Source organism: Apteryx rowi, unplaced genomic scaffold (assembly GCF_003343035.1).
Source record: "Apteryx rowi isolate R43461 unplaced genomic scaffold, aptRow1 scaffold_261, whole genome shotgun sequence".
Taxonomy (NCBI): domain Eukaryota; kingdom Metazoa; phylum Chordata; class Aves; order Apterygiformes; family Apterygidae; genus Apteryx; species Apteryx rowi.
The window spans coordinates 627,212-1,057,860 of NW_020448986.1; the positions used below are offsets into that span (position 1 = coordinate 627,212).

Below are 430,649 nucleotides of genomic sequence, written 5' to 3' on the forward strand. Positions count from 1 at the left end.
CCGCGGCTCCGCGCCGCTCCGGGCAGCCGGGCGGGCTGAGGAGCCTCCCGCCGCCGCCGCCGCGCTGGCCGCTGCCCGGCAAGTTCGGCGGGCTGGTGGGCATCCAGCTGCGTTTCCAGGGCTGGAGCTGCGGGCTGGTGCTGTGTGTTGTACCTGTCTGCCAAGCCTGGCCGCTGCTGTAACTCCCCTTTTCCTGGTGTGTTGCTTTAATGCGTCTGTCAGGCGATGGAACTTGTTTCTTCTCCTTTCCTTTAAAGGCCCTAAATATCAGCATCCTCACCTTCATCTCTGACCTCATCTCCATCCGTGTTCCTTTTTGTGTTTTCCATGCCTTCCTCCTCCTTTGGTCCTCTCTTTCTGTTCTTTCTATCTTTAGCCCATTTCTTCCATTCCCAAACTAACCTAGTGACAGCCTCTCTGCAGTTTACGTGTTTTGCTTGGCTTTCAATTAGGGAAACTAAATGTTAGGCTGCTTCCACTGTGAATTAAATTTTTTCCTGTCATCTTCACTTCCCTGAAAATGCTCTGGTGTCTTTTCTATGAGAAATGGAGGAGGGGGAGAAGGGAGAAGGAACGGGGCTGGGGTGAGGGAAGGATTACAAAATAGTAAAACCGTGCAGGTGCTTCCTTCTTTTACTTTTGCTCTTCTTATTCCCTGAGTTCATATAACCCTGGTGTATTACAGTTAATTATGTTTTAGTCCGTGTTCTCAGGCTTTGTGCTTGGAACTTTGGTTTTTATTGTTTTTATATGTTGTTGGTCACTTGAAAAGCAGTGATGTTGAGTCTTGCATTTTGTTCCAAATTTGCCAGTCTTGCCCATCTGTAATATGATTAACTGGGAAAAGTAATTAATTGAAAAATCCGACTTGTTGAAAGTACTTTAATTAATGTTCTGAAATTGTTTTTGATGGAACATTCCTATAGAAAATACAGCTGATTTAAAAATTTTGACCCACTGATTTTCTCTTACAGGAATGAGACTAAATACAGTGTGTCATCAGTAACTTGCCCACTTATTTCTTCTTGTCGATGGTGATAAACAGATGACGGTATCTGTTTTACCAGAGAGAGCTGCCTTACTTGAAATAACCTGTTAATCCTAGTATCTTTAGCTACAGTTAGAGTGACCACTCTAGAGTAAGTGGCAAAATGGTATATTCCTGTTATGTTTTACAGGACATTAATGCTTGACATGAGAAGCTTTTCTGTTGTGGAGGTTGGAGTGTAAAAGAGTTTTGTGACTAAATCTCTGGATTTATAAATAGCTATATGTATTTGACTATTTCTGTAGCTCCGAAGGTTGGTGATGTTATTTGATTTGTTGCTTTATTTGTGACTCCCTGGAAAGAATAATCCTCTTCTGAGAAGTCTTATTTTTGTTTCAGTAAGATGTTCAGGATCTGATGTACATATGCGCCTCATACTTCTGTCAGTTTTGACTTTTTTTTTTCCCTAGAGCCCTCCTTTACAGTATTTGCAAACAGTTTTTAGTTCTGAAAGGAAAGGCTGAGAATGATACTTGGAATGGATACATTTAAGGTCCTGGTCACCATTTGAAGTTGAACGTTCATGCAGCTGAATTTCCTGTTGTATGTTTTGGGGCCAACTTTTTTTTTTTAATTCTGAATATAAATATTATAAAGGATAAAATATGAGCCTGAGTTATCTGAACAAGAATTTGAAAATCTAGTTACTTTAATCCAATGTTTGTAGTAGACTTTTTTCCCCTTTTGTATTATGTGGAATGTGATACAAAAATAAATTGTCAGTAAGTCTGTGAACTCCATGGAACACTTCAACTATTCCAGTACTGGATTTCTCCCAAAGCAGAATTAGCTCATCTCATTTCAAAAAGTTGTCCCCAGCTGTATCCATAGCTACCTAATATTAGTATGGTTTCAGTGCAAACTCAGAATTCTGTAAGCTTTGAAATAGAAAGCAGGATATTGATGCTGTATTAGAAGGAATATATCCATGTATTAACAAGACAGTCAGTTTTGTTTGAGGAGGTTAATTAGGCAGCGTAGGGTGGAGCAGTTGGAGCTGAACAATGCTGTTCCTGTAATAGCTGGCAGGGGTCACTGGAAAGCAACGGACATTATTTCTTTCCCAATTTTCCGAAGTTACATATACTGTCTTCCCATACTTTTCCTAAATATTGTATCATCCTGCTTATTTATACTAGAACTTTTCTGAAGCATATCATAATATAGTTTCTTGTCCATTTCTCAGGATCTTTGTGAGTGAGGATAAAGACATTCGAAAGTATTTTAGCTTCTTTGAGGAAGTTCTTTGGATAATAAAAGGCATGCCCTACACATTCATGGCCTAACAGCGTATATGAATTTCTAGCTAGGTGTACTAAGGCCACAAAGCCTGTACAATTACTTTTTTTTTTTTTTTAAACCTACACAGCCGCAAATTTTTATAAAACTTTTGACAGAGACTCAAATTAATATTTGCATAGAAGAAAAGCAGTTATAACGCAGTCCCTTATCCATTCAGAAAGAGAGCAGCTACTGCCCAGTCATTGCATGCATAACTCTGAACCATCAGGGTGCACACTGCTGCTTGCCCACTTGGTAGTACTAGTGGGAGGCAGGAAAAAGCTCAGGGTCCTGGGAAAGGAAGAGACGGACTATAGGGAGCCATAGAACACTGGTAAGTCTGGTAGAAAGCCAGACTTAATACTTCTGTCTGCGGAACAAAATGTAGACCTGTTTTTTGTCATGTTTTTTGTTTTAAAAAGGAAACAAAACAAAAGTCTTTTAGGATACCTCTGCTGAAGGTATTGTTCCTTCTGCCAATTCAAGGACAACTGACTACTATTTAAGATTGGTTTTTGGCATAAAAAAGAGGAGACTTTAAAAGTTTTAAACTTCGTTTTCTCCCTTCTGTTTACTGTCCTATTGTTCTTATCCATAAAGGTGCTTCTCACTGGTACAGAGGAAGCATGTAACTATTTGAAGGAATTATCCTCAAATTTTCCTCAAACTTTTGAGGAAAAAAAAGAAAAGAAAATTTCCTGTAAGGGAAAAAAGGTTTAATAGTAGATAGGGATATAATATATTGTTATGTAATGTTTGGGTATGCTTTACATGTAATCATAGACGACTTCCAGAAGTCCCCACCAAGCTAAATTTTTCTATTTGATCCAATCCCATCTCAGAACAGGGCCAGCTGTAAAGTTAGAGCAAACAAATGTGTATATAGAGATATCCATTATTTTATCAGTAAATTTGGGAATGTAGGTTATCTTTGTGAGATTTTTTTTTTCAGTGGGGAAGGATGTCAGACAGTTCATAGAAGGTTTTTTTTGTTTTTCTTGCATGTAAATTAAGTGTAAGGTTCCTCCCCCCCCCCCCCATTTCATTTTTACTGGGAATACTCTTCAAATGAAACACATAGTGCTAGTCTTTATTTTATTCTTGGATCATTTGAGGTGGTCTTGGGACATATCCCAAAAAAGCAAGATGACACATTTCCTGGAATGAGTCTAAGCACTGGATTGAACTTCTATTTGCAAATGAACTTATGGTTCTTGTTCTAAAAAAAAAAAAAAAAAAAAAAAAATTGCAAGGTGGGAGAAGAAGTTAAAGGCATATAACATCAAATTTGAAGTCACGCATGCCTTGCCTGTTGGATGTTGGCCAGCACCAGATGCTTTTTGGAGTTAAGTCGTCGGCAGATGCAATATAATACACTCTTCGTGTTCAGCTGTCTTAGGGACAGTTTGTTCTATGCTTGCCATGTTGCTTGTACTCTTTCCTTTTTATTTGGTACCAGTCACTGTGGGGTCAGGTTAGGTAGACTGTGTGACCAAATATGTCTTGGTGATCTCTTAGGAGTTTTTTAATTTAATTTTATCTTTTTTTATGCTGGGTCATGAAGCTTGAGATTCCTTAAGCTGTATCTGTGTGTGTTTTTTCTTTTCTTCTTATTGTTATTATATGTTTAAATAGCTGTTTTCTTTTTGAGTCTGAGTAAAATCTTGGCTTCAGTGACTTCCTGTGGTAATGAGTTCGACAATCTAATTATGTGTTGTAATATAATATTTCTCTGTTTAAAGGATAGCAAAGCCAAACTTTTAGCTTATTCAGTTAATGAATGAAGTCCCCTGTGTTATGAGAAGCTATTATTCTGTTCTATTTACTATATTTTCTACTTTATGAAGTCTTATTTAATTTTTTAATTCCTTATTTTTCTGTTCGTATTGGCCTGTCTTAACAGGAGGGTTTTTCAAGTGTATAATAATTCATACCCCTTCTTGGAATTCCACCCTCCCCCAATTTTTAAATATTATTCTTCAGATGAAGTACACACATTTCAGGTCAGATTGCGTGACCAATTAATAGAATGGTATTGCAATATTTCCTTTGTCATTCCTCATTTATTCAGATACCTCGTGCTCGACTGTAGTATATTGAACAGAAGAGTTCACTGAGTTGCTGAGTTTCCTTTCCTGGTTTGTGATATCTGATTTTACAGCCCTGTGTGGTATAAGCAGTTCATTTTTTTCCCCTTCTTCTAGATATCATTTGCATTTTTGATATTGCATTCTGTTTATGTGGACTATTTGCTGTTAAAGTTCACCCATCTTCTTAAGTTTTGCTAATGTAAGATCAATTGTCATCTGGAAATATTACTACGTCAATGTTCCTTTTTCTTACTGATATATAATAAATAAATACAGTGAACATTGCTGGACCTACTTACAGAAACTTGAGGTTTGGAATAATAGGGCAGAACTCATTTCACATAATTTAGGGACTTGACATAGGTAGTAGGTCATAAAAATTCTGGGCTACTGGTTTAAATAGGAGGAGAGAGGAAACACTTTGAATTAGTCTTGATTAACTCTATACAGTTAACAGAGCAATGGGTACTTCTGAAGGCCTGTAGGTGGGATCAAGGGTGTGGATCCAGGACGGTCCACTTCAGTCAGGGCTGCCTCACTGCTGGCACTGACATTAATGCTTGTCTTGGTCTACAGTAAACAGATCCATGGAGCTAATTCAGATGACAACTACACATTTAGTAATGGTAGTAAGTTCCTGGAAGCTGTTTCTTGTGTGATGGGTTCCAGCATTGGTTAAAAGAGGGATGACAACTTGTGACTGGGGAGAGAGGGGGGCTATGTTGATACCAGTTTAGAATGGTTTAAACAGTTGTGTAACCTCAAAAGGCCACACTAACTTTATTCTTTGGCTATGTGTGTACCTTCAGTGCCTTTAGTGGGTGGTCTCTGCTGAAGTTCCCTCTTCAGAGCTCTGGGAACCAGCAAGAAATGTGAGGCATCTCCATTTATTTGTAATTTAACATTAGCTGTCTTCTGAGGGCCTGATGAAGCAGTGGGGTCAAGGATATCCGTATCTGTCTTTCTCATAAAAATCCAATGGTCAGAATACTTAAAAAGTTGGAGGTCCTGATTTCTAGGTGCTCTCATCCTGAGTGGCCTGAGTTTTAAATCTCCAGAATGAGCTAGCCACTAGGCCGTTTATATACTGGATGAAATACTCGGGGTCTACCTCTGGCACTGCAGTGCAGTCAGATATGTGAAAGACAGGGAGACATAAAGAGAGCAGATCAGAAAAATTTAATCCAGATGTAGCCTTGGGATTAGGACACATCTATGTGAAGGAGAGCTGGGGATCCAAAACCAGTTCCCAAGATTTTGCAAGCACTTCGCCTCAGGCTGTAATTGAACAGAAGACCTAGGAGGCAAGCTGTCTGTGATTTAGTAGCTTTTAGGCACCTGAGTAGGCAATAAATAGGCCATTTTATTCAGATAGGATGCTGCTATTAGTCTTTATATTATCAAACAACTAGCCTATTGCAATAAAGAATGTTGACCTCAAAATTTTAATTTTCTAGCAGTTTTTTAATCAATGGCAATGTTTACTTTTCACAAATTGCAGTATATTTCTTTAGAAGTGTTTGACCCCCTTCTGAAGACATTGAAAGTCTGTGTGCTTTGTCACTTGCTCTTGTTTAGCAGTTAGTTTGACATGTTCAAAAGTACCAGTAGACTAAGATGTAATCTTCCTTTGCAGAAACTGTACTGATTAGACCCTATCAGATAATTTTTCAGGTATAAAGGTGTTCTGTTTTTAGTGATTGTTTTGAGGAGCTTGCCAGATATACATGTAAGACTTGTCACCCTGTAATTCCTTGCTTGGATCACTCCAGAACCTATACACATACATATATATATTTAGGCTTAGCACTTGCTACTGTGTTCATGCAGAATAGTGGCTGCTATAAGGAGCTGCAGCTTTTTTTGACAGCTCAGCCACTTCATGCCTAAGCTGCTTCAAAAACTTGCTGGATAACTATTTGTAGAACATGATGCAAAGTTAGTCATTTAAAAGTGGTTTTCAACTTCCTGAATGTACTCATCGAGAAGCCACAGCTCTGCTATGCTTTGCCTGGTGACTGATAAACACTAAGACTTTGTTATATTATGATAATCTAGATAGATATTTTCAGTGAGTAAGATTTATTATTGTAGAAAATTACTGCTGTATTTAATATCACGAGGACAAGGAAAGGAGCACTGCATTTTATTTCAAGATGGCCACTATATATAGGTTTTTCTTCTTTTTGAGTCCTTGTTAAAAAGAATGTGCATATGAATGGAAAATGTAGTATTCCATTATGTTTTTTGAAAAATTGTATTAATAAAGTCAATATAGTTCTACGAGCAGATATATATGTTTAATATTTTAGGGTTTTTTATTATAAAATTGTAAATGTGTTTAATGGGATATGTATGTATGTGTGCAGTATCTCAGTACAGAAAACAGGGATAAAAAAGCAGAATTTGAGATCCAACCATATACAATACTGTATTTTATTTAATTTTTTAATATTCAACATTTTAAGAAATGTCATAACTTGTAGATCCAGCATGCTGACAGCAATTGCTGCATTTGGTTTGATGGGAATTTTGTAACTAACATCTCTTACAAAAGATAAGGGGCAAGGTTAAATTGATTATAATCACCTTTAAGGGCTTGAATTTTCTCCACTTCATTAACTGGTAGAATATGTTTAAACATTAAGAGCATTTTACTAATTAATACACACTGCAGCATGCTCAGGAGTAAATTATGAGAGATGTAGAATGCTGGACTTCTCAGTACAGAGTCCTTCTCCATCATTTTTACAAATAAGGTAACTATGAAATCGTGACATTTCAGATGGAGCCATGAGCAGAAAGCAGTTATATAACAAAACAAAGAAATTTGCACAGGTCTCAAGGCTAAAGGCATAGAATCCAGAAATGGCTACACTAGTTGCAACAACTGCGCTCAGTGTTCTTTCCCAGAACCAGGAATAAACCTCAGAAATTATGATACTCAACATTTTGCTACTATTTCACAGACAGTTGTGTAATTCATTGGCAAAATGAGTACTCTTTAGCAGACACTTGTGATACTCTCTTGCTATTTTTGTCCTTCAAATATTGGAGTTTATACTGTGGAACTGAAGATGGTCAAACCAAGTTGTCTTTCCATCAAAACTTGGAAAGTGATCCTCACTGCACACTTTGTGCCACAGCTGTAACTGTGCTATCTGCTTTGGAGGTGAAGTGATAAAGAGTATGAACTTTTATGAAAAAATAAATAGTGACAGGAATGCAATCAGAACCCATGTTTCTTGTCTGTGAGCAAAAAACAGCAGCCTGAGAGATTATCAGTTTTTCAATATGTGATATCTTACCTAAGGCACAGGCAGTTATAGACATGCTGGCAAATGTCTGTGTCATATGTGACATTTGGCAAGACTGTGTTTATACATAGCAGTGATTGATATACAGTATAGCAGCCAGCATGGGGTCTGATTCACATTTTATTGTTGCTAGTTTTGGTCTGAAAAACCCTTCAAACCAGCCAAACAACAGAACGCCCAAGACAATTATCTAAGGATGCTCAACTTTGTCTTCCCTTTTTGTTTTATATTTTTATTTTTTCCTAAGAAAGAGTGAAGAACAAGGTTTGAGAATTCATTCCTCTCTTTCATGAACAGTGTATTGCAGAATGCTAGTATCTAAGTTTAGCAAACTTATTGCTGCTGTTTGGGGAAAGCAAGTATGTTAATTCCATTTTATTTACAAACTATCATGGCCTTGGATTGCAAGACGGCAGCTTGGGGGGTCTTGGCTGGCTGACATGGCAACGTGAGTACTTTTAATTCTGGCTGCTGGATATGGTCCTTAGGTTTGTAGTATCTGATATGTTTTTTTCATTGGTTCAGAAAAACATGATAAAATTTCCACTGAAAGGTGTGAACCCAGGAATGACAAGTTTCTCATTTGCTTGTATACAATTTGCAATTCTGAAATGCTGTTTTTAGAACAGCACTGCATAGATAAAGTACTTGAGCAGAACACTGAGTGCATTATATTGTATTTGATGTTCCTTTATAAAAGGGAAGTATAGGTTTAATGGTTTATGATAATACACATGAAATGAATGTGTCATTTGAGACTACTGTAAGGGCTTAATCCTCTTCTCGGTGATAGCAGTGGCAAAACTCCCATAGACTTGAATGGAGGAATTAAGACCCTGGGTAAATTTTGCATTGATGCATTTTTTTTGCATTGATATTTTTATTGGTTTGTTTTTGCATGAGTCAAGAAGCTTTTCAGTCAATAGTGGGTGCATAATGTGACTAAGCTCTTTATTGAGTTTATTGAAAATTGTTAAAAGATCAAATAATGATAACAATTCAATGATAATAACTTTTATTTTGATGTTGAACCTGGAAAGTAAAGAAAGAGTGAGGTTTTTTTTCTTATTAAGGTTATTTTCTAGCTTCAGAGTAGCAGGAATCTTGTTTTACTTTTAAGTGAGTTCTTATGATACAAATGTTGCTAGGAAAGTAGTAGTTTAGGTAGTAGATTTTACCATTCTGATTCATTGTCTCTTTTCTTCTGACTCTTTGTACAGGGAAATCTTAGTGAAATTGTGGCTGTGATTGTGAAATTGTAATATGGAGGATCTAACGTAAAAGTGAAATAGGTCTGTTGTGGAAGGCAGTTGATACAGAGTTCTAGTTTTTTTCATAGCTTTAAGTAGTAATATTTTAACAGCTGTCTTTAGTGTGTTGCTGTGAGAAGTTTTCCTGCTGAAAGAGTAAAACAGCATTTCAAAAACCATTCATGACAAATATCACTTCTCTGCAATTTTACTGTTAATGACATTTAGTAAACATGGCAACTTCCTCATTCTATAATCAGAATGAGTTGAGAAGGACCTTCAAGTCTTGCTCAACAGTTGGATGATATCCTGGCCATCCAGGTTACGATTGTTGTAAAAGAAATAGGTTCCTTGAAATACTTAGTGATTCACAGTGCTTACAGGCAAGAAAAGCAAGTAATTGCCATGTTTCCTTGTCTATGCTGCATTTTTTTTAATGATATCCTTTTGCTAGTTGACACTGCTTAGTCTTCTATATTTCTCCAAAAATTATCAGTGAACTTTTTTTTATCTTTGTCAATCTGAGGAACACAGTCTTATTCTGAACTGCTGTCAGAGTTCAAAATTATTTTCTGTAGGCTGTAGTTTAGAAATACAACCATTTTGTCTGACTTGGGTCTCTAAAACATTCTATATGTAAGTAAAATTGTAAAACATAATTTAAATTTATTTGAATGTGTTGTAGTATCTAATTGTTTATTACACAATAAGCACTGTTTACTGCTTCACTGAGTGTTTAAATACCTGAAGACTCTTAAATACAGATTTTGGTAGCTTTTGAAAAATTGCTCATTTGATTGCAGGGTGTAGTTTATGCCTATTTAAATTAGAATGTGACTGTGCTATGATATGAGGAAAAACAACTCTTCTGAATAGGAATCACCACAACCAGGTGGTCATCTATTTTTAGCTTTAAGGAAGTAATGCATTTTTGATCAAAAACTGTAGCTTGTTATTCATCATATGAACTGTGAGTTTCATAGAATTGTAGTGACTGGTCTGTTAGATGCTGTAGTGATGTTTTGATCAAGCTGATGTATTTGGATGCTCTGTGTAAGCTCTGAAAGTTGGGAGTATCATCTTTAGTATTGCACTTAAGTCTCCAGTTACTTACTTACCTTGCTGTAGTTACTATGCAAAGAACACTATATAACTGAGGACGAGGATGGCACAATTGAATGCAAAAGCTGGTCCTTGCCTCAAATGCATGTATTTGAGGTACAATATGAAAAAAAAAAAAAAAAAGGGCTGGGTGCAGAGAGGATGGGTGGAGAAGAGGGCAGAAGAATAGGTAGTGCTCTGTTGTGCTTGTGGATGTATATCATCTGTTTTGACTCATTCATTTTATCCATTTTTAAGATACCAATGTACCTTAGAGCCCAACTTGTACGGTCCTGAGTTCAGGGTTGATATTGATACAAATTGTCAGCTGAATAAAATATTGATTTGTGATGAATGTGAAGAGTTCTGAAACTGTTGCAATACAGAGTTTCCTGTCTAGGTGCTGGATGAGTTGTGCGTAGCCATACAGAATCAGAGCCAAGGCTGCAGCTTACATATCTTAAATTTTCATGATCCATTTCTTATCCAGCTTACTTAGCTTCAGGCCAAATGTGTCAAACTCATTAAGCTGTCTCTAAAAATCAAAAAAAGCCAAACAAACTCCAATCCCTGCAAGCAGAAGCATAGTCTAGAAATAATAAAAGTGAATCTTCTTGCCTTTCATTTCAGTTCTGTCTCAAAAATTGTTGTGTATCTCCTAAACAAATCATGTGGTATGTCCTTGTAAAGGTTTCTTTACTCAGCACACCAAACTCTTAAACTCTTTTGAGACATCAATCCTATGATTTTATGATACTTCCTTTTAAAAGCATCTTCACTGTGTTTGTGTATTGTGGCATTCATAATGCCTTAAATAACACCTAAAGATAATCTACATGGAGGGTCTACTGTACAGACACCATGGGTAATCTAAATAACAAATTTGGTGATAGAAATCAAAGAAATGAATATCAAACCTCTTCATTATACTTGGTTTATAATTTTGTGATGTAACTTTTCTCTAGACAAAGGGTTTTTGATTGGCTTTGAGAACTACTGCAAAAAAAGATGGCTGCCTTTAAAAATGACTTGTCCAGTTTCAGCCATGTATGAGCAAGCTGGAAGTCTTGGATTCATAAATTACTATTGGTTTCCTGAAGATCATTGACCATGTAGAGTAAAAGATGAAGTTAATGCATCTGTTGAGGGAAAGGTTTCTGTGCAAGTTTTAACAGTTCTTTGATAATGAATTCCTGCTACCTTTTTCTCATCCTGTTATTAAGGGATGTGGTAGGAAGCAGGGTATATTGTATGTGGGAGGGGAGGCTGGGTGAGGAGAAATGAGAAGGAATTCAAGATGCTCCAGGATGATGAGGTCACGGGGAGGGGAAGACAAGGGCAGAGTGTCATTAAAATTGATACGGAGTTCTTCCTACCTGAGTTGTTCCCTGAGCAGTGGAAGTGCTTTAATTGTACCTGTACAATTGCAGACCACATTATATGTGGAGATTATGTATGTCTAAGGATTTTACATTGCTTTCAGGCTATAGTTCAGTATAGTAAACCTTTTTAAATTTTTTTGCTTAAAACATGTTTACAAACAAGGAAATCCTATTTTAAGCTTTGTATGAGGTGAAAAAGAAGGGTAAGCAATCTATGTAGTATGCAGAGTTATATAAAAGTCTCTGTTGGGCTGTATGTTTTACCTGATAGAAAGAAATATTATTTTATAAGTAATTATTGTGCTAATGTTTTATTAATCTCTGATAGTTGTTCTCAGTTAAACTGCTACCGTTATCAGGAACAAACGGGTCAGAAAGAATCATAAATCTGGACACAGCCATGGTTGCCAGCTTTAACTAACTTGCTGTAGCTTACACAATGATATTAACAGTGGAAAAATTGCAGTGTTGATTGGCTCAGCTGCAGCAGAAGTCAGTATTTCTGAAGTTGGTTAATGACTGTCTGTGCTGTGACAGAGACGTTTCTTTCTGTGTTTTAATTTTTTGTTGTTGGGTAAGTTGTATAGGCAAATTGGAGTTATACTATTTATAATCTTAAACATAGTTTCTTTTGGGCATTTGATCATATATGAGTGTTTTGGGGTTTTTTTTTTTTGAAAAAGCTTTGTTAAACAGAGGATAATGCGTTGCCTTTTGTTTCTTAGATATCCTCAGAAGCTTGTATTAAAATCAATCTATTTATTAAATGTTTATAATATAGTGTAAATAATGCATGTTTAAACTTGCAAAATATGATGTCTTTAAAATAATTCACTGTGTAAAAGAGGAGTACATCTATACAGAAATCGAGGAAGACTGAATAAATAGGCATCAGTGCAGAACTGAATCTTTAAGAAAGTCTTCATTTTGTTCCAAAAATGCCTTGGAAGGTCAGAATGTTGACAGGACTCTTATGGAGAGAGAGTCATTTGTGGTTTTCTTACAAACAGCTGTTGTGATCAAGTAATCTGATCTCTGCATAACATGATTGAAAAAAAATCTCATACTTTTTCTCACAGCTTAAATTTTTTTTTTTGAAGAAAAGCTTTTTTTGGAGGGAGAACTCTCAAAGTTCTCAGTGCTAGAGAATGTATAATAAAGTGTCTTAAATTATTCCAATGCTTAGACATTTCATAAAGAGGTTTATTTTATTTTTAATCTGTTGTGCAGTTTCATTTTCCATGTGTAGGGCATTATATATTTTTCTTCTGTGATGAAGGACTCTCAAATTTCTTTTCTTCTATGTGCAAATACTGTAAACACATCTCTTAATCTTCTCTTAGCATTCTTAAATGCTAAGCATTAAGCTTAGCAAATGCCCTGGCATTCTTAAACTTTTTTGTAAGATATAGGAAGGATTAGGATATTATGTGAGGCTGAAAACTTTATTTTTTTTTAAACAACTAACGTGCTAATGTTAAAAGAGCGAAGGTAGTATGGTATGCCCCGCTGACTTTTTTTTTATCAGAGATTGAGTATGGAGTATTTGTTTTTCTCTATATATATAATTTAAAGGAAATCAGTGATAAAAGAATATTAAAGACAATATATTCAGATTTGTTGGCAAATACTTTAACATTATCTTTTTAAATTCCTCCTTCTTTCCTCCCCCTGGTCCCTCCCCATGAAAATGAATAGTTTGAAATTTAGGCACTAAAATAATTTAAGAATGTAGTGTTTTTAATCTCCTGATATCTGAAGTGATGTAATTGTGAAATAACCTTATAAATGTTTGGGTTAGGTTTCAATGATAAGGCATTCATATTTGAAAGAACTTGCATATCATAAAATGTCCAGAAAGGATTCCGTAAGTCTCGCCTAATATTTCCTTTCATTTTACAGACTATTCTGTATAAGAGAATATATGTAGTATAATTGTTTTGCCCTTCCATGAAAGGGTAAAAACTTACTGAAAGAGTGCTTTGCTTTAAAAATAAAAAATAAAAAAATCTAAATCTAGAGTTTTCTCTTTTATGGTCTTTTTCTGTAAACTTAGCCAAACTCTGGCTCACTGGTGACATGGAACAAAACTTTTAAAGTTAGTTTTCAAGGGAGGAACGTTTTAACGTAGGTTATAAGCTACAATCGGATATTATTAGTTTTAATGTGAAAAAACTACTACTACTACTACTACTACTACTACTACTACTGTTATTTCAAAAAAACAAAACAAACATATCATTATGCCTTGCTTATCTCATTTTGATTTAGTTTTAATCTACTGTTTTAGTGAGAGAGTATTAATTTTGTAATTAATAGAGTTCTAGAACTGATTTTTTTTCTCCAAAAACGTCTAATAATCTGTATGAAACTTTTCTTCTTGGATTTTATAACAGATTTATATTGTTTTCAGAATACTATTCTGTGGCAATAACTAGAGGTTGATTCATTGTCCAAAAATGCAAAAAAAAGAAGGGAAAGGCTGCATGTAATGCAACTCTCATGAGGCACTAGTTATGAAACAGCAAAGCTTAGTCTGTCTGCCACTTTAGGCTTTACTGGGAACGATGGAGAAAATAGCAGCTGATTGATAGGTTTTGTTTTCGTAGGGGAAAAAACACCAAACTATTACTGAAATAATAATGAGGCAAGGCTTAACATAAGTATAGCTGTTCAGCAATTTCCAGGTAGGCCTTCTTATGGAAGGTGGAAGTAAAGTTTTGTCTTTTTCTGTTAACAGCCTAAAATGACTGTGTGAATTCAGTGGAATAAATGGCGTCCAAAGTAACTGATGCTATAGTCTGGTACCAGAAAAAGGTAAGCTTTCCAGTTGTTATGGGTGGTGACTGCTAAAAAAAATGGTGGAGGAAAAGAGTGGGCTTACTGGGGTTTATGTATAAAGTGTATATAGCTATAAAATACCACTGTATTATTGGGTAGCATAGTATGAGAGTTAGTAGCTTCAAATTTTTATTCCAAAACTAGGTAAGTAGTTAGTAACTGTATCTTATGGAATTGAATAGCTGTTGTTGTATTTTGAAAACTCCTCACCCCTTTGGCTACTTGTTTTGAGAGAAAATGAAAGAAACTTTCTTTCTCAATGAAATGTTGACTGATAAACTTGTGTACAGGAGAATGTTGTTTGTATAGTGCATACATGACTCCTTGTGTTTCAGTGTTTTCCAAACTTGACTGGAAGAAAAGCAGAAGGCAAGGTATAAAGTTAAGAATTAAAACATATTTTTCTGTCAGTATCTAATCCAAATACAAAGTGGAGTCCTAATACGGTGTGGAGTTTTTAATGGTTGAAGCTGTTAAAAAAATAAAAATAAATACTGGGGGCATGGGGGGGGAAAGAAGAGAAAGGTCTCATTTGGAGATCCACAGTTACAATCTCTCCTGATACTGTATCTTTTTAGTCACATTTGTGCATAGAAAAGTTGTTGTCTTTTTCTACTTTACTATTTTGGCAGATTCAAATTTTCCTGACGTTAGTATTGCAGTTTGCTTATTCAGTTAAATTGCATTTAAAAAGCTGAGCAATTTGCTAAATTTTGAGGTTTCTTTGCTGCTTTACTAAAATATAAACAAGGCTTATTTTATTTTATTTATTTCGCTCCATGATTTAGATTCACTTTTAATCAATTATTGTTTTCCTTGTTCTTTTTGAGAATGTGCAGCCTTTTTTGAGAGTGTGCAGCCTGTCCTTATGAGAGGATGAAAGCAGTCTTCAAACCAAAAGAATTCAGTTAACTTCTAGTTTAAACAACAGCTAATTTCCAAAACTATAACAACACCAGTATGCTGTGCAGAGATCTTTTTAGTTGTGAATTAAAAATGCAGTTGAAAAAGAAGAAAAATGAATTTTGCTGACTAAATTTACACTGAACATTCAAATAGGTATTGAAGATTTGAAAATTATTAAGAGTTTAATGAAGACAATTTGTTTTGTTGTTTTTATACTCTTTTCTCTGGACCTTCCCCCATTCAAGCTTTTCAAAAAGTATTTTTGAAATATATATAATAGGAAGATTAAAGGACAGCCAACCCTCTGGGTTCTCGCCAGTAGCTAGCATCTCTTTAATGGTCTGATGTAGGCTGTAAGTATGAACTATCTAATATATTACACTCCAAAAACCCTGTCAAAAACTGGATTGCTGAATTTCTTAAATAACAAAGTTTAGGAAATGGTGTTGTATGGCTTTCCTTCTCAAGTTCATTTATTCTTTTCAGGGCATATCTATGTAGTCCTAATTCTGTGATAGTATACTATTTTTCCTGCTGTAATGCTGACTGAGTCCATAAGACAATCATGTTCAGTGGAATTATAGTGCAAATGGAGTTGCTACTTTTGGAACTGTTTCTTGATTGTTCGTCCAGCTTTCATAAAGGTTTGGAGGGTGACTTGTTCGAAGATTTAACGTAACAAAATTCAGTGTGTGATCTTATGAAAAGGGGAGGTGATACTTATTTAGAAAAACTCGAAGTTGTTTTTACGCACTCCTACACATTCTCTCACAGATTTCATTCACTCACACTCTTGAACTGATAATGCTTGCAAGCAGCAAGTCGTATGTTTGAGCAGTCTGGCCAGGATCATTTGTGTGCAATGCAAGAAAGACTGGCTATCAGATCCTCACCACGTCTGTGAGGTGATACTTGATTAGTGGTGATGAATTAGCATTTGGACAGATCTTTTATATTGTTCAACTTTTATATAAAGTTGATAGTTGTTGTGGTGTGGTCCTTTGATGCAAACAAGAGTCCAAAGCAGCCTCCATAAATCTTAGGCAAAGTTGCTTCTTGTTGTCTGTTTTTCCTGGTTTGTTTGAAATATGTGTCTATTTTGCTTTTAGACAGATGGGAAAAGGAATGCCATATGTGATATGCTGCAACTTTCTATCCTCCTGATGTTAGGATGCAGGATCTTCTGCTGATGAGTCACTTCACTGTGGTCTTATGGAGGGCAGACCTTCTGGTCTTAAACAACCCATTCCTCAACTTTACTGTGAGGAGCAGTGTCCTCGGAATAGTGTTCTTCATTATCAATACAGGTCATATTCTTGTTCGGCTGTTCTTTTCAGTGCTTTCACACACGTTTCTGCTTGTATTTCATTTATACCAACATCAATGTTTCTATTACAAGTCTCTGCAGGCTTTTACAGAAGTCTGCTCATCTGGAAATTGCATATTGCCTTCAGAGCTAGGAACTGTGATGAGGTGACTCCTGTTACTTCATGAAAGGCTGGGCTACCTTCAGGGGAGATAAGATTTTGCTTATAGCAGACATCAATGTTTTCTACGGTCTGGACAAGATTTAGTCACAAATCGATTACCTGTGTCAGGAAGTTGTCATCAATGCACTCTAGAAACCTCCTGGATTGCTTGTGCCTTGCTGTGTTTTCCATCCAGCAGATACAGAGGTGGTTAAAGTCCCCCGTAAGGACCAGGGCCTGTGAACATCATCTATTTCTTCCTGATCAGGCGGTCTATAGCAGGCACCCATTACCACATCCCCCATGTTGGTCTGCCCACTAATCCTAACCCATAAAGTCTCAGCTGTCCCTTCACATGCCCCAGGTAGAGCTCCATGCATTCCCATTACTCTCTCACATGAAGGGCAGCCCCCCTTCTTGCCTTCCTGGCCTGTCCTTCCTAAAGAGCCTGTGTCCATCCATGGCAGCACTCCAGTCGTGTGAGCTATTGCAGCACGTCTGCATGATCCCAATGAGATGTAGCCCTGCAACTGCACGCAGACTTCTAATTCCTCCTGGTTGGTTGTTGATTGGCCTGGTCTATTGAAGGTTCTCCTGGCTCAGGCTGATAAGGTTTAAGGTTTTTTGTCTGTAGTACGGTGTGTAATCCTTTCCTGGGAGCATCTAGGCTTTTTCACCTGTGTTTTTGATTTTTTTCACGTGTCTTCCACAGTACTTTTTCCCCTGTGGATTTGTTGTTTGTACTAAAGATTTCAAATTGGGCAAAAGGAAGGGGTATGCTGCTGGTAAGTGGGAAGGCGGCATTTTATTGTCCTTTGTGATCCTCTTCTATTATATGATTGCTTATGATGGCACAAAGCTGAACTCAGTAAACTGAAAATGGGGAGGGATCGATAATTTGCATGTTCTGGCAGTACAGCATTGTTTCTGGGGCAAATAATGCAATCCTGGTTCTTAAGTCATGACCAGACTGAGATGACTTGCCTATGTAATACAATGGAGAGAATAATTTATTTTGTGGAGGTATGCAGATTAATGAGTTGATGTATGAATACCCAGCAAAGATCATGGAGAACTGATGATGATATTTATAGTCCAACATAAAACAAAATCTATTTTAGTAGATAGGGACTGAATGAGGATAAGAAGAAATATTGAGGAGATATCTTCCTCCTTGTGTTTTTATTTTTTATGTATTTTTTTTTGTTGTTTGCACTTCAGTGCTCTCTACTGAATTGCAAAGGTCTTTTGGTTTCTCAAAAGTGAAGACATTTTTATATTTCTTTAATAGAAAGACTTAAGCAATTGAGCAAAGCAGTTGAGCACTTCCAACCCTACTTGTATGCCTATACTTGTATGGTGTTTGCAAACACCAAGTACTCACATGACTCATTCTGTTGTCTGAAATTGAGCTCCTTGCACAAGGATGATTTAGTAATGTGCTTAATCATTTAAAAGGTCAGACTTTTTATTATGTAAACTTGTTTTTTGTTGTTGTAATAGATTTACTCTGTTTTTAGTGCAAAGCAGCTCTTGTTTACTGTCTTGTTAAAATGCTATAGTTTTTCCATTATTTTAAGTTGGATTGTAGGGTTTCAGATAGTGTTTTATAACAGATTGTTATTTGAGATGTACAACTACATGGACATAGCTTTACTGTTTCCAGTGATAGCTTGTGTTTCCAAAGTGCTATGGATACTTTTGTAAGGCATGAAATCTGAACAGATAACTCCTCCTGGATTTAAGTTGACTCTGTGCAGAGCAATATAAAATACTGTGTTCCCGGTCCTGGACATACTTGGGAGTGCAATACTGAGCTATTTGGGCCTGTCAGTGAGGTCAGACAGGGTTTGCTAGCTTGTTGTCAACACTTGCCTGTTGCGGTGGTTCTCGCGCTAAGAGGGTGTGGCAAGTGTGTCTGTCTTGCTCTCTAGAATGGTATATTTGGTCCCAGACAGACAGAAAGCAAGTATTCACATATATGTACTTCCTTAATAAATATCCTTAGGACTATGTGTGTTTACCAGAATATTGAACTTGCTTTGAAAAATGTGCTTGATGAATTTTATGGAGAAAACCATCGTAATGTTTTTGTTAAGGGAGGTTGTAAAGGCCTCTGCTGCCTCTGGCAGGCTCTGGGACCCAGAGTTCTCTCTCTTGGTGGCTGATGGACGTGGCTGCTGCTGTCCTGTCTGCAGGTTCAACTAATAGGCTGAGTGTGTCTGAGAGGCATGCATACCCCCACACAGAGGAGACTAACACAGCCAGCTATACAGATTGCCACAGGCAAGGTGCTGCCTTCAGCAACACCCATGTATAACACTGCTAGAACTTACATAAAACATAAATATGGGTAGCCGGGTCCCCTACCTCCTCTCTGGGCAGTAAAGATTGAAGTTCACTCATGAAAGCATACAGGCCCTCCATCTGTAGTTCACAAGCACATGTGCATTTGCAGATCCCTTGAATAGCAGCATGGCCCCTCTGTCTGCTATCGCTGCCCAGATACTGAGCCCCCTTGTGTGCTGTATGGGCCTCCTACTTGACTGTTAGTCCAGCTTGTTGCTCTCTAGCAAATGGATGCATGCCCTCACCTTGCTTTTCTCATAAGCACCCTCGCTCTTGTGGGTCCTCTGAATATCAGCATAGCCCCTCTGTTTGTCTGATATCTCTGCCCAGATCCTGGGCCCCTTACCCACTATATGCACCTCCTGCTCACTGGCTTGTCCAGCTGGACTTTTGCTAGCAAATTAAGCACATGCACCCATGCGCACCAGGGCAGGGAAAAAATACAAGTACTCCAGCCCCTCCTGCAGCTGTTGTGCAGGCACAGAGGCACTGTGACCTGTGGTTCACACTCTAGCTGCTGTTGTTGAGATCTTCTCTTCACTCAGCCCAGGCCTCCAGTAGCCCCAGGCCCACTCCAGGAGCTGATGCCAAGGCCCTCACCTGCTTCATTTGCTGGCACTGAGACTCGCCTTGCCCCAGTTGCTGGCACCACACATGCAGGGGCCGCTGTTGCCCAAGGTCTTGACTCCAGTTGCTGGTCCAAATTCAATCATTCCTGTCTCCAGTTGCTGCCACCTAGTCCTTACAGCACTTATATACAGGATAGAGTGTGAGATTACACAGAAAGATAGTTAAGAAAAGATTTAATAAGAAGATAGGATAGACTGCAGTGATCAGGCTCAGGGTTTGATCAGACAAGTGTGCTGGCTGACCACTGCTTACATGCGACTGGCCCCTTTTATTCCCCCTCCTCTCTATTCCCCCCTCCTTGTTTCTCCCTGATGTTCGTCCCCCAGATATTCCTTAGGACGCTTTGCATAGTCCCACAGGCCCTCCTCTTATCTAAAAATCCTCACGTTCATCTTTTCTTTTTTTTCCCCCCCTCCTTCTTTACAAAGTCCTGGTTGGCCATGTCTGCAGTTTCTTAATGACCCATCAGTTAGTGCCGGAAGGATTTGCTCTTTGTCATTCTTTGTTATCCCTTCCTTGCCTACCAGGTTTGTGTCTCTGTGTGACTTGTTTATTGCTTCCTCCTTTACTTATTGTCCCTTTTGCACTGAAAACATATACTTACACTTTTCTGGGGAAAAAACTATTATTTTAAACAATTTCTGTATCTGACAGAGTACATTTCTGACCATTCAGTTTCTTTAATTAAATGCTTTATGTGTATCTGAATCTTGCCTCTGTAAGAGTAACAAATGTTAAAAATAATAAAATTGGTAATAATCTAAAATATTGTCAATAACTTTTGCACTAACTTCTTATAATACTTTCAAGTTTCACAGGTAATAGTAGGTGTGCAATTTTTGGTCTGGTTTTCCAAGTTGGTGACTATTTTTAGGATGAAACAAGAAATTTGCCATAACAGCTTATTGATTTTTCTACGCCCATAGAATCCTTGCCACTAAAATTGAGTATTTAACACAAATTTGGTGTTAGTACTGCAAGAGGGAATTAAGCTGTGTTTTCTTAAAGTTATTTCTTCTCTTGGGAATGGTCGCAGGGGAAGAGGAAATGCAACCCGAATCCTGCATCTGGTTGCATATCAGTTAACTTTGCTAAAGCAGCTTTACAGAGTTTTGGGTATCTCTTGGGTATTGCTGTCAAAGGGCACAGTAAAACTAATGAGATGTTTTCTCACTGTTTTAAAGGGCAAAATGAAATTACAATTCTAATTGCATTGTTTTAAGATCTGAAATATTCTGTGTTTTACTGCTCATTAGTCAAAGATCATACTTGCCAGGTTAACAAAGAAACAGAAAAAAATATATCCAGTTTTCTTAAACCACCTGACTTCCTTGTTGGCATTGTATTTGCATGATGCACTGGTAACCCTGGCACCAAAACAGTTTTTGCCAGATGGTCTAGGTTATGGCTACATCACCTAAGACTTTGGATGCTGAAACTACATCAACTCAAAAAGGTCAGCCTTCGAGTGCCAAAACACCACAGCTGTTGGAGCTGACTTTTTTGAAAGCACAGAGAAGTGGTATTTTATATTTAGATCTGCTGCATTCCATGTAGTGCTGAAATTGGGTAGAGAAGTTTTCAGCCAGCCAAATAGTTGGGATTATCTTCAGCACTTTGTTTCAATGAGACAAAACTCAAGTTACAGAAGCAGTCTTGTTCAGTAGATTCAAAATCACTCAAAACCGAGACTATGGCTGAAGGGAACAGTCCTGCCTTTTGCCTGACTGATGGCTCCCCTGCCTGCCCTGCCTTTACATGCACATTCATGCATCTGCCTGGTGAATTTGTTCAGGGAACTAATCCGGGAACTAAACTAAGGCTGTGGTTCTATAAAGAATTGAACATATGTAAGAGATGGAGGGAGAAAAGAGTTGGAAATCCCTGTGTTGGTAGTAATGATTCTTGAACTGGTTCATTATGTTTGTGGAACAGTACCTGAACATTTTCTTTTCTTTCCCCAGGTAATCAGTTTTCTCTTTCAACCACACAGATGGATGTGCTGGCACAAGGGAAGGGTGCTGTGGGAAGTAGAAATGATCCAGGGGCATAATGGCAATGCGATTTTAAAATAATTGTGGAAATGCTGGTGGAGTTGCTGAATTTTCAGTAGTCTTCAGGGAATGATATTGAATAATGAGGCTGCTAGAGTGCTTTTATTTTCCCAGTTATTTCTTGAGGCTGCTTTATTTTGTGCAAATATCTAATTACAGAGAAAAAAATAGTATTACAGAGATCTTAAATCTTTCACATTTGAAGCATACCTGGGCTCTATTAACAGTAGTGTAGCCAGCAGGTCAAGGAAAGCAACTGATCTCCTCCATTCAGCACTTGTGAGACCACATCTAGAGTGCAGCATCCAGCTGTAGGCTGTCCAGGACAAGAACGGCATTGACATTTTTTGGCAAGTCTAGTAGAGGGCGTCCAAGATTATTACAGGGCTGAAGCATATAACGTACAAAGTTTGAGATGTGGGTTTGTTCAGCCTTAAGAAGAGAAGGCAAAGGGAGGTCTTACTGCTGTCACAACTACTGCTGAGTGGGTGTAGAGAGGACAGAATCACGCTCTTCTCGGAGATGTGCAGGGATAGGATGAGAGGCAACAAACAAATTGAAACATGAGGAAGTTCTGATTAGATATAATGAAAAAAATGTTTACTGTGAGGGTTGCCAAGCATTGGGACAGGAGCCCAGAGAGGTTGTGAAATCTCCAGTCTTTGGAGATATTCAGACCTCGACTGGGCAAGTCCCTGAGCAGCCTGCTGTGATGGGACATACTTTGAGTGGGAGGTTGGATTTGATGACCTCCAGAGGTTCCCTACATGATTCTGTGATAACTTCAATTTGAAATTAGACAATGACTAAATGTTATCGCGATAGATCATGCTGTAAGCTCATAACAGAGAGGAAACGGAGGGAGTCTTGTTCAATTTGTGCTTTATTTTTAATTCTGTTCTGTTGTCCTTTTAAGCCAAAGAAATGGTATCTAAATTGGCCCTAGTCAGAATATGTCATTAGGAAATGGCTCAGGGTAGATGTTGGTTATTCCTTTACTCTCATTTAGTATAGACTGTAAACTGGTTCTGACTATTCTTATGCATATAATTTTCCTTTACATTTAATTGTGAGATAAAAAAGATGACTTATGTTTTTAGTAGATATGCTAAATCTGTAAACTATTACTCAGGGCAATGAATAAGGCTGATTGAGGTTAACAAGCATTAATCTCAAATGACTGAGAGAAAAATATTAATACATAATAAATAAATGTTTAATTATGCATTATTGTACTCTGAAAGGGAGCGTTTCTTTGAAGTAAGCTTTGATAAAATTACTGTTCTGTGAAATGGCTCTAAGTTCAGTTCTGTTGCAGTTATTGCCAGAATTTAAACAGTTTGTTAGTAATTCAAACATCGTCAAGAATGAAACTTTTAAAGGGTTGTTTAAATTGTTTTGTTCTACTCTAAATAGCTGGTTTCATCTCTCCTCCTGGAAGTGAGTGGAGAGAAGAGAGGGGAATCCCAAAATTTTTTAGTAATCAGAAGCAACTATTCAGGAGTCATAAATCTCAAAGCTCTGCTCATTAGGATATGCAGGTTTGATCTGTTCCACTTTCCTTCTCCATTTGACTAAAAGTTACTAAAGTCTTCCCTATTAGCAGACAGTGTATTAGTATTGTTTGACAATTTCCATCTCTGGTTTATGAGCTAAGTTTTTATACCCTATCCACATACCCACCATAAACAAAATGAAAAAGATCTTGAAAATGAAAAAGATCTTGGAAAAAGATTCATCCAAATAGTAGAAATCAGCTCCAACAGAGACAATTATGCTGCTGAACTACTAGATTGTGGCCTTTGCTGTGGTGTAGATCAGTTTATGTAGGAAATAAAATGGGGTGTAAAATAACTTTAATCCTTTTCCATTATTTAAGAAAAAGGGAAAAGATTTTTCTGATATGTAAAAGTATATACTTCAACATAAACTAAATATGAAGCAGTTTTAAAGATATTTCTAAAATGAATATTATAGTATATATGTGTGCATATTTTAATATTAAAATATTCTGATACATAAATTCATACAGTTTTTTTGAAGACTGCTGGGCTGTAAAAAAAATTAAAGCATGTTGGCTAATATGTTAGTAGTAGCCATTTTTAATAAGATGTTAAAAGCCTTAGTTTGCTCAGTAGAAGATCCAAGGAAGCAACTTTGTTTTGTATTCACCATGCTTTGTATTTCGTATCTTTTAGATGTGTAGTACTATTGTGATGTTACCAGTACACGTGTTTAAAAGTTTTAAAGAGCAAAATTTAGCATGCATTTTTCATTATGGATAGACATTAATGTTTTAAGATTAGCAGGAAATGCTATGTATTCTTAGGATTATAATCTTTGTTAGTCTACTTTGACATTAATTATGGATGTCTCCTGAAATATTGATCAATTCCATTAGAATCAGAAGGCTTTGTGCGTATTGGACTACACATTGATACCATCACTACATTAACTTAAAGTGAATATCAGTGTCATTCACAAAGCTCAAATTCAGTCTTGATGCACATATGGCCTATTGATCAGCTTGTTATGAGAAAGACGCTGCGAAAAAATAACATGCAGTGCAGAGACTCTTAGCATAGGGCTTTATTTGAAATTAGAATTGGCTGTGTTTCAATAGCTTAACTTTTTACTTATGCTAATGGCTATTAGATTTTATAAAAACAGACTGTACAGGTGCCAGCCAAATTTCAGATATATAAACTAATCATATGTTTTCTGAAGTATTCTATTGGGAAGAAATAAGTGTTTTTGTTTTAGGTCACTTCAGAGTGTATATATAATCTCTTAAAAATAGAAAATGTAATGAGGCTGGACTTCAAAATGATCTCAGTTTTAATTTTATCTTTCAGTAAAGAGCTAGTTTTACTGGGTGAGTTTAGTTTATTTTTGTGAAGAAGAGAGAGGAAAATGTGTTGATCATATCTATCTTGTCAGTTGTGCTAGCAAAGCAATGGCTCAATACTTTACATAGTGGAGGTTAGACCACTTAAAAAAGCATCCTGAGGTAATTGTATAGCTTAATATCCCATGCCAAGTCTCATACAATTTAAGAAAATTTCCTGGCAATTAACTAGTTGTGAGGAAACAAATCATCTTTTTTTCTAGAAAATCTATTTGTAAAATTACTCCTACTTAATTCAGGATGCTAAACCTCCAAGTTTTTGTTGCTTTTTTTTAAATTAAACAACCTTCTTCTGCTCACAGAAAGTTGTGCAATTTAAAATTTTAAACATTTAGCTCATGTTGTCGTCTATCTTGTTTCTGAGAAATAAATTTGAAAGTTATATCTGTATAAGGTTTTAATGAATCCAATGGATTATGATGTTTTTAATAAATTTCCATGGTAAGACAATTTTTTGGAGTTGGAATAGTAGGGTATGATGTATTTTCCCATTTACATAGTTTCAAAAAAAAAATCTGGCAAATGGAGATTGTGTGTGTATGTATACATGTGTATATATAAAATAAGTATACACGTGTACACAAATTTTTTTTAAGCCCATTCCAAATTATTGTGATAATTTGGAAATTATGATGAGTTTAAACTGGTGAGTATATCTAAGTAACCAGCTATATTTTCAATTTAAATTTAACCAATAAAACTAAATGTCACAAACAAGGCTTAGACTTTTGGATCAGTGTTCTTGTGTTGCTTGTTACACATTTGTTCTTAAGGTTCAAGAACTTTTCAGGTTTATGTAGCTCTCTATACTGCTAGTTAGTCCCTGAAGCAGGGCCTTTTCCCTCAAAGACATCAAATAACTCATCTATTCTTAATTGTGATACCAGTTTTAACGTTTGTTTTCAAGTTATTGCTACCACTTAAAATTAAAAATACTGATGTGCCATCAACATGGCTAGGTGGAACTGCCAACTAGCCATCCACATTCTGCTTTTCCTAAAATAACACTTTGCCATTGTGAAGGAAGGCTGGGTTTTTAATCTTTGTATGTAATCCCTTATATGCTGAACACTGTAATAACTGCATGAAGAAGAGTTGTTAGTTTTGCAAATGTTTGAAGGAACTGAATGCCTTTATCTTCTTTACTAGGTGTTTGCTGAGGCAAGGCATGTTGATAATCAAACGTGTTAGAGGTAGCTGCTTTGGGTAGGAAGGATAGAATCTTATTTATTGCTGCACGCTCTATACTTGAAAGTTGGACAATTCTTCGACTGTTGTATTTTGTACTTAAATTCTTCGAAGGACCAATTATGCTGCAGAACCTGCAGCTATAAGGGAAGGGAATTGGGATGGAGCTGGTAGATTCGGGAGTATATAGATGTTTGAATTGACTTGGGCCTTCATATTAGGTTAAGGGTTCCAGGCATTGGAAACTTGAGCACCTTTGGAGTCCTGGGGATACTTTTGTATTAGAAGGAAATCTAGCTTAGATCAAGTTTTGCATATATTTAAATGCTTAATGATGAAAGCATGAAAGTCTTATCTCTAGAAACTTATTCCTGCATTTTATTTGCCTTTAGAGCTTAATTTCTTTTGCACGCTTAGCTATTTTTCTTTCCAGTGTCCTGCAGGTATGTACAATTTCAAAGAATTACATGAATAGTAAAGAACCAGAGCCTGTATATAAACATTTTGACAATTTAATATTTAGATTTGACGTGAAAAATAATTTAGATGTAAACAGTTGTAAATCAAAACTTTTTGAAGATGGAGTTGACCAGTGCTCTCAATAATTTAAGACTGGGAAGGTTTGCTAGTATTAACTTACCTTCTTGAATTCATTCAAGAATTACATTATCAAATGTAATTCATACTTGTGCCATTTTTCCGTTGTTTAACATGTTCTTTTTCTCGTCCTTGGTGATTATTATATGATACAGCTTAGCTTGTTGTCACTGGAAAGCTCTTTTTGATGAATTCTGCAACACATGTATTTTACAAGACGTGCATGCGTTTTCCTGACCTAAGGTAGCAGCAGCAGAAATTGAACACCTAACGATGTTTTTTTTATTTGCTGTTTCCTGTTAGTAACACTGGTTCTACCTATTTTTGTTTAGCATGGGAAGCAAAATATGCCAGTGTGCTACTTTATAATGACACATTTGTTTGCATGCATTTCCTTCTGATATGCTTGCAAGAGAAGTGTAGTTGCCTGTGGAGACTGCGAAAAGGGAAATTGAATATCAGATCTAAATTTGATGTGCTGAGCATGGATGCTCATTCCCTAAAGTGCCTCTATAACTTTCTTAAAGCATGAAAGAGAGGATGAAACTAGGTAGATTTTAAAAAAAAAGAATCACTTCTGAGAGACTGTAATGATACTTGCTCTCTGTAATTATCTCTTTAGCTCTTTTCAGTTTGCAACAGTATGCCTTTATTTAATACCCTGCACTTGGATTTTAATAATTAAAGTTGATTATGGGTGATTGACCAGATCTACTAGTCTAATAAAACAGAATTGTGAAAGACCATCTTCGTTAAAGTTGTCTTTGTCTCTCTCATTTTACGTCTTGCTGAAAGAATTGCTTTATGGAGCAGTATTAAAAGAAAAATGAGTGCCAAAAGTCCCTACTACTTCTTTCTTTGTAAAGAGACAGATGCTGCTGCCTAGTCTTGAAGGAAAAATAATGTTTACCGGAAAAATATACGTAAGCCAGACTTAAAATCAAGCAGTCTTCTGTGCTTCCCAGAATTCTGTTAACAAATAGACTATTATTTGCTTAAAAGAAGAATGTTCTTTTAAAGGCTCTTTGAACTCTGAAACAGTATGAGCTATGAATGGAATCAGAAATATAGAGTTTGCTTTAGACTTTTATTGGCACGAAGGCTTCTGCATTTGTTTCTTGTGTAGTAAAGAGAGAGACAGGCTTGGATCCACTTTTCTGCCTTTGTCCAAAAATCGTTTTTGGAAATGAGGAGGGGAATATTCTGGAGTACAAAAAACTCACTCAGGGCTCTCTTCAGTAAATTTCATGAGGACTCAATATTCTGTTTAAAATCTGTTTACAAAAAAGGCTGGAACAATTTAATAAAACTGTCTGGGTGGAGTGGTTATTCAAGATGCTGACTTTTTAGTTGCTGGCTGCTATCCAGATTGAGTTAGCTCTTAAACTTCCTTTTTTAATGACTTCTATTGTAGCACATGCTTATTTCTGCCCAATACAGTGCCTGACTCTCACATTTTCCACAGTCTACAACTTTTTTCAAACACAACATCCAAAGTATTTCATAATACTTTTTTTTTTTTTTAAACCACAAGGCCAGTAGATTTTTTTCAGTTCTTTAATGTAGCAAGCTAGAAATTGTTTGGGAGCTTAGATCTCGTGGATGGAGAAAATTAATTTTGAAAATGAATAATTCGGTGCAATAACCTCATTTGGAGAATACATTATTAGTACCTTACATTGTCCTCACTTTCAATTTTAGATATGCTTTGGGCTTTTACTGATATCAGAAACTTTAAGTTTTTTGGCAGGTCAAATTTGGAGACACAGAACACGACTCTAGCTTTTGTAATGAGTATGTTTGCTTCTGACTTCTGTAGAAAACTTGTTGCATTTATGCTGGTCATAGATCCTTTTTGACCAAGAAGGCTTTTTTGTTTTGTTTTTGTTATGCCTTCTAATTTAAAACTCAAGACTGAAATAGAAAAGGACAAATCAGAACGTTTTCTGGTTTAAGATGTATGTACTCATGCTCAGGCCTTTAATGTCTGTTATCGTTTGCAAATTGAGAAGGGTAAAGAAGTCTTCTTTCTTGCCGTGAGGTTAATTTTAGACAGGTTTGTTCAATGACTGGGGTCACCTTGCCTATGCCCTAAGTGTCCAGGCTAAGCTAGTTAGCTGTGGAAGCTCTCTCTACAGTCAGTAAAGAGCCTTTGAATGAATTGCCCTCACTGGGCGCATCTGCCTTGCCCTGGTGGCCAGTAAGGGATCTTGCACTTCCTTGGCGATACGAGTAACACTGCAGGCATCTCGCAGTTAGGATATGTGTCTGTGCGTGTATGTGTAAGTATAACTACTGGAACAGAAAGGATGTAAAATCCACACAGTAAAACACATCGTTGCCAGGTATTATCTAGACACTGTCTGTGAGTTCAAAACAATCTGAATATCTCTGCTCATTTCTTATAATACTTGAATATATTGCCTCGTGTATTGACTTGTTCTTGTCACTTTATCTTACAGCTAAGTTCCTGAAGCTTAAGATTGGCCTCATTCAAAATATCTGGCAGTAATAGAGTAACTTTCTTGTATAAACAATTGCACAATAGTTTGTTAAATTTACCATAGCTATCTGAAAGAGTAGGGTGATGGTTATTTAACAGGGCAGAACTCCCTCATCAAAATTGGGCTTAGTGCTAAGATTTTAACTAGTGCTTGCAGGATCAGCCTTTAGTCTTTCCTAAGCTTTATCTCTTTCTTTGGCTCTGCTCTTATAAATATACAAGGTTTTCCACAATACCTTGATGAGATTAGAGCCTAGGAGAAAACAATTCCTTTTAATTACAAGTTTTAATTAAACTTACTTTTAGATAAAACTAAGCTCTTTAGAGAGTTTCACAAATAAATAGACCAGCATCTTAATGACAGTGTCTTTATCTATGAAACCTTCAAACTGACAGCTTTTAAATAATGCCTCTTTTCTGAAAAATTAGCAGTTTGATATAAAGAAGAGGTTATTTAAAATCTTTTTGACTATCTCTATGGAGTATTATTCTAGCAGTGACTCAGTGGGAAAATTGCTCCTTCCTTATATTCTTGCCACATTTTGAGTTTTCCCCAACATATAATCTAGTTGATTACCTGTGTGACCATGTTTTGCACTGTGCAATCTTAAGGGATGAAGCTAAGGACAATATAGCTATAAAAGTGGGTCAAATAGAATAGGAAATACAGGGGGAGACTTAAAAAAAAAAAAAAAAAAAAAAAGTGCCTTAAACTAAACAGATGAAAATAGCTTCATGTGGTATTTTCTTTAGAATTAATTGTAAAGTCTGCTGCACTGTTGATGCTATAGATCTGTTCTTTATCAATACTCGTAATAAGAGATTGCAATCCACATCTGAGGTTGATGCAAGTGTGCTGTTACCCTTCCGCTAACCTGTACAAGTGCAGAAATTCCAATTCATGCAAGGAGGTTGTTGTTATCTGCTTGCTTGCTTCTCCCCTTCTTTCTCAACTAATTTACAGACTAGCTAGATCCAGTCCAGCAAAGATGGAACGGAGAAGATAAAGATTGCTTCATAAATGAGTCTCTTGAAGGAAATAACCTATTATCTTCTTGCTTGCCTTATTGAAGATAAATTAATTTTGTTTGATCAATGTCTCTTGAAATCTAATTTAGATTTCTTATATTCTTCTTAGATTGGTGCTTATGATCAACAAATATGGGAAAAATCTGTAGAGCAAAGAGAAATAAAGGTAATAATATAGCATTTCAACATTTTGCTAATTGTGTATGCTGATGTCATTTACAATGCATGTGATATTCTTTAGAACTGGTAAATTAGATTTCTGGGCTATAATCAAACATAAGTGGCATATTATGCCTTACTTATTTTACATAATTAATAATCTACGGTATTTAAAGTGCTCCATCTTTCTCTGTACCTTAGCACAATTTTATTTTATTTTTGGTTATCTTAAAAGTTTATTTTTTTTAGTGCCTTTGTCTATCTTTCTCTTTTCTTTGCAATGAATTCTAATTTCAGTTATCTGAGCTCTCTTTACTTTCAGTTAGTTACCTTATACCTCCAGTTTACTTTTCCTCCTTTATGATGCTGTCATTGTTTTGTACAGTTTATTAGACTGGTAAGTACTTCAGGCTTTGCTCCCCCAAACAAGCAGTTTAACAGTGGTTTTTTTGCATTTTGGTTTAACTAACAGTGCCATCAATGTCTGACACATTGCTAAATTGTTTTTTGGGGGAAAAAAAACGATCCTGTATGTAATGGTTTTATGGATTGTGTATTATGCCTTGTTTCATGATGATAAAGTTACTGCCATTAACTTTTTCTTGGGATTAACCTTTTTTCTTAAAATACTGCACACAAGAAATATGCTATTATTGCATGAGTTTAAAAGCCATTCCTAATTCTTAACATTAGCAAAATGTACATTGCTTCAGTTTTCCTGTCTTCACCCCCACTCTCCCTTTTCCCTAGTACTTAAATAGCCAAACAGAATGTATTAGGGAGATTTGTTTGTATTAATGTGGCAATTATAACTGACCTGATTTAAGAAGTTTTCTGACTTCTGTACAAAATCTGCAAATTAACTTTTAAATTGGAGATGATGATATTTTTACAAGAAGTGCTTCTAAACTTGGATGTTTGAATCTTTTTTGTGATACTATACATCCACATCTCCCTAATTTTGCAGTGTGCCCCCTTGAAATGGCACAAGAAATGCTTTGGGTCAGGGAGAATCAAAAGCTCGTCCTGCAGCACATCCCAGAGCTGCACGGTGCTGAGCATGATGAAGTGAGCCAAGAGGCGTCTGATGCTGTCTGCGCAGCACTCCTGCGGTACGGGCAGCCTCTGCTGGCTTCAGCTACTCGGGAAAGATCCGGATGGCTGGGGTTGTGCCAAATAGCTTGGGTTGCTGGGGGCACCTAGTGGATCTTAAAGGAACCGTACTTCAAAGTTCAGCTTAAGATATTGTTTTGGTAAGTGCTGTTGTATGTTAATGTAATCATAAGTCTTGCGTGCAAAAACTGTCTCGATTATAAATGTTTTTAAACAATGAGCTAAGCATTCTACTCCACTGAAAAGGAATTGTGTTGAGAGCAAGAGTAGCTCTTGCAAGAAGACTTTTTAATCAGACTTTCTCAATAGTTTCTCTCCTGGAGGCACCAAAGGGGTAAAAACATTCATAAGAATGTTCTCTTTCAAGAAGTCCCTCAGGATCACTATGTCCTTGTCTCAGGCTCGCTGGTTTGCTAGGAGTTGTGTTTTCTGTATAATACTGATAGTACCAAGTAAGGTATGTCCAATTGTCATATCTAATGCCAAAAATGTTTTAATTTGGGAGCTGGCAAGACTGTTTTAAAATATTTACAGAAGTCCCATGGTATAATACCGTGTGTTGGAAGTGTGCAGAGAGATGTTGCAGAAATATTCTTTACAATGAGTACAAGTAATTTCAAACCAAGACCCTAACATATTACTTATTTTCAGTGTCCTTTCAATGACCATGAAAACTATTCACCATTACAGTAGAAATTCTTATAAGTACTGTATAGTAGGACATTATTCAAATAACATCTTGCAAATAGGGTCTTGTGCCTTTTAGAAATGCAGCTTGTCTGTCTATAGTCCAATAATCAACAAATTAAACACAATAGGAGAAATGATACTGTCAGTGTAAGTTTGTGTTGACTGAGTTTTGTGTAATAAAGATAACACTGAAACAAGCTACTAAGTTCAGGTATTGTAGACTACAGCTTTAATCTCAAAGCTACTGCGTTACTGTTTATAAGTGAACTTAACTTTACTGAAAATTGCTATTTTTGAGTAGAAAATCTGTTTCCAATAATATAAATTTATCACTTAGAGCTGCCCTATTAAGGTTCACTTAAAAATTTGTGCAAGAGAAAATTTTAACAATATTAAGTATTTTAAACATTTTTATTTAAAGTTTATTTTTGCTAAAAGGTAGCAAAAATATGTTCAGTGCTGAAAAGAAATTGTGAGCTAAACTAGATTGGCCTGAGCAGAAAGAAACTTGCACAGGGAAAAGTAAGAATATTTTTTTAGTTAGCCCTGATCTGAAACGCTTTTCTGCCTATGTTAGATATCTGTGACACATTAAAGAGTGGAGAAAGTGCATCTTAGTGAATGGAATTCTTTCACTGGGTGTGGTACAAAGTAGAAGATCTAGTGCATCGTAGTTACGGACACTGAAGAGATTTGAGATTGGAACAATGGAATTTCTTAAAAATGTATCATCTTTGCTTTTCCTGTGAGAGATGCCGTACTGCTGACTTGACTTTTGCAGAATTCTGTCTTTAACCAAAAATATAACTTTAGCCACAGTGGTAGCTTGTTCATAGGATTGGGGTGGGGGAGGGTTTATTTCTTCTAAGCAGGATGTGAATCTTTATTTAGACTTTGAAATACATTTGAGAATTATTATATCATACAACGTTTTATTTCTGAGATCTAGATTTTTTTGTGCAAAGTGAGTGACTTTCTTATGCAAGATTTCACAAGAATCTGTAGCTAGTTCTGGAATTATAATAATTCTAATTGTGGACTTGTTTTACCTTCCACATAAAATGCTGCAGTCTTAAGATTGCTTTCTTAAAAAAATTTTCCATGTGAAGCTCTATACATTGTTAATTCTCCAGTACAGCTGTGTTTCTGCATTTGGCATCTTAAGAGCTGATTTTGTCCTATCCATGTTTTACTTCTATTAAATGTTTTGTTTATGCAAACTCTGTTTTTTTTTTTTCTAATAGATGTATCTAGTGATCACTTTGTATCTATTTCATTGTGAACAGTTTTACTCTTTCATTTCAGTGTGAAAAATAAATCCGGCTGAAATCAGGTTTAAGAAAAGTATGAAGAGTAACATGAGCAGATTTCACTGATCTTTCTCTCATTGATGTTCATTTCATTTTTACACTTTCACCTCAATTTAATGCTCATATTTAAGTAATAAATGTTTCTACACGTTTATGAAATCTGACAATGTTGGAAACTTACAATTTACCAGTGAATTTAACTGCTTTTTGAATGAACGCAGTTAAACCATTTCCATCATAATTCTATTCCTATGCTAAATTTTTTTTGAAATATTAGATTCTACTCTGTATGAATTGTACTCTTTGGATTCATTTTGGATAATGTGACTAAGAGCATAGTCTAAGGGAATCAGAATAAACTCACAGCTATCTCTAAAGCTTGAGAGTATAGTGTCGCATTTTAGCTTTAAAAATAAACTTGACAGTCGTGCAAGACTGTTTGGCTCTTCAGTCAAGGAGGATATTGTTTCTAAAAGACAGAATAAGCAGAAACTTTTTCCCTGCTGTTTTTATTGTGTATGGGTTTGTTTGGTGGGTTTGTTTTTTTTTTTTTTGGTTTCTCTTTTTCCTTTCCTCTTTAACAGGCTAATCTTTATCCAGTGTTAAGAAAAAATCAGTACTTTTCCAGAGTTTTGCACTTACAGTAGTGGAGCTTGCTGTTATTAGTGGCTCTTGATGTACAATATAGTTTGTTATCATTTTTGAATTAAGGAATTACAATATACACATTTTGTGAAGCTTAATTGGATATAGAAAAGAGATTTAGGAAAGTAATTTGTGGCAAAAGTTATGAAAACCTAACAGAGATATATTACTAATTCTTGCAAGTGTGTGCATAATATGTTGTTTGCATAATCCCAAGCCAAGGAAAATGAGCGCTCAGAGCTTAACCATGTTTGAAAAACTACCTTCTGGTCAGTAATTGGTAAGATTTTGTATAGATTGTAAAGTGTGTAAAAGGCATTTATTGTTCCTTGTTTCTTGGAACATTTATTTCACAGTACTTTATATCTATGAAATTTACATATTTGTCTGAATTTTTAATAGCAATATAGGTTAAATACAGTTACTGACCACATCGGTGTTTTTCTTTTGCAGTTTGAGTTCTGTGTGAATGTATTCTGATAGTATTTGCATGTTGCAGGGTCTGCGAAACAAACCAAAGAAAACAGGACATGTGAAACCAGACCTCATAGATGTTGATCTTGTAAGAGGTAGGTCTTGAGCTAGAAAAAGCTGAATTTCTTAGCAATTCAAAATTTTGAGGGTGCTATGCAAAAAAACCCCCAAACCTGTTGTCCTATGTCTTGTAACAAGAGTGGATTAGGAAGTATTTAAAAAAAAAACTGAACGCATGTAGTTACCCTGTTAAAGGGACAAATAGGAAATATCATTTAAAGAAGACCTCTAGATTAAAATTTTAAAAATGTTTTTTAGTTTAATTTTGACATGTAGATTTAGATTTTGAAGAGAGAAATGGGTGAATTGTCCTGGATCCTAGTTTTGGAGATATGATTCAGAAATCTATTTTTATACATTTAGACTTTCTTTCAAATCTTCTGACATCTAGAGAAAATGTTATATTGAAATTTCTGGACTGTAAAAATTATATAGGCCTTGAATATTTCTTTCCTGTTTTAAAGAACAAAATGGCAAAAGAGGGCAAAAAGCCACATATCTTAAATTCATTTTCCACATGCCTTACAAAGGCTAGAAAAAAATATTATTTGGTGTTTTTTACATGAGCCCAGTAGCCGGCTTGGACTCCTGAATCCATTCAAGTAGTGCTCTTTGAATTCAAATCTATAATCAGCTGAAGCCTTGTTGAAATTATAGCAGTTCTGTGACATGTCTAATAGTATTTGTTTGTCAGGGAAGAAAATAGGCAGCAAAAAATCTATGTTCTGTGTAATGAAACATGGTAAACTTTAAGAAAATGAGCTGGTTTTAAAAGCTGTTATAGTAGTGCTCTTTGATACAAGTACCTAATTGACTTCTGACTAATAAAACCTTCAGAAAATGGGAATAAAAGATAAAGAAAAAATCAAGTAACAGTTGAACTTTAAAGAAACATCGGATCCAAAAGCTAGTATTTATAAAAAATAAGGAACAGTGCTAGATGACTTCAATATAGTGTATATATACTACATATATGTAAATAGCATTCAAATAAGTGACTGCTCTGCAGAGATGTCTTAAGCTGACATTAAAGGACTTCCAGTACTGGCAATATTTTACCTATAGCAGCTCAGTAATGCCAATTCCACCTGTAAGAAAGGTGGAGGTGCATAGCAGACTTAACAGCGTGTGGTGTGTTGCCCTTCCCAATCAATAGCCTTGGCATAATTTAAGTCAGATCCCCATTAGCTCTAAGTAAATGTTACCCTTTTTTGTAGCTGCCAGAGCAATGGCAGTTTTCAAGAAGAAAAAGAAATGGAAGGATATGAGAAAGAAAAAAAGATGAGTGAGTGAGACCAAGAATGATGTCGGAGGAAAGACAAAGATGAAATTTTCCTGGTGTGGTTTCCCTGTTCCTGGGGCTAGTCCTCAGTTTGACCGATACTGTTCTACACTTCTCAACCCTCTTGCAGTTTCCCGAATGACTTGGCTGGGGCAGTTTACAGTTGTTGCTGCTCTGCCCTGCCTGCACAGACCTGTGAATTTCTCATGTGACTGCCTATTGCTTCATACCAAGTTTCTGATACCTTAGTGAAAGTAAACAAATTAATTTTGACGTGGTAGGAAATGGCAGTGTTTTGTTACTCATGCATTCCAAAAATCTAAGTATTGGTAGAAGTTTCTGATGATGGTAGTTAAGTTTTGGATTGATATAGTTATTTATAGGATCAATTATTAAGTATACTCATTTATCTAAATCTGGTGGTACTTTTCACTATTTTAACTACTCTGATATTCAGCAGCTAAAGTTATATTTAGTTGTAACAATAAAGTTAATCCAAACTTTTTAACCTCATTTAAAATCTCTCTCTCCTTTGTTTTTAATTATTATTTTATTTTTATTTTTATTAGGGTCTGCTTTTGCTAAAGCAAAACCCGAAAGTCCTTGGACATCGCTGACCCGCAAAGGAATTGTGAGAGTTGTGTTCTTTCCGTTCTTCTATGGGTGGTGGCTACAAGTGACATCGAGGGTCATCTTTTTCTGGCTGCTTGTTCTGTACCTTCTTCAAGGTAGAGTTGGCTTACAGGATCAGCTTTGACTGAATACCTTATTTTAACCATTTGAAAATTGCTGCATCTTACTTGGTTCACTCTGTGCTATTACCGTTCATTCCGATAGTTTCTGAAACAGTTTGCAGTCCCAAGCATGTGTCTTTGGAGTAACATTTCTTTCAATGTATAAAGGGGACATCTTAAAAATTTAAGGATTTCCTCACAGGCTTTCTTCAGCATTTAGCACACGTGTTAGTTTGACATCGCTATAGGTAATTTAGGTTTCCAGGACTATCTAATTTATTTCAGGACTAGGAGATGTCAAAGGACCTTTTGGCTTGGGTGATGTATTTTTTCTTGGTCTTTTAATCTTTCTGATACTTTTGCAGTTCAAGAGCTCTTACCAAGAAGCAGGAAATATCAAACCTGCCAAGGTGTGACTGTGTGTGCAGCCTGCTAAGATGATCTTTGACCAGTTTCCAGTTGGCCTTCCACATATTACCTGGTCCTATTAGATGCAATTAAGCTTCTAGCTTATACTTTAGTCAGACCTCAGCTGTGCTCCTGAATGGCTGACAAATAACAGGCTTTGTCCTATGTCCTGCTAATTTCCCCATTTCATGTGGGGATAGTATGCATCTTCGTTTTATACCTCCTAGACTTTTGGGCACCTGTTATCAAACAGATGGCAGTTTTCAACATTTAAATAGGGCACCAAATCTCAAGTTCTAGAGATCTGATTTTATGCTCCTCTTAATTTATACGTAATACATAAGAGGAAAATTAGAAAGGGAAGAATGTAATGTAATGAGTCAGTATCTAACAGTGTGAAAGCCAGCAAGAGACTAAGCCTATCAGAAACGTGTACAACAGAAACAGAATAGAAGGTTGATGAAAGCTGAGAGCACTCTAAGTACACTGAGAAACTAAACGATGGACACATTTTCTACTGAAATCTAATTATAATACAGAATTACTTTTCAGTTTTGCCATCTGTCCGTCCTTGCTGTTGTGAATCACTGTATCTTTTTGAAATATATGTAAAACAAGAAACAGGAAAAAAGGAGAAAGTGTCTCTTTGTGATGATGTTAGCAGCTTTGAGAATGTGTGAAATCAATTTCACAGTGCCGGTGTTCCAAAACTTGAAATGTATTGACAAATATTCTTGTGACCTGCTATCAGAACCTCCCCTTATCCACATTTCAGAGATAGGTACTTAAGAAGTATTACTGTACACATTAGCCTTTGTGTGTACTATGCTAAGTGATACCCCAATATTAGTAATTTTTGTTGCATTGATAGCATTATAAATAGTAAGATGCATGAGTTAACTTAGTTCATTGCCACGTTCTTAGGTAGCTTATTTTGAGGAACACTTGCCATTATAGTAATTTTTTTATATTCCAATGCTTAAATTTGTTTTTTAAATGTGCCCAGGTTCAGCTTGCAGAGCCTTCATAAGGTGCTAAAAGAAGCAGCAAAGTAATAAGACTGAGTGAAGCACACATTTGAGACAAGTGCTTTTGTTAAAGAAGTTCTTTAGGGAATTCATTACAGAGATAAGGCATAATTCACTCCTCCCTCTGCCCCCTTCTCTCTGCACCTGTATGGCAAAATAGTTCTGATTTCTATACCCTGAAGCATTTTTAGTGAACCACAAAACAGTCATGAAGTTGTTGATTTTAAAAATACTGAAAAAGAATTAATGGTATTTGATATTAGACCAGGTCTAATCCAGCTATTTGAAACTCTTGTCATTTAAATTGCACTGAATTAAATTCAGATTTTATTTTGTTTTGTTTTTAAAAATAAATTGAAAGGCTTACAATGTGCATATAAATGAAACAAAACTGACTTGTTTGTTTGTTTGGAAACTATTTAAAACAACTCCCTCCAACTTCTTTTTCTAGCATGTATAACCTTAACATTGTGTTTATGTTTTACTCTGAAGGTGTTCTCTGTCCTTCAGTTCATACAAAATCAGTAAGACTGCACCAGAACATCAAAAATCTATTATGCAAACTTAATGACAAAACTCTTCAAAATCTCAGTGGCCATATTTCTGTGCCGAGTCTAAATTTTGTATTGAGCTTCTTATTTGACACTATTGTAAAGTGATATGACTTGATTTTTGTTATAGATATTTAGCTGAACAATCTTTTTACTTAATTCTAAAGTATTCTGTATGGATTTATAAACTGCCATTACTTGCAATTATGGCTTTGAAATTGATTAGCTTTAGCAAGATATTTCCTAACATTAATATAAATCTACAGAAAAGAACTCTCTCCTTGACTGTAGAGAAAACTCCATATTTTATTTGCATTGGTTTCCTTTAGTATAAATAGCTATGATTATCAAAATGTGTGATAAGAGAACTACAGAGAAACGAGTTTCTTGCCCAAGGTCACATAACAAGCCAGTGAATAAATGTAGCAATAAAACCCTGTTGATCTGATCCCTTATCACCTAAATTGTGCCATTACTTCATTTTTACTGTTAAAATATTTCAATATCATAATAGGAAAGCTAACCTTAAGTATGAAATTGTGTGTATATTTCCATCATGTATTTCTTAAGTATGAACCAAAGAAACTTTAATAGTGATGTAACAATTGTTTATTGTGGCAAGGTGCATGTTATCTATCTAACTACTTGTGTGTTTGTATATATGTGTGTATGTATATGTATTTTCAAACTTCTTTGAAATATATTTCAGAGTTTTAAATATTAAAAGATAAGTGGTTGTTAGTCTTTGAAATGCACAGTTGCTTTCTTTGATATAGTCTTTTATTTTATGTGATTTCATTTGTGTCTTTTTCACAAAAATCTCTGTCATCTAGAAAAATACTGGTCCAGATATAAATGACTACTTCTGGAAGAAGTTGATTTCTTCTGGATCACTCTGCTGTTATTTTATTTATTTATTTATTATTTTTTATTTAGTAGCAGAAGAAATGCTGTAGTGAAGTTTGAAGTTATTCTGTGGAGGCCTAGTCCTGCAGTTCATTTCCCATGGAGTCCATCCATGGAGCTCTGTGTACTCAGAAATACATGATTATCCAAGTTGCATGGTAGCGGTCGAAGTTATCTATTATTTACACTTTATAGTATATGAAGCTGATTGTATGTGTGAGAAATCCATGTAAGCTTATTTAGGAAGGGTTAATATTATCACTACCATGTACTAATTTACTGTTTTTTAACAAGCTGGGTTTCTAGATGATGCATGCTACCTTTCTGAGAAAGCTCATGCAGGAAAAATTCACTCTGCGCATAGTAATAAAAATACTCTATATGTTCAACCTAATATATAAAGCATAATTTGGGGAAGAGTAACCTTAAAAAAAAAATGGTGGAGATTTGTGTGCTTTAAGTTAGGAAAAAATTGATGGGAAACTAGAAATAGATTGCTAAAAATAACTCTACTGTTTTGCACATTCATTCTGTTTCTAACAGTGGTTACCTTGCTAAAGATTTCCTTGCTGAAAATGGTTCTTATCCCTTTTTGGTAGAAAACATTGCATCCAAGTATCAGCTGTGTTAGGGGTGGTTTCATGTGATACACTTTTCCTATTTGAATGTTAAACATAATTTTCCATGTGGCTGTAATTTTTTTTTTTTTTTGATTAATGTTATTAGAGAACTAATGAAGACTGTTGAACTTGTACTAAGTATTTCTCGTGCTGGGAGCAGGTGTAAGAGGCGAGACTTTCATTTTCAGTGGTACAAGAACAAAAGCAAGTTCTCATGGGATGTGAGAATCTTTGGAACAGCGAATTATTCCCCCTCTCTGTTCCTGAATTGTTTCTTCATGAATTTTTTTTTTCTTGGCAGCTTTTCTCACCCATGCTTCAGAACACAGCGCTTCAAACTGTAGAGGCAGAGTGACAAGAATAGGTGATAAGCAGAGAAAGAGAGGGCTTGCCTCTCCTGTCTGTCCCATGTCTCTTGAATGTGTCTGGACTGACCTGAAGCCTAAAGCATTTCTGAGTTGCAGAAGTGGTTGGGTTCTATGTACAGGAGCAAAAAGAGCTGTGATTGTATAGCAAAAACTGGTCACAGGGTTACAAAGTTAACAATTAACTAGGGAAAATTGGAACCTGCCCCCCTTTCCCAGCACATGTGCCAGTTGGAGTCCTGGTCGCTTCAGTTGGACTGTCTCATAATTTGCATGGTTTGTCTTTGAACTTTGCTCATTACTACAAAATATACATACAAGTACGTATATAATATTGTCTGTGTGAGCAGTTTTCTCCTCTGTTTGGAATATGGAGTTTAAAATACTTTCTGCCAGAGTATATGAAGAGTCCCTAGTCTATTGGTCATTACTATGTTTAAATTGATGTATGGTTTCAGAGAATCACAGGACAGTTGAGGTGAAAAGGGACCTCTAGAGATCACCCAGGCCAAACTGCTGCTCAAAGCAGGGTCAACTAGAGCAGGTTGCTTAGGGCCATGTCCACTGTGTTTTGAATATCTCCAAGGATGGAAACACTACAGCATTTCTGGGCAACCTGTTCCTGGTTTGCTGATTCCTACGCTCATCTAACTTGCTGGATTGTGCTGTATTGTTTTAGGCCAGACAAAACTATATTTATCTGGGCTGCTTGGTGGTGTTTGCTTTTTCTTTTTATGTTCTACTGAAGCTTCACCATGTTGCATCTAGCTTTCCGAATGCTTTTTTTCTCCCTTACTTTATTTTGTCACCTCTTTTGAGCAATAGCTCTACTGTGACAGGTGTAAAAGAAGAGATGAGTATTAAGGTAAGTTGAAAAAGTGATTCCATACTGAATCTGCAACTGTTTAAATCCTGCTTACTCTCTATATCATTACAATTATTATTCCTTCCTCCAAGAATTACATGAGTTTGTTTAAAATACAGATAAAGAACTACGTGTGACTGTTTCTGATTTTAAGAAAATCCAAATAGAATTGACCGTTCCAGACAATTCAAATGTTGAACTGAACTTCATTTTCCTTCTTTTGTAGTTGCTGCTGTAGTGTTATTCTGCACAGCCCGGAGCCCCCATAATATACCTCTAACTGAAGTAATTGGGCCAATATGGCTAATGTTGCTACTTGGAACTGTGCATTGTCAGATTGTTTCAACACGAACTCCTAAGCCACCTCCCAGCACAGGGGGCAAAAGAAGAAGGTATAGTCTGTATCAAAATACTTATAATTTAGAATTGTTAAACTATTCTGAAGAACATGCATGAAAAATTTTGGGAGTTTACAGTCTGTGCTTTGCAAGAGATTTAATTGATTAATTGATGCTCTGTTTTTGTCTGAAATTTTAAAATTGGCACTTAATTTGCAGTTTTCCTCTTTAAATTTTGTGATCAACTAACTTAACTTTAAAGCACTGATTTATTTAACTTTTAATGCATTGAATCTGACATTTTGCCTCAGAACAGCTTGTAATTGAATAATAGTGGAGTGAAAGTATTTATATTACTGCAAATTTAGTTTTAGAGCTTCACAGATTAATGGTCTTTGTGGGCGATGTACATTTAAAAAAAATGCAGTTGGAGGCATTGAAATTAAGTCTTTCAGCACTTCATTGAATATGTTTTGCTACAGTGAGTTTGTCCCATTAAAATGGGAAAACCTGCAGTAAGTTTTTCATATTTTGCAGATTTAAGCCTCTGATCAGATGAAATATATCTTTGGCTTAAGGGTTATGAAAATGAATAATTGCTATGCTTAGTTTTATTAAATGGCGTTTATTAAATCAACATGATAAACCTTTAGCAAAGTATTTTGAAATATTGCTTCTTCTTGCATGCTTAAAACTGCTGAACACCTTATAGAACTAGTAGTTTGCACTTATAAAGCTACCTTCCAATTTTAATCTCTTCTAATGAAGGAAATTAAGGAGAGCAGCACATTTGGAAGTACATAGGGAAGGAGATGGCTCTAGTACCACAGATAACACACAGGAGGGAACAGTACAGAGCTACGGTACAAGCACCTCTTACAGTATTGGCGCTGTCTTCAGAGATATCTGGCATGCTGCTTTCTTTTTATCAGGGTTTGTATTTATTTAAGGCTACATATGTGTTAGAGATGCACTATCCCTTTTCTGAAAGAGTAAACATTGATCTAATGATTAAATAAACCTTTGTTGATCCAGGTTTGTTTTGTTTTTTTAATAGTAAACTGAACTCAGTATTTGAACATGTATGGATGTGTTTTTGTTCTTGAATTTGCAAATGCTGATGCAACAATATTTGAGAGATACAGAATTAACTTCCTTTTCTGTTTGCTTTTTTTTGTGTTAAGCAATATTTTGATGTAGGAGTATTTTGTGGGCTATCAAAGATGAACCAACTTAGTTTCTTTTAATCCAGTTGGAAAATTTGACTATTTAATTTTTACTTCATTGCATTAGCTGCTTATTACTCTGACAGAATTTTTATAGAAGTCTATCACTGTCACCAAATCACATACTTTTTCTGGAAGAAAAGCCTTCAAGATTAAAATAGGTACAGCATTTAGTTTATAAGTAAACACTGAAGATGCATTTTTTAATGACTGGAAAAAAAAAAAAAAAGATCTGTAATACAGATATGTGAGTTCTATACATCAGCATTTATTAACAGGAGAAAATATACTTGTAAAATGGTATGAAATTAAGAAAAGGGATACTGCAGGTTGTTACATTGATCTTTTGTTGTGCCTGTTGCATCTTACATATTGCAAACTAACATGTCTGTCACACTTGTGATATGTGCTCTTAACCTCTGGTAAGGCTTATCTTGTGTTATGTTACATACTGGGAATATGTAATTGTAGCTGTGGAGAACGTTTTAAAATACCTAAAAATATTGGGGGAGGTGTTCATCCTGTTTTTTCATTATGTAGATTAAGCTAGATTTGACAAACAGTAATATGAGACACCTCTACTGTTCTTTGGGTAAGCCTACTTCTAGATGAATTGCTCTGTGTATACATTATTTTCTAGTATGTTCGGACTGTGATTTTGCAAACTTTTGAATGTTTTCTGTATTCAGTGAAGATATCCATTTGCTATAAGAGAGCAGGGATTAGCAGACTGCCCCCCCCCTTCCCCTTTTCTTCACTTGGGCTCACGAGGAATGCTTCCAGTTTTGAAGCCCAATGTGGGACTTGCGTTAGGACTTCTTTAAACCTTTTAGTGAGTGGTGTTATATATAGATTTTAAGCCTTAATGATGACTACTTAGTGTATACACTATCTCCAAAGGATGAAGAGCATAAAGTGACTGAGAATGTTTTCACATCTGGCAACGCTGATCCTTTAAGCTGCTATAAGTATCTTTTGGTCACTTGTTGGCTCTTCATTTTTAGAGAGACAGTTCTTTGTGTGTCTGGAGAGTGAACCATGTCAGAAACTTGTCCAGCTGAAAAGGAAATCATGCAGATCAGTTTGATCTCCTAATTTTTCTCATGGCCATGCAAACAGCTGTGTCAGCACAATGGGAGGGCAGAGTGGGAGTAGGAACGAGTGAGCAGGAGCTCAGTGTGGGGGATGTGGACTGCTTAAGCTGGTGATGTGTTTTCCTTAAGAAATCCTTATGAAAGGCCAGTGCAAGGAAGCTGCAAAGTGAATTTGTCCTGTTTCCTAAGACATGTTTTGAAGCTCTTAAATAGGGCATTCGAATGTCTCCTTAGTGTTTATTTACAGCAATTGTTAACATTGTAGCATATTAAGTTTTGAGATAATGTTAATGTATAGTGAATTAAATTTTACCATCTTGATTTAGAATTTTTATTGCAAATCATTTTCTGAAGTTTTAAATACAGTCCTTAAATACATGGTTTCAAAACTAACTTCAGAAATTATCCTCTTGCTCTAGGGCAGCACCCAATGTACCTAAACATTTGCATACATTCAGATTGAGATAATCTGGAGTTGTGTGTTAATTAAATATCCTTCTGAATGGTAGAATTCAATCTGACTAGTAAAATATAATTCTGAATTTTAATCCAGCATGCTGCCCGTTTAAGAAAGACTAATTATTAGTTTCACTGGAAAGCAGCACAATTCCCAGATGGGTAACTTAGAATGTAGCATTGCTTTGGGACTTTACTAAACTTTCTGAATGTGTGTGTCCATACTTGTCAGAGTCCAATACTCTCTGACCAGGTTCTTTTTAGATATTCCATGCATGGAGGGTGTAATGTTTAATATCAGATTTACTTATTTGAAGATATTTGATGTTACATGGGATTTTCGATTTAGCAGAATGATACAATGTAGTGAAATCACAGTACAAGTGTAAGTTACACCTAGCAAAATATAGCAATTGCAATATGCAGTTCTATCACACTACCAATATGATCCCCATTATAGCTCTATAATATGCTCACCACACGATGCTGGGTGTCCCCAGTCACTGGGACGGGGTACATAGGTTGAAACCAGCTCAAGCCTGTTGCTCTCTCGGAAATTCTTTTGTTAGTTGTTCAGTTTTTATATTCTGTTGGGCTGAGCAGCATCTATGCTCCCACCATGCTGGTTTGGTTATCTCAGGGAGACATTCACACTCTTTTAACACCACGAGTTGATCCACTCAACTGGGATGTAGTCAGTTGATCCACCCAACTGACATAGCTGTTTATCTAAAACAGAGGCCACCCTCAGGTCCCCTTTGTGCTGAGATAGTCAGCTTTGTGTGCAACAGCCCTGGTCAGTCACACCCTATGTTCTTCTCTGAGCTTCATGGGCACCTCACCCTTGCCCATCTCTTCTGAGCTTTCTTCCATTGTAGGGGTTTGTTAGTTGGTCACATTACACCAGAGAACCAATTATGGAATACTTCAACTTCTGAACAGTTTTGAAGCTTGAACAACCTTCTTAATGTATAAGGAAGGAGTTTTTGGCCCAATTCCAATGAAAGTCTGTGGGAGTATTTGACAATGAAAATCTACCATCTTCCAGAAACTCAATTTAAATATTTATTAATATTTCTAGCTAATGCATGAATAGGTCTTAAGCCCTGCTTGACTTAGCTTTTGGGTATGTTCAGGCTTTGTAAGAACTTTTTGGATTTATTCAAGGATTCTTAGTATTGTCCTTCTTGCTCTTAAATATTTTTATTTCTAGCATGAAATTTTAAAAAGTTGACGAATGGTGTGTGTATATATAGTAATCCTAGGAAACTATGCATTTCTATTAGATGGGGAAGTACTGTTCATGTTTTTGTTGTTTTTCTTCTAACACTGTATAGTGGGTGAAAGCTTAACTTTAAACTGAAGTTTATGCATTTCTCAATTGGGTTTTAGACTTAAATTTAGGGATTCTTACCAAAAATAACCTTTTTTCTTTAAAACCAAACTTGAGTAAAGTTCTTCTGTTTTTCAAAAGAAGCCTTGGTTGATATCCAGCTAGTATGTGTTTCTTGCAGTTGTAGCACACAGAAATGATTTATGTAATGAAGTCCTATCTGAAAAGTTTATTTGTAATATATATAAAATATATATTTTTCCTTCTTTTACCCATTCTTAGTCAATTGTTTGAAGCTACTTCTTCCTAGTAGTTTTCAAGTTGAAACAATGATTTACTGGAAGAGGTCATGTGAAATGAAGGCATGATATTTTCCCAATTTTAACCTAACTTCCTAGATGTATGTGCAGAAGAGTCCAATTTTATGCAACTTGATCTTTGCAGCAAAATTCAGTCATGGGGAGAAAACCAGGTTTATTTGAACCTGAAAAATTTTGAACTTCAGAGGCATGTGAATATGTGTAAAAGCTTCCCAAATCAAACGGAAGAGTTGTCCTGTTACTCCACATATATAACTCAGTACCTTGTGGAGCTGTCTGACTGGGTGTGTATATGTAGGTATGTGATGAAAACTGTATTCTCTTTCACTCCATTAAAAAAAAAAAAAAAAAAAAGCCCCAGATCAATTTAATGCATTAAAAATTGACCTCTTCAGGCTTTTGCTTATTTTAGATAATTTATTAATGCTGCTGTGAAGCTGCTATCTTTCCTTAGTGCTCAAAACTGAGCTTACTGAAGCTCATTATTTTACAATGAGCTGGCACTGAAAGGCTGATCTTGCTTTATTCCATAAGCCAAACAGTGTATTTTTCCATTAAATAAAATAAGTAAAGCTTTCTGTGCCTGTTGTCTTATCTTCCTCAACTTAGTTAAACAATGACACTATGGAACTGCACAGAAATAAAGTTGTAAAGCCTTTAATTTTGATAGTTTGACATGTTTGTCTGAAGCCTTGGTAATGTCTTAAATGGACTTGATAGATTTAGAAAATTAAAACAACATTTCTGTCAGCTACCACACTGGTAATCTGCAAATAGGAGGATGCTTATTGACTGCTCCTACACCATGAAACATATTAAAGCATCTTGTCCTTTCACTTTTGTAAACTTATAATAAAACTTAACCTATGGAAATATGTAATATTCACCAAAAGTGTATCTGTTGGTTTTGTGCTCATTTATTTAGAAGAAAACTTGACTAAGAACTTTGGGAAAATGTCAGGGAATAGTAGGTAAGTTCTGCAACATAGCTTCACGGCTGAAGCTCTGGTTACTTGTTGCTTCATACAAGACCAAAAAACCCAAAGAAGTTACAATTGTTTTCCTGGAATGGGTGGTGTGTCCATATTCTAAGAGATGAAATGCTTCTAATGGGTTTGTTCCATTTTATTCAGTTCTCGCTAGCCTTTTGTGTTCAGGTCTCCCTTGTACGTGTGGAATACCTTTTCTCAGGAGGGGTATGAGGCAACTATCCTGATATTATCATATTAAAGAGGAATTCAGTCTTCTGTGTAATCCAATCCCTGATGGAATGTCTCCCTCATTAAAGAGAAGGGCGATGCATATATTTTAATATTCTTTCACTACTTTTGAGTCTTGCTAGATAGATTTCAGCCTTGTGGTGAACTCCTGTTACAGAAGATATTTATACGTTCTATAGTAAGAGGGCCTGTCTCAGTTGCTAGGCTGTAGGATCTGCTTTCTTACCTTTTTTTTATCCTCTTGCCTTCCAAGGAGGTTAATGCAGCACAGTTTAGTGCTGTTCAAATCAAGGATTCTTAACTACAACACTTAATGGGAATGTTAAAAGCTTTAGTTTTATGGGGAAATGCAGTGATAGTCTTCCTACATCATAGTGCTTCCCTATAAGAGGACATGTGGAAGATCAATTGGACAGCTTATTGATAGTTTATCTAGTGTCCGGAGTGTTTTATTTTTATTTAAAAAAAAAAAAAAAAAATATATATATATATATATATTCTGGAAATTTGAGATTTATGGTTTTTTTCTCCTTTCCCCCCAAGAAGTCTGAGAATAATTTGAAGTGGTCTAAAAAGGCAAAACAAAATACAAAATTTTTATTGCTTTCTGGGTAAAGATTTTTCATGTCACTTTGTGTTACAGAAGCTTAAGTGAAACTCAGATTTAAAGTTCACTCTCCTCTATCCATAGATAACAAGCTTCTACTTTCCTTTCATTCCTTTAGCGACTATGCTTCCTAATTTGGGAGAACAATTATCCAAACTTAGAGAGAACTATTTTCTGGCATTGCATATTCTTGTTACTACATCTGTTGACTAGACAAAGGCCTTGACTTTTAGAGAATATTATGGAAGACTATTCATGAGTATTAGTACTCTCATCTTAATTTATTTAAGCATAATACATAAACTTATTTTGTGATTTGAAAACAGGCTTAATTACTGTATTTGAAAGATGCATCTGAATATGCTGTCAGTGGTGGTATTGAGTAATAGGGGAAAGCGTAAATCATCTCCAGTTTAGCAGACTTTAGCAGACTTAAAACACAAGTCCGTGTGTCCAGGGTAGTAAAATGAAGTTTGTTTCCAACTTCAAGAAATGGCATTTTATTTTGAATTAATAACATTTAAAGAAACTTTAGCATATCCCTTACTTCTTTGTTTGTTTTTAGTTAAAATAGAAAGCTTCTGTTTTACATTTGGGGCCTATGGTTCTTATACTGCCAAATGGTTGCTATGAAATTTTGATTGTGAAACACACGTTTCCTTTTCTCTTCTTTCAGTAGCTAATTATATAATTTTCTTTCAAACACTGACTATTTGCTTTGCAACAATTTTAGGAAAAAATAATGGACATTATTTGGAAGATGAAAAAGCTACAAATATTTCATCAAGTGTTAATTTTATTTATTAGTTTGAGTTCATGTTAATAGTAAAACTAAAACATGGGTAGAGGAGGGTAAACAGAATTTAGACTGAAAAAAAAGCCTGAAAGATTCATTAATTCTATGCCTATATTTGTTTCAAATATAGATCTAAGAAAGCAAAGAACTCAATAGATAAATCAACAGAGACTGATAACGGCTATGTCTCCCTTGATGGGAAGAAGACCGGTAAAAGCAGTGAAGAATGTATACAGGCACATGGCCATCACTGTGAAGTGATTAAGCCAGAAGAGTCAGGGTGGAGCACTGCAACGGTAAAAAATACATTCAACAATCATAGTCATCACAAAGTAAGTGCGCATCATTGCTTTCAAAGCAAGTTTATCAGTTTGTCAAATTATGTGTTGTATATTTATGATGATTTTAATGGATTCTCGTTTATTTTATAAATAAGATGCTTCTAAAATGAAAGCAAGCTTGGGGTGCTGGGACCAAAGTGATGTTCTTAAGTCTTATTTCACCCTTATATTCCTAGCCTCTGCTTTCCCTTGTCACTTCACAGGTCTCTTCTTTACAAGCATACCACCAAAATTGCATATGGTATTTCAGTAAAAAAAAATACATTTTTAGGGGAGATGTCTTCATGTCAAACATCAAAACACTGCAAAAGGGAAAAGATTAAAAGCAATTCCCATTTCTTGATAAAAGTTGAGGAAATTACTTGCTTTCCTAGGTAACTTCAGCATGCAAAAGCGGAAAAAGGGGTAGCTTTTTCAGAAACATTGCTTGAAACTCCATGCTGTTAATTTCTCTGGATACTATTTCATTAATACTTTGTTTCTGATGAAGAGTGGGGCATAAAAAGATGCAGACTAGAACCTCAAGACTGGGCAGATGCATATCTGCTCTTTTGTGTAGGAGAGTCCTTACTAATATCTAAATGTCCTTTGGCATTCTGTAGTGCAGTGCACAAACTTGTGTGCTATCTCTTACCTACAATTTATTTTAGACCTGCTGAACACATTGTACCTTTTCCTTCCTCTTTGATACTCTCAGCACAGGTCTGTATCTATGCTAAAAATAGGATGAATTTCACATTACTGGCGACTTATACTTTTGGGGCCTTTCTGAACATTCACCTGTGAATCATCTTCCTATTCCCTTCTTTTTCTTTTGGTTGTTCTCTGTAGAAGATGAGGAAAACACAATTTCCCTGCCAATGAAATAGGGATGGCTCCCTGTAGTGGAAAAGATGGAAGAGGTGGAGGAAGTGGTGGTGAAAGAAAGCAGAACTTTTTGGTTGGTTGGTCTTGATTGTCTCCTGGCTATCCTATTTTCATCGTACTGTTCTACAAAATACCTTTTCCAAAATAAATTTTGTTTCCTTATCATTGGCAGTTGAACATATATTGACTGCCATTACAGCTCTTATACTTGACTCTGGCTCACTAGTATTTACTACAGTCAATGATTAATTTTTCAAGATAATATCAAAGGAAAAGGTTACTCTACTCCAAGTATACAAGTTCAGTTTTATTCAAGAAAGGCATTCCATGTGGGATTCCATAGCTAAACCATTACCAAGCCCCTGAAGATCCGTATGATTAAGTCAGAATGGTGGTGATGAAGGTTCATCTGATGGCAAAAGCTTCCTTTGCTGTTGCCATGTAGGAGATGTTCCCTCAGCACTGATTGTAATTGAGTTGCAGTTGTCTCTGTCAATTCCAAGTATTTTGCATTCTTGATAAAATTCAATAAACCAATGATTTAACCCCCCACCCCCTTTTTTTTTTTTTTTTTTTTAAGAGTTTTAAGTTTGATAGAACAAATGAGATGATGTCTCTGTTTAACTTGCTTAGAGTGTACACACGTACCTCAAAGAGAAGTTGGCAGAGGCTAGAATAGGCTCCTCTCTTCTCTCATTCTTCTCATCCCTTCCTCCAGAAGACAATGTATTTTGTTAGTACTGCAGAAGACAGACTGTTCTGTGTGTTGCTCTTTCCCTATGCAACTGAAGTGTTGAAGAAACAGAACAACCTGACCTTGAACCATCTCAGAAGACAGTATTCCTCATGCAAGAGAAAGTGATGCCTGATTTGCAGGGGGAGAAAAAGGCTCTGTGTTCATAGATAATAGCCTCACTTCTTCTGTCCTTGTAGCATCTCAGTGATGACAGGAAGACTCCAAAGGAAACTTTGTGGTGTCCTATTTTGTGATCACATATTTTTATTTAAAAAGTGAGAATATATGAAAAGGTTTTGAAGCTGAAAGATTCTTGCTGCCCTGTCTTCTTCCCCTTACTGTAAGGGCTGCTTTTGTTTTAGCTTAAATTGGGGAAATGGAAAGTGGGATAAATTTGCAGTCTGAGTATTTTACGAGCTATCTGTAGCAATTTATAGCTGGAGGAAGAGCTACACACATTAACTTTGTACTGTATGTGCTGATAATTGAATGTTATGGTGTCTGCTATCATAATTTTGTATTTTCAATCTTCTGGATATATTTCTTATAACTCTTTCCTGGATAGCTTTTGTTTAAACAAACTCACATTTAAAATATGAATGCCAGAAATGTTCTTTAGTGTTATATGAACTACCCTTCATTCTCTGAGAAATGCTTGTTTTGATATTTCAATTTCTATTTTATCAAACTTGCTGTAACACTTGATTTTTACAATTGAAAATGCATTAATTTCTAGTCCGAATGAGTATTGATAATAATGTTGCAGAGAAATTTGATTTCAGTAGTTCAGAACAAGACTTAGTATCGGTGCATGTCTTACTAATATTGTATTGTTTGAACTAGGATACTCACAGGACAATAACAAATGTATCAGATGAAGTTTCCAGTGAGGAAGGGCCTGAAACTGGATATTCTTTACGGCGCCATGTAGAACGCACTTCTAGTGATTGCACAATTCGAAACAGGAAATCTCACCATTATAAGAAACACTATCCTTTGGAGGTATGTTCTTTTCCATTGCCTCTTTTCTGTAAATTGTCAAAACCTGTTGATCTCTTTTTGCATCTCTCTATATATTTTTTTCCCCTCAACCTTTTATCTCCTCTATTGGATTTTAGGAGTCTGTTAATTGGAAATCATGCTCATGGGGGGAAAGGGATTTTTTTTCAAGTGGCTGTGTGTGTGTGTGGGGGGGGGGGTTGTTTTTTTTTTAATTTAGTTTCTTTGAGCTTCATTCTTTCTATTTGTTGTAAGGGTTCTAAAATACCTTCTTTAGATCTCTCATCAGAACATGGCTAACTATTGATGTCTTTTGACACCAGTTCTCTTCTGGAAACTTTCTTTTTTTAATGGAAACAATGGCTTCGTATTAGGAAAGACTTCTCTCTCTCTCTTTGGCAATCTGATAATTGGCAATATATTTTTGTTATTTCAGATTTTCTTGATGCTGGTTCTTATTCTTTGGGGTCCATTCAGTTTGTAACTTTCTTGAGGAGAAGTCTCAATAGAAGAGACTATTGACTATACCTCTAAATTTTCATTCCTTCATGTTTATTAAAAGTCTTTTAAAATATTGCTATGAAATCTCAATCATTGTTCTTACTGTATTGCAAAAAGAACACACAAAACTGAAATTTTAAGGGACTAGATGACATCAAAGCTAATAATAGGGATACTCAGATTGAAAGAAAATTGGATTTTTTTTCCTACACCCTTTTTGCTGATGGTATGCAACCTAACAGATATAGGAAAGGGTTTTTTTTGTTTTTGTTTTTTTTGTTTTTGTTTTTTTTTTGTTTTTTCTTTGTTTTGTTTTAAACAGGCTATTTCTGCCAATCTTTCTTCCAGGACTGTGGGAAAAGAAAGTAAAGAGTAATTACAGCTCTGACTAGACTCCACTTACAGATGGGTTTAATAGGGAGCGCCTCCTAAGTAAGCCTTCTACTTGATAACCCCCTTCCTAGAAGGTCCAAATCGTACTGCTTTCTGTGATAACTACAAAGCATTGAGATTTATGCTTTGCATAAAAAAATAATTATTTTCTGTTTTATTCTTTCATGTGTTTCACAGAAGCTTCAGTTAAAACAGCCTTCTAGATCCTTCTAAATGTTCTAAATGCATAATGCATGGATCATTTAGTTTAAAATCACTGTCTAAACAGGTAGATACTGAGAAATATTTCAGTTCCATCTTTCAGCAGATGTCTTTTGACTGTGTACTTGTGCAGCTGCTAGGATTTGACAAGAAGAAACAGAAAGCAACAACTACAATCACATTTTTTTCAGCTTAAATATATTTTCTCTTGCATAGAGTATTTCAGAGCTTGAAAACTCTAAAGATGTTGGCTAGGGAAGAGCGTGTAGAACTGAGAAACCGAAGAGACTACATTGGCTCTGTGCAGCTTTGGCAGTAGTACTTTACACGTTACTCATTTGCTTGTCTGTCTGATGCCATAAAGAGGAAGCCTTCATTTATTGTTACCAACTCACTCCCCCACGTATCTACAGAGCAAATGAAACAATAGTTTTCAAATCTGTGAAATCTTTCTTTGGGTTTAAAATATATATATTTTTAGTGAAGTCAGTGGATGTGCTCCTAACTTCCATCCTACATTTTCTTTTGTCTTAATGTTTATTCGTCAACTCAACTCTTGTTTTAGAAAATGTTTTCATGGTTCTTATTCACTCAGGACTCAGTGGTACCCCATAATGACTGTGTTCTGTAAAAGAATCCTTGACCATTTTAGTTATTATTTTTAAGAAGAGAAGATAGTTCAGGTATTGTCTTTCTGCATTAATGTTGTCTCCACTTTGTGAGCGAAAGGGCTAGAGTTCAGAACAAATAGTTTCTAAGTATTTCTTTAGATTATTGCTCACAGCAGATAAATTAAGGATGATTTTTAGCAAGAACAAAGAACTCTTCTTCAAATAGAAATGCATTACAAATCATATTAAACTACTAATCCTGCTCAAATTTTGTTTGATTTGATTTTTTTTCTAGTGTAGAAAAGTGGGTACATTCTTGAAAGAAGACATAAGAAGTAAATTTTGCTTTAAGAGGGAATGAGAATTGCCAGAAGATGGTGATGAGTAGGAGGGTACTGCTTTTAAGACTATTTAACAATCTTGTAGGAAACCACTTGATTCTGTTAACAAGTTCAAGGTTCTGCATTCTTGTTTTGAAGATAACATTAGATTGTTTTATATATAAGTATGGAGGGATTTGAATGCCTCAAACTTCATATTTTTCTATAGGATTATCTAAGATGTGGGTAAAATTTGAACATAAGAAAACACACTTGCTTCTCAAGTACACTTTGTTAAAATAAATAATTAAGATGTTAGGTATGAATATGTAGATTACATATATACCAAATATTGGGTACGTATACTCTTGTTTATTTTTCTCTCCACCCCTGATATATTTCCTGTCTTCAACAAGCTCACTCAGTCTTTGGCTTTGTGAAGGTATGTTAGTAGAAGTAATAGGGAGAATGTAATTTATGGGGGACTTTGAGAGTCAACTCCCCTGTTAAAACAGGCTGTTAATTTATAAATGTCATTCTGGAACATACTGAGCTTTCTTTTAAAACTAGTTAGACATATGTCCACACTGTTTGTTTGGAAGGTTATTTCAGGGCCTCAGTCCTTGGATGATTAGAAGTCTGTCCCTTCTTTCTTCAGCACCTTGCCCTTAGAGAAGGAACACTTTGCCATATGGCAAGTAGTGAGTTTGGCAATAAACACAGTACTGAATCTAACCAGCTTTACAGTTGAAGTGGGCACGATTGGCAAAGCCTTTGTGCAGTGTCAGTTTACTTGGGACTTGGTTCCATCTAGTCTCAATTTCTGTGGATGGAGCTGAAGAGATAACAGCAGCTCTGTCCCCTACATCCCTTAATGTTACTTTCATCCAAGTTGTTCTCCTTTTGTGAATTTAAATTTTTTTCATGAATTTATTTAAAACATGCACTAAGCAAAGAAAGACACTTTGATTAGTACCTAAGTAGTTCAGCTGAAACCACTAGAGACAGAAAATCTAAATACCAAATTAATTTAAAATACTTTGTGATTGATGCTTTTCTCAGTCACGTTTCTCTATTACAACTTCAATCTGGTGTATATGGCTTTAAGCCTCATTTATGACTTTCACATTTTCACTGGAATAATGAAGCTCTAATGTATTTTAAAAAGAAACTTAATTTATACCGTATGAAATCAGACATTTGAGACATAAGTGGATTCTCTGGCTAGATTAATTACCATTGAAGTCTGAACTAATGAGTTTTAGAAATCTGAAAAATACTTATTTCCTTTTAAAGTTATGTCATTTGATTCTTCATTATATGACCCCTCCTCAACAGATCAGGGAACACAGTCTGTCACATGTTTGTATGGTATCTAACAATGTGCAGCCTCTTTCTTGGGCACTCCTTTAATAAGCATGTAATACTTTCTGATTAGAAAGATAATGGATTGGAACAGAAAAAATAGATAAACATGGATTCACTATATTTGGACTTTATAACTGTCATCTTAAGAAAGAATGTAGAATACAAAAGCTGCATTAATGCCAATGCATATTTTAATTTCAGGATACACCTAAATCAGGTACTAGTTGCAGTTCTCGGTGTTCAAGTTCCAGACAAGATTCTGAAAGTGCAAGGCCGGAGTCGGAAACTGAAGATGTGCTGTGGGAGGACCTCTTACACTGTGCCGAGTGCCACTCTTCCTGTACCAGTGAGACAGATGTAGAAAGCCCTCAAGTGAATCCGTGTGTGAAGAAAGAATATAGAGATGACCCATTTCATCAGGTTGGTATCCACTAATTTTGTTTTTTACAATACACGCATCTTCAGTCTTATCAGCTTTATTGTATGTTCAGGAGGCCTGTGAAAAAGAACTCTGTATTAAATGAAAGTAATAAAGCCAAAGTGATTAGATAAAATTAAAAGAAGGAAAACTTGATTTCTACTACTCAGTCCTTAATCTGTCAAATGAAGAGCATAGACAATATACTGAAATAGCCTTCATTTGAATTGAGTATTTGAATCTTAAACTAAGATTCTAATTCAAACTAAGAAACTAATTCAGAATCTAATTCAGGACAGATACTGATTGATTTATGCTTCCTGTGTCGTAGATGTTCTGTTTTTTCTCCTGCATGCTTCTTATTTATTTGAACTGTTTAAATAAAAGAATGAGGAGAACAGTAAACATTCTTCTGGCCAAACATGTAATAAATGATGGTAGTGCATACACCCATATTAAGGAATATATTATAAGAGAGAGTGTTAATGCTAGCTAAGAAAAATTCTCAAAGACAGATTTTTTTTTTTTTGCTCACAGCCTGAACTTAAAATGATGTATTTGTTGACTAAAAACAGATAGCAATTTGGATTTCATGAGCTCTTTGCTTTTTTTGGTTTATTTTTAGTTCTTTTTGCTTACATTCCTTATAAACATATAAATATAAACTTAAATGGGAGTTCTTAGAATAGGGAGTTGAATTTGTTTGTCTGCAGTAGTGGTTTTTGTTTCATTCTAGACTGTGAATTTTTGAGTTTGAACTCCTGGTGTTGCTACTACCTCTAGAGGCAGACATTGGAAATCTATGATTAAGACGACCTTTCTGCAACTAATATGTACATTGATCAAGCTCCTAATGCTCTGCCTGAGTTTTGCCAGATATAGTTAGCATAGGACACTTTTATCCAGAATAAGGATCATTTATTAAAAAAAAAAAAAAAAAAAAAAAAGTTGGCCCTAGGCTCAGCCTAAGAGGAGTGTTTCAAACTGCTAGGGGAAAAAAAAAAAAATTAATCAGAAAATAAAATATTCCATTAAATATGTGGTGAAATTAAAGATGGCTTATAAGTAGGTCTTTGTTTACATACCTCCCTGTTCTTTGATATGTTTGAGCAAAAAAGTAGACAATTAACCTCAACCACAATAACTGGAGACTAGTATAAACAGAATGAGGAAAGAGGGATCTCTGTACTCTGTTTTTGTACAGCAATTTCTTTGAAAAGAACGGTTGGTTTTTAAGGAATGTTGTAGGGTAAAAATGTAATGTGATGAGGAATGTGCTCTCCCCTACCTCCCTCCATAAACAAGAATCCTGGTCCATGTTTGTAGAATGTGTCATAACATATAGTAGAAGTAAATGCTACATGACAATATTTGTCAGGCTAAAGGCTTTTCTGTCAGTATATTGCTAACAAAGAAGTATTGACACAAGAGGAGATGTTTATTGCTGATGGAATATATTCCTTGTCTTCTCTAGAGTCACTTGCCCTGGATCCATAGTCTGAATCCAGGACTAGAAAAAATAAGCGCAATTGTATGGGAGGGTAATGACTGCAAGAAAGCAGATATGTCTGTGCTTGAAATCAGTGGCATGATAATGAACAGAGTGAGTATTCTTTTCACTTTATGCAAATATTATATTTAGGAATCTAAATACTGCCAAAAATAACTTTTTTTTTAAAAAGTATTAGCATTATTGTTCCATGGTTTACATCACTCTGATTTCTTTGTTACCAATGGTTAGTTACAAGAGCTACCAAATTTGGAGTGGTAGGACAATAAGAGATGTTTGCATTGTTAGGTACTTACTAACATAGTCAACCTTTGTTTTGTTATTCAGAAGTGGTGTATTCCATTCCAAGTACTCCTACTTAGTTCTGTGTTACTATCTTTAGTTTAATCCTTGTGTAAGGACTTCCTTTTTCTTAGAAGCAAATTGTGAACATGCTTGGTTGAAAATTTCATATAAGGTATAAGGTTATAAAGTGATCTTTTTGATAGTAAAGCAGTAACATCAATAAGGACAAGATTTATTGCAAAATTAAAAATACAACTTTTTTGTTTCTAGGTGAACAACTACATACCAGGAATTGGTTACCAAATTTTTGGAAATGTCGTATCTTTAATCTTGGGTTTAATGCCATTTGTCTTTAGAGTTTCCCAAGCTAAAGATTTGGAGCAACTAGCTACACATTCTGCCACTGAACTTTGTATTATTGCATTTGGATCAAATGGAGACATACTGGTTCTCTCAATGGTGGTTATAAGTTTTGTAGTCCGTGTGTCTCTAGTGTGGATTTTCTTTTTCCTGCTATGCGTGGCAGAGAGAACATACAAACAGGTATGTATAACAAGTCAAGAGGTCTCAAACAAAGCAAAACAAATGATTATGTTTGAGTTCTGTTGATTTGTGAATATTTTAAACTTGTATTTTTCATTGTGCTAAGGTTTATAGATCAATTATGACAAATACTTCAGTGGGTTTACAGTTAAGGGGGTTATTGAGTTGCAGCAGACTGAAGTTTTTCTACAGTCTTAGTAGCTAAACCTTTTTTCTGGAGAGCGTTTCTGAGGGAAAACTTGTTTTATTTCAGATTTCTGGCTCAACTTGTTGACCAGCTGCTAGTCATGTCCCAGGCTGCCTCAGTTCTCCAGAGGGAGAAAGCTTCAGTAAAAGAGCTCTGTAAATTTCCAGTTTGTTCCAACAATCTTTCATTCAAAACACTTCAGTTTTATTTCAAAGCAGTTCAGTCTAGACCTTAGCCAAAAGCCCTTTCTGCTTTGCTAGCATCCCTGTGCTAGGAATGGAGACTGAGAGAACTGCTAACTGAAGTAATATACATGTTAATTTATTGCTTGTTATTTGCAATTAAACTTTCAGAAGAGTATCAATTTCCCTGAATAGCTGCAAAGTGTAGGTATTTACTGGTCTGCAAAGGATAAATTGTTTTCTTTTCTCAAATTATAGCCAAAATATGTGATTTAAGACAGTAGAATAGAGTTGGTCATTTCTAAGAATTGTCTCTGGAAGGAACTTCTGTGGTAAAGGCACTCATATGCGAATGGTTGACGGGTTTGATTCTCTCCTGAGTTGTAAGAGCTTAGCAGATCTGTAAAGTCTGAAATTTGAAGAAGGGAACTTCGGCTACATTTTTTCTCTTCAATAGAATAGAACTTTTAAAACTTTTTAGTGTATCTCCTCTTTCTAGTAACACACTACTTCTATTTCTGCACTATGTTAACATATTTTACTTTACATTTATACATTGTACATTACTTTGATGTATTAAAGGAAGCTTTTTCTCCATGTTCTTTTTAGTATCACTGGAAATCAAATAACAGTTGCTTCCATTTTTTCTTTGCAGAGACTTCTTTTTGCCAAACTTTTTGGTCATCTAACATCTGCCAGAAGGGCAAGAAAATCGGAGGTTCCTCACTTCCGTTTGAAGAAAGTGCAAAATATAAAAATGTGGCTTTCTCTCAGGTCCTATCTAAAGGTATATACTTTTTCCTACCCTTGTCATATAAAATATCCCATATCCTGTTGTTAGAAAGTTTGTATTCTATTCTGAATTTTTCCCCATGTACACTTATCGTTATTGGTGCACATGTACCCTATACACCTGATTTTTGGTTACTCTTGGCCAACAGCATCTGCAGGCAGCTAGACTGTGAGAAAGCAAATGTCCAGTTTTTCCCTTGATATAAAGCATGAGTGTGTTCAGTGTGTGTTAGTCTGGTATTACTAATGCTACCAGAAAAGTCTCTCAGGTGAATATGCTGGGTAAATGCCCACTTGTAATATAAAACATGATATCTTAAGAGCCCAACTAGTTAGTATCATTAACACAGTAATTCATGAAGCAAGATAATTTGAATGAATATTTGTGCTGTAACAAGTTGAGTGGGAGGAAAGAAGGGTAACGCCGCTTAGACAAAAATTGCATGAGAGTATAGTTCTGACGCTCAAAACTACATACGCTAGCATTGCTGTTGAATGTCTTGCTGCCTTTCCCCACAACTGCACACGTGAATTTTATCTCTTCTTATGCCACCACAAATGTTTGTATAATTGCGGTGAACAAAAACCAGTTGTATCAGACCCTGTCTAACAGTGGTCAGAAGTAGGTGTGTAGGGAACTGATCAAACTGAAAAATAACCTGTTGAGAATAGTAATTTTCACCTCCATCTGTTGCTTTACTTGGTTCGCTGGGCAGTAGCTGTGTAAATGCTTGTGCTAGTGCAAGGAAAGGAGTGGAGAGACAAGCAGCTGGTGAACAAGGCCAACTTCTCTCAATGGTGGTGCTGGCATATACTGACTTAGCATTTGTCCAAAATGTGCCTGCAGATTACCTTTCAAAGAGAACAACAAATTCAGTAGTTGGTGTTCTTTAGGATGAGTTGTGCACATGAATATTCAATTCCTACCTTTATTCTCAGGCCTGGTGTTCTTCAGGATTCGGTGGTTGAGAACGATCAGTCTGATGTTACCATCATATAATATAATAAATAAATAAAAAAGTCTGTGTGTATGTGTATACATACATATGTGTGTGTGTATATATGTATGTATATGGGTGTTTGTGTCTCTATATGTATATACACCTGTATCCATCTGTGAAGATGTGAGCTGGCATATGCACACATCTTGAGCCTCACAGGGGCTCAGCGTAAGCAGTGTATGCCTACCCATAGTACAAATTTGCACTTAAATTTTTTTGGTAATTAAGCTTAACTATCTCTTGCTCTAAGTGTATTTTGAGTAATGATTTACCTTGCATATGTACACCTTCTGTTGTTCTCACATTCATGCAATTATACAGTAACATGTGCAGAGAACAAAGTTGGGAAATAGAAATGTATATTGTAACTTATATGTGTTTCAATGCAGCAGAGGATGTTTAGTTCTTTAAGAAAAACACTTGAGAAAAAAACTCTGTGTGTAGAAACATTTCATTGTGCCAGTAAGTGAGAAAAAGATGATTGAAAACAGTGAGGTTGCACTTCTCAAGACAGTCTGCTTGTTCTGCAGTTTCCCTCTTGCTCTGTGAAAATTCTCATGTATGAGAGAATTATATTCTGATTACACCTACCGCAATGAGATTGTGGTTTACAACCAAGGGTTTTTTTGCATCATAAAGATGCAAGCAATGAAAAATAACCATCGTGTGAAATCATATCTTGATGCCCCATTGCAATCTGGTGTCCAAAATCCTTTGTCAGCACTGGTTTGATACTTGGTAAGGTCCAATGCCATATGAAATTTGTTATGTCAGAGAATATTGCCTAAATGTAAACTACTTCACATGGCAAAGGAGCTGACTGAAAAAGTTAAGTGATGAATGTTTTCTTTTCTTGTAGTTTTCTTGAGATGCGTATATTTGAATTAATCTCATATTCCTTTGAGGCTATTCAAATGTAGTTATATTATTTGGTTCTAATATGGTGTTTGGAACTTAGATTACAAAACTGCAAGCCATGATGAAACTTCATTCAAGGTGGAAATCCAGCTGGATCCACCAAATATCAGCACTGACTAGGTAATTTTTCACTCACATATGAGCATCTCCCTTACTTTCAGCGTCGAGGTCCTCAACGCTCAGTTGATGTAATAGTTTCGTCTGCCTTCCTACTGACCATCTCGGTTGTATTTATCTGTTGCGCACAGGTAAGGAAATCTTAATTGCATAGAAACAGCCATGACTTAGATATCTTTTGAAATAGTAGACTACCTTTTGCATGATGATTCCTATTAGCATAAAAGACCACAGTGAAAATGAGTAGCAACTGTTAGAGCTTTTCAGAAGATTAAGTTCCCTTTATATTGTTTGTACCTATTTTAGAATATTAGGTTAGCCACTCTGTAAAAGCTGAAGAAACTTATTGGCAGCATAATTACTAGCATGGTATAATTATTTTTCTAATCTGTATTCTCTTTCATTGTCCATCTTGATTTTTGGAAAATAGTGATTTTTGTAACATTTTGCATCAAAACCTACTTTTGCAACCCCCCACAAAAATAAAATTTGAGATTGACTTTGGTCAATGATTTCTTTGTGGAAAGTAGGAAAGAAGGTTGTTGGCTGTGTTAGCCTGCCCTCTAGTGGAATATCTTGTGGTAAGGAAACTTTTGCTTAAGTAGAATTTCAATACTTAAGAAGATTGTTTGCTTGAGCTTCTGTTTCAGTGTACAGGGAAGCTTCTGAATGACTTTTGGTTGTATCTTTTTTCCACTTCCTTCCCCAGTTAACTCTAATGTGTTTTACTGGTAGCTAACTATAAACATTTTAATAAAAAAATAATTTAGTAATGATTCTACTTGTATTCAATTTTCCATGTAAATCAGTACATTTGAAGATGTATTTTATTTTTCATTCTGTGCAGTGTCTTCACAAGTTTGAACTGGACTTTAAAATTGTCTTTGTATGTTTTATTTTTGTTACTTTAGAGATATGAAAAAAGACATGTGCCTTTCAGAGTATACCTTTCTCAAACCTCAAACCTTTCTAGGAAAAGCCTATCTTTAACAGAATGTCGATTTTTAATTTTACTTCAAAAATCTTTTATGCCTAAAAATAACCACAATACTACTGGCGAATTCTTCCTTGAAGTTGGACGGTATATAACTCTTTTCATGTTGTAACATAAATATTACTCTAAATTCAACTTTGATTTTTCTTCTACTTACAGCTACTTCACATGCATGAGATCTTCCTTGATTGTCACTACAATTGGGAGCTAGTAATTTGGTGCATTTCACTCACTCTTTTTCTCCTAAGATTTGTTACTCTTGGATCTGAAACCAGTAAAAAATACAGCAATACCTCAATATTACTTACTGAGCAGGTGAGAGTGTATAGACTTTTGTGTTTCTATCTAAACAATTTGTTTTATCTAGTAGACCGTAAACATGCATTTTAGATACATTAACATAGTCTGGATTAGGGAGTTTAGTATGGTGTAGTGAAACAAGTTATTCAAGATTCTGCAGCTCAGGTTCTGTAAAAAAAGTGTATGTGACTGTTTAAAAGCCACATTGAACCTTGAGATGGCCATATCCTGTTTTATCTTTAAGTGAGCATGCTTAGAGATACCAGTGTGTGTCAAATGATATAATTGAAGCTCTAAGAGAACACAAACGTAGAAGGTAGCTTTTAAATAAGAGTGGAAAAAAAAACAACAACCCAAATACAAACTGTTGGATGAGATGGTAAAATATTTGAAAACAAACTTACCCTCTACCGAGTGGGTCACTTTTTCCAGTCTAGCGATTTTGACTGCTAGGTTACATGGCTCCATATAGTCTCCTGGATTCCTTGGAAATCTGTCTCCCTTCAGTCGTCTGTCAAGCTTGTCTTTGGGTCTACTTTTCTTCTCAGAAGTGTTTTAGTCTTCATTTATGCTGCAAACTGCCTTTCTGCTCTGCCTGGTATTGGTGATAGTTTTCCAAGCTAAACATATTCAGTTAAGCAGGTAAGAAGCAATCTCTTTCTGCTTTGAGAGGATTCACACTGATGTGAAACACAGCATTCAGGATAAGGTAAACAGGCAGCCCTTCTCACTGCCCAACCTCATCATCTTTAATAAAGTAGAATGAATTCCTATTGAGCAAAATGTCTAAGCAGTCATCTGCACCATCTATCGCAAGCTTCAGGGTCTCATGTGGAAGATTTTGTTCTCCAACTTAAACACGTTTCCTGTAGGAAACCTGTGAAGATTTCTTGTAGTTTAAGTTTCTGCTGCTTAGGTCAATTATGGTGAAAGCTAACAAAATAATTTATGTCTAAAAAATCAATACAAGTCTCATTTATATGAAGCTTCTCAGTACACATCTGCCATAACTTCTTGTGCCGCAGGATTTTTCTAATCTCTTAATATCTTGAGTTTGGGGAGATGGTGGGATGGAGTGGGATCTTAGAGGAAGACCTTAAATGTTCAAGATATTCAGAGTAGGATAACAATGAATGTTCTTGTTCATATGGAAAATCACAGGAAGGTGTTTTTTGTTTGTTTGTTTTGAGCAGCACTCAGCATAAATATCATGGTATGTATGCAGTTTAACTACCAGCTTGCAAAGTAAAGTGGTGTTAAGACATTTACTTAAAGTTGCAGAGTCTCACATATTATTATCATTTTAATCATAACCTTTAATAAATACACAAACCATTCCTTTGCTCTGGGAGTTCTTTGCGCTCAATAGCAAAAAATAATTTCTGTTACTAAAGGAACTCCAAGCTGATGGCTAGCCCGCCTGTTCAATTTTTCTGATGAAAGTAACATGGTATGTTAGTGCTATTTAGTACTTTTTTGGCTCTCATTTTAAGATCTTAGTTTACATTATTCTTAAAAAGTAGCTCAGTTCTACTCAAACAGAATAGATGTTTAACCTAGGAGTAAATGTACAAGCACTTGAGATGTGCAGAGAGAAACTGATGTGAAACTTAATGTCTGTATGGATTTGATATTCTCTTGCCCGGCATTACTTCTCAAAACTGAAGCAGGCTGTTACTTGTTTTTATGTCTGTTTCTTCAACTGGGCATTCTTGATTTCTCTTCCTCAGGGTTGTTTGCTTCTCAAGGGTAATATGGAGTGTGAAAATCTGAAGAGTTTCACAAAGGGAAACTCATTTGCTTTCCAGTAAATATGGTGACTGTTGTCATACTTGCTCCCTGCTTTCCTGGTTTTTTTTTTCTTTTTTTTTTCTTTAAGATGGGCAAAAGAGGCTTGGAAAAAGGCTGTATCTATCTGTTCCCCTTTGAGGCTGTATAGCAAGGCACATACCTCTAACTTCCCCACGCTCCCCTGGCCACCACCACCAAGTTGAAAGATTTGGGCAGGCTTTCCCCCAAGATACGGTCCTCCATTACTTGTTTGTAACCATGGATAACCTGACTTTGCAATGTCTGCACATGTAGCTGAGGCAACCAGATGTAGGATTTTAGTTTGTGGAGTGCAGCTACTGCTTTAATAGCCTTTGTGCATCATACCTAGTGGGTTTGACTGTGCAGTTTAGAGTGATCCTCCAGTTCCATAGCTGCGCGTTCCTGAGATTGGAGAGCTCTGCATTGTTCTCTGGATCCTCAGAGTATAAATAATCTAATGTCCCAGTGAAGTTTGTGTCCTCTGGAGTAAAAGTGGAGGGAAATTTTGGGAAACGGATTGGAAAAAATTCAGAATTTCTAGTCTATGTTTTGCTTTCATAGGTTTTTATATGATGCTATTCATGAGAGTCAACTCTTAAACAGAAAAATGGATGAGGCATTTGGGCTTGTTCATTGTAACTAAACCATAAGATTCTACCATCTGTATAAAACTGAGTTCACCCCAAATTTGTAAGGCTCATGGCTGAATGTTTTAAGCCAATGTAGCCATTGAAAGAAGTAGTCTTGTTATGTCCCCAGGACTTAAGCATTTATTTCAGAAATTGTTGGATCATCAGACACTTAGTTTTGTATTGAATCCAATTTATCCTATTATAATTCCCCCCCCCCCCCGCAAAAGGTCTGAGAGCTTTATGAAATGGAAACTAGAACAAATACACATTTCACTTCACAGTTATTTCTCAGAAAATAAAAAGGATACACGTTGCCCTAGTTGGAACTCTGACTCATTTTGGAGGAGTTGTTCACACTGGCTGGAGACAACACTATCTTTAACTTCTCCTTAAGAAAGACTTGTAAAATTCTGACGTTTTGACCTTTCATAACAATAGACTGGCACTCACTTAAATTCAGTTGATTATAGTGGAATAAATACTGTAAGTGTCTATCGTGTGCAGGGGGTGGGGCACATATGAACTGTTGTGCTCCAAAATCAGACTTTAGTGGAATTAGGCTTACTGAAAATTGATGCAACTTAAAAAATAAAAATAAATAAATAAATAAAAGCCCCATGGACAAAATAAAATTTGCAAGTTTTACTTTCTGTCAACCAAATTCCAACAGCTTCTTCCTGCTCTAGGTTCAGCCTCTGCATTTAATGATTAGGAGTCATGCTGGGAAACTAAAAGACCTATCGTTTTTAGATTAAGGCATTTTTTTGACTGCATGCTATCTGTCTGTAATTTTTCAAGTCCTTCTGAATTTTTTTACCTTGTTGTGTAAAATACAAAGCATGTTATGTTCAAAGTTGTCGTCTTGCCAAGTTCAGCCTTGAAATAGGTAGAGTAGATGGCTGTGCATATAGATGTTCAGCCTCCCCTCATATTTTAAAGTATGCTGTTGAATACTGAAGACTGTGTCATTTTTTTCATAAACTAAGAATGAAATCATGTAACTGTCAAAAGATATGTGAACCTTCCTAGGATTCATTAGCTATCACTTTTTCAGAGTTGCTAAGAGTTTTCAGAGTCTTAGTTTATTCCTGTTTTTAGACATTTGTGTTGCTGAAATCAGTAGATTTATATTTAAGGTCTGGAATCCCTTTGCCTCTAAAAATGGAATCGGGAGCCCAACACACCTTGGAATGTTTTAGACATACTTTTTGATTTTAATCTCATTGTATAAATTACAGTGACCTTTTCAGGGACAACTTTTAATATTAAGTTACTTTGTTTAGATGTCCATTGTCCTTATTTCAATAATCAACTTAGAACAAGACCCTTATAGCATTGTTTTATTTCTGTAACTTTGCTGCTGTAGCTTGGTAAGAGTCTCTGTCTGCAGGACTACTTCAAAGTATTGCTAAGTTGCTCACTTTTTATTTTGTTGAAGGTTATAATCTTAAAATAAAAAGTTCATACCTTATGAAGTTGAGCTATTTTTCCTTTGATTTACATTTATTATGCATTAAAAAATAACCAACCTTTGCCTAGTCTAGGATAGCAAAAATGTGTCATTCTGGAATGAAGCTGATGCTTCAAAATTACTAGAAGGCCAAAAGAGAGTTAATTTGTGCTCTTGGCTAAATTTTCTCAGAGACGGTGGCCTAAGAAAGTCTGGATTGCACAAGTATTGAAATGATCAATATTCTCTTCTCCTACAGCGATAGTGTTTAATTTTTCAAGATTCCGGAAAGGTGATTTTTCTGTGCTTAAGTTGTCCATGAAGTACTCAATTATACCATTTAAAAATATATATATATATACTTTAGCAAAATTATGTCTTATTTCAGTCGATTCAATAACATTCTTGGAATGTTAAGCCTGTAAGGTCTGCATCCTAATTTAATAGCCTCTGGAAATGAATCGGCAAATGTCAGACACTTATCAAAGAAGGAAAAAGAAATCATGCAGACCCTGAACACCTACTTGTGTTTTTCTTGCCTGATTTGTGGATAAGTGACACTAAAGTTTAAAGTTGTTGCTGTAATAGTGTCGAATGTATTTTGTTATGTTATAGAAAATTGTATTTTTCTACAGTGTTGAGCTAGTATTTGTTCTTTAATATAAAAAGGAAAAAACTTGCTCGTTTGCAGAAATGTCATTACTGTTCTATCATATGGTTATTGAGTAATCACTTGATCTTATTATTAAATGTTTCTAAATGAATTCCTGTTAATTCTAAGTGGTGATACTCATATTTTATTTAAATCAGATAAACTTGTACTTGAAAATGGAGAAAAAACCTAATAAGAAGGAGGAACTGACACTAGTGAACAATGTTTTAAAACTTGCTACTAAATTATTGAAGGTAAGATTTAACATAGCATTAGTATTGTGCATAACCAAGAAGTAGAACAGATTGCTTAATGACTCAGTTGTGTTACTTCTACAGGCAGTACAGTATGCTTTGGTTTAAGTCTACTCTACTACTCACAGTGACGCACTTGTTCATACGCTTGTCTATTATGTTGCTATCATTGTGGATTGCAAATAATTATTAAATACAATAAGTTTTATTCTTTAAGACCCCATGAGTAGAGTGAGAGGAAGTCATTTAGGATAGACAAGATGATGAACTCTCAGGAAATAAATGATGCAATTTTGTTGTCTGTTTTCAGACACTGTCTGGTTTTAGTAATAAGCTGGAGGATTTGAATTCTTCCACAAACATAATTCCCCTTGAAAACTGTTAGTGGTTAGTGTTTCAAATTAAATTAGATTGTCCTTAATGTCTTCTTTACTTACTGTCACAGAAGAATCCTTTTGGAAGATAGAGATTGTTACATAGGTCCATTTATATGTGACTGAAAGGTATTTGTGTTTCATTTAATGTAATTAAATATTTTTAAGTCAAACCGTGTCCTCTAACTATTGGGCAAATATTTTTTGCATGTTTGCATGGGATTTCACTGATTAGTAGGAGAGGTTTTTTGCGTATGTCATATTGCCTGTTTGCCAACTAACTGCATTTGGTGGATAGAAAACTTCTCTGTGTTGAGAGAACACATTTTCTTTATTCCTTCTCATTTCTAGAATGCTGGTGAAGAATCATCTTTTTTTCACTTATCTGGGGCCTAGAGCATTGACAAGCTTAGGGCTTTAATATTATTATTTGAACAAAGCAGTGGTTGCAGTTCTCAGGAAGACACGTTTGATCCTAAATTGCCTTTGCTAAGTGTTTCTGTTCTTCACACGCACAGATTTTTTTTGTAATTTAGCAATAATGCTGTTTAGATTTTTCACTTGTCTGGGAGCTTAATTCTTGTTCCAGAACTGTTTCTTTCAGACCAGAAAATTTCCCTTATCCCAAAATTTACTTCAGGGTTACCTGATGAAAACCGTTTTTATTTTACACTTGACTTAAGAGGTATGGTATGGTGGTATGAAGAGCCTGGATAAGTCAGTTATTTACTGTATCTTTTGATATAGCAATGAGAGGCCACAAGGCTTGTAGGACCCAGTATCAAAACAAGCAAAAGGAAGCGGTTCTTTGTGCAACAGGTAGCAAATTTGTGAAACTATTTGTCAAAGGCTATTATGGATGCCAGAAGCTTACCTGGATTCAGGGAGAAACTAGACAAGTCGTTAGACCTCGGTAATGCTACTAACTAGACAAACTACAAAAGATTCAGGATATGTCATGATATGAAAAGTTTGTGTGCTGGGAAAATTGCAGGTGGGGAAGAAGTAGCTGCTGTTGAAGATAGGGCACTGTTGGACTCTTGGTCTGTTTTGCTATAGTGTTCTTCACCGTTTTCAAAAAATTTTTCCTGTTTTTTCTCCTTCCAGAAATGTATCAGCTGGCATGGCCTTTCCAATAGGAGCCTTTGGTTTTAAGGGATTTGCATTAGGGAAGGCATTTTTGTTAATTTTTCATAGTAATGAAGTAGCTTTCTGTTACTGCAGAAAATCTTTCTTTTCTTGGTGGGTTTTGTTTTGTTTTGCAGTTCTGTTAGCTCTTTTGACACTGAAGGTAGTTTCTGGAAAGTTATAAGGTATTCTAAAAAGATGGCACCTTGGGGCCAGGAGAACTGGTTTCCTGGCTATGTGAATAAAATAGTAGATGGTCTAGACTGGTAGCCTCCAAATTTGTGAAGGGTTACTTAAAGAGCATCAATCAACAGTCGATGAACGTGGTGGCTGTTTTCTCGCACATTGGTTTTATAGGAGAATGTTTTAGTCTGCTGTGACTTGAAGACTTACTAAACTATATACTATAGTTCAGTACATATGTGAACAAAAGTATGGTATAAAATATGAGCAAGTATGAAAGACAGAACATTATTTTAGGAGCTTTCTGTACCCACATTTAATGAGAGCTGATGGCATTGGCTGTTCTGCAGTGGAGCTTAGTAATGTGTTCTGCTTTATGGCAATTTGTCTGTCTTGTTTAGACTGTGAACTCATTGGATGGAGTTCTCCTTTTACGTATAGAAAATGCAGCACAGTGAACTTCAATGTGGGTTAAGGCAATTTATTACTTTCTGTAACACAAATATGAAATTACTGTTATCACGGTCAGTTAGTTAATATGAACGTTGCTGGTAAACTGTTGTACTCCGTTACTCTCTAATAATTAGAAGAAATGCAAATGACAGTATGTTACAAAAGGCATGAGTCAGTCAAATCGGTGATGTCATATTTTTTAAAATACGTGGATAAATTTAATGCTATGAAAAGTGTTATATAAAGCTGCATAGCGTACAGTCTGTTCAGTTCTGAACACTGAAGCATTATGACTATTTGCTCAGTGTTTGGGTTATTTTGATATTTTAAGGCAACTTATTGATTCTGTATTACTCTTATAGTAAGAAAATAAGTAATGATTTTTGGAGAAATGCTCTTTCTGAGACTTTAAAAGAACAAACAAACAAACAAACAAAAACCCTTTGTGTAGTTTCTGCTTTCTAATGGTGTCAATGCTTCCCATCACTAGGAACTGGACAGTCCCTTTAGGTTATATGGGCTTACAATGAACCCACTGCTTTATAATATCACCCAAGTTGTCATCCTGTCTGCTGTTTCTGGTGTCATCAGTGACTTGCTTGGATTTAATCTAAAGGTAACCACTTGCTAAGTATGCTGTCTTTCACCATGGCGTTCAGGATGTTATGTTAGTTGAACAGTATTTTGTAACCTAATGAATCTTTTATGTATTAACTGGGAGACTTATTGTTTGAAAATGATTTTGAAAATTGAGCTGTATCAGAAGAATAGTAATGTATTTGTCAAAGCAGTGCCACTGAATTTTTTTGCATTTTTATGGCTTTCTTGCTATATTTAGTACAAATAATTATGAAGAACTCATAAATACAGAGGCACTTTTATACACAAATACAAAGACCTTATTTAACCTTATTACCACGACCAACCTTACCCAGTGTCAGTCTGTGAGTGTTTAAGGACTGTCTTATTAGGTTCTACGTTCTAGACCCATCTGAACTCTGCAAACTCTGGAAACTTTCAAGATTCAGGTTATGAGGGACCTTAGCTTCCACAAGCGTGTACCATAAAGCCCTTAGCCCATTACTTTGGCCATTGTGTTTTCCTACATCTACCCACTTTCTTTTCCTGTTACAAATAAAGGAACATAAAAGTTATTTTGTATATCATTGAACATGCAGCTGATGCAATAAGAAAATATTAAGTGGTATTGCAGTTTTGGTAAATGGAAAGCTGAGATGGGAAATAATGTTGATTTACTGCTTTAACTTTTTCAGCTCTGGAAGATCAAATCCTGACAACATATAAGGAAGATGAGATAACAGTGTTATAAAAAAGCTCATTGACTGACAAAACTGCCTCAAAGCAGCCACTGAATCTGTATTTCAGAAGCTACAACCTCTTCAAGGATATTGTGTGGAAAATTGAAGTGTTTACATCTGATTTGTGCAATCTTTGTATTTATTTCATCTTTTTGTTGTTTTATGTTCATTTTAGTTGACATTTGTATTTTATTTTCAAACATATTTGTTTAGTTTTGGAAAGGGTCAGATTTGGAAAGGGTCAAAACCCTGGCATCTGAGAACTTGAGATCCCCATAATTGATTACACTAAATTATTACATCTGTTGTTAAAGATGAAGCCAATGCTGAACATTTATTTCTTAATCAAAATAAAATGATTTCCATATAGCATTACTGTAACTAAAAATTTTAAGTATAGTAAACTTGCCTAGAACATTTCATTTGCACCAATCATTTCTGAGGACAACATAGCATCAATAGATGTTTGGTTGCAATAGAAAGTGAGACATATATAAAAATAAAGTACTGACAATACAGTATGACAGGTAGCAGAAATATTTTATATTACTATTAGAACTAAGTGGGGAATTTTTAATATTTTGAGTAATTCCAGGATCTAAGCTGATGTAGGCTGCAGCTTAAATATCCTGGGATATTAATAAGATATTATATAACAGATCAACAAGTGCTCTTTGATAACACTTTTATTAGAGCAATAATTGTAAATGGTTACCATGCTGTATGATATTTTGATAAAATTAAATATTGTATTTATTTGAAATACTGGGCTGTTCTGCACAGCTCTGACTGTGCATGCTCAATATGTGCACTTTTTATTGTTACTTTTAATGAGAAACTTTATATATATATATATACATATATAATGTATATTAAATGGAATATATTATGGTGAACTATGGAGCAGTAAATTTTATATCTTGGAGTTGATATTTAAATGAGTGAAAACTTACTGGAGAAAAGAATGCTATGAATGACTAAGCATAAGATGGATGGATGCTCTCCTGTAGTACACTATAGTATGTGCCATTTGTACCACATTTAAGTTTAAGAACAGTTAAACACAAAAACCACGTTCTTCTGGTGGGCAGCAGCACTAACGAAGCCTGGTATTCTGCAGATTTGTTTCCTCGAATTACCCCCCCCCCCCCCCAACTGGGGTCATCCCCTAGTCCAGCCGTGAGCTCCAGCCTTCGTTTCCCATCTCTCCCCGTCTTCTGTCTCTGGCTCCCACATGGACCAGTCGTATACTGACTCCTGGTTTTTCAGTATGACAAAAGTGGATGTTCACCCCCTTAAAGTTAAGTTAGTTGGAGCCAAGTTTCCATCTGTAAGTTATATGAGGAGGATTAATATCACCAGGCTCAAGTATTCTTACATTTTGTGTTTCTAAAATAATACATTTATGAACTCCAAAAATCAGTGGCTCTGTATTGAAAAATGCAAAAAAAGTAATTAGGTTACACAAGCCTGGACATTACTTCAAATCTTTAAAAAAAAATTCCGAAGATTAGCAAACAGTGTAATGTATCTTAAACTTATGTGGTATAAAAATATTTTTATATATAAAGTAAAACAAACAAGCATTTTGTATTTTATTTGCCTCTGTACTAATGTTTAATAATGACCAAAGTGCATTCTAGTTTTTAAAAGAATGTATTCCTGGAGCTTTAAGAACATACTATATTTAGTTTCTTGTGTGAAAACCTCAGCTGCATCTGATCTCTTTCTTCTTTCTCTATGTTGTCTGATGTTGAGATTGTTTTTAGCAATTAAGTACATTTTATACACAATTTTTTTCCAAAATATGGTACAGACCTACACAGAACTTAATTTTGCACAGAATATATTTTGAGAAAAAAAAAATACAGCAGGAATTTTATGGGGGATAAAGATAAGGCTATTGCTTTTTACAGCCTGTCACTATTACAAAACCACTCTTTACAATGGAAATATTTTTAAAAATCATAAATGTTGAATATACGGTTTTCAGTAGCATTAAAAAAAGAGAGAGGGGAAAATGTTGTGGTTTCAGTAGAAGGTGAATTTTAACCACATATACCTCAGCAACTAGCACTGTGCTGGATTGTCGCACTAACAATGGCGGCATGGGGAGAATAAAACAAATTTGTGAAATGGGGGGAAAAAAAGTATAACTTTTAACTGCTACCATTAGGTATATTCATCATCTTAAAAATGGGAAAGGTTTGTTCTCCATCCCTCAGTACGGAAAATCCGGTATGAAAATAGAGGCAAGTAGAAATATGGCAGATCTTGCGTGTTAACTGTTATTTTTGCCACATGTTTTGTAACTGAAAGTGTGATCAGGCTTGGAATAAAGCTTTCTATGGCTGAAGGTAAAAATGTGCAGTGAGCTATATCTTTCAGTATTATCCAGCATATTTCTGAGTCTGCCTGTTTTGATTTAAATCCATGTCTGTGAATATATATTCCATTTAAATTAAAGCATATTCAGGAGAGAAATCCTGGACACGGAATACAAATGATGGTTGCCAAAGTTGCACTTTATTGCAGGACCACAAACTTTCAGCTATTTTAAGTAGTTTAATTTTATTTATAAAACTGGAATTGCAGTTTCCAAATAAACATTTGTTTGTAAAGTATTGAAACAGAATCAATCTTTCAGATTTAAGGGATTAACTTCAATAGCCATTTTGACAGTTTCATTATAACACAAGGTATACCTCAATGTAAAAATCAAAATTCAAGCAAACCGAAGTACTTAAAATCAAGATGAAATGTTTCAATAAGATCTTATAGAGTATTTGGACAGAATGTATGATAGCTTATTTTATATGTTGATATATTGTTTAGTGATATCAATATTTTCTAATGGAAAACTTCCATTAAAATTTTTGACCAGCTCTCAAAATCCATTTTTAATAGCCTTACTTTGGCTTTTCAGAACCTTAATCTTTAAACTTGTTCCGCTAGTGATAGGTCTCTCTGACCACTCATTATTTGGCAGTAGGTTACACCACAAACGTTTGTTCATTGCTGCTCACTTTCTAAACTTACTGTGAAGGTAGGCAATTTGCAATTTAAAATTTCTCTTCGTGTTCACAAAGGGCACTATATGCATTGGGAAGTTAGCATCTTTGGAAGGCCGTTTTTTTTTATATTCATCTCTAAATTACATTTTTGGTGTGCTAGAATTCTAATCAAAGTGTTAAGGTGTGGTCTGCAAAGGTTAGACAAATCTCCATAGTCCAGACCCCATCTGTGTCTAAGTATCTTCCAAAATAGCTATGTAGCTGAAGATGATAGGTTCAGACTGATGTATTGTTCATTACTGGTTTGGTACAAATTATGTCCCATTTTTATCAGTCCAGACCTTAAAGCTGTCCCCTTCAATAACAAGTCCTACATGGAATTCAAGCATCTGTTGGTGTTCAGATATGAATTTAGCATTTGCTGAATGTCCTCCATATGTTGCAGCCATCTTGCACCAGTTACCTGGTACGTCTTCAGGAAAGAGTTATATTTCTACAACTCATAGCAGGAAGATGATTTTACATGCATCTCTCTCCTGTTTGCTAAGTTTGGAATCTGAAGGGGTGTGTGACCTGTCAGGAAAACACGGGAGTGAGTTTTAAAAGGTTTCAATGTGTGCTTCATTGTTTAATGTATGATTGCAAACCTATTTCTGTCCCTGTTAGGCTTCCATGGGCCAAAGAGCATGGAGATTGCATGTATTGCAAAAAGTAGTTTTTACAACCTTTTCTTGCTAAGCTATATTACCTATAAGCTATGTAAGCTATATTACCTTACCTAAGCTATATATGCCAGAACAGAAAAACATGAAGTTAAAAAAAAAAAAAAAAAGTACAAGTGAAATGCAGAAAGGTGCTTTAATAGTTCAGTGAATCCTTCCTGTTGTCTTCTGTGGATGAGACCTTTAAAATTCTTTGGCAGATATCAAATTTAATAATTTCCAAAAGCTTCTGTGGATTGGGAGCATGTTTCACTCACAATAATGTTGAAGAATATTACTGGTTCAAATTCCGAAGATTCATCTTTAGCATGGAACCTTATGCAGTAGGGAGACTTACCTATTTCCCTATTCTCTACAGATGCGATAGTGGGCTTCTGCCACCACCACTGCCTTTAGTGGATACTTCAAACCCAAAGGGATGCAACTTGGCTGTTGGAGGGAGAAGGCAGAAAAAGGCTGTCATTAGTTGCTGGTTATACCTCTTGCTGTCTGCTTCGTTAGACTCTTGTTACCAATTTCTCAGTTGTGAATTTGCTGCAGCGTAACAGCTTTGGAGGAGAGGGAATTCATGAATATTGTTCTCTTTTCCTTTCTTTTGCTTTTAGTCCATAAAGCAATCTCATTTTTTCCTGCACAGTAATGCATAATATTCTTCCACTCTCCAGCTCCTGTAGGCTTTCCTACCCCTTTCTCCTGGCATGTTCTATGGGGCGCTGACCCACTGCTGTTGTCATATGCCCCACTCTTCTAGCCCCCAGCCCTTTCGTTCTTCTCTTCAGACCTCATCATCCTTTTCTTCCTTTCCCTGAATTGTGATGTTCTGTCCCACACCCAGTAGTTATAGCTGTAGCTTTCCCTCTGGCTTCTTTAACCGTTTCTGACAAGTAACACAACCACTAAGGCTGCTGTGATAGCAAAAATTAACACTGTTGTCAGACAAGGTAATACAGGAGGCTGCTGTCCTGATTTTCGAGCCCCTACAGCTTGCAGTGGTTTCCTCATAGCAAAAATTCTAAGAGGGGGCAAAAAAGGGCAAGATGATTGTGTCTTGAAGATGCACTTTTGATGGCAGCAGCAGTACTAGGGGATGTGTCAATAACCATGGTGCGCTCTCTCCTGGTTCATTTGCTTCTACTTGCTTTTTTCTCTGTTCACCAGGTTGGGGAAAGCTGTATTTCATCTGTTTTCAGGGCATGCGTTTATATGCTGTACCTGTTGAAACTGCATCATTTTTGTTTCCAGCTGCTCTTCCTATTAATACCCAGCTCCTTACAATGCCTCATATCCCGTTTGTACTTGCTTAGATGCCTTCACTACTGCTTCTTGGTCCTTGTTTCATCCTATATTGAAATGTATGTCTGTATTGGTATAGGAGATGGGGAAGCAAATCTTTTAGTCCTAAGGGCAATTGACAAATTGTAGGGGGAAGACAATTTCCTTTCTTTTCTTATAGACCATTAGTTACAAGGTAGTAGAGGAGAGGATCTTGAGAAAGTGTCCACATCTTTTTTTTGAAAAAGAGCAGTCTTTGCTTGTATTGTGACCTTCCTCTCAAATGCTGCCTTCTTACCTTGTCAGGAAAACTGATCAATCCTTCCTGGGCTGTTAGGACCCTACTTGTCTAAGCATACTTTCTTGTTCCTGAAAATTACCATCTCTGCCATCTTTGATGCATGGAGCCTGGAGATGTCCTTTGCAGTTCCACCGCAGAGTCTCTTTGCCAGCTATGTTGGTCCAGAGGATGATTTTGGCAATTCTGCTGAGCCTTGGGGAGTGTATGGCCCAGGATGCAAAGGCATGGAGTGCTGCCGAGCATCTGGAAGATCTCTGTACTGCCAACATTCATGACTTGACTGATGGAGGTGTTTGTGGTGGTACCTATCAACTCTGCTCATCTTGCTTGGCTGAGCAGATAGACCCCACTGCTGACAGCAACCAAACAGGGTTCTCTTGGGAAGGGGGAAATGGCAGCAGTCGCCATGGGCAGTGTAGTATAAAGATAACTCAGGGAAGGAAGGGAGCACGATCCCACTGATACCTGGACCTCCTGTTCCCTGACTCCCTCCTGTTGGCCATCCTACTGTCGGAGTTGGATGGCTGTAGTATTAAACGTATATAGTGAGTCCACCATTATTGGGCTTGGCAGAGAGTGATTTCCTTCATATCACCTGCTGGGTCAGTCACTGCTCATCTGGAGTCTGGCACCTGGAGCAGGTTGTCAAGACATACTGGCAGCCATGAGAAGGGTGGTCTTGCGGTGCCTCCTTCACTAGGGACTCCAAAATCTTCCCCGTAGTTTGCTTCTAGTCCCCATGGTTAGGATCAAGAGAGAACTTCCCTCAGTGGATGGTGATGGAAAGCTTTGTGATAATAGCAGAAAAATACAGAGATCACCTCTAAGGCGGCTGAGGCTGTGTCTCTGATCCCTTGTCACTTGATCTTGCTGTGGATGCAAGTTGGTCATCTCTGCTCAGCTGCAAACATTTGCTCTGGGAGCAGGGAACAACCCCTGGATTATGTTGGTTGGATAAAATAGAGGTGTTAAGGCTACTTGTGAGCCCATCCCTACTTCTTGGCTGCTGCGCCTGAGGTGGTAACACCATGTGTAGGCTCTAGGGCAGCAAGCCCCATAAGCCCAAGCATAGCCGTTGCTGTTCCAGAAGATGGATACAGGCTAAGGCGAATACATTCTTTTAACTCCACTGTGTCTAGGTTTAAGCTGGGGGAGGGATACATCTCTACGGGAGGGTGGTGACTGGCTCTTGGCAAATGTGAGGTTACAGCATTATCCTTTAGACACCAACATCTTTGACAGCAGAAGGGGAAGGGTGAAAATTCGGAACTCTTGAATATGGTGATAGCCTACAGCTTCAGTATCTCTTTTGATCCTGGGGAGAAGTATAGGATATTTTATGACAGCACAGGTGTGGAGGACATCGCTGAGCCTGTCCATGAAGGTCCCTCCTTCAAATGCTGCTAAAACTGAATGCAGGGTTGATACGTGAGTCAGATGCTCTTCTGCTCCCTGGCATTTCTATATGAATTTGATACGCACCTGGTCACTGACTCTAGTTAGTGACTATATTAGGGAAAATTATGTGTTTTAGTCACTTTGTTGAAGTCTCTGGCAGGTTCAAGACTGTTCTCCTTGACTCGTGGCCCTAGGTACTCTGGGCTACCCAAGTCATGCAGGGCAGGCTAAATCATGGCCCTAGGTACCATGAGTTACCCAAGTTATCCTGAGGAGGCTAGATAAGGTGGAGAGATCCGTTCTAAGTGTAGTAGATACCTGTGTTGTGCTACCAGTCTCAGAGCTGGTTGACTTTAGTCACCAGGCGTTTATTGTCTTTGGTCATTTTGATCCTCATGAATACTGTGTCCTCTGGACTTTGATAGGTATGGGTAACTACAGTATCCTCAAGGACACTGAAAATTATTGCTTAATATTTCATGGATAATATTTCCCTCCACAGGGAGGAAAATTGGTCAACCATCCTCTGGCTATATCTGTAATTTCATACTTGGAATCTGCTTCTCCAGCAGCAGGCCTGTCCCTTGTAGAGATCGCTGCTTGGGCATGTGGCAGTTGCATACCTGCACCATAGCAGCCTGGGCACTTTGTCAGCAATTCTGCACTTGAACTGTTGTTATACCAGGTTTAAGGCAGATAGGGCTTTCTGGCAACGAGGCATCAGAAGGTATTTCTTTATGCCAGAGACACAAGAGAGTTTTAGCTAAGCAGATGTGTAACAACACAGAGGAGGTCAGGGTTGTGGTTGTCTTGTATTAACGTAAAAGCTCAGGCCAGAATCTGAGTCTGATCTTGGTTGCATCAGAGCAAATTTGCAGTGTGACATTAGAAATAAATAGAAAAGGGCAAATAAAGCTGTTTGGATTATGTCAATTACTTTGCATTAAGAAGAGCTAGGCATCTAAGAACTTAGCAATTATACCTTTAGTACCCTTCCTTGTTTAGTATCTTAGTTATACAAGTGTAAAATATCCATGCAGAATTATTTTAGATTAAATGTTGGAGAGTCACTATGTAACCTCAACACGTTAAAAAACAGCAGTTGTAAAGTGCTATTATGGAGTAGTACAGAATGAATTTTTAAAATTTCTATTTTTACCTTTTCCTTCCCTATTTTTTTCCTCTCTTTAAACTTTTTTTTGCTTGAGCTGACAATTGACCTGGTTTAAATCAAGTTTCAGAAATCAGAAATTGCTGCAGATTGGGTTTCATAATAAAAAAGCCCATTGTCTGGACCTCAAGCAATGCCATATCTCCCACTGTCAATAACTGAAGATCCTTCAGAGAGAGAAATCAAGAGAGATTTTCTTTTCCTTTCCAGCTCTTAAGTGATGAAGCTATTGCAGCACAACCTTCAGTATAGACAGAAGCACCTGTGATAAAAGAAATAGTACTGAATACTGGTCAGATTCATTTTTTTTCCAGCACAAATCAGTATGCTACCTGGAATAAGAAATAAAGTTGTACTACAGAGAGAATTTGCCCATTTTGCTTTGTTTTTTCCTATGTTAGTTTAACAAATTTAAGCAAAAGAAGGCATATCCAGTTTAGGGGCGAACTTCCAAAATGCTGCCTCTTATTTTAGCTGTTACTTCAGTCTAAAAATGATAGTACTTTACTTTTGTGCACACCCCCCACCCACAAGTGCGTGCGCACACACACACACACACACACACACATGCCGCTTCTTGCTTTTAGCTGCTGGCAGTTATTTGCAAGCAGCTCCCTGCCTGTTGAGCATCATCTTGTTGGTAATGAAATTAATCAGGGATTAGGTAGCTGCCTTCTACCAGAATCACAATCCAAATCCAAGTCTTTAGAAAAATGTTTGTAAATTAAACAAAATCTTTTGCTTTTCCTTTATTTTATCGATGTAAATGGATGGGAAGTGAATCTCTTTCTTTGCTAATTGAAATTTGCAGTTTAGCAAACAAAACCTAAATGGTCACTCGGCACTAAAGCAGTGAGGCTGTGAGTATCCGGTGAAATGGTCATTGCCCTTTGCCGTGTCAAGGAGTGCTCTAATCTTTTAATAAACGATCTCTGTAACAGTCCTCGCCAGGATCAAGGCTGACTAAACCCTGCAGGCGCTGATGCGAGGTCCCTGCCCCACAGCTCTGCGTGTCCCTCTGAGTGTACCCATGGCCACCGTCAGGAGCAGTGACTATTTTGCACAGGACTCAGTTACCTGAACTTCAGCTGCCCAAAAGTCACGTGTTGAATTGACCCAAGACTCCTTTTACAGTTAGTAGAAAATATTCACCTTCAGAGTGGGATTCATCCAGTTGATCTTTGACGCTAATTTTAGGATAAGAATAATGAACCTCTGGGGCATTTCTCTCAAGTGTAAAAGGACACTAGCATACATCATTTGGATTTGGATGTGGACCTTTGGGCACCTAAATTAGGGCAGATTAATCCTACTTTAATGTTTTGTTTGAAACTCTCAATGTTCACAGCTTTTGTAATTAGTTCAGCTACAAGTGGAATGGAAACCTTTTTTTTTGTTCACCCTTGGAATTAAGATTTCAGAATGCTCCGTCCCTAACCCTGCCCCAACGCGCAGGGTGGCGGTTTTCCATCCGTGAGCTTGGTACCCCGTTTGGTGGCTTGTCCACCTCGGTACAGCTTGCTGCTTAGTCGTCTGGAGACTGCACAGTGCAGAAATAGCAATGGCGCTGAAAATAGTCATAGCCAATATGGGAATAACAAGCAGGGGTAAATGAAGAAGTTTTGTTTCTTTATTACTAAAATGAATCACTTTAGGGCTGACCTTGTCCATTCTTCAACTTGACCCACCTATGGGAAAACGCTGCTGCTGCTGTTTGCAGGCACTCGCAGGAGTAGCACTGCTTTCATCCACAGCATGTCATATTGCAAATCTCTTATGGTAACGTTGCTCCCAGACACAGAAACACCATGCCATAAAGCTCTAGAAACCATCCAGAAACATGGACCCCCCCCCCACTATCTGGAAAAGATCTGTGCAGAGAGGACGCTATCACAGCGATGTGAATCTGCCCAGCAGGTATGATCAGGGGTACCCTGTTTAAAAGAACTAGAGATGGAGAAGGACCAACAGGCCGGGCTGTCCATCGGGCTCTCCCACATTATCTTCAGGCTGTGGTTTTCCAGCAGAATCAAGATACTCTCAGCAGGCCTTGCACTGGCTGGCCCAGCAAAATTTGCAGTGGAAATAAAAATAATTAAAAAAATCCCGCTTGTAGAAGGGGAACTGTTGACGTTTTACCCCTGTCGTCCAGCAAGGCATTCTGGTTTCAGCCTTTTGGAAACCCACGCTATGAACCCACAGTCCTCCTAAGTGCATTTTGTAAGTTAGTGGTTCATCTGGCCTGTATGAATGGGAAAAAACCTGAGAGTTTGGTTTCTGTGACAGGCTGTGGACCCTGGGACTGGTGCTGTTACTGTTCAGGCAAACCCAGCAACAAGAGCGAAGGACAGTATTTAACCTGCATTTCCCACCTCTTCTTTCTCTATTTGCCTTTTAAAGTAATAGCTCCTGATATCAGACAAACAGCACTGAATATAAAGAGGCAAAGCTATCCCTAATCTTATGTTCATGAGACTGTGACCATGGGACATGGTCTCTGGTAGAGAGGAAAAAGCCAAGTGCAGGCAGCTCTTGCCGAGCAGTCGTTAGGGGACCTGGGATCAGCAAGGCTGCCTGTTTCTGGGGATAGATCTCATAGCTGGGAACGAAAACACTGGGTGCGGTGGGCACGTGAATCCGTGAGAAATCAATGCGTGGTAGAGGGCTCATTCAAAACCTCGTGCTGCAGCTGGCATGTGGGTCACCACGCGTGGTCCTCGAGCGCCCGGGCGCCAGCGGAGTTACCCGTCAGCCTTTACTTTGGTGTCGGTCTGGCTATTCGCAGCTCTTGCAAGTCTGTGCTACGACTTGTTTTCCCTGGGGATGAAGCGATTTCTCCCACCCCGGAGCACAGCTGCACGTTTTCGCTGCCACCCTCAGTTTGCTGCTCCACGACGGTTGTGGCCTTCTTTCAGTGCAATTTATCTTCGGTGATGTTTGTACCACAAACACTTGTACTGCTACAGCGGAACACGTGATACGCTGCGGCAAGGGGGTGGAAACGTAAAGCTGGCTTTCTGGCTGCAGAAAATGTACTGTGTAGCTCTACCCAACAGTAGTCACTGCCATCAACCCGGGAATAAATAGGAGCCAAGCTATTGAAATAGGATTAATTCCCGTTGCGTACAGAGTGGAATTAATATAGTGAATGCAAATAATGTAGACGGCCAACAATTTCGGCCTTGAGGTTACCTAACACAGTAGCGTAGACACTGCCATTATTTCCTATTCTTGTTTCCCAGGCCCGTGTGTGCATCATGCATTTCAATTGCAGCACAAATCCTGGCTTTCTAGAAAAAAATAAGAAATTAGAAATTCAAAGTATGCAAAAGAATAATTGTGAAATAATTATTATAACTTGGAGGAAGCGACAGATGTTTCACTTGTTGCTGTAACTCTCTGAAGGAGTATTGATTTTCCAAGCATACCCATTATATGTTAATCAGAAACATTTTTCTTTATGCAGTGGCTTAATGGTATTCCTCAAAATGTTCTTTGTGTCAGCCTGATAGCGCAAAGCCAAAGGACGCACGATGATGACCAGTCCAACAATTTTGCTACCACCTTTATATTTAGTTTCTTTCAAATTCTCTGAACTGGGACAGTAACCTTTCTTGAAATAAAAGGCAGAATAGATTATTAATGCTTGAAAATAACATTAAGAAAGCCTGGATCTGGTTGTAAAAAAAATCAGAAAAATACCTACTTTCACTAAAGATAATGATGATGCCTTGTTGAAGTTGGTACTGGTAATACAGTTTTAATACTTAGGGCACGCAGATGGGGAATATATTGAGATTTTCAATCCTCTTTTCTCCAGACCTGATCTTTTCAACTAACTCCTTCCAAGAACAGCTGTGACTTTTACTCATCAAGATGCTAAACCCAGCTCTACAAAACTAATAGCTCTCATTGCAATGAGATATGTGAAAATGATGTAGATAAGACAACTAGGATGGTGATTTTGGTATTACTAAGAACATTTTAAAAGTATATTAACCTTAGTGAGGAAAGGAGTCCTCTGTGGGACTTCCAATGGCTTGTTTAGAAATTGTCCACGTGTGCCAACAGGAGTTAGCACCGCAGTGTCGCGAAGCAGGAGTGGCGTAACGGTCTGCACAGGTACGTCTGGGCAGGGGCTGTTGCCGCGTGCCATTTCTCTGAGTGTTGAAGTTTCTCTGAGTGTTGATCACGGAAGGGTTCACAGGACGGGAATGCTGGAGTCCCTCGTACATCCTATTGCAGGGAAAATAGGCTGGATGAAAGCAGCAGTGGGAAGGTGTGACATTTTGCATTAAAAGTGTTTTAAAGTTCCGACAGTCAGAACTATGACTCAGAGAACACCAGGCGGGACGCCCTGGGACGCTTGTTTGCAAAGCGGAGAAAGAAAAGCTGTGCTGCTATGGGGGTGTTCACTTTGGGAGCCACGTACTGGAAGCTTCGAGTGGCCAATGGTAAATCAGGGTTTCTAAAGATGTAGACTTTGTTATCATGAGATATTTATAAGGAAATTCTATGTTGCTTTTCATTTTGCAGTAACATGCATATTTCATATAAGTATGCATAACTGAAGATCCCCCACTTCTTTGAAAATCAATTTCTGTTATTTAATTTGCAGGATGTCCAAAATTTGGTGCTGTATGCTAACTTCAGCCATGGAAGATTTCCCTGTGTCTATGTTTTAAAAACATTAAGACCTTCAATGTATCAGAATATGGGTAAGCCAAGAGATAAAAAAGAATGAAGATCAAGAAGCAAGACTGTTAATTCTCTGAAATACTCCTTGTCAAATTCAATTGTTATTTGCCAGATCATTTCTAGCCACTTTGGGATTTAGTTGTGAGCATCAGCACAGATGAAATGCTATTTTGACTACAGCTGCTGCTGGTTACACACAGGGTGGTCAGACTTATGTGCAGAATATGCAGAATTATCATCTTGGAGCATTGTTCAGTCTTTAGGACAAATTTCAGATCTAGTTAAATGTTAATATTTGTTGCAAAAAGAAAGTGGTAATAAAAAAGACCATGTGTGATATAGAGGAATTTCCTCGTGCTGTACTAAATGCAGTCTGTCTTTAATACCAACAGCAAGATTATCTGGTTAACATGCCTTTGATGCTACTACTTTCAGCTGACATGGCAGAGGGGAAAATCTTAGTAATACAGTCAGGATGGGAGTGTTAATACAAATTTTTCACTTTCTGAACTTCTTTTTTTAGGATAATGAATATACATTGAAGGTCATGCCTTTGGGGCTTCAAATATCAGTTATATTCAAGCAGCAATAAACTGTTGAATGTTTGACTACAGTCAAACACTATTAGTGTCCCAAAATTTTGGTAGCTATGGTTTTGCGAGTGGTAATAACCGTCATGAATATACCAAGCCTCAAAGGACCAGACATGTCCTGTGTTCAGGTGTCCACAGCCTGATTTAAAACAGGATGCCCTGAGGTTTGACCAGCAATTGCGGCAATGGTGTGCTGGTCAAAAATAGTAGTGATATGTGTATGAGGTTGTCTAGGCTATTTAGATACTCTTTAATAATATGAGGATGTTTCCAATGTATTTAGAAATTTTGTGAGTTCTAATCCTCCTTCTAAGTAGCAATTATCAGTTGGCAGTTTCTTTTAAGATTTACAGTAGATGTTGTTTTTACAGCAGAGCAGCATCTCAAGCATTAGCTCATGTGTGAATAAACTGGGGAGAGAAGAAACTGTAAAATTGGAGTTGGGAGAAGCCCACAAATCGGTCGCTGAGGCATGAGCTGTTGGGAAGGAGAGCAGCGGGTGGTGCGTGTGCGGCAGGGAGGAGAAAAACTTAGGGTGAGACCACGAGTTACTAGTTAAGCCCTTAAGGAGAACATGTTTTCCCTAGAGACCGAAGGATATGCCCCATGGGCTCGAGGCTGTGTGTATGCAAGGGTGGTATCATTTTGGATAGTTACACAAACTGGGAGTAAGGTTGCACTAAAAGACCAAAAGTGCAGTTTTGTCTGTATTGCATTTAACTTATACACGGAAAAAAGAGATGTCGGTAGGGCGAGGGGCAGAAAAGGAGCATGTCAAAGTGCTGTGGCTCCCTTTGAGTCCATGCACCCAGGTTTTCCTCCCGTGTTTGCCGTGGAGGCAGTGAGGGGGATGCTCTGTCCGGGGTCTTTTCTTTTTCCGTTGACATGGCTGGAGCCCGCATCCGGACCAGGAAGCTGGGAACACTCCTTGATCCCGCGGCCCAGGCTCCGGGAGAGCTCGAGTGGCTACGAGCAAAGAGGGGAGAAAGATATGCCACCAAGGGGTGGTACCTTTTTAAAAAGCAAAGAGACCGAAAAGCTCCACCCTCTTGTTAACCATCAGAGATACATAGGCAGCACTTCTTGTTTTTTTCTATTTTCAGCTTTACCAGTAGCACTTCGCAGTGTACTCGTGCAATGTACTAAAACATATGGCAAATTACTTGCCCATATGGGTTCGAAGAGTGATGGGTGTCGGGCAGATTAAACGCGCAGAACAATCAAAAGCCGAGTTTAGCATTCGAAACTGGAAAACATGGCAATCAGCTCACATTGTCTAGACTTTCCAGCTCTGTGTCATTTTTACATATTTTGCCGCTATTACATTCATTTCCTTTAACTTCCTTTCTGCCAAGATCCATCTGCAACTGAGAATCAGTTAAGATAGCTTTTCATATTCATGATATTAGTCACTGCGAGCGTATTTTGAGCAAGTACTTCTGATGCTGCCACCCATTTTTGTTATAGTAAATGAATCCCATCCTGGCAGGGTGATGGAAAATGTTTTTTGATTTATCTATAGAGATAGTGTAAATGAAATGAAAAAAATCATGAAGCCAGTATTTTAAAATAATGATCAATCTCATTTTCCATAGAGGATATATTATCAGGCAGATATGATAGAGAAAAATCATTACTTTGGCTGTAAAAATGTATTAATTAAAGGACTGTGTCACAATAAAAAATGAAGACAAATTTATTACAGGGCAATTTTCATTAAAAACTAGTGAAACTACATTTCTTGACTAGCAGGAATTTGGGGTTAATAAGCTCCTTTTTAGTTTGCTGATGTTGATGGGATTTTAAATGACTTTTGACATGTTTGAATAATATTGCATATATTTTAGCAGCTGCCTGTCAGTGGGTGAAGGAGAACGCATAGATAGTGCCGAAACCTCCTAACACAAGGAAGGGCCGATAGGTGAACTTTAATCAAAATCTCCAAAATCCTTGCGCTTCATCAGCTAAAGGGAATATTCTCCTACCTGAAAGTACTGACTGAGTTAGACTTTCCTATTGCCTTGGGCTGAAAACATTGCTCTCAATCACTTCTTTTAAAAGTAGGGAGCAAGGAAAATTTGCCTTTACGATTATACTGCTTTAGGGTTTGTGCGCCGGTTTATCAAGCAGACACGGTTTCTGGTGTAGGCAGGAGCTCGCTAGCTGCACATGTTGGAGGGAGGAACGAGCCTCCCTGCGGGCCGCCATGGAGCTGAACGCAACCCCCTCCCCAAATTTGCTGTGTGCAGAGCCCCTTCCTGCACTGCAATCTGGGGACTGGTCTTTCTTCGCTCATGCAATAGGTTAGTATGTCGCTTCTCCAAGCAGGTAGTTTGCTTTTTTTCTTTCAGCCGTCAGGAAATTACCCTGTCGGGCACGAGACTTGGGCGCTCTGTGCCACCGAAGCAAGGCACTGGCCGGAGAGCATGGCTCCATCCCCTTTCCACTATTGCCACCTTTCCGGATGACTTTGTACTACGCTTCCCTGCTTCCCAACAATCTTGCCCTGAAGAAGTGCATGCTGCCAGCTGCCTGGCTGCTCTAGCCCGCTCATACAAATATGATATGTGCTGCATATGTCCCTTTTCCTCCTTAATCTAAAAATGATTCCCTAGTGTCATTTTACCAAAATATGTGTGTGTGCATATAACAAACCTGTATTTACCTCCCAGCCTTGCTCTCTAGCAGAACTGCAGAATAACCGCCAATTTTCAGCGATGTGGGAAACCCGGACCCTGGAGCGGCGGCTGCCTGCTCTGCCCCGTCCCGCCGGCCAGGAGGCGGTGGCGTGGGCGATGCGATGCCAGGCCCCCCGGGACGATGCAATGCCGGGCCACCCGGGGCTCTGCGTTGAGTCATCTGTGTTTCCTGCCTGTGCTGTGGCAGACCAGAGCTGCACTGCGCCACTGAGTGTCTCTCTAGCAACTCTTTTCCTTCACATGGAGCAAATATATATTTGCATTGCAGAATGTATGGAAATCATCCATGATGTGCAAGAATTATTCATTGTTTTGGAGAGAGAGTTAACGTGGGGTTGAGGTCCAGGTTTCGGACTTTCAGCTTGCTAGTAGGAGGCTTCACGTACTCAAGTACCCAGTACTCGACTGGGGGTATTTTCTCATATGCTGTAATAAACTGGGCATAACCGTTGATTCATCTTCCAGTTGCTGTGTGAAATTCTGTCCACCTTGAAACTAGAGGTTTATTTTATTTTTGATTTCAGTGGAGCCTAGATTTCATTTATATTTCATAGGGAATTTGCTCAGATTGATACAGAATCACAGAATCACAGAATCGCTGAGATTCTACGCCTAAGAATTTTATAAAACCTATTGTTCTTGTAAGGATAAATAAAAAAAAGTCTATTTGCCTCTTTAGAGGCTTTCTGTGCATAGATGGACAGGCAAACCTACGAATGATGTCCCTAAAATGAGGGTGTTTTAATGACTCTCCACAATAATATTGATAAACAGGGAGCAAACCATGACAATCATATGTTGCCACTAGAAGGAGTCTAGAGAGGAAATGCAGAGGCAAACAGGAAGAGAAGGTGAGCACTCAGAAAAACATGAACACCTCAAATTTAGCAGCCCAGTATAACTTTCACAGATGGTTGGTGCAAGGTGATGTCATTAGGATGCTGGTGCTGCAATGACCTTCAAGTTCCTTAGCAAGACTTTAAAAAACACACATTTTTCATTGGATCTCTGAGTTTTGTGAGTCTTGGCTTTGCTTTATGCCATGTGTGCTTGCAGAGCCGGACCAAGGTTTGTGACTGGTGTTGGCGCCAGCAGCTCTGCTTGAGGCCTGCCAACATTTCGGGATAGCCCTGGGGCCGCGGCCGCGCAGCGGCTTCCCACGCTCTCCTGGGGCTGCGCACGGTCTTCTGAGCTCCAACCTGGATTGCCTGGGCTGGGCTTTGCAAGCGTTATGTCTTTTGTTAAACACTGAAATCTTTTCCGTCACTTTGTTATGTTTTACAGCTTCCTGAGAGGCTGAATTTCAAAGCGTTTCGTGTTGAACAATCCAAACTTGAGGTCCCAGCTGTCTCTCCAACTTGCAGTTTCACTCCACCAGCAGTTACAGTTTTTGATCGTCAAAATTTTCATTCTGCTACATGATTAAAGGTATTCAGGACTCAAGGTGAGAGCAGGCAGAGATTTACATTTGAAGTCATTTATTAACCTTCTGTAATTTAAGGTCATGCTAGTTTCAGAATGTTGCTCCTCCTTAATTTCTGTCTCTCTTCATATTATGCAGTAATAGACAACTAAACGTTTGTTCAATTCAAAGGGTCTGCTCTGCCGTGAAGGAAATATTAGAAGGAAATAGAAATTCTGTGCTTGATAAAAAGGATTAAGTAAAAAACTAACTTCCAAATTCCAATTCTCAAAATCCCTGCGCTACAAACACAGCTAGTTAAGATATCACCTAGCTACGAAATAGAAATAATACATGAGAAAACTACCTCTGGTGTGTGCTGACTTGTACAATATCCTTTATGCTGCCTATCTGGTAGCAACTGAACGTCAAACCAAGCTGTGAATTCCCTCACGTACTGTAGCTATGGACTTTGCTTGGTACTGCTACAATCTGTATCTTGTGAGACAAAAAAATCACAGAATCACAGAATGGCTGAGGTTGGAAGGGACCTCTGGAGATCATCTAGTCCAACCCCCCTGCTCAAGCAGGGTCACCTAGAGCACATTGCACAGGATTGCATCCAGGCGCGTTTTGATATCTCCAGAGAAGGAGACTCCACAACCTCTCTGGGCAACCTGTTCCAGTGCTCTGTCACCCTCACAGTGAAGAAGTTTTTCCTCATGTTCAGATGGAAGTGTCTGTGTTTCAGTTTGTGCCCGTTGCCTCGCGTCCTGTCGCTCAGCACCACTGAAAAGAGTCTGGCCCCATCCTCTTGACACCCTCCCTTCAGATACTTGTACACATTGATAAGATCTCCTCTCAGCCTTCTCTTCTGCAGGCTAAACAGGCCAAGCTCTCTCAGCCTTTCCTCATAGGAGAGATGTTCCAGTCCCCTAATCATCTTTGTAGCCCTTCGCTGGACTTGCTCCAGTAGTGCCACATCCCTCTTGCACTGGGGAGCCCAGAACTGGACACAGTACTCCAGATGTGGCCTCACCAGGGCTGAGTAGAGGGGGAGGATCACCTCCCTCGACCTGCTGGCAACACTCTTCCTGATGCAGCCCAGGATACCATTGGCCTTCTTGGCCACAAGGGCACATTGCTGCCTCATGCTTAACTTGGTGTCCACCAGCACTCCCAGGTCCTTCTCCGCAGAGCTGCTTTCCAGCGGGTCAATCCCCAACCTGTACTGGTGACTGGGGTTATTCCTCCCCAGGTGAAGGACCCTGCACTTCCCTTTGTTGAACTTCATGAGGTTCCTCTCTGCCCACCTCTCCAGCCTGTCCAAGTCTCTCTGAATGGCAGCACAGCCCTCTGGGGTATCAGCCACTCCTCCCAGTTTTGTATCATCAGCAAACTTGCTGAGGGTGCACTCTGTCCCTTCATCCAGGTCATTGATGAAGAAGTTGAACAAGGCTGGACCCAGTACTGACCCCTGGGGGACACTGCTAGCTACAAGTCTCCAACTAGACTCTGTGCCGCTGATTACAACCCTCTGAGCTCTGCCATTCAGCCAGTTCTCAATCCACCTCACTGTCCACTCATCTAACCCACACTTCCTGAGCTCGTCTATGAGGATGCTATGGGAGACAGTGTCAAAAGCCTTGCTGAGGTCTAGGTAGACAACATCCACTGCTCTCCCCTCATCTACCCAGCCAGTCATTCTATCATAGAAGGCTATCAGATTGGTTAGGCATGATTTCCCCTTGGTGAAGCCAYGCTGACTACTCCTGATCACCTTCTTTTCCTCCACATGCGTGGAGATGGCTTCCAGGATGAGCTGCTCCATCACCTTTCCAGGGATGGAGGTGAGGCTGACTGGCCTGTAGTTCCCTGGGTCCTCCTTCTTGCCCTTTTTGAAGACTGGGGCGACATTGGCTTTCTTCCAGTCCTCAGGCACCTCTCCTGTTCTCCATGACCTGGGTTAATTCTAGAATAGGCAGAAATAGTTCAGCTAAGATGCTCAGCATATCATAAATTTAATATGATACTCTTCTAACAATGGTATTGTACAGTGCAGGGGAATTAACTCTTTTAATCGTTTTGTCTCCTAACCATCTCCTAACCGTCTTTTGGAAAAGTCAGGAAGTTAAGATTATCTTGGGATTCAGGCATGATATAGACAGTGCTTCCTAAGCATCCTCACTCACACTTCCTTGTTTTCGTGTGGATTACCTTTTATTGCCTTGAGAATAGAATAATCATATATACAACCAAAAGTGCACAGTTAACCTAAGAAAAACAATGTCAAATGCAATAACAGGTTTCATGATACAAGGCCAACACGATCCCACTATGAGAGAGCCTCAGGCCTGAGTAGACCTATAAGGACTTTATTGGCAAAACTCTGACTGGTCAGGGCTGTTTGTACGACTGTTGGTGTGTGTGTGTGTGTGCACGTGCACATGTACAGATCCTACTTGCCCTGTCCTACCTTGGCAGGGAAGTTATGGTGCATTTTCTCTTCCTCATCTGTCATATCACATGTGTAAAGAGTTAGAGAAACTTTCTGCTTCTGTCTGTGTCCCCAGAGGCAGAAGAGAGCACCCAGCTATTGATTTCCTCCATATTCGGTAAGGAGCTACTCCCTTCTCCTTGAGAGACTTGGGCTTACATTTTTTTAAAGTATACAGAATTCTTTTAAAACAACTTAAAAGATTCCAATAAAGAAAACTTAGGGGAAAAAAGCAGACAGAACAGAATTATTCAGTAGCTCTGCAAGAAGCAAAGAAAATTAAGTTTTCGGTGGTTGCAGTTGGGATCTTGCACTATGTATTCAGGACAGATGCATTTGTGGGCTCTAGGCACAAGCACCTGAAAGACAGGATCTGCGATGGTCCATGCTGGAATTACACTCTGAGGGAAACTGTGATTGAGGTCTGTCAGAAATTAGTCAATGAGTCACCTCATTGGGAAAAGGATGCAAGATCTGCCTTGCAAATGCAAACTTCTGAAAGAGACTTTGAGCTATCAATGTGACACCATTGCAAGCACATTAGTAATTACTTGCTAGTTAGATGCACTGTGAAATACTTGTTCTCATAAACCTGTGACATCCACGGTTATTTACTTTTCCTTTCTGAGCATTGCACATATGTTCAGCTGCAAAGGATTTAGGCAATGGAAGAAAGGCTGTGCAGGCAGCGCAGGAAGGTTGGTAAAAGACACCAGAGTTTTGGTTGCAGGGGGACTTTCTGGATAGTGAGGTCCCAATTCCCAAAAGAGCCTTGTCACCTCCCTGATGCTTTAGTGCTGGTGGGGATCCTTTAGGTTGCCTCATACTGCTCAGCTGCCTCATAAGTGCCTGCAGGGCTGGGTTCTTGCACTGACTGTGCCCAGGGGAGATGTTGCGCACAGATAATATAGTACTTAAATAATAGCTCCAGCTCAACCCTCAGAGTTTCCCTCATGTCAAATGAATCTCTTTGTAAACCTATCTATCTTCTGTGCTGACTGTAAAAAGCCTAAAATGAGTAGCATTAACGTAGATATCTAAACTGGGATGAGATGAATCTTGCTCTACGTTTGTCTCCTGCTGGACTCTGGAGCAAGGATTGGACTTGAGTCACTAATATTCATCTTCCTAACTACTGGGCTACTATTCTACCACTGCTATTCTCAGTGTCACTTGTACCATATTGTGTAAATGTTTCCAGGGAGTGAGGACTTACCTTCAATCTACTAGCTGTGAATCTGAGTTTACTCTCAGTGCTGCAGTATCATTGTGTCATGGAGGAAAGTTGGAGTAGAAAGCACCGGCACGCACACATGCATGCACGCACACACATGCACACACACTGTTCTTAAAAATCCTGATTTCCTCAACCCAGTGACATAGTACAAGATGATGCTGTAGAAATGACTGCTGCGTTGCAGTGGCAGAACGTGGCAAATAACAAATCAGAGAGCAGTGCTCTTCCTCTGCTAGAGGTGATAGTGGACCTACAGCAGATGTGCAGCAATGTGCATCATGTGCAGAGTCTTCAACCAAGGGATGATGGTGCTGGGGCAATACTTTCTCTCTGTTCTTCCTTTGAGCCTGTTCTTGTAAGGACTGTGACTGTCTTTTTAATCCTTTTGTTACCTTTGAGCTTTCACCCTGTATGGGAAGCTTCGCGTATTGAGTATATTTTTCATTGCGCCCTAAAGCTGGTTCTTCCCAGTTTGGCGATTGCATTCCTTTTGGGACCACTAATCAATTGCTTGTGCATGGTGTTTGTAACCTTGGGACAACCTGGTGTCATCTTATGCCTGTATTCACAAGACTGCTGCTATCATCGTATGTTTGTGCTCTCAGGGGTCCTGGCTATACAGAATAGACTCATTCATCAATTACTGTATTGTACCATATTGATTAAGGCCATGTTGCTTTGATTTCCTGACTGTGATCCACTAGGAAATAGTTAACTGTAATGCTGGAAGAAATAGGAAAACTCAAAAAAGTCTGCTTCAAACTGGAACAACTCATTAAAAAAAGCATTGCATAATGAACATGAAGAGTTGAGGTTACAAATCTTATTGGTTGAAAAGACTTATTCTTGTGAAGCTGACCTCAGTGTGAGGCAGACCAGATACCAGATGGATACCAGCCTGGGGGACGATATTTCTTCTCCGCTGGCGACTCAGAGTTTGAGTGTTTTTTTATACCTTTATTTTTTTTATACTATTTTTATGAATTTATGTAGTCTGCAGCAATATGTAGTAATTTTCTTTACTGTTTATGGATTATATCCATTGGGTTACTTAGGCTGTAGGTCAGTCTGTGCAACTGTGCTTGTATGATTGGAGTTCTTAAGACTTTGTGGGCATTTTTTCCTCTTTGCATCAGCCTTTTGCTGCATTTTTGTGCTTTGATTCCATTAGACATCATAAAATATCTGGTGGTTACCTAAGTTACATACATAAAAGTAATTTACAATAATTTCTTAAAATGGCATGATATTAGCTAATTATAAGAATGCTGTGACTATATACATATTATTTATGCCTTACAGGACAAAATTGTTTCCTTTTAATGTATTATCACCTTTACTATGCTGGTGAATCGCTTCTCTACTGAAAGACCTTAGTAGAAAATGTGATTGTATTTTCTACTTATGTTTACTGCTAAAGCTCAGAAGATCAACACTAGGTTATAAAGTCAGTTTTCTCTTGCCTATAAATACTTGCTTATTTATATGGAATAGAAGAGCTGCAGCAGAGCTATGCCAGAATATCCAGTAGCTGGGACTGCAGTGGTAACTGAGAGTTCAGGTTTAGTCTTTTTCTCAGGGATAATTTGAATTCAGATCTCTCTCATGATTTCATGTATCTTGGGTAAGTGCCTCAAGTTATTGGGCAGCTGAAAGGCTTCAGTCTTAATATTTTGCACGGATGAGAAACCCAGGCCTTGGTCCCTGTTGCAGGGATATCTGCAGCTGAATGTCAGCGCTGGGGGAAGGTGCCAGCCTGGCCTAGAGAGACGCCAAACAGCCACTGCCTCGCGTGAGCCCCACCTTTGCCTTCCTCTGGGCTTCGAGGTTCTTCTTGGCTGAGGCCAGGTCATGAACGTTGAGTCGTGTTGGGGACCTGTTGCAGCAGGGCACGGACCGCAACGCTGGGCTGCGGGAAAGCTCCTATCCCAGCCCCTGGAGCCAGGGCCGCAAGGAGAGGGGCTCCGCGCCCGGCCCCATGGAGGTGGGTCCCAAACCGGGGCGACCATGAGGAGCCCAGGAGGGAGACAGAGACGGCCGTGCTGCCCGCGTGGGAGGTGTGCGGCCCCGTGGCAGAGGGCTGCGGGGGGCCTCCCACGCATCCATCCCTAATGCCAGCCTTCCTGAGGCTCCTCCCCACGGCGCGGCCCCCGTTTGGGGCATTTCGGAGGCTCTCGATGCCGCGTGGCTCTGTCCTCCTGCCTGGCCACCGAGCTCAGCATACCGCGGGGCACCCAGCTGGTTATATTTAGCTGTGCTGGCATGTTGCAAAACCCAACAGCCTGTGCACACCGACCGTCTCTAAAGCACAGGGAAGTACTTTAGGGGTCTGAGCCTTTTTAGTTGCTCAAGGTAAAAAAGCAACCCCACCTCTGAGCCCCTGAGTTCCCTGTGCTTTGAGACTTGTATTTCTGCTGTCACCTTCCTCCTGCCTGTCTCTGTTTCTTTTCCACCATTTAATTCCTTTCTCTGTCTGCATTCTCATTTAGAAAAGGCCTATTTTAGCTGTCCAAAGCTGCATCTTTTTCTGCACTGCTGGGAGGCTGCTGTCAGGGAGGTGGCCAACAGCATGGGCTTAAATAGCCCAGCAGCAAGTCTGCTGCAGACTGGACTTGCCACTAAGATCACACATCAGATTTGTCTTTTTCCAGCAATGAGACTGAAAGTAAGAGTCAGCACCGGAAACAGTGATTTTCTTCTCCCTCCTTCGGATACGTGTGTGCACGTGTGTGCAGGAGTGGTGTTTGCCAGGGCAGAGACCTGGACTCCAAGAACAGCTGTCTGCTTCAGCTAACTTTTTCTCCTTTCCCCATAAACGCAGCTCCCACCATTTTTGTATCATATAAAAACTGGCTGTGGATGGGCTCTTCGGTGTACCACAGCTCTTTCCAGCCACAAGGAAAGGGAATAAGCGGTGCCATTAAAATGAAGGGGTCACTTAACACTTTATATTTCACTTGCTGTAAGTGTCTTTTTGTTTCTTTAACTATGATTTTAATTCAAGCTTAAAAAAAAAGATTTAATGGGACCTCCCTGTCCCTCAGGCTGTGGTGGCTGAGTGTCAGTGTAATTGCTGCTGTTGCGTAGCTGTTGTACAGCTCATATCACCCCATTCTTACGCCCATTTTTTCCATTCAAGCCGACAACGCCGACATGGCCAGCCCTGGATCAGGGTGTCCAAACCAGTTTTCTACGTGAGCCCTGTGACTGGGAGGCAGCGCAGATCTGGATGGTGAAAATCAGTGTCGGGTTCTCCAGGGCCGTGGAAAGGAGGAGATGGTCTGTGGGTCCTGGCTCTGGGCACCGCTCTGGAGCAGGGGCGCGATGGGCCAGGCGTCTCAGCCTTTTGGCAAGGACGCGTGCTCAGGGCTGGCGAGGAGCTCGCTCTTGCTCTGGGACACCGCAGGAGCTGCAGGGTTGGCTCTGGTACACGGGTGGGTTACTACTGATAATGGTGATTTACCCACAAAGTGGCATCCCCACATTATTTTGGGTGCTGGGTTAAGCAGTTTGTCCCTGGCAAGTCTGATCTTGGGCTGACGGTGGCAGAGCTTTATCATGCTGCCGTGCATATTATTTATTGGGACCTGCTGGTATCAGGAAAACACCTGAACTATAGGGGGAGGCTGGGGGGATTCCCAGTTTTGCTGGTCCATCATTTACTCCCCTTGGACCTCAGCAGCTATAAAAACAAGGAGGTGGACCTGCAGAGCAGAGCTTGAACACTGAGGTGGGAAGCCCTGGCTAACAGCAACAGCAAGTGCTCTGATGGCAGCCCGCGCTGCCCCACTTGGCACCTCCAGGCCTGTTACTGGGATCCTTGTTGGCATTTTGCTGTAACTTAAGAAGCCCTGCTGGGTACTGCAGTGCTGCTATGTGTATCTCGTAGAGACGGATGGACAAGTTGTTGTCTGTGACTGTCCGTGGAAGTGCCTTGTGCTGGGGCCTCCACCTCTGCCTGTGAAGTACCTAGGGATGCCCTGAACAGTGGCTGTGAAATACTAAGTGCTTACGAGCGGGGCTGAAAGTATGAATAACTGTTACCTAATTTGTAAGGCACTTCTTTAACAATCAGTCTTAACGAACACTGTAACAATCAAATCTTCTGAATTTATTTTAAAGCCATTTACACTGGGAGGGAGCTGCTAATGAGAGAATGCAATGGATTTATACAATTGTAGCGACCTACTTGCTAACCTCAGGGGACCAAGGGTATGGAGGGAATCAATTCGTTCAATATAAAGAAAAAAGGAGGGGAGAAGAGAGAGATAAATTGCACAGAGGCTGCTGGGGAGTCTGCCCACAGAGAACAAGGTTGCTGATCTTCCAGAGCAGCTTTGTATGCAAAGCCTGTGGTAGGGCTCTTCTGGTTTTGTTAAATGTGAGGACTGTCTTGTATTTTGGGATGCAAAGTCAGGGTAGCAATGCTGCTCAAGCTGCACTCTCTCAGGAATAGCACCTCAGTATAAATCAACATGGCAAATGAATAAGCAGCCAGGTTAAGGTACACCCCAAAACAAGATCTGGGGAGCTGCCTAGAGAGAGCTGTGTGTCCTGCTACATCCGACACGACGGCACTCAGGCCACATCTTCACTGCAAAGTACCCCGAAAAGCAGTATCGCACCAGGGATAGGGAGGCAAGGCTCATTCGGGAAACGATACGTGCTCATATTCATGCTATGTGTGGTGATTTACATGAATACTCAGCTGCTGTTGCCTGTGATGCTTCAAGGCTCGGGAGGTCCTCTGAAACACGTTGCGCTAATAGGTTGCAGTGCTCCATATTGCCTGCTGGGCTTATGTTTTAAAAACTTTTGGTGTGAGTGAACTGCTAATTGGGGCAGGTATTTAGTACATGGTGAGCTCTGTGGACTATGCAGGGAAAGGTTTGATTTTCCTGCTGAATTAAATAGCTACCTAAATGTAGCTCTTTGTACTTGGTAGTTTAGAGGTATGTGAACAATTTTCTGGCTTATAGATTGCAATTTTTTTTAACACTTTAGTTAAAGCTCTTGCCCTAGTTATTTAATCACTTTGGGAAAGTACAAACACCAAAATTCATTAATTTCATACTTATGTATGAACAGAAGCTTCAGAGTAGTGGGCAGATCTGCTGCCTGCTGATGCCAGGGAAGGGTGTTTTGGATTGGTTTGGTTGCATGTCATTTTTTGCCACTTTTGAGCAAAGAGCAATCCAAAAACCTGAAACCCTGGTAAAAACTACAATTTCTGTGCAGTCTTAGAAATGCAGTGTAAAAATACAACTGGCTTCTCTGACAGCAATGGCCCAAATTCAGTAGGAGTGGAGGGAGAGCATGTGCCAGCCCCCGTTACTTCTACCTGCTGCGTCTCCCGGGGGAGCTGCGGCTCTGCAGCTGCTCCTTTTTCCAACATGCAGCTCCCCACTCTGGGGACAGGACTTCTGGCTTTGCCTTCCATGTCCCAGTTTTTCCTCCACTTCTTCCACACGTGCAGCATCTTCGGATGGGCAACAGGGCCGTCTCCGGAGAGCACGCAGCAATCCTGCGGCCCGGAGGTGGAGGGAGGTATCACGGAAGCAGCCTTGGTGTGGATTCATGGCATTTCTATACTGCACGGGAGGATGTGCCGCTGCTGGCTGTGCCCACAGTGCCAGTGTGCCGCTGAGGCAAGCGGACACAGCTGCAGCCTCTGGAAAAATGGGGAATTCCTCTGAGTTGTCCATGACCATCAGCACCCCTGGCCGGCAGGGCACTGCAGGCTCTCTGCTCTTCTTCAGCCTTCCCTCTCTTCGTGCTGAACCAGGCCTTTTCCTTTAACATATTACCTTTTTTAGAAGTATAAGCAATGAAATCCTTTCTTGCTGTCTCCCAAACTTGCCATGCCTCATTGCAGCACTTGTTGACTTTGATATAGCACCCATTTTCATTTTTAAGCTTGGAGAAGATGAAAATTGAGCAGGTCAGCAAGTGCTCACATCATGGGAAGCCCTGTCACTTTCTCTTTCTTTCCCCCCGCCCCTTGCTTATTTTTTTTCAGATTAAATAACTCTTCCCTTTACAGCACTTACAGTAGTTCATCTGTCTGTGAAAGAGTGACAGCTTCCCTGATCCTTCTCTGTGTTTTTTCTGATACAGACAACCCATCTCAGACGTGGACTTGTGGGAAGGTCCTGAATGGGAGGGAGGGAAAGATGGTGCTGTGTCGGGGGGTGTGAGTATGTATTTGAGTGCCAGTGTCCCCCCAGCTGTTTAAAAGAGATATATTTGTACCTTGAAAGCAAAACTTTCCGTATCGATTAATTGCAATGGCAGAGTGACTTATTGCCATGGAGGCACTAAAGGCAGGAAAGGACAGAACATCATTTTTACATTGGCTATAATTCAGAGATATTGCCTATGTTACTATGTCTCGATGATATATTTTTAAAAAATTGCTCTAAGCTTAGGTAACAGCCATGGAGATAAATGTGAAATCACGTCATTGCTGTTAGAAAGACCACGATAAATATTCTGAGACCCTGAAGGCCAGATCCAGAGTGTCTGTGCTGGGGCCTAAGCGTAAGTGCCTGGCTCCAGGATGGTCTACGCAGGGTCTACAGGTCCCTATTTTGGCAGTGGGAAGAGCCTCTAGAGGACAGTTCAGCCCTGCGCGCTGAACAGGGCCTTCGGGCTCGCCAGCGAGAGGCTCTGGGTGTTGGAGACGTTTGAGTCCTGCCTCTCTGACGGACAATTGTCTCTGTCCAGATGGTGCACTGGCTTTTCCTTCGGGAGTAACTGCTCTTTGGAAAGGCTCACTGTTTTTGTGACAGCCATGAAGATAAAGGTGTCGCTTGGCTCTGACGCAGTTTCCCAGCCTTGGGAAACCTTGAGTCTAGCAGGGCTGGGGCGGGAGCCCTGCGTGACAGAGCAATGGCAGTTCTCTCCAAGTCCTCTATCGGTTATGAAAGCAGGCAGCCTGAGTTGCCTGAGTGGCATTTTTAGCAACAATTACGGAAAATATCCTAGAAGCCAAGGGGATGAAAGAGAGAAAGGACTATTTTGGAGACCTATAAAAGCGAACTGTTAAGTAAATCCTTAATGAGATCAGTCATCCCTGGGAAAGCCCAAAGCCCTCTCTAACTTTGAGCTCCAAGGCAATGTACCAAGAAACTCTTCTCCTTCACACCAAAGTTTCCCTCAGAGCACGGAGAAGCATGGAGGGTAAAACTCTCCTTAGCTGAGGTGCCTGCTTTTTTACGTACGCCTCTGCAGCTCTCATCTCGGGTTTCTGCTGCAACCGTGGTGTACAAAAAGAGCACCGTGGCTAAGACACAAATGTGCCTGAGGGTCTGCCTGTCCTTGCCTTTGTAAAATGAGTTTGGAAACTTCCAGCAGAGATTGTTGCACATTGTAGCCACAAAAAACAGCCTGAATCTTGGCCCATTATCAGTGTAGACATTTAGCTATAAAAGCATTGAAGATGACAGCATTATTCATACTTGCAAAGGAGAGTTATTGGCTGCATGTAGGGTCAGTTTGTCTAATCAGTAACTGCTGCTGGTTTCTGTACAACAGGAGGCCAAAGGCAGATGATTTGGACTGGACTTCAACACAAGCTGTCGGATATGCCTATATGTTTACATGACATCCAGGAGTATATTAATGAATTGGCCAGTGTGAGGTGTTAATAGGGAACTGCTGAGATACGTAAGAAAGAGTTTGAGTTAGTTGTAAATGATGTCAGCTGGTGAGAGACGGCCAAATGGAAAGAGGAAAAAGAGAAAAATGAAGTTCTGAGGGAAAGCAAGAGAATGAAAGAATTGATCCATTGAAAGACAGTCAGAAAAATGTATCTAAGAGAAAGGATTAAGAACAAAAGAGGTGAAGAGCTGTGAAGGAAGAGGAGAAATTTAGGACAGATCTGGGATGCAGAAGAGTCTAAGCATGAGAGGTTAATGTTCAGTAGAGATGGTGCAAATCAGGCTGATGCTGATGTGTGATGGAGATGAGAAACTTGGCAACGAGGGCAGGCTGCACATTCAGTTGGAAGGTGAAAAATGTCAGGTAAGAAATGGGGCCATGCTTGAACTTCTGCATCAATTCCTAGCAGACAGACAGCCACACTGGAAACCATGGCAGTCCTGTCACAGAGGCCAGGGGTAAGCAGACATATATAGTCTGCCAGTGTCCCTCCTGTTTAGAGGGCCTACTGTAGAGAAACCAGCACAGCCTGTGCACTGTTGCACCTAAACAAGGCATGTTGTCAGGCCAGCAGCTTTCTAGAAGAAAAGATGGCATCTTTGGCAAAACTTTGTGTGTGCTGTTAAATTTTCTGCCTTTAGCATGCAACTTGTTTGAATGCTTGCTCTTCTGGGCCCTGCTGTTTGTGTGGACCTTGTAAAGCTACTGAGCAGAGAAACACCCAGGGAGAGGCGAGCCCCCAACCCTGGTCTTCTTGTTGGACTTGTGTTGTTACGACGGGTAGAGGGCATATCATGCCTGGAGAGCAGCAGTAATGGGAACTGGCTCCTAGCAGACCACACTGTCTACTGTGCTGATTGCTTTTGTCCCACTGTGCTCCTCCATGCTGTTTGGTTTCTTGTAGGACCCAGTGAAGATCTCCGGAGCAGGGGCTTTTCCATGTGCCGCACTGTTTGGTATCAAGCATGGGTCTGGCACATGGTTAGGACTCTTCTGTGCTATGGGGCTACAATACAGAAGTAACAAAACACTGCCAGCTCATACAGATGAAAAAGTTCAATGTTGAACAATGGGGAGCCAGATCCTGCTTTAGTGAAATTTGTACTTTCATCCCTAGACCAGGAGTGTGGGAAAGGAAAGGCATAATTATGAGCTTGGATTAGTGGACGAGGGACGACATTCATCCTGGGAAAGACCTTTTTTGGCCTGAGAAGAATGCAGTAAACTGGGGAGAATCTGTCCCGTGACGGTCAGACAAAATTTGCCACTGGGTAAGAAAAGGGCCGAGGAAAACCACAGAGTTCCTGAGTCCTTGAGGCTGCACCAACATCCTCCTGTGTGGTTTTACCAAAACTCCTGGCCAAGTGTGCATTGCTGATCACATGCAGGCAAGTGTACTTACAGTCTGGAGCAGCCCATCCACATCAAAATACATGTCCTATTTTGTGTGTTGTTGGATAGGCATGAAACAATAGATGAGCAGGGGTCATAAGAATGGCAGTACAACACAAATGCTATATTACTATGCTGGGGTTGTTTAAAGGAGAAAGGACATGTCAATAATAGAAAAAGTTAGACTGGGCAGAGTGACGTAGTGGTGAGGCCGTACCGCTTCAGCACTCTTTGCAGGGATACGACTGGGCTGGTGTCAGGCCTGCTCGCAGATTTCTGGCCATGAACATGGTAGCAATTTGAAGAGCAGCAACTATTTTTGGAGTATTAGTATTACATTTCAGATTTGTTATATCTTTATTGCAATGAAAAACAACATTATTAGTTCAGCTGGCTGAAATTGTTCTTGAGGAATGTCGGTCTGCTGAAAAATGAGGTTTCACGGAAACTGATACTGTGTGTCTGAAGGCGAATTGCATTTTTTTTAGATAAAACTTTTTTTAAATTAAAAAAAGGAAATATTTATTTTAAAAATGTCACATTTGTGTGAAAAATATCAGTAGTTTTCCAGCCAGCACAACTAACTCTGTCTATAGTCTGCAAACCGGTTGCTTTGCCTACTTGAAGGTAACGAGGGCTTTGCCGTTCCTTCCATGCAACGAGAGATGAATTAGACCCCAGAGCAGGCTGTCTGGTTACAATTATTCTGACATCCTTATGATGTTTTCTGAGGCATTGTTTCTGTGGGGTAAATTGGAAATCAAATTATTCCCCCTTCACTCAGCTTGTAAACAAGCCTTTCTACGACTTGAGCTGCCAAATTCGCTTTTGTACCTACTGTATATGCACAGAATTTGTCCTTCGGTTCTGTATGTCTGACTGCCCCCTTTCCTGTAGTTCATCATGCTGGAAAGAAAATAAAAGTTCAGTCTTCTCAACCAAAAGAGTGGTTTCTCTGCACCTTTGTAGCCTCATGCACCTTAGCTTGTCTATACAGAATTCATATGGGCACCTATATGCTAATTCATAAAAACTAACCTTCTTTGGAGTAAGAAATCAAAATGGAGCTTTCTCTTTTCTATAATGTAGCAGTTAATTCTACTCATATGCATGTAAATATTTATTTCTTGGTGTGACACCGAAGTGTGTCACTCAAAATTAACACAGACTATATACGATTGAAAAAAAAAGATTTTTGGATATATATTTTATTTGACAGTGGTTTAGAATATCATACAGTAAACAAGATTTCTGTAAAAGTTAATTTATCCATAGTGGTGCGTTTCATAAAAATAGTTGCTCACTTACAGCCTTTCTGTGACTATTAATACATGGAATTATATTTATAGAGATAGAGCTGTACAGGGTAAATTCACAGCTAACACTACACAGAAATATTATTTGGAATGGGGTTTAGATGATGTGCTGTCTTCACAGGTTATCGATTACAGCCGCATAAAGCAATTACTGCACAAGGAGTAGCTGTGAACTGTGCAAATTGGAGTTTATGCAAGCATAATCTCAACTGTTTTTCAGATTTCATTGTTTGCTTTCTTTATACATAAAAATAAGATACTGGGACGTGCATCTACACTACAGAAGCATTGTCCAAAATCAGATTCAATAAATTAATGGCAAATTATATTGGATTCTAGTTCAGGGGATAAAGATTTTTTTTCATTAAATAAGAATTTTGTAAACAGCTACATGGACTTGTGCTTTTTTAGAAATTATAAATGGAGCTTTTTATTAAAAAATGTTTGAAAGCTGCAAAATCCTTTACTTGAGGCTTTTCAAATAATTGGACAGGAAGAAACATGCCTATAAATTTCTCAGTCCAGTGCAATGTTTGAGATGTACAGTAATGTGCTAATTTCTTGGAACGAAGCCAATCTCAATCTAATTTTTGAGCAGAGCATATGAAGAACTAAGATTGCTAGAGAACAATATTTTTAAATATGAATTTTTGACAGTACTTAGCTTAATTTTGTTTTTAGATTATCAGTGTATTATTGCCCAGGATTTTGTTTTAATATTGACGGACAAATAAGCATATGCACACTTACACATACACACAGGCATCTTTTTGAAACAGGATGACTGACTGACCGAACTGGGAATTATTTCCTGTGAAGGCAGACTGGAATGTTTACCTGGCACTTAAGGCTTGAAATTCAAAACAGACAAGCAAGAAAGATGAAAAAAAAAAGACCAAAAAAAAAAAAAAAAGATGGAGGTAGGGAAGAAATGAGAAAATGGGAACCATTTTGAAAATGGAAATATATCAACTTTACTGAATGAGGACACTGAAAACTGTATTTCAGAAACCAGCCTAATTAGTGTTAACGTGTGCCTTAAAGGCGCCTGCTCTGCCAGACCGAGGGAAGGGAATGCAAAAGTACCCGAACTGAATGCAAATAGGTGTGAAACATAGCACTGTTGATAAGTGACGCTGTCATTTTCTGCAGGAGGGAAAGGCCTTTCCTTAAGGAAACTGCAGCTTTTTCTCTTCAGCAATCTTCCTTTCGCTGTAAGGGCCTTGCAAATGTCGGCGTTTTGAGCCTGACCAATTGGTTTGTGTGCTACCTTGCGGTATTCGGGGAACCTGTAGTAAATTGCTTTTGGGAATAATTTGCAAATACAACTCCACCCTAACTCCTTTCCAATGTACAGAAATATGGTTTGTTCACAAAAATGGCAGTAGAAATGGTATCACAGAAACTAATCCACTAGATTCCCAACGCCTCCTGTAGCTCCCAGTGACCTATGCTACAGGGTATCACGTGGACTATCTCAAAATGTTAACAGTGGAGACCTGTCATGGGTGTACAGTTCCAAATGCTTCAAAGAAACCCTTTAACCCCTGTCTAGATATGTTGAGAACAATTTATTTACAACATTTTAGCTCCATGAAAAGATCCTTTCTCGATTTCAGCTTGCTCCGTGCAGTTTTATTTAAGGCGATGTTCCAGTTTCTGATTGCTCTAACTTGTTCCAGTTTCTTGATATAAAGTTTGAATGAAATCCAAGTCCTTCATGCAGTGGAAAAAAAATGCTAAAGCTACACTGCACTATCCTTCTCTGATGTACTGTCCTTCATATTGTTTTGGTTTCTTCCATAGCTGCCAAAGTCCCTAAAATGGAACTGGGACTTTAGGGTCGATTTTAAATCTCCGTGTTGACTATATGCTTTTGAACTTATTAGATACTGTGCACATTGTCATGGAATTACACACTAATGTTTTCATTCCTCAATGCTTTGTGTATATGTGTGATAGTTAAAATAAATTAAAATAAATCAATGATGTGAGACAAAAACTAAGAAGAATGTTCTGCGTCAATCTGAGACAGTTAGAGGGCAACAGTCCCTTGTTTATCTGCTCATGGCAGAAGTACCAGACTTCAGAACGCTAGGTAGCTTGTCAGAGCCAGGGATTTTCCATGGTCCTGGGGAGACAGTTGCCTTTCGAACTGTGGTGTTGGTGCTGCGAGCGTTGATGGAGTGGAGATGTCCCTTCCTGGGGAACTCGCTGGGTTTCCCGTCAGGGTCCCTCTGGCTGTGGTCCATATCACTTCCAGGCGAGCTGCAGCGATTGCTACTGTATGCCTTGGTAGCACCTGTGTCAAGCTTGACATGGTCAGATGCTGCAGCTGACTTCTTCTCACTGATACTTCCGGATTTGTGATCTTCTTTTTTGCTAAGAGATCCTCCTCTCTTGCTTTCCGGCTTCCTCAGCCTCCCAAACTGTTCGTCACTGGTTCCAGCACACACGTGCTCTCTCGCGCCCGCCTCGATCATAATGCTATGTCCCATCACTTTACTTTCTGAGGTGGGCCTGCCACCATCAGAGGTCTTATTTTTGCCTTCTGAATATCCTTTCCAAGAAGCCTCTTCATGCTTTGACCTGTCTACCTTTTTAGGACTTGCTGACCTTTCTCTTTGCTCTCCTAACCTTTTCTTTTTGTGACCGTTCACCGAAAGCTCCTTTGGTTTTCTTACATCGTGTTCCCTCTTGATATCCCATGTTGGTTCTGGGCTTATCTGGTGAGAAGGGTCAGAGGGTGGGGCTATATGTGATGAAGATAATGGTGAGATTATGTCATCGAGGGAAAGAGCTACTTCCGGCAGACCTGGGGAGGTGGCAGAGGGAGCACTCCAGGAGTTTGGTTCGTCTGTTGTAACAACAAAGAGAAGGGAGTTACGGGCGTATTCAGCAACGCACAGTATGTATTTCACATATATCTATATTTCAAGTGACAGCAATACCCAAAACACACGAGACAAATGCTGCAGTCTTAAGTGAGGTGAAACTCCCAGTGGAGTCAAGGGGGAGGAACCCCCCCCCCCCCAATTTTTTTTCGGGAGAAGTAGGAGCTGCACAACTAGTAACTGCAAATGCTGGAAACCTCAGTCTTTTTCCAAACAGATTCTGCTTTTTTCTGCTTATGTTAAATTATTGTTAAAATAATAAAGACACGTGCTCTCAAAATCAAATAGCCTCTTTTGTAGCTGTATAATGGATTTCCTAGCTGGGCAATATCAGCGCTGTCTCTGCGGACAAATGAGAAGGCCTTTCTGCCATCTATTAAATATGTCCCTACAAGCATATAATAATTGACAAGAATTAATTTGTAGCTCAGATAAGGTCATCACTGAATTTTGGCTCATATTTTTTCTAAACAGATGTAATATTGCAGTGTTCATGGCCCTTACAGGGTACTTACAGAGCCCTGCCTTTATATAACACGACGCAGCCCCTGAATGTCTCGGCTGTGCATTTTGAATTTCTCCTAGCTACTGAGCTTCAGCAGAATATGGCTGGATTGTGCTGATCCTGTTTAATTTAGCTAAATAGACATCTCCTTTGCTGAGCTGTGATGATTTTCCTGAGCCATTGGTACAAAACAGTACATTCGGTGGTGGTCTCCCCAAATGCCTTTCTCTTGCATATCCATTTCTTTTGATTAACATTCAGGCAGGCAACGAATTCATCATGACTAATGACAGCATGGCTCCTGTTCTTACCCACTCTGCTTTGAGGTTAGAGAAATCACTGAACTTGGCTAATGTCATTCCCTATTTAGCACCACTGCATGGCTCTGAACGGCATGAGCAATAATCTGTCAGAGATGAAGGACTGTCTCAGGGATCCATGGAAACGAGGTGGAACCAGTGGCAAGAGCCGCATATTTCAGGGGGAAGAAAATATAACCTTCTAGCTGAAAGGCAAGCGTGGGCATCTGCAGGTCAGTACTAGTATCCCTCAGTGATGTGAACTGTCCTTTAAAAGCTACATTTATTTTTCTGAGTGAAATGGCTACTTTTAAATTATCATGAAGATGCACATTATCTTGAAAAATGAAATGGGTTTTACTCCCTCGTCTGGGAGCTGCAGCTTGTTTGACTGAGATGGCACATTTAAGTAAATAGCTTGATTGAGTGATTGCTGTTTTGCAGATTAAAAATAGGAGAGACAATAGTGAGGTGGGTGACGTAATAGGAGGGAGCAGCATGGTTAGCTGAAGAGCTATTTATTTTCCCAGATGGTGTTTGTCATATGCTTTTGCATAATGAGCATATGTATGTGTGGAAAGGATTAGCATTTGAGAGGGGAGAAAGTATGAGTTCTGTGTAAGACAAATAAACTTTGAGCTCAGAATCTAAATGGGCTGAGGGTCTCAACTGAATTTTTTTTTCAAAAAAAAAAATCACACTTTCTTACCCTCCAGTTAAGGCTGAGTAATGTACCATCTGCTCCCTGTTTGGCACTTGAGCAAGAAAAAAATAAAAGGAGGGTTCATGCATGTAGAGGTATCAGCTCTTATGAGCTTGCCTATAAAAAAGCATTTGCTTCTGTAGGCTTAGTCTTTAATTTTGCTCTATAGTGCCGCAACCCCCTGGTGCAGTGATGCAAGTGGTGGGTAACAGAGGAGGAGCAGCCCCCACCTGGCTGGCAGCCCACTCTTTTTAGAGCTGAAATCCATGAGACCCTGTGTTGGTTAACACTCAAACCAGTGATCGTTCTTTGGATCCAAGTCACTTCTTCCTGATATTTTAGGGGAAAGACGCAGTGCAGTGTGAATATGCCTTTTGTGCGCCAGTGAGGTACCTGAGCTAGCTCCGAACACACTAGCTTGGGGATTAGAAAATCAATCCATTCGGAGCAGCACAGAGTTCAGTACAAGCTAATTTATGCTGCCTCCCTGCAGAGTAAGTTAGCCTGCATTGGCCACCCTGCGGCCGTCGGTAGATGGTTCCTGGTCCCTGAGCTGTTCCCTGCTCCAAATCTCCATCGGCAGCGCAGACTCTCAGGGGTCGGAGAGGAGCCCTGCACCTGCGCCATACTGCAAAACGCCTGCAGTGATTTTTCTCCCGCTACGGTATTAGTATGTGAATGAATGTAGGAATGAATGAAGGAAACAGGAACAGTCTTGGCTTGATTTGTGCTGTGTATGGCATCAGCACGCACCTCCCTAGGGTAGAGGTGGTGTTGAGGGTTGGCTTGACCAATGCACTTGACTTAACTGCAGTCTTTCTTTCCCAGTTGCCCATGAGAGTGTTTTTCACTGAGTGGCAGTGAGGAGCAGTGGGCCATTATCAGATCTCATGCAAGGCCCTGAGAGCATCTGAAGTCACAAAAATAGCTCGTCACTTTGGGAAGTATCAGCTGCACACCGGTAAAAACATCAAATGGCCTGGAGCAGCAAGATGCTATCGGGTAATGAGATTGCCTATGCACAAAATGTGCCACCCTGCTGAAATCAACTGTCTCTTGACCAGGTGGGAGGAGGACAAGCCAGGTGGCCGCCATTCAAAAACAGGATGCCAAACCCTGCTTGCTGCTCCTCCAGGGCACGAAGGACCATATTCTACCAGTCATTTACGGGACACTCGGGGCGAAAGAGACCTGGGGCGAGTGGGCCTGTGGCTTTATTCCCTGGAGATAAGAGAATTCTAGGGAATCCTGCACTGATTTATTAATGAACTGCCCCTCAAGACAATTTTCAATTTTTAATTTTTTTTTTTAATTTTTATTTTTGGAGGTGAGGAAAGAATCACCAAATGTTTCAGTGAGCATTTATAGCCGGTTAGAACATACTTCAGCAGAAATTAGTAAATGAGAACATATCTGAACAGGAACATGTAATAATATTTGTGTGTATACATATATGTGTGTGTGTGTATATGTATATAAGCTAGAACATACAATATTATAGACATTATCTGATTTTCCCCTCTCCCCCACAAAAAAGCCTAACAAAAAGAAAACTCCACCAACTAAACAAGATTTGCAGCCATAATTTAAAGTGGAGTTTGGCTGTGTGAGAGCTGCAGGTGGGTCACTGGTTGCAGTTTGTTTGAACTACTGTGCCTAAGCTTCTTGCTGAGGCAGCATCTATATTAACTGTATCTCCTGGGGCTGAGGGAAAAAGCTGTCAAGAAAAAAAAAAAACCCACAGCATTCGTATTTTGTGGTAATACAGTACTAAGAACTTGAGAACAATGAGTGTCTGTGAGTTTAAGCACTGTCAATGGGAACGGAAACAAGCCCAACCCAACCTGCTGCTGCTTTTAAACGAAAGGAAGTTATGTAGAAAGTCATCCTTCAACCTTGGTAAATGTTAATATCAACAAGGCATCGTTGTAATGTAACTGGCTAGTGAAGGGAATATTGATGTGAGGGTACTGAAACCTGCTTCCCCTAATGTTTGATCATTACGGGGAAGTATCAAAATTACCAGGGTAGAGCAAAGTGCAGCAAGGCAAGTAATTTGTTGCTCAAAAGAAAAGCCTTTTTAAGAGCTGTATTCAAGCAATAAGGGTTCGTTTGGGCTTGTTCAACCATCACTAAGATGATTGCTTTTTCATAGCAAATATAAACATGAGAAAAATGCATAATTTTATTCTTCAGAGCAACTAACCTAATGATTCGCTCTGCTCCTTCTGAAGGTTATAGCTGCATTTTGGAGACCCTTATTAATACTTCTGAATCACTGATTTTTTTTTGCCTCAGTTTTTAAGCTTTGTACAATACCTATGGTAGTAAATGTGAACATAACCTACTTTTAGTGTCTGTTATCCTAAAGTAGCTCAAAACAGTTTGCAAACATTCTGAACTAGAGACAGAGCAATATTTTCACTTTTTTCCCCCTTCCCCTCTGGGAGGGATGGAAGACAGTAATTGTTTAACTGGGCATGAACTACCACTGCGCAACAACATACACACAGAGGTGAAAGGCACCAAATTCAGTTGAAGCTACAGGACAGATTTAAATTTGCAGTTTTAAATTTGTATTTGACTTTGTCACTATGGATATCATCCTTGCTACAGGAGGCATGATTCTTCAAAGGCATACACCTCACTGAAGGCTAATAGATGCCCTCCTGCCTTCTCTGAAGGGAGAAAATCTCCTTGACCTATTAACTTACACAAGACAAATGAGCTGGAAGCTGCAATATAATCTGTCATGGTGATGGTAATTGATTTGGTATAATTTAGTAGGTGTTTTCTGGGTGCCTTTTAGTTTCCACAATCTACCGGCACACAAGTTGGCAGTACTTCCCTATATAATGTGCAAGAATGACTCACCTACGAACTGTTTCACACAACTCCCAGGCAAGGAGTAAATTGCTAACTGAGTAAGAGACACCACATATATAAGATCTTCAGGGTGTAGGAGGACAAGTAAGAGATGAACATAGCCATTTGGGGGGGGGATAGTGACAGGGGGAAAACATCAGGAATAGAAGTTTTCTGTCTAAAGATTTTTTGTTTAAGGTAGAAGTGACACATATATGAATTGTTTGCTTTGCTACCTTGGCTTGTATGCATTCAGTGGACTAGAAATTAGGGTGTTATTCTCATATATCTACTTGCTCCTCTCTCAAAGCCTACTCCTCTATCTGAAACCAGTGCTTGCTCATGGCTTGCACCCGAACCATCAGCCAAAGAGACTTCAGCTTTATTGTTAATCAAAAAGAGAGGTGTGCCTGTCTCTTCCCGGCATTGCCTAGGTAGTAGACCAAAGGCAAGAACTCAAGATATTGATAACTTTTTAAAATTTGCTGCAATACTTATGTTTTCTTTGGAGGTTGCACATCTAAGGTTCTGTCAAGTCTAGTCTTGCTCTGCTTATGGCTCTGCCAAGCTTCAGATTTGCTACTAGGTTCTCCTTTTGCCTCGACATATTTTAAATAGTTACTTAGTAGCATATCAAGAATTTGGGATTTTTCATTGGAGAAAATTAGCCATAAAGTACTAATATTAATTTCTTCAATATTTAATAGTATCATTAATAAAAATGACTATCACATTTTATTACTTAAGTAAAATAAAATCTCAATGCCTTTTTAATTTCCAAAGTATGTGAATAATGAACAATATTTTTATGCTTTGAACACTTTCAGTAGTATGAATTAAATATTCCCTGAAATGTCTCAACAGCTGTTTTTGTATTTTCCCAGAATTACTTTCCTAGGGAATCAAAGAGTTTTTGACTAAATAAAAAATATGGTGCAATACTTTTTTTCCAACTTTTTTGTTTGAAACTATGTACTGCCAGAAGGTGGCAAACAGCTCTTACAGATGCTGCTAATAAAGAAAATGGGACAAATTGTCCCCTGGTGAGTATCCACTAGTTCTGGTGGTGTTACACCAGCAATGCATTTGGCTCTTTCTCATTACAGCTTGGCCTGCCTGTGATGTTCCTGATTGCACTGGTCTCCTGCAGCTTGTCTTTAATGTTCTCTAAGGAGGGATATTTCAGATATTTAAAGAATCTTTAATCTTTCGTCCTGGAGCTTCCACAGCCCAGATATTCAGCACTCTTTGTCTCCTGAAGTAAATGATTCTGTGAGGTTGTGATAGTTGGAAAAGCTCTTGGCACCTTCTGTTCAGCTGTCAGCCTCATGCAGGCGTGCTATGATATACCATCCTCTCCTTTCACCCTCCTCGCCAGCCTCTCCAAGAAAGTTAGCAGCGATGGGAACTTTATCTGTCTCACATGCTGCCCATAGTTTTGGCTATAAACTTTCACTTCTTGTTAATGACTCAATAGTGTTATGCAAATGTTTTCTCACAAATTACTCTTTGCTTGGCTTAAAAGACAGAAGTCCACTCGCCTTCCACTGCTCTTATCCACATTCAAAATCCTCAGTGCTAATAAACTTCAAAATGATTTAGGCAGCTTCTGCAGTGATACAATCCTTCACCTGGACACTCACCATGAGGCTGTATGGCCATTTCATCCTTAGCATTGCTCTTGTGCTGCTTTCGCTATAGTGGCAGTGTGCTATGGCTGCAAAATGTTGATTTTAGGTACAAAAATGACATACATGCCATATACATTTACAAAAATAGATCTAGGTTATAATCGGTTACTCTGGCACAGGAGCTATTTCTTTTTCCTACAAATGCAGTTAAGCGATCTGTTTGGTACTGTGGAGTCTTGTTTCTATTGCAATGAAAACTTATCTAATTTCATACTAACTTGACATAACCACATTCATTACACTGTTAGCCTGACTGTACTCAGTAATGTCATGGTAACTTTGAATATTTATAGTAGTTTGTAAGTGTAATTTTGTTTAAGAGCAAAATTTTTATGCCCTTTTGGTAATTTGTCATTTGGCTTTGCACATATTTTTTTTGCACAGGTTAAGGATGGCTGGGCAGTGTAAATGGGGTAAGTTATGCAAGGACAAGAAAGATTACAGGAAAACAAACGTATCGGAGTCTTTTGCTTCTGAATTTTGGGTTTGGGGTTTTCGTAAAAGTAGAATGATTTGTTAGGAAAGACTGATGTTTGGAGTATGAAACAAGTACCACTCTGGTCTCTCTGTGACCAAAGTCATCATGAGTTTTTCTTTTCATCTCCAGTCTAATACTGGAAAAGCTACACTGAGCTCCTGGTGGCATGGCTTCTGCAGGTGTCCACAAGAACAGTGAGTGACTGTAAAGGTAGGCTGGGTGAGGGTGGCTTTTATCGCCTCCATAAACTTCAAACAGTCAATTTTACATGCAGAAAATTCAGTCATTGACTCTGACCTATTCCAGCACTGGGAAGCATAGCTCTACTTCCTTCTTTATGTGCTTCCCAGTGTATTTTATACTCTGTTGCCTCACTTTTTTTCAGATTCCTAATTGTTACTTATGGGCAAAAAAATTATTTCCATTGGCTTCATTATATGCATCTTTAATTTTATCCTTTACCTAGATACTAAGTGGAAGATGCCCTAAAATCTTCTTACAATGGAGGTGTTTTTTGTGGAGTTCTTGCATAGGGCCATGTGGTGAGACTTTGAATGATCCTGACTCAGGTAAAATTTTTTTCCATCTCCCATTTCTATACTATGCATGGAAGTTTTTTAGAAAAAGTGCTTCCATGGTCAGAGAGCTCATCTGAGAATTACTGAACACACACTTCAGAAAGAGCAGATTGTTAGTTACACTTGGAAGAGCAAATCTGCAGAAATGCAGGAGATTATATTGCTTGTTTTTGGATCTAAGGGAACAATGACAAAGAAAGGGAAAATTTAAACATGGCGCAGAGAGAGCAAAACTGCATGTTGTGAGGGAAAACTTTAAAAAACACTTTAGAAAAATGCTGAATGTTTTCTTGGAACAAGAAATTCATCATATATGTTGACTTGTGTCTGCATTAATCTGTACAAAGCACTATGGATGAGAGCAGTTTTCAAATTTTTATGCACAATATTTACTTTTAAAGATGGTTAACAAAAAAAAATTCAGATGTGATTAATCTGACTTGAAAAGATGAATTCCTATTCTTATTCCATACTCTGTTTCTGCTCCTACTCTATATCCACTGCATCCTGAGCAAACCCTTTTCCTTGAGTTGGTCATTAACTATGGCACAACTTCACCAGCATTTTACCATCCTAATCACTTGAGATAATTATTTAATTGCCTTTCAAATTCAGGTAGAGAGACAGGTGTCTCTGAAAGACCTCTGGAGTTAGATATCTGCTCCTGCCTGTGAGGGCTTTTCTGAGACTCGGAACAAAGCCGAGTGGATTGCCACAGATTTACCCCCCTTGCCCCAGGATGGGCCCTTGGGTGCACCCAAGCATGGGTGACTGCAGATAAGTGGCCAGAAAACTTTCAGCCTAATGAAGGTGCTAACTGACGAATTTAGAGACACACTGGGTAGCAGAGTCCTGGAAAGTGAGTGGACTGGATTGGCTCTGGGACCTGAATGAATCTGGGGTGATGCATCTAACTTTAGCCAGGCTGGATTACCCTGCTATTGTTCACCTCTAAAATATAAACCGTACCTATAAACAATTCAGTGAGATTTTTTAAAAAATATGCCTACGTTCTGGATCATTTGACTCTCTCCAACAACATAAAACAGAACTTGCAATAATTCTTTACTCAGGACTAAGACAATTTTAACACTGCTCTGACAATAGCATGAATGAAAAAAGATATTTTTTTCTATGCAGAAAAATACTCCCTAAACCTACTGCAGACTGGGAGAGGGGAAAAAAATAAAGAAAAGCCACACTGTACAAATAAGTTCTGCTTCAGACACTGCTTGATTTACTAATAGTCTTCTGGCTGTGAATCTTAATCAAGGCAAGATGATTATGAGTACAAAGTTTATCATTCACTGCAAGACCCATTTTGCCTTTGTTCCCAACAGATATGGATTTAGTAAATAGTCCTATCCGTTAAATATTTAAGTAAATTATCATGACTGACCTGAGTGGACAGGGTAAATTTGACTTTTCCTTGCGTTAGGTTAATGTATCTGTGTAAATGTTACAGGATTATTCACTAATATTGTGAATAGCTGGAATACAAAACTGCAGTTGGTACCGTGCTTTTATCCTACACAGCAAGCTCCTCACCATGCGTCAGCATTAAACCTATGGATAGCCTGGGTGCTGGTCTTGAATGATGTTACTCTTACCACAAATTATCATTCACTGAGTGCAGTTTGGTACCCTTTTTTAAATGCTGAGCATCTCACATATCTATCAGAACAGAGCTATTCTGGTAATAGGACCTCAGCCCTTCAGTAAAGAAGGCCTTATTTTTTTCTATATGATCAGGCAACAGAATAGAAGCTACAGAAACCTCAGCAGTTTTCTTCCAGAACCATGGTGAAGCTCGGAAATCTACATTACAAGTTGCTGTATAATTAAAAAAGATAATGACTTTTTAATTAGTTTTTATTAATAGAATTAAGCCACATTAAATCATAAAAGGTATTCATAAATATGCTAATAGAATGTGTGGTATTAATGAAAAACGTGCTATAAAGACTGAATAATTTAAGAGTTGGATATTACACACTTAATTAAACTTAAATATTAAAATTATTAATTATGACAGCTAAAATGGGTGCTAACAGTAGGTACCACATTCTGACTGGTCAATAAATAGATATTATTAAGGCTATGTAGATAATATATAGGATGTAGTTAACAGCTAATGAATTCAGAGCATTTTGACCGTACATAAAATGCTGCTAGAAAGCTTTTTCTGACAAGTGCTGAGTGTTGACAGTTCTCGTTTAAGCTCTCAGCAGGATCTTGAGCAATACATACAACTTGGTTTAAACACATCCCCATTTACAAAACTCATGAATAAGGATTCCAGTCCTGTCTAGGTTAGGAGCCAGCTGCAGAATTAGACGTCCCTGTAAACTCTTTTCAGACTCTAGGGCACTGAGTACTGAAGACGTAGAGCTGACCCAGGCACCAGGCTTACTGCTGTGTCTGTAGTCATCTCTGATATCCTTTGGATATCAATTTTCTCTGAAAACTGTGCAATGAGATGGAAGTGAATGAATAAGTGAATGTAACATTGTAATATTCAGCTCTTAATGAGTAAACACAGACTGCACAATATTAGAAAACCCAGATGTTTAAAATTCTGGGTTGCATATGCTTTGCTGTAGCTAAAGAAAATTTAATATGCTCTATGGTCATGTTTGTTAAACATCAGTTGGAGAGTGACAGTTACCTCATACTATTAAAGTTTAAAATTGCATTTTATTTTCTGAGTTTTTTTTTCTAAGCTAAGAGTAACAAGCTATAGGAAATCTGACAGAGGCCAAGAGCTCACCTAACCCCTGCTTGCTGTTGGGCCACAGAGCATCAGCCGGGCACTGCATCGCTGGCTGCAGCTGCCTCTGTGAAAAAAGCTTGCCTTCTCCTCTGTAATGGTTGGAATATTTTTTTAAATTACTCTCTATATGACCATTTAGACACATCAAATTTTAGGTGCCAATGACTAGAGTCATAAGAGGCTCTGTTAGTTTAACGTAGTCTTAGGTATCATAGCACCATAACTCTGACAAGGCTTTTCCTGTACAGCTTCATAGCTTGTAGTTGTGCTTTTATACAACTTCTTGTACTTTATTAGTTGTACTTTTGTCCCTAAAATAGCTGAGCATTGTTTCTGGATTATTTTAAGCAAGCTAAGAAGACAATCTTTTTACACCCTGAAAACATGGATCACTTAAATGAATGCAAAGCCCATGTATCCAAGTTCAGCGGACAATTTTAGAGGAGACTTTATCTGGAGGTACAAGGTGTAATGTTTTTATTTACTTCAAGCCAGAGGTGGACACACAAGATTTTGCAGAGTACAAAGTTTAACCCCTCTGAATCACTATTCATTTACAAATGTAGATGAGAGGATCTGCTCTTTGCTGGAGAAACACATGCCACTATAGGAATCTTACACCCAGCTGCAGAGATGTGGAACGGATTTCAGATACCCTGAAGTTTGTTAATTGAAGAAGCTACTGCATAACCTTCATTATGAGAATCAATGGACTGGGCAGCAGGAATAATGATTTGTGTCTTCCTACTGTTCCCTTAAATATGGAGATCTGTATTGCAAGGCTAACATCAGGTAGGACCATCACCAGTGCAGGGAGACTAACTCTGATCAGGAGCACACCTGGCTGTTAACTGGGGGACCTGTTGTCACCTCATGGATGAGAGGCACTGAGGAACGAGTGGCAGGAGAGGGATTTTAGGACACGGTAGGCTTCAACAGCAGGAGACTGGACGCTATCAGAAAGTCCCCTTTTGGCTTGCGTTCCCATGGCAATGTGCAAAGGCACAGCAAGTGTCACCGGATGCCAGTTTTTCCCATTTCTCTGGGTTACAAGAAGGAAGAAACTGATGCAGTGGAGACCAGGAGCAATGGCTGTGTTCCTTCAGGCCCTTTATCTTGGGTGCTTAACTTCTGATATCATTAACTGAATAGAAGTACAGGAAGCCACAAAGAAAAGGTTAGAAAAAGATTTGTGGGTGGGATTTTTCCCTTCTTTGGCTGTTAAGTCTGCTTGCCAGTTTACATGAACAAAACCAAGAATAATCTTTGTTCATCTATTTTAGTCACTGTAGTTCAGCTGTAACTATCTACACATTACACCATATTAGTAAATCTACTCCAGTATATTATGCAAAAATAGTTAAGCCTTTGTAATAAGAGAACTTGCTCAACAGCCTTATTATTAAGTCTTTGCTCAGAGTTGAGGACACACCACCAAGTTTGGTATGGATTATAATGCACATGGATTAGTGAGGTTCTGCTTTAATAATAATACTAGTGGTTGACTAGGAATTTTAATCTTTAAAGTGCTTTTCAAGTGTTAAATAATTTATTGTCATAACACTCTCATGAGTTAGGTAAGTAAATATTACTATCCCCATTATACAGATGGGGAAGAGTGGGTTTAAGAATTCAGCTGGACTGGCCAAGGTCACTGGGGGTTTTATTGCAAAAGCAGCATTTAGGAGTATGGAATGAACTCAGTATTTCTACATGCAATAAGTAAGGATGTGGTATCTCTTCACTAGAAGCTCAAAAACATTGTCACAAAACTCCAAAAGTCTTTCTGTCTGTCTCTCTCTTTTTCAAAGCCATGTTTTCTATTTCTGTATCAAGAGATACCTATGTAAAAGGTCAATATCTCTTTTAAAACAGAAATTTGCAGACAGAAGTATGTATACACGCCTGCATATCCATACACATACATACACTGTGTTTTAACAGAAGCATGTTCTACTTTCCTGCCAGCTGCTGCATATTTATTAAATACTATGGATGTGTTTGTAAAACAAATTTTAATATTCAGTTTTGTCCTTGAATAGTTTTTACCATAGCAATAAAACAGATAGAACCTTTGGGAGTTCATATTCAAATTGCATGATGGTTTTAGACCAATTTTATTAACCAGTATTTTGATTCATTTAGTTACTCCTTTTTTTTTTTTTTTTTTTTTTTTTTTTTTTTTTTACACACCACAGGCTTCTGAAATTAAGTTGGTATTGCTAAAAATAAGAAGGAGGTATTGGAAATGCATCATGAATATGAATGAATGTTCTCGGTTCCATCAAGGTGGTCACAGAAGGAAAGGGCACTTTTCCAAAATGACTATTGATTTTTGCTCTCACATCAGATGAATGATATAGGGGATAGTTCAAGTTCTGAATAACACTCAAACTCAGCTCTAGAGATTTATAAAATGAGCATTAAAAATAGGATGAACTGGATTATCTGATCAGTACTCTGTACAGGTAGGAGTAGCTGGCTTAAATATATAGACCAAGATGCTTTAGCCAATTATTATACAAACGTAAGAGCTTTAGAGGTACTAACAGAATTAAAGAACTAGAAAACTGCAGTTTGGAGTTTTGAAATCTTTAGCTGCATACATACAAAAAACCCAGAATATAAGCTCCCATTTTCTCATGTATTTTTGCAAGTTTAAATGGTCACTGGTCAAGCCTACCAAACTCATGGCGCCATGCACAGGAACATAGCACAGAATTTAGGCAGATATCCCTTCATATGGATGTACTTTCTAAATCACATTCTAGCACCTGCATCCCTCTTGTGCTATATCTAACTTCAAATAAGCCCATTGATCATTTTCATTGAATGACTATTTATACAAAACGGAACAATTCCTACAAGAGAAATGCAGACTCATAACAGACTGTCCTATACAGTTATGGAGAGGAGCATCTCCTAAGATATGTTAGAACTTAGTTGACATGTCTTTTGATTATGAGGGTAGCCCAGACATTTTTGTTGGAAAAAGCCCCACTGCAAAACCGGCTCTTTAGAATATTCCCACCCCTCCAAAATTTTTTTATAAAAATATCTGATAATGAAACACTTTGCAATGGCGCACACGTATTTTTATTTGGCCTGATAATACTTTTATATCAGTTAAAATATTTTGATTTTTGGTGTTGACCCAAACTAAATTACTTTTGATTTTTCTGGATATAGCTTTACTGGGAAAAAAGTTTTGTTCCAAAACTCCCTGCCAAGTAAATAATCAGAGCACCATTCACTGCTGCGGTACTGTGCAGAACTGGCTCAAGCTGTATCCGTATAGGGTGGAAATGGCTATTTATTTCAGGAAGAAAGATTTATTTCCGCTGTCTGTTGTGCTATAAGAGGAAAAGTGAAGACAATAAATACAAAGTTATGGTTATAAATGTATAGCACTTGTGGTGGAACCGCAGGTCACTGAACTTCCTGTGCTCGACAACTGAGACTTGCAAGCTGCCCCTAATACCACTACCCCATACAGACTTCTAACCTCCTCTTCTCTCTGAATTACTTTCCTTCAAGTGCTAAGGAGAGCAAAGCAGAAGCACGGCGAGAAGGACTTCAAGGAAGGGGGCAATTCAGATTTCTACACTGGGCAGAAACTTCTCTGTCGCTAGGAGGGCTCAGAGCAGCCTGCGACGCTGAGAGGCCAGGGTGCAGCACGCACCCTCGAACTGCATTGGTGCCAGGTGTCAGGTGCCCCTAGACCAGCCTAGTTTTGTGTGAGCAAAGGCCGGGGCAAGTCTGCATCCAGAAAATTCTTATTTGTACACATCAGTTGGAAATAAGCCGTCACCGGAAACATTTGCAAGCAAGCAATTAGAGCACCCTGATTTGCACGCGCACAATGGATAACAAACACAGTTTAAGCCTGGGTGTTGGGGGTAGGAATTTTGTGGGGGACATACTGGAGGAGCTAACTCAAAGCACAGAGGGTGAGAGGATACTTTTGTGTAACTTCCTTTCTATTTCCAATCTGGCTACTTCAATGCATGAGACTGGCCTGCTACTTCCTTACAATTATAGCAAATATACTACATTGTGCAAAGTCAACAGCACTGAGACTGAATGCATCTCAATACTTTTGAGTTTTCTCTGATGACAGGAATCAATAAAAAATAGGAAAAATAATTTTTTTTTTCCTTTCCTTTCCAGGTATCGTTTCTGGGCCATGACTCTATATTACCTGTTTGATGTATGTGAACAGACTGTGCAGTAAGATCTGATTTATGAAGAAAATAGCTTGAAATCAAGTGCAAAGTGCTATGTGTAATTTCTGCATAGCCACTGGGTTTAAAAAATGAGTATTCCATTACAGTGTTTTCCAAAAAATCTTCAGTATTACATTTGCAATTTCTTCAAGAAGCTGCATATAAATATGGTTTGAGATCAACATCTAACCTCCATCTTCACATCACTAATATGTTTGCAAGACAGGTACCATAAGTAAAGGGAAAATTATGGCTTTGGCTCCTCAAAATTTAAGGTTTTCTACCTGAAAAGCTGTATTTATAGCATTAATTTTTGTCATGAGAAAAAGCCAATATATAGCAGGCCTATAGCTAGCTGTGTTTCTTGTACTAGAAGTAGTGGAATGTGGGAACAACTAATTACCTAGGAGATTAAAATACTTTGTAAAATGCATAGGAGTTTTGATAGCTCAGTTACAAAAGAAGAGTGCAATATTTTAGAAACCACTAAGCCAGCTAGTGTGTAAGAAAAAGTTGGAAAAGATTCTATTAACAGTTGCGAGAAATAAAAGCATATTAGAGAAAGATAATACACATGCAGAGTTTACAAACCGTGTCTTTAGGGTGGCCCAGTAAGTAGAAATATGGGGACCCATGCTTGTCACTTTTCATGCACATGGAGAGACTGGAAGGTACCATTCCTAAAGGAAGGGGAGGAACAGCCTAGGACCAATCATTAGAATTAACAGAACCAGTGACACAAAGATATTTTACTATTGTTAGAGCAGAGAATTCTTAGTAAGTTTAGAATAACTGAGTAAAAAGCTTATATGTAACAGGAAAGAAGTACATCTGTAAAGCCAAGACAAATAAGCATGCTGTAAGTCCAAAAATTAGTGAATGACTGAACTACTGTGTGTATATAGTCAAGAAGCAGAATCACCTGAACCGCGGCTGTTGAGTACATCCTGAGGTGCTTTCTGAGGGAGTCATAGCGAGTAAAAATCAAAGGATTTAACAAATTTCAGAACTGTGCTGGTTCATTTGTATGCAAAATCCTTGTACTGGTATCAACTCTGCCATTTATAGTTTTAGTCAGTGTGGTAGTGCTGAAACATGAACTGAGAGTTTCTTCAATGCCCTTCACTAAGGAGCTTGTCCTTTTTGTATGTTAACCAGCAAGGGCTTTGTATACACTGAAACATTACATTTTATACACAGAAATCTTTATTAAATAACCAAAAATGAATCTTAAACCCCTGTTCTTTAAAATCACCTGCATGTGATGAACCCATGGGGTGAATTTTGTACATGATTTAGTATCATGTGGAAAATTCACAAAGCTCTTCATGCCACCCCAGGACTCGTCTTGCAACAAAATCAGTTGCAGCATGGGTGCGGGGGGGAAGGGAAGAAGAACTGTTGTGTAAATCCATAAAGTGCCACCTAGCCATGAGACACAAACTCCTTGCTCACCAGGCTGCACGAGCTGTGATCCTCGTGGCTCCACGTGCCGGTGCCCCGCGGCGGAGCAACACGTGGGAGGCCACCTCCATTTCCAGGAGCCGGCGAAGGAAAGGGGCTCGGAAACTGCAGCGGGAACTGCCTGGAGCCTCTAAAATTTATAGTTGAGTTTTGACTTGCTGCAGGAGTTTTGGCCCAGAATATTTTAAAACCAGTTTTTTCTTCTAATGGCTGATTTTGCATGACAGAAGGGAAGCAGCAGAATGCAGGACCGGGAAATGCGCTGGGAGACCAGGCACATCCGCCTTGGAGCCCATACGCACAGCAAAAGGGTTTGAGTAAACAAGAGCTGCTTTATACAGCAAACACTGAAGGTGAATCACCATTTCAAAACACTGTGAATTTGGTTGCAATTACTGGGAAGTGCTGGCAAATTAAAGAAAAAGAAAATAAACTAAATACAGGATTAAACAAATAAGAACATTAAAACTCAGTGTCTGCTCCGCTCTCTCTGTAAACAACTCACAAACAGCTGATGGGTTTCTAATTCTCTAACAATATAATTCAGTTATTGGGTTCTATTGTCTTTTAAAGTGAAATAGCTTGAGAGGCATTTCCAATTATTTCATTTAGTGGAAAGTACCTTTTTGCCCTACTTGTAATTATTTGGTTATAAAATTTGTTACTTTCAGATCCTTCTAAATATTTATGTATTTTAATGTAGCTTTGTGTAAATGAAAGCTCCAGTCAGGAAATACGAGCAGCAGTAAATCAGAAGAGATGAGCTGCCAGGACTGCTGGGACTAAGAATGAAACATCACAGGTTTTCCTGGAGATCTTCCTACATAGATATTTTTAAAAAATGCTGGTTCCCAGAGAAAACTGTAGCTTCCTGGGGCTGATCCATCATTAGAATTAACTCACCTTTTGCAGAGCTCAGTGCTGGATGGAGCGACTGTGATTTGTTAGCTTTATTTAATCTTTAATGTTATTATTTTTAGATTTTGTGAACAGTTTCCACACATTTTGCCTTTAGTGATGCCTCTTTATCCCAATGCTTGGCTGCACAATATAGACGTGTTCATACAGCTATGGCTAAGGCCTGACAAATACGAGAGTCTATAATTAGGCTCCCACAGCGCAAGCAGACAGATCTTCAGAAGCGCTGTGCACCCAGTAGTTCCCGCTGAGTCAATAACCTCTTGGATACATGTATAAACAGGGAATCAGGCAGCCATTTTAAGAAAAATCTCGGTCTGCAATTTTAATGAAATTGCATTTAATGCTGGGCTGCGGCGCACGCGATGCTGCAGCGATGACTCGTGCCACGCGGGAGCTCCGCGGCCCTCTGGCAGGAAGCCCCCGGGTATTAAGGATCAGCAGCCGCAGCCAGCAGTACTTCTGGTTTTTCTTGCACAGTAAAATGGTCTCTTAGTGCGGACGGGGTGCTTTGGAGAGCACTGCTGGCAAACAAATTCCTAGGAAACGTGCTGCTGATGTTCTCGATGAGCTGTGGAGGACAGTAGCTCTGGCTAGCCTTATACCCCGCAAACATGTGCTGAGATTTTGGGTGATAAAACATCTGCTTTCTAAGCTTCTTTTGATGCACCCTGCTGGGCAAGCAGCTATAGATTTAGAGCACTAATCATATCCTTGCCCCTTCATGGATATTCTGATAGAGCAGTGCACATTACCATGGGATTTCTGGCTACATGGGGATTTTTCTCTCTGGAGAGCTGTGGAAATTGTTTTCAAGCAAATGCAGCAGCTGGAGTTGAGATAAATGATGTATTTGCATCGCACTTTTTTTTCTTCCGTTAGGTTTAAATAGTGGCTCAGCTCAGCCAGAACTGGCTGAGACGTACTCAGAGAGACCAATTTCCACCCGGCACAAACTGACATCACGTGTTCACTGGATTTACATCCTCTCAGGAGCCTGTTCTAAGTTTTTCAGAGTGCTTCCTTCTCAATACACATTCTTTTCTTTCACAGATCACCTCCTTATCATTAATGATATTTCATTAATAAAAAAAAAGATTTTATTGGTGTCAATCACTTCATCATTTGAATGTTGATATCTCTTGTACTTAACGATATGCTGACATATTTTGCACTAACAGGACAATGCCTCTGGAATTAAAATAAAACTGGTTGTATTGCATAAGGAAATTCAAAATGTTGAAGACTAGAAGACAGTAATGTCGCGGTTGTTTGGCCAGTTGGTTTAAGTCATTCTAGGTATGCATTTTTCTTAACACTGTGACTCTGAATGCTACTGCTGTCAGAAAGGTCTTTAAACACAGAGTTACTACAGCTGTCTTGGGAAGTCCCTGACCTTTCACTTGTCAGAGACTGGGAGAGAATATCGGGGAAGGAGTCCTGATATGCTTTCCGGGTTTTGCATTCTTCCCCAGGCTTCTGCTCCACACTGCTGCTGGAATCTAGATACCAACTCAGCCTGACAGGCTTTGATTTCATTATAAAACTAAGTCTCCTCCCACTGATGATCCACAGAGCTGGACACACTCTGATGACACCAAGAAATAGTTCTGACGTGTTTTTGCTAAAAACAAAGAACGAGGTGATTTTTTTTTTCCCAATAAAGGAAGTTCTCAATAGTCTTGGTATATCCCAATCATGTAATTCTGGTGGGATGAAGAAGAAAGTATTAAATATTGGCTAGTTTGTCGGATGACCTCAGTATCACTCTGTCCTCGAGCTTACTGTCATGATCTTCTCTGGGTTCAGTTTACATTACCTGGAAAGGACATTCTTCTCTGGGGGCTTCTTTCATTGCTATTCTGGCAGGTGTTCTTTGCAACGTGCTGATTTATCCTTGAGATTCTGGGCTTCTTGAAAAATGCCCTTCAGTTTTAATCATTCCTATTTGTTAATTTCTGTTTTTTATGTGCATCTACTGTTTGTTCTTAGAATATTTCTCATTGCTTTGGGAAATGACCTAGGGAGGAGTTTAATACCCCAGCTAATTTTAACAGGCATCTTTTAATTTTGTTTCCATTCTTCTTGCAGACTGGATAGAGTACTAACTTCTTTTGTCTGCCAGTGTAATAATTATATTAAGAAAAGCAGATACTTGAATGCTATCCTTTGCTGTGATGCTTTTTGTAGATTGTGTGTACATTATAAAGTAATTCCTGAATAATTTTACTGCTATTTAGCTACTGCTCTGTAGGAAAACATGGATTTCCAGCAGTTACTTAGTTCTCCTTTATGGAGCTATAAGCTGGGGATGCGGTTAGGAAAATGATCTGACTAAACAGCACTTCTTTATAGCAATTTTCATATCGCAATAATCTGCATTTCTACATAGTCTTTCCTCTAAACATTCCAGCTGACTTTCCAAGAATTGTTTTAAATGGTCCTGTAAAGTATTCTTGTTTCTTTCTGTTATGGCTAACTGTTTGTGCTTGGTTTTGTAGTGGTTCATCCATTTCCTACCTAGGTATTTCTGGGGAAGGGAAGGTTTGTGCACATTTGTTTTCTCAAAACAATGCATGCTATTTACACTGGACATTTTTTACATCTGTTTACATTTTCTTGTTATTCTGGAATAAGGTATAAATTCTTAAGGAAACCTATGTATGAAATCTCCAGTAAGCCTAGGTTTAAGTGCCATCCAGAACAGGGACCTTAAGGAAGTCAGATTCTGAATGGCTCAGAACTGTGATCGATTCGGATATTGATTCTTTGCACTTAGCAGCCTCCGATGAGCCCATTAGATTAAACTGCTTTTCAAGGTACTAGAGAACTGCCTGTCTGTGGTTCTGCTATTTGAGGAGGATTACTACTGCTAAATCAGTTGTGGACTTTTTTTTGTTCTTTCATGAAAAATGCTGCATCTCTCCCTCCAAAAGCTTTGGAGATAATCTGGATGTCTCTTGGAGGTCTGAAAGGATTATACGTTGGTTAAAATTGATATAAAATGTCTGAGTACCAATTTATCATAATCATAAGAGGCTGAAGAGCCATTTTGGCATAAAGCCACTGACCTTATCACCCAGACTGAACATGCTATGACCCATCCTTGCTGCCCTTATTCAGAAATGCCTGACTGCTGGTAGCAACCCAACATACACTATCCCAAGCACTGCCTCAGCCAGAGAATTAGTTGTAGTTTAGAGTAAAAAATGATGCAGTTATCGCATATACCCACAGCTGGCAAAATGCTGACTTTCAGTAGCACTGACTTTACTGTCTACAACAAAGATAATGAGTTTATGTTGATAATAAAGAGCTGAACCTACATTTAAGACTAAGTATTACTTTGCATTTTCATATGCTACTGCAATTTCTGATCCTCATGGGAAATGATGCTGGAAGTCCCAGAAGTCCTCTTGAAATAAAATGTAAGATGAGCAGATCATGTTTTCTCATCGGAATGAATGGTATCCTTTTTTATTCAGAGTTGGCTTCTGCTTTATCATCTGTGTAAATTGTCTGAGATAACGTAATGGGTGAGGATGCCAAAGAAATGCACTAACGTTAATGCTTTGAGTTTAGTCCTGAGCCACTCAATTTTATAGCAACAAGATTAGCTGCTGTGATTCAAAATGTGCAGAGAAGTACCAATAGAAGGAAACCAGCACAGTTTATGAATGTATCAGCAACTCCCAGCACACTCAGAGATGCCCCTACAGAGTTCAAAGTGCTTCCTCCAATGCCCATGTTATAAGCCATTGCCTGTGTCAGGACGGTAGTAGAGGACAGTGATGTACACACATGTACGGTCTGGAGTCAAGAAAGCACTTAAGCATGTGAATAAATCCACTTGTAATCAGGTAAGCACTTAAGTCCATACTTAATGTGCCCCAGCACATTACAACATATAAATCTACAATTGCTACTTAGCACAAAAGCAATATAACTAATTTATATAGGTTCATGCACATGGAAAAATATAAGGATTAAAAACCCACCATATTCTGGGACCTGGCCTGTTCCACGTTTCAACAACAGTCGCACTCTCCTGCCACCAGACTTGATTAGCTCTATTGCTCTGGCATGTGTCATGTCCCTTGTGCTTTCTCCATTGATTTCAATTATTTGATCTCCTACCTGTCAGGTGAGAAGAATATTGAGTCAGATAGAATTGCAGTAAAATGATTGTTTCAGAAAGAGACATAGTCAATGGATCACAGGTGACTGGAATGACAGACAGACACATCAAGGTAAATTTGTTCCTGTCTGTGTGAAGGATATTACTGGCAGATTAAATAATCTCCAAAATGGATTCTGAGTGTGGTACATCAAATGCTGCTCATCTTCTGCTAAAATCAGTGTAATGCATTTGTAACTTGTCTCATGTCTTTTGAATTGCTTGATATTGTTGTAATCACTGGAAACACATTATCTGTGCTACGCTTTAACTTACAGTATTGCATAGACCTGAAAAGACTGTTGCTGCATTTGATTTGCTGTTTTCATACGGAAGAGAAAGGTTCATAGTATAATGGTTCATAGTATAATTACCCAGGTCCATCATTTCAATGTCCAAATCTTGACAGAAAAGTTTCATACCAAATTAAGAGCTCTTATGAAGAAAACTATTAAACAAAGAAAGGTTAGTGATCTGTGCAATGACAGTCATTGCACAGCTCAAGCAGATTTGTTAAGAGTTCTTACAAGAGCATGTTTTGAGCTATGTATCCGTACATGTTTCTTACTCCAAGCAAGCACAGCCTGAGGCTGAGGTGTCCAGTTAGAAGAGCAATCTCCAGAGCTCTCATTACAGATTGCTGCCACTGGTCTCCCAGCTGGCTGCCCAGTCAGAGTTAGATTCATTATTTTTCTACCTCTATTTCTATAGCTGTAAATTGGGGCATTGATGTCTGTATCTGCCTTCCACCCTTATCTTCCTCTACCGTGATGGTTCAGTTCTGCTCATCTATTACCTTTCTCTTAGTGAGAAGAGCTGGCTGTAGATGCTAGAAACCTTCTCAATGCAGAGGGGAGTGATTACTTTTCACTGCAGCTGGTCAGCATGGCAGAGAGACTATGTAGAAAGCAACAGCTGTACAGCTTGACGCTGGAATATCCCTACCACCCACTTGTTTGGCAAAACAGTTAAATCAGCAACACAGTGAAGTAGCAGGTGAGCACTGAATTAGCAGTACAAGAGCCTTCAGAGCTAACGTTTTGCAGCTGCACTGGTGAAGCCTTCAAGACAGGTGCATCAGGGGACAACCTCAGTGGGGGCCCAGACCCAGGGCTGATTTCCCGGTGATGGGGCTGCAAGGGGAGCACGAGGAGCCCGGTGGGGTCCTGCCAAGCAGTGCTGTGAGGGGAGCATGAGGAGCCCAGTGGGGCAGGCTCGGGGAGCACGTTTGTCCGTGCCAGAGGAGCACATCTGCTCAGCAGGATCACACCAGTCTTGGCCTGCATTGAGGGCTACCTCACAGTGGGAGGAACTGTGCATAGCCCATGCCTTAACATAACACTACCGCATCCATCACAGAAAGGCTTTCAAAGAGACCATAAATATTTCATGATGATGGGCACTTCCTTTTCATCTTGCAAGCCTGACCTGACAAAACCAGCTCTTTGATAGCCTTGGACATTGAAATGTTTTCTGTTTTCTTTGTAACTATCGTACTTCTGTCAACTAGAAGTGTAATCCTTCAGAGGCTTTCCTTTCTTTCTGAGTCTGAAATATAGTATTTACCAAATAAATGTGCATAATATGAAGTGTCAACAAGACTCATGGCATCAAAGAAAACTGGAAGGGATGTCAAGAAGTCATCTAGTTTCTACTTTTGCTCAGAGACAGAAAGAATGCTACTAAAAGCATTATAGTCAGTGTTTTTCAATAGGAATTCATACCTTGTCAATAGGAGTTGTAGCCTATTTTCAGAACTCTCCCAGGATACTAAAAGCAATCTATTCCAGGACTTTACTTAACTAAAAACTCATTGATCTGAATAAAACCTCTCAGCCCAGCTCTCATGCTTTATAAATGCTGCACACTGAGCAGTGGAGAAAAAAAGAAGTGATTATTTTGAGGAGAAAAGCCATACTTCTGCAATGCGTATTTCTTTCTGAGAGGATTTTCTCTGCTAAGAGAAATGCATTTGGTTGTCCTGTACCGTGCAAAATGCACTTGTAGATGCTAATGATGACCTCCAGGCCACACTGGAAGGCCGCGCAGGTGCTCTTTGGTTAAGTAAACATCTCCATGGGCTTGTTCGGAGGGAACTGTTTGCATTATCCTGACAGCTCAGCCTTTAGAGTCGTGGCAGGACGTGGTCTCTGCAAACACCAGGGGCCAAACCAGAAACTCTCCCTACCACTTCTGCCGTGCAAAGACAGAAGATGGATTTATAGCACCTTCCCCACAAGAATACTACTAAGACAAAATACAAAACAAATTCAGCCTATCTGGGAAAAACTACTTCTAAATGTCATGAAGCAATTAAAGCCTAGTAGAAAAGTTTAAACATAATTTTCCAGGCCAGGCTAAACACATATGAAAGTATACTCAAAAATTCCAAAGTCTTAAAGACAGCTCTTTTTTGTGCCCTGTTGCCTGGATATACCATGTTTTGCAGAAGGTATATAAAATGATCTTGTTAGCATGTTTTGGGAGAATAAATGCCAGATTAGATCAAATGAAGGAGGTGTTTTTAACACTCCTTGATAAATAGTCTTTAAAATGAGTACTGATGAAAGCTGTTCAGAGCACGCACAGTCCTTCAAATAAAATCCTCTGCACTCCCGAGCAGAAAGATAGAAAGAGATTTTAATACAGTTTAATATGTAAAAAGGTTAAGTTAATATCACATTTTTCCCTTGCTGTCTGCTTTTCTTCTGTTCTTATTGGTCATTATGCAGGAACTATCTTGTATTAAAATAACCTTTTCTGTATTTCAGTGGATTAAAATATTTTTTCTCTATAGGCAGCATGTAGCTGCTTTGATAGTTTCTTTTTTAATATAAAATCTTATGCATAAATAACCTTGGAAAACTTAAAAAACCCAAGTGTCTTGGTTATGTGAGTGAGCGAGGGAGAAGAGAAACAAGTTCTCAAAAATTAGATACTCTGAAATTTACATCAGAAGGTTTGAGACCAGCTTGAAAAGAAATAGTTGCAGGAGCAGTGAGTTAACTGTTTTCTATGCATTTGTGTCTTGTGGCTGACTGATGTATAACTGAATTAGACTGCATTTGCAGCACAGGCTCAGCTCTGATTAGATGAAGAAAATGTGGAAGATAAATGTTATAAGCACTCTTACCTTGAGAAAAGCATCAATTGGAACTTGCACTCTTATATCTGGGGAATTCATACAAAAGAGAAACCTGGACCAAGGAGTGGATTCCCATGTGTCTAACAAGGTGTGACTTCCTATTCTTGCTTTTTCTGCAGTTAAGCATTTCTAACCTCCCCTTCCCCTCACCAAGTGGATTCTCTGATGTTTAATATGGGATGAAATCATGCTATGTACTTTCCCTAGGTCTGGGCATTAAAATGCTCTCTCTCTCACTTGCTCTGTCTCTTTCTCTCTCTGTTCAGCTAGCTATTTTCAGAAAGCAATAGGCCTGTCACAGACCAAAAGTTTCTTTTGAGACCCTTGACCTTCCTTCGTATTTATTGAAAGATCTTGCATACACACATGCACACACGGCTAGTGCAGGTCATTCACTGGGGAGGGGGAAAGACCTGGAGTTTTGCTTCCTGGGTATTTCTGACTTTTTTTAATCCAGTGGTTGTTTAAGAAGAGATTGGATATGCCCAGATACTGAAGATACACCTAGGTGAGAGAGAGGTAAGGGCAAGGTAAGGGTAAGTATAGAAACAGGCCTTGAAAGAACCCAATTCCTTGCAGCATGGCAGGAGCAATTATATCTGGACCATCTGTAAAAAAAAGCTTGTTCAACATCCATTGAAAGGGATTCCTTAGCCTCCTCAAATTTGTTTAGTTTCATAGCCTTACTAGGTATTTTTCTGCTGCAAATTGTGGTGGAATCACAGAATGGTTGAGGTTGGCAGGGACCTCTGGAGGTCCTCTAGTCCCCCCCCCACCCAAACAGGGTCACCTAGAGCAGGTTGCTCAGGGCCATGTCCAGTTGGGTTTTGAGTATCTCCAAGGATGGAGCCTCCACAACCTTTCTGGGCAACCTGGTCCAGTGTTCGACCACCCTCACTGTAAACACATTTCTTCTCATGTTTAAGTGGAATTTCCTGTATTTCAGCTTGTGCCCATTCCCTCTTGTCCTGTCACTGGACACTGATGAACTCTTCTTTCCCATAGTGTGTACGGAAAACAACTGACTGCTATAAGTGCATTTACTAATCACCTTTCTAAACAAGACTGCTATTATTTTGTATCCACACTACTCTCTTTTCATGTTCAGAAGTCTGTTCCTTTAGTTTTATTTCACAGATCATGTTTTCTCTGTATTTCTCTTCTGCATTCTTTCCAATTTCCCCACAGTCTCCAGAAAACATGGTGTCCCAAAACAGAGACATTATTAAGCTAGGGGTAGGCAGAACCAGTCAAAACGATGAAAAGATTTCTCCCATGTTTTACACATAACACTCTTGTGTTGTCTTATATAATGTTCCCAGAATGAGACTTTTTTTGCCTTCGTGTAACACATCAGATTTCAGACTTGTGGTTAGCTTGAATTCCAAGATTACTTACCCCCAATATTATTGTCTAGACAGTTATTCCCCATATTAAATAGCACATCTGATTTCTTTGCCCTAAAACTAGCACAGTGCCCTTCTGTGGATTTTATCATGGTGATTCCTTCAATGTGAAAAGTTAATTTTGAAATCTAAGTCAGTTCCTTAAAGTGCTTTTGAACATTCTGTGAATAGTAGCATTTTGGCATTTACAATTTTTATTCAATTATTTATCAATAGGTCTCCAGTTAATAATGAAATTATTGAATGGAGCTGGTTTCATCACAGGCTCCTCAGAACCACACTTGTAATTCCAGTTCAACAGCAAACCATTCAGAGCACTCTTTGAGAGTGATTATTGTCAGTAACCACATTCAATTTCCTAGCTTGTTTCTGTGAATTTCATACAAGATAGTCTTGAAAGTTAAAAAAGAAGGTGCCTCATAACTTCTCCTTCCCCTATTTCTGCTAAGAAATAAAAACAAAAAATAGAAATAAAAAATGAAAACTAGACTGATTTGTTTTTGACAAGACTTGTTTTTCACAGCTTCTGTGTTGGTGGGGTTTTTTTTGATAACGAGTCACAGATTATTTTTGAGAATAAAAATTAAAGGAACTTGTCTATTTTATTCTGTTTTGAAAATAGGGGATATGTTTTCCTTTCTGTAGTCTGCTACTAACTTTCTTGTACTCCATGAGTTCTTGGAGATAATTACTGGTAGTCTAGAAATTACTTTTACTAGGTCACAGAGCATGCATGAACATCAGTAGGTCTTTGAATCTAAATATTTTTGAGGCAGTTTTCTCTTTATTCTGAGCTATGCTTATTTCTTTTTGTTGGACTGATATAGTAAGTATATGGTTTTTCTGAACTTTCTTTTATGAAGACCGATACAACGAAAGCATTGAATATTTCAGCTTTCTCAGCACTCTCAGTAAAGTGATGGACCTATACTTTCCTTTTCTCTGTATTTTAATGTATTTATGCCACCTTGTTGTCTTTTTTGTTTTCCTTGCATACTGCTTGGACATCCTTCTGACACATTTAATCTTCCTTCTGCATCTAACAGGGCATCAGCCACCTAACAGGTGTTGCAGCATCGAGTTTTGGATGTCTAAATCTTTTAGTGGGTATGACCCTGTGGTATTAGCTCCTTTCATGGATAGTGACCCATTTGAATATCAGACCATTATTTTTAAGAGGCATTTCAGCAAGCTGCCTTACGTGAAGATATAAAGCTTTTTGCATGAAACACCAGACTATTTTAAAAGATAAATTTTAATGTAGCAACATTATCATTTTGCATGGCATTTAGTTTCTCTGTCATTTTATACTTTTTATATTTCATTTTTGTCAAGAAATTGACGTAAAAAATAATTCCCAAAGCTTGGAGAATTAGCCAACTCTGAAACTATACCTTCAGCTCCCATGCTGTGCAGGTGCAATTTTTGCACGATAGCCTGAGAGCACAAGTGCATCCCACCTGCCAAGCTTTAAATCCTCAAGCAGCACAGAAAAGGCTTGAAAGTGTAGCCCCTGAAAGCCGATATTTAATCTCACGCAGCTGTAGACTGCCTTCAGCTTTGTAGAATAAGCTTGAATTCGAAGGAGTCTTTGCAGGGCACCGAGCTGCACCGAGGGCAACCCGGACTGACGGGCCCCGCACCCCCAAAGCGTTCCCACGGGCTTCAGGCTGAAATGCCCGGGCCAGCCCCTCTGGGAAGCCTGCATGGCTGCTGCCTGAGCTGCAGGTATTTAGAAGAGATGCAGGCTTTACAGCTACAAATCTGGCAACTCTTGCAGATGTTAATTTTGCGTTATGTTTCTTTCTTCCCACAGAGTGTGGCCCCGGCAGAATTTTCAGTGTTGTTCGAGATAAACGCCTGTCTGAATCCACCAATTCTTCTACTGACCCGATGGCATTCAATGAAGAGAAAGCTTCTCTATTATATACTTACAATGTGCAAGTGCAAAGTAAACACTGAATGCTTTTTTTCCCCCCTTAATGCTTTTAAAGTTGTATATTAATGATTTAAATATAATTATGAAGTAGTTTGTGTGTATGGGAAATGTCTCTTAAAAAAGTCTGTTTCAGTTCAAGTTAATTCAGACTCTCCATCCATGCGTAAGAACAACTGAGCTATAAAATTGGGCAGCATGTTTTCTAGCAATAATGAGAAGATAATATTCCTAAGGAGTGTTTAAGTGACATCACTATTGATAGGTTAATTAGAAAGAAAATTGTAAAGCTTCCCTGAATCATTAGAATAAAGTGCCTCTAGTACATGTGAGTTTTGCTGCAGACTCTTTGTTCTGCCCATATTTTGTAGTAATTAATATCTGTCTTGTTAAAAAAGCCAATCAGCACATACAAACAGAATTTCAGAAGTAGGCAAAATCAGAAGGAAATACATACAGCTTTCATGTAGTAAAGAGTTTTTTCCTTGTCCAAATGTACTTTTAAACAGCTGATGATAGCCTTGTGTACACTTGCCTCTGCTAATGTGTGAGGAACGGTCTCTAAGCAGGTACACGGTTCCACTTTGCACAAAATGAAATTAATTGCATATGCATGTTTTCATTCTATGTTAAATGAGAAACTCTAATGATAAAAGCAGCCTCAAATGATTTGTGCAGAGGGCATTGCTCTCTGTCATTTTATTAATGCATTTTGTAATTAAACCTCAGGAAAGAAATTAATTACACTTAATTCCTTTTTATATGGGCATTCTATTTTTATAATTGAAACACTTTTTGCATATTATTTGTTGTTGTTATTATTGTTAATGAGTCCAAAAGGCTGAGAGACTGAGCTTGGAAATCGAACAAAATAGCAACTCCAGAACATCTATTTTGGTAATTTTCCAAATACTGTCAAGCCCTAATATCATTGCCTGGAGTTAGGCATTGGCTGCATAGCTGCTGTGCTCTCCTCACAGCCAAGAATTCATACTGCATCAAAATCCCATGTGCAATGTGTAGCCTGAGCAAAGCTGTTCAGTATTTCTAGTTTTGGGCTCCCTCAAGTGTATTTTAGGTATGTGAGCATGGCTTCCTCAGTAAGAGACACAGCGTTCCTCTTTGGGGAAATTACAGTAGTGTGTCCCATGTCCCTTTTGAAGCAACCATCCATGGAAGTTTTGAGCCACAAACTCTTTTTCTATGGCTAACCAGCTATTTAAGCAGGGAAGACACCGAGCAGCTCTTTACCATCTGAAATGCCTGCCTCCTTGGGCCTGCAGAAAGCTCTTGCCTGCTGCCTGAAAAGGTGAAGGAACAGGGCAGAGAAAAGAGGGGCCATAGGACACGGACTGAGCTGAGCTGGTATAGAGCAAAAATGGCTTTCACGCCACTCCTCTGCAGGTGGTCTAGCTTTTTTTCCCCCCACTTTTCACTTTTTCCAGAGAGAGGGAGAAACATTAAAAGTGCTATTACAGACAGAAAGCTTGGAAACTGGAAATTGTGCACGACAACATCTGGGGAGAATGAGAAGTGCATGAGAGAGAAACGGAGTTTGCACTGGTGGGCGCCTAACAGGACAGCAAAGGGGACTCACAGTACTATACTGAAGAGTCAATGCCTTCTGTAGCACTGCTTCAAAATAATCCATATACATGGGAATTAAACATGTCAAAGATAAAAGGAAAAATCATCATCTTACTGGAGTTAATTGATATATCAAACATTTTTTTTAATACAGCCAGGATGACTCAGTGTAGCATAATATGTTAATAGCAGGTACTGTCACCACTACTTTCATGGATGGGATACAGTAGAGATGATTGTTAAAAAAGAAGAAGAAATTTGCTGGTGTCTTTTTGATGGGCTCAGCCAATTCTCATTGAACAAAAGTGAAGTAAACCCAAGAGCTGATAAGTGGAATTTAAAGATCGTACATAAAGGCCTAGGCATAAGTGTTCACAGACACTGCTTCCAAGCAGGAAAACAGAAGAGAACAAGAATTCTGATAAACCACAAAAAGATTTTGAGGACAAAAATGCTAAAAACTTAAGAGCTAATTATACCAGCGGGGAGCCTGACGGAGAACCGATGATCTCAAATGGATGAAAGGCAGAGAAGGCCACAGAAAAAAAGCTGGCTGAATTCTTTGCATCAGTGTTCACTAAAGAGGAGGGCAGCAAAATTCCTGCAAAAGGTCTGCTCACCACAGGGCTGAATCTGAGGAACTGACTCCAATTGAAGTGTCAGTGGAAAAGCTTTTAGAAGAAATTGATGAAATGAATAGTAAGAAACCACCACAGGTAGATGGTATTCATCCATGACTGTACAGAAATTTGGATATGAAGCTGCTGAACTAGTAGCTACAGATTGTAATCTACTGTTTAAATCAGTAAATTGCTTAGTAGAAGAGGAATGGGAAGTGGCAAGTGTGACACCAGTCTTTAAGGATGGTCCTGGAAACTAACCAAGTGAGTCTGATGTTCACTCTAGCAGTCTGATGGAAGCAATAAGGAGTGTTAGGATTAGCTGGCATATGGATAATTATGATATACTGGGGAAGGGTCAGTGAGGCTTTTGTAGAGGAAAGCCATTCCTCACAAATCTATTGCAGGTCATTGAAGCTGTCAATGACGATGTAGATAAATGGGATCTAGTCGGTATACTGCATTTTCAGAAAGCTTTTAACACAGTTCTTCAATAAAGGCTCTGCTGTGTGATGAGAAAGAATAGTGTCTTCTAGATAAGAGATTAAAATATAGGAAAAAAAAGCCTGAAATAAGTGGTCAGTTTCAACATCAAGAGACCTTACCATATTGGTTTTTTTGTTCAGCATATTTGAAAATGGTATGAAAAAGAGGTTGAAGATTGAGGTGATAAGATTTAGAGGCAATACAATACCATGCAGGATTGTCAAACCTAAATTTAATGTTAAAAGCTGTAAAAAAGATAGCGCAATACTGTGTGTTAAAACAGCAGGTGAAATTCAATGCTGATAAGTGTTAAGTACTGAATATGTGGAAAATTACATACACAATAACTCTAAATGAACCATTCACAGAGACCTGGACAGGCTGGAGAGGTGGGCAGAGAGGAACCTCATGAAGTTCAACAAAGGCAAGTGCAGGGTCCTGCACCTAGGGAGGAATAACCCCCTGCACCAGTACAGGTTGGGGGCTGACCTGCTGGAAAGCAGCTCTGCGGAGAAGGACCTGGGAGTGCTGGTGGACACCAAGTTAAGCATGAGGCAGCAATGTGCCCTTGTGGCCAAGAAGGCCAATGGTATCCTGGGCTGCATCAGGAAGAGTGTTGCCAGCAGATGGAGGGAGGTGATCCTCCCCCTCTACTCAGCCCTGCTGAGGCCACATCTGGAGTACTGCGTCCAGTTCTGGGCTCCCCAGTGCAAGAGGGATGTGGCACTACTGGAGCAAGTCCAGCAAAGGGCTACAAAGATGATTAGGGGACTGGAACATCTCTCTTATGAGGAAAGGCTGAGAGAGCTGGGCCTGTTTAGCTTGGAGAAGAGAAGGCTGAGAGGGGATCTTATCAATGTGTACAAGTATCTGAAGGGAGGGTGTCAAGAGGATGGGACCAGACTCTTTTCAGTGGTGCCGAGCGACAGGACGCGAGGCAACAAGCACAAACTGAAACACAGACACTTCCATCTGAACATGAGGAAATACTTTTTCACTGTGAGGGTGACAGAGCACTGGCACAGGTTGCCCAGAGAGGTGGTGGAGTCTCCTTCTCTGGAGGTATTCAAAACACACCTGGATGCAATCCTGTGCAACGTGCTCTAGGTGACCCTGCTTGAGCAGGGGGGTTGGACTAGATGATCTCCAGAGGTCCCTTCCAACCTCAGTGATTCTGTGATTCTGTGATTACCCCTGAAGAAAGAGACCTTATAGTCCTTGCGGTTAGTTTTCTGAAAATGTTAGCCCAGTCAAAAAAAGCAAACAGAATGTTAACCACTAGGGAAAGAATAGAGAATAAAGGAGAAACCATCATTATGTCATTCAGGAGCACCAATATCTTGAAAACTGCAGGTTGTTCTGCTGCTTCCATCTCAAAAAGAATGTGATAGATTGAGGTTTGGAGAGGGCAGAGGAGGTTGGTCAGAGGTAAAGAACAGCTCCCTTATGAAGCAAGATGACATAGACTGGTAATCTTCAGTGGGAAAAAGGTGTCATACCTGCTGCGTGGATATGACACAGCTCAGTAAAATAAGGAATGATACAGAGAATGAGGAAGCAATCCTGAGATTATTACATTGCAGTTGTAAACAAAAAAAGTGTTTTTTTTTCAAACAATGCAGCATTTAACGTTGGAATCCATTTTGTATAGTATATCAGGGATGTCAAAAGCACAAGACGATTCAAATAAATGATTAAAAAATAGTGCTTGTTATTAAGTATAATGGCCTGGAAGAAAATTCCAGCATAGAAAAAATCTGTAAACTGCTGATTGCCAGGGGCCTGGATGTTGTTATACCTGGTAAAGGATCATTTCACGCTTGTCCTATTATTTACACTGCTTTCCTAAGCTTCCTCTACTTATTCTTGTTGGAGTGAGGGTACTAGGCTAGGCAGGCCTTAGGTGTGGGTCTAATATTCGTATCCTTTTACCTTCAGAAGTGATATCTTCCAATTACTACTTGTAGTTGTTTGGGAGATACAGAAGAGCAGCTGTCTCCGCCATCCCTGTTGCTGGATGATGTGTTTCACTTATCAGAGCTACCATTTGGTGTGTTTTACATTTGTTTCTTATACTCTCAATTCTTAATTTCTTAAAGTTAGAGCTAATTCATTTTGTAGACCCAGAAAACTTTGTAGATCTTTGCTAGAATACAAGTTTGAATATGGTGCCTGCCTGCCAATTAAGTATTCTATTTGCAAAATTTTATACTAAGCCAGTTTAAGTAAGATTATTAACTCAATGTTCTTTTTCATAGCTGGCTACAAGGATTTTGTTATTAGGCATAGAATTACAAGGATGCTTTGCATGTATCAAATTGAGTACATTTTTGAGATGCTAACTACATGTGTGAGAGAAGTATTCTTTGTATTCTTTCTCCTTGTCTTTCTGCAAACAAATTCTAAAAAGCATACTCTGCTTTTTAGAGAAATTCTGAATTCACCTACAGTTATTTCACTCTTGATTTATTAAGCTTTTCGACTGTCAAAATGTATTCAGTATCCCTGAGGAGCTCATTTTGCATTTCTTTGTTGCGCAGACACAAGAATGTTGATCAGTGTTATGTCTACATGTCAATATAGTCTTCCTTGAGTTCTGCCAGTTACAATAAACCAGCATGCCAGCTCATCTTACCATAGGCTGGCATACAGATAATATGCTTGAGTATCCCAGCTGAATTCCCAGAGTTCAGATCAATCACACCCGGTCTCACTGCAAGTGAAGTTGGACAGTGATGTATGTAGTAGGGAATTGGCATGTGAATGAGATTACCCCAAAGGGACATGCAGTTCAGAGGGAAAGCATAGCTAAACATCTTTCTGTGCTGTTCAGATGGATCACAAATCACAGAATAAATGGATGGGACTAAGAATATCTTTGTCTTTATGTCCCATTGTAATGACAGTGTTGACATTCACTGAACGTTTACTATGGAAGTAAGATTTATATTATAGCATAAAGCAAGCCAGGTATGCTGCAGGATTTAAGAGTAAGCGCTACTTATGTAGAAAAGATTGGCTACTTAACTGACATGAATCACACTGTGGGCATTTATCATTCAGATATGTGCACAAGACCTGGTATCTTTTAGCCAAACGGAAGCTAGCACGGCACTGTATGCTCCTGAAGCATCCTTGTGTCCCACATGTGTGGGCATAACATCCTGCTGCTAGGATCTACCACTGCTCCTCTCACCATTTTGCTTGCTGTGACTAGCATAAACTTGCAAGAGGCTTTCCAACTGCAATATCCTCTTTTCTCCAATATTTGAACAGAGGACTTCATTGCCTTTTAAGAACTGGAGACCTGCACAAGTCAATGTAAGCACTATTTCTCAAAGGCTTCAGTTTTCTTTCTGTTAGCATCCAAAACAGGAATCCAAAGTTTGCTATGGCAAAAATTAAGCATTACACTGCTCAATCCTGTGTTTATTTTTAGATACTGTGATTGTCCCAAGTGCTTGTAAGAAGGCTGATCAAGCCATTCTTGCATTCTTCCCATTTCTTTGCTGCAGCACTCTTGGTTGGATAAAGAAATGTCTGTATCTATCTGTCACCTACTGTCTCTACTGTGTGACAACTGCTTTTGTCTCCTATTTTTAATAATTTTGCTCTAGTCACCATCAAGCGAACCTCTAATTCTTCCTTGCTGTATTTATGGACTCCAACATCTGTTGTATTCCATTGGAGACTGTAGCAAATAACCCTTTAATGTGGGGCTAATCAGAGATGGAGCAGCCCCAACAAACACCCAGTTCTTCATTAACAAGAGATCTAGGTGAGGCCTCCATATCAGTGAGGAAACAGTGCAAATCATGGCAACATCCTCTTAACGAATTTCACTTACTGTAGAGTAAGAAATCATTTATTCTTCCTTTCTGAGCTTTTAGTGGATAATCTCTGACAGGAAACAGTCAGTCCTGTAGATGGTCAGTGCTTTTTCACATTTATCTCTTCTCAAAGGGCTAAAAAAGCTGAGATAACTGTACAGAGACTTTGTTCTGGAGGGATAAAACAAATGTAGCAGTAATGTGTGGAATCACAAAACTTAGGAGAAAGTATCTGTAAGTGAACCTAAAGAAACTGTATGTGATCGCTAGAGAGTATTTCTGGTTAAAGTTTAGCTGTGGAATGGGAATCTCACCCAAGAGTGTATGTGGTAGCCCAGCCAGTTAAGCTTGGATTTTGTTTTCTGAGAAATAAGACAATAGCTACGAAAGATACTTTTTAAAAAGAATGATGATACATAACACACACATGATAATCTGGGCTGAATCTGGAAGCTGTATTTTGTTCAAGTCTCAAATTGGGAATGATTCCTTAATTGATGGAATGAGATGCCTTTGATCTTTTAAAAACCTAGAAATCATGTCAGCTAAAAATGGATACACTGATAAAAAGTAACTGGATGAACACTAAGCTAATTGTGTGGTTTCACACAACAAGCAATCAAAGAAAGCTGAAATGGAAAAAAACCTGAGATGAACACAGAAGAAAAAGACTTCTTCTTTACATGATATAAAAGCCTTTCTAAACACTTTTGGGACATAATTACCTAAAACTGCTCTAAACTTTGCCTGCATTTCAGCTCTACGCCAGTATCCAGGGTACAGTCTTACTGGTACCTCCCGGAACTGCTGAAATGATTCCTGGGTGCCTGACTTGAGGTGTCCATGTGTGCTCAGGAACGTCCTGCTCTGGGGAGACAGGTGCATAGCCTCTTGTTAAACTCCACTGTTATGCAGGGTTTAGACAGTCCAGACAGACTGCTGCCTAGATATTGCCTATTCCTTGAGAAGTCTGAAAAGCTAGTCTTTATCCTAACTACTTTCTCCTGGGAGATGTGCTTAGCAATAGTCAACTTTTACATGACACCCTACTGTTTAAAAGCCTGGTCTCTAGGCTCTTCTGCAGGGATTTCTGAACGGACTTAAACTTAGGTGTCTCATGGCTTAAAAGAAGGCTTAAATATCAGATTATCAGTTTCATTGGTGCTCTGTCCATCGTTGCAAACAAGAACACAGAAGTCATGTTGTTAGAAGTAAAAAATAAAAGGAATTGCCCAACCTCATATTTGGGACACTTACAAAGAGGGAAATGTTTTCTTCCAGGTAAGACAGGCTCCTTCTTATGTGATTGGCCCTTGACTCTTGAATATTGAATTCTCCCTTTTTGCTAGGAATAATTGTGATGTTGGAGGGTGAAGTTTCTTGAATAACTATGAGGAAGGCTGGTGGGAACTGTGTTATCGTGAGAAGGGATGAAATACACAAATTATGCTGGTTTTCAGAACCCAGTGAACCTGGCCATAACATAACTGGGTTACTGTTGTAAAGGAGAGTCTCATTGTGTTGCTCGCTCAGCAAGGCAGAATAGACCAAAGCCACAAAAATTCCTGTGGAACAGCAGCACAGATGTTCACAGTCAACACTGTAGAAACTTCTTGTACCTTGTGCTTAGTTTTACTGCCAGATCTGTACAACTGAAACAAAGAGAGATGCACAGGTGGGAGGAAAAGCAATAAACAGGAAAAAGAAATGAAGAATCAATGCAGGACTGCAAAATGAAAGATATAAAATTCCACAGTGCTTGTATTTCAGAAGTTTGTTTTGCAAATATATGAGAAAAACCTACAAAAGAATGAGAAAAATAATGTAGTATTAGGAGATATGAGAAAGCTAGAGATAGGGCTAACTGGCATTTGTGGACTGAGAAAAATGAGTTGACAAGCCAGTAAAACTAGAAATGTCAGAGATGGGAAGTATGACTTTCATGGAATAAGTGAAAAAAGACGATGTAACTCACCAAGTGACAAAATGACATAGATGTACACTGTGTATAAAAAGCACATTTCACCCTCATTCTTCATGAATTTCATATTCGCTAAACCCGATTGTGCAAGATACTCTATCTCTGCAGCCCTCAGCTACAGGCTCTTTGTTCTCTGAAGCTGGTTTCAATAAGCATGCTGACTGGAAGAGATATCATTCAAGGCACTAAAAGATCTGTTGATCATATCTCACACATCTAGCAAATGCTATGAACATCCTTAACAAATCTCCTGAGAGCAGTCAGTAGTTACTTATCTCTAAGGCAGGAAGGGGTAGAGATTTGCAGGCAGAACTCAGCTGATCATTGTTCTCGACATGAGACAAGAAGAAAACTATGAGTTATCATGAGCCTCATCTTATTTAAAGTAAAATTGTTACTAGTATACTAATACAGTTTGACTCTTCAAAGGCTGGGGAAACTGTGCTCCACTTTGACTGTTATGTCCCTCATCTCTGGTGACTAACCTAACTTCCTTAATATTATTATTAAAGATAATGTTTACTGTAATCTTGCTCTAATCTGAGACTAAGCCTTGCAGCTTTATTTCCAATATCATCATCATTCGTCTTACCACTAACTGGTTTCACAATTTTTTCCTCATGTTAGGATTACTTGGGAACTGGATTCCTGATGTGCCCTGACTCAGGCCAATTCTGGATATAAGATATCAAAGATGCTAATATTTTTCCAAACATTTCTCCTGGTTCTTTTAATACATCCTTATCTTATATGGAGCACAAATATGGTCCTATTCACCTCTACTTTCCTTTTTGCCATGGTGAATGTGGACAGAGCCTTGCATATCTGCTATTCCCTTATATAGAAGAAAGATTGGTGGAGATTCAGACCTCTCAGTGAGTCTTTCCGCCATTTTAAGTTTTGGATGTTTTTTTCTCCTATAGTCATTTCCTTAAATTTAATGAAATTCTTCTTCATTACTCCTGACTTGTAAGATATCTCCATCTTTGTGAAAATTCATTTAGTTTAATAGAAACATTTTGAATCACTTTTTGAAAGTTCTGTAACCCTTCACCAAGGAAGGCCTCAGATTTAACCATTTTACCTTGATCTGTGCTCAGCTAACAGAATTAATAGTGGGCTGTATTAGCTTCCATTTCAGCAGTGAGGTACATCTCTACAGAGGTCTTTTGCAAGAAATCTTCATATCTCTTATCCAAGAATTACAATGAAATCCTGCCGAAGTTAATTGGCTTGGTGTGTGGGTTCATACGAAGTTACACAGTTATTGCTGTGGCTCTCCAAGACTTGCTGAGGATAGGTTACCAACCATGGGGGCAGAAGACTCATCTCACAGAATCACAGAATGGTTGAGATTGGAAGGGATCTCTGGAGATCCTCTAGTCCAACAGTCATCTGGAGAATCTCTTCTTGCAGTAGACTTCTGGCTCCTTTGGTGGACATTTCCTTCCCATATCTGGTGGCAGACTCATCCAAGTCAGATTAGGATGTGTGTCCAGGCTTTCTGCAGAACCAGAATCTATGAGCCCAAATAAAAATCTCAGTGCACATAAATGTACTAGGACTAAGAACAGTGTATTTACACTGCAAAGGTTTTACAATTGTTTTTAAGGGAATCACATGTCGGACCTTAAGAGATAATGCAGTGTCTTCATAGCCAGACAGAAGGGGGCCCTTGGGTAGAAAAGCAATATGCTGGTGAGACTGGTGAACTCAGTACGACATCAACTCAGTAGTCTTCCACCTTTCAGGTTCCCAGAACAATCTGGCAGAAATGGAGCAGAAAGCTCCATCAGTCATGAAGGGGAATTAAGGACTATTTTAGACCTAGTATTCTTAAAATGGTGAGTTCATCAGTTGATTTGTTTCCAATATGAACACAAAGTGTCTAGTGTGCCATTCCCAGTGAGAAGGATAAGACTTTCTGGCTGGAAATGGGGAAGGAACAACAAACTTTTATTACACCTTTTTCCCCATTCCATCAATCTTTTTGAAGCCAGACAGTTCTGGCAGGACCAATGGAAGCTGGTCACTTCCAATGCTTTGCTCTATTTAATCTATCAGTCAGTTCTCTCATCTGCTTCCAAGCTTCACTGGAGTTCATAAGGGTCTGAAGATTAAATTAAAAGTGTCATGAGGATGCTTTAATTCTGATTTTACTTTCTTCCTTTCATTTCATCATTGTCATTTGGTTCAATTTCTCTTTGCTCCCAGCAAAGGTATCTCATATTCCTTTCACAGTTATCTTCCTCAGTAATGTATCTACTCTATTTTTTACAAGAGGTAGTTTCATAGTAGTTCTTTATTTACATCCAATCTTAAATTTTACTTCTTAAAATTTGTACTCCATGGTTGTAATGCATAATGCTTTTATATGTATTTAAACCTCTAAACCTTTTGAATGTGTACTGATAAACTTTCACATTTTTTACCACATATCCAAATGGAGCATAACTGTTGGGCTTATCCCATCACTGAGGTTTTGCAGTGCCCACTAGCACAGAGTACAAAATGCAGACTAACTAACTTGCTTATCTGGAGCTGTCTTCAGTTACAGATTGCATTGCTTTAACCACACCCACTACTACAGCTGTAGCTCTATCACTGCAAAGGTACTTTATATGCTTTTATTTATTTTTGTAAAGAAAGGAGATTTATAACAATATAAATGTGCCTTTATCAGGGCTTTTGTTGTCTATAACTATACTGACAACAAAATATCTGTGGAATATGTTTTAGTAATTAAACCTATAGGTTTTAAAGGTAATATTTCGTTATTTCATCTATTTTTTTCAACAGCTTGGCTGCTTAAATTTTTCTTTTCTAGGCTTGGTTATTGGGAAAAATGGTGGTGTTATGTGTATTATTTCTGTAAGCAAGATGTGCACCTCATTTTGTCTGCTTGATGTTTTTCTGCAAGGCTGACAGTTAAATCAAAGACGGCTTTTCAAGGAGGAAGAAAGAAGAAGCAAAACAGTGACAGAGATAAGCAGACCATGAGAAGAGCTATTAGCTGGGAAATATCCCGATAAGATCCTGCCACATAAGCATCCCTGTGCTGAAAGCCTAGGATCAGAGATTCTGAGCTTTAAAGGTGATGGTATATGAAGTGAGAAGGACTGAACAATTTTTGCTTGTTTCCTATAGAGACGCACCGGTGAAACAGAGAGATCCAGAACTGTAGCAACCAGGCTGAGTCTCCCAGCCAAAGAATGGGAACGAACCTACATTACTGACATAGGATGTAAACTTAGGAAAAGAGATATGGGTACAGGACTCAGTTTCTTTTGCTCATCTTCCTATATGCATTATTCCTTTCTGCAATTAAATGCATTTTTATTTTTTATTTTTTATTTCGAAGCAGCTGTTATTGTGCCACTTCCGTCAATCAGTTCCAGGTCACTGGAGATAAAGGTCTTGTGAGTTCCAAACCCATTTGTGACTGTCAGGTTAAAATGGCTATTAAACAGGAGAATATGACCCAAGACTCAGTGACAGGGCTGGAGGGTAAAACTGATTCTGAGGAACAGCATTTTTAAACTGGAGAAAAAAAAATCTAAGATAGAACTGCCTGGCCAGATTAACACTTGGCTTTGTATAGTACCTACTTCAATAAAGAAAGCTTTAAAAGAAGTTATTTTAGAAAATAAATTAGCATTTTTCATGATAAGACATGAGATTTTCCTAATGAAATTGAAGAGAGCCAAGTATTTATATTGCATACTTCACATACTTAGGCTATTCACAAAGAGGATAGCGTAACTTTATTTGTGGTACTATTCAAGTGATGCATAGATTTTAATAGGTGAGATTTTTTGCCTAATACAGCTTGAAATGATCCTTCTCAAAAGCTATTGTCCTTCAAAGTCTGCAATCGCAACCATATGTTTCCAAATATGTGATTCCAGAGCTTATTAAAAACACAACTCTTTTTTCCTCATCTTTAATTATATTTGGCTAATAATGTATATCTTGATTATGTCTTTTTGTTAAGAACAACTAACTGCAATAGTACTACAGTAAAGGAAAGAATGAAAACACAAGTGAAGATATTCTTGAGTGTTTTTTTTTTTTTTAATGTTAGTTGCAGCATGAATTCACCTATATTTCATACAATAAATATTGTGGGAGTAGTTCTCAGTTACTGTTTGACTGCCTGGGTTGCTAGCCAAAGAGACTCCTTATGCTGTTGCTTCCTTATGCAAGCTCCCAGTGCCAGGGGTTTTAAACTCCATGGTACAGCTAAGGACTAACTGAATTCTAAAATTCTACAAAGTGGGCAAATTAAGAGCAATATGAAACATAATAAGAAATCCTGAGTTATATGCAGAAGGCATCCGTCTGTATATGAAGTCTTGCATCTGCATATTTACATTGATCACAATGCTCTTTAACTATAAAGCCAAACTCGATGAGATTGTCAGGCTTGTGAAAAAAAATCTGTTTAATAACCACGACCTTTACAAAATCTGTTATTACTCCTGTAATAGTAGTAATTCAGTAGAAAAATAGTAGTAAAACACAATTTCCATTGACTATCTTCATAATTAAATATTGGTTCAACAAGGTTGCACTAATTAGATATATAAAGAAAATCTTATATGTAGATTCTTACCTGTGGATTCCCCTACTCCTTTTTTTGCACTCACTAATCTGTAATGTATATACGCCTTGATAACTTTATGCCTCTCCTTTCTTACAACTGGGCAGATTAAAAGCATCTTTTTTTTGATGAGGTTATTTTTCCTACACAAAACATATATTTTTTATTATGGAATTTCTAAGTGGATGCTGTAATTTTATTAAATTTGGTATTTGAATGTGTTGTTATTACTACTTCTACCAATACAGGACTCCAATGCATTAAGACCCATACAAATAAATAGTGAAAGTTGGTCCCTGCAGAGAAGATTAAATAATATCAATAAACAAAGCTGACAAGTACTAGGAAGGCAATTTGCTTAAATTAGTAAAATAACACAGACCAGATTCTAGGTTTCATAACTGTCTGATGAGTGTCATATATTTACCACTTTGCTTTTGTGATTAGCGAAGTAACTGTAATTATGCTGATAATATTATCAAAGTACCAAATTCATTGACAGAGATTTTAAGGTGCTTAGATACAAATGACGGTATAAGGAGAAAAATGTACAACAAAGCAAAATCTACTATCAACAAAATGTAATATATTTATTTCCCAAAGAAACTGTACAGACCTACTATATATTTCAAGTGATTTCCCAAGTCTTCCAGGACAAGTTTATATTATCAGAGGCGTTTGGCCTTAGTTCTTTAAAACATATTTGGAGGTGAAACAACTGCTTTCTATTTGACCCCATCACCAAATATAGCTATTACTTAAATACAGTTCACAGAAATTCTTACAATGCATTTCTCAGAATTTTTGCAATAGGCTCAATTCAAAAGAGCAAAATTACTTACCCTCATCCTTCCATTTCTTATTGCTGGTCCATCTTCTGCTAACCGCAACACATACAAATCCATTTTGTACTCCCTTCCTCCTCGAATACTAAACCCAAAACCTTTGGCTCCCTTCTCCAAATCAACAGTGAAATAATCAAAATCCTGTACAGACAAATAAAGAATGAAACACAATTAACCATACAAATTTGAATAGACTGATTTACATTCAAGAAAATACATCTCTTGAGATGCACAGCTACCCAACTAATATATGCAAATACACCTTCAAAGTACACTTTTGTACTGGCAAGAGGGGTGAGATCAAGAGTGCCTACTTTGGCCATTAAAAAGAGGCTTTAGCAAAATGTAGATGCCTAAGTCTAAATTATCCAGAGAGGACATCATCGAGCAGTTGCCTGGTGCCTTAAACTCTCTAGGCTGGTTCCACACTCACCTTCAATACAGTATTTTCACGGCAGCCAAGTGCATTTATGTCTATGCAGAAGTGCTTATTTGGCAAGTGGGGAAGCAGGCAGTTCCTGTATAAGGACCACAGCAACCCTGAAATTAGCAGGAGAAATGCCACCTAAATTCCCATAATGCAACATGGTCAGCAGGTTGGACTGCATGAAGTTCACACAGGGCAGCAACTCTGCTCATGGCAGCTAAAACAGGTGCCTTAAGGAGGAGGTGGAAACTGGAAGATCTGAGTTCGACCCTTTGAGTTTGACCCTTGATCCTGCAGGGACTGAGATTTGTTTCTCCAGTTTTTCTTTGCTAAACCCTAACTGAGAGCACCATCGAGGGGTTTGGGTGGGAACCTGCTCCGTTGCCTCTGGTCCATCTCTAGCCACTAGTGCAAGGGCACCAGCATGAAAACAAGAACAAGTTTGACTTGTGTAGACTAGTGATTAAAGAATTAACCTGGTGACTGTGAGAAACATGCAGCTGAGGCATCTCTCAGATGCTAAGAAGCGTCTTGTAGGACACAGGCACAAGGGTGGGTATTTGCTTTTGACATGCTGGAATGCATAATCTTTTCAGAAGATCCTCTGGATCCCATTCAGAAATTTGGATATTTTCATTGATACTGTTTATGCGTCTGGCTTTGAAAAAATGGACATAAATGTGACATCTACATTTGGTTTCAGCACATAGTGTCCAGAAATTTAATATTTTTCTGACCTCTGTTATTATCTTCCTTTATGTAAGGAGAAAGGAGAACTTTTTTCAAAGTCTGAATTTTGGGCTAATTCCTGAGACCTTCTGAGAGATCAGTAAATGTTTGTCATCAGCAGAGTCTTGTCCAAGGTAAGGTAACCATTCATCCAAGGTTTATTTTTGGAATTTGTGAGATCATGCCTAGTGTCAAAGAAACTAGTGGCACAAGCTAGTTTCTGCTCATGCAGACTATTACTAGCAGAAAAATAATTTTATCAGTCAGGATTCACCTTTAATGTTTTTTGTAATTTTTTCTGATTAAATGAAATCTTCATTTTCAACCGTGCTGTAGAAATGCATTTTGGTCTAACTACATCCACTGTACGATGACTGGATTATGCTCCTAGGAAACCAATACTTCCCCTGCTGCGGCAAGCGCAGCCTATTTTGGAACTTTTATTTTAACTGTCCAGTACCTTAAAAATAGCATTTATCTAACATTCTAGTCATACAGTTATAAATGTAGTGTTATTTTATAGATCCCATAGTTCTTCATTAATAGTAATGATTCTGAAATAATTTTCTCTACAGAGAAATAGTAGCTCAGAGGAAAAAAAGAAAGAAAAAGTATTTTTTTCTTCTCTAATGTCAGCCGCTTGGATAGTACGTACTGTCTCTCCCTTCAAAACTTACTGCTTTCTGTTGAAGAGTGCTGTAACTATTTCAGTTTGTACCTGGGGCTGTCTGTAATCTGAGAGGGGGTATTGCCTGGTGTCCGGCGAATGCTGCCTGTAATCCAGCAAGGGCGGCTGCCTGTAGTCGAGAGGGGGTGGCTGCTGGTAATCCATTACTGGCGGGTGCCTGTAGTCCAGCGGCGGTTGCCTGTAGTCTGTCGAAGACTGCCTGTAGTCTGTAAACGGAGGTTGCCGGATATCAGGTTTCACATCCTGCCTTGCTTTTACTTCTGACCTATAACTGAGCAAAATGATTGCGTTTCAGAAAGCAGCGGAACATGAAAAATATGTATTGCTTGTGATATTGAGGAGTGAAAGCAAATTGCCTGGCTACAGAGTTGTGTAAAATAAATTTTCACAGAAAAGCAAAACTTTCTAGGATAAACAGTAGAGGCATCCAAAATCAGTGACCACTTTTGAGACGTGGGCATAAGCAGTTTTCCCTCAGGTCATTCTGTACGATTTCCCAGCTGGTATCAGCGAGATCAGGATTAGGCTCAGAGGGACAGGAGCAGGAAAAGCATCCCGATTCCCACTTATCTTGACTAACTGAAAGAAGAAACTGCATTAAAAAAAACCCCAAACCAAATACACACTGCAAAATAATCCACTGAGTTTATGAAGTGCTTTTTCTAGAATGAAGATTTCTATAGAGTAAACAAAAAAATCAGTGTAGATACAGGCTATCCCCCCGTGTTTTATTGACACAAACTATTATTACTGTGAATCTCCTACATTTCAATGAGGATAAATTCTTTGTTCTACTCATTATCTTTTTAATAAAAGGTATTCTTTGATATAACATCTGTTAACGTAGAGTATATTGCACACTCCCCACAACACAGTCTGGCTACAAGCCCTAACAGGTCATACTAGTAGCTACACACAGAGGTGTCACTGAGTAAAAGGAGAACAAATTTGGTTAATGAAAAATTAATAAAAAATATAATTTTAATTGATAGATGGTTGAAAGAAGACGATTCACAACATTTCAAAAAAAATTTGACTTTCTGTAGTACAGAAATTAGTTACTCAGATGGAGATGAGTGGATTCCTTACCACCGTGTATGGTGCTTCCCCTTCCCCACAAAAATCCTTCCTGCCTCTAAAAGGGAAATCAGTGCATAATGTCATTTCTTACCTCAGTTAGGTAACATGCTGAATGTGCCTTAAAGGAAATCCTGAACACATTTAGTAAGGTAGTTCTGTAATAGCAGTTTGAATTAGATTTAATGAAAATCTTCACATAGCAGATGTCTCTACAGTTTAACCACAGGTGCAGAAGAATGTATTTTTTTCTTATATATTTCAGACTCTGCTTTAATAAGGGTCTGGAAGCTTTTGGCCATCAAGTGACCATGTACATATATGTACACATACAGACACAGGGAGGTATATAGACTGCGAAAGGGATTTTGAAACAAACGTGTTGATTCAAATTCATTTGACACCTGGAATGGATGACACCATTGTTTTTGTTCATGTTAATTTACCTCTGAAAAGACAACGTTCAACAAGCTAAACATTTCATAATGTTTCAGATATAACATTTCAAAACTTTGCTACTTTATTGGTACAGTTACAGTAACATTATGGCAGATCGTCCCACACACTAGCTTTAATTAGCTGGATGTCTCACCAGACAAGAAAAAAACAGAACGATTTCCCTTTGACTTCTCTGAGAAGATGAAAATAGCCTATGGCCACACATACTCTTAAAACCTGTACATGGCATCTGTCATAAGACCTGCATGTATACATACAATCTTCTTATTTTCTTTACTTAGTGGCATGATCCTATGTAACAAGAAGACTGAGAACAAACAGGTTACTGTAATACTAAACCTCATTAATATGGAAAGTAAAAATACCAGTTATAATTCCTAAAAATTTTAAATATCTTTTAGTATTCTAACTTTGACTGATACAGAAGTAATGTATGTACAGGTTGTAATCTAACTTGTAAAATGAGGTGAAATGTGATACTGTATCAGCTAGCAATAACGGACTTTTTTCTGGAACGAGAATCATCCTTAGGCAGGTTCCCAATGTACTACCACAGCTGTATCCCGGCAGATGATGCTTTTATTTACAGTTGTAGTCATTGTAATTCTTGTTGAATATGTAAATAGTGACATTATCAATTACAGTTTATGCTTTTCAATAAAACTATTACATAATTTGTTTCTGGAGGTTTAATTAATATAGTTTACAGGTCCCCTCTGAAAATCCCCAATTCAGTAGACATTTATTACTGATTTACAACTGCCCAGAGAGGCTTTTGTGAAAGTTTTGCATTGGATTTTGCCAAAAGCATATCTTTTGTAGGAGGTGATAACTTCTGGAGAAGTATCTAATGAAATAATAAAGAAAAGGAATTTGAAAATTGTGACTAAATGAGAGAAAATTATTTTGGGCAAGTGAAAATGCTACATCTGTTAAACAAGGTGAATTAGGGGGCACAGTGCCTGATTCAACTGAATACAAGTACTTCTGGAAGCAGAAAGTTAAAATTTTATAGCTGGCGCCTACTATTTGGGGATGAGGGTCCTGACGAGGTATGTTACTTACTGAAGATTAGCACAGAGACAGTCAGCGTAATCAGCCTCATTTAACAAAACAAAAATCAATCCAAAGACTAAATAGTGCTGTTTGGAGATCACAGAAAGTTAAATATATAAGTTAAAGTCTGTGTTAAATGTATAGACCTTTTAATACAGCTGGTCACAACATTTTTATCCCCCACTATTTCATTTCCACTGCAGACAAACTTTGTCAATGCTTATACACATATTCCACATGTATCAGAAGACAAACTAGAGAAATTGGCTGGAAAATGACACACTGCAGATAAAACCTGTTATAAAAACGTCTTCACGGCTCCAGAAGTCTAATGGGCAAAAGCAAACGACATGTGTAAGCTAATTAAAAGAAGAGCACCACATCACCAGTTACGGATATATCCATGTTTGGTGAGTGTTAGAGATTATAAAAAAGTACGTGCCTGCCCGTGAGATTATCGGCGAGGAATATTTCAGTGTTGAGCCCTTTGGGAAAAACACGATGCTGGTGGAAGATCGAAGAGGGCGTTTCGTGCCTGCAGCCGAGCAGGACTTACGGATGAAGCCGGCAGGCCGCGTTCCCGCGGCGGCTCGGCATTGCTAGCGAGGGCGCGTGGCCCGCAGCGGCGGCGGGGGCCGGGGGGCCGCTCTTACCTGTTTTCGTGGCCCTGGAGCTGCAGGGGCTGCGGCGGGGGCGGCGGGGGGCCGCCGGGGCTGTGCGGCGCCCCGGGGCTGTGCTGCTGCGCCAGCGGGCTCTGCTTCTCCGAGCCGGGCGCCGAGGCCGGGCTGCTCAGCTCTGCGGAAGGGGAAGCTGCAGGTTAGAGCGTCGCGCTGTGGCATTTCATACAGGGCAACGGTAGGCAACAATCCTTTCGGGGTCCCGCGCTCCCTCTGGAAATTTATGCTTTGGCGCTTCTACCATCTGGGCTTATAATTAGATTTTAAGACATCTGAACTTAATGGGCTCCTGTTGATATTCTCTGAGATCTGAAACCTTGGTCACTTCTGTAATTCCCGCTGACACCTTCATTACTTAAAGCCCAATTGGACTGGGCAAATGGCTTCCATGTTTCATGGTCTCTTTTAAAGCCTAGAAATATTGATATTTGGAAACTTTTCATTTTGAGAGAATGAATGATTTTATTGCTTTCACTGCTATTATGGGATGACAGACTGTTGTCACAGAAGCTAAAACACTGCTGGGTTTGTGTTGGCTCCTGCTGTCTTTGAGCTCAACAAGAGTTTTTTCTCTTTTTTAAATCTTGGGGGACTGTGAACAGTAAAACCAATCTCAATAAATACTGCCTAACCAGCTAAACTGATGCTTTATTTCACAGTATTGTGCCAAATGACCAGGGATTCACATAGGAACACCTCAGAAAACCAAAGTCCCTTTTCTAAACAACATATAATTCAGAGAGACTGACAGCCTGGGGAAGGGAATTTGCCCCTGTGGCCTTGTTACAAAAGAGAGAGGCCAAACTTCCCGCAGGTTCCTCCTGCCCTGGGGAAGATGTATTTGGCCCTAAGCTTATATCAAATATGTTTCTCCCAACATCCCGGCAAGGTTATGCTGCTCAGCATTTACCTACTACTAAACGTGGGCGAGAGAGTCTGTCCACGAGAGGACGGAGCGCTGCAGGAGTCATTGCACACACATTATCTGCAACAAAGATGCACGTTATGTTTTCTTACTCCTACTTGCAGCTGAATGAGTTAGGCCATTATGGCACAGTGCAAAGTGTCCAGAATGGACATTACTGCGTCTGAGCAATCCTAGGAGAAACAGGTATGTGCGATCCAGATCTTGGCTAGTTTCGTATTTGAATCTAGTCTGAATTTTGAATTATTTTATTTTTAAAATTAAAGTTTGTCCCCATGGCTGTATGTTTCTAATGGCTCTCTAATTATTTAATTCATGTTTATAATTATTTTAAAAATTCTGGATTCTTTATTAAAAATCTCTTCAATTTAGGCTAAATTGTCAAAAAAGCCTGTGTATTTACTTAAAATGCTCCTCCTGCAGGCATATGCAGTGTCTTTACCATGCTTAGGTCTTGACTGCCCATTTTGCATCTGGGGGTCTCTTCTGTAAGGTGAAGTTTCACAGACAGAGTTTGGGAATATTATTCCTCATCCCTACATTACTCTCATAACTATGGATGAACTAGTCAAATCATAAGCTGCTTCTAAAACTGCTTTGCATTTATATGGTATTTTTCACCTGAAAGTACATTATAGAGCTATTAATTTTTTCCCTAATTCTATAAACTAGGAAGCTAATATCCAAAGATAAATGATGTGTCCAGTGTCACACAGTGTAACAACAGAGCAGCCAGGCCTTGGACACAAGCCATTTCTCACCACTAGCACCCAAAGTTCAAAACAGTCCAAACTGGATGTGTAAATCTTCTCCCCGCTTTGGAGAATGTTTAGGAGCATCTCCTGAATGGGGCAGAATTGTCCTACTTCTGTACGTTTATAGGTTTTTTGTTCACTGAATTCATTTAACAAAGTAAGTAAGTTCTCTCATTTGCAGTCCATGGCCAGTGTCAGACTATTTCCTTGTCCAATTGCTGGATTCAGCAGAAGGAAGCAGAGGCCATCTAACCTGAGCGTGGGTCATTAATTACTCTGCTTGCCGTACGTGGCATTCCTAGCTCTGTTAGTATTTGTTGTTGAGCTGTAAAGCCACAGTCTCATTAACACAGTACTATTCATACACTGGCATAGCAGCTCTCCAAACTAGAAGAAAACCTCTGAAACCGACCCCAAAACTCCCAACCGCATAACAAGTCTCTTGCCTTATCCTCACTCTACAAAGGAAATATTTTAGAGTTCAGTTCTTTCCTGCCTTGTGCACTTACAGTGAAAGTGTGGAGGAAATGACCAAATCAGAACTCTTCCCCGGCATCACTCTGTTGTCACAGGTAGCTGAACATGCCTGGTGGCAGCCCTGCAGTCCCTCGTGAGTCACTTTGTGTAAGGGTTTGGTTTATAGTGGGATAAAAGGCAATGAATGATAAAAGGCACCTCTCATAGGGTGCTTTTCCATGTAGAAGACGATTCTTCCAAAAGACAGTAAAACCAACTCTCCAGTACTCTGCTCTCTCTCATGTTTCTCTGGGGTCTCTTTAAACACCAGTTCATAACTAGAAATAGTTTCAAGAATTTGGATTTTATTCTAGCTAAATCTAAGGCTGTAATTTCCATGCACTGTATGTTACAGCTGAGTATGTGAAACAAAAGACATTCTTTCAAGCGGTGACATAACTCAGGCTAATTGGAGGCTACTTAAAATTTTCTTCCTGTTTTTAAGGGCCATTGACTTACCCTCCTGAGGAATGATGCGAAGTGTTACACTGAGACCTGCATCTTTAATTAGTTTCACAATATCTGCATGAGGCATGTTTATAATAGACTGGCCATTCACAGCTAAGATCCGGTCTCCGACTTTAAGTTTTGCACAGCGATCAGCAGGACTTCCATCAATTATCCGCCCTATTTTATGGGGTACAGCTAGACAAGGAAAACAACCACAGTTAACATATGCTGCAATAAGTGATGATGATCTTCACAAACAAAAGAAAGTAGCCTCATTTGGAAGAAAGCTCCATGTGAATTAAAAAACAGGTTGTGCATAAGCAAGTTGTTCTTACACAGTATCATTTGCATTAACCCAGTATAGCTTTCATTAAAGACACAGCACCCAGATGTGCATATATACATGGCACATACACATGAAGTCCAAAATCCGTCCACAGTTTGGCTGGCTTACAAACCTGGCATGTAACAAGATAGCAAGCAGATCAGGAGAAGAACAGGGCATTGCAACAGTGAAAGGGATAAATGTGCACAAGAAGCAGCAGTCATAAGTTGCCTGCCACCTCCTAGTTTGCACAATTCCTTTATCTGTATATTACAGCAGAAGCACTGCAGGCATGACTTACTTCATATACAAATAGATTTTATTACTGAAAATACCCAGGGTTCACTAAATTGTTCTCCTCCTCCTTTCAGATATGTTAGTTGATAAATACAAATCAGACCAGAGATTTATTGAGATGTGTAGCTTTCTACTTACGTACGTGCCAGCATGAAATTACAGGCAATTATGAGCAGCACAGAGACACAGTTACGTACGACAAATAGATCCCTGCACACATACATTCTCAGAACATTACAAATCAACTTTGCTTCTCTTTTTGCTCTTCTTTGTGGTTTTCCATCTTTCTGTATGCTCTGTGCAGTCTCCTGTTCTCTCATTCTGTCTTTTCCCTCACTTCCCAGTGGATTTTCCAAATATTACTTGCAATCTTTCTCCCACCATTTGTTCCCTACTCTCCTCTGTTTTTCCCTAAATGGATTTACTACAGCTGATTCATCCCTTCATCTAGGCTCAAAGAGCGCACTATTTTTCTTTTTCTTTATTACTCATAAATATACTTATTGTAATTAAACTTAACTATGTATTCTGTTAATATCACAAAGGTGTGCAAGTATCCCCTACCAATAGCACACTTAAGTCTTGGCAAACTTAGCACAAAGCTATTAGGCCTCACTAACCAAATCCAATTGGTGTTTAAAAACAGTTGTTTTATTTATTTTTTCTTTAAAACAATATATTAAAAATTCTAACATCTAAAGAGAACTGGAAAAGGCAAAAGAAAAAATAAATTAAACAGTTTTGGGGAAATAGCTAGGCTATCAATGCTCATATAAAACAAATCACTAACAGAAGATGTGTTCAGAATACTCTATCACTGCAAAACAAATTTCTCAGCCCTGTGATAAACATTCTCTGAAGGTGGTGGTGACAAACACATATTGCACATCTTAGACAAAGTCATGACACACACACCTCAAAGGGACTTTTGCTTGTAGCATGGACGAAAGTGTTGTTCCCAGTGTTAAAAATTAATTTTCTGAGAGCTAAAAATATAAATGAGTACTCTGAAGTGCAAGTCATAATCAAACGGCATGCTTCTTCACTGTTAAAGTTCATGCAAGAATACAAATTAAATTATGGCTTTAGTAATACTGACACAATAAGCGTACTTCAGAAATGTCTTGCTGCTCAGGAAATAAGTACCCACTTTTTATCACAGTGTTTGTACATTAAAGTAAATGAAATATGAATAGCCACATTTTGTACAAAACTTACTAAAACCAAAGCTAGAGATAGAAGGGCCATGAAAGTCTGATTCACCTCCAGATCCAGAGAAAAGGGAAGGGGGGAGAAGGAGGAAGAGGAACTTGTTTTCCCCTTTTTCCTCCTCCGAAACCTCAAGGCCTTTGCATCCCTGAAGGATGTTTCCACTCTGGTTGTTTTGATATCACGGCAGCCCTTTCATCCTCCCGTGCAATGCAGAGGAGTGATGCTCGATGACGTTCAGAACAAAACACACGTCTGTCAAGGTACCTTTTCTACTGCACTTTGGGTTTTGAGGATTTAATGCTCCTGCTCTGAGGTTTTATAGGTTCAATGTGTTGCCATATTTTCTTGCTGCAGAATGGGGTGTGGAAAGCTTTTGTAGGAGGAGGCCAAGTCTCAGGTACCTATCAGGATTTGCAAAGGAGACGGTACATTATACCATGGTTTCAGGGGCAAAACCAGTGACTTACTAACAAAGGTCACAGCAATTCAGCAGAGGCTGGGTGCTATATTTCTAGGTGTTATGAGAGGAAGTTCATCGCAGCAGCATCCCAAGGAGCTTCTGGTGTCTGCTTGCTCTCCCCGGTGGAGATCTGCCCCGAGTCTCCTCTTAAGCCACAAAGTCCCACCTGAGTCCACGCTTGTTGGCTGAAGGGGAGGTTCATGGGACTTATTTTCAGGCATGAGTCAACTCCAGTGGGATGCAGGGGTGCATCAGGGATGCAGGTTATTTGATGTGCAGGTTGTTCATGGAAATAGGATTGCTGGATTTTAGAAAACTTTTAACTTTTAAGAGCCTTTGAGGGTGAAATATTTAATGGGAAGGGATAAGGAGCTCTTCTCACATGGGATTAATTAGGTAAAAGCTAAGGAACAAAAGGTAGAAATGAACTGTGAATTTTTGTAATTGAGAAATTTTATTGTTCAGAACGGTCACATCTAAAACTGGCGTGGAAGAGCTGTAAAATTGGCAGTACCGAGTTGGCTGAGTGAAGTGGCAGACAAAAATCTCATGTAAAATAATGCAAAATGATGCACATGGGGAAAAAATAACCCTGGCTAAGCTGAAGCAGGGATGGGCCCTAAATTAATAATTGTAGCTCAGGAAAGGAAACTTGTAAAAAATGCAGCTAGTTCTCTAAAAACATCACCCAAGTAAAATAGTAAATGGAATTTTAAGAGTTTGGAAAAGAACAGCAACAACTATTGTTAGTCTATTATTGTGCACCTGCAGTCTGAATATTGCTGATAGTTCCAGTATCCCCATCTCAAAAAGCACAGTGTTGAGTTAGCAAAGTTTCACAGAAAAACAGCCTGACAATCAGAAGCAGAAAACCACTTCTGTAGAAAAGAACGCTACATGAACTAGATATCTGCAGCTGAAAAAGAGACCATGGGGAGACAGAATGATAAAATCACAAATGCAATGAAGAAGATGAACAGGACACAATTATTCATCACTTCTGAAGGGGATTAACCAATGGGATTACTACGCAGCAAAGTAATTTTTTTCATGCAAAGCACAATGGCAATTATTACACAGAAGAATGGATTCAAAAAGGGATTAGACACGTTCCCAGTAGGTAGGTCCACTGCTGATTAAATTGGACACTTCTGATTGCTGCAAGCTGAGGACATGCCTGGGGAGGGCTGGGGTGGCTGCAGACTCTTGGCTGCCGGCTCCGCGCTCTGCAGTCTCACCCAGCACCACCTCTGCTTCTCAGGATGATGCTTTCCATGTTTGGCATTTCATTAGGGCTTTGCTAACATGGCATTTTTCTCTTAGCTCCTGTCTTCAATGTTTTATTTTTAGCTAAGCAGAGCAATTGTTAACCTAACCCTTTAGAAGTTGACTTGACTTGACTTGGTAAATGATTCCACCTGCCCTTAAAGAACTGCACTAATCTATTCACACCTCTTCTAAGATTCATCACAAGTTGTTGTCCGAACATATGTATATTTTGAACAGTAGCATGTGTCTGGATTAGACTCTGTAGAGGATTTGATCCACTTTTTTCCACAGAGGTATCTGAGCAGTATTTAGTATTTGCAGGCTATACAAGAATCCCATTATTCAAGGCAAGGGTGAGCAGAGAAACTAAGCTGCCCCTTTGCAGGACAGTTAATTTCTTAGTTGTTTCAGACTACAGAATGGATGAAACTACGCAGGAAAAATATTATGATAAACTGTGTTTTATACAGATTTTTAACTGTTGAAATATGGGAAATTAATGAGACAGTTTATAGGTATATAAAACATACAGTCCATCAAGGTATGTATTATGGTTATTTTTTTCTAATATTATCAAGTCATCCAAAGTGTGATACTGATCAGTGATATATACGGATGTTTAATATAAGAAAGGAAAAATGCTTCTAGGGCAGAAGTTATAATCCTAAATCCAAAAATCCTAGTGGAGAATAACAGTGCTGCAGAAGCAGTTCCTAACAACTGATCTCACGAGGGAATCTATTTTTTTCTACTGTGCGTTTATAAAAAGTGAGTGACTTCAGGGACATTTGAATCCTGAGAGCACCAAAGCTTCTAGGATTTTTGATGCCATCAGCCTCTCACACTGAATCTCCCTCAGCTATTTAAAGCATTTGTGTCAGGAGCACAGACTGACCCAGCACTTGCAGCTCGCAGCTGCTGCTTTCCCGGGAGGTAGCTAAATGTGCAAGGATGCGCTCCAAACTCACTTCAGAACAATCAAAAGACAACCTAAATTCCAAAATTAAGAGACAAAAGGTTTTAAAAGGAATCAGTGTGTTTAGAAATTGGGTAAAGTCTACTTCGATTAACTTACTGATAACTACAAATTCATGTATATATATATTTTTTTCTTTGATAAAATCATCCACTTTTACTCTAAATTAACATCTCTTCCACACTTTCATGTTATAGAAAAGACAGAATAAATCCTATGGCTGTTTGTACCTGGGGGTCCATACGCTTGGGTCAGCTGTACACAAAGCCAGAGTAGTTGCTGAATATAAATACTACTTCTAACTCTATATTTCTTTTGCTTTTTTGGAAACAAAAATGATTCCTTCTGACTTGGGAGACCCGAATGCTAGAAATAGCTCATTCTAACAAGATGTTACCAACAGATAATGTTTTTCTGTTTTACATGCAGAGTTTTCTTTATATCTATTCAGTATTTTTAGTCATAAATGTTGAGAATGTATTTTGTAAAATCTACCTTTCCTGTTTTTTCTCTATATAGTAGCTAAATGTCAGAAATGATCAGTTAAAGGGAAAAAAAATCAAACCTCTACTTTATCTACTAAGCCCTCCAGCAGAAAAATTCTTGCAATCTTTTTAATGTTAAGGATATAGATAGTAAACCAAGCAAATGAACTTTCCTGAGCCAGCTGTCCTTTTCAATGTTATACAGCTGATCACATGAATATTTATTATGTCCTCAATTCTCAAAAGGTGCAAGAGTTTTCATTCAACCAGCAGGCTCCAGCATATCAGGTTTTAATTGGGAGAATATATTAAATGTAAACATCTGTAATTTAATTGCTACTGAATAATCTGAAATTCAGGAAGCTTGAATATGGTGCAGTTTCTGTCAGGGGTAATTTTAAAATCAAGACAAAATGTTTTCCTGAAATTTATGGACTGGTTTATGTGGGACTAATTCAGAAAAAAAAAAAGAAGTAGCTTGCTACATACTTGCAGATGACAATAATCACTTCTGGTTATAAGATTAATGAACCTATGAATCAAAACATCCTGTTGTGGAGCATATTTACTTGCATAGCATCATTTTGTCACAGGTGTAAGAAACTAGATGGGAACAAGTGCACGTAACTTAGAAATCTAAGTATCTAAAGAAGAAATGGGCAGCCAAAACTTAGTGCAAGTCAGGTACCTAATTCATCAAAGCAAAATGGAGCCCTGGCCCTACAGAAACATTAGCAAAACCCTGATCACCTTCCCAGGTTGGTGCTGAGAAAACTCCTAGAGTTTGATCTTTCAAAACACATGAGCCACTCCACCAGGTACAAGTGACTTTGAAGACACTGGAGGACAGGAGTCAGCTAGAGAGAGCAGTAATTTGGTTAGGATCCTCCATGATCTAATCTCCAAAAATATCAAATACCCAGTTCAGTAATTCTTGCCCGAAAACTTCAGCAATGTATTTTCAGCGATACAAATAATCTCTTTCATCTCTTGTGGTTATTTCATTGTTATTAGTTGCATATTTTGATTTAAAAACAACTGATAAAATAATTTTTTGCTTCAAATTATATAGTCAGTTAAACAAACTTAGAAAGTGTGGTTTTTATAGATGAAGAGGCAGAAGAACAGTGCAAACCTAAAAATCAAAGCCAAGTAAAAGCAGAAATGAGAAACCAGATTCTTTGCCCATAAGTCACAAGCAAGTTCCACAGAAGAATCTCATTGCAGGTGGTTTTTCACTGCTCTGTTCAAAAGATCTCCAAGCCGTGATAGATGGACATCCTAAATTTCAAATGTTCTGTTTTCTTTAGGATTTGCAGATTTGCCACAGGAGAGCCTTCCCCCCAAGCACCTCCTTACCCAGTAAGAAGCATGGGTGAAATCTCAGCACAAAGAACTGTCTCGGATCACGCATTTAAGTTTATCACTGATCAGTAAGCTGTTCTTTATCTCTAAACTGCAAGGAGTTCAAAGCAGCTCTGGGGCTGAATGTAACTTATTTTAGAATGCTGTTTTCTGCAGTCATCAGAGGCTTATCTTGGATCTGTGGTTTTTAGTTAAGCCCGCATGCTTTGAGAAATCAGAGAAACCTCTCTCATTAGGCCCCTTCTATCATGTTTTTAAAACCCAGCAGTCATATATGCAATGTATGGGCAAATTAAATCTACAATTCCTCTTTTACTAAACTGGAGAGAGATTATAACAAATATGCACAGCCTTCTGCCTTCACTTTTTTTAAACTGTTTTTTGATTATTTCTATATTTTCAATTTATTTACATTTTATAATTGTGCTAATTCCCAGGACCTGCTACAGTAAAATTCATGGAAATATTGCCAACTTTCCAGTTTCAGTGGAAGTTGCCAGTTAACAAGATCTGTTTACAACACATGGTTTCTTCTACTTCTTCTTCCACACCCCATTTTTTCTAAAGAAATTAGGATGTTAGAGATCTACAGAGGATCACAAGTTCTCTTCTGAAAAACCTGCATGCCAAACACACACAAAGGAAAAACAGGAGGAAGATACGAAGTAGGTAGGGAAAGTGTATTCCATAACATGCTCGGACAAGTTCACAGGGGAATTTCCTTTTGGCCATTTCCAGCTGACTGCAAGTGCTTTTCCAGGGGATGCAGATTGTGAACTGATCTTGATATCTCAGAAAGTCCCCCAAAAATGGACTCTTACCGCAAAGAAGGTACACTACTGAATATTATCCTAAGGGTAATGTAACAGGTAGCTTAACTAATGCATTTTTGGTTATGGTAGCTGTAGTGTGACGCTCTATACCATCACATTGCAGTGCCACCCCAGACAGCTGCATTTCCATAGCCTGCACATGTTGCTTGCGGCAGGAGGTCAAGGAGTCAGAGGAGACGTCTCGTGAGCAACCCTTCTTTGCAGAGCCACACGCACTGCAACTATTTTTACTGGGAGAAGCATGAATGTTTTCCTCAAGACTGGACTTAAACCACAGGTTGTAGTTTGTTCAGTGTAGCCACTGAACTCTGCCAGTGAGCCAGGGCCCCTAAAAGATGTGCTTAACTTCCAGGGGACGATGTGGTTGCCTGGAAAGGCCTCCAGAGACCCCCTAGGTTAGGCAGTCCGGACCTTTCACCCTAAACCAAAATTTAAAAAATAGTATTTGTAATTTCTAAGCATTCAGTTGGTTGAATGACACTGATTCCTTTAAAGAAATACCACTGGAGTTGTCAATGTTTTGGTAAATTATGTGTAGCCTGTATAACCATAGAAAGTGTGAAGACAGGTCAAATTTAGGTGGCCTGTCTAGTGAAGGAATGACAGTCAAGCACCCTTTTATGTTGGGATGGGGCCTGGGGGGAAGCATGATAAACTGCGTTCGGGGCAGTGGAAGTTAATCCTTTCATTAGGAACAGGTCAGGAGACTGGCCAGGTGAATTTTCTTTTTTTAATCTCTTACTGCTCTAAGAGCCTCTGGGCTCTGCACTAGGCAAAATGATTTGCTCCTGGATGTACGATTCAAACACAGTTCTTTATTTATACATTTTATCTTCTTTTACTGATATATTTTTGAAGCATGGCTGACCTTGTCTATGCCCCAGCTTTGTCCTGTGAAATCTTTTCACTCTTTTTCCACTCCTGATCTGCCCTGTATCAGAACTGTAGTTTGGTATAAGCTAATCCTCTGTGCTGAGTTAAAGAATATTCCAAGTAATGCTTTGATATAGGAGAAAGAAAATTTCTGTCATTGTAGAATACAGGAAAAGAAGTGTGCCACAAGTATTGGATGTTTAAGCAAGTACCAGCAAGTCAAAATTATATCCAGATCTAAAGGCTGGCTCCAAGCTACTTAACAGCAATTTATTAAAATGACAGCTACAATGCTACCTATCACAAAAAGTGAAAAAAGAATCTGTTCCCTAATTATGGCCGTATTCTGCCCTTATTCTGTGCAGGCAATCAAGGGTGAAAAAAATGCCCTCAGAGTATGTTGAAAATTCCTGCAAAGCAAAGGCAGGTCTGTAAATGAACAGTGACAAGGTAACCCTTGCGAAGCCTGTCAAGAGAAAGCACAGCCAAGAGCGTAAGCCTCCTGGAACAAGAATGACATCCTGAATTCTGGGAGCTCCTGACTCTTTTGTGGCGCTTTTGCAGGACAGTGGGAACGTGAAGCATTCCTAATTGGCTATGTGAGACCAGAGCAGTGGGAATGAGCCCACAGCTCATCAGAGACGGTGGGAAAAGGGTAACAGACGTAATTGGAGCACTGCTGGCTACTCTTACTTAGTGGGATGGACTGGTAGCTTCAGAGCCAGAGCTAGTTACCACTCACCTGGCAAACTCCCATGGAGCAAGCTTTGTGTCCCCGTGGGAGCCCTGAGCTAAGTGCAAAGCAGGAAACCCGAAAACCTGTGGCTCTGAGGCCAGCACAACTGTGCTGGAATAACCACATCAGTGCCAGCCATGTCAATAGTGCTTGTAGCAATGCAGCACACAAGTGCCTAGGGACACAAGGTTGATGTTCCTGTACTGAGCAAGAGCTATTGTAATTCGCTGATTGGAAAACATGGCTTATATGTTTGGTCTCAAGAACGAGGAAAAGATTTTCAGTGCACAATTAATTGCCTTCTTGACTAAAAGCAAAGATTGTACTTAAACTTCCAAGTCCTCAAGTTTCTCACTTTGACATGAAAGTAAAGAAGGGAAAGCAGTTAACAGAATAAACATTCTTAAATCCAAGGTATCCTTCACTTTGCCCTGAAGGATATCAGTGCCCAGTGAGATCGTTTCTCAGACTAAACTTTTCCTAGCAGTTTCTGACATTACGAGCTATTCCCTTTTCCAAACTATTTCATCTATTTTGATTCTTTTGTAGTTGCCCTGCAATTAGTACATTAACATTTAACTGTGTATGTTTAGGGTATGTCTGCAGAGCATCATTTAGTGCGAGGTAGAGATTCTTGAGCTAACAACAAATGGACTAGCTCTGAAACCAGAACCACTAGGATTACAGTACAACATTTCATCGCATTAATATACCACTGCTATGAGAAGCAAGTGCCTACCAAGGCACTTGACATAGTGCCATGCAAATCCATATTTAGATATTGATCTAAACCATGTTTTGGACATTATACCTCCTGTGTCCAGTTGATACTTTTTCCTGCCGTTAGTATGCTTTCTACTCCTGTTTATGCATTTTAATCAAAGAATCATAGGAAAATTCAGGTTGGAAGGGACTTCAGGAGGTCTCTAGTCCAACCTCACACTCCAAGCAGGGTCAGCTAGGAGGTCAGATCGGGATGCTCAGGGCTTTATCCAGTCTGGTCTTGAAAACCTGTCAGGATGGAGAGAGGCTGCACAGCCTTCCTGTGCAGCCTGTTCCACTGTTTGACTATCTACACAGGGAAAAAGCTTTTCCTTATATGCAGTCTGAACTTCTCATTTCAACTTATGCCCGTTGCCTCTCACCTCCCACCATGTACTGCCACTGTATCGTCTTGATGACCCCCCTGTAAGTACTGGCATCCTGCTGTCAGGTCCCCCCAAGCCATCTTGTCTCCAGGCTGAACAAGCCCTGTCCCTCAGCTTCTCCTTACAGGGCAAGTGCTCAAGCCCTGACCATCACGGTGGCCACCTGCTGAACTCGCTCCAGTTTATTGATGTCTTTCTTACATTGAGGGGCCCAAAACTGGATGCTGTATTCTAGATGTGGTCTAAAAGCACTGAGTAAAGGGGGATAAGTGTTTCTCCTCAATATACCTGCCATGATTCTGTTAATATAGTCCAAATTACTCTGACCAAACAAATATTAGGTAAAGGGACTGGGCCTCCCTTAAAATCCAAGTGACCAATGATTTTTAGCCTGTTTTTATTACTGATGAGAAAGATTGATTTTCAGATTATTTTTTCCATTACATTTTTGGAACAGAATCCACATGGAAAGGGGATACACTTTTTTGTCATGTCACTGTCTACACCAATGGGATATTTTTGGTTCATTGCTGTTTCTCTAAACTTAGGATTTGAGAGCTCTTTGGGAGATCTGAAATTCAGTACAGTTATTATTTTAATAAATTCACTCGTCACTTCCTCAGCAGACTATCATTTTCATTTACTCTTGGAGGTGTTCAACTGAGGCTTAACGGTGGCTACCTATGTACTTGCTTGCGGGGGGGTGGAAATAGTGTCACCACCGCAAGAATATGTTGGAGGGTAGGAGGCAAAGTAGGATCTTGAACTTGGCCATATAATTTTTGGTTGTTTTGGTGTTTTCTCTTTTTATCCCTCTCGCCTTTTTCTCTCCATCTCCCCCAACCTAGAATCCTATCTGTGAAATAAATTTCTTGAAAAATTCACAACCAGCTTAACTCATTAATATGTATGTATCTCAGTGCCCTCTGTGGGATATTTTTTTCTATCTGATCTTCTGCAAAGAACTTCAAGTTGGCTATTATATTCAATAAAGTGAAAACGCAGAGTCCCAAGTGGCTAATTATCCATGGTTTTGTTACAATATTATTTCTGGCAATCGTATGGTGTTTTAAAATTCAGCTGAGGTAATATAAAAAGCAACACTTTTAATAACTGCATGATCATGAAATATTGCGAAGATGTTTTCTGAGACAATTTGCTATTGTGAGATACAGCTTTCCCCGTACTCTCTTATTCATTTTTCTCTTATGAATTTAGAACTGTGAAGTCTGGCCCTAAAAGCTGAAATTGTTTTTTTGTTTCCTCAAGAACCAGTCTGGGGCAAAAGAACAGTTTCTTGAAAACATCTTTTGAATGCAGGGAAAAGACTCATTAGGCTGTAACTTGCAAAATGTCAAATTTTCTCCCTTGTCTTGATTTTTCAGAAGTGATTAGTGTTCACAGTTTCAGATGGATTTGGTGGAAGATGTGGATATCCTTCAGAACAAAGCCTTTAATCTTCCCCCTTCCAAGGGGCTCAGTTCAGTTGGATAAATGTAGGTGTCTAGTGCCATTCAAATTATCAAGTATGCTCCTATGCCTGTAGCTGCTGCTACAAAGGGTGTGAGTCTCCTATAGGTTCTATATCATATTTGCCAGACCTTCCTCTAGATGTCTCACATACGTAGGACATATCAAATAGCACTAAATGCCTGTATTAAAGCAACAGAGTTGAGCCCCAGCTAACATTAGTTTTCCAGACAAGAAGTGTGCTATAATCCTTAAGGTCTGATTCTGCCATCTCCCTATATTCAGTGGTAACTTGCAACCAAATGCACCCTCAGCAAGTTTGCAGATGACACAAAACTGGGAGGAGTGGCTGATACAGCAGAGGGTTGTGCTACCATTCAGAGAGACCTTGACAGGCTGGAGCAAGGAGCAGAGAGGAACCTCATGGAGTCCAGCAAAGGGAAGTGCAGAGTCCTGCACCTAGGGAGGAATAACCCCATGCACCAGTATTGGCTGGGGGCTGACCTGCTGGAAAACAGCTCTCTGGAGAAGTGCTTGGGGGGTCCTGGTGGACAAGTTGAACACGAGCCAGCAATGAGTCCTTGTGGGAAAGAAGGCCAATGGTATCTGGGGCAGCATTAGGCAGAGATTTGCCAGCAGGTCAAGGGAGGTGATCCTTCCCCTTTACTCAGCCCTGGTGAGGCCACATCTGGAGTGCTGAGTCAAGTCCTGGGCTCCCCGGTACAAGAGAGACATGGAGCTATTGGAGTGAGTCCAGCCTCGAAGAGGCATCAAAGGGCCTCAGAGATGATGAAGGGACTGGAGCATCTCTCATACAAGGAGAGGCTGAGACAACTGGGACTGTTCAGCCTAGAGATGAGAAGGCTCCAGGGCAATATTATCGGTGTATAAATATCCAATGGGAACATGTAAAGAGGACAGGTCCAGACTCTCAGTAATGCCCAGTGACAGGAAGAGAAGCAGTGGGCACAAACTGAAACTGAAACACAGGAAATTCCATCTGAACATAAGAAAACATTTTACTGTGAAAGTGGCTGAACACTGGAACAGCTTGCCCTGAGAAGGTTTGGTCTCCGTCCTTGGAGATACCGAAAACCCAACCAGACATGGTCCTGGGCAATCTGTGCTAGCTCACCCTGCTTGAGCAGGGGTTTGGACCAGATGGTCTCCAGAGGTCCCTTCTAACTCCAACTATTCTGTGATTCTGTGAACTTACATACTATCTACAGTTCAGCCAGTTAAAAAATCAGCCTCCCTGCTCCTCTTTCTAATTGACTTTCTAGTTGCTTCATCAGTGTCCTAACTGGACAGTTACAATCATGGGGTTTGCTTTGATCTCAACTTTTATGTCAAGTTTCTGAATTTTATCTTAATAAAAAAGTGTAATTCAGTAGTGGGTGGTAGGAATCGTTTGTTCACACAGCTCTAGTGGTTACCTGCAGTGTCTCTCTGGGATACAGGAACAGAGAAAATGTACTTTGTGGATGAATTTTACTGTATTCTGACAGTGAAACGAGTGTTTAAAACACCGTGCCTCAGAGGCCAGAATAACCTTTGTTTTTGTCCAACACACAACAGAAAACCAATGCCCCTGGAAGTGACTTGGAGAGTCCCTTCAGCTTTAATCTGTGCAGTCATGCAGGGATTTATAAGCAAGAGTCAGGTTTTAGTTTATTTTCTTTTACTTGGAGTAAAATGGGAAAAATAAAAGCTGAAAAATGTGATTTACTTACTTATTGTGGACCCAGATTCAGGCCTGTTCAAGGAGCTGATGATAACAAAGCCAAAACCTTCATTCTCCTTGCGGTGGATTACAACATCACTGGTTTGTAAGCTGTGAGAAGTAAAGCCCTCTGGGGGTGTAGCATTACTACTAGAGACAGCGTGATTACTGTTAGCATAAGTAGCATAGTCACTTCTTGGAGAACTGTGGTGCGTAGACACTGAGCCTGGGCTTCTGCCATTCTCTGGGCATGGTTCTCCTAAAATATAAATCATATCAGTATTACATTCTGCTCAGTGGCTCTGTGACTTACAGTACATTTGCTAATGCAACACGAGTACAGTTGACTGTCTATAGCCCAGACTACTGCAAATATTAAACTAGGAACCATAACAGATGCAGAGAGACAGGAATCTACATGATTATGCAAAGCATTCAAGGGCAATCAAATAAAGCAAGCATGAATACTCACTGCTAAGCTATCTAAAAGAGAGGAAAGGAAGCTGTTGTAAGAAACAGTGGCTATCTGGATTGCAAAAAACATTAGCAAGCACTATTCCCTTGTCTAAGAGTTGATCTGTCTTCTAGAGGAAAATGTGACATCTAACCCAATATAAATTTGTGTTTGGATTAAAAGAATTTAAGCAGGCAGCTAAAATAGAGTAATTAGGATTAGCTGCATAACGCTCTTTTTACAAGTTGATTAGCATGCTCAAAAGACATATGGAACAGAGCAGTTATACAATGAAAAATAATCACAAATAGTTTCTTTTGTGGGTGTAGTCACAGAAGCAGTGCTCATTTAAAGATTGAGAAGATGCTCTTGGGTGCAGGAATTGAAAAGGGGAGAAGTGAAAATGGAGTCCATACTTCACTATTGCTTTATAATAACAAGAACATGGAACAAGTTAAATCTTGTGGGATTAAACAATTTTTTAATACAAGCATTGTGGTAATCAGAAACAGTAAAGTTACACCTTCAGATGGAAAAAAGATTTTTATTCCTTGAAGATCTAAGCTGTTTACACAAATCATTACTTATTGGCAGTTTTAATACGGAACTTTGAGATAAATATGAGTAATATATTTTCTGTTCACAGCAGTGAGAGTGGCAGAGTCATTCTACAGAACATGTGAAGAGCTTACACATACACGCATACAGCCTAGGAAGAGAGCTTATAAGTTAGACCTTCAGTGTGTATATATTAATAAAATAAACATCATCCAAGGACAGGCTGCTGTTTTCTCAGTCAGGTGTGTCCTTTAGCAGTCCTTGTGCAACTATGAAATAAAGTGATTAGAAAGAATAAGGGGGAAGAAAAACAAACAATTATTATACTGCTACATTAGAATTGAAAATCTCCAAGAGTTATTGAACCAAATCTGCAACTAAATGCCATAGTCAGTGACAAGAGAGATCTCATTTTCTGGCTGTCATGTTTCAGAAAACTGAATACTGTTGTTGTCAGAATGGCTGCAACAGAAAGGAAATTATCTTACCCTGCTGGGTGACCAAGAGCTGGCTTGGCCATAAATGAATGAACTGAATGCCATTAAGTACAGGAAAAGAAAGATAAAGGAGGAAAGGTTTAAATGCCATTTGATTGTCAACTGTACAATGGATGTGCATCAGAAAAATTACATTTTGCTTCTGCCTATGAAGAAATGGCATTTCAATTCCTGTTTTTCAGAATACCACACTTGCTTAATCAAATTATTTTCCAGAGCCTGAGAAGGGTGATTACCTGCTCCAGACCTGGGGAGGTATCTGTGCAAAATGGTGATTCCAGGCTAGGGCTGGGTAAGATATTCATCAGGGAGGTAAGGAAAGCCCCAGTGCCCTTGTTGTATACATTCATGTTAGTGAGAAATTCACATTAAATCTGATATGTTAGTATTGTATTTTTCAGTTATATCCCACATCAGTCATTTTTAAATTTTTTCACAAAGCATATGTTGTATCACACCAAACTGAAATCCTGTTCAGCTCCAGAAATGATTAAACATTAATGAATTACACACTATATTCCCTAGTGTGGTATGCCTAAGGCCCAAGAAGAACTCCAGGCGCTTTACTAGCTTGCTTCATCCTCTGTGCCAGGAGACCAGAGCGTGCAATAGACCTTCTCATTCAATGGTTAGCACGCAGCGACGGCTGACGTCCGTTCTGCGCTAACCCTCATCGTTACTAATTTTGCCGGCCGACTGCAGCCGCTGCAGCCAGCTGGCCCACCAGGCAAGGTGCTAACCCCAAGCGCTCAGCGTATTACCTTGGTTATTGGCCATTTTCCTAGTGCTGGGGGAGCTGCGAGGGGGCGTCGCGCCGGGTGGAAGGGGAGCTTTCTGGCTGGAGGACTCTGGAGTCAGTAACAGAAGAAAGTCAGTCCCGAGAGAGCGCGGCTGGCACAGAGCTGGCAGTGCCGCGGCGGGAGGGGGACTGCGAATGAGAAGGGGAGCGGGAGGGCAGCTTTTTGGCATGGCAGTGAAGGGGAATGGGTCAGGGAACGACAGCGGGATCTAGGGTGTAGGCAGGAAAAAGACAGAACAGGCTGAAAACGTGCTTTTGCTCATTTCTGATCCCTCAGCAATGTGTACTGTCCACAAATGTTTTATTTTAAAAGCAATTAAACAAACTTATTTCCTCAAATAAGCAAAGATTTTAATGCAACAGGAGCAGATTCTCTGATTAAAACTTTAATAGATGCTGCCAGATATTTTTCAAAGTTCCAGTCTTTTTCAATAATTGACACTGAGCTAGTCTAAATGTTTTAGTTGCTTCAGATTCTTCATACTGTTTTAAATTTATTTTCTGAATATGTCTGCTTGAAGGGAGGAACCTGCCCTGTTCTTGGTAGCTGTTTACTCAGTACAGGAAGTTTTTAGCCAGCTTGCGCTGAAGTCAGTGGGAAAAACTCCAAATGACATCAGTGAGACCAGAAATGGGCTTTAAACATATACAAGTGTGAAATGAGTCCTTTCCTCAGACAGTCTTTAAGCCTTTCTCTGATTGCTTATTCACACTGTCAGCTTTAACTTAGGTGAACATTTTGTCCCAAAAGGGTACACAAGAGGAGACAGCACAGACCAAGACAGCATGGAACAAATCCAGAGCACTCATGATCACCACACTGGGGTTGCCAATGTTATTTCCTCTTCTGAAGGAAACAACACCCAGCTGTAGTGATTTTGTCACAGAAATGAGGAACAATTATTTACAATTATTCATTCTTCAAATGACACAAATATTCACTTTTTTCCCCCTAAAATAAACAGCACCTGTTATTAGTGCTGAGAGCATTGATTTCTATTATTCTTTTCACCTTTCCCAGTCTTCTTAACTCACCCGTTGATAGCACTTTTCTCCTCACAGTAAGATTCACTTGCCCATTTCGGGCAGCGTTATGCATAAGATCAATCACATATCGGTGGGTTTTGCCAGCCACTGGAATCCCATCTACATACACCAGTTCATCGCCAGGATGGAGACGACCGTCTCTGTCTGCTGAGCCCATTGCAATTACTGCTCCAATCAGAATCTGGGTAGCAAAGAAACAAAAATGCCATCATATACACACTGAGTACATACACAGCTTCTCATCTTGTCCCATGCATATTGCAGTGATTTTCCCTTTCTGTTGAAATTAAGTTAGTGATTCAGTGCAGGTGAAAAGATCTGTGTGTGCTTGAAAGATGTGCTCCTGTTCTGTGGGTGTGATTGAAGATGTTTTCTCACCTTTGGTAAGAAGGTAAGATGTTTCTCACCTGGCAGGAGTGATACACCTGAGAATCCTGCTCTAAGGATTATCTGTACTTGAAATCTTTAAATCAAGAAACTTAAGCAACGGTGAATTTCTTTAGATAACATTATGCAGAAGATCTAAATAGATAAATACCATTTAAGGCTCATTTGACCTTAAATTAATGAATCTACATATTACTTATCTAAGATTCCTAATTGCTGTGTGATGTAAGCAGCTGGATGAACAAACCTAAGGTGGGTAGTAGAAGTGGCCCCACCCATAGAGTTTGCTTCAGGATCCTCTAGAGGAGAAAAAAAGTGCAATATTAAATGCTGCTACTCATAATGAATAATTGTTCAGGTGGCTGTTGATCAGCAAAATGGAAAAAGATGAAAAATGTCAGCTTACTCTGGGCAGATGTTGTTTTCCCAAAACAACATTTAAATGTAATTTGTATGGAACGTATAAACCAGTAAAAAATCTTTTCTAAACCTTTTAATGATTTTCTCCACTTTCTATGCACATAAATTCACATAATTTATTAGATGAAAACATATATATTTTCCCCACAGATAGGTGATAGAACAGTCAAGATTGATTCAAACAAAACTAGCAATCTTTGAGTGAATATTACAGTATTCACAAAGTGTGTTCCAAATTTTGTTTTCCCCTGTTCAGTGTTGGAGTGAACATAGAATGACGGATATGGCATGCTGTGTGACAATCCGCTTTAAATAACAAAAGATAAAAGCCATCAAGTATTGCTCTTCATGGTGAACTGCAAAGGCTAGATGTGGCAGTCATGCAGGTGATCTTGTTTTCTCAAGGTCTTAGCTCTGAGTTGGAAGTACCCTAGCAGAGTGTTTAAATGAAACTCCCATGTGGAGCCTTGAGAATTTTCCCCAGTCCTCTTTGGCTCACTTTTGCTTCCAAAATGTAAGAAAGAGAAAACAAGGTACAGCTGTTTCCTTCTTCCTAGTGTTCTTAGATTCCTGTTAAGCAGTGCCAGGCTGAGTTCCTAGAGATATCCTTTCAGGTTCTCCAATTCTGTTCTTCAAACAGTGAAAGAATATACATCAAAGCTTTGAAAAATGCTTTGTACAAAATCCAGCTACGAAATATACATTTAGGCTCCTTTACTGGGCAACAAAAAGCTATCTGAAGCTATGTTTAGATAGATCTCCACAAAGTATTCTCTGGATCTGTGAATTTCAAATGAGTAAGAATTTTTGTTAGTTATCTTGGAAGGAAATGGATGTTAACTCACTGTAGCTTGGAAGATTTGTAGGGAGTAACTTGCTCCTGGTTTTTATTATTTGTAGTTTCTTTATAATTGATTCTAGACTGACAAGTATTGAACAATTTGTTCATCTTTAACCTTTGGAGAAACACAAATGCAGTATGGTAGGTCATCAGTACCTCCTGCAAAGTCCCAAAACTCCTTTTAGTTTCGACTGATCTAAATAATCATCTCTGATCTTTCCCTTGTCTATATCCATGGTGGAAGGTGGCTCTAACTGACCACAGTGCTGGAGCTGACTCCTGAACGTAAGCAGTAGGTTCCTACTTTAAACTCTGTGGATGTGTGTGTTTGCCAAGATGATGGCCGTCGTACCTGTTGTTGGGTATATTTTTGGGGAATATTTAATAGCAAGAATAACTTAGTTTTCCTTCTTTTTCATCTTCCACATCTGAACTTGTTTCTTATTTGCTATCTGCTCCCATGTTGTGGATAAGAAGTTTCTATAATCATTATAAATTCTACAAGCAAGACACAAATTGCAAAAATATTTGTCAGGGTTATATTACCTCTGTGATACAGTACCACGCTTCTATGAGATTGCCTTGAGTGTGTGGGAAAAAGGATGACAACATTTCTGCAGTAGAGCGAGTTGCAGAGAAAAAGGTAAGTTTCACCTATCACTCAAGTTTAAATATGAGAAGTGTTGGGATTAGGAAGATTGCGACAGCATAATCTGAAATTGAAGCCTGGGTCTGTTAACTCATACACGTTAATCTGTGTTTTGATATTGAATCTCTTTGTGATTCTTGGTAACTATTAAACTTTGTGATTCAGTTTCTCTGGATAGAGCACAGTTATTTCACAGGCACACAGTAAAATTAAGAAATAGACATAAAAGGTGTGATTCATCTCACCTAATTTTAAGTGTCTGTGATGCTTAAATTTAAGCTAATCATCTGAACTCTTTGTCTAATTAGTGAGAAAAATGGGAACTCCTAAGGTGTGGTTTGCATTATCCTAACATTTTGCTTTTTGGACAACTACATAACGTCTTAGAAATGTCTATGTCTTAGCACTGATCATTAGAGGTATCAAGATATATATTTTGTAGGCATTTAATTTTAAATTAGATGAATCCCAGCCAACCTGTCTGGAAAAGGAGAAACTCTTAGTCTAATTATGTACATGTTCCTGTAATTTTCAGTTTGAGCTGTATGAATGTATCCAAAATACTTCCCCCTTTTGGGACAGTGATTATCACCTTCAGTAAGGTGCCAGGTTACAAACTGGTTGTAACCTTTCAGTGATGGTTCTGAGTTAGGTGTTGCGTGTGTGTCAGGAGCATGTAAGTGCTATAATTCACTGTAATACAGCCAGACTATTTTAAACCGCTCAAGTTACTGGCAGATGTGATAAATATATATGGTGGTATGATCTTATGAGATTTGAGAAGTGATTGGAACTAGCACTCCCACAATCTTGATGCTTGCAATATCGTGATAAATGTAACTCTTCCCTTTGGAAAGCGTCTTTGTGCTTACAAATAAGCAAAGTGAAGTACTCCACCTGCACTTACTCCTTCAAAGGTGCCAGCTAGATTGTATATCTAGAAGCAAACTATGCTACAGTCCCGCTACAGTGCCAATATCATCATTTTGAAAAACTTTATGCAGATCCTACTTCTTTGAGAGATTTATTGCCTTATGCTGAAGAAACCATACTCCTTTTTAGAAACAAAACCACAAAGACAAAAGGCAATGAAAGCTTCCTTTCATTCTGTGTTACCTGACTGCACAGCAGGAGAGTTGAACAAACATTTCAAAGTGTCTTAGTTCTTGTTTCACAAGGACACACAGGGGTTTGGAGGACAGGCAGAAACTGCCTCTCCTTTTCTGGAGGTGAAAGGAATAGGAGGCTGCAGGTGGGCTGTCCATGGGGGAGCAGGGAAGCAGTGAAGGAGAGAAAACAGAATTTAGAGGTTTTGTATTTTGAATACAAACTAGATGGGAGTGGAGTTCATCTGTCTTATTTCTTAATGATGAATCTGGGTTGCGAAAACAAGTAGATGGGCAAAAGAGAGAGCTGAGAAGTCCACCACCGCAACACCTAGCTTTAAGGCGCCTTTTTGCCAGGTAGGACCCTCAGACTCAAACTAGGTTCTCACTCATTCCCAGGGACTGTGAGACAAGGTTTGTAGGGAGACGAAAAGCCTCTTACACTGATATGTGGGGGGAAAAATGCTTTTGTGTTCTCAAGCCCTGAAATAGAGGCAGCAGCCTTGAAGCTACGTGCAGGCTGAGAGCAATTGTTCAGCAGGACACTGAAGCACCTTAGAAGGTGGTTCACACAAAGAAGCATTTTCAGTCCTGCCCTTCAAAAATAGTAAGGTGCTAACCTGTGGCCTGGAGGGAGTGCACAGCTGTGCAACTGGTATCCAGCTGTCTGGCTTTAGATAGTTAAGGCAGGCCAGTCCTTTGCTGAGAAGAAACTAGAAAGAACAGTCCTTTATTGAAAAGAAATTAGAAAGCACTGCTTCCTCTGCAACGGTGCATAGAGCCTGTAGTTGGGAAGCAAAAGACTCATTTCCAAATTCCCATTCTACTTGATTTTTGAGCAGAGACATAAATTCAGATCTCCCACAACTCAGGCAACTATTCCTAACCATCAGAGTATTGGATATTCTAAAGCGGTTTTATCTTACTCCTTTAGGTTGAAACCATTCCATTTTATACAAATAATCAGCTACTGGATGAGATATTTGAGCTGCACTTTTCTCTATGAGGATGCTCTACACATCAAAACTGCAGAGCCAGTCAGAAAGTCAGTTCTAGTGGCTACTTAATCATCCATTTTTAATGGAAAAGGTACTAAAGGAGAGACCAAGAGAGATTCTTTCCCAGAATATTCAGCAGCCTGGTAACACTTTCCTGGCAGGTGGGAAATGCCAGTAGACGCTACTGTCAGAAGTAGGTAGAGGGAGATCTCAGAATCTTCCACTAGCTCCCATTCTTTGCAGGATAAAATGGGATGTTTATTCTAAATCCTAATAGATTTCCTTTTTGGCTTCTTCCAGGGTGTGAGCTTTGAGAATGCATATTGATGGGGCCTTCCAGAGAAGACAGGAAAAATGTTTAGCTGGAGAACGTGAGGATGGCAGATCAGTGGCACCAGGTTTTACGTGTGCTGGGACATGTTCCATGGCAGAAAGTCAGATGCCAGAGGGACTTCAAGCACACTGCAAGTTTAGATGATGAAACAGCGTTGTTTTGATACTGAAGTCCCTGTGTAGAGCTACACCTTGTTTAGCTTTGAAAATCCATTCCAAAGTATTTATTCCAAAATGTAGTCTCTGTTTCAATTGGCATTTGAAGTACACTTGTAACATACAGTGCATTTGTTTCCTTTTAAAGGAGGCATCAATAAACTATTAATATTTAACAGTAGTTCGATAGATGTTGACAATTTTAAAAGAGAGAAACGTCTTGTTTCTCAGATACTGCTGTGCTGATAAGTGTCAATGCTTGAATGACAATCATATTATTCTGTATGAATCTGAATACAGAATATGTAAATCTATTAACCAGCTATACATTGTACCCAGAGTGTTTCCCTGTGGTAACATAGGATGCATAGACTACATGTAAGGTTGTGATATCAAAGTGTTATAAGTATAGATTTGGGATTAGTTCCCAAAGACAAGCCCCAGTTACATTGTGAAAGTCATTGTGAGTGAGTAACTCTGTCTGCCCTCCCAAAGACATACTCTGTAACACCTTTATATTGTAGTGTTTATATATATCACTGTTTTACTAAAATATGTACATGGTTCTTTAAAAAAACATATATAGATATTATTTTATATTTTGTTTCACCTGTAATGAATCAGTGTTGTTTGTACTGTCTGATATTTCAGTTACAGGGGTGATTTTTACAAAGATATTAGAATTATAAAATGGAAAGTTAGGAAGAAGCAACTCACCGGCTGTCCAGGTTCATCTCCTCCCAGGATTCGGAAACCAAAACCAGACTCCATTCTCCGAAGGTGAACATCCAGCTCCTTGTAATCGGGACCTGGTTTAAAGGGAAATCCCACTGAGCAATGCATTTTTGTTTTGTCCGGAGAATTTACACCGTCTTCCCTCCCCACTTTTGTTCATTGCAGATGACTAATGGCAGTCTGTCTAGAGCCAGTGGGAACAAATGGAACACAATGCGTTGTACACGACAAAGAGAACACACTTGAAAATGTAGGTATCTTGGAAGATCATTATGTTCAGTAAAATACACTAAACCCAAACTAGAACACATTCACAGGAGAACAGTACTGGAAAATTTTGTTCAAAACAGAGGTTATAATGATGCCTTCCTCCTAAGACTGACTGCGAAATATTTTGCTATTCAGTCATCTCTGGCATTTAATTTGTATTTTCCTTGCTGTCCGTTAAAGAGAATAAACCAAAAAGGGAGATAAAGATACACAAAAAATTAATCAGTGCAACTTGGAGAAGATGAATAATCATCACAGAACATTTTAGTTCCACATGCAAGTATAAAACAGTGTGTCTTTTATGTAATGTAACTTTTTAGTACTCCGTTGTCAGGTAATACCCTCAATAAAGAGTTCTGATGAAAGCTAGCATTATAAGCCTCTGAGTCTTAGGGTTTAAATTGAAAGCTAACATCATTGACTTGAACTCCTTAATGCTACTCAAATAAGTCTCAACAGCTTTATGAATCATTAAGATTGTGCTTCCATATGCCTGCATAAGTTGCCTGTAAACATATATTCTGCCCTGGATTGGCTCAGTTCAGGAATGTAGTGCTTTTTAAAAATGAACTTCTTGTAGAAGTGTCTTTAGCTTCATTTGAAAAAGCCCATTGTTTTGGGTCTAGGTGCCCTCAAAATACAAAAGAGAGATTTAAAATAAAACCCCAAAGAGTAAAAAGTGAATCAGTAAGTAGTTAAAGGACTAAGAAATTGTCTCTTGTAGCTATCTTTCTGTTAGAATGTTTAGAGACACTTTGGGTTCATCACCTAAAGCAGGATAGTTATTAGCAGAATGGTCTTTTGTACAAATCGCACTCTGATCTATAAATTGTGACAGTGCTTTTGGCTAGTGCCAGCGTTTTGTCAGCCCTGAAAGACAGAAAGGAATGAGTAGGTTTATTTCAGCAAACTGTTCATGATGTCTCCAACTGTGCCGTGTTTCCCTAGGAGGGTAGGACTACAGATGGCTGAAATATGGTACTTCAGCGACTCTCCTTTACAGCCCCCCCTGCCAGAGCAGTCAGCGGGTGCCTCGCAGACTGTAGAGTCTGGAGGATCCCTCTCGGCTGATGAGCTCTGGTGATTGCTGTCTGTTTCTCACTTTTTAAGGTGACGTGTGCAGCATGCTGGGCAATGCTAATGGAGAGAAGGGCGCAGCCTTTGGATGCTGCTCAGTGGATCTGAGCCAGAGGGTGATCCCTTTCCACTCATATCTGAACCACTGATTCAGCCCTAGACAGGTCTTCAAAGAAAGCAACACAGAACTACCTACAGCAGCTCTATCCTATCACTATGCCATAAAAATTCTCTCTAGACTGCCATGACAGCATATTATGGAGGCCTGCACCCTGTTTTCAGAAATGTATACTGATATCAGAGTGAAACTGAACCTGCCGCAAATGCCTCAGTTAGTAAAATAAAAGTATTACCTTTCCCTACTAACTTGCTTCTCGTATGTTTAGACAACAAAACAGCTCCTAAGAGCTTATTATACTTTGTTTCAATTTATTTGACAAGTGTTTCAACGGTCAATAAAAGAGCAAATGAAGTTTGTGTATGCATGATATATTAACTTAATGCAAAGGTTGTTTCAAAGTTGTCAGAGGAATTTTAGGATGAAAACAATACTGTACCATTACCTGGTTTGTTGTGCCTGATTTGTTTGTGTAACAAGGATGGGGTTAGTACTAGGGAGAGGACCTTGTAGATAGACACAGTAGGATCAGCATTTACATCCCAGCTCTAACACTCAAAGGCATTGTTTCCAGTGGTCTGCCACAAACCAAACACTACCTTTACTTGTGCAAACATGAATGATATGCACAGTTGGGAATACATTAATAAAAGTATAAGAATGTGAGGTTGTGAAGGATGCATGCTCTGGCACACTGAGACTTAAACTTTACACAGCTGATTCAAATCAATGTTGGTACCAGACTCCAAAATAAAAGTTTTTTTTTTTTTTTTTTTTTTTTAATGAGGCTTTCTATCCGTTTAGAATTAAAAAGGTAAGCTAGGCTGACCGTGGATAGGTTTAGGCTAAAAACATCGTATGTGGGCACACTTTTCCATCTGTGAGCTCTAACACATTTTGGAAACTTTTGGATTAATTCATTATGGCAATCATCCTTTCTCAGAAAAGCCTTCCTTCCCAGGGAGCTGGAAGGCTATAGAGCCCATTAGCTGCCAACTCTTCTTTGGTCACGAAAAACTGGTTTAAAACAAAAATATTCTTTTTTGTCCCACCAAGCAGTAGAAATACAAGGCCAGAAAGGATCCCTGGGTCATCTAGTCCAGCTCCCCGTTACTGCAAGCAAAGAGCAGAGAGACCTTACCAGTAAAGACCCGGGCAAAGAAGACACTTGGCAACTGAGTTTTTCTGTGGCCTTTTTCACTAGGTCACCTTCCTCATTCAGCACTCTTACTGATGGATTACACTCCATGATTATATTTGCCTTTTCACTAAAATATCACATTATCTCCTGCGATTGACTTCTATACTTAAGAGTGTTTCATCCACCGCTATTTCCAGTTGCTTCAGTTTTTGTGTTAGGTAGGATGACATGACTCCACTGACTAGCTTTCTGCTGAGCTGGAGACAACTACACCATAGACACCTGAAGTTACATGTCTCAGTCTGGACCTGAATTCCACCCTTAGTTTTTGTGCTTAGGTCACTAATGAAGATAATAGAGAAGATTAATTTCAAGACTTTCCACTAATATTGTTCCTTTAGTCCAGAAATTGTTCTTTAAGTGTAATTGCTCTTAGCTGCTTTCTAGCTATTCCTGTTTACAGTCTGTTCTAAGCACTATCTGCTCCAGGTTAGCATTTAAGAGTATCAATTATAACTGGTATTTTCTAAAATGCCTAATTGAAGTTTAGATTGATTAAATATATATCACTTGCTTGGTGCAAAAAATCAGTTTCCAGGTTAGTGTGACACAACCTACTTTTTGTAAACTCCTTTTGCATTAGATCTCACTTTATCTCTATACCTGTAGTTAGTCTTTAGTTTGAAATATGTTCTAAAGTCTTGCGGACTATTGAATCTGTTTTTTCCCCTTTCTCCAATATAGGTAAGATGTTCACTAATAGCATGTTCTTACTACAGGCTTGATATATTTGTTAAAACTCCTTATTACCATATGCCAATGCTTTCAGTATTCCTGAATATACATAATCAAGTACTCTTTCCCGTGGAAGTGATTACATTATCTCTCTGATATTTCTTCAGTGCTTACTTCTCTATGATTCTGGTGCTTTTTTCCCCACAAAGGATTATTAGATAAACTAAATTTTGCCTCGTCTTGCTGGAGCAGATTTTTGACTGATCATATGCACAAAACAAATTGCCTGTACTTATAGAGAAATGACACTCCTGTGTCTTGCAATATACTACAAACTGTTGGTTAATATGACTTCATTATGGAAAATGCACCTTTTCTTTCTCTTGGTATAAGCTAGATTGGTACCTTGCAGTTCATGCCAAGTAAGAACAAACGAATAGGTTTGCAGACATGGGAGTCAAGCCAAGACTGAATTAGTACAGTCTTCCTGTTGGCACAATTTACTTTGTCAGCTTGGTTCACCTAAGGGTCCCATCTCCAAACAGTTTCATCAAGAGGGGAGTTGCAGCTTAAAGTAAACATTTCTTCTGTAGGCCCTGATTTTATAATAAAGGTATCCTGCGCAAGAGTGACAGTGTTCCCTCCTCTCCCTTACTTCTCTGCACACGTGTATTAAAAAATGAACAGTAGATTTCACTGTTAGTAACTTCAGTGTCTTTTTTTATAGTTACAGTATTTTGTTTGGTCTTTTGTGTAAAAGGAAACTTAATGGATCATTTGGGCTAGAAGAGACAAAACCAATTCACTTTGCTAGGTTATAAAACCAGCTGGATCTCCCATGAATTTGAGAATGGTATTGGGCAAGCAGTGATCTTATCATTGCTGCACAGTGAGGGTGGTAAAGAGCATTGGGAAATTCCGCTTTCTGCTTCATGGAATAAAGGAAATTTGCTTTAAATGCAAAGACACCAGAATATATTGTTATTGAACATCAGTGAGATTTCATAGGTGCAGATGTGATTATCAGCTCTCAGTTACATTTCCGTACTGTATTCATTTAAATTCCTAGATGAATTGCACATTGATAAGTGCACATGCAGTTGTTTCTTGAAAGTATGTAGAGAGATATATTCTTGAAAATGATGAATTAATTTTATGGATGATTCCAGTCTCACAAGTGGTGAGTGATTTTCACAGAGATAAACCTGCTGTTTGGGATGATGCTGTAAATGCTGAGATTGTCTTTTTTTATTATTAAATCTCTTCTACATTGCAGTTAAAACAAGGATGCAGAGCTTTGTTATAAGAATTTTACAGTCTTCCTGGGTTTGCTCAAACTTCCTGCTAAAAATAAGAGTTATTCTGGACTCCTTTGCTGAAGTTGATGAGGATTTTTATTATGTATGAATCATTACCATGAACTGTGATTAACACAAATCTACAATAACTTTTTATCTGAGCTTCAGAGGTTCTTGAAAGATGTGAAAAGCTTGAAAACAGTCATGGGTCAGCTGATTTCCAACATTAGTAGCTTTTTAAAAAATATACATATTTCCTTTTGATATTTATACAGCTGGTAAATACAGACTCCAGTACAGAAATCAGGAAGCAAGAAAAAAAATAAAAGAAATTGGTATGGTAACAGACGTATTCAACCTATTCACCCTAACAGGGTGTGCAAAACCAGCCCAAACCCATATTTAATTTAGGAATCTGTCGAAGCTGTGTAGGACTAGAAAAGTTTTTAATGGGTCTTTAATGTATAGCAGCAAGAAATGGGTGGGTCTGCGTAACACATCAATTCTGTTCTTTTGCAAATGAAGATAGAATTAATTTCATTTTTTCATTGCAAAATAATGCTTAAACTAAGTTTTAGGCATTAGCTATAGAGAAATATTTTTTATGTTATTAATGGTAGGATAGCGAACCCTAACTTATCAAAGCACACATAAAACATTGTTAAACATACACAAAGACTGGCTGAGGAAAAGGAAGTGATTTTCCTTCCTCAAAATGAAAATCTATTATAAAAAGATTTAGAGTTAGCATTCTATAACCCCCATATAGCTTATACAAAAATAAAATGGTGACTGGGCTGTCATGATTGGTCATAATCTAGAGAAATGATTAAAGAAAGAATTACTTAAACATAAAATGGAGGACAATTAGGTTACAGAACAATGAAGGCTGAAGAATACTTGCCAGAGGAATCCACTCGAAAACCAGTCCTGGGCAGCACTTGTTCTGAATAGGAAAATGGGGAATTAAAGATGAAATACATTTCTCAAGATATTTAAAGAAGCAGCACCACTTTCTGTGCTATGGATTGAATTACTGAAGTGCAATTTCTACTTTTTATTGTATATTTTATTTACTGCATATGCCCTCCTTCCTGACTTACTATAGGTAGTATCTGTATGTATTCCTGCGAGATATAGACCTTCCTGTCCATTTCTAGGTGAAGTGAAACAGACAGTTAGCGGTTCCTTTAATAGAACATAGTTTATGATGAAGACTAAATTGTTAATGTATTAAAAATGGTGAAAGTTAGTGCTTATTTTTAGTTATTTTTATTGCTTATTCAAAGACAACAATAAAAGGAAAGTTTAAAGGCTGTTCAGATGACTCAACTCCTGCTATTATTCAACTCAACTGCAAACCCTCTTTTATCATCAACAACAGTAAGATTTTGCTAAAAGGTTATATATTGCCAATAAAAACAACTGGTTGTATATGAAGGCAAACCCATTTAACCTACTCTTAGGACAGATAGTTTCAAAGTATTTACATCTCACTAGATGATACAGTGCACCAATAATGGATTGTTTTTTATTTATAACTACTTTGCTGGCATTAGAGGAATCTGGAACAAATCCATAGGAATTCACTGTCATAGTTCTTTTGCTGGTTTTGAAGTGCTGTAACTATGAAATTCTGTTTTATGATCTCTGCAGCATCCAGAGTGACTTGCAAAACATCCCACACTGGAGGTGATTTGTATTGACCTGCCAATAGTAAACAGGTAAATAAAGAGCTAACACGTTCATGCGACTCTAAAACAAAATGTCATATTGTGTATTTCGTGATATAAATGGGGTAAGGTCTGTCACATCAGCATCTGTAGGACAGTGATCTAACAGAAAAGTATATATTATCTTCTGAGACAGAAGGAAAACATGAGTACAAAAGGAATTTGGCACCATAAAGTGGCTTCCAAGCAGAAAGAGGTCAGAGAATGCACTGGAAGGCATTGCTTTTGGCCCATCAAAGCCCTCTGGAAATATTTGGAAGTGGTGAGAGAAATGAGAAGACAGTATTTCTAGTGCAGGCAGCTCCTTACCACTTTGGAAGACTTTGGATTAAAACTACCTGCCTGGCCTTCTGGTGGATTACTTCCTAAAAGGGGTATGGACTGTAGTGTTAGTAACTCAACATTTCACAGCTTCAGTAATGCTAATTATAGAGCACTAATGCTACAGAATTAAGACATTTTCCTGAAAATGGAGATGGATGCGACTGAATGTATTACAACGTTTTTGTAAGAGTATTTACATAATGATCATGATCTGTCCAAACTGAGGTAATTGATATTCTGCTTACCTAAAATACAGTCTAGATACTGAATTGGATGGGAACACCCTTTTGGATTTGATGAAGTATTCCTGTTCCCCTGTTACGTTAGGGGTTGTGTAAGTGTGTTATTGTGTTCTAGTTTATAGGTGTCTGCACATCTTTACTTTGATGCTTAAAGGAGGCAATTCCTTCACTCACTTTAGATTTTGTAAAGTGATTTGGAATCCTTCAAGACAAGAGGTGCTATGTAGATGTAAATTATTCCACAAACACAACTACTGAAAATCAGAACCTTTGAAACTGGTGCTGGTGCAAACTTGGAGGAATTATTTCTTTCACTCATATTTTTTTCAAGATTTTGATGGAATTCTTGAAAGAGACAGAATGATTTTAATGTATAGAAAGCAATTACATCTTGATTGTCTCAATAAGCTTTTATGTTTGAAGGGACCCAAGCCTTTTCTGTTGATCATCCAGCTAGAATAACTCTTTTGAGCTGTTGTAAGATTGGATCATTCTGTGTTTCCATTTGCGATACTAGTCATCCTAGTATGCCTCAGAATTTGCCTCAAGCAGCAAAGTTAAAAAGAAGTACAATTGTATTCAAATTGTGACAAAACAGAGAAGAATTCACTTCACCATGTTAACATAGCCACAATTTTTTAATAAGCTAGAAGTATCTTATTGTAAACTACTCTTTGTGGCCAGGCAAAAGACTGTGCACAAACTAGTTTCCTTCAAAGCCAGTCTCATTAAGTCTGATCTGGCTTTTGTTCCTGCATAGGCTTCTTTTCTTTTCCTCTCTGCAGAATCTCATACAGTGTCTCATGGGGTTTTAAAATCATTTCTACTCCAAATCAACCATTCAACATCTGGTATTTGTTTCATTGTATTTTAGAAATTCACACATATGAAACTTGGAACTTTGGTCGCCCCTCAGGTTTTGAATCAGGCTATGCCTGACTGTTAAACATATGACCACCGAAAAGATAAACTTCAGTGCAGACTTGCACTTTTTGTAACTACAGCAGAGCAATGTTCCTTCTGGAAGAATCTGCTGTCAGCAGTCTGGCTCTGTGTGCAGGACAGGATATTTGTAATTTTGTCATTGGCTCTTCAAGAAATAGTTGAGCTCATGTAATAGTCAAACTATTGGCAACCAGTAGAAAGCATCGAAAGAGGGAAGACTTCTGAAGAATATTTAACATATAAGAAGGAATTTTATTGGCAATGTCCTCCTGTATCAAATGCAGGGATATAGGTAGTTCTTCTCAAAACTCATAGCTCTGTGCTCAAAGAGCCTAAGAACAGCAGGTTCCAAGTGAAGAGGAAGGACCACTGGGCCTGGTCCTCAGTCAAGCAGGATGCATGTCATTCATGCACATCCTGATGCCTTGTATCTGCTAAGAACTGTTAATTTTATCAAAACATGGAGAGACTCTAGTCTGTTCTGTTTGAAACAAAACAAAACAAAACAAAACACTGTGAATTACTTTTTACAGGAAACTAATCTTTACATATGGCAATTTGACACTTTCCATTTACCCACTATTAAGTTCATTTTGGCATTTTCTCAACTCTGTTGGACTATGTTAAACCTCCTGCCTCCACTTCTTAGGAAATGAGGCAGGAGAAGGCATGTTTAGAGAGGTCAGGATAAAGAGGCCAGACTGCCCAATACCACCGCCATTAAAAGGTCTTCAAACTGCACACAAGAGGCATTACAAATATAGAATGAATTAAAATCTATACAAAATATAAGGAAATGAATTTTTCATGGAGATGAGGAGGAGGCTGGGGAGGGGATTCACTAGTATGGGAAGAACCTCTTCTGTGTCCTCCCTTTCTTCATCCTGGATGTATGACTCATGTAAAAGTACAGTAGTAGTGAGAAGAATGAGTGTTTCTTAATAATAAATCTCAAGAAAGTGCTAAAAAGGCATCTTTATTGTCTGAATTTTTTCCTCTTGTTTCCCTTTTGCGATTCTCATTGACATCATCTTAATAGACTGATGATTCACAAACTGTAGCTAATCATCTGTGCAGGCTGAGGCAGACCTCGAAACATTTCTGCAAGGAGTCTGACTGGATCTAGGTGATCTAGCCTGGGTAGCTTCAGGACGCAGATCCAGGCAGTTGGGACCTCCAGCGGCACCCTAAATCTTGATGACTTCCCTCCTATGTAAGTGGGCCTTTTCCTCCCCTCTGCCTCGAACAGCACCAGCCGAAGTTGTGCTGAGTGTGTGCTCGATGCAGAGGCCTCCCTGCTGTTGCATAGAGAGGGTGTATTTGGGAGGATGACGGGGGGATGAGGCTCATTTGGGAGGCACTATGGCAGCAGCAGCACCTCCAGGTCCTGCTTCATTGGTGGCACTTTGCTTACATGGTAGTGCAAGAGGAAGCTCTGAACTGTGATGCTGGTACAGACATTTCCTGCTGTACTCGGTAAAAGACCAGATCCAGCCTGTCTGCTGCCTGTTGGATCCAGCTAGCCTAACCTGTTCTTCAAAATTTCCAGTGACTGAGGCTCTACAAGCTCCCTAGGAAATCTCTATCAATGCTTATTAACTATCCTTACATTCAGAGAGGCTCTTTTAATCCTCATCTAATCCACCTTGCTGCATTTTTATCCCGTTACTTCTTGACTACGTGGACAAGGAAAATTGTTTATTTCTCCTCTCTCTGTACCAATCTTTTTTATTTGAAGATTTCTTCTAGACATTTCTTTTTTATGCTAAGCAAGACCAATTCTCTCAATAAATTTGGTAAAATAAAGGGATATTTAGACAGTGACTATTATACCAATCACCAGTGAGATACCCATCTCTATAATTTCTAAGTAAGGAGAGAATTCACAATGAATAGGATGAAAAGTTGGTTTCTGGGTCTGTTAAATCCTAGTTCCCTTTCTTCATATTGAGTGGTTTATTCATAGGTTGTTTCCATCCTCTTTATAGTTGGTTACTTCTGAACCAAATAGCCTACATTCCTGTTATCCATCTGTTCACAGGATGAGAAAACAAAGTCGCTAATTTGCTAAAGTCTTATATCTAGAGGAAGGAAGATTTGTAGTATCTTTTATTGGACCAGCTGTTATAACTGGAAATAATGACAAGGTTTTGGACTCTGAGATCCCTCTGTGAGATATCATTACAGGGCTTCTTGGGTCTTATTTCTAAACATTGTAATATGGAGTGAAATTTCTAGGAATGTCTAGACACTCAGAGGCAAGGAACAGAGCAGCCATAATATCTTCTTTCCTTATGACTAACTACAAGTCATGAGCTCAGCTATATCATGAATTCTTATTTTTTTTAGGGGAAGAATAGGACAGTCTCACACAGTGGCAGTGCTTCTATTCAAAGATTTTCACATGAATAAAATGTATAGACATCCATTCTTCTACCTGATCTCTCAGGGGAAACTCACATTTACCAGTCTTCCTTCTGGCTACTAGTTAAAAAGCCTTGTTTTAGTTATATTTATTTATTTTTAAGAATGCTGTCAGATCCAAATTCTTTTAGGGAACTGTACATAAGAAGTATCCTAGCATTCATTGGATTGCACCTGAGTGTGTGTGTCAGATCATCACCTGCATCCCAGTAAAAACGCCTGTGATCATTAACAAAATAAAGGGACAAGAACTGGCTAATGCCTCTTTTGCTTAACAGAAACCTCTACAAAGTGCCTCTGAACTTAAGATGCAAAATATGCAAGTAGAAATGGAGTTTAAACTAGTCTGCAGCAGTTTCAGTAAACACAGGTAACTAGATAAGAACATCTGAGAGTACAGTTAATGAAGATACCCTTCTCATCTTTTTAGTCAATAATACCTCAGTGTGGCAGATAAAAAATAATATCTTTTGATGCTAAGTGTACTAAAAAAGTGGAAGTTTAGAGAATATGAAATGGAAGAGGAAATGTGCCCCTTGGGAAGAACATCCTGAAAAATCCACAAGTGTTGAAGTGTTCTCCCACTGTTGAAAAGCAAGGAAAAAACCCACATAGGAGAGATTATACTTCTTTCAGGCCTTCTTTCAGGCCTATTTGTTCATGAAAAGTTCTCATGTGCTAAAGATTCCCATGAGTAAATAGAATGGGAGTGGTTTAGCTTTGCTCACTAGAGCCTTTGAGAAAAAAAAAGCTTGTCTTTAATCTAGCAGACTCCGGTTAATATGTTTTCCAAAGAAAAAAGTTTAGGGAGAAAATGTGAATGAGAGAATCCTAGCGAACAGAGATTGACTAGTGTGGTGATTACTGCTTTATCAATATAAGTGTGTAGGCTTAAATCTAGACTGGGTATTATGATATCTTCATGAGCTTAGGAACACGAAGTTGTGATCCTAAACAACTGGGGAGAAGGAATGCAGAAATTTTTCCTGTTGATCTGAGTACATCCTACAGATTTGGTGAAGAGGAATGCCATTGCCCCAGGATATCTTTGACTCAGAGAGAGCTAGGATGACAAAAGTCAAGATCATGGTAGATGCATTAGCAGAGTAAAACTACTGATTGATCAACCAAAGGGACAGGGACAAGCTGACGTGTTATAATCCTACCATCTATCATAACAGGGCTGATGAATGGAAGCAGACTGCCTGGCTCTTCTGTTGGATTGTGCCCTCCTTGAGTCTGCTAGGCAGAGCCAAGACAGAATATGAAAGCACATTAGCTATGTTCATTGTCTTTGTACTACTCAACCCAGTAATGACGACTCCTTTAGCTCAGATCAGATTGCTTTGTGCTGAAGCTGTATGATTCTGGCCTGGATGGTGGCTGGTGGTAAAGGACTGCATTCCCATTAGTCTCTGTAGGACTGGGAAAGAGAATGGGTATAGCAAAGCTCCTCAAGTATGTTTTCTTTAAAATGCTGACATAATGGCATTTTTGTGTATTCTCCATGTAAACCATTTTTAGTTGAACTTATGTGGCTGCATTGCCCTACTATATGAGTTACTGTAGTCTTTTAATGTGAAACAGGAATGAAATAATTACAAAGTAGAACTTGAATGACTAACAAAGTACTTGGTAAAGTTGAACTAAATTTTTCAGTTCAGCTAACCTGTGCTAGAAACAGGAACCCAGAAAGTCAAACTGAGAAGCCTACTTTAGGGCTGCTATTAGTATATAGCTATAATTGAAATAAATCTTCACTATGGGTACTACTCAATGAGCTCTGGAGAACTAGGAGACTGGTGTCCTGTGGAGGAAGAATTATGCTGATGAAAGATAGGGATGCTAATATTTCTTGCCCGTATTGCAGTATTTTCTGGATCAGAATTTGTTGAAAGCTAAATACACAGCATAAAACTAGAACTAGCAAATATTGCAACATCTCAGTCCTATCCATGCTTTAGATTAATAAGTGTTTTCCAAATAAATGGAATAAATATAATCATGTTGCAACGTCCTTTCCAAACCTGCAGATGAGGAGCAGTTTGAATCACCACATGTGCTATGCAGTTCCCACTGGTCTCACGCAGCTCAGCTGGAGATGATAATCTGTGACCCCAGTGCTAACATGTCAGTTTTCTTACTTAAATTATTACTTTGACTTCTTGAGTACACCCTATCAATCAGATGAAAATCTACCTGTGTACCTTTTAATAAAGTGTAAATTGTTTAAGAGAAAGGATTACTGCATCTTTAATACTGCCACTAATTGTAAAACTGACACTTCATATTAGCATAGGCTGTTTAAGACCTACTTTGCAATCCAGTAATCAAAATCACTTTACATCCACTGTACCGTGATGATGATATTCTTATAATTTCATTTTAAAATGCTTTTGGTTTCACTGTCACTTCTTATAACTAACAAAACCATTTTGTCATGGCAAGTAACTGTTTCTTCAGTGATGAAAAATACAAAATTATTTGACATTGGTCTATTAAATTGTCCTCTTCTCTCGATATTTATTATCTATTAATGGAAAAGGTTTAATTTTATTTAGTAACATAAATTCTTAGACCTTTTCTACACTGTTGTTTGGGGTAGCAAAAAATGAAAAGAAAACAACAACCTGTATTGTACAGAGAAATTACCTTCCTACAACTCAGTTGCTCATACACCAGGTCAAGGACTAGTTTGAAGGTAATATATAATAATTAGCAATTTCCCAGTACCCTCATGTTTACTAACTGAAGGTAGATATGTCTCAGTGATATAAGGGATGAGGAACTGGTGAACAGAAAGGTCAAGAGCAAACTGAGTGCAGGGAACGTTTGAAACTAGTGCTTCATTTTCTGGGCTCATAGTCCCAAACCCTTGGTCCATATAGAAAAGAAAAGAACACTAGGCTATAATACTTAAGAATACTATATAAATAACACTTTAATAGTACTATATGTTATATTTAATATTTTTTAACTAAATATACACACATGTGTGTGTGTGTATATATATATCTTTTTAAAATACCGTAAATATAATGTGAAAATTGTTTAGACTAGAGATGAGCAAAGATGAGAAAAATTGTTAGAAGCAAAATTTTTTCAGGAAAATACTGATTGAAAAAATTGCAGTAACAATTATGTGAAAAATTTCCTTCAAATTTTAAGAGTGCAACTGTGTAAGCCTTCAGCCAGCAAGCATTGACTAGAAAATTCTGGTTAGCTGTGGCCTATGCCAATGGCTCCTCAGTATAATGCTGTCTGATAAATCTTCCCCACTGCTGATATTTTAAGTCACATTTGAACTGAATACCTGTAGTGATATTTCAGTGGAAATGCACCCTGTGAATATGTATTAAAATGCTTGTCTGTCCCCCAGAGAAAGTTATTCATAAGGCTGCATAAGAAAATGCCCTTATTTTGTGAAGGCTAATAATGCATTATGCTAATACATATGCTATGTACATGTTTCACAGCTGCTGGTGGACTTTGTTTTTTGGTTCTTTTCCAATTTGTCTAACTATTTGGCAGCATAAAAAATTACAGTGCATACTACAGCTAACGGGTCTGAAAAGAACTGAGAAAATTCATGATGCCATGGTCAGGAGAAAAAGCAACACAGGAGATTTTGAAAACAGGAATCTTTGTCTTTCTAGTAAAAGGTGGAACTGTAGTTGTCCAGATTTCACTTTTAATAAGAGCTTATCACTAGTTTATCTCATTCTTCCTACTGGCATTTCTGTGTCACATCACTGGTCTTGGACTACCGCAGTGACTGAAGGACATGGGGAGGAATGATAAATATATCCTAATCACTGTAAAGAAACATTTTATTTTACGGTTTTCTTCAGAGGAAAATAAAACAGAATTTCTATTATACATTTTATAATAAAAGAAATATTATAGCATTATGATTCCCAACAGATTTATGTGCCACGCTTGATTGATGTCTGTCTACACAGGTTCTGAGCAAAGTTTGTTATAAGCTGTGTATTCACAATGAGCAGTGTTCAGTATAAAATATAAGTAAAAGAGGATAAGGAGAACTTATTAAAGCAGAAATGCTAAATTCAAGAGAACGAGTTCTGTCAATGACAACTTTTGGAGCTCCAGTTACCGCTACAACAACTGCTGCATAATGACTTCTATAATTTTTTTCATTCACATGAGATTCCTGATCCTCTGTACTATATGCTGGCTCCTATACCTAACTTCCATGGCTATCAACAGAGTCACACTGTCACTTACACTCTTAAGTGTTTTCATATGGAGAAAGTGTATGCCTTTAAGACAACTAAAATTTATAATTGGAGGGGAAAAAGGAAAAAAAAAACCCAAACAGTTATTTGAGCAGGTTTTCTCATCCATTTCTGAGTGTGCCAAAAAAAATTACAGCAGAAAGATGGGTAAGTTCTCTTTACTGGGGGGAAGTAAGTAAAAAACAAACAAACAAAAAAATGAAAAGGCAGACGGAAGGAGATACCTAGTTGCAGAAAGGAAAAAGAAAGAAAGAAGAAAACAATGTCCCTTCTTTTAAAATTCAGGTAGATATTTTGGATGATACGATATTCTTCCACTAGTCGTTGGAAATTGTGAGATTTTTAAAGCACACTTTCCGCTATTTTTTGGCCATTTGGAGCTATTGATAGCAGCTGACAGGTGACAACTCTAGCAAGTGACATCTAACAGGTAAGAGCTGACAGGTGACAGCACGTGACAACAAGTCTGCAGGGAGCTATGGCTTACAAAGCCCTGTTGCACACCACTTTTGTACCAATGCATCATTTGATTTGTCTCAAAGCTGTACTGGTAGAATTGCTTCTGAAAAACTGTCTGTCTTCAGTGCCTAAGCAGTAATCCTTAGTAATTCGTATACAGTCATTAAAATTGAAATCTCCCTATCATGCAGGGTCATGCAGGTTCTTCATATGCCTAAGGTGGAAAAACTTTTCTGTAGCATAAAAAAGATCCTCTTTTGTGGTGACTTCATGCTTGGAGCCTCTCTCTTGCTATCTTTAGTTAGGAATGAGTATATCCAGCGGCTAGAGCAAAAGCTTGTGAATCAGGGTCCTGATCATTTTGCTGGCTCTGCTTCCAGTCATGTCACTGAACTCGTGCTCCTCACACAACTACGTTGTATGTCACAACGTACTCACCTCCTTGCCAGGGGAGCAGGAGGCTTTGATAAAGCCCTTGTGAGCACTGGCTGCCATGCCATCCTCTGATGAAAGGGTCTGTAGAAATTCAGAGCTACAGCAGTACTAAAATGAACTGTTTAATAACAAAGTCTGACTGTGAGAGAAACAAACTAACACTATCTCTTTTCTCTTTGAGTGTTTCCAGGTCAGGATTGTTCACTTCTTTGCCTTATCTTTAGAAGATGAACTCTTTTTTTTTTCAGGTCTTGCCAGGAGATAAGGCAAATTTGCTCTGTGATAAGAAGTACTTAACCCCCCCCCCCAAAAAAAAAACAAAGTAGCTGAACTTTTTCTGTACACTTTAAGAGTATGTCTGTAGTGAAGATAACTAACCTGACACAGCCATATGGTGGGAAAAGAAGTTTGTGTTATTTTAAAACTCTCCCTCCCATATACCCAATTTAGATGGCAATTTCTTGACTCACTAATAGGTTTCCTGCTTGTTTCTCTCACTTTGGGTAATGTTAGTGGTATGTGGAGAAAAGAAGCAATTAAAGGCTTGATGAATTCAATTTGCTAAAATGTGTGCTGATGGCATCCATGAAACAAAAGTGTCAGAGAGAACAGCGGTGTTTGGTGACAGTTATTTACGACCAAGGGATGCGAACGAATGCAGAAGAGATCTGGCTGGGAACTGTGGATGTAATCAAGGCTTAGAGAAAACATTTGCAGGATAACAGTGTCAGAATGGATTAAAGCTTTCAGGATTAGCTGGAACATCAGGACATTGCTGGAAATCTGGGACGAATGGTTACTGTAATTTTGCTTTTCATCCCTCATTTTCTTGCTTTGGGCCTAGGAGGGTCCATGATTTTTAGTTCTTAGTTTGGCTAGGTAGAGATCTGTGTACAATTTCGAGTTGCCTCTTGGACAAAACTTGCATGTAATTAAAACATTTAAACACACGTTTTAGCATAATTCTAACCTATAAATTTTGAGCTCTTTCCCTGGCCTAGCATATGCTACTGAATACAGTAGATTATTATCAGTAAAGGACTGGAGTACATGTTGATCAAGAAAGTAACCAGAAAACTTGTAGAAAGCACCTATAAGTAATAATGAATCACTTAATTCTTTTAGTGAATGGAAGGTTCCTTTCTGGTGTAGTATATCTTCTTTTGGCATGACAATCTTTGTACTTGACATCAGATCTATATTCCCACAGTCATACAAAAGGCAAACATGAATTCAGCCTGTTTGCTTCCGTTACTATTTAGGGAAATTCTAGAAATATGGAACTTTTCATATTGGGGGTCAAGATCAAAGAAGACGTCATACCATATATAAAACTATTTCTTAATTGTCTTTTTAAGGTATCCGTTTCAATGTAGAATGTCTGTAATCTGCACTTTTCCATTCTTGTCTTGGTGGCTTTAACCACAAAAGATTCTTCTGCCTCTGCTGAATGGAAAGTGCAGAGTTTTGCTAAAATACTTCACTTATTATAGAAACTACCCATATGGGAAGCAACTATTTGCAAAGGGCTTCCCTTTCCTTAAAGCAGTACATGAAGTCAAGCGTGCTTTCAGCAGAGATGCTGAATTAGATAAAAAAATATTGATAATTACAGGATGGTTTCCTTTTCCTTTAACTTCTCTTTATAGTCCCAGAAGACAGCACTTTGGAAAATTTCAGCTCTGGAAAATCTTTTTATGTATTCATCATTCTAGCCATTAATACACAAAATAGAGAAAAAGTAAGAGTAAGAGTAAGAGCAAGCGTAAGAGTAAGAACAAGAGAAAGAGGAGGAGAAAGAAGGGGAAAGAAGGGAGACTCTACTCAAATCTAGTCCTAATTCTTTCAAAGCTTTTTGGCCTGTTCCACACTGTATCCTGATCCACATTTCAAAGAGTTTCAAAGTTTCAGAAATGATTGTCTTTGCTAGTACATTATGTAAAAACATTGTTTGGGGAACCTTGTTCAATCAAGAATAATTTCTGGAGCAGAGAAAAATACTGCATTAGTATATAATATTTATTGTATTAAAATAGCAGCCAGCATGAGCTATGTGGTGTTCCTAAATACACTGGCAGGTTCAGTTCCCACCTTAAATAAGTTTGTAATTGAAGATCAGGTGCTTTTAAGGGAGGTTGAATGTAAATTCTCAGGTCCCTATTTAGGGGGAATAAGATACTTGGTATTGCTGAAAAACCTCAGCAAGTTATTTAAGTACTGAAATATAAACTTGGGAACTTAATTTCAGCCATCTATTAAAGAAAAAAAGGAAGAAAGGTTTGGACTATGAAAAGTGAGTTTAAAGGTAAGAGTCTTTACTGAATCTCTTGAAGGTACACCTCAAAATTACATTGCTGTGTTGTGCTGTGTAAGGAAAGGTTTGAAAATACTGGACTACACAGGAGTGTAGTACTACTTGTGTACTCTGATATGTCCCAGATATCAGGGATGGCAGAGATCCTGCACAAGTCAGCTGATATTTTCTATCACACCTTTGCAAGGAGAATTCTTCCCCAGAATACTCTGGGGTTATTGCGGCTCTCTTAAGGGCCATGATTGCAGAGAATAGCATATCTAGGAAGTGACAGAGATGGATATGATCAGATTAGGATTTTCTATGCATTTTTACCAATTCACTGCTCCACTGCATGTTTTTCGGGCCCACTTTTTTCATAACATGCAATAGATCTATATCAATCAAACTATACTGCCTATACATCTTATTTGTTCGTTTTCTTTTTTTCCTAAGTGGCACAGCATAATGCATTGTATGGAAAATGTATTTGAACATAGCTGTATGGATTAGTCCAGAGAAGTGTTCCGTATGGAGAGATTAATGTGGAAGAAAATGTTTTTTGAGAGAAATAGAGTCAGCAGTCTAGGGCGAGCCATTGCTGAAGTGGAGCGAATGCTTATTGGTATCATCAGTGGCTGGAAAGGGAGAAACATGAAAGGCTCTGAAGACATGAACTGGATTAATTGCAAAAGGTGGCTGGTAGACCATCAGGAAAGAGAGCTAATGTGGCAAGGTGGGCTGTGGGAAAAATGACCTTAGCAGAGGTAATCTGAAAATCCTGGAGGAACGGGGAGGAGAATGGCTCAGATGGGCAGGAGCTGTCAAAAAGGAGTTCCACTACATGGACCAGGGTGACAGAAGATGGTGGCATTGGCCACAGTGACAAAGAACAGAGGAATCTGAGATGCAATTTAGAGACCATCAGATGATGCAAAATGAACCCTGGTGTTTCTTCAGCGTGGCCAACATGCCAGGGCCAGGGAATCCCAAAGCCAAACAGGAGGTGCCGCTGCTGCAACTAAAGCATAATGACTAAGGCACTAAGGAATAGCTGCACTGACTCAAGGTTTGGGACAATAACACATTCAGATGATACCTGTGCAAACTGGAGAAAAGTGTCCCTTCTAGATCATGGAAGTTTAGGTTTATCTCTATGTCTAATTGACATAGAGAGGCTAATAGAAGAATTAGAGGGCTAATCAGAATTAGCAGTAGGGAAATATTTTTTGTCTAATTTATGAAGTAATTTGACTTATAGAATAAAGAAATTTATAAAATGAAATGAAAGGTGGTATGTGCAAACAATAACCACTACGAAAAAGCTCTTAATAAAAAATAAACTATTTTGAAATTCTGATCTCAGTAAGCATGAAACTCTGGATGATTTAAAACACAACACTTTTAGCTAAAATGTTCACTATAGTAAGGAGTAAATGAGTTTGATCCATTTTACCCTTGCTAAGGAAAATATGTGGTATACTCCTTAAAAACATGAAAAATAAAATTAAGAGTGGAGTCCTGAAAGCCCAGTATTGTTTTGTATAGCTCTTCAAATAGTACTTGCTAGTAGTATAGTTTTTTTTTTTTAATCACTAAGGACAATGTCAAAGTACTTTTTATAAAACCAAACAAATCTAGAGTTTCTTTTATAAACCTCACTTTAAAGTGAGAGTAAGTGGAACAATTTCATATTAAATTCATATCCTCTTGTTGACTGTGAAAAAGAACAGCACAGCAAAATATATTGCCACATTTACTGTTCTTCACTAGGGATTTAAGAGTCAAAATGAGGAGGGGGTAATATCAGGAAACAAAACTGTGAAAGACAGACTTTAAAATCTAGGCAAGATCTAGGAAAATGTATTAAGAGTGGAATTTTGAATAATTTATAATGCCTATATTAACTGGGTTCATAGTTGGCTTGCTTTAAATTACAAAAGATAATTATGGAAAATTATGTCTGCTGTGACACATTCATAGGCAAAAGCTTAAAATATTAAATGCTCAGCAGGGTGAACAGGGCTTTCACTTACGCCTACTTTCATAAATAGCTCTTGATTTCTCATACAGCTCATACGGGTCAGGTTTTCGTGGATCAAAGGCCTCTGTTGAATCAGGAAATGAACTCCTGTGAAGGGTGGGTGGATAGGGAATATTCTGTGGTATAGCTGGAGCAGACAAACTTGTTTGAGGGCTGCCTTGATTCTCCCATCTTTCCATCATCTGGAATAAAAACATACAGAGAATAAAGATGAAGTTTTGCAAAAAACTATGACTACTGCAATCACACCAAAGACAGCGATTTCAGTTAAAGGCAAATACATATTTTGTAAAAATTATCAAATCCTTCTGCTGTCATTTGAGATGAAAGGTGTGTGTGTTGTGTTGCTTTTAAAATTACTTGGTTAAATTTACTTATTAACTTGTTTGTCATGAGAAGATATGATATTTCTCATATAATATGATCCCATGTGGTTTAGGACCCAGCATAATACCTGAATCATGTTGAATATCTCTTACAGAATGCTCTGAGTTTTTGGAAGATATTCTGCTAAAGGCAAAATCTGTGTGACTATGAAGATATATTATCAGATTCATCAAAATACATAAACTGAAATACTGATAACAAAAAAGCGTATATAGACTGTGTAGCTCTATCTTATGAGAATGCATGACAATAGCTATCTGCAAAGGGAGAAGTACATAGATTTCTGTAACTGCAAACAAAGTTTACAACATCTATTGAAGAAAAAGAAAACAAAGAGAAAATTATTACAGCAGCTACTTGAGCATCCAATGATAATCAAATGTTAAATGATAAAATGCAGAACATAGTGAGAGAAAGTGGGCATTAATCTCTTTATTGATATAGTCTTTTTCACTTCTTATGGTTTCTTTCTTATGTCAAATATTACATCATGGTCATCCAACCAAACACCCAAGCACAGGAGATAAGCTTTTCAACTCTTCCAGACCATTTAGAGAAGCAAGAAGTACACAGCAATGTATTGTCTATGCACCAAAGCCACCTCAATCCATGTCTCCTCCAAGACCATCTTTACTGGTCTCACATCAATCCAGAGGGAAGATAGTATGATACACTATGTAGGTAAAAGAAGACTTGGGGATCTGCATTTTTCTTTCCAAAGGAGTTGGCTACAAATATTCATTGCATTAGCAAATGCATTTGAAGAGGCTAAGTTAAACAAAACACAAATATTTATTCCAGGAAATGAATATTTGTTTTATCCTCTGACCCCTCCTAAAGCAAATGGTTGGAAAGCCTCCAGACCTGTGTGTTCTCTATGTGACCAACCAACAAACCCCTACAGTGGAAGAGGCTCAGAGGAGATGGGCAAGGGCAAGGTGCCCATGAAGCTCAGGAATAATGCAGGATGTGAACCACAGCTGTTGCACAGAGAACTGACTTTATCTCAACACAAAGGGGACCAGAGGGTGACCTTTGTTTTAGATAAGCAGCTGGATCAACTGCTGTAAATGTTTCTTCCTGAGTTTATCAAAATGTGAACGTCTCCCTGAGTTAGCCAGATCAGCATGGGGGAAGTGTATATGTGGCTCAGCCCAGCATAGAGTATAAAACCTGAACAACTAACAAAAAAATTTCGAAGAGAGCAACGGGATTGAGCTGGCTTCAACCCATGTATTCCTTCCTGGCAACAGGAGGCCCAATGTTGTGACGGTGAGCATATTATAGAGACCAGTAATGGAAATCACACTGGTATTGTGATTGAACTGTATATTGCAATTGCTATATTTTGCTGAGTGTATACACTTGTATTGTGATTTCAGTATATTGCTGTATTACTCTGCTAAATCAAAAATCCCATGTTACCCTTAAATACCTTCAAAGTAAACTTTTATATTAAATATTACACTGTCCATGTGTGGAATATTAAAAGAACCTGGTCAGAGAATACTGGACTCTGACACTCTAACTTAATCCAATAATCAGTTAATTCCATAAAAAATTACTCTCAGAAACTGAAATCTAATGCAACACCACGTAATTCTAGTGTTGTATCAGCAGTGCTTTATCAAAGATGACTGCAGGTTTACAGCAAATTTGCTCTACAAATTCTGTGATTATCCTTTGTCTTTACTTCCTCCATTTCCGAATGTGTTTAGCTCAGCAGGTAGGCTTTGCTTTGTATTCTGATGATTAGCAGCAGCATGCCTTTTCACCCCAAGTATGTGTGGAATACAGCTGTTTTAGAGTCCTTCTGGTGAACATGTCCAGTAACTATCACTCTGCATGACCCAAATAATCCGAGACTGTTAGCTTCATACTTCAAGATAAACAAAATCTGGATATTGGCCATTAGCTAGTTGTTGTCTACTTTACACAGAGTAGTGTTATACTTCAAGCTATGCTAATTTTCAGGATTCTTGCTGTGAGTATGGCTGGTTCATTAGAAACAATGAAGAAAAGAAAGATCTGGGTGTCTCAGTCAATCACAGGACGACTCTGAGCCAACAGTATGGATCAGGTAGGAGATCTAAGTTGAGAAAAGGAGGTATTAATGTTGTGAAGTGTTAATGATGAGGATCTGGAATAGCGTATTCAACTCTGGCCAGCGTTGTTCAAGAAAGTCACATATATAATGTGTCAGGTATAGGAAATAGCTACTAGGATGTGATAGAAGAGGACACTATGAGTATGTATATCCTGGACAATAAAGTGCCCTGTGGAGATACCTGAGCTCTCAATGAACTAGCCTAAATACCCTTTACAGCAAGGTAAATTTCTCAACTGTGTTGGATAAATTAGCCTATGTGGCAAGCCACATGAAAATCTCAATAATATTTCTGGTAGTGCTTCTAGCTCTAAAGGAATTACCTCAGGTGTATATACATATGGTAAATCATTGCACCATGAATGCGTAAATTCAAAGGGTTCCAGAAACAAACCTGAATACGACCACTATGTCTAAGCAGGAAAGGAGAACTGGGGTCAATACAAGTTCCTTATGATCAGGGAAAATAATGATCACTGCAGAATTAAGTTTAGGTTTTGCCTTCAGTGAGGATTCTAAAAAAGAACAGAAGTCAGTAAAACCAAACTATCTACCTTAACAGTATAAAGCAGAAAGACAAGTGGGGCCCTATCTATCTAGAAGCAAATATGTTTCCTAATTTCTTGGAGAGTAGCAGAGAAATAGAATGCTTACCTCTTTCAAAATGTGAAACTGAATAAAATTAAACCATTTAAAGAAGGTTTTGAAAAGAGAAGGGAAAATTCTTGTCCTTCCTCGCAGAAGGACAAGAAACTGGAGACCAATTGCTCAAGCCCTGCTGGGTACAATATGTCTAACTCTTGCATGCTGGTTAGCTCTAAATCTCTAAGTGTGAAGTTAGAAACTGAGCATAACCTGTGGGGAATACTGTTAACATAAAGTTACATAAACAAAGGGGAAATATATCTCCCAAACCCATACCAATTAGTTAAATTTTTATGCAATGTTTTGGAACGTAAGGTACCATAATGCTAGGTCAGAGACAAAGACACTCCTGGAAATCAGTAAGAATGATATTGAGTGAAGTGCATCAAATCTAAGTTGGGTAAAGAAGGTTTGGTAGCATTGCTCAAGCTCAGTTTGCACTGATTATATTATATTAATTATATAATATATAAATATAATATATATATTTCTACATATGTACACTATATATGTAGAAATCACATGAAGTTTCTGGAAGCCCAGATTAGTAGGGGATGCTGAGCACACCAAGACGCAGAGTGCTCCACCCCTGAGCTTCTCCCTCATGGAGAGGAGCTCCTCTCTTCTTGTCTTCCAGTCAACACGGTCCCCTTTTTGCTCTAAAGGAGAACGGTGGATGCTTCTCCCCTACGTGGCCAGTGAGGCAAGGGGCAGTGGCGGTGCCTTCCAGTACTCACCCAAGCAGAAAGGGAATCTGGTTTTGGGCCATCAGCAGTGTTTCTTTCCTGTCATGCACATGCAGTGCTGTGGTGTTAGGAAGGCTTGTTACACCTCCTGGTGCTGGCCTTACCACTTCAGACAGGCTGCTGGTAGTGTGTTGATGGCACCCAGTTTCAATCTTTTATTCCCATCAAGAGCACTAGAAATGTATGTCTCATTATTTCTCTAAATAAAGGACTGACTGACAGAGGAATGCACACTAACTTAACCTGGTTCATCATTTGTCCACTGTCATGTTGAGACCACTCAGACCCCCCAAATAATAGTCTAGTTGTGTGTGGTTAGCCTGCATGCAGGTACAGTATCAACGCACTGTGGTGTTACCTTATTCTGTGAGCACTGGTTTGCTTAAAGTCCTTAGACTATGGTATGAAGAACTGTGTCATTCAGAACAGTTGTTCCTCTAGATTCTGATTATTGGCAAGTGCTACCTGATTATGAACTAGATGTTTATATATCAAAACACTATGGAAAATCATTAAGAACATGCTGATATATATACAGCTGATATGTACATAAAAAAGATGAACACTGACAGTGGGAGATCTTTGGATTTGGATCTTTAACAAGTAAGTTTCAAGTTCTCTATTTCCTCATTGCAAAATAAATGCATTAACTTTTAACAGAGGGTAAAAGTTGAATTTCCCAACCAGACAGGAACCTTGAACTGGTGAGAAGAGGGTAGCCCTTAATTGATAGATTTATTTGCACAGAAGCCTACAGATGTTCTGCTATTTTGATCAATAAACAAACTTATGTCACAGTATTTATGCCAACATATTGCATCCATCCTTTAGCATTTTACACCAAAACCAGTGCAATCTAATGGAATTGTATCAACTGCTTAATTAACTACTATTTGTATTTCACAGGCTACAAAAATTATTGTTGCATCCATTAAATATGCCTAATAATTGATGATCTAATATGAAAGGATGTGAAGTTGTCCAGCATAAAAAAGCCCCAAAATGAAAATTGTAAAGCTATAGATCCGTTAAGAAATACTGCTATTGTTATTCCAATTGCTTTTAGAAACCTCCAGGCAGAGTCAGGACCCTCTTCTCCTCTACATACCTCACATGAGAGATAGGCACTACCCTAAGGGCTTTACAATCTAAATAGACAAGCCATATTAAAAGTAAAAAAAGAGAGCCAAAAATTATGTCTTACAACTTCTTTTTACACTGGGAGTATTGTCACAACTTTAAAAAATGACTTAATATGGCACCGACAAATACAGTTATTGCTTACAGTCTTCATAATTTCACCACAACTTCATTGCACAAAGACTAACCCCAGAAGGTATTTTTATCCAAGCCAATATCCTCAAAATAGTAATTATGATGAAGATTTCCACATATCTTCAAGACCAACTAAAATTCTAACATTGAATCGGTGTTTACTTATAATAACTGATATTCATCAGGTAATCATTTGCAGGATACTGTCACTTTTCTAGCTTTTGAAGGTTTAAGCATGCTACTATGTTAATGAAATGTATCTGATAAAACATTTTTCATGGAAATAAATGCTTTTAAAACAGGACATGAGTTAGTTAATATCTTGAGGTTAAATGTCAGAATCATAGAACAGCAGAAAGGTTGGCTGGAAGGGACCTCTGTCCCTCCCACTTGAAGTGGGACTATTTCCAACTCTGGATCTGCTAATGTAAGAACGAATAATGATCACTTTCAAGATGTTAAGCTCGATCCAGTTGTAAAACAGAAAAAGTTTATGTTATCCATTGCAAGGAGAAGAAATTGGTATTTCCCAACTAGATTGGCCTCACCGTTGTGGTTTTCTGATGCCTTCTCCTCCAGACTGCTTGTTTATCACTCCTCATTTTTGAGCCACTGCCTTTTTGGTCCTTGCCACTCATTTTAACAGCCTGGTTGTTCCCTTCTCCAGGCCACCACTGGCACTGCACACCACTGTAGATCCCAGCAGCATGGGCACAGAGCGCAACTTAACAGGTCTGCAGAGCTTATTAGTGTGGCCACCCCTGTTGCTGTGTCTCACCTAGCATTGGGGCACTGCTGAGAGGTGTCTCACTAGCTGGGAACAGCTGGGTTAGATGAAGGTCTACAGAAATTTGCTTTGAATGCTAGTCATCGTATGAACTCAATGAGTATAATTTTGAAAGGGAACTTACAGGCTTTGGAGTTTTCCATGGAGAAAAGAAACCTGAAATAAACAAAAAATAACGTTAGCAGCTTTTTATGATGCATAAAAGGTGGAGGCTTAGAGAAGTCTGTGTTTCCGTCCTCATTCAAGTCTGAAGATACATTGACATATATGAAAATTCTATACACACAAGGGGTGAAAATACAACCCACGACGTAGAATTTCTAAGAAAAAAATGCAAATATATATACGCAAATATATATATATATGCAAGTGGAATTATTGAGATCGTTGCCTTTCTTTACAAACAGCATGGGTTTAGGTTGAAATTAAAAGAACTAAACTAAAGGACTAAAAAAAGTTGCCTTAGTGGACATTGGATAAGATACCAAATGACCTATTATTGTTGTATCGAATACAGTAGTAACTTTAAGAAAAAGCAATTCAAAATATCCCTCGCAAACCTAGTAATCCAAGAGAATTTTTAGAAAGAAAGCCTGGAGCAAAATAACTGCTTAATAGTAAAAAAACTGTTTTACCAAAGTAAGATTAAAAGCTAATGACAGAGTTCATTTTGTAGAAACAAAAATGGGTCTTAAATTGAGACCTCCAAGAGGAAGGCTGCTCTTTCATTAAAAAAAAAAAAAAAAAAGAATTAAGCATAATACCAACTTAACTATTTCTTTTTCTAAGGTGAGCAAAGAATCACAGAATCACAGAATCACAGAATCACAGAATCGCTGAGGTTGGAAGGCACCTCTGGAGATCATCTAGTCCAACCCCCCTGCTCAAGCAGGGTCACCTAGAGCACGTTGCACAGGACCATGTCCAGATGGCTTTTGAATATCTCCAGAGAAGGAGACTCCACAGCCTCTCTGGGCAACCTGTTTCAGTGCTCTGTTCCAGTCTCCAGTGCTCTGTCACCCTCACAGTGAAAAAGTATTTCCTCATGTTCAGATGGAATTGTCTGTTTTCAGAAATATGAGAAAAATAAATAAAATCATGAGAGCACTAGGGAAAGTATCTTTCTACAGATAAATCACAACAGGAATTATATCTGAACACAGTATTTAAGGTTCTTAGAATTCTGTGATTAAGAGGTTATTTTTTTTCTGCCATGATATCTGATTCATTTTGACTCTAAATATCTTGGAGTGAAAAAGCACTCGAGTCTTCTGCAAAGAAACACTGACCGCTTTGCAACTCTGATGTATAAGCTGATAGTGCTTTTAAACAAAAAGTATATCATGAAAAGTGATTCTGGATAGGATAGATTCTGGAGTACAGCTTTCAGTTTCTGTAGAGTACTAGTACTGTGCTAATATTGCTTGACCTTCTTATCAACTCACATCAGGCACCAGTGCTGGATAAGCTCTTATTACCTCCCATCCCACTTCCAAATTTCCACTTCTCCCCGCCAGACTTCCAAACCCCTAGTGTCCAACTTCTTGTGGAATCTTCTATAAAAACCTAAGTAGCTAAAAATATACATATATATATATATAAAAAAATATATAAAAATATTAAACACCCCCCCCCACAGTGACACATACATTTTTGAAATCTGAAATTATAAAAGCCATCTTCTCAAGTAGAACCATCTAAAAATACTTAATGAAGGCCTATTTCTCCCACTAGTGGCTTTCTGCTCACACACTTGCCCGACAGCCATCCCTATTTGTAATAGCTTCCCAGGGCAAGCTGTGGAGTCCCACTGCTTTCTATTCATTTTAAATAAACCTTTATTAACACTGCTGCTACAGGCAGTAGCACATGTCTGAATTAGTCGTTGGAAAGGAGAGCAAGATTACTGACTTCTATCAAAGAGCAAACACCACCAAGACAGATGCTAGCAGGGAAATACTATGGTCACCACCTACAGTGTAATGTAATGTGTAACCACATCAAAACAAAATATGTAGCCTGAGATGCTTCTCCAAAGCTAGTTTTGAGCATATAATAATTTTTTTAAAGGTTGACCACTTAAACTGTTCTAAGGCACAGCAGCTGGTGGCCACCATTTTTATAGAAGTTTTATTGTTTCATTTAAAAAAATTAAGCTAATGTATAGTAACAGCCATATGCTTTTTAAAAATTGGAGTGCGTTTTCTCATAAAGCAGTGTTAAAAAAAAATAATTTTTGACTGTTTTTTACCATATTTACCACCTTTCAAAATGAGCTTTCCACCAGCACCCTGGAAATCTGAGCTGTGACATTTTCTATGTTGTAAGTTCACTACAGAACACCAGTAACAGAAAACAGATTTTGAATTAAACTCTCTTTGGAAAAAAAAATTCTTTTTTTTTTCTTTTTTCAGACCAAGACAAATTCCAGCTTCAGTCTATTGTACTTCTCCTTTTTGATGAAGATATCCTATAACAAAAAACAAATCAAATCACACACATTTTAGGCATTTCTTTTTATATACAAATTTAAGGTTTTGTCATAAAATATGCTTACAGATTTCACATACCTTACATTGCTGCCTGTATTTATTGTTAAAAGTTTGGTTTGCTAAAAGCAGCTTCTCAGATAGAATTTATAGCATTTGCAAGATAGCACCCTGATTTGTTTCTTTTTTGCAGTAAAAATCCTGAATTTGGCATAATACATAATGTCAATAACAACGGAAATCACCCTTTGGTTATTAGTCTGCTGCTGTGTATGTGTTTTCTGGCTGAATTTACATTTCCATTATTCTTTTCCAGCCACTACAGAAAGCAATTTCCTCACTATTTAGTATTGATTCTTGGAAAAGTTCTAAAGACACTGTAAAGTCACAAGCAACTAATGTAGGTGTTCCCACATCACAAAACCTTTAATCATGTTTGTCTTTGGGGGAAGACGCGTATATATAATTAAACTGAAGCCCAGGAACGCTTGTAATTTCTGCAAGTGACTACATGTAATAATGCTGCAGGGAGAAACTTAACGGTGTCAAAGATAAGACCTTTTTATACAAAGCAATGTTCAGGGTACGTCATCTTCCCGCGCATCACTTGTCTCTCTGATGATACAGCAAGTGTTTTGTCTATTAGCGTTTGCTGGGCTTCTTGTTTTTTTTCTGTGATATAAAAGCCTTGCTGCACATATATTTCCTGAGCCAAGCTGTCCCAAGCACCATGCAGACCTTTCTCCCACAGACACTTAGCAGTAAATGAACAGATGGTTGATGAGCACTCCCAGAGCATTAACTGACTCCACGGGCATCTTTTCCAAGTCCATGTGACAACACTTTACTTCAGCAAAAGTTTTCCTTTCTCGAAAAGCCATAAATATTCTGTCTCAGTAGATTTTTTTTCTGTGCTTTTTCTTTCTCTTACTGGGATCCCTGAGATGTTTATTAGCTGCTACACTGGGCCCCCACTCCAGAGGTGCCAAGCCCCCATTAACTTCAAATGGGAGGGGGAGAGTACAACACCTCTGAGAGCTCAGACTCGCTGTGTACACAGGCAGCAGGATGCAGGGAATAATTTCTTACCATTCATGTGACATCTGGCTCCTCCTTCTATATATTTACATTTTGTTGATCTATGCTAGGCAAGTTTGAATTAGGTACACAGAATTCAATCTGCATTTGGTTCATTCATCAAGAAGCAAACTATCCTCCAGCTAAAATTTTAAAAATACTTCTGTGAGAAAAAAATGGTGTCTTGTGTAAGTAGAACAAGGATAAAATATTCATTCAATTATTCTTCAGATATCTTCTCCTTTTCAGGAAAACAAACCCAGTCAAGGAGAATGAGCAAATTTAATTAATTTATACATTGTAGCAAACAAAATCTAAAAGGAGACAATGAGTTAAAATAGATGGAAATAATAATTACTATGAACAAAAGCAGTTGATAAGAAGTTTGAAATGATCATGCCATATTTAAAATATAAGATGATGTGTGGGGAATAGTATTTACTAATTCACTTTCTAATAAAATCTATCATTACCCACACAATATTTTTCCAAAGGTCCTTCCTTTTCAAACAGCTTTAAGTATGAAGCTCTCACTCTAACAACAACAATGAAGTGATTTACCTTGGAATTAAGAGTAGGTGTAAGCAGACTGGGAGCTCTAGCTCTTCAAGCATAGTTAGCTAGTCCTGTCGTCAGTCGTCCTCCAGAGTGACAGAGCCATGCCGTGGAGGATCCGTTCGGTCTTTGGCTGGGATAGCACCCCATGTAGTGGTCCAAAATCAACATGGCCCACATGGGGGTGAGACGAATGCGGCATCATGTTTGACTGGGCCCACAACGTTATGTACGGTTACAGCCAGCTTCACTTGTGGCTAGACACCAGCATGGCAAGGCAAGTAACTGATGTAACACTGTGCTGTGCTGAGATGAAGGTTGGTGGCAGCCATCAGTTATATCAAATGCAGGTTCAGATTAACAAAACCAAGAAATACATCTGTCCCCTTTAGGGATATTTATATATGCCCAGATGTTATTAATCAGTTTTGCCTGAAAGTGACTCTCAGTGATACAGAGTGATCCTCAACAGTTGCTTGTGGTGGCATTTTGCTTTATGCTCCACTACTCCATTGCTCCTGAACTCAGCACAAGTGAGACAGGGCTATCACAGTGCTAATCCAAATCAGTGCTGTTTTTCACTCTCTTTGGCTTATTGCACCCGTGAAAATTGACTCTGAAGAACTACCAACACATTTCCTGCCCATGGAGAATCACTTTATGAAGGTGTAAGGGAGAGAGCAGGTAGAGTCCACCAGGTCAGTGGAGTTCTTAGACCCAATCGTGGTAGTGCCTTCTGCAGCTATTCTCTTCTCCAGATGATTTAGATGATCATGAGTCCAATTCTATATTTATTTTCCTCAAACTTTCACATTTCTTGATGGGTAGCATAAAGTGCAAGATTGTGAAGGTTATCAGAGATGATGTGGAGGCAGAGGAATACCTTGGAAAATTAAAACTGATCTCATCTCAGTGCGGTCTATAGAACTGATACAAAAACTTAATTGACTGTGAGATCAGATACTGAATCAATATTCTTTTTTTTATATTTAGGAACACTTTTTCTGCTGCTCATGAAATTCCACTGACCTAGCCTTCTCCAGTAGCAATTTTTCAATAATATTCAGATTTTCATAAATAATTAGAAAAAGGATGAGCTATTCAAAGTCATGAATGGTAGAAGTACTTGATGTTCAAGCTAGGGCCCTAACTGGTCACCTGTGTCTATAATTTCCTCCAAAATACAACAGAGGATCTCTAGCTACCAGTAGGATTTCGCTTTCATGAATAGCAAAGAGTCTTTGTTAGCAAGAATACAGCCATCAGAAAAGGTCAGAAGCAGGCATAGTAATGAGTTAATTTACATTTTAATGGACATGCAGCTATTTATTTGGCTTGGCTCCTACAGCTCTCTGAATTGCTTATCTGTGAGAGATTTAAAACCATTTATGATTTTTTTTTAAAAATTACTAGATATCATCTCCTTCCAATTAATCTAGATGTGAAGCAGAGAATTTCTGGACCACAGCTAAAATAGCACAGGGGCAAATTCAGCATCCTCAGTGACAGTTTTTTTGATGCTTAAATGTAGTAGAGGTAGGAAAAATAATAAAAAAACAGTTTCTGGAAATGAGAAATATATTTTTGGAACAAGTAGCTTTTTATGTGGTCAACAGAACAGATTTTTGTCCACAGACAAAGTTTGGTATTAAACACTTTTAGCATGTCTCATTGAGTGATACTTTTAACTTTTATAAGAACTTCCTTCTCTTTTCTGGAATCTATTATCAGAAGAGTGTTACACAGTACTGTTTTATTTCCTTGTTGACCCTGAAGGTCATAGCAAACCATGTTTTCTGAACGATAGCCATGCCTGAGAATAGGAAAATGCTGCTATAGTACAATTCAGAAAAGATTTTACTGGGACAACTTGACCTGAAATACAAAAAGAAATCTTGTAGAATAGAAAGACTCCTGCCTCTTGTCTTTTATTACAAAAGATCCTACTAAAAGTGCAAATCCTTAGGTTTATATCCAGGTTTATGGTTTGCAATTGTAAGCAGTACTGGATAAACAGTTATTTTCCTTACTGTGGTGTAATGTGTAATGTGTAATGTACATACTTTCGGTAAACGCTAACCCAGTTAGCTAAAGTCTTCATGATTAGGCACTAACACATGGAGACTGGAAAAAGAGATCTCAGAAGCCTGCCCACTGCAGGTTGTAAGTACTACTGACATCTTGAAAAGGTCAGGAGTATTTTTCTGTACATACAAGAAAAAGAACCTTTTGCTTGGCGGAAAGACATTTGCTCTGAAGAATCTCCTGTTTTGCTCATGTATGCTATCCAGTAAATGCCGCCAGTTCTCATGTCCAGGCTAGGGATTACACTCTGTCCCATACTGTTCTAATATTGCAAGAGCTAGCAAAGATAATAACGCACCTTCTTTGGCAAACATTTTGTGACAAGTAACTCTCCCAGAGCATAGCAGATACAGTAAGGTGAAAAGATTAGTATATGTCACACACTGGATCAGCAATGTAATTTATAAATAAAATGAATCCTCAGAGTCCTAACAGCTCACAACCTGCTTCTGGAATGGCCTGTGAGTGTTACCAAACTCAAAGACTTACTAAGCTAAGAATGTTTGATGACTCAGCTGGACTTTAGCAAAAGCTAATTTAAGTTGCACAATTAACGTTTCAGGAATATTGCATTGTATGTTCAGAGCCCTCTGACAGGCAGAAACTGTGCCTAACTATGCCAGTGTGTCTGCTCTTTCATGTGTTTAGTATCTGCTCCCATTTAAGCTTTTACAGTTTCTAAGCACATTAGAGAAATCTCAGTTTACGTTATGGCATGTCACTTTGATGAATATCAAGGCATGTTCCCAATATTTTCTGCTAAAATGCAGAGGGAGCATAAGCTGTTTGTACACAGTGTCCTAAAGTCCTTTTCATGAAAATATACTCAGAAGAGAAGTCTTAAGCAAATGTAAAAAAAAAAAAATAGAGCAATTCAGTAAGAAATCCATTCATTTGCTTATTTGTGAGCTTCATATTGAGGCATAGATGGAAAGGAGTCACCAGATGCTTACTATTGACATCTATACTACCAGTCCCTCCTCTTCTCAATTTCTTCATCACATCCATGTTTCCTCCCAGCCATCTTCTTCATCAAATACCTGTTGCCAGACTCCCACAGACTTCTCTCCCTTGCTCCCAGGACTTTCTTCTCTGTGTCCTGATTCTGATTTGAAAAACAGCTAATCCTATTCCTGAAACAGTGATCAGAAAAATCCATGGGTATTCCTAATAAAGGAATAGAAATGGATAAATGTAGGGAGCTGCTTCTGCACTCTGTGACTATTCCCCAATGGAAACTGTAGAATGCAGTGCTCTGTTTGAAAGGGAGACAGAAAAACAGCACAGCAGAAATAGTGATGAAATGTGCAGCTAAGGTTGGACAGCCAAGAACTGAGTCTAACGAGTTTTTTAGCTAACCAAACACAGGTCGAGTTGAATAACTGGACTCTGTTGATTGGACTGAATAGATTTCTAGACATCAGCTCAGTTGCATCACCATCTAGTGTCTTTTGGGTTGCCATATGTATCCTCTTGGGGCTGCCAGATGGGACAGAGGACCGATAGGTGGGAGGTGAGATGGAATCCAAGTAGCATGCCTTGAGATGCCTTAAATATAGGCATCTCAAGTAGCATGAGATGCCTATATTTAAGCAACCTTCTCAAGCTTCCATCAGCTACAATATGTGCATTGAAACCTGGGACAAATTTAGACACTCACATGCAGACACCTAAATTTAGACATCTTAGTATGAGAATTAGGGACTTAACTTGGATGCACAACCATAGGTCTAATACCATGTCTAAGGTCTGATACCATATCTTATGTTATCTCAGAAATGGGTGCTGGTCTGGCAGATATGACACAGGATCTATGAGAGACTTCAGACCTTCAGTTGTCATCCTCAACAATCTTGAATCTCCCATAGACTCTGCCACCCCAGTGGAGATTTTTCGATACCGCAGTGCATCTCAGAGGGCCCTGGATGTCTTTTAGTGAGCCACTGAACTGAGATCAGAGTTTCACTCCTGATTTCTCTGAGTTTGGGAGCACTAGACAAAAGTACATCATAGAGCAACAAATAAATTAAATCACACAGTCTGAGAGAGACTGCTAGTTTTACCTGGCTGCCCTTCTGTCATTATTGAATTACATTACAGTAACTTCAGAATCTTGTGTTTAATACTCATTAAGCTGTCAACATGCTTCTGATTTTTATTGATTTGTCTTTGAAATCTCTTCTGTGACAATGGGAAGTGTCAGGAGCTCAGGTGTGTTAACTATAATTGTCTCATTTTCATAACACATGGCTGAGTGATAAGCACTGATGGTAACATAATGAAAAGGTAATCATGCTACTGGGCCACAATGGTGGTAGCTGAAATAAGCAATAACATGCTTATTTGAATCTTCAGATCCAACTGTTATTCAAAGCAATAATTTCTTTTTGCTTTCTTGCTCCTTCATGCCAGCCTGATAGACCAGTTCAGTCCTGGTTACAGGGATTCGGGTAGAACAGAGGGTGGACAAACAGTGGGAGACTGTGAAAGAAAAGGGTAGCAGTAGAAAGAATGATAATCACAAGATTCAGATTTTACATGGTTGAGTCTTAACTGTGAAGGTATGTCATTTAGTGTAGGAAAGCGAAATATTTGGCAAGAGATGTTAGTGGAAAGCTTATGTCTAAGTATTTATCTAAACCAGTAACAAAACTGTGAAGAGATCACTGAACTCCTAAACTCCCAGTTCCCTGAATGAACCTTTAGGTAACTTCCTTTTCTTTGAGCTAGTGAAGATTTGATACTGTTCACACTGGTACGTACCTAGTAGAGACAAACCTCTTTGCTTTCACGTTCACCCAGTCAGGAGGTAATTCTCAGTATTTGACTTATGTAGCAAAAAGAATAAAGTTGAGTTTAGTAAAAGCTTTGCAGAGATCTAAATTATAATGGTTAAACAACATGAAGTTCAGAAGATTTAGTATAAGACCATAGGAGCCTGAAAGAAAAATTGGAGAGACAGAAATAATGATTGATGGGCATGATACTATTGTAGTACAGAACATTACAGAATATAAATCATGATAAATTAATCATGATGACCTGGTTTGCCATAGAAGGTTGAGAAATGTCAGTTTTTTCTGGATTCCTAAAAATTCAGAGACAAGCAATTAACATAAAGAAGAGCTGTGTCCTTAAATCTAATGAGAGAGGAACAGTACTGATGTGAATTTTATGATGTTTAGATTGTGTGCTGGTCACATGTACTCCTGTGCAGTACTTTAAAAAGCTAATGAACAGATCATTAACAAATGATGCTGCTAAAGGATCCTGACAAGACAGCTGGGAAGTGATAAGTATTAAATGAATGTATTACAAGGAAAAGGAAGAAAAGCTGTGAACAGGTAATTTTTTTTCCTATGACAGTGCTCTGTCTCTCAGAGGAACATAAATTGATTTCAGTCTGTTGAGATTTAGACGACATGTCTAATGGAATGGAAATAACCCCTCAATACTGAGAAAATTGGAACAGTGCATAAACATGACAAGCTAAACAGAGAAGATTATGGTGCTGACAACCGTGAAGCACCTTGTGGACTTCACAGCTGGCCTGTGTTATACTTAAAAATTAGCATTTTTAGGAAGACTTGCTAGGGTACCTAGCAAGTATGTCTTCCCTTTTTTTTCTCACTACTTAGTGCAAAAGAAAGCAGACTTGGGTTTAGCCTTTGCGTCCATAAGACGTCTTGTTCTTCCTCAATGTACTCACATTCTGCCTGTATAATCACAGAACAAAGAATGAATTTATGCTCCAAAAATACAGCTGGTTGAAAGATTCTGGGTGAACAGCACAATCAATCACTGCAGGTCATCAAGTAGGACTTGATATATGCTTTCCTCTTAGGGTTCCCCAAATAGCAGATAATTAATAAGACATTGAAGCTAGATCTATCTATATGCTCTTCACCTAGTCATCATACAGATATGCTGGTATATGAATGCAATCAGCTATGTCTGGAAATAGGTTTTAAAAAAATAAAAAATATATATACATATTTATGGAATAGTAACAGGGGACTACGCAACTTTTTTTTTTTTTTTTTTTTACTCTTATGAGCTAATTTCAAAACTATAATTCATTGCACAGGGAGCAATGGCAAATGGCTTACAACTTCAGGGGAAGAGGAAGGAAAAGGTTGATTTGAATTAGAGCTTGTCGGTAATCTTCTGACAAAGGGAGTTTTCACTGACGAATGGAGATTCGCTAAAGCCATTTTTGTGAAAAGCAGCTACATTTCCAGAATGTATTGAAAATATAATTGAAAAAAAATTTCTGGTTAAATTTGAGGTAAAATTCCATCAATCATCAGAGAAGAGTGGTTACTTCACTTGTCTGGGACTTACGTAATTGAGGTTCACAGCTGCTATGCTTAATATATACCTTTGTATTTACTGCAGAAGAGACTTCAGTTGTATTCCTAACCTGTTTAATACTGCTTATGATAGATGAAATGGCTCCAACAAGAAAGAGGTTAGCACAAAGAAGACAACGTGGAAACCTAAACTGCTATTTCTACTGAAGTCACCTTTAGAGGCTGAGTGCAGAGTATTGTGAAGACAACTCAGGCTAGCTTGCACTTAGTACTAGATGGTCAGAAAAACACGGAGCCTGAGCTAATTTATCCTGTTATAAGCATGCCTTTGTTTCTCATAGCATAAATAAGTTCCTGATCTATGAGGCAACTGGCAGTTGTAGACTATGCTGCTCTCCTTCTCAATGGGTATTTTCTCTAGTGATTTTTTTAAAAAGGTTTAGGACTCAGTCTTGGTAGGAAGCTTTTTGGACTTGATAACATTTCATAGGCTGAAAGAATCCAATCCCAATTGCGTTCTAGTTTCAACTCAATTATATATCCAGCTATTCAGAATTTAATAATTCAGAATTTTTTGCTGCAATTTTAAAATATTAGCAGAAACCAAACAAAATATTTTCAGATCCTCTATTAAACAGTTTTTCCATGAAGGATGTTCTGAAAGTTCTGTAAGTGTCCTGCTTTATTAAGAAAGACCCAAAATATGATATGTAAGCAACATCCGTAATTCCCCTCAATTTGATAAAGCTTATTTACTGTTAATGAGACCTGACATACCAGTGTGCAAATAGCTGTCACATATTAATGAATAAACAGGGTACTTCTCTGCACAAACACAGCAATGAATTTATATTCCTCCCTTTACTAGTATGAACAAGTTAGACACACAACTGAATTGCAACTTATACACCTGCACTTTGCCATAGATATATTTTGGTTTAATGACAAAAATACATATCTTATTACACTGCAGTTCTTTATTACACTAGAGATAGTACAGGGGTGCAGAAAAAAAAGCCTGTGAAATCTTCAGAATTAATAATTAATCTCTAGGTGCTAGATTTAATCCTCCTCCTGCAACATTTCAGAGGATGTATTACTTTTTCTTTCCTAAATTTATTGGACTTAATCTGCAAAATCATTTTCAATATAGAATTCCCAAACGCATGTTTTCCTACATATTATATTGTATTCTAAACCACTATTATTTCTTTTTTATTTGTACTACGCTTTGAGATCTATATATTTCCAGATATAGCCTTTGTAGATTTAAAAGGCAAAGGGAAAGCTTTGGAAAAGGAGTAGCAGTCTATTTCCTAGTTGGGGTTCATTTTCTGACTACATAATTACAATGATGCGTACTATCTTTGTGTTTTATCACCCTAAACTGTAAAATCAGTATAATATTTTCCCCTTTTTGTGAAAATCTCAGAAATCCTTGGAATTTCTGTATCTTTCTTCATTACTAACTGAGATTTAAATAGCAACAAAGTGATTTTGGAGTTATTTCTCAGAAGAAGAAGCACCATCAGTCCTTATGTCCAGCATTCTGGCCTTTGATCTGTGACGCGCAGAATGTGCCACTTCGGGATGTTGATGAAGAAATTACTTTTTATTCTTGGCAATGTAGCTGGTTTTGATTTTTTGCTTACTTCCCAGCTGACATGGAATCCCAGGTTGGCCAAAGATTTAAGCTAGACCTGCCTAGAATTCTTCTTACAAACAGCTCCAAAAGCTTTTAAATAAAACAACAACAACAATAACAAAAAAGCCAAACAACAACCAACCAACTCTCTGCCACCACAGGGCTTTATTATAATATAACTAAAATATTTAATTTTTTAAATAGAGAAAAGGGAAAATGATTAGGTAAAGAATATAGAAGCAAAAGGAGCTTCTGAACGGTTTGCCCTGCTCTCTATGTCCTTACATGCCGAGGCCTTGTTTCCACTCAAATCAATGACTTCTTGAGTTACAACCAACTCTGTACAGTCCCTGTCAGTCCCCAGAAGATTTTCATCCCATCCCCACTGAGGACTATCTGTCTGCTCCCTGCTCCTCTCAGCAGTGCCCTGAGTAAGCTGCCGATCTCCAGCTCTTTGCCGCGATTTCTTTTCCCCTCAGACAAATTCTGCAGTCCCTGGAAGCATCTCTCCATGAGTGGGACCTCAGGTAGGAGCGATCTGCCTTTACTCCGGGAGGACCTGCCTGACCCAAGCACTTCTCAGAGGAACATAGCATATACACTTGGAAGAAATCAAACAGCTGCTGTCCATTACCCTGCCACTCTCTACTTGACAAAGAGGTTGGTTCTAGCTGTTTTAAGTAAATATGTTCTTATAATAACCATAAATGACTTTCAAACAGTTTTATAGGCAACAGACTCCAGTACAATGAGCCTTACAGCTCAGGAAATGTGCTTCCCCTCTGGTTAAAAAAGGAATCATCCTGGAATATGAATTTCAAGAACTATCGACATGACCAAATATCTTTCCTGAATCACTAATTCTGCACTATCTGTTTTTTTATCCCTGCAACTCCATCTTAGACCACTTTTCCCAAGCTGGGTCTTTTTCTCCCATTTCCACAGGCTTCCTATGAACAAATGCTTGCATGACAGCTCACAGGAAATAAATTTTCAAAAGACATGCTTAAATGCTTGCACCATAAATTACACATATAACAGCACCTGGGTGTTACAGCAAACCCCTTCCCATCTACCTTGCACATGAGTGATTGAATCAGCCAGTACTTTTGCTAATAAAGAATTGTATGAAATATCCTAGAGAAATCCCAAGTTTCAGCTCATTACTAACAATAATAGAAACTCTAGTTAAAGATAAGATTCCTGCAACAGGCTTGATCTCCACATGGGATAATGAAGGGTCACATATTAATTTTGAAATAAACATGGAAAATGGAAAAAAGATGGAAAAATAGATATGGCCTTAAGAAGCAGGCAAAAATGATCTGGAAGAGAGTCCCATTGGTTTTGTTAGCATTCATATTAAATGCAACAAAATACTTTACCAATTGCATCTTGCTGATAAAAAATATATAAACAACAAGTCATACTTTAAGAAATTACTCTGAATTTAACTTTTTCACTGTGATATTATGCTCAGCTGATTATCCATAATGTTTCATAACTACTTTGGCAAGTTTGGACTACATTTTTTGTTCTGTGTTTCAGGAATTTACACTGACAACATGAAAATGCTTCCTGTTTGCTAATGGTTAATATATGAAGTATTTTGCGTTGTTCTTTATCAGTAACATGTCATCCACTCTACCAGTCTCTCTGCCATCTGCAAACTTTATCAATATTGATTTTATGTTTTCTACAGGATCTTCATAAGAAGTGTTACATAGACAGAAGCCAAGAACTTATCCTGGGGGAAGCTCATGAAAAATATATTCCCTCACTGATTTCCTGCTTATAATTACATTATCAGGCCAATCCATTACCCAATTTTTCCATTCAGTGTGTGCCATACTAATTTTACTTCTTTCTATTTTTAAATAAGAAGTGGGGGTGTTGCAAGTAAAGCCTTGTGAAAGTCCATTATATGAAAACAATTACATTTTACAATCAAACTTGTAACCTCATTGAACATATATATATATTTAATTTGAAACAATCTCTTTGTGTAAACCCATATTAATAACTACCCTTTTATAAAGAAATTCAGATCGCTTTCTATGGTAGCATAAACAGCATTCCAGGTTTAGCTCTAGCACATGAGACAAATTCTAACTTCTGTGATAAGACTGTTTTTGAAAAATGCCCTCTGTTGTTCTATACGTGCCTCCAGTATACGAGCAGGACTCATCTCATGTAGCTTTGGCTGCCTAGCTGGTCAGCTGCACTAAGCTCATCAGCCAGACTTCCCTATAGTCAATGGAGCATGATGGGCATCCTTGGAGAACAATCCACTGAGGCAAATGACTGAAATAAATGATAGGACACCTCTATGGGTGCCTATTTTCCACCACTGAGTACAGAGGGAACTATTATGACTGGTGTGGACTAGAAATGCAACTTTTATACAGTTAAGGTGGGACTTCTCTGGCCAAATGTAAATATAAAACTTCCATATGTGAGCTTTTGAAAGCTTTTATAATCAGCAGGGAGGAACAGGCACTTTTAGAGTACTGTTCATCTGAGCTATTTTAAATGTCTGCAATAGATGAATGGCATTGTAAAGGTGCCTGTTTTCTCTATCATATAGGAAATCTTGCTTGCTATCTCAGACGTAGAAGGATGCACTGTGGCTGCCTACAAATGGTCACTGCTAGCAACAGCTGAGATGAATCTGGCTGTATGTGTTGGAAGACAGACCTGGAAAGAAAGTCTGAAGTATGTAGTATATTGTCATTAAAGTCCCTATAAACATGTACATTCACAATAAATTATTATGACTGTTTAAAAAGGGACATTTTGACTGGAACTGTATATAGATGGTTCTTCTTCTAGAACAATATTCCCTAATGTGCTTTTTTAAAGATAAAGAGCTTGATAAAATTAAAACACTGGTATACAATGATCAAGTTACAAGACAAACCTCTTGTCTAATTAAGATTGACCTTAATGGAAATAATGATTCAGTAGTGAATGTTCAGTAGTGAATGTTAGCTGGATCAGACTATCTGAGTGTTCTTATTTCAGAGTCATCCCCACAAGCCATTGAGACCTCTCAGGAATGCTATATAATAAATGAATAAACACTGTGCATTATTTTTCAATGATAGCATGAGCACAACTCCTGTTTTTTATGTAATGAAGATATCTAGCAAGCTGAAATTAAAAGGTATGCCTTTATTCTTTCTGCTTGCAGTGATTTCTAAGAACTTTCATGTATAAAAACATATACATGTACATGTTAGATATCTAAATATTTAATAAGGTGTAATAATAAGACAAAATTAAATAATTTCTTTTTACCTCTACACTGATTTATTCCTTTAAAAGCTGTGTGATCCTAATGCATTCACAACCAGGCCTTGTGCTTAGTACCATTAGTCAATGGTCAGGGTTGGCAAAGGCCAGGGAGCTGAAACTTCCCTCATGCCTGCTTGAAACCCAGCTGTTGAGTCATGTCACGTGTTGGTCTGGACTGCAAACAAGATGCTGCAGTTCCATCTTTTTCCCCTGAGAAGCACTGTGGAAGAAATTTATAACTATCCTGATGGTGACTTCATATGTTCAGTCAGAGACCCTCTCTTTTGGCCCATAGGGCTGCTAAACATGAGAAAGAAGAAGAATCACAGAATAATAGATATGTTTAGATCGGAAGAGACGACTGGAGTTCATCTGGACTAACGTTCTGCTCAAAGCAAGGCTAGGTTCAAAGACTGGGCTGACATAAAAAATAATGACTTCTCTGAATTGGTGGAATGAAGGGAAGTGGAGCCAGAATGAGAGAGAGGTTCAAATAAAGGTAGAGGCTGAGGAAACAGTTGGGTAAAGCTTGGAAAAAGCTAGTGAAGAAGGGGCAGAAGCTGGATGGAGATGACTGTCTTTGGCTCTACCTCATCTGTTGACTCTCACTGGCCCCAGATCAAAGCCCTGTAGACTTTTCTTTTTCTTTTTCTGATCATCCTTTGGTTTGGTTGACAGTAGAATGTATCTGCCAGAATTTTACCATCTACTTTTAGTAACTGCTGATACTTATTGCTGAGAATATTACATGTTAAATAGCATGAGGCTTAAAAGCTATGCAATGACCATCTGAGCCTTCTAATATACTATGCCAGCAGGATCATATTTAGAAAATAAAAGGGAGCAATTTTCCCTACTGTTCATTCCTCTTTCTTTAAGGAGCAGATTAAGATTCCCTCTGAGCTACTTCAAGAGATATGGTAGTATTTATCCTGAGGTAGAGAGGTACTATTTGGCCTAGATGCCTAAAAATAATCAAATTTATTTAGAACAAGTAGTTTAAAATACAGAAACAATTTCACATGGACAGTAAGAAAAAGATGTTGACTTTGTATTGACAAATGTATTTATTTAAATGATTAAAATATATGATAATACTGTGGTATTTCACACAATCAGTAAAACTTCTCTAAGATGCTAACTAATCCCTGAAGCATTATTTAATGTATTTTTCATTCTTTTAGAAAAACTGTACTATTATTATTATTTTTAATTTTAAAACATTAGCAAAATTCTCTGCTGGGAGAAAAGCAACTCATTGTGGAAATGGAAATCAATTGATAAAATGAAATAACAGAATTTAAAGACTATTAAAATATTTTATCATACAGAAGAGTTGAGCCTTTGATTTTATTCTTGCATACAGTCTTTTTCTAATTATCACTGGATCTTTAAAACTTCTCCATTTACCTAGAACACAAGAAATGCAAAAAAACTTGCTTACATAAAACAAAAGCTGTTCTAAAATACCCATTAAAAATAATTTGCACTTAACAGAAATATAAATTAAAAAAAAAAAGATGACCTTAGGTATGTGCACAAAAAAAAAGTCTGTCTTCTCTAAGCTCATGGCAATAAAAGCTACAAAATAAATAAAAGTCAAGATTTTTCTCATTTACCAAATGGGAGAACTGCACAGTGCACTACTTACACACTGAAATACTGTTATAAAACTAACTTTATAAAAGCTATGACAAATCTGGCTTTGGAAAGCAATTTATTTATTTTAGAAATAAGTTTTGACACACTTGGGAGTCAATGTTAACAGTCTGTGCCTGACAGTTTTGCTTCCTTGTCTTTCTTGTATTGTAACCTGAAGGTGACACAGTGAAGGTGTATGTACCCTGGCATTGTTTTTGATTGTGTTTGAATTATGAGTCACCCAAAGGCTTTCTGAGAAGGTCAGTGTTGCATTTAATGAATGTATGTTCTCAGTTTATAAAAAATAAAAAGGTTCAACATTACTCATAGATGGCAAGTATAGCCATTGTTAAAGCCTTCCTTCCTTTTTAAGAAAGTCAAATAAGTTGTTTAAAGAATTATAAAGGGATAAATATCTCATCTAGAAGACTAATTTAGTTCCTGCATTTTGGCTTGATGATAGGCAAACTGTAGGAGCCAAGAGAGTTTTGTAGCTGTTCTAAATGATTTAGCAAGTGCCTGAAAATCACATCTTCCCATCTCCACAGTGCTGTGTCTCATATCTGTAGCACAACAGATAATGTACTCACTTGTTTCTTAGCGTATTAGCTTACTTTATTGCTATAAAATATTGCACTATATTACAAATCACCATGTCACAATGTCTACACAATGTACTTTGACAACAGATTTGGCAACCCAACAAATGTCATTTAATAGGACATTACATAATACTGAACCAACAGAAACATTGTTCAACACATTTAGACTAAACTTTAGACATGCCTCAGTACACACGCATAGGTTGGTAATTTTTTAGAGTCCAGTGCTCTGTAGTTCTCCCTCCTTTAGGCTGAGATCTCTCCGATCTCCTCTGAGGAAGGCTAGGTTCCATCACAGACTACACTGTGGGCAACTAGGAAAAAAGTGAGTTTCTTCATGCAGCAGTATATCTGTAGGTTCTCCCATGTCTGAGTACAGTGCTTAGGAGGTATCTGACTACAAAAGGTGCCATTTTTAGCTGAGACATATAGAACAAGACAACCTGATTACTGTTCTGATAACACATTTTGCAAGAACAGAGGAGAGACTTCTCTGGCCTGGCCAAATTCCAGTGTAGTCAACCCAAGCTCTGTTTTCTCAAAAAAGCTGTTCACCAATTGGCATTAACTCATTCACTAATATCAGTAAGACTGAAACAGGTCTGCAGTGCTGCCAGTAGAGCTCTTGTGCTCTAGCAGGGACACGGGCGGCAGCTACCAGATGCTCACATGCACTGCACTCTTCACCAGAGTGAAGTAGCTGCCTGTCCTGAGGGCAGAGTTCCTGCGGCTCTGCACCAAACCTAGATGCATGGCAAGTCTCTGTGTAGATCTAATAATGACAATGTCTGACTGGACACTCGTCGGGGGCATAAGCATTTCATGGCATAATTGCCATTGGAGCAAGCAGAGTTAGCTCTTTAAACATGAAAGTGCCAAGATGAGAATCTACATCTACAAACGTATTTCTTTTTACTAAAAGGTCTTCTAAAGGGACCTATTTCTCCACTCAGTGGGCAAACTAACTCATCTTAATGCTAACAAGAGTTAGGAACACACATCCCTAGGATAAGTGTTCCCATAAGTTTTTAATGGAAGCACTGTTCAAATTTAATACAGACCATATGAGCCTACATTAGAAAACAGTTTCACCAAAAATACAAGTACTTTTGAAACAAAATGCTTGCTAATAGTCATTAAAAACCTTCTATGCAATATGTGTAAAAAAGATTTATCTAATGCGTTGCAAAATTATCCACAAATGTACGACACAGTGCACAAACTTTAATAGGAAAGAAGCAGCAAAACCATAATACTACCACTTTGAAATGCAATGCAATTAATACTACTTCCATTAATACAGTGTAATAGCTACTAACTATTATTGATGTCTATTTTTTTCAGGAATCCATATTCATTAAGAAGGTCTATTGTTTCTTTTTCTCTTATTCAGAAATATGGAAGCAATTGCACACTGTTTCACTGCTAATCAGAGCTATACAAAAAAAGATATGAAAGTCTCATTAGTGTGAATTTTAGGGCAACTGGGCTCCTCCCATGATTCCCTCTGTTCAAATTAATCATTCTGTGATACTGAGATGTCACCATTTCTCTTACTAACAAGATTTAGATTGTCTCTTTTCGTAAGCTAGGCTACAGATGTAACTAATTTTTTTATTTTACCTGCTATAACTTGTAAAATATTTATTAAAATAGACTGATTGCTAGAGGATAACAACAAGATGCTTAAAAATTATTTCAAGTTAATCCAAAGCATAAAACCATCTCATGTCATGTGTATGACAAAAAGGATGTAAATTATCTTCAGGTTATTAGGAGAGTACATGTTTCTACAGCTAAAAATATGATGCTCTGTGAGGCAAGACGCCTCCTAAAACTGAATCTGGAAAACAGTGCTTCCAGGGGTTATGTTAATAAAACAGCAAATCAGTATTTCTGGCATGGTAACATTATTTTCTAAAAATCTTTCAAAGATTTTATTTCTGGAATTAACATAGGAAAGACAACTGTCCCCAGCCCCCCTCCACCCCAAAGCCTGTTAGGAAAATACCTTGCACAAATTGATTTTGATGTAGGGAAGGTGAGAAGGGACTAGTGGCTAAGGCTGGGGGGAAAGAAGGGGAATATGAGATCTAATAGCAAAGTCAATGAAGTTGACAATGTAGCATGCCGCACTATATTTTTGATCATGAAATATTTGTGTCATTACTAGCTAAGGAACAGCAATTGAGCACAAAAAAGAAAAAAATCAAAAGCCAGCATGAGAAGGATACTTTTACAGAGAGCTCATGCTGAGGAAATTGTTGAATTATGATGATATATAAAAGCTCATAATTTTGAGATGCAAAGGAAAAAGGTTAGCTATGAACCTTTATGTTTTTCATCCTTTTTTAAAGCAGACAGACCCAGGAACAATAGAGCACCTCACAGAGGGGTTTTGAGGCAAAATATGGTTATAAATCAGAAGAAAAAATTGAACGAGGATGTTTTAGTGTGGTGTGTTGGATAGAAGTTTGCATCATTGTCTTCTAGGTGTGTTGTTCACATGCACATTTTGTAGAATGTGGGATCAAGTGTCCCCTTAACCCACAAACATGAGATACATGTACCACTGAAGAACTCGACAAGGATAAAAGGACAGATGATGCCAAACAGATCTCGGTTCCTCTTGACATCAGAATTCTCACAAGAAACAAGAGCAAAGGGATGAACAGCAAATGTACATTTGGAGTAATTGTCTGGAGAGGAGACTACATGGGAGGAAGCATGAAGAGCTATCAGAGCTTGAATCTCCAAATATCTCGTCAGAGACAACAGAACAAAACATACCTTCATGAACAAAGTAAGCATGAACAGACTGCTATTAACTCAAACAGTGTACCCACATAAAACAACAAAAACAGGACTGGGTTCCTTTAGGGAGCTAGGTCACTGACTGGAAGGAAAAGTTTCACCAATGACTCAGGGATGCTGAGAAGGAAAGGAGTAGGGAGTCCTCAATGAGAGCACTGTGGCAGAAATGGCAGCAAAACAAACCCTGCCTGATTCAGTGAACTCTTCTTTGAAGAACAAATGACAGTTCAGGATAATAGAAAACCTCCATAAACTCCAAACCCCAAACCTAATCCACCTAATTATTCAATCTCTTCAAACCCTCAATACTGTTAACAAGTCCTGAACTGGGGATGAGCAAGCCACGAGATACAGGGTCTCTGGGTTGCACCAGGCACTCTCCTAAAATTTTGAATGAAGAACTGCAGGAGCAGTCAAAGCTAAAGAGACCTCAGTGGAGGGCTGAGGAGATGCTGGAATCAGAACTGCCTGGGCCAGACTAGTGTTAGCAGGATGATGGTGCCATCTGCAACTTGATCTTGTACAGTATTCTCAGGAGTGAGGAGTACTAGAAGAAAAGCAAGTATCAGTTTTCCTGACCATAGGAACCAAAAGATATCTTACAGCAAGCCTGGACAAAAACCAAAGGCATTTCTTTTTCATTTCTGCGGTACAGAGCTAAATCGGACACTGAATCAGTCCAGGGAAAAGGCACTCAGAATGTAATATTCCTTCTATTGAAGTTGCTAAGTTTGAGGGACTAAGCTTATTTACTAGAATAGGCAGAGATATTTTCTGTGAAATTGCTGTCTATTTTGGGAAGCGTTGTTGCTTCGTGTGATCTATTGGTATCTGTTAACAGTCTTATGGAGTTATAAACTTCCACTGGGGTCTGTACAAAATCTGAGAAAGATCCCTGGCCATCCCTTTATTCTCACTGCTTCCATCTACATAGCTGTGTTCCAAATGTTGTCTCCTAAGTAGCATGTCCTCATCTTTATGGTTTGTGCATGGGGTCTGGACCATGCTATCTCCCAAACCATGTTGGGGTGAAAGTGGCTGTTGGCTCATTCCAGTCATATGCTAGGAATGTGCTAACAATTAAGCAATATGGACAGTGTGCCAGTTCTCTGGCCCTGTTTAGCTTCAGTTTGTCAGAGTCCGTTTGGATTCTCCCATTAAAAAGCAGCTGTCTGATGCAGGAGCTTTGTCAAGCACACATTTTTTTGCATTTACTTTTAATATTTCTCTCACAGTGCTTGTTTAGGAGACATCATGGCCTCATACATTAGCCCTGGGTTGCCCTGAGATTTCCTTAACTACAGTATTTTGGATATATTCTTCATGTTGCTACACCTTTTCAATGTTCAGTTCTTTTTAGATAGAAACACCTTGTGGGGTGGGCTGCTTTCCATAGACTCATGCATTTCAAAAATACCTCCTAAAAGAGATGGCATATGTCAGGTGCATGGATGGATCATTTAGTAGAACATGCTCAAACCAATTTTTAACATCCTAATTAGTGAAGATTTTGTTCTGCATAAATTTGGTAAGTATTGCTTCAGTCACTTCTAATGAGGACATCTTAGTGCTTTATTCAGTAGTTCTGGACTGATGCAGAACTTCTGCTCTACTCTATTCACATTCATAAAGACCAATAGCTCTTCCAAACTATTCCAGGAGCCTATACTCCATGCAGACTGCCGCAGAGGCCAAGAATTAAATGTGGAGGCTCAAGCAAAGCTGGAAAGGGGCAAATCTGCTTGGGTATCAAAACACACTCATTTTTTTTTCTTCTCTTCTTTTCTTCTTTTCTTTTTTCCTTTTTCTTATTGGGCAAAACTTTCCCCCTATCTTTTCCTTTCCTCTTATTTTTTGAAGGATGAATATTTCTTTCAGATTATAGAAGCCAGCTAAAACTATATGGATGTCTGGTCAGCCAAGAACAGAGGTAAAGAAACTGAACAAGCAGTCCATGTATTCAGTAAAGAACCTGACTAATAAACAGAAAGAAGATCCTAAGCTCTCTTGTGGTAAAGTATTCTAGCCTCATCTAAGCAAATGCTACTTTGTTTTCTGCTAAATATACATGTATCATTTTCCTAAATTGTTTTTTTTGGATATATGGCACAGCCAAGAATTAGAAGCATCAAACAAGCAGGTAAATTACTACCGCAGCTTTAGAAATTTTAAAATGAGTACAATACAAACTCAGTGGGACTTCCTCCAGCTGGTCAAAGCATTGAATTGCATCCCATGACAAATGCCTGTTTACTGTTGGTTCAGATGTTTCCTCTTGCGGCCTCTTCAAATTTGAGTACCATCATTCCCTTCATCTTTTTGAAACACAAAGACTTTTATTTCCCCTGAATACCCATGCTGTTGACCTCCTAAGAGTGAGGGAAAATGGCTTTTTAAATGCTATCCCATGCTATTATGTAGGACAGTATTTCTTCCTGTATAAGATGCTTTTTTCCTGTAGCGAGACTATATCTCAGCCAGTGTTGATATGTTCGTGTTTGCAATGTAGATGAGATTGCTGGATGAGCAAGAGAAATTAAGTCACTTACAAAACAGATATGTCACAGTGAATATTGCAGTCAGGCCATATTTACATCAGTGACGTAATACATTACAGGGCAACACATGACCTTACGCAAACACAACCTCCCTTTTCCACAAGTAGGAACACTACTTTGTTCTTAATCTTAAAAATGAGATGCTAAAGACCAGATGCACAGGGAAATAATGGAAAATTATGGTATTATTCCACTTACGTCCAAAGGAAGAAAATAAAAATTGGATCCATGAGTGATGAGAAGGTTTGCCTTGCTTCACCAGTGTCACAGATTAAATATTTTAGAATCATAGCAGGTTTCTCTAAATACTAGAATTTTGTTTTGTATTCAGGTTATCTCACATGACCAAATCCTAACATCTGTTTCTTAGTCATAGGTTGTGGGATATGTTATAGACATCAGCATCTGAATTAGGGAATTCAATTCCCTTTAAGGTCAGTCACACAAAGCAAGTGCTTTCAGCTGACTTATTTTAAACACCTACAGTGGAATGATATGAATTGCACCCAAGAAATGCCTGTTTCTCCTGAATGATTGTAAAAAGAGACATGAAGATTAGCATAGATATTGTAGATGTATATTTGGTTACATGAACTCCCTGTTCCTACGAATTTGTGAAAGGACAGTTCTCATATTTCTGTTAAGCTATGATTTAGCCATCTTCATGGTAGAGCAGGTTTGTCTCACACAATATATTTTTTCACTGTTTAGTACTGAATCATTCAAACAAGATGGGCCTCCACTTTTTTCTTTAATGAGACTATTTTGGAGACTAACAAACATTAAGAAAATGTATTAAGAAAAAATATTCTGATTATTCTGAATTACTTCTGACATCCAGAAAGTTTTGATCATAAAGTTAAACTTTCACTTGTGCTGTATCATCCTATTATAACTATTGAAATTTCTTTTGCGGCACTGACAATCATATTCTTCTAAGTTTTCATCACTTTCTAGTATTTCCAAACAGTTGCTCTAGTTTTAGTCATTGTTTTGCCATGAAAGAAATATGTTCTCTTTCTCCTCTGCGCATTGCCCGAAAAGAACAAACAAAAACCCCAGCAACAGAAGGCTAAGACTCACTGAACAAGTGACTACATTTGGACACAGCATTCTGTGTTAGCTGAAGCATGGTAACTGTCTGGGTCTCCATGTTTGGCCTGACAAAATGCAAGACAGTGTAACTTTATACTACTTTTACTGAGGGTTGAGCTAAGTGCAGTAGCTCCTATTTGCAACAGTGATGTCTAGAAAGTAACCACAGGTCAATTAATGTACAGTAACTTGTTAAATTACCATGTTTTGCTCATGAATCTAAGGTCTTAGAAGAAATTCTATTGACTGCGTGGAATTACATCCAAAGGCTCAAGTGTGTTGCTGCTTCAGGATATTTTTTTGCTACTGTCCAGCTGTAATATCTATTTTGCTGTCTGTTATCACTCAGGCTTGTTCAGCATACTGGATTTCACACTCCACTTCTCTCTGAAGATTGGTGTTCTGAATTATCTTCCTTAGAGGGGGATTAGCTTGCATTTTTCAGAATAAAATTCCATCTTTTGGGGTAACATTAACACTTCTAATCCCCTTTATACTCTTTATTGGTATGCAGTTCTCTTCCCTTATGTGTCAACATCTTCAGAAAAAAATGTTGTTTACCCCACTTCTACATTTTTAACAGTTGTAAAATAAAAGCAGATTTAACTAATATAACAACTCTGCAACACAACTTCATATATTTACCATGATGCCAATCGACCTTTACTCATCACTCTTAACTACCTTTCATTCCAAAGAAATGTCAGATTCTGTCTCCTATAAATCATTCTTTTACATACTATTATGAAAAATACTTTATTGACTCTCTGTATTTACAGATATTTGAATCACCTGATGTTTATTATTTCGGCATTTTTAAAAAAATTTTACCAGATTTCTTTGCTTTGGTTTGTTCTAAGGCTTTGTAGGTTTTCCAATGACAAACATTTGGCATAAACAAACACTGAAGATTTACTTCTCAATCTCTAGTCTTCAAAAGGAAAGTAGTAAGTATTTTTGTATAGGATCTTTTTTTTGAAGTACAGAGTACCATTCAGTGACATATAAATGACTTTAGAGGAACTATGATCTTTAATTAAAGAAATTGAATCTTATTCTCCACTTCAGGTAACTATAGGTTGTGACGAATGTTCATAACAAACTGCTGAAGAAAATTTGTTTGGCTAAAATGTTAAAAGTTATGAAATTAGTGATCACTGTTGGAGTATTATGACTTTCTGTCATTATTGCTTCCTTGCAGATTACTCTTGACTCTCTGCACCAGTGGCATATATTCAGGCTTACTATGTCAGGTTCCTCAGAAAAATGAAGTTGTAAGAAGCTATTTCTTAAAAATAGAGACAAATATACTATGGATCTCCACTCTCAAGAAAGAAACAAAAAAACTCGTTGCACCACACTTTTAAAATGAATGAAAAGGGGGAGGCAAAACGGCTTATCAAAACCAGTAATCTTGTAAAGAGCTGATAGACTGTTCTGATTTTGATCTACCTTAATTATTCAATATATTTAGTTATATCTTAACCTTGCAACACTGGGCTGGGACTATACGAATTTGCTGCAAATATCATACAAACTATTAAGAGCTATAAGGCCCTGAAATACTCTAATTGGTTTTACGCTTATACAGAATTGGGACTGTTGACACTCAAAACACAAAAAAATATATAATAAACTGTTACATTTTGCCTAGGATACTTAACTGCAGACACACTTTTTCAGAACCAATAGTGTCACCTCTCAAAACACAGAATTAATTTCCAATCTAGTACACAAGGATGTAGTGAGCATAAGTAGGACTTATGGTTTAGAACCTTTCACACACATTTTCGTAATTGTACAGACTTTCCAAACTTACCTCCTCTATGGATAATCAAAGAAGTTTCACTTCCAACAGGACATTCTTTAAGTATATCCACTACTTCTGCATGGCTCAGGTTCTGTACATTCTGCTGGTTGATCTCAACAATGAGGTCACCTTCACACAAACCAGGACATCCCTGAATGTCTAGAATTTGCTTCACCCTCTGTCCTGTAGGACTGTCTGCTATAGTGAAGCCAAAGCCCTGGGCCCCTTTCACAATGGTTAAGGTCATGAGTTCAGCTTGTGTGGCCCCAGAAGAAGCCATTGATACATTATCATCATGGGCAGGTGGTGGGAATGTGCTATCAAGCTGACTATCTGCTGGAATGGAGTGCAAGGAGTGTGGTGGTCGATCTGTTACGTCTGGAACAGACTGAGAAGTCCTAGAAATGTATTCCAAATAAGTTTCATAGTTATGTCTTCCATTTACCACTACCGGAGGCCTCTCCATTACTGCAAGGGGTGGCACCATGCTGTTGGCAGGATCTTCAGGATCAAAGGGCAAAGGGTATCCACGACATAGCACCAAGTTGACACTCTGACCAATAGGAACAGACTGGAAGAGTTTGACTACATCTGCGTGAGTATGTCCAAGGACACAAACTTCATTAATATAGACAATGACATCACCTAGAAAGAGAAGAAAAAATAATGACAATATGAGATGACTTCAATTATTATAGGCACAGATGGAATGCAATTTTTTTATGAGATTAAGCAAAGGGACCATTATTGTACTAAAAAATAAAATAAATTAGACCAATATTCAGACTCATACAGTGAGACAAAAAATGAAAGTTTGCCTGCCTGCAAATATAATACAGGAAGACAATGGCAGTACTGTTTGTTTTCTGTGGAAGCTCACAGAAACTATAATTAAGTTGGATCCAGAAATATACCTTTTCTTAACATTTCTTCCCTATTTTTCCTACTCTTTTCAGTGTAGTCCAGATATGATTTTTTTTAACTATACAATGGAAGATTATTTGGAGGGTTTGTTACCAAGAAATGTCATTGTTTGGTGAAGAATAAAAGAAAAAAATTGAAAGGAATTGGTAAGTACCCACGAACTGAAGAATCAGTGATTAGGGATGTAAGCCTGCGTGTGCACGTGCATGAACAAGTACTTCTTGCATTGAACATGATATTGACAGTTTTATATGAAATGTTAGTTTTTGCCAACAGACATCAGGGACTACTACAGTCATTTCCTATTCTAGGCATGAACTAAACTGTATCTTGTATATTATAGAGGCGTTTAGTGGTATTTTCCTGTAGTCATGATGGTTTAAGTGCAACGGTAGGTCAAATTTGTAGGTAGGGATGATAGCTTTGATTAGCCCTACTGGAGAGTTGGAGAAATTTAGACATATGTCTGAAAGCCTCTTTAATATTTCCAGCCAAACCAGTTGGTCAAATAAAGACATCACCTTTACCTCAAAATCTTGTCTCATGCATTGTACAGTGTTATCAGTCACAGCATGTATGAGGAAAAAGTACAGTCAACATGCTATTTAGGGGTATCCATATTGAAACAAACAGCTACTGTTAATTAAAAGTTCAGAAATAAGTTCCCTTTTGATATTAGAATGGATCTATATATTTATAAACTTAAATATTTTTATGGCAATGCTATAATGCATATTCAAATAAAAATGAATAATCACTACAAACAATATTCAGAACTACTTGATGACATACAGTCAGTTTCCACTTTAATAATACAACTTGCATCTTTATAACAAAGGAGAAAGATGTTTGGTTAGAACACTCTACAAGTTAAAGTATTTTGTAAGTGAAGATCTTCTTAATATTCTACCATTAGGGAAAAAGATCAGTTATACAGACCACACTGTAAGGTGTCCACAAGGTACACAGTTCAATAATCGACTTATCATAAGTCTTTTAGTGATACTTCAAAATTCAATAATAAAATGGGAATGATTTAGGGAAGAGGAGGTGGTTTGTGTGGAATTGCTTGAAGTGTATTTATGAAATTATGTATTTCAAGTACTTCAATCAAAAGATCTAATCAAGCAAACCAAAGAAAAGGCAAGGGTTGTTCCTATGTGCAAATGAAATGGTCAGTTCTCACATGATCAGGCTAACAAACAGCCTCACAGCGTTAATTGCATGTGCGCAAGCTGTCATTCATACAAAGATCTAGGGAGAAAAGGTCAACAGAGTTTGTTTAAATGTTTGTGAATGTGATTCACAGGAACCTTACGTGCTGCAAATATTGTATCTCAAATGTGTGTCATAAACAGACCTCAAAATATGAGCAAAAGCATTAAGTGCATTTCATAGGTAGCACTGAGAGAACTCCAGTACTTCTGTTAAGACAATTTAGTTTTCAAAAGTCGTGATTTAAAAGAAAGAAAGAATGTACTAAATAATAGTGGCTGCTATTCATTGTTTCTTGCTCATACACTGGTATAGAAAGATCTTGCCTGCATCCTCAACCCTGGCTTCAGCATTGCCCATAACAAGAATGATACTGTTGAAACAAGACCTCTTTAATGCACAGCTCCTGCTTTCAATAGTCTATGCCTCAGTAGCACCCTTGCAGCATTTTAATCCATGCAGTCTTTATTTCCCTAAGTGCTGGCCAATGCAGATTCATGGTGGGAGCAGACTACTGTTTTCATCCCTGCACTTTATGCATTCATACCGGTTAGCAGTGATTTAAAGCTTAAAATAATACGCTTTTCATAAATCAGAAAACCAGATAAGCTATATAACCTCATATAGGTCTCCAATGAAATGCAATTAGTTGGCGTGCAAAGATCTCAGTCAGAAAATGCATAGGCCAAGTAGCCCCTTATCCCAAAACTGAACAACCAAAACCGAGCATTAAAAGGTCTTGGATAAGAACTCTCTTTTCAAACAGCTACCGTACACCTCCCATCACAGGACTGCACAAAATTCTTCAGCATTCCCTGAAACAACATTTTCAAGGCATTTTTAAAGGTCTTCTGGGTTTTTAAGATGAATAGTGCATCTAGGCACACTCTGAAGTTGCACCTCACCTACAGCTGAACTTTTTGAGAACCGTAATGTTATAGTGTCATATGGAGAAGATACGGCTGAAGGTTAAGATGGATGTGCAAGACCAGGGAATGAAGAGAAAGGCATTAGTCATTAAGTTCAACCCAAAGAGAGGGTTAACATGGTGTTCAGTTGGGGAGCAAAGAAAGAGTTTCAGATCATGAGACATGAATGAGGAACATGACAGGAAGGAATGATTCCTGAAATCATTCAAATAAGCCCCCAGACTCTTGGAAGTTCTCCAAATCTGACTCAGTTCCCAGACTGAGAGCTCCTCACTGCTACCACAGACAGAAGTACCTGGAATTTGGCAGGAAGAGAGATTAGCTAAGAGCATTGAAGAGCCAGTGCCATGCTAATGCAAAGTTTAAACACTCTCTACTTTAGGAAGGCTCCCTGAAAGGTTCCTTTATCTCTTCTGTCTGGTCTCTGCTACTGCTTCTAATAATAATGGGTGCATATGGACAAGCATAATAGCAATCTCCATTATAATTCCTGCCTGATTTTTTGAGGGAGCCATAGTCTGCCTCCAGAAATCACAATTTCACAGTGAGTGGGTCTTAAAAGATATTGTAGTGTAAGATAACTACTGCATGTTAATACTGAAATACTTAAAATACCGGCCAAGAAAAGTGTAACGTTTCTTTTAAAAGGAACATTAAATTAGGCGCTAAAGTATACAGAGGAGTGTAACCTGGAGAGGAGTTCATGCACATAAAAGCCAGTTACTGATTGGAAGAGAGCTGTACATTTAAAATTGACCATTTTATTATTAGCTTTAAAACAATTTTATCTGATTGATAGTATGTGGCAGCTGAAGTGAACTAAAAAGAGCTGCTGGGAGACATAATGCCTAGCTGCCTCCGTACTCAGAAATACCTTCAAGTCTGCTTGCTGATATGTGAGAACACTGAACAACCCATTAAAATATATCTGTATATAAAAAGTCTTACCCATTTGCTGAAAAACTCTGTGAAGCTGACAGTAACTTTTATCTACAGATCCTCCTTTCAGTCATGTGACTCTGGGAACTGAGATTTGGGGGGAAAAACCCCAAATCCACAGAGTAATGTAAAAATGATTAGGTAGCTGGTAAAATTGAGAAAAGTGAAATCAAAATGTATTTTTTGGCATTCAGGCACTCAAACTTAGATTAGACAGGCCCAACTTTTCCTCTTAATTAAATCTGAGCAACATGTGCAAATCAGCTGTTCAGCACTCTTTAAAGTCAGTAATTCTACAAAGGACACAAATTACACAAGTGATTAATTCAGGTTAAAATTTGTCCCTATCATTGAAACGCCTGATATATGAGGCAGAATAACGCCCAGACCTTTGCTTTCTCCACAAGGCCAACAGAAAAATTTAACATGGACATGTGACTGTAACTTTACACAAGAATCAGATCTGTTGAGTAAGCAGGTGCCATTTTTATACAATCAATTTTTTAGAACCCATTTTAATTCTACTCTGACCCAATGCACATGCCTAATTAAAAAGCTGTCTATTCAAAATTTTTGTGCTAAACCAGCATGTATCCTGTAATTACACCCAGGCAGATGTGGATTAGTAGAAGAGACTATTTACATTTCATTTGTATTTTCTATATAGTGATAAAAGCTATTTAAATAGAGGCATTTAACTTTTCTGGAAAGGAATAAAATACATTCCATGAAAATCTAAAGACCCTGATTATGACAAACATGAAACGCTGCAGATTAAAAATTAAGTAAAGTAATGGCAAAAGAATACTTAAACAAATGCTGCTCATAAAATGCCAGAAAGCATGCAGATTCTCTTCCTAGCTAGAGAGTTTTTCACTTCTTCAGGCATCTGAAAGCATAGCATTGGTGCTAAAACTGCCAATTTATAAAACATAATTACTTAAAAGATGATAAGTAATTTGGATCTAAGACCACAGAGAAAGAAAAAGGTCCAGTTCTCAAGGCAGCCTTATATTTACAAATTATATAAACCTATTCTGTCTAGGCTTTGTTTGCAGGAACTACTTTCTCATCCTGAAAAATCTGGTGAGAGTGAACTGTGTGACAAAGCATCAACGGCTCTGAAGAACAAGATAAAAAATGTGTGCCATGTTTGCATAGCTTTTTGGGATTGCTTTGAAATGTGTCACTGTGTGCTGAGGCTCAGGTATAAATGAAACTGTCTTTTTCTTTAGAGAAAGGAGGTCAAAATTTACAACACATTTGCTTTTGTACGCACAACATTTTATTTCTGAACGCAGAGCATCACATTTATCTCGGTAATGGCTCCCAGGAGGGGGAAAGCAGCCTAACCAGCCTCCCTGCAGCCTAAAGGCATAACAGTATGGCAGAGCACCAGGTAAATACAAAGCAGCCCCTGCCCCTGCTTGGGAAGCCTGGCAATTTGCCACGTGTTCCCAATGGGAAGACATTTGCAGCAGCATTGCTGACGGCACGCCATTGCAACTGCTAATTCTTGACATGTACGGTTGGGGAGGAGAGAGGGAGACGCACGAAGCGAGGAGCTAGACTGAGCATTTACCAAGGGGGCTGCAGCACAAGGACAAATGCTTTCTCGGTATGCTGAATTATCTATTTAACTGGGCATTTTTAGAATTGAGCAGTCACTTTTTTTCTGGTGACCTGAAATGGTTAATAGAGCTCTTTTTCTTTGTTTAAATAATGCTAATACCGTGAGGACAACAAATAGCTAGTCACATACTAAATCAGTTTTTAGCGAAAGTAAAAACACTTAGACACTTAAAAACTGTAAAAAGACAGATGAGCAGGATTAGTCTACATTTTTAATCTATAGAGGTAGAACTTGAAATTTCATTTTGATTTTAGAGATATTACTGTTTCTGAGAACATTCCCTGTAACTGAAGTGGATCATACTGTCAGCACTGGGACAGATTTATAACTCTGAGAGCTATTTAATAAGGTCATAATTTTCAATACTGTTTGCTGCTCAGCTCACAAACAGTGCTCATCACGTGCCTAACTTCAGTACCTGATTCTTTGAGGTCAGCACACAACTTCTGATTTTGCTATCAGTCAGGTCATTAACTTAGTTATAGGATCAAAAGGTTTGGTTTGCACAATTTTTGTGTTTTCATTGCCCAGGTCCAGGTTCTGCTGCCTGAACTCAATGGGAGCTGCCAGCATTGAGCACTTCTGAAAACCATGGTGTTCATTTCAGAGCACAATCATGGCTTCGGAGCCAAATTCTAGACACTAAATCTGAAAATATCATTCTGTATTCTTTAACAAGTTCACTCTATTATAATATAATGTGTCCAATGCACTTTCCATGAGGAATGCTTGTAATTACTGCTGCCCCTGGCATTGCTATTAACATGATCAATTCTCTCTCAAACTTTAGGCTGAAGAATCTGACTCTGGCTAAACATCTTACATCCTTAATTCTGCCAATTGTAACGAACTGCATGATCATTCATTGACTCATCCTAGTTATTAGAGCATCTACTGCCTTGTTAAACCCGAAATGCAGAATAGTTATATGTGTGTCTGTGTATATTTCTATGTACACACAAACACTCAAATCCTGCTGCACGTTTAAAGCACTCAACTAGATTTACAAGGTCAGCACCCTGAAACCATCAGCTGTAAGCCATATATTTCCAAAGATGTCTGGAGTATTACAGGTTAATGCTTTTATACAAAATTAAATACAGGAAGTATCATATTTATAGCAAGCGCAATTTAAATGTCTCAAACCAGTGAAATAATTCCCAGCTAAATATGTGGAATTTTACAAATAATCCAGTACATACAAATACCTCAGTGTATTTAATATGGGCTCATCTTTGATTACCAGTTCATTAAGAAGTATCTTAAGCAAATGCATGGCTGGAACATGGATCAGTTCCTACTTATGAGTTTTAGAAAGGCTGTTCAACCTTTTTATCATGCTTGTCTCATGTATTGCCTCTTTCTTCTCCCCTCATGAGATAGTAAAATCATAAACAGAAAACTTACCAATACTTCTAACATCATTCCTATATAGGGACAGTTAATCGATAGCTTTTTTATGCATGTACAAATATAGGGCTTGCTTTAAAACTGTTGCAAAGAGAAAGAGTAGAGTTCCTTATGGTAATCTCAGGTTTTACTGCATTTTTCCAGGTTAATAAAGGGTAATCCGTTATCAAACTGACCTCCCTTCCAAGTAAATGTTATCTTAATATCTCAAAAGTCTATTTCACTGCGAAGCACTCATTTTCAAGGGCAGTATATTTTTATTCTTTGCAAAACAATTTAATGCCTTCTCCACTGAATAATTTATCTTTTCTTTTCAAACTGTTTCCTGAAGACTACACTGATTCTAAACAACAAAATTCAGCTTGCGTTATATTTTGATGGTGGGATAGGGGAGGCAAAATCATTAAGAAAAGCTCCATCAAATCCCTTCTTTAAAACTCACCTACTTTAAAAGACAGTGGTTAGGCGAAGGTCACTTTTCAGCATTATTGTGACATGCCTAAGAACCACATTCTCTTTTTATGAGGATTATCCAATCCCCCAGTAGCTATTCTGCCTCCTTCTTTGTCTCATTCACCTCCTCTATCTTCTGTTTTAGTTTATAAGCTTTCTGAGGCAAAGACTAAAACTTTCAGTATTTTTTTACAGAATATAGCCCTGTAGAGTCATAATTTGTTTGTGACTGTTCTTTTCTACTGCAGTAAATATTTAAACAATAATAACATCACTTCAGGGCAAATATTTGTAGGGGTTCAGCTTAATGCTTTGATCCTAACCCTTGCAACAAACTAAGCTGCATTATGGATATACCAATTACAGCTCAGTAGTGAAAGCTCAGATTTTACATAGAAAGGGGGGATTAATCCTCTGTTATGTATAACAACAGACCATATCTTCCCCTTCAGTAAAGAATTAATTTTCTGGATGTTTGAATTTCTTAATTCATTAATTAGTTAATGAGTAAAGTAAATTAAAATGGCTTGCTACAAACGACTGTGAACCCGTATCTGACGTCTGTATTTGTGCAGACTGAAAAAGCAGCCCCTCAGAAAGCTCCCTAACGGTCTCAGGGAGAATGATCCAATGGACGGCCTTTAGTTAAAAAGCCCTTCTCAAAACAGTCATCATATCTAATTTTCCCTCAAAAGAATCCAGTGTTCAGATTGCTTTCAACTAAGACGGCTACCACTTATCATCACTTGCTCCTACACAGCATTTCTGTCCTCCTCGCGACAGAGTAGAGGCTACCATCTCTCCTCACAGTATGTTGTTTTCACTTCCATTAGAAACTGAAGGCAAGTTGTCCCATCCAATAGAAGATAGCCATCCTGACAGAAAGGGATTCATGGAAAAGTTATCTCAAGCATATTTCACGCACCACTTACCCTTTTCTGGTAAGCCTGCCCTGTGAAAAATGGTGGGAAACAGGACAGCTATTTCATTAACTTCTTTCTAGGAGCTGCCCATTGCATGAGGAAGCGCATGAGGGAGGGTAAAACTAAGACGTGTGCATGAGGTAGAGCATTGGGAGATAAGCAGAAGAGCGCGTGTACTGTGGGATATGGGAATGGAAGGAGCAGGAGGAACTGGGGATGCAAATGCCAACAGCAGACCACTGAGGAAAGCAGAAAGGCAACTTCAGTGCACGGGTTGCTCTGTTCTTCCCTATTTTTAAAAAACAACCTAATTGCCTGGCGCATCCAAGAACCCCATCCTGCTTCAGGCAGGCATAAAAACCCTACAATGTATTGGTGAATCTTGCTCCAAAAATTAATGTTTTAAAAATGGATGGTAGTTCTTATTAGAACTGCTCTTGTTCTTTTTGCTTCTTATGACAGTTCAAGTATGAAATTGTTAGTTTTTCAGGCTTGGGTGCACACATTGCTCACATACATGCCCCACCAGAAAGCAAGCTCCAGAGAAAAACTGCAGTAAGATGTCAACTGTATACATGAGTAATTTTCAGAAATACAGTGAAATGACATAGTCATTAATTCTAAAATAAGCATTACAATCCCAAGAAACCCACCTAAGGTTAAACTAAAAAACCAAACAACCCCAGGTACAGAAATGAAAGCAGGTCTCCTTGTCTATTTTATTTCTTTCTGCATTTAGCATAATCAAGAAATTACAAGTTCATAAAAAGAAACCTAAAATTGTCTCTATGAATCACTCAAATCAAATCTGGGTCTGCTGACACTAACAAGGGAGGCATCACTATAAATAACAGTGTCCTACCAGCAAAGCTAAGCACAATTGGGTGAATGAATTCTGGGTTTATTTAACTTAGAATGTTTTGATTTCATGGGGTTTACGATGTATATTTACAGAGCAGGGAGAATGTGTACCTGTTCAGGGAACAATAAACAAATCTGTGAAATATAGTCAGCTTTTAGAATAATTGTAAACAATGTGTTAAAAATTATAACTACAAAATATCATACTTATACTATTATTCTTCTAATTTTATACTAATACTATATTATACTATATTATGTTCCTGGTTAATATTTAGAAGAACAAATCACAGCATTTCCAAACTGGGAGTCCTTTAGCTTTCCTCAGCAAAGAATGGGGATCCCAAAATTATTTAGCCTTGACAAATTTTACCTACAGAAAGATGAACTGAAAAAGTCTAAAATACTACTGAAACATTGTCAAGACTAGATCTCCGGAGTTAATAAATAAATGGAATTACTTTTAAACAATAGGAAGAAGCAAATTCTAAAAAGTTCTGTTGTTTTATTTCCATTGAGAATGAAACTATCAATTCTTTTCACCAGCATTCAAAAAATATCTATATTATTACCCCACGTGAGAGAAATATGGTAAAAGCACTGCCAGCACTGTCAAGACAAGGCATATTCTGATAAGCCTGTGGCAGTGGAGGTTTATGTATTGAAAAAGTCTGATATCATGCTGTTAACAACACTATAGTGCAGTTACTAATGGTACATCTATGACTGATTCAAGGTGCTTGGGATAAATAATATCAAATACTTCTCAACTTGCTTATGTGATGCCTTATGATAAAGATCATAAATGGAGAAGATACTAAATTTGTTATTTGTGGTAGCCATATCCATTTTCTTTCTCAGACTTTACCAACCTCCAGGATTTATTGCAATGACCTGCAGGCTAAACGCTGAATACCTTTAAGCACTCCTAGTAGAATTCATCTAAAGATACCTTTGGAAAACAGAGCTATGCAGATTTTCACATTTATTCAAATATTCAAAATACAGCTAGCTTTAAAAAGAAGAATGATTTAGAAGGAGAATCAATGGTCTGTCAAGACTAAAAACTGGAGAGTATGTTTTGGATTATGAGGCAATATTGAATGTATATAGCAAACAAATGTTTCTACAGTACAATGTTGCTGTGGAAGTGATTGTGGATTTAAGTAACATGGAAGTAAAAAAAAGGCAAAAACTAGCAGCAATAGAGGGAGAAACATCAGGGTGCACAGAAAGTGCAGAATAAATCCTTCTGGTATCAGTGGCTACTGCCCCACACAATTGCCAAGGAAATTGAAAGGCACTCCATACATGCCACACTCCTTGCATGCTCCCCAACTTTATTAATGACTGTATCCTAGCATTCAAAAAATCTGAAAATCATCATCATTAAAATCACTAATGTCAAATAGGAGGTTGAGGTCCAACTGCAAATTTTCTGCACTCAAGGGGAAGAACTGCTTGCACCTAACGGATGTGCTTTTCCTTCACTGGAATCTAGTCAGATTTTATTTTGGATTCTAATTAAATTTTGTCCCAAGTTGGTTCTTACCCACTCCCAAAATTTCTTTCACTGAAGGAATTTCCCCCCTCCCCAAACTACGAGGAGAACTAGAACAAATGCACTTGTCTGTATGCTGTCTTGTGGTTAAAGGGAGTGCGCAAAAGCAAAGCTGTTTAAGATGACTAATAACACATTCTTTTTTTTCACTTGCACAAATAGAATTCATTTGGGAAGGCTGCTCTGGAGGCATAACAAAGAATTAGAATACCTAAGTAAGACCCAGATGTGCTCAGATACCAACAAGACGTAAAAGAGATTAAAAGCTGTCTCCATTAAAAGAGAAATTAGTTATGTGAGCATTCTGCAATTTCCTCAAATCCCTCACTCTTCCAAATTAAAAAACAGACGTGCTGCCTAATTCAAACACAAAAATACAAAGCATGCACCCATCTAATGGCAAATGAATACTGTTGCATCAAATTGACTGAAATGTAAAGAGGTAAAAGAAGAAGGAATAAAAATTATATTAGCTTGAAGTGATTTCTCTCCTTTCTATTTAAATCATGATTTTAATACAATAGCAAGGTTACAAAGCAGGAAAAATTTAAAGAAATCTGAAGGAGTAGGTTCAGTACATGACCCCTCAGTAAAAACTGCTATTACAAGACCCAAACAGAGGTCACCAAAACTTCATTGTAGCCTATATTAAATATACGATTTGGGAATAGAATTTGCTGCTGCTAGAAAGAATCAAAGTCTTGCTGACGTCTGCTGAAGCAGATACAGCTACACTGCGTGAGGTATCATGCACCACTCTGCTTGTCGACTGGAGAGGGCTGCTTTCATGATACTCATGGGAAGGCTATCAACACAGACTGACGCACTGATTTTCTCCTTTCAGTTTTGACTCAGAGATGGATTGTTTCAAGTCCCTTATATGACATCTTTTATACACCAGAAAAGGAAAATTACAAATCTGGAAAATGATAGATTTAAGGCAACCTACGTGTATCTGATGTGCTTGCACTGTGCAAACAGGTTCTCATATAGTCTTTACCTAGATAACACATTATATTTTATCCATTGCCTCAGGACCTTTGTCCTGGTCCCTTGGTTTTCCAACACTTGCTCTGGTGCTTCACCTCAGCTGGACTCCAGTTATGTGAGAGGGAGCGAGTGAGCAAGGGAGAGAGAGGTCTTGGTGTTGATTCCTGTGTCAGGGCCACTCCAGCACTTATTTGGTGGAAGAGCCAATTTGGGGAAAGCCTGGCTTTTTCTGCCAACCCAAGATAAAAGATGTTCAGGACAGAAGTAGCAGTGGATGAAAACTAATTCTAACACACGTGCAAAATGAGGTTAGCACACACAGTCAGAGGTACTTTTTCATGGGAAAGGCAAATCCATAACACTGGGACCAGATTGACCCTCTCCCCAAAAGTGCCAGCTCCATAGCATGGAGCTCCTCACTGAAGTATCTGTAACGATATTTTCTATGATGAAATAATATTGTATTTCTTCTACCCCCTGCCCCAACCAAGGTCTAGTTCTTAGAAAAAAATGCCATTTTTCTGAAATTAACTAAATTTTTATATAGATACATTCATGTTTATTTTATGCACACACACAGACACACGTGCATATATTATATATTTGTATAAATACATATGTACGGAGATAGACAGAAAGACATACATCCTCAACACACCTACACACAGCCATACACATATAAAAGCACTTTATCATAAACATTCAGCCTTTGGTGAAATTATTAACATTCATAACCGATTTTATACTACTTCCTATTGAACACTTTTTTTTAAACATCCAGTTACCTGTACTACCTACAATATGCATACTATTATTTTATAATGGATTATCTCTAACAGACTATGACAACAGGGCATTGGTCATGACTGAGGCCTCAGGATGCTAGCGTAACAGAAATAATATTCATATAGAGAATAGCATATCTTTAGCATTTCTAAAAGATTTAACTGCAACAATTAAAGCCATGGTAGAAATAGATAATATTTTGGTAAAATAAAAGGAAATATTTGTCTTGGTTTAAAATATCTGAGTAGTTTAGGATGTGATGCTGCACAATGGCTCAGTTTTACACACAGACAAGCCTCAAGTGACAAGATGAAGTTTATAACACTTTCTATTATTCTTAATGATTGTTATAATAATAATGATATTAAATTCAGTCAAATTGATATCATAATATGGGATATAATGAGTCAGTAAATTACAATGGAGAAGCTGCCTTGGAACTATCAAGAAAAGGTATTTAATACCTCTAAAAAGTTAATGATGCTTTTGCATCACTGTAATCACAATACCTCTGTAACATTCACATGAGATAAAAGTTCCCTGAGTACAAAACAGAAAGCTAAGACTGTCACTGAAACAAATGACTAACAAAAAGTCACCTTTTATATGTTTGTAATCTTTACCAAAATACATTTGGTAAACACAATAATAACTATTCCTTCTTCTCACTCTTGGATTTGTTGAAAGATCATGTATTTTTTTAAGAAAGTAAAAAGCCAACAAATAAATTGAATGGAGTTGAGGAAACTGGTGTCTCCAGGTACTTATGAAATAATCTAAATATACTTGTTGCTCAAACTCATGTAGAGGCAATAGCCTAAGACATTGACCTAGTCATAGTCAATATGCCAGTAGCATTTATAGATTTAGCTGTGCAAATAACTATTTATCTGGACTTTTTAAAGGAAGTAGCAGTTTGGGGAAAAAAAGTAAAAACAGAAATAAATTGAGAAGTTGGAAAAAAAATCTGTTTTTGATTAAAAATATGCTCATTTTAAGCCATTTTGGTAAAAGAAAAAAGACTGGGTTTAAAACAAGAGTTGAAAATTTTGTTTTACTCTTTCAATGAGAAGTTTCATTTTTTTCAAGATGCCTTTGCTTTTTTCAACATAAGCAGGAATATTCATATTGAACAAATGTATTTACAAAATGATTTGATCTTGTGGAATTTCCACTTTGACTCCTTCTCCCATCCCCACCAAAAAAATTTTCAAAAAATCTCATTCAGTTCTATTTAAAGGGTTTCAGCTTTTTTACCTACAGTTTTTTACCTACAGTTTTTTTCCCCATTTTTTTACCTACATATACACAACAAACATATATTTTGCTTTACAGCTTGAAGAACATTCTATTATTATTGTCGATTTAAACTTTGTATTTTTTGTTTGCCAACGTTTTTGGAAAAAAATACTTCCAGTTGACTTGAAACTACATATATAAAGCTCCAGCAAAGCAGACTTCATTATTCTTGTAGCAAATTAAATGTTTAAAATTTCACAGTCCTGCATTCAGTACTGAACAGTTTACTGAAAGATACTGGTTATAACATAGTACAGTTTAAAATAAAAATCTGTCATCTCAGCATCTTGGATGTAGTAGCACTTTTGACATAAAGAATAGTTCAAGTATAATTCTTATTATTACCCTTATTTCTCAAAACAATTCAGAACTTTTTTCAATAAGTAGAAAGTACACTAGAAACAATTGAACCTCTTATATAATAGTCAACTGCATTTCCTTTGGATGAAACCAGCCATGCAATCAAGTATGGCCTAAAAACGATCCTCTGCCTGATACACAGAAAATAATTGGAAGGAAACAGACTGCCAAAAACAATTTACCCCCAAAAAATGGAAAGCTTTTTCGAACACTGAGCAACACTGCTGTCATTCTAACCCATGTAGAAAATCACCGGAGGAAAAAAGAAAGCAGTTTTAACTTGTCTTGTCTATGTTAAAAGAAAAACCCTTCAAAATGAAACAACCTCCTAAAATGAACTAAGAAAACATGAACAAACAAATCTGGTGAACAGTTCTGTACAATGTGTAACACTGCAGAATCGCATGGGTTTCATGTTGAATTTTCCAGAGAAATCTACCTCAAAAGCTGCTGGTGAACTAACCATAAGGTCCAACCCGACGGGCGCTCTGGCCGCAGCAACGGCGTTGGGTGGGCAGCCGCGCCGGGAGGTGGCAACCCATGGTGGTGCTGCCCGTCGCCCACCGCGTGTGGCCCGCCGTCGGCCCGGGGACGGCCCAGGGACAGCCCGGGGGTGACTGAGGCCCTGGCAATAGCCAGGGGGACTTGTAACCTCGCAACGTGTTAGTGAGGGTGTTATGATTAATGCGGCCCTGCACATCGGGCATGTCCTTCAGGCCCATGCACGCACGCTGCTGCCCCTGTTAAACGACAGCCTGGCACCTCTTGCTTACAAGAAACGTGAAAGCCCTATCAGGTTCACAGTACTAGTTTTATATCTTAGCTGACACTTCCAGTACAAAGCCACGCATCTCTCCTGTGCTCTTTCAGTCAGCTCCCGGGGTTACCGTCACCTCTCCAGCATGAGTTCAGGCCAAAAATCACCAGCTACCGAAAGCTTTTACTCATAGCAACTTGCTATTTTGAGGTTGCAGAGGTGGAATAGAAAAGATTATGGATAGCAGAGTAACAGCATAACACAGCATGGTTCATGGCTATTAACTTATAAAAATACTTTCAAAAAAATGACCTATCAAGAAAAAAGAGAGGTGTCCAATATTATTATCTGTCTTTTCCTCAGCAGCACCACAGGTAATGCACAGTATGGTAAATAAAGTCTTAATAAATATTGTGTACAGTGATGCTGATCCTAATCCAGAAGTTAGTTGAATACAAACAATTTTAATTTACTTTCATTAGTAGCTGAAGTAGAATGCAATACCCCAAAAGGAGTGAATGTGTCGGTGTTTAAAGATCTACACTCACATCACTGGTGTCAAAACTTAAACGCAGAGCTCCCTTTTTGCTCTCCTTCGGTACTTTGTCCTCCCCTCTGCTGCCTCCTTCTACCTACACATACATACACACACTCACTCGCTGGCCATCCCTGAGTATAAAATTCTCCTCTGTCTTTTCTCCCTCCTTCGCTGCAGAAGAAAAAGAAATCCTCACATCTTCTGCTCCAGCAAAACCTGGTCCAGCCAGTGCTCCTCCGTCCTGCACCCAGCCCCTAGAGAGGAGCTCCTCTTCCTTCCCCATGCACAGCCAGCTCCCCAGACCATTAATCGAGTCCTGGCAAAACTTCTGAACTCCAGGTGCCAACAGGGAGTTCTAGTTTGTACGTGCAGTCCCTGCATCCTTACTTACATGGGTAGGATCAGGGGAGCGACGTCTTCCTGGAGCCTGGCTCCTCAGTCCCCTTGCGCCGGCTCCCGAGCTACGGCCACTGGGGAGAGGAAGCACAACCTCCTGGGAGCGCGGTGCAGCCGCCCTGGCACATCTCCGCTGCAACAGCTACCCGAAGAGGAGATGAGGAGCAGACGGCAAGTTCTGCCCAGCCAGCTCCCTGCTGCTGCACGTACAGAGCATATGGCAGCAACATTGCATCTCTAGCTCCATTTACCCTCCGCCTCCATTTCACTAGCTCAGAATAAATATTGCACTTATGTGACTGCTGAAGAGGAGAGAACTTCTGTGGGGAGGAGAGAGAAAGGCTGGATGAATTTTTCCAGGGACTTCTCACTTCATCAGGATTAGCTTCATGCCCGCCCACCGGTTTGAAAAGTGCTGCTTATGTTATTGAGAAATTTTTGTTACAGCTTTCCAAACAAACAAGCCATTTTTTAAAATGTCAGAACCATCAGTTACAAAGAGGCAGTTGCGTAAGTGCTGAAATAAACTTTGCTCTTCTTACAAAGGCTACATGAACAGCTAAAGAGGGTCAGATGAGGGGCGCATCTGCTCCAATATCCTGACTCTGGCAATAGAGAGTGAAAGATATGCTTTAGAAGTGAACTCATAACAGAACTGCCTGACATGTTTCTGTAACCTCTATTAGTTAAAGGTTCACAGAACTCCTGGAATATAATTTATATGTCTGAAAATGTTTCCTCTTCTCTAACGCCACTCTGGATGTTTTTACTTTATGCTGTGCATCAAATGAGAAACTTAGAACACTGACAAAAAATTGATCTACCATGTGATTGAACATGGATTTCTGCTTTAATGTATACCACACAACTGGATATACACAGCAGTCTGCCTAAATACCTTTTTAAGCTGAACTCCATTAGGCTTCTCTTCACTACTATTTATATTAGTTGTGATGGGAGCTGCTAATTGCAGTAATTATTGTACTTTATGAAGTTCTAAAATGACTATTCCTCCTTTTGGTTGGGGAAATTAAGGTACAGGGATGCTAAGTAATTTGTTCAAGTAAAACATTTGCTAAGTGGTTTGAATGGTATCTCTTGGTCTAAATATAGGGAAGAAATTGTCTTTTAAAAGTGATTACTTAACTGATTCTTAAATTTTCAAAGGGTTTTTACTTCAGTTTTAAGATTTGTGCTCAAAAAGCAGTTATAGGCAAATTAAGAGCTAAATGTTTGAACACTCAGATTTCGATTTAGGTGGAAATTCTGTTTGGTTGCACAAATGTAGAGGCAGAGAAGCAATTACGCATTCTTGATTTTTACTACAAAATGAAAAAAAAATTGAAACTGAACCAAATGTTTACATTTTGTTTTGATAAATGAATGTATAGTAAAGTCCTATATACCAGAACAACAACTTTAGAAGCAAATCAGAGGCAGAATGGCTGGTGATATTGAAAAGTACAGTTCTAGGTTATTAATCTTGATATTGCAATATGAAGCTCTCACTTTCCCTATCATTTCTTTATATAGAAAGAAGCTCCTTTCCCCTTTCCAGATCATTCTTCTTGTTAAGTAATAAGATGCCATTCCTTCTTGAATGAAATGGTACATGAGATGATGATGGCTATTATTTTCAATGTATATTTTTGTCTGTTCACACAAATAGCCAAATCATGTGAGACAGATGCTAATTACATTTGATAGGAGAAACGTTATTTCTGCAACTGCAGCATCTTTGGCAGCCACTGAGTTCATCGCACTCTGCTTACTCAACTGGCAACTGCAAAACTTGCAAAAACTGTCCTAACAAATGAAAGGATTATGACAATATATTCATCATCCACTGACCTATGTTAAATATCCTAATTTAGGAACCTGCAGATTTAGTATGATGACGTTCAGAGGGAAGACTGAATTTATGGGCGCTTTTGAGACTCTCCTCACACACTAGTTTTGCGTATGCCAATATGAATAGCAGAATAGGATAAAAGTATCTTAACATGTGATAGTAGATGGAAAAAGTCACTTAACAATTCCTCTACCTTTCTATTTGGTATGCTAAAATATGTATGACAGTTTTAAAATCCCGATCTATGCTTTTGATAGTTGTGGACATTTTCTTCATGAAGTCTGACCTTAAATTACACCTAAGAATATAAAACTACAGATTATCTTCTACAACAACACTTCCTGACACTGGAAACAGAATAGAAAATAATATATTCAGTAAGAATAAATACTCTGTTTGTTGCTAAAAAGTTATTTCATGCAAACCAAGGCACAGAACACTTGAAAGTGAGGCTGCTCATACTTGAATAGTTCATATTCCAAATGCTAACCCTGCTTTTTCACTTTTAGTGTTCTAAGTTTTACTTTACCATGTTTTTTGAGTTGTGTATGATCTCATTCTTTGCTAAATATACATCACCTTTGAGCACCAGGAGTAGGTCTCCATTTATTCTTGTTACAGAGGCCTAGACAGGTGATTTATGTTAAACAGAGTATACATCTTTTGTATACAGTTTGTGTATCATTTGCCCATAAGACATAGAATTCTGTTTAGTGTTTCCTTCTCCTGTTCTATCATATCTGCATTACGACCTCTGTTCTCATTAAATTGCTTCAGTCTCGGTTTCCAGGTTGTATTAAAACGTAACTGCAGTGAATCTGCTCAGAGATGAAGCAGTCAGGAAAAAAAAAAAAAAAGATGCGCACTTGGAATCAGGCATGGCCACACATGTTCAAACCTCTGCCATCCCCAATCACATAGGTTCATGTTTCTACAGGTGGGGCTGGAAGAGTTTCTCTAATGGCTTAATTCATTAGTATTAATTTATACATATAAACAGATCTGCTTGTATACCCCATCCTATAGACGACTGTGCTACATATTTACATAACCTGGAATTTCACCTATTTACATGCCTAATATCTTAGTGTTTCAAGTAGCAAGCACAGCTTGTCTTCCTTGGCACTGCTAAATGTAGATCAAAAGTTTTAACATAGGCACATTTCTTTCAGAATGAAATCAGTGCTATAAACAATGCATACCATGGGCTGTCTCCTGTGTATAAATATCAATTTTATCAAAGAAAAAGAAAGATTTTCATTCTTTCCAGTTTCCTACTGCATTTCTGCATATTATTTGGAGTTAAAAAAAAATAAAATTGAAGAACAGTCACTATAGGAAGGGAAATAAATGACAATTATTACTCAACCCTAAAATTGGTATATATTTTAAGGCACCAGAACGTCTCATCCAAAATATGGCCAAACTCAACAACCAGACTTCTTATAATGTCCATTTTGAATAGCTGAATTAGAGAAAATTAAAGTTTTAAAACTTTTTGCTTTTCCTTTGAGTGTTCCTAAAACCACATGTAAAATTAGCCTAGAGGAAATAAATATCCTTAAAATTGTCAGAAAATGGTTAGTAATGAATCAACCACTGATTGCTGTGATAGATGATAATAAAAGACAAAGGAGGGTACAAACACATTCCTCTTTAGGCATTAAAGGAGGAATTTGGTTGTTTAAATAGGTGTTCAGTGTCATATAAAAGATGTTCCTATAGGAGTGGCAGGTATGACACAGGACTTCTGCCTTTCTGTAATGGCCAGGAGGAGGTGCTGATTTAAGATACTGTAGCATCTTAAATGGCACTGGACACCTATGTTTAGGCAACTGAATTGCACCCCAAATGTAGTCTCGGTTCTCTTCTGGAGGCAATCTTTCCCTCTCTATTGACAGCTTGCTTAGGAATCTAGACTCCTTAATGTCACGGTCTGGACCACCTTCAAGTAAGGTACTAAGATAGCCTAAAGTTCAAGATGGAAGATCTCTGAAATGTCTAAATTATGGCAAACTTCAGGGCTAAAAAACAAAGTATGGAGTCAGAGTGCTGTCTTCCCATCAGTCTATTCACATGCAGGGTTCCATGAATCTCCCACTTTAAAATGAGAGAGGAGAGATCAGAAAAGAAGAATATCTTTCTGCTTCATTGCCATTATTATTCCTAAATGTAATTATTATTATTTTTATTGTCAACATCAAGCATTCAAAACCACAAGACACACCTCTCCCCCCACTAAAGAGAGGGACTAAATTCATGAAATCAAATAAATAGTACACTCGAAATTTTTGTTCACATTCTGACTGAAGTGGGCATATTTCAGAGCTTTTCTCTGCAAGTAGGGGAATAGAAACTTTGCTCCTGTAAGATTAAAGCTAAGATTCACATTTAGTCATGCATTTTTTAAAAATGTAGGAGTTGGTCTTTAAAAATTCTGAATACATAGACATTCAGTCTAAAATTGTGAGAATTAGCAACATTGCATCAGAGGCAGTTACTTCAGAAAGGTACTTGAAAGGCAGAATTACTTTTACCCATAAAAATCTGGAATGGTTTTGGCATTTTTCACGTGATATATGCAAGTTTTTATGGTGAGAAATATAAAGGGGATTGAATAAAGTGAGATTCTGTGTACTGTGCAAAGAAAAAGAAGTCTGTGAAGTGCAGCCCCTGGATGGCCTTTAATCTAACCTATGAATTTACAGGGTACCCACAGGTTTCATCCCCATGTAGGATGCAAAGACCACCAAATTCACATAACAGTTCCAGTCTCCAGTCTCAATGCCATCTTCCATGCCAGATACCAGAGAGTCTCCAATCATTCTGATGGAGGTGAAGTGTTAGCTTTCAGCATTGAGGAGGGCTTCATGTGGACCTTCCTGGGACAATGTATTTGCAGTGTTCTATGTTTATATAAACATGTTCCTACTGATATGTTTGTCTTCAGCCCTCAGTGAATTAGCATGGTAAAGACAAATATTTCCTAGAGAAGCTCCCTCCACTTTTTGTGACATGAAATCTTGTCCTCTACCATCCCCAGCCTGTCGTATGTGCACAATGTATTACAACACATCTCCTCTCCTTGAAGAGCCAAATTAAATTGTAACAGGAAAAGATTAGCTTTAGAAATCTGGGTTGAGATTTTACCAAATGGTTACTCCTGGTTTGGTTCACAATAAGGAAAATGCAATTGGTGTCACTGGTGAAAGGAACTGACTGTGATATGATGAGAATACAATGATTTTTGGCTGTACATGATGCAGATATACTTTTTCTGCTCTGTTTTGCACTGTTTCCTCAGTCAGCTGTGCTGAACGGTATAGGAACACACAAGCAGTGAACATATCTGAAATCCAGACTGACTGGCCTAATATCGGAGGAAGAAATTCTCATGCTCCATGATGCCAATAATATATTTTGTTGTTGCTGGTAGATACTTTTCAAACAGTTATCTTCCTTCTCTTAACTTCATGGAACTGATAGCAACATCTGAAGAGAGATCTTCAGCCCTGGCTTGTTTGAAATGGGAATAGGAGCTAGCTATGACAAGCTATGTCAGCCCAGAGAAATATCATACCTTCCAAGCAAAACAAAGGCATGGAAGGAGGTTGATAATACAAGCTGTTTTATCGGTGTTGCTCCACTCACAGACTTGCAGTGTGACCTAACTTGCAGCTGCAAGACTGGCACTTGGGGAGGCCTTGGTATATTTCAAACAGCCTTTCAAGCGCTTTAGCCTGGAGATGCATAAGGATAAAGAAAAGACATCCCTTCATCAGCAGGCCACCTTTTAGCATAATCTCTCGTGTTCCAAACACAACGCCTTAATTTTGGGAGGCCCATCTTCCTGGCACTACTGGGTGAGCTGGTGACAGGGTATCAGGCAGCTGGGTTTACTAAATTTCAGCCAACTTCTAGTGTTGGTAGCAATGAAGCCTTAAATGTGCGTGACCAGTTCTTCACTGAGCTCCTGGCTAGTGAACTTTTTGAAAGGGCATCTGTGATAAACAGACTGTTACCACAGATATGGAATATTGTAAAAGAGAATATTGTCAGATGGATCTTGACTGATAGTATGTGAGAGGGACCTGAAGAAAAGGGATGAAAAAGAAGATAGATACAGTGGTGTGTGGTCATGATACTCTGAGTCCTGTAGTGATATTTTGACAGTATTCACATTGCCAGATGATTGCCAAAACAACTTTTTTAAATTTTGACATATTTGTTTCTTCACATTGACAGCAGTCCTTGTGCATACACAGTTCACCATTTCCCCCTTGCTGAAACTGGACAGCTTGCATCTCATCTGATCATACATCAAAGTGAGATAATAACATGCTAATTTGAGCTGACAATGGACAAACAGGGAACAGAACTAAGAATCCCTTTGAGTCTGTGAAAATGCAGCCTTTTGCAGACGTCCCAACTTCCTTCTGTGTTGAGTGCAATAGTTTTTACAGAGATTGTGAGATGTTAGCTATACTGGGCACAATTTGCATGAATGATGCCTACATAATTATTCTCTAAGTTTAGTGACATTGTAGGGTCAGTCACCCTGTAATGGTTTAGTTTTGCTCTTTCCCAAGTGAATACCAACACTTATGATTATGTAGATCAAGAAGTGTGCAAAGCCTCTCCAACCTGCAGATGTTTTAGCATCTTGCAGCTGGCCAAGTGAACGTTTGGCTGATGAAATGAGAAAGTTTGTTTCCCATTCTTGAGTCACACTGTTGAGCTATAAGACATCATTATGGATATATACACATCTCTGTAAAGTTCATCCTGCAATGACCATGGCTTTTCATCAGTCAGAATCAACATCAAAAGATTCAATTAATCACTTGTGTGTCATATCTTGGAATCGTTTCTTGGGGGCTATCAACAAAGGAGCTGAAACTTGTTGATGTGTGCAAAGTGAGAATCTTTCCTGAGCTCGAGTATGTGGGAGTATTTCAGTTTGTCTAGTCCATTGAACAACCTTGAGAATTCTAGGAGAATTTTTACCTTTGCAGCTTGAGCTTTGATTTGACTCAGCTGCAGGCCTAAATCTTTGTTTGCTTTAGAACAGCAGTCATTCAAAATCATTCGCTGTATAAAAATCTTTTCATGTAGATGTGGTCTTTTACCACTGATGTTCACTCAGCATTTTAATGGGATACAGTGGCCTCTTAAATGCAAACAGTTTTTTATCAGCAGGGTGAGGCTTCAGACAAGACAGAGCAATACAGGCCCTCAGGAAAGCCTGTGACTTCAGCTTCTGGGCTGTCCTGAGGTAGACAGAGATGCTGTGGAGTGTAATGTTCATATCCAGCAGCTTGATTGAGTTCCAAATGCTAAAATATGTCCTAGAAAGGCACTTGCAGTATTATTAACAGCCATTTGCTCACATATGCTAGATTTACATGAGGGCATAATAACCCTTAGGAATCCTAAAACATCTGGCAAATGGGATCAGGAATGTAAGTCTGGCTGTTTTTGCCTCATCCACTGCAATGTGGTTCCTCTGAGTCTGCTTGTGAGGTTTGTTGTGGGTTCGGGACAATGACAGCTACTTCTTAATGGCCAGCACTGGGCTGTGAGTGGCGGTGTTGTCAGATCACCAGGACTTCAAATATCCCTTGCTGCATCTCAACACACTCAGTTTGTCCAGCTACTTTAATTACTTCATAACAACACAGCAATGTCAACCTCTGTCTTGCATTAGTCTCCATGTTCCAAATGATGCAATCCAAAATCGTTTAATTTTGAAACCTGATGGTAAAATCACTGTGTTGTGATCAGGTAAAAAGGATGACAATGACATCTTACATAGATTCACCCTTCTCTTGAAACAGCATTTGCATCTGCCTGCTAACTTAGATTTTGGAAGAGGAGTAAAATAATTAACAAAGTTACAATATTAGTTTTTGATGAGTTTGTTTCTTCAACCATTAGGTTAAAGGTGTCTTCAGCCTGTGGCCAAGATCAGGTAAGATGAAGGAGATAAGGCCTTTTCTGGCTTCTTTCCCCATGTCTGATGCATGTCAGGATTTTGTTTTCCACTTGGACCAGTCAGCATCAGCCTTGCAAGGGAAAGACTCCAGAGCTGCATCACAGATAGCCACAAGTGTGTGCGCTCCTATCACTTATGCCCAGGTCACATCACAGATCATACTGTCATTGTCCTCAATATCATATTGTATTACCACAATATGACATTTTGATCATTTATCAAAGCCTCCTGTGACTGATTGTAGCTGGAGTGCATATAAATTGCACAACATCACACAGTTCATGTCGAAAGAATAAATAAAGACTATTTTAAGAGCTCCATTCATCATCCAGCAATGCCTACCTAACAAACAAAAGGTACATGTGTAACCCCAGATGGTTTTGAAACACGATTTGAAGAGTTTGATGAGCAAAATGCTATTGATGGAACCTGGAAGGCTTTCATATCTTCAGTTGATTAGACTGTAAAATGGATGAACAGGGAGGGAAATCATACTCTAGAAAGTAAGAGAAGGATTGGGTATCAGAAGATATGAGCTCTTCACTGAACAGCTGTTTTATAAATATTCTGACCTTAGGTATCTTTTTTTATTTTACCATTATCATATGCCGAAAGCACTTGAAATATTCACAGAAACCATGTTAGATGCTACAGTCATTAGCCTGAGATTCTCCCATTACTTTACATCAGAACTCTGTCACTCTTCTCAAAAATAAAGACATTTGATGCCAGAATTTATTCTGAGATGTAATTTCATACTTATCAGGCTCACATAATTATACAATGATTATATACTTGAATGGACAATTTTGTCTTGGATTCTTAGTATATTTGAATTAATTTCTTTGAAAAAAAAAATCAGTGTTACTTTACTATATTCCTAAGCACCTTTTTTCCATGTTTCCGTCACAATCCATGACTACAATAATCACCGCCAATAGTATTATGAAACTAGTGTTCCAATTTTTACATCAAAATTCAGGTGAGTTGCAAGGACAGTCTTTGGAAAACATGAACAATCTCCATCAATAGCCAGTCCACATTTCAGACAGATTAACAAGCAGCTATATTTGACTGCTGGATCAGAGAATACTAAACTACAACAAACCGGGAAAATACCTCATGGAACATATTGGGTAATATGAAAATATTAGGAAATATGAAGTTTATGTTATTAATCTCTCCTGAGCTTCAGGAAGTCTGTTGCACCCTTTCTTCACTTAATCAGCTACTTTAACTTTGCCTTTTGATAATGAGTTGCATTTTGAAGTTTAAATGGCAACAAGAATTAAAAGCAATTAAAAAGCTGGTATACTAATGTTTTTTACAAAGTCAGCACCAAAAATCTGTATTCTACTTTTCTTTTTCACATTTTACTTTTTTGTATAAGTTATATATTTACCTTTTTGGCATCAGAAATATCCTGCCAACTGTAATATAAGACTTTGAGTAAATTATGGTGTTTTAAAAATAATACTTTTCACAACCTTCACACTTCCTACTTGCAAAGTCCTGGGAAGTCTTACAGAATTAGCTAGAGTTCAGGGTGATTTATTGCAACATATGATAGTCTGGATCATTCCTTTGCTACAACAGAAGAAAGATGAAAGGAAATTTCCAGAAGAATCACTTGGGATCATTTCACCAACATTATTCTTTTTGTATGTATTTATGTGCCTGCTCCCTATATTGGAATATGCTAAAAGCATCCTGCTGCCTTGGTCCATCTACAGTGATCTGTTACAGGCTAGGAAATTCTCTGTATCTTCACAGAGACTCTGGCCACCATGAACTGGGTTTCTGCAGCGGTAACATAAATCCAAAGCTATCATTTCTTCTGTGAAGCCTTGGGGAGAAATGGAGGGAAAATTATGTAAATTACGCACATGCTCTTGTACCAGGGCACAGCCTGACTAGCTTCTGAAGAACAAGGTCTGTCGGGGAGAGATGGTGCACAGTGAAAGTGGTGCACAGACGCAGGACAACAGTCAATGGTAACTACCTGCAGCAGTGGGAATTCCAATTGGATATACAGAAAAAAAATCTTCACCATGACAGTGGTTAAACACCAAAACAGGAGCCCACAAAAGCTGTGGAATCTCCATCCTTGGAAATTTTCTATACTCATGTGGACAAGGCCCTGAGTAACCGGGTCCAACCACGAAGTTAGCCCTGCTTTGAGCAGAAAGTTGGACTAGATTGCTAGACATCTCTTCCAACTTAAATTATTCTATCATTCTCTGATTGTATTCTCCTACAAGAGACTATACCTGGCTTGGTAACTGGGTCCATCGTCCTACAAAGATTTCTCATCTGTACATGAACCTGATGTGAATCTGCAAACCTTTAAGACAGTGGTTTGCAATCTTTATCAATCTGTGGACACAAAGATATTTCTGGTAACTTTACATCTCTTCAAAGGAAGTTTCTTCTATTCAGTTATTTTTCACGGATTCTTTAGTAGTAGTCCACAGATGCCTATATCTACATATATCACACACTGAAAACCCTTGTTTTGATGGTTCTGATGAGAACAATGTTGGATCAGACTTGACTTTGATTATTTTGCAAAACTGTCCTTTCTTAAGAAAGAAGCCTGCATCTAGTATTCTGTGCTCTTTTTCTCTCCATGCACAGACTCCTCTTGGATAAACAGCCTACAAACCAAAGAACATCACAGCTCTTTTTTATGTAGCATAGAGAGATCTTTTTTCCCCTCAAAGTATTGTGAAAGGGGAAAAATAAGCCACTTGGCATTTCTAGAAAGAAACACTACAACAAAGTTTTATCAGAGAGGTTTATCTTTTCTTCAAGAGCAGCAGTGTTAGGCATTTACAGAGAGTGGTATGGAAAAACAGCATGCATTTTATAGAGGCAGTGAGTCTCAAAAATCTCTAGCTGATTCTAATTATCATATAAAAGAATAGAGGAACCATATGAATTACCTGTTTCCATTTTCCCATCTTGTGCTGCAGGCCCATCAGGAATTACACTCTTCACCTGAAGAAACTCATCTGGCTCATCCCCACCAATGATGGTAAATCCAAAACCCATGTTGCTTTTCTTAAGAGTTGTGCTGAGGAAAGTCCCCTTCAGCTGTGATGCATCACGGGTGAAGAGTGGTTTTTCTACATCAGTCAACACAAACAAGAAACATAAAAGTTCTGATCTGGTCATAGCTCAGCAGGGACAGCAGGTGACAGTGTATGAAAACAGAGGAAATAAAGAGTGCAAGCATTCCAGGAAAAAATATTAGTGAGTTCTTATACTACTACAAAGCTTAAAAAGGATTTTTAATCTATGGCAGATCAGCAGTAAGTGGAGAGCTATAAATGTTCTTTCATATTAGAAAGACATTTAGAAGTGGATATTGTGCAGCTAAAATAATTACAACAATAAAAATGATATCCGAGGTAATTTTAAAACCTCTTTCAAATTATTCCTAACCTATAAATTCAGCTTTGTCTACAAAGTAATACATTCTGCACAATTTCCCTCCCACCTGCAATAAGGAAATTATCCCCTGTATATTTTATTCCACTTGTTAAAAAACAATGCTAAATATTAGGTAATCTTTTCTCTCCAAACACATGGGATTTTGGCATCCAACAAGTGACATTTATAACTGCTGTGACAGTTGTGCGACCTTTACATCCCCTTTCAGAGTGCTTCAGTGTACAGCGTGAGCCACCAGCGGGCAAGAACAGGCCTCACCTGGCTTCCAGTGCCTCTCTGCTGTGCTTTGTTTTGTGAGAAAAGGTATGAGAAAGGTGAAAAGATTGTGACTTAAAATTATCTCACTACTTTTACAGCAGTGCTGCTTGCCTAACAAGCAGCACGCAGACATACCATACAGCCTGTACATCCCAGCATTGTCGCGCCGACACTGAGACAGATCATTCACACTGCGGGACCTCTGAGGAGCAGGGCGCGGGTGAGCATGTTTGGGCCTAGGTAATGTTGATGAGGAGCTTTCTACTGTTACAAAGGAGAACAAGCCTCATTCTTTGGCTATAACTTTATGTTAAAGTTTATTTGTCTCTACCAATACTGTTCGTTGCTTATACAGTTCATTTTAAGTGCATTAATTTTCACATTACCAAGAGGCTGCATTCTTGTAAACTCCTATAACATAGTGCTTGAGGCTTTTAACTTAATTGATGCTTGTTAGATGAGCTAGCTTAGAAACATACCAAACATCAATTAACAGTAATTTAGAGAAAGTACAATTAATTATTTCAGTGTTGCCAACCTCAGGTGCTCAAGAGAGAGTCATACATTCCCAAGAATAGAAATTATGATTTTATTTAGAAAATTACTTTGGGGTTCTTATTGTGCTTTCTGTTTCTCAGCCTTTAGGAAACCCTGGGTCATCTTTTCTATCTTTTCTCTGTGACTCTGAAGGTGAGAGTTTTTTTAGATGGCTCATGAGAGTCCCACAACTCCAGGAGCTTGGACTTTTGGGAAAAAGGCATATATGATAGTATTGTGAGGATTGGCAACACTATTATTTTAATCAGCCTATGACAAAATCATTGTCACACAAACAGGAAAGCAGGATCCTTCATCTTAACTAAGATGTGCTGATATGGTACTGTACCTCGGAAACCTTGGGCCTGCATAGGCTTTGTTCCAAGTTCTGCGTTGGGCATGTTATGCTGCTGTAGCTTCCTTTTTGCTTCTAGGACAGGGTTTTCAAATTGTGTTCTTCTATTTATGTGGCTGGAAAAAATTTGGTTTTGATTAAAAATTGGGTTCATTTGGGGAAAATGATAATTTTCACAGTAGGATGCTGTAAGTGACATGTGTATGGTTAGACAGTGAAACCCCTGTGAAACCCTTATGGGCCTCCCTTATGCTCCACATAATTTTGGTGGGGCTGAGAAATGCACAGTGTAGTGCATAACATAACAAATAGCACTGGGAAGCACCCTATCATTTCATTATGCTGCTCTGCTACAGGCAAATGATTTTGATCTATATGACTATAAATTAATTGCAGCACTGCTGAAGCGTGCTACAGCATGTTTCATGTCTTTAGTACAAACATTGTTCTGTGCATGATTCAAAGAAACTGAACCAGTCTTGTGCATTATTATAGATAAGCTGTAAATGAAATTACTTAATCACTTGCAGTAAAAGGTAAAGCCTAGCAAACAGAGTACATTATGATCACTGCTTAAAATAGAAATAAATCTACCACAGAAACAAACTGAATATGATTCCTTCTCAATTCTACAGTATATATCTGCTAAGCTGTACAGAAAAATGGGATCATGCAGAAACTAAGTAAGACAGTAGATTATATATATATAGTTATATATATATATATATATAACATATAATATATGTTTCACCTGAGGAAGGCAAAAGGATTTAGTTGGTGGCATTGAGCAACTCTGCATAGTAGGATCACAGATTAGAAAAAGGGGTTTGTGCTGCAAATGTTGTTCTGGGGAAATAAATACATATGTACAACAGGGAGGTTTTCAGACATGTCACTCCTCATTTGTTCTTATTGAGCGACTACGTATTGAGGTCTTCTGAAAATCAATCCCTATCACTGGCTTTAATCACTTGGAGAGGCAATCTGGGAACTTTTGAAACTCTGAGATACTAAAAAGGGTCTAATGCCTTCAATTTATACTGGAACGACCTTTTTGCACAAACATTAAGAACTTTTCAGGTTCTTTCAGAGAAAGCAAGTGGAATTGCCATTAAAAAGTGGACTAGAGAGAAGAGATCAAGTCCTATGGTGTATAATATACCTGAAAAGTCAGGATTTGGTGGAGACAGCCAATGCAATGAAAAGATTTCCATTCATGCAAAAGAATATTTCTTTTATTAAGAAGATACAAAATACATTTGATAAATTCTGGAGTTGCTACTTTGTTGACAGAGCTTTAACTCTTGCAAACCTAGAAATGTGTGATGGAAGGGAGAGAAATTTTATCAGTTAGAAATAGAGGAAGATAAGACTTACATGCATTAAATGATCATAGGGTAATTATGAACTACTAATGAACTTCTAGAAAAAAGATAAATTTCATGCTAGTACCTATCATGTGATGAATTTTCATACTGACAAGCAAATATTACTTTTGCCTTTACACAAGGCAGCGATGAACCATCACGTGAAATACTAGATAAAGTTCTGATCACTCATGACCAAGTAAAACAAATTCATTAAAAAGGTCTTCCAGATAGACCGGTGAAAGAGTGTCCTATGACAGAAGACCAAAGGAGTTGCACTTTTTTACTCCAGCAAAATGAATGGTGATATATAATTGCATTCTATGAATATATTCAGAAGTAAATACTAGGAGATATTAGAGATGACAGGGTAGGTAAAAGAATAAACAGCTAAAATTTGGACAGGAATAAATTTAGACTTGAAATCAGAAGACTTCTTACAAGCAGAAGTGTGAAATTCTGAAACAGCTTCCAATAGCAGTTGTGGGGTAAAATATCTAGCTGTCTTTATGCCGGCATTTGATAAGGTTAAAAGCAGGATTGCAACACAGTGGGTGGAGTTAGTGGCCTCAACATAGGGATCAAGTGTTATTTTAGAGGCTCTAAAGTATCCTGCCCTGGTCTTCAGCTGCTCTTCCAGAAGAGCATGGGTTTCCCATAGCTTTTGTGCCATATTGTGCAGATGTAATGGATAACCAAGATCACACCTATGTTTAGTTCCTTGAACTATGCTTTCTGTCATGCTGTAGACGCAGGGCATGTCTTAGGGTCACAGGAGGCTTTTCACAGACCTACATTACAATTTATATATGGTTCTGTGGTAAAAGAATATGATTTTAGATAATACAGGTTATGTCCATGGCTCATTGAACATCAATCAGCTGCCCCTCAGCAGTTTCTAGGTAGAGTTTAAGTTGTGCTTTAATCTATTTAGACAGAAATGTCTCAAACAATGGCCTTTCTGCCCTAGTGAGATCAGACAGGAAGACTAGCAGAGATACTTGAGACACCTCAGGGTGTTGATAAAATACTAATAATTCTTAACTCCAGTTTATTCCCATATTTTTGACTCATTTATGGTAGTGTGCAATCTCTAAAGCACTGTGAGAATGCCAACAAATTCAAACAACTTCATTAAATATTTAGTCCAAAGGGAGTCAGAGAAGAAAATTATACATAAAATTGGTTGTTTTTATAAGTCACTTGCACTGAACTTATGACCCAAGACTGTAAATACATAACAAATGTTGACCTGAGAATTAGACAACTCCAGTGAGACAAGAAGCAACTCTGCATCATGCTATTTTGAGTGCTGTACAGTTCCACGGCTAAATCAGACAAATTGCTACAGATGAGTTAGTGCCTAAGTCCTTTTTTCATTCTCAGTTCTCAGTTACCAATGCCTAATAAGGACAAAAAGACCTCCTGAGAGAAGTTTTTCTATTTGAGCAGTAACAGAGCATTGTCAGAAATTATAAGTAAAGGAGGTAATTTTTTTCACAATAAATACCTGTATGGTCAATTTAGCTGTTCTATTAAGGAGACCATGTCTGGAAACTGAACTGTGTGTTGTAGTTAATCATCCTTAAAGGGGGAAATAATCTTTCGGCAATTAGAATGCTGAAAGACCTAGTGCACTTTAATAACCACCTTCTCTCCCTAGCCCTGCACAGCTAAGTGCTGCTTGTTCTTAGTTTATAAATTAGGACAAAATTGCATGAAAGTTAAACCACATACAGCAAGCACTTTTCATTTATGTCAAACGTCTACACCTTACAAATGAAACCTGGACCTGCATAACAAGGCAAAAGAAAATTTTAATAATTCACACGTACATTCATGCATGATTAAAAGATTTGAAAAGAATTTAAAAATACTTTGTGATTAGTGTTTGTTAGCTTTGATAACAACTCTTTAGTTTTATTTTATTTTTTTTAGCTTCTCTTTTGATCTCAGAATATTGCAGCTGAGCATGGCTGGCCTTTGTAAGATCAGTCTGGATCTGACTGTCTCATTGCTCATCCTTACAAACTTTCCATGGGATACAAATATTTCAGCAAGCAGAGTAGGAGCCATTCTTTCACTGACAGTTTTAAAGGCCTGCATATAAAGTTGGATTGGACTTCAATGAGTGAAAGTTCATAACCTAACTTTTCATGATTTACCCACTTTTATGACATAATTAAGAGAGTTTATTGTAATCTGAATTTATGTAGTTAAAAATGAACTCATCTGTTGAACACTTGTAATAAAAAAAAAGGCATAACTGTCACTTTTTACAATGAAAAAATGTAAAGCAATTTTTGTTGCAGACTTACTGAGCTCAGACAGCAAATTAAAGTACAGGTATATTTTACTGGCTATAAAACTCCTTATGAACCTAGTGCTGCCAAAGTTTTAATACCAGCTTGTGAACATCTATTCCACTTCTAAATCCTCTGAGCTTACAGTAGGTTTGATATTTCTTTCCACAAATCTTATCTGTGATAGGATGCCTGAATTTGGCAATAACAGCCTTAAAATATGCAATTGCATAGTAACGTGGGCCAGGAGCTTTGTTTCTGTCTACCTGAGGATGGACATGAAATGAAGATAAATACTTGTTCCTTTTCTGACCATGTAATGGGAATATGAGCCTCACCAGTGCCAAAATGCTTTGGGCTGTGCTGGCAACAATGTGGGTATCAGTAAGAGATTAATGCACAGAAATTGCACAACACCTGTTACTCACCAAAGTACACTAAAAACCACTGGTGCAGAAGACTCTTACTCCCACCCAGCAGCTGCACAATTGTATGTACAGAAATCTTCAGAGGGATTAATGGCAAAGAGATATGTGAACTCCAAACCCTAACTACTCAGGGACATCATAAAAGAACTCAAGCATAAAGAAAGAGGCTAATTTAATGGCATTACTTGAGGATGTCAAAAACTTACCTTTTTGTTTGAGATAAATAGGACTCTGGACTGACTGACCTGCCTTGGGTCAATGAGCAAAGCAGATGGAGCTGCTGGCTCTTTCAGTTGAGGGCAGGGAACAAGCTGGGAAAAGAGATGCAGGGCAGTTGCTACTGTATTTGGAGAATGGGACAGAAGGACTCAGCAGGACAGTGGCCAAACACTGCTTCCATTTGTTTGTTTGCTTTGTAGGAGGGCTAGGAAAAGCGCATGGACATCCACAAGCTGCTGCTGTTACAGCTGTGAAGAAAGTGGAACCTTATGGATACATCTCCTAACACTCCAGAAATTAGATCCTTTCACAGTCTCTCTTATTCAGCTCTAACCCGCCCAAGTTTATGGCAGCATACCCTGAGGTCTGAACCTGAAAAAACAGCAGACCTAGTATCTGTACAGAATGAGCCTGCAATCAAAGTGTTGGTATGGATTCAAGAGATAAAGGTAACTAGGGAAGAGTGTGATGAACAAACTAAAATTCTGTATTCTGTATGAAACAACTAGAGTAAATGTACCGCTTGTTGCCAGGATTTGAAATTGAGATTTTTAGCTTAGGGACTATCTTCTCCCTTCTTTAATAAATGGAGCTAATGGATAGATCTTTCTCAGTACAAGTAGTTTTTCAAAGCACTGTGTGCACAGTAACAGAGGAGTGGCTTTCCCTATCCTCTGCTAAATACTTTGTGTAGTCATTAACATGAGAGCAGAGTAAGAATAAAACCTCTGAACAGGATCACAGTTTTGAATCTAGATTCACTTCATGTAAGTCTTGCTGACTGTGTAAAGTTAAAAAGCAGTAGAGAATCGTCAGATTTAATGGTTTTATATAGGATCTAGCTAAAGCAAGGTTTTGTTACTTCAGACAAATGCTTATTATTGTCCTTTGCACAGGTGTAAGAATGGGTACTTTCTTGTTTCATGAACAAAATAAAGTCTGAAGAAATGAAAGCAAGTATTGTGCTGCGAAAATAGAAATTTATGTTCTCTCATTTTCAGCTGTTCTTTTAAGTATAAAATAAAACACAACATGCCTGAAATTTTATATGCAGGGTATAACCTGCCTTGTGATAGAAACTGTGAACATCTGATTTGAAGCAAGAAAGGACTATCCAGAAAAGGATCTTAACTGAGCTAAAATGATTATGCTTTGCTCTGTTAATTGATTAACAAGACCTGTACCTCACTGGATCCTTACACAGAAAACACAACAACTTTTCTTTAATGAATATAATCTTCCTACAAGTATTTGCTGAAATGTTACCATGAAATCAGGCCTTGAAGAAACAGAACGACTAACTGATTTGAGACACACTGAATATATTTAGCCACATTAACTGTATTGATGACTGAGAATTCCTGGTAAACCTTCAGTCCAACTGCACAAGAAATTGTACTCATGCCTTCCCAATCTAAGTACTGCAGAGAATACTAATATTAGGTTATGACATAGTAACAGCAAGTTAATATTGAACTTGGGAACTTACTCAACATAATAAGTGCCATAAATGGGATCATCAATTTTCTCCCAGCCATATGGAAGCTCTGAAAAACAAAGAGTTATCTCTCTCAGTAAATGCAGTACAGAATGCTAAGATTTCTAATAATGAAAGAGTAGATCTTTGCTGGGTGTTAAGGGAAACAACTGTATAGTGAAGTTAGATACAGTGATCAAAGCAAATGCCAAATTTTAGACACATACCATGGCAGCCACAACTAATACTAACTTGAAAATTGGCATGCAAACACAGATCTCAGTCTCTAGAACAATACATTTCTAGTTGAACTGCTTTATTGTTCCAACAGCTGTGCCAGCCAACAACAGTAGTATATCTTGTATGATATCACTGCCAAAGGAAGTGAGGTTATTCTATTTTCCCAAATAGGTACATAACATTTAGTTGTGTTTGACTAATAAAAAGCTCTCCAGATAAAAAGAAAAGTTAAAAAAAAGTTTATATTGCTTACTCCATTTTATTTTAGTCTTTGCATTAAGGTGGGGAAAATAATTATAACTTATATTTCTAAATATGTACATTGCTTTCTGGGGTCTTCTTTTTTTCCAAAAGGATCTTAGAAAGTAGGTCTAAAAGGAACCAAAGGGGTTTGCCTCCTATCACTGAAGTATAATAAATATATCTAGAATGTCCCTGAGTGGTTTGTCTTACTTGTCTTACTGTGATGGCAATTCCGTGGCCTCCAAAGACATCCTGTTCTAAAGCATAGTTATATACCAGGAAAATATATCTATGTATTCACGCCTAAAATTAAATCATTTTGTGCTCTCTTCAGTGGATCTGAAGAACAATTGATAATTGTCCTATTTTAAATAGCCTCATTAGCTTCACTTTCTTTTGACTTTTACCCATTCCTTTCACCTTTTTGTGTAAGTCATCTTTTCTAAAAAAAAATATTCTGTTTCTTTCCCCTGGGATCTCTACACTGCCCTCTTGTTCATAGACTGCATATTGCAATAATGTAATACTAAAAATAACACTGAGTACAAGAACTTACAGTTATTATCATTGTCAAGACACTTCCCAGCCACTAAGTAATTAATCTTCTCAACACTTTGATGAGAAGGTTAAAATAAATCTCTGTCTATTCATCATATAGGTAGGACAGCAATGCTGCACAAATTAAAAACAAAAATTGAGGTTACCTATGTTATAAATTTAATTTACACATTGAAACACCTGATGATTAGGTGTCTTGCCCAGTACTTCGAGCCAGACTGCCCAAGCTAGGCATCAGTACCTCTCCATAGTCAGTCAATGGAAAAAGTTAAGATGCACAAATGCATTATCAGCTTGTGGAGCAGGGGTTATAAACAATATTGCTTTTTTCTAGGTGTGATTCTCCACTGCTCTCCTGCAAAATCAGGGTCTCCCTCTTGTTCAGTATTTCTCATGGTCCCATATATCTTGTACTCCTGGCTGTACAGTGGTACATTAATCTCTTATCATGTGGATATACAAGTTCAAACTTTCTCAAGCTACAGCAAAACTACAACCTGTATCTCAGGTTTCATGGGCAAATGGTCTAAACACCAGGCTACTGTGAAAAATGGGGCACCATAACCCCCAGCTGTGCTATTAGTCACCTACCACAACTGTGCTCAACTCAGTGCTATGAGCACATGCTTGTCATGGTCAGAGCACACCCACAGGTTGAGTCCTTGGGATGGACTTGAGACACAGTGGAGAGATGTCTACATGCTACCTCCTGATGGAGCTTTGGCAGAAGATGAGCATCTAACTCCCCAGTCTCATGCCAGACTCCCCAGGTTGGGCACGCCTGGCTGTAAGCCTGATGTAGATCACCCATGAGGCTAATAAGTTTGACATATCTTTAAGGTCAGGAGGTGCTAGACAGCAAATTTTTTTATTTGCTCATGGATGTAGGTGCCTAAGCCTAATAGGCTAGGTATTAGCCTATAGACTATTACAGGCTATAATTTAGGTGTAGGCACCTGTATTATATGTATCAATTTAGGCAGAATTTAGTTTTTCTAAATCTCCAAGTACTGAAAAAAGACAGAGCATTGGAGCCAGGAACATACCTCCTCTTCCAACAGCTTTCACACTCACTGCATTGAAATTACACTGATCCAAAATTAGGATTTAGTGATAGAGTGAGTTTATATTTTACATGCTTTATGTGCCTGCTTTACATGGGAGTATGAATCAAAATAAGATATTGTGGCACCTTCTGGCCTTAAAAGTAATTAAATTTACAAACATCATCTCCTGTACAGAAATAGAGAAAAATTTTAAAACATTCTAGGTATTAAAAAATAAAATTTTAAATACATTAATTGCATGATACTGAAAATCAATCTGTACATGTACATGCACACTTATATACATGCACACATATATATCCATGTACATCCATCAATATGTATTATATTACTACTCACACTGAACACTTAAAAGTTATCATACCACCAACAGAACTTCATCTTTTGTTTAAGAGGCACCACATAGGCGTGACGAGTCTCTCAGCTGACACAAATAAAGACAGTACAAACCTCAGTGCCTGATGAGATGACTTTGATGGAGGCTTTGATTCACAAAAGGATGCGCATTCACATCATGCACAGGTATTGAATTCTGTGCAGTTAAAGACTATGTCACAATATACAGGGAGTGGTACTGAGATTCTGTAAGGAAATTTGATTCTGGAATACCTTGTCTCAGAATTTTTTTCCTTTGCAAACCTAGTTATACTTTTAAAGTAACTTTTTGGAGACAGTGTGAATACAGAATTAGATGGAACAGAACTAACACAACTCATACTGAGCAATGCCATTAAACTCGCCATTAAGAAGAGCTCCTGGATGATTTGAACTTTTTTTCAGTGATGATGTAAGTAGGTAATTATTGATATGAGATAAAATGAAAATGGGAAAATAAAGCCTGAGTGACAATAGGAAAATTAAAAAGGTAAAAAACAATGCAAGAAGCAGCTTTATCTCTGCTTGTTACATCTTCTTTAAATGCAACTAAAATAGCAAACACTGATCTTTTCTTGAGTGAACCTGCTTAGACTGCTACTGCCTTCATGTCACACTGCCCTTAGAAGAGGTTGCTGCTCAGTTCACTCCAATACTGCAATGAAAGATACAACCCTCTGCCAAAGATAGGACAGATAGGAACTCCAGAAATTTGTAACTTAGAGCTCAAGGATTTTCTTAATTCGATACTCAACTTTTCCCATTATTCTCCGAATATTGTGAGCATTCAAGTCTTCACAAAGTAAATCAGCACAAATCTGCACTGTGAATTGGAACAATGTTTTATGTTTTCATCGAGGTTATTTTATTATTGTAAATTCATAGGCCTAAATACATTTATTAATACATATTTAAACCAGTCACAGAATCACAGAATGGCTGAGGTTAGCAGGGACCTCTGGAGATCATCTGGTCCAATCCCCCTGCTCAAGCAAGGTCAGCTCGAGTAGGTTGCTCAGGGCTGTGTCCAGTCAGGTTTTGAATATCTCCAAGGATGGAGACTCCACAACCTATCTGGGCAACCTGTTCCAGTGTTCCACCATGCTCACAGTACAGAAGTTTTTTTCTTATGTTTAAACAGAATTTCTTGTATTTCAGTTTGTGCCCATTGCCTCCTGTCCTGTTACTGGGCACCACTGAGAGGACTCTGGTTCCATCTTTACACCCTCCATTCAGATATTTTTACATGTTGATAAGATCGCCCTGGAGCCTTCTCTTCTCCAGGCTGAATAGTCTCAGCTCTCTCAGCCTCGCCCTGTATGAGAGATGCTCCAGTCCCTTCATCATGTTTGTGGCCCTTTGCTGGACTTGCTCCAAAATGTCCATGTCTCATACTGGGGATCCCAGCGCTGGACCCAGCACTCCAGATGCGGCCTCACCAGGGCTGAGCAGGGCAAGGATCACCTCCCTTGACCTGCTGGCAACACTCCTGGGCTTAATGTGGCCCAGGAGGCTGTTGACCTGCTTTGCCGCAAGGGCACACTGCTGGCTCGTATTCAAGTTGTAGAGCATTAGAATATCCTGGCATCACTCTTTCCAGAACTTTAGTAAAATCTGTAAGAGATTGATAATAGAAAGTCCTACACAGGTTCCCACAGAATCCTGGGCATCCTGAGACAAGACTATGGGATGCAGGTTCATAAATATTCAGAAAGAAAGCTGCTGATACACACACAAATCCTATACTACCCCTGCAGTAGGTTTCATTCCCAGGGCATGCATGATAAATAAGTCTCCTCTTCATAATTTGCTATTAAAAAATCAATGTTTTTACCTGTCTATATGACATGGAATAAATACAAAGTATTTGTCTTAATATTATAGGCACATTTTAACATAATCTTGCAAGGTTTTCTTCATCTAATTAAATTCCTTATACAATGCTGCTTTCATATCTGGCCATCTAAAATTACAGTCCCTTAAAGAAGAAGTGAGGCAGGTACCAATAAATTTCATGCATATTTAAAAATACACTCTAAAACACACGTAGACACACACAAACGCACAAATGCATGTGTCCCTTTCCAAAAGTGTATTAGTTTTTTCAAACTATAGAATAAAAAAAATAAAGAAGATGTTTTGCTTGAATTCAAAGGTATATACTATTTTTCTGTAAATATATATTTTGAAGTATAGGGATACAGTGGATATGTTTTGTGTTATATAGTTATGAAAATCTGAAATAATTTGAAGATTTACTATTAACCTATTTTCCTAAAGTAATGATGCATAACTGTATTTATGAACTGGCACAACTATTGAGAATGCAAATGGCAAATCCCATTTTCTAGTGTAAAAGTCTGTAAAAATTTAATGAAATGGACGTACTACGGAGAACCCATTTTAAATGCTTGGATTGAACCACTAATTATCTAACATCACAAAATAGTCATGGATTCAGAAGAAAAGAAATACAAAAATTACCTTTGAGCACCATAACAGGTATAAGCTCCATGTAAGGGTATGCTCTAATTTCATTTTTTCATTTGAGATGCAGCCTGTAAACTATGTTAATTAAAATTCTATGTTGACCAGTAAAATGGGATTGCTAGAGCACAAAACCCAAGCTGCCTTCTGAAGTATGGAAGATAAGGTTAGCAGAGTTTAGTTTAGTATAGAGCTTCTGTTAGAAGCATCTTCTGCTACATTTGCTTTAAGTAGCACTGTGATTATTTTTCATGGCATTAAATAGTAGCATCTATTCCATTTTTCACTATTGAACTGAAAAATTACAGGACAGAAATACTTTAATGCTTCATAAAACAGAAAGCTATGCATTTGCCAAATTAGCGGTGAGGGCACTACAGTTTCTCTTTTTCGGTCCACTGTGCCTGGTGATGATCACTAACGATGGAAGTGACTAGTAAACCTTTATAAAAATTGTTATAAAACACACACAAAGGAGACTACTGTTTGCCACCATGTTTAAACTGGGAAAGAATCTATAAATTATAGCATCCTCTGGTATTCATTTGGTAGCGCTGGCATAGACTGTTCATGTAGAATTTTTGCAACAAACGGCTTTGCAGTTATGTCTGAAATCTTCATTTGTATGAGCTAAACTATCATTCATGCCTTTACAGTTCTATTGATTCCAGAAGAATTTCTCTGTATAGCCAGGAGAAAATTTAATCTCCTGTCCTTCATTTTTAATCTTCAATATCTGACATTGCATTCGCACAGATCTCCTCACATTGTCCAGTGTAGGGCTTGTTCAGGAATATTTGTAAAATTACCATTTAAAAATCTGTAATAGTTCATGCACGTTTGGCAATGCTGATACCATGAGTGGATGGAAAGGCACTGAATAATCTGTATAATGTGTATATGTGCTCCAAATCTCACATTTCATGCTTTACCCTTTACCAGAGAAGCAGCATCTAGTTAACACGGCAACAGTCATCCAAAAAAAGATAAAAAGATGCATGTTTAATGTTAAGACACTTTGCTCAATATGCTTCTGGGTAAGCCTTTAAATGCAGAAGGAATTGCATTTCTAAGAGATAATCACCCAATAGTAACAAAGCCTCTGGTATTTTCAAAGAAGAAAAAAAAGAAAGAGAGAAAGAAAGGAAAGATTAATTTGAATTCAAGCAGGTCATTTTAATAATCAATGGCAGTGCCTTCTCACTGCAGCCTGCTTATGCTAATGGTCCAGATGCTTTTATTCTGCTTTCAGAAAGCTGTTGTGTTTCAGAATGATTTTTGACAGTGCCACTTCACCTTCCCTAGGGAGGGAGCAAGGAGTACATTTTGGCTCTTGATGTGCCAAGATGATGAAAATATATTACCAAAAGCAAGATTCATTTTTCTGAAGTTTATGTAGTATAACTGTATTCAGACCAGAGAGAGCCACAAAGTCTCTAAAGGTTTCAGAACAACAGCCGACATTGCGTCACCACCGTACTGACTGGCTGGAAAGACGAGAGCATATTTCTTGAATTGGCTGTAGTTGAAATATTTGTATAGTACAAAAGAATATAGTACAAGAGAGAAAAAGAACATATAACGCCTTCTATTACTGAAAATGTTGTTGATAAGGACGTGGAAGATAATTTTTGAGAAGAACTCTGCTAGTGAAAAAGTTATCCCTATAATGCTGTCAAAGTCAGTATGAGCTTGGGTCACCTGCCATGTTAACACCCAGGCACAGATTAGGAATCCTTTTCTAACCTATATATGAGATCTCATGAAAATATCACATCTTTCTTTTACAACTGTGTTTGTTTTCTACCTTCTCTTTTCTTTTTCCCTGTTCCAGATTCAGTTTTTGCCTTTACATGTCAGCTACCTTGCATAGAAAAGTATCACATGGGTTGGATTAAAGTTTATAAAAAACAGTGCAGGTCTGCAGTCCACGGCAGCTGTGCACTGTTCCAGTTTCTTTAAGAGACACCATCTTTGTAAATATTTATCTGCAAGGCTAAACCAGAGGAGCTCACTCCATAGCTTACATAAAATACCTTGCCTGCAAGGTATTTGGTGCGGCAAACAGATGAGCAGGGGAGGGATGCTGCCCGCAGTGCGCTGTGCTGCTGTCCCAGGAGCAAGAGAGCTGGAGACAGCCAGTGTGAGCGCTCCCAGCAGAATACACATCCACATCGCCTGTGTGGTATGTGAAACAGATACAGGAGTTGTGCTGCTGCCATTTGTGAAAACTTCTGTTACAGGTTGCCATAGGAAAAAAAGAAGATAACATTGCTGACTGAAAGCCAATGTTTAACCTACTATCCACACAGCAGCGTGAGGTGTGGTAGGCCACCGAGCTGCACAACATCTGGGAGCACCATAAAAACCAACCAAAGAAAAAAATCAGTATTTACATGCTCTAGTCAAATCCTTTATACTACCTTAACAGAAGATGGAAGGAAATAAACTAGATTAAAAAATTAGAAGCTAAGTTGTTTACTGTCTCAGTGAAAACCACCACAAACACAAGGAGGACAACCCCAACCTTCATAGAGAAAACAACTTCAATCTTCATGACTTAGAATACCTGAAAAACTCAGGAAGTGTACCAGTTCCAAGCCAAGCCACGTAAGCTCATTTGTAATTAAACTCATGTTCTCCAACTGCCATTCTCATATCAGCAAATTTCACACAGTCATCATTGTTTATGTTCTATCTGTAATCACAAACCATTCACGTGCAATTTATTCTCATGAATAAAATGACGTTATGCATAATTTTCTTCTTGCACAATGGAAACAAATGTCTAGTAACATTCAGATCTGATAAATGCATCTACTTCCTCCTATGCAGCTTATTGTGACACATTACATCCTTAATTATGCAGAACATAGACTACTAAATATTACTATCAATTCAATTATACTTTCTCCCAGCATTGTTACCATGTGAAATATTGCCAGGGGTAGGGATATTTTGTAACATTAACTGTACTTGATCCTTCTGAGGTGCAGACCTGTGTAACATCTATCAAGTTTTGCATTAGTACCGTGTAAAAGTACCAAATTAAACTGAATTACTGAATTGTAACTATCAAAGAGGAGTTCATAAAGGACTTGTTACCTCTTAATGCAAATAAAAATTAGAAAAATGCAATTAAAAAGAAGTTAGGGGAAAAACTACTCTATATGTTGAACATTTAGTTAGATTATTGTAGAAAGTCTCTGAGATGGCTCCCTTAATAAAGTCTGAATAAGTAACTCCATTCTCAACAGTTTACTGGACAATAGCTGAAGCTGGTCAGAGTACTCTCAATGGAACTTTTCAAGAGAAAGCTTAGAGTTTATACTAAGATCCCAAACAAAATATTGCTTTCAGTATATATAAAAATAACAGATTTAAGGAAAGGAGAAATACTCACTGAAAAATATTTATTATTCAAGCTTAAACTTTTTTTATCAAATCACGCTATTTTTTTCTCTTGTCCTCTGTCCTTACTCCTACGTTATTTATCATGGATACTTGGTTTGTATTACAGAACATTTGTTGAGAGAGAAGCTCAAAACAACTGTTGGTCTCAATTCCCACTGCAGTGACTTTTGTTTTGCTGGAAAAATCAAGGCCACTAGGAAACACTTGAAAAATTCCACTTTTTAGCTACAAGTGCTTGCCTAGGAGACTGGTTATACATTTATCCAAGCTTCTGTAGAATAATTATACAGTGATGTTACTTAGCTTCCAAGAATAGTTTGGGATCATTTTCTCAATGTTACATTAATTACATGATATCACATTTTTAATATAACAAAGGTTGTATCTAAATGTAGTCACTGAACCCCTGAGCCTCGCAGCTCCTAGCTTTAAACTAGCTAACGTGATGACTGCTAGGAGCGAAGTCACTTCAGCACGAATTGTGGTGCCGTACGCAAGCCTGTCAGGGCAGCTCAGTGTACACCTCAGCGGTTACTCCCGTGGCATGCCAAGGAACTGCGACCGCTTTGCCAGCTGGTCCCAAGTTCAGACATGCTCATAAAAGATACTGACACAGGCACACTTATTTTACCAACGGGAAAGGAGTCCCAAGCGCATCAGCTCTACACTGCATTACCAATTTGTATTCCTGAAGCTCAGCAGATTTGCTGTATTCCATGTAATGTTCCACTGTGGAAGATTCTGCCTTTGTAACTGATTTTATTAACAGGGCTTTTTAATGCTGTATTCTTTAGACTTTGAAGAAAGCAGACTGAAAAGAAACATTCTTTTTGATCTTTTGGATGTTCCAATCTTCCAAAGCTTGTATTTCATTACTGACTGTATCTATTCAGCCTTGTTATGAATCAATGTTTCCGTCTAGTAACTGTCTGATTTTATGAAGTTAGAATTTTCTTCTTATATTTGCCTTTCAACCTCTTTCTTTATTTATTTTCTTTGCCATTAAAATGTTTAAAAACATAGTCATGAGTTTATGGAGTTACTGAATTTATTGTTATTATACAGCCTAAAAGCCTTTTGTTTGGTTAGTGACCTAAAAAGCTCCATAAAAAATATATAGCTACTAATAGCGCAGGTTAGACCTCATGGGAGGCAGCTGGATGTTCTGCTACTAATGCCTCCATTTTACAGATAAGCTTTAACTTATTGAAGTTAGCTGTTCACCTTCTACCTTCTGGTATAACAACAAAAAGCTAATTATTCTGTAAAAAAACAAAATGACACATTTTAACCTTATTTTCAGTGCCAAGCTTTACTAAAGGGGAATCAGGATTACCCTCAGCCTCTCCTCACAGGGCAAGTGCTCCTGCCCCCAATCATCTTAGTGGCCTTCCGCTGAACTAGCTCCAGTTTATTGACCCAGTCGACCCAGTCCCTGTTGGGAGTTCCAAAACCGGACTGTATTATGGATGTGGTCTAATGAGTCAATTCTCAACCTATCATTGCAAGGTTTTCTTCCTTCCCAAGTGCAGGACATTGCATTTGCCCTTGCTGAATTTCATAGGGTTCTTTTTGGCCCATTCCTCCATCCTGCCTAGGTCCCTCTGAATGGCAGTCATGCCCTCAAGTAGGTAGTCCTGCCTCAAAAGTTGACTGTTCCCCCCAATTTGGGGTCATCTGAAGACTTGACCTCATCACCTCCTTCAGATTGTTGATATAGATAGATGTCAAACAGGACAGGTCCCATGACAAACCCCTGTGGTACCCCACTGGTCAAGAGCATCCTGGTCAAGTACAGTGCTTTAACTACTACTCTCTAAGCCCCACTACCCAACCAGTTACATACCTAAGTAGTTTTATCTGCCCATCCAGATTGTAACGTTCTAACTTGGACACATGAATATTGCCAGACACACTGTGTCGAAGAACCTTGCTAAAGTCAAGGTAAATGACATCCACTGTTCCCTCCTTGTCCACAAACATAGTTATTTTAAGGCAATCAGGTTGGTCAGGCACGATTTACAGAAGGTAAACCCACGCTGGCTGTTCCCAGTCACCACTTTCTCCTTCACGTGCCCAGAAACGTGTTCCCAGAGGACTCGCTTCATGATTTTCCCAGGGTCTGGGGTTAGGCTGACTGATCTGTTGACCCAGGTTTTTGACTTCTTCTGAAAATGGGTGACTTGCTTTTCTCCAGTCATCAGGAACCTCCACTGATCTCTTTGACCTTTCAAAGATATTAGACAACAGTCCTGGACAACAGCCAGCTTTCTTGCACCCTTGGGTGCAGTCATGGACTTGTGTGGGCCAAGTACTCCCAAGTAAACCCAGACTTGAGCCTCATCCACTGCTGGTAGTACCTCTCCTTCTTGAACCCTTGCACTAAGCACAGAGGTCTGGGAGACCTTCCCAGTGAAGACTGAGGCAAAGAAGGCTTTGGGTATCTCAGCCTTACCTGTGTTTGCTGTCCCTAAATCACTCATCCTATTCAGCAATGGTCCCACATTTTCCTTGCTCAGCCTCTTACTCCTAAGGTAGCAGCAGAAACTTCTCCTGCTGCCTTTGACATTCCCTGTAAGCCTCAACTCCAGCTGAGCTTTGGCTTTCTTGATACCAATCCTATATGCCTGGGTAATGTTCTGAGTTCCTCCTTTGCAGCCTGTCCCTACTTCCACCTGCCATATCTTGCCTTTTTGCATTGAAGGTTCATCATGAGCATAGCTGCTTAGCAAAGCTGGTCTCCTGAAATGCATGTTGTCATTGGGATGGACTGTTCTTGCACTTGGAGAATGCTGTCCTTAAAGACCTGCTGCCAGGGAGCAGCAGGACCATGGCTGCTCCCCAAGTGAGGACAGGCTAGGAGTGACCCCAGCACAGGCAGTACCCTCACTGACAGGCACAGTCCCACAGGGTCTGACCAGGGCAGGCAGAGAGAGGTACTGGCAAATAGGTCCACAATGGCGATGCAATAGGTCCAGATGCTTCAGAAATAGGGCTGGAGAGAAAACTACAATGTACATCTAAGGCATCCATCCAGGACAGAAGACCACAGACAGGCACACCTACAACATAGCTCAGGCAGGGATTGAAGGCCCAGGCCTAAGCTTACATAGAGCCCCTGGGCCCATGGGCAGAGAGGGCTGGGTGGAGGTCCCACGTGAGGCTGGTCAGGGCAATTAAGGCTAACAAGTACTCTCAGGGCCCTGACACCTGCCAGTTTCCTGAGCTCCTTTGCCCTTCAGACCTGCCTCCCATGGAACCTCACCTGCCAGTTCTTTGGATAAGCTGAAGTCTGCTCTCCTGAAGTCCAGGGTCTGCACATTCCTTTTTTTCTTCTTCAACCCCCACAGGGTCTTGAACTCCTCTATTTCATGGTCACCCCAGCCAAGGCTACCACCAATTATCACATCCCTTACTAGTTATTCTGTTAGTGAATGGCAGATGCAGGTGTGTCTCCCCCCTGGTTGGCCCATCCAGTACCTGTAGTGAGAAGTCATCCCTGAGACTCACCAGAACTCTCCTTGACTGCTTGTGTCCTGTTATGTTGCCTGTCTAGCAAATGTCAGGGAAGGTAAAGTCCCCCATGAGAACCAGAGGCTTCCTTGAGTTGTTTAAAGAAGGCTTTGTCCACTTCCTTAGCCTGATCAGGAGTCTGTAACAATCTCCCATCACAATGTCACCCTTACCAGCCTTTCTTCTGATCACAGAATCACAGAATCGCTGAGGTCAGAAGGGACCTCTGGAGATCATCTAGTCCAACCCTCCTGCTCAAGCAGGGTCACCTAGAGCACATTGCACAGGATCGCGTCCAGGAGGGTTTTGAATATCTCCAGAGAAGGAGACTCCACAACCTCTCTGGGCAACCTGTGCCAGTGCTCTGTCACCCTCACAGTGAAAAAGTTTTTCCTCATGTTCAGATGGAATTGTCTGTGTTTCAGTTTGTGCCCGTTGCCTCGCGTCCTATCGCTGGACGCCACTGAAAAGAGTCTGGCCCCATCCTCTTGACACCCTCCCTTCAGATACTTGTACACGTTGATAAGATCCCCTCTCAGCCTTCTCTTCTCTAGGCTAAACAGGCCCAGCTCTCTCAGCCTTTTCTCATAAGAGAGATGCTCCAGTCCCCTAATCATCTTTGTAGCCCTTCGCTGGACTTGCTCCAGTAGTGCCACATCCCTCTTGYACTGGGGAGCCCAGAACTGGACGCAGTACTCCAGATGTGGCCTCACCAGGGCTGAGTAGAGGGGGAGGATCACCTCCCTCGACCTGCTGGCAACACTCTTCCTGATGCACCCCAGGATACCATTGGCCTTCTTGGCCACAAGGGCACATTGCTGCCTCATGCTTAACTTGGTGTCCACCAGCACTCCCAGGTCCTTCTCCGCAGAACTGCTTTCCAGCAGGTCAGCCCCCAACCTGTACTGGTGCATGGGGTTATTCCTCCCTAGGTGCAGGACCCTGCACTTGCCTTTGTTGAACTTCATGAGGTCCTGACCTATAGGCTCTCCACCAGCCAGTCATCCATCCCATAGGAGAGTTCCATTTATCCAAGCTGCTCCTTCACACAGAGGGCAGACCCCTTGTCTTCCCTGACTGTCTTTCCTGGTCAAACAGGTTATTTCACCTTGTTCATGACTGATTTTTAAAATAATCACATTAAACTTTTATTAAAAAAAACTTTTATTAAAAATTCAGTCAACTTTAGAAAACATTTGTTTCATGACTTCATTTGTCTCACTGGGTCTTGAGAGTCTCTAGTCAATGTTTCAAAATAAAGCACACAGCATAATGGTTTCTATTTCTTTGTTTTCCTGCCTTGTTACTACACCAAACGGTAATTATCTGATTTTATCTGACAGGCCAGTGAGTCAAATAAGGTAGCCGTATTATAAAAAGAGATGAGAAAATATAACATCCATAGAGATAATGAATAAAACAACCAGCTAAGAATTTTGTATGCTTACAATCAACTGATTATCTGTGGGTGGTCAACAAATAACGAGTTCTCCTGCCCAGACTGTAAAATTGCACAGGTGCATTACTGATTTGTGGTGAGCGACAACAACCTCAGAAGCATTAGATACTGGCATTGGATGGAAAGGTCAGAGCAGATTAAATAAACTACTGCTCTGATCCAGTACAACACTTCTTTCTTTTCTGTATTTTATTTCCAAGTGGCCAATGAAGTTATATGCAATCAGACTGAAGAATCTTCTGCAAAGCACTTCCTACATGACTTGTTTCCATGACTACCATACTTTTTAATAATATGTTTTCACAGTTCTGAATAGTAGCTGTATGTAGGTAATGCAAATGCATTAGTTGTTTAAATAGTTTTTGATGAAATAGATAAATCAATGCAACTGATTAGAGAGATTACATTGCACCACTGAAAATTTAGGTTAACATTTGAGAAGCTAAGGCAGTAGTTCTTGATTTACCCTAGTGGAAATAAGATTAGAATCTAGTCTTATCTCTTCAGTGGCTTCATTGCCATGTCTAAGGTGAGAACGTTAAAAGTCCTGTTTTATATTACTTTTTGCTTTGTTGCACAATAGATAAAAAACTGCTTTAGTTGCATATAACTGCTTTCCAAAACTTCTTGTCATAACTTATTCATCATTATGCATTAGTTATATTTATGAGGACACTAAAATTGAGTCACTTTGTACTTTAAACATTATGTTAAAAAATCCCTTGGCATCTGAATGACAAGGAAATATGTATGAATTTGGAAGCTTATTTTTCTTTATTTGAATTGTAATGCCATCTGCCAAAACTCTCAGAATGGTTCTGTGACAGCATCAGAAAAAAATTTTGCATGAAAAACGGGCATGTATTCTTTTGTTAATCTTCAAGAGATACATTTTGTTTGCATTCACAAGGGCATTTTGCAAATATAGTGTCCAACTAATACACCAATGTGTGACAATGACAAAATAATCAGATTTATAAGTCACATTTTCTTCAGGAGTTTTAACTATGTGGGATAATAATAAGACAGTTAAAGAGATCTGCCCACATTTTCTTCATGTTTTGAAGTTCAATAATGTTGGCATGTAGTTAACATGCCTTAGGAAGAAAGAAGAAAAAGGAAGGCATACTTTGCTTCCTATTTTTTTATATTTATTCTCTGAGATGTCATGAAAACTCAAACACATACATTCTCCACTTTCTCTTCCCATCCTTCCTTCCTCCTCCCCAGTATAAAACTGGGTAGTCTAGTAACCTGAACACCAGAGAGGGGACTAAGAGGGTACTGGGATAGAGGGATGGGATAGAGATGGAGATGGGACAGATAGAGAAAAACAGAGAAGATTGTGATTCTTAGTGTGTCCTGTTTATCATTAAGCATCTCCAAAACCCCTTGGACTCTTTTCCCTATAAATACTCTTACATCTCTGAAGAAAACCTAAATATTTTTTCAAAGACGGGTTGTAGTCTATTCCCAATTCTCACCAAACTTTGCACTTTTTAATTAAAAGAATTTTGTTCCTCCTCCTGTTTCCTTCTTGAGAATTCTTTCTTTGAGCCCCACTGGCATCCCAGCCTTCCTGAATACTGCCTTTCAGGATGAACTGCTCTGGTTTACAGAAGCCTGAGTCTTTCCCATTCCCAAAACTCCTGAGGGGAGTAAGATTATAATCACAATCAAAAGGCTGCTGTGGCTACCTCAGAAAAAGCATATCTGCAACAATTAATGGAAGAAGAGGTGAGTGTCTGATCACTTTTTCGTTCACGTGGAACAATAGCCTTTTTGTATAAGTCATGGGAACTTCAGGTTAGTCACTCACACAACTGTCACTGTTATATGCATCAACCCAGAGAAATGATGCATCTTACTTTCACGACTGGGCTACGGATCCTTTTGGAATCAGTGACTCGTTTACTTGAGTTACTGCAACGGAAAGTAACCTTTTTCTCAATGCATGTCCTTGCTTTGTCCCATCTTGTACAGTTTTGATTCCTGCACAGGTATGTCATTAAGTTAATTGATTTTGTACTTAATGGTTGAAGATAGCTCTCCAAATTGAAGTTGTACCAGTTTAGTGGCATAATAAACAAATCTATTCCAGCTCCTCTTTTTCTGTCAGTTAATCTTTTAATTTCTACTCTTTACTGTTTTCTAGTCTCTTCAGCTTCTTAAATATCCAGGTCTCTGCAAGTTCCCAAAAAAGAGACCCTCAGAACTGAACCCCCTACACCTTATCCCAAAAGATGTACATTTCACAACAAGGTTCAGATAGAATAGACCCTACTGGATCAGGAACATCAAACCTGGATACCGTCTGAACAGATCTCTTGCTGCAGTATCTCGTGTGAGCCTTACTTTGCCTGAGTCTACTTTATACTTAATTCTCTGCCGAGCCAACACAGAAGTATTCTAATGTAGACATACAAAGGCATGCTTTTAGACACTGACCTAGTGTTACTTCATTGAAACTTTCTGAGGATTTCTCTTTTTGCATTTTCATTAATGGTTCCCATGAGAACAATACAGACTGAGTGCTTAGGCTGGGTCACCTCAATATCAGCACATCTTGTTCAGAAGCCTGAGCAAGAAGGGTAGCAGCACAGTCTTACTGACTAGAGCCTCAGTCAACTCAAAAACATACACATATGAGGGCCTAACAGAAAATATAAGAGCTACTATTTTACAAAAGTTGTCTTTAAATTGGTAGAAGGAAGTCTTAGGACACCACAAAAATAAACTGCAGAAATTGCAAATAGGAATAAATAAGAGAGAAATGAAGAAGCTAAAATGTGGCAACATGTTTTTTAGGATTGATTTGATTAATAAATTCTGCTGACCATCTGTAGACAGAACTCAGAGGATGAGAATTTTATTGGGACTTATTTGTCGGTCAAGTGTAGAGACTGCATTATCTTGAAATTAAGCAGAGCTGGAAGGGACTTGATTTCTCATCCCTCTGAGTAGGCACTCCTGACATTGTAATTATAATGCCTGTTATGCACTTCTGTAAAAAGTATTGTTGGGATTATCATCCATAACTTTCAGATGCAGCAACGCTCGCTAAATTCTGTTAATTTATAACTTGCCACATAGTCACTCTGTGCATTAATCAAAATATTCCCTTTTTTTCTTGCTGAAATTTAATTCCTTTGATGAAAATGTTACACGTCTACAGAATATGTATGATAAATTCCAAGGTTTGCTTTTTATACTGAGTTACAGTCAGGATTTGTGGATTTAGGCTAGTCTCTATTTTCTTCTTTGATATGTAATTAGGTGCTTGCATTTCACGGACTTGGTTCACATCTGGTTCACTGGTCTGTTCTCCCAGAAAAAGATTATTTCTGTAGCATGGGAAAAAAAAAGTCTCCAACCTTTTATAAAAAGTATTACAAATGCAGGGAAATGTATGCTACATGTATTTTAGATGCATATTTTTCTCTGCTCCACTGACAAAGTCAGTTGTGAAGCTGCCATGTTTGTAAAACAGTTGGCACCGAGCACATGCAACACCTGTGCCAGAGGCAGCCTCTGCCAGCCTTTTAGTACACAGTAAAATGATAAAAATGTATTAGTTTTCCACTTTGCAGTTGCATTCCTAGTTAATTACACAATGCAGCTGGTGCTGCAGGAAAATCCCTGCTGTTTAACAGTAAAGGAATTTAAGTGGAAAGAGTAAAGATGTGTTGCTTTGCAACTGTCTCTTTTTTTCCCCTTTAATCTCTTTTCTTCCTTCTACCATTTTCAAAGTAGATGATGCATAAGGGGCAAAGGGACAAGGAGAGTAGAAAGCACAGGTGGAAATGGGTGAGAGAAAACACCAGTGCAACAGTGAGAGGAGGAAGTTATGAGTAGCATAAGGAGCTGGACAAATCTTGCTTGAACTGCTCATTTCCCACCATATCTCACCTCTCTGCCATTATCTGTGGATCTGTTCTCTTTTGTCAGTTGTATTTCCCATGTTTTCCTCCACCTTTTCTCTTTTTTAGTTCCCTTTCCCCCCTTTTTTTTTGAAATGTGTTGGGTCAGTAACAAACAGGATACCTTCTGGGTTCCTACAAGTGATGGAAGATAATGGTGTCTTCTGCAACTTAAAATAGGAGCAAGTGCTCATGTTATTGGCAGTATACACCCTAAACAAGGGAGAATCTTTGTCTTTATAACTCCTGCATTTGCAGAAGCTGAGTCTGGATATCTCTATCAAGCCTACAGGGGAACCGGGAATGTAAAAAACTGTTTAAAGATTACGAGATGGCTGCTCCCTTAGAGCACATATAACCTGTGATGTAACTTGCTAGTCAGTGCTTGAAATGACAAGGAGCTTATAAAATTAAAACTCAATTTTATTTAGGTGTCAGTCTAAGGTTCTACAAAGAATACTTGTATTGCCATGTCTTCCTTTAATAAAGGTAATTAATGCCACTCAGTTATTTTAGGGCCACATCTGTAAACATGACAAGTACGGCTTGTATCAGCTTTGTCAAATTTAGATCGTCTTAAGGGGCCTGAAACTCACACTGCCTAATTTGCTCAAATTGCCAATATCCTCTGCTTTTATGACACACACCATAGTATCTGCTTACCTCAAAAAATGGGAACCTCATAAACTACTCTATTCCTACAACCATCAAGGTCATTTTCACTTCCCTTCAGAGTAGGGCTGTTAAAAAGAACTGGTGTCAGATAGCACCTCTGAGATAAACTTTGTCCCCTGTTAGATTTGTAGGCCAGACCTCTGCCTTTCAGTCGTTACCAAGGTTCTGAAACAATTTAATAAAGTGACTGAGACACCAGCTCTACAGATCAATCACCAACATCCTTGTCCACATTTAGTTAGGATAGTGAGTGGAAAAACATATTCAAATAGCCAATGAAAGTAATGAAGAGTACTTAATTAAAGTACTATCAAAGCCCTAGTAATCATGAGCAATACTTAATCAATTCTTAATCCTGTCTATTCAATCAACAAAATTTGGAGCCAGGAGGCTGTTTAAGACCTAAAAACGACAGGCAATAACTTTGTCTTTGCATTAGTAAAGGTAATTCTCTGCAACCAGACAACAATTAAAACCATTTTATGGCTCCAACTATCCTTCTAGAGTCAATGAATCACGGGAGCATATAGTTCATGTTTCTGTTCTGTTCTCCCTCACTATTATTCCTATGGATGTTTTGCCATCTCCTTTTGCGATCTTTCTTTTAACTGTCAATAGCAAAAGGTTTATTCATTTTTGTTCCAAAAGAAAACATCAAAAAAATCTTCACAAGCCTGGAAATTTTTGCTGCAGCTATACTGATGACTGCTTTATTCTGTGTAACCACACTGGTTCCTCATGAAGAGAAGCACTCAATAAAGAGATTAAACTCTGATGCAGCGCATACGTTAGGGACTTTCGTATAGATATTGTCAGGTTTTCTGCAAGTCAAGGCTACGCTAATAAGCCAAAGCCGTTCTTTCATCACTCTCTGCAAAGCAGAGATTTATGGGTAATTCCACAGGAATGAAAGGGAAGGCATATTTAGCCAGGGAAAAGGACTGAGGAAATACAGACATACACCATGGGGAAGTCTCCACAGTGGAAACACTTCTGTGCACAGGCAGGGAGGCCAGCACATCCCACGTGCAATAGTTTTCTGGCCCCGTCTGGTCTTTGCACCCTCCTGCTGCCTTGTCCATGTTGAATTCAGCCCTGCACTGCCCAGGCACGGTCAGCCTCTGCCCAGCAGCAGAGTTTGCTTCTCTCCCAAAGAACCTGCATCCATTTTGCCACCTCAGGGGAAGCAGCATGGTTTAACCCATGTTAAATGTCCGTTGTCCACTACCTTATCTTTGAAAGCAAGAGCACCTGACGGAGGGGTTCTTCTGTCTTATTTTAGCTAATCTAATGGTCAGAATGAGGTAGATCCTTAAGAGGAAATATTGCTATTATCTCATAACTGTGCTTACCCATTAACCATTTTTATTTTTGATAAGTTGATAAACATTTCTGTTATTACTGCCCATTGAAGACTGTGATAATAAAGGAAAAATTATAAGAAAAAGTAAAATCAAGGACATCAGCACCTGTTGGTCCTGTGAGAATAAATTATTGGATTAAAGAAAGAGAAAATTAATTCAATTACTGTAATATGAATGGTCTTGAGATGCAAAATATGAGTATGAAATTCAATTTTTAATCTATCTAAAAGTGTAGGTCTTCAGTCTTTGGTTTAGACTCATGTCTAATCGAAATCACATTAAGTAGAAGAAAGGTTTTGGGAGGAAGAAAAGACAGCAGAACAAAATGTATAACCTTCCTCCTCTCCCAAAAGAAGACCTTAATAGCATAGGAAGGCCCTTAATACTTTCCCCAGATCAGCTTTTTTCTGTATCATCCATTTTTTTAATCCTATTGGATATTTAGATACCTTTGAGTTATCTTGAGGCCACAAATGGGAATCTCCGCTGAAAAGTCTATTTTTAGCATTTCATGTTCCCTTTGAAAGAGATATAATCTAATAAAATGAACAATAGAAATGAAATAAATGTGCATAAGCAGACTATGAAAACACTGAAGTGAATTTGAATTAGGATAGTCTCCTTTCTGTTGTCTGTTTCAAAGCATATAGCAGACTGATGATATCTACAGATTATTTTTCATATTTGCCAAAGAAAATACCTTGTAACTCCATTTGTATGCACTTGATGCAAGTTGTAAATGATCAAAATAACAAAAACAGACAGTGTGGCCATATGTTCCAGTACAGTACCAAATTATAGTACATTAACGCCCCATCACTAGCACACAAAAAAGCTGCAAAGATAAATGTTCCCTAAAAAATATCTGCTGAAGGATTAAAAGAGGGGTAAGGAAATAGATTTAAATTAAATATATGAAAAATATATATTTTTTTGCCTTTTTTCCTTCAAGGTTCTGCTTTCTTCACTCTTTCTTCCCATTATTACTATTGTTAAAGATTCTCTCATTACCTCCTTTTGCTGTCGTTAGAGATCTTGATGTTATCTTTGAACGGGAGCTTCAAGTATATTTCTCATACAATTAAATTTTCCAGGAGCTATAATCTCAACAGCTCAAGCATATGTAGACTTCTTATGTCTGATATATCCAAAATCCTGGTCCGCACATTAGTGGTTCCCAGTCACTCAAATTGTACAGTGCTATGTACGCTGGTCTGTCAAAATCCCCCTTTTTGTCAATATAAAACATTTGGCTTGTCTAATTTAGTGTTCATTTAGTGTTTATAAGTCTAGATTTGCTCATTGCAAGCTAGTTTCTTTTTCTACCTGGATTCATTTCTGCTTGAAAGATATCTTGGATTAAGGTAGAATGTGTTTTGCTTTGCTACTGCTCTTGCTATGTGTGGATATTATTCTGGAATAAGAGTGTCTTTTACTAGTCAAACCTTCAGTTGCTTTCTGTGTGGTGATTCCTGAATAATCTCACATATAAGCAAGGATGGAATATCAAAGTGAGCTAGAAATAAGAAAAAAATGAAAAGTCCCTATATTCAATGCTTTGCTCCCTAAATGCATACATGTAATGGTTTCTTTAGCTTCCCTTTTACCTTCAGAAAAAGAAGGGTTAATTACCTATGTGCTACTAAGTGCATTGCGAAAATGCAATGGAATTGGTTTCAAAGGACAGTCTATAATGTAAATGGTTATGGAATATAGAAATACAGACAACTTGTTTCCAAGAATTCCAGTTTCTCTACAGGTGAGTTACTTTTTGTCTTTTATTGGTCTTCTCTCTTTCTCTCTCTCCCTCTCTCTCTCTTGCTGCAGTTTCCACACAGTCACTGTTAAGAGACACTTTTTTTTTCAGATCTCCAGTTCCATTCTCATACATCTTCTTCCCACAAATGCACTCCCTCTTTTTTTAATATAAAATATTATTTACATGCTGTCTCTAATAATTTGGACTGATTCATTTTCAATTAACATTGGAATTGAAGAAGAACCTTAAGAAGTGTTGGCATTGCCACAAAATTTGTGTCAGAGCAAGGCTTTTCTCAGGACTGCTGACTCTTGATGATAGTGTAGGTGGGCTTCTCAACCCAGCATGGTTTGACTGACACTACTTTTTTGAAGTAGACATAAGACAGATAATACTTTAGTCATTTACATGTCATCTTGCCATCAAAGTAGTGTTGTCAGAGCATCCTGGAGGTCTATAAAATGATCTGGTGCTCAGTCTGTAAAACTTCACTGGACTGACAACAACCAATTTTCTAATAAGCAAAGGAGGACAGCATCTGGTCTTACTATGAGTTTTAAGTAGTCTTGACACTGGGACTGTGATTTTCCAGAAGTTTGCTAAAAACTGCCTCAAGGACTGCACAGAAACACAGACATTGCCTTGCAGCCAGTGACAGAAAATAATAATATTTTGTAATGTATGCTTTTTCTGTAGAACAAAAGAACATTCAGAACACACGAACAGTTTGAAAGGATGCTCTTGGGACAAAATGTCCAATTTTCAGCTCACTTGCTTCTGCTCTTTCACTTTTATTCCTCTTCACTTCATTTGCTTTTTGTCCATTTCAACTGCAGCCTTTGATTCTGGTTCCGAGATGTACAAAGCAAAGCCTACGCAGAGGGCAAACACCTTTCCAAACATTTATTGTTGATTGTCTGTGTTTACTGTCTAGAACTTATTTTTATTCTAAATAGTTTTTCATTGCAATCTGTTGCATGTTAAACAGAAATCTACTTTTCTGTTTCCCCAAAATATTTTCTTAAATCTTTAATTGTACATACCATCTCATTCAAGTCTAACTATATGACTCTTAATCACACTTGCATACCCAGTAGGTTCTCTCTAATCATGTAGGTAACATCTTATTGACCTATTTCAGTTCCAGCTCATTAAACACAGCTGTTCTCAATGACCAAGAAAAGTACAGTATTAAAAAAAAAGCAAACCCACAGTATTAAACAAAATTAAGGCAAGCAGAATGGCTGATTTAAATTCTTTCATCTAAATTCTGCTCTCAAGTTCACCCAAGCCCTCTCTTTTATCACACTACAAACCTAGGCGTACACGCAGAACTTCCACCGAACAAAAGGGACAAAATATTAGCCCCAGTCTGCAGCTTGCAACCCCCCAGAATCACAGACAAATCTACGCCACAGATCTGAATGAGATAACTTTGGTCCCTGAAGCAGTCTAGCCATAGGCTAGAAAGCACAAAGCTGCATAAAAGCTAAATTTATCCTACTACTTCTGATGCAAAAAATAATCACTGAGAGCTAGTCAGGCATCCCCTCGACATGTCTTGAAAGTTGATTTTATTCCATTCACTGCATTGGAGTTGTCAAGAGATTTAGTTTGACTGTAAGTTCTTCAGGGCAGAGATCAGCTAATATTTATGTTTGTTTGGTAACTACAGAAAAAGGCTGAGTGTTTTATGCTTTGTGACAGTACAAATTAATAATGAAAAAGCTATAGTAGCAACAGGTCAACCAGTAGCAAAACATACTGTTTGCTAAAAAACAAAAACAAAAACAAAAACAAAACAGTAATAGAAGAAAAAGATTATTCTGGATAACTTCTAAGGAAACATAACAAGAAAACTCAGGAAGGATGTTGTAAAAATTTTTATCTGAGACATATAATGAAAAGAGCTTTAGCTACAGTAGACAGTAAACCAGAAACAATTCTATATTATGATCAGCAGGTCGGGATGGTAGCAGATGGAGAAAGTGTTAAAAAATGAGATGGATGGCATTTTAACTTCTGAGCCATTCTGTTGAACATTTTTTGCTTTCCCAAGACTTTCAGGACATGAAGATATGTTTCTATTCAATTAAGGCTGAATTTGCCTCCAGTTACAACTCCGCATTTATTGAATTGCAAGGATCTGTATATTCAAGAGTTTATATGTGCTGACTTCAGGTAAATCATAGTTCTCTACAGCATCAGCTACAGCATCAGCTACTGAGGTATTTTATGTTTGTTCTTTAAATCACTTGCTCAAAGCAATACTTGTTTTTCAAATATGTGGTTGAATAACCAATTTCTCCAACAGCTTTGCAGAATATTTTTCATAGGAAGTGCTAAACCTAGTTACTGTGCTCAGCTTTCTTCTTCCACATGACTACTGATATGTGTTTACAGATTACTCCAAGATATCTACAAAGTACCATAACATTATGTTAAGAAGGATTTAGATACTGTAGCCTAAACTGTGCTTTTGATTCATGGTATTAAAACCAACAGATTAACTGGTTAACTCTGAAAAAAAATAATAACTGCACCTGGTTTTGAACGTGGAACTGTTATTACTGGTGCCATCATTAAAGTTGCTTTGAGATTTGTAGCTACAGCTTGTATTGAATCCCTTGGATCTGGGCCAAGTCACATTAAAGTCAATGGAAAGGAGAAAAAAAAAGGAAATGTGCTTTCATTGTAATTCATCAGAAATGAACTCATGACATTTAGAGCTGGCAAAACTGTGTGTTGGCTACTTTTATTTCTAAAAGCATAGATGCTTTAGCTTCAGAAGCAATGATTATCATAGTAACTGTTGGAACATGAAAATGGGGATACTTTCAAAGGCACAAATGGCAGTCAGGTGCTTTGCTCCTACTAAAAATCTCTTTAAATAGTCTGTTCATTAGTATGTTTTGCTCACATAGGGAGCAGCCATGTTCAATTGAAAAAACGGAAAAATTTCCCACCGTATTTAATGGAAAAAACAGCAGGCTTATAATGTCTTTTCTTCAGAATACTCCAATGTTTTAATTAAATCTCAAATAAAGTAAGCAAATATTATTATGCTCATTTTTGCAGATGGTGAAACTGAAGCAAAAAAGATGGAATTTCTCACAGTCACACATTAAATCACTGGCAATGCCTGGGATGGAGTCCAGGACTCCTGACTCTCAGCAGACTGCTAGACTACACTATCTCCCCACAGCATTATTTAAAGAGCCACTCTGAATCTCAGAAGATGGTCTTGTGAAATATCATTCAGCAAAAGATTCTCAGCAGGGTTTCAGATATATTAGTTCTAATTCCAAATTCTTCCATTCATCCTATTTCTCATGATTTTCATTTAGGGATAGTCTTTGGGATTAGCTATTGGGAGCCTTGAGTTTCAGACAAACATGGATTATGGATCAGATAATGCTAATTACAGTTAATAATGTGGACTATACTATTGTAAATTGAGGACTTTCTGGGGAATTCATTGTGTCACTGAAAGTTGGAATGATGCTATAAGAACACAAAACACATAACCAGGGATCAAAATATGAAAAAGACATGATTTAAACACAAAAATATTTGTTCTGAGCGGAGCTGGGTGAAAAGTAAATTTGCCTAAAAATCATAATTTGATCACTCCATAGCTATTTAGAAATTGAAAATGAAATTCTGGATAGATTTGGATGCTGATTTTTTTTCTGGATAAGATTCATAAGAGATAGTATTGGTTTAATTTAATTGCAGAGTGCAAGTACTCTCCATCAGGATGTGGCCTTCATATGTCAGAAGAGATTTCAACCAACTGAAATTTCTCAGTTTCCAGAAGTACAGCCTAACCGGTATGCTCAGTTAAAAAGCAAAGACTTTCACTTGCTTCTGCTCCTTCACTTCTTATACAAATTTATTTGATAGGGTAGGACCTGGAATTCAGGTACTTTCCTCAAAGGCAAGTGTCCTTGTTGCTAGGCCAAAAAATGACATATATTCTGCATTTTTACTGGCTCACTGTATACAAAATGCCATCATTGTAACAGGAGGGATTAAGAAAGCATTGATTTACAAGGATCTGGTGTTTAAATCTGTAACTACGTAAGTAAAATCTATGCCCACACCAAGACTTTGATGATTGTAAATGACATGATTATGAATGACATGAATAACAACATGGCTGTTTTACTTTTACTGTCTTAGAACACAACATTCAGTATTTATCGGATCAAATGTATAACTAAATATGGCTCATTTTTATGTTCACATCAGCTCTGCAATGGCTCTGGAAGGTTTTCCCAGTGAAGGAATTAGCTGTCAGGAACATCCATATGAATAATAATGTTGAGTTAGACTGCATGGAAAAAGGTGATTATGACAATTTAGTGATTTGTTGCAACAAAGATCTGTTCCTAAAAGCTATTCTTTCCAATCATAGAGCAGAAATCTTATGCTGTGTTAAATTTTATAAAATGGGCAAATTTTATGCTAAGTCAAAATTGACCTGTGAAATACAATGTTGGAAACAAACATTCTGACAGAAAATGCGAGTTCCTAACAGCTGAACCACAATATATTCAAATTAGCATGTTAATAATTTCATGGAAAATTATAAAATGCTCATGGCTGTGCAAACAGCAAAAAGTAACTACTAAATTAAGTTTTGAATTATTTTCTCAACATTAGTAGCATTAAACATCTGCGGTGTATATGGTAATATTCTCAGCCCTAGTTACTGTATATTGTCTATAAATATTACACTGGGATCTGTTTGTCCAAATGAAAATTAAAAGTAAAGTATGAAATCACAAGTTCCCACAGTGATGTTCTTCAAAACAGACCTTCTAAACAGCAAGACTTACACTTTGTTGATTCTGTCATTAAAATATCTGAAAATCTTCTGTCTGTATGAACAGAAGCTTCAAAAAAAAGATCTGATCTCTATATTTCATTTTCCATAATTTGAAGGAAAAAAAGGGTAGATAAAGTCATTACAGTGGAAATATTTCAACCAACCTTTACTCCTGTTCCTATTTCTTTGGCTTTTTGCCTTTGTCCTTTCTCTAGCTTATGATAGCAGCTAGGTTACATTTTAAAATCTGTGTAAAATATAATGTAATGATTCACTTTTTATCATTTACAGTGAAATACTGACTTGCACATAAATCTTTTATTGATAGTATTACATATTTAATGCAGCTCTACTAGAGTGTTTGGTGGAAATAGAAAGCAAAGTGTGTGTGTCATAAAAACCTATAAATTTGAATACAAGTATCTAGCATTTTTAATATACTCTTGCACATCAATATCTGAAACTAGAGAATGATGCAACAGACAGCAATGTCTTTGTTGCAATTTTTTTTTGTTCACCTAGAATCCTTAACTATTAAAATGTTATGTTATTCCTGGTGCAGGGGCACCTGCACACAGCATCACAGAATATTAAAACTAGCTATACCTGGTGGATGCTTTGAAAGTATAGTACCGAACTGATATTTCCCTTCTTTTCAGTATCAGGCTGGCATATTAAAGCAACAGCCAAGTAATGCTGGCAGTTTTGGATAACGGCAAGTGACCAATGAAACTATGACAACAGTATTGTACTAAATTGTTCTCTTGAAGAGCTTTTGAAACAAATTGCACACGCACTTGTATTGTTAGGGTAGAATGCAAAATAAAAGGAAAATTATAAACATTTTCAAACCAAAGTTATGGTGCATTAGGCTAGGCTCACCGCCTCGATAGTGCAAAGCTCCAGGAGCAGAGCTGACTGAAGAGCAGCCAGACTGGAGTCTGAAGAGAGCAGGCACCCAAACATACATGCACACGATTTTCTGGCTCTAAAGGCATGCAGAGCTTTGCCAGTCCTACTACTGAACCTTTAGACATATGAGGCCTGATTCCATAATTCAATGGATCTTTCCACAGTATTGTATTTTTTTAGCAATAACACCATTTTCTCCTGTTTCTTGCACAAATACCAGCTTAGCAGAGAACTGCTCTAAAAAAAAAAAAATCAAACCCAAACAAAAAAAACCTCTTAGTAAGGCAGTGACTGAGACTATGCTATCTTAATGTAGAATATATTAAAATTAAAGTTACAAGATGGCATTATTTTCTTTAAAATCCTAAATACCCTCAGCAATAAACAGCCCTTCAGTTTTTCTATGTAAAACTATGTTGGAAAACAACCTTATATAAATTGTTTTCACTCACTCATTTTTAACTTCTTTGATGAAAGAAAGAAATAGATAGAAAAGATAGAATAAGCCAACACAAGAAGAAGAAAAATCTTGCCATGTATCTGATGTTAGTGTCTCCATTATATGATTTCTTAGAAGTCAGAAATCTACCTGGTTTGTCTCTTTAACCCACATACAAAAGGATATCCTCAAATATATTTAAATGTGACTCTCTTCAATTGAGGATCTAGAGAGAAAGAAGGAATAATTTCTCTTGCAAAGAAAATGATGAACATAGAAAAGAGAAACTGCAATGTGGAAAATCATCAGTAATAAAATGGGAGTTTCAGATAATGATATCCTGGAGTGGAAGGAACTGGAGGTTGCCACATGCAGAGTAAAATCCCAGCCAACACCAAAAATCCAGACCTTTATTACAGCTAATGAAAAAACTCTCTATAAAGATACCAGAAGAAGTCATTTAGTTGAACTTAAAGAGCTTGCAATAGAGACAGTATGCCAATGGTTGATCTTTTCAGTTATTGTATCGTCAGTTGAAGTACTTCTTTTGCTTAGTGATGACATTAATGCCTCCATCGCACCTGAGCACTGGGTCAAACTAGAAGACAAACTAGGATAAATATTACATAAATTAAATTAGAGGCCGTTCTTGCTTACAGCTGGGTCATGCAAAGCTGAAGAAATCTAACAAATTTCTGTTGCATTACTCTCTGATCAAGAAACAGAAAAAAGAAGCTCTTCCAGGAAACTTGTAATACAAAGAGATATTTCCATCCCACTGTGACCATATTCACCTTCAAACGGATGACAACTGTGCTGTAAAGCAACAAGCCCAATATTCTAATGATAGTGATTAAATTGTAAGCCCAGACCTAGGTGGTTCCTCTGACAGTGTTACAGGTAGACTAAAAAAACCTTTCACAGGTAGGAAGGACATCAGCTTGGGCGACTCACTGGCCATTGATCAGCGTGCTTTGTAATGGTTTGGGAGCAGTACCCTTACATTTTAGGTCGAGCTGGTCACCACTACTGCCTGTTATCAGGCTGTCAGACGACTCCCATAATAATCTTTCCACTTGCCCAGAACTTCTGACAGAAAATTAAAGTCAAAATAGTTCAGTTATTTCCCAGAATAAGGTCAGAGAAAAATTTCTGGGACAATGATAAAACAACCAATATATCTTGACTTTGAACTGTTCTAAGAATATATCTGCATAGGAGCAGGACCAATGCCTTTATGCCAAATAGTGCCTTTTGTAGCCTCGAAAAATTCACCATACTTTTGAAAAACTGCACTTTGCACATGGCCACTGTCCTGGCCAGCTAAAACTTCCGCAGATTCTGTCATCACTGAGTGTGTACAAATCTGATATTTGATGAGACAGCAATGTGCATCTTCTTACCACAATACAGCATGACCATGCTGCACTCACACCATCCCCTACAGCCTACAACCTATAACCACTGTGCTGTTTGCTCATGTGACCAAAATTTGTATGTTGGAACTACTGTTTACAAAGCTGCAGATGAACCTTGTGGGTGGGAATATTTCAGTTTCCTTTTTTCTCCTCTTTTTAAAAATATCTTGAAAGTAACACAAAAAACCCTTATATTAAAATTTTGTTATTTAAGCTGCAAATTTAAGCCTGGTTCTAGAGCCTTAAATTCAGCACCCAGACAATGAACACCATCAAATTCCAGGGTAAGAATGCAGTTTTCCAGAGCAACATTCAACTGGAGTAGGATATATCAGGGATCAATCTGTCCCACTCTCCCTTCTTTTCCTGCAATTCCTTGCACTATGCATTTTGCATAGTTCAGCTTCTGTAAGAAATGAGGCAAAAAAATCCCATAGCCACAAGTCTTGTTTTCTATAGAGCTTTGAGCTTTGACTCATGCCAGAGTATACAGACATCTTTCCTCCATACTCAGTGAAATAGGAGTCTAAGGGAAAAATGTTCATACCCATGTAATAGAAAGACCATGTCATAATGCATAAAAAAAAGAGATGAACTGAGATTGCAAAAGAAAACCAAATTTTAGTGTGTCCTGATTTTAGGGAAGCAGGCTTCTGCCATCTTAATAGCATTATTTTAACAAATTTCTTTTTTTGTTCATGTGTTTAATTATATTATCTAGGCCAAAGTTTTGCTCTATCTGTAGGTGTATAATGAACCTCAGGAAGACAATTATCACACGGCAGTTTCTTTATAGCTTAGATTTCTCTCAATATATGTTTCACACGGATATGATATGCTCACAGAAAAGCAAATCTATTTATGAAAGTACTATTTCTTCTAAATAAAAGCTAGAATGGAGCAGGGAGAACAATATTAATATTACAGTTTCTGGTTTTGAATACTTGGGAAGCATATAGATAATATAGTAAATGAGTTAATATAAACAGCAACATGGAAATAAAATTACCCTGGGCAAGGACACAAGTGAGATTTAAGGTCTCTAATTTCCCCCAAATGGATAGTTAATCTGGTAATTATTGAAAAGTCTTCAGGTAAATGTTGGTTTTCCTCTTTTTCCATTTCATTCCTGTTTTAAGAAAGATCTGAGGAGAAATAAATTGAAGAGTTTGCTATACAACCAGCGCATAACTGGTTGTTATGTTATTTAAAAGGAAAGAGAATGACAAAACATGCATGTTCAGCCTGCTTAACAGAAGCATTTTCTAAATATTGCTGAAATATTTTTGAAACAAATTCAAGATACACTGCATAGGGATTGTGAACCTGACAGCATCATATAAAACCACCTGTCAGTAAGGCCAGATCTGCAGTGAAAACTATACATCAGAAGGAGAAAAATTCATCAGTCATATTCTTATTTAAATCCTGAATGAAGTTTCTGGAACAGAACCCTAAACGGACAGTGGAAGCAGATTTAAAGAAAGTTGGGTTAAAGATACGGGTGATGGCCACTGGAATGCCACTATTCTTGATGGTATTAATATGGAAAACAATACTCATGTGTTTAACCATTAGTGGAATTTTTAAGTTTAAACTTCTAAAGTCACAGGTCAAATAAAAGGTGTACTGAAATTGAAACTGGAATCGGAGAAGGACAATCTAAAGTTACTGTTACTGCAATATCCTAGTTGGTACCAAAGAATGGCGCGAGGAAACAAATCAGGTTGTTATGGGTTGATACAAGTCCAAAACTCTGTTAGAATAAAATGTTCAACCAGTCATAAAAATGAAGTATTAATCTGGCCACCTCATAAACCGCAAGTGAAACCTACTGGGAGTAGTCTTTAACCTGTGGTTAAAGATTTTTAAAATATTTAAAACATGACATCTAAATGATCTTCAGAGACCTTCAGCAATGCCAAGTGAGGTTTCTCAGAGAAAAGACAGAGCCCCTCTCCCCTGAAGGGACCAGAGTATAGAGTCACGAAAGCCATCGAACTAGCAGAGGAAAGAAATAGCTGTATATTTATATGCATACTGACAGAAAAGGAAACTGGTCTTGACTTGATCACATGTATATGTATATGAAAATTAGCTATTGGGTTTTAAACAGATTTAAATCCATTTAAAACAGCACACTAGTACAAAGTAGCTGAAATGGGTAAACAAAAGTAAAAAGCAGATAGTGGGATTATCTCTCTTCAGAGATTCCAAATGATAATTAAATCTGACAGCTAAATTATACGGTTTTACTGATTCTGTTACCTGAGATCTACATAAGGTGATATGACCTCTGAATAGAAATACTGTTAATAATTAATCTTATTTGGCAACATTCGTAGCAGGTAAGTAGCACCAAGAGACCAACAATATAAATATAGCTAGCACATTTATTATTTAAGTAGCCCCAGGCATTAATTATTTTAATGCTTGATGTCATTTCAGTTTCTTTTCTGATAATGAGAAAATATGTATAGGCTGAAATAGTGATTTCACAGTACAGTTAACTAATGAAATTGTATTCTTGATATTGGATATTTACTTCTCATTTTAATACTTGTAAAAGTGCATAATTGTTACAGCAGTTTCACTAGCACTGCTGAGACTTAGGCATACAGGTTCCCTTGAGCTGCTACAATAATATTAGTGATTAATTTAGTTTTAAAACTTTATGGCAATAGTAGTTTTAGTTGATAACTTCTCAAAGTTTAGACAAAATCACTGCAAAATAAAGAACATTATATACAGAATGATTTGGACAATGGAATGCTTCTTCTCACACAGTGTTACCTGGATTCATAGAAACTAGCTACCACCAAATGCAACAGAACTTCTGGTAGCTGCCGTATTTATTTGCTTTGGAAGCTGGTCAAAACTTCAATGAAAGCATCATAGAATTTTTCCATAACAAAAATTATTAGGATCTGTATTTTATGAAAAATACAGTATTCCAAACCCACACCTGTTGTACTTATAATGCAGTGTAAAAGCATACCTAAGACAAGGCTTGAGATCAAATTGACCAGCCACCCATCCTTCCTGTTCAAAGGCATCTCAAATGCTAGCGCTCTTGGTGGGAGCTTTGGCTGCAACTTGTACTTTTGGGTGCTGTTGATGTTTTCACACTTATGGACAGGCCTAAGGATAGACCTGTGACTGTTCCCATAGCCTACAACTAAGCCATCCACCAAGGAATACTTGTCAATTTGGGTAGGCTGCACTGCATAGGATCTATCCTAGAAAGTTCCTGGCAACACCAGTCACAAGGATGATATGGATGACATGCTCATTTTAGGGAAAGCTATTAGCTTTGGGCAGGTTTAGCCAGGTGAGGCACAGTAAAGGAAAACTGTGCACAAGTCAAATGAGCAAGTGGACTATTAACATCTTCAACCTTTCAGATCCCTCCCACAACAAGTATTCTTGCTTGTATTTTATCTGCTTGTACCCTTCACTCACATACTCACTCTCCTACCCCTCTCTTTCTCATGCATTGAAGTCCTTCTCCTTTAATTTCATTACTCTTGCCTTTCAACTGCACATACTTGAAAATGGGATCCCAACACAGAATCACAGAATAGCTGGGGCTGGAAGGGACCTCTGGAGATCATCTGGTCCAACCCCCTGCTCAAGCATGGTCAGCTAGAGCAGGTTGCCCAGGATCATGACCAGTCAGGTTCTGAATACCTCCAAGTATGGAGACTCAACAATCTCTCTGGGCAACCTGTTCCAGTGTTCAACCACCCTCACAGTGAAGAAGTCTTCTTATGTTCAGATGGAATTGCCTATGTTTCAGTCTGTGCCCATTGCCTCATCCCATCACTGGGCACCACTGAGAAGAGTCTGGCTCCATCTTCTTTACACACTCCCATCAGATATTTATACACACTGGTAAGATCCCCCCGAGCCTTCTCTTCTCCAGGCTGAATAGTCCCAGTTCTCTCAGCCTCTCTTCATATAAGAGATGCTTCAGTCCCTCAGTCATATTTGTGGCTCTTCACTGGACTCGCTCTAGCAGACCACCAGCTCATCCACCATTACACTTCATCTGGGAGTACGCTGTCACAAGAACCATTCACTGTCAGCGAGCTGCTGCGTAGTACTTTGAGCTACACACTACTGCTGATCAGCTATTGCAAGTGCAGTTACCCTGGAGGAAAGTGTCACTGCTGCACACTCCTACTTTCAGCCCTTTTTCACCAGCACCATTGGCTCCTATCTCCTATGGTTGTTTTTCATTCCTGACCTCCAGAAATATTCCTGTGATGGGATCCCTCTGCAGACTACCCGGCACAGGGAGAAGCAGGACTGGGAGCCACTCTTGGCCTCTGAAATGCCCATGCCAGTCAATGTGGGCTAGCTCCAGCATATCCCAACTGGCAAGGCAGTGGAGAGAAAAAGCTTTCCTAGCTGTCTCTTCTGGCTCATGTGTGCTGAAGGAAATTAAATGGGCCAAATACTTCTGCCTATACAGTGCAATGGTCATAGAGATATCCTGGAAGACTGCCTGTAGCCCAGGGCTATCTGTAATGCAGACCAAATGTAGAGAAGGCTGTTGATCTCAGGCATCACACTGAGGAATTTAACTAGTATTAAATAAAAAGGTAAAGGCAAATTAATTTTATACAAAGGGAGGTTGAAAAAATTGGGACTGTTTAAATGGGGGTCATTTTATAAATCGATATACAGAAAATAAATTGAACATGGTTATCTTCCTCCTCCAAATTTAAATAGGAAATTTAAAGGCAGTAAATTTAAAAGTGAAAGAAATAAATTATTTTTATAAGACCTGGGGAGCTCACTACCACAGAATACCACTGAGGCTTAATGGAATTTAAACCAGATTTAGCAATTTACAAGGATAATGAATATATGTGATAATAAATGAAGGAAAAATGTCCTTCAGATTGAGGTCATATCACAAGCTAATGAAGGTTAAGAGGAAACTTCCTCTGATTCAAATTAATCTTCAATTGCCACTCCTGGATTTCCTGTACTTTTCTCTGAAGCATCTGACATTGCCTACATCAACAACAGGAGTGCCTATGCTCACAGCATAACATTCTGCAAAGCAAGACCACTAACTTAAAAAAACCCCCAGATTTCTATAAAAAATATTGTAATTCCTATCATCACAAATAACCATTAAGAAACACAGTACTCTTCTTTATTTTGTATGTTTACTCTGTGATTGGATAGCATGTTGTGGATTTTTCATCTCACTTTTTCACTGATGGACTATCACTTCCCTGGGCTGCAAAATTAATATTCACTAGTAAAACTCTTTACCATTAACAGCAAAATGTAAGAAGAAACTGAGAGGGCAACATGCAAGAATGTGCAGAGAAAAAAAAAAAGGAAGTCAGATGGGGATGCAGGTCTGAATTTGTTTGATATACTGTTGTCAGACTGTCCCAAAAGATTGTCTTTAAAAACAATGGGGCAATAGAAAAAACACCTTTTTCATTTTTAGAATAAATCAAATACAAATCAGGACATGCAGTTTAAAAGGATCTGTATCTGAGTATGCTTTGTGTATTCTATTTTTAAATAATCATGTTGAAGATGCTCCCTGACAGCTGTCCTTTGTGAGCAGCAGAAATGATATTCCACAGTCTTTTTCCTGAAACAAACTTTTTATATAATATTTCAATAAATGGAGATTGGCTACTTGTATTTTTATGACAATGTGAATGGGGCTTAATCAGGGAAATTCCTACTTAGGTACAGGAAGCTTCTCCTGTCATTTCAGTAAACTAGCAATATTCTTTTCAGTTCCTGTCCTAAAATGTTCTTTTGTTAACATTACATTTCACTAAAATGCTCTAATGCACCCCTAGAGTAACTTTTCTGTAACAAAACCAGAATTTTAAAGTCTATAAATTGTTTTTCCTAATGACAAACTAAGAATTTAAAAAATCTCACTGTAACTGGGTATTCATGTTTTTGAAAAAGTTCACCAGAAGCTACACTTCTAGTTTAAGGATGTTAAAGCTTTTTTTCCTACTGACAGCTTGGCTTATTTCTTCTTTAAATAAATAAATTTTATTTCATAGGTAAACATATTTCAGTTTATCTGAAAACACATACCACAGATATAAACTCTTCAGGGACTCTGATCTGAAGACTAGAAAAAGAACATCAGATTCTTGGGAAGGCAGGTCTCATGCATCAGGATACCTTTAACCAAACATTTCACTAGCAAACTCACTGAGTTCAATTTATTATATACTGAATTGCTCTGTGGGATTTGACTGGAAACACCAGAGACAGCCACTATACTGTGAGTGTAAACAGACATACCTCCCCACACAAGCTTCAACACAATCAGGCCAAGCCATAAATTTAAATGTAAGTGCTTGTTATCTTAACGACACAAATCTTTGGATAATTTTCATATACTATTATGGATTGTATGGGTCAACCTCACTATATCCCATCTCCCTAGGATAATTCCTACTTATTGTTCATAAAAGCTGAACATCACAACCTACGGATTAAAAAAATTTGCCTAGTATTCTAGCTATTATTATTATTTTTGTGCAAGTTCCTCTAGAAACAGGACTTTTACTCCTGTGCCTACAAGTTCAAAGCCCATGGTGAAATTTGACAGTAAAAATTATATGTGATTAACTTGGAACCTGGCAGAGACACAAACCGAACATGAAGAGTTCAATTCATTAAAAAAATATTAGGCAAACAGGTGTTCTGCAGCTTTGGTATGACTGAGTCACACAGCAGATGGGGGTGAATACTAAGGGGCAAATCTTAGCAGGCGTATATTGTCCTAGCTCAGTTGGCTTCAGTGCAGCTGTCACAATTTACATCAGCAGAGATATACCCTTGAATGCTGAATACAAAAAAGCAGCTAGCCATGTATGTGACTTAGAAGCAACAGTAAGAGATACAATATTGTAACACTACACAAAATTCCACTATAAAATCTTAATTTTTCATGAGAAAACTGCTAACTCAAATTACAGATTTCTAATTTTTTCATTTCTCTTTTTTGACATGTAGACTTTAACTAATAACTCTCTCTTCTTGTTTGAATGAAAAATGTAAAGAGTTTGGGGCAAATACACTTACCAAAATGAATACAAAACCCTCCACTGTTAACAAAGATTTATTAAGAACAAGATGAAAATCATAGTGCTTTCTAGACAGGATGAGCAAGAATGCACAAGGCTCTGAAATTCTTCAGTAGCATGCACAGTGGTGTACAGGCATTTACAAGAACAGCCTTCTAACCCCTTTACAAAAGTAACACCCAAATTTAAAAAGTTTGTTTTCTGCAGTTTTAGAGCCAAATCCTCATTTTAGAGGATTTTCCTCCTATTTTCAGAGCTCTGTCAACTGGAACTATCATTTATATCCTCAAATTGCTATTGATTTTAAGCTTTTGTTATCTTGAAACCAACATACACACTTCTCATCTTCCTGAAGTCCAAACATTTGGAATGCCATGTGTGAAAGCCTGTGATTTTGTCAGGCACCTGACATCAGATAATGGGACATATGGGTACACAAGTATGGGTCATACAACAGGCATGTCATGGAATGAGAAGAAGATGCAGTCATATCTGGTCAGCAATATGTTGTCCAGGAGGGCTCATTGCAGCACAGGGCTGAGTAAGACTACAAATCCTCAGACACAGTGCATCTCCTTACTCTTTCCCCTGCACTGGGATCTCACATATCCCAGATCCAACATCTGGGTTTCCTGTGTGGACTTGTGGCACAGAAAGGACACAGTGGAGTTGTGCTGAGAAAGTCCAAGAGAGAAGCTGCGGGGGAATGGGAGGTGGGAGCTAGTAAATGCATGAAGAAATTTGCATGAAGAATATGCGAGACTCAGCAAGTCTAAACATGTTCATAGAAGAGAAGTTCACACCCCAAACCAAGATGTGCTATACTGATTGGACTCAGAGGGCGTCCAACAGCCAGAACATCCTGTAGCTAATGGTACTTGTTTTTGAAATGAGATGATTCGACTATAAAATTGTATGATGTTGCACCACCTTAGTTAAAATGGCAAACTCTGGAAAGCCAGTAAAAGTCTTCCAATATGTCAACTTTTCTTTTCAACAGGCTAAATTGGCACTGCTCCTGATCACAGCAAGCAAGAGTGCTCTGGTCAGTATTATACAAGAGCCGATAAGGTTGACGATCACATAATGAGCCTGTGGCTGCTCTGGGATGGAACTGACCTACAGCAATTTTTATTTGTGCAAGGATCCCCTCCTATGAATTCTTAATCTTACAAGTGCAAGCACAAACAAGGAATAACTGTGAGTACAGTGGTATGCAGGATTGGGCCCATTGTTTGTGCTAACAGAACCTCTTCACACTGACTCACTGTGCTTCTTAATTAACATGACCTTGTAGGTCATCATTTTCATTTAAGGGAAAAGCTTAATGAGCACTCTACTTAGCTTTTCAGAAATAATTGGAACTACTTAAAAGCAGAAGAGTACTTACAGAAGTATCTGCCCTGCCCTGCTCCCATAAGCCTGAGATACTAATATTTTTCCTGCAGGAACAGAGATTTTTCTTCTCTGACAAGAAAAAGGAAGACAAGGTGAGTCTTCAGATATATCTGAGAGGGCTAAATCTTCTCCTCCCCCTTCACTCTCTTCCCCCTCCCCCCCCCCAAAGTTAAGGGAAGCATTGCTTAATGAGAGGCTGAGAGATCTAAAACACCTACATTCATTTCATCCAGCTTTTCAGTTATTTTTCTAAAATCAGTTTGGGTTATTTTTTTCACAAAGAGCAGAATCATGATGTCAGTAAGTTCAAAACAGACAGCCTTGGGCTTCAAAGTGGAGAGAGATTTGTTTCACTTACCAATTCTTTAAATGTCCTGCTAGCTATCTGAGCGTATGCATCTCCAGGAGGCCTTGCCTGATACAGGTGCTGACAATCCAGTTTCTGGAACTTCAGTGGCAACATCACTTCTCACATTCAGATTGATTTTCCCACCCTGATTTATATACTACCTCAGCAATCCTCAGTCTATACATCTTGAGCTCCATACAGCCTCCAGCTACTTCATCCAACTATTATCCTGCTGGGGAACTGCTGGTTGCCCTGGTGAGAAAATGGCTGAGCAACTATTAGGTGGCATGCAGCTATGCCTAAGCAATTCATTTAGCCCACACCTGACTCCCTGCCTGGGTATGAGGAATACCTAGGTAAGAGGTCTACACCATGGTCATTCCCATCTATGACCCCACCTTTGCTTCTCCTGTTGCTCTTAAAATTAGTTTTGAAGAGGACAGAGAATGCCAAAATGTCACCATCCTGGCTTCCTCTGAGAACAAGTGACTTAATTTAAACTGTTGCCCCAATGAGAAACCAGAAGAAACAGACTACTTTCACTCCTCAGTAAGTGAGGAATTTCTCCCTTTCCAGCAGGTCTAACATGTTCATGTTTAGGCAACCCAACTCAATGGCAAGATATTTAACTTTTCCAACTTGCAACAGGGAAACCTGTTGGCATTCATCCTCCCATGTGCCTGTGTTGATCGCACATCATCTGAATTTCCGGATTCAGACAATGTGTTTGATCCAACATGCTACTATGATCAAGAGATCAAAAAGTTACTCTCCCTACATAATGTCTTTATTCTTCATATCCCCATGAATCAGAGATGATTCTATGCTAAGAGCCTCTACTACAGTTGTAAGATTGAAATCAGACTGCCTGTGGGAGAAAAGGTTGAAGGATCAAGTATATTACTCTCGATTCCAAAATGGCTCCACTAGGTCAATTATTGCAAGCTGTTATGGTACTCTATCTCTTATGTTCATATAGACCAAGTGCAAAGCCTCATTTAAATTACAGATTTGAATGTAACAATAGTTACAGCTTTTACATGAAATTAATGACATGCCACAATGCTTAAGTATATGAGGAATTTTACATTGGTCCTACTTGGTCCACCAATAAATAGATACTCCTTTTCTGCATGTTATATTAACATGCATTCTCACCAGTTGAAAAATTGGAGAGTATATGGAATCCAACACTTAAAAGTTATTTGAATCTTTAATGAAAGTATATTGCAGCCAACCTGATAAAAATGAAACAAAAATGATAATTACTTCCTGACAGTCTATTGAATGATGAACAGAAGACTGTAAAGGAACTGTCTGACATACCATAAACAATAGCCCTGTCCAATTAAGAATGTGTATTACCAAGACACAAACTTTCATGTTATGGGACAACTTTAGTGGGTTTCTATCACAGGCTGTCTCAATAGAGATCTGATGAAGCTAGAAAGAGAGATATTATGAACATCCAGTGCCAACATAGATATTATTAACATCAAGAAAAACAAATATTAGATGTCCATGATGAAGTTTCAGCATTTCTGCAGCATTATGTAGATTGAACGTCAATACTCTAGATGTCAAATTGTGTTTCTCGCATCATCTTCATTTTCACTTGTGCTCTTTCAATGACATCCCTACCTTTCAAGCACAGTGATCTTTTTCCCAAATGCCCTTCTAGCTGCTCAGTGAGGAAGATGTCAGATCAGACTTTGAGAATTTTGGCTTGATTTTCAGTTGCTGTATATAATTTAAGGGAGCAGCTGACATTGTTCTGTGACTCAGCATTTCCCATCTTATGACAACTTTCTCTTAAAAAGAAATTATGAACTGGAAGAATAAGCACAGCAAAAGAACTAATCATCACCTTGCCTTCAGTTTGACCTTGAATTCAGGGCAATGTACCAAGCCTCTCCTGCTTGTTCCACAGTCCCTAGCCTCACTCCCCCAAGCATCCAGGTCTTGTTGGTAATATCACTTTCCTCTACAGTCTTGGCAAACATTCAGGCATGGTTCTGCTTTCCTTTCTCATTCAGATGCTCTCTCAGAAGTGACACAAGCCTCCTGCAGGGTACTGGCTTTCTAGATGGCAGATAATTGTTGATGCTTCAGTGGGATCAGGGTGTGGAAGGTTACTAATGTATTAGAGGATTGATGTGAGGCCCCAAGACTCTGTTTGAAGGACAAATCGATGAGATCAAACTTCATTGCTATTAAGAATCACAATCTTTGTAGAAATTTTTTCTTTTGAGGGGTAACCAGTACCATGTATTTACTAGCATTACTATTAAAGAAAACCTGTCCTTTGCAAAAGCAAAGGATATAAACTAAGGCAAATCTACAATTTTTATAGCAATAATGTAACTTTCCTATAAAGTCTAAGAGCTCCATGGAAAGGACTATGGAACACAGCTAATCAATACATGTTTGCAAATCTGGAAAACAAAATCACTGTCAGAGAAACAGCTTCTGGTTATGTTGAATTCACTGACGTGGGTACAGGTATCTCTAAACAAGAAGAATCTGATTTGATGAGCTTGGATAGTCTGGGATAGAGGATAACTAGGGGATCAGGATAGTGGGGTAGTGTGGGATAGGGATGTCTAGGGGATCTGAACCTCTTAAATCTTTCTGTAACTTTCTGGATATGCATAGCACTCAAATATCAGAACCAGTAAGTTCCTCTGTCATTTTGGAAATTTTCTAAGTTTTTTTGTGGGCTATCTGACCTCGATAGATAAAGGTTTACATAACCAGCTCTCATTCTCCATTTCAATATCTGGTGTGATTTACGTTAGTGCTTCTGGTGTGGCTTTCTTAAAACTATAAATATGGAGATGAAAACAACACCACTGAGCTATTTAGGCACTCTTTCTCAAGTTATATTTGGGAAATCTCAAATGACATGTTCTCATAGGATCATACGCAATTCTACAGATGTGGAGATTTGACCCTGTCAGAGTTGAAACTAAGCAGAGGACTCACTGGTGGGCTGGTAGAAGTCCCAGGTGTACCAAATTAAAATTCATCCACCTCTCTGAAGGGAAGTTGACACAAACCCTTTATCTCTGAAGGGAGCTATCCTCTCTTGGGATCCACATCCTCAATTCTAGGATTCAGAAAAATAATTCTGAAGAAATAAATGTTGCCTTTCCAATGAACCGAGATTTGCTAAGCCTTTTGCCTTATTAACATCAGTACTTCATATTTTGCCTTAGTGTTACTAACTTTGCCTTATTAACATCAGCACTTCATAATATGAAAGTTGTCCAGCTCACATCAATCAGGCTATTAGTGAGTGACAGCCTGGAGGAATAAAATCTAAGATTAAGAACCCAACACTGCCTAATGTTTTTTTCTTTTCTTACGGTCTTGAAAGTTACATTGACTGCAAAAGAGAACAGAACAGGATAGCTTTTATCTTGTATATTTACATATTAAGCTTTGTTTTACTCACTTGCAGAATACATTCTCACCTAGGATATTTCATTTGTTTCCTTATATTACCATTTCTCCCAATCCAAGACTGAAAATGGAAGCAACTGGCATATGAAGACAAAATACTAATAAAACTACATCACTTCTATGACAAACTGAATTAAAATGACTTGAAAAACATTGTGCCTCATAATGGCACCAGAGAGAGATGGGACGTATATTACCTCAAAAACTACATCTCAATTGCTTGAACTTCATTTTAGTGAGTGCTTTGAATTCATGACAGGCTGACTAGAAGTTTAAAGAATTTAATATTATCTTTCAACACAATGGCAGCTGTGAAAGTTTTGTTAAATGCTAAAGAAAAAATACTTTCCTTTGACCATAACTTAGCTGTCAATTACCTCAAAGCCTATGATCATCCTTTTAAAATACCTTGCAATATTTAGCTGATGTTCTTCATGACAAGTATTTTGTTGTCAGGAAAATGAGTAAAATATGCTAGCACTTAAGAGAAAATACTAAAAAAATTAGAAACTTCATTTTCTTTCAAAGAACTTGGACATGTTAAAGTACATATATAAGAACATAAAATAATCTTTGTATTTAGTGGCATTTAACACAGTATATATATATAAAAATTATATATATTTATATACATTTTATATACATTTTATATATATATAAAAACAATATTTTTCAGGAACATGTAGAATTCTGCTGATTTCTACAATGAACTGAACTTAATATTGGGTTTGTTTAGTGTGTAGAATCTGCACCAGGACTTTACTTCAAAAGACTGCATGGTGACAAGAGTGCAGCCAGGAGGACAAAACAAGGTTTAGGGCAATTTTTAAATTTTGCCGAGGGGTACAGTCCATTGATCTTAGGGAAAACTGGCTTCTGAATTAGGGAGTTTCACATTTATTCAGTAGCTATGACACAAAAATTGTGTTGATCTTTTGCTGGAAAATGTTGATTTGTCAAAACTGAAACGTTCAGTGGAAGCATACTGGTTTCATAGATACTTCAGAAGAATACCACAACACAAATACTACCCATTTTTTTTCCAGACAGCTATCCCTGTGACTTGCTGAGCATCTCAGGGTATTAGGATCTGAAGTTCCCAGACAACCTTCTTATCTGGACTTTTTGGAGTTGGGAATCCTGCCAGCTGCTCAGAAGATGTGGCCCTGGAAACCCTGGAAGATCGGTGCTAGCCAAGGGTCTCAGGTCCTGACTTGTCTCACTCTGATGGCTATAAGCTCTAGGAATCCAGCTTTGCCAGAGCAAAGCTTCTTGCAGAGTCTGCAGGCTCACTGCCCACACCTGTGCCTGTGCCTGGCATGCTTGGATGCCTGCAGACTCAGGACTGAACTGGCCATGGGCACTGCAGGCTCCTCAGCTTCAACTCTGTGGCAGTAGACTCTTGGGCCTGCTCTCAGTTCCTTAGGAATAAACAAGGTGCCTTCCTCATTTTGAAAAAATGAAACCAAAACATTTTCCTAGAATTACAATTTTGGAAAAGGTATTCTCAGCAGGTATTTTCAAGACTTCAAGTTTCCTTTAAACTCACCATAAATACTGTAAGAAACACTGGCAGAGTATAGGCAAGTATAACACTTCATCAGAAAAAATCTGCTAATTATAAGGTATTAAAAAGGTGCACAGTGCTGAAACAAGAGTGAAAGGTAAAATACTGAATTTCCGAAAGCCTCAGCCTTTAAAATTGAACTTCCTGTCTAAACTCTGGGCACATGCCATAGCAGAGAGTTTTACTGACCTCAAGGGGCATAGAGAAAGGCTCTAAATACACTAAGAATAATTTATGGAAATCCTGGCTTCATTGTAAAAGCACAAATTTTTATTATCTTCTCTTTTCCTCCTGTTTTTCTGTTTTACATAAATGTTTATCGCTGCTCATATGAAGACTATTGTAGAAAATGAAAGTTCATACAGTAAGAAAAATGCAGCTCATTGCACAGGTAAGCTGATGCTAAAATTGTTCCAGCTCCTACTAAAAATATAAATACATTCGTTTTCAAGAGCATGGTGCTACAGAACACCTGGCAATTTGTACTGACCTTCTGCACCTCCAATTCTGCCTTTTGGAAGATGGAAGTGGTTTTTCTTTTTTTAAACATAGGAAGTACTAGAGTGCTGTTTGTTCTATTGCTTGTAGATTTACTAGAGCAAAAGATATGAGAGCTTTAGTCAAATGTTAAGACAGGCTTCCCTCATGAGACTACAAAATCAATCAGCTCTTGTTTATTGTACATTAACAGAGCCTCTCCTGCTGTGGCTGAGTTGCAGAGCCTGTTAAAACATTAAACAACAACACCCAAAATCTTACATAGTTGGCTGAGGGAATTCAGCTGTCCCCTGACACGCAAGTAGCTTTCTCATAGGCATACTGTTGAGCCAATGGTATTTCAGTCTGCAGTGAGAAAGGCATATAGAAGAAGATGAGAAGGGGTCCAAACAGGCAAAGAGAGTGTGGGTCCTTTTAGCACAGCACTGCTTACTTCAGTTATTCCCAATTCACTCCTTGGAGTTTGGAAGAGTGAGGAGCAGACACAACTTAGGAGCTAGTGATCTCCCCCAGCACAGGGGTCCCTAGGCAACTCATCCCACTCTGTCAGAGCCAGTCCTGAAGAAACACGGCGATTTTCAGTGAAGAACTGTAGCACTGAAGATGTTATAAGAGACAGAGCTCTTTCATCCTTATTGCTTTGGCCTACAGTATCAGGCAGGATTTGAGCACACTGGTACACAGCACTCACGCAAACACAAGCAGCACTAATGGCCTCATCCTGTTCCCCTCTCCGGCTGACCAGGAGGAAGGTCTGTTGGTGGGACATATATATATACACATATGCCCAGCAGCTGGGCTTAGACACTCATTTCACCCAGTAGCTGGTCCCCGGATCCCTGGTCTCCCCAGTTGCTGGCACCTGGTCATACAAGCCCCTGAGGCCCACAGCCCCACTCCAGTTGCTGGTACAGACCCTCACACACACACACACACACACACACACACACTGTGGATCCGCACACACACACACACACACACACACACACACACACACTGTGGATCCGCCCAGTAGCTGGCCTTGGACATGCTGTCCATCCAGTGGCTGGTCCTGGATCCTCACTCTTCCAGGTGCCTCACTGCTAGCTACACGCACACACACAGGTCTCCCAGTTGGCCCGCCTGGACCCTAAGGTCCCTCTGGCAGTTGGCTGGGACTCCCCTTGTCCCCCTAGCAGCCAGCTCTCCTGTGGTCTCACTGCTGGAGATACACATGGATACCTGGTGCCCAGGTCACTTCACCTACTCACTGGCTAGTCTGGCTTGACGTTTGTTAGTGATCGCACACTCACTTGCGTACCCTCACTCGCTCCAGCTGCTGGCACTACAAACACAGAGGCCCGATGACCGTGGTCCCCCTCCAGTTGCTGGCACTTAATTTCACTCTCTCTGGCCTCTTCAGTTGCTGGCACAACAGACACAGGGGCCCCTGTAAGCCATGGTCTGACTCCAGTTGCTGGCATTTAAACCTCCACACACACACACGGGCACAAAATAGAGTCCCCCATCCAGGAAAACAGAAAGGAATTTAAAAAGAAGACCGGACAGACCACGCTGATCAGGCGCAGGGCATAGCCAGACAGAGGTGCTGATCAGCAGCCTGTTTACATGCAGCTGGCCCTTTTTATTCCCATCTCCAGTTTCCCATGTTTGTTCCTCCCCAAATCACCTAGACCCTCTCCTTCCTCCACCTTTGTTTCCTCCCCGAACATCCCATAATAACTCTTGTGCAAACCTAAAATGCTCTTCCACTGCATCCCAAAATGTGTCCCATACCCCTAGCAGTAACCCCCCTCAGTCCAAAAGGGAGCCGTTCCCCTTGAGTCATTCATGATGGCATGGTGGGCCATGGGGCTGATGGGCCCTGGGACAGCTCTGGAGGAGGCCGGACAGGGTGTCCCTTCTCAAAATAGGGCCGTTGTGCCCCTGCGTTCCTTCACGTGCGTGCAGATGAATCCTTCATGGGCTGATCGCTTTCCTGTGATGGGCGTGGGAGGAGCCGGCACAGGTATTATTTGGGTTCCCCCACCTGCCATTGTGTCTCTTTGCTCCTTTGCACTGGGTGCAGCTGAGCTTTTTATCACTTAACACTATGGGATCCTAAGACTGCACAGCTAAATAGCTTTGCACCAGCTTGATTCAATGCGCATGTATATACTTGTTATTTTTTTATTATATACTTGTTATTTTTCTTCACCCCCTTTTTAAGTCAAATTTAACAAAAAATGCCACAGAAAGTGGCTTCATTTTTTTCTTTGTTTTACTGTCATTGTTTGGAATAGCAAATCATTAATATTTCCTCAATGGTGAGAGGTAGTCAGTGTTTTTTGATGTAGATATCCACTTAGATTTATGATTTTCAGCAGAAAAGACAGTTTCTATTGCTGCATTTACTCACTGGATTGACTAATAAAGCAGAAACTTTGACAAATATAACTTGGTGTAACTTCTAATTTTTATTTGCTCTCCCATCTGTTGTTTTAATCCCCTAAAAGCAAGTTCAGGCAACATATTATCATTATTGTTTGTGCTGTCCATTAATATTTACTTAGATTTGGTTTTGGAAAAAAATATACAAATAGTGTGATTTTATAATTGAGCACTGAAGTTATTTCATTTTTTGGCTCATTGTTTTAGATTAGAATATCCATGTTAAACTGAGGAGTGTATTAATAAAGACTGCAGGATGCAAGAGAGCAGGTTCACCAATGCCGAAGAGCAAGTTGGTTGTAATGCAATTAAATAGGCTTTCTCTATTATTGACCACACAGCATACCAGCTATTATTTACAATTACAATGAAGAACAGCATATGATTTGCATTCCATTTCCAGTTATTTACCTCTCAAGGAAGACCATACCTCCAATGTTCTTGAAAAATACTTAAACAGTTTTCTCATTCTAAATGGATTATTAAGCAGTGCAATGTATGAGAATATTTTTTGCTGTTGCATTGCTTGGAGTCTTTATGTCATGGGTACACAGGATTAGGAAAAAAACCATCTTTTTGCTTTGTAAAACCACTCATTTGATTTATGATCTAGTGAAAAAAGAATAGTCATAGAAACTGGGCAGCCTTCACAAGTTGGGAGAGCGTCATTATCTTGTATGTTCTATCACAGACAGATTGTCACGGCCTTAGTCAGAATTATTACAGTTTACATCAGCTAAGGATCTTTTCCTGCTCCGTCTCTCTGATTCTGGACAGGTGGAAGCTGTGTCCCTCTCCCCCCGCTGCCCAGCCTAAGCGCAGATTACGGAAGTAGCTGCCACAGCAAGATTTATTTTTACCAAGATCTCGACTGACAGTTGGGAGAAGACAGAAGATTCTCAAAGCCACCTCTAGCTGAGGCTTGAAGGCTCTTAGGGCTCACCACACGGGCAGGTAGAGAGTTATGCATCTATTCTGTCCAGGCTCTGAATTTTCTCTAAAATATCCATTGTGTGCGCTTTAAAATCTGTTAATTTGGGCCCATCCACAAACAAAAGTTCAGATGAAAAATCTTCTGTTTTTCTTTATGGCTTAGCAATATTATACCTTAAGCTGTAATGTTCACACATACAAGAGCTGCTTTTAATCCTGGACAGAAATCCCAAATGAATTCTGTTTTGTGGTGATGAGAGGACACAATGTAAAGAAAAACATCTCTGGCTAACTAACACAGAAATATTGGTGACTGCATCTCCCATATGCCTAGGCATGGAGAGCTAGATCCAGAAAGCAGAATTTAAGAAACATGCAGTTCAGGGATGCAGTACTTAATGTTATGTGCACAGTCCTTACAGCAGACTCCACAATGTGATTTAAACACCTGGCATTATCTTCTTATTCAGTGTTCACTGAAATTGCCAGGGTGCTCTGCCCCAAAGAAAAAAATCCAGATAGCAAAAACTACAGGCTATATGCTTTCTCTTTACCTCTCAAAAGAGTAGAACAATAACATTATCTGACAAACTAAACCTTCAGGCAAAATTCAGCCAGCTCATGAGGAAAAGAATTTATTCTGTCACTTTTAATTAAACATAAAAATGTTAAAACTACTAGTCAATTTTCAACCATCTCAGCAAAAAGTAAATAATACATTTTAAATTAAACAGTATGTTTCATGACAAAATCAGGAACAATAATTAAGCAATATATTCCCTTTGTTTTGCAAACCTAAAAGTTATAAAGTTGAAATGATTTTTCCTATTTTGCAGGCTTTGTGTAGATTTCAAATTTCAAAATCTAAAGGGGAAAGTTTAAGAATGATAGTGGAAATGCTACTTATTTTGTTTGAACTGGTGCAAGTCCTTCAACTCCTGTGCTCTAAATTTTCTTTTAGCAAGAATTAATAGCAAAGTTAAGAAGACAACAAAAGTTTTTTTTTTTTTTAAACTAAACTGCCCTTTAGGCAATTCCAGTCTGACTAGATTTGGAGTCCTGAAACTAAAGAGCAGAAGGACATATATCATCTCCAGATGGCCTACATCAATTCTAAGTTAAAATAGCTGAATGTGGCAATGATATCCACACTTTGTTTAACAGCAGCTACAGAGAAGAGTAGGTTAATATTTTAGACAAAAGAAACAAGGGTTTTGAAAGAGAATAATTTTAAGAATAATACTATTTTCCTTATTTTAAAAACACTTCAGTGCTAGAAATTAACTCTCTTGCAATTCTTCACAATGGTCCTTTAATATAGACTGCATTTTGTTTCTCCAAGTGCAAGAATAAGAGGAAAAACTGAATGAGTCCCTTATACTCTGCAGGGTTTCTCTGAGGAAGATGTAATCTAAAGGAGGAATTTAAGAAATCATGGTTATCAATATTAGAAATCTTTAAAGAAATCCAAAGGTTAGTTAAAGCTAAGTGCTAGGAAATCAATTGAAAAGAGAATGAACACATTATACACAAGCATAACAGCTAGTAGCAAGAAACTGCAGTTACCATATGCAATCATTATGGTGATCATCTTTATTATTATTAGTTCTAATTTCAGTATGAATTACTGGGTATATAATAGGGATGAAAGAGAAAAAAATCATATGTCCGGTCTGAAAGGAACTTTTGACAGTGATGTTTGTGTTTGGGTCTTGCCTTCTACATGCATTCATTCTTCAGCTGAGGATAAGCTGAAGGTGGAACAAAAGGGTCCCTACTCGTGGGTTAATAAAAAGTTATTTGAAAAGGTTTTGAATAATACTTCAGCACCAAACCAACTTGCCTAGTTCAGAGCTTGGTTTGTCCACAGCTATCCCACATCTTTCTAGAATAACTTTTTTGGTGAAACTCCGAAATTAGAAATGAACTTAACTTACAACTTTTAACTTTGCTCCCATACAATGGCAATAGCTAATGGAAAACATTTACTACCATTCTAAGTGTTAGCGGGGTAGGAGGTATAGCAGTATTAACTGGTGAAGAGATTACTTAGAACAAGGTGGCATATACTGAAGTGATCCAGGTGCATAAAGAGTATGTACGGGGATATATATCTTAATATAGATTTACTTATTTTCAATTATTTCAGCTGTGTTACCATCAGGATCCTCACTCAGATAAGGGACAGGGAGAGAAACCCATGATGTTATTTGTCTTTAGATTTTGGAGCACTCAGAAAAGAAAACATTTAAAGAGAAATGAGTTCTAGAGGTGACTGTAGTGAAGCTCATTTTTATAGTTCATGGAAAAAAAAGGATGCAAGATACAAGAGTATCTGTACTGCATTTATGGCAAGCTGAACTCACTGCAGCTGAAGTACATGGGACTTTAGCTGATATTTTCAGCTGGAGCAGAGCAGGCTCTTAACCTGGAATTCTGCCAGGCCCCCCAGAATTTCTGGTGTCTGAAAAAAACCCAACAAGGTAAAGGGCGACTGTTTAGGGAGCAGAGTTATGGAATCAGAAGTAAGCAGGAATAGCCCCTATTTGTGTCAGTAAAAGGAGTAATCACATTTCAGTAGAAACTTCCTTCCTAGGCTTTATTCAAAGAATAAAAGCTGTCAGCATTATGGCATACCAGTTACAAAAAGAAAAAGCTGACAGAAAATCACAAAGCTGACAGAAACTATATCTGTACGGTTCCTGCAAAGCACTTGCCTCTTTTTTCAGTGAGAAAATTGAAAAGTTTCCATTTCATTAAAAAAAGGTCAAAATCGTATAAACTGATGATGACAAAGTTCTAGTAATCAATGAAACAGGTCTTCCTCCCCAACATAAGTTTTAGTCTATCTACTCTTGAAAGAGCTTGTAATAGAAACCTACTGAATTGTGCTTTTATGTATCTTCTTAGGAATGCCTCTAGAGACCCGGCATTCTCTAGAGTAGGTGTTTGCGTAATTAACTCTGTTCACTTACGCCACTCTGTAGTGTCTGCAGCTTGCGGGGCCTCTCCAGCCTCAGCCAACAGCGAGAGTCTGGCCTTTATGCTATAACATGTCCCAAAATTGCTTATATTTGGCCTTTACACAAAACTCCGCTTACCAGGGATTTGTGATATAAAATTATGAATGCATTATGTTTTCAATTTCTGGTTCTAGATTAAATGAAATAGCTGGTTTCATCTTTCATGTCATTCACTTTTAACTATCTGAAAAGACCTCTAGACTCTCACTGGGTATTTTCACTTCATTTTTTATAAATTGCAGTAGATAGAATAAGCAGCACAGTCTCTGCTCTCCTGCATTTGAAATGCAGTAGTTCTGCCCATTTTAGACTAAATCAAGTGAAAGGCCATGGCACATACGCTGATGATTTTGGATTGCTTGTGATTGGCACAGTGTGAATGTGCATCGAGGCAATATTAATTATTACAGAGACATAAAAGCTCCACCACTTTTTTTCATTCCAATCCCCAAAACAAATTTGTCATATATAATATTTGTGGTTAGCACAATTAGGTGAATACCTATACAAATATTCAATCAACTGTCAATTCAACTGCCAGATTGTGATAGTTTAACTACCACTATTTAGCCACTATCAGAGACTTGGAAGTCATATTTTCATTAGACTTTAATATAAAGGTAAAATTAATGGATAACTGTCACAGCTGCTCTATCTGGTGATTCTCTAAAAGAAGTTTGAAAATAAAATATACTGCAGAGGTGCCAGTTGCAAGGGGCAAACTGGAAAAATGACATGTTAAAATATTAAATAAAAAAATCATTGACTAACATTGTAATATACTTTCAAATGAAGACTAAATTACTGACTTAATGTTCATTCTGATAACGAAGCTAGTGCAAAATACCTGGTCCTAAAACACTCCATACTTCCCCATCACAGTTTTTAAGGACAGGTCTATACTGCAGGTCTAGGTCAGGGCAGGCAAAACATCCTGTCTGTCCACTGAATAAAATCCTTTGCTTATGCCAGGATGGTTTTTTCAATTATCCCATGAAGTCCTTACTCTCTGGAAGGTGACACCCTGCTTAACTTAGAGAGAGTCTGAGCTGTATTTTTACTCTCTGTAGAGAGTACAGCACTGGGATTTTTGGTGAGCTATGCAGAAACTCAAGGTACATTCAGATCCTTGCTTGTGCAAAAGCTGCAGAGATGACTCAGTTCTTGAATGACTGCTGGGTGATAGTTACCTCCATATGTGTGCAAAGTAAAATGAGTTAACTATCATCCTCTTTAGCAGGGAATAGGACTGACTGCACCATCAGGAATAGGTGAATAACAGTTTGGAAAGCTCCTATCTCTGCTTTTCATCCACTTAGGTAAAATAACCTCATAGAAACACGCTAAATGGCTGTACAGACACTTAAGAGACAATTTTCAATGCCAAAGTATAAAACCAACCTATTTTTATTTTCAACTAAATTTGCAGTTAGTGTCCTCCTCTCAGCTGAGAGAAGGTTACCAAAAGCTGAAAGTTTAATGAGGAACTCAAGCCTAACTGATGATTATAAAATAGCAATTGCTGAATAGTCGTATCTGCAGTATCATGAAGATTTTGGAGCAGACTTCTACTGCTAAGTCACCCCAAAGTCTATGCCTGACAATGGCTGCAAGATGTATTGGGCTGTTACAACCCTATGAGAATCTGTGGACTATGGCTGTTCCTTGGGCTGTGTGGATGTTCATGTAAGAAACATTAAACTGCTGATATGAATGTGCTAGACTTAGGACTAGATGCCTTGCTAGGACTTGTAAGGGAAACTTGGCCAGTGGGAGATGATGGTGCTCATAGAATGGAATTGATGTAAAATACGAATTAAAAAACAAAAATAAAATGCAGGTATAGCATTTTCTTAAATCACCCAGCTCATTATTGCAAAGATTACTGCATTGATTATCATCATCATAATAGAAAATGTCTAAATGAACAGCTTAATAGCTCTGGACATGCCATTATGTAATTGCAAAGCTGTAAGTTTAAAAACATAATAATAGCTGCTCTGCAGCTGCTAGCCTTTATTTAGGCCTTCAGTGCCTGAACAGTAGCTTCTAAAATGTTGGTGCACTCCTGAATTGATGTTTAAAACTTCTAAACTGATATGTGTCTTCTTTATAGTGATGTTTTTGAATAGGTCTTTTAAACAAATAAAAGGAGCTGGCCAGGATTTTCACTATGTACTGGTGTATTAATAATTCTCTTGAAAGAACAAGAGCAGAAAAAGATTGTTATTTACATTTTTGTAGGTTTTCTTTTTTAGGAGAAGAATATTGAAATTAGAGCAGTTAACTTGATAAACAATGACACTGTTTTTGTTAATTTTAGCCAACCTAAAGCCAAGCTCATTTTCCTGAAACTGTGGACTTGGGAGCAAGCAGAACTGAGATCATCCTTCGGATTTCTCTGGGACCACTGAATGGAAGTCAATTGTACAGTGCCTGATAGTCTGGGAATGCAGCCCCTTCCCTTACAGAAAGACTTTATAAACTGTCTTTCTGGTGAAGTCATCCTACTCCAAAGGACCTTGATAAGGAATACATAGGATCTAGGGGAAAAAGCAACAGCTGAAAGAACAGTGCAATTTGCATATACACAAAAATAAGAAAATCCTTGCAAAAGACAATAGAGCCTTGGCTCCTTTTCACTTGTTGAAACTTCTGCCAGGTGCAGACACATGCAGCATTAAATTTGGAACCATACTGATACAGAGGTAGAGGACTAGGAGGAAACCCTGAGGCTACTGCGTGAACCCAAACTATTAAAAAATGCAAAGACATCCATCTGGGAGTCATCCTTTTCATCCATGCTGAATTCATCCATTATCCTGCCCTGAAGAGGAAAGGAAGTCAAAGGGATGACTTTTGAGATCTTGAAAAGAGTGAGGTTTTACCACATAAAGTGAGGTTGCAAAGGCCTGATTTGACACCCAGTAAAGTCGCTGTCCCTTGCCTTTTGTTTTCACTGTCAAACACACCAGAGTAATTGTTAGCAGGTCTCAGCCTTGCAGTGGACTATGCAGGTAGACTAGTAACATCTCCAATGATTTTTACTTCACTGGGTCTCTGTCTGGGCAGATATCTGCCTGCAGAGAACTCAAGGGCAGGCTACATAATTAGGGGCTTAGAGTTCAGAGAAAATCATATGAAAGAGTGACAACAGGCAATACAAAATACCTAACTAAAAAACACAAAGTCAGAAAGGGGCAGTTTAATAAATAAAAAGGAAATCAAGAATGCAAATAGGCAGAAGTTATTAAAAAGGAAAAACACCTGAGACAAAAGGCAGGGATTATGACATACAACAGAAGAAAAACACGTGAAGGGTAAACTGCTATAAAAAGAGGGAGTGAGGGGCAGAATTTAATAAATTATGGGCAAAATCTTGCACTGTGTTGCTTTCCTTTCTCTTTCTGTCTGGCATTTTCCTAATTAGCTCAGAGTTTGAGGCATTCGATTTTGTATCATCAGTGATGGTATATTTTGGGTATTATGTGGTACAAATACTAAATAAGCATGATTGTAGGTGACTAATAACCCAAACACCAGCAAACGTGGAGCCTCTGACACAATGACATTACACAAATTAACATAAACCTGTTACCTACTAATTCATCATCAGTGGTTGATACTGCAAATATTTCAGCAGCTTTCACATGGCCACTATTGTAGAAGATAAAGAGCATGTCATATAGATTTTCCTTCTCCAGACAGGGGCCTGAAAGAAGTCCATGACAGATAATCTGTGATCTAGGACTGACATTGTTTACTCTTGAATGAACAACATCTTTAAAGTCTGATAGAGAGCCTGAGTCTGCAGAGCTATTGGTCTGACATCTTTAGCATGTGCTAAGATCACTTAAAGGATGGTGAGGGCAGTAGGGGAAGATAGGGAAAAGGAAATAGGATAGCTAAGAAATGAGGTATAGGAAGGTTATCAGGCTGATAAACAGTTTAACATCTGTTGAAGTAGCCCTCTAGTCAAAAGGAAGGAAATTTGTTTTTTTAATACATGCTAAATTACTTTAGGAAAGACAGGTTTAAACCCCATTTCTGAAGATGCATCTAATAAGACTTAAAAAGAAAAAATATCCTAATAAATCCATGACTAATAGTATCTGTAGACACATAAAACTGTTAAAACTGCAAAAGTCCCCTTAGAATGGACCAAACACAGACGTATTAACAGCATGATGTAGTGCCCTCGTTGTTCCTGCAACCTTATGCAACAGTGACACTGCCAGAGTGCAAGCAAGGGCAGCTGTAAACTTCTCCATTTTGAATAAGTTTTATGTCCTCAGTCACTATGGGGATTTCCTGCTCTGAAATCTGAAGGATGCAGGTGACACCTTTTTTACTGCAGGACGAATCAGCCTGCCGGAGCTCTTGAAGGGCCATGCCGGTAGCACACAAGCCAGGCAGTTTAAACCTAGGTACAGCATCTCTCTCTCCCATGCTGCAGTGAGTACCTAAAGTGACGGATAACTCTAGAGAAACCTCAGCCCCTCTCAAGCCAGGCATCCCACATCTACAGTCCTAACCTTGCCTCCACCAGGCAAGTGTGGATTCTGCTCCTCCGTCTCCTCAATATTAATGCAGTGAAGGTTACCAAAGCTGAAGTCCATAGGAGATCCTTGTGAAGAGTCCCATTAAAGGACAACTGAGAAACAAGGGAAAAAGGATGTTTGGGATTAATCAGGAGGATACTTCTAGAAAGACAGCTAGGATGGAATGGGAGCTGCCTCCTGTGCAGACAAAGTGGGAATGGGGACTTACTTTTAAGTATAAAAATAGCTGAGCTGTATCCTTAGGCTTGGAGAACACTAGCCAGTCTGAAACATGGAAAAAATCTACTACTTTTTAATTTTCCAACTATGCCTCCTCTTCAGCAGTCAGTATTTCTACTTTGGATCAGTACCAGCACTTCTATACCAACTTTCGATCTGGTATATATTAAACCAATGGAGATAGGCATCTCCAGGAAATTGATTTTTATAATGAAAGTAGCTCAGTGCTAACTGTAGCGGAACTCCAGAATGGCATCCTTATTGATAATAAATAACTCAATTTTCAACCCAGTGGTGATAAGTGTTTAACACTATTAATTCCAGTACTCAGCAAAGACTAAATTTTATCTGTGTTTAGCCTTGCCACATGAGGGAGTGGAAAGCAGAGAGTACTTCTCGTGCTCACAGCACCGATATAAGGGGGAAAAGGGTGGTACTAGATGTTGTCTGTGGGATCAACTGCATAGAGGGGATAACAGAATAGGCAAAGGATATCATCCTTAAAGATAACTGCTGCAGCAATTCTGTTCAGAATAAACAGGCATTGTGTTGCAGAACCATTTACCAGTCTCATCTTCTGTAAATACTGGAGTTAGAGGCTTTGTGTTTCTCAGGACAATATGTTTGGAGCTCCCTTTAAGGTATTCTCTCAAAAGACTTTATTGTGCCATATCCAAGTACGCTGACTAGTAACTTACAAACCAAACTCGAGGATTTCAGTGAAGGTTTTGGTGTCAGAATGTACTTACTACTCACAACCAGCAGATGTAAGACCTCTTAAAGGGTTAAATGGATGAGATTCACAATATTAAATAAAAGATTTGTTTTCTCATCACAGATTTGGCAATTTAGCTATAATCATTAAAAATTTGACAGCATATGAAATCAAAATACTGTGGGCCTCACTACACGTGTCTGTGTTCCTGTAGTGGTCCAAAATCTGTAGGTCAGATTAAAGTTTGTAAAAGAGCTGGGTTCTGTCCTTTTCTTTTTGGCTCAGTTGACTTTCAGGACATACAAAGTAAAAAGAGAGAAAAGAATAAAATGTTTCCTTCACCCTGCAAATACTGTATATTGTTTTTATGAATTTAATTTTTTATCTTACCTTTCTCTACTAACTTGAAAACAAACTGATATACTGATGATGCACACCTCTGCACAAATATTTGAGGTTAGGGAATTTATTAATATTTATTGCCTTAGTAAGATGTTACCTGGCTACAGAAATTCAATGGGTGACAAGAACATTCCAGTACACATCTTGTGTTTATATTACATTCTTAGCAGAGTGAAATTTAAATAGGATAACAATAGTTCTTTAAATTTGCCATATTAAATATTCCATTTTGTCATTCTTAATGACTGCTGGAGGGTACTATCAGTTTAAAAAGCATATTTTTTAAACATCTTTGTATGAAAAGAAACCAAAGCATTGGTTAGATTTACATCCTATTTTTCTGGTTGTTTTTAAAATTTAATAATGTTATTGCTTTATGTTAGTATATAAAATTAGACAAACATTATGCAGCATTATTCTATTGCATGGGAGTTTGGACGAGGAGGTAATGCTGCAATATTCACATTTTAAATATCTTAGTAGAATACTTTTCTTGCTTACCTGCACTATAGAAATATACCTAAACACGCCAAAGAAATGTGCCTGTTGCTCTAAATTGCTATAGACCTCTTTGGTTTTAATATATTTTTGGATCAGATTTGAACTAACACACTTCAAATCTGCTATTGAAAATAAAAGCCTTCTGTTTTATTTCCTTCAAACAACAAGGCTGTGCATGTCTTGATTTAAGGTCAACATCTCAAGATAATACATCTTTTGGGGAGTTCCCCACTGCAATGCAGAGCTTTGCTAAGATCAGACAGGCTGTGCCCTTGTCCATTCGGGAGTTCCCAAATGGCGATTTAGATAACAAGCCATTCTATTCATGCCTCTGATCAATGGCCCCTTTTTCCCCAGGCTAATGACAAGCTTATGAAGCAGTATTTCCCCCACGTCTGTAAGAAAAAGCAATTAACTATAGCTACAAAAGCCATCGATACAAATACATCATCAAATTACTTTTGTGTTATTAACTAGTGGATCCAAAAGGTGTCGTAAATGACTTCATTGTTAGACCATTCAGATACAGTAGATTTACAGGAGGCAGGCTATTAAAAGCAGTTGTTATAATGCTTAGAGCAGGACTTGATCCTGAGAGATGCAGACCAGCTGCAGCATCCATCGACTCCCCTGAAAATTCGGCAGTTCTCTCCAGTTCTGTACTTCTCTCTAGTTCTGCACTTAATGGCTCTACATTCCTAGTCAGCATTGTGCAGAGTGAGGGACAAATGGTACTTTAAATATACATGCTTCATAAAAGCATCAGTCTAATACTTAACAGATCCGTGCATTTTCCCTTAGCAAATGTGTTTTGTCAGCCTTTCCTGGATCTTGTTTTTGAAGCATCTACTTTTATTGAGACTAAATAAAGCCTTTTGGGAAACTCACACCAAAAGCTTCTGCCAAGCATTAAATGAGTGCCTTTTAGATTCTGAGCAAATAAATACACTGTTAGCATTTCAAAAAGCTGGCATAACAAAAATAAGTATACCTAGTACTCATCTCATACTTTGTATGTACATGTTGCATAAACAGTGGGTGTATGTAGACATGCATTTCTGTTATAACTCTAGCAATCTTTGTAAATAATTTGATTAGCGTGAAATCTGTGGAAGTTCATTACTTCTTGCTAATAGTTATCCATGGAGGCTGCTCCCCAGGTTTTCTAATTTTCCTCATTATGTTCTCTAATTTTTCCAGAGAGACAACTCAAGCAACTATTTGATATACAACGGCTGTACCCAGCTGGCTTTCACTTGAGCAGTTGCTTTGATACAGCATCACATGATGATACTCATTACTTCAGATAAATTATTCAGAAACTCCCAGATGCAGTGTCCTGCAGTTTATTAAGCTAAAGGAGAGCTTTGCTAAAATGTGATTGCTTTCACATCACAAACAAATGTAAGTTTATGAGTATTATATACTCCTGATAAGCCAAAAGCACCCTGTACGTGGGTCACCAAGTTGCAGTTAAACATTAGCAGTCTTGCTCGAAAAGTTCCTTTAATACAAAGGTTTTTTTTTGTTTCTTTTCTCACTGCTAAGTCTGAATTTTACTCTAGAGGTATAACACAGTAGCTAAAACTTCTGAAGCTATAGATTTTATTTCCTATAAATCTTAAAATTTTTAATCTTAATGAACAATTTAACATTTTCAATGTTGTTACAATATTAATGCTTCATATTTCAAAATATATTAAAGAGGATGACATTATCTTAAATTTAGCCCAGTTTATCTTTTTATTAAAGTTCTTCAAAAATTCTTAGATGAATAGAAAGTTTTCTGAAACATTAATTAAAAATAAGATTTTTAACAAATGTCCTCTTTTTCTACAATGCTTGAAGCCAAGTAACACAGTACTGAAAATAAAGCTCATTCACAGCATAACCATATTGCCTTTAGAAACAAGACACCTAATAGATTCCAGAGAATATTCTTAAGGCAATGAAGTCAAGCAAACAGGCTATTCCCTAACTTACTTGCCAGTTGTCCATCTCTTAAGGAGCTCTGTAGTAGCACGTCATCATCAAGAGGAGGTTGCAGGGCAGTCAGCAGGGGAGCAGAGACAAAGGCCAAGTGTAAAAGGCTTGTTGTGTCTTGCGAAAGAAAAGGAAGGAAACAGCTCTCGGCTCGCTACTTCTCCATCAGGCCAAGCTGGCAGCTCCTGCAGGAGCGAAGTCCCTTTTCTCAGGCAATGCCCTGCCCCCGCCAGTTAGACGTCTCAGGACCTCTGCGCAGGAAAGCCTTCCCGTACTCCCAAGACCGAAGCATCTCCCCTACTTCAGTGTTATTCTAACTCAGGGTCAGTCCCCACTGACTTCCTTTACAGGCCACAGGGAGGACAGGGGCATCAGAAGGAAAATCCACCTGATGGAGCGTAAAAGCTAAGGGTGAGATGAAACACCCTTTGGAGGTACCTACAACTATAAAGAGCCTGTGGTGACCAGCTCTGGATTTCACCATCCCACTTTTACATTGCTAAGTTGGACCAGCTGGTTTCACTTCTGTGGAGTAATTAAATTCAGCTAATTAAACTGAGCTGCTGTTCCCCTGCTTTCCTAAAACTGCAGTTTCTGAAATGAGATGACTGTATTAGCGCTCTTTCTGGCTCTTTTAGCAAGATTTTAGTCTATTTCACTTGTGGATAAAAGTATGCAAAAAGGATCAAATAAAACTAAGGTAAATAAAAACTGCCACACATTCCTTTTTACAATGCTATGATTCTGAAGTTGCCTTCCTGATTCTGAGAAATTGATTAAAGGCTCTGCAAGCTTATTTGGGACGATCAAATTAAAGCTGCCTGTGAGAAGCTGAAGAACAATCTCATAACACTGAGTGATAAAATGGCAGATGAATTTTAATCTCCATAAATGCAAAGAAATGCATGGGAAAATACATAGGGAAAAATAACTGTAACTGTGCATACACACACATACATCATGATGGGCTTTAAATTAGTTATTACTGCTCAGGGAAAAAATCTTCAAGACATCAGCTTAAGCTCAGAAGTGTTCAAAAAACAAACAGAAAGCAAACAAAACGTTGGCAATTATTAGGAAAGGAATTGAGAATAGAACAGAAAACCCCATTGTGCACCAATAGTGCACTCACACCTTGAGTATTGCGTGTAGTTCTCATCATTCAACCTGAAAAGTACACAGCAGAACTAGCAAAGAAGCAGAGCTGGGCAGCAAGTGGGATCAGAGGTTTGGAAGAGCTTGTCTACAAAGGGAGATCTAATGGATCAGGATTCTCCTGCTGGACAGAGATCACATAAAAGGGACAAGATAATGGTATATACAATTATAGATGGGAGGGATAAAGTGAAAGGGGACTTATTATTTAGTGTTTCCATAATAAAAGAACCATGATGGCCTAGTGAAATTATCAAGAAGCAGATATAAAACATAGAAGAGGATTTTTTTTTTTTCACAGAGCACATAATTGAATTGTGGGACTCACTGTCCCTGGAGGTTGTGAAAGACGAAAGTTTAAACGGGCCTAAAGAGAAACACAAGGGATGGTTAAATAAAGCATTCGCAGGCAGTCTCCTACTCAGGAATTCTTTAAAATGCTGAGAGATAGAAATGGGGAAGGTGCGAGAGGGAGAAAATTATGCTCACTTTGTTTCTTGTAGTCTTTTCCTAACCATCTGCTCCTAGGCATACTTAGAGGCAGGATACAGGTTAGGTGGAGAGTTATTCTGAGCAAGTAGAGCAAACCTTATGTTCTTACCATGTTCTCCTCACTATGTGCAAAGTAGGAATTTGTTCAGCACAAAACCCAACTTACTTTCAGCAATGGAATCACCATAATAATCTCCACAGTTCTAATTCTAATTCTGATTCTAATTCTAATTCTAATACAGAAAACACTGTATTAGAACTCTAATTCACTTAGTAATGTATTGTTTTATAAAATAATTTGAATCGTTACTAAAACAGAATGAACAACAGGTTTCATTTGTCCAGAAATAGAAGCAGCATTAAAACTATGGATATTTCTTCCTCTTTTTTTTTTCCTTTGGTTAATGCCATACATATTTTTAGAGCAAAAAGGCTTCTGTATCTAGTGTATTGGGGATAAAGAGGAAGGTTTCGGTAGCAGGGGGCTGTAGGGGTGCTCTGTGCAGGAGGTGGCCACAAACAGCTCTGTGCCAGCCCCAGCCAGCTCTGAAATGGATGAAAACTGCCCAACACGTACCAAATCTGCAAGCACTCAGAGGAGCACGTGGAGCCGCTGCTCAAGTGTATTTAAGAAAGGGTGGTAGCTGCCAGGGGCAGGGATTCAGGAGGGGACACGTGAGGAGCAATGTGAAGAGATGCGCCTGGAGACATGAGGCGGGGAGGCAGGTGGCAGGGCCATGGCTGGGGACGTGGCAGGAGGCACACTCATGGAGGAGATGCTCCGTGCCGGACGAGGCATGCCTCTGAGGGACCATGGCCCATGGACAACCCACGTGGCATCAGGGATACCTCTGAGGTGACCACGGCCTGTGGAGGAACCCACGCTGGAGCGGGGACAGCCCCAAGGGGACTGCAGTCTGTGGGGGACTCACGTGGGGTCAGGGACACCTCTGAGGGGACAGCAGCCCATGGGGGACCCGCATGTGGTCGGGAACACCTCTGAGGGGAGTGTGTGGCCTGTGGGGGACCAATGCCAGGGCAGGGAAACCCCTAAAGGGACCTATAGGGGACCCATGCCATGGCAAAGACACCCTGTGGGGACCGTGGCCTGCTGGGGACTCGTGTCAGGGCAGGGAAAACAAGTGAGAGGCCAGGAGCAGCTGAAGAAAAGAGTAAGAAGCCAGGAGCGGCAGAAGGAAACCTCTGGGCACTGACCCCAGCCTCCCGTGCCACCCCTCACCTCGCCGAAGGGATGGGGCCTGAGTGTCCCCCAGGGCGAAAACCAGGGGGGAGACTAGGAGCAGGAGAGGAGAGGGCTGCACTGAGGCTGAGCCTGGCGAAAGGAGCGGAAAGGTGTTTCCCTAAGTGTTTAATTGTTTATGTCTTCTTTGTGTCTCAATACCTGAATCAGTAAGTAATAGTTTATATTAATTGGTAATAAATTACATTAAGTGAAATTCCCTGAGACGAGACTGTTTTGCCTGTGACAATCTAGGCATCTAGATATGTAATAAAACTTTTTGTAGGACTGCGACTGAAGTCAATGAAAACTATCATCACTAACTATGTCTGAAAGAACTGCAATTTTTAGAGATGCTTTTATATAGATTTTGGTGCCTAAGTTTTGAGCAATTAGGCTTTGTCTGTCTTTCAAAAAACATCTTTTATGCCTGAACATTTTACAAAGAAAAATACATCCTAAAACTATGATAAATCCCATCATACTAGCAACACTCTGTAAAATCCAAGCAGAGGTAGGCACTCCATGTTCATCTGAATTCAGTGTTAATCATACGTTATTTTAATTTTAACAGTGGCCAAAATTTGGCATCTCTCATCAGAGACTCTCATAACAGCACGACAAAAATCCACATGGCATGAGCCAGGCAGTCTAGGAACACCTGAGCAGAGGTATCCTTTTAGTTCAGCTCCTTTGATGAGAAATTCCCAATGGCAATGCTTAAAGTTTGTGGAAAAAATATAGTTCTGACATTAAAATCAAAGATTTATAGTGATGGGAATACATTACATAAAAGAAGAAACTCCAAGAAGAAATCGACAATTCTTTCAATGAGTTTAAAAGCTTATCTTGCTTTGCTGGGTATTGCAAAATTCTGTGTGCATGAATGTATGCAAAGCTGGACTGGTGTCTGGCCACACATAAACCTTAAAAAATAGAGCTGGGACTTAATTTTCAGAAGGATCAAATCCATAGTGGCACTATTTCAGCCTCAAATTCAGCACGAGTCTGTGCAAAATCTCAGCTGATGGGCACTGAGTCATATGAAGGGCAAGGTACAACAACAAAAGCTGAAGGGCAATATTCCCAGTTCAAACATCTCCTCTCGGTTGCACATGGTAGTAATGAATTTTGATATTCTGCTCTCCTTATATAGTTCCCTACAGCAACATCAGTGGGAGATATGCATACATAAGGTGAGCAGAATAGCAAAACAGAGAACCAATGGCTCAGAAGCTGTGGTGCTTAGAATGGTAGAAGTAGCTAGATTTGGTTAATAGGACATGAGATGAGCATGCCCTCACTTTTGCCTGAAGAGTAAGCATTAAATTGACCACACTAATAACTGTGAACACACTTTGAAATATGTGCAAATTGATTATCTCTGTATAATATTACACATGCAACAGGAATAGAAGGCACAATTAACTTTGTAATGTATGTGTTACATTTTCATTTGGCAACACAGGTATTTGTTCTGCAAAGCAGGACACTATATAAGTATCAGCTCCTCCTTTCCCCCAGGCAAGCATTTAAAAAGTTTTCATATTGATTTTTCAAATGGAAACACAGCCTGCTGTATTTGTAATAACAATGCCTAACCTTAATTACTATGGTAGTAACAGGGCACATTTGCCATCTCAGGAAAGGAATAAGAATCTGCCATTATGTTTCATTCTCATATGAAGAGCTAAGCAACAAAAAACTATCCTGAACACACTAAATATCGTAGCTGGTCTTTTATCAATCTAGTCACTAGAAAAAAATATTCCAAAGTGAGAAAAAGTTATTACATTTTTGTGAATCTCAGGAACAAATGAAGGAAACATGAGCAGAAGAGTATCTCAGAGATGATGGCTGGCAGAGAAATGTGGGAGTGTTTTTTGGTTTTGATTTTTAAGTGTCCCTATAATCAGGAGATGAAAGCTAGCACACATTCAATTCACCCATCAACCATTAATTACCAGTGACCGCTGCCACAGTCATTCAAAAGCCATTAGAAGCGAGAGGAGGAAAACTTATCATCACAAATGCATGCACAATCCAGAATAAACACTGTTTGCATAAAAGTTTTAAATGTGGATTGCACTGCCATCAGAATACATATTATCCTCTCTGGAAAGAATATTCATGAAGACATAATTAGCAATATTCAGTGCTGCATAAACCAAATCCCCCAAAGCACATTCCTCATCTGAATAGGGAACCCTTCAAGTCAATCAATAGTGGGAGCCTACATTAAAAAAGGCAAACTTCCTTCTTACAGGTGACATATATTTCCACCTAATCCAAAACTCTTCAGTGAAATTCAACAGAAGCTTTGCAATGGGTTTTGAAGCAGTCCCCTGCCTCCTTTCACTACTGGAGAGTCTGTTTGTGCTTCTTCCAAAAAAATTGTAGGGGTCTTTCAATATAAACATAAAAATATTAGCAACAATATAATTGCTAGCCAACTTGCCCAACTGTCTTCTTCTCTTGTATTAGTGTCATTCATAATCTTACTGATGTTTAAGAATGAGCTAGAGATGCCAGGTTTTCTGAACAGTATCTATTAACTTCCTTTATTCACAACATTAGACATCATCTAATTCTGCTCTTGCCTACCTGGTGATAGTCCAGATTGCTGTAATAGTTTAGCTCCTTATTGAAGGAAAAGTTCCTTAAAATAATAACTTTCTTCTGGAAGGATTAAGATTAGGGGAAAAAGATTGTTTGCTTTTACTCCTCACGAGGCCTAATTCTACTCTCATTTAACTCGGTATGCAATTCCATTTCAGTCAACAAAACACCAAAGTTCAAATTTGTCCTAACAAATTCTTTATGCAATCCCATTTACTGAAATAGATAACTAGGACTATGTTTTCTACCCAGCATTACTTGTTTAGTTTACTGCTAGAAAGCTTCATGCTAATAGATATATTCTAGCTATAACTAGGAAATTTTTAAAACTAAAAGTAATATGCTAATTCCAACAAGCTGTGTGAAGAGAATATTGTTTTACTTAACATGAACATTTCACTAGGCAAATAGATATCCAAATAGGTAATTTAACTTCTTGAAAATTAAGACCATCATTTAATGAATAACCTAAACAACTCAATAGATGTAAAATATGGCACTATAAGAATATATGCTGAACAATAGGTCATAGGGAACCATGAGAACAGAATGATGGAGAAAAAAAACTTTTAGGTGATAAAATCCTTCAAGAATTTGAAAAACAAAAATACAAAAGGAATGAAGCACAGAATATGAAACAATTTTGAAAGTTCCCTCTGTAGTGAACAGGAACTTGATATTATGTCTTTTAACAGCTTGGGAGTCATACATTTTAAGGTCTTTCTGTCTCTTTTTTGTATACTCATCAGAACAGTTCTACAGCAAAAGTGTGCTATGTCTTGTGTGTTAATGTATAGCTACCAAATACGGTCATATTCTTTGAGTTGTGAAGAAGCAAAATAGATCAAACTGTGGTGGGGACAGAATTTGTGAGTGGAAATATCATAACACAGAAACTGACTACAGAGGACTGAGGATTTTTCATGGTTTCACTGAATAGAAAAATATATTGACACATCTGTCTGAACAAAGTGGACCACAAGAAAAGATGCCAGTTTTAATGAGTACTAATGGAGGTTACAACTTGCAATAGTGTAATGGCTCCCATTAAATCCACCAAAAAAATAACGATGTGACTGAAAATTCTACAAAATTGCATGTCCTCAAAACTACTAATGGTTGTAGAGCATTCTTACTTCTGCAAAGTAGCCAGATTAAGGAAATTAATGGATATGAAAGAACTGGGTAATATTCCCTCGTATGTGGAAATCCCCTGGGTGGCCTTCTAGTTTCCTGCCACAGAAGTTACCAGAAGCTTGCCAGAATGGCTACAGAAATATGCAAAAATGTAAATATGTAAGTATGGCGCATTTGTATTTGTTTACAATACTACATTCATCTGGAATCCCTCTGCATTTTTATGGCTTTCTCATTTTTACAGTTGCATAGACAACAAAGACATAACACTTCACCAGAAGGTGTAATCAGAAATTATTATTATTTTGATTAAAGATCAGATTATATTTGGTAGAATTTAATGACATTTAGATATTTGACATTTACCAAAAACAACTCTCAGTCAGAATCCTAAGATGAAACTGCATTTGCAGGGTTAATTTTTTCCATCTGGATTCCAGAATACTGCCCATTTGCTCCACAAATCCTTTATTCCTGTCTTTAGTAGGCTTGGGGTTTTCTCACAACCAGAAAGATTTTTTTCTATCTTTCTATGCTGAAATAACTCTATGTTTTAAGACATCACAAATCCAAATCTCTTTTTACATAACCTGCATCACATTCTCTGCATCTCTGCTTTTTATACTTCGATCTCTTTATAGCCACTTATTCTGTTCCAAAGCCTTCCACTACAAATTCTGAAAATATAGTTCTTCACTCCCCAACTCCTTGTTCTGCAGCAGCCACAATCCTGCATATCCTAAATACCTCTGTGGTCTTCCCACTTGGGCAGATTCACTTCCCAAAAAGCTTAACACTCTACTACCATATTTCTTTCTCTCATACAAACACTGCTTATCTGCCACTGTGTGTGTAAAGGTATTATTCATGAAAGACAGTGGCTTTTTATAGTGTTGCTTACCTGACAAACCTTAAATACAGGACATCTGAGTTCATCTGTGCTCAGACATGCTTTTCCAATTCTATTTTACCAGGACTCCAAAGCTCACTTTATGGAGGTTAGGTTAGAATCAAAGCACAGGTCTCACAAAAGCAAAATTGCTTAGACCTCTTTTAAAGCATATTACAAAAATATAAAAAAAATAGAAGCCAGGAAGTGATAAGTGTAATGAATTCATTCAATACCAGGTAGAAACATACGCTGTGATGGATCACCTGAGGTAGCTGGGCATTTGTGAAACCCAACTGCTAGGATACAGAGAAGTTCGGATGCATCTTCAGACGCATATAAATGCAATGTATTTCAAGCATGTTGAAAAAATACACAAAACTACTTTTAAAAGTATCTGTAAAATGCTGAATGTTACTAGAAATATTAGCAAGTCATTATATTTCTTTTTACCTGGTAGCAACATGCTTTGAAATGATTGGCAGGGCAGTACAACCAGGCAAACTCTCCAACAAAGAACACCAAATTGTTTTTTATTTCTAGACTTTGATGAGATTCCTGACCTTCTGGATGCAATTCAAAATGAGACCATTTTGAAGATTAATTTTTCAAAAGGAGAAGCTTGCATTCCTTTTTTATTAATGATCCCTGTTAAAAATAAGAGCTTTCATAAAAAAGCCAGAGGGAAGAGAAATAACAAAAACGAGGGCAACTGGACATATTGTAATGAACATAATCCCACAAATCTCCTTTGTTAAGCCTATCACGTTTCATTGCCATTTAGAAGTCAAGGATTGAAGGATTAAGGATATAGAGAGAATAGGATTAAAAATCACCTACTTTGATTTTTACTCATGATTAAATATTATTTCAGAAGGAATTTCAACCTTTTGTTCTTTATTTGCATATAGGCCTGGGTATGATCATGGCTAAATATGTTATGAATTCTTTTCTATGTGAAACAATTTTCTTTCACTGTTTTCTGCATTGGAGCATTCCTTTAAATGGTCTGTGTAGGAATATTTTAAGGCCACTTGTATTCTTCTACCACAGGATGCTTGTATTTTAGTGGCAAAAATCAACCGCATGAAGTCAGTGAGAATTTTGCTATTTGCTTCAGGGGTGAGTGGAAACCAATTTATAGTTCATTAAAAATGTGAATTGTCAAAACTCTGTCCGTTTCTCTTGATGAGTTTAAAAAAATCCCTCCCCACCCCTTTCTAAATTTCATTACACATTCCAGCTGAAAACTACTTAAGCTTAGCCAGTTAACTTGGCAGCAAAATGAAAAAGGGATGCTATCAGAAACTGGATGTGAGGACCTCCAGCAGCAGGCCAGTGGAAAACTCTATCTATAATAATGATTTTGTGGTGATCATTTAGCCTTGGACCATGTTTTAGTTGCAGTGTAGTTTAAACTACACTTGCATGCAACTTCAGTGCTGATTCTGTTCTGGGGTCAGTCACTGGTGAACGTGTTTATTTTATTCTGAAATTAAATTATATTTTGCAAAAGTTTTACAAAATAACAATCAAAGTTATTGTTCATCATATTTACATCACTGATGAACATGATGCATTCCTTAGAATGGATGTTTATTATAAATGCTATACTAAATGCTTAAACCTTAAAGAACTGTGTACCAAAAATAATACTTCATATCTCTATGAACTTTTTCAGCAGAGAATCTCAGAGCATTTTACAAACAAATAACTTTTGCAGCCACGTGAAGGGAGTGTTTACATGACCCCAGTTCATAAAGAGCTCTGAATCTTGAAGTGATTTGTTTTGGTAGCCTACATCAAGGACAACTGGACAAGTTAGTAGCTTCCTCAGCCTGAATTTAGCAACCTTTAAAATCCTTAGATCTCTGGAAGAGTTGATACCAGGCTGACAATATCTGTATAGCTCAGGCATCCAAGCAGAGCAAGCTGCAGCTTCCTTCCAGCCTGTGCACTGTGTCAGTGTGCCGCCACCGGATGCCTCTGGGTCCTGGGGATCTCACCATTTAAACACACTATGCAGGTGAGCAGAGAGCTATATACTGCAAGACAGTCAAGTGATAACTAAACAATCAGGGAAAATACACATTTTACCTTACTTTTATTCATTCTAGTCCTTGCAATTATCAGCTGTATTTAAGATAAAGGTTAGTACTCTACAGGGATTTGTATGTCTGAGATTGTGAGAAACTGTAATGGTTCTGAAAGCAAAGTAATACTTAATAGTCCATTACAGCTTGAAGGACCTGTCAGTCATACCGCTAAGTGCGCTGGAAGGAAACCCAGTGTGCACCCTGGGGTTCCCCCAGGGGGGCACCATCAGGTCGCCCAGGGCTGGCCCCAAGACATCGACAGGCAGGGTGTGCTCGTGTGGACAGCTGTTTTGTCCTCAATGGCACTCAAGGAAGAGGAAGTTGCTGCAGGGGAAGGAGAGTTACTCTATAACCTGCATCCCTGCAACCAGTACATCCAGAGAAGTATCTTCTTAACTCCCAGGAAGAAACACTAATGAGATGCCACAGTTCTTGTTTCTGTTATCATCACTGTGATTTTGGCACAGAGGATTTTTGGTCAATTAATGTCCAGCTGGAATTGCCAGCCCAAAATGCCCTTCAAATGATCATTACTTTTCAAGAAATATTGTTATTGTTTAATTAATCTGAAATTGAAATTGCAAGCTGAAAAAAGCATGTACTTAATATGTACTTAAATGCCAGAAAAATTCATTGTGATCAATTTTATTACAAGCAATGTCAGCTCCATTACAAATGGAAGGTGTTAAATACTATTTTAAAATAGTGTTAGTAAACTGCAAAGTACAGTTCTAAGTAAAACTCTGTGGTTTAAAGGTGCAATATTCTTATCATTTGGAAACACCTGGATTTAAGTCACAACTGAAAATGAATTTGGTAGTCTGTCAACCCACTTCCTAATTCCTTGTCATTTGTTCATATCACAAAGCCACCAGGCAAGAGTACGTGATGGGCAGTCCCTACTCAGAAGTGACTCAGGCCTGGAAGAGGAAGGGGTTTGATGTCTGAACTGAAAACTGTTTACAGAGCTGTAACAAAAGTTTGCAGCAAAATTAGTCATGTGTGCCTGGCACTCTCAGTTGAACTCTGTAAGCATTGCTTACCTGCCCTTGGAGAAAGAAACAGTCCTTGGCACGGCAACTCAAACCATCCCAGAGGAGATGGTTTTAAATGTCTAGGGACAAGTTTGTGCTCTATGTTGCTCTCATACTTTCTCTCCAGATTGATTAATGTGACATTATATTCTGCACCCCATCAGGCAGAGGAGGTGACAGAACATATTTTTCCCACTTACTAGATAGCCTCTGTCCTAGGCTATAATGCAGAAAATTGTTGTGTTTTAAAATAAAAGATCAACACTCATTTTTTTGAGAAACCTGTATCAGCCTCATCTTCAAGAGAGGATGCAGAGGATGCTAGGCTCTGGCTCTTAAATAGGTGGAGGTGATACTTCAGAGCCTTGAATATTTCACTAAACTCTGGAGACACAAGCTTGGGATCGTAACATTTCCACTTTTGTGTCTTTAGCTGTCTCCCTCTTCAGGGCGCAGCCTTTCTGGCTCGTCATTCTATGCCTGGCTCTCTACACACAAATATATTCCTAACAGGGGATCTGGATTCTGTTTCAGGGACCTGGTCACCACATACGAGATGTTGCAGCAAGTAGCTTGTAGGTGCCCACATCATCTATGATGGGAAATTCCTTGCTTTTTCTTTCATAGAGAGAATACCTCCTTGGTCATTTCCCATCCATCATGACTGCGCACTGCGCTTCCTGTCCCATTTGCAATCACTTAATATGTTCATGTTGAACACATGACATTTCTTTTTTTCATGGAAAATATTAACTAGTATTTAGACTCCAATTCTCAAATGGCTTCAGTGAAGAAGAGTTAAATGAACATTAAATATTTCTGAAATTTCAAGTGAGACAGACAGACAGATGGATGGACAGAAAGTTCTTTTAATGTGGTAGATGTTTCTTATCTGCTGTAACCAATGGCAATAATAAAAGATGACACCATGCAGGACAACACCAACTTTTTGTGAATTGCACGGCTGCCACAGACTACTGACTGAAAGCTATATTAGACACAGACACCTCTGAGGCCTTTATTTAGGAATCCTGACATCTGTGGCTTAGTCATATGTCATAAATTAACATGAATGCTAAAATTTTCCAAGACAGCTTGCCTGAAAAAAACACATATATGAACTGCTAATAACATAAGCGAATGTCTCTTTCTATAGTCATAAGTCATGTCTTATGTCATATAAAAGCATTATTTTTTCCTGTGACCTATTTAATAGCCAACAACATTGCAATGTTTGAAGAAAAAAATTAAGCTATGCTAGTACAAAGTTTAAAAAAGAGAGTCTCCTCAACATACTTCCAATAGCTAATATAATTCCCTGGAAACAGGGATTAAAATAGTAATGCTGGTAGACCCTTGACTATAATGGAGCAAATGGTACCATTTAATATATAATGTAACTAGCACTTATCATTAGATATTAATCATGACTTGTACAATTTTAGGAGTTCTTATTTTGATCAAGTAAAAACTATTTTTCCGAAGCTGATATCTCTTTTTACTTTGGTTTCCTGGAGAAATGAACTTTATGGGTTCTTTAACTAAATTTAGCTGAGACAATGATGTCTCAAAGATAAATAAATTCTTATATGTTTTGTGAAAATCAGCAGTTGTGAAGGGGAAGATGCCCTATAGGTGCTCCTGCAGCAGCAAAGCTCCTACTCAGCAGGTACCTGTCTACCCTGCACAAGCCGATTAACACAAGTTATATTGTGCCCCTTTCTTTGGCACAATATAATCATTCTTTTTTGTGATAGAATTTGTATCACATTCACCCACAGAAAGAGATGGGCACCTGAAAAGAGCCTCATAAACCAAAGTCTAAAACTAAGTAGATCACAGTGTGCTAAAGATGTGGGATCATATCCTAGTCCCATAGCTCAGCTGCTGCTCAGGCTTTCTGATGGAAAGTACCAGAGGGTCCGTAGGGAAGTTTGCAGAACCAACGGAAAAAAGCAGCCTTTTACAAGGCACAGAGAGAAAAAAATTGTGAGAAGCAATGAGCAGAATTCCATTTAAGAGACACAGTGTTCAGGGTCACACAGCTCTTTAAACAAAGAACAAAAGATAGCCTTCTCTCCCAGTTCATACTGGGATTCATTCATTCAACAGAAACAAGGGCTTGATTTGGAGTTGCAAGATGGCCTGGTAATACTTTGTCTACTCCACAGTGTAGGGCACTTCCTCCTCATTTCATGTCCTCCTCTACCCATAGATAGCACTGCTCCATCCACCTCCCAGCTCTCTTCCTCCTTTGGTCTCCCTCCAACCAGGAGGCTGCTGCATCAGAGAAGTTAGTTTAAAAGGAAGATTTATCCAAAGAATACATTCTTTACAATAAAATACGGAAGGACCTGTGTAAATCTCTGATACAGAATCAGCCCATTCAACCAAAAAAAGCCCCCAACCCTTTGTGCCATATGCTGCAGAAAGATTCAGTTTCAAACTTAAGGCTGCTATCACTTGAGCCAAATGAAAACGATTTGCAGACTAGTAGTTGACTACAACAAATTGTCACTAGTGGGCATTGCCACACATAACCAATACCCATCATAAAAGCTCACTACGTGGTTTTCAGTGAAAATATATATTAGGAGTTCAAGAAGTAAGGCTTTACCTATAAAACCAGTATGTCAGGCCTGTATGCCCAAATGCATCTCTAAAACAAAAATGGGAAGAGATGATATGCATATTTTAGTACAGAATAGTGAAGAATCAGGTAAACAATGATTACATTAAACAAATTATTTATGATGCTTGTGATTTACTTTAAGTTGCAATTTTGAATAAGCTTATGTATACTTTTAACTATAGAGCAGGCTGCACTCACTAAAGGGAAGCAGGTGTATACAGATAAATATTCTAGAGTTTGATCTTGACTGAAATGATCAAAAAGACATTGTAAATTAGAAATAAAAAGGAGAAGTATGGTTAAAAGTGCTGAAAAATGATAAAGCAGTCTGTGTCACATTTACTTTATGTAGAAAAAAATTGATAGATATTCAGTATGAATTAAAACAGGAAACTAAGCAGTTCAGTTTGGGGACCATCTATTACTCTGGTTTTAAATGTTTACTTACAAAATATTTACAAGTGAAAAGGAAAACTATTTCTTATTAAAACAAAACAGTTCCAAATACAAAAAGTGAGATTTTTAAAATGCTCAACATGAAATAGGAATCATGCAGATTACTGCTAATGACAAATATTTATTCTTTAATTTCATTATTTATTTTTATTCCATATAAATAATCAACTCAAAGGGAGAAGAGAAGGATATGACAGCAAATATGAAAAAGAACAGTGAATTTTAAATTACGACTTTATCAATTTTGTTTTTTAAAGCAGTACAGCAGGTTGAATACATTTTACGATACAGTAATATTACAACATAAATCTACAGGATCCTTTTGTATAGGATTTATTCATTGACAGCTGAAGTTAGAATAGATTAATGGAACAGTTCATTAATTGGTTTGCAACTCTTGACAAGAAATTCAAAACGTATTAAATATAAGTAAAATTAGAAAGACAGTCCTAGATTTTATTTCTTTTGTGCCAGCTGTCAAATAGATTAATGATATTATTGAAAGCTATTGCTTTTAATGAAGTCTGGTGATGTTCGAGAAAATACTTGTTTTGGATTCCTGTTTGCATTTGTGGAAATGTGTCCATATAAACTTACTGGAACTTACTGCTTTCTACCAGAGTTACATGATTAAAGGAGAAGAAACAAGGAGAAAAAAGAAGAATCGTGACTGCAGAACAGTTGCTGGACTTCAGTCATTTCTAGTATTAAAACAGGGGCATTGCAAAAATGGTGAAGCAGTATCTTACACCAGGAATGTGAACAGGGCTTTTATGTTAACTGGTGAAGTTTTGATAAAGACTCATTTTCCAGCACTAAAAGAGGTTTAAAATGCTAATGCATTCATAAGACCAGAACCATTTAATACAGATCTCCAAACTGAACATGAAATGAATAAAGGTGCTCCTGTGTCTCACAGGAGACATGTCCAGCTAAAAATGCACTACATAAAGTTTAAGCATATAATAAGGAAAATTGGGCCTATTCACTATTGTGAAAGATTATTGCTTTCCTAAGATACTTATATCCTTGAGATTACAGATAACCTAACCTGTAATCACCCTTATGATTCTGAATTTAACAACTGTGTTCTGAGCTTTGCTGACAAGGATCATACTATTGATTTATTTCTCTCTATATATATTTAAAATTTCAGTTATAGCAATAAATCTATAGCTTTCCTTTTTCTAAGAAATTGAGATGTTCAGAGAGAGGACGGCTCAAGATGATGACAGCAGTTTCAAAGAACGAAAGGGAAGGAAATCCTGAATTCATGAGAACCATGCAGTACCATGCAAAGGACAGAGAGAGAATTCTGCTGGCTAGATGAAACAGAAAAGGGAGAAGCAATAAATGCCCTGAATTGGCAGGCTAAAGGTATATGGAAGTTGAAAGTATTGTTAATAATGAAAGGGAATTGGGGAAACATGGAGGACTGAAGATGGTTCACTGGGAGATGTCAGACACAGAATGAAACAAGGGGTTCATCTAGGAGAAAAAGATGAAGAGGAGAAGGGTAGATGTGTGTCACTGGCATGAAGATGAGAGCTGAAGCTGTACTTGCCAGGGAGCTCATCCAAAGATACCACCTGTGACAACAGGAATGGGGAAAAGAGACAGTGATGTGGGGTTCAATTCAAGATTCATTACTACATGTAGCAGTGTATGTCCTGGTGTTTACATGTGAACCAGATAGCTATGCCCTGCTTACTGTCAAAGTGGACCTGGTATGCATGGTCAATGAAGTCTAAAGGTAATTCATCTCACCGTGGATAGACACCTATATTTGGCAATCAAGTTGGTGGGTATAGAGGATGGAAAGATGGATGAATGCTAGGTGAAATCAAAGATTTATTAATGTTTTTAAGCATACTTGTTTTTGAAAACTAAGACATAGGAAAAACGAGATTGACATTCAAAAGGAAAGGAAGGCTAAGAGTGTTGAAGACTAGTGATGGAGACTACTGATTAGGATGGATTAGTAATGAGGTAAGTGAAATTTGACATTTCTGATCCCAGGAAATTTCAACATTTCAACAGCTGTTTAACCCTAAAATTGGATTAAGAAGTAAATGTTCACTTTTCTCCAGAATGTAAATTCTCCTAAAATGGATTCAAGAAATTGAAAAATTTCATTATTACTTTTTTTAATCAAAAAAGGAATGCTCTCAAAACTGAGATATTTAATTTCATTTAGACTGAACTGCTTTTCAATATTAAACTACATTTTTCTATTTAGTAATCAGTAATTTTTTTTCCATACTCTGACACTCTGTTAGCAGATCACTCACATAATATACTTGCAACCACACAAACCCTATGAGTCTGCTATGTTATAAGAACATTATAGTAAATGTAGTAATCAGGGAAAAGGTCTTCTCACAGAAACAGAGGGGGCAGAACCACAACTTTTGTAGGGCATCGCTCTACAGATAAAAACTGGTTAATCAATTTTGAAGTGAAAACTAAATTTTTAGGAACCATTTAAAAGAAGTATTCCAATTCAGACTAACCCAAATATTTTACTCATATTTTTAGGAGAGAAAAACAAAGTATTTTTAATAAAGTCAAGTTTTTCTTGAAATGTGTAAAAAATTCTAGTTCTTATTGAAGAATTGCCAGCTATTTCTGCTTATTACTATTATGAAACTGAGAAAAGCACCACACAAACAGACAGTAAGGCAGTTCTTTCTTCAAAGAACTACAATCTAAGTAGATCTGACAGACGGAAAGTCAAAGTAATTTGTTGAAAGTCACACAGCAGGTCCATGACAGAGACAGAAATAAAAACCAGCCCTTAAAATCTCCTAACCTACAAATGGGGCTTGAAGGGGGGTGTCATTAAAGGAAAAGAGAAAGTGTCCACAGCATGGAGCAAAGAATGCTTGACTTGGTAGAGCTTGTTAGTCTCTTGGAAAAGACATGTGAAAATTTGTTCCAAGAGGAGGGATGTGCTGGAAGGCTGGTTCCAGATTTTGTAAAGAGCAACAAGCAAGCACTGGGATTTGTAGATACAGAAACCAAGGAAAATGGAGAATTAGTATTTGGCAAAGGAGCACTGAAGAGCTGAAAGTGAAAGAGTGGAAATGCCTGCAGTGGAGGGGGCCCTCTATACTGCTAGCCCAGAACGTCTGGACTCCAATACTGTACGCTGCTCGGGGACTGTCTCTGGTGGAAACTGTCTGCTGGTGCCTTCTTTGCCGGTGGCAATGAAGGAAGAAGATTTGGCAGGATTTGCACTGAAAGGAGAACATGAAAGTTCAGTTGTTCAAAATGAAAAACAGATTACAGAATCTGATAGGTGGTAAGGACATTATAATATATCTCAGTGAATCAGTAAAAATTTCAAATGTTAAGAAATGAGTGTTAATGAAAAGCACAAAGTATATAGATAGCAATACAGAAGCAAGGTAAGCATCATTTCCTATCTAAGCACTGACGACTTTCTAAATTTTTTTTTATCTCTGAGGAAAAATGTGCCATAATAAATCATAAAGTGTAACAGAAAAGACGTTTGGCATAAAAAACATCTACCAAGCCATAGATGAAATGGGTGTGAAATTAATACATTAAATCTAAAAGAAAATTCCAAATCTCTGTGTTTTATAACAAACTCTTTAGTGCTGGACCACAATAGCTTGCTGTACTGACATTTTTAGGCTAATTAGCCATTTTGAGGAGCCTTTACAAGTATTGAATTTTTAAAAGAAAAAACCCAGAAATTATTGAACAACTTTAGGAAAACAGAATGTTACAACAACAATCTTTTTAAGAATAAAAGATCTCTCCCTAAAGTCTTTTATGCTTCATTTCAAGTGCTTTGCATTAATGAGCTAAGCAACTCTTAAAAGAACAATATGATCTAGCATACTATAGTGATTCACTAATTCAGTAGTTAAATAACTGCAAAATAATACTGTTCTGTTAACACACTCATCTTCATTTATTATTTTTTTCTGTATTTTTAAAAATATTTCAATATTTGCTGTGATCTCAGTATACAACTGCTAACAGAAAAAAAAAGCAATCCACATTAACTTCATGTAACTACGTCTGTGATGTGTTGCTTGATAGATATTGAGGGATTTTTTCCTTTGCTTTTTACACTAGTATTCCTTAGGGAGCAAGCAAAGATACAGCTCCATGTAAGTAACGTGAGAGATTTATAATGCAAAACTCCTGTGCCCTTGTTCTGTGTCAGTAATACTTCTGTTGTATTCATTGTAGAATTTACTCTGGGAGCTAGTGTTGTCAGTGCTGGAATAAACATCACAAAATCATTCAGACATGAATTTTCTGATGTCAGAAGAGAACGTCAGAACTACGGCTGAAATAAGGAAGGGATTTTTGGAATACAGGAGTCTTTAAAAATGAAGCCGTTCATAAAAAACAGGAATGTTCCATACTAAACCATTGATTCTACAGTTTATATACCTAGAAACTCCTCAGTGACCTTTTTTATCAGTCCAGAATAGCACTGAGTTGTCTTTCTGTTAATAATATTTACATTAACCAATCTCATGCATTTTGGAAATTTTAAAATACATCAGATGCACTGCATGAAATCTATTAATACATTTAAAATGTTTTAAAATGCTTTGAATTAATGCATGCATGTGTTTAATCCCCTATATCACACAATAATAAAACAAGTAGCAATCTTTATAAATCATTACTTCTTAACTGGCTAATTGAGCTAACACTGAACTATAAAACAATTAAATAAACCTCCACAGAAAAGATTTTTTACAATACATCTTTGATGTGATTTTACAAAATGATTTTGATTACTGGAACTTTACTAGAGAAAATATGAAAATCATAATGAGTGCACATAAGACAGTTTGATGCTATCTATATTCACTCATCTCTGCTGCATAACAACTACAATTCCCTTTTGCATCTCCAACACTATTTACATTTTCATTTTTTAAACCATTAACAATGCAGTGCCCCCCGACTCTGGTCTTGAACTCTGGCACACACTGATCTATTTTCTCCCTCCCACGCCCTGTTTTATCAGACGCTGTTTTGTTTAAATTGGCTACTAAATAGCATAGCACTGTACCTTTAAATACAAATCAAACAATATTCATATTCCCACGGTGCTGCTAGTTTCCCTTATGCATTGAATCGCCTGTAGATTAAAGCTCAGAATCTGCAAAGGGATTCTGTTCTGCAGACCAAAGTTCTCTGTAGGAGATGAGGGAGAGGGTCAGTCCAGGAGTCACAAACACAACAGGCAGAAAACGCACTTGTGATCCTCAGCTTTGGATAGCATCAGAAAGCAGAATAAAAAGCAGAAACACATGGCACACTGAGAACTGGTATCACTTATGGCTTCTAACCAAAGCAGCAATTAAACACCTTTCATCATTCCCCCGAAAGCCTTATTTCTGTACGAATCGAGACACACACACACACACAAAGCCAAATCCCTTCCGAGCAGCAACAAAAACTTAATAACCTACCATTTTCTTTGCACTCTTCTGGAGGTTTAGCCTTTTTCGCAAGTCGTGGATCCAGCCATGATGTTGTCTTTGTGTTATGGCTGAAAAGAAAAGAGATCACTCTGAGCAGACACATACTGAAAGGAATCAAGTTTATTCCTTAAGAAAAAAGGGTTAGTCCAACAAAATTGCAATCGATACACTTAATTTGCTTACTGGTTCTAAGTAGCCCTGAAGGAGGTGTAAGAGTAATTGTGCAAGGCAGCTGTAAATTTGGCAACCTCAGCTCCCTGTCCTCAAAGCAGCTATTTTTATTAAAATCAACTAGAATGTTGCCAAGTTAACCTCATTGAAAATGCAGAACTCATCCAGAGCAAAAGGAATTTATTACAAATACAGTGTTCTCCCGCTGAACGAGTGCAGGCGACAGGATTCTGTACCATTCTCACAGTTTTCAGATAGAATTATTTTTGTCTTAAACCTGTCCTTTTTATAAATACAGGTTTGTGATTTCTTACCAGCAGCACTGGCAAGGCATTAAAAAATGATGCAAATTACAGCATGCTCCTGGAAAGTCTACATTTCTGGACAGAGTGATTAATGATACTTTGTTTAACAAACCTTTATCTATTCCATATATAATTCTTCTATCAAGATAAAATAGATATGCACAAGCTGAATGAATCATGTGGCTTCTTTCTATACTCAGAATAGATCTTTGAGGAATCAGCCATGAAATAGCCTTGAACTAGCACAAACTGTTTTCTAGGAGAATATTTTGCCGAATGAACTGGTACTTAGAACAGCTAATGAGACTTAAAAACAGACTTTTTCAATGTTTACCTTTCTCAGAAGCTTTTGAATTTGGAGCCATTTTTTTAATCATGTTAAAAAAGGAAGACTATGCAATAGAAAGGGATGCGATCCTTACTCCTTTATTTTTGAAATGCCTTTCTTACAATACCATCATTCACAGCCCATTCTAGCCCATGTTTTATTTATCCGTTACATCCTAAGAGAACACTCATTCCATGCAATTTAAACAGTACTGAATTATTTAGATTATTATTAATTTGCTGTGTCGTTTTAAAGTGTGCTTAAGACCTTTGTTATAAACATTAGTATGAGGTATATGAAAACAGGGATGAAGTTCCACTAGGAATGAAGAAATTCACAAAGCCAGGTCCTTCTCCCACCTTGATTCCCTGTTTAGTCCTTGGAGCTAACTTCCTCTCTGCCTTGATTTCTCCATCTCTGGAATGTGAATGATACTAACTGCTTCCCAGCATTATTGTCACAACATTAGATCTTTCATACATACTTTGGATGGAAAAAAGGCAGATATGAGTTAGGTACTGATAAAGTGGCAACTAAAATGAAAAATTTAAATTCCATTTAAATTCCCATTTTAAACATATTCTACTCTAAAACACCATTCATGACAGGTGGAGAGGATAAATTAAACCTTCACCTACTTTAAGAGGGTGGTTATATTTGCAGAGCGTGAAGAATGAGAAGCTAAAGGTAAGGTAAATTTGAAACGATGCCTTAAGCCTGTGCTTGATTGTAAATGTAACTAAGATGCTTTCTCTGAAGATTCTGCTGCCTGTGGTCTCCTGTAGGGTGTATTTTTATACTGCAGTCACAGCTTAACTGCAGCTTGTGCAGACATACTTGAGCTAGCTTTAAATTAACTAACTGAGATACTGGCAACAATGTCATTGCAGCAGTATGGAGCTCAGCGTGGGCTAATCATTCGAGCATATACTGAGCTACTTGGGTGCAGCTTGCGGCACACACTGAGCTCCATACTACCGTGGGTACCCGTTTAGCAGTGTCAGAGCTTAAAGCTAGCTTGGACATATTTGTGCAAGCTGCAGTCACATCTCTGACTGTAATATGGACATGTCTTGTACAATTGCTACTGTCTCCTAGCTACTAATTCCAAATAATTTTAGGGACACCCACTAGTAGCAAGGAATAAGTCAGATCCACAGATAGTTTACCATGGCTTTAAAAGAATACTATCTACTACTACTATTCATAATGCCTGGTCTGATATACAGTGGGTCTCAAAGCATTTTACAAAGAAAGTAAGAATCAACATCCCTGTTTTAAAGATGGGAGAACTGAGACACAGAGTCATCAAGTGCCTGTCCACAATCATCAGACAAAGCCAGTGGCAGAGCCAGCAGCAGAAGCCAACTCTGTTGCAATCTAGCTGGCTGGTTGTCTTCTCACAAGACCAAGCAACAGCAGAACAGACCAATTCACAAGTCCTGAAAATTCCCCTATGGCAACATTTCTAGAATAGGCTGGAAATGAGTTTTCAGGCCACTACAGAGGCAGGTGACAAGCTGAAAATCTGCCCAATTCAGTATGACTGTTTAAACCTGTATTAGTTGGATTGCGTCCTTCAAGGCCCTTGTTCAAATCAAGAGAAACAACAAGCAACAGTTACGCTTCCCTTCAGCATAAATGTGGCTTTCATAAAGGCAGTAGGACTGATGTCTTCTAATTTTGTGCACTCTGGCCATTCTAAACAAAACCATAAACAAATAAAAAAGTCAAAAGCTTTTCCAACATGAGAATGATCCTCCAGTCTGCTGCAAAATGTCAGAGAGTGAAGACAGTATCTCATGTAAATCCACTCTTGTGGCACCCGCTTTCCTCTTCTTTTATTCCTCTAGCTAGTTACCACCTCTTAAACCTATTCAGCTACTTCGTAAAAGCAGGATTCATCCACAAGAACTTTTATCTATAACAGATAACTGATGGAGCAAAATATCTTTTGAAAACCATCCATATCCTCCTGATCCTTCTCCATGCCTGCTCCCTTGCCCTGCCTCTCTACTTTATCATGTGTATAAAACAGCTATGGTATCTCTTGCAGTGGGACTTTAAATTCTTCTAGACAAGTGCTTCAGCACAGGGTATAAATCCTTTTCCTGCCGAGAAGACCTACCCTATTTAAAAGAAAGCAGAAACAACCTCACCTGTCTTCTAACTTTTCTATATGACTGTGAGTGTCCCCTTAGTACTACATAGTACTGGTTCTTTGCATTGTCTTAGCAACCAGGTACACAACCTACACACACTCCTACAATGACAGACATGATTGCCATTGTACTGCTCTCAGGAAAAGAGGGAAATAAGCTGCCCTACATTATAGTGTTGTAGTTTGGTATGCATGTCTACTTCTGAGGTTTAGCTGGCAGGGTACTCTTCCAGCCTCCCTTGTGGCAGCTTTCAAGTTGTGGATTTTGGAGAGATGCTGCTCTTCCTATAGACTATGCTCTGGTAATGCTAAAGACACCAGTTCTCTGGAGTCCCAGGGCTCTGCCTATTCACTTTCCAGTTCTGCAGCAGACTAGAATCTGTAGAAGCTAAAGGGAAACAGAATCTAGGTCTAAACAGTTTTTAATCTAATTCCAAAGAAGACTTGATATGTAAGTTTAGCAATGGGAAAGAAGACAGAGGGAACACTAAAATGGCCAAACTAATACAAACGGCAAAAGTAACATTAATGCATATCTGCTGCATGAGCTCTGCACATGTTAATACTTTTTACTAATTAAGAACCCTGCAAAATATACAGTGCATAACCTGCCTGCATTACGACTATGTTTAATCATCTGTGGCCATTTGGGGAGTTTCATTGACAGACTAGAGGAAAAAGGGGTTGGGGATTTACAGATTAGTTATGAATGAATTGCAGAGGCAGTTGTGGAATAAATGCACAAACAGGCAGTCAGAGCGGTTGTCACTGACTGAATGAGAGTGAAGTGATGCAATAAAAGCGTTCTGCGAGAAATACAGCTGTAGTTCCACTAGCATTTTCTGCTGGCTACTGTTTCATTACTCAGCAGTAACCATACCTCATCATTAAAGGACAGGTTTAGACAATCCATCCTTACACAATTTCTCTGATCGTGATTGCTAGCTAGGAAGACTGAGCTAAAAAGCAGATGCTGACAAACCAACCATGCATACCTTAAATTCCATCTTAAAATCAAGAGCAAGTTCTTAGTTTTGAAATCTTGTAAGCAGTCAAGGAAGGATCCCCTTTGTTTTGCTCCGTTCAGGTGGAGCACAGGCATAGCATAACATTTTTGAAATTCATTCTAAATTATTACCTGATATACAAGATAGATACAGCTTGTAGGCCTTAACTAAATTTGCAAAATAATGCCTAAAACACAAAATAAAAGTCGCCCGGTAAAGCAGCTGAGCTTACTATTGCAGCCAAAAGTCACTAAAATAATCATTGCAGAGTTAACTTAAATCACCTTTACCAAGTATTTGCACCCAGCAGAAACAGCATACTATAATCAGTGTTCTCCCATATTAATTATACACAATTCTAAACATACATGAACACATTTTTCATCTGGTTTAAATAGAGTGAAAGAAAGTTCAGAATACTTCCTAGAGAGTCTGGCAAAATTGCCCATTCTTCTCCAGCTTCTCTTTGTAGCTCTGCATCTGAGACCTGGCAGAGACTGTTTATGTCCCAATTCCCCATTAACACCATTGGAGCTAGGAACCAGAGCCTTTCTGAAAATCTGACTAGATACTCATCGACACCTTTAAGAATCCAAAAATGCTGGGAGTCTGGCCTTTCTTATTTAACAATGTATTGCCTTGCTTTTATAATTATTTGTTAGACAGTATACTATTTTCCTTAAGATTTTATTTGATGGATTTGTGTTAGCAATCTGTCAGTTTAAAGCACTTTAACAAGTGAAGTTTCTTGTACCAACAAAGACCTCAGACAATCTCCAGAAACATTTTTGAAGAGAATACGGAAACAGTAATAGCCTTAATGTCTTTTGAAAACACTGAAAACCTATTATAAATTGTAACTCTTGCAAGGTATGTAATTTGCATGTTATTGTGAAAGGCATTACAAAATGGGTACTTACCAGTGTGCTGCTTCAGGGTATTTGGGGACAGCACATATGGGTTTGTTTGGGTTTTTATTGTGAATACATTACATTCAAGATGGTCTTCAATATAACAGCTTGAGCAAAGGATAGTGCATGAGACATGAAAAATAAAGTGCACTCTAGGCCACCTGACTTTTAAAATGCTTACTCCTCCCTCCTTTTTGTATGCCTTAGATTTGTAGATATGCACAGATAGCACAATAATGATTTCAAGTAATTTATGTGTAGGGAGACAGTGAAAGGAAAACAGAGCATCAAAATGGCAATTTTGCAATTCATCCTTTGTTGGCTGCAACCCGAACTTCCTTGAACACATACAGCGACAGATACAAAGGGACACCTCCTCTGGCTATGATTTGAATGAAAGTACCTATGACTGCTAGTTTGTGTTGAACTTCATGCTGTCGGTCTGTGTTAGGTGTGCCCGGAGTACACTGTCCTTAAGGGACACAGGTTTGGGGATGCGTAGCCTGTGAACCCCAGATGGACTTGGGCAGTAGATAAGCACTTAGGTACTCGACCCAAACACAGTGGTGGTGCCTCTAGGCATTCACAGGAGATGAAGATGCATATATAAGACTTTTTGAGGAATATATAAATGCCTAAGGCCTCCCAGACTTGCGCAATTTCTGCTGTTTAAGTCACTGTCTTTGACTCAGGCAGTTAAATTCTGCCTAAATTAGATTTTAGATAACATCAGTTTTGGAAAACAACCTTTGTTCACAAAGAATGGGCGTCATCTCATGTGATTTCAGCCATCTAGAAATTATGCAGCTAATTGTGTAGGATTCCTCTGTGTTCAAGGGAGAGGCACCTATAGAGAATAATTTATCTTACCATCTTAGGGTGGGACTGAGGGCCTAACCATATGCACTTAGTGCCATTTCAGGTGCTACAGAGTCTCCCAAATGCCCTCCAGCTGCCACTCCAGAAGGGAGAGATAGGTTTTGATAGGTTCTGTGTCATATCTTCCAGATCCATGCAGATGTCTTGGGCTATTAGTACATCTACATTAGTGTTTTGGCTCAGATCAGGAGGGCATTTTTCAGGTAAAACTCCCAGTTATCTTCATTTAAGTCTTGTAAGTCAACTTACAAGTTGACCTGTAAGTCAACTTGTAAGTTGGACTTCTTTTACTTGAGTTTCAACCAGAAGATGTACTGTAAGAGCTCATATAATGCACTTCAGCAACTCACAGGCATGAAGTCCATGTCATCTGAAAAGAGCTAGTGGATGTGGATGCTGGATCATCAGCACCAACTGCTTCACTCTACAGTCTACTACTATTGCTAATGTAGATATGGACATGATTTAGGTTAGAACAGATCTAAAATGACTTTAACTTAAATCTGTTCCCATGGACTGAATCCCTATTAGGGGCTGGAGTCCATGAAGTGCATTCCTGGGGATCAACTTTCTTTTTAGTTTCATTTGAAAGGAATCCAGTTCATGTACTCTGAGATGTGAAACAAGGAATGGTGAGTGGAGACAACCAGAAGATTTGCTTCATAAGTGGACACATTATCTAAACTTACATGCTACTGTAGATGTACCCTTGGATATCCTAGCGCATCTTTACTAGCAGAAGCATCAACATTTAGGCAATTGAATTCTGTCCTTATCTTAGGACAGGATGAATGAGCCTCTGGAGGTAATTATCTCTCTCCATTGACCACAGGAGTCTTGGCAGCTGGTTATACTAGATATCTAATGTTAGATGGCAAGCAAGGTGAGCTGAATCTTCTAGTTCATTAAATATAAAGAAGCAGAAAAATTATGACACCACTGCAAACTTTAGAAGAAAGGTGTTTGAAGAGGAGTTCTGCACAGCAGAGCAGAGCAGAGCAGCAGAGACCTTTGGGGGAAGACAAGAAATAAGAAACTGAGGAAAGACAATGGGAATTGAGCTGGCAGTTCGACTTGGATGTCAGTATAGATAAAAACAGTAACTGAGAGCAAGGAAATATATACCACTAGCACAGATTGAGAATGTCTTTACAACATTAGAAGATAAGAGAAGAAAAATTTCAGCATTCCCCAAATTCTTTCCAGTTCCACCTTCCCCGCATTCAAAATAAATTTGTCATGAGGCAAGGAACTGGTCTCAGGAGAAATAAACCAAAGGTGCCTGTCCCACTGTATGTCAAGCTGAGGTCAAAAAAGCCTAAGAGATATGATCGTTGTTATGCCAGACCAAAACTAACTAATTCAATACAGCATATAAATGTGGCACAAAAATTACAGACACCTAGGGTCAAATTCACAAGACCCTGATGATTCAGAATTGTCCAGAAGATAAAGTCAAATACTGATAAAAGATGGTTTGTTCTCCAAAGAAGAGGAATCCCACCAGAAGTGAACATTAAAACAGCAGGCGAAAAAAGTCCTTGGAAGGTTTGTCTTATTTGCTGTGGTAGCAGAAATAACCACATAACTAAAATGTGGCAAATTTCAATATTACACAGTGATACACTGATAATGTAACATACTTCCCAAAATACCAAGCTAGCTCATAAGAGGTTGGGTAATTATTTCAGGATATAGAAATAATCTTGAACAGGTAGAAGGGTGTATTTCCACTTTAGTACTTTTAGTATCTTCTTGTATGAAAGATATAGTTATCAAATTTAATGGTGTAGCCAGGCTTAACTAGTATATCCTGCTTTTTGATGGTGAACTGATGAAGCAAACAGGAACAGCTAAATATATTGAAATTCTTGAGATAAGCATGATGTCTGGGTAAACATTTTGTTCCTGCAATCAAAAGACTCTCCTACCTTAAAAACTCCTAAGAAGAAATACTGATCCCATTGAAGTCAGTGGCAATATTCTCAGAAAAAAACTGGGTCAGGATTTTACTTTTCCAATTTGTAGCTCTACTACTTTTCAGGTAACAACACCAGCTATACTCAAAAACTTAATGGGCATTTTTTATTGTGAGGAGGAGAGTCCTTGGCAGAGGCCTATTTTATAGCTATTTGGTAGTTTTTTATGGTGCTCTTTTAAAAAAAGCAGTTTTAACAGCTAGAAGGATATTGCAACAGGTCCAAAAAATGATGGTGACTATAAGCCCAGGGAAGTAGGTGTTAACCTAGGAAGAGACTGAGTATCTGTGAAATGTATTGGCAAGATGTTTGTTAAGCCTCATGTGGCCAAACTCTCCTAAAAATCACCACAAGTCAAAAAAGATAATCTCTTATATATGCATTACAAAGGTTTAAGTCTATGCTAGACTTTTCTTCACTAACAAAACAATTGTTAATGTAGGGTAAGCAAAATAAACCAGATGTGCTTTTGATCAGTGTAGAGTTAAACAGCTTCTTCCATGGACTATGTACTTTTCTTGAGACTATTCATTAAGGATTACTTGTAACTCAGCTTGATGAACTGTAGTTCTTCTCAGTTTATGGTCTTTTACTCTCCCCACTCCCCTTCCAGAGAGCTCTGCTGCCTTTAAGTGGAAAAGGCAAAACCAATTCTGCATTTTATATGTAAAGAATACAATATGTAAACAACCTCTATAAGACTGTCTATAATGTATGATGTATGTGATAGAGGTTGATTTAGAGTTGTCTGACTTGAGTGAGAGCAGTATTGAAGGCTGACTGCTCATGATAGCAGATGCACCTACAGACTCTTTGGTCCTTTTGTATTTACTTCAACAATGCACTGGGCCGACATAGCAAACGTTGATTGCCCAAGATCCAACAAAGCGAATGCCTGCTGACTTTGCTAGGACAACACAAGGCTCATTTCTCTAGGAGCAGAACTGGAGTCTTATTTGGTGCTATTTCAATTTATATATTGTGTTTTAATTATTGCATGCTTTCATTAGCATATATTCTAAAACAAAGTAAAGGTAGGAGATGGACTCCTATTTGGGTGTCTGTATTTGAAAATTTGGATCCAAATGTAAGGGAGGCTGGAAGGAGCCCAAGAAATCTATGTAAATAGCTCATCCTAAAAAAATAATGGTAAGCATTATGTAGCAGAAGGGATGCTTTTCTTGTTCCGTCTGCGAATGTTAACATAAGTAAACACGGTGTCATGCACCTGTGTCAAAAAAGAGAAAGAAAGAAAGAGATCTATCCATGCTCTAAAATACAACCATCCTCTCAGTCATCCAGTGAATCTGATATCTCAATTTTTTTTCTCTTGCTAGACCTTGAGGCAGAGGAAATTCCTTCCAGTGTGTTTTAGAAAATGCTAACTGGGCCATTAGTGATTAACAAATAAATAATACCGTCTACAGTTATCCCTCTTCTTATGAAGTCACTCCTTTCATTGTAAGTCTGCTACACTTCCTCTGATGGGAGTTTTGATAAATTAACTCACCTACAAATTTTGAAGGTTAGTTTGAGGCGAATGTATGACAATGCTGTCATGAAATCTATGTCTTTTGGGTGTACCTGTGACAACCCGGAACTCAAGGGTACTTACTGCTTAAGTCCTTAGGATTTAAATGCACAATTTACAAGATCCTCAAATAAAGTAAAAAAAGATGCTGCCTAGTATGACATTTTTTTTCACCCATTGTGATGTACATTTTAAAAATGTTTGGTTTTGATCTATTATTTAATAATCTAGTACAATCTTTACTACTGTTCTGGGAGATGTTGCTAGACAAATAGGTTTTTGTTGTCTTATTATCTTTCTGTTTTTTGCGAAAGCAAATGGAGTCTCTTTATGCCATTAACCAAAGTGACTTGTAAACAAAGAGGCAATTTAACAGCATACCGACAGCACTACATTCCAACTTAACCCTGTGAGGACTGTACAATGTGAAAACTCAAGCGATCAAAGAGTTGTTACTTTGTCAGGAATCTAGTAAATAATCTTGTATCTTTACAGATCTGTAATTGCACTACTTTGCAATTAGATTATTCAAGAATATAATTCCAAAGGCAAAGAGACCTTCTAACATTCCTTCTATGTCTGTACCTCTGATTGATTTCTCTGCTTTACATAACATTCATTTAATGGAAGTGAATCATGAGTATTGTCAGGACCACGACAGTAAACCAGAGCATTTCCAGTGAAGGAAGTAAGCCGTAATATCAAAGGAATTTGAGGAGTGCAGTAGCTGCTCTGTGGAGCAGCTGGGTTATTCGAATTCATTGTATTTCACTAAAAAATATGTATTTATTTTTGATTAAATTGCCTGCTGTAGTACTTACCAGTATCACAGCTTGGTATGTTAGTGCCAAAAAAACCTACTCTGAAACAAAATGCACCTCACAGATCATAGAGCTTTTGTTGCATCAAGTAAAATAAAAGTGCCACATAATTCAGTCTGTTCTCTGGCAGAGCATTCAGTATGTGCAGAAAAATTAAATTTGGGAGTGAGGTTAAGAAGGAGACAGAGGTTTGAGGTAGCCCTGAGGTGATCTCAGTTCTTGTCTGCTTGTTTGGGCAAAGTTACCATGATTATTCTTTTTCTAGAATAAGCATATTTTTGCCTTTTTCAGCAAAGACACTTAAGTGTCAACAGTTTCTGCTCTTTTCAGCCTTGCATACCTCAGAAGCATGACAGTATTTGTGATAAAATATATGCACAAACATTATTCTTCTTATCATTTAATTATACTTTATTCAACAATTCCTTTAAGCAAACATAAATGTTACTGCTTTCTCTCTAAGTAGTGTTGTACTGATTTTTGAGTTTTTCTTTCTCTTTGTTATGGAACACGAACTAATGTTAACTCACTGATTTCCTCTGTTCTTATTCTGGTGATGCGTATTAGTGACTGCATTTAGAGAAGAAGGAACTTTCATATCCATTAACTCAATGAGTTTGCTAATTAGCAACAATAGCAACAGGAATGTATAGACTACCAGCAGGAAAAAGGTTCTATGCATAATTAATCCTCCTCATTGTCCACTCATTTCTTTTATTATTTCTAGGTATCACACGGCCTCCCTATAGTACATAATAGCTAGCTTTATGCTTCCTATCTTTCTTCTCTTAAGTTGGCTAAAAGCTCAATCCCCTCCCCCTCAGCCCACATAAGGAAACAAGAATCCAGCGATCGTGCAAATCTCCCATGAACATCAGAACAGCACAAAAGCCTTGCTTTTTATAGAAGACCCAACAACTTTAATTGCTACCATCAAAGCACTACAGAGTCCAGTTACCTCTCTTAAAAAAACAGCATGCTTCAACGTAAGTCAATAATGTAGGGTTGCTACCAGTTCTCAGCAGCCTTGACAGCCAGAACATTCCTGCTGCTTTAGTGAAGAGGACCGTGATCACTACTTTTTCTAATGCTCCACTCCAGTGTACAAACCAATTCCCCACCCAGTTAAAAATGATATGTCTGATAAAAAGAGAAGAAATAAGACTCACTCAATAAAGTAGACTTCCCCTTTTTCTGTATAAGCCATTTCCCAATTATCAGGCAACGGGCCCAAATCATCATTCTCTTCAGGTTTTGTCTGCTTTGTTACATCTATATCCTCCTTCGCTTCTTCAGGTTGAGTATATCCTGGTGCAGGACACGGTTGGGTGGAAGATACCTCCCCTGAGACAGCTGTACTTTTCTCTTCATGTTCACTTGATTCTACAGGAGAAAAAAATTACAATTTTTGGATATCTAAGTAAATAGTGGAGGATTTACTGTGTGCAATCTCCAAGCAATATACTATGAACTGCAAGCCTTAAAATAAAGAGAAAAAATCTGTTGGATTTACACAAGGGATCCCTCCAATGATGCATTTTATCTGGATCACAATAAAAGAAAATAAAACAATAAAAACAAACCAAAACAACAAACTAATAAAGAGCTAAGAAGCAAGTCAAAGAGTTCTAGATCATTCTGCCCAGAAGTCCTTCCAGACCAGCAGTTAGCACTGAGCAGAAGGTGGCCTCATATCCAGCAGCACCACCGTCTTGTGTCTCATAGCTTCATAGCTTTTCAAACTATACACCCATAAAGTAAATACCCTGCTGTTTTACTACAGAAAACAGATCCTTTTCAATTAAGAAAGCATATACACTCATTGCTTTTCCTATATCTATAGATGGCAAAGAAATCAATATGACAACCTTGCAACTCATAGCAATGTATATAAAGTGGTTGGGATTTCATTACTGGTATCGTCTGTGGGAGGCTTAGTTTCCCACAGCCAGTGCTAAGTACCTCCTATACATCTCACTGTGTCCCAAAATATATTCAGGAAGGAGCCTTCCTTCCCTACGCCTTTTTAAAGTACTTGATCTTGCACTCTTTACTGATTCTACTTTCCATAAAATCAGAAATCAGGTTGTTTCCCTTTGGTTTCCAGCAGTACCTCTGTCACTCCTTGTTTCCACAGTCCCATCCAGGCACTCTTAGCTAAAAAAAGTGTATTAGAACATATCAACAGCTATTAAAATGGCAGTTGAACAAAAACATAAGACAAAACCACAAATGTACCTCAAAAAAACCTCTTCTAAATAGGAAGCAGATGTGCAACACTAGCAGTCTAAATGCTCTTTTGTCCACACTGTTGAATACTTGCCTCCACTCCTGGATTCTACATGCTCACCTGCATGAACAAGTATTACACAGGAGGGCTTCCATGCACACAGCTAATATGACAGTAGAGAAGACACAATCTTTTCTTGACTAGTACTAGCTGAAAGAGAGGATGCTTGAGAGAACTTGTACTAGTAAAGAAACAGAGATTTCCTCACCCTTGGAGGTGAATAAATTTGGATGACTGATCTACTAGGCATGTGTTTGTAAGCAGTACTATATTATATGGTCCAACTAGGACCTACTTCTTGAAAAATGGAGCAGAAACCTGTTGCCTCAGTGGACAACAGAAGCGCTCATCCTCTGTCCCTGGATCCTTGTTTTCTGCTGCACTTAAATGAAGACTGATCTCATTGAAAAGGTAGACCTCTATATTTAGCCAAATGTAGGGCTGCAACTAAACTGCAGTGAAAACAAATTCACAACCTGGATACATTGATTAAATCTCCACTGACTATAGCAGGATCCTAGTCAAGTGGAAGAAATGACCCTACATGTGAAGTCAGTTAAAGTGAATTCAGTCCTGCTTCGGCTAGATATTCAATTTCTGGTTAAAATAAGGGGAGGTGAATCTCAGACCTAGTGAGCATGGATTTAAGTTATATATATATGGAGGCTGATGCCGTAAGTTCATCAACAGATATAAATCACGAAGATATGGACAATGAATATTAGACTTAATGGCATACCAGAGACTAGATGGGGAATACTATAGCTTGTTCATAAAGATATGTCAGGAATAAAGGACATATATATGGTTTTGTATCATTAAGAATGTATGTACCCTTGCTATGGATGGACTTGCTCTTATATGGACAGACATATTGAAAGTCTGTGGATAATCACAAAAAAGGAAAGGAGAAAATATACTTTTAAAAGAAGCCCACAATGTAGTCTACTTATTATCAGTAAAGTTCAAGAAGATGACCATTTTTTTGAAGAACTAATGGATGCATCCAGAGCACAGAACTATGCAGATATTTGTGTGGAATGTGTAGGAGGTGGAAGACAACTTGAGTGAAATGATTTTGTGATTCTTAGGAAAGCAAGAAAAAAGAAGAACAAAAAATTAACAGCAATGGACTTCAAAAAAGCAGATTTCAAAACACTCAGAGAATTATTAAGTTTGCTGTTTGATGTTACGGCAAGCAAGGGCAAGGAAAAAGGAGTTCAGGCGAACTGGTAAAGATGAAATAAACAATACTAAGAGCATAAGCACAAATTGTCCTAATGAAAAAGATAGATGGTAAGTATAATCAGAGATCTTTTTGATTAAGCCATGACTTTTCAATGGTTTGCTACTTGATACAGAATTGTACAAAAGGTGAAAACTAGATTAAAGTACTAAGGATGAACACAGGAAAAAAACATGTTCATGTAAGAATAGCCAGTCTAAAAAATGGGATACTGTCAGGGACATTAGGAGTAACAAGAAAACTTTACATAAGTACGTTGGTAATAGTAAGATGACCAAAAGCAGATTTCGCAATGTGGGAAGGAAGGGAAGCTAATAATACATGACGCATAAAAAACAAGGCATTTAGTGCTCTTTTTGCTTCAGTCACTACTGAAAAGATTACCTATGATTAAATGACTAACATAATTAACGTCAGCAATAGGAGTAAAGAACTCAGATTAGAGTGGGCAGAGAAGAGGTCAGATACAATTTAGATAAAGTAGCCATTTTCAATCAGCAGAGCCTGATGGAATGAAATCTAGAGTACTGAGGGAACCAATGAAGCAGAATCACAGTTAGTAGTGGCTACACCTTTGAGACTTCTTAGAGAAAAGAGGATTAGAAAGGACAGACATAGTCCTGGTTTAAACAAAGTATCTAGGATTTAGGTTTTTAGATAGTTTCATATTCTTAAATTCTGGGCACCAAAGTTCCCTTTGAAATAATTTGCTCAATTAGGCCATAATATCTTTTTGTTAAAGAGGGGTAAAGAATTGTAACTTCACTAGAACCTTCAATCTATTTTTAATTCCTAGAAGGACGGTGGGACCAGCAATCAAACCACCTACATGTAAGCTCTTCAAAGGTGATAAGCAATTGTCAAGATTTATCCAGAAGGAATTGTGCCAAGCTAATCTTATTTCTTTTCATGACAGGGTAACAGGTGTTGTTACTTGGGGAGAAATGGTAGACATATCTTGATGTTAAAAAAAGACTTTAGACAGTGATGCATACAGCCTTTTAGAACACTGTGGAAAAAAACTAGACCAGGTCTAGACCAGGGTGATACTCAATGCCTCTGCGGCCATACATAGCTCATGTGCTGTTTAAATGGGTGACAAGCTATGGGTGATTGGGCAATTACTAGTATTGCACACTGTTGGGAAATGTGAATCTCTCTGGATGTGGGAAGAAATAAATTAACAAGAGACTCAAATGCAAGTTTTGTTCAGTTGAATCCCACAACAAAGTAGTAGGATCTCAGGGGAGCTGAAGTCACCTCTTCCTTATCTAATACTCCCAAATTCCCATCTCCTTGGCTTTCCAAAGTACATGGCATATGGCTGATGCAAAACACCACAGTCAGCTACGCAAATGCAAGATGGGAAAAAACTCCCTAGGCAGAAATTCTATTGAAAATGCAATGGAGGTATGGGGATGTGTGAGGGATGTCTAACCATTACTCTCAGCCAAATATAATATTATTGCAAAAAAAAGCAAACATCATAATAGGTAGGAAGGGTAAGCCTATGCAATACATGTCCTTCCACCTTCATGTACATTAAGGTTTCAGCAGAAGTACTGTGCCCAGTTTCAAGGACTTCATTTCAAGGGAAATTGGAAACAGTTCAGAAGACAGCAACAAAAATTAGCAGAAACATGGAAAGATCAAAGAACTGGTCTTTTTAGTCTTGAGAAGAAAAGACCGATGGACAGAGGAAACATTTTAAAATATGTAGAAGGTTTCTGCAAAGCAGAGTGGATAGGTGGTCTCCATGTCCCATGAGAATAGGAAGATGCTACTGCCAGTAAGTTCTTCTCTTTTCTTTTCTTTTCTTTTCTTTTCTTTTCTTTTCTTTTCTTTTCTTTTCTTTTTTTTTTTTNTTTTTTTTTTTTTTTGCAGAAGCAAAGCAAAAGGGAGTTCTCATCTGTCTGTAGTATCATTGGCAGATCTGTCAGCTATATTCCTGAGGCTATCCGCAGTCTTGAGCACATTTTTACTGCAGGAATGATGCTGTAAAGATGAAACTGAGGGCAAGACGTGAGGCTACAAGGTATGTGTGCCTGCAGTAGAACAACTAAATTTGTAGCATAGGTGCATCATGCACAATGGCTAATGATCAACCACTGGTTTGATAGTACACAGGCATGGCAACATTGCTGTGTCTTAGGATTTTAACATGAGATCTGTAAAATGTATTAGCTTTCTCAAGATCGTAATTTCAACAGGTCAGATGAGGTCAAGCGCTTGACTTTCAATAAATATATTAACAAATTCCATCCATCATTGTGGCTGAGAAAATGTGAAAACATGAGCCTTGAGGATTAGAAGAAATATCCTGAGCTTGTCTCAGATAGAGATTGCTATCAAAATACGGAGGGAAAACAGGAAGCCGACATGTATTTAACCACTTAAAAACATAATTATTTTAAAGCCAATCTCATGACTTATTAATTCCTGGATCATTAGTTTTAATAACTTGTTTTGGTAATAATAGAGGAGCCATCCTGATGACTAAAACCCAACCAATTAAGGCAGAATTGCCTAATGCCATTTAATAACATTTAATTTAACACAATAGACATTCCAGTCATTAGTTATTTGGAGTGCAGCACTATGCTGTCATTTTATATCATATATTTTGTTATATGTATCTATCATTCACTTATTCCAGCTAAAGTGGATATTCACCTTCCTGATTTTCATTCTGTTAATATATATTCATACATAGTATTTGATTTGATAAAAAGCAGGAGTCATGGTTAAAAATTAGTAGTGTCTTAAATATACAAATAACGTTTGAAATATAGTAACACATTTCAAGAGTATAAATATTTGGCTTCAAATAACATCTGATGTACACAGATCCTAAAACCATACCATAATACGTGACCAGAAATATATTTGTCACTAAAAAAACAAACAATTGACTTTACATCAAATGAAATAGCTTACTAGAGGCACTGTCTCACTACAAAACAGATTACATGATCGAGTTTCCAAAAGCAATTCAGTGTAGTATCTCAATAGTGAGTGCCCTGCGAAGTGACAGAAGAGGCAACAGCAAAGCACCAGCGAGTTACTGCATATCTGAAATACAATTAACTTTGGGGAGAAGATAATGTGCATATCAAAAATACTACTACTGTTAAATACTGTAAGTTGATCTCTATAGTACTCCAATATCAGTTGTGTGAGATGACATATTCTCTGTACAGCTCTTGGACAATATGGTGACTTTTTTTTTGAATAACTGGTAGCTATGTTTTGATAGTCCCAGAATTTGAGCCATCACCCAACATGTCACTTGCATTTTAAGCTGTTTCTATTATTTACAGTCTAACAGTTGAAATTTGCCATCTAAACATGTAAAAGGACCATGCCACTTTGTTCTGTTATTTTAATGCTTCAGATGATTCTTCCAGTAAAGCTTAAAAACTTACTATTTTCTTCCAAAAGAATCAACACAAATGACCTAAGCAACAGCAGCAGAGAACAAATTAAAGGAAATATTATTAAATATTCATTTATGAAGTGGTTTAGCAGCTCTGAAGAAAAAATATTGCAGCTCTTGATTGTATCTAAATGAGTAATTTGTCAAGTCCTGCACAGAATCACAGAATGGTTGAGGCTGGAAGGGACCTTTAGAGATCATCTAGTCCAACCCCCCTGCTCAAGCAGAATCACCTACAGCAGGTTGCCGAGGACCCTATCCAAATGGCTTTTGAATATCTGCAAAGATGGAGACTCCACAACCTCTCTGGGCAACCTGCTCCAGTGCTCAGTTACCCTCACAGTAAAAAAGTTTTTTCTTATGTTCAAACAGAACTTCCTCTGTTTCAGTTTGTGCCCCACAGGAAACAGTCCATTCCTTTCAATAACCATGGGATACAAGAATTGTTCAACTGTTGTCTGCTGAGCTTCATGCCTCTATTTTCTTATGAAAATATCACTCTTTAGCCTGAGAGTTGCTGCCCCCCGCTGGAGGAAAACCCATGTTGGCCCTGTGTAAGGCAACACTTCCCTTTCCTGCAGAGCTGTAGCCAGATTTGGGCTTTGGTGCTTTGCATAGGGGCGCTGTTCCCACTGAAATCTAACATAGTAAGAACTAGGAGCTGATGCAGGGAAAGGAAAATGGGACAGAAGGAGATCAGGGGAGCACAGGTTACTTTGTAGGTCATAGGATGTGGCTTAATTGTCATAAGTTGAATTTAGAGAAACACTTAGAGTAGAAATATCAATGGATTCCAACTTAAGTATCTTTTAAAATCTCATGGCTCTTGCATACTGTGTTCTTTATTTTTTTGCCTGTGGCTGCCTTTGCTGTGTAATAATAAGAGAGTAAGCCCACACAGCTCTCCGGGACTACTGCACCTCACATGGTGATTGACGGCACTGGGACTTCAGCCTTTTGCTTCATTATCAACCTAAGGCATGCAATGATTCTTTCGAAACGCACTCTGTGTCATATCTTATCCCTCAATTAATTTTGAGCCTGCCAGAAATTTCATTCTCTGGGTACAACTTATCATTGTTCAAGTAACGTCAGAATAATACACATACATAAGCATTCTTTCAGCTTCAGAATGGTTCTTTTGGAGTTTGGAAGAAAATAAACATATAATCAGTCAGAAGTGTGAAGCAAATGTGACATGGCCAACAGTGTCAAATCATGATGCTGGCTGTGAAGGAGGCTGGCTTCATTCTTTGCAGACTCCAACAACAGTGAATGTCTTACAAGCTGGTTGCAGTTTGACCAACAATCTTTTTACCTCTTTTGTCAAACCATCAGTTTTGCAGAAATTGTTAATTTCAATGTAGTGTCCATCAGGAAAGGTTTCTCAGGTGAAGGATTTCTTGTCCAAACTGGTGAATGGCAGAGACCAAACCCAGAAGAGCCAGGAGTCTACTAGTGTGGGCAATTGCATTAAATGTGAGAAACCCAACACTAACTCTAGACTCTTGATCATCACTTGGCCATCCTAATAGTTATTTTATAGACTGTGTCTCTTGTACGCTGCTTGGTCAATAGCAGGATTCTTTGTTTGAATTTAGCCAGCTAGGCTTCTGTGTAGTTGTAGGCTCAGTCAAGCATTCTAGGTTGCAGATGCCCTAAAATGGGTATCTCAAGTAGCTATGCTCATTTACTCTTTGGAAGTGCCTCTTCTTATTTTTCAAGAGAAAAGTTTCATCAGATTTTTTACTTCAAACAAGAAGTAAAGCATTTAGGTATATAAATTGCTAAAATTCGATGAGATAAATCCCATCTCCCAGCTAACTGTAATGTATGCTGAAAGAACTTGATCCAAGAGGAAGGACTGACTAAAATGACCAAAAGCCTCATCCTAAAGAAGCAGGAAAACTTCCTGATGGGTTCTGGGCTGAGGACAAGTGACATAAATCAGATAGAGCAAACACATTGAGCAGTACAAATTGAAAGGAAGACAATTATATATCATGCTTGAAGATCTTCAATCTGTCCATATAGAGCTGTCAGAGGGAAATCTGATGGCATAGGAAGAAGATGTGGAAATATTGATGAAAAATAGATTCCTACTAATAAAGCTCAACAGGCACTCAGATTATCTCCCCAATCAGCAATTAGGAAATAAACTAAAATGAAAAATAAGACCAAAAGCAAAGATCTCTCCAATACAAATGTTGCTTATTGATTTGATAAAGACAGATTAATTTTCCTTGGATTCATCTTAGATCTGTTACTACTTCAACCTAGCAGCCCTAGGTGTTACTGCAATCCTTTGCCTTGCTAGCACTCTGATATTGTTGGCAGGTAATATGATGTTAAGTTGCTAAGCATCTATAAAAAATGTATCAATCTTTCAGATGTCCCAAGAGTCCTGTATTTAATAAAAGACTCCCTTTAGAAGTGAGGCCTTAAAAATAGAACATACTTCCTAAAAGAACCTGAAATAACAAACATCCTGCCTCTGGTTGCTTCTGTATAAAGGCTATACTGCTCCCTTCACCAGGGGTAGAACCTCCCCCAAAACATTAGCACACTTCAGTTTTCCTGATTGTTCAAAGACACAAACTACAAATGCACATACATTTTAGAGGCAGCTACGACTCTGTCAGCTCACAGAGAAAATGACTACAGTAACAGGATCCGTGGGAGCTACATTCCCCAACAAAGGCAACACAGCATGTATGTACAGAGCTGCTTTGCTACAATCCCCAAAGTCCTCAATCAGTGTAACTGCACAACAAAACGCTGCTTATGAAACCATGAGAGTCAGCACAGGCACCGCTTGTTCTGCTGGCCACACCTACAGGAATTACTTTGTGGGGGGTGAGGAGGGGAAGGCGGGGGAGCTGTCTTACTCATGCATTTCATTTTTTAACACAGCACATGCCAGTGGCTATTTCTTGGGTGCTGTCTAGTCATCCTTCACATAGGATTTGCCTGTGAGAAGTGAGTGATAGGTGGACAATGCAAGGAGAAAATCAGGTACACATTTCCTCTTGATCCAGCTTGAACTGGAATATATTGTCCTAGAAATTATACCTCAGCGGTGATGGCATCTATGGCACATTTCGAACAACTGCAAAGAATGATTTCTGTAATGATTTCTGCAATACACATCAGAGACCAAATCCTGCCTTTGCTTCCTTCACTGTGGAAGTATCCTGGCAACAGAGCCAGTGCTGATGCTTTATATAAGGATTCATCCTGGGTTTCATCCTTTTTTGCTTAGCTTAGCTGTGTAGGAAAGGGACTAAGTGTCAGAGTATTGCTGGCACATACAATGTTGTGTGGACGGAAGGAGGAAAGCTTGTACAGCATGTGATGGCAATGGCTGGAGAGTAATTCTGCAGGACTTTGGAGAGAGGAGCAGGGAGAACGTGCTCCCTTACACCTCCATGCTGCCCACTTAGACACAGGGATGGATTCTGCCTGGGGAATTTGCCCTTAAATGGTTACATTTTTCAGGCAACAACAATAGAAAAACATGCAGCAAATATATCCATGAAGGGGAGATATTGAATTTGATAAACTTTCTAATTAAGAGGAGAAAAAAAGTACATATAAAATCAGGAGTATGAATATCCTTTTCACAGCATTTAGATTAGGGGATGGATTTATTGTTTTACATTAACCTATACATTTAGTGAACATGTAATATACCATTTTATCTTCTTATCTGCATGATTGTCACTACAAGACTTATACTTCAATTATTTGTTTCTGAATTTCTAAGTTCGCCAAAGAGAGCTCAGAGTTATTTCTCAAAGAGATATAAATGCCTGAATTTCTTAATATCCTACCTGAATTAAAAAACCCCCCACCATTTCTTAAATGGTATTTCAGAATAAAAAATGTTATTTCAGAATTAAAAAATGTTTAAATACTGTAAAATGGTGATTCTTGCTGAAATGTTTCGGGGAAACTGATTACCTGCCTGGGAAAAGGATGAGACAATATCTTGAGTTCCTCTTTTTCTGAAGAACTACGATCCCAGGGCTAAAACAACAGCTACCTTTTAGGACCAGGCAACTGATGTCTTCATCAGCTTTATGCAGGATCTGGAACATTGCTGAAAATGGTCCTATCTGCCTAGAAACTGAAGCAGGTTTCACAGAGCTTCCTGATCCTCAGGTGACAGTATTGGCAACTCAGTTTCACTGGCACTGCCAGGAATTCATTAATAGGATGACAGCTTTGCTGTCATGACATAGTATCTCTAAGATTTCATACTATTTTATAAAAGTTCACTTTATAATCTAGTGAATTCTCTTGCGAGCTAAAAGTATCACCATTTTAGAGAAAGGAAACCTGAAGCACAGAGATGGGATTCATTTGACCAAAATTATAGATATTTGTGTCTCAGCTACTTTTTTAGACTCCCTCTATACCCAATGAAGAGAAATAGGCACTTGTGATTGATTTCCTAGACTAGAAATCTAAGACAGATCACATGAACTGTGTTCAGAAAGTAGATTTTTTCTCTTTTGGCTATAAAGAGGGTTCAGGGTGACTAGCTTGGAGACAGATATCTTTACTGTAGCTGAGGTAAGTGAGATGACTTCCCAAAATGGAGGTTAAAAGTGGTTTGTTTTATGTTTGACAGGAATCCTATTATTTAGAATTCCTGGCTTCCAGTCTGCAAGGGCATTCTTACCTGAACATGAATATTCTCACTGCAAAAGGAGATAACTGAGGACTCTGTGAATTACAGAAATACATTGCAAAGTAAGAAGGAAGAACAAACCTGGTGTTACTGTCATGTCATTTCCATTGACTACAGGTCTTTCTTCCTCTTCTTCCTCTGGTGGTTCAATACTTGTCTTCTCCATATTGCTCACAGACTTATTCCTTTTACGCTTGCCTTCAGCCCCAGGAGTGGCACCTGGAAGGATCTGATCTGTTACATTTAACAATAACGGAGCTGGTTCTGCTGGAGGCTTTGGGGTGCCGTAATAGTTGTCTGGAAAGAAAAGAAACGGAGTAACATATAAATTCACAGAATTACATCTACTTTGTCTTTGTCTTTTGGTTTAGATTAATGAGATTATGTGATGTAGTACATCAGCTAATATAAAGATTAGTTCAAAATGTCTTCTGTGAGGTTAAAAATTCACTTTTCACGAAATTGTAATAGATACTTTTAGTGGTAGCACTAGCGATCCAGTCATGCTCACAAATATGTACTACATTAACTCTTCCTCAAACTCTAACAGGCTAAATCAGCATTTTTCTCATCTAAACAACAGACAAGCAGGAAGCATACTGAAGTTGTTTTTCATTTCAAACCACTAGTTAGGACTAATCAGTTTTATAACATTTATGCCACAATATAAACATTTCTGAAAGATCAAAGGGACCATAAAGGTATTGGATATTCATCCTATTATGTCAATTTCAAACCCCCAAAATTCTCTTACCTGGTCAGGAAGTACATTATTGCTCAGTGATACAAAGATTCACAATAATAAGTAATGCCTGCACTACCTCACTTTTTGTATTTGTCAAATTTTTGCTATTCGTGAGCAAAGCTCCAGATTTGTAATAGTTAATGCTAATATATTTTCAAAGAAAGATGAAACCTTATGCTTTAGGGCTTAAAATTATCTCTAACTACTAAGAAATTCTGAGAAGACTTAGTGGCTGACAGATTACCCTCTATTTGTCTCACAGGAAGTTTCTGGCAACTTCTTCTGAATCATCCACTTTCTGTCTGAAGGTTATTAGATTAGATTGACCATGATTTGATCTCATCTATCTGATCTGTATGTTTGAATTTCTAAATTCAAACTGGCTCAAAACTGGTTTCCTAATAATACTTCAAATTTGTTTTTTAAAATATGGGTCTTTAGCAGGTCCTTTCTAGAAGCAAACATAAACAGTAATATGAGACATAAGGACCATAAATATACCATTTATTCAAACTTATCTTTTTTTCTTGAGAAAGTTGCATTTTCTGCATTATTTTATCTTCAGAGTAGCAATAGTTCATGAGGAGGGCAGTGAACATGATATCTCACAAGTAGATTAACAGGCAGTTAATATGGGAAACTAAAAATATTGTCCAGCTCTGAGGAACTTTTTCAAAAAAAAGCACTTATGTAGGGCTGTTCAGTGCCAGTATACTTAAGAGTTGCTGAAGGGATTTGTAGACCATATGACTGTGTTTAAATTCTTGTCCTCAAATGTAAGGCTTCTGCACAAAGTAGTAACAACTTCCAGAAATGATTTTAACGACATATAGATGCAAAACAGATACAGAAATATATCTGCACAGCAAAGCATTATAAGGTATATTTTGCAAGCAGCATAAAATTTTTTCTGGTACTAGTATTCCTTTTTGTTTTGCTATGAAGTACAATGTTCAGCCACAGTACGACCTCAATACAGGCAAGTAATTGAGTAGTCTTACAACTACTGAATACTCTGTGAATTTTCACAGTGGTTTAGCAGAATGTTATTCAGAGCAGATGTTTCTGTAATTGTAATACACTAGGAAAATTTACTGTGTTAAATGGCCCTCATATTCATTCTGGGCTTCAGAGACGGCAAAATGAACAACTGACTTGCTAAAGATTTTCTTTTGATTTTATGAGATTTAACATGGAGCCCTGATGTCCGGGGGAATGAGTCCTGGCCTTGTATTGCTGCCTGTCAGCTGCCGAAGGCGACCTGCGCTCCCACGCTCTGCATCAGCTTCCTCACGCTCTCGGTGTTGAAGCAGGGGAGCAGAATTTGGGGTCTATGGAGGGAGAAGAAATCTACACTGATCTACTGTAAAACCGTACCTCCAAAAAACGTCAAAATTAGGTCTGGTCACAATCAAATGTCTGAACTCTGACAGGGCTTTGTATTTATAGTATTTGATAGTACCTGATAACAGATGGTTTTGAAGGCAATGCTAAGTTGAAAATCTACTTTTGTATTTCCTTAACAGCATATCCTTAACATTAGTGAAATTTGTGCCTGCGATGTTACATATTTTGAAAAAAACAAGATTTAAAAGCCTCCAATTTAAAAGCCTTCTCCCTAACCTATACCATTTTACTGTTTGAAAGTGTATCAGTGCCATAGCTGCCCTAAGCTTCATGAAACTTTTCCACTGACTCCAGAAATAACAGTACACAAACCCAAAGGTTATAGGTCCAGTGTGATACAAAGGTGCAATTAAAAGTGCAGTACCTTGGCTGTTTTGTGCTTCTTAGTTTTGCCATTGTCATACAAAATCAAGCGTAGTACAAAAACTCTACTTTTTAAAGGTCAATGATTTATTAAAGAAATCTGAAATGCCATAACTATCACATTTGTAAGCTAATGACAATATCCTGAATAGTAGATAAGAGGACAGACAGTAAAAATGTTTTAAATGAAGGACATATTCATTCTATTTTAGGAAATTACACTCTTTTTAAAAACAGTCTTTTTAACTTAGACCTACTGTATATTTTAGTAGGAGAAAAAAGATTTATGTGAATATAATATGTATCAAAACATGAGAAAGAAATTTGCACATTTAAGATTAGAGGCCAAAGAGGATTTCATTCTTTCAGTTTCAAACTGAAAAAGCTGCATAATTTCCACTTTGTGCCCTGTAACATAACATGTTATTTTCCCCTTATATGATGAAGTAACGGTTGATTTAAACACAAGTCTTGCATTATTACTTGATTGATCTGTCTATCTTAATTCAAATATATGTGTAAGCAGGGACAATAAAAATAAGAAATTGAACCACAGATATTGACATAATAAGTGTACCAGAAAAATGATGAAAAGAATCAGTATAATCAGAGAGGAAAAATGTATCGGATGAGACACCCAGCCAGTTCAATGGTAGAGTGATGCTGCACTAAAGAGAAATTAGAATCAGTGTAAATTATATCTTGTATTAAAAAGTTTCTCTGTGTTTGAAATTAAACGCCAAAGCAGAAGTATAACATTAGCGCTTACCATGGACTTCTCAACCTTGGTGGTAACATGCTGACCAAGTCAGTGAGGACACAAAACATAATCATAATGGAAGGCTAACTCTCATAAAGGCTGGGAAAATGTCATATCAAGGCATAATGCAGAGAATAAAATTTTAGATACCATAAATAACTTTTGTGGCAATGATGTTTGGAAAATCTCTGAGAAAAGCAACAGCTTTTGATCCTGCTGGAACAAGGGGATGCCCAGTGAAATTAGCAGATCCAAAATGAGCAAAAGAAGTGTTATCCCACACAACACATAACAAAATGGTGGAATTCATTGTCAGATGTTGTTATGAATGCCCATATTTTAGTTGGGGTTGAAAAGCAATTAGACAAATTTGTAGAAGTAGTTCATGACAGTCTATTAAATGTAAGGGTACAAATTCTGATTCAATAATTCCACATGTTACAGATAGCTGGAGGGGGGAACATATCTCTCTGCATGCCTTCCCTGTTCTTGTATTTCATACCGTACCATCTACTATGGGGCAGTAATAGAGACAGAATATAAGGCTAGTTTCCTTTGGTTTAACTGCTCTCTTATTCAGGTGTCTCCTCGCTGTACTTAAATGCGTGCATACTCCTCAGCCATCCCAGCACAGAAGTCAAGAGGTCGTTTTAAGCAAGCAGTGCTTAAACTAAGCTCTTTGGGCTGGACCTGACTAAAAGCCTTCATGCAGACAGGCAGTACAGAATGAGTATCTAATTGTGGAAAAGCCATCATGTCTTAATTGGTCTCGCTGCTGTGCCTGATTGCCTCGGTGCTGCCAGCCTACTTTTGAGTGCAGCTGAACAGCGAAGATGGTCTGTCCTAACCTGTTTGACTTTGCTGCCGAAATGGCTTGGAATCCCTAACACCATTACAATTATCAAGTGTCCTTTGCCACCCCTAAGCTGTATGAAAAGGTATACCTGATTTTGCAAAGAGAAAGTCAGATAAAATTACTGTGGAGGTTAATCCCGAAGACTGAGACCAAATCAGAAAGTCAGAAAGTCAGGAGAGACACAAAAAGGGGAAAATTAGGAGGACAACATAGCTGTATTTTTTCTTAACCTGATCTCACCTATTTCAAGAAGCAGTAAGACCTTTATTATATTGAAGAAGCATTTGATGATGAAGCAATAGATCCTAACTTGTTTCCTGATAAATAGTAAGTCCTTACAGAAAACAAAAGTTACATTTTTTTTGTGGTAGTAAAGAAGCAGAAGAATCATCATGTTGACATGGTAAGGAGAGTCAGATCTAGTGATGGTAAATATACTGATGCCATTCTCACTGCAACTGACACCCTGTGATCCCCATTACTGGAAGCAGATATTCCCACAGAGGCTTCCACAGTTTTGTGCTCTGTATTGTGCTGCATCGTAAGGACTGGCCTATGTCCATGTGTGCTGCCTGGCCTTACGGAGTGCCTGCACCTCCATTCCAAGGAGACCAGCATGACTCACCCTCTCCCCTTCAGTGATGGATGGGCTGGAGGGATGGCCCAAGGCGTCTCCTCCGTGTTCCCTTCCTTCCCTGTGGACCTGCCCATCAGTGTGCCCCAGGAATGGAGAGGAGGGGGGCTTCCGGCTAGGTGCACATCTCAGGAAGGTGCTCCCTCAGGTCCTGGTACTGGTCAACCAGGAATCATCAGATCATTTCGGAACAGGGATTATTGCTGCGATGGTCCCTGGTTCCTACCCATAGACCTCTGAAGCCTCCCTAATCTCATCTAAGAAATAAAAAATTCCACAATACATGATAATATCATGATACTTTAAAAACATAAATATTATGAAAAGGTAAAATGGTGGTGCTGAGGAGTTACAAACTTATAGCGAGAATGAACAGTTGCAGAGAAATTCAGAGATACGCCAGAGCCAAAAGATCTTAATATAAATACTTCTAGCGCTGGTATGGTTCAGATTCTGAGCCCAGAACTAGATACAAATTTATTTTCACATTTATTTTTAGGGTGGGATGATACAATATCAAGCTACAAATACATCCCAAATTCTGCTTATTCAGCACCCTCATTTAGATTGCTCTCTCTGTACTGTTTATACAACTTTGAATTGCTTAAGTATTAGTCAAAATTGTGCAAGTCAGCCACATCTCTAGGAAATAAAAGACAAACCTTGTTTTTCAGTTATTAGAATGGTAATCATGAATTTTATCATGAATGTTAAATCTCTCCGTATCCCTTTTGTGGTCAGTGACTGGTGATAATATATTAAAGGAAAAGTACTCTGAAGACTAATCACTGGCTGGATATATGAGGTAGATTTGATACTATAATAGCTGACAAACAAATACATGTGGAAAACAACTCATTGCAGTGGCACAAAGTTTTGGGTAGGCAGCAGTTAATTAAATTTTTTAATTAAAATAATAAATGTGAATATTTTACTATTTGATTCAAAGATGGTAATTACATTTGTTAATGTCTACAGACCTAATGCACACCTCAAGAAGCAATCTGTTCAATTTTAGTCTATAACCAAGGAGTCTGAACACTATCTAAATGACAGTAAAAACATAATGAAAAAAGAGATTCTGGAAGCGACTAAAAAGTGTAACATTAACAATACAAGGAGAACTAAAAGAATTCCCCATCCCTAGCGGCCCAGAGTCTGTAAGCCCTGGGACGTCAGGCTTGAGTTTGCTTGAGTCTGAGCCTAGACCTTGTTTTCTTTGATTTTACAACCTTGAGCATTCTTTGGATGCAGTGTGTAGGCTTTGGGAAAGCTCCAGAAGACAGCAGGAAAGAAAGCCTGTGTTTCTGGCATTGCTTAGGGCAGGCCCAAGCACACTGGCAGTATAACCAGGACAAGCAAGGGTAGGATCATGAGTGCTTTTAGTCTTGCAAAGTTTAACAGCCAGCACAGCCCAGGTGAATGGGTTGCAGATACCTTCTTTGAAGGGTTTGGTATTGTGTGCAACAGACCTTGAAGATAGGTAGGATTCCTAAACTTGGGCTCCATACACCTCCTAAACTCTGCATAGACCTCCAGGGCCAACTGTGCAGATGCCTACAACAACCATGAGCTTACATTACTGTGTTGTTAGATCCACCTTGCCATGGAAGTAGACAGGACTCGCTTGGCTTTGTAGAATACTTAGGTCCAATCAATAGACATTTCCTTATGAAAGTATTTTATTCTAACCTTTCTAGTCACCTCTATACTTCATTTAGAGATTCTTTTGCGTGTCACGAAAACACTACAAACTTTGCACTATGAGCAAAATAAAGAATATTTTAATACTGCAAAAGCTGCTTCTCTTTCAAAATTCTTACAACCAACTTATAAAATTCCCAAAGAGGAAACAGTACACAGACATTGTTAAAATATAATTAGGGATGTATTTTAACAAAATTCAAGACAATTACCACCTCCTTAAGGAAGCCTTGCAAACTTCTTTTCACCCACTCACCCTGAGTGAGTAATTTATTTTGACGGGTGACTATACTATAATTAGGGCTTTTTTTAATCATTACTGTAAGGTTGGGTGAGTAGATTTTGTTCTTGGGTTCATACATTTTCATGACGGCTTTGCAATGCTGCTTGATGGATCAAAGTTGCAGAATTCTTAGTGTTGGCGCTAAAGTAAGTAGCATTCAAAAATGAAGGTTTCTAAAGCCTTTACATTTTAAAATCCTGTCAGTATTCCTTTTGCTCACAGTGCTTGTGACATTAAAGTGGCAAAGTAGCCAGGAAAGGCAGTAATTCAGATATTTCAGGATGTAAGAATTTTTTTTTTGTTATTAAATATACAACCGTGATTATATTTTTCCACAACAGCCCTAACTTCTATTTTATTCTGTGGAACATTTACAAGCAAATTTAAACTTGTAGTAAGAACTTTGCCATTACTTTCAGTTTCTCTACTTTCAGCAGGAGACTGAAGATCTCAGAGAAGTCTTTTTTCTTCTTTTTTTAACTAAGCCTTTGGATCAGATTGCTTAGCTCTCTGCGCCTCACTGTTAAATTAATGTCTGAATTAAAAATATAAATTAAAATTTATTTACTTTGGGAGTCCTGTCAGAATGAGTTATACATGATGTACAGAACTAATGCCATACTAGTTGGAGGTAGAGAACCCTAGGGCTAGTTTCCATAAAATCTGCTTTCCATCCTCTCTATTTTCTGACTCACTCATATATATTTGGCTTGAGCTATGGCTAAATCTGCTCAAAATGAGTATTTTTCAAAGATCTTAGGGTTCTGTCAGAACAGAGGGGGTTAGAGCTAAGGAGATGGTGCTGCTCTGAATAACCCCTGCATTCCCAACAAATACTTGATAATTTTCTGGCCAGGGGTGGCCGGCTGTTTCCCAGAGATGGGGAGATTTTGGATGAGTTGGCTGCTGTGTCTCTTCCCCAGGCAGAATTTTCAGGGAGGTTGGTCTCTGTAACTTCTGCTAACAGACACTAGGCAGATACGCTAACTTCTGTGTCAATTAATGACATTTTAATAACTGGCTTCAGGATTGTCTATTCATCTACATTAAAATTAAATCACTAATTATAGCTACGGATTTTTGCCCAAGAGTGTTCTGGCCCCCAGAGAATGCACTAGCATGGGAAGTTTTTAAATTCATAAGTAGAGGAAGGGAGACAGCAGGGCTGTCAGACATTGCAACATGACAGGCTGGCTCCTGGTTCTCTCTTGCTGCAGGACCCCAACTGCCCCTAATATGGATCTTTCTTTTCCAGGCAAACTGTCCGACTGTCAATGTAAAGACTCATATATATGAATCTGCTTCAATTTAATAAGTTTATTCAATATTTATTCAATTGAATAAATATTTTCCAAGAAAAATACTAATCACAAATCAATTCTTGTTTCCTGAAGGTACTGACAGAGTGCATCAGATCTGCATAGGGAAAAGCAATACATTAATAAAAATGGACAACTTAACAGAGAATTTTATGAACTACTTATTGCTTTTATGAGCCTCTATTACTGGGTTACCAGATAAACATAAAACAATTCTGATTTTCAGAAATTTTGAAGAACCTGAAATTAAGGCATCCAAAGTTAATACTCATTTTTTAAAAATATTTTTCTCAGAGAAGTCACTGTACGGTTTAGTGTGTTTTAGAAAGAGTTCAGACTCCTAAGTTAGCTCCATCTCTTTTTTCTTACTTCCATTTTATATATCTTCTTTTTGTTTTTACTGAAGTATTCATTTCTCTCTCATTTTTTCTTCTTCTTTTTTTAATTGGTAGAGTAGTTTTACCCTATACATATTCTGCAGTTTTTGCTATTAGGAGTATCTCATCTACAAATTTAGGCACATACAGGAGACTAATCCATAAAAATGATGTGTAGAAGTCTGTCAAAGTAAAGATTCGTATATACGAATTTGGAAGTAGAAAGCAAGCAAATAGAAAGAACAATTTCAGCTTTACAGAACCAGATACTGCCCGAACTGTTTTCAAGACATACCTTTAACTCCTAGCAAGACCCAACCATGTGAATAAAAACAACTCTCCTGAGCACTAGCACTAAATCTTTCACAGTTGGGAAATAACAGCTCTCCCATCAGGCCCAAGAATCCCACGGGTTGGAGGTTTAAATACATTTCAGATGAAGTAACTGTAAATCATCCTGTGTTAAGTTCTGGTGGAGGTGGCTTTGGAGAAGGAACATGCTTGCTTTAAGATTCCTCAAAGATTAAGGTCCTGACCTTATTTCTCCCAAATATTCCTCAAGTTTGTATTTCCCTCTGAGAAACAGAACAAATGAATTTCAGATAATGGCCCAGGACAGCGATGGCTGCTTATCAGATGCAGCAGCGTGCTGCATGCACTGCACATCATCACAGAGCTCAGAACTGCTAGCAAATATAAAGTGACCTTTAACTTCCATGTTTTAATCTTATACCGAGCACAGCATAGCAGACGTGAAAGTTCTAGATGAATCTTTTTAAAAGGTTACTTTCACTTATTTAAGTAAAATCATGGACTGAGGGAAAGGAATTAATAATTAATGTGAAAGAGCATTTGGACTTTACCAGCAAGAATCACAGAGGCATGAATGCAGGGGACTGGAAGAAGACTGTGCAACAATTCAGCTTAATAAGTATATTAGTAACTATTTCACTGTATTCTGTACATTTTAAAGGAATACTTTCATCTGACCTGATCTTCTAAAAAGCAATGTTACAGTTAATTCGAAATCTCTACTTTCCCATGAAAAAGACATAGTTCAATTCCTAAACAGTACACTCCTTGCTCTGAAATATTTCCTGCAGTTTAGCAGAGATACCAAGACACTTCGTCCAACAGCACATACATCTTTTTCTTTATATCCTAGCTGGTGTTGTCTGGATTCAGCCCCTCCGTGACCACTAGTCATTGTGTCTGATCCCTAAATGATAGGAAGGGGGGGTGGTTCTAACTCATTTCACTTCAGCTGCTTAGAGTTTAGGTGTGAAGCTTAAGGTAACCACCTCTCTCCACTCATGTGTCTTGCATAGTGATCTTGGCGGGATGAACTGCCCTCTGGAAGTGTACAATTTTTTGGTTGCTGACCTTACAAGAATCTGTTCATACCAGACATCTTTTAGATGGCTAATGATAGATGATGACTCAGACCTTTAATAACTAAAGTTCCAATATACCTAATTATGTTATTGTTTTTTGCCATCATTCAAAGATTTAGGCTTAACAAATTATGAGATTGTCCACTTCCCTTGAACTCTGATTTTGTAGAATTTATACATTCTTTTTAAGGTTCTTGTAGAATTAAAAATTCTTTGCCATAATAGGGAACAGCTTTCAGCAGGGTGCCTCACCTTTGATAGTAGAGACTGTATGGTTTGACACCTTTACAAATGATCTGGAAGGGAAGTGTGAGGAAGAGACTAAGAACATTTCTATACAAGATTTTATTTAATTTAGTCTGGACCACAGATGTAGAGGTTTATGAAGCTGCAGAAGGACAAAAAGAAAAAAAAATAGATAAGTGAATGGGGAAGCATCATGGTAGACGAAATTTAGTGTTGATAAATACAAATCAGGGAACCATGGGGTTCTAAAATGACTACCAACACTAGAGATATACTGGCATCACTGCAGATCACTTTACAGTGGCAGCCTTCTCCTGCTAAAGAAAAAGCAGAGTTAAAGGTGTAAACTGGAAGGCAGCTTACAGAAGGAATGGAACAAGTAGTAATGCAGAGACTCAGTAATTTGTTTCAGAACATACATACAATGTTGGCCTTGGCTTTTTTAAGAAAAAAATCACAGAACTAAAAGGTATTCTGAGAAAAGCAAAGGAAAGTGATAAACACCCTATAATAAAAATCAAATGTATTGCAGGTGTTTACCTAAAAAAAGAAGACAAACAAAAAGGGATATAATAAAAGTATATAAATACAAATTTTACATAAAATTAAAGATCACAGAATCACAGAATCACAGAATCGCTGAGGTTGGAAGGGACCTCTGGAGATCATCTAGTCCAACCCCCCTGCTCAAGCAGGGTCACCTAGAGCACATTGTACAGGATCGCGTCCAGGTGTGTTTTGAAAATCTCCAGAGAAGGAGACTCCACAACCTCTCTGGGCAACCTGTGCCAGTGCTCTGTCACCCTCACAGTGAAGAAGTTTTTCCTCATGTTCAGATGGAAGTGTCTGTGTTTCAGTTTGTGCCCGTTGCCTCGTGTCCTGTCGCTGGGCACCACTGAAAAGAGTCTGGTCCCATCCTCTCGACACCCTCCCTTCAGGTACTTGTACACATTAATAAGATCTCCTCTCATGCCAATTTCTCAAGATGAGAAATTGAAGCTCATTGAGAGGAAACACTTTCATGCAAAATGTAACTGAACTGTGGAACTTATGAAGTTTTTGAGATCAAGTTTGAGTCAAAAAAATGGAATGCGTTCCAAGAACACACAGTTGTTATATCACACATTTTTGAGAGATTACCCCCGTATTAAACCAATTCATAATTACTGCAGATCTATCTGAAAATGGTGTGTGTAGGGGATCAGGGACTGGGGCAATTTCACTCAAATTTCTCTTGCAGAGATCTTATAGTCCTGAGAATTGTCTGATCTGTCTTTTGCTGGAGACAAGATACTGGATTAATGACCCCCAGGTTTGATCCCTATCTTAACTGCTTTATTTCCTTATGCATAGGAATCTAGGCTTATTTTAAAAGGCTGCATTTATAGACACCTTTTACAATTTCACAGGAGTTTTTTCAGGGGGTTACATTCGGAATTCTGTTGTCTCCAACTTCCTTTTGACAACCTCAAGGAAGCCCTCTAAACTGTTTATTTTGGCTGACATTTTCTTCAAATTTGTTTTTCAAGAAAAGAGATTGCTGTAGTCAATCAGTTTTTGTATTCATTTATTCAGGCTGCTGTGAAGAAAGCTATCTTGCCAATTGGAAAGGTATGTAGGGAATCCTTGCCTTATGTGCCTAAAAAGGCATCTGCAGATTGTCCTGGATAGTCATCTTGCACACTTAAATAAATTAGATGTTCCCGGTTAATTCTTCCCTTAAGGAGTTGTTGAAATAAATGAAAATATTTCCCAGAGGGTCCTAGTAATTGCATGTTAAAAAAACAAAGAAACTTCACCAAAAAAAGAGAAAAACTATGTAAATTTTATTTTCATCAAAAAAAAATATTATTTTGCCACATTAAGGTAAATCCTCAGGTTTTTAAGGTAATTGGAATGATAAATCCCAAATTTTAAGCATTAACTAAACATTTAAGGGAGACTTTGTGTTCCTATTTTCCCTTAAAGCCAGTAGGACATCCTTTTTTAACAAGGTATTTTCTTACTCAATTTGCTTTCCACCACCTTGGACTGGATATGACAGAAACGTAAATGTGAACTTTTCTTATGGGTCTTTTACTACCAATGAGTTCTTGTGGTGTAACAAGAATTTTTATTTTCTCCAGGGCTCAATTAACATATAAGGATGCAAGATGATGCAATCCCCAGTCCTCAAACACTGTCTAGCTGTGTTGTGACAAAATTTTCAGCCAGACTAAAACCAATAAAGATGATTAAAAACTGCTTACTTATTTTTTAAAAATGCTACTTATTTTTGAGTCATTCAGAAGATTTCAGATTGGAAACAAATAAATAAATGCTACAGCCCTCAGAAGAGCAGAGTAGGGCAGGGGAGAGTTCTCGATTCTCTAACAAATGAACTTGGCCACACTTAGCTGAGTCTTCTCACTGCTAAGCTATAAATCAGGCCACAGCTGGCTTGCTCTCTGTTAGGCACCTTATTGGCTTGTGTTATTGGCTTCACAATGCCATTTTTCCAATAGAAGGAACGGAGGCTCTTCTTCATCCAGTAGTTAGGGTGCTCTTTTGAGGAGCAAAAGATGAGAGCTCAAATGACCCTGGCCTTCCACTTCCTCGTTGTTTGAATCACGAGGCTATTAGGAAAGTGGCGCCACCACCATAAGAGCCTGTGCATTTTGCCAGGTACCAAATTCAGGTTATGCATTCTCCGAGCATGAATAGGGTTGCTATGGAAATGTGTGGGAGACAGGTGTGTCCCATTCATTTCACAGCTGTGACTAAATTTAGGTGGAAATAGACACTTTGGTCCACAAACTATGGACATTTCTGTGCATCCACACAGCTGGAGAAATGCAGCATCTGTTAGAGATGACTGACTTGATGTGCTACTAGACTGGAGGGTCCAAATTTTGACCTTAATTTATGCTAGAAAGATATGAAACAAATGGAAGTTACACCAGTGAGAGCTGTAGATCCCAGCTGATCAATAGCGGAAAGAGAGGGTTGTTAAAATACTACAGGAGCCTTCAGTTTGTCTCTCCAAGATGGCATTTAACAATTGCCTGAAAGCAGTTAGACAAATAGTTAAAAACAGCTAGAGTAAATGAATTGTTATACACCAGTTTGACTGTTTAAATAATTTCAATTATTCAAAAAACAGCAATAGCTGAAAAATCCGAGCTATATCTTTTTTTGTTCTCTGTCAAGGACAGTCCAATGTTTTTCACGTGTGGCCTGCACAGTCATTGCATATTGAAGCAAACGTGCACAACTGTCCACATCTTTCTTATCTGTCTCTTTCTCCTTGACACACTGTGTTGCCCCAGGCTGCTTTTTGTTGGCTGTCCTTGTTTTGCCTCCTTGTTTCATTTCTGATCCTAAAATCTTGTTTTGGGGTAAAAGACTTTTCTGCTTTGTCATGGATAGCTCTTGATTCTGCCCTGTGAGCCAGTGGAAGGAACAAGAGGAATTAAATGCACAATCATCTGTCTCAGTGTATCTTTATTTTTTTGAAGACTGAACCTGACAAAAATTCTCTTGTAATGCTGAGCGCTGGTCAGGTCCTAAGGAAGAGCTAGAGGGCTAGTCTCCAGTCAACATTGCTCTATGAAAAAAACACCATCAGTTGGGCTTATGTAAATTCTTTAGATAAAATATACATGTATGAATGAAGAAATCTTCCAATCTCTAATAATTTTGTACTTTGAACACTGATATAATTATACACTTTTCTCCTGTGACATTAAAAAGTCATAATCTCAAATTCTAAGTGTATCAAATTGACCACTGTTTTAATTATAGTAAAAACCTATACATAGAAGACCTCTATTTTTCAGGAACTTTGTCCTGTCATGAAACCGCCCCCTCACTGCCACAGGCATGAAAGATCCAATTCTCCTTTCACAGAAGCATAAATCAAATACTTCCAGTGAAGGTAATGGATTTAAGAGATGTAAAGTTTAAACATTTAAAAGTGCAATTCTATGAAACAAAGTTTTTTTTCTGGTGATCCTTGAGTGATTACTTGTGACAGGATTCACCGTATTTACTCTTGCAAATGGCAAATAATTTCTCTTCATTCTGAAAGTGAAATGGCTTGGGAGGAGTCACAGAGTAATAACAACCTTGAACACTTATGCAAAGCTTCACATTTCAAACTGTTTCAGAAATATAAGCCAATTAAGTTGTCTTTATGATTTATACTAAGGGAGACAAGAAATGTATAAACAAAGTCAAAAGAGATGCCACAGTTCTGTGAATTACAAATCATTAAAACAGTTTAGGGATGTAGAGCATGAGGGGACTGGGCTAATCCTGGCAAGTAGAAGATAAAACCATGGAGCTGATTGAGTAATAGCTAATACATTATTACCCAGTTATTGGTGAAGCATCACTTCTTTTCATAAGCAAAATAAAACACTTACGTAAACCACTTGGGCCACTCATAACTGAAAGCATTTATCAGTCCCTAGCTCATTAATGACCTTCTTAAGATAACTGATTTACAATGCAATCACACCTAGATCTGTCTAAATTTATAACAAAAGGGCAATTAAAATCAGTACCCACACCAGACCACTGGATGATTTAAGGAGGAATATCTATGCTACTCATTCCTTTTAAAAATACATTGTTAACATTAGGAGCATAAATGTTAATTAGAGTAATGACTTCATTCAGCAATTTCTTTTCTATGAGGCCATTTGGACCAGAATCCAGCTCCTCTGTTTGAAAGGGCAAGTTCTTTTTAATTAGGACAGCTACACCATGGGTGCTAGTAATAAATGAGGGAAGAGATAAAGGTCTCACCCACCAGGATTTTTCAATTTTTTGTTTCAGTGTATCATTCAGTATTTCAGAAAAATCAGTTTTATTCAGAAGAATGTAAAGTCCTCAGTCTTTTAATGTCAATGTACATCTTTTACAAACATTTATTTGCAGCCCAGATATTCTCATAAGGACATTTTTGAGATAAATTCTCCTCCTTGCATGCTTGATTGTGCACAGCAGTAGCTTTGGGTCATTGCTATTCCACTGGATCATCCCCCTAAGGCAGGAGTCTGTGCCAGAGTGAGACTAGTTAAGAAAAAACTTCAAAGACTATTTAATTTCAAGCCTTCTCTGCTTTTGTGCATCTCAGCCTTCAATCACACTCTGACCCAGTCTATGCACAAACATGCAGCTGCGAGAGGACAGACTGCTCTTAGCAACAGTAATGCCCAATGCCTTGCCTACTGCTGACCTGTTTCAAAGCACAGGGTTTCAGATTTGAACCTGGAGAAATGAGAACAGGAATGGACAGAAGTGTCAAAGAAAATGTAGGGTGGGGAAAGAGAGCAAGCAACACCCTCTTCACTGGAAAGGCAGGTCACTTTTTTCTTTATCATTCCAGTCTGGGCTGGAAAAGCCTTCTCAAAAAGCCACTGACACTTTCCCTTCTTAAAAGTCAGGATGCCTAACATATCAGTTTTTAACAATATTTCTTAATTCTGTCCTTCTACCTGCTGGGCATCTGCACGCAATTGCAGTATGCAGTTAGAGGTATTAGTGCCAGAGGATGATTCTGAGTCATCACTAAGGATAAAGGTGTCAAACAAGCAGCAAGGGGATGAGAAAGGATGTACCCACCAAGGCGTAAGAGGTGTTGTCTATAAAGGTACCACTTTTACATGCCATGATTCTGGGGTAAAAGACAAAGAGGCTAGGTTTGATGACAGAAAGCAGTGATGATGCTGGAGCTAAGCAACGTTACTTCCCCTGCCATAGTAGCAGGATGCAAAGGCTGATCATACTCTCAGAGGCTTAGAAGTATCATGTTACCACAGGTCTGAGACCCATGGGTCAGACTCTAACTCTGTGCTTGAACAAGCAAGTTCCAGTGAACAGAGCGAAGAATAAGAAGGGCTAGACATGACTGGGACTAGACACGGATACCAGTCTTCAGCTGACTTATAGGAACAAATTCTTTCTGGACTCTAGGTCTAGTCTGTGAGCTTGCCAGCAAATTAGGTTTGCAAAACCATGATGTATAATCCCCTACAGAAAATAATAACTAGTAATATAATAACAACTAATAATAATAAAAATTATAATTGCTGGCAGATAAATGGGAACAATGGGAAAGAAATGGGCATGAGAGGGTGACAATGAGCAGCCAAGGGTGGCAGATAAGAATACTCTGTGGAGCACACTACATCTCCTCTCTGCATGAGAAAGACAACTGATGCAGCCAGCTATTTGCACATGTGCACATACATATGATAATAATGTCACTTTCAAGCAAGATTATCATGCACCCCCATGAGAGAGAGTTTTGAAAGCAGTTATTAGCTTGTCCCTAACTTGATCACCATGTCTCACAAGTGGGAATATACAGAGGCCCTTGAAGAACTACTTGTTTGGACAATTTCAACAATCTCTTCCTGAGATGAAACACAGCAAGAAATTCTCTCTTACCCTGACATAGGCCCAGAGCAGTATCACTGAAATGAGTGTTTTTAATCATGTAAATGTGACTCCCTTATTCCTAACAACAATATATTCTTTGTTCACTCTTACGGTCAGCTAGCAGTTGGTCCTACTTGTTTGTACTAAACACAATTATGTCAGGCCAAAATTTTAAAAATGAATTATTTATTAGGAACTGGGCCAAATTCTGCTCAGTTCTAAAAAACTTTGATGTCATTGTGACCAGTCATTACAGTTGAACTTAAACCTGTATGACTAAACTGCAAAGTTTACAGAATTACAAATTTACCAGGTTGAAGCTACTGGCAGAGTCAGCATAATGACAAGGTGATGCAGATATTACCCCTGCTAGGGTACTTCATACATTCTACCCCAAACTGATGGTAAATAAAAGGAATATGTAGTTACTACTATAATATAAGTGAATGGTGTAAGCCTTGTAATTAATGCTAATTTTCCTCATCACAAAAACAAGCAAGCAAACAAAAAACATTGAGTTTGGTACTGTTTGGTTCACAATGTCAGCAAAAGATCAAAGGTGACATGGGCGTGGAAAATGAACAAGAATGAGATCCTCAGAAGTATGAGATCAGATGACTACTAAGCAGGCTGCAAGGAAAAACTTACAGAGCTACTGTCTGTTCTGATTTTTAAGCTGAGTGTCCCACATTAAAAGTGTCATCCAGAATGATCCTAAAAGCTGCTCTGTATGCTATTAAAGTGCTATGTTAGCATACACTTCATCAGTGCCTCCCTACTACAAAGTTTTTGTATTTTCTTTGAAAATGCTGAATTCCTATGCACATCTTATATCCAAAAGAACGACATTTACTGCTTTTACAGAGGCCATTGTCACTATATTCACTAACCTTGCTCAGCAAGACCTATTTCTGTATAAAGTTACAAAAATAGCTTTTGGACTGCAGCAGTGTTGCAAGTATGGAACAAAAACCAAGGCTAGTGGAAGTCGTACTTAACCCTCATTCCTCATCATTGCCCTGCTACCAAAGCATCATCCTTATTGATAGTTTATGTGTGTGCTCCTAGCTGATTTTGCCTGAAGCAAACTAGAGAGCTGTCAATTACCAACTGCTCTGCTGGCAGATAAATGGGAACAATGGGAAGAAAGGGGTGTGAGGGGGAGACACTGAGCAGCCAAGGATGGCAGCTCTTCTGCCAAGGCAGTTGGTTCCAGAAGAGGATGTCTGTCAATTCCCCAGGAAAGGGGTGAAATCCAGGTGTGCTACTGACATAATTAATTCAAGTCGGTCACTGCAAAATAAAAGATGCAAATATCTTTTAAGCCATTAGGTCTTTTTCAGCTTTATCATTGCATCAAAATCTTTCATATTCTATCTCCAAACCTCTCTCAGTTTCTTGCAAACCTGAATTAAATACAAAAAATTTCAGGTTAGCTGTTAAAAAGGCTTTCTAAATGCACAACTAAATGTCTTTTGGATGACTGTAAAACAAAGTTCTACACTGGTTGCATCAGATAAATGAATAACTGGAAATCTAGAGACCTGAATGGTAGCTGAGAAATGTAAAAGTATAGTCAGGAAGAGATGAAAGCAAAAGATCAGACCTGCTTAATTCTACTAGTACTTCATGTAACTTGGAATGAGATTTGGGACAATTAACTTGGCCAACTGCTGCATCAGTCTGTCTGTTCACTAAACAGCAAGACTGTTTATCAGAGAGAAGAACAGAAATAACTGCTTAAACAGCAGTTAGACAGCCTCGGACAAAATCAATTCAGAGCTTTGATTTGAAAAAAGTGAGGTATGGATTGCCATGAATATGGCTTTTTTTCTCATCCCAGTGACATGTTTTATAAATTGCCGTGCCAATTAATCACCTGATCATATTTTCAGGACAAAGATATTTAATTTCTTTTAAAAAATTCTTTGTATTTACATTTATGGCTGAGAATTAGCAGATTTTGAGCTAATTTTTACTTATCTACTACAAATGTAGATGTCAGTCAACAACTGAGAGCATAGAATAGTAGATTAAATACGCTAATAGCCACATATTGTTTCCTTTCCCTTCTTCTCATTTCTCCAGGCATAACTCAGGTGAAACTCAAAAACTAACATGCAGAACTGTTATCTAAGACCAAACCTAGCACGTATCTGTCAATCAGCTGATTACATTTAGATTTTATTAACAAAAATCAATGAAATGACACAATTTTCTTAAAGGGAAAGAAAAATAAAGAATCAGATGCTAACTGCTTTTGTGACTATGTCCTTAAGATTTTACATAATTTCATCCTGATATTTTATCTTGCTAACTTATTCGGACTACAGCTTCCAGCTCTTTTATTATTAAAATGTTTTAATTAAATTCTAATTATATTGATCCCCATAAACCCAATAATTATACTTTTGTCTTCTATAGTGTTTTCTATGAAAACTTTCAAAGTCCTTCACAAGCATTTACCAGCTGAGTCTCACAACATCTCTCCCTCTCAATTGTGAATTGTAGCAAATGCATTATAAAAGAGATATTTGAGATTAAGGACCATATTTTTAAAGAACCATTTGCTCACACATGCTTTGCAACATATGGTCATTTTCTATACACACCCTGAATCCTTATTTTTAAAAACATCGGTACTTGTTTAAGCTGATTGAAAAAGAAACAATTTTCTAGTTGATGATGGCCTCTACAGAGTGGAAAGTGGCTGGAAAGGGGAAGGCAAGGTCACCAGAGGGAGCTTTTCACTGGATGAAGAGGTCAATACATCAAATAGATACAATCTATTAGAAGCCGGTGGCATTGCTGTTGTGGCGGGAAGCTGTTACGGTAATACCTTTGGCATTATAAAAGCAGACAGTGCTCCAGTGTTCTTTGGGATGTACTGTGCAGGTTTTAAATGGACATTTTACATTTATAGACTAAACAGACGGCGTGTCCTTCTGGGACACCTCTATTATGTGGTTGCTAAGCAGCCAAAATCTCACGTGCACATGGGCTCCATTTGCCGTGTGATCTCTGAGCAGAGGGCCGCTATCTCACCAGGGCGCACTTGCACCTGAGCAGCCTCCTGACCGATAGCAGCGCACTCAACCGTCGGGTTCGAGGCCACGGGACATAGCTACACCTCTCGCATTAACTTGTGGTAATAGCCTATTAACCAACGAAGGATAGCTCTTCACACACAAAACTGCCCACCTCATAGTGTCACGTTGGCAGCAGCATGCTGGGAATGCCAAAACTATTAGATGGTCCCATCTGTTGTGAATGCTGAGAATGCCAGAAATATATTTACTCTCGGTGCTGTATAACAGCACTGCGCCAGGCACGTCAAGGCTTCTGACCTACACTTGGAAAGAAGAAAGCCTCCTGCCATATGAGGATTCCAGTTGTGACCTCTTCCAGGCTGTTACCATTTGTCACTGTCGGTGTTGCACCTCGTACAATGAAGGACGGAGTGTAGCAGGGTTCTGTAGGAGCTAGCGGGATACAGACACAAAACAGCTCTTTTTCTCTCTAGGAATCTTACTAATTGGTAAGAAAGGATCATGGCTAGGTCCTTAAACTGCAAAAAAGCATAGTACCTTTGTGAACACATTCCTCTGCGAACTTCCCTGAATTTCAGTTGTTGCTTTTCTGTTAGGAAAAAATATATATACACAAATAACCCTGGATATCCCATTACTTGCCTCCATTGATAAAAATATGTGCTTTACGTCTAATCTGAATAGCTTCAAGATACAGCCAGTGGATCTTGTTATACTCTGGCTATGAGGCTGAAGAGCCATCTATTACCTGACACCTGTTTCCACAAGCACCATGGAAGTACTTGCAAAGTATGACAAAGTTACCCCTTTAGCTTCATTTTGCTAAGCTAGACAGATTCAGCTCCGAGTCTCTCACATGAATCGTGTTTTTCAGTCCTTTAATTTTTCTCATGAACTTTCCTCTAGTTTGTCATCTTCCTGCTTGAACTGTACGCACTACAACTGGACAGAGACACCCAGAAGTGCTTAAAGCAGTTTGATATACAAAGGTGATAAAACCTCCCAGTTCCTACTGGCCTAATCCTCTGCTCTGTAAACACATTCTCTCTTTCATATGACATCTGAGCAGGACCTCACCCTCAGTTAATGTGATTTGCTATGCTCTCAGTACCTTTTTACTGCCACTGATTCTCAGAAAAGAAAATATGACTTATTTTTCCTGCTTAAAAAAACTTTGTTTACAACATATTATTATTTACTTAGGTCATTTAACCCAGGTGTCCCTGAATCAGTCATCTGTCCCTTACCACCCACCACTGCAGTCTCTTTAACATCTGTATACTTTATCAGTAATGACTCTTTTTTTTTTTTTCTTCAGCCTATTTAAAAATAAATGACAAAAGGACCTTATTTCACTCCTTTGGAAACACCTCTTTCCATGATAGTTAGCAGGACAATGGAGTTTGGATTTTATTTTTTAAGACTGTGTAGTATACAATCTGGTTTAACACATGTTAAAATCACACTGAAAGAGACAGCCTTTGCCTATCAGTTTCTAAAGAAAACCACAATTTTTAGTTACTATTTTATATCTACTGATGCATAAGAAAGATATCTGCAGGACTGTGAGGCACAGAAGGGGCTGTGAGACTAAAATGAATTAAGCTGAACAGTGACAAGCTAACATAAATGGAAAACACTTTTTTGAAATATTTTGTTTTGTAATAAGTCATTACCACCTAGAAACCTTCAGTCTTGAATGTATAAACGTTTATGTAACAGGAAGACCTATGCCAAAACCTTGAGAAAACAATGAAATGTATATGTTTCTAAGACCACGGATGCCAATCTTTTATTGACTGTCACTGCATGCCAAACTGCTGGAACAAAAATGACACAAGATGATGTTAGCTACCTCTACAGTTTTGTAACTATGCTGAAGAATAAGTGATATATAATATTTTGAAGGCATCACAGACCACTGAAACACCGTAACTTTGACCAAAAAAGGGCAAAGTAAAACTTCAACTAATGTGACTTTTAACTGATTTAGAAATATTTTTTTTACATTCACTTTAATAACTTCTTTTCAAGTGCTCAAGCAAGAGGTATATTCTTATCAAGACTTTTATCAACATTCCACATTACAGAAATTCCCTAGATATTTTGGGTCCTAGTTAGGCTGCCAAAATAATTAGCTCCTTATCGTCTGTGATTTATTTAACGTAAACATAACCAGCAGAGTACATAGCTATATTTTGAATCAAAGGATCACAGGATAATTCAGGTGGGAAAAGACCTTGGGAGATCTCAAGTTCAATCTCCTGCTCAAAGCAGGATCAGCTGTGGGGGTCAGACCAGGTTGCTCATGGCTTTATCCAGCTGAGTCTCAAAAACCTCCAAGGATGGAGGCAGCCTGTTGCACCTTTTGACCATCCTCATGGGGAAAAAAAATTTGCTTACATGCAGTCTGAACCTCTCTTGTTTCATCTTATGCCCCTTGCCTCTCATTTTCCCACCGTGATCTCCCACTGTATCCTCCTGATGACCTCCTTATGGGTACTAGGGGCTGCTGTCTGGTCCCATGAAGCCATCTCCTCTCCAGGCTGAACAAGCCCTGGTCCCTCAGCGTCTCCTCACAGGGCAGGTGCTCCAGCCCCGACCGCCTCAGTGACGCCCTGCTGAACTCATTTCAGTTTATCGATGTGTTTCTTGTACTGGGCGGGGGACAAAACTGGATGCAATATCTAGGTGTTGTCTAATGAGCACTGAATACAGGGGGATAATTGCTTCCCTCGATCTACAACCCAGGAGGGTGTTGGCCTTCTCTGCTGCCAGGGCACGTTGCTTGCCAATGTGTAGCTTGCTTTTCTGACAAGACCCCCTGGGCCTTTTCCACAGAGCTGCTTCCCAGCCAGGCAGTTCCCAGCCTGTATCATTACAAGGTCGTCCTCCTTCCCAGGTGCAGGACTTTGCATTTGCACTTGTTGAATTTCATAAGGTTCCTGCTGGCCCATTCCTCCAGCCTGTCTAGGTCCCTCTGAAGAGCAGCTGTGTCCTGGAGCATATTGACTGTTCCTCCCCAGTTTGGGGTCATCTGCAGACTTGATGAGACTGCACTCTGTCACTGTCTCCAGGTTACTGATAAAGATGTCAAACAGGTCAGGTCCCATGATAGACCACTGTGGTACTCCACCTGTCACTGGCATCCAGGTACAGCACAATCCATTGACCATGACTCTCTGAGCCTGACTATCCAACCTGTTTTTTACCTATCTAGTTGTCCACGGGCAAGTACTTGCAAATTTGGTTATAGCTAGTTTCCAGTATGTAGCATAGTGGAAGAAAGACTGAATCAGACTTTTTAATCCTCTTGGCCTGACAAAAATAATTAGACTGATGTACAGTCCACATTTGTGTAATGTGACTTGCTGATGAAGCTACCTTCATATATTATGAACTCACCATATTAATGACACATTAATAAAAGTAGCTGAAAAATTACAGTTTTTACAAAATTACTAGAAAAGCCTTAGTATGAATTTGTCTCAAATTGTAAGCTGATTTTGTTAGTTGTTCGTAAAAAACTGGCTTCCACATCTCCAGTTTATTTTGGTATTATCAGAGTGGGCAATGGAAAGAAGAAAAATAAGAAGGAAATAAAACCAATATGAAGACACCAAGCTTTGATGTTAGGAGTCTAGTTGATCTTATGTAGCAATAATTGCAATCCCTACTCACTCTGAAAAGATTTATGCTGTTTTAGTGTTCCAAAGGATCACTCAAAACTCATTATTTATTTAGTACCGTTCATCTGCCAGGTGCTTTAATGACTAGAAAATCACAAATGAGACACAGAAAAAAGATGTAATACTACCTAGTTTAGTCTGTACCTCCACAGAGTTTTTTTCCTGCACTATAGATATTGTGCTTTCCTCAGTCTACTTTAAATATAGTTAAGCTATAAAATCAATCTTAATTCACCCTTTTTATTTCTAATCCCCTAAAAAGAAAAGAAAGGCTATAGTTAAGATTAATTCTGCTGGGAAAGAAGAAATCAGAATCTAAAAAGTATTGTAATTTGAAAAGATCATTTCACACATCATTTATCCAGCCACTGGCTGAATGCTCTGAATCCTGGTAGTGAGAGGTGGGAGAGATGTTAAGACTTGGAAGTGTTGTACTGAAAGTGGTGAAAACACTCGGGTTGCTTTGCTGTGGTGGTTCTCTCATTACGGAAGTGTGCCAATCCTCTTTTACTAAGTTGAAAAAAAGAATGACTGCTGTTTCTTAGGTGTTCTATCAATAATTCCTCCCCTTAAAGAATGAAGAAAAATGATTGCCTTTAGAATGATTCTATTGACGCCACTTTTCACAAACTTCTTGTTATGTACAGTTTAATTTTCAAGAAGATTTCATCAAACTGAGAATGGCAAATAAGCTTTAAATGACATAATGCAATAATGTTGAAATCTTTCAGGTATTATATGCGCTTCATAGCTTTAGACCGGATTTGCATTTTTTCTGTTTTTCATTTCTAAATTCATGATTATTACTCTTCATGAAATTCATATAAAGGTTTTGTTAAAAGAAATGTGGTTTATAAAAGGCTTTGAAGGACAGAATGGCTAAAGACTGATTAGACTAAGTGAGAAAACCCTAGTAGGCATGACAGGATACAAGTAAGGTTGCACAAAGATATCTGTGAGAAGAGGAGGACCCCGGAGGATGGTTATGGAGGGTGTGAAATACTCCTTGTCATTCCAACCAGATATTCTCCATTCTGCTTAATTTAAATGGTGATGCACCACAGTGATGCATGTACAGAAGAAGGAGTGGCAGATTATCTAAGACATATCTGCCACAGGTCTCTCATATCTGTCATCTTACACATTCCCCTCAAAATTCTAGTCAGATATAGAATTTAAACTCACAGGTCACTTGAGCTGCTTTTGAAACACCTGGTATAACTTTTTCTATTTACAATGGTAGTCTGATATTTCATTAATTCTGTTTTTCATCCCTGATGCCCTTCTGTGAAATTATCTTTCAGAAAGCCAGACTCAAAGTGGCACTAGTGTCCCATGCACTGAAATAAAAAGGAAATGGTTCCCCTAGCAACAATATTGACACAAAAGCTCTCATGATTTTCTCTCTCACTTCTGTGTCTTCTTAATGGCTTGAATAATCCAAATAGGAGAGAAAGGCAATATGCATCTGATCTTAATGAACTATAATGGCTAGAGACAGCAAGAAAGCGAGCAAAGGTATCTGTGCTATATATAAACCGGTGGATAAGATGACTCAGATGCACCAGCATTTGGAATTATTCATATTATTTTCAGTGAGTCATTTAAGGAGATACTTTATTGTGTCAGGCTGTGTGCAAAATATCCTCCATTTCATTTTTACCAGCAGTTTGATCTGATAGTTATAACGTATAGGAGGTTAAGGGAAGTGAGAGATACCACCTTCAATAACAGTCAGAGATGAGGAAAAGGCAGTTGTGGATTAATGTACCATAGAATAGACTGGCCATTTGCACTCCATTCTGCCAAGAAGGCACCGATCAGTTTGTGGCTGTTTGGCCTCAGTTAAATCCTCCTTAAACCTGTTATCGAGACATCAGTTTTGATTATTTTGGGTTTCTCCTAACACTTTAACTGATCCTACAATAGTCATTCTGTCCACAGATGGGTCTTTCCCATACCTATGAATTTTATGGAAAATATCAAGGAAACAAAATGATAAAAACAAATTGTAATTATTGGGATGGAGTGTCACCAGTCTTGTTTTGCTCATTTTAGCATACCCACCAGTTTTTCAGCATTACTCTCAAGCTGGCAGTGCTATCAAGACTTTTCTGCAGTTGCAGATCACTGTCACCTTTTATAAGACGGCTCATCCTGGAACAGCAAGATGCAGCTTTGATGTGATACAGGTGATGAGGACTATTTCTTCCTCATATTACTGTGGGAACATGCACCATGGGATGCTAATGGTAGATGTGTTCTTCACAGCTACCTTTAACCCAGCTTGTTCTTATCATTGCTTTCAAGAACAACTACCAAAGAACAAAATAAAATTACAATTTGTGTAAAGGACACCCTCTCAAACTCCAGCTATGACTAACTACTAAAGCTTACTCCAGAGTCTGGAGTCAGCTGTCAGATAAAACCGTGACTACAAGGTTACCAACTACAGAAATTGAAAGCATAAAAAGAAAGTAGAAAATAGAGCAGTCCCAAATCTTCCATAGCTTAGTTTTAGAATTACAAGCCAAAGGCATTTGACACACAGCCAAATACTTGTCTGAGATTTTATGTGATAATGTGTAATTAACAAAAGTCTTTGTTGCTTCTTCTGGGACTGAGAGAACATCTAACTATGATTAGCATTCACTGAATGCCAAGACCAAAAGTATAAATATTACATTACTTAAACATGAATATAAATGAAAAAAGAAGTATGTGAAACTAGAGCACGAAGTGAATCTAGAAACAGTTGGGAATGTCAGAAATGGAAAAAAAAAGATTCAGCTGCTGCAACAAGGAGTTCATTGTTAAACAACAGCAGAGGCTGACAATGAGTTTTGTAACTTCAATCTATTTCTTTGGGTGGGATTTGACAATGGATAAAGACATCTAAACTTAGGTGTCTATCTGTAACGTACGTATATAGTCAGTGGAGACCAGGATTATAATCCAGTAACTCAAATGGAAGTGCCCTGTACTACTTCAGACTCATTAAGGGATCTGGTACATTAACACAGGACTGGAAGATTTGAAACACGACCTGCAGAAGACATATGCCCTTCTGTAACAGCAGCTGAAAGTTCAGTGAGCTACACAAGCTGTGTAACTACATTAGCATTTTAGTTTGGGTCAGAAGCGCACATTTGATGCACCCCCAACTGATCCCATTTACCATGCGTTGTTGTGCACTGTGGAGCTGTCTCAGAGCACACAAACTATATTCCTTTCTGATGAAAAAGATGTCCTTCAGCCACCAAAGCGCATTCAACATGCAGGACTAGACTAGAGCTGGGCTGCAGTATAACCTGCAGGTACTGAGGTAACCTCAGTGCAGAGACTGAGTCCCCAGCACACAGGCACTTCTCTTTACAGACCTGCTCCCACACTGCCATACTACCTGCCAGCGCAGAGGTGGTCTCTGTTTTTCCACATGACTCTCAGCCCCTTGTTTAAGCAACTGGAAGCCTCTAGGCTGACACAGTCTGTGGAGCCCAGGGAACGATTCAGTTCAGTCTGAAGTTGACACCTAGTGGCCGATCAGCTGAATCCCTCTCCAGGCTCCCGTGGCTAATTAACTGGATCTAATTAACTGACTGCAGCGGGACGCCACACACCTAGCGCACAAGCCTCTTAACACTGAACTGACTCCCACTCAGCATCGCAAAATCTTTTACGGACAATAATTTTGTTACCATCCTCTGCACAGATGTCTGGGAACTATAGTCTTCCTAGAGACGGGCTCTGCCGACAGGGGCTGAAATGGTATGGGCAAACTTGGATATCTGGTAGGTAAACAGAGCGCTCTGATGTTCCTGGCTGCACATCCAACAGCTTTCAGAAGCTCTACATTAAGTATCAAAAGAAAACCTAAATAAAATAACAAGTGCTGATAAAAATTTTAATAAAAAGAAATGAATTGCAGCTAACACATAAACAAGAAAAATAAGGGCAGGTTAGTTGCTACACAAAACAAATTTCTGTTATTTGTGGCCAGGTGTTAAGTTTCTGTTATGATTTTCCCTTTTTGATTAAATTGAGAATTTTAACTTGTAACTCTAACCGAAAGCTGCTCATATCTTGTATAAAATGTAAATAAACATTACTTATTCACCATGTGATATTAAGAGGAGAGATGTAAAATAAGCAAATAAAAATTATCATTCTTTGATCAAAACTACAGATGGAAAAGATTTATTTTGTTCTTAAAGCTAGGTACCTGATAGACTAAGGATTATAATTCCCAGAAATGAATTTCTCAGTGCTTGCTTTAGTTTACTTTGTTTTCCTAAATGAGAAATTTTCTACTTCTTCTTTGCAAAAATTTTCTATACTCCAAAGAGTTTTGTTGTCAGAAGTTAACCCTGAGAGTTAAATGAAATCTTCTCTTTTTAAATTTCATCTGGCTACTCTACTAATACTGCTCACAACATCCTAAATAACCTCTCTTCCTTGCTGACATTTAGGCACTTCAAATATTTAAGCATTTGTTTTACAATCATTTTTTTCATCTTAGGTATGTAGATCATTTAATTTTTTCACTATGCTAGTCTCTCCAGACTGCATTAAAAATTAAATTGAATAAATACATAAAATTCCCAAACTACTTTACTCACACTACTTACAGCTTACTCCTTTTTCGAGATTTGTTTCTTAAACAATATTATAAACCTTAACTTGAATGTAAACATTAAATAGCATTCAGCAGAAAATCTTCCTACTCAGCTTGGTCACTACCAAAGTTTTTGCAACAAGCATTTTCAGTCATCTTAAATGCTGGCCTTTTTTAATTTAAAGTAACTGGATCCAAACATTAGGATAAATTTTCAAAATTATACTATCCCTTTACTTAGTACTGAAATAATTGCTATCAAAACTACTTAGCAGCAGAGACATAACTCTATAATAATATATATAAAATAATAAAAATAATATAATAATATATTATATATTATATAATAATATAATAATATAATACAATAATAAAAAACACTGAGCGTATGAAAGTATAAGAGAAAATTCCTCCGGGAATTTATGAACCCCATTACATGGTTGCAGCAGACAGGAAAAAACACGGAAAGATTTTTTTTCTCAGCATACTGATAGACCATATTATTGTGAGGTAAAAACCCTACAATATTATTATAAAGATGTGTGCTTCTTTTATTTGCAGATTGAGAAAAGAGCTTACAATTTCTCAGATGTACTCATTTTTATCACTTGAGCACTTTCAATGGGTAATTGTAGATTGTGGACGAGTTCATTTAAGCATTATTAACATTCTGAGCAGTGATTAGTGCCTGCATTTGACCAGAGAGGTCACACGGCCTGGCTTATAGCAAGCACAATAATATGCAGATTCCTAAATGGAGGATGACTGCAAAACAATGTTCTGTTTACGGAAATGCTGGAACAAATATTCACACTGATTTTTGACTTATCTGTTGAGATCCAGAACACAGAATGAAATGTAAGAAAATCAGTAAAATGTGAATACAAATGAGTAGTCTGCCAGAATGAAGGGATATTTCACTTCTCAAAATAATACCCACTTACCCACTCAAATAGATATCATTATATTTTTTTGTGTATTTTCATTTCTTAACAGCTCTTATTTCAAACTCACAGATTAAACAGTGTGTGTTAAGATCATTTTTGATAACTCTCAGCGAAGTTATAACGGTAATTGATAACAGAACACAAACCAACACCTTCCTATTTAGGCTCATTCAGATTCATTAGCTGATCTGGATCAGTAAATCATAACTTTAAAATTGAACAGGACGGTGATTTTGTTAGTGGGAAAATAGATGTGAAAGATGGGAAAATAAAAGCTATAATATCCAACCCCAAACACCTAAATCTATCTCATCAGTAATTTCCAGGTTTAACTACTTTCTTTGCCTCCTGATATCCATTTCCTAGCGGCAATAAGAGGCTTCTAGTCGTTTATTTTTCAAACTGTTTCATGCATGCAGCATTCAGTTTTATTTCTCAAAATGCTAAGTTATGTTATATGCTACAAATTATTTACATTTATAGTGTCATTATACATTCACCAAATATATATTCCATGACCCCATTTCAAAACACTCTTCGTATACCCTTTGTTGGAATGTGCACCTTAAGTGTAGGGCAGTGGGAAAATGTAAGTATTGATTTTGGAGTTAATATTTTAAACACATATACAATAAATTTGAATTATCTCATGATTCTTTTAACACTTTTTACTGAATTGTATTGGCTATGTGATGTGTGAGAGCTTTGCCCAATTAACAAGATGACTAGAGAAAGACATTTTCTATTAATAAGATTGCAGCTATTTCAGTATTAGATTCACTTGGGAAGCCTTATTATACTGGTGATGCAATTATACCTTATGACTCAAACATGAAACTATGGATATGAATCTGAGAACCAAATCCCAGAATCAAATCTCCAAACACAAATTAATTTTCATTGCAGACCTATGGAATGCATTTTTTTAAACATAGGCCTTTGGTTCTCTAACTGTGGCACATGTAATTAGCATATGTAATTAATACATATGGTATGGGTACATACATATGGGTATATGTAACTAGTTATGTCAGAATATGAACTGGTTTATTGGATTAAGAAACTGTTACAGCAACAATGAAATTATGAAGGCACTACTCCAAATTTTCTCATTTTAGATGTTGTACTCTAGATGATAAAAATGAGGGGTTACAGTATTCAAGAACTATTCTTCCACATTTTCCAAAACACAACAGAGACCCCTATATCCTCCTTAGCACAGGCAGAGGAACATCATTTTGATTTCGTAGTTTGCCCCTGAGTTGTGAGATGCCTGAAGGGTAGTCAGAATTTTTGCCAGAGTAGCTGTGATTGTTGGGTGTGTGAGAAAATATCCCTCATAGCCCCTTCAAATAACACTACCGCATTGGCAAAAGCCCCACACTGGACATATTTATACCAGCAAAAAAGGCCTTTTGTTGGCCTAGCTTATCTTATTCAAGGAGCTAGTGGGAGTTCTGTCCTTAAAAAACCTCTTTTGCTAACATAAGCTATATCTCCTCAAGAAAGTTTTGCTGACTTGAATATACCAGCAATATGTTTTAGTGTGAGAAGTCTTTAATTCAATGAACAATTAACACTATTCACGCCTTAATGCATTTACTGTATAAATTATTTAAAAATAACTTACATAGAGATTATGATCTATGTATGCTAGCAAAATACTACCTCAGATTCAACCAAAGTTTTAATCGAACTCCTGACATTTTCAGAAAGTATTGTATATATCTTAGAATTAAGTGTCACGTATCCTTCAGATACTTTTTTTGATGTTGTCTCTTTTATAAGAAGGTTTTACTAACGTTAAAAGACAAGTCCTCTCTACACATTCCAGAAACTTTCTAGATTCTTCTTTTTCCCTTACTTCTACATCCTCCTTTCTTTATCTTTTCTTTCTTTCTTCCCTTGTTTGCCTTTCTTTCCTCCATTCTGCTCTTCTGATTTTAGTTATTTAAAAATCACCTTGTTTGGAGAAAAAAAAAGAAATATAATTTCATATTAGAATAAGTTTGATTTGCCTGGAACCCAAATTAATTGCCTTGGATAGCAGGAGACAATGCTCAAATATAGTTCCCTGTTCACACATATGTCTGAAATCTTGTTTTACTGTTGTGCTTTGGAAGCAGTATTATCTCAGTCTCGTTGATGTCTGTTTTACCGAACTTACTGCTATCTTATTTTATTGCAGTTGCAATCCTTGCTCTCCACTTACAGGTGAAAGATACTCATTTTCAGTTAGTTACTCATGGTCCATGTGGGACCATACAGAAACATACCTATTGTGTGAAAAATACATCTTAAACACCGATCTTCAAATAAGCTCCTAAATTACTTAGAGGAAAAGATATCATAGCAAAGAACACCATACAAGTACTATAAGAGATGGAAAATCTCAGAGTATAGAAAGTACAAGAAATAACAAATACAGAAGGCTACATTTCTCATTAATAAGTATGAAACAATCAAGGAACCGGTAAAAACTGGAAAATTTGCTGAAGGTGATGACAAGCTATTGATTGCAATTATTAAGAAATTTTTTTGATGAAAGCAAAAACATTAACTTTTGAGAAGGATGTTCTTTGGGGATTTAAGATACTTAGTCCTTATAGTTTTTTGTAAGAAAGAAATCCTTGCTGAAATCCTTTAGTTGGAAGAAGGCTGGAGAACCTTAGAAGTCGCAAAGCGCTACTTGGTAACAACAAGCATCACCCTGGAGGAAACAATAAAAGAGGCAGGCAAGAGAGCTCCTACAGGAATTTCTTAAACCTGCTGCAATGAAAATAAGAAAGAGAACGTATCAAAGAAGTAGTTGCAAATCCGTGAAGGTATACAGGAAAAAGATAGCGTCAGCAAAGGACAAAATGAAGTAATTCTAGCCAAGAGAGAGAAAGGACATACACTGTATTTGGTTTGACTTGCAAATACAATATATCAGGGGAAAAATGCTGGCATAAAGCAAAGTCATTAATAAATAATGATAGCTGGTATCCAAGTACTGCTCAAGGCAAAAGGGTGGCCTAGTGCGCAGAGTGAAACAGGCCTCCCTCCGTGGGAGGGGAGTCACTTTGCCTGCCTTTTGGCAGGGGCACGTGAAGGACAAGCAGTTTGCATGGCTTCTACAGCCAGCCATAAGATGCTGCTCCCTGGGCAGCAGGCTCCGTGCCACAGATGGGGTCCTGCAGGACTCACACCACCCTGCCCAGCAGACTCTCAGCCCCTCACTCCAAACCCAATGGCTTTTCTGCACTGGCAGCAGCAGCCGCAGGGGCAACCCCCAGCACCAGAAGGACAGCCCCCCCACCTGCTCTCCGCACCTGAGCACCCTTTAACTTGATCCTTCTCTGCGTCACAGCCCACTGGGCTTTGCAAAATCAATTCTAATTTGAAGTAAAGCAAGGACGGGATGATTTTCTGTGCACTCGTTTTCTGAAAAATAACAAAACCTCCTAAAAACTACTTTTTCTGCCATAACAAAAATATTCTGTTTCCACATCCCACTTTTTTCCTCCTCATATTATTTATTTCATTTCCAGTTATCCTACATAAATTTTAGTACTTGAAATCTTTGCTTTCTTCAAGAATAAACTTCATACAATTTCCCATGATTCCCAAAGGATATTTCATTTTAATACCCCCTTATTCCCTCTAATTTCACCTGCAATTTTTCATTTTTTTCAATCCTTCATTTACTTCTTCAGCTTGGTTCCCCTTCTCCCTTCCTGTGATGCTTTGTGATGAGGTCCCAGGCCATACCTGACTAACCCATCCAAACGCCAGTGAGGCCAGTGGAGAAAAGACAGTGAGTATTGACTGGAACAACGGCAGGAGAGGGACCTGCCGATCATGCTAGGCTTCAGGTCCTGAGTTCTGATCATCTCAATGCCAAAACCAAGACAACAAAAATGATGGGAAATCAGGAATGAACAACATCAGAATATATGTGGTGATTATAAAAATGCTTAGGAAGTATTTAGGAATACTTCAGAAATACTTAAATTGAATAAATTGTAAGTGAGAATGCAGGTCGGTGGTAGTCAGGGAGGAATATGATCATTACCTCTGTTAGAAGGGTCAAGCCCTGATTAGGGAGAAAAATGATTTGGGATGGCCACACTGGATATAAATAGGAATAGTGGATTGATGCTGTGCAAAAGGAAATCTTCAGCAAATATCAGGAAGCATTTTCTCACAGTTAGGATGTTAGATTACAGAGCTGTCTCCCAAGGGAGATGGTGCAAGGAGCTTCACTGTATGAGTCATTTAAAATTAGATTGAAACAAAGCACCTGCATATACCGCAGGCAACATAGCTTCCTTGGCAGGCAAACAACCTCAGTGACCTGACACATCTTAACCAGCTCTCCTTTCTATCATTCCATTTAATTTTAGTCTGTTTGTATTTAGGAAAATGAGAAAAAACTTGCATTCCGTGAAGCACTCATCTATTTCTTTCTTCAAGTGCCTGATTATAAATGAAAAATATGTAAATTATCATAAATATTCAGACATCTGATAGGTAAAACTAATGATCAGCTGAATTATTGTCTGGTTTGTGTCTTTATTTAGGAATTTGTTTTAAAGCATTCTCCCCTCCCCCTATCAAAATGACTGATGTTCCTTGCCACAAGGTGAGCCAGGCAGTGGTAATCAAATCTATAAACATGACACAGTTATACCTGAAATGATTATGGTTAGACCATTCACTTTTGGACTCCTAGTGCTTGACATGTCTAACTTTGTAGACACTCCTTGAGCAATGCCAAAGCAAAAACAGTAGCAACAGAAAGGAAGATAATGCTGGAAACAAACATTCATTTTTTAACAGCAAGGCATCCTAAATTCACTCCACTGAGGTGTTCAGTATGTATTTCAGAAGACTGAATGCTTCATTTGGTTTTCTTTCAATTCTAGCTGTTCTGCTTAGCACAGAGAATGGAGAATGGTTAGTATGAAGTTCTTGGGGAACTTATAGAATAAGAACATAGGCAACATGTTGATGAGTGATACTTAATCCACACTTGTTTGTGAAGTTCACTCTCCTCTACATTATCTTTTACAGTCATTTTCCATGATAGAAAAGGAATTAACATATCTTTCATTATATGATTCAGAATGTGGGGGCAAATATGTAGAATGGTAAAGAAGGGTTCAGTGTTCTTAAAACAGGGATAACAGGTAGCCTCCATTCCAGAACGCTAGCACATGACATCCCTGGATTAATAATAAGGATATGTAAAAGACCTCAACACTATGCAGGGCTTAAAACGCATTTTGAAGAAAAGATGTGGTAGCCTGATCTCTCTTCAATCTGGGAGTTGTACTTGGACTCTTGTATTGGATAGGAGGAGATTAAAATAACATGGTTCATTCAATTTAGCAAAACAAGGATGGGGGGAAGACAAGATGTTATATTCTTATGTACGGGGTGATATAAGAGGGAAACGAATAGTATATGGATGCCTAAACATTGTGTCTAATGACATTTAGGACACTGTAGGCTATCCTGTCTGGCCTCCAGAAACTGTTCCAGAAAAGTGCAAATCTTACAGGTCCTGTGTCACATCTTCCAGTCCCACATGGGGACTGTGTTGGATATCATTCATACCCAAGGGTACATCAAAAAAACACAGGACAAGTAAATTTAGTCATGTAAATGAAACTCATTGCTGACAGAAAAGCAAATGGCACGGGTTTATATGGAACAAAGGTCAGAAATTAGAGACCATTTTCTAAGCAGAAGAGGAGTGATGATCTAGAACAGTCTTTCCATAAGATACAAGGGCAAGACATCCTGTCATTGTGAGATAGATCTTGATAAGCTTACCACAGCACAAGATTCAAAGCCATTTCTTAGCAAGACCCTAAAGATGCAGAATGAGGGAGGGTCTTGCGGCCAAAGCATGCAGTTGGAAGCACATGATCCGAAGATAACCTGTTCCACAGTCTATGCCAGACAGAGCAAGAGACTGTGGCAATCTGTTTATATCAGGTTTACTGGGGAAAGTTACCCTGGAATCTGACCTCTACCTGTCAGACTTCTTTTGCAAGCCTAGGGAATTTTAGAGCTGACTTCCTCTAAATTTATGCTTATCAGAGCCAGCAATGGAAATGGTAGCTTGTCTTCTGTATCTGTACACAGTAGACTAAAATGTAGATGGACTGCACTGCCCTCTCTTTGAAGAGGTATCAGCCCTGGAGTATAGTCCCTATTCTGCTAAGGCGCCCTTCTCAGCCCTCAAACAAGTATAAGAGTGTTCACCTCACCTACTTAACTCCTTCAGCACATGTCCTGTAATTTAGTGCGCCTGAAGTTGAGAACTGATATAGTGAATAGAGAGAAAGGAATGCCTCCAGGGGCTTATTAAGAGCATTAAGTTATACACTTAAAGTTACATGGTGTGAATAACCTCTTAATCACATGCTGTTTTTCCTGATGAATTCCTGACTCATTCATACAATGAAAATGCACTCTGTGAAAATGTTCAATGAGAAAGACAGCTGTTCAATATTTATTTTTATTTGAATGCTGTGTGTCTTCATGCCATATATCCTGCAAACTTTTGCAGCTGACAAAGTAGAGGTGCTGTGCAGAAGTTTTTTATTCCCTAATCAAAGAATGCAAGTAAACCAGCAAAAGTAACTGGTTTGTTTTCCCTTCTTTTTCCTTGACTACTTGTGTGTAATGTGACTCATAATATCACTGTAAAAGTAGATACTACCTCACAACCCAATGTACTACTCACCATGCTCAGAATGACAAAAAGTGGCCAGAATGAGATAAAGTGGCAGAGGAAAGTAATTATTTTATTATATTATAAATTGCAATTCAGCTGCATGAAGACCACTGTAAAAATACATCACTACACTTTGTTTGAACCCTTTTTATAAACAAAGATTTTACTGACAAACTGACAAGTTATTGCAGTGCTGAAAACAGTGGAAACTGCAACATATAACTAAAAAAAACAGCAAAAAAGAAAAAAGGAAACACAGTTGTTGTATACATTAACAGCATACTGTAAGAGCAATACATCTGTGGGGAAAAACTGTCTCCTGGAAAACTTACTCTCTATGTAATGCAGGCTTCTCCCCGAATCTCCCTTATCTAATCAAGTGTCATATTTCAAAAAGGAATCTCTTGAGCTCATACTAGCTGTCACTGTAGCAAGTCACTATATAAAAAATAGGCTTTTTACAAGCCATGTGCTGTTAAGGTAAAGATTCCAAACACATTCTATACACATAAGATGAGGGACTGATGAAACATTCAAAGAATTGAATGATTGTCCTAAGACATTGTCCTTTAATCTTATCACGCCTGGAGTGATTCTTTTTTTTTTTTTTCCCATGTGACTTTCACTGACAAGCCACTAGTGCCAAAAGTCAAAACCACACTAGGGTGCAGTTTTATTTTTAACTGATCAAACAAAAGAGCATGCAGAATCTGAGACTGCATAAAGCCCAAAAGGTCACAGATATAGGCTCTACTCCACCTCATTCAACCTAAGCCTCAACTTAGAAGATAACACCAACTTTACACCTCACAACCTCTAAAAGAATCTTGCTTTCTTGCTTCTCTTCTGGAAATAGAATTCAATTCTGAGATTGTACTGAAGAGTGAGTCAAGAGGGTTACCGAGCCATAATCAGCTTAACCTCCTCCTGACAGAAAGCACCTCCTGCTGTGTTCCTATTAGAACTTTATACCTGAAATTACCCTGAATTGGAACCCCAGAAAGGAAAAGTCACCAGCCCCATCCCTCCTGTGGATGGCAAAACAATAACATCTTTGGTTTTCCCTAATTAACCAGTTGTATTCTCTTCATCTCTAGCTTCTTGCATTAGCTAGAAGTACCCACCCTGACGTTGCCTGTAGTCCCTTAAAGTGGGGGTTCATGAGGTGGCAAAGGCTGGGGACTGATGCTGCAGGGACACTGCCAGGTGAGGTTACAAAGGGAATTTGCTAAATACTGTTGTAGGGGGAATTCCTCCATTTCCATCATTTTGATTTGTGTCTTTTCTCTTACTCTCTACCATCTGTCCTCTTTCATATTTTTTATAGCTGAATCCGTCAGTTTTAATTGAACTTTTATCTATCAGAGTTTTCTATCCTGTCTTGGGCAGACAAACAGAGGTTCTGCAAAGATAGTAATAATTTTAGCAGCCTGCAGGAGATTTTATTTCTAATTCTTTTAGCTGTGGAGTTTCTGAGCTTAGTGGACTGGTATCCAAATATGGCTGGGAGAATATGACAATGAAATGTGTGCTAGGGATTACGGACACAACTACTTGCCTCCCAAATCTACCAAGAGGGGTTAAAGAATTTTTCTCAAGGGACTCAAATTATGAAGCAACCAAAGCCAGCAGCTTTTAGTTAGGGCTAACTTATAAAGGAAATTTTTTCCGCCATATCCCATGTGTCACTTTGTTTAGAAGGATACCACATCCAGGCTCCTTGGCACACTCCTATGACATAGTTTGTGTCCATCTGCAACCAGAGAAAAGCTCCTCATAACAGCAGTGGTGCAGGAGCTTCCCAGGAGCACAGCCTGCATCCTCTGGAGTGGACTCTGACAGGCCCTCCTGCACATACTGAGCAAGGGAGGAGAAAATAATTGCACCCTCCTTTTGCATCTGTATAAAAGTCTTTCAGAACCTTACCATAGAAAACTGTTAAGGGGACATCTCCTGATAGTAAGTAGCCTACATAGCCTACCATAAAAAAAAAGGTAAACTAGCTTTCTTTAGAATAATTCTTTTGTGCTTATTATAAACCAAATTGAATTCTCTTTAACAGAATGCGTTAAAAATCCTGACAACAGTAGTGTTCCATAGCAGAAGCTGCATTTTAAAGAGTTTTCAGGTAGAAACTAACTCTCCTAGTGAAGCTTTAAGATGTGAAATGGTTCTATTTCTCCATCTGCATACGGTTAATCTAACAGAACATGTCTTGACAAACTGGCAAGCAGGCAGCTGTGAGCTACTCCATTCCCATATAGTCAAATGCCCAGATCTTGCCAGTGATGTGACCTTCTACCTCCTCAGAATGAGAGGACCCTACACTCCCACTCCTAGCAGCTATTCAGTCATCACAGTATGTATCTGTTTTTTAAACAGCCTTCTCTATTTGCCACCCTTGGCTTATTCATCACAATATCCATCTCTTCTCCCTTTCTCACTTCTCCCCTGTGCTTGCTCCCCCCACCCATTGGTATAGCTCACCTGACTCACCATTTGCTTTCTGCTTTCTTATTCTTGCTAGTGCCAGCCATTGTGAAATATCTTTGTATTTCCCCATTGCTTCTTAGATATGCTCAGGAAGAACTCCTATTAATATCCACATCATTAAATCACCAATCTCTTTCATATCTTTTTTTAAGTGTTCCTATGTAAAATCTTGATAACAATTATATCACTGGTTCATGGAGACCACTGCTTGAGACTCTGCTCACAGTTGTCTCATTTTTTTCCTTCTGTTTCCCCTACAGACTGCTTTCAACTATTGTCCTTTATCTCATACTGCAAGGGTAATTTCCCTAAGGAAAGGACTGTCTTATTCTTTGCTTCTGCAGCACCTAGCCAATGGCTCCTGGTCTATGCCTGGGGCTCCCTGACAACCTGTTAGTAAAAATAGCAACAAGAAAAAGAGTTCATTTGGTTCTTTCATTTAAAGCTCCCTTAATCACCACAACTTTTCTCTATGCTTATTAGGGGAGAGCATTCACATGCACAGAACACAGAGGAGTCCATGGGATTATTCTACATCAGTAGCATCTTCTGAAACTGATGATGTTATATTTTGGGCTAGTTTTTTTCTGTCTGTATGATGTAAAATAACTGTAAATGTAGGTCAGCAACTGGACCATTATATTTCATTCTCCAGCATATTTCATTCCAGCATATTTGACCTTGATTTCTGACTGTATTTCCATTACTTTTGCTGGAAATACAATGGGAGCCCTCCACTGGCCCAAAGAAAACCTAGAAGACCTATTTATTCTTTCATTTACACAAGGTCAAAGATGGAATAATTATATTTGAAATCAGCGTAAACCCAGTATATGGGTTTCTCTACACCAGAAAGGTTTTGTTTGTTTGATTCCAATATCTTTAGCTTTTTTATCAGGCACTGCATTACTTCGCAACACAAACACTCCTTTTATTGTTTGGATTTCATTCGTCTTTTATCTTGTTTTAATTAGCTCACTTGGGAAGTAACATAACTCTATTGCAGAAAAAGCTGTATCAGCCTGTGCTTTGTGTAGCTCAATCCTTCTTTTGAATTAATCATACAAATTCAGGCCCTCCTCCCACACTTACATTGCTCTATTCCACACTTGGTACAACCTGCTTCTCTGTGTCCTTCATTATTTCATGATCATCTTGATAGGAGTCTATATCCTTGTAATGTGCTGGCGGGCAGCAAGATGCATCTTTTTTCACATGTCTGGAGTCCACCATAGCAGCCATAACCAGGGCTGTGTGTGATTCTGCAAAGTCCTAGAATACCTTGACATTGAAACATTGTAATCAAAGTGAGATTTAAAAAAAACACCCTTCCCCCAAAAGCCAAAACAAGGAACTTTTATGTCTTGCTGCAAAGCAATTTCTGCTGAAAAAATAGAAATACAGAAAATATAACCTGATCCTTCCTAGTATAGACAAAACCTCCCCTTGTTTTATAGAACATTGTGCAAACAAGAGAAGACTGTAGGGGCTCACTTTTGCTCACAGGGAGCTCCTGACTACAGGTGTGTCAGGGAGGCAGAAACAGGGCCAGGCAAGCAAGGAGGAATACAGAAACATTGCCTGGATATGTGGGATAGAATTAGGAAGGCCAAAGAACAGCAAGAGTTGAAACTGGTGAAGAATACGAAGGGCAAAAGGAAGGGTTTCTATAGCTACATCAGCAGCAAAAGGAGGACCAGAGAGAATGTGGGCCTGGTGCCCAACTGGTTAGGTGACTTTGCATGGAAAAGGCTGAGGTACCCAATGCCTTCATTGCCTTAGCAATGTCTGCTGCTCCCAGGCCTTTCAGGTCTCAATTTGGTGGCAAAGTCTGGCAGAGAGAAGTACTGCCCATGGTAGAGAATGATCCACTTAGGGCTAGCTATATCAGCTGGACATATTCAAGTCGACAGGACTGGACAGGCTGCATCTGAAGGTGCTGAGGAAGCTGGCTTGATGTTAATGTGAGACTATTCTGTATGTCTGAAAAGTAGTGGTGATTAAGGGAGAAAAGGCTAGAGAAGTCAATTGTTAAAACTATCTTCAAAAAGAGCAAGATGGATCTGGGAAACTACCAGATCACTAGCCTCACTTCAGTCCTGGGAAAATCATGGAGCATGTTCTCATGGAAGTGATCTTCAGGTACTAAGGTGATCAGGAACAGGCAGTGCAGATTTACTTGACCAACCTGATTGCTTTGTATGATGCAACAGCTTTCTCTGTGGATGAGGGGAAAGCAGTGGCTGACCTTCACCTTGACTCTAAAAAGGCTTTTAACACAGCCTCCTAGCAGCCAAGTTGGGGAGATACTGATGCAGAATCAGAGCAAAGGCTATTTTGTGTATGTACCTTCACTCTCCATTGCTGCAGGTAACTATGGCATACAGTAATCTCTGATGGATGACTTTTGATAGTTTTCTTACTTTATAGCACCATTCAGGCTGCTGGATATTTAGTAGAGCGGGCAATGCAAATTGCAGTTCATATTCTGTAGCCATAATTATGGTTCCATGAACACATCCTCATAAAGAAAAATCCTTTGCTTCATAGGGAGATGTTGATAGAAAAGTATTACAGAAGGTCGAGTACACCTTGTCATTTGAAAACAAAATTCAATATTTTGGAAAATTCTGAGGTTGACAAAATGGAAAGACAATGGGGAGTTCCTTAATGTGAGTTAAGAAGTATCTCCCAAAGACCTTTTGGACTACAGTTTATGGTATCTAGCAGAGCACTGTTTGCTACAGAAGGTGATCTTTCTTCAGCTGAAACAGAATAATGTGGTATATCACAATTACGAATGTGTGGTGCCCAAGAGGATATAATATCCAGAGGAACTTCAGATGGATGTAATAGCTTGATAAATACACGTAAACTGGATATAATGAATATTGAGTGTTTTCAATAACATATTCAAAAATGGAGAACTCTGTAACTGAGCATTGTAGCTAAACACTTCTCTGAAGCAATGACACATCATTATGATTTGTAATTTGAGATGTTAAAGTCTTTAACATCTTTTGTAATGCCTACAGACAAATGTGCCTTATCAGTGCTATTGCCTTTATTCCCTTTCAAGCTCAGGCTGTACAGCATTTAACACTAATACAATCTGCATTTAAACTAACACAGCACAATATATACTGCAGCTGAAGTTCAGTTAGAATTGTATCTATAATGCCCATATTAACTGGTTGTGATCTGCCTTATATAAAAAACAGGAAAACCTAATATGTTGCATAGAGAGCATTTGTAAAAACTATGTTGAAGTAGGCAATGCTATAGTACAGCCTTTAATTAATCTCTCTACTAGTGCAGGAATGTTTCTACTAATAACTATTTTAAAACTTCCTAAAGGATGGAACTTCGATCTCCTCCTCTGGAGGTTAGTCTAACATTTAATCCACATCATTATATGAAAATTTGTTCCCAATATTAAATCCAACTGTTCATCTTTTTCAGATACATCACATTAGCCCTGGTTACATATTTGCCCAACTTTCAATAATCTTTATTCATCCGTGGGTTTCAGACATTTTAAATTCTCTAAGCTTCTCAATCATTAGCCAACAAAGCTGTATCTGATGAGTTCTCTAAATTTATTCCCTGCCGCCCTCCTGGTAATTTGCATTACTTTTGTCTGGACACTTCAGTTTGTTAATACATTTCTGGTAGTGACTGCACAGAATTGTAAGGAATGGGGCATGTCTCGAGCTGAGCTGAGACATGTTCAACTCAGCTCAGGAAAAAGGATGAATCAGTTGAAGTCATTTCTTGATTGTTCTGATGCTGAGACCCCTTTGGTGCTGATCTAGGTATTGATATAAAATAAAGTACATTGAAACTTGTTTCAGTGGGCCTGTTTGAGCAGAAAGACTTTATGGAGCTCAGAAACTCACACAATCAGTGCTCTGTGCCACTTGTTCTTGCCCTCCATCCTGCAGAACCCTGGAAACACACACAAGCAAAGAAAAGTGTTGTGTGCCTGGGCAACCCACTTGTGGCTGATTTCTTCAGCTGATGCAATGTAAAGCAACCCTGAACTGGCAATAGATTGCTGCTTCTAGTAGCCACAGAATCCCAACAGAAGAAAATAAATTAGATGAATTGAATGTCCATGCACACTTCTGCTGAGCTACACAGTGTTACCCAGCAGAAATATGGGCTCTACCAAGCCATGTGTGACATTGGCTAACCTCTGGCCTTGTGCCCAACACAACTGGTTGAAAGAAGCAATGTGCAGTGATTCAGTTAGGGCCTCAGCCAGCACCCTGGGATGATCAGAAATGCTGCTCTGGCTACCTAACACCCTGTACGCAGGCAGCAGAGCTGTCTGGCAGGTGAGGCAGGGAGTTCAGCTTTGCAACAGGCTGCATCATGGCCCAATCCCAATCACAACCTACTCAATACATGCACAGATCAAGTCTACCCCTACCTGTCCTTGGTACAACCACTTTCTGGGCAGGGAATGTGAGCAGAAGGATGCTTCTAGATACAAAGGGAACTGCTTCGGCTATTGGTTTCCTTTCAGCTGAACCCAGTTAGGAGCCAGGGGGAAGCCAGTGCTTTCTCTCATTTCTCTGGAAGTGCATAGGAGTAAGGAGCCCTCGCGCCTTTTCGTTAGGATGCTATCTGTTTAAAGGCAGAGCAGTCCCACTCTTCTAATTTCATGTGACTGAATCTGCTATGGAGCAGAGTATAGTAGATCATAGTCGCATAATACCATTTCCTGGCTGCTTGTGGGTCTGGGTTTCACCTATACTGACCTACATGGTCCTGGTGCCATATTTTCATGTTGGCATGTGATGAACATCTGTACTTCATCTTTCCTTATCATCATTGCTTATGTTCTTGTAGTAGACCCAAACTGATTATATTGTAAATATTCCTGAAAGAATAATATTCACCTGTTGATATGGTCTGCAGTCTCAGGTATCTCTAAGCTTTCCCTGACCAGCAGCTTTGCTGCAGTGTGACCATTCTGCTGTGGAGAGACAGTGACCTGCTGCAGGACCCATGCTGGGGAGGGAACTACAAGGCTTGCTCCAGAAGAGAGAGAAGAGCCTGAGTGGCAGGAGTGAGAGGACTATATTAGGAAGGACCCTCACCTAGCAGCCTCAACAACAGGAACCAAGCAGCATCAAAACAGGTTAGTATTTTGACACCACCAGTGTGCTTGTCTGTGAGTGCTAGCTAAGACAGAGGGCTGAATTCCTAAGACAGAAACACCACACAACATGAATGCCAATTATCAAAACAATCAGCATTTATACAGCCTCCAATTCAGGACACAGAGGAAAGACACAATCTGTCACACTATTGCTGTATTTCAGAAAGTTAAAAAAGGCATTGCACAAGTCATTATGAAACTCACCCTTTATATTTCAATACTATAATTTTAAAAAGCAGCTCTGCTTTTCTTACAAAAAATGAAATCATATTTATTGAATTTTGATTCCTTACTACTTCCCCTAGAAAATGACAGAATATTTAAATAAACTTTAAAAGAAGAACCAAATGTGATGTTTAATGCCTCAAAATGCATTAACAAAAGCAGACAGGATTACTTATATATTCTGATACACCCACTGGCATTACATTTTTGAGCTTCTGTGCATTTACATTTTTGAGGGCTATGCTTCCCTCTTTATTTTTTTAGAAAATAAATCAACAGTGCTTTGCACTTCATATTTAATGATGAAAATGAGATTCAGCTCCTTCTTCTGCCTCAAGGATGAGGGGGAGAAACAACAAAGTCCATAAAATCACACCAATACAGAATTAGACCCGGAAGTCACTGACTGTATTTAAGAAAGATTTATTCTCTTATATTTTGACCTAAATGGTGACATATACACATTTACACTTTCTCTGGATATGATGATGAGAAGTATTGCCATGGGAGGTACCACTTTGAGAAGCACTTTCAATGGGAATCTGATCCTCACTATAAAGTGTCTCATTCTATTTCTCCATGCCCTTGAAGCACTTTCTGCTCTTAAAAGATATGGCTTTTGAAAGACTACTTATATTTTTATGTATACCCATCTTCCCTTATAATCCCTTTGCTTCCCATTTTAAATCAGAATATTTCATTAACTACTGTGTTTAGGTCTTAAGAAGGTAGCATTTTATTATCTTTATTTTGTTTCATTTCCCATCTAATCCTTTACTGTAGAGTGCTCAGAATGTTCTGCTCGTGAGGGAATGCTGTATAGAATAAGTGGTGCAAATTTTGAATTCCTTACAGCTTTCTACATGGCAAAATGGAATCAAAGCCACTGGAATCAAACATCACCTCTTTATAAAACCATTGTCACCACAATGCAGAAGTTGAAAACTCTATGCCTTTGTGGAGCAGTCCTTAACTCATACTTCAAATCTGCAAGATAGTAAAATTAGATATCTACTAAAAGACATTAGCTGAACAGAAAGTTCTACCCTGAATTTTGCCTCTGCACAGGTTAAATTTGGCTTGGGAGATGGCTGTCAGTGAAGGCCTATGCAAAACTTAGTGTTTCCTTGGCAAGATGTTGGTTTTTAGGACCCTCTACACCTCTCAGATGAATGGACTCAAAATACCTCCTGGTGCCGCCTATTTGCCAGTGTGTGGGAAGGGAGCCAGCGCCAAGACCTCAGCTTCAACCCCCATTCACTTTCCCAGGAGAGCTGAATAATGATGATACAGCTAAACACATGTAATCTAACCCTTTAAAACTGTTCCTACAACAACTGAAAGTTTTGTTTCCTCAGATACACAAGAAATACAGAACATTCAGGTTTCACTGAAGGAATATATTCACCCATTTTTTTAAAGGACTTATTAATTCAGAGTTCTGGATTAATAAGGAAATTTCAGCTAACACTCAGCCTTCTGCCATATAATACTAAACCAGTCAGAAAATATGGGTGAAATCCGATCTCCATTTAAGCCAATTGGAATTTTACCACTGACTTCAGTGGACTTCAGTGGGCCCAAGAAAAGTCCATGATCGTGTAAGCCGTTACATAGTTTCAGCTAGCTTTGAATCTTAAGCAGTGGCTTAACACATAACTTGGGATAATTCCAAACAATCAAACAAATGATAAAAAGTGGATTTTTCATAACATTAATGTCACAGTAACTAAAAAGATTGCTTTTCATGGGATAAAGTTAAGAGCTATTCTTATATTGATAGCAAATTATGAGTGTTTGCTAAAACAATTTTATAGAGGTTTTCAGAAGTAAACAAAAACTGGCTAAAAAAAGAGTTCTACATGGTACGTTGTTGTGCTGGTTAAATTCACTTAATTTCATAATTTTGCCACATCCTTTACAGATATGAAGAAACTTTTCTACGTTTGGATTTCCTATAGAATTCCACACTGCTAAAATCCCTCTTGCTGTTGTATATTTGAAACACATTTATGTTCTTACAGATAATCAACAACATGTTGCTTTTTCATAAAGTATTTATACATTGAACAATTCCTGTTATTTCTAGTACTGCTACTGTATATTTTACTTTTAAAAGGTAATTCTACTCATAACATGCAGGGCTCTTCAGCTCTTATTAATGCTTCATAATGATGTCTTACAAGCAATAACTTTCAATCAAGTGCTTATCATATCTGTTTTTTATGAAAAAAATATTGAAGCTGTTACATTTTTCTTTATAAGCATCAGTATTCTTACCCAACATATATTTTAAATACATTTTCAGTCTACTGATATGCTGCACTGGCTAAGAAGTTTTGCTGATCTAATAAGGAGATGGGAATGGTCTATGAAGTCAGTGATCCATGAACTAAGTTTCCATACAATTTTTGACATATCAGAGAGGTGACAGTACACTGAGTCAACCCTTCTATTTGAGAAGTGGTGAAAGACAGAACACACATATATAGAGTTTGTCTTTTTATTGCAGTTACGTTTTTCTGTATTTTATTGATTAGTTCATATTATGACAATTCAAAGACCATCTATAAATCTGGCCATATGGGACTTCCTTCCAGAACTGGAAAAGGAACTTGGACTATTTTGCTGGGAGATGTCCTTCTGTGTTACATCAGTCTGCTTAAGAGACGAGTGGCTTTTATTCTGTGCAGAAACACTTCCTCCTCTGTTACAAAGATGTCATTATTTTACCTTACCCAATATCTGTGTCAGAAATATGTTTTATTTCCAAACGTTATCATTCTGAGCCAAATCATGACTTCTTGGATCAGTAGAGTAAATTGGAGTTTTGCTAAGGAAAAACGAAGTAAAAATCTTCAGAATTTGTTTGAGCTGTTATAAAGAGATCTCTAAACAAGTGAATTTGGGGTACATCAAGAAACACCCTCTGCCCCAAGTAGGAATGCATTGGTAGAATTCACTGGAACTTTATTACAAATTCAGAACTTGGAAACAATCTCACTGAACTCAATGTGACTTGGACCATTAAGTTCAGTGGGAGCGGAAGCAAGACTTCTACAATTTATTCTTTCAGCTTTATCACAGGAGACGTACAAAACATGCAGCAACCGTTTATGTAGCTTGTATGTTTAAAAGAATCCTTATCTATAAAGACAGCTTGGTCTTTCCAGCGGTTGCTCAAAAAGATATAAAAAGATATAAATACAAAAGATATATAGTCAGGGGGTTGCCATACTGAGATTAAGTAAAAATAATATTTGCAAGATTGGTAAAAAATGAAGTTTGTACTGTTTTTATTATGAACATACTACTGCTTTTATACAACACTTTGGAATGTTGCAGTCATTTACAGTTGTCACAAAAGTAGTAGACAAAGGCATATCTCACAGCCTGAGTAGTGAAGAAGTTACAGAGCATCCTATTTTTAATTCTGAAGCTTTTGTAACTTAAAATCTATTTTAAAACTCAAAAAACAGTGTGTGCTTCAGAAGAAAGGAGTATATAGTATTGTCAGAGAAGCATTCTCTGAAAATATACACTGGTTTCACTTTTAGTCTATATCCTGCTACGGATGAAATCATGACTATTATTCGCTTGCAACAGAACAAAAGTTCCTAACTAGATTCATTGGGTATTTTTCTCATAGTAATATTAACCTATCCCCCACTCCTAACAACACTGAATACTTTACTGAACAATACAAAGAGTATGTATCAGGTAAGTCTCCACTTGGCCTCTTTCTCCTTTGCATTACTGAGATGTTTCTGATTCTCCTTGGAATTCATACAGCAGAAGGTAAATTGACTAAATCAATCCTTATATTCAAGAAGTGGTGAAAGCCAACACCCGCATCTACAAAGAGTTTGTCTTTTTATCTCAGGTTAATGAGAAGTCCCTTGTTTTAAACATTTTCCTGTTAGAGACAAACGGATACATACTGACCACAGCTAGAAAGTCAGATTGGACTGACTCAACCGAACTACAGAAACATAACTAAATATAGAATGATCTTTTCAAGGAAAAAAAAAGTGCAAACCAATCTTTTAACCCTGAGAATCATTAAAAAGAAGTCTGATTTTTCTTAGAAACCTAATGACCAGTGCTGATAAGGAGAGACAATACATCTCTTTGAACAAACATGATCACATGAGTTGTTGATCTAGGGAAGGATTCTAAAATCATCTTCTCAAGGGGATGAGGGGATTGGAAATCTCTTTGCCCTGGTGGGTACAACTGTCGTAAGCAAAGACAATCACTGAAGACTTAGCACGCTCAGGAAAGTTTGGGACTGAATACCAAAATTCTTCCCTGAGGAAGGTACTACAGTCATGAGGGATAACAGGTGAATGGGGCATATCGCTTAGGTAAGTAAGGATATTGCCAGAAGTCTCTATATGGGAACAGCAAATACACCATCCATAAACCAGCTATATTTTCTCATACACTGTTATCTGCCATAATGTACAGGTAGATAATACATTATCTACTATTTCTCAGAACGCACATCTGCTGACTGGGAAGCCTGGGCATCAAAGACAGGATCTGCGCAGAAATTGCTTTGTTGAGTTTATTTCAGTTTGCCTTTGGTTTATGACTTTTTGACTTCAGTGAACTTGTCATCTGTGATCAGAGAATGATGTGACGGATATTGTGTAGTTATGACTTTGGCCCTTTCTTCTTAAGAAGGCTTAAGGAGTTATGTAGCCTTCCCCAACCAACATTTCACCTTGCTGTCCACTCAGCTCTGGTAGCTGGTATTAAAAGACACATCTCAGTATCCCCCAAGGGACATAACAACATTGTGAATTAATTTAAACTAGCAGTTCAATCTCTACAAACTTGCGACAATCAAATGAAATTACATGGTCAAGCAATGACAGACTTGTACTATACTTATGCTCTTTCAAACACCTAAGTTAACAAAAAGACTTTTTCAAGGAAGGCTTAATATACATTGAAAGTCAGATAAATGTAAAAGTGTGGTGTTGACTTTGCATTAATGTTTATCTGACTTTTTCCACTAGGTGTCAGACTGTGGGGAAAAAGGAGGAAAGGAAAAGAAGATATATTTTCCTGTTATTGACCTTCTTTAATGGAAATCTTCGTTGTTACAATGGCTGTATTGATACAACTCTTCATGAAAATTTATTTACTTTCCAATGGGTACTTTGTGCTGATTAGGTGAGAAAGGATTACCTTCTTTCCTGCTATTTATAACACAGCTAATGATTTTCTTTGGTGCAAATAGCTCCTTATTTATCTTCAGATGCTTTCCTTGATAGGGACAAAGTCAGGACCAAAAGGTCTTCATTACTTTTTCTGTTACAAAATAAAAATACGGGGCTGTTTCCCATAAATGATCCTATTCACCCAGGTATTCTTATATGCATTGGTCATATTTTTCATATAAAAGGTGTTGCCCGCAATTTTGCTTTCAAGATTAAGATAATAATAAAAAGATCCATCCATTATTCAGTTATCTTAAATACTAGTGTATTTCTAAGAAGAATGTGGCTTTAAAAAGTGTAGCACAGTTTCTGGTTTTATTTCAATGACACGCTGTGTAACTGCCCTTCAGTTCACAGTAGTTCAACTTCCAGGATAGCTATGTTTTGGAAAATGTTGGAAATCAGATGAATGATCAGGTAGTTCTCTTCTCCCTCCTATTCCGCACTAGGGTGCTAGCTCTTTGCCCCATAAACACACATTTTCCAATACAGCCATTAGGACAGTCCCTATTGCTTTGTCATATTACAAAATTAATGAATTCATTTCAATAATTTTTCAAAGCCCTTAAGACACGATAACACAAAATCTTCTTGTTTTACCTTTATAGTGCTGTTTCAACCTCTGATATTACACTGGTATTTGCAGGAACACTGTGTACCACAGTATTTAGAAGAAAAGCATCAGCCTTAAAATTTATTTCTGTTGTAGACTTTGCTTTGTCCTATGCTAGAAATGCAATTATTTCCTTAAATTTTGTGGAAATTTCCTCAAGTATTTGGCATAAGGAACTAGTGTTTCTTTCCTATAACTGCAACGTATTATTCTGTTTCTCTTAGCCAGTCTAATACACTAAAATTACAATCAAACCATCTGCATTTAGCTTTTAAATATGAAAATATTTTCATCATTGCCATCTGGCTCTTCACAAATTTCTGATAACAGTAGCAATGACATATTTGTAATGGGATGTCCCAATGCAATTCTATAAATTTAGAAAAAAAAAAAACATAATGGAAACACGAGACAGATTTAGCAGTAAAAGTGTGCTTACCTTCATATGTTCCACTTTCTAAGAGAGCACCACTTTTCTCCAATTCCATAAAATCTTCAACTGTGATGAAAATATAGTCCACACCAGGGACTTCTCCCTCCTTATGTGGCCTTGTGGTGCCTATTAATAAATGGAAAGACACAGTCAAGCACAAGAACTAAATGTAGAACAATCTTTTGGAACATTTTGGAGAATTTACAGAGTAAACTAAATGTTTATACAACATATCATATGGCATATCCTCCTTTTGAGGATGTCTTTCAAAAGCATATAGCTACATCTGTTGAAGCTGAGGTTTATCAGACACATCTATAAGGATGGGCTAGATGTTATTTGGGCTCAAGATTATCTAGCCTAACTAATGAAAATGCATCATACTGCTATTCTTTTATTCTGTGACCCTCACTGAGATGAGGCATTTGTATGTAACATTAGTCTTTCTTTGATGTGTATTTTCTATGGCTCCAAACAAAGTTTTGTCTACAAATATTCTGCTCCATGCTCTTTTACACATTTATTTATTACATAGAATAATAAATCTATGAGTAAATTTGTAAGGGTTATATTCACACAGCTCATTTCAGTGCCTAAAGTGGACTCAGATGCCATGATAAATGGTTAGGCTTAAGTGAGTGAGTGATTCAGATCTGCTAACCATGCTGGCAGACTGCAAAGGTGCTTACATTTAGTTATTGCCTCTATTGTCATCTCTGGATGACAAAATTCCATAAATGCCAACACACAGTATTTCATACACATCCAGAAGTGGCTTCCCCTTGGCTAGGAGAAGTTCAGATGTTAACACAGAAGCATCTAAATTTGACCAAAGTTCCCAGAGTGGCCCAATTTATTGAGTTCAGCTATCCCTACTTTGACTGAAAGCATGAAATACATCTCAAAACTACATTTGGAAATGAGAAACCAGGCTTTTAGGTCCTCCTCAGCCTCAGAGTGTTTGAAACATCTTAATCAATCAATTCTTTATCAATACTGTAGTGATTACATCACACTTCTTGGGTTTGGTTTCAAGATTATTGACACTGGGAACTACCTAAAAAATAGGTCTTTCTTCACCTTCCTGGACAAATGTTTTAACATTACGATATTGTGCAAAAGGATGCTGCCTCTTTCTTAGTTATTCACCCGCTACCTTAAACACTGCATTGTGAATCCCATATTATGCACTATTGATTCAGGCATCTATTCAGGTCACCTATCATAGGACTTACTTCATATACTTTTTGATGTCTATTATGCAGACTTATGCATTTAAACCTGATGAGTCATCTTGCATGAGATTCAGTGGGAAATTAAGAAAACTAAGTGTAGTCATCTACAAGCGTGCTGTGTGTCTAAACTCCTATTAAAGTCACAGAATCACAGAATCACAGAATCGCTGAGGTTGGAAGGGACCTCTGGAGATCATCTAGTCCAACCCCCCTGCTCAAGCAGGGTCACCTAGAGCACATTGCACAGGATTGCATCCAGGCGCGTTTTGAATATCTCCAGAGAAGGAGACTCCACCACCTCTCGGGGCAACCTGTTCCAGTGCTCTGTCACCCTCACAGTGAAGAAGTTTTTCCTCATGTTCAGATGGAAGTGTCTGTGTTTCAGTTTGTGCCCATTGCCTCGCGTCCTGTCGCTCGGCACCACTGAAAAGAGTCTGGTCCCATCCTCTCGACACCCTCCCTTCAGATACTTGTATACATTGATAAGATCTCCTCTCAGCCTTCTCTTCTCCAAGCTAAACAGGCCCAGCTCTCTCAGCCTTTCCTCATAAGAGAGATGCTCCAGTCCCCTAATCATCTTTGTAGCCCTTCGCTGGACTTGCTCCAGTAGTGCTACATCTCTCTTGTACTGGGGAGCCCAGAACTGGACGCAGTACTCCAGATGTGGGATCTCATCAATGGCGTAAGCAAGAGAACTCTTCAGCTGACTAGACACTAGGAGCTCAATTCTGTTGGCCGTACATCAATGTCTAGCGCTATTTGAGGTACCTTGGATATCTCAGAAGTCCTCATGAGGCTAGCAGATGTGACAAAGGACAAACAGGAAACCCACATCCTTCTGCAACTGCAGCTGGAAGTCTGGCAGGATGCCCTAAGGCATTTCAAGTAGTACTAGTACTAGTACAAGCCCCAAAATGTAGGTGGCTTAATCTCATATGCAATCCCTCTCTTCAGCTAGACCCAGTGGAGACTTTTGTAAGAAAGATGAAGAGCACATTAGAAGTGCCAATTTCTCCTGATGACAATGCAAGCAGTCATAATGAATCTCAGTCCCATTCCTCTAGTAATTCCACCATCAGAAATATATTTGGATAAATCTGTAAGACACTTTCTTTTATTGGTCTGATTTTGATTCCCTTTTCATTTTATTGCAACATATAAAAGTAAAACTATTCCTATTTGGCAGATGATTTCTGGGCATTTCATATTTACAGAGATGACTTTTTTAGGACAATTACTATCACGTTTCAGGAAGGATATGGTTCTATTTCCAAAACACTCAGGCATCTGGAGTGTCCATAAGTAAGCTGAATTTACTCCCCATGGAAAACATGACCACTAGGGGAACAGCTGCATCCTCAAAGATATCAAACTCTTTGTGATAACTGTTCAGAAGCACAGGAATTCTGTCAAGCCCTCTGAGCTCCCAGGAGCTCTATTAACAGCACAGGCATCAGATATTTCATCTGCATGCTCTCTCCTGAGGAATTTCTGATTCCTCTCTCTGAGGAATTTTTCACTCCTGAAGTCTATTGGCAGGAGTTCTATCTTCCCTCATAAAATACAAAAGATAAGCAAGCTTTGGTACATCAAGGCTATGTTGTTTCTAGACAGAGCACTGGGAAGAAGGTAGCATATTATATGAGTACCTGTAACTTACTGTTTCTTCAGTAATTTTTTGTGTGGCCAAATTGGGATTACCAATAGATAACAATTATTGAGGAACCCAGACATAAATACAGGCAAAATAAAACGTGGAGGTTAGCTGTGCTTTGTGTGGAAAGTTGGACCAGATGACATCCTGAGGTCCCTCTCAACCTAAGTTACTCTATGATATTAACTATTAATACATTGTAGTTCCTTTTAAAATACCCAAGTATTCAACAATCAAGAAATTCAGTGAGCATGTCTACAAAGTTTTACAGTAGGTCCAAGAAGAGACTCAGCTATCCCTCTGTTTCTCTGTTTTGGTCACCATCTTTGGTCTACTTGCCTATATTTAACTTTCACTTTTACATCAAAACCTCTCTGTTATTCCAGAAAATTGTAATGCAGTGGCTTTTAAACTCTCAATCTGTCTCTCAGATTGGAGGCCAAAGACCAGACCTTTCTGCCCTCATGGGTGTGACTTAGTCATGTCCTTTCAAATATGGTGTATATATGAGAATGTTCTCATATGCCTTGTACTGTGAATGGAACATTCTGTTTAATTTGCTTTCCCTAGTTCAAATGATATGCATGTTTCAAATGTAGACTAACTCTGAATCCTTAAGACACAGAGCTTAACTCTAGCATGTCTGTTCTCCGTTCAACTTGTATATCACCTATCCCCATGTGTACAGAAGTCATGAGATCCCCTGCATTTAGTGCTGGTAATGTAAATATTACCTTGTTCTATAACACTGTGAAACTTGTTGAGATTTTCAACTATTTTTGATAGTTCCCTATTCCGATTCAAGATGAAAACAATAGATTTTTGTGGCAAAACAGAAAGAAGAACTTCATTTTAGTATCACTCTCATACTACTGTACAGCAACTTACTAATTTAGTCTCCTTGAGTGTCAGTTTCCCATCTATTTTCCTACATAACTAAATAGCTAGTGGTGATTCTACAGTATGTCTTCTTCCATTTTTCTTGCCCCATAGTTTCACTAGAAATCCCAGTATGGAGATGAGGAATCCTTTCTGATGCAACTTGAATTGAAATTGGAAAATTAAGCAAATGAACATTTTTAAGGAAGAATAGGTTTTCTAGAAAATTTCTTGCCAGTTCTACCTATACCTGATATGTCTACCCTACAATGCCAGAAGGTAATATTGTCACTCAGATGGGTGATACAGAAAGTTCCACCTTGTTTTCGTAAAATCCTTAAGTAGTCTGCTCCACGAGCTCTATAAGGTATCAACCTCTATACAGTATACCTAAGGTTGTACTTTATAAGGTAGCAACCCCTATAAAGTATACCTAGGGTTGTATCCTATAAGCTATTAACTGCTTCCTTCCTCCAGAAAATGGAAATTAAGAGCAAACTATGGTCACAAGTTGCACATGTTCAGGGTGACTCTTTCCCCAGGTATAGTAGTGTCCATCCCCACCAGAACTTCATAGCCTTTGTTAAAATCTTCCTGAGTCTCATTTTCCTCCTGCATCTGTTCTCATTCCCTCAGCCTGGAGGACCCGAGATCTTGCAAATGATTAAAGAAATTCCCTGGTTAATGGAATAAGCAATAGTAATAGTCTGTTTTACTCCTTCACTCTGGACAAAGTGAGCTGCTGTTGTCTATTTCCTTTATACCTTTCTGTAAGCACTATAGCAATGTGCAGGTGATAATACGTTAATATTTAGAGGCAATTAATGAAGAATTTTAAACACCCTTCCAGATTCGAACATTGAGATCTGCTTTATATATAGGCATCTTGTGGATCATGGGCATTTTTTCTCTTTCATTGCTTTTAGACTAAAGTAGAGTTACTGTTCTCAATAGATTTTGCCTCTAACTATATTCATATAAAAGAACAAGTAGGCCCAAAAGTCACAGTTATTCAAGAATTAAAACAAAAGATTAATTCCAAAACTTATATTTTTACAGAGACACAACACCTCTTATTATAGAGAAACAAGGTCGAACAGGACACACTTGCTACTGCTTATAACGTTTAGTCTTTTATTAATGTAAAATGAACACAGGAACCTAGTTACCATTTTGTTACCATGGTAACATAAGAAAAAATAATCTTTGAATTCCATAATGAACACTTTTAGACCTTGCAGGATCAAAACCAGCATGGTATATTTGCACTATGCGTATTTATGATAACGGCAATCTATTGTTCCTGTTAAACAGAAGACATGCACGGAATAGCTTACAAGTAACCATGACTGGTCCACAGAAGTGTGTGCTGAAATACAACATGTAGGTACCTTAGAAACTGAGGAGCTTAGTCCACAAAATCTGAACTGATTCTGACTCTCTTTGACTTCATGAGGATGAGTGCTTACAGCATTTCATAGCTTCTTTACCTACAAGCCTGACAATACCATCAACATTATTGGCATGCACTCTTTTTACAGCAGTTCCAAGGCAAATTTCACTGACTTTTTTTTATCTGCTTATATCTGTTGGTGAGAGAAGACAAGTGGGTCACCCAGGGGCAAGGAGGAGCAGTCTAGGAGAGACCTTGGCTATAAGACTTTCAGTTAAAAACAGCTTTAAGCTTCTAATTTTGCTTTTTAAACTTTTTTTCCTTGACTAGTTCTGAACTGGCTATCATTCCACTAATTCAGTCACTCCAAAAAAATTCAGTTCTGATCTTCCTAGTTTTTAAAAACTTTTACAGCTTGACAGACAAAAGCTATGTCATGGCAAAGGGTCTTGCATATGATCAGGAAACTTAATCTGAAATGATAAACCAGGATCTAAAGCAAACCACATCACTTGGCCTAGTGAGGTATTGAAAATCCAAAAGTCTAAACTGTTTTTGCAAGCAATGTTACATGTACAGTTATGAATATTGGAAAACATACATACCAAAGAAATAGAAAAAAATATAAAGGATGAACAAGTTTTAATACTGCTCAAGATAAAATCACCCTCATCTTCCAATTCTGATGATAAGAAAGTACTGGACTATATTATGGTATTTCATGACTTTTAATACTCCAGTACCAGAGGTTAATCTTGATTGTGATTATTACATAAAGGCAGTGCTTGCATTGCTCCTCCGTTTGCTTTCATACAAAACATTGAGGTCATTCACTGAACAACTACTTTGTCTGTATTTATTATAACTTCAGGATGGGTACCTGCTACAATTTAGAGATTTTTAAGCTATGTGGCACATTTTCAAAAAAAGACTTTTGCAGCTTGTTTCTTCTTCTGCACTAAAAGAGAAATATGACGTACCATATTTCAGTGCAGGCTTTCCATGTTTAATGTCATGTTACATGAGGATGCTATGCTTCTGGAGAGGAATCAGGTGCTGTTTATACAAACAGCCTTTGAAAGTGCATTTTTCTTTTAAATGAATGTAAGGTACTCAGGGGGTATAAATTTAGACACCTAAGAAATCTTTGCAATAAATAAGAAAGGGAATGTGTTAATTTAATAGCAATAAAGTATTTTTGAAACACTGCTAATACGAGCTTGAGAAACAATAAATAACATTTATCATGGTAGCTTTACGTTGACTGCTAGAGCAGATTGGAAAAACTCTTCAGTTCATAAAGAGTTCAGTCCAAATTTCCATTATTAGTAAAAAAATTTTAGAATTATTAACACTGGAAGAACTCCAGTGTTGGAAAGCTTCAGAACAATTTGCACAGGTAGGAGAACAGGTGCAATTGGTACAGCAGGAATTTATATGTCTATTTTTTTAAATCTCAATATCTAGGTATATAATTTCAACATATTACTTAGTGTTTATGTATGAACAAGGGACTCAGTCTGACTTCCACAAATATTTCTGCTTCTTAGAAACACTGTGTTTTCATAGTCTTTGCCTGACTGCTACTTTCAAAAGCAGGAAAGGTGCTCTCTCAGTATTTCTTTTATTGCTAACTCGATGTAGTTATGCACGATAGGAAAACAAACACATTTATTTAAGCGTCACCATTGGAATATGAATGTTAATTAAACCCCCCAGAACTACGGCTTCAGAAAGATAGTAAATACTAGAAGAGTTTCTATGCTCAGGACAATAGACATATTTTCAAGAACACTTCACCTTGCACAGTAAATAACCCATGTCTTATGGTCTTTGGCAGCATTACAAGGGTATTATCACATCCTCGTGTTCCTGTGCAGTCTACATGGCAGGCAGAAAAGTAGAAATAAAGGCCTTAGTCCCTGCATGGTCCAATACCTACTCACAAACTTATGTGGAGGTTTCAAAGCTCTGAGCTTTTAGGCATATTCTAAATATTTATATTAAACTTCTTCATTGCAAGTTAGGCACAAACATGACGTACCTCTTTTCCATCCAAACATCTTCACTATTATTTAGCTGTATTTGCATTTGGATCTAGCAGCACCAATCACAGATTGATTCCTATTGCACTAGGTAAGTACAAAAACAGAGACATGTTTTTGCCACAAGGGTTTACAGTGTAAAGAAAAAGCATTGTAATAACCTACAGCCCCTTTGCATAATGACCTATTCCTCAATTCATTTTCCAAACGTATCAAAGAAAATAGGACCTTAATGTGCTTATTTGTTCCACATATAACATGAACATAAAGACAAAAAGATCCTTAATATACAAGGCCATTTTATTACGCATCCTATAGTTAATTTGTTCTGTAATTCTGCATTGTACAACAGCTTGCTGTGGAAAGCAGTATGCCAGGCTGTCATACGTTACAATAGCTGGAGGGATCCCTCCTGCAGAAACAGACTGCTAATCTTTAATAAACTTCAGCTGAGCCCTTGGTATGACCTTGTATACATTTTGCCTTAGAAAATTTCAGTGGTGTTTAATTAGCTCTTTTGCTTGTTTGCCAAATTACTCAGGGACAATATTACTGTGAGGAACTACAATATACGGGACAACATAAAACACATTGCCATAAGCCCCTTCTTGCCAAGGGTCATGAAAACCAAAGTTTCTTTCATCTTTCTAAGTATGCAGTACCAGCAGTTTCTCTGATGCATTCCTATAAAAAATAGTTTCAGCAGCTGAGGGCCCAATCCCAGATTCCTGAAAATATTTTTCAGGGGAAATAGTTTCCAGCTCCATTAATAAGCAGGATGCTAGCAAACGTACTCCTGAAGAAGAGCTCCAGGTTAATCATTCCAAACCCCACTAGCAAAGCAGCTAACTTCTCCACAATGAAGCAAAGACAGGCACTTAGCAGTTGCTGAGTTGTGAGATTGCACCACTATAAATAATGTTACATCTTCCATGGAGAGATAATCAGACTGCATTTGGAAGAAAACAGTGTTTCTTTTACTATTTCCAGGATTTTCTGATCCAAGCTTTAGTAGACGGGGAAATGCACTTAGCCGTACTTCACCACAGAACTATTACTTTCATCAGTGGGTGATTAATTCAGGTAAATTAAAAACTAAGTTTTCCATTCCCTGTATATCATTAATGCATACTGGTTTTAGTAGAAATAACAGATGAACTCGATGACTCAATCCAATGTCCATTGAAGTCAGCTGGAATATTTTCACTGTGTGGGCAATGGATTTGGACCATAACAAAAGAAACCCTTAAATAAAAAAGCCCAACCCTTATCATTGGTGGTTTCTAATGTACATTGGCATTAATGTCATTAAGTTTATTATGTTTTGATCTTTCCTGAAGAAGTAGTATGTAAGACTGTAAAAAGCACTCTTAAGGGACTGTTTTGTAGTGCCCAGGTTCTATAATACCTCATAATTCCTGGGACAATGTATTTTATACTTTATAGTGTAAAATAGCGGCAATAACTTCCTGATTCGAGACCTACAATACACAGAGTAAGAGATAAGCATGCCCTTTTTTGGAGAGAATATATATTCAGCATGTGGTTCTTTAAAATTTCACTTCTTCAAAACTTGAGGCATGTGCATTAGATAAGCTAGATAGACTCCTGCCTAGTGGTTAGCAGGTTTATTACACTCCAGATTTACATAGTCTTTGAAATACCTCTTTTCAGATTCAATATATATCCAGGAGCTTCCTATTAAACACACCGTCTGAGTTTTCTATTTGTTCTCTGGCTTCTACATAATGTGATTGACACTGTACAATATACATAAAAACAGCCCCAAAGATCAGTTATATCTTGTAAAAATTAGTCATATTGGAGCTGAACAGCAAAGTAAAATCAGGAGATGGAACTGACAATAGTTTTGGTTGCGGAGTGCTGGTGGTAGGAAGGAAGGTTGGGTTTTTTTGGGTGAATTATGAAGTGTAGAGCTAATAAATAATTAGGAGAAGACAACTGGAACCAGCAAGACAACTGGAGAAGGAATATAGTACCCAAGAGCTATCAGCTGAGAGAGAAATTTGAAGGTTTGTATAAAATACACTGTGACATACCCAGAGTTACCCATTAGACCAGCTGAGGATCGGATCCATTGCACTTGCATGCTGTTATTTCGTGACAGGCACTGATACACTGGGTGTTTCCTCTGCAAAGCTGTGTGACTCACTGACCAGCAATCACAGCGTGAATTGGGTCACTTTCCTGCTGTTGGTGAATTCCTCATTAGCTCTGCAGAGTACTTACTTTTAAGAACAACTCTGACCCAGCATTAAGCCTATCTATAGAAGTTTCACTGCCAACACAGCTTTTGAGCAAATAAAATATCTTTTTTATTATCTTTACCAGGAGTACCTTTTAAGATGTTAACAACAGACTTCAGAGATAAAAGCTAGTAACAGAAAAGTGTAAATACGTTGTGTCAAATTAGGCATGGAAGATTGCAGAAGATACTTGTAAAAATCAGAAAATTTGTTGTTAATACAGATTTCATAAAACACTTAAAATGTATTCTACATAATTCCTGGAAAATCTGAAACTGGGAAATTATGGGTATTCTTCTGGCATTTAGGAATCCAGTCCATACAGAGGTTAACTAAGTGCCTGATGTGATGTTCAGTGCTCATAAACTGAAAAAGATGAAAAAAAGCAAAATCCGGTATGAATTGTTCCAAATTCTGGATTGTTGCTTCAAATTTCTTTTAAGTCAATTGGAAAGCAGCTCTGCAGAGAAAGACCTGGGGGTCCTGGTAGACAAGAAGTTGACTAGCCAGCAATGTGCCCTTGTAGCCAAGAAGGCCAATGGTATCCTGGGGTGCATCAGGAAGAGTGTTGCCAGCAGGTCGAGGGAGGTGATCCTCCCCCTCTCCTCAGCCCTGGTGAGGCCACGTCTGGAGTACTGCGTCCAGTTCTGGGCTCCCCAGTACAAGAGAGACATGGAGCTACTGGAGTGAGTCCAGCAGAGGGCTACTAAGATGATGAAGGGACTGGAACATCTCTCATACCAGGAGAGGCTGAGAGAGCTGGGCCTGTTCAGCCTGGAGAAGAGAAGGCTCAGGGGGATCTTACTGATGTGTACAAGTATCTGAAGGGAGGGTGTCGAGAGGATGGGACCAGACTCTCTTCTGTGGTGCCGAGCGACAGGACGCGAGGCAACGGGCACAAACTGAAACACAGGAAGTTCCATCTGAATATGAGGAAAAACTTCTTTACTGTGAGGGTGACAGAGCACTGGCACAGGTTGCCCAGAGAGGTTGTGGAGTTTCCATCCTCGAAGATACTCAAAGCCACCTGGACAGGATCCTGGGCAACGAGCCCTAGGTGACTCTGCTTGAGCAGGGGGGTTGGACTAAGTGATGTCCAGAGGTCCCTTCCAACCTCAACCATTCTGTGTGATTCTGTGAACCTAACCAGAAAGCTCTAGAATATATTGGGATTTCCTTCATAAAACATGTTAATGTTTTAGCAAATCTCTCTGCAGTATTTCCCAGTTTCCCAGTATCAGTTTATCTTTCTGGCTTATTGTAAAAATAAAATACCATGATCAGAGAGATAGGAAAGAAAGCAATAAACTGCTCCAAAGAGACATTTGAGAACTGGAATTTGAAAATCCACTCATAGACTACCCAAGATGTGCAAGATATGTAAGTCCAAGGTTATTTTCTGTGAATGTTTTAAAGACATTTAGTGTTGCTCTTCCACGGATTTCAACTCTTTCAGGTGCACTAAAACATGATGACAAGTCTTTATTCCTTTCGGAAGTTTAGACATTGACTTCCACTGCACAGAGAGTTGTTTACACCCACATTAACTTTTAGTCCAACTATAAGCAACAAGATTTTACCAGAAAGTGAATACATGTGCACAAGGGAACTATCTGAGGAATCAAGCCATGGAATAGGGCATTTTGGTGAGGGAATCAGGTATGCATGAGCATTTGTGTTTTCATGTGTTCCTCCAGATTTATACAAGCTTCCCACTAATGAGATCTAGACAGAGATGTTTGATGTTACTAATAAAATAAAGATACACCTAATTACATGCAAAATGCTTTCTACCACTAGAGCAGCTTAAATAGAACATGGTTTCTTAAGATCTATGGAAGAACAAAGTCTTTTCTGGGAAACATCTGATTTTTTTCTGCAGCCCTTCAAGAGGAAGGATGATGTAGTTAAAGAATTGCTTGTACAGTAGGCTGTAGGAATTTTTAGGTCTTCTAAGCAGTTAGGTATTACACCTGAATTTTTGTCTAGTGCTATCAACTGTGTTATTCCTATTGATGATCCAACTGGTTGTATGCTAAGCCACCAGTGGAAATATTACTAAATGAGATTTGTGATAGTTTGTTAAAATAAACTGTGATTGCAAAATATCTATTTACACCTGCACGTTATTATACTGTACTTTCAGAAATCCTGGAAACACATTGCAGGTGGAATAAGGGGCAACAGTACCAGTGTCAACAACAGAATCTACTTTTTGACCAGTCAATTTTATTAATATTACGAACCAACTGTTCTGGATGATTTTTGTTAGGCCACTTGTACATGCTACTATAGAGAATTTAACAACGTACTTCAGTTATACATTGACCATAACGTACATTGAAAGTATTCCACAATGCCTGCTATAATAACTTTTAAACTGAAAAAATACTGATATCCTTATTCACTCTAAATACTTAATTCAGTCTTATGGAGCTAGCCATACTGTATAATGTCTACTTAATAGTATATTTTAAAAGTATTAGCTAAATTGTTAGCACTTGCTACTAAATCACTCAAAATATTTATTAATGGATTTTGTTTTATTCAACACAGTCCTACTTTGAGATGCATTAAAAGAGGACTGTGGCATAGACTACCATAGAAACTGTCCACAGATGGATTCCCAAGCCAAAATCACTTCAGTTGTTTTAGAAGTCTGTGTCAATACTACAAGACAGTTAATTAATGAATTAATAGTATGAAACAATAATAGGATTTTAAGGAATACTTACTGATTAGGCTAATAACATACAGAAAGATGAGGGAAGTTTATACTTAAAATAGGGAACTTGGCTAATATACATGAATGATAAAAATCAGTACTTAAAATGGGATGGTCTTTCAACACAAGTCTAAGATTCAGTTTTCACAGTTTTCACAGTTACGTCCTATTCTACGTCTGAACAGTATCTATCCAATAAGACAGGGCAGCATGAGCCAACCCAGAGCTCATGTCTTCTTCAGAATCAAAAAGTACTTTGGAAAACTACAAGGATGGTTGAAAAGAGTTGCAAGTTATTAGGTTTTCTCTCCCTTCTAGGCCACAGATTGCTCTGATGGTTGTAGTCCTTAGCTTTCATCCCAGAAGTTGATACCTACAGCCAAACCTCTGCACCATTCACCAGGCAGCTGGACTAAACCTCAGTTTAGTGACAAAACACCCTCACATGTAATAGCAGATACTGTTGCACTCATTTTGAATGAACAGAGTTCAAAGAAATGAGTGGCTGTGCAAAATTGTATGCAACACCACCAGAAGCTTCACAGCTAAAATCCCTGATGGCCAGCTGCCATCCAGACATCACAGCGAAAGATGAAATGAGACACAGGCAATTGTATTCCCTCAGTAGGGATCCCATCAATACTAGACAGGATTTCTAACTGTGGGATCCCACAACATACTGCAGGAATGCTTTGAGCAAAAAGAGAATTCATGCTGTGAGACTGCTTCCAGCGCCAGCACATGTGTTGTTACAGGCTATCGAATGCTGCACCTCTCACATATGCGACATAACAGGTACACGTTTTCTAGTCTGCTTCTACAGTAACAGAGAGCACCTTGCTCCCTCTTTCCTCCTCTTACGTTTCACTGCAAAGAGCAAAAGTAGCATATACACAATAGTTATATAGACTCCTTGGTAAAAGCTTTTCTGTTGCTCTTCTTCACTGACTATTTCTCATAGGCAATAAATTTTTGACTGAACTAAGAACTTATGCAGTAAATTCCAGGGAAATACAATAGTTCAATACTTCTAAATCACAGTTTAAAACAGTGATACAGAAAATGTACTTTCCTCCTTCGAGAGAAATGAACCCATTGTCAGAGCACTTTTTCTATGTTATTCAGAAACGTATTATTTTGAGACCATCTTAGATTTTATACTAAATGATTTTCCCCCGCAAAACATGAACCCCTACAAAAAATCCCAGCTATCTGAAACAGACTTCTTCCCATCACTTATGAAAAAAAGGTATTCTCAGCTTAGCTTACATTAACAAAAAAAACCCATTCCTCAATAATGAGCTGCATAAATTATTTGTACAGGAATCATTATTTTATAGTATATTCACAGACATTAAAATGCCTGCTGCAGATTTAGATATTGTGACTATCTTCAAATTTCTAAAAGAAAATTAAAAAAACTTGTGCATTCTTCTTCTGAAGATTAAAAAAAAAAGCTTAGCTTTAACTTCAAAGGAGTCAGATATAGTGAAGGTGAGGAAATAAATGTCACATAATTTTGAATGCAGGTAATCCCACTGCTATTCTTATCTCCTACACGTATTAATTCTGAAGTGTAACTACAGCAGTAGTGAAAGTCATTTTGTAAAGAATACACACTCCAAATAATGGACAATTTCATTTTTCCAGTGGAACACAATTGTTGAGTAGAAGGTTACAACTGGACAGAGAAGGGCTTGGGACAACCCAAAAGACTTCAGTCCCATGGCGTGACCTTGATACTTTTTCTGTATTCAGTAGTGCAGAAAGAAAAGTTGTTGCTCAGTGGCAAGGTTTACTCTGGTCAGATAATTAAAGTTGCTGACTTTCATCTATAGTGAAGCTTCACTTTCTGATATGATGAGCTGTAATAATCAACCCTGCAAGATTCAATTCAGTAGTCACTAGAGATGAGTTAATTCCGCTCATTTTCCATCAGATAAATAGCAAGAACTGGCTGTTGCCTCTCTTGCAGACTTTTGATAACTTAGCAAATTAAAAGTAACTATATGAAATTGAAGCATGTGCAATTATACTACTTTTATTTTTGTGGATGTAATTAATTACTATATAAGAATTTGTAGCTCTAATAGTATCAGAGATCTGAATTTCCTGAAATAACTATTTTTAGGACAGTCAATGATTCTAGCTCCCCAACCATCAGAGAATGTGAATATTTCTTACATTAGAATTTACTTATGTCCATTTCATTCCTTTTAAGCATCTTAGCATTTCTGTTTCTTCAAGGTTCTGCTTATGAACTCTCTATTGCTAGACACAGTATAGCTATTGCTTTTTTCTTACTAATCATGTCTCTGCTGCAAATCTTAATGCCACTGTTTCTTTTTTTTTTTGGCATCACAGGCTGTTGATACAGTGGTTCCTTTATCTTAATATGTAGAAGTGTAACTGCATTAAACAGTGGTAATCTATGATGAATTTATAACTTTTCAGTTTACTGAAAGTGGTGTACATGATATACATATCTTCCCTGATAAATAGCTGCTTCTGTTAATTTAAATATTCGCTTGTCATGAAGCATGGCTAACATTCACACACTACATTTTTAGAAATCTTTAGGCCAGACTAGCTTCTCATTAGCTGAGCAGTGGTCAGTCTCTCTAACTGAACGGTTTCTCTTGAAAAGAAACCAACTTCATGAAACAAATACAGCATAATCTGTGTATTTTTACTGTCTATGTGTTCTTATTCCCATTTTACATAGTAGCCCTAGTAGACTTAAGTCACTGTTTTTCGAGTATGACCCTTCTAGTCTCATATCTGCTCTTGTGACCTCTCGAGACAGTTGGTAGCTGCCCAGTTTCCCAACATGGGGGAATAACAAGCAGTCCTAATTACTAGTTGCTGGTGCTCACCTTTGGTGAAACAGAGCTTCTGACAACTGTTACACGTAGTCCTCAGTGCACTGGCTAGCAGAACTATTTATTCTTATTCCCTCAGGACAGAATTGAAATTCTAGTGATATAAGGGAAATTGAGGTGCTACTGTCTAACACATTACCATGGACTTCCAGGGGATATTGTGATCAACAGTCTGGGAAACACTCTGCTAAACCAACATCTCTGTAGGCGTAGCCCAACTCAATGCAGTGGATTCAAGTGAAGCTAGACCAAACACTCCAGCTTCCTTTCTGAAGTATCTATAGCAGAAAACTGGTATAATTTTCAGTGTAAGGTCTTACAGGTACATACAGATTCCACATGTGAGAGCAAAAAATCAACATTTAGAACCATAATGTGACAATTTCAAGGGAGAATTTGGGAAAACTGCTTATTCTCACATCTTGCAAGCTGAGTACATAGATTCCATTTAAGTTCGTCTGCTTTTTTTGTTATGTATATTTTCACTGAAATGCTTACAGTAGTATTAGGAAAACATTCCCTTGTTACATGCTGTTCAGTTTCTCTAGTCATTCTTCCAGCTGCCATGGATGAGGTCTCTTAAATATTTTTTGTCCAAAAAAAGGAAAAAAAAAGAAAAAAGAAAAAAAGGAAGAGGTTCAGCTTTAGTAGATTTGTTATGTTGTTCTTTACCCATATGATCCTGTTCTGCTGCTCTACTCTAATTTCAAGCTCCTGAAAGGAATGACTATTATACACCAAACTGGTTTCGCATGGCGTTAAAAAATCGGATGCAATTCTATGGAGGCCTGTACTATATGACCAATCTAATATCCCATGCTTCCTTCATATTCAGTGGAGGGTGACTTCAGTTAGATTGAGACCTTCTAGCTTCTCCATTGACCTCAGAAGACATTTAGGATGTCCTCCTGAATTACTGACCTCCAGTATGTGCTTAAGATTAGGTGAGATGAATCTAAGCCTGTACAGCCCTGTATCTGTACCATGCAATACCACAACTGCCTTTCCACTTTTGCAATTTAAAAAAAAAATGGGACAAGGTTGCTCACTCTTTTGGGGCAATTCTAGTTTTAAAGAATTTACAGATGATAGGGCAAAGCAATGTACAACAATGTAGTATTAATTTCAGAGCTCAAAGAGAAAAGTGTTTAAGCTGAACATTTAGTATGTATGTAAAGCCTTTTGTCTCTGAGAAAATATGGAGCACAGAGGTTGGTAGCTGTAATAATCTGAGTGTAATCTCACTTCAATTTTTCAACAACACTCCTTTCAAATTATAGTACATTTAACTAATTATCACACCCTAAGACCTACCTGCTCCATCCTGAGGGGAAGAAAGTTTATTTCTCTTCTGTTTACGCAAAAAGATAGCATTGTCCAATTATGTGCCAGGATCTTATAAGAACCAGAGCTGAAGTTGTGAAAGGACTCTTCTGAAATGAGTGGAAGTAGAAGTACTGTGGTAAGCAAACTGAGCTAAGGAACACAGAGTCAGGTGATGTAAACTCTACCTACAAATCCCTGTTGAGTGTTTCCTACCGGTCAGAAGTAGGACTTCACACAAATACATCCAATACAAAACACTAGGCACAGACTAGAAATCAGGCCAAATGAATACAGCCAGAATTTTTGAGTGGAGTTGCAATGCGGGTTTAAAGTAGTTAGTCCTACTTCTGTGCTCATACTAGGCTGAATTCTGACTTTGCATCTCACTACAGATTTCCGATTCCTAACCACACTTCTCATTTTATTTTAGTGTGCAGCAAAAACCTTCTAATGTGACGTTCTCAGACGACATGAATCAAAACAAGCTTCAGAACAACAGTCCACAGTGACTCCTTCTCTGCAGCCCAGTTCCCCTTACATTCCCATTGTATAGTGGGAAAGAACTGATCTGCCAGTGGTCAGTAGAAGAATGATTTAGCTAAAGCACACTAGCTAAACTGAAACACTGTAGCTAAAGCATTTTTGCACTAGGCCCCAGCTAACAGGCTTTAACTAAATAAATGCAGCTAAGGCCCTTCAGGTTCCTAGGGTTTTCTCCCAATAGCTAATCAATAAGCCTGCCAAGAGAGTTCCCAAATTATCCAAACATCACTTTTCTGAAAAGCAACGAAATATGGCCCTAACTACAGTTATACAGACAGTTCATAGTTCTGCATAATTCAGCTGCAGATGAGTTGTATTCAAATCTGTCATTGCTGCAACTGGTTCATTGGGCAAGGAATGACAACTTCAATCAAGCATTCTTGTTTCAGATGGTCTTTGCAGTTGTAAGAGGTGAGAAAGCCTTCTTAATCTCATCTGAAAACCATGCTACTGATAAACCTGACAACTTTCCAGCCAGTGTCCAGTCCAAAAAGCACACATTTTACCAATACATTCAAATTATAATAGGCTTAGCTCACTAAAAAAACTGTCTATGAATAGCACACAAAGCTGAATTAACGCATATAAAGAGAGAATACCAACATAAGCAACAGGAAGAAGAAAACAATTCAGCTTCTAAAATCTGAATGTAAATTTGAAGAATCAGGATAAAAATTGACATAATTAACCAAAATGTCCTCACCAGACATATCGTTTCGAGTTTATCCACAAGAAGGGATGTATACTGCATGTTTGACCTTGGGTCAAACCTAAGACCTTTTCCTGGTGATTCCCACTGCTTACTTCAGTTGCTTTACACTGATAAATGGTCATATGTTATGGAGTGGCTGCTAAATGGGCAACTAGCATCTGAGAAGCGTTTGAGACTGACAGGATGTCAGCTACATCTGACTATATAAATGATCCTACTCTTTTAGCAGAATGACAAATTAGTTTGTTTAAACCAATTCTGAAGACTGCTTAAGCTAATCAGCCTGATTGTGTTTCAAACTGCACTAAAATTTGGTTATACAGAGTTCAGAGGTGATTTAAGAAGCTGTTCCTTACTGCCTCTCCACTGGTACTTGGTTTGTATCCATCAAGCTGAGCTTCAGTGTGGCTCACTACTATCCCATCCTCATTCCATGCAGGAGACTGAGCTTGCCCAAAGACAGCTGGCTCCCTTCTGATCCTGGACTCTCCATGGTCATCCAGCCACAAATAAAAATGAAGTATGGGTTGGCAGTGTGAATGATTACTTCCAGGTTAGACTTCACTGAATATGTAGATTTACCCAGAATTACAAACCAGGTTTACAACTGACATGACCTATTCCTGTATGTTGTTTCCACACCTACCAGAACACTACCTTACTGCTGGTCAGGCACTTTTCTTTGTTAGAGTAGTAGCAGATAGGCTTTAGGCAGAAAACTGTTTTTTTAAAGTATACTTCATACAGCTAATATAGCATGCAAAAGGTTTGTGCATTATGGTATCCAATGCTAAATTTTAGTTGTCATGTAATATACTGAATTTCATGTTCCATGTATTTATTTTTCATCATTTAATTCTATACTTGCAGTTGAAAGTTGAATTCTTTCCTGTTCTACATGTAACTTACCATGGAGACACATTTAACCTACTTCCTATTGCTTTGGCCAAAGGCAGTTTCCTTTTTGGCTTAGCTATTCAAATAGTTTCTTATGATGGACAGGACAGAAGGTAAATGCAGCAGATGCAGTTACTGATAGACAACTCTTCTATTTATCTATCTACTTTAGACTCCCACATCTAGGAGTAAGGCAGTTCCCTAACCCCATAATAACAACAATATTGGTTTTTTTTTCTCTCTCTAGATAATATATGGGGCATTAAAGTCAGTACTTCACAATTAGTAATGTGATAACTGATCTTTTGGAAGTGATTTCCCTAATGTCAGTAAGTGGAATAATAATAAACCTCTCCTTGCTTCTCCTGCAGTCAACAGCAAAATGACAATTCACTGAAATTAGAGTACGATTGTGCCCAAACATAATAAATGAAAACTACATCACTAGCATCAATATAGAGTGCTGTATCTACCAAACCATGAGCTCTCCATATTACGAAGACTGTCACACATGTGCACATCATTTACATGACAAGTATTTCCTTTTTTCAGTGAAACTGAAGCAGAAATCTCATTTCAATGTTAGTAATGAAAGTAAAATAGTACTACATTAAAGTTGCATCTCCATCAAAACCAAAGGAATGTTGACTCATTACTTAGAAATGATGTACAAGATTTGATTTAGACTTAATTTTTATTAATACCAGTGAAAAACAAAATTTACTTCAGAAAATTAAATCAGTCTGAGATCACTTTCAAGTCCAAAGATAAAAAATGTTCAAATATAGAGCACAAGTGTCAACGACACTTGCACTCCCCAAATATAAAAATGCTGCAGAACCAAAAGAAGAGATGAAATAAAATGTTTTATCCTAAACCTTAAGAATATATAGAGAAAATCTGAAAGCTCTCTTTAAGGACAACTTTTCAGCATTGTGATTCTTTTCAAGAAAAGGTGGTGTCCTTATACTTATTTTGCAGGGTTGATTATTGCAACCATTGCAATTGTTTTGATGGAAAACAGGAAGACAGGCAGTTTATTTTGGCTCAGGGTCCTTCATGTTTTGGAATACAGTGCATTTATCACCAAGCAGTCTGAACACCTATACTGCTGCGCTCACTGAATGCTAGTCAGGATACTGTTGTATGCAGACTTGCCGATCCTCAGCCAATAATGCTGTTAGGATTATTTCTCCAGGGGAGATCAACAGTATGTGAGAGAGTTCTGGAAGGACTAGCCATCGTCTTACTGGAAAAACAGCAGTCCTTACTGGAACAACAACACAAGCCTGTGAGCATCACCTCTTGGTCCTCTATGCTCAGCAGAGGATAGGAGTCATCTACACCTTGGGAAGTAACTTTTCTCCTCAGTTACCAACAAACCTCAGGTTTGTCACACATTGTCACTTCTTTCATACAGCTGTTGAAACAGTTTATACCAAGCATCATTCAAATCATGTACCTTCCCTGCCATGATACCAGATAGATTTTTGACCTTAACTACTACTTTTTAGTAGTAGCTTACCACAGATGGCCATGGAACTATAGAGATCCTCCAGACAAAACTGTCAACCCATGGACAATGTGGGGTATCACTGGTGGAACTTCTGCCAGCTAGTCTGCATTTAATCACAGAATCACAGAATCGCTGAGGTTGGAAGGGACCTCTGGAGATCATCTAGTCCAACACCCCTGCTCAACCAGGGTCACCTAGAGCACATTGCACAGGATCGCGTCCAGGCGGGTTTTGAATATCTCTAGAGAAGGAGACTCCACAACCTCTCTGGGCAACCTGTTCCAGTGCTCTGTCACCCTCACAGTGAAAAAGTTTTTCCTCATGTTCAGATGGAATTGTCTTTCAGTTTGTGCCTGTTGCCTCGCGTCCTGTCGCTCGGCACCACTGAAAAGAGTCTGGCCCCATCCTCTTGACACCCTCCCTT

At 38.2% G+C, this 430,649-nt stretch overlaps 2 protein-coding genes across 8 annotated transcripts; one reads left to right on the forward strand and one right to left on the reverse strand.

The window, feature by feature from the left end:
- The first annotated feature begins 981 nt into the window (after positions 1-981).
- Positions 982-73,175, forward strand: PHTF2 (putative homeodomain transcription factor 2). Of its 7 annotated transcripts, XM_026067713.1 has the most exons (18): positions 982-1,139; positions 14,210-14,286; positions 30,053-30,109; positions 34,360-34,429; positions 36,246-36,404; positions 41,380-41,545; positions 42,260-42,424; positions 48,674-48,875; positions 51,331-51,489; positions 55,082-55,300; positions 56,773-56,901; positions 57,364-57,636; positions 58,661-58,792; positions 60,878-60,964; positions 61,987-62,142; positions 66,832-66,927; positions 69,556-69,681; positions 70,340-73,175. In XM_026067713.1, the coding sequence occupies exons 2-18, from the start codon at positions 14,242-14,244 to the stop codon at positions 70,358-70,360; spliced, it is 2,262 nt and encodes a 753-aa protein (XP_025923498.1). In that variant the 5' UTR covers positions 982-1,139; positions 14,210-14,241; the 3' UTR covers positions 70,361-73,175. The 7 variants fall into 7 exon arrangements, with proteins under 7 accessions (XP_025923498.1, XP_025923499.1, XP_025923500.1 ...); XM_026067714.1 differs by lacking the exon at positions 66,832-66,927; XM_026067715.1 differs by lacking the exon at positions 42,260-42,424.
- A 30,640-nt stretch (positions 73,176-103,815) lies between these two features.
- Positions 103,816-410,865, reverse strand: MAGI2 (membrane associated guanylate kinase, WW and PDZ domain containing 2). Its single transcript, XM_026067739.1, has 23 exons — positions 410,841-410,865; positions 410,158-410,277; positions 360,517-360,732; positions 349,937-350,150; positions 338,663-338,742; positions 261,638-261,695; positions 255,826-255,947; positions 255,075-255,203; positions 254,171-254,353; positions 227,414-228,049; positions 201,548-201,579; positions 195,469-195,658; positions 181,223-181,264; positions 175,662-175,753; positions 170,043-170,235; positions 168,970-169,056; positions 166,710-166,958; positions 153,537-153,722; positions 150,858-151,014; positions 147,643-147,883; positions 145,766-145,909; positions 125,151-125,289; positions 103,816-104,615 (listed from the first exon to the last, which is right to left on the reverse strand). Exons 1-23 carry the CDS (start codon positions 410,863-410,865, stop codon positions 103,816-103,818), a joined length of 4,335 nt encoding a protein of 1,444 aa, XP_025923524.1.
- Between the last annotated feature and the right edge of the window lie 19,784 nt (positions 410,866-430,649).

Coding starts and splice junctions, on each gene's coding strand:
- MAGI2 (XM_026067739.1), bottom strand. CDS start 410,865: ATGACAATAGAGGCAATAACTAAAT. Junction 153,723..166,709: donor TGAATCTGGGTCCACAATAA/GTAAGTAAATCA, acceptor TTCCTTGTCTAG/CTGTACCCCATAAAATAGGG. Junction 104,616..125,150: donor AGGCCAGGTCCCAGAATATG/GTGGGTTTTTAA, acceptor TTGTTACAACAG/ACGAACCAAACTCCTGGAGT.
- PHTF2 (XM_026067713.1), top strand. CDS start 14,242: ATGGCGTCCAAAGTAACTGATGCTATAGTCTGGTACCAGAAAAAG. Junction 30,110..34,359: donor TAGAGCAAAGAGAAATAAAG/GTAATAATATAG, acceptor TGCATGTTGCAG/GGTCTGCGAAACAAACCAAA. Junction 48,876..51,330: donor ACAATCATAGTCATCACAAA/GTAAGTGCGCAT, acceptor TGTTTGAACTAG/GATACTCACAGGACAATAAC.